At 35.4% G+C, this 505,604-nt stretch overlaps 17 protein-coding genes and 1 long non-coding RNA gene across 59 annotated transcripts; 11 read left to right on the top strand and 7 right to left on the bottom strand.

The window, feature by feature from the left end:
• Positions 1–36,582: 36,582 nt before the first annotated feature.
• Positions 36,583–54,894, top strand: LOC106061418 (zinc finger protein 37-like). Of its 7 annotated transcripts, XM_056044297.1 has the most exons (4): positions 42,693–42,917; positions 43,557–49,047; positions 49,475–50,654; positions 51,048–54,894. In XM_056044297.1, exons 3-4 carry the CDS (start codon positions 49,706–49,708, stop codon positions 53,195–53,197), a joined length of 3,099 nt encoding a protein of 1,032 aa, XP_055900272.1. In that variant the 5' UTR covers positions 42,693–42,917; positions 43,557–49,047; positions 49,475–49,705; the 3' UTR covers positions 53,198–54,894. The 7 variants fall into 7 exon arrangements, with proteins under 7 accessions (XP_055900296.1, XP_055900272.1, XP_055900265.1 ...); XM_056044321.1 differs by lacking the exons at positions 42,693–42,917; positions 43,557–49,047 and adding an exon at positions 36,583–36,636; XM_056044290.1 differs by lacking the exon at positions 43,557–49,047 and having other exon boundaries at positions 42,693–42,983.
• Positions 54,895–55,931: 1,037 nt separating this feature from the next.
• On the top strand, positions 55,932–68,562 carry LOC106061419 (U6 snRNA-associated Sm-like protein LSm1). Of its 2 annotated transcripts, none has more exons than XM_056044257.1 (5): positions 55,932–56,155; positions 64,288–64,384; positions 66,248–66,316; positions 66,666–66,781; positions 67,793–68,562. In XM_056044257.1, the coding sequence occupies exons 2-5, from the start codon at positions 64,339–64,341 to the stop codon at positions 67,955–67,957; spliced, it is 396 nt and encodes a 131-aa protein (XP_055900232.1). In that variant the 5' UTR covers positions 55,932–56,155; positions 64,288–64,338; the 3' UTR covers positions 67,958–68,562. The 2 variants fall into 2 exon arrangements, with proteins under 2 accessions (XP_055900232.1, XP_055900237.1); XM_056044262.1 differs by having other exon boundaries at positions 55,932–56,163.
• Positions 68,563–70,498: 1,936 nt separating this feature from the next.
• LOC106061420 (hydroxylysine kinase-like) lies at positions 70,499–79,404 on the bottom strand. Of its 6 annotated transcripts, none has more exons than XM_056044169.1 (6): positions 79,280–79,404; positions 73,770–73,977; positions 73,119–73,238; positions 72,752–72,891; positions 71,667–71,850; positions 70,499–71,069 (listed from the first exon to the last, which is right to left on the bottom strand). In XM_056044169.1, the coding sequence occupies exons 2-6, from the start codon at positions 73,975–73,977 to the stop codon at positions 70,561–70,563; spliced, it is 1,161 nt and encodes a 386-aa protein (XP_055900144.1). In that variant the 5' UTR covers positions 79,280–79,404; the 3' UTR covers positions 70,499–70,560. The 6 variants fall into 6 exon arrangements, with proteins under 6 accessions (XP_055900144.1, XP_055900153.1, XP_013075018.2 ...); XM_056044178.1 differs by lacking the exon at positions 79,280–79,404 and adding an exon at positions 74,765–75,106; XM_013219564.2 differs by lacking the exon at positions 79,280–79,404 and adding an exon at positions 74,705–75,105.
• LOC106061422 (cytosol aminopeptidase-like) lies at positions 79,344–107,460 on the bottom strand. Of its 2 annotated transcripts, none has more exons than XM_013219568.2 (14): positions 107,282–107,460; positions 85,110–85,231; positions 84,148–84,308; positions 83,412–83,480; positions 83,151–83,268; positions 82,778–82,942; positions 82,533–82,688; positions 82,311–82,435; positions 82,002–82,090; positions 81,495–81,597; positions 81,322–81,401; positions 80,464–80,613; positions 80,152–80,245; positions 79,344–79,710 (listed from the first exon to the last, which is right to left on the bottom strand). In XM_013219568.2, the coding sequence occupies exons 1-14, from the start codon at positions 107,282–107,284 to the stop codon at positions 79,652–79,654; spliced, it is 1,494 nt and encodes a 497-aa protein (XP_013075022.2). In that variant the 5' UTR covers positions 107,285–107,460; the 3' UTR covers positions 79,344–79,651. The 2 variants fall into 2 exon arrangements, with proteins under 2 accessions (XP_013075022.2, XP_013075021.2); XM_013219567.2 differs by lacking the exon at positions 107,282–107,460 and adding an exon at positions 90,410–90,563.
• LOC106061421 (uncharacterized) lies at positions 90,624–100,893 on the top strand. The gene is made up of 2 exons (XM_013219566.2): positions 90,624–90,848; positions 93,817–100,893. Exon 2 carries the CDS (start codon positions 93,910–93,912, stop codon positions 98,161–98,163), a length of 4,254 nt encoding a protein of 1,417 aa, XP_013075020.2. The 5' UTR covers positions 90,624–90,848; positions 93,817–93,909; the 3' UTR covers positions 98,164–100,893.
• Positions 107,461–107,575: 115 nt separating the features above from the next.
• Positions 107,576–243,160, top strand: LOC106065310 (sodium- and chloride-dependent neutral and basic amino acid transporter B(0+)-like). 2 transcript variants are annotated; one of them, XM_056044002.1, is made up of 16 exons: positions 107,576–108,108; positions 111,339–112,624; positions 112,790–113,119; positions 186,464–186,598; positions 188,548–188,692; positions 191,158–191,217; positions 202,955–203,087; positions 217,239–217,415; positions 220,539–220,645; positions 229,546–229,670; positions 231,116–231,228; positions 234,937–235,077; positions 235,650–235,746; positions 235,897–235,976; positions 236,699–236,869; positions 238,451–243,160. In XM_056044002.1, the coding sequence occupies exons 3-16, from the start codon at positions 112,987–112,989 to the stop codon at positions 238,868–238,870; spliced, it is 2,037 nt and encodes a 678-aa protein (XP_055899977.1). In that variant the 5' UTR covers positions 107,576–108,108; positions 111,339–112,624; positions 112,790–112,986; the 3' UTR covers positions 238,871–243,160. The 2 variants fall into 2 exon arrangements, with proteins under 2 accessions (XP_055899977.1, XP_055899986.1); XM_056044011.1 differs by lacking the exons at positions 107,576–108,108; positions 111,339–112,624; positions 112,790–113,119 and adding an exon at positions 138,716–139,022.
• On the bottom strand, positions 241,026–260,676 carry LOC106065307 (failed axon connections homolog). Of its 4 annotated transcripts, none has more exons than XM_056044213.1 (6): positions 260,554–260,676; positions 244,343–244,475; positions 243,475–243,671; positions 242,551–242,762; positions 242,013–242,129; positions 241,026–241,249 (listed from the first exon to the last, which is right to left on the bottom strand). In XM_056044213.1, exons 1-6 carry the CDS (start codon positions 260,592–260,594, stop codon positions 241,128–241,130), a joined length of 822 nt encoding a protein of 273 aa, XP_055900188.1. In that variant the 5' UTR covers positions 260,595–260,676; the 3' UTR covers positions 241,026–241,127. The 4 variants fall into 4 exon arrangements, with proteins under 4 accessions (XP_055900188.1, XP_013079545.1, XP_055900179.1 ...); XM_013224091.2 differs by lacking the exon at positions 260,554–260,676 and adding an exon at positions 245,068–245,281; XM_056044204.1 differs by lacking the exon at positions 260,554–260,676 and adding an exon at positions 245,079–245,281 and having other exon boundaries at positions 244,343–244,471.
• LOC106065308 (uncharacterized) lies at positions 248,830–252,024 on the top strand. Its single transcript, XM_013224094.2, has 2 exons — positions 248,830–249,242; positions 251,520–252,024. The coding sequence occupies exons 1-2, from the start codon at positions 248,961–248,963 to the stop codon at positions 251,964–251,966; spliced, it is 729 nt and encodes a 242-aa protein (XP_013079548.2). The 5' UTR covers positions 248,830–248,960; the 3' UTR covers positions 251,967–252,024.
• LOC106058536 (actin-binding LIM protein 1-like) lies at positions 253,980–294,032 on the top strand. 14 transcript variants are annotated; one of them, XM_056044049.1, is made up of 18 exons: positions 253,980–254,171; positions 254,815–254,854; positions 261,882–262,304; positions 280,226–280,284; positions 281,377–281,442; positions 282,647–282,706; positions 284,553–284,709; positions 285,012–285,059; positions 286,480–286,500; positions 286,618–286,803; positions 287,202–287,465; positions 287,895–287,987; positions 289,233–289,321; positions 289,502–289,547; positions 290,236–290,276; positions 290,659–290,751; positions 290,862–290,933; positions 291,831–294,032. In XM_056044049.1, the coding sequence occupies exons 2-18, from the start codon at positions 254,851–254,853 to the stop codon at positions 291,942–291,944; spliced, it is 1,836 nt and encodes a 611-aa protein (XP_055900024.1). In that variant the 5' UTR covers positions 253,980–254,171; positions 254,815–254,850; the 3' UTR covers positions 291,945–294,032. The 14 variants fall into 14 exon arrangements, with proteins under 14 accessions (XP_055900024.1, XP_055900017.1, XP_055900032.1 ...); XM_056044042.1 differs by having other exon boundaries at positions 253,980–254,253; XM_056044057.1 differs by lacking the exon at positions 253,980–254,171 and adding an exon at positions 254,327–254,706.
• On the bottom strand, positions 293,918–353,794 carry LOC106058535 (dedicator of cytokinesis protein 1-like). Of its 7 annotated transcripts, none has more exons than XM_056043936.1 (55): positions 353,629–353,794; positions 347,192–347,275; positions 346,951–347,047; positions 346,745–346,841; positions 346,042–346,131; positions 345,791–345,934; positions 344,360–344,395; positions 343,720–343,868; positions 343,163–343,244; positions 342,924–342,987; positions 342,725–342,796; positions 342,017–342,092; positions 341,554–341,671; positions 340,430–340,511; positions 337,809–337,936; positions 331,470–331,568; positions 331,238–331,313; positions 330,918–331,021; positions 330,574–330,751; positions 330,343–330,449; positions 330,147–330,236; positions 329,886–329,986; positions 329,625–329,765; positions 329,395–329,503; positions 329,231–329,301; positions 328,662–328,768; positions 328,031–328,155; positions 327,188–327,283; positions 326,648–326,680; positions 323,854–323,910; positions 322,432–322,625; positions 321,537–321,609; positions 321,298–321,398; positions 320,318–320,376; positions 320,112–320,183; positions 319,932–320,032; positions 319,702–319,787; positions 318,529–318,685; positions 317,807–317,938; positions 313,819–313,938; positions 312,956–313,045; positions 312,682–312,786; positions 312,388–312,474; positions 312,248–312,302; positions 311,770–311,924; positions 310,801–310,887; positions 309,864–310,037; positions 309,291–309,356; positions 309,008–309,139; positions 306,391–306,503; positions 304,213–304,236; positions 300,477–300,702; positions 298,068–298,203; positions 296,714–296,892; positions 293,918–296,088 (listed from the first exon to the last, which is right to left on the bottom strand). In XM_056043936.1, exons 1-55 carry the CDS (start codon positions 353,672–353,674, stop codon positions 296,008–296,010), a joined length of 5,664 nt encoding a protein of 1,887 aa, XP_055899911.1. In that variant the 5' UTR covers positions 353,675–353,794; the 3' UTR covers positions 293,918–296,007. The 7 variants fall into 7 exon arrangements, with proteins under 7 accessions (XP_055899911.1, XP_055899949.1, XP_055899916.1 ...); XM_056043974.1 differs by having other exon boundaries at positions 300,585–300,702; XM_056043941.1 differs by lacking the exon at positions 304,213–304,236 and having other exon boundaries at positions 353,629–353,793.
• A 41-nt stretch (positions 353,795–353,835) lies between these two features.
• LOC106058538 (cilia- and flagella-associated protein 206-like) lies at positions 353,836–365,258 on the top strand. Of its 2 annotated transcripts, XM_056044027.1 has the most exons (17): positions 353,842–353,987; positions 355,941–356,102; positions 356,591–356,723; positions 356,874–356,957; positions 357,116–357,206; positions 357,866–358,054; positions 358,272–358,430; positions 358,688–358,893; positions 359,213–359,332; positions 359,645–359,749; positions 359,995–360,081; positions 360,646–360,750; positions 360,864–361,006; positions 362,497–362,596; positions 363,112–363,255; positions 364,533–364,621; positions 364,712–365,258. In XM_056044027.1, the coding sequence occupies exons 3-17, from the start codon at positions 356,616–356,618 to the stop codon at positions 364,896–364,898; spliced, it is 1,917 nt and encodes a 638-aa protein (XP_055900002.1). In that variant the 5' UTR covers positions 353,842–353,987; positions 355,941–356,102; positions 356,591–356,615; the 3' UTR covers positions 364,899–365,258. The 2 variants fall into 2 exon arrangements, with proteins under 2 accessions (XP_055899996.1, XP_055900002.1); XM_056044021.1 differs by lacking the exon at positions 355,941–356,102 and having other exon boundaries at positions 353,836–353,987.
• On the bottom strand, positions 365,256–369,833 carry LOC106058539 (solute carrier family 2, facilitated glucose transporter member 8-like). The gene has a single exon (XM_013215994.2). It carries the CDS (start codon positions 369,793–369,795, stop codon positions 368,389–368,391), a length of 1,407 nt encoding a protein of 468 aa, XP_013071448.1. The 5' UTR covers positions 369,796–369,833; the 3' UTR covers positions 365,256–368,388.
• Positions 369,377–380,065, top strand: LOC106058540 (uncharacterized). Of its 2 annotated transcripts, none has more exons than XM_013215997.2 (5): positions 369,377–369,508; positions 377,508–377,610; positions 377,988–378,104; positions 378,851–378,929; positions 379,727–380,065. In XM_013215997.2, the coding sequence occupies exons 1-5, from the start codon at positions 369,492–369,494 to the stop codon at positions 379,816–379,818; spliced, it is 408 nt and encodes a 135-aa protein (XP_013071451.1). In that variant the 5' UTR covers positions 369,377–369,491; the 3' UTR covers positions 379,819–380,065. The 2 variants fall into 2 exon arrangements, with proteins under 2 accessions (XP_013071451.1, XP_013071449.1); XM_013215995.2 differs by lacking the exon at positions 369,377–369,508 and adding an exon at positions 370,856–371,088.
• Positions 380,066–380,766: 701 nt separating this feature from the next.
• On the bottom strand, positions 380,767–393,641 carry LOC106058541 (uncharacterized). Its single transcript, XM_056044249.1, has 5 exons — positions 393,504–393,641; positions 388,244–388,272; positions 387,070–387,147; positions 385,133–385,262; positions 380,767–384,079 (listed from the first exon to the last, which is right to left on the bottom strand). Exons 1-5 carry the CDS (start codon positions 393,573–393,575, stop codon positions 383,933–383,935), a joined length of 456 nt encoding a protein of 151 aa, XP_055900224.1. The 5' UTR covers positions 393,576–393,641; the 3' UTR covers positions 380,767–383,932.
• Positions 393,642–400,082: 6,441 nt separating this feature from the next.
• On the top strand, positions 400,083–432,358 carry LOC106051048 (non-structural maintenance of chromosomes element 4 homolog A-like). Of its 4 annotated transcripts, XR_008780127.1 has the most exons (14): positions 405,432–406,079; positions 406,195–406,259; positions 406,415–406,496; positions 413,343–413,522; positions 420,237–420,323; positions 420,438–420,568; positions 420,977–421,086; positions 421,825–421,933; positions 425,166–425,262; positions 426,682–426,773; positions 427,077–427,125; positions 427,565–427,653; positions 428,281–428,395; positions 431,593–431,730. XR_008780127.1 is itself a non-coding variant. In XM_056043899.1 (13 exons), the coding sequence occupies exons 1-13, from the start codon at positions 405,872–405,874 to the stop codon at positions 431,740–431,742; spliced, it is 1,449 nt and encodes a 482-aa protein (XP_055899874.1). In that variant the 5' UTR covers positions 405,655–405,871; the 3' UTR covers positions 431,743–432,358. The 4 variants fall into 4 exon arrangements, 3 of the variants coding, with proteins under 3 accessions (XP_055899886.1, XP_055899895.1, XP_055899874.1); XM_056043899.1 differs by lacking the exon at positions 428,281–428,395 and having other exon boundaries at positions 405,655–406,079; positions 431,593–432,358; XM_056043911.1 differs by lacking the exons at positions 405,432–406,079; positions 406,195–406,259; positions 406,415–406,496; positions 428,281–428,395 and adding an exon at positions 400,083–400,184 and having other exon boundaries at positions 431,593–432,358.
• Positions 428,408–431,580, top strand: LOC129928668 (piggyBac transposable element-derived protein 3-like). The gene has a single exon (XM_056043933.1). It carries the CDS (start codon positions 430,110–430,112, stop codon positions 430,911–430,913), a length of 804 nt encoding a protein of 267 aa, XP_055899908.1. The 5' UTR covers positions 428,408–430,109; the 3' UTR covers positions 430,914–431,580.
• Positions 432,359–450,934: 18,576 nt separating the features above from the next.
• On the top strand, positions 450,935–463,017 carry LOC129928665 (uncharacterized). Its single transcript, XR_008780123.1, has 3 exons — positions 450,935–451,269; positions 453,602–453,853; positions 462,288–463,017. It is a non-coding gene; the product is annotated as an uncharacterized LOC129928665 (long non-coding RNA).
• Positions 463,018–489,182: 26,165 nt separating this feature from the next.
• On the bottom strand, positions 489,183–495,029 carry LOC129925189 (serine-rich adhesin for platelets-like). The gene is made up of 9 exons (XM_056024116.1): positions 495,014–495,029; positions 493,248–493,440; positions 492,877–493,152; positions 492,543–492,722; positions 491,601–492,269; positions 490,826–491,461; positions 490,099–490,782; positions 489,872–490,039; positions 489,183–489,789 (listed from the first exon to the last, which is right to left on the bottom strand). The coding sequence occupies exons 1-9, from the start codon at positions 495,027–495,029 to the stop codon at positions 489,183–489,185; spliced, it is 3,429 nt and encodes a 1,142-aa protein (XP_055880091.1).
• Between the last annotated feature and the right edge of the window lie 10,575 nt (positions 495,030–505,604).

Raw genomic sequence — 505,604 nt, 5'->3', positions numbered from 1 at the left:
CGGGAAGGATCGCAGCGTCACGAGAGTTGTAGTCATCTGACCACCTAGAAACGTCGAGCGGCGTTCTGTCCGGTTCGAGAAGGCCAGTAGGGACCCTATATAAGGATCGAAGGTGCTGCAGTCAAGACAGTCGAGAAAAGGGGCTCAATACAGCAAGGTTCAGAAAGCGGGTTCACGACAGGAGTTCAGAGCACGGTCGACTACAGCACAGTTCAACGGTGTAATTCTGTACAGAGTATTACGACGGTTCAGTGCGGAGTACTGTCAAGTACAGTTGAGAGGAACGGCGTCTTGATCTTGGTCTGTGATCGAGTCCGACACAACGAGCCCAAGTGTGTGAAGTCAGTCCCGAACTGTTGAACCCAGTGCAAGCCCGGAACGAGACGGAGAGGCCAGTGCAAGACTTGATACGGCGGAGAGATATTTGTTATCGCAGAGCTATTTGTACTGTTCTACGTGCTGCCAATTGTACAGTATTGGCTGTTATTTATGGACATTAAACCTTTACGTTATCTTGGAGCCCTGATTTGTCAAGTTCTTTAAGTTGGTGGTGTATGGTGCAGTTTGCAGAGAGCCTGGATAGTGAGATTCGTAACAACTGGTGTCAGAAGTGGGATCGGATCGGAATTGGATTGGATCGGATCTGCAATGGCTACTACGAAAACGCTAGACCAACTCCTTTTGAAGGAACTGAGGCGAGAGCTCCGTAATCGAGATCTGAAGACGAGCGGAAACAAAGAAACCTTACAAGCACGCCTTCGGGAAGAACTGGTGAAGGAAAAAGAAGATCCGGACACATATCTTTTTGAAGTCGAACCGGACTTGCAGGAACAGATGGCAGCTATGCAGGGACAGATCGCCAGTAGCATACAGGAGCAGATGGCAGCTATGCGAGAACAGATGAACTCGGTGGCAAGAAAACACCAATTACAAGATAGACAAAATGGACTCGGGAATCAAAACGGAGTTATTGGCAATGAACCAACGCATACATGCTGTGGAGGAGAGAATCACCACCATAGAAGAACAGATGAACCAGAGGGTTTACGCTGTTGAGAAAAAGATCGAAGAAATAAAGACGCAAGTTTACAGGGATTTTACCAAGATGCAGAAAGCAAATGTGATGTCAATCGTACCCGAAGCTTTCATGAAGGTAAAGCCTCCTGTGTTTGATGGATCCGTGTCCTGGTCCGTCTACAAGCTACAATTTGACGCCGCGGCCAAAGTCAACCAATGGAACAGCGATGAGGAGAAAGCAACAGCCCTTATATTGTCCCTAAGAGGAAAGGCCTCCGAACTGCTGCAGTCCATCCCAAACCCACAAGACTACGCTGCTCTCGTCAAGACGATGGAGCTCCGTTACGGTGACGAGTATCTGCCAGAATTGTATCGAGTCAAATTGAAGACCCGCCAACAGCAATCAAATGAAACCCTACGGGAGTTGGAGGCAGACATTGCACGCCTCGCCCATTTGGCTTTCCCAACAGCCACGCAAGACCTCCTGGAAATAATCATTACTGATGCGTTTGCCGATGCACTTCGAGACCCCGAACTGAAGAAGGCCATCAGAGTTAGTGGCAAGCACAAAGCCAGTGAAGCCCTTGTGTACGCTCTCTTATACCAAGCTGCTAAAGACGAGTTCGAGAACATTTACCAGGACCAGAGGCTGGAGGTTAAAGATAAAGGTCGCAAGGAACTGAGAAAAACGAACGAGGCCTTAGAGAAATGTAGAACCATCCAGATACCACAAGGTCAACTTGGAGTGAGAAAACGATGCTGGAAATGTGGATGGTTTGGCCACTTACAACGAAACTGTGCAAAAAGGTCTTTTCGACAAGAAGTGAACCAACACAGATCTGAGAAAGTATACAGACCCTGCAGGAAGGCTGAAGAAACGGGGGTGATCATCGATTGTCGTCGTCTTGAGGTGCAAGCTCCCGAGCCGCGGTCAGACGAGAAAAGCCAAGATGCTCAGCGAAAAGATGAAAATGTAGCCCCCATTTTCCGAATGAAGGAAGGTCATAATTTAGCCCGCAAAAACATCAACAGCAGCAGTGACCAAATGAAGGCAAGGAATGACAATAGGGTCAATGCCTCGAGGTTTCATAAGAACGACTTGGTCTGGCTATACAACCCCCGGAGAAGAAACGGAAGGTCCTATAAGCATCAAAGAGATTGGGAAGGCCCTTACCATGTAGTTAAAAAGATCACAGATGACGTTTGCCGGATACAAGGAAGCCACCGGTCCAAGCGGAAGGTCGTCCACATCAATCGACTCCACCCGTACTATGGTGAAGCTGGATCTGCCAGGGACGGACAGATCTAAGGAGGGGGCAGTGTTATAAACCTGGTGGTGGCACAGATGGGGGTAGTGGTGTGTGCGTAGTCAGACGACGCAAATCGCCCCAGGCCAGCGCTAGACGAGCGGTCAACCGTGACGAGCTACGACTGTCAGCCGAGTCGTGTCAACAGGACGGTTCGGGAAGGATCGCAGCGTCACGAGAGTTGTAGTCATCTGACCACCTAGAAACGTCGAGCGGCGTTCTGTCCGGTTCGAGAAGGCCAGTAACGACCCTATATAAAGAGCGAAGGTGTCGCAGTCAAGATGGTCGAGAAAAGGGGCTCAATACAGCAAGGTTCAGAAAGCGGGTTCACGACAGGAGTTCAGAGCACGGTCGACTACAGCACAGTTCAACGGTGTGGTTCTGTACAGAGCCTTACGACGGTTCAGTGCGGAGTACTGTCAAGTACAGTTGAGACGAACGGCGTCTTGATCTTGGTCTGTGATCGAGTCCGACACAACGAGCCCAAGTGTGTGAAGTCAGTCCCGAACTGTTGAACCCAGTGCAAGCCCGGAACGAGACGGAGAGGCCAGTGCAAGACTTGATACGGCGGAGAGATATTTGTTATCGCAGAGCTATTTGTACTGTTCTACGTGCTGCCAATTGCACAGTATTGGCTGTTATTTATGGACATTAAACCTTTACGTTATCTTGGAGCCCTGACTTGTCAAGTTCTTTAAGTTGGTGGTGTATGGTGCAGTTTGCAGAGAGCCTGGATAGTGAGATTCGTAACAATATGTTTCAGAAGAGAAAAGAAAAAAAAATAGATTCTAGAAACAACATTTTAGACACATGCAGATCTGGGTATTATAAAAGACTAAACTATTTTTTTTAAGGACAAATAAAATATCTATTGTCATGACCCTACATTGCGCACTGTATTTAAGTGAGGACTGTGCACCATGAGACACAGGACAGAGACACGCTTAATGAAAGAGGAAGTCAAAGATGGCCGATAATTTTATCTAGGAAGTAAACAAGAAAAAAGTGCTGCTATTATTGGTTACTCTAGTAGTATATTTGTTATCGCATTACTATTGTTCTATTATTAAACTGGTATTTTCATATATCCCTTTCGTTAAGGTTTTTTGAACTCGCTGTTGGCTGAGTGACAGCAATATGTTAAATGTTTTCTTGGAGGTTCAGAGAGTGCCGATTTAAATTATTCCAACAGCGGATTCCAGTGGTGGATGATTTTGAAACCAATACGATGCCATTGTCCACTCAGTCTCATCGTATGACCTCAAAACCATCCATTCAAAGTTTGTTTTTTTTTAGTTTGTTTGTTTCTTTCTTGCTATGGTTGATTTTGAAACCAATACGATGCCAATGCCCACTCATTCTCATCGTATGACCTCAAAACCATCCATTCAAAGTTTTTTTTTGTTTCTTTCTTTCTTTCTTGCTATGGTTGATTTTGAAACCAATACGATGCCAATGCCCACTCATTCTCATCGTATGACCTCAAAACCATCCATTCGAAGTTTTTTTTTATTTCTTTCTTTCTTGCTATGGTTGATTTTGAAACCAATACGATGCCAATGCCCACTCATTCTCATCGTATGTCCTCAAAACCATCCATTTAAAGTTTTTTTTGTTTGTTTCTTTCTTTCTTGCTATGTTTGATTTTTAAACCAATACGATGCCAATGCCCACTCATTCTCATCGTATGTCCTCAAAACCATCCATTCAAAGTTTTTTTTGTTTGTTTCTTTCTTGCTATGGTTGATTTTGAAACCAATACGATGCCAATGCCCACTCATTCTCATCGTATGACCTCAAAACCATCCATTCAAAGTTTTTTTTTTGTTTGTTTCTTTCTTTCTTGCTATGGTTGATTTTGAAACCAATACGATGCCATTGCCCACTCATTCTCATCGTATGACCTAGAAACCATCCATTCAAAGTTTTTTTTTTTGTTTCTTTCTTTCTTGCTATGGTTGATTTCGAAACCAATACGATGCCAATGCCCACTTATTCTCATCGTATGACCTCAAAACCATCCATTCGAAGTTTTTTTCCGTTATTGATTTGAATGTCTTACCTACAAGAGGTCAAAAGTGAGTTAGTGTTTTCAGTCAAGAACTTGATAGCAGTTCTTGATGTCTAGATTGGTTTTTACTACTTTGACTAAAATAACATATAAAGCTAATATCAGAGATGACGATATAGTAAAGAAACACAATAAATAATTATATCAATTTTTATCTCACACTACGGACACAAATTTGTATTTAAAAATTGATATATTGATATAGAACTAGGCGTTAAAAACCAATACTAAAAATAATTAAATACAAGTAAGTTAATGTTTATTAATTTATCAAGTTAGCCTACGTTTCATACGACAGTAGGGTAGTGGCGTAGCATCTACTGCGTGAAGGAATTTAATGAACCCGAGCCCATGACCAATAGGGCCCTCAGCTGTCGCCTATCAACCATGGCGCGATGGAGTTCATTACGCTTGGGCCCATGACTAATGGCCAGTTGGGGCCCAAATTAGATATGTAGAACATTTGTTTGTTTATTTGAAACAGTTTTAAGTCGTTTAATTCTTTAAGAAGATGAAAAAAATTGATATTTAAGACACTTTTACTTATATGCAGTCCTAACTGAATCAAACGTTATGACATAATAACTTTTTTTAAAAAAATATACGATCTTTACAATGGAATGTCTTTACATTTACATTACTCATTTTTTTGTCAAGCACTAAATTTGTCTTGTTAGCTAGAGTGGGGGGGGGGCACCAAGATGTTCTTAAATCGGGCCTACGGGTACCTTGCTACGCCACTGCTACTAGTGTAATACCGATGTTTACTTGTGTAGCAGGCAGTCGTTACGCAGTATAGATCTACCGTCTCTTGCTGTCACCTAAATTGAAATATAACGAAACACTGATAGTTCAATATTAAAACTACATGCTTACATATTACTTCCTACTGAGTCTTAAAACGAATAGATATTGAATAATAGTATCGTTTTACCCCGTGCTTTTAATAATGTGCGCTTATAAATCTGTCTGTAATTCAGTCACAAGAAGCACTGGTACTTGATTTCCAACATCAATTCGATCCAACCCTAAGCCGTGTTTATGCAATCTCCCATTTAGCCCGAGCCTGTCTTTATGGTCCCTTAAGCTATGTCTTATTTATTCTCTAATTTTTGTGCTATCACCCAGACTGCTATCACATTTGATAAATTGTTAAGCTCCAATTAAGAGTTATACCAGACATGCAGTCCGCACAGCTATTCGTGCGCTTTTAAAAGAAATGGATATCGCTTTAGTAAATCGTCTAAACGTTTATTTACAGAAAAAAAATGGTCTTCGAGTCTACTATAGTATCATATTCTGCACTACCTTAAATCCGACCCTGCTGCGATAGTTTACAAAGCAAAAGATCCTGCGTGCTAACCAATGAATAGATCCGACTTGAACATTACAAATATGATTTTATAGTTTTAGACTTTAAACAAAGAGACAGCATCATTGTGTGTTTCTTCTTCATGCTCATACCAAGGATGGACGAACAAAGATAGACTTGAATAATAAATAGCACTGCCTAGAATTAATCTTGTTTTATAAGAAGCACACATAACTGAAATTAGGTTACATACCGAAATTTCGTACGACAGAGTAGCGCTGACAAAATGGTGTCTTTAAAATAGCGCCGAAAAAAAAAATCGAATGTATCTCATATCAAATATGCCTTGATTTAAAAATCATACATATGTGGAGACAGCAGAGGTTTTAATTCTGAGTTTTCCTTCTTTAGCTGGCAACCAAACTTTTGTCCTACAAACAAAGTTATCACCGACAGCGTTCGGGAGGGATAGGGCTAGGGGACACGAGACAGCGGGTAGATTGGTCATGAGGCCATAAGGTGAAAATCTGCAAAATCACTAACTCAGATTTAACAATATGTTTCAGAAGAGAAAAGAAAAAAAATAGATTCTAGAAACAACATTTTAGACACATGCTGATCTGGGTATTATAAAAGACTAAACTATTTTTTTTCAAGGACAAATAAAATATCTATTGTCATGACCCTACATTGCGCACTGTAATTAAGTGAGGACTGTGCACCATGAGACACAGGACAGAGACACGCTTAATGAAAGAGGAAGTCAAAGATGGCCGATAATTTTATCTAGGAAGTAAACAAGAAAAAAGTGCTGCTATTATTGGTTACTCTAGTAGTATATTTGTTATCGCATTACTATTGTTCTATTATTAAACTGGTATTTTCATATATCCCTTTCGTTAAGGTTTTTTGAACTCGCTGTTGGCTAAGTGACAGTAATATGTTAAATGTTTTCTTGGAGGTTCAGAGAGAGCCGATTTAAATTATTCCAACAGCGGATTCCAGTGGTGAATGATTTTGAAACCAATACGATGCCATTGCCCACTCAGTCTCATCGTATGACCTCAAAACCATCCATTCAAAGTTTGTTTTTTTTTAGTTTGTTTGTTTCTTTCTTGCTATGGTTGATTTTGAAACCAATACGATGCCAATGCCCACTCATTCTCATCGTATGACCTCAAAATCATCCATTCAAAGTTTTTTTTTGTTTCTTTCTTTCTTTCTTGCTATGGTTGATTTTGAAACCAATACGATGCCAATGCCCACTCATTCTCATCGTATGACCTCAAAACCATCCATTTAAAGTTTTTTTTTGTTTGTTTCTTTCTTTCTTGCTATGGTTGATTTTGAAACCAATACGATGCCAATGCCCACTCATTCTCATCGTATGACCTCAAAACCATCCATTTAAAGTTTTTTTTTTGTTTGTTTTTTTCTTGCTATGGTTGATTTTGAAACCAATACGATGCCATTGCCAACTCATTCTCATCGTATGACCTCAAAACCATCCATTTAAAGTTTTTTTTTAATTTCTTTCTTTCTTGCTATGGTTGATTTTGAAACCAATACGATGCCAATGCCCACTCATTCTCATCGTATGACCTCAAAACCATCCATTCAAAGTTTTTTTTTGTTTGTTTCTTTCTTTCTTGCTATGGTTGATTTTAAAACCAATACGATGCCATTGCCCACTCATTCTCATCGTATGACCTCAAAACCATCAATTTAAAGTTTTGTTTTTGTTTGTTTCTTTCTTTCTTGCTATGGTTGATTTTAAAACCAATACGATGCCATTGCCCACTCATTCTCATCGTATGACCTCAAAACCATCAATTTAAAGTTTTGTTTTTGTTTGTTTCTTTCTTTCTTGCTATGGTTGATTTTGAAACTAATACGATGCCATTGCCCACTCATTCTCATCGTATGACCTCAAAACCATCCATTTAAAGTTTTTTTTTTGTTTGTTTCTTTCTTTCTTGCTATGGTTGATTTTGAAACCAATACGATGCCATTGACCACTCATTCTCATCGTATGACCTCAAAACCATCTATTTAAAGTTTTTTTTTTTTGTTTGTTTTTTTCTTGCTTTGGTTGATTTTGAAACCAATACGATGCCATTGCCAACTCATTCTCATCGTATGACCTCAAAACCATCCATTTAAAGTTTTTTTTTTATTTCTTTCTTTCTTGCTATGGTTGATTTTGAAACCAATACGATGCCAATGCCCACTCATTCTCATCGTATGACCTCAAAACCATCCATTCAAAGTTTTTTTTTTGTTTGTTTCTTTCTTTCTTGCTATGGTTGATTTTAAAACCAATACGATGGCATTGCCCACTCATTCTCATCGTATGACCTCAAAATCATCCATTTAAAGTTTTTTTGTGTTTGTTTCTTTCTTTCTTGCTATGGTTGATTTTAAAACCAATACGATGCCATTGCCCACTCATTCTCATCGTATGACCTCAAAACCATCAATTTAAAGTTTTGTTTTTGTTTGTTTCTTTCTTTCTTGCTATGGTTGATTTTGAAACCAATACGATGCCAATGCCCACTTATTCTCATCGTATGACCTCAAAACCATCCATTCGAAGTTTTTTTCCGTTATTGATTTGAATGTCTTACCTACAAGAGGTCAAAAGTGAGTTAGTGTTTTCAGTCAAGAACTTGATAGCAGTTCTTGATGTCTAGATTGGTTTTTACTACTTTGACTAAAATAACATATAAAGCTAATATCAGAGATGACGATATAGTAAAGAAACACAATAAATAATTATATCAATTTTTATCTCACACTACGGACACAAATTTGTATTTAAAAATTGATATATTGATATAGAACTAGGCGTTAACCACCAATACTAAAAATAATTAAATACAAGTAAGTTAATGTTTATTAATTTATCAAGTTAGCCTACGTTTCATACGACAGTAGGGGCAGTGGCGTAGCATCTACTGCGTGAAGGAATTTAATGAACCCGAGCCCATGACCAATAGGGCCCTCAGCTGTCGCCTATCAACCATGGCGCGATGGAGTTCATTACGCTTGGGCCCATGACTAATGGCCAGTTGGGGCCCAAATTAGATATGTAGAACATTTGTTTGTTTATTTGAAACAGTTTTAAGTCGTTTAATTCTTTAAGAAGATGAAAAAACATTGACATTTAAGACACTTTTACTTATATGCAGTCCTAACTGAATCAAACGTTATGACATAATAACTTTTTTTAAAAAAATATACGATCTTTACAATGGAATGTCTTTACATTTACATTACTCATTTTTTTGTCAAGCACTAAATTTGTCTTGTTAGCTGGAGTGGGGGGGGGGCACCAAGATGTTCTTAAATCGGGCCTACGGGTACCTTGCTACGCCACTGCTACTAGTGTAATACCGATGTTTACTTGTGTAGTAGGCAGTCGTTACGCAGTATAGATCTACCGTCTCTTGCTGTCACCTAAATTGAAATATAACGAAACACTGATAGTTCAATATTAAAACTACATGCTTACATATTACTTCCTACTGAGTCTTAAAACGAATAGATATTGAATAATAGTATCGTTTTACCCCGTGCTTTTAATAATGTGCGCTTATAAATCTGTCTGTAATTCAGTCACAAGAAGCACTGGTACTTGATTTCCAACATCAATTCGATCCAACCCTAAGCCGTGTTTATGCAATCTCCCATTTAGCCCGAGCCTGTCTTTATGGTCCCTTAAGCTATGTCTTATTTATTCTCTAATTTTTGTGCTATCACCCAGACTGCTATCACATTTGATAAATTGTTAAGCTCCAATTAAGAGTTATACCAGACATGCAGTCCGCACCGCTATTCGTGCGCTTTTAAAAGAACTGGATATCGCTTTAGTAAATCGTCTAAACGTTTATTTACAGAAAAAAAATGGTCTTCGAGTCTACTATAGTATCATATTCTGCACTACCTTAAATCCGACCCTGCTGCGATAGTTTACAAAGCAAAAGATCCTGCGTGCTAACCAATGAATAGATCCGACTTGAACATTACAAATATGATTTTATAGTTTTAGACTTTAAACAAAGAGACAGCATCATTGTGTGTTTCTTCTTCATGCTCATACCAAGGATGGACGAACAAAGATAGACTTGAATAATAAATAGCACTGCCTAGAATTAATCTTGTTTTATAAGAAGCACACATAACTGAAATTAGGTTACATACCGAAATTTCGTACGACAGAGTAGCGCTGACAAAATGGTGTCTTTAAAATAGCGCCGAAAAAAAAAATCGAATGTATCTCATATCAAATATGCCTTGATTTAAAAATCATACATATGTGGAGACAGCAGAGGTTTTAATTCTGAGTTTTCCTTCTTTAGCTGGCAACCAAACTTTTGTCCTACAAACAAAGTTATCACCGACAGCGTTCGGGAGGGATAGGGCTAGGGGACACGAGACAGCGGGTAGATTGGTCATGAGGCCATAAGGTGAAAATCTGCAAAATCACTAACTCAGATTTAACAATATGTTTCAGAAGAGAAAAGAAAAAAAATAGATTCTAGAAACAACATTTTAGACACATGCTGATCTGGGTATTATAAAAGACTAAACTATTTTTTTTCAAGGACAAATAAAATATCTATTGTCATGACCCTACATTGCGCACTGTAATTAAGTGAGGACTGTGCACCATGAGACACAGGACAGAGACACGCTTAATGAAAGAGGAAGTCAAAGATGGCCGATAATTTTATCTAGGAAGTAAACAAGAAAAAAGTGCTGCTATTATTGGTTACTCTAGTAGTATATTTGTTATCGCATTACTATTGTTCTATTATTAAACTGGTATTTTCATATATCCCTTTCGTTAAGGTTTTTTGAACTCGCTGTTGGCTAAGTGACAGTAATATGTTAAATGTTTTCTTGGAGGTTCAGAGAGAGCCGATTTAAATTATTCCAACAGCGGATTCCAGTGGTCAATGATTTTGAAACCAATACGATGCCATTGCCCACTCAGTCTCATCGTATGACCTCAAAACCATCCATTCAAAGTTTGTTTTTTTTTAGTTTGTTTGTTTCTTTCTTGCTATGGTTGATTTTGAAACCAATACGATGCCAATGCCCACTCATTCTCATCGTATGACCTCAAAACCATCCATTTAAAGTTTTTTTTTGTTTCTTTCTTTCTTTCTTGCTATGGTTGATTTTGAAACCAATACGATGCCAATGCCCACTCATTCTCATCGTATGACCTCAAAACCATCCATTTAAAGTTTTTTTTTAATTTCTTTCTTTCTTGCTATGGTTGATTTTGAAACCAATACGATGCCAATGCCCACTCATTCTCATCGTATGACCTCAAAACCATCCATTCAAAGTTTTTTTTTGTTTGTTTCTTTCTTTCTTGCTATGGTTGATTTTAAAACCAATACGATGCCATTGCCCACTCATTCTCATCGTATGACCTCAAAACCATCAATTTAAAGTTTTGTTTTTGTTTGTTTCTTTCTTTCTTGCTATGGTTGATTTTAAAACCAATACGATGCCATTGCCCACTCATTCTCATCGTATGACCTCAAAACCATCAATTTAAAGTTTTGTTTTTGTTTGTTTCTTTCTTTCTTGCTATGGTTGATTTTGAAACTAATACGATGCCATTGCCCACTCATTCTCATCGTATGACCTCAAAACCATCCATTTAAAGTTTTTTTTTTGTTTGTTTCTTTCTTTCTTGCTATGGTTGATTTTGAAACCAATACGATGCCATTGACCACTCATTCTCATCGTATGACCTCAAAACCATCTATTTAAAGTTTTTTTTTTTGTTTGTTTTTTTCTTGCTATGGTTGATTTTGAAACCAATACGATGCCATTGCCAACTCATTCTCATCGTATGACCTCAAAACCATCCATTTAAAGTTTTTTTTTTTATTTCTTTCTTTCTTGCTATGGTTGATTTTAAAACCAATACGATGCCAATGCCCACTCATTCTCATCGTATGACCTCAAAACCATCCATTCAAAGTTTTTTTTTTGTTTGTTTCTTTCTTTCTTGCTATGGTTGATTTTAAAACCAATACGATGGCATTGCCCACTCATTCTCATCGTATGACCTCAAAATCATCCATTTAAAGTTTTTTTGTGTTTGTTTCTTTCTTTCTTGCTATGGTTGATTTTAAAACCAATACGATGCCATTGCCCACTCATTCTCATCGTATGACCTCAAAACCATCAATTTAAAGTTTTGTTTTTGTTTGTTTCTTTCTTTCTTGCTATGGTTGATTTTGAAACCAATACGATGCCAATGCCCACTTATTCTCATCGTATGACCTCAAAACCATCCATTCGAAGTTTTTTTCCGTTATTGATTTGAATGTCTTACCTACAAGAGGTCAAAAGTGAGTTAGTGTTTTCAGTCAAGAACTTGATAGCAGTTCTTGATGTCTAGATTGGTTTTTACTACTTTGACTAAAATAACATATAAAGCTAATATCAGAGATGACGATATAGTAAAGAAACACAATAAATAATTATATCAATTTTTATCTCACACTACGGACACAAATTTGTATTTAAAAATTGATATATTGATATAGAACTAGGCGTTAACCACCAATACTAAAAATAATTAAATACAAGTAAGTTAATGTTTATTAATTTATCAAGTTAGCCTACGTTTCATACGACAGTAGGGGCAGTGGCGTAGCATCTACTGCGTGAAGGAATTTAATGAACCCGAGCCCATGACCAATAGGGCCCTCAGCTGTCGCCTATCAACCATGGCGCGATGGAGTTCATTACGCTTGGGCCCATGACTAATGGCCAGTTGGGGCCCAAATTAGATATGTAGAACATTTGTTTGTTTATTTGAAACAGTTTTAAGTCGTTTAATTCTTTAAGAAGATGAAAAAACATTGACATTTAAGACACTTTTACTTATATGCAGTCCTAACTGAATCAAACGTTATGACATAATAACTTTTTTTAAAAAAATATACGATCTTTACAATGGAATGTCTTTACATTTACATTACTCATTTTTTTGTCAAGCACTAAATTTGTCTTGTTAGCTGGAGTGGGGGGGGGGCACCAAGATGTTCTTAAATCGGGCCTACGGGTACCTTGCTACGCCACTGCTACTAGTGTAATACCGATGTTTACTTGTGTAGTAGGCAGTCGTTACGCAGTATAGATCTACCGTCTCTTGCTGTCACCTAAATTGAAATATAACGAAACACTGATAGTTCAATATTAAAACTACATGCTTACATATTACTTCCTACTGAGTCTTAAAACGAATAGATATTGAATAATAGTATCGTTTTACCCCGTGCTTTTAATAATGTGCGCTTATAAATCTGTCTGTAATTCAGTCACAAGAAGCACTGGTACTTGATTTCCAACATTAATTCGGTCCAACCCCAAGCCGTGTTTATGCAATCTCCCATTTAGCCCGAGCCTGTCTTTATGGTCCCTTAAGCTATGTCTTATTTATTCTCTAATTTTTGTGCTATCACCCAGACTGCTATCACATTTGATAAATTGTTAAGCTCCAATTAAGAGTTATACCAGACATGCAGTCCGCACAGCTATTCGTGCGCTTTTAAAAGAAATGGATATCGCTTTAGTAAATCGTCTAAACGTTTATTTACAGAAAAAAAATGGTCTTCGAGTCTACTATAGTATCATATTCTGCACTACCTTAAATCCGACCCTGCTGCGATAGTTTACAAAGCAAAAGATCCTGCGTGCTAACCAATGAATAGATCCGACTTGAACATTACAAATATGATTTTATAGTTTTAGACTTTAAACAAAGAGACAGCATCATTGTGTGTTTCTTCTTCATGCTCATACCAAGGATGGACGAACAAAGATAGACTTGAATAATAAATAGCACTGCCTAGAATTAATCTTGTTTTATAAGAAGCACACATAACTGAAATTAGGTTAAATACCGAAATTTCCTACGACAAAGAAGCGCTAACAAAATGGTGTCTTTAAAATAGCGCCGAAAAAAAAAATCGAATGTATCTCATATCAAATATGCCTTGATTTAAAAATCATACATATGTGGAGACAGCAGAGGTTTTAATTCTGAGTTTTCCTTCTTTAGCTGGCAACCAAACTTTTGTCCTACAAACAAAGTTATCACCGACAGCGTTCGGGAGGGATAGGGCTAGGGGACACGAGACAGCGGGTAGATTGGTCATGAGGCCATAAGGCAGGGGTCGGCAACCTTTTGAGTCGGAAGAGCCAAAAATTAAAATTGACGAAATTGTAAAGTTTCGAAAGAGCCACAACAATTTTTTTTCTTGACAACAATAAATAGTACTCTAGTAATTGATTTTTTTATGGAAAAAAAAAGATATTTCTTCATAAGAAATTATGTCCGCCTGACTACAAAAATCAGTGTCTACCAGGCGGTGGTTTTCTCAACCCTTCTGTATGGCTCTGAGACATGGACACTATACAGGAAACATCTAAGATTTCTTGAGCGCTTCCACCAAAGATGCTTGCGCTCCATCATGGACATACGGTGGCAAGACCGCACTACAAACAGCGATGTCCTTGCGAACGCCGGTATGGACAGTATAGAGGGACTTCTTTTGGTCCGACAGTTACGCTGGGTAGGGCACGTATCCCGTATGGGAGACGAACGTATGCCATAGGCAGTATTTTTTTGGTGAGCTAAAAGGTGCTCGACGTAACAGAGGCACCCCACGGAAACGCTTCAAAGACCAGCTTTGGCGTCAACTTTACTTGGCTGACATAGAAGAGAGCACCTGGTTGCATGCGGCCTCAGAACGAGACAGCTGGAGGTCACTCACGAAGGCCGCGGGATACTCATTTGAGACGCATAGAAAATCTGCTGCCGAGGACAAACGCAGACGGCGAAAAGAAAATCTTAATCGACCATCTGTAGACAATAGTTATGTTTGCCCTGGATGTGGCAAAATATGGAAATACTGCATTTCTCACTGATCTTCGGACTCGAAGACTAGCCTTATTATTATATCTATTAATTCCTATATAGTATTTTTCAAAACAAAGATAATATACATGTGGCATTATTAGATTTGTTTGAAAATATTGACAATAACTAAAGCTATTATTAAACATTTACTTACAAAACTAATTGTACTTCAATAACTAACAATTAAGTCGACAAGTGAGGTAGGAGCGTTGGCTTTGTATGGTTTTAGAAAGTTTGGATACATTTAGCTGATAACTTGTTTATAGTTTCAAACACGACTCTAAATTTTCACTTGCTAGTTGGTTTCTTATTTTACTGTTGATTATATTTATGCAAGAAAACGCTTGCTCGCACGAATATGTTGATCCAACGATAGTCAGCACTCCAAATACCACTCTCTTCACCTCAATGTACCTCAATGTAGATTATTCCATGCGCCGAATCAGCTCGCGGCATTTCTTTGAAAGCTGTCCACTTTTCTTGCGTTACGCACTTTTTATGTAAAGAAGGAGCTCGTAATACAGAGTCTTCATTTCGTGTAACAATTCTTAAAACTGACGATGGTATGGTGTTTCTCACAAGATGCTATTAACAATCTTGATTACCAAATAAATGTATGACCTCAACTATTTCGACCGGAATCGTTTTGGGCACACAGAGCTTCTTGTGTAATGAAACGTAAACATTTCGTGGTTTATTTTGCTCCGAAGAATCGTTGTTGCTCCTTTATTTATCCCCTTGATATTTCTGGCATGCTCCACCTTTCCTTCTAGTTTGTCAATAGACAAGTTCTTCTTTTGGACCTTGGGAAGACATATATCTGACAAAATGGGCAACTTGTATCGTGTCTTTATGTCTCATCTATAGCAAGTGATAAGACAAAAGAAAGTTAAATATCTCCCCCCCCCCCTGCAAATATGTTAAATTTCAAAACATTTGACTTATTCTATTTTGTACTGTTTTAGTGGATAGTGGCTAAGAGATAGAATTGGTGCCTAATCTTAGTTAAACAATTTAGAACTATTTGAAAAAAAATATCTTCGATAAAATAAATAATACTTTCTTCTGGAACTCAGCTTTCAGCGCAGCTTTCCATCAAAAGAGCCGCATGTGGCTCGCGAGCCGCAGGTTGCCGACCCCGGCCATAAGGTGAAAATCTGCAAAATCACTAACTCAGATTTAACAATATGTTTCAGAAGAGAAAAGAAAAAAAATAGATTCTAGAAACAACATTTTAGACACATGCTGATCTGGTTATTATAAAAGACTAAACTATTTTTTTTCAAGGACAAATAAAATATCTATTGTCATGACCCTACATTGCGCACTGTAATTAAGTGAGGACTGTGCACCATGAGACACAGGACAGAGACACGCTTAATGAAAGAGGAAGTCAAAGATGGCCGATAATTTTATTTAGGAAGTAAACAAGAAAAAAGTGCTGCTATTATTGGTTACTTTAGTAGTATATTTGTTATCGTATTACTATTGTTCTATTATTAAACAGGTATTTTCATATATCCCTTTCGTTAAGGTTTTTTGAACTCGCTGTTGGCTGAGTGAAAGCAATATGTTAAATGTTTTCTTGGAGGTTCAGAGAGAGCCGATTTAAATTATTCCAACAGCGGATTCCAGTGGTGAATGATTTTGAAACCAATACGATGCCATTGCCCACTCATTCTCATCGTATGACCTCAAAACCATCCATTCAAAGTTTGTTTTTTTTTAGTTTGTTTGTTTCTTTCTTGCTATGGTTGATTTTGAAACCAATACGATGCCAATGCCCACTCATTCTCATCGTATGACCTCAAAACCATCCATTTAAAGTTTTTTTTTTGTTTGTTTCTTTCTTTCTTGCTATGGTTGATTTTGAAACCAATACGATGCCATTGCCCACTCATTCTCATCGTATGACCTCAAAACCATCTATTTAAAGTTTTTTTTTTGTTTGTTTTTTTCTTGCTATGGTTGATTTTGAAACCAATACGATGCCATTGCCAACTCATTCTCATCGTATGACCTCAAAACCATCCATTTAAAGTTTTTTTTTTATTTCTTTCTTTCTTGCTATGGTTGATTTTGAAACCAATACGATGCCAATGCCCACTCATTCTCATCGTATGACCTCAAAACCATCCATTCAAAGTTTTTTTTTTTGTTTGTTTCTTTCTTTCTTGCTATGGTTGATTTTAAAACCAATAGGATGGCATTGCCCACTCATTCTCATCGTATGACCTCAAAATCATCCATTTAAAGTTTTTTTTTGTTTGTTTCTTTCTTTCTTGCTATGGTTGATTTTAAAACCAATACGATGCCATTGCCCACTCATTCTCATCGTATGACCTCAAAACCATCAATTTAAAGTTTTGTTTTTGTTTGTTTCTTTCTTTCTTGCTATGGTTGATTTTGAAACCAATACGATGCCATTGCCCACTCATTCTCATCGTATGACCTAAAAACCATCCATTCAAAGTTTTTTTTTGTTTCTTTCTTTCTTGCTATGGTTGATTTTGAAACCAATACGATGCCAATGCCCACTTATTCTCATCGTATGACCTCAAAACCATCCATTCGAAGTTTTTTTCCGTTATTGATTTGAATGTCTTACCTACAAGAGTACAAAAGTGAGTTAGTGTTTTCAGTCAAGAACTTGATAGCAGTTCTTGATGTCTAGATTGGTTCTCACTACTTCGACTAAAATAACATATAAAGCTAATATCAGAGATGACGATATAGTAAAGAAACACAATAAATAATTATATCAATTTTTATCTCACACTACGGACACAAATTTGTATTTTAAATTGATATATTGATATAGAACTAGGCGTTAACCACCAATACTAAAAATAATTAAATACAAGTAAGTTAATGTTTATTAATTTATCAAGTTAGCCTACGTTTCATACGACAGTAGGGGCAGTGGCGTAGCATCTACTGCGTGAAGGAATTTAATGAACCCGAGCACACGACCAATAGGGCCCTCAGATGTCGCCTAGCAACCATGGCGCGATGGAGTTCATTACGCTTGGGCCCATGACTAATGGCCAGTTGGGGCCCACATTAGATATTATGTAGAACATTTGTTTGTTTATTTGAAACAGTTTTAATTCGTTTAATTCTTTAAGAAGATGAAAAAACATTGACATTTAAGACACTTTTACTTATATGCAGTTCTAACTGAATCAAACGTTATGACATAATAACTTTTTAAAAAAAATATACGATCTTTACAATGGAATGTCTTTACATTTACATTACTCATTTTTTGTCAAGCACTAAATTTGTCTTGTTAGCTGGAGTGGGGGGGGGGGCACCAAGATGTTCTTAAATCGGGCCTACGGGTACCTTGCTACGCCACTGCTACTAGTGTAATACCGATATTTACTTGTGTAGCAGGCAGTCGTTACGCAGTATAGATCTACCGTCTCTTGCTGTCACCTAAATTGAAATATAACGAAACACTGATAGTTCAATATTTAAACTACATGCTTACATATTACTTCCTACTGAGTCTTAAAACGAATAGATATTTGTAACAACACTTGTGCCAGATGTGACAACATTTTGGTGGTACGATGTGTTGTTATGCCGGGGATTTTACTTGAATTCAGTAGTTAACAAAATGACGATCTAGACTCACAAATTAACAATTCTTTGATAAAACAAAACTCTGGAACTTTAATAAATACAACGTAAGTACAGTTTATGTACAAATTACAAATCAATGAATATGGAACATATTACAAAGGCTTTAGATCAGAGCTCTTAGAAAAGTGACTAGCTACAAGAACATTATTTTATCGACTGACTTTTACTTTCTTACTACCGCCAATTCTCTGGCGCTAACTCTTTTCAAAAATGTCTTTGTTTAAATTCAAATCAACCAATAGATTTCAAACATACTAATTACGTCCCTTGGGTAAATCCTGACTTGAACGTCAAGTGTCTAAATTTGAGGATTAAATCCCGAGACTCATGTCGAGGGCTTATATTACTTTCAAAAGTGAAATGTACAAACAATTCTATAATGTAATCTGTGACATATTACCCCCCTCTCCATTTAGCATTTGTATGGTAATAGAAATGCGTATAATACACAAAAAATTGTTATGATACTACAACTCATTTGGTTAGTACTAATGTGGAAATGTGTACATGGAAAAATATATTGCATATGAACGATTGACATAGAAAAATAATTGTGATAGTACATGACAATCTTCTGAATAATAATACTCAATGTGATATAAATCTCAATATGTGTGAAGCAATGAAAAATTCCAATTGTCTGTCATGTATCTGTACTATTATAATAGGATATATGCAATAATATTGTACCTGAAATAAAATACCTGAAATAAAATGCTCATGATTTAAAAATTAAGATGTCTGATGCATGTCATATGCAAAGATGCTGAAACATAATAAACAAAGTATCTTGAATGAGTGACCTTCCTCAGTGGGTTGCTTGGTGCTAAAAATAAATGTAACATCTGATATAGAATACCTGTGGAAAAAATGAGTAGACAAATTAATTGATTAAGTACAACTGAATACTGTTCTTCCTTGACGAGTATGAATGATAATGGATCAAGTGGCACTAAATATGCTATAGTACATATGCAGAGTAGAAATGTAAAGTTCGGAACCCTTCTGAATTGCCGACATGGATGTGCATGTGCGTTTTCTAAACTTGAAGAAAAGGTCTTTCAGTTTATGAAGCTGTTGTCTCCATGTCATAATGATCTCACAGATAATGTCTGATTGAACCGCGTTTGAGTTTGGTGAAAATAAGAACTGTCCGAAACCAAAACTCAATTTTCTGGTTGACGAACTTTGACGCTGTAGAACAATGGTAGCAGAATGCTTTGCGTTATAATGTTCAATAGAGCAATGACTGAACATGTCTGAGTTCAATCGGTCGATACAGCAATGTTGAAGAAGTTCATTTGTTCCTTTCTGAAGAAAAGTTGCCCCTTGAGTAGAAGGAGGATGAAACTTGGTGTTGTCAATGTTGTTGCTCTCTGAGTTTCTTTCAAATTGCAGTACTGGAAATGTCTCAGAAACACTGGTAAAGAAATCTGCATGGTCTGTAAACACTTTAATGTTCTTCACTTTCTGTAGTGCTATGTCATCCAGAGTGATGACCTTGGGAATGTCAAATTGATTTGATGTTGATATGTCATCCGAAGTGATGACCTTTGGAATGTCAATTTGATTTGATGTTGATATGTCATCCGAAGTGATGACCTTTGGAATGTCAATTTGATTTGATGCTGGTAATGAAACATCTATCTCAGAAATGGGTGTTGATGACGTTTCTTCTTCTTCCTCAGGAATAGTTGCTAAGCTTGTAAAATGTTCAACTTCTGCTTTGATGTCTTCATTATCTGTTTCATGGTAATGTTCAAACATATGAACATGAAATACTTTGGTAACTTTGTTGACATTGATTTCATAAAGCAGGTTGGAAATCTTTCTGGTGATGGTAAATGGACCTTGCCATTTGTAGAATAGCTTGTTACTCCAATCTGGTAACAGTAATTTGACTTGATCTCCTTGAGCAAAATGTCTTGATTTCATGTGTTCCTGTAATATTCTTTGACTTTCAATGTTCTTGGTTGTAATGGCTTCTTTAGTTGACTCACATTCTTTCAGATGAGGAATACTTGTATGAGTGGTAGAGTCAAGTTGAAAAATTTTTCTTTTGTCTGGTATAGCCAAAGTTGATTGAATAAAAATTTCTTTGTTATCTGCTTCTGATTCTGGTTCATGAGACTTGTCTTGATTGCAGCAGAAATGTTCAATGTATACCATAGTATTGGTAGGTAATGATGCAGATGCAGTGTTGTTCAAGTCTTGATGTATGAAGTCATCATCAGTGGTTAGGGATGGGCTTGTATTGTCGGGTAGGGATGGACATGTAGTAGCAGGTAGGGATGGACATGTAGTAACAGGTAGGGGTGGACATGTAGTAGGCAGTGATGTCCCTGTAGATTTGCTTGAGTCATGATTCATAGATTCATTGTTGTCAATTCTGACTTTGTAGTCTGGTTCATTCTTTGTTTTAGTTATGTTGCTTTTCTTTTGAGTTTGTTTCTCATCATAATCCCATTGACAATGTAAACATTTATTAATGTATTTCTTGACATCTTTGGTCAAGCTAGGCCAATAATATTCTTTGGCAATTCTCTTCTTGGTACTTGTTACACTCATATGTATGGTGTCATAAAATTCATGCTTTGCTTTAATTATTTGTTTTCTGAACTTCTTTGGTACATATATTTGTTCAATGACATTGTACTTGTGGAAAGTAATCTTCTTGAGAAATCCATCTTCGAGATATGCTGTACGCTTTCTTAATTGAGCTTTCTGGTATATTCTTGTTAATGTTGCATCATTCTTTTGTTCAGCTTTGAATTCGGTATTTTTCAATTCTAATAATTCTCGTTTTAGTTCTTCTTGCCGTCTTCTGTCGTTTTCTCTGTCGAACTCAGCTAATTTATTATCAAACCATCTTTCTCGTTCATGTGAAGGAATGTTGAGTTTTTCTGCTAAAGCTATGGCTTCACCTATTATGTCTGTTGTTGAAGTCATGTTACAATGTTCTTTTGCTTGATATTCTCTTTCTTCCTGTCGATGAACCCATTCTTCTGGTTTAGGTACTTGTTTTTCTTTAGCTATGTCGAATAATTCTAACCATCTTTGTGTTCTTGTCTTTGGAGACATGTTGAAAAATATAGCAACTTGGAATGTAGAAATATAGTAACGTTTTGAATATAACAAATCAATGTTAGTTATGCCGTAACTGGCTATGAAGTATAACTTTGTTTTACAGTAGAAGTACTACTGGAGTCGTTTTGTTCTAGAGCCGGAAGCCGTATTTAATTTTTTTGTTAGTTTCTTGTATTGGAGCAAAATGTTCGATATCTGGATTTTGGCTTTATCTCAGATATAATAATAATATAATGACAAAGTTCTTGAAGCCTCAATTTGCTAATAAATTCTTGACAGTAGACTTGTAGTAACTGGAGTCGTATGATTGATATATAGATCTATTGAGCCGAGTACTTTTTACTGGTTTAACAGTTGGTTAAATCTGGTCTTCTTTATAACGCCAGTTATTTGATTTACTGGTCTTTTTTTATAATGCCAGTTATTTGATTTACTGGTCTTTTTTTTATACTGCCAGTTATTTGCTTTACTGGTCTTTTATATTGCCAGTTATAACGTATATTGGTCTTATTCCTTTTGCCAATTACATATAATAATAGATTTCGTGAGTTAGACGTAACTCTAACGAAAATCTTTATAAAAGAATTATCGATAACCAACTGACCTGTTAAACACAGAAATTCTGTCCTCCGTTAAATAAGAATGAAGTTCCTTTGAAGAGTTTTAGAAATTGGTCCTAGATCTTGAATAAATTTCGTTAAAAGTTGTCCATGAACTTTTATTAGTCGGAGAGTGCCAAATGTAACAACACTTGTGCCAGATGTGACAACATTTTGGTGGTACGATGTGTTGTTATGCCGGGGATTTTACTTGAATTCAGTAGTTAACAAAATGACGATCTAGACTCACAAATTAACAATTCTTTGATAAAACAAAACTCTGGAACTTTAATAAATACAACGTAAGTACAGTTTATGTACAAATTACAAATCAATGAATATGGAACATATTACAAAGGCTTTAGATCAGAGCTCTTAGAAAAGTGACTAGCTACAAGAACATTATTTTATCGACTGACTTTTACTTTCTTACTACCGCCAATTCTCTGGCGCTAACTCTTTTCAAAAATGTCTTTGTTTAAATTCAAATCAACCAATAGATTTCAAACATACTAATTACGTCCCTTGGGTAAATCCTGACTTGAACGTCAAGTGTCTAAATTTGAGGATTAAATCCCGAGACTCATGTCGAGGGCTTATATTACTTTCAAAAGTGAAATGTACAAACAATTCTATAATGTAATCTGTGACAATATTGAATAATAGTATCGTTTTACCCCGTGCTTTTAATAATGTGCGCTTATAAATCTGTCTGTAATTCAGTCACAAGAAGCACTGGTACTTGATTTCCAACATCAATTCGGTCCAACCCCAAGCCGTGTTTATGCAATCTCCCATTTAGCCCGAGCCTGTCTTTATGGTCCCTTAAGCTATGTCTTATTTATTCTCTAATTTTTGTGCTATCACCCAGACTGCTATCACATTTGATAAATTGTTAAGCTCCAATTAAGAGTTATACCAGACATGCAGTCCGCACAGCTATTCGTGCGCTTTTGAAAGAACTGGATATCGCTGTAGTAAATCGTCTAAACGTTTATTTACAGAAAAAAAATGGTCTTCGAGTCTACTATAGTATCATATTCTGCACTACCTTAAATCCGACCCTGCTGCGATAGTTTACAAAGCAAAAAATCCTGCGTGCTAACCAATGAATAGATCCGACTTGAACATTACAAATATGATTTTATAGTTTTAGACTTTAAACAAAGAGACAGCATCATTGTGTGTTTCTTCTTTATGCTCATACCAAGGATGGACGAACAAAGATAGACTTGAATAATAAATAGCACTGCCTAGAATTAATCTTGTTTTATAAGAAGCACACATAACTAAAATTAGGTTACATACCGAAATTTCCTACGACAAAGTAGCGCTAACAAAATGGTGTCTTTAAAATAGCGCCGAAAAAAAAAATCGAATGTATCTCATATCAAATATGCCTTGATTTAAAAATCATACATATGTGGAGACAGCAGAGGTTTTAATTCTGAGTTTTCCTTCTTTAGCTGGCAACCAAACTTTTGTCCTACAAACAAAGTTATCACCGACAGCGTTCGGGAGGGATAGGGCTAGGGGACACGAGACAGCGGGTAGATTGGTCATGAGGCCATAAGGTGAAAATCTGCAAAATCACTAACTCAGATTTGACAATATGTTTCAGAAGAGAAACGAAAAAAAAATAGATTCTAGAAACAACATTTTAGACACATGCAGATCTGGGTATTATAAAAGACTAAACTATTTTTTTTAAGGACAAATAAAATATATATTGTCATGACCCTACATTGCGCACTGTAATTAAGTGAGGACTGTGCACCATGAGACACAGGACAGAGACACGCTTAATGAAAGAGGAAGTCAAAGATGGCCGATAATTTTATCTAGGAAGTAAACAAGAAAAAAGTGCTGCTATTATTGGTTACTCTAGTAGTATATTTGTTATCGCATTACTATTGTTCTATTATTAAACTGGTATTTTCATATATCCCTTTCGTTAAGGTTTTTTGAACTCGCTGTTGGCTGAGTGACAGCAATATGTTAAATGTTTTCTTGGAGGTTCAGAGAGTGCCGATTTAAATTATGCCAACAGCGGATTCCAGTGGTGGATGATTTTGAAACCAATACGATGCCATTGCCCACTCATTCTCATCGTATGACCTCAAAACCATCCATTCAAAGTTTTTTTTTTTTTAGTTTGTTTGTTTCTTTCTTGCTATGGTTGATTTTGAAACCAATACGATGCCATTGCCCACTCATTCTCATCGTATGACCTCAAAACCATCCATTTAAAGTTTTGTTTTTGTTTGTTTCTTTCTTTCTTGCTATGGTTGATTTTGAAACCAATACGATGCCATTGCCCACTCATTCTCATCGTATGACCTAAAAACCATCCATTCAAAGTTTTGTTTTTGTTTGTTTCTTTCTTTCTTGCTATGGTTGATTTTAAAACCAATACGATGGCATTGCCCACTCATTCTCATCGTATGACCTCAAAATCATCCATTTAAAGTTTTTTTTTGTTTGTTTCTTTCTTTCTTGCTATGGTTGATTTTAAAACCAATACGATGCCATTGCCCACTCATTCTCATCGTATGACCTCAAAACCATCAATTTAAAGTTTTGTTTTTGTTTGTTTCTTTCTTTCTTGCTATGGTTGATTTTGAAACCAATACGATGCCATTGCCCACTCATTCTCATCGTATGACCTCAAAATCATCCATTTAAAGTTTTTTTTTGTTTGTTTCTTTCTTTCTTGCTATGGTTGATTTTAAAACCAATACGATGCCATTGCCCACTCATTCTCATCGTATGACCTCAAAACCATCAATTTAAAGTTTTGTTTTTGTTTGTTTCTTTCTTTCTTGCTATGGTTGATTTTGAAACCAATACGATGCCATTGCCCACTCATTCTCATCGTATGACCTAAAAACCATCCATTCAAAGTTTTTTTTGTTTCTTTCTTTCTTGCTATGGTTGATTTTGAAACCAATACGATGCCAATGCCCACTTATTCTCATCGTATGACCTTAAAACCATCCATTCGAAGTTTTTTTCCGTTATTGATTTGAATGTCTTACCTACAAGAGTACAAAAGTGAGTTAGTGTTTTCAGTCAAGAACTTGATAGCAGTTCTTGATGTCTAGATTGGTTCTCACTACTTCGACTAAAATAACATATAAAGCTAATATCAGAGATGACTATATAGTAAAGAAACACAATAAATAATTATATCAATTTTTATCTCACACTACGGACACAAATTTGTATTTGAAATTGATATATTGATATAGAACTAGGCGTTAACCACCAATACTAAAAATAATTAAATACAAGTAAGTTAATGTTTATTAATTTATCAAGTTAGCCTACGTTTCATACGACAGTAGGGGCAGTGGCGTAGCATCTACTGCGTGAAGGAATTTAATGAACCCGAGCACACGACCAATAGGGCCCTCAGATGTCGCCTAGCAACCATGGCGCGATGGAGTTCATTACGCTTGGGCCCATGACTAATGGCCAGTTGGGGCCCACATTAGATATTATGTAGAACATTTGTTTGTTTATTTGAAACAGTTTTAATTCGTTTAATTCTTTAAGAAGATGAAAAAACATTGACATTTAAGACACTTTTACTTATATGCAGTCCTAACTGAATCAAACGTTATGACATAATAACTTTTTTAAAAAAATATACGATCTTTACAATGGAATGTCTTTACATTTACATTACTCATTTTTTGTCAAGCACTAAATTTGTCTTGTTAGCTGGAGTGGGGGGGGGGGCACCAAGATGTTCTTAAATCGGGCCTACGGGTACCTTGCTACGCCACTGCTACTAGTGTAATACCGATATTTACTTGTGTAGCAGGCAGTCGTTACGCAGTATAGATCTACCGTCTCTTGCTGTCACCTAAATTGAAATATAACGAAACACTGATAGTTCAATATTTAAACTACATGCTTACATATTACTTCCTACTGAGTCTTAAAACGAATAGATATTGAATAATAGTATCGTTTTACCCCGTGCTTTTAATAATGTGCGCTTATAAATCTGTCTGTAATTCAGTCACAAGAAGCACTGGTACTTGATTTCCAACATCAATTCGGTCGAACCCCAAGCCGTGTTTATGCAATCTCCCATTTAGCCCGAGCCTGTCTTTATGGTCCCTTAAGCTATGTCTTATTTATTCTCTAATTTTTGTGCTATCACCCAGACTGCTATCACATTTGATAAATTGTTAAGCTCCAATTAAGAGTTATACCAGACATGCAGTCCGCACAGCTATTCGTGCGCTTTTGAAAGAACTGGATATCGCTGTAGTAAATCGTCTAAACGTTTATTTACAGAAAAAAAATGGTCTTCGAGTCTACTATAGTACCATATTCTGCACTACCTTAAATCCGACCCTGCTGCGATAGTTTACAAAGCAAAAAATCCTGCGTGCTAACCAATGAATAGATCCGACTTGAACATTACAAATATGATTTTATAGTTTTAGACTTTAAACAAAGAGACAGCATCATTGTGTGTTTCTTCTTTATGCTCATACCAAGGATGGACGAACAAAGATAGACTTGAATAATAAATAGCACTGCCTAGAATTAATCTTGTTTTATAAGAAGCACACATAACTAAAATTAGGTTACATACCGAAATTTCCTACGACAAAGTAGCGCTAACAAAATGGTGTCTTTAAAATAGCGCCGAAAAAAAAAATCGAATGTATCTCATATCAAATATGCCTTGATTTAAAAATCATACATATGTGGAGACAGCAGAGGTTTTAATTCTGAGTTTTCCTTCTTTAGCTGGCAACCAAACTTTTGTCCTACAAACAAAGTTATCACCGACAGCGTTCGGGAGGGATAGGGCTAGGGGACACGAGACAGCGGGTAGATTGGTCATGAGGCCATAAGGTGAAAATCTGCAAAATCACTAACTCAGATTTGACAATATGTTTCAGAAGAGAAACGAAAAAAAAATAGATTCTAGAAACAACATTTTAGACACATGCAGATCTGGGTATTATAAAAGACTAAACTATTTTTTTTTAAGGACAAATAAAATATATATTGTCATGACCCTACATTGCGCACTGTAATTAAGTGAGGACTGTGCACCATGAGACACAGGACAGAGACACGCTTAATGAAAGAGGAAGTCAAAGATGGCCGATAATTTTATCTAGGAAGTAAACAAGAAAAAAGTGCTGCTATTATTGGTTACTCTAGTAGTATATTTGTTATCGCATTACTATTGTTCTATTATTAAACTGGTATTTTCATATATCCCTTTCGTTAAGGTTTTTTGAACTCGCTGTTGGCTGAGTGACAGCAATATGTTAAATGTTTTCTTGGAGGTTCAGAGAGTGCCGATTTAAATTATGCCAACAGCGGATTCCAGTGGTGGATGATTTTGAAACCAATACGATGCCATTGCCCACTCAGTCTCATCGTATGACCTCAAAACCATCCATTCAAAGTTTGTTTTTTTTTAGTTTGTTTGTTTCTTTCTTGCTATGGTTGATTTTGAAACCAATACGATGCCAATGCCCACTCATTCTCATCGTATGACCTCAAAACCATCCATTCAAAGTTTTTTTTTTTTGTTTCTTTCTTTCTTTCTTGCTATGGTTGATTTTGAAACCAATACGATGCCAATGCCCACTCATTCTCATCGTATGACCTCAAAACCATCCATTCGAAGTTTTTTTTTTTTATTTCTTTCTTTCTTGCTATGGTTGATTTTGAAACCAATACGATGCCATTGCCCACTCAGTCTCATCGTATGACCTCAAAACCATCCATTCAAAGTTTTTTTTTTTAGTTTGTTTGTTTCTTTCTTGCTATGGTTGATTTTGAAACCAATACGATGCCATTGCCCACTCATTCTCATCGTATGACCTCAAAACCATCCATTTAAAGTTTTGTTTTTGTTTGTTTCTTTCTTTCTTGCTATGGTTGATTTTGAAACCAATACGATGCCATTGCCCACTCATTCTCATCGTATGACCTAAAAACCATCCATTCAAAGTTTTTTTTTTGTTTCTTTCTTTCTTGCTATGGTTGATTTTGAAACCAATACGATGCCAATGCCCACTTATTCTCATCGTATGACCTCAAAACCATCCATTCAAAGTTTTTTTCCGTTATTGATTTGAATGTCTTACCTACAAGAGCACAAAAGTGAGTTAGTGTTTTCAGTCAAGAACTTGATAGCAGTTCTTGATGGCTAGATTGGTTCTCACTACTTCGACTAAAATAACATATTGTTGCGAATCTCGCTGGTATATCTTAGCTTGCAAATGTCCCTTAACTTCAACGTCAGGCTTCCTTGGATTCTCTTGACCACCATCAGGACTTCCCTCTTCCTTCTTCTTCTCCGCAAGTTGGTCTTCATGTGGCTGCAGTTATTTCTTGGTAGAATCACCATGCACGTTGGACTACGCAAACGCCGCCTTCTTCTTTTCCTCCAGTTGATCGTCCTCTTGTTGCAGTGACGTTGTGGTTGCATCGCTCTCTTGTCGGTCGGTACCGAGGACAACCACTTGACACATGGAGAGGTATTGGATGTAAGGGCTAGGGATACCAAGATCGTTGGCAAAAGAGGTGGCTTCATAGGGCTTTGCGAAGAAGGACTGGGATGGGCTTCAAATCCACAGGGCGGGGAATTGTGGTACAGGTCATCATCTTCAGCCTTGTCTGGAGGGCATGCTCGTGGGGCAGGTTGGTAACACTCCTCGTGCAAAGGTTCCTCGTCTTCGGCATCAGGCTCCATTCGGCTTTCTGAACCGTCTTGACTGCGACACCTCCGCTCTTTATATAGGGTCCCTACTGGCCTTCTAGAACCGGACAGAATGCCGCTCAACGTTTCTAGGTGGTCAGATGACTACAATTCTCGGGACGCTAATGAGCTCTGTTCACGACGGCGATTCTTCCTGAACCCTCTTGTTGACACTCGTCTCGGCCGATCGTCGTAACTCGTCACGGTTGACCGCTCGTCTAGCGCTGGCCTGGGGCAATTTGCGTCGACTGACTACACTCACACCACTACCCCCATCTGTGCCACCACCAGGTTTATAACACTGCCCCCTCCTTAGATCTGTCCGTCCCGGGCAGATCCAGCTTCACCATAGTACTTGTTGAGTCTGTCGATGTGGACGACCTTCAGTTTGGACCTTGACCTGGTTGCCACGCCGTCGTGCTTTCATCGCTATCCACGTGGAACTCAGAAAACGTTTTCTCAGCAAAATGCTTGGACGCGGAGCAAACATTCACTTGATATGTCTTGCTGTTTGAGGTGCTCATATCAGGTACAGCTGCATCACAAGCTTCGTTCGAACTATGGGCAGCTTCCATTGTCTCTTCATCTGTCTCTTTCGGCTTCACAGGTCTGTACTCCCTGTTTTCAGATTGACAGGCAGCACCACATTCACCAGCATTGACGAACAGATGAATCAGAGGGTCGACGCAGTGGAGAAGGCAATTGAAGAAATGAAAACGCAAGTTCACTGTAAGGACACTAATGCACCGGAAACAAGTATGACGTCATTTGTGCATGAAAGCTCCGGAAAAATGAAGCCCCCCGTATTTGATGGTTCCGTGTCCTGGTCAGTGTACAAGAAGCAATTTGACGCAGCGGCTAAAGTTAACAAATGGAACAGCGAGGAAGAGAAAGCAACTGCCCTTGTGTTATCTCTAAGAGGAAAGGCCTCCGAATTGCTTCAGTCCTTACCGAACCAGCAAGACTTCGCCGCTCTGGTACAGGCTATGGAACTCCGATACGGGGATGAACATCTGCAAGAGGTTTATCGAGTGCAACTGAAGACCAGACAACAGCGCCCCGATGAAACACTACAGGAGCTAGAGACAGACATCGAACGCCTCGCACATCTAGCCTACCAAACCGCCGCACAAGATTTTCTGGAAGTCATTATTACAGACGCCTTCATTGATGCGCTTCGAGACCCCGAGTTAAAGAAAGCCACCAGAGTTAGTGGTAAACATAAGGCCAGTGAAGCCCTCGTATACGCTCTCTCATATGAAGCCGCCAAAGACGCATCAGGGAGCACTCATCAAGGCCGAAGGTTAGAAGTCAAAGAGGAAGAATTCGCACAACTTGTGAAAAGGGTGACAGAGGCACTAGATGAACGACGAACAAACCAGATACCAGAAAATCAACCTAGGGTTCCTGTACGATGCTGGAATTGTGGAGAACTCGGTCATATACAAAGAAGCTGCACTAGAAGATTTCCACAAACCGGAACCCATCACAGACCAGAAAGGTATGCACGAACAAGTTCCCGGGGCTACCAGGGAAACTAGTACGCGCCGGCTTCAAGGGGCGGAACCCGGCGACACAGAGAATGAGAGCCCCTGCAACCATCATCCCGGTCGCCGTGCTAGGACAGAGTAAGAGTCTTAAAATCATCGGAAAAATTGGATGTCAAAATTATCACTTCCTCCTAGATACTGGTGCCTCACGATCAGTCATCCGGACGGATAAAGTGGACAATAGCAAGAAAACGCCAGTTAGAGCCTACTCATTGAAAACAGCCAGCGGAGAACTATTGCCCATAAAAGGCCTGATCGACATAACAGTCGAGATCGGGAATCAGTCATTCAAACACGAATTCCTGATTGCTGACGTCACAGATGACTGCATAATAGGGCTCGACTTCATGATGAAATATGGCTTTTCCTTGAATATCGGCGGAGGCACTTTACAATGTGGGGACCTCGAAGTACCCTTGCTTGGCGACGAGAATGAAGAAGATGGCCGAGTCAGAAGGGTTAAGTTGGTAGAAAATACAACATTGCCTGCTAAGTCGGAAATGATCATTTGGGGAAAAATCGAGGATGACTATCCCACGACAAGAACGGCGCTGGTGGAAAGCTTAGACACCAACTACAACGGGATAGCAGTAGGAAAGACGCTAGTCACGATTGGGAAAGACCAAAAGGTACCCGTAAGAATTGTGAACCTCGGCACAGTAGAGAAACATTTACGGGAAGGTAGCATCATCGCTGGTTGCCATGCTTTAGAGATGATACGAAACTGCAGCAGTGAAAATCCCGACGGAACACTCAAGCCCAGCGAACCACATGTTACTAAACTTCTAGCAGAAGTCAAAACGATATTGTCAAAAGAACAGTACACCGAAGCAGAACGATTCCTCAGAGAGTTCTCCGACATATTGCCATCTGATGAAATAAACTTTGGGCGAACAAACCTGATCCAGCATCAAACAGACACAGGAAACACTAGGCCCATCCGACAACAACCACGTCGCCTGCCGCTAGCAAAACACCAAGAAGCTATGGACATGATAGAACGAATGAGGCAGCAGGGGGTTGTTGAACCATCCAACAGTCCATGGTGTTCACCCATCGTCTTGGTAAAGAAGAAAGATGGATCCACTCGATTTTGTGTCGACTATAGATTATTAAATGACGCCACACACAAGGACAGCTATCCGCTTCCTAGGATTGACGACACATTGGACACACTGGCTGGGTCACAGATCTTTTCCACCCTTGACCTGAAGAGCGGTTACTGGCAAGTGGGACTACACCCCGAGGACAGAGATAAAACAGCCTTCTCTGCTGGTAATGGTCTTTGGCAATTTACCGTGATGCCTTTTGGCCTCTGCAACGCCCCAGCCACCTTTGAAAGACTAATGGAGCATGTGCTAAGAGGACTTAACTGGACGACGTGTCTTGTTTACTTAGATGACATTATCGTCATAGGCAGGACATTCGAGGAACATCTTGCAAACCTGAAGGAAGTGTTTGAACGAATTAGAAACGCTGGAATGAAATTGAATCCAAAGAAGTGCTCCTTGTTCAGAAGAAGCGTCAAGTACCTTGGGCACATCGTGTCAAAGGAGGGAGTCAGCACAGACCCGGATAAAGTTGAAGCCGTAAATGGATGGCCGATCCCCGCTAATATCCAGGAGTTAAGAAGCTTTCTTGGACTCTGCACGTATTACAGACGTTTTGTGCCTAATTTCTCTAGCCTCTGTAGTGCCCTTCATCAATTGACAGAACCGAAGCGGCCGTTTATTTGGACAATGGAATGTCATGAGGCCTTTGAGAGACTTAAAAAGGCTCTTGTTTCATCCCCCATTCTGGCCTACCCGATACCAGGCGAGACGTTCATACTTGACACCGATGCGAGCAACACCGGAATAGGCGCTGTCTTATCCCGAAAGGTAGATGGAACTGAGAGGGTTATAGCTTACTTTAGTCGGAGCTTGTCCAAAGCCGAGAAAAACTACTGTGTTACAAGACGTGAGCTACTGGCAGTTGTGGATGCCATACAACATTTCCACAAATACTTATATGGGCAAAAATTTATCCTTAGGACAGATCACGCTGCTCTACAATGGCTGTTGTCATTTAAAAGTCCGGAAGGACAAGTCGCCAGGTGGATTGAACGTTTGCAAACCTATGACTTCGAGACACAGCACCGAAAAGGACAAACTCACCAGAATGCTGACGCGCTGTCTCGACGACCTTGCAGAATGGAATGTAAACACTGCAGCAAGGTTGAAGAAAAGGAAGTTATCATTGACTGTCGACATCTTGGGGTACAAGCTTCCTGGTCATGGTCCGACGAAAGAATCCGAGAAGACCAGTTAAAAGATGAAGACCTGGCTCCCATTCTGCTTATGAAGGAAGACGGACAAAGACCAGAATGGCATCACCTTTCTGATAAAGGAGCTGCTACCAAGGCATATTGGGCGCAATGGGACTCACTGACAATCGACAATGGAGTTCTCAAGAGGGTCTGGGAAACGGCAGATGGGACATGCAATCGCTTACAGCTGTTGTTGCCTAAAGTGAGAGTTGCTGAGGTGCTGCAAGAAATCCATAATAATTCCAGTGGGTCACATTTAGGTGTCAACAAGACCTTTGAAAAAGTACGCCAGCGGTTTTACTGGTTCGGCTACCGGGATGATGTAGAAGAATGGTGCCGAAGATGCGACGCATGTTCAGCAGCAAAGGGCCCGCACAGGAGAACGAGGGGACGTATGCAGCAATACAACGTCGGTAATCCCTTCGAAAGAATAGCGATCGATGTAGCCGGACCATTCCCTGAGTCCCAGAGAGGAAACAAGTACGTTCTAGTGGTGATCGACTATTTTACTAAGTGGCCTGAGGCGTATGCGATACCAAACCAAGAGGCCACCACCATAGCGGAAACACTTGTGGAGAATTGGATTAGCCGATTCGGTGCTCCCAGGGAGTTACACTCCGACCAAGGCCGAAACTTCGAATCCAAGATCTTTCAAGAGACGTGCCAGGTACTGGGCATCGAAAAGACACGCACAACCCCTCTACACCCTCAGTCAGACGGAATGGTGGAACGATTTAACCGAACGCTGGAACAGCATCTGTCGAAAGTCGTCGATGAACGTCAAGAGGACTGGGACACCTATATCCCAATGTTCCTTATGGCATATAGAAATTCGATTCACAGCACCACCGGTTACACTCCAGCAAAGATGATGTTCGGCCGAGAGCTGCAACTACCGTGTGACTTGCTATTCGGGATTCCGGGAGATGTGCCAGCCTCTTCAACAGACTATGTCGCACATCTCCGAAAACGGATGGAGAAAACTCACGCTCTAGCCCGCAGAAACATCAAGATCAACAGTGACCAGATGAAGACAAGGTACGACAAACGGGCCAATGCCGCTGGGTTTCAGGAGAACGATCTGGTGTGGCTTTACAATCCACAAAGACGAAAAGGCAAGTCCCCAAAGCTTCAAACAGACTGGGAAGGACCCTACCGCGTGATAAAAAGAATCAACGATGTCGTGTATCGAATACAGAAGAGCCCAAGGTCCTCCCGAAGACGAAAGTCATCGACAAGGTCTGAAACCAACAGACGATTGGCCCGATACTGAGACAAAAGATAGATGTCATGGCCTCGGGAATCAAAACCGAGTTATTGGCTATGAACCAACGCGGATCGTATCGGATAGGAACGGATCTACTATGGCTCGTCTGAAACTGCTGTACGAACTCGAAGTGAAAGAACTGAAGCGAGAGCTACGCGATCGAGGGCTGAAGACAAGTGGAATTAAAGAAACATTACAGGCACGCCTCCGGGAAGACATAGTGGAAGAAGAGGAAGATCCAGACACGTATCTTTTTGACGTAGAACCAGATATGGAGGAGCTCTTGAGCTCAATGCTAGGAAACATCAATTCCAAGATAGATGCCATGAACACCAAGATAGCCGCCATGAACCAACGCATACCTGATGTGGAGGAGAGAATCATCAATACAGACGTTCGTTCAGACGCTAAAACCAGTGAGAGGAGCGTTGGTGGTGATCATGAGAACCCATTGAGACCTGACGAAGCCGTTGAGAGGCATATGCAAGTCGAGAAAAGGGGCTCAATACAGCAAGGTTCAGAAAGCGGGTTCACGAAAGGAGTTCAGAGCACGGTCGACTACAGCACAGTTCAACGGTGTGGTTCTGTACGGAGCATTACGACGGTTCAGTGCGGAGTACTGTCAAGTACAGTTGAGACGAACGGCGTCTTGATCTTGGTCTGTGATCGAGTCCGACACAACGAGCCCAAGTGTGTGAAGTCAGTCCCGAACTGTTGAACCCAGTGCAAGCCCGGAACGAGACGGAGAGGCCAGTGCAAGACTTGATACGGCGGAACGGTGTTATCGGAGAGATATTTGTTATCGCAGAGCTATTTGTACTGTTCTACGTGCTGCCAATTGTACAGTATTGGCTGTTATTTATGGACATTAAACCTTTACGTTATTTTGGAGCCCTGACTTGTCAAGTTCTTTAAGTTGGTGGTGTATGGTGCAGTTTGCAGAGAGCCTGGATAGTGAGATTCGTAACAATATAAAGCTAATATCAGAGATGACAATATAGTAAATAAACACAATAAATAATTATATCAATTTTTATCTCACACTACGGACACAAATTTGTATTTGAAATTGATATTTGTTTGTTGATTTGAAACAGTTTTAAGTCGTTTAATTCTTTAAGAAGATGAAAAAACATTGACATTTAAGACACTTTTACTTATATGCAGTCCTAACTGAATCAAACGTTATGACATAATAACTTTTTTAAAAAAAATATACGATCTTTACAATGGAATGTCTTTACATTTACATTACTCATTTTTTTGTCAAGCACTAAATTTGTCTTGTTAGCTGGAGTGGGGGGGGGGGGGCACCAAGATGTTCTTAAATCGGGCCTACGGGTACCTTGCTACGCCACTGCTACTAGTGTAATACCGATATTTACTTGTGTAGCAGGCAGTCGTTACGCAGTATAGATCTACCGTCTCTTGCTGTCACCTAAATAGAAATATAACGAAACACTGATAGTTCAATATTTAAACTACATGCTTACATATTACTTCCTACTGAGTCTTAAAACGAATAGATATTGAATAATAGTAACGTTTTACCCCGTGCTTTTAATAATGTGCGCTTATAAATCTGTCTGTAATTCAGTCACAAGAAGCACTGGTACTTGATTTCCAACATCAATTCGGTCCAACCCCAAGCCGTGTTTATGCAATCTCCCATTTAGCCCGAGCCTGTCTTTATGGTCCCTTAAGCTATGTCTAATTTATTCTCTAATTTTTGTGCTATCACCCAGACTGCTATCACATTTGATTAATTGTTAAGCTCCAATTAAGAGTTATACCAGACATGCACGCCGCACAGCTATTCATGCGCTCTTGAAAGAACTGGATATCGCTTTAGTAAATCGTCTAAACGTTTATTTACAGAAAAAAATGGTCTTCGAGTCTACTATAGTATCATATTCTGCACTACCTTAAATCCGACCCTGCTGCGATAGTTTACAAAGCAAAAAATCCTGCGTGCTAACCAATGAATAGATCCGACTTGAACATTACAAATATGATTTTATAGTTTTAGACTTTAAACAAAGAGACAGCATCATTGTGTGTTTCTTCTTCATGCTCATACCAAGGATGGACGAACAAAGATAGACTTGAATAATAAATAGCACTGCCTAGAATTAATCTTGTTTTATAAGAAGCACACATAACTAAAATTAGGTTACATACCGAAATTTCGTACGACAGAGTAGCGCTGACAAAATGGTGTCTTTAAAATAGCGCCGAAAAAAAAAAGCGAATGTATCTCATATCAAATATGCCTTGATTTAAAAATCATACTTATGTGGAGACAGCAGAGGTTTCAATTCTGAGTTTTCCTTCTTTAGCTGGCAACCAACCTTTTGTCCTACAAACAAAGTTATCACCGACAGCGTTCGGGAGGGATAGGGCTAGGGGACACGAGACAGCGGGTAGATTGGTCATGAGGCCATAAGGTGAAAATCTGCAAAATCACTAACTCAGATTTGACAATATGTTTCAGAAGAGAAAAGAAAAAAAATAGATTCTAGAAACAAACATTTTAGACACATGCAGATATGGGTATTATAAAAGACTAAACAATTTTTGTCATGGACAAATAAAATATATATTGTTATGACCCTACATTGCGCACTGTAATAAAGTGAGGACTGTGCACCATGAGACACAGGACAGAGACACGCTTAATGAAAGAGGAAGTCAAAGATGGCCGATAATTTTATCTAGGAAGTAAACAAGAAAAAAGTGCTGCTATTATTGGTTACTCTAGTAGTATATTTGTTATCGCATTACTATTGTTCTATTATTAAACTGGTGTTTTCATATATCCCTTTCGTTAAGGTTTTTTGAACTCGCTGTTGGCTGAGTGACAGCAATATGTTAAATGTTTTCTTGGAGGTTCAGAGAGTGCCGATTTAAATTATTCCAACAGCGGATTCATGTGGTGGATGATTTTGAAACCAATACGATGCCATTGCCCACTCAGTCTCATCGTATGACCTCAAAACCATCCATTCAAAGTTTGTTTTTTTTTAGTTTGTTTGTTTCTTTCTTGCTATGGTTGATTTTGAAACCAATACGATGCCAATGCCCACTCATTCTCATCGTATGACCTCAAAACCATCCATTCAAATTTTTTTTTTTGTTTGTTTCTTTCTTTCTATGGTTGATTTTGAAACCAATACAATACCAATGTCCACTCATTCTCATCGTATGACCTCAAAACCATCCATTTTTTTTTTTTGTTTCTTTCTTTCTTGCTATGGTTGATTTTGAAACCAATACGATACCAATGTCCACTCATTCTCATCGTATGACCTCAAAACCATCCATTTAAATTTTTTTTTGTTTCTTTCTTTCTTGCTATGGTTGATTTTGAAACCAATACGATGCCATTGCCCACTCATTCTCATCGTATGACCTCAAAACCATCCATTTAAAGTTTTTTTTGTTTGTTTCTTTCTTGCTATGGTTGATTTTGAAACCAATACAATACCAATGTCAACTCATTCTCATCGTATGACCTCAAAACCATCCATTTAAAGTTTTGTTTTTGTTTGTTTCTTTCTTTCTTGCTATGGTTGATTTTGAAACCAATACAATGCCAATGCCCACTCATTCTCATCGTATGACCTCAAAACCATCCATTTAAAGTTTTTTTGTTTGTTTCTTTCTTTCTTGCTATGGTTGATTTTGAAACCAATACAATACCAATGTCAACTCATTCTCATCGTATGACCTCAAAACCATCCATTTAAAGTTTTGTTTTTGTTTGTTTCTTTCTTTCTTGCTATGGTTGATTTTGAAACCAATACAATGCCAATGCCCACTCATTCTCATCGTATGACCTCAAAACCATCCATTTAAAGTTTTTTTTTTGTTTTTTTCTTTCTTGCTATGGTTGATTTTGAAACCAATACAATGCCAATGCCCACTCATTCTCATCGTATGACATCAAAACCATCCATTCAATTTTTTTTTTTTTTTTTTATCGATTTGAAAGTCTAACCTACAAGAGTGCAAAAGTGAGTTAGTGTTTTCAGTCAAGAACTTGATAGCAGCTCTTGATGGCTAGATTGGTTCTCACTACTCCGACTAATATAATGTATAAAGGTAATATCAGAAATGACGATAAAGTAAAGAAGCACAATTGTCAATTATTATATAAATTCTTATCTCACACTCCGGACACTATTATAATTTGTACTTCAAATTGATATATTGATATAGAACTAGGCGTTAATCACCAACATTGAAAATATTTAAAAAGAAGTAAGTTGGTGTTTATAATATATCAAGTTAGCAAATGTTTAATACGACAGTAGGGTCTATAATATGTAAATAAAAAAAATCTTATCTTATCTTATATAATACAGACGTTACTTCAAAAAAGAAGATGATTACGTCCTACGCGTCATGCATTTAGTCATGCATATTAACCAATGACTTGAATTCTGCCAAGTCACTGGTTTTCCTGGCTAGCTCAGGCAACCCATTCCATGCTCTAATAGCACTAGGGAAGAAGGAGTATTTGTACAAATTTGTCCTAGCATATGGGACGAGGAATGTGCCTTTATCTTTGTGTCTTTCAGAGTATTTTATTAAATTTTGTTTTTGTATTTGAAGATTATGGTTCAGTGTTTTATGTATGATTGCTACTTTACTTTTGAGCCTTTTGTCCTGAAGGCTTTCTAAATTTAGTGATTTTACTAAAGGTGTTACTCTAGTCAAATGTGAATATTCGTTTGTTATGAATCTCACTGCTCTATTTTGTGTCTGTTCCAGTTTCTTAATGTTTTCTTGAGTTGAGGACTCCCAAACGGAGGATGCATATTCTATTATTGGCCTAACCAAGGTTAAATAACATTTTAGTTTTATGTTCTTATTTGATTTATAGAAATTTCTTTTAATAAATCCTAATGCTTTGTTTGATTTTTTTTGTAGTTTCATCAATATGTGGATTCCATGATAGTTTTTCATTTATTATAACACCTAGGTATTTTGCGTTTTTAGTCTGTGTTACTGGTTTGCCATGAATAAGATAAGTGGAATTAATTTGTTTTAGTTTTTTTGTTACTCTTAACAACTGACATTTTTCTGGGTGGAAAGACATGCTCCAATTTGATTCCCATTTCTGTAATTCATCTAATTCTCTTTGTAAAATATCTGTGTCTTGTGTTGTTTTTATTGTTCTATATATTATGCAATCGTCTGCAAATAATCTGACTTTTGTTCCTGAAGTAATGCAATTTGGTAAATCATTTATGTAAATTAAAAATAGTAGTGGACCCAAGACTGTTCCTTGAGGTACACCTGAGTTTACTGTTATCGGTGTTGATTTAGAGCCATTTATTATTACAGTTTGTTCTCTCCCTATCAGAAAATCTTTAATCCACTTATGCAGTGGACCATTAATGCCGAAATATTTTAATTTTTTAAGCAAACTATGGTGGTGAACTTTGTCAAAAGCCTTAGAAAAATCTAGTAAGATAGCATCTATTTGTTCACTATTATCTAAACCTTTTGAAAAATCATCAATTAGTCCTATTAGTTGTGTTTCACATGATCTATATTTCCTAAAGCCATGTTGGTATGGTGTGAGGACATTATGTTTGTCTAAGTGGTTTATGATGTTGCTACATATTATGTGTTCTAGGATTTTACATGTAATGCTGGTAAGTGATACTGGTCTGTAGTTTTCTGGGTCAGATTTTTCTCCTTTTTTAAATAGGGGGGTGACATTAGCTTCTTTCCAGTCCTTTGGTACTCTGCCCTGGTTAAGCGAAGCCTGAAAGAGTTTTTTGAACACTGGGGCTAGCTCATTGCTTAGTTCTTTGAGTAATCTAGCTGGAATACCATCAGGTCCAGATGCTTTATTTGGTTTGGTGTTGGCTAATAGTTTTTGAATTCCATTCTCTTGTACTACTATATCTTCTATGTTGTTTACTTGGTTCAAATTCAGTAGTATGTCTTTGTCTCCTGGGGCTGAGAATGCTGATGCAAAGTATTTGTTTAGGATGTTTGCTTTAGTTTCATTATCATTATGTATTATGTTATGTTCATCTTTTAATGGCGCTATGCCTGTTGTTTCCATTTTCTTAGACTTAATGTATGACCATAGGTGTTTGTTGTCTGCTTACGTTTTGGGTTAAGTGTTTAATTTTTAAATATTTTTTGTAAACTCTTTCTGCCTTAGTTTCTTTAAATTTTCTATATAGGTTTTCCTTCTGTTTACAAAGCTTCTTTAGTCTATTATTAAACCAGCATTTATTTATTTTGTTTGATGTGTATTTAGTTGGTATATGATTTTCTATAATGCTTTTAAGATGGTTTTTAATGAAATTCCAGAGGTCATCGACTGGTTGGTTAATGTCTTTTTCTAATAAGAATGTTTGTTGAAAGTTTAATGCAGCTTGGTGTAGTTGTGTTAGGTTACATTTATTCCAGAGTAAGATTTTTCTTTTGGGTTTTGTATTGGCTACTGCTTTTATCTGACTGTGTATTTTTATGATTTCATGGTCTGATAGACCAGGGATAATATAATCAACTACTAATCCAGGTCTGTTGGTTAAGAAGAGATCTAATGTGTTGTTTAATCTAGTTGGCTTTTTAATGATTTGATCTAAACTAAGGTTGTGTAAAGTTTCTATGAAAAGCTCATTTATGTCCTTAAGGTTTTGGTGTTTATCTATGGTTAGTGTTTTCCAATTTATATTAGGTAGGTTGAAATCACCCATAATCCAAAAAACTGCATTTTTATTTGTCTCTTTAAGTGTAGTAATCTGATTACATAGCTCCTGCATGTATTCTAAACTAGAATTTGGTGGTCTGTAAATGCTGCCTATTATTAGGGATGTTGAGGTGGTATTAATTTTACAAAATGTTGATTCTACATTTTTTTAGTTAGGTAAGGTAATTTCTTCTACTATAAGAGTGTTTTTTATTGCTAAAAGAACTCCTCCATGATTATCAGCCCTATCTTTTCTAAAAATTTCATAATTACTATTAAAAATTTCTGCATTATAAATTTCAGGATGTAGCCAAGTTTCTGTTCCTGCAAATTATGTCTGGTTTCTCACATTCTAATAAAATTTCTAAGTCTGCTGTTTTGTTCCTAATGCTTTGAAAATTTAAAACTAAGGTTTTAAGGTATTTTGGTATTACTTCTTTAGTAGGTTTGTTTAGTGAGGCTGTTGTATTAATTTTAGTAGATTTAGGTTTAACAGGAGTGGATCTGGCTAGTGGTTGGTGAGTTTTGTTCGGGATGGTGTTTAGGATGTTGTATGGGTTAGAAGTGTCCGCATCAAAGGAATCAAACAGTCCTGATGTAAACTGAGGTAACCCACACGGTACACAGTGCCATGATGCGTCTTTGTTGCCTAAGGCATAATACACAGGTGTATTCATATGGAGACATGATGCATGGTACCATTCATCGCAGGCGTCACATTGAATGGCTTTCTGTTTCAGGGTGCATATTTTTTTGCAGATGTTGCATCTATCTTTAGATCTAGGCCCTGGATTTGAATCTACATCTCCTGCTATTAATATTAACAGTGATAGGTATTTATTTCTGCTGTGTCTGATTGAGAACTTCCATTTGTGATGGGTAATCTTCTTTAATGTTATGGATGTGTATGTTAGGTTATTTTTGAAGTTGCATTGTTCTAAAGTGTGATGATTGATTATGACTGTTGTTTCCTTTTTAAGTTTAGTGTTGACAAAGGTAGATCTAGTTCTGTGTTCAGCTAGTGTGTATTTAGTGATTATTAGGATAAATAGCCAGAGCAATTTCATGATGACTGTTCTTGATTTTAGTTTTTAAAGGAGTCTAGTCTAAATCTAGTTTAAGGTTTACAATGCCTAAGTTAAGTCTAAATCTAAAGTGAAAGCTAATTTACAATGACAATTAAATCAAATGGTTTATTAAATTCAAAATATTTACCTAGACTAGATCGTGTTTATTAGTAGATGATTAGTAGATCTAAAGACTTAATTAAAGTCTAAGTCTAACACTAGACTGACTAGATCTAAAATCTAAGGATATAATAATAAATATAGACTAGATCTAGATCTAAATAATATTAAATTAAATTATAAGGATTAGTTTAGTGAGACAAAATAGTCCTAAGCTAAGAATTGTTAATTTGAATTAATTAGTGGAAAAAATGCTGAATTAAGTTAAATATATAATTTAAAGATATTAGTTTATTAGTTAAATAGCTTTTTTAATGAATTTGGTTTGATTTTAATACAACAAAACGAAAAATTTAACTCATCTCTGATTACAGTAAACAGAAATAGTAATAATAATATTATAAAGTGTTGTCTTTAACCTATGTGATTCCAGAACTAGACTATAATAAATGAGACATTAACACTTGGCTACGATGGACTTTGTCTGTCCCTGTCTCTCTCTCCTGCACAGATCCTGGAGATTAACGTCACAGTCTGCGCAGTAGCGTACTAGTCGGCGGGAAAACTGGTTCGGAGGCCAAGCGCTATACCCCTCAGCAATCGCGCCTCCTGAATAACGTTTTGGTCATCGATATCATTGGGCCGCCTACGTGCAATGCACATATTGCACAATGGTTAGAATCTCGTCCCCACCCCGACCCCCGTTTTTCAAATATGGATGTCCGAATAGGGCTTATCCCTCCCTTTCGTTACTCTTGCTTATCCACATTTTATTAACTTCTAGCCCCCTTTGTGGACGTCATAAATGGATGCTCATCTAAAAACTCAACTATATATTAAATATATTTCATAAATATATAGGTCTGTGATCTATTATTGCAAAAATAGACTGCTACTCACTGCTTACAGTCTCTTAGATCTAGAATATAGATCTATCAATACAAAAAGATTATTAAGATATTGACAGACATCGGTTATCTAGATCTAGATAATTATAAATCTTCTATAGTTCTAGACTCAAGATCTAGACTATAATCTATTGCATCATCTAGAATTTAGTTCTAGTCTATTTACTTTAGATCTACACTGACTACACCTACACTACAGTACACTACACTGACTACACTCACTGAGTTAGTGACTCTAGTAGTCTCTACTCTAGTAACAAAACTAGATTCTAGTTCTAGTCTAAGATTAAGGTATTTTAAGATTCAGGCTTCAGGTATTTGGGCATTTTTGGAAAAAAATATATAACAACAGAAACTATCTAGTTATGTAGAGCTTGCTGAGAGGTCTATAATGATACCAAATTTATCATTCTATGTTCGAGTAGTTTAAATTTAATCCGGACATTACGTGAATTCAAACACTTGCTGTTTTTGTGGTCATTATTTCTTTATTTTGATATTTAATATAAAACTAGTGCGCTGTATAATGTGCTTGTCCATTTTCCAATGAAAACCCAATTTCCTTCCATTTAGCTATCTTTTTATGTAAGAAAAAAGAATTTCAAATGTCTACGTCAGGTTGTTGTTTTTTCCTAAATGTTACCCGGATGACTTTACCTCTTGATGAGCCCGGCAATATTTATTCTGTTTTTGGAGCTGATTTATTTGATTCATAAGCCAAATTGTTTGATTCCATAAAAAAAAATTAATAGGGTGTTTAAATTAAATTACGATTTTCTTACCAAAATTTATTTCAGCCAGTTTTGGACATCAATGTTAATTATCTTATATTATATTTGTTTTTTTGTTGTTGTTTTTTTATAGAGAATAAATTGGCAAATGTTTGGAGTGAGCTTGTTACATTGAATGAAGTTAAATGCCTAGAATCTAGATCTAGACCTACTAGATGATCTCGATTTATATAGAGAGAATATAGAGGATTCAGCTATTTAGGCAAGAATGGCTATCTTAACCTGTACTATACTACAAAAGATTATCTGTATTAGAAATTTATTAAATTAATAAAAAAAAAAACACTTACAAACATTCAACACACATCTAATCATGCAAACATAAAATAATGCTAAAAGTCTGTAGAAGTCACTATCCCAGTGACCTAATTTTGGTAGAATAAGTGTGCTCATATTTTTATTTTTTGTGTTCGTATTTATGCATAATTTGAAAACATCTTAATGATTTCATTTGACAGGCTATGCCTGGGGATCTTAAAATTTAGTTAAAGTTAATAGAGAATTAAAATCTGAGTTTATATAGAGACTGTCTGAAATAAATTATGGTGTCCAGAATCAAATAATGTGGGTCAAATTTTTCTGAATGAAATGAAAACACATGGCCTCTTTGACCTTAAATATAATAACAAATATAGGTTAGGGGTACAAATATAAGTAGTCATCCTTATTCTTCTTAAACTAAAGAAGATTTTGATACACTTCATTTTCTTTTCTATGTTGAACCATTGTCAAATAATGTGCTGTCAAAGTCAAACTTTGAAATTTTGGCCTATAGGTGTCAGAATAGCATACTACTCTCTATATAGGAGCAAAGTTATGCCGTTTTATGTGTAGAAAAATCAACTATTATAGAAAATGTAAAAAAAAATGTGATCGAAAAAATGAATTTTCTTCTTTATCTCATCATAACTTTATAACCATAATAGATAGTAAAAAGCTTTAAATTTGGAACACAGCTACCCCATTGTATGATTCTTAATTTGAATGTTTTATCTCACATGCAGCTAACATTCATTCACAGTCTAATCCAATTATCTTATCTTATATAATACAGACGTTACTTCAAAAAAAGAATATGATTACGTCCTACGCGTCATGCATTTAGTCATGCATATTAACCAATGACCTAAATTCTGCCAAGTCACTGGTTTTCCTGGCTAGCTCAGGCAACCCATTCCATGCTCTAATAGCACTAGGGAAGAAGGAGTATTTGTGCAAATTTGTCCTAGCATATGGGACGAGGAATGTCCTTTATCTTTGTGTCGTTCAGAGTATTTTATTAAATTTTGTTTTTGTATTTGAAGATTATGGTTCAGTGTTTTATGCATAATTGCAACTTTACTTTTGAGTCTTCTGTCCTGAAGGCTTTCTAAATTTAGTGATTTTACTAAAGGTGTTACTCTAGTCAAATGTGAATGTTCGTTAGTTATGAATCTCACTGCTCTATTTTGTGTCTGTTCCAGTTTCTTAATGTTTTCCCAAACGGAGGATGCATATTCTATTATTGGCCTAACCAAGGTTAAATAACATTTTAGTTTTATGTTCTTATTTGATTTATAGAAATTTCTTTTAATAAATCCTAATGCTTTGTTTGATTTTTTTATAGTTTCATCAATATGTGGATTCCATGACAGATTTTCATTTATTATAACACCTAGGTATTTTGCGTTTTTAGTCTGTGTTACTGGTTTGCCATGAATAAGATAAGTGGAGTTAATTTGTTTTAGTTTTTTTGTTACTCTTAACAACTGACTTTTTTCTGGGTGGAAAAACATGCTCCAATTTGATTCCCATTTCTGTAATTCATCCAATTCTCTTTGTAAAATATCTGTGTCTTGTGTTGTTTTTATTGTTCTATATATTATGCAATCGTCTGCAAATAATCTGACTTTTGTTCCTGAAGTAATGCAATTTGGTAAATCATTTATGTAAATTAAAAATAGTAGTGGACCCAAGACTGTTCCTTGAGGTACACCTGAGTTTACTGTTATCAGTGTTGATTTAGAGCCATTTATTATTACAGTTTGTTCTCTCCCTATCAGAAAATCTTTAATCCACTGATGCAGTCAACCATTAATGCCGAAATATTTTAATTTTTTAAGCAAACTATGGTGGTGAACTTTGTCAAAAGCCTTAGAAAAATCTAGTAAGATAGCATCTATTTGTTGACTATTATCTAAACCTTTTGAAAAATCATCAATTAGTCCTATTAGTTGTGTTTCACGTGATCTTTATTTCCTAAAGCCATGTTGGTATGGTGTGAGGACATTATGTTTGTCTAAGTGGTTTATGATGTTGCTACATATTATGTGTTCTAGGATTTTACATGTGATGCTGGTAAGTGATACTGGTCTGTAGTTTTCTGGGTCAGATTTTTCTCCTTTTTTAAATAGGGGGGTGACATTAGTCTTTCCAGTCCTTTGGTACTCTGCCCTGGTTAAGCGAAGCCTGAAAGAGTTTTTTGAACACTGGGGCTAGCTCATTGCTTAGTTCTTTGAGTAATCTAGCTGGAATACCATCAGGTCCAGATGCTTTATTTGGTTTGGTGTTGGCTAATAGTTTTTGAATTCCATTCTCTTGTACTACTATATCTTCTATGTTGTTTACTTGGTTCAAATTCAGTAGTATGTCTTTGTCTCCTGGGGCTGAGAATGCTGATGCAAAGTATTTGTTTAGGATGTTTGCTTTAGTTTCATTATCATTATGTATTATGTTATGTTCATCTTTTAATGGCGCTATGCCTGTTGTTTCCATTTTCTTAGACTTAATGTATGACCATAGGTGTTTGTTGTCTGCTTACGTTTTGGGTTAAGTGTTTAATTTTTAAATATTTTTTGTAAACTCTTTCTGCCTTAGTTTCTTTAAATTTTCTATATAGGTTTTCCTTCTGTTTACAAAGCTTCTTTAGTCTATTATTAAACCAGCATTTATTTATTTTGTTTGATGTGTATTTAGTTGGTATATGATTTTCTATAATGCTTTTAAGATGGTTTTTAATGAAATTCCAGAGGTCATCGACTGGTTGGTTAATGTCTTTTTCTAATAAGAATGTTTGTTGAAAGTTTAATGCATCTTGGTGTAGTTGTGTTAGGTTACATTTATTCCAGAGTAAGATTTTTCTTTTGGGTTTTGTATTGGCTACTGCTTTTATCTGACTGTGTATTTTTATGATCTCATGGTCTGATAGACCAGGGATAATATAATCAACTACTAATCCAGGTCTGTTGGTTAAGAAGAGATCTAATGTGTTGTTTAATCTAGTTGGCTTTTTAATGATTTGATCTAAACTAAGGTTGTGTAAAGTTTCTATGAAAAGCTCATTTATGTCCTTAAGGTTTTGGTGTTTATCTATGGTTAGTGTTTTCCAATTTATATTAGGTAGGTTGAAATCACCCATAATCCAAAAAACTGCATTTTTATTTGTCTCTTTAAGTGTAGTAATCTGATTACATAGTTCCTGCATGTATTCTAAACTAGAATTTGGTGGTCTGTAAATGCTGCCTATTATTAGGGATGTTGAGGTGGTATTAATTTTACAAAATGTTACATCTATATTTTTTGAGTTAGGTAAGGTAATTTCTTCTGCTATTGGAGTGTTTTTATTGCTAAAAGAACTCCTCCATGATTATCAGCCCAATTTTTTCTAAAAATTTCATAATTACTATTGAAAATTTCTGCATTATAAATTTCAGGATGTAGCCAAGTTTTTGTTCCTGCAATTATGTCTGGTTTCTCACATTCTAATAAAATTTTTAAGTCTGCTGTTTTGTTCCTAATGCTTTGAAAATTTATTACTAAGGTTTTAAGGTATTTTGGTATTACTTCTTTAGTAGGTTTGTTTAGTGAGGCTATTGTATTGTAAATTGACTTCGATTCTTTTTCTAGAATGCCGTTTGGTAGAAACTTCCTAACTCAGCTTTATAATATTTATAAATATAATGTAAACTAACACCTTGATAGCATTCTCTCCGCTAGGTTGATCAAAGATAAGCCATTAAACAATGCATTAATCATTTATAAATACTTCATATTATCAACGACGATTGCTAATGTCTGGCGCCACATGTCATTACTTGTGACTTCATTTAACATCATCAGGATGGGCCCAAACTTGCCTTAATAAGCTGATTTCTTTTATATTTTGTGTACCTAGGTATAGAAAAAAAAAGATTTCTAACACTACTCTATAATAGAAATATTGATTTTAATACTATAGTCATAGATTGTTATGGTAGTTATAATTTTTCCACTTGCCCATTTTTAAAAATTGCCTAATTTGGCATAATTTATAACTGATAACAGCATGTTAGGGTAATTTTTTTTATATTTTGGAGGTCAAAATTTCATTAAAAAAATAATGAAATAACAAACTTTAAGCATAAATCTAGGTCTAAATACAATTAAAAAAATACCAAGCTTGCTTACAAATGATAGTAAATGCAAAATCATTCTTACATATGACTTTACTGTAAATGTTCTAAATAAACATGACTTTCATTTGTTGACAATGTGGTATCATTCAAAAGCTTAGGAATCCTCCTTTAAGATTATCACAAGAGTTTTTAAAAAATGAAGCAAATGTTAAAAACAACAATCAACTAACACCATGGGTTTGGAAGTATAGCCATGCTGTTTCAAAACTATTATAGCAGCTAGTTTAGCAGTTTATAGGTCAGTAGAGTTACCTATCATTGGTTTATAATATCATCTATAGTTACAAAATCATTTTTGAAGTAACGTCTCAGCATCTGTATTATAATAATTATATAAGATAACAAGATAAGATCTAGAGTCTAGTAATCTAGTCTAATTCTAGTATAGTATTTAATTACTTACTCTTACAAGATAGAGTTTGTAGACTATAGAATCTACAATCTATAATTATAATGTCACAATAGTCTCAGTCTACAGACTGAGTCAAATGAGACCTATTCACTATAGATAGTATTACTATATTTGACTATCTTGACTAGTCGACTGGCTACCTACGTTACTTTGAATTTGAATAGTCACAAGTACAAGTCTAAACAATCTTGATTCTAGTTAGCTCTGTATTAAGATAAGAAAGATCTGTTAATAATTATTGAATATATCTAATATAATTAATAGTATAATATAATCTACTAATCTCTAGAGTCTAGAGTAGATCTAGAATCTAGGCCATCATCATTAATAATCTTGTCAATTCTAGTCTATCTAGAACTATCTAGATCACTAGAATATACAGAGAATAGAGTCACTTTGTTGTAAGAGCCAGAGTAATGGACCTAACCCTAGTGCTATTATTACTAACTATTGGAGCATTGACAGGGTTAAAGTCATTGATTAACATGCATGACTAGATTGACCTTGTCACGGATGAATGGGTGTATGTATGTATAATCTATTTTTACGATCTAGTGGTTTCATTGTTTTATTTTGTTAACTAGAACTGAACCAGGGACACCTAGACGTATCGAGACCTAAGGTAGATTCTATCGAGTTATTATTATAAATATAATAGGAATCTGTGACAGACCTATTAGAGAGACATGCGTATGACATAATCATCTTCTTATTTTGAAGTAACGTCTTAGTTTTTATAATATACGATAAAAGAATATATAGATTCTAGGCTCTAGGACTAGATTATAAATCTAATATAACTAGAACTAGTTAACCTTTACTAGATATTTTTTAATGAACAGCATAGATCAAGATCATTGATCTGTTTCAAACTTATTTATTTTTCTAGAGTGCCTTTAATTTCTTAGAAAACAATTATCTTTAGATGTTAGTTTTATTAACTTATATGTTTTTTTTTACACTTCTTTTTAAATCTAGATCTAGATTTACACAATTTGTATTAAATATATATTTTATTGATGTATAGTTAGATTCTTTTTGTCTCTTTTGGTAATGAAAAGTTATTATTGTAGCAATAAGATTTACAAATATTCTAGTTAAAAGTCTTGCTCATGATTTTTTTTTTCTTTATTCATTCGAGATTAGGAACAGATACTCAGAAAGACACAAAGATAATTTAAAGGCACATTTTTTATTCCATATACTGGGTCAAGTATGTACAAGTGCTCCTTCATCCTAATGCCATTAAATTATGGAATGGGTTGCATGAATCAACCAGGAAAGCCAATGACTTAGCAGAGTTTAAGTCTCCAATTAACAGGCACCGTAGGACGTAATTATCTTCTCTTTTGAAAGAACGACATATTGTTAGAAACAATGGATTGGAGGACATCATTTAGCCATCTTGTTGCAGAATTTAAAACTCAACTGCAAAGCATAAGCATCCCTCTAAAGGGTCAGCTTATATTCTTTATTGGTGAAACCCCCGAAGTGCATGTTATGTTCTTACCATTACCTTCTTCATCAGTAGCATACAGTAACAAACAAGAGAGTGATTTCATGAAAAGAATGAACACTACCAGTGAAATTCCTTCGTTTTCTTCATATGGAATGAATGAATTCAACCTTTTAATACCAACAAATAGCAGGCCAGATATTGACGATCAAAATGGTTCATCACAGTTGGCAAGCAAATATGCTGTCAACCACATAGTTCTAATGTTGCAAGCTAATGCAGCCCCCTATGAGCAAAATGAGGAAATTGCAGTAAATAAATCTCAAGGAATTTGTGAAGAATCTGAACTCCTTTCAGACTTAAGCTCTAGTCTTTCTATAAATAAAACTCAAGATTTTTTTTCCAATGAACAGGATTCTTGTCAGAAATTTGAACTCTTTGGAGCATCACATGAACCAGATGGTATTGAATCACAAAGTAACTTTTCCAATGCAAATGACTCATTAGCAGATTCTTTTTTAAACAAAACAATCACTCATGTTAATTCCATTGACATAGCTCAGTGTAATCAGGTTGTTGCAGAAGTTGGTGTAGATAAAGAATGTCAGTCTTGCCCTGAAAGTAATGAGATAAGAGTTGTTGAATTAGGCAGAACTGATCAGCCAGAGATGATTGTAGATAAAGAGTTGAAATCAGATGAGTGTTTTGCTGTTGTCAAGAAACTGAATCTCAGTGTTAGTGACCTACACAAGTTTAGTCACAGTGAACTTGTTTCCATATTAACTGAAATTTTGCAATCAAATGTAGAGGAAAATAAAAGTACAGCTGACAAAGATGGAGAAACAGCTAAAGAATTTAAAGCACCATCTGGTAAGAGTATTAGATTTCCATTAATACAGAAAATTATTTACTTTTGAAATGTTTTTAACACAGTTATGAACGTTTGAAAATTGGTAATTGTTTTATTTTATTTATATAATTATTTTTTTTTTTTAATCACTGCTCTCTCTCTCTCTCTCTCTCTCTCTGTTATTCAAATATGTGAATATTAGTACTGTAGATATACATTATTGAACAAAGATAAATAGAAATGCCTAAAAATCTTCAATCATCTTTTTCAATATAATTATCAGCTCTGCTTTAATCAAATTTGGAAAATTCTATATTTCATTTCTTTCTGGTATTGATAAAATAAAATTATAAATTGAAAAGACAACAACTTTTTTAAATAAAAATAACATATTTTATGCTACATTTTTACAGACCTCCAGAAAGCACTAACAAACTTAGAGATGAAGACAGGAGTTATTGAGAAGAAAATCACTGAAAATAATTCCATCCCTCACTCCTCAAATAAATATAAAAACTCCAGAAATAGAAGACATGAATTAATTCATGCTGAATCTGATCTCCACAGCGATGAAACAATTATCAATAAAAGTTTAGATAAACAAGAAAGGAATTCTAGCAAACCAAAGAAGAAAGGAAAATTGGACAACAAGAGACATCCAAAGCTGGTTATTAATAAATCAAATCATTCGCAACTATCTGTGCCTGCAAATGATACAACAGTTAAAGAAATGAATTGCCAAATAGGAAAACAAAACTTGACTGACATAGACCATCCCCTAAAAAATCAGAAAAATGGAAGTGGCAGAAAAGAATCAACATCACAAAAGTTAGTATTTCAATGCACATTGTGCACAACTACATATAGTAATAGAGGTCTATATGAAAATCATTTGCGTCAACACAGTTGTGGTTTTCAGTGCGATGAGTGTGGTAAAACATTGAAATCCAAAGATTCACTTTACCATCACAAGCGTGGACTTCATGCCCTTAAGAAACAGTATTGTTGTCATCAGTGCAATGCCTCATTCAACTTCTATCATAGCTGTAAGCTGCATGTGTTGCGACATCAAGGTCAGCGCCCCTTCAGTTGTCAAGTGTGTCATAAAACCTATCTCACTTCCAATCACTTAAAAGTTCACGTAGAGGCCACCCATAAGGTTGGTAAAAAGGTGTGCCATGTTTGTGGGAAAACATTTGCTTATAGTTGCAGTCTAAAGACTCATCTGCTAAAACATACAGGGCACAAGCTTCACACATGTGATCAATGTGGTAAAAGCTTCACCTCTAATCAATCACTGAAAGCTCACTGCCTTTCCCATGAAAACATCAAGAAGTACCATTGTGATGTTTGTGGGAAAGCCTACCAATTGGAGCAGTCCAGAAATGTTCACATGAAACAACATGGCAAAGAGAAGCGACAGTTTATTTGTGAACTTTGTGGAAAAACTTTTCATTTTAAGAGCACACTTACAGCACACATAAACATTCATAGCAAAGCCAGACCATATCTTTGTTCGCAGTGTGGCAAGGGGTTTAAGTCTAAAGCTTCACTCTACACTCACAAGTTAATACACAAAGAAGGACAATCCTTTGCCTGCCCTACTTGCAACAAAACTTTTCGAACCAAAAACTGTTGCAATGCTCACATGGCTCGCCACAAGAAACAACTCACTTTCACTTGCACAATGTGTGAGAGTACTTTTCCTGATAAGGGTGGACTCTCTAAGCATATATCTACTATTCATGAACCCAGCAAAAATTTTATTTGTAAAATTTGTGGTAAACGAAGCACCAGGGGAGACAACATGCGTGCTCATGTTAAAAATCATAAGAAAGATTTTAAAGAGCCTATAATAAATCCTAAGGATTTTATCATAGAAGAAAATTTAACTGAAACAGAAGTGGGGCTTAACAATTTTAAACCTAGAATAAGAGGCCCTAAACAGCCAGGCTCTAAAAAAGTTTACATCAAAGACATTCTAAGAAGTAGAGCCAAAAATGAACCTCAAAATACTAACATAAATTTGTTGGACTTTTCAAATCAGTCTACTGGTAGTGGACACCCAATAGCTACATTACAACCTGATCTGCTAACTATACCTGTAATGGATTCCTCTCATTATATAACTCAGTTGTCCTTCTTGAATGACGCTTCATTTCTTCATACTAATACACACAATTCTGATCCCTCTCTAGTGCAAACGGAAAGTCACGAAGAAGGGGATCTCTTTCAACAAGAAGTTGACAAAACTTCATTTTACTTTTCATTGATGCAGCAGCCATCTAGTGACAACTCAGTTTCTGATCACCTTTCCTATGGCCCCATTACCAATCTCCTGTCAGATGTTCATGATAATGAGCCAGATCCATCTGCTATCAGTAATTCTCTTTTATCAACAGGTAGTCATGATGACCTTGACCTACCGCAGCACAGCTCACCAGGTCAAATGCATTCCTTATCAGTTTCTTGCTTCTACTCTGATACAGATGAGGGCAATATGTCACAGCTACATGATCTTTTGAATCATGACAATGCAGTCAATAGTTCAGACCTGATATAGCTTTTTACTACTTTTAAGGCAATAAAAGTTTTGTGTAGTCTGTCCATCTGTCACATTTTGATTTCAAAAGCATTACATTTTCTCATGTGTAATCTTACTTATAATCTAAATTTGCTTAGTTTGTTAAAGGAAAATTCTGATGGTTATGACAATTTTTTATGTGTTTCGATTTGTAGATAAGGAATATATATTCTTTTGTATTTTATTTAAAAAAAAATAACTTAGCAATTTATATTTTTCTGTGCATCCAAAACAATCAGATTTTCAATTGGCTTCTATGTGACATCAGAAATGTTGCTTACACACCATAGTAGACTAGTTTCTAAGCTTCTAGATAAAAAATGGAATAATGTTTACTATTACAACTTTTATGCAGAATTTAAATATATCAATAACTCAAATCAGAAAAATTATCGGAGACTCTTTAAATTAAATTCTTTAAGAACATCCTGGTTAACAGCTTAATAATCTTTCTTTTGATAGTTCAGGTAGAGATCTGTTGGGTGGTTGTAGGTGGTTAATGAGATGACTGCTAGTTCATTGGGGTGTACATACTATTCAAATACATCATTATTGAATGAGAGGCATTTTTAAGACAGAATAACAAAGGCAGATTTCTTATCTCATATATGCCAAGATAAGCTTGTACTAGTTTGCCTTTTCCCATACTGCCAATAGAGTTTGGATTAGGCTGTATGAATCGAATGAGAAAATCAATGACTTAGCAAAGTTTAAGTAACTTATTAACATGTCCAACTAGATTAACACTTAGATAAGTATGCAATTAAAATAATTAGCTGTGAAGAAAGTAAATAGAGCAGCTTGAAATCTCTCAATTATTGTGGATAAATTTCCTGGACAAGAAAAAAATATTTTTTTTTACAAAGCTTATATCAACTCACTCAGTCTAGTAAAAAGTTAGTACATGTTATAACTCTGATCAAGCTGAAATTTTGCACAATTATTTCTTTTATCTAACAATACAAGAATCAATTTAAAAATAATAAATTAAGAAAAAGAACAAGGGAAAGATATTGTAATTTACTGAAAGGTGGTATAAGTTGAATTAGTTCCCTTTATAGGTTGTCATCTGAGTCTTAATATACACCAACCTGAGAAACAGGATGAGACTATGGAAACAATAGATAACTATACAAATTTCCATGTTCATAAGCTCTCTACTAGCAGAGTGTTTACAGTGTTGGCTTTAGAAACCAAGAAGGTGTGAGCCTTGTGTTCGAATTCAGGTTGTTCCACCATTGTTTTAATTATTATAAATGCTTTTTTATTGTTAGTCTAGATCTATTACAAATTTAATTACTTGACTGATCCAAACTAATTGTTACAATTACGCTTAATATAAGCTTTTTTTATTTTTTAAGTATTTTTTGTTAATTTTTTAAAATAGGGTATTATAATAATTATTCTATTCTAGATTTTTAAATTAAAAACTAATTTTCTGTTAAATTTCTTTGACTATAAAAAGGCCAATACGTTTTTATCTGCAGTTTTCAATTAAAGAAATTATTGCTTTTTTCTCTCTTTTTTTTAATGTATTTTGTACCCTCAACGAAAAATGTAATATACTTGTAATTAGTCTACCTCAGACTCAGTAGGCTATAGTTACCATAATAGATACTTTTGTATCAATGCAAAATTGTGATTTACAATAAAATTGATGTTGTTTTATATTATAATGGTGTTTCTCTTTTCTTTTACAAAAGATTTTTATTATTACTTTGTTAACTAAAACTAGAAATTTTAATACGATATTTTAACTGTTAATAAGCTGATTGCAATACTTAACTTGTAGTATAGCTTTTAATATCCTGTTTGTATCTACTGAATAGAGGAAAAGAATGCTTGGAAAATTATAGGGCAAGACATGGCCTAAACGTGCAAAAAAATTTAAAACAAATCCTATAACTTATAGACTGGATAATCCAAAGATATTTGTTGTTTTTTTTTAAAGCAAATTACAATCTGAAGATATATCTGAGAAATCTCTTGCAGGCTTTGCGGCATATGTAAGAATGATGGTAGGCATAATTCTAACCTTGGACCATAATATATATTTATCATAGAAAAAGCACTTTTCATATAAAGTTCATATTCTCTCTGTCCCCACTCACCCCACCCCATTCCCTCATCCTCTTTCCACACTATGTGTGTGTTTGTTTAAACATATGTTTTTGTTATTTACTTCTTTTTTTTTTCGTTAAATAGCCCTATTGACATTACAATATTCTTTTGGGGTATTCTCTTATCTTATATAATACAGACGTTACTTCAAAAAAGAAGATGATTACGTCCTACGCGTCATGCATTTAGTCATGCATATTAACCAATGACTTAAATTCTGCCAAGTCACTGGTTTTCCTGGCTAGCTCAGGCAACCCATTCCATGCTCTAATAGCACTAGGGAAGAAGGAGTATTTGTACAAATTTGTCCTAGCATACGGGACGAGGAATGTGCCTTTATCTTTGTGTCTTTCAGAGTATTTTATTAAATTTCTCAATCTTGTTTACATTACTTAGAGAACAATTGTAACTACTACTTTTCCAACAATGTAATTATGAGATAAGTTGACAATGTTCTGTTTTTTCTAAAACTTCTATGTATTTTGTGATTTTTGAAGTGAAACCCTAATACTTGTTTCTTTTTACACCCAATAAGTGGATGATCCCTAATGATTTTTCTTAACGCTATTTAGCAATTTTGAGGTTTCTATTTTATAAGAGTTCCACTAACTGAACTGATTAGCCGACAATATAACAATTTAATCTATAGAGTAGATGAGTAGATCTATTCTATAGACTACAATTGTACTATAGAAGATCTAGAGATCTACGTAATACTATAGACTTCTAGATCTAGATATCGTAGGCAACTCTACTTGTCTAGAATTAGATAAGCAAAGATTTTTTACTTACAGATGTCCTAAATTATAGATCTAGGTCTCTAGGTAAATAGTTAAAATAGGCTATTAGATACTACTCGACTACTACGGCTATAGATTCTAGTAGTAGAATAGTTAAATAGTAGCATAGATGATAGGCATAGTCAGTGATAGTCATAGGCCAGCATAGCCTATAGTAATAGTCACTAATAGTGGCTATAGTCGCCTATAGGTTGTTTATCATATGAATGACCAACCTCAACCTCGTATTTAGATCTACTCTAGATCTAGATTCTACTAACTCTAGACTTACACTACAATGATACAATCATATTAATCATAACATTAACAATGTCTAACGTCTACATACTCTATGATTCTTATAATAATAATCTTAGTATGATCTAAATCTAGATTCTACTAAATTCTAGATCTATAAAAAAAAAAAACTAGACTCTATGTATATAGATCTAGATCTAGAATTAGAATATTCTAGAATCATGATCAGTAGAGCTGGTGTATTAAGAAGAACATTAAGACCTTTCTGTTTAAAACTTTTTTAGATTAAACTGTCATTTTAGCTCTCGTGTTTTTGTTTGTAATGTTGTTACAGCGCCTTGAGCCTACATTTTCTTTGTTAACAGCGCTTTATAAATAAAATGATTATTATTATAATTATATATAAGGGTATCTGGAAATTTAGGCACCGGATATTTAGGCACCCGGAAATTTAGGCACCCGGATAATTAGGCACCCGGAAATTTAGGCACCGGATAATTAGGCACTTTTTGACAAGGCGGAAAATTAGGCACCGGATAATTAGGCACTCTTTAATTAGCGACCTTAATTTTGAAAGTAGTTTTAAAATGTTAACGTATATGTTATCCTTAGGCTATGGGCTATTGGTGACGTTATCAAAAAAATAGCATTTATAACGATTCTAACTGAATTTTCATGATATAAAAGAAAAACTGACAAAACGAGGAAAAAAATGACAATCGTGAGAATGTGTGGAAAAAAATAACTCCGGATTAATAGTCATTATAAAATATAGACCTCACAGTATTCAGGGAAGGGGAGGTAGAGTTGATTCTCTTCTCATTGCTTCCTGACCTTAGCCCATCCCCCTTTACGCACTCCCACTAAAGGAGAGGATTTGTGGCGGGTAGATGTTGAACTAGGTCGTGAAAATGACGCAATGAGTCTCAAGGCTACACACTGGAGTACAGGGCAGGGTACAGCATTGAACATAACTGCTAAAATGGAAGTCTGGAGAAAATTGTCTTCTTATAGTGGGAATTGAAATGAGCAGGGTGGATTTGCGCGCGTTACTTATAGGAATTAAATATGTTGATAAACTAAAGTAGTATACATTTTTTATAATACCATTAATATCTATTATCAACACTCCTTCTTTTATATTGTTAATGGGTAACCCCTTTAGGAAGATCTATTGTGTGAGTGTATAGGTGTGTTACGTCCTTCAAATGTGGTAATTAACTTTTATTGAATATAGGCCTATATGTAAATTTATGTAATATAATATTTATATAAATAGCAATGGAAATCGCAAAACGGCTAGAAATTACGATAAAATATAATGTTTTGAAAATTTAAAAAAAGTTTATGGAAAAGACAGATGAGTTAAAAATTTAAATATAATTTTTTTTTGGAATATTGGTCTCTTATTAATACTTATTCTGCTTATAGAAGATTGTTGATGTTCCAATTTAACCCCACCTTCTCTATCATAAACCAAATATATTTACTACAATTGTCGAGAAGGTATGATTCCTCCATTCCTTTTGTGTTCAGTAGGCCTACCTTATACAATTATTTTTTTCTTCAGAATGAAAAAAAAAAAAAACAACAAAAAAGGTTTCATACACTCATTATTAAACACACACACACACACATATTAAAAAAAAAAAAAAAAAAAAACACTCGTTTCCCTAACTTTCAAAACTGCCAATGAAATTTAACTATCTTCATTTCCCTTATATATATTATTATTTTTATTACTGTTCTTATTATTATGATGGTTTTAACAGAAATGTGTCTACCAAAGTTTTTGGAAGGCCTCTAAAATATAATCCCCAGACTTCCATTTGAACACCTTTGTGTTTCCATACCCTTTAGTCCAGTGTGTAGCCTTCAGATTCACTACGTAACTTTTACGACTAAGTTTACATCTACCTGCGAGAAATCCACTCATTTAAGTGAGAGTGTGTGCGCCCCTCGCCCCGCCCATCCCATTTTAAGAGTACGACCCCTCCCTTTTCCACAAGCAGAGGGCGATTGCGATTATATTTATCACCAACACTCCCCGACATAATAACAATATTTTATAATACTTTTTAATCCTAAGTATTTACATTAGTAACTAAATATTTACACAATTTGCATAATCATCAATTTAAAAAGACTCACCAGTCAACCTTAGTGGTTGGTGATGGACGGAAGCAATGAGCGGAGTATCATCTCTACCAACCCTCCCCTGAATCCTGTGATGTCTATATTATATACTCAGGAGTCTTTTGTTTCCACACATTCTCATGATTGTCATTTTTTCCCATTTTGTTTCAACTTTTCTTTAGCTAGAATCGTTATAGTTGCTATTTTTTTATAACGTCACCGATAGCCCATAGCCTAAGGATAACATATACGTTAACATTTTAAAACTACTTTCAAAATTAAGGTCGCTAATTAAAGAGTGCCTAATTATCCGGTGCCTAATTTTCCGCCTTGTCAAAAAGTGCCTAATTATCCGGTGCCTAAATTTCCGGGTGCCTAAATATCCGGTGCCTAAATATCCGTAAATACGTGGTGCCTAAATATCCGGTGCCTAAATTTCCTAAATTCATATATAAGAATAATAGATCTAGGTACTATGACTATATATCTAATCTATAGCCAGTATGCAGCAGTATAGGCAAGGTATTTAACCGTTAAGTATACTATAAATAAGTATTTATTTTTTAGGCCTATAAGTAGTATAAGTTAACCATACACTTACCTTAATTTGACTTAAACATACAGATGTAAATTTTTAGAATTCTAAAGATTCTATATAATGATAATCTAGACACTAGATCTATAGATCTGAAAGACACAAAGATAAAGCACATTCCTTGTCCCATAGCGTGGAAGCTAGTGTGGAAAGCATGGTCGAGAGGCCAAGTGCACTTGAACTTGGCTTGGCTACCTAGAAGGGGGCTCTAGGTTCGAAACCTGATTTGGGCAGAGTTGTGTTTACTGAGCGCCTAAAGGCAGCACGGAAAACCAACTCCTAGATACCCCCTCCCCCCCACTGGTCCACAAATAAGATTGGACCAAAAGCGCTCTGAGCATGCTATAAGCATGAAAGTAGCAGCTATAATAATAATATGCTAGGACAAATGTGTGCAAATACTCCTTCTTCCCTAGTGCTATTAGAGTTAGAGCATGGAATGGGTTGCCTGAGCTAGCCAGGAAAACCAGTGACTTGGCAGAATTTAAGTCATTGGTTATTAATATGTATGACTAAATGCATGACGCGTAGGACGTAATCATCTTTTTTGAACTAACGTCTGTATTATATAAGATAAGATAGATAATAGTAATAGAGTCTAGTATACTTAGTTTACTTAGACATTAGACATTACTGACATATCATCAGGGGCGTAACTAGGGATTTGGGGGCCCGGGGGGATTGACCTCTTTAGGGGCCCCTTGCATTTTGACATTCGACATATGACATGAGATAATGTACGCAAAAATAAATAAGCCACTAAAAAAAATTGGTTCAATATATCAGTAAACTTAACAAAAAGTAATCATCAAGACTCTTAATGAATAATACCGTTGTTTATTAGTTAAATATTGCAGAAGTGACAAATCTAAATTGATATTGCTTCACGTCGTGCATTCTGTGCAGCAAAGACATCTATAACATCAACTACATCAATACTTTCTAGTATTTGTAACTTCACTGACATTAAAATTATGATAAGCCTTTCTTGCGTCATTGTGCTCCTGAAATAGTTTTTGATGAACTTGATCTTTGAGAATGATCTCTCACATGACATAATGGAAGTGGCCTGAGTTAGCGGTATTCGGTATTGCGAGCTTTCATTTGATAAAAATTTATTACATAGACGAAAGTAGGCCTATTTTCTAATAAAAAAAAAATAATTTTGACATTATGCTTATTCCTACCCAGACTAGGCCCGCGCGATCCGTTTCGCATAGGGCCCCACAAATGCTAGGGCCGGCCCTGCTAGTAGATATCACTCTTAAGAACTTGAAAAGGAAGGGTGTGATAATAACTTCAAAAGGAAGGATGTGTTAATATTATATATTACGTCATTATTTTTTATTTATGTTTTGTGTGAAAGCAAAAGGATTAGATGGAAATAAAAAGAGAGTTTCCATTGAATAGAGGAAAGATGAATAAAGGGGTAATAACTCGAGAGTGAAGTTTAATTCTGAAATTCTAGACGCCAAACCCGAATAATGGACAATTTTAGCATTATTAAGAATAACTTTTAGATCTGTTATACTCGATTCTGTAAATTTTGCTTCAAGGTTAATTAGTGTAGCCATATAATACTTGCCATTTAGCTCTATTATTTGTAAAGGTAACAAGATACCTGGAATTCGCTGTATATCATGCAGTTTTATTCGTGGCAACAAAGTTTAAAATGTAGGACTAATGTTTTTAAAAAAATTTGATCTCTGTGGGAAAAAAATATTTTTAAAATGTCAACAAAGTCAACGTACTGATAGACCTAGATCTAGTCTTTGTGATAAATTTAATCCATAAATGTTGAAAAAAAGACACCCGTTGACACTATTTGTCAATCAAATATATTAATTTATGTATTTACAAATAAATTTCGGACACCCATTTGGTGGGGGCCCCCCCTAGGTGGGGGCCCAGGGGGATTTTAAAATTATCCCCACCCATCCCCCCCCCCCCTTAGTTACGCCACTGCATATCATTAGTAATTAGTACATTTTATTATTTTATTTATTATTAAATTATATATTCTTTAGAAATTATATTTATAGATCTATTCTATTTCTCAGTTGAGTATGAGACATTTAATATTAGATAATAGATCTATAGTTAAATTCTAGTTTGTCTAGATTATATTATAATTATATGATTATAGATATACTAGTCACTAGACTTCTAAAGACTAATATTAGAGTATTAGACCCTTATTCTAGATCTATTATAATTTATATATAAATGTAGATATCTATATCTAATAAACTAATACGTATTATATTAGTTATAATAATAATTAAATATTTATATTATATATATACATCTTCTATAAAATCTATCTAGGTCTAGGGCGACTACAATCTAGGTGGCTAGGGACAGGGTTCTAGACTCTAGATCTTAATTTATAGTCTAGAGTAGGCCTATAGCACTATAGCCGATTACTATAGAGTATAGAGCAGTGTTTCTCAAACTGTGTGCCGCCAAAGATTTGCAGGTGTGCCGCGGGAGGTTTCAGGCTCTTCAGGTTATGGAATTGTCCACTATACATATATTATTATAATGACTCAAATGTAGGCCACCTTAGCAGACGCACAGCAGTTCTTGAATTGGTAGCGATAATAATAAGCGATGTGTTTCATGTTAATTATTTATGTGTATGCTAATCATAACAAATTATCAATTCGCATTAATTATTTAACATAATTATTTATGTGTATGCTAATCATAACAAATTATCAATTCGCATTATTCATTGTTATCCATGGAGAAATATGTTAGCAAGAATGAAACTGCGAAAGCGTTAAATGAAAAGCAAAGAACCAAACGAAGGTACAAAGAAGACTACATCGGATATGGTTTCATATCTTCTGGACCTGAAGATTCTCCATTGCCTTTCTGTATGATCTGCAATGCAACTCTGTCGAATGAGGTGCTTGTTCCAATCAAATTGAAGAGACACTTGGAAACAAAACATCCAGCTGTAGAAGCGCAACCGTAGGAATACTTGGAAAACATCAGGGCTCAACAAAATAAACAAGCTAAGAAACTTACGAACTACCTAAGCTGCCAAAAAAGGGATTGATTGCAAGTTATAAGGTTGCTCAGCTATTAGCAAAACGCAAGAAAGCACACACAGAGGCTGAATCAGTCATTGCTCCATCTTTAGCAAAGTTTATCCTTGGACCCGATGCCGCCAAAAAAGTTTTTAAAAATTCCTTTGTCAAATGATACTATCTCGCGCAGAATTGAAGACTTATCGTCAGATTTACAAGATCAAATCTGCGAACACTTCGACGTGACTGACGATGAAGTTTCTCTGCTGTGTTCTCGTCAAGTTGATGAATCTGCTGACGTTAGCGGCAAAGCCCAGCTGCTAGCTTTTATTCGGTTCATAAAGGATGAAAAATGTGCCAACGAATTCTTATTTTGCAAAGACTTACCAACTACAACCAAAGGCGAAGATATTTTCAAAGTGGTGAACGAAAACATTTTGCTATTCAAACTACAGTGGAAAAACTGTGTCAGTGTTTGCACCGATGGCTGTCCTTCCATGCGGGTGAATAGAAAAGGATTCGTCACTCTTGTGCGTCAAGAAAATCCAAATGTATTAGTTGTTCACTGCATGATCCACAGAGAAGCTCTTGCCTTCAAATCTTTGCCGAAAGATTTGATGTCTGCTCTGGATCAAGTGATTGAAGTTGTAAACTTCATCAAATCTCGACCGCTTGTATCCTGACTTTTCTCAGAGCTTTGTGAAGCAATGGATTCAGACTACAAATGTCTCCTGTATCACACCAACGTTCGTTGGCTCTCCAGGGAGAAAGTGTTAAAGCGTGTCGTCCAACTCAAGGCTGAGCTGATTTCATTCTTGGAGGCTGAAAAAAAAATACTTTGGATTTTCTATTCATGACGAGATCTGGTGGGTTAAGGTCTTCATTGAATTAAAGTCTTCAAGGACCATCGAAACAATCATCACTGCATCCTCAAAACTGAAGTCATTTGGTGAAAAATTACCTTTGTGGCAAAGTAAGATCTCGAAAGGAGTTTTCAACTGCTTTCCTACTTACAATGAGTGTGCTTCAAATAAAGAAATCACCCCCAAAATTCTGGACACTTTGAAACACCTGCAGTCAGCATTGCAGGAATCATTTCCAACAGTTGGAAGTAATGATTATGGATGGGTCAGCTATCCATTTGGAAACAATGAAGCTACAAATCTGACAACTGAAGAAGCAGAGCAGCTCATTGATTTAAAAAACGATGCAGTTCTAAAGTCAAGTTTTGCTGAGAAAAGCCTGGATGTGTTTTGGATTTCAATCAACAAGTTGTATCCTGCTATCAGTTTAAAAGCAATCAAAATAATTCTTCCATTTGCATCTTCATGGTTTTGTGAGTTTGGATTTTTAGCACTGACTGAAATCAAGTCTAAGAAAAGAAAGAGACTTCTTACAATAGACGATGAAATGCGAGTTTGTTTGTTGACTCTGGAGCCTCAATTAGATCGCATTTGCTCTCAAAAACAGGCACAACCTTCACATTAAATGTAATACTTAAAAACAGGTAAAATCTTTTTTTCTTTTTATTATGAAACAACTGTTGCTCTTCATGGTGTGCCGCGAAAGTTTTTTAGTTTTTTACTGTGCCGCCAGACAAAAAAGTTTGAGAAACACTGGTATAGAGGCAGTGTATTAAGTTTACTGAGTACACTAGCAATATAGAATTTAGATTTTACAAAATTAAATATATAGATTGAGATGTCTCTACTTTAGACTCAAGTTGTTTTTTAAAAGTCACAAAAATTAACTATAAATAGAGTCTAATAATAATATATTATATATATTCTTAAATCTAATTTTAAAAGTTAATATTCTTAATTTAAAATTCTATTTTGACTACTCAACTATTCTTGAATCTGTTTAGATCTAGATCTAGTATCTATAGTTATAATTCTAGTCTCAATAATAATTGTTTAATATCTTACTTAAATTATAATATCATCATCTTGACTGACTTGACTCATCTCTCTAGAATCTAGAAACTATTAATTAGAACCTTTTTTTTTCCTAGTCTTACTTATAGATGATCTACTGATAGTCATATACTTTGACCTGCTGTCGTAAGTCAGATTGAGTCTTTGACTCAGAATATCACTATACCATATTTATGTTTTGGCTGTGTTTTTATTCCACACCCAGACATTCACTGATTCAGTTGACTTGAGTTTCATTGGAAACAGTTGAAACACAATGAATTATTTACCAGGCACTGCAAGCTTGGTTGAAGAAATTGATAGTAAGTTTGTTATTGTTCCCTTTTTTTTTTTATAGATTCTAGGTCTAGCTCTACATATCTATTGTTAGGATATATAGGTTGCAATAAAAGGAATTTAGCACATGTATACAAGTTAGGATTCATTTTTGTTTATTTAGTGTGTGGGTTTTACATAGCGACAATAACATCGTAATAATAAAAAGAAACTATAGTTAGATATGAAATACAAACAGTTCATAAATTTGCGCTTTTGAAGGCAATCAAGACTCAAGTTTGATAATCGAGAAGTTTTTGGACTTAGTTATTTATAGATGGATCCTCTTCATGAATCATTAACATATTTGTTTGTCTCATTTCATGTTGGCCTTTCGCATGCATTCAGTTGGAAGTTCTAAGTAGTTGTTACCTCCACCTGAACATGATATATTATATTTATATCATATATATATTTATAGAGTGTTTTAAAATTAAATTTTAAGGCTAGAATAAGATAAGTTATTTTTATATAAGGCTGCATACTATCTCAAGACTGTCTTGTCATGTGGTATCTTTATAATGTGTTTTGGATTATGGTCTTGATAGCCCCTGGTTCAAACCCTGCCCGCTGTCTGCAGGAGGTTTGGGCATGGACATAATAATCTTCTTTTCTAAAGAAACATATTCAACAAGATTGACCTTAGTGAAGGTTAAACATGTCAGAGCAAATCACTAAACAGAAGATGTAATCAAACAAAACATTACTCCTGTATGGTTGTGAAAGTTGGACACTGAACGCTGAAGCTGAAAGAAGAATTCAAGCCTTTGAGAGTAAAGTACTGTTAATAGTCAACACTTTGAAGAACTCCTCAATACTGTGAAGAGACAAAACTAAGTTGGTTTGGTCATATTGTAAGACGTGACTCACTGTTTTAAGTCATACTTCAAGGCACAGTGAAAGGAGCATAAAGAAAGGGTCATCCAAAGAAAAGCTGGCTGGACTATGTAAAATAATGAACTTGCCTCTGTCTTGATATCCTGCTAAGAACAGCTGCTGACTGGGGAGGGATTAGGTTACAGCACACCTACCAGGAGAGTATAAAGAGAGGAAGCACTATTCCATACAGCTCTAACAGGGCTCTATGGAAAAGTAGTCCTTCCTGTCCTTACTCATTTGGGAGTTCCAACAAGGGAAAAACAAACCTGAATAGAATTTCCAAAGAAATAGGATTTCAAGTTTTAAACTAAGTATAAAAAAAGAAAAGTAGAGATAGCTAACTTTCAATTCAAGCTCTAAATAAGGTATATCTTGGCAGCTGTTCATCGAGCTAGCTTTCAATTCAAGCTCTAAATAAGGTATATCTTGGCAGCTGTTCATCGAGCTAGCTTTCAATTCAAGCTCTAAATAAGGTATATCTTGGCAGCTGTTCATCGAGCTAGCTTTCAATTCAAGCTCTAAATAAGGTATATCTTGGCAGCTGTTCATCGAGCTAGCTTTCAATTCAAGCTCTAAATAAGGTATATCTTGGCAGCTGTTCATCGGAAGAATGGTCCTTTCATTGCAGTTGAACACATTTGAAAAAATTTCATAAATGAATCAAATTCATACTAATCTAACCTAACGAATTTGTGTAGCTTCTCATTTAAAAGAGTATTTTTATGACCATCGTAGAGAGAATGTCATGAATTAGATTTTGAATTATTTTTAATTGGAATGTGAGTGTTGAGTTTTAGGCCATTCCCAAGTCTTGTGCTCATGGATCTATTGGAAATAATGAAGACAGATGATCTATTCATTGGTCTATAACACTTACTGTAAATATTTTGATTTTTAGGTCTCCAAAAGAAACTTGTTAAATTTTTTTTTATATAAACTTTTTAAATAAATTACTTTTTACTTTGTTTCAGAAAAATTATTAGTGGTTCTAAGAGATGGGCGAACGCTCATTGGTTATTTAAGAACTATTGACCAGTTTGGTAAGTAAAGTTATTTCAAATTTACATTTAGCTAATACCTCATATAAAGGTATTATTCTGTTTTGTAACTAATCTATTAGATACTTACTTTAGTCAACTTCAAGTTTCAATATTTTTTTTTTTTTTTTTTTCTTCTTATGTTTGACCTACTTCGTCTTGACATTTTTAAAATCAAAATAATTTTAAAAAGAATTAAATGATTGAACTGTTACAATACAATGATCCAATATTTTTTTGAAAATTCTTTCTGTGTTTGCTTAGCTGAAATGGTGTTAGGACATTTTAATCTGTTTAGCAATACTCTCAAATAGTGCATGCAATTCTAAAATGTTTACACATTTGTTTTAAGCCAATTTAGTTCTGCACCGTACTATTGAAAGGATTCATGTTGGCAAAAAGTATGGAGATATTCCTCGGGGCATCTTTATTGTTCGTGGAGAAAATGTTGTGTTACTTGGAGAAGTAGTAAGTGTGTTTTCTTTAGTGCTATACAATTTTAACAAATCTACCAGTGTTGACAAATAAAAGGTTGTTTAGCTAACTAAGCATGCTTTTTTTGTCAGATTAAGTTAACATTTGTGTAGATTGTATTGAACTAGATGATATTAATAATTTAAATTATTTTAGTGCTTTTAACAAACGTGTAACCTCAAACCCTTTTTAAAAATACTAGATACAAATTTGACTCCTAGATAAAAAGTATAAATGTCAATGAAAGTAAACTTCTTGGTGCTCTACTTGAAAGTTAAGAAATTGTTTGATGGAGAAGTGAGTTATTTAAATATTGCCCTGAATCATAAGTTAATTAATATTGAAGAAATCTGTATCATTGACTCATTCACTCTTCAACTGAGTAAAACTAAATCTAATTCCAGTTCTAAAACTCATTCAAAGAAAACCGCCAAACTTTGCACAAACAAGGCATCTATCAATTAAGAGGATTATTGTCACGCTCAACTGCACATCTCATCTAGCAACCATGTTAATCAGGATCAATTAGGGATAGATGTTGGTCTGGAAGATCTGGATTGTGTCCTGTTCACAAATGCGCTGGTACTGGTCAGTGGGAATAAAATATTCCAAAGAAAGTTTAAAGAAAAAAAAGTCAAGATAGTGTTAGCATCTAGAAAAATCTCTTTGGAGACTATAAAAAGAAAATGAAGCAAAATATTGGGGTCATTAGTTATTGATAGCAGTCAGTAGTTATCAGTCATTTTCATAGTTCATTGTTTAACTCTTTCTCTCCTAACTGACGATACCAGCATTGATTCCACCAGATTATGGTAAATAATTACGGAGAGAAAGAATTAAGTTAGTGCTAAAAACTTGCAGCTACAACTCTCAAAACTAAATAAAACAGCATTTCTCAAAGATCCGGTTTTGGGTGCATTTTTGCTCTACATATCAACATGCTTGAGCCTTAAAGTATAAAAGTTTCTTTTGTCTTTGTGAATTGTAATTTTTTTTTTTTAACAGGATCTTGAAAATGAACACAATCTTCCTTTGGAACAAGTCAACATTGACACTATATTGGAACTACAGAGAGAACAGCAGTTGGAAAGAGAGGCAGAGCAAGAACGTAAGAAGAAAGCCATGGCAGAAAGAGGTATTCACATAGATCAGACCATCGATGACTTTTGATAGCCTTGTATCATGTGTATTATGTCATAAAGTGGCTACTCTAAAATAAACTATTATAGGCCCTAATGCTAACAATTTGAGTTTAATCAATAGCTTTTTGGAACAGTATTTAAAAAAAGAAAAAACTTATTAAAAACAAGTTCAAATGTTTTGTAATAAAAACAAAAACTTATTGGATGTTTTTTGTGTTTCAAATTAAAAATATTCAAATGAGCGCTTATTTTGTTTTAAAAAAATCATAAATATGATTTTCAGTAATTTGTTTTAGTAAACTTTTTTTTATAACAATTAAATTGTATCATATTTATTACATCTTCTTTCTAATGTCTTACACATTTTAGACATTTCAGATTTGTGTACATAATTATACATGTAAATTACTTTACATTTACATGCATTGTATGTAAATTCAATTTGTTCATTTTTTTTTAAATATTAAATCTTATTGCGGATCAATTTACTACTTTTTTTTTAAAGTATTTTTCTAAGAAAAAAAATATTTGAGAAATGTGTAACTGAAAAAAATAAATCTAGCAATAGGCATTTTCTTGAATATATATACATATTCTTGTTTACATTTCCTTGCATTTGTTGTCATAATTATGAAAACTTTTAATATTTGCAATAAAAGAAATATGTAAAGAAAATTGCAAATGTTATTTGAAAATTAAAAAGTTGTTTCACAATTAATTATATGGTATTCTTTCCATTTGTTTCTTTCTTTAAAAATAATAGCTTGAGACTTTTTTTTTTAATCAGACTGTAAACTTTGGTTCCATTGTTTAAGTTGATCTGGGCCTAGGATAATACTTTATTATTAACTAGACATATGTTACCCGCGACCCGCGGGTCTTTATTTGCGCATTACTTTCGATATAGTCACTGAGAGTGTTTTGTAAACAATTAAACGAAATAATAATGTAATAAGTAAAGCAAATGTGTCAATGTAAAAATAGTGTGAATGAAGCTATCAAATCGAAATAGCTAATAGGCTTAAATCCATTTTTTAAAATTAAAACATTTGCTTTTGAATAATCTAGTGGATTGGATTTAGATGTATGTTAAACGTAGCTAATGATCCTTTCACGTTATTTCTGTTTCGCTACGAAAATAAAATTAGTTTTGAGAAAATGGGTTTACCCGAAGGAAGTCGATACATTCTTATCTATTAAAAACGAAAAGAGCGATAGCTTTGTTAAATGAATGGGATTATAAAGTGAACAATTAAACGAAATAATGTTTAGTACGCGATTCATGAATGAATATAGATCTAGGCCTATATCAACTCGGCTTCGCAGCTTTCGTAAACGAATGTAGCTTTAGAAAACCAAATTTGAATGTTTATTTGATCAAAATATGAAATGAATGGACTTTAATTAATATGTTTATGTGTTAAAGTATAAAACTATCTGTTCGAAGAGAATTTTTATCATCTTAGAGTTGAATTAGAGTTTTAGATCTAGGGATGGGATTATAAAGTAAACAATTAAACGAATAAATATTTAGTACGCGATTCATTACGGAATTGTCTAATGAAAGAATGTTCGTCAGGAAATCTGTAATCACAGATATAAGGAACTAATTAATGTAAAAAATGCTTTTGAAACACAAAATTGAAGGTTAATTTTATTATATAATGAAATCAATGAATCTTCTTTTGTCTTTTCATGTGTCAAAGTAAAAAACTATCTGCGCAAAGTGTATTTCTTAAAATTAGATCTAGGTCTAAATCCTTCCTATCTTTTCTTATGTCAACATTGTAGACATGGCCTAGATCCATAAAATACTATAGCTGTAATAGAGTCGGACAACTTTATTTTTTTTGAGGGTCTTAAGTTTGTTTTAGGGCTACAATGCATACACTACGGTCTAAGTTGGTACCCAAGGAACATTCCTGCCTAGTTTTATCAAGATTGGTCAAGCGGTTTTGATGTCTATAAGTAACATACATACATACATACATACATACCCCTCACATTCTACTTTATAATATAGATATCAGGGAGTAACTAATTTTTTAAAATTAACTGAGGAAGCTGCTTAATTGGTTGTGTTATAAATAAATTTGTGGTAGAAAACTAATTTTCACTGAAGAGTGGGTAACCAATGTAAACATTTGTAAGGGGAGGATTTCAATGTTGAGTGATAAATTGTGGAAACAACCTGCTAATGGAATATAACGTATGGAATAATTAAAAGTATTTATGCTTGAGGCAGTGTTTACCATTAATGGGAATTTAGAACCAGATTTAAAAGTACTGGTTATGTTTATTAGTTAGTTATTTAGGATTATAATTAAAGAAGTGTTTTAATTTATTAATGAGTGTGCATGCTTACAATTTGAAGTGCACTGATGATGTGGCAGTGCATGCAAAAAGCATTAAAATAGAATGGATGTAATTGAAATAATATGAAAAACTATTGTAAGAAAACAATATAAGACTATAAGCTCAAGATCAATCTTTGTTCACATGTTAGTTATGTAATAGCTTTGGATATTACAAAAATCAAATTTAAATAGAAAAACAATAATTTAAAACATTTTTTTTTTTAAATTATCTTTAATTCAAGATTGCAGTTCACAATGTTAAATGTTAATTGCTTTAACTTAAGTGATTTGGAACATTTAGTAGTTGCAGTAGTGTAGAATCAGACATCTGCCACAGTGTATTTAATAAAGGCCAAGCTCTGGAAGCATGAGTTAGTATATACCTATTACTGGGATCTTCAGAGAAAGTAAAGTAACCCATCACAATGGACTGTACCAGCCGAGCACAGATACACAGCCTCAGGTGTTGTAGCTCTATCTGGGATACTGTTATATGTGACAAGTAACCTGCTAGGACATGGCCAGCTGCTGCAGTTGGAGATAGGTTGTGCTGGTTTAACATCACATAAGTCATGGCTATGGCTATTTCAAAAATGTAAAGAGAATATGTAGTATCGCCAAAGTCTATGATTCCAGAAATATTATAACCTTTGCCTTCATCTTGACACTTGGTAGCCATTGAAGTAAAGCTATTTGCAGGTGAGCTGTATTGCTCCTCTATGGGAAAATGACTGTTTTCACTGACTATTATATTGCACTCGTTAAAATCACCATGAATCAAACCTGAAATGCATAATTTGAAATAAGTAATTTTTGTAAATTGAATATAGAATGAATGATTCAAGAGTTATTTCCATGAATCAATGCAAATAAACTCCCAGTATTCCTCCCTAAGTTTTTGTTTTCCCCTCAAATTTTTGTTTTGAAAATTTTTTAAAATCCTTTCTGCCAGGAGTTAGTTTTGTGATTCAAACTATCACTACTCACAACACTTCTTGATAACTATTGAAATGTTTCTAAAAAATTTATGTATATATGTAATTTTATTCATCTACTACAATGATTTATTAATGCAACCCTCACAGTAAAGGAATTTTTTTAATGCTCGTATTTTCTTCTATCTTTAAGACATACGGTAGCTTAAAAATTAATAATGAAACCTGACCACAAGAGAATTTCATAAAAATGAATCACGGTAATAAACAAAACAACTAAATATGCAATTTCATTGTATTAATTTGAGGAAATGAAATACATATATATTGCAAATGCTAACAACTTTAGTTGTATAATAATTATGAATTTTAAAAAATGTGCTTCTCTTACACCTAACAAATCATTATAGATCTAGCTGAGGATAAGTACACTAAACACATTTACCTTTAGAAAACATATGTTGACAAGTTAAAATTTGAGTCTCAAATTGTTCAATAACTTCTATGACCACACTTTTCATCTCTGAACTTGTTACTGAATGAACTTTACTTCGTAAATTTGGAATCTCTGACATGTTCCATTTTCTTTTCATTTTGCCCACTTGTGGCTTGTCTACAAGACAAAAATCCTGAAGTAAACAATGGTTGTTAGCACCTAATTATACTAATATATTTACAGATTTTTATTGTTTTATAAATTAATCAAATTATAGAAACTAGAATCTTATGTAGTATTAGTATTACTTATTACGAAATATTATTTTCATAAAAATAAACAAATTAAAGAATTTGTATACTGATTTCCAGATCAGGCCATTCTCCATAAAGTTTTTCTTCTATAGGAGGGATTTGGGGCTAGTGTCTTGTTTGGGCCTCTAGGTAGACTATGCAGCTTTGAAAGACATGGTCAACATTCTCTGGTGAGATGCTCCACAAGTGCAAGTTTCACAGTCCCGGCTTTTAGTTACCAGAACATATGTTGTCTCATTCTGTTGTGTTTGGTTCTGGGGCGAAAAATTTGATCATTTCAGCATAGCTTACAATAGGCATCGTTTTTCTTGACATTGGAATGAGACCTGGTCAATTTATTCTACTCTCTATCATTTTCTTCATTTCTTCTGGCTAGAGAGGAATTTTTATTCCTTTGTTCATTCTCTCGGGCCAAATGAATATCAAGTCACATTTTTGAAGTTCTATTTTCATAAAATATAAAAGTTGGCGAAAAGTTGTTTTTTGTTCAGAGTTGATTAAAAAAAACTTGTTATTATTACACTAAGTACCTAGCTTCAAATTCTTTATTTGTTTTGTTATAAATGTTTTGGACACTCCTTCAGAAATGAAGATTGTTATTTTCTAGCCCAGCTAAGCCTCCTGCAGTGCATACCACATGAACATGCAGTCATCCGATATATTTAAAGCATTAATGTTGGTACCAATACAGTGTCATATTAGCCAGTCTTAGTCTACTTCTAATCCCAACCTCAACCCTAAATTCTAATACCTTCAAGACTAATTCCATTCTTATACTACCTTCAAGACTATGTCCATTCTTCCTGCAAACCAACCAATTTGGAAGCAGATGTTAAGTGTAAGCTTGACATGATCTAAAGGAAGCCCAGGAAGAAAAGTAAACAAACGTACAATAAAGTTGGATGTGCTCTCTGTACCATCTGGAAAACAAAGAGTTCAACAGTCATTTCCTTTTTATCACGTTTACTGATAATTACAAGGAATTGTTATATACTTTAGTCTTTATACTCCATGCATTTGATAATATAATAATTAATTTTGTTTTAGTTGCATTATAGATTATCCAAATCAAGAGCTACTTCTTTCATCCTAATTAATTTTTTTTACAATACAAACTGATGAAAGAAGTATATATATATATATTTACTTTGGTTTTTCCTTGCTGGTAATGACATAAGTTTTAAAAGCTGACCATCTTTGCATGGTATAACTCCAGGTGTAGGGTATCCAACATTCTTCATGTGTAACATTATTTGAGTTTGTAATTCTGAAGTAATGAGCAAATATTTTAGTAATTAAAATTATGGTATAATTCTATACAGAGAAGAAGAGGAGACTGTGTCTCGTATTCTTTTTGACTGCCCCAGACTTGATGATCACTGTCTCGACAGGTCTGGGAAACCAAAAATTCTCAACATGTATGGTGACATTTATGCTCTACACAAAACAGCAGGGTTTCTGTCTAGGGCATTTGCAAGAGAGGATTTGAGCCTCTCAAGCCCTCATTCAAATGGAGTTTGATGATGATGATGATGATAAAATAATTGAATTTTTTTTTTGTTTCTTTTTTTAGAAATAATAACAGTACCCTGGTTCTTTGTTAGTCATTTGTACTTATGTTTACAATTCTGACCCCTCACAACACAGCAAATATACTGGTATTACACAAGTGATGATAATTATAGTCTCATCCTGGTATCTTATCATCTCTTTAAAGTCAAAGGAGCTATGTGGATGTGTGCATACTAAATAGTGTTAAGAAAAAAAACAAAAAAAAAACTATGAAATAAATACTGACCAATGATATCTGGATTCTGTGAATCTAAAGAGTTAAGAATTTTCAAGACATATCCATGGGTGGTATTGTCAGATACCACAGAGACATCTTGGACATAGAAATTGTGGTCATCATAACTAGTCAGTTCTTGAACAACTTTAACATTGAGATTGTATACTTTTGTAACTATGTCTGGAACATCAGCTGCAGTTACAGTAGAGCGATACATCTGGAAACAGTTTTGAAAATGGTTAGATAAAATTGCATAATATTGTACATTGACTCCAAACATCAAGCATCTTGGGTTGCTATTTATTTATTTTTTTATTTAAACCATAGTTAAAATATTCAAAAACAGACTCGCAAGTAAGAACTGATATTAATTGCTATAATGGAAAGAATTTGAAAACATCTTTTGTACAATAAAGGCAAAATATAAGTACAATTAAAGGTATGCATAGTCTAATTTAAAACTGATCAAAGCTTACAAATAGGATTTATAGGAACTTCTATATTGCAGAGATAACTTGAAAGAAAAGTGATTTTAAAATGACTTTTAAAAAAATCGAAATAATACCAACAGTAGGCTACAACCATTTGCAACCATAATAATTATTAATAAGCCTTTCGGTACATTTACGCTTTCTACTTGAATGTCTATATTTTGTGAATTGACTTATCAACCTTGTTTTTGCGTCAATTCAGTAAGCTATATAGATCTTGTTAGCTGAAATAGTCTTATATTAAATAAGAATAGGTAATTAGCTTAGCCTAAAAGAAATATAGATTTTAATTAACTTGGCCTAAATCGATAATCAAGTAGCCTATAGTTTAAAAGAACAATTTAAAGTTATTATTCAATAATAATTTATTGTATGTATTAAATTGTATTATATCTAGGTCTAAATAAAATGTTGCTGAGGAAAGAGTATCTTAAAATAATAACATAGGCCTACCTGTCTTGGCCTAGTAGCTATATATATACCACAATCACAAGATAAAGTAAGCCAGCCTACTTGAAGTTTATAGACTTTGATATGTCACTGTAGCGCGATCTATGCGTTGATAGACCCTATAGTCTGAGTGCACTTGATCCATTAACGATAACCCCATGGTACAGGCATAGCGTATGATTTTTTTTTTTTTTTTTTTACCTACTCACATTGTTTAGATTTAGAAAGCCTTCAGGACAGAAGACTCAAAAGTAAAGTAGCAATTATACATAAAACACTGAACCATAATCTTCAAATACAAAATTTAATAAAATACTCTGAATGACACAAAGATAAAGGCACATTCCTCGTCCCATATGCTAGGACAAATTTGTACAAATACTCCTTCTTCCCTAGTGCTATTAGAGCATGGAATGTGTTGCCTGAGCTAGCCCGGAAAACCAGTGACTTGGCAGAATTTAAGTCATTGGTTAATAATATGCATGACTGACGTAATCATCTTCTTTTTTGAAGTAACGTCATATTATATAAGAAGAAGATACACAAGAATATGCCTATGTGGATAGTAGGCATATTACAATGTATCCTAAAGAAATGAAAATCACAAACTCACGTTCAGAACAGAGAATAATGTGAATATATAGGCGTAATAGCACGTAGGCCTACATATAATACCTAGATGTCTGTATCTATTAGACTCACATAGGCATAATATGGGCGCTTCAGGATTTTTTTGCAGGCGGGTGCAAATTAATTGCGACCTATGGCTTATAATCGTAGCTTTAACTTTCTTATTAATTTCTGGTTACGCAGATTATTAAAGAAAAGTGATGATTTAGTGCCCCCATACTTATGCGATATTAATTTAAGTGCACTGTAAAAACTTGTTTCATGAAATTTATTTTTAAAAAAAATTAAAAAAAATGAGCATGTGTAGGCCTACACGTTGTTAAGTTTTTTCGTGCCTCCCTGCTGTCGATCAAACAAAAACTACAATAACGTCGACTGTGCATAGCTACCGAAACTGTCTATAACTTTACTGATGAATGGCTTCTTGTCGCAACAGACACACTTCAAGTTCCAGCTCTTGCATTGTATAAGGAAGAAGACAAAACAACTCTTAATAAGCCTATTCTAGTTTAGTGCAATAACAGCTTATCCTTGCAACTGTACTTCAATGGAAGAACAACTGGTTAAGATGATATACTTTCAAGAAGTTAATTGATTTGAAGGTGCTAAAGATTGTCTAACGTTTGGCTACTTAGAATTCAGAAAGGGAAAGATGGGGTGCACGTACATGGTCCACACCAATTCCGGATAAACCCAGGGTAGTTTTTGTTTGGTATATTGTACAAAGTGTAAGACAAATTTCTTTATGGATAAAAAGATTATTATTAACAGTAGTAGTTTTATTATTAGTCTAATACAATAACTTTTCCTTACAACTGTAGCCTACTTCAGTGGAAGCACTACAGTTGCTACTTAAAAGAAATTAATGGATATGAAGGTGTACAGATTGTCTATAATTGGGTTAATCAGAATTCAGAGGAGTGCACGTGCACGACCTTGCACCACCACCACCTCCTGCGGGCGCCCATGCACATAGGACTTAGTGCATATAGTGAGATTTGTGTTGTGTGCATGTGAAGAAGAAGAAAGGGGGGTGGGGGGTAATGCACAAACCTAACTGACGCACTCAAATTATAGATGTTCGATTCGCTTACAAAATTTGGCTAGTAGACGATATATATCCTACTTTGTACACTGGCAGTGTACGTTTTTCAAAAACTTTTATAAAAAAAACTATTAAAGTTTTTTCTATTTTTTCTTTTGTTTTCGTTTAAGAACATAATATGTTTGTCTACATTTTGCCACTGCTGTTTGACTTTTACAATTGCGTTTTATTATTTTATTGTGCTTGAAAGTGACAACATTGTCAAAAATTGAAAAAAATGAAACCAATTTGGAAAATATAAGTAATAACACATTTATATAAATATTTTCAAATAAAACTAATTGATTTAAAAACATAAAGTATCCTAGTATTATAATTAATTAATAGATTTAACATTTATAGCATGGTCTATTGTACTATTCAAATTTTAATTTTTTGTAACGTACACTCCCAGTGTACATGGCAGGATATGAGATATGCCACTGTAGGAATCAATTACTGATATATGAATCAAAATAGATCAATAGATCAAGACTTCATTTAGAACATAGATTTGCTTGTTTTAATCAATATTATCATATATTATTGCTATACAACATATATACCCTTATAATTGCAAATTATAGAACTAATTATGATGATTATAAGGTTATTATTTGAAAACATATAAACAATAATATAATAATTCCTTTTATATATTTTCTTTTGTTTTGTTTTATTTTACTTCATACAGTTCTCCTAGGCTATAGTATTTTAACTGACTGCTTAGAAAAATATTTTTCCCATTAGCAAATTATAATTCTATTGATGTATGGTTATGTGAAAAAAAAATTTAATAATAATTATAGAAATTTATAATATTTTTTTAGGGTCGCAAGTAAATATTAACAGTTCACAATGTCATCATTAAGAATCAAGATGAGAACCTGATATCTAATAGTAAATAAATGAATTAGACAAAAGCATGATTTTAGTTTCAGTGACATTAGAATCTTATAATTTGTTATTAGGTCCTTGTGTTATATCATAACATAATATGTTTACCTCTAAGACACCGTTATTTATTATGTATACTTATTTTTACAATTTAGTCACAATTTAGTATAGCTAATTAGCAGAGCTAATATCACAAGGGAATTGAGTCTATAGACTTTATCAAAGCTAACAAACTTGAAAATGCCAAAATTATGACTGCGACCCAATGAAAAGAATTAGAAAAAAAAATGGAATTTATGATTATTACATAACTGATAAGCATATGAATATACGAATATACGAGCATATAAAGTATGTTTGGTTCAACCGCACTTCAAATATTAAAATCTTTGCTATTGTATTATTATTTGTTGTTGTAAAAAAATATATCTGGATAGTAGGCTACTGGTTAGTACCAGATAATGTTGTAAGCTACATTTGAAGCCTATTTTTTACTATATTGTTATAATTTTTTAGTAAAAAAAAAAGCATTAAAATATACTTTTTTTTTGCATTAAATTGCTTAATTTGTGCGTTTTTCAATGTTATAACTAATCTGTTTTCACTTAAAGATTGTAAAAAAAAATTATTTTTTTTTTATATAGGCCTAATGTTCCTCAAGGGGCCACTTCCTGCTACGTACACTGCCAGTGTACATCTCACAGAATCGTTACTACATGGAATTTGATATTTAATAGAAAATTTATATTTAATGCAGTTATAAAGTTTTGGGGGTTAACAGTACTTAAGTCTATAAGTATAGAATGTCCCCGATCCTAAAACTAGGCTTACGTCTGGTTTTTCTCTTTCTAATAAAATTGTAAAATCTGCTGATTTATTCAGAGTTTTGGAAGTTTATTACTAGGGTTTTAAATTGCATTGGTATTGATGCTTTAGTACGTTTATAATAGCCTACTAGACTAGCGTATTGCTTTGTAAAACGGGATTCTTTGTCAACTGGTATTGTATCTGCATTTCCAGTTAAGTCTACTGAACACAGCACATTAAGATGTCTACGAGAAAGCTAAGCTAAAAGTTCAAACATAACACAGCACATAAAGATATCTACGAGAAAGCTAAGCTAAAAGTTCAAACATAACACAGCACATAAAGATGTCTCACGAGAAAGCTATGCTAAAAGTTCAAACATAACACAGCACATAAAGATGTCTCACGAGAAAGCTATGCTAAAAGTTCAAACATAACACAGCACATAAAGATGTCTCACGAGAAAGCTATGCTAAAAGTTCAAACATAACACAGCACATAAAGATGTCTCACGAGAAAGCTATGCTAAAAGTTCAAACATAACACAGCACATAAAGATATCTACGAGAAAGCTATGCTAAAAGCTCCAACATAACACAGCACATAAAGATGTCTACGAGAAAGCTATGCTAAAAGTTCAAACATAACACAGCACATAAAGATGTCTACAAGAAAGCTATGCTAAAAGTTCAAACATAACACAGCACATAAAGATGTCTACAAGAAAGCTATGCTAAAAGCTCGAATGGTAGGCCTTATTATTTTCTCTGCCCTTAGTCCTAGTATAAGACTATCTCGAGTCGAGGAAGTGTTGTGCCATGCGTTCTTTTCCACCTTCCTTTGAAAAAGATGGTCAACTAGTCTTAAGAATCACATATAGGACTATATTTTATTGATTTTGACAATGTTGAGTTTTTGTTTAAGAGGAGGTATCCCTGAAAATCTTATTTTTGTTATTTCTGAAGCTAGGCCTTTGAAATTTGTTATGGTAACATATAACGAAATTCTAAAAACAGATGACCCTAACATGATCTGCCCTTTAGATCGCAAGGTCTGAAAAGGGAACCTTTAAATGTTGAGCTTACCACATGGCTGTTTTGTTTGCAGTTAATACTACAATGCACAGTGAACAATTAAGTAATAAAACGTTATATTTTCACCTTCAGCCATGAAGAAGTTTCTTTCTTTTCATTGTTGAAGAAACTAAAAGAAAATATCAACACATTTGTCACCTTTTATAATTTATTTGTTTCATCATGAACAGCAACAAATAAGTGAATGTAACAGTTGAGTAGGCTACATTCATTGTAAGCATGTGTAGGCTGAATAATGTTGATTACATAAATAAAACAACAGTTAACAAACTTTGTATACCATAAAATCTTGAATACAACAATAGACATGACATGAAAGGCAAATCTGGGTCATTAGCTAAGACTACATTCTCAGATGACTATCACAACTACATTAAACTATTTCAAATGGCTCAACATGAAATTCTTTCACAATGAACTTCCCTAGAAGAACAAGACTCAAGCCTGCTGCTTGCTTAGGCTTTCCAAGAACTGGAACAAAGTTCTAGTTGGTCGTCCTGGTGAATTGAAAAAACAATACATTTTAATGGAGTACAATAAGTATCAGACATGTAATAAACAAAGCTTAAATTATATTTATAGGACACTTTTCTTCTAAAATCTCAGATACTAAATTGTAAAAGTCCCAGACCAAGATATGACCTAATTAAACAATTGTGACACTAATGTATTACTGTTTATCAACTATATCAAATATATTTCATATGTTTAAGAACTTAATTTTTTTTTTTTTTTGTGCCTTCTATTGATAAGACGTTCTAAAAGTAGAAGTAACCCTAAGGACATTATTTCATCCCCTTGCAAACTAACCAGGAAAATTGGTTCTTAGTTTTAATAATTCAAACTGGGAATCTCCATAAATTTCCTGTTCCATTAGGATAAAGAATGTGTCATAAATCTTGTTCCAAAAGCCAACTGCTAACAGTTTTCTCCCTTACCAGACATTCCTGAGCCTAAATATGGAACTTCATCTGAATTGTGCATCACACCAGCCATGTCTACATGGATCCAGTTGTCTGTGCTCACAAACTCCTAGTTTAGGAATAAAAAGAAAGACAAAATTGATAAAGTGTTTTGGGTATTGGCCCATACAAACATACTGCTACACTGCTTGTCTCTGACCTTTAAAGATCACAGTCTTCTTTATTTTTCATATAATACACACATATACACAGACACTTAACATGTTTTTTTAGAACTAGAAACAATTGTTTAAATGTTTCTCAGATGTTAGAAAAAATTGTTTCTACCTTGAGAAATGCAGCAGCTGTACAGCTACCAGCTTCTCTTGCCTTTTTGCTGATATTGTTGACATCTGCAATGACACCCTCAGTGACCAGACCAGTGTAATACTTTAACAAAGGCATTCTCCACATACGATCTCCTGTCACCTTCCCTGCCTGCAACACATAGGAGAGTGAGTCCACTACTGTACAGTTTTAAAACAATGACAAAAATATGTGACATCTCTTACAAAGCTAATTCTTTACAGGACAAGAATTATGACTGTTGAAAGATGATGTGAGCCTGAATTTGCAAAGGGTTCTTTAGCGTTATGTTATCAGAAAGCATACGCATCAAAAGTGAATAGTGGATAGAAGACTTCTAGAAATGAAAGGGCTTACTCCCAAATACACTTTACAGCATAAGCCTAGAAGTCTTAGAGCTGATGATTCTAGTTTTCAATTAATAGCTTACACTCTACAGGAGTGGATAGAAGGTGGGTAATAGGAAAAAAGTTGGTTCAAAGTCTGGAAATTTTGGAAAATGTCAGGAAATTTATATAGTGGCATGTTAAAAACCTGCATGTCAAAGGTTCAATCCCCAAACTGGGCTTTTTTTTTTCAATGACAATCAGATCAGATTCAATCATAACCCATCTAATTAGATTTGAACATAGAGTTGGAAATGTTTTAAAATTTTTATATTTCTTATATCTAATATTTATTTTACTTAAAAAAAAAAAAAACCCAGTAGTGACACATATTTTTATTTTCTAAATTAATGACCAAAAAACTAAATTTATAAAACAAGTTATTATAGTTAAACTCTATTACATCAACAGAACACTGAATTTAATCTAGTAATGCACACAAAATTGTTATTACATTATGGAGTGTTTCCCAAAGGTGATCTGATTTGGTGTAGGCTGCAGATACCACACCTCCTAATGCTATGACAACAGCACCTGAAAAAAATGGACAAAGAAGCCTAAAATATACTGAAATCATCCAAATTTTGTATCAAAACAAAAACAAGAGTATGAAAATAGAACAAAAACCTGTTAAAGTGGCAATGTCCAGGATAAGTCTTGGATTGAATGTTTCAGCATAACAAAGTGCATCGGCCAAAATCAATCTTCCTTCTGCATCAGTGTTGTTCACCTAAACATTAGAAATATGAATAACAATGGCAACTACATAAACTGTGTTCTATTATGCTTTCTACAGAATATGTACAAGTCATTTTTTTTCAGCAATTATTGAAAAATATATTTACAACTAACAATGGGATAGTGCATACAAAATTAACACAAATAGGGATTTCTTTTGCTAGTGCTTGACCGATATTTGTTTCAGCACAAAGACAAACATTATAATTAGCAAACAATTTCTAAATAAATTCTATCTGTAAAATGGGAAGAAAACACTTATTTTTGTGAGTCTTTTAAGTTGTCATTCTTTTAGTAAAAACTAAACATCTAGCCTAAATCTATAAAAAAAAAAAGTTTAAATTTAGACAAACTAAGAAAAACACAATTTAGTTAATTAAAAAATAAAGGACTTACCATAATGGTTTTACCATTCCTGGCCACCACCACATCCCCAGGTTTTGTTGCTTTACCACTGGGCATATTTTCAGTTAAAGGTGTGAACCCTATCAAAAATACACACACAAACTTTTATCTCATGGCTGCATGTTTGCTTGAGATTTTCTTTGACAATAACAAGTAGTTAATATATTTGTATATATGCACTATGGATAAGAGCATTAGCAAAAGAAAAAATAGAAATTAATTTTTAACTTCTTTTTCCATTATTTTATACACAATCAAAAGCAATATTAAAACTATACAACCATTACTATCAAACGTTACCTTTAATATTTAATGGTAAACCCAGTTTAACAGCAGCTAAGATGCTGCTGATGACACAAGCAGCACCACCCATGTCAGCTCTCATTTTATCCATGTCACCAGATGGCTTGATTGAAATACCACCACTGGTGTGACCAAAAGAAAAGTGTATTTAAAAAAAAAAAACTTTAAAGAAATTGAGTCTACATATTAGAATAATCAAAGAATATAAGCAGTAACAACCTGTCAAAAGTGACTCCCTTGCCAACAAAGACAACTGGAGGATCAGCAGGGTTACCACCATTGTAGTGGATTTCAAGGAACTTTGGTGGCTCCTCACTGCCCCTTGACACAGAGAGGAATGAACCCATCTTCTGAGCCTCTGCCCATTCCTTGTCTCTAGTGAAATTAATGATACATGAAGATGAACATGTAAGAAAACTTTATAGTGTTGTTGTAGGCAAATGATATCAAGCTGTTGAACTCACCGGACAATGACTTCTACATTTGGGAGGCCTTCAAAGTTTTTCTTCACCTCTTCACAAAATATAGTGGGAGTCATCAAGTTAGCTGGATTTTCTTTCAGTTTTCTAGCTAAATTTTGAGCACTGGCCAGAGTTTGCCCTTTGCTCCAACTAGTCTTTGTACTTGCTCTGTAAAATAAAGCATTCTTGGAATCTTAAAATCATTCTTACAGTTACAGTGTCACAAAGCTGTTTAAATTAAAAAAGTGTTGGCTAAAAAAAAATTGGCAAGGTATTTATTTTAAAAAAATCATAGTATTATCACCCCATAAAAAAAAACTTTTTTTTTTTAAAGAGTATTCATTTAAGCTAACTTAGACAATGTAAAATGTATTACATGACTTCCTCTGACAAACCAAGTGTAACAAGATTCACATCCACTGATGGCTTCCTTTTTTCTTCTTGTCTCAGATCATCAAAAGAGTACAATGATAAAAATGTGCCTTCAGCAGCAGCTATTTACAAGAGAATATAAAAGGAAACATTTCAAGTGCACATTTAATGGTTTATTTGTACTAAGCACCTAAGAAAAACATATCAGAACAATAGTTCAAAAACTCATTGCTTTCTGGAAACAAACAAAAAAAAAAAAAAAAACCTTCTGCATCCCCACATGGTTCAATGTCCACCTGAGTTTCCCCTGAATCTCTTAGACTAACAACAGCACCTGTGATTTGGAAAATATTTACATTTATTAAGTTTTTCAAGAAGTTATATGTCTCAAGTTCTTCACATCTGGTTTATTTATTTTTGAAAATAATTTTACATCTAAAAAAAAAAAGGTTTTTTATTTACAGAAATCCTAAGAAAATTATTACATCCTATACACATTCATGTGTTAATTTGGTTGTTTTAGAGATTTCCATTGTGCAATCAGGCTAACCATTGTACGATCAAATGTCACAGAAAGAAATTGTTCTTGTGGTTGTCAAAGCAATACAAAATATTTTTAACTTTCAATATTTCAGTGTTCTGTTAAAATTTGTTTCTTTATATTTTAGGGATATTACTTCTATACTTTTACTTTAAATCTTGCTATTTTTAGAACTGTTTCTTTCTCTTGGTAACTATGAGTCATCATGTTTAAAAAGTCAGTACAAATTGAAAAGCTAGATTGAAACGTGTTGGGTGAAAAAACGATTGGCAAGGTATATATATATATATATATAAAATCAGTTTTATCCCCCCATAAAATAAAAAACATTATATATATATATATATCCATTGAACCTAATCTAGACAATGTAAAATGTATTACATTACTTCCTGTTTTCCTGTATAAATGCCCTAAAAGTTGAAAAAAAAAAAAAAATACTTGTGAGAAAAAGACTTACTAGCGACAGCTGTTCTGACATTCTCCTTGCCCTGGTCTACTTGCTCGTCTGCATCATAGCCAGCATCTTGCTTTCCAAGATTAGCTACAGCTATAGTGGAGTATGCCTCACCAATACCATAAAGCAAACGACTTTTACCTGTTTTCAGCTTTTTGCCAGCACTGTCAAAGTACGTAGATTTGTTTTTATTATGGAAGTAGTCAGTTAAAATTACATTATTATGATTATTATTATGTATTCAATATGAATAACAAAGTAACGGATGACAAAAAAAGATTTAAGAATATTAAGTTTCGAGTATACCTTTATCAAGTTTCATAAAAAAACAACTGAAAACTGAGTTCAAGAGAGTTTTTAAACAAACTGATAGAATCATAGTCACAGGGTGTTAACTTCATGATTACTCTAGAGTATGCCCTTTTTTTTTCACATTTGTGCAAGTATTGCAATAATGTGGAATTTCTGTTTTATAATGATGGGTCCAGGTTTTTCAAAAATGCTTTGCAGGTTAAATTATAATTTTATTCACTAACTAACTAAAGATTAAATTGTTGTTTTTTTTTTGTCTACCAATAATTTTTTTTTTTTTTTAAATGTACATCTCTGGGTCTAACAGCTTCCTTAAATTCTATATTATTTGTAAAGCTTTCTATAACAAGGACATACCAGTGATACCAGCCTTTGCTCATATTCAAAGTAAAGTCTCCTAGAACCTTAGACCCTAGAAGAAATCTTTTGCCAAGAAAAAGAGGACCTACACAGAAATGTTACTTAGAAGGAAAACAGATGAAATAACCTTAAGCAGTGGGCTTGACAAACATTTTAGATAAGAGTAAAGCCTTGGTTTCATTCATCAAAACTGAAACCCAATGACAAAAATAAAATATTCCTAATAAAGAGATTGAATAATGACTGTGTGACATAAAAACAAAGAAGTCTAAGGTAAACATCAGCAACGTTACATTTTGAGAATAGATTCCAACTGCCCTCCAGATGTCTGGTTGAATACTTGTGCTGTTGGAGTAAGGATGAATTTACCATCTTTCTCTTTAGGTTCATAAACACCAAGAACAAGTCCTTTGCTCTAAAAAATATGTAAAATATTTATTATATTATATATATATATATATAATATATAAATAAATTAATAATATAAATACAAAATATATATATAGGTATATAGAGAGAGACAGACAAACAGACAGAGAGATAGATTGACTGATATAGATAAATAGTTCTGAAACCTAAACGTCAGTGATTTAAATTAATTGTCACATTTTGAACCTTATTTCTTTCTCCCATCTCTGCTTCATATTTTAGTATGTGCCATGCCTAGACCTCATAGTTTATCTAGGTAGTGACTTGGATATATATAATAATATACCATCCACACCCATTTCTTCTCAGTTTGTGTTTAAGTCTCTGTATCACATGTGATCTTTTATCTGTTACTCAAATTAAAGACCTTCCCATCCCCTCCTGCCCTTTGTTTTATTTAACACTGCAAATAAAATGTCTTAGTTTCAAAACTTTCTCAACACACATCACATTGTCAGCTAAATGTCCAGAATACATTTAAAAAGATATAATTAGAGTGATGCCGTCTCAAATGACTAGGTCCTTGTGATGTGGATGTTAATAATGTAGCAATTACAAAATCAAATTTAAATGAAAATTTATATCTATATGGACATGATTGAATGAAGAGAATTGGTGATGTGGACTAATGGATCATGGATGCAGCTATTGCAGTTGCTTGTAGTATTTGTCTTGGGATGAATGCAAACTGAGATTGGTGTAGTGATACACATCAGTGGTGTCACTAAGCAGGTGTGGGGGTGCGGTCCGCACCGGTGACACCCACCAGGGGGAAGACACCCAAGTGGAAAAGAATTGTACTTTGGAAAAAACTGACAACAGACAAAAATAAGTGATTAGTTAGATACCCAAACATACCTTGATATAAATATTTTAATTAACTTTATTTTTTTGGTAGGCTTACAAATGTCCAAAAAGCTAAGTGTTAAAAATGTGGACGCAAAGGTGGTCTTTCTTTTAAGGACAAAAAAGTCGGTTGTATTTACATTGTAATTCTTTCAAATTTTATTACTAATCAAGTAAAAATGCCATTATTGAAAAAATTAAAGAAAATATTTTTTTCACAACTAGAACCTTTCCCCATTAACTACAAGATCGATTCAAGTGTTGATTTTTTTAAAATAAGACTTTTCAATGCGTCTTTAACAAAGCGATTCTAATGTCTTCTACCTTTTTATGGCAGAACTGATAAATCTCTCTCGACTGACTTACAATCATACTATTGACATGACAAATGTGGAGGGGGCGAGGCCTTTTAAATTATTTTTCAAGGTTAAAATTAAAAAGTTGTATTTTTGTTGTAGTTATTTATCAACATCTTAATCTGGTCAAAAGTCTTTCATAAGCCAGAAATTCCCATAACTGTTGAATGCCGTTATTTTGACGACTTTTGTGTGACAAAAACTAAATGCTTAACAAGAAAATGATCTTAAGACAATTACGCCCACTACAGATGTACGTGCACTATGTGTAGTTTTAATATAATAGTATTAACTGTATTATTATAGATCTAAATATTTATGTCTATATCTAGATCTAGAGACTTATTGACAACTAAATTTATTACATAATGTCATAATGATACATGTATAGAAATCCAGAATCTAGAGATCTATCACCTTCTAAGTCTATTTCTAGATCTAGATTTAGTATCATCTAGTTATCTAGTAACAGTTGTGCTACTGCTAGTCCTAAATCTAGATACACTAATTAAAACTATGTAATAAGTAGAGTAGATATATAGCCATATTTAGGCCTTCTAGCCTTACTGTGTCTAAGTTAATTAATTACGTCTAGATCTAGATCTTTAATTTAATAACGGGTAGCGTATTTTTTTAAAAATCCTTTTCTAAGATTTTCTTACATGACATTAGTCATAGAAACCTAAGTGTCCTAAGAAACTTTAGAAACCAGTTGACTGAGTTGAGTTAGTCACCTTAGTCAAGTTAGTGTTAGAATAGATCTAGTCTAGACTAGTAGAGCTATTGTCGGGAAAAGAAAGGGATTTGAATAGAACATATGGCTTATTAGCACTTTCTAGATTCTAAGAATAGATCTAGAGTACTAGATCTATGTCTAGATCTAGCTCAACAATATCTTCGTAAATTTAGGACACACCTGGTCCGAGAAGAGATGAAATGTAAACAATAAACACAGACCTATATTCCTATATATATTTTATTTTGTATTCAGTATTTTCATTTCGCACTATTAATAAATAATGAAAAATCTGCAATTTTTTAATATTTTTTTTGTGTCGGAATTTAGACTTGGCGGAACAAAAAATCGTGAATGCAGAATGGCGGAACGTGAGCCTTTTTGATGTTTTTGCGGGATGGTTCCGCATAATGCGGAACTGTAGGCATGTCTGCACCAACCCAAGTGACGCCCCTGATACACATGATACTAGATCTAGATCTTAGACCATTCTGCTTTATTTATTATAACTTTGTCAGCAAAATGTCATCTGGTTTATGTATCTAGTCTACTATTCACACTAGTAACTAGTAGCTAGATTCTACTACCTTAATATCTAGATCTAATATATCTAGAAAATATAGTGTGTATTACATAGTATTACATCAGAAGAGAATCTCAATGAGAATCAATGAAAATGCTAGGTACTTCGATAAACTGACCTAGATCCATTTTTTTTTCTCCCAAAAAATGGCTGAAAAGTGTGTCAGCACATTTTACCCTTTTTTTAGGGGTGGTCATTTCCATCAAAGTTTTAGCATATTATATTGTGTTTGATTTGAGGACTAATTATGATTACTTTTTGTAAACATAAGATATCAGAGATCATTTTTATTTGCTTTTGAAGCCAATCTGTTAAAATTTTCTTAACAAAAGTTTATGTGAAAGTTGACATTTTTACAACTTTTTTCCTATAAAAGTTACAATAATGCTGTTTGCTACAATAATTTATCATATTATGAAATGTGTATATTTCAAATTTCATTAAATTCTCTTGGCGCACTTAAAAGATATTTGATATTAAAATTAACAAAGACAAAGAAGAGTAAAATTTTCTTTTTTAAATAAAATAAAAGTGTTATGGTTACAACAATCTCACTAACTCTATTAAATTTAGCATGTTAATATATATCTGTGTGCTAAGTTTGAACTTTGTAGCTTGGCGCACTCTTTAGATATTAATTTTCAAAGTTGATGGTTAAAAACTATTTTTAGTAACAACCAACACTGTGATTTACTGGAAATGGTCAATTTCTGTCTATCACGAGCTATTTTTAGAAGCACACATAGGAATTTTTCATTTAGATTAACTTTTATAGAGTTTGAATGCTAGATTATGGAGAGGGAATGTGTCTTTATTATAAAATGACTTTGTAATCTGCAAATTTTAAAGTAAAAGTTTAATTACTTTAACTTTAAAAAATAATATTAAATATATTACAATTTTTTTTTCATATTTTTAGCTCAGCGAACTAATAATTTTTTTTTTTTTCTGTGTGTTGTTTTTTTCTATTAATATACATGTAAATTAATAGTTAATAAATGAGTACATTATATTTTTAAAATGATGAGCTATTATTGCACAAAAATTCAAGTAAAAAATAGATCATCCATGTAAAATTTCATTTAATGATGGATTAGATGATGTTTGTGTAAGCAGTAGACTACTGCTTTTCTTTGTGCAACTCCTCCTTCGTGCTCCCAACTCCAAGTAGTCACAGATAATAAGATGGAGATAACGAAATAATAATTAGAATCTATAGTAGTTTATTTATTTCGGACATTACATGAATTCGGACATTCGCTGTTTTTTGTGGTCATTAAATAATTATTTTAATATTTATTATAAAACTAGCGCGCTGTATAATGTGCTTGTCCATTTTCCAATGACTCTGACCCAATTTCCTTCCATTTAGCTGTCTTTTTATGCAAGATAAACGAATTTCAAATTTGTTAGTCAGGTTGTTGTTTTTTCCTATGTTACCCGGATAACTTTACCTCTTCCTAGAGTTAAGACTATATTTTTTGATTGGCTAAGTCTATACTAATGAGCCCGGCAATATTTATTCTGTTTTTGGAGCTAATTTATTTGATTCACAAGCCAAGTTTTCTAATTCTATACCAAAAAAAAAATTAATACGGTGTCCGAATTAAATTAAGATTTTCTTACCAAAATTTATTTCGGACAGCCAGTTTTGGACATCAATAAAAATGATCTTATATTATATTTGTTCGTTTGTTGTTGTTTTTTTTAATAGAGAATAAATGGGTAAATGTTTGGAGTGAGCTTGGTACATTGAATGAAGTTAAATGCTTAGATCTAGACCTACTAGATAGATCTAGATCTATAGAGAGAGAATATAGAGGATTCAGTTAGGCAAGAATGGCTATCGTAACCTGTAGGGGCCTACTATACTACAAAAGATCATCTGTATTAGAAATTTATTAAAAATTAATAAACAAAACAAAAAACACAAACATTCAACACACATCTAATCATGCAAACCCCAAACATTCAACACACATAAAATAAACAAACATAAAATAAGTCTAAAAGTCGGTGCAGAAATCACTATCCCAGTGATCTAATTTTGGTAGATAAGTGTGTTCATATTTTTATTTTTTGTGTTCGTATTTATGCATAGTTTGAAAACATCGTAATGATTTCATGTGAGGGGCTATGCCTGGGGATCTTAAAATTTAGTTAATGTTAATATAGAATTAAAATCTGAGTTTATTGATGCCTAAATATAGAGACTGTCCGAAATAAATTATGGTGTCCGGAATCAAATAATGTGGGTCAAATGTGTCCGAATTAAATGAAAACACACGGCCTCTTTGACCTTAAATATAATAACAAATATAGGTTAGGGGAACAAATATAAGTAGCCATCCTTATTCTCCTTTAACTAAAGAAGATTTTGATACGTCATTTTCTTTTCTATGTCAAACCATTGTAAAATAATGCGCTGTCAAAGTCAAACTTTCAAATTTGGGCCTATAGGTGTCCGAATAGCATAAACTACTCTAGATCTAGATCTATTATTAATTATATTATAATTATTATAATATTATCCTTGACTGCCTTGTGACTTTGACCTCAACAGGCCAGTACAATTATCAATAAGTTAAACAAATATTTATATTACCATTACAGTAATATTAAATCTAGATTTATGTAATGTACCTGTAAGGCTGACATGCTGAAAAATCTTGAATTATGCTGCCAGACAAGCGATAACTTGAAGTTTGAGTGTTGCTTTAAGATCAATACGTTAAGCCTTAGAAATACTCTATTCGTACACATTTTCGAAGAATGAACTGCTTTTAAATAAGAATTGTCCCCCTTTACGAGTATTGATACAATGTTTAGCCGTGATTTTAATTTGGTAAAAAATTTTGAGTATGACTTTAAAAGTACAATAAAACTAATTAATTACATAATAAAGTATGCAAACTATTACCAGTTAATTAAATTATAGGCACATTGTTTTAACCTAGATCTTTAGATTAAGATTTATTTTTTTTGTGTGGCATTAGACAAATCCTAATTACTCTTGTTGTAAACAATATGGATGCCTCCAGAACATTATGAATGAATAACAAAAAACGGAGTTTATTGGCAGGTAGATTACACTTACAGTAGATTTGAATCACCGTAGATTTTGATACAGATATCTAGATTCCAGATCTAGAATCTAGATCTATAAGATAATTATAATGATATTCTATAAAAAAAAGTATATAATCTATATTATAAAGTAGAATGTGAGGTGTATGTATGTAAGTATGTTACTTATAGACATCAAAACCGCTTGACCAATCTTGATAAAACTAGGCAGGAATGTTCCTTGGGTACTAACTTAGACCGTAGTGTATGTATTGTAGCCCTAAAACAAACTTAAGACCCTCAAAAAAAATAAAGTTGTCCGACTCTATTACAGCTATAGTATTTTATGGATCTAGGCCATGTCTACAATGTTGACATGAGAAAAGATAGAAAGGATTTAGACCTAGATCTAATTTTAAGAAATACACTTTGCGCAGATAGTTTTTTACTTTGACACATGAAAATACAAAAGAAGATCAATTGATTTCATTATATAATAAAATTAACCTTCAATTTTGTGTTTGAAAAGCATTTTTTACATAAATTAGTTCCTTATATCTGTGACTACAGATTTCCTGACGAACATTCTTTCATATACCGTAATGAATCGCGTACTAAATATTTTTCGTTTAATTGTTTACTTTATAATCCCATCCCTAGATCTAAAACTCTAATTCAACTCTAAGATGATAAAACTTCTCTTCGCACAGATAGTTTTATACTTTAACACATTAACATATTAATTACAGTCCATTCATTTCATATTTTGATCAAATAAACATTCAAATTTGGTTTTCTAAAGCTACATTCGTGTACTAAAGCTGCGAAGCCGAGTTGAGATAGGCCTAGAGCCCTAGATCTATATTCATTCATGAATCGCGTACTAAAGATTATTTCGTTTAATTGTTCACTTTATAATCCCATTCATTTAACAAAGCTATCGCTCTTTTCGTTTTTAATAGATAAGAATGGGTAAACCCATTTTTGCAAAACTAATTTTATTTTCGTAGCGAAAGAGAAATAATGTGAAAGGATCATTAGCTACGTTTAACATACATCTAAATCCAATCCACTGGATTATTCAAAAGCATTTTTTACATAAATTAGTTCCTGATATCTGTGACTACAGATTTCCTGGCGAACATTCTTTCTTTCATTAGACATTACCAAATGGTTACACATTAACACATCTCTCTACTGAGTCTATTCCCTAGGCCTAGGTCTAAAACTCTTATTGAACTCTAAGATGATAAAACTTCTTTTCGCAAAGATAGTTTTATGCCTCAACACATAAACATACTAATTATTGTCCATTCATTTCATATTTTAATCAAATTAACATTCAAATTTGTTTTTCTAAAGCATTTTTAATACATTCGTTCGCTGTTCGCTAAAGCTGCGTAGCCGTGTTGAGATAGGCCTATATTCATTCTTTCATGAAAAAAAGTTCACACATACGCAGCACAGAATGAACTCTATAAAAGCCAATTTTTAACTCTAGATTAGTGTAGATTTAGATCTATGTCTACCTCAAGATCTACTTTATACTTTATACACATGAACATACAAAATTTAGTCTATTCATCTCAAATTTTAATCAAATATATGTAGGCCTACAAGCAAATGTTTTAATTTGAAAAAAAAAATGGATTTAAGCCTATTAGCTATTTTGATTTGATAGCTTCATTCACACTATTTTTACATTGACACATTCGCTTTACTTATTACATTATTATTTCGTTTAATTGTTTACAAAACACTCTCAGTGCATGACTATAACGAAAGTAATGCGCAAATAAAGACCCGCGGGTCGCGGGTAACATATGTCTAGTTTAATTATAAAATCTTATTAGACTATTTAGACTTATTAATAATACTATAATACTATAATAGGTAATACTAAATAGGCTATTACATACAGTATTATTGAGTATTAGTACTATTACTTTACTACTTAATACTTGACTTAATACATAGAAATAGAATGATTTAAAATGATACATTGATAGATTATCATGATTATGATAGATTTAGATCTATAATTATAATAATATTAATAATAATTATTATAATAATCTATAATTAATCTTTAAGTATATTTATTATAATATAATTAAATTAGATCTAATCTATATAGTTCTAATAATAATTAAAATTAATATAATACAGACATTACTTCAAAAAAGAAGATGGTTGCGTCCTACGCATATTAACCAATGACTTAAATTCTGCCAAGTCACTGGTTTTCCTGGCTAGCTCAGGCAACCCATTCCATGCTCTGATAGCACTAGGGAAGAAGGAGCATTTGTACAAATTTGTCCTAGCATATGGAATGAGGAATGTGACTTTATCTTAGTGTCTTTTTGAATATTTTATTAAATTTTAATTAGACTACAAATTTTAATTTCTTTTTTAAGTTTTTTAAAAATAATTTTTTGTTTTATATTATTTAATTATAATGATATAATCATTATTAAATTGACCACCAGCAGACAGTAAGTCACAGTGGTTATGTCTGCGCAGGATGTGGAATTGAGTTGCTATATATAAGTATTAGAAGAATCCTATTATATTTTTACTATAGGCAGTGATGGTATGCACCGGTACGGCACCTTTTTCAATGTGAGGAAAAAGTTATTACTTTTATTGTATTTTTATGCTTATTATTAATTTATTAGGACTAGTTAAAATTTAGGCAATCCATCACTGAGTACTGGTACCTATAATAGACAAAGCCAGAGGACAGGAAAGAGCTGGTAAGCCATTAAAAAACTAGCTAGAGACCATGGAGAGTGGCCTGTTTTTTTTTTGAGGCCCTATGTTCCATGAGGAACGCAAAGAAAAGATGATGATGATAATGAATGTCAAAATGTTTAAATAGATTAACAGCATACATTTTCTTTGATTTTAAAAAAAATCTTATTTCTGTACTTTTTCACAAGTTGAATAATTTATAATTTTTTATTCTCAATCTTATCTTTCAGAGGTGATATTCAACAAAGACATTTTCAAGAAATATTCATAATGTGATATAAAACATAAGTGAGCAAAAAAACAAAGTATTAATTTATCTACCAATGAGTGTAAACAAGTCTGTTCATGATGTTCAAAATGATAGCATTGACAAAAAAAGCCATGCTGGAAAAAATGTAGATGGGAGACATTCAGGTCACCAACGCAATCATTCTCATTCCCTGTCATCGACATCATCATGCCCTCCTACATATCAACGAATCAACTCCTCTGACAGTCATAGACATCACAGCCATGACAGTGCCAGCAGCAATGATGTTTTTCATCCAGAGAACTCTAGAGATTCTGACACATTTGGTACTCGACTGTACAAATCTGAAGATGGCATCACCAACAGGTTGATCATTATCTCCAGCAAAGTCAGAAATGTTTCATCAATCAAACATGCTGTGCAGCCCGGAGTATCCTTGCTGCAATATAACTGTGATTCCCTTTGCCTTGAAGATATTGAAGCTCAGATATCACAAATTGCCAATGGCAGAAGGCTTCAGAGTCTTGCTTTCATTCTGAGTTGCTCTGGCTCTTCTCTTCAATTGCTAACAAGAGAGGAAGTGTTGATCCATAAAGATGGAAACATAAACAAAGCTTTACAAGAATTTTTTACTCTTTTATCGAAAAACTATCTCCAAGTTTCAGACCCAGGAAGCAGAATAGATTTCTTTAGCTGGTACAGCTTACAAAGCATTGAGAATGCACCACAGTTAATCACAGAACTACAAAATCTAACAGGAGTCAAGGTGGGTATATGGCGAGATTTATCTGGAATAAGTGTAGATCCAAGAAAAGGAGAAAAGTACAGTCATAAAGATAGCATTGGAGAATTATATTTTCAGTTGGAGAAGGTACGAAATTGGAGTGGCAGACATCAACAAACACTAGCTGGATTTGAAAAAATTAGAACTGTGGGTAAAGGCTCATACGGCGCTGCTGTATTATACAAGAAAAAAGATGATGAATCATTAGTGATTTTAAAAGAGATTAACATGCATGACTTGACAGCATCAGAAAGACAAATGGCTTTGAATGAGGTGAATGTTCTTGCTATGTTGGACCATCCTAACATCATTAGTTATTATGACAGTTTTGAGGAAGATGGTGTTCTGATGATTGAGATGGAATACGCAGACAATGGTACACTAGCTCAGTATCTGGCCAGACAAGAACGTCCCCTGGAGGAGCAACTTATACTGGCTATGTTTCAGCAAATGGTGGCTGCCTTGCAGTACATTCACTCTCATAATATTCTGCACAGGGATCTCAAAACAGATAATATTTTTCTAACTAAAGAAGGGATCATAAAAATTGGGGACTTTGGCATTTCCAAAATGATGGGGTCTGCAAACATTGGGGCATTGACAGTTTTAGGAACTCCATACTACATAAGCCCTGAGATGTGTGAGGGAAAGCAATACAATTACAAGTCAGATATTTGGGCTTTGGGCTGTATACTCTATGAGATGGCTTGCCTACAAAAGACATTTGACGGAACCAATTTACCTGCAGTTGTGAACAAAATAATGAAAGGGCAGTTTGCTCCCCTTAAAGGAAATTACAGTGAAGAGTTTAAAGAACTAGTTTTGGCCATGCTTAAGAAAAATCCAGATGAGCGACCAGAAGCCCAGGCCATCATGTACAATATTTTGCCAAAGCTTATGAATAAAGACAATACAAAATCAGATCAGGATGAAACAACTGTAAGTAATGTAAGTAACAAGAACAAAATTCGATCTGTTCTCTACTACCTAGAATCATCAACTGCTATTTTGTCATGTATTAATGACCTTCCTCCTCGTATGAAGATCAAGCATATGGCTGTGGGGCTGAATCATTTCATTGTCACCACCACAGAGAGGCAAGTTTTTTCTTGGGGGTGTGGTAGCCATGGTCAGCTAGGACTTGGTGATACTAAAGACAGGCACAGCCCCACCCCTGTGGAATGCCTTAAAGGCAAGTCTATAGTTCTGTGTTGCTGTGGATCTGGCTTCAGTGTCTTTGGCAGTGACAATGGCTTAGTACTGACCAGCGGAGATGGCAGTGCTGGCTGCTTGGGTCATGGGGATTGGAGCAGTACATTAAAACCTAAACTCATTGAATCTTTGCTGACAGTGGATGTGAAAGCAATAGCCTGTGGACCTAAACATGTTGTAGTGATTGGCCAGAATGGGTCAGTTTTGTCTTGGGGTGAAGGTTCATCAGGTCAGCTTGGGCTAGGCACAACAGATAGCCAGTGCTCTCCCTCAGCAATACATTTGATGGAGCATGTTGTGTTTGATGATGTACAATGTGGTGTGGATGGCACCATGCTTATTTCAGATGTAGGGGGTGTATTTGCATGTGGGAATAATGAAAACAACAAACTAGGACTTAACAACAGGCAAGGCTTTCTCATGGCCATGAAAAACATATTCACTAAAACAGAAGTGGATGGCACTAAGGTGCCAGTACTGGTGAGGGCCCTAACTCGCCACAAAGTCTTATCAGTATCCATGGGCAGATATCATACTGCAGTTATAGTAGAGCCTGGCCATGTGATTACGTTTGGGAAAAACTCTGAAGGTCAGCTGGGTACTTTAAATGTCAAGGTATCCAACACGCTAGTGGAAGTGAAAGCTTTAAAAGGCAAAGTTGTAAACAGGGTCCAATGCGGGGATCACTACACTGTGGCCAGCACTAAAGATCATGAGCTTTTCTATTGGGGACTCAGATACAATTGCAGCAGTGAGGACACTACGAGTCATTCAAGCTGTAATGAAAGTAGTTCTTGCCTCAACAATGCTCTCCAAAGGGAGTGTATGAAAGTTGAACAGGTCACTTCACAATTAAGTAGCTCTAATGGAAGCCAAGCTGATGGCAAGGAGGACAACAAGAGGAGACTGGTCAGTGGCATTGCTTCAAGAGAAACGAATGAAAACAGTCTTAATAACTCATTGAATGAAATACCACCTGCCAGTGGTAGCCTTCAGCAGCGTTCTTTGAGTGCCAGCAGCCAAGACTATTACAAAGATATAGTGAAGGACATGTCTAAAGAGGATAGTGTGATTATACTAAAACCAATGGAGCTCATTAAATTAAAGCAAGTCAATGAAGAAAAAATGTTGTTAGGAAATATATTTTGTCATCTAAATAACTTGTTCATTCAAATTGAAACTACCGCACCTCCTCCACGAAGGAGAACATTTAAAAAACGTAATGTCCGCAGAAAGTCTGGTTACTCTTTGGGCTCTTCTGCCAAATTTAATCACAAAGTGGAGGGTGGGAGTGAAAATAATTCCTGCTCTTCAGAAACTTCAGAAATGGATACATGCAATGACATTCCAGTATGGTTGAAAATGGAGTTGGCGCAAAGTGTGACAGATGTGACCGATGGCAATGAAGCAGATGATACAAGTGCTCAATCCGAAGAGGAGCTGAGAACAAGTGGCATTGACTCATCAATGTGCAGCATTCAGATTAATTTACCATCTACCGAGGGGGGCTTTTGCTTCTGTCCTCAATCATCTGTGGCTCAGCACAACAAGCTGACCTATTCATTGTGCAGCTCTGAAAGCAGCCATGATGCTCGAATCATTGACACGTGTACAGACAGTAGTTCTAGTGAGGTGTATACTGTACAAAAGAAAGGCAAGGACTCCAACCTTCCTCCTAAATTAATCACTAATTCAAAGCTAGCTCCTTTGTCTGGACAACCTATTCATAAAAAACCTTCAAAAGGAAAAGTAAAAAGCCAACATGCAGGTTTTCGACAAAAGACTGGTACATCCCATGGTTTCCTCTCTGATGTAACTGTCAAACGCAGAGAAGAATCCCTCATTTTTGAATTAGAAAGAGTGAAGCAAGAGAAAAAAGAGGCAGATGCAAGAGTCAAAATGTTAGAATATGAAAGAAGCATCAATCAGGCACTCTTGAAACAGGAAGCTGAAAAAATAGCCTCCGAAAGGGAAAAGTCACTTGTAAATGAGTTGGAGAAACTAAGACTGGACATTGAAACACAAAACAGCTTACTTCAAGAACACCAAAGAGTAGTAGGGGAACTTCAGTATCAACTTAGTCTAGTTTTAGCAGAGCAGCAGTCTAGCAGATTTACTCCTAGATCTGCAAGAAATTTAGGTGATGATAGCTCAACATCTTCTAATTTGCCAACCCCTCGATCAGTAAGGAATCAAGGGGATGATAGCTCTCTCTCCTCAAACCTGCCATCGCCAAAAACTCCCAGAAATGCTGTTGACACTTTGACCTCTTCTCCACGACAGAAGTCACCATCCAAGAAGAGCAGCAGTAAAATATGTTTACTGCAATAAAGCTGAGATATATTTATATGTGACTCAGGGATTGTTTTAATTTTCATGAAGAGAAATAACTTATGGCAGAGTACTAGCATATTGCATAACGTTAAATTCATTTTTTTTTTAGTTCTTTGTTGAGTTGTGATATTTGACAAGCAAACATTCCATTTTTTTTTAAAATTATGTACTTTTAAAATTTAATGCAAAACTTTACAAAATATTGTTACTCTCTGTAAAATATTTCTGTTCAGTTCTTGTCACTGTGATATAGATCTAGATACAGTTTGGTTTGATATTTATATAATTATTATTTATTAAGAATTTTATCAGTATCTCATATATTTATTTAAAAGATAAGACTCAATTAGTATTACTTATTCTTTTAATGTGTGGTTGTTGTTTTTTTTGTGCTTTTGTTTTTAAATATTAACTTCAAAACTTATAAAGTTTTTATTATGATTAATCAGTGTCCCAGAATGCTCAGCTAAAAAAAGAAAAGTTATGGCTTGGTTAAGACTCTTTTGTTTTCCACACACATTCATGGACAAGCTGAAACAAGTTGAGAATTAAATGTTTTTTATGAGTGATAGCTTTGAAGTTTTAATTTTACCAAAGCCATTTTGTTTGTTTTTTTTTGCATCTACAACAGAACAATGCACAAATATAATGTCTCCAACCCACGATTCTCTATTTCTTTGATTTATAAACTCTAGTTCTCTGTAGGGATGCAATTTCTTGACTTAACTCCTCCAGCAGAAGTTCTATATGGGGCATCCTATTGTTTTCCCCACAATTTAGTGCCCTCCCCATGCTAAACAAACACACTCACTTCTGTCCTGACTCATCATTTGTATCCCTGAAGTTTGCAGTTTTGATGCGGAGACCATGGCAGTCTGTGAAGCCTTAAAAGTCATTGACTCTCAACTCGGCGAGGGACATTTGAGGGCAACACAGATTGTTGTGGTCACTGACTCAAAATCTGTACTACATGCTTTGCAAAGCCCCGGACCATGGCCCCCCAATATCAACACTGTCATCATGGCTTCACATAACATCAAACAACGCTATGGCACCCCTGTAATAATGCAGTGGGTACCGAGTCACATAGGTGTGACTGGCAACACATCGCAGACTCTTTGGCCCACCAGGGAGGGCAAATTCCACCCACTGATCAGGCTGTAAGCTTTCATCAAGCCCTGGCTATAATACAAAAAACAGAAATGGAAAAGTGGTTTGAGTGCTGGGACAAGTCCCAAAAAGCCCGTGGAGTCTGGGAGCGCATGAGGCGCCCTGACCGCACTTCCCCGTGGTGGAGGCTGTCCAGGCCTGAGCAAGCTATTATAGCACAGTGCAGGACAGGCCACTGTCCTGTTGGCTCATATTTCTCGCGGCTATGGCCAAATTTCGATTCACGGTGCCCTCGCTGGGGGAAAAAGAGGAAACCGTGCCTCATATTCTGTTCGACTGCCCCAGACTTGCTGATCTCCGTCTCGACAGGTCTGGGAAACCCAAAATTCTCGACCTGTATGGTGACATTCATGCACTACGCAAGACAGCAGGGTTTCTGTCCAGGGCTTTTGCAAGAGAGGATTTGAGCCTCTCAAGCCCTCACTCTAATGGAGTTGGATGATGATGATGATGATGATCCCTGAAGTACCTTTCCTTGACTCCCTCAAAGCCTTTCCCTATACACACACTCTTTTGTTTTGTACCTTCATCTATAGTTCATATGAGAAAATATTTTCACTTTGCATAGGAAGAGCCCAGAAGATCTAAGTTATTTCTACTTCTATCTCAATCCTGAGGATCATTCCCTGGACACTATTTTCTAAAATAGTCATTGTGTTTAAAAGAAAAAAAGATGTGGGGAAAAAAAAGAGAAATGAGTTCATGTGCATTTACAAACATGAGAAGTTCTTAGTTTCTCCAAGGATAAGGTTTGGAAAAACTGGACAAAATTCTTATTTTGATATTACAACTTATGTTAGAGAAGGCATTGAATTTTATATCTATATTTAATATGATAGGCTCAATATATAAGTCTATGGATAGGCTATTTACTGGTTGTTAGGAATGATCTTAACATCTTGCCATGTTGTTGATAATAAAAATATACCTGCGATTTTATTAAAAACAAACAAACATTGAAGAATTCTGAAAATGAAAATGAGGGGTTATAGTTGAAAGCCCTCCAAATATAATGATTTACATATACTATAAAGAGATGTATATGTTGTTTAAATCAAAATGTTCATGTTTTTTAAATGCTAAAACTAATCTAAAAGTTAGTCACACTGCAATTATTTTTCATTAGTGTATTCTTTAGCTATAGTTATAAAAGTAATTTATTATAAAGGGGTAACATTTTTTTTTTTAATGTTAGATTTATGTTTAATCTTCTAGTTGTGTTAATTTAAAATGTATATTATTATTTTTTTTATTTGTAATTGATTTTTGCTTTGAACTTTTATTGATAACATGAATATTATTGACAACTTTTTATGACTGTACAAATATCTTTACTTGTCACTGTGAGGATGCTGGTCAGTTTTTCATTTTCTTTTCTTTAGAGCAATGAACAAATCTAGGTGTATATATATATATATATATATATATATATATATATATATATATATACATTTGTTGACTAAGTGTAAATTAATTTTAATGTAGATTGATAACTGTTGAAATGATGTACAATAATGTGAATATTCGTAAATAAAATAATTTAATTTTCACGTTTTCTGTTTGCAGTCGCGAGACATTTTTTTTTTTGTTAGAGTTTGTTTTCTGTTTTTTCCCCTTGAAACTTTTTACTGATTTTATCTTTCAGGGCAACAACACTAAAATACTTGGCATACACTGATGTATTTTGAAATCAAATTTGAGACAAAGAGTACATTTGCTCAAATATTTTTTTTACTAATGAATCAACCAACCAATAGGTTTAAATGCAAATACAAATCCAGTTGATCTAGTACAGCGGTTGCCAACCTTTTAAGCTCGGCGACCCCTTTTTAGAATCCCCCACTCGGCCGCGACCCCCCCCCCCTTCCCACACACACAGCAAAAGAAGAATAGACAAAAACAATCCATATTTTCGATGGTCTTAGGCTACCCCTGGCAAATCGTCAATCGACCCCCCCAAGGAGGTCGCGAGCCACAGGTTGAGAACCCCTGATCTAGTAAGATATCTGACTGTTTAGAAATAATCCCCTTTCACATTATTTTTTATTTGCGTTGCTGAGTTTGTGTGTGAAACAGTTGGTAGTGTCCAATAGTGTTTAAGAAAGAGTTACGATGTGGCGCCAGTATTATGTAAGAAAAAATTGTGTTGTAATGCCAAGTAGTGTGTAAGAAAGAATTACCATGTGATGTTCTGTATTATTTAAGAATGTGTTATGGTGTGCTGCCAAGTATTGTGTAAGAAAGTGTTATAGTGTGACATCAAGTATTGTGTAAGAAAGTGTTATAGTGTGACATCAAGTATTGTGTAAGAAAGTGTTATAGTGTGACATCAAGTATTGTGTAAGAAAGTGTTATAGTGTGGTGCCAAGTATTGTGTAAGAAAGTGTTATAGTGTTATGCCAAGTATTGTGTAAGAAAGTGTTATAGTGTGACATCAAGTATTGTGTAAGAAAGTGTTATAGTGTGACATCAAGTATTGTGTAAGAAAGTGTTATAGTGTGGTGCCAAGTATTGTGTAAGAAAGTGTTATAGTGTGGTGCCAAGTATTGTGTAAGAAAGTGTTATAGTGTGACATCAAGTATTGTGTAAGAAAGTGTTATAGTGTGACATCAAGTATTGTGTAAGAAAGTGTTATAGTGTGGTGCCAAGTATTGTGTAAGAAAGTGTTATAGTGTGACATCAAGTATTGTGTAAGAAAGTGTTATAGTGTGACATCAAGTATTGTGTAAGAAAGAGTTATAGTGTGGTGCCAAGTATTGTGTAAGAAAGAGTTATAATGTGGTGCCAAGTATGTGTAAGAAAGTGTTATAGTGTGGTGCCAAGTATTGTGTAAGAAAGTGTTATGGTGTTATGCCAAGTATTGTGTAAGAAAGTGTTATAGTGTTATGCCAAGTATTGTGTAAGAAAGTGTTATAGTGTGGTGCCAAGTATTGTGTAAGAAAGTGTTATAGTGTGGTGCCAAGTATTGTGTAAGAAAGTGTTATAGTGTGACATCAAGTATTGTGTAAGAAAGTGTTATAGTGTGACATCAAGTATTGTGTAAGAAAGTGTTATAGTGTGACATCAAGTATTGTGTAAGAAAGTGTTATAGTGTGGTGCCAAGTATTGTGTAAGAAAGTGTTATAGTGTGACATCAAGTATTGTGTAAGAAAGTGTTATAGTGTGACATCAAGTATTGTGTAAGAAAGTGTTATAGTGTGACATCAAGTATTGTGTAAGAAAGTGTTATAGTGTGACATCAAGTATTGTGTAAGAAAGTGTTATAGTGTGACATCAAGTATGTGTAAGAAAGAGTTATAGTGTGGTGCCAAGTATTGTGTAAGAAAGTGTTATAGTGTGACATCAAGTATTGTGTAAGAAAGTGTTATAGTGTGGTGCCAAGTATGTGTAAGAAAGTGTTATAGTGTGGTGCCAAGTATGTGTAAGAAAGTGTTATAGTGGGACATCAAGTATGGTGTAAGAAAGTGTTATAGTGTTATGCCAAGTATTGTGTAAGAAAGTGTTATAGTGTGGTGCCAAGTATTGTGTAAGAAAGTGTTATAGTGTGACATCAAGTATTGTGTAAGAAAGTGTTATAGTGTGGTGCCAAGTATTGTGTAAGAAAGTGTTATAGTGTGGTGCCAAGTATTGTGTAAGAAAGTGTTATAGTGTGGTGCCAAGTATTGTGTAAGAAAGTGTTATAGTGTGGTGCCAAGTATTGTGTAAGAAAGTGTTATAGTGTGGTGCCAAGTATTGTGTAAGAAAGTGTTATAGTGTGACATCAAGTATTGTGTAAGAAAGTGTTATAGTGTGGTGCCAAGTATGTGTAAGAAAGTGTTATAGTGTGGTGCCAAGTATTGTGTAAGAAAGTGTTATAGTGGGACATCAAGTATTGTGTAAGAAAGTGTTATAGTGTGGTGCCAAGTATGTGTAAGAAAGTGTTATAGTGTGGTGCCAAGTATTGTGTAAGAAAGTGTTATAGTGTGGTGCCAAGTATGTGTAAGAAAGTGTTATAGTGTGGTGCCAAGTATGTGTAAGAAAGTGTTATAGTGTGGTGCCAAGTATTGTGTAAGAAAGTGTTATAGTGTGACATCAAGTATTGTGTAAGAAAGTGTTATAGTGTGGTGCCAAGTATTGTGTAAGAAAGTGTTATAGTGTGGTGCCAAGTATTGTGTAAGAAAGTGTTATAGTGTGACATCAAGTATTGTGTAAGAAAGTGTTATAGTGTTATGCCAAGTATTGTGTAAGAAAGTGTTATAGTGTGGTGCCAAGTATTGTGTAAGAAAGTGTTATAGTGTGACATCAAGTATTGTGTAAGAAAGTGTTATAGTGTGGTGCCAAGTATTGTGTAAGAAAGTGTTATAGTGTGGTGCCAAGTATTGTGTAAGAAAGTGTTATAGTGTGGTGCCAAGTATTGTGTAAGAAAGTGTTATAGTGTGACATCAAGTATTGTGTAAGAAAGTATTATAGTGTGGTGCCAAGTATTGTGTAAGAAAGTGTTATAGTGTGGTGCCAAGTATTGTGTAAGAAAGTGTTATAGTGTGACATCAAGTATGTGTAAGAAAGTGTTATAGTGTGGTGCCAAGTATTGTGTAAGAAAGTGTTATAGTGTGGTGCCAAGTATTGTGTAAGAAAGTGTTATAGTGTGGTGCCAAGTATGTGTAAGAAAGTGTTATAGTGTGACATCAAGTATTGTGTAAGAAAGTGTTATAGTGTGACATCAAGTATTGTGTAAGAAAGTGTTATAGTGTGGTGCCAAGTATTGTTTAAGAAAGTGTTATAGTGTGGTGCCAAGTATTGTGTAAGAAAGTGTTATAGTGTGGTGCCAAGTATTGTGTAAGAAAGTGTTATAGTGTGACATCAAGTATTGTGTAAGAAAGTGTTATAGTGTGACATCAAGTATTGTGTAAGAAAGTGTTATAGTGTGACATCAAGTATTGTGTAAGAAAGTGTTATAGTGTGACATCAAGTATTGTGTAAGAAAGTGTTATAGTGTGACATCAAGTATTGTGTAAGAAAGTGTTATAGTGTGACATCAAGTATTGTGTAAGAAAGTGTTATAGTGTGACATCAAGTATTGTGTAAGAAAGTGTTATAGTGTGACATCAAGTATTGTGTAAGAAAGTGTTATAGTGTGGTGCCAAGTATTGTGTAAGAAAGTGTTATAGTGTGGTGCCAAGTATTGTGTAAGAAAGTGTTATAGTGTGACATCAAGTATTGTGTAAGAAAGTGTTATAGTGTGACATCAAGTATTGTGTAAGAAAGTGTTATAGTGTGGTGCCAAGTATTGTGTAAGAAAGTGTTATAGTGTGGTGCCAAGTATTGTGTAAGAAAGTGTTATAGTGTGGTGCCAAGTATTGTGTAAGAAAGTGTTATAGTGTGGTGCCAAGTATTGTGTAAGAAAGTGTTATAGTGTTATGCCAAGTATTGTGTAAGAAAGTGTTATAGTGTGACATCAAGTATTGTGTAAGAAAGTGTTATAGTGTGGTGCCAAGTATTGTGTAAGAAAGTGTTATAGTGTGACATCAAGTATTGTGTAAGAAAGTGTTATAGTGTGACATCAAGTATTGTGTAAGAAAGTGTTATAGTGTGACATCAAGTATTGTGTAAGAAAGTGTTATAGTGTGACATCAAGTATTGTGTAAGAAAGTGTTATAGTGTGGTGCCAAGTATTGTGTAAGAAAGTGTTATAGTGTGACATCAAGTATTGTGTAAGAAAGTGTTATAGTGTGGTGCCAAGTATTGTGTAAGAAAGTGTTATAGTGTGACATCAAGTATTGTGTAAGAAAGTGTTATAGTGTGGTGCCAAGTATTGTGTAAGAAAGTGTTATAGTGTTATGCCAAGTATTGTGTAAGAAAGTGTTATAGTGTGACATCAAGTATTGTGTAAGAAAGTGTTATAGTGTGGTGCCAAGTATTGTGTAAGAAAGTGTTATAGTGTGACATCAAGTATTGTGTAAGAAAGTGTTATAGTGTGACATCAAGTATTGTGTAAGAAAGTGTTATAGTGTGACATCAAGTATTGTGTAAGAAAGTGTTATAGTGTGGTGCCAAGTATTGTGTAAGAAAGTGTTATAGTGTGGTGCCAAGTATTGTGTAAGAAAGTGTTATAGTGTGGTGCCAAGTATTGTGTAAGAAAGTGTTATAGTGTGGTGCCAAGTATGTGTAAGAAAGTGTTATAGTGTGGTGCCAAGTATGTGTAAGAAAGTGTTATAGTGTGGTGCCAAGTATGTGTAAGAAAGTGTTATAGTGTGGTGCCAAGTATTGTGTAAGAAAGTGTTATAGTGTGGTGCCAAGTATTGTGTAAGAAAGTGTTATAGTGTTATGCCAAGTATGTGTAAGAAAGTGTTATAGTGTGACATCAAGTATTGTGTAAGAAAGTGTTATAGTGTGGTGCCAAGTATTGTGTAAGAAAGTGTTATAGTGTTATGCCAAGTATGTGTAAGAAAGTGTTATAGTGTGGTGCCAAGTATGTGTAAGAAAGTGTTATAGTGTGACATCAAGTATTGTGTAAGAAAGTGTTATAGTGTGACATCAAGTATTGTGTAAGAAAGTGTTATAGTGTGGTGCCAAGTATTGTGTAAGAAAGTGTTATAGTGTGGTGCCAAGTATTGTGTAAGAAAGTGTTATAGTGTGGTGCCAAGTATTGTGTAAGAAAGTGTTATAGTGTTATGCCAAGTATTATGTAAGAAAGTGTTATAGTGTTATGCCAAGTATTGTGTAAAGAAGTATGACGATGTCAAGTTGTAGCAGGGACAGCGGACGAAACATTTCACTACTCGCTGAATAACGAGCCCAGAACGAGACGGCCATCTTAGACGGTTCGCCCTTGTCCCGAGAGGGACATCAATATCAGCATTATAGACTGTTAGCCGAGGATAACATGTATACACGTCTTGATGTCCTGCAGGAATTCAGGGCATAATTTTGTTCCGCATGTTCAATCCAATGTATCACAGGTTTTTGTCTGAAACCTTGACCTCACTGCACCGTTACCTTCTATTACATATAGACTTCGTCTCGAGTCTAGCACGTTCGCATTGACTTGACGTAGCCAGATGACCTTGGGGAAGCTCCGCCTAATTGCTTCTCGGAGTCTTGTATCAGTATATGTCGGCTTTTGTGGCTATCTTCCTTTTTTTGTGTGTGTGCAAACAATTGTATAAGAAACAAGTAATGAAGACAATTCTTCCTTTATAAATCTGATGACGTCTTTGTAAGAGCGATCACTTTGTTCTTACTAACTAATGAATGAAACATACAAATGAAATTGTGCAAGTATATTGTAGGCCCTAGTAGTTTTGCTTTCCTATACTAGAACTGACGTGTAAAATCTTGTATTCCTCGCTCTTACGTAGGCCTAAGTTTTTGGCAAGTGATTTTTTGTAGACTATTGATAAGGCTTGAGCATCTTGACTAATTTCACAAAATTTTACTTGAAAATCCAAAAATTTCATGTTTCTCTACATTGTTTGTTTTGTAATGACATAACGGACTTGGAACATAATTGTAAAAAGTAAAGTAAAGTTCCCCTTACAGACCTTGTGGTCTATAGGGCAGATGATGTAAAGGTCATCTGTTTCTGTGGCCTACGGTTAACAAGGGTGTCATGTGGCCAGCACAACGACCAACCGCTTTTACTTTTCCCTAACTAATGTCAGGTACTCATTAGAGCTGGGTGGACTCAGGGAAAATAATTGTAAAGTCTATAAAATGTTTGTTTGTAAAATTTTTTTACATGTTTCGGATGTTCCTTCAGAGTTAAAGATAATTTACTTCCTAGTCCAAAACTCCTGCAGGACGAGAGGGGGATGGGAGCGGGCAGGGTTTGAACCCGGGACCATTGATAAGTCCGAACGACAGTCCAGCGCGCAAACCGCACGACCAGGCAGCCATCCACTATCCACTAAGTCTAAGTTATTTCTACTTTTAAGTCAAAAGATATCTACAAAACAAATCACCTTACCATGGTAGATGATGTCTGTGTCGTAGATCTAACCAGGAATAAAGTAGAAACAATGTGTAACGTGCACCCGAAATGTTTATTTATAGATTCATTGAAATATGTAATATCCAAAGCTTGTATCGAAACAGGTACCAAAGTATCTTTTTATCTTTTGTAACTACATGTGAAGTAGTTTTGCAGAAGTAAGTAAGGCCTATATGTCCAAGTATTACTAAGTAGGCCGTTATACAAGCTTTATTTTATTTATTTATACAGTTATGGTACAAAAAAGAGGGGGGGGGGGCTTGGCATTGTGGGGGTGGGTAGAAATGTTTAACCGTTGTCACCTTTAGTAAAGAAAGAAATATTTGAAGCAAGATATTTGCGAACTATAACCCAAAGTAAAGCATGTTAGTAAGAGAGCTCAGTTTTGGGTTGGCCTAACCGCTGAAATAAAATAAACAATCAACACTAAAAAAAAATAAATACTTTTAATAAAAAAAATGTAATTGTATCAATTAGTTTGGACCAGTCATGTTATTAAATTTGTTATAGATCTAGACCAACAACACTAAATATGTGCTATTTATAGTATTTTTACAATTCGTTTTTGTTGAGCACTATTTCATGCTTTTAGCTTTCTCAATAATATCTTATCACTTTATCTGAACCAGTTTGGAGAATGAGGGGGTGGGGAGAAAGATACCTATGTGGATTTTACCGTCATTGTTTTTTTGTTTTTTTTTTAAAGCATTAACAAACAAAAGAATAAGAGAGAGGAACGACCTGAATTCAAACACGTGGATCACGCCTCGTCGGGCCGACGTGCTAACCACTCTGCTTATAAGGTACGACTAGTATTATTAGGGAAGATTGTATAGTCATATATTGTTTTGTTTTTTTAATTAGAGCGGTGACCTATTAAGGAGACTAATTCAGCCTATACCACCACTTCAGTCAAGTACAATTTCTTTCTCTTGTTCGAGATACCAACACAAAATAATTAATTACAAATAGTTAATTAACTAATTGGTTAATTTTTTTCTATTGATTCTTGTGTTGTCAGGTATAAGAAATAATTGTGCAAAATTTCAACTTAATCCGAGATTGGGTGTGCGAGAAATAACGTGTACAAACTTTTTACCAGACAGACAGAAAGAGTTGATATAAGCTTTGTAAAAAGGGGACATAACTGTAGCATTCTCTTAATATTATTATTATATATAATTTGAGATGTATGCATTTTCTGTCTTATTAATCACATGGTATATTTTGTCATAGCAGTGCAACGATGTGTTTTATGCCGATATATTTTATCTTTGAAGTATCTGTTCCTTATCACGTTTCTGGTTAAAAAAAACCACTCTTAGTTAAAATTAACATGTTCCATAAAGGTTTCATGACATATTTTAAATATCATAAACATTTCATCTTTGGTAAAGGCCTTGTTGTTCTTCAACTTATCTAGTAGGTGCCACTGAAATCATTCATCACAATTGATTACCTTAAATATAAATAAAGGATTGGTTGGCTACTCTTGTACTAGAATATTGTAGGGTTTTTTTAACAAATGGAGCAATTTAGCTGCCTTCAAATAAAAACCTCTTATATTATTGCTTTGCGCTGTCTGTCTGTCGGTCGGCCTTTTCCCTCGGAAAACTAAATGGCATTTGAAAATTACAATTATTGACTTAAAATAAATGCTTTAAGTTTTCTTGAAAACTAAAACTTTAAATTCAAAATTATGTATGCATATTTTAAAGCACCTATAATCATTCTACATTGACTTATTGAAAGACTTTAAAAAAGTCAAATTTTAGCACGCATGAATTCAAATATGGGAAATTGGAAGTGGTAGAAAAAACATGTAACATAATTCAGACAGACTTGATATAAGCGTTGTAAAAATGAGCCCTAATTATGTTATTTGATGATTGCTAAATATTTCAACATTGACTGAATTTGGTTATGACCGAGCCCACAATGCAAAATGCTCGTTTCTTTCCCCCAGTTCCATACAGCTGGCACGAACCTTTCTTACAAGCTCAACTAGAGCTAGACCCATAGCGTGTTCAAGTCATCGAGAACTCGGGCAGGCTAAACGCTTTCCTGAAGACTGTACCAATTCAACACTTTCAGAGTTTAGTTTTATAGTAAAAGTAAAAATCACATACTATGTAAATTTGATACCTTAAATAATTTGAAACAAAACCATTTTAGTTTGTGTTTTAAATGTTTTCTCAGTAGGCCTGTTTTGGAGTGTGTGTGATACGAAAAGGGTCTCAAAGGGAGTATTTATTGTTAGTTGTAAAGAGAGAGCATTCATTTAATGATAGTTTGAAGAATGCTGCAAGATAAGTGACGAAGCCGTGTTAAGTATTTAAGACGAGTCCAAGATGTCAAGAGCTTAAGGACGTGTTTGAGTTAAATTTGGTTCAAAATACAATTTTTATTCCTTCTAAAGTGTACTACATTTATTTCATTCTATCTCAAGTAGAATTTGTCTTCAGTGTAAGATACGTTATGTTAGATGTTATTCATAAAGACGCCATTCGAGTTATTTAAAGTTTTATAAGTTGAACTATAATACACCTACAGCGGTTTAGCTGTCTACCAGTAGTCTGGTGCTATAAGTCAACGGCCGTCAACAACAAGGCTCTATTGTAAAGTACTGATACCATGTTCTGCACAAATATTTGTTAACATTATCTTGCAAGCACTTAACTTGATGTACATTGTAACACAATTACAACGAACTCTGAATGTTAGAGCAACTCCAGCCAAAGTACACATCTTAAGTAAAGACACTTTATCGTCGTACCAGATAGTTTATAGCATGTTAATATCTTAGACTTAAGAAAGGCATGATAAGTAGGCCAAAAGTCAGCTGCAAGCCAAGTCTACGATGTATAGCTACATTGTACATTGTATTTGGCCTGGACATTGAAACAGGCTTCACACGAGTGTTCATCATTCCGTTTCATGTTCACTAGAAAATAGACTTAGTGTTTTAACTCTTCTTTCACTAGAGACAGAAAAACAAGTTTGCCAGCCTTTTTTTTTTCTTTGGTGCTCCTTTTAAAATTAGCTTTTTGAACCCCTTGAGTCACATTCGGTTTCCTCCCTTGCAGCGTCGAGGCCGGAGACCGAGCCCCACCAGGGAGACCCTCGTATTCATATACTCTATCACAGTGGTGCACTCCTTTTTTTCTGTCTGCCGTCAAATAAGTACACAGAACACATGCCCGGATCGCATTACTATAAAACAAATTGTCGAGTCAAACGGAACCGAGCCTTTGAAGTTTTAGTCTGCACTGTATGCATAAGATTTGAGGAACAGATAGCACCGCGTCATGGGTCGCATATGACCCGCGGGACGTAGTCTGGACATCACTGCTGTAGCATTATATAACCAGAGGCGGCCTTAGCAGTGCGCGGGGATCTGGGTGAGTGTGATATCAAGGCCATGAATATTTTTACGATGGGCTGACGGTGACAAAAAATTCTCGTTTTAACGCCCCCTCCCAAGGTGCCCAAATCGCCACCCCAAGGCCGCCTCTGATATAATCGTATTAAGGCCTCCACTACAGCGTGCTATAAACGTGATGAACGCTGTAGAAGATGTGGCTGGGGGCTTAGCAGGCTTTCTTTCATCCTCACTATGTGCAATGTATTCGGTATTGTAAAAGCCCACTGAAAGTCACTTTTCATTCTGATGTTGGCGAATCTCACCGTAAGGATAGTTCCACCACGAGCCACATTGAGACCAGGAGGATACCTTGACTGGACTAGTCACATCGCTATCACAAATGTTGAAGTAATCGTTAATAGGGTGTGACTATTGTAGAGGCCATTAGGAACATAAACGTTTTACCGAGTAAGCGTAACGAGAGGAGTGAGTATAATCAGCGTCAGAAAGCTTCTGTTAGGGGGGGGGGTGTTACAATGAGTTGAGTCTAGTCCTATTGGCCTATTGGACATGTTGGTGACAACAGAGTATAAGTAGACAGAACGGTCATGTAGATTGAGACTTACAAGACTTTTACTAATTATTACGTAATGTATCTGTTTTGCACAGGTGCTTATGGTGCGCATCAAGGCACTATTCATCACTGGCTATGCACGGACTGTTAAATCGACAGTTGATTTCCGCCCTAAGGACTAACATTATGTTTTTGGGCTAGAACTTGTCTCGCCCCACTACAGTTACACCAGGGATCATCACCAGTAGACAAGGGCAGCAAGCTGAGAAACATTTCAGTTGCTCTGTCAGATTTTGTCTGGATAGGAAGGTGTCTCAGAAACAGTGGGGAAATCGTTCCTGCAAGTGGTAGATACTTTTGGGGGTGTAGGAAAGCAACAGTTCTTGGAACAATCAGAGAGAATAGAGACCGACACGGACTGTGACATTGTGGTTGGGCCGTTGGGCTGATAGAGGCAGTGACAGCAAACATTCCAGGCAACATGTGGTAGGCAAGATGTGTCTTCATATCAGAAGTAAATAATCATCCATCATCTTTCCCGATCAACCCTCGTTGAGTTTCATACACATTGCTTTTGGTCAATATATTTTATACATATCAGACAAATAGAGACAAGATTCAAAAAATTAAAAAGCAAAATCTGAGCAGATAGATGTTTAGTTTGATGGTTATTGGCCAGACAAGCTAACAGAGAGAGAGAGAGAGCGAGAGAGAGACGGAAAGAGAGACAGGCAGAAAAGAAAATATTTAAAAGATAGAATGAATACAGATGGATTAAAGAAAATAATAAGAAAGCGAAGAGAAAGAAAGAGACAAAAAGATGGATGAAATAGATGGACAAAAACAAGAGAAGAATGTGGAGAGAAAACAGACACTGGCTCCCCGACATAAAGAAAAATGGATCAATCGCTTGAAAGCAAGAAAAACAGAAAATTAATAAAACAAATTATCACCACTTGAAAGAAACCATTAAAGAAAAAAAAAGAAAAAAAACACAATATGACGCCCCGCCCAGGCCGCCCTTAATATAACTCACAGAGAGAGAATGAAGGAGAGAGAGGCAGAAGATCCGAGTGAGGGAGGAGACGGGGTTGAAAGTGAGTACGGCCACTTCGATCCCGCTCCTCACCCTTACCCACCAGTGAGCTGCTCCCTCTCTTCGCATCCAAAGACCCGCCACTGGCGTGAGCATTATTTTGTTTCGTCTCCGAGTGTTGGTGTGAGTCTCCCAAGATTGGCGTCACACATTTCACCCAGATCTCCCACTCCAGACGGTAATAGGAACTAATGATCAGGTCAGTCATTGTGTAGGCTTTCATTAACTCGCAGACCCGCCATCGTTCACCTAACGACGTTTGGAAGTTGGCACAGGGAAGACAAGGTTGTTTTTTTTTAATTCTTTTTTTTTTTTTTACTCCAAGCAATTAGTCGTACCCATGGTGCATAGTCTAGTGACACAATTGAAAAGTCATCGAAATCATTTAATGACTATACTTACAATGATTACAAAACACATTCTATTCTAATTTCATTACTTTTGGTTTAGGACAATTATACAGGGGGAAAAAAAAGGAAAAAAAAGTTATTCAAAAGTTTTGGAATCTCAATGTAAACTTTGATGTGCCATCCATTGTATTGGTCAGAGAATAGTTTGTTAAAGTGACTTCAATTGAAGTGCAAGTGTACTTACAATCATTGGCTGAACTCACTGAACGCATTGGATAAATATTCTACAATATAAACATGTCCGATTCTGTGGATTTGAACCCCTGCCCTTCCAAATGGAGCTTGCTACAGCTAGGTGCAATTTGCGCATTTACCAGCCTCGGATACAGTGGCTTTACTTCACTACCTTTCTACGTCTATAAGCATTCAGGTAAGAGAATTGGTTTAGATTAGAGATAGATACTTCTTCACACCTTTTCCATCCTCTTTCTCTCTCTCTCTCTCTTATTACCTCTCTCTCTCTCTTCCTTTCTTTTATTACATCTCTCTCTCTTTCTCTCTCTCTCATTACCCCCCTCTCTTTCTCTCTCTTATTACCTCTCTCTCTCTTATTACCTCTCTCTCTTTCTCTCTCTCTCTTATTACCTCTCTCTCTCTCTCTCTTATTACATCTCTCTTTCTCTCTCTCTCGTTACCCCCCTCTCTTTCTCTCTCTTATTACCTCTCTCTCTTTCTCTCTCTCTCATTACCCCCCTCTCATTCTCTCTCTAATTCCACCTCTCTCTTTCTCTCTCTCTCATTACCCCCTCTCTTTCTCTCTCTTATTACCTCTCTTTCTCTCTCTCTCATTACCCCCCTCTTTTTCTCTCTCTTATTACCTCTCTCTCTCTCTCTTATTACCTCTCTCTCTCTTATTACCTCTCTCTCTTTCTCTCTCTTATTACCTCTCTCTCTCTTTCTCTCTCTCATTACCCCCCCTCTCTTTCTCTCTCTTATTACCTCTCGCTCTTATTACCTCTCTCTCTCTTATTACCTCTCTCTCTTTCTCTCTCTTATTACCTCTCTCTCTTTCTCTCTCTCATTACCCCCCCTTTCTTTCTCTCTCTTATTACCTCTCTCTCTCTCTCTCTCTCTCTCTCTCTCTCTCTCTCTCTCTCTCTCTCTCTCTCTGGTGCTAAATTAGCCTATTAGTGTACATGGCCTTCCAGAGGTAAAGACTTCATTGTAAAAGAAGCTTAGTAAGGTCAAAGCAACAAAGAGTCATTTAAAATGCACACTACCGTCAACTAAACGGCCTTACGAAATATGAAAAAGCCCCTTTTATTGTGTGTGATCTGTCTGTCCGTCTATCAGGCTTAGATTTTAAACACAGAAAGCTCTATTGTAACTGCGTGCTGCCATGGTTACCTGGCTCCTGGACGTGAGCACTCTGGTTTGGAAAATGAAATATCCAAACTTTGTTTTCAAACCAATGCTGTGTTTTGTTGCTAAGTTCTTGTAGTTAAATTTCCAAAAGTTGCTTTCTTAATGAGATGACAATAGCATATGGGGAAAAAAAATTCTAAAAAAAGAACATAAAAAAAAACTAAGCTATATTAAGCGTATTTCTATCAATTAGTCTGGATCAGTCATGTAATAAAAATAGTAGTAGATCAAGACTAACTATAATAAATTTGTTCGATTACAAATATTTGTAGCTATTGTTCTTTTTAAGTGCAGTTTCATGCTTTTAGCTTTCTCAATGCGCACTGATCCCATCCCATGTCTGGACCAGTTGGGCAAGTGGGAAGGAGAGAATGAAGCGATATCTGGGTGATTGTATTTTAAATACATTTAAAGGTGAAAGACCTGAATTCGAACTCGAGGGCTAAAGCCGCTTCAGCCTCTTCAAGCCAACACACTAACCACTGTGCCAGGGAGGTGCTTATGGAAATAGATTTAATAATTATCTATTGTTAGTTTCAAATTTTTACTTAACTGTATAGTCGAACTTAAACAATTTTCTGTAATAGTCCCCACCACGTGACCTCTCAAGACGTCCTAAAATTCCGAAAAATAAAAGGCAATATTAAAGAAAAAAAACAACAAAACAACTAAATGGCCCATTTAGGCAATAATAATTAAGGGAAACAAATCTGTAGTATATCTTTGAGGGCTTTGTTTTTACCATGTGTACATTAAACATGAAAACAAAGAACCATAACTCAACAAAATAAACGTTCATACAAGTTTCACTCCGACATGAGGCCTACATATGGGACCTGTGGCGGGAAGTTTCACTCAGACATGAGGCCTACATATGGGACCTGTGGCGGGAAGTTTCACTCCGACATGAGGCCTACATATGGGACCTGTGGCGGGAAGTTTCACTCCGACATGAGGCCTACATATGGGACCTGTGGCGGGAAGTTTCACTCCGACATGAGACCTACATATGGGACCTGTGGCGGGAAGTTTCACTCCGACATGAGGCCTACATATGGGACCTGTGGCGGGAAGTTTCACTCCGACATGAGGCCTACATATGGGACCTGTGGCGGGAAGTTTCACTCCGACATGAGTCCTACACATGGGACCTGTGGCGGGAAGTTTCACTCCGACATGAGGCCTACATATGGGACCTGTAGCGGGAAGTTTCACTCAGACATGAGGCCTACATATGGGACCTGTGGCGGGAAGTTTCACTCAGACATGAGGCCTACATATGGGACCTGTGGCGGGAAGTTTCACTCAGACATGAGGCCTACATATGGGACCTGTGGCGGGAAGTTTCACTCCGACATGAGGCTTACATATGGGACCTGTGGCGGGAAGTTTCACTCCGACATGAGACCTACATATGGGACCTGTGGCGGGAAGTTTCACTCCGACATGAGGCCTACATAAGGGACCTGTGGCGGGAAGTTTCACTCCGACATGAGGCCTACATATGGGACCTGTGGCGGGAAGTTTCACTCAGACATGAGGCCTACATATGGGACCTGTGGCGGGAAGTTTCACTCCGACATGAGGCCTACACATGGGACCTGTGGCGGGAAGTTTCACTCCGACATGAGGCCTACATAAGGGACCTATGGCGGGAAGTTTCACTCCGACATGAGGCCTACATATGGGACCTGTGGCGGGAAGTTTCACTCAGACATGAGGCCTACATATGGGACCTGTGGCGGGAAGTTTCACTCCGACATGAGGCCTACATATGGGACCTGTGGCGGGAAGTTTCACTCAGACATGAGGCCTACATATGGGACCTGTGGCGGGAAGTTTCACTCCGACATGAGGCCTACATATGGGACCTGTAGCGGGAAGTTTCACTCAGACATGAGGCCTACATATGGGACCTGTAGCGGGAAGTTTCACTCCGACATGAGGCTTACATATGGGACCTGTGGCGGGAAGTTTCACTCCGACATGAGGCCTACATATGGGACCTGTAGCGGGAAGTTTCACTCCGACATGAGGCCTAAATATGGGACCTGTGGCGGGAAGTTTCACTCCGACATGAGGCCTACACATGGGACCTGTGGCGGGAAGTTTCACTCAGACATGAGGCCTACATATGGGACTTGTAGCGGGAAGTTTTACTGGACATGAGGCCTACATATGGGACCTGTGGCGGGAAGTTTCACTCCGACATGACACCTACATATGGGACCTGTGGCGGGAAGTTTCACTCAGACATGAGGCCTACATATGGGACTTGTAGCGGGAAGTTTTACTGGACATGAGAGCTTTATATGGGACCTGTGGCGGGAAGTTTCACTCCGACATGAGGCCTACATATGGGACCTGTGGCGGGAAGTTTCACTCCGACATGAGGCCTACACATGGGACCTGTGGCGGGAAGTTTCACTCAGACATGAGGCCTACATATGGGACTTGTAGCGGGAAGTTTCACTCCGACATGAGGCCTACATATGGGACCTGTGGCGGGAAGTTTCACTCAGACATGAGGCCTACATATGGGACCTGTGGCGGGAAGTTTCACTCCGACATGAGGCCTACATATGGGACCTGTAGCGGGAAGTTTCACTCAGACATGAGGCCTACATATGGGACCTGTAGCGGGAAGTTTCACTCCGACATGAGGCTTACATATGGGACCTGTGGCGGGAAGTTTCACTCCGACATGAGGCCTACATATGGGACCTGTAGCGGGAAGTTTCACTCCGACATGAGGCCTAAATATGGGACCTGTGGCGGGAAGTTTCACTCCGACATGAGGCCTACACATGGGACCTGTGGCGGGAAGTTTCACTCAGACATGAGGCCTACATATGGGACTTGTAGCGGGAAGTTTTACTGGACATGAGGCCTACATATGGGACCTGTGGCGGGAAGTTTCACTCCGACATGACACCTACATATGGGACCTGTGGCGGGAAGTTTCACTCAGACATGAGGCCTACATATGGGACTTGTAGCGGGAAGTTTTACTGGACATGAGAGCTTTATATGGGACCTGTGGCGGGAAGTTTCACTCCGACATGAGGCCTACATATGGGACCTGTGGCGGGAAGTTTCACTCCGACATGAGGCCTACACATGGGACCTGTGGCGGGAAGTTTCACTCAGACATGAGGCCTACATATGGGACTTGTAGCGGGAAGTTTTACTGGACATGAGAGCTTTATATGGGACCTGTGGCGGGAAGTTTCACTCCGACATGAGGCCTACACATGGGACCTGTGGCGGGAAGTTTTACTCAGACATGAGGCCTACATATGGGACCTGTGGCGGGAAGTTTCACTCCGACATGAGGCCTACATATGGGACCTGTAGCCGGAAGTTTCACTCCGACATGAGGCCTACAGATGGGACCTGTAGCGGGAAGTTTCACTCCGACATGAGGCCTACATAAGGGACCTGTAGCGGGAAGTTGAATTGGATATAATTATTGAACTGTTTCTGTCTGATTTCTCTGTTGTTTTTTTCTTGTTTTTTGTTTTTGTTTTTTTTTTTGTTTGCTTCTCAACATAGTTTTTCTCGAATAGCTAAGTGTTGTTTTTTTTAATTGCCAATGGGCTCGTTATCAGCATTTTAGTATTTTAAATAGGCCTAAATAATATATTATGCAAAAGGCATCCTTCCACTAGAAATACTTTGGACATGACAAAATGAATACATTAATAGAATATACAGTATACAACTTTTTTACAACCATTCCTGCAATAGAAATAGCATCAATTAACCTCTTGAAAAAAATCCTAATAGGTCAGATACTCTCGCGAAACCAGATCGGGAAAGTTAATTATTAAACTGATCAATCTCTTTTATAAACTCCAAGATCTAGATCTAATACATTATAGATGTGATTTTTTTCCCTTTATGGTTCCTTCTTTTCTCTCCCCTTGTCCTGTTTTTCTCAGACGACTCGGAAGAAGAAATCTCTTACAAGTGGATGGAGGTTCTTTTGAAAACTGTTCACGAGCGCGCGCACCCATTAACCGCGTCATCCATTAGCCTTCTATTTGCACTGCCAACTAAAGACGTTCTCAATCGCCTGCACAGGACAGAGCCTGCTTTGAGCGAGTTGCTTTAGACGGCAGAAAATAAATCTCAAAATGCTTCGCCCGGGGCTAGCGCTGAGCAAGGCTCCCGACTCTGGCTTATTATCGATATGTCTTCATGAATCTATGTTTCTGGTTTCTCTTCTGCGTATGTGTGTTTCTATGTGAGCGCCATACTTGCTCGTGTTCTGGGGAAATCAAAGAATGTGTTACTTGTCGAAGTTTTGCATTTTTATTTCCAAGAACTGAGTGCTGCATATTTTATATGTATCTCTGACCCTTACTTTATTTATATAGCTCTCATTCATTAAGATTAGAAGACAAAACAACAAGATAATGAAAGAAACTCGAAGGCGACCCCTGCTAGTCCTTTGTAGGACAAATAACGCTTTACTTTTAGGCAAATTACGAACCAGAGTGATCTTGTTTTAAATATTTTTCTTTATATGTGCATGTAATACGCATATTTATTATTTTTTTTAAACAAAAGAGCACTCATTAGGAAGAGTTTCGGAAGGTCAAGTTCAACTTGCACATCACGGCTACTGAGTGTTAAGCCAGGTCAAGTTGGGTAGGTGTTGGTCAGGTATAAGCCTCGGGAAAAGCCTTGACGTAGTCATCTAGAAAGATCTTAAGAGGATTACAAAAAGGAAACGAGGCAAGATATTGGGGTAGTTGGTCATCGATTAGCATAGTCATTGGTCAGTAGACAGGGGCGGACTGGCTATATGGGCATTCGGGCAAGTGCCCGGTGGGCCGGTAACCAAATGGGCTGGTAGGACGACCTAAAGGGCCGCATGAGTGAAACTATGGCACGTATTAAATTGTTAAAGGTTTTATGATATTCTCTTATAAAGTGGCCCTCAGAGCGTCATGATTTTAAAAAATCGTTTACAGACTCTACATTGTAGGTCCTAGAATACTAATTAAACACATTTTCCGAAATAATTTAATAGCCTCCATCAGTAGACAGTGCTACAGGTAGGCTTCATCCTTTTAGGGCCTGAACACTTAGCGATGAAAAAGCAACACAAGGACTATATTTCTTATAAAGATATATAGCTTGCGTACAGTTATCGATACATTGTTAAACTTAACAATGATTTTGAGGAATGGTAGGCCTATAATTGGAGGCCCATCGCATGATTATACTATGATATAGAATTTATGGGCCGGTATGTATAGAAATGCCTGGGCCGATTTTGACACCCAGTCCGTCCCTGTCAGTAGATATCGATTATTGTTTTTTTTAGTTCACAGTTCATTGTTTCATATTGATAGATAACTGACTGTCAAGCTACCTTGATGCAATTTTTACAAGTAGTTTATGTTTGATGTAAATTATTAGTTCATAGTTCGAATATTCATTTCATCTGATTGAGTTTGGAAATATCAAACTCTAATTGATTTATATAGAAAATACACAATTGTGATTATTCCACTAAGATATTCCAATGGATCATAAGACAGTCCATATAAAGACGATTTAATCTAGTTTTTAAAATGAGTTACAAAATAGACTTGAGAGTATCTTTGAATCTCTGCTATGGATCTTGTTTGATTTCATTCATGTAATACCTCACCTTCCCCTATCTCATAGTCTGCTGTACCATTGGGGCACCACACAAGAATTGTCGACCGTCTTTCTCCATTCCTCTCTGTCTTTTGCATTGGATAGAGCCTCTTTCAATGGCAGACCCATCCATTCTTTTATGTTGTCTTCCCCATCGCTTTCGCTTCTGCATATTCTTCTCTTTTCTGATACTGTTCCTTGAAAGAAGGCCTTTGCTATGCCCGAAGACTTTGTAATATGAGCTAATATCAAACTACAAAATGACTTTGCCCTCCAGCATGGGCGTAGCCAGGTTGTTTCCCCCCCCCCCCCCCCACAACAAAACTCTCTGTAGGGGAAAACTCAAAAACATCTGGAGTGGTTTTAAACTTTAAAAAAAAAGCCATCTGGAGGAGGGGGTTTAAACTCAAAACTCCCCTTTGGCTTGGCTAAGCTCAAAGAATTTTAGTGTGTAATTTACTTTTTTATATTGAAGAGATATTTTTTAGCAACAAACCCCGCTGAAGGGGGGTTTAAACTCAAAACCCTCTTTGGCTACGCTCATAGCATTTTGAGTGTGTCATTTGCTTTTTTTTTTTTTACAATAGGTATTTTTTAGCTTCAAACTGAAGTTCAAACCCAGCTGAAGGGGGGTTTAAATTTAAAACCCCTTTGGTTACGCTCAAAGATTTTTGAGTCTTTAATTTGCTTTGTTCATATTGAAGAGGTATTTTTTTAGCTTCAAACCCAGTTGAAGGGGGGTTTTAACTCAAAACCTCTTTGTCTACTCTCATAGAATTTTGAAAGTGTAATTTGCTTTTTTTATATTGAAGAGGGGGTTTTATCGTAAATTCCGTAGGGGGTTTTAAAACCTTAGCTATGCTCTTGGAATTTGGGGATTGTCGTTTGCATTATTTTGTTTTGTTTTGTTTTATAGAAGAGGGGGATTTAACTACAACCCCCCCCCCCCCCGGTAGGGGTTTTAAACTCAAAACCCCTTGGCTGCGCTGGGGCAAGTGATGGTTTAATATTAAAATCTCACTAAACAAAATCAAAGCAAAAAAATCAGTCACTAAATTCATTTCGCGGTGGGGGGGGGGGGTTGAACCCAAAAAAAACACCATTGCTACGCCCATGCCCTCCAGTCTCTAGTACAATTGACTCCTTTCAATACTGAATTTGAAAAGAAAAGTAATTCATGGGCAGTTTAGTGCATTATTTCAAGCAGTCTCTGTCAAGTAGTCAGTCGTACTGCTCCATTGGAAAGTAGGTTCCGTTGCATTAAAAAATTTTATTCTCCGCCCCCCCCCCCCCCCCCAAAAAAAAAAAAAAACTTCTTTGTGTGTATGTTAAGTAGATTCATTGTTAATTAGACATGTTTTATAAAAAACGAAATTCAACGAACTAAAAATCAACAACACTAAAATAGCAAAAAAAAAAACAAAAAAATCTACAAATCTAAACAATAAATGATCTTTATGTCAATTAATTTATCGCTATATTTAGTATAAACTTAGGCCCCTGTCTAGGCCTTACGACATTTGTCATCTATTACAGCCTGTCATTAGTATAACAATGAGAACTAGATCTATAGATAAAGCACATTTGTAAACCAATGTTAATTTTTTTTTTATTTCTCCCCTATGTAAACTATTATTAACTATAGTTACCCTCATATTATGCCAGCTATAATAATAGCTAGTAGAAGCCGTTCAGCTCTATAATAAAAATGCTTTATCACGGAGTTGAGCTTAAAAGCCACTGGACAATAAGCAGGCGACTGAGGTTAAATATACAACTGAATACCGAAGCACACACACACACACGCACAAATAACATTAATCTAGGACTTTCCAGACAGCTGGAAGATTGAGAATAAATAGATTCTTGAAAATAAGCAGACATTCTTTAGACCCCAGATCGGAAGTCAGTGAAGACTGCTAGACTAGAGCTCAAGAATCATTTCGATTTAAACTAGACCACGCCTTCATTTAAATAATTGCATTATTGAACTATGATTTTATTTACACGAGGACAAATGAAAGGATGTACTGTTGTTTAAATTAAGAAAAAATAATGGCTGCCTTTTTAAAAATGGTATATGTTGAGGGTTATTTTAACATAGCATTAAAATGGTAAACAGTTTTTATTTACTTTTTTGGCATTGTCTTCAAATATATATATCTATATAAAGGAGACTAATTCAGCTTGTACCACCACTTTAGTCAAGTACAATTTCTTTCCCTTGTTAGAGATAGCAAACAAAATAATTAATAAACTATAGTTAATTAACTAATTGATTAAATTGATTCTTGTTTTGTCAGGTACAAGAAATACGTTTGCAAAATTTCAGCTTGATCCGCGATTGGGTGTGGGAGAAATAATGTATACAAACTTTTTACCAGACAAGGCAGACAGAGTGAGTTGATATAAGCTTTTAAAAAAAGAAACGTTGCTTTTCTCTCTTGTTTAATCCACAAAACTTATATATCTGCTCAACTGTTTTAAAATATAGACAAGAAAACCTGAATAAGGTATAAAGTACAAGTTTGTTTCTTAACCATTGTGTTATAGTTGTGTTTTCTATTTAACGTTTTCTTTCATAGTAGATTTTCTCCCCAATTTTGATTTTATGGTAAAAGAGATACAGAGCTTAGGAACACTATGATAAGCGTAAAAAGACCTCGATACATTGAAAAACGCTCTTATAAACGCAGCAAAACCCTTATAAACAGAGCAATACCATTGTAAACAACATTGATTACCAAAGCAACACCATGATAAATAGCAACACCGTCATAAACAGCAACACCAAGAGAATGACAGCAACACCATAATAAACACAGATCCAACTCTCAGTGTCCAATACGAGAATGGCTTCAATAACTATCACACCGTTTCTGTCAATAATTTCAGACTATTCTCGGGACGCGAATAATGGCAGGGCTGGAGAGATATCCGTTCAACAGATCAGCGCTTACATAGAATTACTGTAAATGGTTTGATATTTAGAGCCACGTGGTCTGGTCCTTTGAAATACTTTAGCTTTGTAACCACAATCTTAAATCAATGGGATAAGTTTTAGCATTTCTATTTAACAGTCAATACGTTCTAACAGTTTTTGTTGCATAGAGTTCACAATTATTACAATCACTACTTCTATCGTCCCCTATCCTTTAGTCTGTTGTACTGTTAGGGCTCTAAATATCATCTATCGACCTTCTTTTTTTCCCTTCCTGTCTTTTGTCTTGACTAGAATCTCTTTCAATGGCTAGCTTGTCCATTGGTTGATGTTGTCTTCCCACTGCTTTCTATTTCTATGCTTCTTCTTTTCTCTGGTACTGTTCCCAGTAGGAAGGTTCTTGGAAGGTTATATACATCCTGATACTGTATTACAAACATCCTGTTTACTGAGAAAGTGTATACTAAGAAAATGTATACTGAGAAAGTTTTTACATAGAAAGTATATACTGAGAAATTTATACTTAGAAAGTGTATACTGAGAAAGTGTATACTTAAAAAAGTGTATACTTAAAAAAGTGTATACTTAAAAAAGTGTATACTATGAAAGAAAACGTTAAATAGAAAACACAACTATAACACAATGGTTAAGAAACACACTTGCACTTTATACCTTATTCAGGTTTTGTGTCTATATTTTAAAACAGTTGAACAGATATATCATTATGACCAAATATCTATATAGTACAATTTATTGAACATGAACCCAATTCTGTATTCCAGTGGGGGGGGGGAGTTCTTATTCATTTATAACTAAGAGATTTTGAAATATATCTTTGACTATTTCTTAATGACCACCCAAATAAGTTCCTATATCTACTACCAAGCTCTAGCTATAAGTAGTGCCTTTAAATCTATAATGGCGGCCATGTACAAAACAAAACAAGGCGCCCAGCTGTGCCAGACATGGGAACATTATGGTAGTGATGGCGACACACTGTGCCACCTTTGATCACGTGTTGAAGTGACACTGTGATGTTTTTCACTGACTGTCTTGACTGCTAATGATGTCATTGTCTTAGTCAGCAGTTCATAAAACTCCTCATTTCCCATGGGTAGACAACTTGCTTCAGCAACTCTTGAAAACTAAAACTTCACAATTTGTTTTATTCTGGCTGATCTCCCTTTCAAAATGTAGATAAGTAGAATAGTAACAATAACTAGAATATTTTGACAAGAGTGAATTTAAAAAAAGCACTGAAATATTTGAATATGCGAGGGCAGACATAGACGTCGAAAAGAAAATCTCAATCGACCACTGGCGGACAATGGTTACGCCTGCGCTGGTGTGGCAAAATATATATGTCGCAGCCGGGGCTGCGTAGCCACGGGAAATACTGCATATCTCATTAATCTTCGGACTCGAACACATGCTTTATTATTATGAATGCATAAACTCTAATTGTCTTTTCAAACTATTGTTGCAGAAGATTAATATTTACTTCGGTAGTCGGAACTTACCAACAATATCTTATCTATATATATAATTCTCTTCTTCGCTCAAGAGTTTGGACGAGAAGAAGAAGTAAAGGAAAGATCACTCTTTTATTTCTGCGGATAGAGTTATCCCACGAACCTTAAGTGTAGCAAAGTCATACAGTGTATCATGAACATTTTATTTCCTACATAGTTCACGCTCAATAGCAACAAATGATTCAATATATCTACGAGAATTGTTGAACTAAATTAATTCTTCATTAGTTTGATGCGCGAGAAGCTTCTTTTACCAGATTACACAATTACGGGATAATGCCGATTTTTTTTATCGCGCGTAGGATTGGCATTTTTCTTATTGAATGACACCCCAAAATTTCACCCCAAAATTTCAGGAGATTTCCAGGATCTCCTGTTAAATCTACAGGAGGCAGCGGGAAATCTGTTATAAGTTGTACAATATTTTAATTTAATAATTTATACATCTAGAATTAGCGCGGGTCCTATGAAAGTGCGGGGCCCACGGCGGTCACCTAAGGCCGGCCCTGCAAAATAGCGGTGTATGCTACGCCGCCAGTCGACTAGTCTTATATAATACAGACGTTACTTCAAAAAAGAAGATGATGCGTCATGCATCTAGTCATGCATGTTAACCAATGACTTAAATTCTGCCAAGTCATTGGTTTTCCTGGCTGTTTCAGGCCACCCATTCCATGCAGAAGGAGCATTTGTACAAATTTGTCATATCATATGGAACGAAGAATGTGCCTTTATTTTTGTGTCTTTCTGAGTATTTTTTTTAGATTTTTTTTAAGCATTCGAAGATTATGGTTCAGTGTTTTATGTATAATTGCTACTTTAAGTCTTCTATCCAGTAGGCTTTCTAAATTTAGTGATTTTAATAAAGGAGTTAATCTGGTCAAATGTGAATATTCGTCTGTTATGAATCTCACTGCTCTATTTTGTGTCTGTTCCAGTTTATTACTGTTTTCTTGAGTTGGGGGATCCCAAACAGAGGATGCATATTCTATTATTGGCCTAATTAAGATTAAATAACATTTGAGATTTCAGTCTTGATATTCCTCTAATAGAAGACCTACTAATGTAATTTTCATAGTTCCAGATAGATTAGTAAAAACAAACACATTACTTTCCTGATGATGAACTGAAAGGTCGATAATTATTAGTTTGTACTTACTAGAGATAAATTCATTTCGTAGTTTTAGCTATAGGTATATTAACTAAAATCTTTAAATATTGATTCGCATTTGTAGAAATTCTAAAACATTTGTATGTTGTTAACCCGAACAAGCCAAGTTTGGAATGGAAAAGTATTGATAGTCTGTCATTTATCTTCTTTGTTTAAAGTGTGTGTGTGTGTGTGGGGGGGTTGTTAGATAAAATGAAATTTGATGTTTAAGATTCTATAAAAATTGAATGAAAGATATAAAAGATACACTGTAACAATATTTGTTTCGTCATGTTTCAATATTTTTAAATGACACAAGATTGTAAAAAAAAAATGAAAGCCATAGATTCTAGATCTTGATAATTTTATGACATGGTAATGTATTAGATCAGTGTTTCCCAAACTTTGTTCCGCGGGACCCTAGTGTTCCGCGAGGTCTGAATAGGTGCTCCACAAACTACTGGGAAAATGAACTATCAGTCCAACACGTGAATTAATCTCCTTAAAATAATTAGCATAAGTGTTCCACTAAATGCTCAGAAGATATGATGTGTCCCGTTCAAGAAAAAGTCTGGGAAACACTGTTTTAGATGAATGTCTACGAGGAATGTATTAGATGAATCAGTATGACTAACGTCTCGTAAAACTTGTCGGGTCTCTGTTGTGTTCTATGTAGATGACATGTCCCTCGTGAACCCTGCTTATTGACAGCACATCGGACATAAGGTCAGTCAACATATCACCCTCCCCTCCCCAACAGATCGATTGGCTGTTTCTCCACATGTATTTCCTCCCTTTGATGCCAACATCAAAAGATAGTCCAACAGAACGTGTGTTTACGTTATCTTTTGTTCAACGACAGACATTGTATTTCTACGTGTTTCTTCCACACATAAACACAATCTCTCCCTCTCTATCTCCCTGTCTCTCTCTTTCTCTCACACACTCTCTTTCTCCATTTCTTTTGTTTGATATTTTATAAATTTCCTTGATTAATTAGTGGGTTTTTTTTTAAATTAATTTCTCTCTCTAATTCTATGTCTGTTACTTTTTTGCATACCTTCCTTGCGTTCCTTAGCATGTATTTAACGTTTCTCGTTCTTCACTTTCTCTTTTACTTCCCCCCCCTGGCTTTCTCTTTCTGTCTTTCTCTTTCTTGACTTTTTCTTTCTCTATCTTAGCTATCCCATTTTACTAGATCTTTTTTTTTTTTTGCATTAAATTTCTTCATCAGCATATCAAAATATTTCTTTCACTGCCTGTCTTTTCTCTCTTTTTCTCTCTCTATCTCTCTTTCCCTCTCTTTCTTGTCTTTTTCTTTCTCTATCTTTCCTTACCCATTTTACCAGATCTTTCTATTGCATCGAATTTCTTCTCTTCATCAGCATATCATCTGAAAAAATATTTCTTTCACTCCTTTTCTTGTTCTCTTTCTTTTTCTTTATCCCTCTCTCTTTCTCTCTCACTTTCTCTCTTTATTCAGTCTCTTTCTCATTTAACCATTACATGCCCCGTTGCTTGTTCTTAGAGCTACATTAAACTATAAAATATAAAAAAAAAGCGAAATACAACTTTGCTGTATAGCAGCGCATTCACTTTAATCAAGAAAATGTTTTCCAGCAGAAGGTTTTGATTGGGTTGAGATGTCTTTGCATAAGAAAAATACATTATTATGTAAAACGTATCTAGCAGACGTTACTAGCCAGCCTTAGCTTATTGTTCAAAATCGATATTTACAGCTTTTTCTCCACGAACGTCTCATCTACACAGAATCTAAAGGTGTTGCCCCCAGAGGATCCTCAAAAGACTGATCAATCTTACAACAGAGTAAGCCAATAGGTCTTTGGATTAATGTAGTCTGAATTCAACTCTGGGCGCAAAGTATGACAGTGAAGGTTATAACTAATCGGATATCAAAACAGCAACATGTCTTTCTCTTGAATGGACCTCATTCACCAATCATAAACAAACAAGTTTTAACCACGTGATAATATTGATAAAGCATTGAAAAAAACGCATCACGTGACATCCTTTATGTATTTTGGATAGAAGAGATAGAGAACCACGTGGCTAAATGTTGTTTGTTTACGATTGGTGAATGAGGTCCATTCTATTTATGGTGACCTATGATCTCCGACGTCCATGCTTTTTCAATTTGCATTTATTTTTTGCACTTTTCTTTATGGTTTGTAAAATTTGCATATTATATTGACTGTAAATATCTTGAACATATAACAAATCGAATATCACACATTGTATGAATTTCTACTGAAAGGCAGAAGAGCTGCAGATCATCCACTACAAAAAGACACAGATTTCTCTGATCGTGATATGAAGCTCTTCAAGGTTGATATCGATAGTTGGAAGAAAAAAAAAAAACCACAGGGTAAACCTACGTGGAGGGCAAGCATCTAAGAGGGGTCATGGATTACAGTAAGTGAGCACATCAGAAGAAGAAAGTATGACAACGGCTGAGCTGCTCTGTGACTTCTGTTCTTACAAAGAATGAATAATTGAAGACAATTAAACATAAGAATGAATTAGCAGAGACTTCGTGTTGTTTGAAGTAGACATTAAAGGCCATCATTTTATGACGTCACATCCTTTCAAGTACTTTACAAAAACATTGTCAAAAAATAATGACGTAATATAAACATATTAGCACTGCAGCCCCCCGTGGTGTTTTAATTAAAAAGAAAGCTTGTAGCCGTGTCGGGAAAGATAAGCAAAGAAAGGCTTGGTAGGAGGAAAGAATAGTGGAAGGCTCCTGGATCGCAGGTCGTGAACCCACCAGCATAAGGAAACTGTATGAAAGTACTTTAAATGGGCGTGTCTCATGAATTGGTATCTTTCTTCAGAGGATGTTGACAAGGAAAAAGATCGTCTCTTGAAACGTAACATGCCACACATATATCTGATCAAAAGTCTATATCTAGGAGTACCTATAGGCAGCATAAACTATAGCTTAAGGCCCCAAAGAAATATTTAGCAATGACGTATAGACAACATAAGCTATAGCTTAGGGCCCCCAAGAAATATTTAGCAATGACATATGGACAACATAAGCTATAGCTTAGGGCCCCCAAGAAATATTTAGCAATGACATATAGACAACATAAGCTATAGCTTAGGGCCCCCAAGAAATATTTAGCAATGACATATAGACAACATAAGCTATAGCTTAGGGCCCCCAAGAAATATTTAGCAATGACATATAGACAACATAAGCTATAGCTTAGGGCCCCCATGAAATATTTAGCAATGACATATAGACAACATAAGCTATAGCTTTTGGCCCCCATGAAATATTTAGCAATGACATATAGACAACATAAGCTATAGCTTTTGGCCCCCAAGAAATATTTAGCAATGACATATAGACAACATAAGCTCTAGCTTTTGGCCCCCAAGAAATATTTAGCAATGACATATAGACAACATAAGCTATAGCTTTTGGTCCCCAAGAAATATTTAGCAATGACATATAGACAACATAAGCTATAGCTTAGGGCCCCCAAGAAATATTTAGCAATGACATATAGACAATATAAGCTATAGCTTTTGGCCCCCAAGAAATATTTAGCAATGACATATAGACAACATAAGCTATAGCTTAGGGCCCCCAAGAAATATTTAGCAATGACATATAGACAACATAAGCTCTAGCTTTTGGCCCCCAAGAAATATTTAGCAATGACATATAGATAACATAAGCTATAGCTTTTGGCCCTCAAGAAATATTTAGCAATGACATATAGACAACATAAGCTATAGCTTTTGGCCCCCAAGAAATATTTAGCAATGACATATAGACAACATAAGCTATAGCTTTTGGCCCCCAAGAAATATTTAGCAATGACATATAGACAACATAAGCTATAGCTTTTGGCCCCCATGAAATATTTAGCAATGACATATAGACAACATAAGCTATAGCTTTTGGCCCCCAAGAAATATTTAGCAATGACACATAGACAACATAAGCTATAGCTTAGGGCCCCCAAGAAATATTTAGCAATGACATATAGACAACATAAGCTATAGCTTAGGGCCCCCAAGAAATATTTAGCAATGACATATAGACAACATAAGCTCTAGCTTAGGGCCTCCAAGAAATATTTAGCAATGACATATAGACAACATAAGCTATAGCTTAGGGCCCCCAAGAAATATTTAGCAATGACATATAGACAACATAAGCTCTAGCTTAGGGCCTCCAAGAAATATTTAGCAATGACATATAGACAACATAAGCTATAGCTTAGGGCCCCCAAGAAATATTTAGCAATGACATATAGACAACATAAGCTATAGCTTTTGGCCTCCAAGAAATATTTAGTAATGACATATAGACAACATAAGCTATAGCTTTTGGCCCCCAAGAAATATTTAGCAATGACATATAGACAACATAAGCTATAGCTTTTTGCCCCCAAGAAATATTTAGCAATGACATATAGACAACATAAGCTATAGCTTTTGGCCCCCAAGAAATATTTAGCAATGACATATAGACAACATAAGCTATAGCTTTTGGCCCCCAAGATATATTTAGCAATGACATATAGACAACATAAGCTATAGCTTTTGGCCTCCAAGAAATATTTAGCAATGACATATAGACAACATAAGCTATAGCTTTTGGCCCCCAAGAAATATTTAGCAATGACATATAGACAACATAAGCTATAGCTTAGGGCCCCCAAGAAATATTTAGCAATGACATATAGACAACATAAGCTCTAGCTTAGGGCCCCCAAGAAATATTTAGCAATGACATATAGACAACATAAGCTATAGCTTAGGGCCCCCAAGAAATATTTAGCAATGACATATAGACAACATAAGCTATAGCTTAGGGCCCCCAAGAAATATTTAGCAATGACATATAGACAACATAAGCTATAGCTTAGGGCCCCCATGAAATATTTAGCAATGACATATAGACAACATAAGCTATAGCTTTTGGCCCCCATGAAATATTTAGCAATGACATATAGACAACATAAGTTATAGCTTTTGGCCCCCAAGAAATATTTAGCAATGACATATAGACAACATAAGCTCTAGCTTTTGGCCCCCAAGAAATATTTAGCAATGACATATAGACAACATAAGCTATAGCTTTTGGTCCCCAAGAAATATTTAGCAATGACATATAGACAACATAAGCTATAGCTTAGGGCCCCCAAGAAATATTTAGCAATGACATATAGACAATATAAGCTATAGCTTTTGGCCCCCAAGAAATATTTAGCAATGACATATAGACAACATAAGCTATAGCTTAGGGCCCCCAAGAAATATTTAGCAATGACATATAGACAACATAAGCTCTAGCTTTTGGCCCCCAAGAAATATTTAGCAATGACATATAGATAACATAAGCTATAGCTTTTGGCCCTCAAGAAATATTTAGCAATGACATATAGACAACATAAGCTATAGCTTTTGGCCCCCATGAAATATTTAGCAATGACATATAGACAACATAAGCTATAGCTTTTGGCCCCCAAGAAATATTTAGCAATGACACATAGACAACATAAGCTATAGCTTTTGGCCCCCAAGAAATATTTAGCAATGACATATAGACAACATAAGCTCTAGCTTAGGGCCTCCAAGAAATATTTAGCAATGACATATAGACAACATAAGCTATAGCTTAGGGCCCCCAAGAAATATTTAGCAATGACATATAGACAACATAAGCTCTAGCTTAGGGCCTCCAAGAAATATTTAGCAATGACATATAGACAACATAAGCTATAGCTTAGGGCCCCCAAGAAATATTTAGCAATGACATATAGACAACATAAGCTATAGCTTTTGGCCTCCAAGAAATATTTAGTAATGACATATAGACAACATAAGCTATAGCTTTTGGCCCCCAAGAAATATTTAGCAATGACATATAGACAACATAAGCTATAGCTTTTTGCCCCCAAGAAATATTTAGCAATGACATATAGACAACATAAGCTATAGCTTTTGGCCCCCAAGAAATATTTAGCAATGACATATAGACAACATAAGCTATAGCTTTTGGCCCCCAAGATATATTTAGCAATGACATATAGACAACATAAGCTATAGCTTTTGGCCTCCAAGAAATATTTAGCAATGACATATAGACAACATAAGCTATAGCTTTTGGCCCCCAAGAAATATTTAGCAATGACATATAGACAACATAAGCTATAGCTTAGGGCCCCCAAGAAATATTTAGCAATGACATATAGACAACATAAGCTCTAGCTTAGGGCCCCCAAGAAATATTTAGCAATGACATATAGACAACATAAGCTATAGCTTAGGGCCCCCAAGAAATATTTAGCAATGACATATAGACAACATAAGCTATAGCTTAGGGCCCCCAAGAAATATTTAGCAATGACATATAGACAACATAAGCTATAGCTTAGGGCCCCCATGAAATATTTAGCAATGACATATAGACAACATAAGCTATAGCTTTTGGCCCCCATGAAATATTTAGCAATGACATATAGACAACATAAGCTATAGCTTTTGGCCCCCAAGAAATATTTAGCAATGACATATAGACAACATAAGCTCTAGCTTTTGGCCCCCAAGAAATATTTAGCAATGACATATAGACAACATAAGCTATAGCTTTTGGTCCCCAAGAAATATTTAGCAATGACATATAGACAACATAAGCTATAGCTTAGGGCCCCCAAGAAATATTTAGCAATGACATATAGACAATATAAGCTATAGCTTTTGGCCCCCAAGAAATATTTAGCAATGACATATAGACAACATAAGCTATAGCTTAGGGCCCCCAAGAAATATTTAGCAATGACATATAGACAACATAAGCTCTAGCTTTTGGCCCCCAAGAAATATTTAGCAATGACATATAGATAACATAAGCTATAGCTTTTGGCCCTCAAGAAATATTTAGCAATGACATATAGACAACATAAGCTATAGCTTTTGGCCCCCAAGAAATATTTAGCAATGACATATAGACAACATAAGCTATAGCTTTTGGCCCCCAAGAAATATTTAGCAATGACATATAGACAACATAAGCTATAGCTTTTGGCCCCCATGAAATATTTAGCAATGACATATAGACAACATAAGCTATAGCTTTTGGCCCCCAAGAAATATTTAGCAATGACACATAGACAACATAAGCTATAGCTTAGGGCCCCCAAGAAATATTTAGCAATGACATATAGACAACATAAGCTATAGCTTAGGGCCCCCAAGAAATATTTAGCAATGACATATAGACAACATAAGCTCTAGCTTAGGGCCTCCAAGAAATATTTAGCAATGACATATAGACAACATAAGCTATAGCTTAGGGCCCCCAAGAAATATTTAGCAATGACATATAGACAACATAAGCTCTAGCTTAGGGCCTCCAAGAAATATTTAGCAATGACATATAGACAACATAAGCTATAGCTTAGGGCCCCCAAGAAATATTTAGCAATGACATATAGACAACATAAGCTATAGCTTTTGGCCTCCAAGAAATATTTAGTAATGACATATAGACAACATAAGCTATAGCTTTTGGCCCCCAAGAAATATTTAGCAATGACATATAGACAACATAAGCTATAGCTTTTTGCCCCCAAGAAATATTTAGCAATGACATATAGACAACATAAGCTATAGCTTTTGGCCCCCAAGAAATATTTAGCAATGACATATAGACAACATAAGCTATAGCTTTTGGCCCCCAAGATATATTTAGCAATGACATATAGACAACATAAGCTATAGCTTTTGGCCTCCAAGAAATATTTAGCAATGACATATAGACAACATAAGCTATAGCTTTTGGCCCCCAAGAAATATTTAGCAATGACATATAGACAACATAAGCTATAGCTTAGGGCCCCCAAGAAATATTTAGCAATGACATATAGACAACATAAGCTCTAGCTTAGGGCCCCCAAGAAATATTTAGCAATGACATATAGACAACATAAGCTATAGCTTTTGGCCCCCAAGAAATATTTAGCAATGACATATAGACAACATAAGCTCTAGCTTAGGGCCCCCAAGAAATATTTAGCAATGACATATAGACAACATATGCTATAGCTTTTGGCCCCCAAGAAATATTTAGGAATGACATATAGACAACATAAGCTCTAGCTTAGGGCCCCCAAGAAATATTTAGCAATGACATATAGACAACATAAGCTATAGCTTTTGGCCCCCAAGAAATATTTAGCAATGACATATAGACAACATAAGCTATAGCTTTTGGCCCCCAAGAAATATTTAGCAATGACATATAGACAACATAAGCTATAGCTTAGGGCCCCCAACAAATATTTAGCAATGACATATAGACAACATAAGCTCTAGCTTTTGGCCCCCAAGAAATATTTAGCAATGACATATAGACAACATAAGCTATAGCTTAGGGCCCCCAACAAATATTTAGCAATGACATATAGACAACATAAGCTCTAGCTTTTGGCCCCCAAGAAATATTTAGCAATGACATATAATATCTGGATTTTTAAAGTGCCCCATATCTCAAATAGTTTAGGGTCTTTTCAAGTCTAGTCTCAATAAGGCACTGGGCTTATCAACACAGCTGCAGAAAATACTCCAACTAAATTGAACTACTACGAAATAGTATTAGAAGAAAGCCTTTTCAAAAGTTAATGCTACCTTGTCGCGGAACTGCAATGTGTGTGTGTGTGTGTTTGTATGTTTGTGCTTGCATGTATGTGTTTGACTTGAACACTGTGTCTGTGTAGACGTGTGTGACTATGTGAGGTCCAAAGTCTACTTAATCACAGCGAGCTTCCCCCCTCCTCCTTCTCTCTACCCAGACATCTCATTAAAGTCCTGGGCTCTTGCTAATCTAAATGCAGTGTCTTAAAAGAGTGGACCCGAAGGAAACTTACAGCCACGCCGCGATCAATGATCCCCCTAGCTTGATGTACTTGAATCATTACTGGGTCCCCTACTCGTCCCTAGTCAAACGTATGGTCAATTTCAGTACTCGTGTTTAGATAATGGCATTATAAAAAGAGAATATAAGAAAGATCGACAGATGTCTGTGGTCACGTATTAGGTAAACTAACTTGCTAGATAATTTTTGTTTGGAAGGAGAAGTAATTCTGAGCAAATTATAGTACCGAGGTTATTTATAATCAATCAATTTTTAAGCTGATGTTTTCTAGTTTGAAAAGAGTGGTTCCACTTTTAAATATTTCTCATGTGAAGAGTTAGCTTCTTGTCAAGCTCAGACTTACAACACGAGTCACTACATTCAGCGAGATGAAAATTAAGACCGACATGCAGAGGTGTCACCAATAGGGTTCGTTTCAATCTATGTGGTCCGCACCCCCTCCTTCAGTGACGCCACTGTCGTCAAGTTCAAATTTTATTTGTATTAGTTTGCAAATTGAATTTTATAATGTTTAAACTTACCACTTCACCAACACACGAACAAACATTTTTAATATGTTTTATTTATTTATACAATTTTACACTACAATTAGCTTAAATATATATTTTTAAAAACTACAAGCATTTAATGCTAGAACTCACTATACCTTCACTAATGCTAGCACTCACTTCACCTTCACTAATGCTAGCACTCACTTCACCTTCACCAATCCCTTAGTTTATTGGACCGTTGGGGCACAGCACAAGATCCGTCGAACCTCTTTCTCCATTCCTCTCTGTCTTTTGACTTAGAATCTCTGTCAATGACAGGTCCGACCATTCTTTTATTTACGACTCTTTAAGGCTTCATTGCGGTTGCTCGGTTGAACCTAACATTGGAAACGCTTCATTTTAATGTGGACTTCTATAGTTAAAGACTAGGCGTGTTTCTGTTGAACAGATTTGTCGGTGAACAAAAGCTCGTAACTGTACAGCCCAATAGACAGACCCATGATATTAGAAGTTGTGTAACATTACTAATAATTCAGGAAGAACTATAAACACGGGCCCTTAATATGTTTATCTATGTGTGTGTGTGTGTGTGTCGGTGTGTGTTACATCGTCCATAATTCAAAGCAAAAACCGTATTGTCCATTGGTGTCTGTGACATGGGCAGGTAACCAACGCATTTTTGTTATCACACTGATAACATCGCCCAGACGTCAGATTACAGCATCAGGTCCATTAGCCACGACCGTTTCCGGTTTTTCCCATTTGTTTTTTTTTCCTCCTGACTTCCAGAACATTGACCATAAATGAGAAATAATCACGAACAGGACAAGTGTAATTAAATGCAATTCTTTTTCTTTTTTTTTTTAACTGAGTAACATTACAAGACAAGTCAACTCTCCATGTAACCAGACAAGAAAAACTGAATGGCATATACAAGTATTGTAAACAATATATATATATATACTAGCCTGACATTACCCGCGGCCTGCGGGTCTAAGTTTGTGTTTACTAATCTAGGGGATTTTATTTAGATGTATGTTAAACTTAGCTAATGATCCTTACAAGTTTTTTTTTCTCTTTCGCTACGGAAATAAAATTAGTTTTGCGAAAATGGGTTTACCCGAAGCCGATACATTCATATCTATTAAAAACGAAACAATACAAAATGTACTTCTGGAACAAATGTACAGAAATGAACTCAACATAAAGCTTAAAACGTCAAGACTTACCGTTTGCAATATATACACATGAACTAATCCTGGGTTCTGTGATATTCTTCTCTACCGCTAATGCGTAGATTAATGATTTAAATTATAATTCCCTTTGACGTCGTAAGCTGTTTTTTTAGCGTTTCTAAAAAAAAATGTTACAATGTTCTGGCAAAATAAGTTTTTGGAAACCAACTTGATTTGTTGTTTTAATGTTCCTAGCACGTTTTTTTTTGCTACTTGACAATTACAAAATTTAATTATATTCTGTAGTGACACATCGACCAATAAACAATTAAAAATATCATTAGAAAGCTTTTGAATGTAGTTTAAAGAATCGTTTATGTGTCTGTAAAAACAATTTCCATATTTAATTTAACAAAAAAAAAAGAATCGCTTTAAATAGATCAAATGAAGTCGTTGTACATATTTTGGGCAAAATGGTAAAAAACAAGGTTACAAACACAGTTTGTTTGGAAACACAAACTCAAAATCGGCCCCCGAAGTGGTCCACCTAGAGTCTTCACCAGGATTCGAACACAGAACTTCCGGTTCCAAGTGCTTTACCCCTCAGCCACAGCATCTCCATTTATTCGTTTAGCGTACACTTATATATTTTAAAATAATAATTATTTACCTTAAATTAATAACATGTTACATGTAATAAAGTGAAAGTAAAAAAAGATTTATTTTTCTTGGAAAATTAGATAAATTGGCAACACAAAAAAAATAATTCTTGACCTACTTTAGGTAGTTAGCTAGCTAGAAATGACTTGACAGACTTGTGACAAGACTTTCCCTTCGCAAAAAAAAAAATATATCCATTGCCATTTGTCATACAAACTAGATCTAGATCTAGAGCTCGGGCGGACGAACGGACTGTCAGACCACACAAAACTAATAGCGTCTTTTCCCCTTTCGGGGGCCGCTAAAAAAGATTTTCAATGCACTATAGTTTTCTAGCTCTAAATGGACGTACAGGCTTCAGACCAACAAAACAAAATCAACAATTTCGTTTTCTTAAGAGAGCGGTTGAAAAACCCGCAGTAATGATTCTGCTTTAAGAATGACTGAAATTGAGATAAGCACATGACGATTTTTTTTTCATACGGTAAAATAACAACATAGACCTAGATTTAAATATCTCCCACGTAAACCCAGAATTCTACTCTGATTAGGATGCCACTGCTTTAGATCTACTACTTTTTATTACGTGACAAACAAAATACTCCAACAACCTAGAGTTAAACATAGCCAACAGAAAACTTGGGAAAAAAATCAACCAAAAGTGTGGCTATCAATACTGTAAACTGAAAAAAGGAAGAAAAAAAAAAAAAACAAGAGTGTTGCTATCAATACGGCATAATGCTCTCAACGGAGATATCTCTTTACAGACACGTGACTATTTGCACTGTACGTGACAGTCTTTGGCTGGACTTCATTTACAGCTCAAATACAATTGAACACGAACAACGTCTTTCAATTCTCCCAACCAGACCAACCCCCCACCCACTTTTTTTTATTTGTATTCCTAACTTCCTTTCATTCAGTTGTGCAATTTTTCGGAACGAAATTTTAGTTTGAGATGGGAAAAAATTTTTTCTGGAATTACTTCCAGGCGTGGTAGCTAAATGTTAAAGCGCTTGACTTCTCTATCGAAGGGTCTCGTTTTCGAGTCTCGTAAAGGCGGGAAATTTGAATTTAAGGATTTTTTGGACGGTTTCTAAATCCATTTCAATCTACTGGGTACCCGGAAAGACAACAAACCTAAGATACTCTCAAAGCTCTGAAAGAGGTTTCAATTTAGACTCTGAATCTTAGCGAAAATGCAACGAACGACAACTAGGCGCTGCAGTGTTCGCATTGGCAGCAGGCGTCAAGAGAATTGAAAATCAAACGAAAAGTGAGGGAGCTGAAAGAAGCGTCTACAGGCACCTGATTCATTGACGAATTGGTAAAAAAATTTTCCGGCTGTAACAGCTCTCACCAGCTATTTGTGAATGCATACAACTGCACAGCCAAGCGTCCATAATATAACAAATCTTTTTTTTTTTAAATATAGCTTATCTAGGAGGAAGAACCGCAAAATCACTGCTATATATATCTCATTACTGCAGGAATAAGTTCCTTTATTCTATATAAAACAAATAATTAATTACCACTAATGGATTAACTAATTTGTTAATTCTTTGATTAATTCAGTATTATCTTCGACTATGAATGATTATGCACAATTACAACTTGACCAGAGAATGGGAAGTGGGGGAATAATGTGTATAAAACTGATACGGAAAATAACTCCACATATACATCCACATCTCTCAATAAGTAGCATTTATTTCCCTATTTCGATACCGAACAAAATAATTGATTACCAAAAATTCATTAATTAATTGGTTAATGTTTTATAGATTCATGTTTTGTTAGAAGCAACAAATAATTGTGTAAAGTTTCAACTTTGTCATAGAATGGGTGTGAGAGAAATAACGTGTACAAAAATTATACCAGACAGACATACAGACAGAGTAAGTTAATAAAAAAAGCTTTGTTGAAATAGAAATACAACCTATTGCCTCAGTAACCAAAAGGGTACTAACAGTCTACCTCCACATCTTGGGTAGCTTGAAGTAAAAACAAAGCAAAATATTAAAAAATCCTTTCAAAAAACAACAAAGCTTATCTAAAGGGGAAGAACTCCGTCCTTAAAACTATTTCTACCAACAATGTACAAGCTATTTCCCTTATTCGATATCAAGCAAAATAATTAATTACCTATATGTAGTGGAGTGGATATCTTTTTAGAAAACACCGGCCACCTCGATATCCACGTGACCCTTCACCCTAGATGGCACCTTGTGTCCGCGCATGACAAGGCAGACCAACGTGGGCACTGTCCATTCGACCGGCATCTCTGGTCGCTGTAATGTCCGTATGTTACTGGACCTAAGTCGTCTCCACTCCCTTTTGTGCTTGGTTCTACACCATGTGTTCACGTATGGCTGCAGGTAATCACATTTTACTTATTCATATTAGCTTGTAAATTTAATTACCGGTAGTAGTTTATATAGAATATCACTACCGCGGTTTTGGTTCATGTTGGACTATTCTTATTTTTAGAAGCCAGCATGTAGTTGAATTCATTTATTGAAATGCGTACCTGTAGTATTCTATATAGAATGTGAACTGTCCATCTTGTAAATGTATTTTTACAACAAGTGTTTAGATACTGGCTTTTAAGAAACAATATATTTGTGAGTGTATAGATTTGTTATATTTAATTATAGTTTTTGTAAGGAAAGGAAAGAGCGAAACTCTTCAAACAATGTATGTTAGTGTTATGTAGAACTAGTTGATTTATTTTTAGAGAACTATATTGTCATTTATTTTTATAATGTTTTTGGTGTTCCATAACTCTCTTGTGTTTGTAAAAGAGATGATATAAGATTTTCTTTTTGTTTTTCGTTAGATCTAGTATTTAGGCCTATTAATTATGTTTAGTTTATGTTTATTTGTAATTATGTTTTATGTTTGCCTTTGGCAGGTCTTTAGTGTACAATAAAGTTTGGAATTGTCCTACGAGTTGCCTTCGTCCTTTAGTTTGTTCTGTGCCAAACCCACCACATATAATTAATTGACTAATTTAGTATTTTGTTTATTTATTCATGCTTTGTTAGGTACAATAAATATTTTTTAAAACTTTAAAGTATCAACTTGATCGGAGAATGCGTGAGGGAGAAATAGCGTTAACAATTAACAAATTTAACCATATATGTGAATACTTAAGTATTAGTTTCCCTTTTTGCTATTAAACAAAATAATTAATTACCAGTAATTAATTGTCTAATTGGTTACTTTTTAAAACTGATTCACGTCTTGTCTATGTCAATGAATAATTGTGCGAAGTTTCAGCTTGATACGAGAATGGGTGTGGGAGAAATAACTGTACACACTTTGTACCAGACAGACAGAGTGAGTTAGGATATAAGCTTTGTAAAAAAAATTCTTATCACTAAGGTTGAAAATACAAATGAAAGTATTTCATTCGAAACAATGTTTACACCACTTGTACCCCTATATAAGCCTGTACACTCAAATTTGTTTTAAATTCATTGCACCAAAGAAACTTCCTGAACAGGCCGCAAAGCAGGAACGACGTCGCGATCAATATGCGTTGCATCGATAGCAAGTCGCTAATGGATTATTTAATACCCAGTAAGCGGCGTGTATCTATAGCATGCGTTTTAAATGTCGCATGACTGATTAATAATACACACTTGGGGTATTCTGATAACCCTGTATTTTTTTTTAACTAGATTTTCTTAAGGTATCACGTTCGTCGTCTGCTGACGTATCATTGTGTAACCAAAAAGTAGATTTATTCAAACTTTTGGCTGAAATTAAACTCATTCACCAGCAGACGATACGAGGAAGGGTAGAAAAAAAAAACTCTTCCATTCCATTGGTCAAATTTAAATTGGACTTCTCACCGTTCTGCCCATACGTCGTCCTGTTAAATTATACTTTCGTCTTTTCCTAGAATCCCCTAGAGGGAAGCAACCACTGGAGAGGACTAGCCCTTGTGATCAATGATCTTTTCTTGGTAGTGGCAGAAGTCTTGTCTTTGAATCGTTCATATGATCGATGCTTGTCTTTGGACAAACTAAAATGGGGGATGGGGAATGAGTGGGGCGACATGTGTGTTTACTCGCCCTAGGAAAGATTTCGTGGGAATTCCAGTGCATGCATGAAGATCTAATTGCTTTGATCTGAGCGTGAGTGGGACTGTCTCTAGTTATGTGCGTGCGAGTAAAAGTGTAGAGAAGTTGGATCAATGTTTACACTACGCCGGTAGCTAGTGTCTGGACCCCTCCCCCCCCCCACCCCCAATGCCTACAAATTGATGTAGAGAACTATATTCTACCATCGTTAGGGCTGAGTCATGGCCAATTAAGTGTGTACATTTTTTTTCTCTTCTCTTTTTTTAACTTCGTAATGAGAGCGTGACCTGATGATGTTTCGGTTTCTGGCGTGCAGGAGCAAATTGAATGGCAGATATGTGGACGATGGGGCGGGGGGAGGCGTCTAGCACATTTTACGCGTGGCGCAAAATTATATCTGGCCCTGACATCATATTGGATATCTTGTTTCTGATTTATTATTAAACTGCATTATGACGTCACTCTGCTGCAGCGATATAGGAATGTATTATTGAGTTCAAGGACAAAGAAAACATTGCTAGGCGCTCCTGTCATCAAACACACACACACACATACCTGATTCATTCCTAACATCATACACACACAAACGCACACTTGATTCATTCCTGTCATCATACACACACACACTTGATTCATTCCTAACATCATACACACACAAACGCACACTTGATTCATTCCTGTCATCATACACAGTAATACACACACACACTTGATTCATACCTGTCATCATAGACACACACACACTTGATTCATTCCTGTAATCAAAAACACACACACACACCTGATTCATTCCTAACACCATACACACACACACACACACACACTTTATTCATTCCTGTCATCATACACACAAACACTTGATTAATACCTGTCATTACACACACACTTGATTCATTCCTGTCATCACACACACACACACACCTGATTCATTCCTAACATCATACACACACAAACGCACACTTGATTCATACCTGTCATCACACACACACATTTGATTAATTCCTGTCATCACACACACACACTTGATTCATTCCTGTCATCATACACACACACACTTGATTCATTCCTGTCATCATACACACACACACTTGATTCATACCTGTCACCACACACACACACTTGATTCATACCTGTCATCACACACACACACTTGATTCATATCTGTCATCACACACACACACACACACTTGATTCATTCCTGTCATCTTACACACACACACTTGATTCATTCCTGTCATCATACACACACACAACTGATTCATTCCTGTTATCAAACACACACACACACACCTGATTCATTCCTAACACCATACACACACACACACTTGATTCATTCATGTCATCATACACACACACACACATTTTATTCATACCTGTCATCACACACACACACTTGATTCATTCCTGTCATCATACACACACACGCTTGATTTATTCCTGTCATCATACACACACACACTTGATTCATTCCTGTCATCATACACACACACTTGATTCATTCCTGTCATCACACATGCACACACACATACTTGATTCATTCCTATCATCATACACACACACACACACTTGATTCATTCCTGTCATCCTACACACACACACACTTGATTCATTTATGTCATCCTACACACATACACACCCACTTAATTCATTCCTGTCATTATACACACACACACTTGATTCATTCCTGTCATCATACACACACACACTTGATTCATTCCTGACATTATACACACATGCATATACACTTGATTCATTCTTGTCATACACACGCACACTTGATTCATACTTGTCATCATACACACACACACACTTAATTCATTCCTGTCATTATACACACACACACTTGATTCATTCCTGTCATCATACACACACTATATAGAAAATGTTCTAAGCTAAGGGGGTATAAGCATTGTTTAGAGACTTAGGTCGTTCGCTAAACATTTTAAACTATCAACTATAAAACCTTCTATCTTTATAAGTACTTGAACAGTTCAGCGGCAAACACGTCGGCCTACCGACCCGCCAATGACTCAGACTCACCCTAAGTATGCAATATAAATAAACAAAAACAATTGTTCTCAACAGATCCTAGCAGAACAGCATTTAGACTTGATAAAACCCTTAGCTATTTGAGATATGGGGCCCGTTGTAAATCAACATGTGGAAATTTAGTCCTTTTAATTTTCATCAAAACAATATTTGGGGATCCTCAGACTAGTGCCCTAAGCTATAGCTTATGTTGCCTACAGTGAAGTAAGTGAACCCAGCACTGCATCCTAGAGAAGTATATTAGACGTTATCAGCTACACCTAGCATTCTACAAAATAATATTCATAAAGTGAAAACCCCAAAATTCTACAAAAAGTTGTATGTCAAATTTTAACTCAACATTCTATCAAAATGCAACATCACGCGGGGGTGTGCTTTGGAAAATTTGATTAATTAGATTTTTAAACATTATGCTATGCTGTAATAATCCATAATCTGATTGTGTGTGTGTGATATACTGATGTGTGATTATTCTTAATTACACGTTTACTAGTTTATGATGATGTATGATAATATATAATGATGCTAGATGTCCAGATGTACCTCTGCCGTGAGGATGTGAACACCTTAAACAGTGATCAATCGGTGTGGACGACAACAGATCGTGACATTTGGCTCCCTGGTTAGTTTCCAATTTCAGACCAGACTGGGCCAGACAGATTTATGTAGAAAGTGAGACTAACAGAGACAGACTGTTAGACAATGAAACACAGACTGTGTCAATTTGTATCGTAGATAGAAGATATTTAACGCATACTGAATCTGGATTTTGTTCGATCTTCTGACAAATATCATAAGTAACCCAGTATGTTAAAATAAGTCTTAAGTCACAACTGGTCAAACCAAGAAAAAATAGTAAGCATGCTCTAAACCAGTGATGCACACAAAAAAACGGCCAGCGGGCAAAATGTGGTTCCATCCGGCTTGCGAAACATTGGTACAATGTGTAGAAAATCACTTCCCCACCAAAAAAAGTTGAAAAAATCTTTCTCTACATTCTTTGATGGATCGTGGTTCTGATAAAAAGACACGTTTGTTTTATACAGAAAATGTGGCTCTTTTAAATGAACATAACACAAAAAACAGATCAGGCGAATGGATGATAATATTTTACCAAAAAGAGACAGAAAGTAAGTCTGCTTGAAGACTAGCTAATAGCTTTGATCAATAGAGAAAGGAAGTCATTTTCAGACTGCGAATGCGTAAAATAAAAGTGCTTGCTAACGAAGAGACAGGGCTGCAGATTTTGAAATGTTTTCTACTGCCGCTAACGAGTCCACCAACATATCTGATACTGATAAAACTCTTAGCATTTATTCGCGGCACAAACAGCAATTCTGAAATCATAGAGAAGTTAGTAGCTTCTATGAACATGCATTAGACCTCCACTGGCAAAGAACTGTTTAAGGAATTTCAACCATCACAAAGGATGTTCCAACTTGCTTGCTGTGTCATTTATGTAATTAGATGATAAGCAGTTGGTTTCGAATAAACTTGTCATTATTTTTGTATGTACTAGAGTCGCGGGTTTCTATTAAAATCGGTTAATTGTTTATTTCCTTTTTTTAATCTTTTTGGCAATGTGGCCCGCGACACGAATATCGGAAATTAAAATGGCCCTAAGGCCGAATAAGGCTGGTCATCATTGGTTTAAACTTTTTAAAGGGACAACCAAACGTTTTAATTCGTCTAACACACATACCTTGATTATAATAATGATACGTAAAAGCATCTCTTTATATCAATCAGGTCACGGGTGTCATGTGGCCAGTACAACGTTCGGTTAATAAGTGAGGACAAGGGCCGAGCATACCGAGGAAACTCCCCCATATTCCCTATCTTTACCACATCAGCCGTGCATGTGCTCTCCCCTTGAGTAACAGTGTGTGGATAGTGACATTTTTGTAGGGGCTTTCTTCAATCACATCTGTTTTATTTCCCTGTTCGCCTAATTGTCTCCTTTAACGACCGTTTTCACCAGAGCGCCACGTTAAGGCTGAAATGTATTTCCCGAGCAATGGGACCTTAAAACAATATGCATCGATGTTAACTGAAAGACATAGTTTGTACCAGCACTATCTGAGGAGAGATTGCGACAAAAAAAAAAGCTATGAAGAGCGAAAAATTACTGGCCTCAGCTCTGGAAAAAAATGAGCAAACAAAGATTAAAAAAAATGGCCGGTTCTCCACTACAACCAAACCAAATGCAACCTTCACATGCTTTATATGCGAGTGTTCTCAATTGATAGTCATAAATGTAGAGTTAGTACATACAATTGAAATTTGAAATTATTTTTTAATTCTTGAAATTCACTTTTTTTTTTCTATATCCTATCAACAAAAATGTTCCAAATAAAATCAATGTAGACTTGAACTGGTTCTTATTTTTAACGCTCTGGAGTGAAAGCATGCGGTCACCAGCATCATGAGAAATGAAACTTGCCTCAATATATTGAACGGGCCAATGAAATAGGCATATCGATTAGCGAACAAATTGATTGATTCGTGAATCCTTCAACGGTCTCCTTCTTTACTCGGGGACAAGGCTAGAAGCGACCAGTTCATATCCGGTTTCTTTAATTCATTCATTTCTCCCCCCCCCCCCCCCAACTGTCAACCTCCAACGACCTTCACATTCTTCTTCCTGTCCCATTCTTCCCGCCTTATAGTGCAATGAGTATTGTCTTCCTACCTAGATCCTTGTTTTGTTTGGGTTTTTTTTTCACTCTCGTTCTTTCTCCAAATTATGGAATACTTGAAATTATGGAATACATTAAATTATGGAATACATTAAATTAAGGAATACATTAAATTATGGAATACGTTAAATTATGGAATACATTAAATTATGGAATACGTTAAATTATGGAATACATTAAATTATGGAATACATTAAATTATGGAATACTTGAAATTATGGAATACATTAAATTATGGAATACATTAAATCATGGAATACGTTAAATTATGGAATACTTGAAATTATGGAATACATTAAATTATGGAATACATTAAATTATGGAATACATTAAATTATAGAATACGTTAAATTATGGAATACATTAAATTATGGAATACATTAAATTATGATTAAATTATGGAATACATTAAATTATGGAATACATTAAATTATGGAATACTTGAAATTATGGAATACATTAAATTATGGAATACATTAAATTATGGAATACATTAAATTATGGAATACATTAAATTATGGAATACATTAAATTATGGAATACATTAAATTATGGAATACATTAAATTATGGAATACGTTAAATTATGGAATACATTAAATTATGGAATACGTTAAATTATGGAATACATTAAATTATGGAATACGTTAAATTATGGAATACATTAAATTATGGAATACATTAAATTATGGAATACATTAAATTATAGAATACTTGAAATTATGGAATACATTAAATTATGGAATACATTAAATCATGGAATACGTTAAATTATGGAATACTTGAAATTATGGAATACATTAAATTATGGAATACAATAAATTATGGAATACATTAAATTATGGAATACATTAAATTATAGAATACGTTAAATTATGGAATACATTAAATTATGGAATACATTAAATTATGGAATACATTAAATTATGATTAAATTATGGAATACATTAAATTATGGAATACATTAAATTATGGAATACTTGAAATTATGGAATACATTAAATTATGGAATACATTAAATTATGGAATACATTAAATTATGATTAAATTATGGAATACATTAAATTATGGAATACATTAAATTATGGAATACATTAAATTATGGGAATACGTTAAATTATGGAATACATTAAATTATGGAATACATTAAATTATGGAATACGTTAAATTTTGGAATACATTAAATTATGGAATACGTTAAATTATGGAATACATTAAATTATGGAATACATTAAATTATGGAATACGTTAAGTTTTGTCCCTCTTCTTGTATAATGTAGTCTGTATTTCGTATGTGTTGGGCGGTTGGGGGGGGGGGATGCTAATCCCTTGGTCTTCAATATCTCTTGAATCGTGAAACCACTAGCTTCTATTTGCCAGGACAACTAATCATATCATTCTTCGATTCCCTTAAATGGCAAGATGCGAGTGCAAATGTTCGTACGTCTGTCTGTGTGTGTGTGTGTGTGTGTGAAGCTATGTGTGTAGGCCTACTTGTGTGTGTCTGTGTGCAGGTTTCTTCTACTCTCAAAATGAAGCGTCTCGTTTATTCTTTCATTAATCAAAGCCCATCTCATTTTCTTCATATGCAGGTGCGTATGCGTGTTGATCCGTGTGTGTGTGTGTGTGTGTTGAGGGGAAGTTTTATTTGTGTGTGTGGTAGGGTCGGTAGTGCACGATAGCCTGAGCTAAACCAAGGCCTTTATCTTTCCATCCATCTTAGTGCCTTCTCCGTGATGGAAGCCCAGGACTTTGCTATGACAGATCCACTTTCCAGATATGTCAAGCGACCACCCCACGGGACTTCCGTCAAAGAGAACCTCCCCCACCCCGATGAAACCCTCCTCCCCTCCCTCTCTGAACCATCGTCTGCTGGGTTTCATACGTCTGAGCATGTCGTGTCTTCAGTTTGTCGTTTCTCCTGCCACGTCCCTAATTTCCTTATTTCCATTTCTTGCCACACACTTTGCGCCGGCAGAAAATGTCGCACAACGATTTTTAAAACTCGTTTTATATCATTTTTTTCACTTGTTTCGTTAATATATTTAGTCTGGTATTTCTAAAAGCTCTCGTAATGTAAATCTGGACTGTATATACCCATGAACCTCAAACGACATAAATCGCCTGTTGCTACTAACACTTTAATCGACACCGTTTTAGACTTCACTCGGTAAGGACTTTCATAACTTGACCAAAATGAAAAAGTAAAATTTAAACAAAGAAACATTTTTTAGCAATACCTTTATTTAGGTCAAAACTTCATGGAGGGTGGGTGAAGGGTGCAACCTTGCCGCTGATCTCATAAACGGCTCTAAATATTTTCCTAAAAATTATAATAGTTGATGTATATCGCTGAGAACAGAATTACTAGCTCGTTGGCCACACGGGTAAGAGTTTCCACCGTTATAATTTTGTAAATTAATACAAAGAAATACATTTAAATTTGACTATAAATTTGAGAAACAAAAATAGTCATCCGTTGTAATAAACGATGTCAAGGACGTGAAATTGAACGTTGAAATTGCCAACTCAATACAACTAGGGAAACAGAAGAGCTTTACAAATGTGATTCTGCAGTGCTAGAATGCGTAGTTCCACAACCGTATCATTTTTGAACAACATATCAACACTGCCTTGATTTGTTTTACGCACGATACACCAAAAAGCTTGCTATTTATAGAATTTCGACATGTATGAAAATCTCCATTATGTTCACGTTTTAAAATTTGCCAGGTAAAAGTTAGATTTTAGGTTGAGAATTATGTCAACTTAAAAGCAAAAAATTTTTTGCTTTGATTTTTTTTTTAATCCAATTTATTCCAATGAATAAAATGTTGTTGTTTTTTTTAATCTTTCAGAAGTATGTTTTCGTCTATTTTTCCTGTGTCCCCCACCGTCCACTTTTTATCGGCCCCCGAAAGGGGAAAATACGCTATTAGTTTTGTGTGGCCTGTCTGTCCATCCGTCCCGTTTAGATCTCAAAAACTAGAAGAGAAAATGAATATCGGACATTCATTCAAAGTTCAACAGTTACTTTTTTCTTTTCCGAAAGTGAACCATTTAATTTTTAAAATGATATATTTTAAAAAAATTGCACCACTTTATAAGTTTCAAAAATAATGAACTACTTTTATAACGCGCAGTTTTGAAATATCCACATAACTAGGGCATACACTTGACAGTCGAAATGGAACAAAATAGAACCCAGATCTAGATATATTTATAATTTATATATATTATAAATGTATTGATAATTTGACAGCTAAGGGGTGCAGACTTATTTATTATGTAAACAAAAGTATCACATTAAAAAATGAATCGGATAGGAACAGCATAGCACACCACTATCCGGTAGCAAAAGGCTTACTATTCATAATCATAACATTGGCGTAGGTCTAGTAATTTCGAAGATTAAACGTGTAAATTCATACGAGTTCTAGTCTAGATAAAGTAGATTCTATATCAATATTTTATATATAGACTTAGATCTAACTCTAGATCTAGACTTAGATCTAGTTCTAGATTTAGACAAACTGTCTTTGTAACCTTGTTTTGTTTATTTTTTTAAGTCTGTACAAATTTTCTTTCATTTTGAACCCATTCATTTAAAATAGTTATTTAATAGTGAAAAGAGAGAGAGAAAGTGTAAGAGATGAAGAGAAAGAATGAGAGAAAAAAAGACAAAGATAGAGAAAGAAAGGGAAGAGAAAGAGGAAAGGAATGAGAGAAAGAATGATAGATAAAGAGGGAGAGGAAAAGATGAGAAAGGAGATTGAGAAAGATTCAGAGAAGAAGAAAGAGGAGGCAGGAGGAGATACAACGAGAGATGTACAGAGAGATGTATATATAGAGAAAGATAAAAGGGAGAGAGAGAATCTAATAGGGGGGGAGAGAGAATGAGAGAAAGAGTTAAAAGGGGGGAGGGATGGATGGCTAGGAACATAATAAAAGAGAGAAAGAAAAACAAATCGAAAGACAGTGCAAGGAGAAGGAAAGAATAAAACCAACCCAACCTCTCATTCATTATTCCAATGAATACTCTCTTGTGTGGTCGACCATCAAACAGACACACTAATATGCCATGACAGCTCCCATCTCTCCTACTAATTACAGGCCTACCTAATGTGATAAAGTCAACTGGACATCAACACCCCCACGACCCAAATGTCCAACCCAACATGCGGAAGCCTGCAAAAGTTGGCGTGTCCCAGAATTCCTTCTAGTGTTTCCTCCATCGCCTGTTGTCATGTGATTCCTCAACACTAATCTGTCACGTCAATAGGTTCTATCTTCCAGTTAATCTCGTCACGTGACACAGCCAGAGAGAGGGGGAAAAACGGAAATAGGGAAGAGGAGAAGAGGCTTTTTAAAACTATTGCTAGATCTATGTTTCACTCATTTTTTCCCCATCATTTTCTTTGGCTGACAAAAAAAAAAATAAAGAAAAAAAAAAGAAATTGAAAAAAAAAATGGAAAAGCAGATTTTTTAAAAGGCTGAAATTTTCTTAACATTTTTCAGTCATTGCATGTTTTTTTATTTATTTATTTTTTTTCTATAATTGTTAAAAGATAGAAAATGTCAGATATAAATATTGTTAATTGCCTGATGTTTTCATTGAATTGTTTCAGTTCATTAGGAAGAAAGTATTGTTTCCAACAATTTAAAAATGCAATAAACTATAATGATGACGTCTTTTTTGTTGTTGCATTTCGAGAACAAGACCCTCCGCATATTTATTTGACATTTATTTGCATGTTTATTTGTCTGTTTATTTGTCTGTTTATTTGTATGTTTATTTGTCTGTTTATTTGTCTGTTTATTTGTCTGTTTATTTGTCTGTTTATTTGTCTGTTTATTTGTCTGTTTATTTGTATGTTTATTTGTCTGTTTATTTGTATGTTTATTTGTATGTTTATTTGTCTGTTTATTTGTATGTTTATTTGTCTGTTTATTTGTCTGTTTATTTGTCTGTTTATTTGTATGTTTATTTGTCTGTTTATTTGTCTGTTTATTTGTATGTTTATTTGTCTGTTTATTTGTATGTTTATTTGTCTGCGTGTGTGTGTTCCCTTACACGTACCTTTATGTCTGTTTGTTTATTGTATTTATTGATCAATCTTTTCTCTTTTTTCTTTCTGTCTGAGTGTATGTAAAATGTATGTATGGTTGCTTGTTTGTATGTCTGTACACGTATGCTAATGTGTAAAGCATTTAGTATAAGGGATAAGACAAAGCGATGGGAAGACAACATCAAAGAATGGACAGGCCTGTCCTTGAAAGAAGTTCTAGGAAAGACACAAAACGACAGAGAGGACTAGAGAACAACAGATCATATGTGGTGCCCCAGCGGTCCAACAGACTAAGGGATAGGCGAAGGTGAAGTTAAAGAGATAGACAAAAATACAATGCATACATGTATTGGTAAAATTGCTATTAAATAACACAAAGATCGTGTCTTAAAAAAATGTTTCTAGATATGCATACAGTATACATACGTAAGTCTTTGAAAACAAAATTTAATGGTTTCAGTAAACCAGAAGAGCCTGACATGCTTACGAAAACCAAAGCATAAACATGTAAAACTTCTTTAGATAGTTCTGAAACGTATTGTTGGAAACTTTTTATACCTATATGAAAAATATAACTAACGATTTCCCCTCAATGCGGTGGAGCGAATAGATTAATTAAACAAGTATAAAGTATATAAAATGGGGAGGGGGGTTACGATGCGGCAACTGCTTTTTTCAAGGTTTGTGGCGGTACAGTACAAGAAGACGGTGCAGTCTCTCGTGTGCTCGGCCTCCGGCCTTGCCAGGATGGAGGAACCCAGGTGGGTCTCAAGGAGACGTGACTCACAATAGACGAATGTGATAAGAGGATCGTCTATAATCTAGCTGATGTGAGACCCCTGGACGGAAAGGTCAGTGGAGAGCCAATCTCTCTTTCCTGACATCTGGGTAAAATCTTTCCTTTAAGTCAACGGTATTTAAAGGGCGCAAGCTAGACAATTGGTGAATCCTCCACAGGGTCTTGTTTTTTAAAAAGTGTATTTGTATGAACAAAATGTTTAATACTTCATTTTAAGAACAAACGTGATCGTTTTCATAAGATGAAAAGTAACTGTAGAACTGAGTTTGAGCAACTAAGTATGGTGAAAACGGATTTTTATTAGCGCTTTTATTAGCGGCCCCCGAAAGGGGAAAAGACGCTATTAGCTTAGTGGTTTGTCTGTACGTCCGTCCCGTTTAGATCTCGTAAAATAGAAAAGATAGAGAAAATCTGACATAATAGTATTTTAGACCATTCAAAGTTCTGATGCAACGGCTACTTTTTTCTTTTCTGAAAGTGAAAAATCTATTTTTTTAAATCAATTATGCAAGCATTTTTTTTTCATAAAAATACACAATTTTTACAACTATTCACTATTAATAGTAACAAACACAGAAGGCTTTTTAGTAAGGAGAACATTAGTTAGACATATTTTTAACACATTTATGCAAACGGTTTTAGATTTTTTTTCGAAAAAAATATTTTTTTTTTACAATAGTATTGCTAAGTTAAGTATGATATGTCATACTAACTACTACATTTCCAAAAAAGTTTACTTTTATTTAAAGAAAAAAAACTATTTAGTATGCATATAAGTGGAACATATTTAAAACAACAATTAATAAGTAGTTTTTCATATTATACCGTAAACGGCAAATGTACAATGAGATTCTATACATCCAACTAAAGGATTTTTTCTTTCCTGGAAAGGTTTTTTTTTTCTTGAGTTTTGAATAAGAGATTGACTCTTTACAAAACAATTAAATAATCATTAAAAGACACCAGTTAGGTCAGGTCTAACCACACTTTCACTTTCACCTATTTCTTGGTCTGCTGAACCCGTGGGGAAACACACAAGATCTGTCAACCTTCTTTCTCCATTCTTCTCTGTCATTTGCCTTTGATAGAATTTCATTCTGATATTTTTCTGAAATTATTGAAATCTGCCTTTTTACCTGCCAGGGTGGATCCCTTCGGGGGCCGATTTTGAGTTTGTGTTTCCCCACAAACTGTCTTTGTAATCTTTTATTTTATGTTAAAAACGGACAGACAGACAACATAAATCTAACAGCTGCTTTTGACCGTTTGTACGCCGCTAGAAAAATAATGCATTAACATAAAGAATAATTATATTTCCTACAGTTGAAATGCGTCATTTCAATAACCAAAGATAATTAATGGCTTTACAAAAATGATCTCCATAAACCATTGTTATCCTAATTAAACCATTTAGAGGATAACACTTTTTAAAATATTAAATTAAATTATCCCCATAAGAGATTTTCATACAAAGATGCAAATCCATAAATAAGATTTTTTGTGTGTATCCGGTGGATAGAATGCGGAATTATTGATATTTCGTCATACCGCTTTTTCTTCTTTTTCTTTGTTACTTTATGTGTTCTTTGTTATTGTATTGCCAGAATGTAACGCATCAAAATATAAACAAATAAAAGATTTACCATTGGTGTGAAAATCAGCAATTTAACCTTTCTTTTTTTATGTATTTGTGCAAAGCTTATATCAGCTCACTCTGTCTGTCTATGTGTCTGTCTGGTAAAAAGTTTGAACATGTTGTTTCTCCCGTTTCCCATTATCGGATTAGGTTGAAACTTTGCACAATTATACATTTTACCTGGCAAGACATGAATATATCAACAAAATAAATTAGTGAGTTAATTATTGGTGATTAATTATTTAGTTGGAAATCGAAATAAGAGGAAGCTACTTAATGAGAGATGTGGATGTATATATGGATTTAATCCCTTTATTACTTTTTGACACATTTTTTCTCCCAATTCCCATTCTCGAATCAAGTTTAAATTTTGCACAATCAATCATAGTTCATAACAATATACGAATCAATCTAAAAATGAACCAATTAGGTAATCAATGTGTACTTATTAATTAATTTTGTTTTATGTAGCAGAAAATGAGCTAAACCCTGCCATGTTCAAATAAATTGCAATAATAAGCGTTCTTTCCTTTAAATAAGCTTTGTTTTGTTTTTTTAAGTAATGTTTTTTCTATTGCTTGATAGTAATAAAATTGTTTGAACATAAATTAAAATTGCTCACTTACTTTTCACGAGATTTCAGGTTTGCGTTTTTTTGTATTATGAAGTCAAATTAATCTGAATTACACAAAAAATGAAGCTGTCATCGTAATGTGTACATCTAGATAATCAAGGTCAAGACACAAATCAATGAGAATGTCTCACAAATAAACTCTGCACTCTATCCAGAAGAAATGAAGAAATTAATTGTAGATAAAATAAATGAGAAATGGACGAGCTCCCATCCAAATCACAAGAAAGATGACGCTTACTATAAGCTATCCCGACAAGACCAACGTCTAATCTTTCGACTCAGGACCGTCACAACAGAATGCGACAACATATGTTCCGGAAGCTCAAAATTGGAACCAGTGAAATCTGCCCATGTGGGGTATCACCAGAAAATGCCGACCACGTCCTCCAAAACTGCTCTCTTTAACATGAGGCCCGTATAAGACATTGACCCCAAATCACCCCAATAGAAAGAAAACTATATGGAGAGCTCCCTGATTTGGAAACCACTGCGCAGTTCATCTCATGTACTGGTCTAGTCATATGAACACTCCAACATAACAATGAGAACGATGAAGAAGAAGAAAACTGAGAATGTGAATAGTTATTTACTCAATGGTCATAGTGATGACACCATGAAACAAATACACATCAATCTTCAAATCTTGGGTTCCATTCCGCCACACAGTTATCTGCAAGTTGAGGTGTTCTTATCAATCGTCTGGAGCTGAGCAGCCTCGCCTTGACCACGGGACCACCCAGTATTGTCACACACTGCTACACTTCAGTTACACACACTCACACACATGTTTTCCTCTCCAACGATGCGACTTCCCGAAATGGTGATGTTCACTGTCTCAACTTCTTTACCGCAGAACTTCTTAACGGCGACGTTTTTCAATTGAACAGCTACTTTTGGGAGGAAATGATTTTTTTTGGCTCTTCTGTGAACGGTGCGCACTTAGTGCGTGAATATAGTGGTGCGCAAAGTATTTACAAAGCATTTAGAGGGCTACCTTAGCACACACATTTTGAAAACAAATTTTTAATTATACATCTGGTGGTCTTATAAGAGTTCTTTGAAATAGACAGCCGAAAAAGAAAACATTTAGAAAATCCAAAGTTGCATTTATGAACCGGGTGCAACAAAAGCCTCCCCCCCCCCCATTTTTTTCCTCTACAAAATGTAAGCTTCGTGCACATAGGTTCAGTACTGAGATTTCGTCTCTTCTTGCACGGTACAGGAATCTGGCAGTGTTTCGCTACCATAATTTGCGTTCTGTGATAAATACCATGAAAGTGACTCTTTCAGGTCTTGCGATCTATGAGGCAGACAGCTCGCCTGTTTCTATTTCCATAAAGTCAAGTTCCCCTTTCAAAATTTGCGATCTAGATCATCTGTTTGTGTGGCCCACAATGGTGTCATTTGGCTAACGGCTAACCGCCTTTACTTTTCCCCAACTAATGTCAGATACCCATTTGACCCAGGGGCTTTAAAATCATGAAATTCAAAATACCAGTCTTCACCTCGTCTTGAACCAGAGACCCCACAGTCTGGAGCACTTTACTACTTTACCTGCGCCATCCAACGAGTAACGTATCCCAACGGGGAACCCATATTAGTTTGGAGGACTTGGGGACGTCCTTAAGATTGTAAAATAAAATTTTCCAGTGTTAAGAGGGATTCGAACACAAGACCACTCTTTCGGAAGTCAAGCACGTGACCACTCATCTACCAAGCCCCCATCCCCCCACAGAATAAGTCAAGTAAGTCAATCTATTAGTCCCACAGAATAAGTCAAGTAAGTCAATCTATTAGTCCCACAGAATAAGTCAAGTAAGTCAATCTCTTAGTCCCACAGAATAAGTCAAGTAAGTCAATCTATTAGTCCCACAGAGTCAAATAAGTCAATCTATTAGTCCCACAGAATATGTCAAGTAAGTCAATCTATTAGTCCCACAGAATAAGTCAAGTAAGTCAATCTATTAGTCCCACAGAATAAGTCAAGTAAGTCAATCTATTAGTCCCACAGAGTCAAATAAGTCAATCTATTAGTCCCACTGAATATGTCAAGTAAGTCAATCTATTAGTCCCACAGAATAAGTCAAGTAAGTCAATCTATTAGTCCCACAGAATAAGTCAAGTAAGTCAATCTATTAGTCCCACAGAATAAGTCAAGTAAGTCAATCTATTAGTCCCACAGAATAAGTCAAGTAAGTCAATCTATTAGTCCCACAGAATATGTCAAGTAAGTCAATCTATTAGTCCCACAGAATAAGTCAAGTAAGTCAATCTATTAGTCCCACAGAATAAGTCAAGTAAGTCAATCTATTAGTCCCACAGAATAAGTCAAGTAAGTCAATCTATTAGTCCCACAGAATAAGTCAAGTAAGTCAATCTATTAGTCCCACAGAATAAGTCAAATAAGTCAATCTATTAGTCCCACAGAATAAGTCAAGTAAGTCAATCTATTAGTCCCACAGAATAAGTCAAGTAAGTCAATCTATTAGTCCCACAGAATAAGTCAAGTAAGTCAATCTATTAGTCCCACAGAATAAGTCAAGTAAGTCAATCTATTAGTCCCACAGAATAAGTCAAGTAAGTCAATCTATTAGTCCCACAGAATAAGTCAAGTAAGTCAATCTATTAGTCCCACAGAATAAGTCAAGTAAGTCAATCTATTAGTCCCACAGAATAAGTCAAGTAAGTCAATCTATTAGTCCCACAGAATAAGTCAAGTAAGTCAATCTATTAGTCCCACAGAATAAGTCAAGTAAGTCAATCTATTAGTCCCACAGAATAAGTCAAATAAGTCAATCTATTAGTCCCACAGAATAAGTCAAGTAAGTCAATCTATTAGTCCCACAGAATAAGTCAAGTAAGTCAATCTATTAGTCCCACAGAATAAGTCAAGTAAGTCAATCTATTAGTCCCACAGAATAAGTCAAGTAAGTCAATCTATTAGTCCCACAGAATAAGTCAAGTAAGTCAATCTATTAGTCCCACAGAATAAGTCAAGTAAGTCAATCTATTAGTTCTCAATACCATTTTTCTTTCTACCCCCCCCCCCATCTCCCCCTATTCAGCACTACGGTTACAACAGTAAGAACGAGTCGAGCCTGACTAATGCAATACTCGGGACGTCCATGAGCCGGCTGCTGAATCACTTGCAAACATGCGTTACTTCATTTATCTCCAGTTTCATTTGTTTTCTCTGATTTGATAAGGTGACCAGATTGGTGGAATGGGTGTGTGACTATGTCGCCCATAAGTTTAGGGAGGAATGTCCCCTGTCCTGGCGCCCCCATTAAGTTCCAGTGGCTCGGTACAAGTGGTTACAGCCAGGCGTCTATGATGAATGCAGGGAGAAGATAAAAATCGATGTGAGGGTAATGTTGGTGGGGGGGGGGGAATGACTCAGTGCCAGGGTGTGTATGGCCACAACACATTTGTTCAGACATGAGTGCTTTGTACACACACACGAGTTGAGTTGCTGGTTGTTGCTTTGCATCATTATTAGATCGATTATTTAGCTTATACACAATGTTAGCCTACAATAACCTTGGCATCTCTTGTCTCTCTCTCTCTCTCTCTCTCTCTCTCTCTCTCTCTGTCTCTCTCTCTTTGTAGACATAACACAACCTGCTCAGCTATCTCTTTACTAGTGTCTTTGTATGTCGCTTTTAGAAAATGAACATCTTGGCTTCGTTCAGTCATACAAACAGTCAATCAAACTTTCCCACAAAATGTCCAACGGTCAGCAAATAGTTAGTAAAACAATCCGGCAAAAAGTCCAAGAAAGAGTTAATTAAACAATCCAGCTAAGGTCCAGAAAACGGTCAATCAAACGGTCCAATAAAAAAGTCCATCAGAATTGATTAGTTAACAAGTTTGTTGTCACTAAGTTACTAAGAAAAAAACAACTCTCTAAAATAACTTTAGTTTTCAGTCAGACGTCATTCGTTATATCAACTAGACCAGTGATGCCCAAAATACGGCCCGCGGGCCAGATCTGGCCCGCGACGTGGTTCCATCCGGCCCGCCGAAATGTTGGCACAAAGTGTAGAAAATACCCCATCCAAAAAAATGTTGACTTATGTATCTTTACCTACGTTTGGGCCTTCAATTTTTCTTTAATTAATGGGTACCATGACCTTTAATATTTGTACGCTTATTAAATGTAGGCCTAGAATCTACCAGAAAAAGTTAACAGACCTTTACTTTTTGCGACAATCTTGATTTAAGCCGCGAATAAAGGATAGTTTAACTACGCCACCAGATTGGAGGATCGATGGGAATATTTACTCAAAAGAGAAAATGAGTCTTTATAAAGCTCGTGAAAAAAAAAGATAAGTTCAAATATCCAATTCATTAATGTTAGTACTGGATCCAATGGTTTCAAATCAAATATTTTCAAATTCAAGTCAATTTCATTTCGTTACTTTTTCGTTCATGTGGCCCGCGACACGAGTGTCGGAAATTAAAATGGCCCGCAGGGCGAACTAGGTTGAGCATCACTGAACTAGACAATAAGAAGTGGTAATTTGAATTATGCTGTGTCAACTAAACATTAAAAAATGTCAATTAAACAGTAAAAAGTGATACTAATTGAGGGTTTTTATGAAACAGTAATTGCTTTTGTTCAGGCATTTCTGTTCACGAATAAAGGTACTTACAGTGATGGCCGAGTGGGAAAGCGCTTGGCTTCCAAACCAAGGGGTATCAAGTTCGAATCCAAGTGAAGACTGGTATTTAGATCATCGTGATACTCAGGACGCCCCTGAGTTCACCCAACTTTAATGAGTACCTGAAATACACTGGGAAAGTAAAGACAGTTGATTGTGCTGACCACATTAACTTTGACCTTAGAAACAGATTAGCTTTGCGACATGTGCCCCATAGATTGCAAGGTCTGAAGGGGTGATCATTTAATATAATGAATGTTTAGTGTCGAGGTAAACTAGATACATTTGTACAAAACTTATGTACACTTACTCTGTCTGTCTGTCTGGTAAAACGTTTGTACACGTTATTTCTTCTACACCCATTCTCGGATCAATTAGAAACTGTGCACAATTATTCATTGGCTTAGAGAATATACAAATACAAAATAAACAATCGGTTAATTTATTACTGGTTATTAATTATTTTATTTGATACCAACGAAGGAAATTAATCCTTCAGAATTCAGAGATATCTTTAAATATGTCGGGTTTTGTCACAGTAAACAATTGTACACGTTATTTCTCCCACACACATTTTCGAATCAAGTTGAAACTTTAAACAATTATTTATTGTACCTAACAAAACATGAATCAATTTTGAAAAAACTAACAAACTAATCAGTTAATTATTGGTTATTAATTTTTTTTTATATCGAAAAAAGGAAATAGCTTCTACATTAATGAGTGATATAGTTATATGTGCGGAGTTCTTCCCCTTAGATAAGCTTTGTAGTTTTTCTTTTTAATGGATAAAAAGGATAAAGTTTTTTAAAAGCATAGGTTAGGAAATAACCTTTCAAAGCTGTCATGAGGGTGATTAGGTCACAGTATACTGGTCGGCAGTTCTTAGAAAGAATCTCTAAAAATATGTTTTATGTCAGTGCGTGGTCCGCCTATAGTTCTATTAAGTAACTATGATCTACTTTAATCAATCAAATCCACTCTAAGCTATGAAGATCACCGAGAGATTGAAAAGAAAATATACGGCCACGAAACACCCGTCACTCAGAAGCTTGCTGGGTAAGAAAATTGGCGTTCGCGGGCCTCCCTTGAAAACAACGCGACCCGAGACACCTTTGTACTTTAAAACGAACCTGCTGTAATCATCAAGGGACAAAGAGAGTGAGAGAGAGAGAGAGAGAGAGAGATGGGTTAGAGATGGAGATGGGAGGAGAGAGAGTTGAATTATTGATAGGTCATGAGTACAAGAAATAAATGACTTCTTCATATTCTACAAGAGCCTTCATAATACCAAATGTGAGTACATAGTACAAGGCAAGTGTGAGTATATAGTGGAGGCAAGTGTGAGTACTAGACAAGTGTAAGTACATAGTACTATACAAGTGTGAGTACATAGAGACAAGTGTGAGTACATAGACAAGTGTAAGTACATAGTACTAGACACGTGTGAGTACACAGTACTAGAGAAATGTGAGTACATAGTTTAAGTACATAGAGATGATGTGAGTACATTGACACAGGTGTAAGTACATAGTGACAGTGTGAGTACACAGAAACAAGTGTGAGTACATGGTACTAGACAAGCATGAGTACCTTGTACATAGTACTAGACAAGTTTGAGTGCACATAGACAAAAGTGTGTGTACTAGAGAAGACCGAGTACACAGCACTTCAGTTTTAGTTCAGTGAAGAGGGGGGAAGGGAACAGTATTTCTTCAATAAATCATGTGACGGATGAGGCATGTGTGTTTTGGGCCTATATTTGAATTATGTCTTTTAAGTGGGTTCGATGTTTTGGCGTGCGTGTGTGTATTTGGGAATGACCCTTAACCGAATTAAATCTGTTAAGAGTAAGGTATCTAATTGTGTTTCTGTATCTGGCTGAGATCAAGGTCACAATGATAAAAGTGTCAATGGATCATTATAAAATATATTTTCCAATTATTCTTTAACTCATTGAATATAATACTGATTCAAATGTTGTTTTTAAAAAAGAATTTTGATACAAACTTCGTTTATGTTATAAATTTAAAAAATAACAAACTACTTTTATAGCGCGCAGTTTTGACATATACTCATTATAGGGGCCTACACTTGACAGTCTAAATAAGACTAAATAGAACCCTAATATATATATATATATTAGAATGTTTAAAAGAAGCAGTGTTTCTCGACCTTCGGCAAAAAAAAAGCACACTAAAAATTCTTGTTGAGGCCTTTCTCTTGACAGCTAGGGGTCGGGTCTAGCTAGATCTATGTCCAGTATGACAATTGACAATGGAGATATTCATTTTTACTTGCGAGGGGAAAGTCTTGTTGTGCACAGTTGTAGCTTAAAGTAGGTCAAGAATTTATTTTTGTTGTTGTTGCCAATTTATCTAATTTTGTTAGAAGAATAAATCTTTTTAGTTTCTCTTTATTACATGTAACTTTTATTAATTTTCAATGTATGGATAATGTTAATAATTATATTTTAAAAAATATAAGTGTACGCTAAATGAATATAAATATGCTGTGGCTGAGGGGTGAAGCACTTGGAACCGGAAGTCTCGTGTTCGAATCTTGGTGAATACTCTAGGTGGACCACTTTGGGGGTCGATTTTGAGTTTGTGTGTCCACACAAACTGTCTCTGTAACCTTGTTTTTTCTCACATTCAGTAGATCTCTCACCTTGAGTCGTGTAGTGTAGTAAAGAGTTCTTGAATAGAGAAGAGACTATTTCTTGTGTAGTACTTCCTAGTGTTACGCATGTCTCTATATTTTATGGCATGTAAAATTTAGATCACTCATTAACACTATTATACTATTTATAGTACTTTTTAAAAACATTGACCAGGTCTAGTTAATCATGTTTTTGAAAAAAACTCCTAGTCTATTTTTAAATAAGATCATGCTTATCTGTTTCATTAAACTATTAATCTTATTTTCTCCCCATACAGTATTTTCTTCCATATTCTTTTATACCCCGCCCACCCCAACTTCTTCATTAAATGTTCGCTTCCCCCCCCCCCCTCTCTACCTCTAACGACATTTATTGATGATGTCATCAAGACGTATTCCCCCCTTTCTACTCTCCCTTGTCTCGTTAATCTAGTTTTCTCCCTTGCGCGTTGTTTTATTTATAATCATCTATTTATTTGAGAGATTAACAAAAAAAAAAAAATCTCGCTGATGATGAAGCTGTGAATTTTTTTCTCTTTGGTAATTGCCGAAATAATTTTCTTCGTCTAAATTTTAAATTATCTCCTCATTTAGAAAAGGGACCGATCCGTGACCCACTTGTCTCCCTTGTGGATGACAAATTTCTCAGTGTGATGTGTTATTTCAAAGTTAGATAACATAAGGAAAAAACATATATGAAGCTCTTTTTAACAGTTCTGAATTTACCTATAGGCTACATTAGCTAAGGCTTATGGTCCACACTTGCTTGGGCCCCAAAAAATGATTTCAGGGATAATTTTCATCATTTTGAAGCACTAGCAAAGGAAAAATGTCCTTACAAGGGGCCCTAGATTTCTAATAGCTTAGGGCCTTCTAAATTTTTAAATCCAGTCCAGGTTTTTTATACGTTTTTTATAAGACTTTCTTAGGCCTCTATTAATTATTTGGGGCATTCCTTTATTTTCTTTGGTCATTAAAAATGTTGATTTTTTTTTATGAATACGTCCGTACCTTGCATGGGAAAGATAATTGTAGAATCCTGAAAACGGACCAATGCATACACAAGTAGAGTGACAAGCTAATACACAAGTAGAGTGACAAGCTAATACACAAGTAGAGTGACAAGCTAATACACAAGTAGAGTGGCAAGCTAATACACAAGTAGAGTGACAAGCTAGTCTATTGAAACAATGCCCTTACGGTTCCCTAAAAGGCGGCCAAGAAGTCTACAGTCTCCAAGGCCATAACAAAGGCAAATGAAAAAAGAGACCGAAATGAACCACAGACCGAAAGTGATGAGGGAACGATAGGCGAGCTTAATACTGCCATAAGGCAATACCAACTCAGAAAAGCTCCCGGGCCGGAGGGTATCAAGAGAGAAGCCTTGGGGAAACTTTGCATTGTTCGGAAGCTGGTAACCTCGAAGTTGGGAGCAGACATGCTACGATCACCATATTCTGGAGCTGTCCGATCACGGGTTGACTACAGTATAGCAAATCTATGGCTTTAAGACAGCACTTGAACAGCTTGATAAGATACAGTTCTGAGTACCAAGATTTGTCTGTGGAACAGTTAGGAAAAGCCCAGTAACTAGTGGCAAATGCAGGAAAACGAAACTTTAGGCGGGGATGGTCAGTACTAGTTTGTTTTGAACGATACAAAATGCGTGAATACCTTTCAACTACAAAACTAGGAGATGGTTGCAGATGCAGAAGACGTATCCAGATGAAATCTTTGTATGCATCGTGCCACGAAGCATGCAGATAGAGCTGTCGTTGCCACGGATTGAAATCCTGTTCTACAGGCGGTACAGTATCAACACTATCATAATGGTTTCACACAATATAAACCAAACAATATGGAACAACGGTAATAAAACAGTGGGTACCAAGCTACATAGATGTGACAAGCAACACCGTTTGCAGATTCCATGGCCCACCAGGGAGGGCTAACACCACTCACCAAGCGGGCTGTCAGTTTCCATCATACTCTGGCAGCAATAAAAACAAATGACGAAGTTGTTGGAGTGCTGGGACAATTCCCAAAATCCCGCGGACTCTGAGAGCACATGTTTTTACGAAAACACAGTGATTTAACCTTTATATCAATTCTACTAAAGTAGCACCTTTTTCAATGTGTGGAAAAAATATTTCTTTTCTTGTATTTTAACGTTTATTATTAATTTATTAGTAGTTAAAAGTTAGACACAAGCCATCACTGAGTACCGGCACCTATTTTTTTTATTACTATATCATTGAACAAACATATGCCAGTAAACTAATTAACCCATCAGTCTTACTATGTCACTGACCTACAACTACAAAATTCTTGTTACAGTGTCACTGACCTAACCACTCAATATTTTTTATTATAATAATCTAACCTCATCACTATTTCATTTTACAGCGTAAGTAATACAACCATATCGCTCTTAATGTGTCAATAAGCTTACCTCTGTGGCGTTTTTGGTACGTAATTGACATTACATTTTTGTTATTCTTGCTATATCACTGACCTTATTTTAAAAAAATATATATATAATTTATGTCACTGACGTTATCTCTATGTCTAGCATGGGCGTAGCCAGGGGGGGGGTTCTTGGGGTTCAAAACCCCCCCTCCCCGAAATGAAATCCCCCCTCCCGCAGGGGGGGGGGGAACGGAATTAAGTGAATGATTTTTGCTTTGTTTATTTTAGGTGAGATTTTAATACTAAATCATCACTTACCACAGCACAGCCGAGGCAGTTTTGAGTTAAAAACCCTCTACCAGGGGGTTTTGAGATTTAAAAAACCCCTATCAGGGGGTTTTGAGATACAAATCCCTCTACCAGGGGGCTTTGAGTTTAAAACCCACTACAGGGGGTTTTGAATTTTAAACCCCCTACCAGAGGTTTTTGCAGTTAAATCCCCCTCTTCTATAAAACAAAACAAAAAAAATGCAAACAACAATCCCCAAATTCCAACAGCACAGTTAAGGAAGATTTTGATTTTAAAACCCCCTCCAAAATTTACGATAAACCCCATCTTCAAAATAAAAAAAGCAAATTACACACTCAAAATTCTATGAGCGTAGCCAAAGGGGTTTTGAGTTTCAACCCACCCCCCTCCAGTTGGGGTTTGAAGCTAAAAAGTACCTCTTCAATATAAAAAAAAGCAAGTTACACACTATAAAATCTATGAGCGTAGCCAAAGGGGTTTTAAGTTTAAATCCCCCTCCTCCAGATGGCTTTTTCTTTAAAGTTTAAAACCCCTCCAGATGGTTTTGAGTTTGAAATTCCAGTACAGAGCGTTTAGAGTTGAAAACCTCTCTCCTCAATATTATTTTAAAGCAAACTATAGTAACCAAATACTTTAATCGTAGCTAAATGGGGTTTTGAATTAAAAACAAAACAAAAAAACTCCAGAGATTTCTTAGTTTAAAACCCCTCAACAGATGATTTGACGAAAAAACTTTCCTTTTCGATATAAAATCTAAAGCGAAATACAGGCATGTAATTCCAAGAGCGTAGTCAAGAAAGGTTACAAATTTCTACCAGTGGCTTGGGCTCCATTAATAAAGTGTGAATAGTCTTCTGCCGAAATTGAAAATCATTAAATGTGTCTCAACAAAGATGGCTAAGACAGATTTTAGGAGTCAGTCATAGAGATCGGGTCTAAATAAAAGAAATCATATGCCGAACTGGGAGTCGAATCCTTAGTAAGGTTGTGACAGAGCGTCGCATGAGGTTTTGCGGGACATGTTCTCACACAAAATGAATTACGCAAAATAAGAGTTGCGGAAACAGCTTGCCGGAAAATGCGCCGAACAGCGCGAGAGGGTCTAAGTCAGTAAGAATAGCACATTAGGTTTTTGAAATAAAACTTTTTAATAGCAAGATGATGCACTGTAGATACCTCAGAATATGCATTTTGTTGGCTTTCAATACCAGAAATAGTGCCCGGCGGCGGGGCTTCGCCCCGCGCTGGGGGAGCGCTGCGAAAACCCCCAGACCCCTTGCTAGCAAGGGCGGGGAGTCTACAATAAACAATAAACGTCTTCCGAAAGGGTCAGAATGTAATAAAGATTAATTATGTACACACACACACACACATATATATATATATATATATATATATATATATATATATATATATATATATATTGTTATGACTTTGCCATGCGCACCGCCATCCAAGATAGTGCAGAAAGAAGGTGCGCACTATCAGTGACCAGACAAGTCGGATGTTGACATAAGAGACTAACGATTTCCGCCCATGGAGAGAGCCAATATGGAGATGATGTGCTCAAGGCAGATGTCCTTTGTGTTTGTCATGTCTCAGTGTAAATAAACGTCTATGTCCTCGTTGAGTTGCCTCACTTCAGTTATTACAATTGGTTGTCAGAAGTGGGATTATAGGCAACTCAACGAGAGGAGGTAGGATTTACAATGGCAGCTTTGAAACGATTAGACTATCTCTCGGTTAGAGAGCTTAGGAAGGAACTTCGTAACCGATATGAGATAATTGGTGGTACCAAGGAGGTGCTTACAGCTCGTCTCCGGCAAGCCTTGATAGATGAAGACGAAGATCCAGATACCTACTTATTTGAAATTGAACCGGAGATTTATGAGCTTATTGGCAAGATAAATGAAGCAATGTGTGAACAAATTAACAGTATGGGGAACAAGGTAGATAAAATGGTGTCTCGAATGAAAGAAGGGGTAGACTCGTTGGTAAAGGAGCAGTTGCCTGTAGACTCGTTGGTCAAGAAGTTGCGTGGTCAAGACTGTGGTTGCACAAACAGTGGTGACGGAGACGCTGGGGATTTGAGCGCCGTCTGTGTCTGTGTTGTGGGCAAGTCTTGTGGTTGTGACTTTCAAGACGAGAAACGTGATGGCGATTGCTGTGATGATCTCAACGGGATGTACCGAGTCGAACGGAAGGAGACAAATGAAGTATTTGTTCCTGTTGTACCTGTTACCAGTACCTTAACTGAAGTCTGTTATGTGCCTGAAGCGTTTGTTCCTGTTGTACCTGTTACCAATACCTCAATGAGCCGGACAGATCAAGACAACGTTGGGTCTGCGTTCGAGCCTGTTGCTGTGGACTTTAAAGACCTCTGCCTATCTTCCGGTGCCTACGAAGGAAATTCGAAGCTCGACAACTGCATCCAGAAGTTTACCATGAATTGTACGTGCGACGCATCACACATAGAATTTAGATGCCAAGAAAACCACCAACAGGGCATATGTACTTCTACCATCATCATCGACATTGGCATAGACGAATGTCAATCGGACTACTCTAAATCTGAGCCGTCAAGAGGAAGACATTTTCCACTTGAAACTGAAGAGACCTGTATTCTGGACGTGAGACTGTTGTCTGAGGAAGACTGCGGTGCATTGGACTTTGTTTGCAACGTGGCTGCATGTGAACCTGCAGCTCCCTTGAGAGGCGTCTGTCGGAAAGGTCTGCTGAGACAGCGTGTCCGATCAACGGCTGTGCTGAAGAAAACAGTGCTCGACCCTATCTCTTTGTGTAGCAAACGGCCACGTCATTATCGCAATAACAGCCTGGTCAACTGGAGAAAGAGAAAGCGGCACTGGAGGAAAACAATGCGGATGGCCTCGTGGGGAACACGCTCCCTGCCGTCTGTGGCTCCCACTGATCGACCTCCACCTGAACTGTCAAACCTCAGCTGTAGTGTTTCTTTTCGGGACGAAAAGTGCTAAGACGGGGGCAATGTTATGACTTTGCCATGCGCACCGCCATCCAAGATAGTGCAGAAAGAAGGTGCGCACTATCAGTGACCAGACAAGTCGGATGTTGACATAAGAGACTAACGATTTCCGCCCATGGAGAGAGCCAATATGGAGATGATGTGCTCAAGGCAGATGTCCTTTGTGTTTGTCATGTCTCAGTGTAAATAAACGTCTATGTCCTCGTTGAGTTGCCTCACTTAAGTTATTACAATATATATATATATATATATATATATATATATATATATATATATATATATATATAATTTTTTCCGCTGGGGGGGGGGGCGGGGGGAATCCCCCCCCCCCAAAACCCTCCCCGAAAAAAAATCCTGGCTACGCCCATGAAATGTCTAGAGTACTACGTCACTGGCCTTATCTCTATGTCTAGAGTACTACGTCACTGACCTTACCTTTATCGCATTCTTACTGTGATAACACACTGACTTAACTGCTACAACATTCTCACTACAGGACAGACACTAGTCTCGCCCACCCATCAATCACCATCTGCGTAATGCGATTCCTAAATCTAAAAGGTCTACTCGATCCCATGACCTCTTTTATTTTCGCGTCTTTTATTCATCGAGCTGAACGTGGGTAAGGGAAAAAAAAGTACACCAAGGAACACTTAGGGCATATACAGCGAGCACTTGAGAGGAGTGACCCTCGCGGCTCTCACCCATCTCCCCAGGGGCATGCCATGCCATACATGATTGATACTGTGGTCAAGGGGATGACATTTATTAGGTCAGTTCCGTTTAATATCGAACGTGAGCAATAGAGAAAGGTTGACTGAATGATGAACAGGAGATATGTAAGCAAGCAATAAAGACTGGTTGACTGAATGATGATGAACAGGAGATATGTAAGCAAGCAATAGAGACTGGTTGACTGAATGATAAACAGAAGTTAAGCTATTGAAGCCGGTTGACTGAATGATGAGCAGAAAGTTGAGCTATTGAGGCCGGTTGACTGAATGATGAGCAGAAAGTTGAGCTATTGAGGCCGGTTGACTGAATGATGAGCAGAAGTTAAGCTATTGAGGCCGGTTGACTGAATGATGAGCAGAAAGTTGAGCTATTGAGGCCGGTTGACTGAATAATGAACAAAAGTTGAGCTATTGAGGCCGGTTGACTGAATGATGAGCAGAAAGTTGAGCTATTGAGGCCGGTTGACTGAATAATGAACAAAAGTTGAGCTATTGAGGCCGGTTGACTGAATGATGAGCAGAAAGTTGAGCTATTGAGGCCGGTTGACTGAATGATGAGCAGAAAGTTGAGCTATTGAGGCCGGTTAACTGAATGATGAGCAGAAAGTTGAGCTATTGAGGCCGGTTGACTGAATAATGAACAAAAGTTGAGCTATTGAGGCCGGTTGACTGAATGATGAGCAGAAAGTTGAGCTATTGAGGCCGGTTGACTGAATAATGAGCAGAAAGTTGAGCTATTGAAGCCGGTTGACTGAATGATGAGCAGAAAGTTGAGCTATTGAGGCCGGTTAACTGAATGATGAGCAGAAAGATGAGCTATTGAGGCCGGTTGACTGAATGATGAGCAGAAAGTTGAGCTATTGAGGCCGGTTAACTGAATGATGAGCAGAAAGTTGAGCTATTGAGGCCGGTTGACTGAATGATGAGCAGAAAGTTGAGCTATTGAGGCCGGTTAACTGAATGATGAGCAGAAAGTTGAGCTATTGAGGCCGGTTAACTGAATGATGAGCAGAAAGATGAGCTATTGAGGCCGGTTGACTGAATGATGAGCAGAAAATTGAGCTATTGAGGCCGGTTGACTGAATGATGAGCAGAAAGTTGAGCTATTGAGGCCGGTTAACTGAATGATGAGCAGAAAGTTGAGCTATTGAGGCCGGTTGACTGAATGATGAGCAGAAAGTTGAGCTATTGAGGCCGGTTGACTGAATGATGAGCAGAAAGTTGAGCTATTGAGGCCGGTTGACTGAATGATGAGCAGAAAGTTGAGCTATTGAGGCCGGTTGACTGAATGATGAGCAGAAAGTTGAGCTATTGAGGCCGGTTGACTGAATGATGAGCAGAAAGTTGAGCTATTGAGGCCGGTTGACTGAATAATGAGCAGAAAGTTGAGCTATTGAGGCCGGTTAACTGAATGATGAGCAGAAAGTTGAGCTATTGAGGCCGGTTGACTGAATGATGAGTAAGCCAACACTACCAATCGCTATTCAGATGGACGTGCTCCTTGGATTGATGCTTGCGTGTTGAAGTTTTTTTTTCCTTTAACGGATCTTACCTTTAATTCCCCAACAATTCTTCGTTATTAATTATTGCATTCTGATTCTGTTGTATTCTCATTTTACAAAGTCTATATTAACTCACTCTGTCTGTCTGGTTTTACAAAGTCTATATTAACTCACTCTGTCTGTCTGGTTTTACAAAGTCTATATTAACTCACTCTGTCTGTCTGGTTTTACAAAGTCTATATTAACTCACTCTGTCTGTCTGGTTTTACAAAGTCTATATTAACTCACTCTGTCTGTCTGGTTTTACAAAGTCTATATTAACTCACTCTGTCTGTCTGGTTTTACAAAGTCTATATTAACTTATTCTGTCTGTCTGGTTTTACAAAGTCTATATCAACTCACTCTGTCTGTCTGGTTTTACAAAGTCTATATTAACTCACTCTGTCTGTCTGGTTTTACAAAGTCTATATTAACTCACTCTGTCTGTCTGGTTTTACAAAGTCTATATCAACTCACTCTGTCTGTCTGGTTTTACAAAGTCTATATTAACTTATTCTGTCTGTCTGGTTTTACAAAGTCTATATCAACTCACTCTGCCTGTCTGGTTTTACAAAGTCTATATTAACTCACTCTGTCTGTCTGGTTTTACAAAGTCTATATTAACTTATTCTGTCTGTCTGGTTTTACAAAGTCTATATCAACTCACTCTGTCTGTCTGGTTTTACAAAGTCTATATCAACTCACTCTGTCTGTCTGGTTTTACAAAGTCTATATCAACTCACTCTGTCTGTCTGGTAAAAAGTTTCTGCACGATATTTCTCCCACACCAAATCTTGAATTAAGCTGAAATTTCTTTTACCTGACAACACAAGAATCAATAAAACTAAAATTAAACAATTAGTTAATTAACTATTAGTAATTAATTATTTTGTTTGGTATCTTGAACAAGGGAAAGAAATCGTACTTGACAGATGTTGTACTATAAGCTGCATTAGACCCCTTAAGGACTCTGGAGCCCTGAGTGAACCTTTTTATGCATTAAAAAAAAAGATCATGTAAACATTCACCAAGATACCCCCTTTCTTCCCTCACCCTTTCCCAACTGGTCCAGACAAAGTGATATAGGATCATAAGCATTAAAAATGCAGCTAAAAGCTAAAACAAAAGTTGGTAAAAATATGTCTAATCACAGATTTATTATGTCTAGGTCAATGATGCATATAAATACATGACTCATTGATAAGCTTTGTTTTTTTTTTTTAAGTATTTTTTTTTTTAATTTTTCTTGTTTACGTTTCTCTGACCTTATTGAGTAGCACCACAAAACTTCAGATTTCTACATGTAAAGAGCTGGATAATCCTCAGATGTTTGCAAGCAATGATGTTAATAATCTTCAGATATGTTGTACATTTGAAAACATCACTTTAAAATAGATGAAGTAGGCATGTTGGATTCTTTTGTCCTATCGTATCTATGATCTCAAATTGTTTTGTTCATAACGTCATGCTGTCAAGCCCTCAGGGCACAAGGAAGCCGCAGAGTTTCACTCAGCGTAAACTCCATATGTTTGCGGTGATTCGGTTTGTAATATTGCGTATTTATGTGGCTCCGATGCCAAAACATTTGGGCACCATTAAAAAAAAAAGTTTTGAATAGTTGGAAACAATGATACAATTAGATAGCTGGATGCAAAGATAGTTGGATGGATACAAGGATAGTTGGATAGTTAGATGGATACAAGGATAGTTGGATATAAGGATACTTTGATACAAGGATAGTTGGATAAATGGATAGTTGGAAATAAGACTAGTTGAACACAGGGATAGTTGAATAGATGGATACAAGATAAGTTGGATACAAGTATAGTTCGATAGTTGGTTACAAGGATAGCTGGATACAAGGATAGTTCGTTAGTTGGATACAAGGATAGTTGGATATAAGGAATATATGGATTTAAGGATAGTCGGTTCATGGATATTTGAATAGATGGATAAAAGATTAGTTGGCTAATTTAATACAAGGATAGATCGATAGTTTGATTCAAGGATAGTTGAATACAAGGATAGTTGGAAGTAAGGATAGTTGGATAGAAGAGTACAAGGATAGAGGAGCCCATCCAATTAACCCCCCTCCCTCCCACCAGATTAGCCCCTGATAAAACATTGCAAAGGAAACACATGAAATTAATACTTTTTTTTTTTTTTGGTTGGGGGGGGGGGTTCTAAAGGTTAGTGAAATTCAAGAGATCCATTATCATCATTAGGTCTGAACTAAATCATGTTTAAAAAAAAAACAACTGTATATCTACCCCGACATTCTGCTCATGGCCATGTTCTCATCCATTTCTATCGCCTCAGCATACATATTTAATCAGCTGGTCAGGGCATCGCGATATAGGACTGGAGAGAATATTGTGGAGACGTCTCTGTTTTCTTCTTGGTTTAAAAAAAACAAACAACTTGGGTTTAAGTTTCACGCTAACCTTTGTCCATAGAATCAAATCTGTAGACGCATATGCCCGCGTGACACTATCAAACGTTGATGCGTTATACATGTGAGCTCATGCGACATTTTATGGGATGCATATTATTATTTTCCCTTTTGGGGAAAAAAACACATAATCTTGTTTATTATTTTTTTCCTTATAAAAGATCAGAACTGAGTTTCTAAATTGTATTTTTTTTTATCCTTTATGGAAATGAAATCAAAGGACACGTCTCGTGTTGGATGTAGGCCTATTTATAACCACACGAAACTGTCTGGTGTTTGATGCAGACATATTTTTGTCGAGTGCAGAGATTTCGTCTTAACTAGCTCATGGAATTCTGGAAAAATATTTATTCATTTCTATAATTTATCATTTTCTTCATTTATATCATCTTACCTGGTTCATCACCCCATGCTTCACCATACTCTTCTCCACCACCCCATGCTCCATCATACTCTTCTCCACCACCCCATGCTTCACCATACTCTTCTCCACCACCCCATGCTCCATCATACTCTTCTCCACCACCCCATGCTTCACCATACTCTTCTCCACCACCCCATGCTCCATCATACTCTTCTCCACCACCCCATGCTTCACCATACTCTTCTCCACCACCCCATGCTCCATCATACTCTTCTCCACCACCCCATGCTCCATCATACTCTTCTCCACCACCCCATGCTCCACCATACTCTTCTCCACCACCCCATGCTCCATCATACTCTTCTCCACCACCCCATGCTTCACCATACTCTTCTCCACCACCCCATGCTCCATCATACTCTTCTCCACCACCCCATGCTCCATCATACTCTTCTCCACCACCCCATGCTTCACCATACTCTTCTCCACCACCCCATGCTCCATCATACTCTTCTCCACCACCCCATGCTTCACCATACTCTTCTCCACCACCCCATGCTCCATCATACTCTTCTCCACCACCCCATGCTCCATCATACTCTTCTCCACCACCCCATGCTCCATCATACTCTTCTCCACCACCCCATGCTCCATCATACTCTTCTCCACCATTCCCATGCTCCACCATACTTTTCTCCACCATTCCCATGCTCCATCATACTCTTCTCCACCACCCCATGCTCCACCATACTCTTCTCTACCATTCCAATGCTCCACCATACTCTTCTCCACCATTCGCATGCTTCATCATACTCTTCTCCACCATTCCCATGCTCCACCATACTCTTCTCCACCACCCCATGCTCTACCATACTCTTCTCTACCATTCCAATGCTCCACCATACTCTTCTCCACCATTCCCATGTTCCATCATACTCTTCTCCACCATTCCCATGCTCCACCATACTCTTCTCTACCATTCCAATGCTCCACCATACTCTTCTCCACCATTCCCATGCTCCATCATACTCTTCTCCACCATTCCCATGCTCCACCATACTCTTCTCCACCATTCCCAGCTCTATCTTAATTTCTGTTCCCCCATCCCCAAATTTACCATGATCTTCATCACCCTCCACTGCTTTACCATCCTGAAATCTACCATACTGTGCTCCACTATCCCCAACTCTACCATACTCTGTTTCATCCTAAATCTGGCATAATCTGTTTTATCAACCCCCAACTTTACCCTAGTCTGCTCCACCATCCCTAACTATACTATTACCTGCACCACACTCCCCTACTCAACCATTCCCAACTCTACCATACTCTGTGCCACCATCCCCAATTCTGCCATAATCTACTTCATCGTTTCTAACCCTGCCATAATATTTTCTACCATCAGCAACTCTACAATAATCTGCACCACACTACACTGCTTCACCATCCTCAACTATACCACAGTTTTACCATGATCTACTCCACCATCCCCAAATCTAGCAAAATCTGCTCCACCATCCCCACCACTCCCTGCTCTATCACGATTATCTGCTCCGTGGATCTCAAGAGTTTAAGTTTGTAGGTAATTAAAGAAAGACAATCCACGTATCATTAGCGTGACATCAACTAAAACTCAAGTCATTCTAACATCCACTCGCTTGCTAGCGAGTTAATTCACTTAATTAGTCTTGAATTGGAGCGAAATAGAAAAACAAATGACAGAAACATTTAGAACGCGTGATATTAAACTGGAAATAACTCCATCGAGCTCTTCAAGTTGAAGGACGTCTGCAATAACAAGGCTAGTAATATAAGGTCAGTGCTACCACGCTACTTCAACCACGCTAGTGCAAGCACGAGGTAAACAACTTGGACTTTTTTTTTAGACTTTTGGAAAATGTGGCTGCAATAGAACCTGATGAAAATATTCTCTTGCTTTCTTCGTATACGCCCCTGCTTATGCGCTTATATTTACTGTAAATGTTAAATTTGACCTACTTCTCTTCCACTTATGTATGTATGTATGTATGTATGTATGTCCTTTATAGAAATCAAACCTGTTTGACCAATCTGAAGTGAAACTTGGCATGAACGTTCCATAGATACTAGCGGTGATCTTAGTATACGTAAAGTTGTCCTACAACAAGAGAGTCTACTAGATTTAAGTCAATATTGCATGTTGACATATGTGTAAACTATTCAAAATCATAGATGCCTTTTATAATATAACAAAACAAAAAAAGAACGAAAAAACCAGAGCAAAGCCGGGTAAAACATAGCTAGTTCATATATAAATCAACAAATTATTCATATACATTTACCTCTCCATTGCTGGGGGGAAAGCCTGACGGGTAACTTTGTGAGTGCTGCCTTCTTAATTGTCTCCATGCTGACAGGATCCAAGGGAATGGAACACCTTCGACATCTGAGATCTAGGTGTCTACCCAGTAATCGCCACTGAGACGTGGTCTGACCACTGCCTTCTCAGAAATCCAAACATGGGGGCTTTCTGTTAGACTACTCCTTTAGCCATATTCCTTAAAGCGACACACACATAGCAATGCTGCTTTTAACCTTTAGCTAAAGCTGCTTAGGGCCTTGGCTTATGGGCAACCGACGGGCACTGCTTGCCTCACATCGTCGAGGACCATTGCAGATTAGCCAGAGGCTTCACAGGCTCAGTTTTCACGTGTCACCATGAGGATGCGCTGCATAGGACTAGCCGTGGAGAGACAGTGTAGTATGTACTAGCAAGTGATACTTATTAATTGATCCATTTGATACATATACAAATCTACTACTTATTCATATAGAAATAAACTAATTATTCATATTTAGCTTAGCTATTTATTCATACATAAGTCAGCTAATTATTATTATATTAATCTATTAATAATTCATTCAGCTAATAGTCAAACATGTAGCCCTAGGCATTTACCCACAATTCCTGACCGTCTCGTTGCCATGGTGAGCCAGCCGCTTGAAAAAGAAAGTCAATTAAAAACAGACACCCACAACAATATTCCAGAATTCTCTTGAGATGGATTGTCTTCGAGGCATTTTTTTCCTTCTAGAAAGCAGAAATGAAAATTAATTATTAAAAGAAAATGATAACTAGAGAAGAACTGACTAAAATAGTATCATCTTGGTGTCATCAGTTGAACATTTTCTAGACATCTGTTTGTTTTGTTTGTTCTCATCACGGGGACTTAATGTTTTAGGTACTTGTCTCTTTGAGATAAACCACTGGCTAGAGTGTGTGTTGGGGAGTGTAAGAGAGGGAGAGAGAGTGTGTGTGAGAGAGAGAGAGTGAAAGAGTGAGAGAAAAAGAGAGAGAGAGAGAGAGATTAAGAGACAGAGTGAAAGAAATAGAGTGATTTGGAGAGAATGAGAAAGAACTAGAGAGTGAAAGAAGAGTGAAATAAGAGAGAAATAGAGAAATAGTCAAAGACTGAGTGAGAGAGGTCGAGTCTGTTTAAAAAGAGATACCTGAGTTCTGTCATCAGTCAAAGATGGTACTGAAAACAAAACAATCACATTCACTTAGTGTTGCAATGAATTGTTGAAGTTTGATTGATTTTTTTTTTTTACAAACCTCTATTCAAGTCAGAACTTCATGGAAGCTTGAGGGTGGAACCTGGACATGGATCTCAAAAACGGCTCTAACGACTTTCTAGAAATTTAACAGCTGATGTATATAGCTGAGATTAGAATTACAAGTTCTTTGGCCACAAGGGGAAAACCCTAGTTTGACCGTTATCAAATGATAATTTTTGTGAATCTTTTCGTTAGTAAAATTATATATATACAGAGAGAGACAGACAGAGAAAGAGTAAGATATAAGCGTTTGTATGTTGGTATAGCAAAGTTACGTATTGGTTAGTCGAAAGTGTATTTTCGCCTTTATTTCAAATCACATTCTTCGCCATTATCAATGTGTGTGTGTATTAAGTTACAGAGAAACATCATGAGAATGAAAATGTGAAACAAAAATAGCCTCCAGAGATGATACACTTTATAATGTAGTGGTTGAATCCTTTTAGTCTTAAAGAAAGCAGTCTTAGAAAATCAATTCCTACATTCATCTTGTAAAGTGCTGTCGCCAGAACAATGAACGGAAAGGTTTTGAGAATATGTTGAAGAAAGAATAACAAACAAATGTTGGTAGGTTGAAAAAAAAATATTTCAGTAAATAGACCCAAAGAGAGACAGAGAGGGAGGGGCCGGCAAAATGTTTTGACAAAATTGAGATAGATGAATAGATAGATAGATAGATAGATAGATAGATAGATAGATAGATAGATAGATAGATAGATAAATAGATAGATAGATAAATAGATAGATAGACGGGCGGACGGACAGACGGATGGACGGACAGACAGACAGAAAGATAGATAGATAGATAGATAGATAGATAGATAGATAGATAGATAGATAGATAGACGGACGGACGGACGGACGGACGGACGGACGGACAGACAGACAGACAGACAGACAGATAGATAGATAGATAGATAGATAGATAGATAGATAGATAGATAGATAGATAGATAGATAAAGCAATCCATAATACCAACCTTACACAACTGTGAGAACCCGTGTCTTAAGATATAAAATGTCTTTGGCGTGTGTGGTAGCCTGTCTGCTTGTGTGTGTGTTGTTGTTGTTTCTTTTTGGTGCTCCTTAAATGAAAAAAAACATGGTGGCATGCGATTTGTTTTGCTTTCTGAGACTCCCAGTGCACCAAGCAGACTGTCTGCTGGGTCTGAGCTTTATCTGGACACTTTCTCCCTTCGTTTCTACCAGGAGGCTTTATTGAGATCTAATTAAGAATTCTGGGGGCCAGTGTAGCAGAAGAGTTGCATTGTCGTAATCTGCCGTTGATTTCACAGGAGACTGATTAGGTTTCACGACAATGCAGCACCAGTGCTGTGCAGCTGATGAGAAATAACTCCTGGGTGGAATAAATTGACCGCTTGGACAGCTCGCGTTAACTTACATGCCTGGGCCAGTAGGCCACATTTTATGCCTGGACAAAGGGTCGTTTTCATTTTATTGTTGTAGGAGCCGAAACAGAAGGATGCCTCTTCTCCTTCAATTTATAATTCTTTGAAGTAAACCTGAGTTACTTAGCTCGAAAACGGTTTGTAACTTACAATACCTGAGTAACTTGACAAGACAACGGTTTGTTACTTACAATACCCGAGTAACTTAGCAAGACAACGGTTTATAAATTACAATACCCAAGTAACTTAGCAAGACAACGGTTTATAAGTTGTAAAGCCTGAGTGTCTTAGCAAGAACCAAACGTGTTTTCATGTGAATCACAATTGAACTCAATTTTCTATCTCTCTTAAATATTGATTTCTAGTAACCTTGTAACCTTGAGTTTGTGGAAGTTACCAGAATATTCGTTAATTTGTAGACTGTTATTTTTAGTTTTTGAAAATGTACCCGACACAGTACATATTTTGTGATAAGCTAAATATATATTAATATATACAAACACAGTTTCGACCTGCCTATTTCGATACCTTTAATCAAGACAAAGCTGTTGTCCGGTCCTCGAAGGGTCAACTTGTCGACGTCCGTGCCTTTCTTTAGTAAAAGCCCCTTCGATGAGTCTCTATTGTGTGCACCGCGACCTCAGTGAGAGCTCTCAGGGGCCATCCGCTGCCAGCTGCTTACCTGTTTAAATAGTTTGTTTTTTTTAATACCTAACGTGCAGAAATGTCTAAATATGAGTTCGTGACGTGAGAAAGGCCCATTGTCACAGATTACATTATAGAATTGTTTGTACATTTCACTTTCGAAAGAAATATAAGCCCTCGACATGAGTCTCGGGATTTAATCCTCAAATTTAGACACTTGACATTCAAGTCAGGATTTACCCAAGGGACGTAATTAGTATGTTTGAAATCTATTGGTTGATTTGAATTTAAACAAAGACATTTTTGAAAAGAGTTAGCGCCAGAGAATTGGCGGGGAGTAAGAAGGTAAAGTCAGTCGATATAATAATGTCCTTGTAGACAGTCACGTTTCTAGGAGCTCGGTTTGAAAAGCCTTTGTAATATGTTTCATGCTCATTGATTTGTAATTTTGTACATAAGCTGTACTTACGTTGTATTTAAATAAAGTTCCAGAGTTTTGTTTCATCAAAGAATCGTTAATTGTAATTCTAGATCGTCATTTTTATTAACAATTGAATTCAAGTAAAATCCCCGGCATAACAACACATCGTACCATCCAAATGTTGTTACATCTGGCACTCTCCGACTAATAAAAGTTCATGGACAACTTTTAACGAAATTTATTCAAGATCTAGGACCAATTTCTAAAACTCTTCAAAGGAACTTCATTCTTATTTAACGGAGGACAGAATTTCTGTGTTTAACAGGTCAGTTGGTTATCGATAATTCTTTTATAAAGATTTTCGTTAGAGTTACGTCTAACTCACGAAATCTATTATTATATGTAATTGGCAAAAGGAATAAGACCAATATACATAATAACTGGCAATATAAAAGACCAGTAAAGCAAATAACTGGCAATATAAAAGACCAGTAAATCAAATAACTGGCATTATAAAAAAGACCAGTAAATCAAATAACTGGCGTTATAAAGAAGACCAGATTTAACCAACTGTTAAACCAGTAAAAAGTACTCGGCTCAATAGATCTATATATTCAATCATACGACTCCAGTAACTACAAGTCTACTGTCAAGAATTTATTAGCAAATTGAGGCTTCAAGAACTTTGTCACTAGATCTATATTATTATTATATCTGAGATAAAGCCAAAATCCAGATATCGAACATTTTGCTCCAATACAAGAAACTAACAAAAAAATTAAATATGGCTTCCAGTTCTAGAACACAACGATTCTTCGAATTGTTAGAATTAGCCAAAGAAAAGCATATCCCAAAGCCAGACCAGTGGCAGTGGGCAGAGAAACAAGAAGAAAAAGAATACCAAGAGCAAGAATCTGAAAAACGCATGCAATTAGAAGAAAAAAAATTGCAAGACGCCGAAAAACAAAGGCAAGAATCCGAAAAACAAAGGCAAGAATCTGAAAAACAAAGGCAAGAATCTGAAAAACGCATGCAATTAGAAGAAAAAAAATTGCAAGACGCCGAAAAGCAAAGACAACATGAAAAAGAAAAAATGGAATTCGAAAGGCAAACTAAAGAAAATAAAGAAAGCATTCCAATTCAAGGTCACTCAAGTATGTTTGACAAATACAGATTAATGAACAAAATATCGGCTTTCAACGAAAACATTGACAATATGGACTCGTATCTCATAAGATTTGAAGAAATAGCTACAACATCCGGTCTACCTGAAGCACATTGGTCGAGCTCACTCCTTACCCTCTTGACTGGCAAAGCTGTCAACATTTGCTCACAACTGTCCATCAATGAACGCAGCACTTACTCTGATATCAAGGAAGCTCTACTGCGCCAATACGGAGCAACTTCAGCCAACTATAGAAAGAAATTCTATAATGAAAGGCCACAGCAAAATGATGATCCTCAAATTTTTGTAGCTAATATGTCAATGTGGTTTGATAGATGGGTATCCATGGCCAAAATAGAAGAAAGTTACCAAGCTCTTCGTCAACATATTATTATCGACAACATTACCCATGCTCACTCGGAAGATATTCAATCCTACATTATTGAGAGAAATCCTACTGATATCCAGACACTAACCAAGATCATCAGACAATATAGAGCAGCCTATCCAAACAAGTCAGTCAAACCATCTGTTGAAGAAAATTTTGTCTGTTTTGCTCAAGACAAAAATGCAAGATATAAGTCAGATGACAAAGTCAAATGCAACAAATGTCATAAACTAGGGCATTTCACGTCTCAATGCCGCAGCAGAACCACAGAATGTTCATATTGCCATAAAAAGGGTCACCAAACTCATGAATGTTGGAAAAAATAGGCAGTCTCCAAAAATCAAAATTTTGATAGACCCACATCACCAACTCAAAGATACAGCAATAGAGAGCAATACAATCTCAACAAAGCACCTGGAAACAATAAACCAGATAACAAACCTCGCTACAGAAGTCATTCACAGGACTCCAGACCACAATATATGCCAAACAGAAGCTCATATAACAGAAGCTATTACAATGAGCACTCAACTATGACAGTCATTGCAAAGTCCAATGGTCTCAAATTTTATCCAGGCTTTGTAGGAGACAAGAAGGTGGAAGTTCTTCGTGACACCGGAAGCACGTCCACATTAGTACATGAACGCTTCGTACACGCAAACCGTTTCACAGGCAACCACGTCCAAGTCACTGCATTCAACGGAACTGTCAGCAAGTTACCTGAAGCCATCATTTATGTTACTACACCATTCTTCAGTGGTCAAACAAAAGCCTTAGTAACACCCAATCTACCAGTGGACCTAATCATTGGAAACATAGAAGGAGTTAAAGAATGCACTCCTCAAGAACTTGCTGAATGTACAAATGCCATAGAGCAAGGTCAAAAATGTTTGGCAGTAATGACAAGATCCATGTCCAGACAACAAGAACATTTGGCACCTGAACAAGTTAGCCAAAATAATCACATGGCTACCTCAGTTACTCAAGTTATGCAGAATGCAACAGAACCAGTTACTAGTCCAGTAGCCAGCAACAATCAAGAACATTCAACATGGACACCCCCAGTTACATCAAGCCCATCCCTACCGGTCATAAGTCCACCTCCAATTCCCGAATGTCCATTGTTGAACTTTGAAGAACAAGACGACATGCCCAGAGTCTCTAACAATGATACAAGAACTCTAACTGGTCAAACTGAAGTCCATCAAGACAAGTCATATTTCACACATGATGACTTCATACATCAAGACTTGAATAAGACTGCATCAAATACTATGATATGCATTGAACAATTTTGCTACAATCAAGACAAGTCTCATGAACCAGAAGCAGATACTTATCTTCAATCAACTTTGGCTATAACAGACAAAAGAAAAGCTATGCAACTTGACTCTAACACTCATACAAGTATTCCTCATTTGAAAGAATGTGAGTCAACTCAAGAAGCCATTACAACCATGAACATTGGAAGTCAAAGAATATTACAGGAACACATGGAATCAAGACATTTTGCTCAAGGAGATCAAGTCAAATTACTGTTACCAGATTCCAGTAACAAACTGTTTTACAAATGGCAAGGTCCATTTACCATCACCAGAAAGATTTCCAACCTGCTTTATGAAATCAATGTCAACAAGGTTACCAGAGTATTTCATGTTCATATGTTTGAACATTACCATGAAACAGATAATGAAGACATCAAAGCAGAAGTTGAACATTTTACAAGCTTAGCAACTATTCCTGAGGAAGAAGAAACATCATCAACACCCATTCCTGAGATAGATGTTTCATTACCGACATCAAATAACATTGACATTCCCAAGGTCATCACTCTGAATGACATAGCAGCAGCAAATCAAAGTGACATTCCAAAGGTCATCACTCTGAATGACATAACACTACAAACAGTGAAAGACACTAAAGTGTTTCCAGACCATGCAGATTTCTTTACCAGTGTTTCTGAGACATTTCCAGTACTGCAATTTGAAAGAAACTCAGAAAGCAACAACATTGACAACACCAAGTTTCATCCTCCGTCCACTCAAAGGGCAACTTTTCTTCAGAAAGGAACAAATGAACTTCTTCAACATTGCTGTATTGACCGATTGAACTCAGACATGTTCAGTCATTGCTCTATTGAACATTCTAATGCAAAGCATTCTGCTACCATTGTTCTACAGCGTCAAAGTTCATCAACCAGAAAATTGAGTTTTGGTTTCGGACAGTTCTTATTTTCACCAAACTCAAACGCGGTTCAATCAGAAATTATCTGTGAGATCATTATGACATGGAGACAACAGCTTCATAAACTGAAAGACCTTTTCTTCAAGTTTAGAAAACGCACATACACATCCATGACGGCAATTCAGAAGGGTTCCGAACTTAACATTTCTATTTTACATATGTACTATAGCATATTTAGTGTCACTTGATCCTTTATCATTCATACTCGTCAAGGAAGAGCAATATCCAGTTATATCAAATCAAATTAATAAATTTGTCTACTCATTTTTCACAGGAGTTCTATATCAGATTATGTTATATTTATTTCAGCACCAAGCAACCCACTGAGGAAGGTCATTCATTCAAGATACTTTGTTTATTATGTTTTAGCATCTTTGCATATGACATGCATCAGACATTTTAATTTTTAAATCATGAGCATTTTATTTCAGGTATTTTATTTCAGGTCGAATATTATTGCATATATCCTATTATAATAGTACAGATACATGACATATAATTGGAATTTTTCATTGCTTCACACATATTGAGATTTATTTCACATTGAGTATTATTTTTTCAGAAGATTGTCATGTATACATCATTTTTTTCTATGTCAATTTTTCATATGCAATATATTTTTCCATGTACACATTTTCACATTAGTACTAACCAAATGAGTTATAATGTCATATTTTAATATTATCATGAAGCACCATGAAGAGAAGTAACTCATTCAATTCAAGATTTAATTTATCCAAGTATTATGCTTTGTACAACTTTTGATATTGTTCATGACAAGCATTGTCTCATTTTCATAACCACTTGAATAGCGAAACAAGTGTTCAAAGTCATCAATAATTTTATTCACTGCATTTACATATTTTTTTATCTCCAAGTTGACTTTATTTTGTCATATGTTACCTCAACCATTTTTCTATAATTTCATGTATGGTATTTTGTGTATATTTAAATATTTTTAATACATATACGCATTTCTATTACCATACAAATGCTAAATGGAGGGGGGGGGGTAATATGTCACAGATTACATTATAGAATTGTTTGTACATTTCACTTTTGAAAGAAATATAAGCCCTCGACATGAGTCTCGGGATTTAATCCTCAAATTTAGACACTTGACATTCAAGTCAGGATTTACCCAAGGGACGTAATTAGTATGTTTGAAATCTATTGGTTGATTTGAATTTAAACAAAGACATTTTTGAAAAGAGTTAGCGCCAGAGAATTGGCGGGGAGTAAGAAGGTAAAGTCAGTCGATATAATAATGTCCTTGTAGACAGTCACGTTTCTAGGAGCTCGGTTTGAAAAGCCTTTGTAATATGTTTCATGCTCATTGATTTGTAATTTTGTACATAAGCTGTACTTACGTTGTATTTAAATAAAGTTCCAGAGTTTTGTTTCATCAAAGAATCGTTAATTGTAATTCTAGATCGTCATTTTTATTAACAATTGAATTCAAGTAAAATCCCCGGCATAACAACACATCGTACCATCCAAATGTTGTTACACCCATTATACGTAAACCTTTCAAGGTATGAATACATAATGTATTCCATGATTGGCCAGCTGAAAGGAGGACGGCGTAACCGAGCTGCCCCACGTAAGCGTCATAAAGATCAACTCAGGTGCTATTTTGTCCTAACTTGCATAGAGGAAAGTGGTGACGGCAGATGGCTCTCTGAAGGAGACAGTTGGAGAGCACTCACAAAGGCTGCGGAACAAACATTTGAGACTCAAAGAAAACCCATTATTGAAGATAGGCGCACAAAGAAAAGCCATTATTGAAGATAGGTGCATAAAGAAAAGCCATTATTGAAGATAGGTGCATAAAGAAAAGCCATTTAATGAAGGCATGCGCAGAAGACGGAAGGAAAACTTCAATAGACCGCCAGCGGACAACGGCTTTGTCTGTACGACGTGCGGGGCAGGTGGCATATAGGTTTGTGTAGTCATGTGGAACATTCAACTAATTGAAAATCTTCGGAATCGAAGACATTGCCATTATTATGACTGGCCACGAAAAAAAGGTTTCTAAGCTCTGAAAATTTCAATGCACTTTTTTGGCTTGCTTATTAAACTTATTACATTTAAACTATTTTAGTAGGGCTACTATTTGCACTGCATGAGCAGGGATCAATAAAAGAAAAATAGTATTGAAATGTCTCTTGTTAAAGTATAATGAGCGATAATTGATTCTGCGTCTGTGTTATTTCCCTTGGTATTTCAAACCGCCACGAGGCAAGACTTGCTCCCACCCACTCATCAGACTTCACGCACACAAATGTAGATTTAAATGTTTAACTGCCTCCATTCATTAATGTGGCCCGGGGCAGGACGAATCTACAAGGCTGCAAGCCGCTATATTTCTCTTTCCTAGCAGCGTTTTGCAGGCCCTCGAGATGAAAAGGTGGCAAAATATAGACTTGAAAAAGTTTCTGTAATTTGACAACACAGAGTTAGAAAGACTTTTTTTTTTACTATAAGTGACAATTATAAATACATAGTAGTCCTAGCTGACGGCTTGAGATCTCACTTTGATCTAGATATTCTAGATATATCATGCGTTGCGGTACATAGAACAATATACGACCGTCGGAGACATTGAACTATTCCGACACAAGTCAAGAAGGATCGCGGTTTCGGAGACGTTTTAAAATGTCTTCGTTAAAAAGATTTTGATTCATTTGTAATGAAGACACCTCTCGCGAAAAAAGGGAAACATTATAAAAGTCGTGCTTAGAAGATGAAAATATATTTCTAAAAAATGTGTAATACTTCTATTTGACTTAGTTAATATTGAAACATGGATCTATTTCTATAAGCTATAACTATGATCTATAACACTTTATTGCCCCTGAAGAAGTAGATTGATCAGCCTCGACTCTCCCCCTTGGCATGATGTCGCAACCCCATAGAAAAACGCGCCCCACAGTTTCAGAAAAGCTTCTATAGTGTTAGAAATTGGGCAGTCACATCGGTAATGAGTTTGATTTTCATGAGATCATCCTTGTGTTCAGCAAAGTGTCTTGTTTCCGGCCTGTTTTGCAAAGTGTCTTGTTTCGGCCTGTTTTGTTCAACAAAGTGTCTTGTTTCCGGCATGTTTTGTTTAGCAAATTGTCTTGTTTCCGGTCTGTTTTGTTTAGCAAATTGTCTTGTTTCCGGTCTGTTTTGTTTAGCAAAATGTCTTGTTTCCGGTCTGTTTTGTTCAGCAAATTGTCTTGTTTCGGCCCATTTTGTTCAGCAAAGTGTCTTGTTACCTACATGTTTTGTTCAACAAAGTGTCTTGTTTCCGGCCTGTTTTGTTCAGCAAAGTGTCTTGTTTCCTACATGTTTTGTTCAACAAAGTGTCTTGTTTCGGCCCATTTTGTTCAGCAAAGTGTCTTGTTACCTACATGTTTTGTTCAACAAAGTGTCTTGTTTCCGGCCTGTTTTGTTCAGCAAAGTTCTTGTTGCCGACATGTTTTGTTCAACAAAGTGTCTTGTTTCCGGCCTGTTTTGTTCAGCAAAGTGTCTTTTTGTCGGCCTGTTTTGTTCACTGAAAAAAAGACGGAACAACACTTGGCGAAAATTCGACCTTTATTGAAGTGAAAAGAAGGGGGAATTGCGTTAGCGGAAACGTAATATCTTTCTCAAAAGAACATTTTAAGTGGATCTTTTTGTAGACGACTGTCGCAAAAAAAATAATAATATGAAAGTTATTCTTCTTACAAGAAGAAATAGCATTTTACAATTAATTATTATAATTTTCTTAAACATTGGCAATAACTTCGTTTATATGTTGATCAATATTCAAATATGGATGTAGCTAAAGCCTATTAAATATATACAACATATATTTTGTCCCTTGAAAAAAAAAGAGAAAACCACGTCCCCGTTGTCTGCACGTCGCGCCCAACAAGTTGAGAAATGCTGGTTTAAAGCCGAAATGGTTTGTTCTGTTATTGAATTAATGTAGAGTTTAGGAATACTTAGCAACCTCCATGCACTTGGGTTGCAATGTAGATTTATAATTTTATGCTTCTTACTAAGAACCCAGCAAGTATTTGGAAATAATTGGACATCAACTAATCATGAATGGTGTACCTGATTTATCAATTATAAGGTTAGGACGTTCCATCAAAAAGAGATTATTACATCCTAGTACAAGCCTGCAGGACGGCAGGGGATTGTAGAGGCTTGGTTTCGTTGGCCACAATGGGAGAACTCTAGTTTTACAGTTATATTGTTCAAAGTGTAAAAACAAATTAATTTAAATTTAGTTAGAGAGCAAGAAAAAAATAATCTACAACAGGCTAGACGTCTTCTGGTAGTTTCTACAACAGGCTAGTCGTCTTCTGGTAGTTTCTACAACAGGCTAGTCGTCTTATGGTAGTTTCTACAACAGGCTAGACGTCTTATGGTATTTCTACAACAGGCTAGACGTCTTATGGTAGTTTCTACAACAGGCTAGACGTCTTATGGTATTTCTACAACAGGCTAGACGTCTTCTGGTAGTTTCTACAACAGGCTAGACGTCTTCTGGTAGTTTCTACAACAGGCTAGACGTCTTATGGTAGTTCTGTACGTAGGCACTATTCATTCAAGAGTTTAGTCATGGATTAATGTTCAGTATACATTTGCTTACCCAGGATTGTTTTTCTTGGAGGGAGGAGGGCGGGGGAGATGGGGCGGGGTTAAAAATGATCTTTTTTTTTCTATATCTAACATTCATTATTTATTAATATAATTGCTTTATAAGTTGTTTTAAAAAGTTTTTCAAAAATATTTTTCTTGTTTGTTTGTCAGTTGAAAATGTTCAGAGAATGGATGACATGTACTTTGTTTCACTTGACAGGATTATTTGCGATCAGTTACTACGTTCTACTGGTGCTGATCTGTACCCCACTGTGTTACGTCCAACTGAAGCTAGGGGCGCTGTACAAGAGAGCAATTGTGGGCATTTTCTCACAAATATTACCTCTTTACAAAGGTGAGCGAACTTTCTATGCTCTTGTTCTTCATTTGTTTTAAGTTACACCACAGACCTATATATATATATTACCTAAACTGGAAAAATAATGTAATTTTGTATCCGATCGTTATGTGCGTAACTCTTTTTCAGGCTGTAACGGAATTCCCTCTCAATTTTTGTAAATCGATCTTTTCTGTCTTAGAAAAGTTATGATCTTTAGTTTTCAAAGATTAGAAATAGAATAAATAGTATGGGCACTGAACTATATATTCACCCAAATCTATGATATAAAGCTTTATGCTTTTAGCTTAGGCCTACATTGAGATAATGTTTCGACAATCCTAGATCTAAATTCTGGATCTAAAAATGTAAAAAATATTCAATTTGAAACGAGTGTGCTCTTCTTTACGTTGTTCGATTACTCGGACTTAACATTATAATGATTATTAGTATTATAGGTTAGCTGGGAAAAAAACAACTTTACTTCTTCTAACTACTGTACAAAACAACACCTTGTTTCAGCTTTTTAAACTGTTTTACGTTTTTGTGTAGGGTTAAGAGAGCGGCGCGTCCAGTCTAGATATAATATATATATATAGGTCTGTGAGCTAGACATTTTTGTTGTAGGCAATTTTGAAGATTTTCATGATCAACAAAACATTGTGAAGGACGCTTCATTGAACGACATTTTTGCCAACTAAATAAAAAAAAAAAAAAGAATTAAGCTCTAATGTTAACACTATCCCAATGCTAGGCAGTTACACTAGTTAGTTATAGGTTGGTTTTTTTCAATTCACATACTTTGTTTTAAAATAATTGAGTGCTTCAAAGGTAAGTTTAGACAATTCGTTTCTGCACTGCTAAAAAGTGTACACAATTGATCCTAAACTAAACTTGATTTCCAACAAGATCACCTAAGAAGTATTTCGGTTACATTTGTAATGCAGCAGTAGATTAAAAATAACATTGTTTCGTTGCTTTTTTAAAGCTCATTGATTCTTTTTTTTTACATTTTTGTTTTGGCTTGCAATTTTTAGAAAGAGTACAATTATGAAAGTATGTCCACCGTATTAATTATTTAATTTGACCATTTTTTTAAAGTGTAAAGGATTTTGTCACGTTCCTTGTCGCACTCAGACAATAATATTCATGATACATGTAAAAGTTTAAAATCCTCAAATAAATTAATTCAAATATTATTTCCTACATTTGTTGTGTAAATACGATTTGAAGAAATATCATCAGTATTCACTGCGAGCTTGACATTTGAGGCTTTTAGCTAAACGATCGATGGTCACGAGAAAGGTCAAACTGCAGAAATGATGAACCGATATGTGAGGAAAATAAAAATGTAAATTTAATGCAAGTTAATTAGTGCAGACCATTCGTGTCACCCTACTTTTTTAAAAAAAATTTGTAATAAAAATAGAGACTTATAAAAACTTCTGGTCATAGAAATGTTGTGGAAAAACAATTATATGGACATACGTCTGACAGTAGTGTAGTATAAATTCTCCAGCAGGATGAGATTTAAAGTATCGAATCTGATGGTATTCTGTTATACAATTCTAAACAACCTGACCGAATTTTGTTATATAATTTTCCACAAAGATCAAATCATAAAGTATCGAACCTTCCAAAATTGTGTGATTCCTGTGTGATTCCTGTTGTGCAGGGTCTTTAATTAAGTAATCGTCACTGACAAGACTGAAAGCTTCCATATGGTAGAGAGCTACTTAGGCCCGCTAAGATCTAGAGGTTGTCTGAAACGTTGTAGGCCAAGCGAAAAGCTCTCGTGAAGATTTGACTACTTAAAAAAAATTGAATTTCAAATCACGTGACCCTCGTCTGTTTTTATGGAAGCCTACGTTTGCAATCTCGTCATTTGATATACCTAAACCCAAGTTAAACAAACTGTTGGAATATAATACCACAAAGATGCTCAATTAATGTATAACCTATCCCAGGTTTCGCCGCAGCTCTGCTGATCATGACGTACTTCCGGTCCATCACCCATGCGCTGGAGATTAGCTATGGGGTGTACTACATGTTCGCATCCTGCATGCGGCCCTTTCCATGGGCGCTACAGCAGGAAGTCAACATGTCATCTCAGTGAGTACTTTAACTTTTTTTTTCCTTTAGAGAGATTAATATTTCTTCACCATGAAAAAAAAAAGGTTGCATGAGTTTTGTAAAATTACCTTAATAACATAGATCTATTTTTTTAAATACGAAAAACTGGTTGGCCTTAAAAAATGGATAAAAGACACGAATACTTAGAATAAGCGTAAACACATGGGGAAAAAATATCTTATTGAACATAGCTATGCATATACATTTGTCTGCTAACACTCGTAAAATGTTAAAAATATGGAGAACATATTTGTTGAAATAAGCTAGAACACATTGTCCTTTTTAAAAAAATAGCTTTTACATAGCGCAACTTTTGACCCAATGACTACAGACGAGCAAATAAATAGGCTGCTAACATCGTGTGCTCCACTAGAACTTTGTGAGTAGGTCTGCTACAGAAACACATTGGAACAAAACTCTTTCAATCAACGAAACGGATACAGGAGCTAATCTGGACTTCCGGAATGTCCTCACCAATAATAGATTTAGAGATTTCCTCTTTGTGAATTTTTTGTTCAACCTACAACTTCATATTGTTTCTTTGGAACTCTTTAGAGAGGAAGTGAAACAAAAAAAAAAAACAGAACAAAAATCAATGGACAGGAAACAGGAAAAGATATAGAGCAAATCTTATCACCGGAGTGCTGATTGGCTGCTTGAAATAATTGGGGAGCGAGCTTATTGGGTCGAGCACCCACTGACACGCCTACGTCCACATCCATAGATACACTCACGCAATTGTGCGCAAACACATTTCAGCACACAGCCATAGGCACGCCTAAGTTTATATTCTTTCACGAAAAAAACACACATGCGTGAACAATGACGGACAAGCATTCATTCATAACCATCAACACATTTTTGTTTTCATTCTTACATGCATACATCGTATGCTCTACTGCATGCACATCCACAAACACACCTTCCCAAACATCCTCAGACACACCTTTGTAAACATCCTCAGACACACCTTCCCAAACATCCTCAGACACACCTTCCCAAACATCCTCAGACACACCTTCCCAAACATCCTCAGACACACCTTTCCAAACATCCTCAGACACACCTTCGTAAACATGCCCAGACACACTTAAGAAAAAATAACCAGACACACTTAACTAAACATTCTCAGACACACTTAAGAAAACATCATCAGACATGCCTTCTTAACCATCCTAGACAAACCTTCGTAAACATCCTCAAACACACTACAAAAAAAATCAGACAAACCTTCGTAAACATCTTCTGACAATCCTTCGTAAACATCTTCAGACAAACTTAAGAAAAATAATCAGACACACCTTCGTAAACATCATCAGACACACTTAAGAAAAATCATCAGACACACCTTCGTAAACATCCTCAGACAAACCTTCGAAAACATCCTCAGACACACTTAAGAAAACATCCTTAAACACTTCTTCGTAAAAATCCTCTGACACACTGCCTCTTTTTTTTTTTTCGAAAACAAAACTTGACTAAAAAGGGTGACTCCTTTTTCTTGTTTATTTTGCAATTGGGAGATAGAAATCGATATTCCGATTCTCAAGTTGAAAAACAATGATGAGAACAGCAATAACAACCTACTCCTTGCTCTAGAAAGAAAATATAAGGGTAATATACTTTAACCGAACAAAAAATATTAAAGCTCCCACTCTTTGCAAATAACACACTCACGCGAACACAGTACTATAAAATGTATTATTTAATTGCGTGTTCAGAATTAATTAAAAAATATGTCAACATTTCTTTATTTTGAACTAATTTCTCTACACTTGGTGCAAATAGAAAACACACAAAAAATAGTGTTCGTTACACAAAGTGCTATTAGAATATAAAATAGTGTTATTTGAACATAAAGTAGTGCTATTAGAACATTATAGTGCAATCTAATATTTCTAATATATAAAGCAAATTGTAAGGTGTGTGTTTGTATATATATGTCCTGAATAGAAATCAAAGCCAGTTCACCAATTTTGGGTTGAAATGTTCCTAAGATACTAGCGGTGAACCTAAGATATGTAAAGTAGCCCTACCACAAGCTGATGATCCTAAAACAAATTTCCTTCACTTACCTCTATTGTGGGTTCAAAATGTTAAACATTTTTTACATTTTCATATTCAACTTTCATTTTAGTGCCTAATTAAAGAGTGTTAATTGAACATCTCGCTATGCTTGACATAGATGTAAATCCTATGCACTAGATCAGTGATACACAAGCTAAGGACCGCGGGCCTCGGGTTATACCCGGCTAGCTCAAGCATAACATCACAACATAATGTGATCACAAATATTTATTCTGCTGACAAACGATGTCACTCTATTGTTTTCAGCACAACAGTGTTTGCCATTAATTAAATAATATCATTAACGGTTGCAATAGTTTCATAGACAATGTCAAACTGATATTCACTTAATTTTTTTATTTTATTATGTCTTTCAGTGAAGCGAAAATAACCATCTTTGACAACATTAAAACAACGCCAGAAGATAGTTATTTCATGTAAGTACAAGACTTCAGTGTTATTGCCACACGTTTTCTGATAGCATAGTGTCTGTGTATAAACTATACTTAACGGGTCACTGCCAGATCGCGGTGAAGGCAGGGGCGTAGCTACGAATTTTCCATCATTTGGGAGCCGGGGGGGGCTTAACCTCTTTGAGGGCCCCTGCATTTTGCGTTATATTTAATATTTAATGTACAAAAAAACTCGTTCGGGGGGGGGATCAAATTCTCCCCCTTCCTCCCCACACCCTAGCTACGCCACTGGGTGAAGGGGAGGGGAGGGACGATGCCCCCAACCCCCTTCATTGAATGTTCTAAATCCGCCCTTATAACAGGCATCTCATTGTATAATATTTGGGGAAAAAATTTGAAAAGACATAGATCAGTGATTCCCAAAGTGGTCTATATAGACCCCCAGGGGTCTACGAGGACTTCCAAGGGGTCTACGGAAGTGAAAAAATAAATTGGGGGTCTATGGCCTGTTAATGGGGGTCTACGAAGGCGGATCTCATTGAAGCATGACCATTCATGAAATTGACTCGTTCACACATGATTTGTACCTTAGTTAATCCTTTGAATTTCAACCCTGTTAGTGGAATGATTTTTTTTATTAAAAAATTTTAATGTATTATTTTAAATACCTTACTTTTGTTTATATGAAAGTAATAATTTACATGGCCGAGTCTATAAAATGAAATGTTGACCGTAAATTGTTAGTTATTAAAAATTTGGCTTCATTCTTTCTTTGTTGAACAAATATTGCATTTGTTCTTTATTTTTATGTAACAAAGTTTGAAGCTATGAAACCATCGAAGCTGGAACATCGAGAAAAGTCAACATGAAATAAAATAGATTAAGATTTGAAATAATTTTGAAAACTTTTAAATTCAGAATTAAGCCACAGTAGAAAAATGTTGATTAAACATCATAGGAGAGAATAGGTTTGTGAGCGTCTTACAATATATTTACTTAGGCTTATATCAAACTCTAAAAAACTGCACACTATAAGCAAAATATTGACTTTGCCAACCATTGAAGAGGCTTTACAATCTGTTTTACACAATCCTATATCTGATATCATTAAAAATTCCTCTAAGCAACAATACAATTCAAGGGTGTAATGGTGAAGTGAGTTTTGGACAATGAATGGTTATCGTGTTATTACGATTTACTTTTTTTAAAAGCTGGACTAGTTAACCTTGCCTGATAATGTAGTGGTATTATTATATTTTTGTTATGAATCAAGAAATTCATAAAGAATTGCTTTTTGCCTGAAATTTTGATCAATTGCTCCTTCACACAGAAGTATGATAGTTGTCGAAAGGCTTATCTTTGACACTATTTTTTCTGAGTTCTTGGTTGCTAAGATCCCATTTTAAAACACAGAAAAAACGGGAATCGGACATAGTCTATTTAACCGACTTGTTTCATAAATTGAATGAGGTTAACTTGCAGCAACAATGTGATAACCTAAATTTGATCAACACGAAGACATAATCTCAAAGTGTTTGATGTGAGGATTAAATCAATGAAGCATACAATGACAAGGATACATTTTCTTACTTTCCAAATTTCAATCAGTCAGACATCATCTAGTCGAGAAGATGTTAACCCGAACTCAATTGAAGCCCAAGAGTGACATTTTATTATCAAAGCTGCCCACCAATAGGCGTTTTTTGTTGTTATTGTTGATTAGTTACTTCTTGTAATGCATATTAAATTTTATTTTGCTTTGAATGTCATCAATAAATATATATCGCATAGTAATCAGTGAGAAAAGCACATCTGAAGTTAATGAATTTTCACAAAAATGCTGGGGGGTCTACCGAAAACTTAAAAACATGGCAAGGGGTCTACGAGACAAAAAAGTTTGGGAACCACTGACATAGATGATGTCCTTTTTGTTGTACTATTTAGTGGCTGTAACCTTGTTGCTTATACGCAATTGTTTGTTCCAATATTAATATTCCACTATTTTGTTTAACAATATTAAAGTATTACGCCATGCTTTCAAACGATGTGCAGTGCAGCCGCTATTTTTTGTAAAACAGACAACGAAATGCAGTGGCTACCTAACTGAACACCAAAATGTCTGACTGACTTTTTTAATGATTATTATTATTTACTTTTTTTTTTTTGCACTAAAGCTTTGTGTGTGTATGTGTGTGTGTGTGTGTGTGTGTGTGTACTCCCAACCTCATATTGAAAACGAGGCACGTTGAAAGTTGATGACTTCAATGAGAACACAGTTTGATCAAGTTGATTTTAATGCAAGGCTTCGTGTGCGGTCAACAGGAAGGAGGCTGAAATGTGTTTCTAGGTGGGAGTGTGTACATGTAAATGTGTGTGTGCACGTATGACAGTATGTGTGTGTGTGTGGATTGTATCGGACAAATCTATAAATATCGTGGGTTTATGAACCTGTCAACGGCAGGCACAGAGACCTCACACAAAGTGGTGAAGGGAGCGGAAATCTGATCCCGTAGTTTAGTGTGTAAAGAGAATTAGCGCAGTGCCCAGTTATCGACACGGCCATTGATTTAAGATGCCAGAGATAAATTGTTGCTGCTATTGACATTGAGCACTTGCAGGAGCACCTGTGGTTGATGGAGACATTGATTGAGAGTTTCACTGTGGATGTGGCTGGGGAAGAAAGAGGGAGAGGGGTGACGTTGATTTAAGAGTTCAGTGGTTCCTTGTATATAATGGACGCACATTTATATTTTGTTTTTAACTAATCACAGAGTCATTGACATTTCCCAATAGTCTGAACGTTCAGGTCTTATGAATTAAATTGAAAGGACAAACTGAACTACAGGGAAGTTTTATTTATGACTTTACTTGTACAGTTCTTAAAACAAATTTAACTTGCACAGCTTAACTTGTACAGTTCCTAAAACAAATTTAACTTGTACAGCTTAACTTGTACATTTTCTAAAACAAATTTAACTTGTACAGCTTAACTTGTACAGTTCCTAAAACAAATTTAACTTGTACAGCTTAACTTGTACATTTTCTAAAACAAATTTAACTTGTACAGCATAACTTGTACAGTCCCTAAAACAAATTTAACTTGTACAGCTTAACTTGTCCGTTTTCTAAAACAAATCTTGTACAGCTTAACTTGTACAGTTCCTAAAACAAATTTAACTTGTACAGCATAACTTGTACAGTTCCTAAAACAAATCTTGTACAGCTTAACTTGTACGGTTTCTAAAACAAATCTTGTACAGCTTAACTTGTAGTTTCATCAGAGATGGAGTTTTATTTATGACTTAACTTGTAGCCTACATTTCGGACGCTCCGTCAGAAATAAACAGTATTATGCCCAATCCGAAAACTCCTGCAAAAAGCCAGTGGTTAAAACTAGAAATGGAAAACGAACCGAACACGAACCGAACGAACCGTACAAGAACCTCACTTAAGACCGATCTAAACACGAACTTTGAAACTGCTCAGTACGAACCAAACCGAACGAACTGTTTTTACTGTAACTCAACGAAATCAAATTTTGCAAGCTGCACATGCCTAAATGACATTTCACAACACTTCCTGTACCGTGATTACAAAATAAGGTCAGTAGACATCACTAACGATGTAATTCAAAGATGGTGTTGTCTAATCGCATTGAAAAGATTGCCGAAGACTTAGTTAAGGAATGTGGATTTATCTGAAATTTAACATAGCAAGCTTTTTACCTAAAAATTCGTTTTCGGTCAATGTGTAAGATCGAGGCTTCAGATAATGACAGTATACATGACATACAGGTAACTGTTGTGTCCAGCTTGGGTGAGAAACAAATTCTATATCCCTCCACCAACTTTCTACACTTATTGTGCCCTACGATTTTTTAAATCTATTTTATTATTATTTTAATATTATTATTGTGAATGCAGAAGATCGCTAATTTGTTTATTCAGAGTTGCGTAGTATAGTAAATTAAAAATTAGGTCTTCGTTAGCAAACCAGTTAGTATTAAAGCACTCAGATAGTGTAAATATTGAGTTTTGGGGAATGCAGTTATTCGAATCAATATATTCTTTCCACACAAAAAAAAGAGTATAGTCGACCCTGACTAATATGATTATCTGGCAATTTAATGCTAATAGTAATGGCTGGAGACGTAAACTTGAAAACTACTTGATTTGATTTTAAAATAATCTCACAATGAATGATGGCATCGATTTCTAAATAGTTGTTGGCTGTTCCTGTCGCAAGTACTGCCAATGAAAGTGTACTTTCATTTTGACAATTAGCGATGGCAAGGCGAGGCTAAACCCATAACATACGATATGCTGACATTTTTCAAATACAACATACAACACTAATTGTTTAATAATCTATTTTTTTACTTAAGTTACAATTATGTGTCCAACGTCAGATTATTAGTCATCACATTTACTGCATCGATGTTTTGTCTACTTTGACTGCAGCAATTTGTCATTGGAATGTTTGAAGTATAGCCAGTGCCTTGCACATTATTTGTTTTTTATCATTATTTATATACACTTTCAAGAACAAGTTGTCTCTTTTTAATTGCATTGAACCTTATTACTTGGTTTTGCAATTGCATAATTTCATAAAATCGAACCGAACCTGAACCCAAACTTAAGACAGTTGTTATCAATCCGAAGCCAAACTTAAATCGAACCGAACCCGAACTTTAAAAAAATGTCTGTTTAATCGAGACCAATCGTTATAGAAGGCCCGAACATTGATCTGCAACGTCACAACCTGTGGGCAGTTTAGTCCAATAGCTCGTTGCCACGACACAGGTCTGTACGACATGGCAACGAGCTATTGGTAAAAACTGCCCGCAGATTGTGACGTTGCAAATCAGTGTTCAGGCCATCTATAACGAATGGCCTCGGTTCAATTTCTATCTGTACTTCAAACACGGGACGTAGTAAGATCTCTAATATATTGTAATGATTCAGGCTCTCTTCAAACTGCACTACACGACACCAGCAACTTAAAGAACCTCACAACTCAGGGCTCCAAAGTATCAGTAACTGTTTAATTTCAAATACATCACAATTCGCAACAACATTAACACTGACTACGCAAGAACATAGCCTTTCTCCGAACTGACTTCACACACCATGCTGGTTCTGACTTCGCCTCGTACTGGTCACATTGCGAGGTATCGTGAAGTCTTGACTCTTAATACACTCGCTCTTATATAGGGTTCTTACAGGCCTTCTAGAACCGATGGAACGTCGCTTGACCACTCGCTTGATCGCCGTGACCTGCGTGCGTAATATTTACAACACAGGTCCTTGCTGAGCTGGCGTGTACTGTCACTCGTTACGGTTGACCGCAAGTCTAGCGCTTGCCTTAGACACAGCACTACCCCCATCTGTATCACCACCAGGTTTATAACAATATATATAGTTCTACCTTCGGATTCAATCCAGAGGGCTAAAGGATTGTCTGTGCGTTTGTGTGCATCTAGCTAGTGGGACATATCTTGGTCAGAAGTGCTATTGGCTGCTTACTGGGCATGCCATTGTAGCTAGAGTTTAGAGTAACTTTCTGCTACGACTCTCTACTTCTGACTTGACTGTTTGTTGCCTTCGGGGAGTTTTGCTCCGCAATGTTCCAGTCTCTCAAGAGGCAGAGTCTATGTTGAAAGCTCTCAAGGGCTTTTTTTTTTTTGGGGGGGGGGGGGGAGTACGTCTTTGGGTCGTTTCAGTTGTCCACTTTGCGTTCGTTTTCCATTTGTTTGCTGGGCCCTCTTTGGGATGCCGAAGTCTTCCATTCCTCAAACGTGCTTGTACTTTGCAGGCTTAAAACGTGATTGAGTCCTTTGGAAACATTAAGTTAGTATTTTAACAATCTAATATTTGCTCTATGACCATCATTACAATTTAGAGATATTGTTTGAAGACAAAATTTTAATCAATCTTATAATTAGTTTTTTTCCCTTCCCTTGTCGTTTATATCCTATACACGTATAGAGAGCAATGTTTAGTGTTGTATATTCAGAGCAAATTTAGAAAGTCTTCTAAGATTAGAATGACAAATGTAATATAATTTACAATGGTTGTGTAAGGTAAGCCGGTATAAATAGTTAGTTATATACAGCTAATCAGTGAATAGTAACTTTATATGTAGCAATTCTTTCAATACTAGGTTTTTATACAGCATGCCAGTAAATAGTTGGCTGTTAGACTTTGGCCGTCAGACTTTGGCCATCAGACTTTGCCGTCAGACAATTTTCGTTCGACTTTGGCCCTCAGACAATTGTCGTCAGACTTTGGCTGTCCTATTTTAGTGGTCCTAATTTAGCCGTCAGATTTCGGTCGTCAGATTTTGGCCATGCTTTAACGAAATGCAGCAACTTTCACCGATTGTCCATTTATCGCTAGAGTTAATGGTCGTGTGCCTCGATTCAGATTTCATCTTCAGCCCACGTCTGCTCTTCCTTGCCAATCTCCTGTCTTTAATTAATGCTCCGAGCAAGCAGATGTCACGTCTCAGTTGTAAAACGAACAATATTCCTCCCCCTTTCAGCGTCAACCCTGACACTCGATCCCTTGTTGCGCCTGAATTTATAACATCACTGAAGTGTTGAAATGTCCCAAGCCTGAGTTGCACATGAACATTGTGTGTGTGTGTGTGTGTGGCTTTTTTTCTTCAAAAAGAATCTAAAAATAAAATGTCAATCTGAAAACTTTAATTTTAATTATTTTATGGGATAAATAATTAAAATTATGAGTTGATAAATATCCTTGAAATAGAGGAAAACCGATATTTGTTGTTTTTTTCCTAAGCATTATGTTTTGGCATTTGTAAATGTAATAATAACGATTGATGCTCAGTGAGTTTCTGAACGAATCTTACTGTTCCAATAAATTTGCACTTTTGGTTGTGATTATTCTTCATGTGTGCAGACTTTGTGATAGCTTTCAGACTAATGCGCCGACCTAAGTCTATGTAAGTTTACGAGATTGTACACCGCATGAGTACTTCTTTTACTATTTTATTTATTTATCATGTCAATTGTTTCAGATAGGTTTTTGAAATTTGCATTCATTCATATAAAAAAAAAACGAAATAATCCCATTGGTCTTATAAAACTAAGCCTGTACAAAATCACAGTGGACAGCAAAACGGATCTATAATTATACCATGAATTTAAGTCATTGGTTAATATGCATGACTAAATGCATGACGCGTAGGACGTAATCATCTTCTTTTTTGAAGTAACATCTGTATTATATAAAATAAGATAAGATGAATATTAATGAGATGTACTTTTTGGTGACTGGTGCCCGTATATTTTCTTGTTTCTACATCCCGCTATATCTAAAGAATTAACAATTAAAATTCAATTCTACCTCTTTTACAATGCCTCTATTCAAGTCAGAACTTCATGGAACCTGGAACCAGGAACCAACATGGACGCTGAATTCTAAACCGGCTCTAACGACTTTCCTAGAAATTTAACAGCTGATGTATAACGCTGAGAAAATAATTACTAGCTCGTATATAATGAAAGTATAAAGATTATATAATGAAAGTACCACTAAAGATTTCTCAGTTACACTGTTATATGGTGTCAAAGTAACGAGTTCAATACCATAAGATAAGATAAGATATAAGATAATTTTTATTGATCCAATCAAATGGAAATTCAGTTTGACAACAATTGACAACCTCAGCGTAATTACTGTAACAATAACATTATAGATGCAAATATGAACAACATTCACATACGAAACACATACACACTCACAACCAGCGCTTTATGAATAAGACTTCTATGAACTTCTCGATGATGACAGTTGACCTTGTACACTCTGACCGACAGTGGGATGAAGGAGTTTTTAAATCTTTCTGTTTTAGTTCTAATGGAAAGGAGACGACCACTTCGTTCAGATCTTATGTAATAGTGGTTTAATGGGTGAAGGTTATCTTTACAGATAATGTCTTTTAGCGGTTCCGTAAGGTTAAAAGCCGCTATTATATTTGTGCAAACTGTCCGTCGGTCCGTCAGTCACATTCAAATCTCAAAAACTAGAAATGAAAAATCTTATTTCACCATGCGTTGTGGCTTGCAAAGTTACTTTCTGTTTTCTAAAAGCAAAATAAAATTAGCTATGCAAGCGATTTGTTTTAATACACCAATTCTATAGAACTATAAATGTAACGTAAATGTATTGCAATGACATAGAATAGACACATGTTTTTACATTCAATGTCCGACATAGAATAGACACATGTTATTACATTCAATGTCCGACACAGAATAGACATGTTTTTACATTCAATGTCCGACACAGAATAGACACATGTTTTTACATTCAATGTCCGACACAGAATAGACACATGTTTTTACATTCAATGTCCGACACAGAATAGATACATGTTTTTACATTCAAAGTCCGACACAGAATAGGCACATATTTTTACATACACAGTTAGACGTAGAATAGACACATGTTTTTACATACACAGTTATACGTAGAATAAACACATGTTTTTATGCACACAGTCAGACATAGAATAGACACATGTTTTTACATTCAAAGTCCGACACAGAATAGACACATGTTTTTACATACACAGTCAGACATTACTACCACCTTTAAAAACACAGAGAGTTGTAATTTAGCGCTCAGCTGTCCAGTCTGTTGAACCAGTCTATTGAACCAGTCTAATATGTCACGTCTTCAGACCAGAGACAAACAATGGCTCGGCTCAGATGGAAAGGTTTTCCTTCATCTTGACCAGGAGTACTGATGTTTGTTTAGATGTTGGACACTCTGCTCTGGTTCCCTGGCTGTGTTTCCCTGTTTAAACCCTTATCTTTTAGTGAGTACGCTGAATGACAGTAGACGGTTCTACAACTCCTACTGTGTATGGCATAAAGTAGTGAAAGTGTTTTAAAATCAAAGATCACAGTACATCCAAACTAGTGTGATTAAGTAAAATGAAGTCAAAGTACTGATTACTTTTTACACTTTTAAGGTATTGAGTTGATTAATTAAAATGCATTGGAAGTAGATCTACTGATTACAGTGTATGTAAAAATGTTTGTAAAACGTTTTACATGTTTCATATGTTCCTTTAGAGTGGAAGATAATTTATGTCCTAGTCCAAACCTCCCGCAGGAGTGGTTGGGGTTTGAACCAGGGACCATCGATAAGTCCGAACGATAGTCCAGCGCGCAAACCGCACCAGCAGGCAGCCATCCTTAAAAAAAAAAGTATCTAAAGTAGGCTATTCATAGTACTGATGAAGTGCGGCGTATAATACAAAATGGAGTTTACTGGTTACATATAATCCTTTAACAAATTGACAAACTAGTTTTATGGATGAAGAAGAATTCAGAATTAATTCAGACTAAAACGTAGAGATAAACAAGTTCTCATGATACAAATTGAGTCTAATTATTTGCTTGTATGGAAAATTAAAAAGACCCTTTACATCAAGCGAAATGTATTTCTACATAATGGCAATGCCTTCGATTCCAAAAATTAAGGATGAGTGCAGTTATATATATTCCACTTTGAAACGAAATGTAACCTGGGTCAAGGAATTGCCAAGTAGTAAATCTATTTTATGCTCTGACTGGTCAAAAAGAAAATAAATTCTAAAAAAAATGTATTTTGAAATTAGCAAATTTTGTAACTTGAGAAATGTTGATTGGCTGTTTAGAAATGTTGATTGGCTGTTTAGAAATGTTGATTGGCTGTTTAGAAATGTTGATTGGCTGTTTAGAAATGTCAAACTAAGAAAATAAAAGAAACATTTGAAAACAAAGACAAAATGAAAAGTTGATTTCAACTTTCACTGATTGCTGGATTCGTTGAATCAAAATATTGATCACGTGACAGTGACGTGGCAGAGAATAACAGAAGGAGAGAGATAGTTCACACAAACTAAATCCGTGTGTGTGTGTGTAGGTGTGTGTGCTTGCATGTTTATTTTAGAGATAAGGATGTCTGTCTGTCTGTCATTTTCTCTTTCCTCCCTCCCTCTCTCTCTCTCTCTCTCTCTCTCTCTCTCTCTCTCTTACTTTCACACACACTATTTGTTTGTGTTGTCGAACTGTCTTTCATCCAATTTGTCTGCCACGTTAGGATCTCAAACACTAAAAGCGCTAGTCCATTACACTTTAGAATGTAATAGAAACGTTTACTTTTGGTAGTTATAAAACTCATCCCTTTGGCTTTTCCAATGAAACACTTTTTTTTCACAGACTTACACAATTTTTAAAACACTTGCTTTGACTTCGATCTTCCAGCGTCGTTCGATCCCTCGGGTGGTATGCTCCACAAAATCTGTCACTGGCAATGTCTGAAGCCTCTTCCCACCTGGTGTACACTGCTCTGAAGTCCTCCATGAAAGTGTGGCGCCAAGTTTTACGAGGGCGTTCTGTTTGTGCTTTCCTCGTATTGGTCTTCATATCACTGCATCTCTTGGTATGCGTCATTCATTCTGTCGGAGGACATGTCCCGCAAACCTAATTAAGAGGTCAAGTCTTAGTTTGGCAAAGCATTTCTTTATCTGTAACACAATCTCTGTAACTGACTCCTACAATCCGCCTTAGCCATTTTAGTTGAGCCACATTTAGTCTTTTCTTAATTTTTCAGAAGACTTATGTCTCGCGTGGATACGTTTTTGCTGGGATGACGATTATGTTAAGTAGGTGGATGTTTGTCTCAAGTCCAATGGCTCGGCTTGTACAAATATGCCGCAGTCTTTGGAAAATGCTCCCTACCTTTCCTAGTCGGCATGTCATGGTGTGCATCTCCATCGTTTCCTAGGTGATGTATACTGCAGTATAGAGCATGTAATAATACAACAGTTTTCTCGGATACTATACATTCACCTTAAAACTGTCATGTGTAAGTAGGAAGTACTAAACGTTACCATGTCTGACCTTTGACTATTGGTAGCCGATGATTGGAGGCAAAGGTTGTTACATTGTATGTACATACATTTAATTGTCTTTAAAAAAAAACAATATTTACTAAGTACTTTGTATTGATCCACACTTTTGGTACGTCTCATCGAGAATTGTGTTAACTGTGTAATTTGTCGGTAGAACAAACCCGTGGAGCCGACCATGAGTTTTATTATTATGTTTATTTTTTACTGAGTTAGAAAAAAAAATATAGTGACCAGCTAAACAATGTTTTCAACTTCTAATTAAAACTCTCATTTCGACCCAAACAACATGCTTGAGTTTTAAGTGATAACCCTTTATAATATCAGCTTATCCTTTTTGAAAATACAAAGACCTTTAATATCACAATAGTCTCGGTTTCTAAACATTAATTAAACTTATCAAAATAGCAAATATGAGATATATATAGTGTAGGCCTATATAATTTACATTCTATTAAAAGTACATAATTCATTTTGAGGCCTATTATTTGACTCAGTAATTTGCCGTTACTCTTCTTTAGTTTGCTTATTCACTTATACCTCAACCTTAATAGTTACATACATTTTGATTCAAATTTCCTAACTTAAAATTTTGTAGTGAAAAGACAGGCCACTATCAATGACATATACAATCCAAACATCGTTTCAATAGACACATTTCAATTGTGCTTTAGTAATAACATGCAAGACAGTGGCTTAAAAAAACAACAACTTTGGTTAGGGTTAGGGTTAGAGGTTGTATTATCATTTAGCTAATTCTTTTTTTTTTTATTTCTCTAATGTCTGAACTAGTTGAACCAATATCTAACGTTAAGGAATCTTTCTTTTTTAGCAATGACTTTCTGCAACGAGCCCCCCACATTGGCAGCTGGGGTCCTTTAGTCTGGTACCTGGTGCTGTGTGCTCTGACAGTGTGGATTCTTGTGTATCTCGTCATTTTGAAAGGTTCTCGAGGTTTTGCAAAGGTAAGTTACGCTTAAACATATCCCGATAATTAGTATCAAGGATAAGACTGGAAGGCTTTCAAGGTCTGTGGCCAGTTACATACTATATAACAACATGTTTTTGTTATGGGTAATGCTTAATTCTTGACAAATTCTCTCAAACAAATAAGATGTTGTTAATAATAATGTCTTCAATAATATTTTAATAGTAATTTTTTAATTATATATAACTCCCTTTTAAGCTTGAACACCATATATTTTTTAAACAAAAAATGTTTAGAAGGGGGACAATTTTATGCGTCCATATATTTCAATATATTTAGCTAGTAAAACAGACACAAAATGACGAGTATTATCAGATGATGAGCAGGGTACGCGCGGAACATTTTTATTTTTGTTAGAGATTCTTTCTATTTAAATAACATTTCTGTTCCCTGCTTCTAATGACATTGGACAGGATTTCTGTTCCTCTGGTTCTTATGACATTTGACAGGATTTCTGTTCCCCTGCTTCTAATGACATTTGACAGGATTTCTGTTCCCCTGGTTCTTATGACATTTGACAGGATTTCTGTTCTCCTGGTTCTTATGACATTTGACAGGATTTCTGTTCCCCTGGTTCTTATGACATTTGACAGGATTTCTGTTTCCCTGCTTCTTATGACACTTGACAGGATTTCTGTTCCCCTGGTTCTTATGACATTTGACAGGATTTCTGTTTCCCTGCTTCTTATGACATTTGACAGGATTTCTGTTTCCCTGCTTCTTATGACATTTGACAGGATTTCTGTTCCCCTGCTTCTTATGACATTTGACAGGATTTCTGTTTCCCTGCTTCTTATGACACTTGACAGGATTTCTGTTCCCCTGCTTCTTATGACATTTGACAGGATTTCTGTTTCCCTGCTTCTTATGACATTTGACAGGATTTCTGTTTCCCTGCTTCTAATGACACTTGACAGGATTTCTGTTCCCCTGCTTCTTATGACACTTGACAGGATTTCTGTTCCCCTGCTTCTTATGACATTTGACAGGATTTCTGTTTCTCTGCTTCTTATGACATTTGACAGGATTTCTGTTCCCCTGCTTCTTATGACATTTGACAGGATTTCTGTTCCCCTGGTTCTTATGACATTTGACAGGATTTCTGTTCCCCTGCTTCTTATGACATTTGACAGGATTTCTGTTTCCCTGCTTCTTATGACATTTGACAGGATTTCTGTTTCCCTGCTTCTTATGACACTTGACAGGATTTCTGTTCCCCTGGTTCTTATGACATTTGACAGGATTTCTGTTTCCCTGCTTCTTATGACATTTGACAGGATTTCTGTTTCCCTGCTTCTTATGACACTTGACAGGATTTCTGTTCCCCTGGTTCTTATGACATTTGACAGGATTTCTGTTTCCCTGCTTCTTATGACACTTGACAGGATTTCTGTTCCCCTGCTTCTTATGACATTTGACAGGATTTCTGTTTCCCTGCTTCTTATGACATTTGACAGGATTTCTGTTTCCCTGCTTCTTATGACATTTGACAGGATTTCTGTTCCCCTGGTTCTTATGACATTTGACAGGATTTCTGTTTCCCTGCTTCTTATGACATTTGACAGGATTTCTGTTTCCCTGCTTCTTATGACATTTGACAGGATTTCTGTTCCCCTGGTTCTTATGACATTTGACAGGATTTCTGTTCCCCTGGTTCTTATGACATTTGACAAGATTTCTGTTTCCCTGCTTCTAATGACACTTGACAGGATTTCAAACACATTGTTTAGGCAACGTCTTCTATTGGTCGCTAAATTTTGCGACATTATAACTACATTTAATGTTTTCTTTTAGGACCTGAGGTATAACAAATATGAAACTAAAACCAAGGACGTGACATTGAAAAAGACACCAAATGTCCAAACAAGTTCAAATAATAAACTAAACATTCCTACTGGGTGTGTCATTGAAAAATAAAGAAACAAAATATTGGTTAGTATGGGACCCGAACCCTAATGTGACCCACTGTTCAGACATATGCTTGATGTAAAACTATTGAAAAGACAGCTCTATGTATTTCATCCATGATTTCTTTTAGAAGCGCAACTCCTCGAAGTTTTTTGTTTTTTTTTGTGGAATTTAAAAAGCAAATTTTTTAAAAGTGGGATGGAAGCTGATTATTGGATACATTTAATGAAAATACATTTCTTTATAGGTAAAAGGCATTAGCTGTAGTTTTTAGATGCATACACTGACTAACATTAGCGGTTTCCTTGTAAACATATTTGCATTATTTTCATTCCATTCCATTCACAACTAAAATTCTTAAGTCAAGTCTTAATTTTTTTTTACTAGAAAACAATATATGTGTAATGGAAATAGATTTTTTCTTTGAATTACCTATATTTTCTGCGATAAATATGTTATTTATTATATACTTTTCAAATGTTCATTGATAACATATCACAGTATTATGATTCCTTTGTTTAAATTAATACAGAAAAATTGTATGCAATGATATATACATTATGTTTGAGTGTTCCTGTTCATCTCGGCTTCATCAAATGTTCATTTATCTGTCGGTGCTGGTGAAAGTCGTCGATCTGTGTGATCAATATGGTTCAATCTGGTCTCATCCACATCTCGTTACCACCAGCACCATGTCCCTCTCCTCCCTCACCACCATCGCCACCATCTCCCACCCCAACCCACGTACACGAGGGCCAACACCACTCGAAAGAAACTGAATAAGATCGAGCAATGTTGTCTACGGTCAACCGACCAGGAGGACAGCGTCCAAGAAAGCAATCCGAAATATCTCCTCTTCACTTGACCACTGGAGACCGTGGGGACGGAGAAGTGAGTCACGTGGTACAGTCCAAACTTTCCGGAAAGATTGACCTTTAACGATTTTTTTTTCTGACACCCTCAAGAATTGACACTGAGGTGATGAGTGTCCCTTTTTGTCTCGACCCGCGATCCCACGAATTGTAAACAGTAATACTAAGGTCTTGGATACCTGCTGCTGATCTATCAGAATTTCGTTGATTGAAATCGATAGACAGCGATAAATTGATTGGAGTTGTCCAGGTCCTTGGACTAATGACTGATTGATTGTGAATTTGAAATCTGATTTCGCAGGTCCACCTTAATGACATATCTTTCACGGTAAAAAATTAAAACTAAATAGATGACACATATTAAATTCACGACAACACAAAGATGTTCATTTCTTTCTAAAATGTATTATATTAGCAAATATCTAATTACCCAACGGCTGACTGGAATTATTTGTATTTTGGAATAAATCTGCATTAAACAGAAATACTAATTGTCTACTATATAAATCTAAATATCGTGAACTTCTTCCAGTTTAGGAAAGGATGGTTGAGCATGGGGGAATTCTTATCAAGACATTAGTACGACTAGTTTTTAATTAACAGAGTTGCATAAGTACGCATCTTGCATATTTTGTACGCAATGGACACGAAAATACGCGAGTACGGTTTATCATCTGAAAATACGCGAGTACGGTTTATCATCTGAAAATACGCGAGTATGGTTTATCATCTGAAAATACGCGAGTATGGTTTATCATCTGAAAATACGCGAGTACGGTTTATCATCTGAAAATACGCGAGTACGGTTTATCATCTGAAAATACGCGAGTACGGTTTATCATCTGAAAATACGCGAGTACGGTTTATCATCTGAAAATACGCATTTCCACCTCTAATTAATTAAAAATAAACAAAAAAAAAACAAGTAGTTCTTGCTAATCATATATATAGATCGGTGCGTCAATGCCTGGAAATGGACTGCTAAGTGATAAGAACGTTATCATTCTAACATAGTCTAGAAAAGACAAAGACTAAAAGTGTAAATATTTTGACAAATGTACAAAATGTCTTATATAACTTTAGGATAGCTGCCTTTCATGTATATTATGTGCTTGAATGATTGAATTTTAGTCTTTCCTGGGTATATTTCTTGATATTTAAGAAAATACGCATTTGCCCCTCATAATACGCATGTCCAGGTCTGGGAATACGCATTTCCATTTTGGCTTGTAGGCATCTCTGAATTAACCATTTTTTACACTAGAAGACTTTTTATCCTGCTTCAGCATTTTACTATTCAAAGAGAGGACATAAAAAGAAACCAATGACAAAAATGGAACAGACATAATAGCACTTTAAAGGGAGCGTTTATAAATAGTTATCATCAATGTTTAAGCTTAGGTTTTTGAAATATTTCAACAAAACAGCTCTCAGCTGTTTATATTGTCCATCTTCGTTGGAGATATTCATACTAAAAGTAATCTGTTCTTCGTTTCCATTTAGACTTTTAGTTTTAGTCTATAGTACTATAAAAAATGCAAAAAAAAAATACGTCATCACTTGGTTTTAAAAGTGTATAATTTATACTACTGTATTCCTCACCTAATATACCAAAAACAAAGTTTGCTTATTATTTTAAAAAAATATGAAAATCTCCATAAAATATAAAGCTAATTAATTGTGACAATGATTACATTTTTTTAACCGATTCTCTTACACTTACACTTACACAGCTATATTGAACTAACGAGACAAAAAATGTCAATATTATCTGAACATATTACTCCTTTGTTAATATCATGCCTAAAATATTAATGGTTAGATCAAATCAAACGAACGAGAATGATTATTGATTAATAATAATCTAATTAATAATTCAATAACATTTTGCTCACCAAACACTGTCTCGGGAATACAATATTGTGGGAAGGATGATCGAAAATTGAAAATATTATTTGTTGGCTGTTTGATAACTCGAAGGGAAAACGCCTGGGTCAAAGAGTTCTAACTAAAGCGTACATCTATATTTGTTCACCTAGGCAGATATAACTCTAATAAAAGCTAGGAGCTAAACATTATTAAACTTTGTCAAAACAAAACAAAATTAATGATGGCTTACACAAAAAAGGATATTTGTGGCACAAAAATATAGTACTTATATTTTATTAGGCGGTCTAATCGGGGGCCGCCTGAGTTTTTGTGATAACACAAACTCTTTTTTAAATCGTATAATGAATTCCGTGATAGTTTAAATAGTGAATTAGACTTTTAAAGAATGAATTTCAATGTGTTTTCGAATTTCAGCAGTAGATCAAACCACACTAGAACCTGCTCCCAGATCCCTCCTCCCCCCCCCCCATTGGTCCACCAAAAGAGATTGAACCATAGCGCACTGAGCATGCTGTACTGTATGCAATTTTGTTAAAGCCGTATTTAAGGCTATGTGTAGCTTATAGCAACACATTTACTTAAATCAGTGTTCCTTAAACTGTGTTCCACGGAACACCAGTGTTCCACGAGGCCTGAATTAGTGTTCCACGAACTATTAAAGAAGAGGTCGACACGTGAATCAATTGTAATGTAAATGCAGAAAATAATATGAAATGTGATTGTATTAGTTCTTCTCGGTAAAGAAAACAAATTAGAACATCACTTGAAATACAAATACCAAGATCAACTAAAAATGATTTCTCGTCACAATATTTCAAAACAATTTCAATAATAAGTTACTTTACTTCGGTTCCTGACAACTTAGTTCTGGGTGGGAGTGAACTGGGAGTCGACCACTTAGTGAGGTTGTGACAGAGCGTTGCATAAGATTTGCGGGACATGTTCTCAACAAAATGAATTACGCATACCAAGAGTTGCAATGACATGAAGGTCATTACGAGAAAAGCGCAAACAGGGACGTTCTCGTATAGCTTGGTGCCACACTTTCACGGAGGACCTCGGAGCATTGGACACCAAGTGGGAAGAGGCTTCAGACATTGCCAATGACAGATTTTGTGGTGTAATGCAACTTGCCGCCCAATGCGCCGAACGACGCGGGAGGAACTAAGTCTAAGTAAGTAAGTAGGTATTCTCTTATTATGTTGCAACAAAGTCAAAGTCTACTTGAGGCCACACCTGACTTTAGAATTCATCTGATCACTATTGTGTCTGATATCAAAAAGTTTTGATCTTCAAGTACACAATGTCATCAAGTTAATTTACCATAGTTTTGTTCATGTGTTTTTGTATATATTTTATTATAGACCTAGTTATATATATTTGAAAAGGATTAATAAAGCTAAATTAAGAATATAATTTAATCAGGTTCAAAGTGTTCCGCTAAAGGTTCGAAGTGTTCCACTAAAGGCTCGAAGTGTTCCGCTAAAGATTCGAAGTGTTCCGCTAAATATTCGAAGTGTTCCGCTAAAGGTTCGAAGTGTTCCGCTAAAGGTTCGAAGTGTTCCGCTAAAGAAAACGTTTGGGAAAGACTGGCTTAAAGGAATCCCGTACTAGCCCATTAACAGTAAGATGTTACATTTTCCGCAACATTTTGACCAAGACTTTTAATGTTCTACAAAACTACAACTAGTCCACGTTTGCTCTGTGATTGCTAGAAGAAAAGGTGGAGGAATAATTGTAAAATCGACATAGGAAGATGTGTGTGTCCCTCGTCCCCAGAGAATAAGTGAATGAAAATGTATCGACCATTATGTCTTCGCCAGATGCATGCGAGAGAAACAACACACAAAGAGAGTCGGTGTTTTAAATTTGATCCTAAAGTTCTACGACACGCGTCTATTTAACGCATCACACAAACACATTCACTGACATATACATTCACTCACATATACATTCACTCACATATACATACACTCACATATACATTCACTCACATATACATTCACTCACATATACATTCACTCACATATACATACACTCACATATACATTCAAAGTGTTACACTGAGAGACAGACACTTCGAGATAAATAATCAAACAGTAAAATAGTAGCTATACATATAATCAGTGCTACCGGCACCTTTTTCAATGTGGGGGGAAAAGTATTAGTTTTCGTGTATATTAACGTTTAGTATTAATTTATTAGTAGTTAAAAGTTAGGCAATCCATCACTGAGTACCGGCACCTAACTTTTTACAAAAAAAAAGCACTGCATATAATATATATACATATAACATTTCACCAAAATCTAAAAATACAGAATAAAATATATAGAATTCTCAGATAGACACAAAAGATGCAACCAGAACACAAAGTTTGGAATGTGATAGGGATCTTTTTTTGGAAGACCAATGTGACTGATAACTTAAAATCACACAAATTAAAGCAATGATCAACACATGCAGAAGTGAACCTGGTCGTGTGATATGCGCTCTGGGCTACATTCCCATGGTCTCGGACTGGAACCCTGCCCGCCTGGAATCCCTTTAACTTACGCTGTCCTGCTGAGATACAATAATCTTCAAATCTAAAGTAACAAACGAAACATATAGAACGAAAACAAAATACTTCGGGAGATTGGTGGCTGAGTGGTTAAGTGCTTGGCTTTCAAACCGAAGAGTCTTTGGTTCGAATCCCGGGATTTTTAGTTTCGGGACTTTAGTACGCTCCTGAGTCCACCCTACTCTAATGGGTACCTGCCATACGCTGGGAAGTAAACAGAGAGCAATAAGCCTCTGCCGGACCCTGAAATATAGTTAGTTACCTTTCAGTGGGCTGAAAGCCGACCGCGTTTGCGCGCAAAGTAAAATCTAATTTCCGAGGAGTTCTGCATGACTGACAACGTCACACTTGGTCATCTTCCCTTGAAAGTAACCATAGTAACACCCGGTCCCAGGATGCGACTATTGATCATTGAAATCGCCCTCTCAAGTGAACATCCCAGTTTAGACAGGGCAAACAGAAACAAAGTTGAACCGATTGTTTGTTTTGGATGACATGGAGGGTGGGATCGATTACATGAGTCCCTATATGTTTATTCGCATCGAATCTTCATTACTACATGAAAATGTATAAGCTTAGTAGACCTAGTCAATCGGCTAGTAAAATAGACTCCTTACTTTGATAAGCAAACCCAAATACAACTATGTCTTCGTATTATTGTATGTTGTTCTTGTTTGGTTTAAAACTTTCCTTCAGAATAGAACATTATTACTCCCTAGCTCAGAAGAAGATGAAATCGGACTCCAAGTCGGGATCATTGAGACAGTTCCAAACGCATACCTCTCGATCAATTAGCCATCCTGGTATATGTTTTACAATGTTAAAGCTTTCACTATGCTACGTGCTTTAAAATGCCAGGTTTACTCAATGATACAAGCGTTACATTCTTAAGTCTCTCTCAGTGATACATGCTTACAATGCCAAGTTTCCTCAGTGATCACTGCTTTACAATGCCAAGTCTTTCGCAATGAATGTATTTTATTTTTAGAATTCTGTTATCACAATTTTTAAAAAGCTAAATCAAATACTCTTTCTGTCTGTCTGTCTGTTTTTCTATCTGTCTGTCTGGTACAATTTTCGTACACATCCATTCTCGGTTAAAGATGAAACTTTACACAATTATTTATTATTCTATCTAACAAAACATGAAACAACAACAAAAATCCATTAGTTAATTAATAATTGCTAATTAATTATTTGTTTTGTGTCGAAAGGAAATGAATGCTACTGTATAGTGGGTGGATGTATGTGTTCATGTATTTTATACCATCAGAGCTGGTCATCATGCTTTTGTTGTAAAGGCCACGGACCTCTTCTGCTCCTGACGTCTAGGGCTAATACTGATAGTGACTGAGAGTTTATAGTTGGAATCTGAAGCGTCGTAGGTCAATATTTAGTGGTTTAGATTGCTTCATTATCGGCAAAGGATATTTTATTAACAGTGGGAACATGAAGTACACCTATTTATAGCTTCAACCTCAGATGGTGCCTAAGCATAGATTACATTGTAGCCTGTAGGCTTAGTATTGAGATGTGTAGTTCTTAGATCTACAGCTATTTAGATCTAAGAAAATGAGGAAAATCAACTCTAGGAGATACAAAAAAATCCACATCCTCCCTACCCAAAAAGTAAATAGACTGTGTGTCCGACTGGTCAGATAGACGTACACGTACACATGTAGGCCGAGTGTAATTTGTAGAGACGATGATGGTGACGACCATCCTCATTTATTTTTCCTTGTGCAACGCAATAGTGTTTGTTATATGTTTACTAGTCAGTTATGAAAATAATCATTAGCATGGTTAGTCAAGCATGAAATATAGTAATATACTCGTGGTTTGTGTAGCAAAAGGTCACTCATGTATGTGTGTATTCTATATTCCAGCCTCCTAGTTAAGATATCTCTGCAAGTACGCAAACTCGGCACTCGTGTAGAGGTGTGGCTTGTAGTCCAGCCCCCTTATTAAGATTTACTACCAAATAAACAAACTCAGTTCTCTCTTAAGGTGTGACCTCTAGATAGTGTCAACATGCTGACATTACGTCCGTACTGACAGGTAACTTGTCAGTATATGAACTCAATGTGATGGACTAAACAAATAAAAGGGGCTGGGAGGTTCATCTTTACCACTCAAAAGTTAAGACAAACAAAGTAAAAAAATGTGCCCGCCATTGCTGCTATGTATGTAATTCGCATTTATAATGTAAAATGTAAGATTTCATTTCTATTTATATTAACACGCCTTGTCTTTGTACTCAACTATGTTTGATGCATATTCATATAGTTTTATGGGTTTGCGAAGTCCCATGAAACACGGCACTCATCTTTAATCTTCGGAATCGAAGACATTGCCATTATTTTGTTTGAAATATAAACGTTAATATATTCCATAACAAACATTAATCGAACCACGTTCACTGTGTACATAGAAATTAGAAATCTAGGTGCTACTGTGTACTATTTACTGTCCGCAAATTATCCTGCAGTGATATTCGGACGGTACCAAATATGACCGGATAGTTAAAAATGACCAGATATTCGACCGGAGCCAGAGCTACTCTCCTGTGCATCACTAAAAAAAAACAACATGTGTATGTTTACTGTAAGGGCAACAATTGTAATGTTTACTGTAAGGGCAACAATTGTAATGTTTACTGTAAGGGCAACAATTGTAATGTTTACTGTAAGGGCAACAATTGTAATGTTTACTGTAAGGGCAACTATTGTAATTGTTTACTGTAAGGGCAAAAATTGTAAATGTTTACTGTAAGGGCAACAATTGTAATGTTTACTGTAAGGGCAACAATTGTAATGTTTACTGTAAGGGCAACAATTGTAATGTTTACTGTAAGGGCAACAATTGTAAGTGTTTACTGTAAGGGCAACAATTGTAATTGTTTACTGTAAGGGCAACAATTGTAATTGTTTACTGTAAGGGCAACAATTGCAAATGTTTACTGTAAGGGCAACAATTGTAATGTTTACTGTAAGGGGAACAATTGTAATGTTTACTGTAAGGGCAACAATTTTTTTGGTGCTTTCTTTTCGAAAGTTGATATTTCAACCATTCACATGTTTCTTTCCATAAAACTTTGTTCAATTTATTTGACTTCACCCCCCCTATAGCTCATTGAAGTTTTTGTCTTTCTATTACAAATAGAAACATCGCACATTTTCGTAATTCACTTTTTTTTTATTGTCATTCTGATGAAAGATTTTTCATTTGTCATTGTAATCTTCAAAATTAATGGAATAGTTTATTCGATTGTGTTTCTCTTTCTGTCTGTCTGTCTATCTGTCTGTCTGGTGAAATGTTTGAACATGTTTTTCTCCCATTTCCCACTTTGCACAACTATTTATAAAAACTGACAAGACATAAACTTTTTAAAAATTGAACAGTTAATTAATTGATTGTTAGTGATTAATTATTTTGTTTAATTTCAAAAAAGGGGAATAAATGCCACTTAATGAGAGATGTGAATTAAATATATATATTGTTGTAACCATATTCGCGACGCAATAGGGTTAACTGTGTGTGATCAGCTGACATGTGTGGCACAGACCAGTAATACAGTTTAGCGTTCTATATCAAATGCCAAGGGACAGTACTGGCATGAGCTTTGCACGTGAATAGGACCCAGGTTATGGTCATCTGATCCTAAGCCTGCGTGGACCAGAGACACAGTGTGTGTAAGGCAGTGCAGTTGAAGACTAGACAGCGAGTAGACCAGGACTGAATTTATTCTCCTTATTACGTTTTGACTCGTCTTTTCTCCCCCTTCCCATTCTCGATCAAGATACAATATTGCATTATTATTCCTAGTCGATAACAATACACCAATCAGTCCAAAAATTAACCAATTAGTTCATCATCTAATACTAATTATTTAACTTTGTTTTATCTAGCAGAAATGGAGATAAATCCCGTAATTTTGAGATAGATGGCAGTACTTGGCGGTTATTTCCCTTTAATGGGCTTTGTTTTTTTTTTTTTTAAGTATTGTTTTTTCCATTCCTTGATTTTTTAAATTTCGTACGTTACTTTAGGATTGAAGACTCGCCTAGTGATGGCAGCAGACAGGCTTTCAAACCAAGACCATACGTCATAGAAGGCCTCAACACTGACCGTCGCATCCTGTGGGCAGTTGAGACCAATAGCTCCTTGCCACCTCGTGCAGACCTGTGACGTTGTAACGAGTCATTGGTCTCCACTGCCCACAGGCTGTTACGTTGTAAGTCAGTGGTCAGGCCTTCTGTGACGGCTGGTCTCGTTCGAAGTCAGGTCTATAGTTCAAACCACACTCCCAGCAGGCAGCTCGGAAAATTATGAAATCTACACTATTATGGTTAAGACAGAAGTTAATAAATGTTATTCGTTAAGTGCAAATATATATATTTTTTAGAAGCTCATGCCATCAGATATTACCTCAGGTCTGAACGTGACTAGGATTGAACTTTCTCTCCCCAGCCTTCTTTTTTCCCCCACTTATATAATTCAAACCATTAAATTCATAAACATAACGAACTTTTTGCTTGTGTTTGTGTACGTGCGTGTGTGTGTGTGTTTATGCGCGCGCATCCATCTTTCAAATACCCTTGATATTTAAACATCTAAAACATCTTTACACAAGTTTTAAAATACAATTATATCGGCACTCAAACTTTTTTGCCACTACTCCTATTGTAATCCTTGGGACAAGCTTTGAAATCACGTGATCCTTGACATTTTAAAACTTTTTTTTTTTACTTTTTAACTTAGTAAAAGTCTGTCAATTTCAAACAGTGGAAAACGAATATGAAGCGAATATGAAGCGAAGCATAATTCTGATGCTGTGTGAATGGCACTGATAGCTCAAGATATTAGATTTCAAGACGGTCTCAAGCATCCTAATTGCCCCGTCGTTAGTCCCTGGGAGGCTTGCAGACAGAGAGGGGTCTCAACGGAGCTGCCCAATCACCCTCACTTCAGCCGTAAATACAATTATATACGGATTGTTGGAACGGGAATAGACCTGGACTGTCTGCATACAGTTCTGGAATTTCTCTACTCTCTTTCTATCTTTCTATCTCTCTTTCTCCCACCCACTCCTCTTCTCCCTCTCTAACTCTATCACCCACTCTCTAGTCTCGTAGCAATCAAACGCCTTACTGGCACATCAGAAAACTCCAGAAAGACGGGCAAGAAAATTAGGCTAGACGACTGGCGAATTATTATCTTGACTCTAAACACAATTATCGGGACAAGTCTATCAGCCTAACTCATGCTTGTAGTCAGAGGAATGGATGACAAGAAAGCCAAACATTACATAGAGAAAAACATATATATACAAGCGATTCGCGTGCATTTACAAACAATTTTTTTCAACAAAGGTGATACGTTGCCTAAAAAAGGTCAACCTTGCACATATTTGGGGTCTTATGTCAAGCGACCTTCATAAACATAACAGGGAGAAGTATCACGTACAAGAAAGTGAGTAAGACCGAGACCATCGTTAGAGAAGGCCTCAACAAGGACCTGATTTGTCACAACCTGATGGAAGTGGAGACGAATAGCTTGTTAGCACGTCGCATGTCTGTAGGACGTGGCAACCAGCTATGGGTTTTCACTGCCCACTGGTTGCCACGTCGCAGGTCAGTGCTGAGGCCTTCCAAAACAAAAAGGTCTCTGTAAGACACAAGAAAAGGTGTATGGACGATTGCGTCCCTTTTCCTTAGAAACTACAGTCAGCGCGTCTTAGCGGTACGAAGATATTCAGCCGTTAAATCTTCTGCCCACGGTGCATAAAGAGTTATCTATAGACTATCTAGGCTGTCTAGCCTGACCAGTTCCTCTGAAGCTAAACAAGCAAAATACTTTTCAACAATTTGGATATAAGGGGAAGAACTACACACTTATGAATAAAATTAAAAAGTTAGTTCCCTTATTCGATATCAAACAAAAAAAAATAATTACTCGTTAGTTCTCCTTCACCCATTCCTGGATCAAGTTGGGAATGGTATCTACCTTGTTCAAGTATTTTCAATCGATATCAATAAACACTCTAGAGATTCAATTTTCAGAAACAAAAGGCTGCCGCCTCTGAAATGTTATCATTTTTTTATCCGAAACTGATAATAGCAGTCTGAAATCCATCGATGAAACAATTGCAGATAATTGTCAGCAACGAATTGTACTTTTCTTAATAAGCCTTCATGTCACTTCATGAACATATCCATTTCTTGGGTAAGGAAATTTACAAGCTCTTAAAGCATCCTTAAGGTTCATTAATCATTTTAATCTACGCTGGGTGATAACAAGAACTTAAAATGAACTTGTGATCTCCAGCCAAACCAGAAGTTCCAGCAATATTAAATGGATTGAGAAAGTGGTAATTAAACAGAAATGCTTTTTGTTGTTGTTGTTGTTGTTTTGTGTGTGTGTTTTTTGTTTGTTTTTTTTCCCATGTGTTGTTGCGGGTGGATGACTTGTAGCACCAAACTGCTGGTAGACAACTCAACCACTGTAGGTATAATGTGTCTTAACTTATAAAACTTCAAATAACTTGAATAACTTCTTTGTGAACAAGACCAAATAGAACTTTCATTTATATCATAGACAAAATCAAATTGATATGAGATGAAATAATTGTACTAGACTTGAGTAATAATATTTTCAAAATCTAACTCACTACAAAAATACAACCTTTCAGTCCCACGTTCCGGAGTCGTCTCTCCTAAGATCCAGAGACGAGAACGCCACCTATGTTTCATCCTTCACAACCAATCGCTAACCTCTTCCCACAGTCACCATAGAAACACACACACACACACCATAACACCATGTTAGATGAAACTGATTCTGTGTTTGTAATACTTCACTAAGAGTTTAATTATTTGTTATCTTTCTCTTGCACAGGTGATGATTATCATAGCGCCAGTTACTGCAGTACTCATTGTAATAATCACCATCTATGGCTACGCCGCTGTACCCGACCACCAGATCTCGCTCAAAAGATTCCTTTTCACGGACTTGAAAAAATTCAGTGTTCCGGAATCACAGAGTACTGTCGGTTATTTTATGAGCTTTTCAGAGGTAACTTTTTAAACTTCTTCATTCTGTTGTGTTGGTTGTAAGATCTAGTTGAGTGTAGATGATGTTGATTACTTTGGTTATATGAGATGTTATTCGCGAGCTCGGTAATAAAAACCAACGTAACAAAACAGTATAGAACGAAATAATAAAGCATTTTAAATTAACAACAGTTTATTCTAGAAAATACTAGCACAGTCTACGTCGTCTCTATTTGCTACTAGTGGTCTTCTTCTCGTCTCTCGTCTGTTCATCTTTTCTAACCTATTTCCGTTATAACTTTTCGATGTACTGTCGCGTCACTATGGTAAAATTAAACCCAACTTCTACGCGTCTTACTATTGAGTCATTACAATAGCTACACTGGAGACTTGCTTCTGGCTCGGTCTAACTAGATGTCCGAACATTACAAACACAATAGTCACTTCGATTGAAAAAAAAGTTTCCCCCTGCAGATTCAGTGACCTAGCGTTAGTCCGGACTTGTCAGAACAACTCAAGTTGTGCCCCCTGTGTAAGGTGCACTATAAGATACTAGGATAACAATGTCACGTGATATAACTAGAGACGTTGTTAAATCCTCAAGGAATTCTTCATAAAGTAAAACTCCCCTTTCAGACCTTGCGATCTAGGAAGGGGGGGGGGCAGAAGATCTAAAAGGGAGGCATCTCAACGAAGAAGTTAGGTTGGTCTGAAGTTCTTTGTTCACCATTCACTGGTGCCGCCTCTATCGCCGCTGCCACAAGTTCACAGATCCGTGTTGCTCTGTGGCTGTCTCAGGAACGTTTCCCTCTCAGGAATGTCTTCCAACGACCATTCCACTCCACAAGAACGATCATTCCACTCCACAAGTACGACCATTCCACTCCACAAGTACGACCATTCCACTCCACAAGTACGACCATTCCACTCCACAAGTACGACCATTCCACTCCACAAGTACGACCATTCCACTCCACAAGTACGACCATTCCACTCCACAAGTACGACCATTCCACTCCACAAGTACGACCATTCCACTCCACAAGTACGACCATTCCACTCCACAAGTACGACCATTCCACTCCACAAGTACGACCATTCCACTCCACAAGTACGACCATTCCACTCCACAAGTACGACCATTCCACTCCACAAGTACGACCATTCCACTCCACAAGTACGACCATTCCACTCCACAAGTACGACCATTCCACTCCACAAGTACGACCATTCCACTCCACAAGTACGACCATTCCACTCCACAAGTACGACCATTCCACTCCACAAGTACGACCATTCCACTCCACAAGTACGACCATTCCACTCCACAAGTACGACCATTCCACTCCACAAGAACGATCATTCCACTCCATAAAAACGACCATTTCACACCTTTCTGTCATGTCATCAACACAGAGCACCTCTGCTTTTTCTCCTCTTGCTGGACAGGCGTGACACAGGTGATTGAGTGGAGACCAATAGCTGGTTGCCACGTCACAGGTCAGAGTTCACGGCTACATATACGATTGGTCTCCTTCCAGAGCGATGATCCCTTTCGTGTTATTGCAGGCGTAACGAACTATGCTCTAACCCAAGACCTTATGTTTCTCTTTTATTTTCTGTGTCTGTGTTGTTTTTTTCTCAATCTTAGCACAACTCTGTTCTTATCCTGCTCGAATCGTACGCAATATCTTACAGCAAGGAAGTGCGTAGGACAAAAGTACCAAAGTAAATGTATTTATTTTTGACATCATTTCTGTTTGCACTGATACATACAATTTCATACACTCTAATGAAGTACTTGTCAGGTTCTTGTGTTCTTGTACGTATCAAACTATTATTAGATATTTCAAATGTGAATATTTATTTAAAATTAATATTATTTCAATGTGTGTTATTGTTATTATTTTCTGAACTTGTAATATTTTGGCCCAAGTTCAGCCTAACAAGCACATCATACACATACAGTTGTATATAAATTAATAAACTAAGTGTATGATGTTAAATAACAATAAAAATTTATTCCAGTGATATATTTACAAATGAACTGATGTATGATGAATGATAATAGTAGTATCAATATCAATATATATATATGCAATAATATGTAATCTAAATTGATCCAGTTATTCTCTTTGCAACATATAAATGATCATTATTTGAACAATATCATTACCATAATATATTCATTACAAGTTGTTCTAATAGACTTCCAACACAACAACTGGTAATCCACATAGATCTAGCCTCTAGATCCGATACTGTTCACTGACGACAATTCTAAAAGTTTATAGTTCATACTATAACATCAGGTCTGACCATGGCAACCCGCAGTCTGGAATCTTGAACCTCAGACTCATGAAAAACCAACTTGAACACCAGACGACCAACTGAGATGAAGACCTCAGTCCTGTAGGCTGTAGACCTAAAGTTGTACTCTCAATATAAAAAATTGAGACTGGATAAACAAGTCTTGACACCAAGACTTGACACTGAGTCTAACACATAGACTTGACACCAAGCTAAGATCACTACTTAGACTTGACGCCAAAACTTGAAATAGAGTCTTGAACTGAGACTACGACTAAAACTTAGACTTGACGCTAAAACCCTATAGAAGATAAAAGAAAGGATTCTTCTAATCATCTAGATCTAGTCTAATTATAGAATTACAAATACGAACGAATTCAAATAGAAAAACTATATAATGAAAAATAAAACTCAGCCTAAACAGGGGTCAAGATAATCCAACAAGAAAATGTCCAAGGCAAATGTTAAGGCTATCCAGTAACAAAAAACCAAGGAGAAATTCAAGAGCTCTCAAGACACGTCTATCTGTACCAACGTACAAAACAATGGAGAGACTGTACTAGACGATAAATGACGAAAACCACACACACACAATAACTTTACGTCACTAGAAGTTGTGACAAGCAACAAAAGATCAGTCCCCTAGTCTACAAAGGAAAATATTAATAGTGTAATGACGTCATCAATATAGTGATCAACGCCGCACTATCAATTAGAGAAATAATTCTACTATACAGTTACATAGATAACTGCGACAGTAATCAATGATCAGTTTTCGAAAGACCTATTCGGTTCACACTTTTGTTTTAAAGTTTGTGTTTATTTGTTCTTTCAGTTTTGGTTGGATGCTGTGGATCTGCATGTTTATGGTCTTGGACTCTGGGCAGGAACTCTTCCATTCTTGGGGACACATATTGCCTGTAACAAGAAAAGTGTCACTCGGTGAGAGAGAGGTTGTGCTAATCGAGAGACATGAATGCACTCTTTTAATAAAACCGTTAACAGCGCATGCTATTAATTGTAAAAGAAAATTGATCTTGAAGGTATTATTCTAAAAATGGTTAGTTTTTATGACACGAAAAAAAAGCTTAGTTATTTAATTTTATAAATATGCAAAAGTTTTAAACCTTCAGACGAAAAGTAACCTTGACATATAAACTTAAAAAGCTCACAAAATATCATTAATAGTATCTATAATGTCTTTTATAGTGTTTGATTACTTCACACGACAGAAGCATGGACGGACGGAATGACAAACAGACCACACAAAACTAATAGCAGCCTCTCCCTTTGCTGTTGCTGCTAAAAATTTTATCAAAATTTACTGTTAGCTTCGATTTTTTCCTACTTATTTGAAATCGGTACACAATTAATTATTGAGAGTTCGAAAGAATAGTCTCTCCTTTTTAAATTAAGAGCATATTTTATGTACATACATTTAAACCATTTTTAATATTCTGAAAAAATAGTATAAATATCACTCAAAATTGACATTTATTAATTGACAAAGTAAGTCTCCTATAAACTAAATTTTCTGTCTTTAGGGGGTTCATTGGTTAGGTAGTATGTCTTTGATATTAAATAATATTTCTATTACTGTTATAATATTTTTAGGTTAATCACTTTTCAATTGTTTATGATTTAATACTTGTGAATTATGAGAACTTACAAATAAAAACCTAGTAAAAAAAAAAAAAAATAAACGTTAGCACACAAATGCAAAGCAACCCATAATACTAAAGCTTGAAATGTCTCATCAATTTAAGTCAAAAAGTCCACTACATCATTTCAATTAATCTTCTATGTTATATATAACAATTTTAATGTAATCAATTTTACTGAAACAACATGACAGATTGACCATTTATTTTCTCTGATCTTTTGCCTTTTTTGGGAACATCTACCGCCGATTGTCTCCAATTACTATTAGGAAGATTGAAGTCGTATTGCATCAATGTACAATGGCACACAATGGAGTCAGATCACCACACAATGGAGTCAGATCACCACACAATGGAGTCAGATCACCACACAATGGAGTCAGATCACCACACAATGGAGTCAGATCACCACACAATGGAGTCAGATCACCACACAATGGAGTCAGATCACCACACAATGGAGTCAGATCACCACACAATGGAGTCAGATCACCATACAATGGAGTCAGATCACCATACAATGGAGTCAGATCACCACACAATGGAGTCAGATCACCACACAATGGAGTCAGATCACCACACAATGGAGTCAGATCACCATACAATGGAGTCAGATCACCATACAATGGAGTCAGATCACCACACAATGGAGTCAGATCACCACACAATGGAGTCAGATCACCACACAATGGAGTCAGATCACCACACAATGGAGTCAGATCACCACACAATGGAGTCAGATCACCACACAATGGAGTCAGATCACCACACAATGGAGTCAGATCACCATACAATGGAGTCAGATCACCATACAATGGAGTCAGATCACCACACAATGGAGTCAGATCACCACACAATGGAGTCAGATCACCACACAATGGAGTCAGATCACCACACAATGGAGTCAGATCACCACACAATGGAGTCAGATCACCACACAATGGAGTCAGATCACCACACAATGGAGTCAGATCACCACACAATGGAGTCAGATCACCACACAATGGAGTCAGATCACCACACAATGGAGTCAGATCACCACACAATGGAGTCAGATCACCACACAATGGAGTCAGATCACCACACAATGGAGTCAGATCACCACACAATGGAGTCAGATCACCACACAATGGAGTCAGATCACCACACAATGGAGTCAGATCACCACACAATGGAGTCAGATCACCACACAATGGAGTCAGATCACCACACAATGGAGTCAGATCACCACACAATGGAGTCAGATCACCACACAATGGAGTCAGATCACCACACAATGGAGTCAGATCACCACACAATGGAGTCAGATCACCACACAATGGAGTCAGATCACCACACAATGGAGTCAGATCACCACACAATGGAGTCAGATCACCACACAATGGAGTCAGATCACCACACAATGGAGTCAGATCACCACACAATGGAGTCAGATCACCACACAATGGAGTCAGATCACCACACAATGGAGTCAGATCACCACACAATGGAGTCAGATCACCACACAATGGAGTCAGATCACCACACAATGGAGTCAGATCACCACACAATGGAGTCAGATCACCATACAATGGAGTCAGATCACCATATCTTAGTTCATTTAAAAACAAGCTTTTAAATATATGATTTTTGTGTGTGTGCCTCTTTCTCTCGGTGCTTTACTGAAAAACAAGCCGAGTTTAATTAATTACACACAAGACACGAAAACATTTGTTCTATTTTCAAAGTCTCATTATTGAAGTCTGAAAGTAACATTGGTATCTTGTACGTTCAACTGGACATTTGATCCCTGTTACACTGAGCACTCGTCATCTGAAGAAACGTTCATTGTTTTCTTACAAAACCGGCATTCATTTTTTTTTCAATTCTCACGTGATCATCTCCGAGACTTTATTGCATTTCTGCTATTTCAATAAGAGAAAGAAATATATTCTTATAATTTTCTTTAAGAACTCCAATTTTGGAACTTGGGTCAACATTTTTATCTGACATATATATATATATATATATATATATATATATATATATATACACATGGGCGTAGCCAGGATTTTGTTTCGGGGAGGGTTGAGGGGGGGGATCCCCCCTGACCCCCCCCCCCAGGCGGAAAAAAATTATATGTATATATATATGTGTGTGTGTGTGTGTGTACATAATTAATCTTTATTACATTCTGACCCTTTCGAAGGACGTTTATTGTTTATTGTAGACTCCCCGCCCTTGCTAGCAAGGGGGTCTGGGGGAGTTCGCAGCGCTCTCCCAGCGCGGGGCGAAGCCCCGCCGCCGAGCACCATTTCTGGTATTGAAAGCCAACAAAATGCATATTCTGAGGTATCTACAGTGCATTATCTTGCTATTAAAAAGTTTTATTTCAAAAACCTAATGTGAATGTGCTATCCTTACTGACTTAGACCCTCTCGCGCCGTTCGGCGCATTTTCCGGCAAGCTGTTTCCGCAACTCTTATTTTGCGTAATTCATTTTGTGTGAGAACATGTCCCGCAAAACCTCATGCGACGCTCTGTCACAACCTTACTAAGGATTCGACTCCCAGTTCGGCATATGATTTCTTTGATTGAGACCCGATCTCTATGACTGACTCCTAAAATCTGTCTTAGCCATCTTAGTTGAGCCACATTTAATGTTTTTCAATTTCGGCAGAAGACTATTCACACTTTATTAATGGAGCCCAAGCCACTGGTAGAAATTTGTAACCTTTCTTGACTACGCTCTTGGAATTACATGCCTGTATTTCGCTTTAGATTTTATATCGAAAAGGAAAGTTTTTTCGTCAAATCATCTGTTGAGGGGTTTTAAACTAAGAAATCTCTGGCGTTTTTTTGTTTTGTTTTTAATTCAAAACCCCATTTAGCTACGATCTTAGAATTTGGTGACTGTAGTTTGCTTTAAAATAATATTGAAGAGAGAGGTTTTCAACTCTAAACGCTCTGTATGGGAATTTTAAACTCAAAACCATCTGGAGGGGTTTTAAACTTTAAAGAAAAAGCCATCTGGAGGAGGGGGATTTAAACTCAAAACCCCTTTGGCTACGCTCATAGATTTTAAAGTGTGTAATTTGTCAGTTCGTTGTTGTTTTTTTATTCATGAGTTGTCATCGACATTAAATAATTTGTGCAAAGTTGATCCAAGAATGGGAAGTGGGAGCAATAACGTGCAAGAGAGTCCACACAGCCACAGTCTGAGTTAATAAGCTTTGGAAAACAACAAAAAGAATTGCAAGTAAAAGAATACAATTAGGGTTAGGGTTAGGGTTACAATAAATAAAGTGGTATACACCAACTCGTTTGTATAACAATAAGGTTTGTCTTTGAGTCCGAAGATTAAAGATGAGTGCAGTATTTCAGATGGCTTCGCAGACCTAGCTGTGATCTATATAGTTCGGCACAACCACCGCAGATATAACCGTTGTCTGCAGTGGTCGAAGCTCTCTTATCGCCGACTAAGCTTCGGCAGTAGATTTTTCTTTTTGTGTATACCACGGTTTTAGAGGAAAGAACCAGACTTCAAGTGGCTTCAAAAAGAGACAGCTGGAGTTCTTTAAAATTACAGACGTTCCTTAAAAAAATATCAAAGATTATTGCGTTCTTTGCTTATCCATGTGTTAATGTAATGCATGTTAATTTTAGACTTACGCTTTTCTAAATCGTTGGTTTTCCTGGCTGGTTCAGGCAACCAAACTCTAATAACACCAGAGAAAAAAAGAGCACTAATACGAATGCGTCCTGGCATGGGCGAAATCAGCGAATCAATCCGTGCTAAATATCAAGAATACATTTCATAAATGTTGCTGATTTTAAATCATTGTTTTGAAAAATAATTCTAATTTTTTTGTTGGGTGCATGATTTCCGATAGTGATTAGTGGTGATAATCCTAATTTCTCTGAACTTTATTTCTGTGATCTATTCTCTGATCTTTATTTCTGTGATCTATTCTCCGATCTTTATTTCTGTGATCTATTCTCTGAACTTTATTTCTGTGATCTATTCTCTGATCTTTATTTCTGTGATCTATTCTCTGATTTTTATTTCTTTGTCTCTTCTCTGATCTATTCTCTAAACTTTATTTCCGTGATCTATTCTCTGATCTTTATTTCTGTGATCTATTCTCTGAACTTTATTTTTGTGATCTATTCTCTGATCTTTATTTCTGTGATCTATTCTCTGATCTTTATTCCTGTGGTCTATTATCTGATCTTTATTTCTTTGTCTATTCTCTTATCTTTATTTCTGTGGTCTTTATTTCTTTGTCTATTCTCTGATCTTTATTTCTGTGATCTATTCTCTGATCTTTATTCCTGTGATCTATTCTCTGATCTTTATTCCTGTGGTCTCTACTCTGATCTTTACTTTTGTGGAACAAACGCTAACTTTGATGATCAAATTTTCAACAATCTAACAAAATAAATGTTAAAAAATTTAATATAATGAAAGATTAAAAAAAAAGTCATTATGATAATCATTTCCTTTACGTCTCTGAGAAAGATTTTATGCGTGTAAGGATTACCACCTCTAAGGCCATTACGGCAGGCATAAAATGTTATTTCGAATGATTCAATCAAACTTCACTCGGAACACTCATTGATAAAACTCGTGTCCCTCCTTGCTATGATTATATATATATATATATTAGAGGAATCTCCGATAATGATACCGGTGTCCTGGCTTACTAGAGTACAAAATAAAAAAATGAAACGCTGAATATAAAAAAAAAAAAAGGTTCCAATATCGTTTTTATAAAAACTATAATCAACGTAAAGGAGACTATTGGATGCTCTCTGTAGCCAAGCTGTCAACTTTTGGAGTTTGAAAACAAAGGCAGAACATTTTTCAAAACTTTCTTTACTATTGGCTTATCGCATGTGCCGTACTCAATTTTCGTTTCCATCAATTATTGTTCCCTTGAAAGCCCTAGTTATTTCCCCTGAATTTGCAAAGCTTGAAATAACCTGTCAATGTGTGAAAGAATTTTTTTTTTAATCCAACGCCTTTGGAGATTTTTTGTTTGATTTTTGTATTTCCTTTTTTAATAAATTATATTTTTTTTTAAACATTATTTCTTATATAAAAAAAAAAGCTCTTGGAGATAAGTGGCGCAAGAAGAGAACATATAGCCAATTATTTTAGAATTATAATGTATAGGCGATATGGCCAATATGCCTGTAAAATATAAAAGCTTATAGATAAAAACTTGAGAGATTGGGAAGGCAGGAATGGAAGAGAAAAAGAATAGAAAAGAGAGAGAAAGAAAGAATGTAGATCAACTTCGGACCCGCAGTTCTATAGTGAGATCTGTATGCCTACACACAAAAAAAGAGATTGTCTGAGGTGTCCCACAAGGCCAGTGAAATAGTGAGTGCGATAAACGACGACGTTGCCATGGAGATTAACTAATATATTGACATTGACATCAACTAAAATTAGGACATTGACATTTAATAAACGCAACATTGTCATGGACATTAAAAAGGACAATAACATTGTCATGATCATCAACAATAACATTGTCATGATCATCAACAAGAACATTGAAATGGGTATTAACAAGCACATGGACATTAGGCATGCACTCAAAGCATTTTTTATATTCGGCAGGTTATCGTCGGATAGTAAACTAAGACTTCCGGCCGGAGCTGGATACCATATCTAGCTTTGTACTTCTTAATTGCATACCAATGTCATATTTTTATTTTACTTTTCTTTTCACCTTTTTGTTTTCAACTCTATTACTCATTGATGAATTAAAGTTGATAAGGCATTTATTTAAAGATACTACTGTATACTACAAACTAATCTGTGTAGCTTGTTTGTCAATGTACAATATATACCTGTATATTGAACTAATTTTCAAGCTCTTAAAGGTAAAGTGCAGACTGGGTTGTATAGTGGTATATATTGTTATAAACCTGGTGGTGGCACAGAGAGGGGTAGTGGTGTGTGTGTAGTCAGCCGACGTAAATCGCCCCAGGCCAGCGCTAGACGAGTGGTCAACCGTGACGAGCTACGACGTCAGCCGAGTCGAGTGTCAACAGGACAGTTCGGGAAGGATCGCCGTCGTGAACAGCGTCACTAGAGTTGTAGTCATCTGACCACTTAGAAACGTCGAGCGGCGTTCTGTCCAGTTCGAGAAGGCCAGTAAGGACCCTATATAAGAGCGGATGTGTCGCAGTCAAGACGGTTCAGAAAGGAGGTTCACGACAAGAGTTCAGAACACGGTCGACTACAGCACAGTTCAGCGGTGTGGTTCTGTACGGAGCATTACGACGGTTCAGTGCGGAGTACTATCAAGTACAGTTGAGACGAACGGCGTCTTGATCTTGGTCTGTGATCGAGTCCGACACAACGAACCTAGTGTGTGAAGTCAGTCCTAAACTGTTGAACCCAGTGTAAGCCCGGAACGAGACGGAGAGGCCAGTGCAAGAGTTGGTACGGTGTTATCGGAGAGATATTTGTGCAGTGTACGTGTTGCCAATTGTACAGTATTGGCTGTTATTTATTCAACTATTAAAGTATTAGTTACTTTGGAGCCCTGAGTTGTCAAGTTCTTTAAGTTGGTGGTGTATGATGCAGTTTGCAGAGAGCCTGGATAGTGAGATTCGTAACAATATGTATATATTCATGTATTTCAGGCCAGCAACGGGTCATCAAGATCGTATTTTTAGGCCATTAACCACTTCCTGTCCTGGCGTCTAGGGCCTGATACATAGTGGCTAAGTACACAGAGCAAATAATAAGTGGATACAATTATTAAATATATCATTATGAAATCAAGACACACTAAGCAGTAGTACGACTCGAAGTTAACGCGTTAGGACAAGTAATTCAACAGTAATATATATTTACAGTGTCAGTATGCTGTCTTAGGTTGTTGCATTTATCCATTCTGGCTTTAAAATGGTAAATATCTCTTAGTAAATTCAGTGTTAAGGACTAAATAAATAAGCATTAGGATGGTGAATTTAACTCTCCCTTTAAATAGTCAGTGTCTATATGATACATAATATAATATAGTCTCATAGGATAATCTACATCAAAATTAGTTACTGGCGTACTGGGCTATGAAAAATAGTAATATACTCATGGTTTGTGTGGCAAAAGGTCACTCGTATAGGTATGTTCTATAGTTCAGCCTCCTTATTGCGATTTATCTCAAAGTAACCCGGATAGTGAAATTGGCCGGATAACCGGCCGAACCGGAGCTACTATCCGTGCATCCCTAATTGACATGGACATTAACAAGGACATTGAAATGAGCATGAATCTTTACAAGGACATTGACATTAACAAGGACATTGAAATGAGCATGAATCTTTACAAGGACATTGACATTAACAAGGACATTGAAATGAGCATGAATCTTTACAAGGACATTGACATTAACAAGGACATTGAAATGAGCATGAATCTTTACAAGGACATTGACATTAACAAGGACATTGAAATGAGCATGAATCTTTACAAGGACATTGACATTAACAAGGACATTGAAATGAGCATGAATCTTTACAAGGACATTGACATTAACAAGGACATTGAAATGAGCATGAATCTTTACAAGGACATTGACATTAACACATCTGCACCACAGAAACATGTAACACAAATCATTTCTTTTTATTGGCTAATTCGTGACTAATAGTTACTACAATTTAACTATATTTTATCTTATCTTATATAATACAGACGTTACTTCAAAAAAAGAAGATGATTACGTCCTGCGCGTCATGCATTTAGTCATGCATATTAACCATGACTTAAATTCTGCCAAGTCACTGGTTTTCCTGGCTAGCTCAGGCAATATAAATAACTATAAATCACATTAAGTCGAATAAAACTTTGCCCTCTTCATACTATCACGTTACATACAATTGCATAGCTGTCCAATATGATAGTCATATAAGATTCTAATAAAACTTTGTTGTAAACATTGTAATTGGTTTGTTATACAAAGTTTTAATATAATTGTGTTATATACATTCATCTGCCCTATAAATAGACTACAAGGTCTGAAGGGGAACTTTACTTTTTTTTAATCTTAATATACATTCAAAACAGATTCCAATATATTTTTGTTATACAACATTATAATATGTTTCGTTACATAACTTTAAACTAGAAGTGTTCTATGATATATAACATTGAAATATGTCGTTCTGTTACTTCAGGACCTGGGCTATTTTGACCGCCTGCTACATCTTCTCACCAGTCATCATTCTGATCATGATTATGCCCTTCATTGATCCAAGATATCCTCGAGGCATCTTAAGTTCTGAAGTAGGAGTCAAGCCAGGTACAGTCTTAGAAATATTCGTTTTATATTCCAGTAATGTAGAAATCAACACATTTTGTACTGCTATGAACTAGATCGTACTTTACAACGTGCATCTATTGAAAGATTTTTTTTTGTAAATACCAGAAATGTAGGAATCAACACATTTTGATATCGCTGGGAACAAGATCTTCTTATCTTATAAAATACAAACATTACTTCAAAAAGATCGTACTTTTCAAAGTGTGTCCATTGAAAGAAAATATTTTTGTTTTGAATGATAGAAATGAGAATTTTGAAATCACTCCAATGCTTTATTTATTTCGTTTTAATTTCATAGAAATGTTTGTATTTTTTAAAAAATTGTAAAGATGGGCAGGGGCTTCAGGTGAATCAGATGTTTGATTGTCGGAGAGGGAAGAGGGGGGTTAAGAGGATCTAATGACAGAGATGGTTAGAAAAGGATAGAAAACATGGTGAATAGGAAGGCATTGAACTAGTATACCTTGTCATTTACAACAATTTGTTCCTTTTCATTAATCTCAACAAATGATCTCTATTCAATGTTATCAAGTCGGACAAAAGGGTTTATTTGGAATGTAATTACAAAAAGGTCTGAAAACATTTCATATGTCATGTGTCATCAAACTCAGTCACTTTTACATGTCCACATTGTGATTTAAACAAATTATTTCAGTTTAAATCTTATTAGTTCTATTTTCTTTCAGAATTCTGATACAGCAGCTGTATAATAATTCATATTCTTAATTTATGAACTGAACTTCTTAACTGTCCCTTCTGTAATGTCATTTTGGTCGCTAGGATATACAAATTGTCACATAGTACCTAGATCTAATTCTTGTTGCGTTTGCACGACAGTGTCGTGTTCTTTGAGTGTATACCGTCTCAGAAACTCCATTAGTAAACGATCATGCTGAGATTACTCCCTTACAGCAAAGAAAGAGGGCGGTGAGTTTTAAGGTCGCCCAATCCACATACAAAGACAGACCCATTGCCGCACATGGACCAGTTATCTCTCTCTCTCTCTCTCTCTCTCTCTCTCTCTCTCTCTCATATCCTTGTCTCGATCGTCCTTCATGCAAGAAAACAAAAAACGCGACATTCATAAACAGTTGGTTTAGTATTTCATCGTCCTCTATGCAGTGGCGACACCGTGTGTGGTAGAGTTCTCGAAACCGTCCGAAGTACACACCAATTGGTTAAGGCTAAATATACCAGACAGACTATTCATGTTGATTTATATAACCAGCTGTTCGGTCATGTGATCTAAAAGGATGTAACCACAAGGTAGAAATAAGTCTGCAAACGCAAGTCCAGCTACATGTAAATATGATTATCATAATGAAAGGAACACAGTGCGAGATTGTACGTCGATCTAAAACTGATATATTTATATGATATTATTTACTATCAATTTTCTGGTTGTTTTTGTCTCTCTTCGCTAGGTTTGAGCTATCTGTTTGTATCCATACCTCACACATTTCACAAGTACGCCCTCTCGCCCTTCATGCTGTTCTTACTGTACGCAACATACATCTTGCTCAACATTCAACATTTGGTGAGTACTTAGACAGTGTGGGAGTAGAAGGGCAACTAACTCGTGTAGCTTTTGTCTTTCAAGTCTTGAGAAAAGGGAAGTAACTAAAATAAAAATCATCAATACCAAAATCCCCAACTTTTAGTTTGTTCGGTTTTTTTACCGTCTCCATCTACTGATTTATTTATTTCTATTGTATTGTTATTTGTTTTGTTTTTTAATTCTAGAAAATAAGGTACTAAGAATAAAACAGTACTAAACAGATTTGAGATGCTATTAACTGACTTTGGCAGCACAATGGAAGGTAGTGGAATGTTAGACATTTTTGAATGGGCATGAAAACACTACCTATACACTGGCGTATTCAAGGGGGGGGGGGAAGGAGGCGGTAGAGCGATCGACCAACCATTCGGCCGACCCCCCCCCCCCCCGAAGGGTGTGGAAGGAGGAATTTTAGTAAAAGAAATCACACAATTTGTATACAAATTTATTATTTATGTTAATAATATATACTAATTATTTATATTTCAACCTATTTTTAGATTATTTCGCCCTCCACCCCTCTAGTATGTTGGCTGATTTGGTGGGGGGGTGGCGATGGCATCAATACCGCCCCCCCCCCCATAAACTTTCGAGTGAGGGGGCGGTCTAATTTATTTGTAGAAATCACAGCTTGTTAACAGAATCAATTAAATATCTATATGATTAAAACTTGTTATTGATATTTTAAGCGATCCTTATATTATGTCGTTTCCCTGTTAGTCAATTTGGGGGGGGGGGCGAGTACATCTACTGCCCTTCCCACCTAAACCCTTTGAGGGGGGGTGTCCTTTTTTATGGAGAAATCATAGTTTGTAAACAAAATTAGTTGAATTACTATATAATTTATATATTATGTCGCTACCCTTCGGGTATCTTGTGCGATTCGGTGAGGTGGGGGGGGGAGGGTAACTGCTCCTACTGCCCTCCCCATTCTAGCCCTCTGAGGGGGGGGGGGTCCTATTTTTATGGCGAAATTATAGTTTGTGAAAAAATTAGTCGAATATCTATATAATATAAGCAACATATTGATATTTTGATATTTGAACCCATTTGTATATTATGTCGTGGACACATTCTAATCTCAAATTTTATGATTAGTAAATATACAATGAAAAAGGGTTGTATCGGGTGGGAGGGGCGATACATGCAATTGCCCTCCGCCCTTCGGACAAACCAATACTTTTCACTTTTTTATTTTAGTTAAGAAATTACAATATGCTTGTGACAAGTCAAAAGCTCGCTGTCAGAGTCACTCATTTTTATCACAGCATTAATTATTATTATTTATTATTTATTTATTTTATTTTAACTATTTCCCCGTCCTATCCCCAATTTCTTCACCCGCCCCACCTTTTCCTCTTCAGGCTAGACTGAGTCCACCACCTTGGCGGCTTTTCACTTATCTCCCTTTGATCGGGGAAAGATAAACACACTGTCTCTTTGGTCTTACCCGCCGAATGTCTGACGGTCGCAGTTGACACCACCTTGGGTGGAATGCAAGTCAATCTTTCTCCCCCCCCCCCTCTCTCCCACGTCTCTCTTTGATCAAAGAGATTACTCGGGTCAACACGCCTCGTGACACTCCAAGGTGCGACTCCCATCTCAAGTCTAATTCACCCACGTGAGACTAATCTTAAGACTAGGACATTTCCTGTTTCCGCCCATATCTCCCGGCCTTTATAAAGTAGAATAACTCAAACCAGACACGCTTATTTCTCTATTGCTGTCTATCGAGTCTGGACCTTTACATTTATTCTTACTCTTAGAGGAATACCTGGTGCCTCCCTCAGGTGTCTGGCTATTTATTTGGCATTATCTGCCTAGTCAACTGCCTATTTGCTATTGCCTATGCACTTAGTGCTAATCAGCATTGCACTCAACTATTTATCGGATCAATGGCCTATTGTCTTCGTACTTAGTGCTATTCAGCACTGCACTACTGCCTACTTGCTATTGAGTATCATCTACTGCCTACGTGGATCTACTCCACTCTACTACTTGGCGCTATCGGCTCTACTTGCCTGCCTATTCGACAGCCCACCTGTCAACTTATTAGGTACGACGTCCCTATAGACCCAGAGTCTGTGCGAGACGTCATAGCTACGCCAAACCCTCCGCAACTCACTGGACTTATCCTGCTAACTACACTGCCCACGGCAGATAAGCTCTGCCAGCAGTACACTTGTGCCCACGGTAGCCGGCCACCCGCCCTACTGTGTCCACTACAGATATCAGAACTTTGGATTGAGACTCCACAAGAACTGTATCACCGGCGTCCATCTACCCGCTAGAGCGCCACTGCAGAACCTCAAGCCAGGACACAGCCAGCTGCGACTCAACAGGACAACCAGCTAAGTTCAGAAGACAAAGTGGCATACTCTCTTATTAGGTGCAAGATTGATGATTAAATATAGTATTGATTAGAGATAGATGCAAACCCTCCCCCTTTTTATTCTTCTATGTAAATATTTATGTAAATAAATATTCTTCAATTTTAATTTTTGTATCTCTCTTTCATTGCTTGTCTCGTTGCGTGCCTGCTCCCGATTTATATGCTGACGGGTTGGTGTGTGATAGCTTCAAAAATAATCCTCCCCTAGACACTAAACGCGCCAAACACACGTCACTTTCACTAACCTGTCACAATGCTATAAAATAAATTCTTATATCGAGTCGCCCAACCCCTATTTAATGCCAAATGCCAAATTAGTAGAAATTATAAAAAGGAGCGAGGATTAATCGTTTTCACTCTACCGCCCCCTCCCTTTTCCAGACGAAAACATGACGTTTTAAAACAGAATAGTCAAATATGGTGACACTGTTTATTTAATTGCACATGATTTATCATAATTATTTTAAGAAAGACTTTATTTTGGAAAATTTAGAATTCATACCAAATTTTTCAGTATAAAAGTAACAATTGAGATGAGTCTGAATCCAAATATAATTTCCACAGTCACCTTTTTCTAACCTTTACTCATACTGATATGTTTCTATTGTATAAATAACCTAGATAGAAATAACCTATATCATAGATTTCTGTCTCAACGTTCGTTAGCTTCGTTTAAATTGTATCTAAAAATTGTTATTGCTTACTGGGGATTAGGAATCAGGCTCTAAGTGTCTACACGGCACTCGATGACCTGGCAAATCAACGTTCAGGCTCCTAACCAATCGAATCAACTTCAAGGCTGTGGAAACAACTCTTCTGATTTTGAACAATATGTTGGGTCAGTAATGAACTTTTTGTTCATTCTCATCTAGTTGGTGAATCAACAAAATCGTCATTACATAGCTCTTGTAAACTGCACCTTTATTCATTGAAGACAGCTTGATGCTTTCACAACGTAGGTACGTGTTCAATGTTTAAGAGTATCTGGGTAATCTCTGTTGTATACTCAAGAAAACAATGCATCTAAGAACTGTGCTGTATTTCTTCTTTAGCCCTTACCGATAACGCGACATTTTCATAAACTCGGGAGCCATTCCGTCCACATGAGACCGAGTTTTCTACTCTAGTAATTAATGAGAATTAATCTGCGAGTCTCACCTTAAGCTGCGTCCTTCGCGCAATTGCAGTGCTTGAATGTTTTCATGAACGTAAAAGCATGAAGCCAGAGTCTTTTGGACCTCTGTAAATAGTCAATCAAGCTTCTCTCTAATATTAATAAATCTTTTTTTTTTCAGAGTCTTCATATTTTGATGATCTGGGAAAATGTCTGGCCAAGTCTTCCAAAAGTTGTAATGGCGTTTTTCAAGAAAACTCCAATCCTGCTTGCTGCTTTCTGTTTTGTTTCGTTCCTGCTCACGTCTCCGTATTTGTCTCAAGTATGGTAGCATTTTTTATTGAACCAGTTCTAACCATTTTAGCAACAAATAATATTAATATTTAATTAAGTCAACTTACGTATTTCGTATTATCAAACCTCAGTAACTAATTTAATTAGGTCAAGTCACTGTCTCTGTAATTTTCAATCGAGATAACTAACTTAATTTAGTCCAGTCATTATTTCTGTAGACCGCAATTGAAATTATAGATACACACAGAATTGAAACTGAATTCTTGCTATTCAATATGAAACATGAAAGCAATTTTCTTTCATCGAGTGAAGGAATCCTGTTAGAACATTTATGTCATTAATTTGAGACATCCTTTTTAAGAAATACAATGATTAAGTCCAGGTTCAAACATCCTACAGCACAACATAAGTCTAGGGCAACTGAGGTTGGAGCCAGTGCACATCGTGTAGACAGTCCAGCGCATCCCTCTTGTCTAGACGGCTAGCATTGTTATTCTTGGTTTCATTTCGGCATATTGCTTTTCAACTAAAATCATGAGATGAACACTTTCCAAACAAAACTGTAGGTCTTAAGTAATGTGTTTGTTCTTCTGTTTACAGTGTGGTCTATATTTATACCAGATCGTCTGCTTCTATGTTGACCGCCTTCTGTTTGCTATGGTCATCTTCAGTATGGTACCTTTTATTATTGGCTTCAGTAAGTATTCTGACTTAAAGTCTCTATTAGACAACAATGTTATATTTATTAATTTATTGTTCTTAACATAAAGATTATTTTTTTTTAATATTATGCATTTGATCTTGTTGTTTTTTTTTTACCATTGATGTGATTTTGTTTTGTTCCTAGTTCGTCAGGAAACACTACGAATGCCAATTGACCGAATCTTCATGGGGATATGGTATGGTGCCGCGTCACTGGTGGCAGCGGTAAGGCATTTACTATTTCTTTCAAGTTTTGATTTAATGTTGAATTTAAAAATTAATTTACTGTTTATATTCCTTGGCTTGTATGCATCTTCCTTCGTGGTTGAAGATGAGCACATTTCTCATGTCCTATGAACTCGAAGATGACTTTAAAATCCAATCCTCACTTTGAAAAGCCAGCCACACACATAGCATGGGTAATTTGGGTCTTCTGCAGATAGGCCTGCTTTTTTTTAAATTTAGCTTTTTTTTTTGGCTCGGCGTTCTTTCATGCTGGCCACTCTCCTTGGCTCAAGATACTCCGACACTCACGACTTCATTAGCGCAAGAAATGCATGAATCAATAAAAAAAAATTAATCAACCAATTATTCAATTGATTACTGGTTATTAATTATTTTGTTTGATGCCAAGAATTCATAGATATGGTTAAATATTTCGGGTTTTATCTCCTTTAATAATTGTACACGTTATTTCTCCCACGCCCATTCTCGGACCCAGTGGAAACTTTAAACAATTATTTATTGTACCTAACAAAACATGAGTCGTTTTTTTTTAATTAACCAATCAGTCAATTAATTATTGGCAATTAATTATTTTGTTTGATATTGAAAAGGGAAATAGCTTCCACATTCTTGAGTGATATATTTGTTAAGTGCGGAGTTCTTCCCCTTAGATAAGCTTTGTTTTTGTTTTTTAAGGATTTGAGCATATTTGTCTTCCACAGTGCTTTCTGATCTACAACTTCATTGTCTTTGTGTACCCTGAATCAGTTGTGAGCTATGAACAAAGATGGGCAGAGAACTTGGGTTGGTGCATCAGTGTGTCTCCTTGTTTGCTGGGTGTCTTGCTCGGGGCCGTACACACCATCTTTACAATGTCTGGGTCCCTGAAGGAAGTAGGTTCACAAGTCTTTGTTGTTGTTTTTTAATTAACAAACGAACCAAAGAGTGATAGCCAACTCGGTGGTTTTGGTATGAATTCTGTCCAGCGGATTGAAATGTGATTTAATTGGTTTGGTAGCTGAGTGGTCAAGCGTTTGCGCAGGTAAAAAAAAAAACAAAAAAAAATGGGGTTCCAAAGAGAGAGAGAGAGAGACAGAGAGAGAGAGAGAGAGAGAGAAAGAGAGAGAGAGGAAGAAGAGATTGGGCCGTTTCATGTCAGTTGTAACAGATACACTAATTCATGGGCTAAAAGCTATTCTAGGGGGTCGTTAAAATGTTGCCCGTATATTGAAAAAATGTATAAAAAAAACAACATAAAAAAACGAATAGGTGGGGATGTTTCGGCCATAATAAACAATATAAATCATTGGAACAAATCAATGGGTGTAGCCTGTGTGTAATGCTAGAAGATCTATATAATCGCTAATCAACAACATGTCAAAGTTGAGTTAATCGACTCTAAGAAAATACTGGCCTTCATACAGGGCCGGTCTTAGGCCACTGCAAACTATGCGGTCGCAGTGGGCCCCGCACTTTCATAGGCCCCGCGCGATGCGAATACTAGGTGTAAATTATTAAATTAAACCATTTTAACTTATTATTAAAAGGTTCTGGAATTCTCCTGAAATTATAAAAACTAAGAAAAAGTCATGAAAATGTCCTGAGATTATTAAAATCTTCTGAAAACTGATGCAAATCTTAAAACAGACAGAATTGTCATTTCGATGTGTCATTCAATATGGAAAACGCCAATCCTACTCGTGATTAAAAAAAATAGCATTGTCAGTTTTCATTTAATAAAAATGTAATAATAAGGTGAATTGTAACCAAAACAAGAAGTTCAAATACTTAATTTACTTCAATAGTCAGTGGCATACAAATATAGATCTAAATCTATCTTGACCTCTTAAAAAAAAAAGCGATATTTTGCGAGTCGATAGTAAATCTAAAAGGCAGATCTGAATTTTTATCAGGTTTGGTTGAAAAACTACCATCTATTGTAGATGGCTCGTAAAGTTAATTTAACAGTGATTTTGTACTTTGTAAAGTATGAATAAAATGCAAAGACGAATTTATTTTCTAATACAAAATCCTAATTTTCACTTATTATCCTTATCACAACCCAAATTAGGCCACGCGCAATTCGTTTCGCATAGGGCCCCGCAACCTGTAGGACCCGCCCTGCCTTCATAGAATGTTGCAATTCTAAAGCATGATCTTGAATTTTAGAAATAAAATAAAATGATTACTTAAGTTAAGTAGTCTTTCCAACATAGAAAGGTCTTCACATTGTATGGTAAACTTAACGGGGTGTGTCATGTTGCTAGCACAACGGTTTTCCTTTTACTTTTGTAATTGCGCATTAGAGTTGAACAGACTCGGGGGGGGGGGGGGGGCTACGAAATTCAAAATCCGTCTTCATGGGGGTTCAAACACGAAACCACGCGGTTAGGAAGTCAATGGCTTTACCACTCAGCCACCGTGCAACTGTTGCCAACATACTACTCAAGTGTTTTGTTTTTCATGATTTGTAGCGCCTGGTGCAGTCAGTGAAACTTGGCTCTCCTCCAATCAGCGACTTGCCTGATGACTGTCTTTCTGTCGACACTGGGGACACGGATCTCAAAACCCCCTGCTCCTCTCGACACAACACGCCCATGACTCAAGCCCGAGCTCCCCTGCTCAAGCACCACAGCAACACCCTTGCAGAGAAGCACAGCCAAATCAACACTGCTCACACTCTTTTCCCGCCCAAACTTGGTCAGCTCGCGCTCGCCCCGAACGTGGACCAGGGCGACCCTTCAAGCTGCATCAACAGCCCTACGGCAGGGAGAGAACCCTTCACTCAAGACTCGGTCCCATTCGGTTATGGGACTTTGCAAGCTGCCAAATCCAAAGCCACTGTAGAGGTTGTGATCAAATCAACTAGTGATGGAAATATTGCAAGGTTGTGAGACTATTCTTCGCCTGAAGATCAACAAACCTCAATATCAAAAACACATTGCTCATAGGACATTGTTCAGAACTTACACTATTATAATGTATCTTGTGGTTTGACTTTGTAGTCCCTTCTTGTGTAAGTTAGGTGTAAATGATGCAGAGACCAAGAGTTGGAACTTCATAACGTTTTCCATTCCATTCCATCTTTTTTTTTTATTTGTGTTTTTTAAGTGCGTTGTTTGGAGTCACTTGACCTCTTAGACCCTTTCCCCCCTTTCCTTTGGGTTGAACGGGGGCGCACTCGGCATGTTCATAAACATAGTATGGTGAGGATGCGATGAATCGTTTTAAATTTAAAGTGTGCAAATGTTTGAGTCACGTGAACTTTGATTTGAGGTAAGGGAGATCAACTTTAGTTTTTTGAAGTATATATATATATTTATTGTGCATATGTCCGAATTTAACAAGCACCAAGAGATTGTCAATGCAGATTTTAAATTCATGTTCATTTTGTGATATTGAAGGACTCTGGTACGCTCTAGGACTGTTTCTTTTTTATTTACCTGTGATCTTTGCTTGATATTAACTCTTTGTCTATGTGTGGAAGGAATTAACTCTGTATGTATATCTGGGAGGAATTAAACTTTTTTCGTTTTGTATTTTATATATATTTATAAATATTGAGAATGCGAGTTAATTTGTATTCAAAATTGAAACTATGGGTAGAAAAAATATAACCGCATTTATGGCTATCAGATTGTGTAAGGGTTGAAGCTATACAATTTTAATAAAAGCTTATATCAACTCACTGTCAAGTACAAATGTGTACATGTTATTTCTCACATACCCAATCTCGGATCTAGCTCAAATTTTGCACAATTGTTTCTTTTACCTGACAAAACAGGAATCAATTTAAAAAAACATTTAACTATTGGTAATTAATTACTTTGGTATCTCGAACAAAGAAAGAAATTGTACTTGACTGTTGTGGTGGTATAAGTTGAATTAGTTCCCTTTATAGTTTGTAGAGAGAAAAGTTTGAAACTAACAAAGGATAACTATAAAAGTTTCAATTTTCTTAAGCACTTCCCTGGCATAGATGTTAGTCTATTGGTTTGAAGATATTTTAGCCCTCGAGTTTGAGGTGATCACGGTAATATTCACACAGATAACCCCTTTCTTCTCCATCCCCTTTCCCAACTGGTCCAGACAAGTGATAGGATCATAGCGCAGTGAGAAAGCTAAAAGCATGAAATTTCGCTAAACAAAAACAATTGCTACAAATATTTGTAATCGCACAAATTTATAATTGTTAATCTATATCTATTACAATTATAATGACATGACTGCTCCAAACTTGTACAACTACCAATTAATAATATCGTTTGTTGTTTTGTTTTTTTAAGTTTTCTTATTCCTTTTTCTGTTCTTTTTTGTAAGCGATATCAATAGTCTGCCTATTTTTAATGAAGCGTTTTAATATGGGCTAAAAGAGATCATTAAGCAAAAAAAAAAAAAAAAGTTCGGGTTGGAAGACATTGTAGCTCTAAGATAACCAGCAATATTTTAGCATAGTACCATTACAGCTTGTTCTAGCGGTAGATGGGACTGGCTCCATTGTCTCAGAACGTATCATTGTACTCGTTCATACTTTTAATATTCAAACAATATTAACAAATTGTAATGTCTTTACATTTTTAATTTTGTATTTTCGTATCCAAAGAAACTCTTGTATTTGTGTGAAAGTGTAGGCTCCAAACTGGCAATGTATTGATCAATTTTGTTTTGAATGTATCTATGGCTAAAGACGAGGACATTTAGAACTTCATTATCAATGACGACTATTGAACCATTGTTACAGTGATTGGTTTTGAGTTGGTTTCTATATATATTTATTGATTTGTACAGACAAGGGCATAAAAATCTCCCACATTTGGAGTGGGCGCCATATGGGCAGTACTGGCAGTGGAGAGGCAGGACATGTTCCATTCGGTAGGCTAGGCTAGGTGAGGAATTGTAAAAAGGGGTCGCCGAGCTTAAAAGGTTGAGAACCGCTGTGGTAGATTCATTCAAAATGTGGGAGGTCTTTATGCCCCACTCTGTATTTCAATAGTGTGCTTTGTTTAATTTCACCCATATTTTTTGTAAAAGTTCTTGAAGATATTATCATATGTGCTAAATAGTTCTTTATTTCCATGATATAACATTTCCTAAACAAATATATAAATGATGTGTAACTTTTCAAAATCTTCATCCCTTTTTCCTGTCAGTTCAGAAACTGTACATCTTCAAGTCATCCTGTACATAGCCAGGGCCTCTGCATCTCTGAGACCAGTCTCGCCAAAACGATTCTTTCATGCGCTCACAATAAGCAACAAGGTTTGGAAGGTTTTCTGTGATGAATGAAAAATTTCATTATAACAGATTTCATTCTGATTTAATATTTTTATGCTTGTTATTTTTATTTGTAATGGAGTTACAGCCTAATGTCATGTGTTCATTAGTGACATTTTCAGAATGCGTAGCTGACAACTGTTTCACATTGAATTAAAATATTGAAACAACTAAAGTGAGGAAAAAAATGTGTTCATCAAATAAGACTTTTCTCTAGTACTCTAAAATACCTTTAAATTAAAACTAAAAAAAAATATCAATCTATCGTTACAAACTACCTCCAGTCTTAAGATGTCAGTTTCATTTTTTAAACGGGACATTATTTCCCCTGATAGTAAATTTAAGAAGTAAACAAGCAGATGAGGTAAAGAACACTTATTTCTGCGGCCATAATTTTATGAGATTGTCTCAATAAAAACTTCCCCAAGAAATGTTAGACTGCCATAAGAGCTGTTTTGACCAGGTGACAAGGGAACATTCCGAAATCCTGTTATAAAAATGTAGTCATCATAAGGCGAAATCTTAATTCCCATTAAAGGAATACAAGCACTTTAGCATTTTTATAAAATTACAGCCCAAATAATAATATTAGATGCATCACTTATCTAATATAAACATTATTGACAAATTATTGGTTTGTGCAATTTACAAGAACACAATAATACTATAAGGTAAAACAAGTTAAAAATGTCTTTATGTTTTTTAGATTAACTCTGGCAAGTTTACATTGAATGTCTTTCTATAGAAATAGCCGGTACTTACGGTGAATATAGGCTTCGTGTCTAGAGCCCTTCATCTGCCAGACAGCCATGGAAAGCATGCCAAAAACCGTACAATCTATATCAGAGGCCTTGTCTCCAAACATGTAGTTTTTGTCACCTGTAATTATTCAAAGCGATTTGATCATGTAAATATTCAACGATATTTATATTTACGAGATTTTATAGTCTTATATCCTACTTTCAGACAATAACTTCCTGCAGATATTTAACCACCGGCGGCGCTGTATATTTAAATTAGGTCAAGAATATCAAACTTTTCTGAGGTAATTGGGATTTAAATATGAGAAACAGTTTAGAGTTGTTTAATGATTTTTACAATTACTTTTACAAGAAAAAAAATGACATGTATTTGACATTTGTGTCATAGATTAATGGAAAATAGATCGATTTCAAAACATTTCTTGCATGGTATAACTGATAAGAATATTTTAAGCTTTCGTGTATTTCCCTTAGGCCAACACATTTCAAATAAAGTTGCTTAAATGCTCACTTCAATATCCATATCAAAATAAACCAACCCAAAAATTCAGAGAGAGCCGTTAGGTCTCCCTTTCCAATGCTCCAAATCTCAGTGTCCGAGTGACGTCCTATTCCGTGGCCATGAAGTTCCTTTTTCACAAGTCTTCCTACCAGGTTCTTGAATACAAATATTTTAGGTCGACTAAAAATGTCCTTGAGAAGTAGGTCAAGACTTTTTGGATTCTTCACAAATGTTTCATAGCACATAGTCCTGTAAAGATAGAAATTAATCAGAACCTGAAAGATAGATTGTTTTAATTTCTTACATATCAATATAATATATTGAATAGGATTTGCTTTTTATTTTCTAATTTATTGAAGGATGGTATATTGAAATTAATGATACAGATAAAAATCAATTCTAGGATTAAAGTTTTCAAAATATAAACTGTCAACATATATATATATATATATATATACGTATTTTAAAACACTTTCTAAAGAAAATAATTTCAGAAGCGAATTGTGTATTCATTTTCAAGAATGCGTCTTTTAAACAACATTTGTTTTCCCGACGTCATGAGTCATTCTAGCTGTTTTACTAATAATTTTTTTTTTTATTGTTTTATTGCTGAAAACTAATAAACATTTGTTTTTGTTTTTCATTTACCACGACTTTCTTGACTTATTGTTCGTTAACTAAATTTGCCAACTCCAAAGGGCTTAGCAGAAACTAGTGTTATCTTACTTGTTGATTTTACGTGCAAGTTGTTTCGGCCCATTAAATAGATACAAGAACAAGGAGACCTACTATTTGAGCATAATTAAGAGAAACAGTGGTACCTGCATAATGTATTAAGCACATTTTACGACAATAGTAAAGGTTAAAGGTAGAAGATGATGGTAAGCTGCTAAGGCCGTCACGTCACTGATGATATAGAGTTACACATTTAGTAAATGAGTTTGTGATCATTTGTTGTTACCAGTAAAGATTTTCCTCCGTAAGACAACGAATGGCTCGGGCCACAGCTTTCTCTTCTCTAGACAGATGATCATCTACCCGAAGGTTACGCTTGTCTTTCAGATACTCTATGCACATCTGAGAGTCTGCTATGTCCTTACCATTATATGTTATCCAAGGTGTTTTACCTTTTTTGGACATAGTCCCGGAGTGATCATTCTGTGAACAGAAATATATAGCCAAAATACGAAAAGTTTAGCATTTGCCATGGATTTATGTTAAATGGAAATATAACTGCAACTGATACTAAGGCTGACACTAAAATTATCCACCAAACCTGATCGTTGAATGAATTTGGTAGCAATAGATACCCCAAGGTATTGACATTATAGAAATTCTGGAGTTCTACATCAGATTTGAGGTCTTTGCTTTGGATGTTTAAATCTTTGACATGTAGGCTTCCTGCATGTTGCCTGGAAATGGCTCATAATTTGTACAGCGTAAACAACAACCGACTAGCCTCTACTTTTCGTTTCGTTTTGTTTTATAAGTTTCAGGAGTTCCTTTAGAAATTAAGATGATTACGACCTAGCCAGAACATCCTACAGGTTGAGGTTTCCCTGCAGTGGGCAGGGTACGAACTCTACTATCGACATCGACAGTCCAAGGAGCATACCACATGACCAGGTAGTCTCATGTTTTTGGTGATATAACATTTGTGGATACATCAAATGAAAGTTTAATGGCAAGCCTCTTGTCTTTTGTACGGCTGTAGACTAGAAGGACAATGTAGCTTCACAAATCTTAGAGCATCAATCATACAATCACATTCTCCAAACACGATGCTTATGTAGTGAATAAAACCCATCTCAAAGTATAAGTCTACTTACCATGTATGGTATTTTGTGCATCCGTAAAAATGTCTCAAGTTTTAGAGCAAATGGGGAGAGACTTGGAACCAAAGGTCCCCTGCCTACTTGATGAAGACAAACTGTGTTTCTGGGTATTTTGGATCCTTTCTTCCTAGGATAAAAATAATTTTACAATGTCAAAGTTTAGTTTTATTATTTTTTTACTCCACGTGAATAGCTAGATTACATGGCAGTAGCGTGATATTTAATATTAAATGCGAAAAAAAAAGAACATCCATTTGGTGGTTAGGGTAAGTAGGAGCCCAGGAGGACTTTCTAATTTGGACCCCTCTCCCCCTCCCAGCTACGCCACTGCCCAAAGGAAAGCCAGGAGCAGAAGACGGAAAGAAAAATAGACCGCCGGAGGACAACGACTTTGTCTGCACGAGATGCGGAAGAATATGCTGGTCGCAACTGGGTTTGCATAGACATGTTTAATACTGCACCTGCTAGAGACCCTTAAAAAAACATAGCTCATCATCCCTTGGTTCATTATGTACACCCGATACACCAAGAAGCTTTTTATAGTTTTTCCATCGTATAAATAATAATTCCATGTAGTGAATCTTTTTGTTCAGCTAATATCGAACAGCTAGAATGTCTGCGGGGCTTCAACAAAAAACATTTAGAAACTTGCGATGTTTTGTTTCAAAAGAATGAATCCTCGTATGGGTCTATGTACAAAATTGAAGTTTATGTCATACTTAGTTCTTACTTTCTGAATCCATAGAAAAGACATACAATGACTGGTATCAGATACAAGATTGGCCAAAAATCTATAATCCATGACATAATGTTTGACAATACTTCCAGCTGTCCAAAAAGACCACACAGCTTTAGTATTACATTAACACAGATTCTATTTGAAAAAACAAACTACACAGTAGCACACTGGTGTGTCTCTTAACACTTTTAACAACAACAAAAAAAAAAAAGAAACGCAATAACGGTGTTTTATTTTTGGAGTTCACAGCTCCCCCCCCCATATCTTTTTTTTTCCATACATATTCAGTCCCATGGTTAAATTTGGCCACCCCATATTGACCAGCCTGGTGTCTAACTCATCTCACCGGCACTTGACATTTTCTCGCCCCTTTCCTCCTGTCCCCTCCCCTCCCCCCCCCCCTGTTAAATTTGACAGACGTCCTGAGCTCATTTTAAATCATTGCACGAGACAAACAAAATTGAGCTTACGTTTTTGTACTACAACAAAATTGAGCTTACGTTTTTGTACTACAACAAAATTGAGCTTACGTTTTTGTACTAAAACAAAAAGTATCTATTTTTTTTTCAGTAAACTAGTTGTTGGGTTTGAGGTACAACTCATTCAAATTCATTTAATCTTGCCATTCTTTATTAATCTATATTTTTGTTGTCTCCAGAGTAAAAAGTAAAGTACCCCCCCCCCCTTTCCGACCTTGCGATCTATAGATTCCAGAGTAGCCCTACTGTTACGATACAATCCTTATCTTATATAATAATAATACAGACGTTACTTCAAAAAAAGAAGATAATTATATATACTCTATATAGTATCATAAATATTTCTCCAATGCGTTCCTTCGTGGTTTATTTTCTACAAGGAAATTAATCGTCTTGTCAATGTATGTCCTATACCTAAAAGTATTGTTCTAAGAGTTATACCTAATGAATAGATCTATACCCTACTTCTTCTAGCAGTGCACACTGGCACTACGTTGGATTTTACGTGTTTCTTCTCAATCTGTCCTTCTCATGATACATTTGACACATCTTGAACCGCCTCTTTCAAGTTACCATGAAAATATAAACAATTCTGTAGGATTACCAGGCCCAACTAATAGTATCAAAAGGTAAAATAGAACTTTCGAAGAAGAAAGATAAGACGTAAAGTGTAACACATTAGCGGCCCCTACTAGTCGCTCGTTCTCACACATCTAGCTACACCAGTGATTCCCAAAGTGGTCTATATAGACCCCCAGGGGTCTACGAAGACCTCCAAGGGGTCCATGAAAGTAAAAAACTAAATTGGGGGTCCATGAGATGCCCACGGGGGTCTACGATAACAGATTTCATTTAAGCACATTATATGTTCACATTCCACTAATGTAATTATTGCATACACTAATATATGATTTGTACCTTCGTTAATCCTTTAAATATTTATCCTGCTATTCAAATGAAAAATTGTTGTAATCAATTTCAATACTTATTTAAATAGCTTAATTTTGTCTACATGTAACTAATATTTAGAAAACAAAGAAAGAAATGTAGACAGTACAGCATTCATTATTTAAAATTGGGATTCATTGCTTCCTTGTCAAACACACATTTGCTAAGTGACTTTTTTATGACGATGTGAACCAGGTTCGCTGGAAGATCATCTGAGACAATGCTACCCTGACAAAAATAAAGATTTTAAAAACTTTCGAACACTCAAAGTTCAAAATAGACCCGCAAAATCATAGTTCGACATCATATAGAGAAGATGATGGTTTGTGAGCGTCTTACAAGATTTCTTTTCTTATAGCAAAATACGGAAAACAGCAAAGGTCAAACATTGATTCTAACAGTCGTTTTACACAAACCTACATCTGTTATTATTAAAAGAATTTCTTTAAGCAACATTACATTTCAAGGTCGCTTCGGTGGCATGAGTTATAAAATTAAAAGCTTGTTATGTAAATCTTTGCAAAATACATAAATACAGTTTGGTCTGACAAGGTGTAGCGCTGTGTGCTACAAACTATATAAAGGTCACCATCTCATCTCATCTATGCCTGTAGTCCCTTCTGGGCAAAGGTTACCAACCAGCTTCCTCCAGGCATCTCGGTTCTGGGCGAATCTCTCCAACTGTCGCCACGTCTTGCCCATCTGCTTCCAGATCGCGGAGACCTGGAGAACCACCATCACCACCGTGAAAAAACCCTGCTATTCATCAATACCTGCCTGAGGAAGATTCTTATGATCTGTTGGCCAGACAAGATTTTGACTGAGGAACTGTGGCAAAGAACAAAGCAGCAGCCCACTGAAGTAGAGACACTGGAGATGGATAGTTCACACCCTTCGCAAGCCTGGATCCAGTATAACAAGGCAAGCCCTAACCTGGAACCCCCAAGGAAAGAGAAAGAGGGGACAGCCCAGAAATACATGGCGCTAATGTCACCGTCTCCTTATATTTCCTTAGGGTGGGTTGACCCACGAGACCTTTCCCATGTTTGGGTATAGTAGCAAGGCAGCAGAGGTTTGAATTCAGTTTTCCTTCTGCTAGGTGGGTAGCAAGCCAAGGCAAATGAGCCCTTCCTGCTCGAAGTTCACTGGTTTAGGCTCCAGTTACTCGCCTTTGACCCATCTCCTGTTAATGAAAACAGTTCAGCAGATTCAACTTTTGAGCCACACGTGAAAGATCAAGAAATACACGAGAAACTGCTCTTTGCGAAACCTTTTACAATGATACTTAAGGCATATTAATTAATTAAATAATATTTAATGTTGGAAAGACTACTTCATAGAACGACAAATTTGTATATGAAACATAGTATCCTAAGTTGTGTAGTTTAAAATTACTTTTTCACTCCTCAACTCACTACAGTTAGAAATTTGTTTAAAAAATGTTAATGAATTTGCAAAAATGTGCAAGTTGAGCAAGTTAAGCAGGGGGTCTACCGAAAACAAGAAAACATGGCATGGGGTCTACGAGACAAAAAAGTTTGGGAACCACTGAGCTACACACACACACACACAGAGAAAAAGTATGCGTTATGGATATCAAACTGTCCTTTAAATATTCACAAGTTTGGAAAGGAAACAAAAAGCACGGCTTAAGAGCACAAATAAGCGCTAATTTAATTACGAAAGATAGAAGTATCCGAAAATTGCTTAAAACATTAGGCCTATCAATCTACCTATCAATCTATCTAACGTAATGTATAGTATTCTTGTTTAAAAAGTAGAAAAAAAAAATCCCAGTCAGACCATGCGGTCATGCAGATAATGGTAAGGTCATCTGTTTCTTTGGTCAACAGTTAACGAGCATGGTGTCATGTGGCCAGCACAACGACCTACCCTAGAACCTTTATTTTTCCCCAACTAAAGTCAGGTACCTTTAAGAGTCTGGTAGATTCAGGGGCTCCCTAAAAATCCGAAGCTCAAAATTCCAGTCTTCACCGAGATTCGAACCCAGGATCCCAGGTTTGGAAGCCTAGCTTTAACCACTCATCACCACACCGCCGTACTCTTATCCACTCTAATATAATCAAATCAATCAATCTATGTATCTATCTATCTATCTGTCTTTCTGTCTGTCTGTTTGTCAGTCTGTTGACATTTGTGCTCCCTTGGACTTACAAGAAGTGAGGTCTAACTCTTCATGTGTGTTTTTTACAACTCTATCTACAATATCGTCTCTATTGGATAAAATAGATTTCGATCAATTCGCTTATGTACCAGAAATTCCCAATAATGTTGTGCACAGCACCAAAGAAGACTTCTACTGATTTACCGAATGATGACTTTAAGTTGAACACTAAAAAAATCTGTCTTATCAAAATGTATCATACGATACGTTGTAGGTAAGCGCAGGAAGCACACATCTCCATCTTCGTGTGAACTGTTGGTCATGGGGGATGTGGGACACCGCTGGCCTGAAAGTACTAGCGTGAAAGTTACTCGATCAAGAATGAAGACATTCCCAGTAGCGGTTGGGCCGTGCAAGCTTTACCAGAAGCCATCAATCTCCAGGTGGGTTCGATGCGGCCCTATGTGTCTCAGCTGCCCAGTCGGATCAAGAAACGATAATGGCGTCTGGAAAGAATGCCACTTAAAACTGTTCTCTGACTCTACTTTGAAAATCTATGCTGGGTTCAACGGCAGCTCGGAATTACTATCCAGAATGATTCTTGTAAGGAAAATGGATGAGATCAAATGTTGGCTACTACTTATGGATAGATAGATCTAGTACTAATCTATTTGTAGATATTTTTTTTGCTCAATTGGTTCTATGACAAAATCCAGTAATTTGCACATTTGTGCATTATTGACACGGGTTGTTACCCATAAGTAAAGATGTGTGAGTTATCATATCCTCAATATAGAAATAATAATATTACCAGTGATCTTTTACTGTGTACTGGATCTATTTATATTGAGCCTTTCAAATTTATACACATATAAGAATTTAAGCCAGATTGTATTTCCTTTATATTTTGTGTGTATGTATGTAGGCTAGTTTGTTTTATTAATCAATCAATTGAGAATATGAAAATATTTAAGCTTTGTATGAGTAGCTATAGAAGTCTTTATTGTTTAAACTACCATATAATAGTGTTCAATCTTTTTTTCGTTGTAAGAAAAAAAAACGGAGGTTACAATTTCTGGCAACTTAATGACATAGCTTCTGTCCTCGACAGTGGAGTTTAGTTTGATCTCGAATGTGTATCTCGCGGTCTTTGTAAGAAACCTCCAGCTGTCTCGTCCGGAAGCAACCCCGTAATGTCAGTTAAAACAAGTTGGCGCTTAAGATGGTCTTTAAAGCTTTTCCGGGGTAAACCTCTGTTACACCTTTCAACTCACCAACAGAGTTTACCTTTGGCATATGGTCGTCCGCCGGTACGAGATACGTGCCCTGCCCAGCGTCGATGTCAAACTATAAGCAGTTCTCTATACCGTGCATACCGGACTTTGCGAGAACATCAATATTTGTGGTGCTGTCTTGCCATCGTAGACGTAGACGGACAAATGATAACCTAATTCGACCACCGGTGGACAACGGTTATGTCTGCTCTGGATATGGCAAAATATGTAGGTCGGACTAAAAAGCATTATTACTAATTTAAAAACGATGAGTTCATTTCGCGACACATTTTTACAATACCTCTATTCAACTCTTAACTTCGTGGAAACTTCTGGGTGGGCAAAACCTGGACACAGATCTCAAAAAAGGCTCTAACAATTTTCCTAGAAATTTGTTTCTGTATATCGTTGGAAAAAGAATTACTAGCTCGTTGGCCACACTGCGAAAACTCTAGTTAGGCCTTTATAATTTTAAAAGTAAAAAAAACAACAACTAAATAAATTTCAATTTAGCTAGAGAACGAGAACATGTTTATGTTGAAAGGACTTTGGTATTTCCACATGCAGGCATTACATTATTCAAAAGTTTAATATATTAATTTTCAGAAACATTATCCGAACCGTCTTCTGGGTCTACATCTAAAGGCATTAGAAAATTGTAAAGTGTAGAAGATTTATAGATTCGCTTAATCAGAATTTTTTCTCGCCCGGGCAGGGGAGGATTTAGCGGCGGGGTAAAAATTGTTTCCTTTTTTTTTTAATCTAACATTCATTAGTTATTAAGAGTGAAACAATCACTCTATACTAGTCTATACGATGTATAAAGGATGTAAGATGTATTGTCTTTTTTTTTAATGGACTTTTTATGTTTTTCTTGGTTTTTGGCGACGACTTTTCTTGTACGTCCTCCGAATATCCACATGTTCATCTAGTCGTGCTTGTTTTAATTACAGAATTAAATTCTGTTTAGTCGTCGGTTTTCTTGGCTGATTCAGGCAACCCGTTCCATGCTCGAATTACATTAAGTAAGAAGGAGCAACTTGTTCGAATTTGCCCTAACATATAGAATAAGAAGTGTGCCTTTATCTTTGTTGTTTTCCAGAGTATTTAATTTGAATGTGTATTTGTATGTGTATGCACATTTGTCTTAAGTTATGGCTAGGTATTGTATGTATTGGTGATATTTGACTTTCTGTCCTCAAGTATCCGTAGCTTTTGTGATTTTACATAACTATTCATTGTTCCTAACAAAACATGAATAAATCAGAAACAGAACCAATTAATTAGTGGTAATTAATTAAGTAAATTTGTTTGATGTAGAAAATGAGAAATACATCTTACAGTATTGAGATATATTGCTGTAAATATTGTAGTTCTTTCCCTCATATAAGCTTTTTTACAAGTATTTTAAATATTTTGCTTGTTTAAATAATTTCGTCATTATGTTTCTAACAGGAATACACTGAGTACAGATATAATCTTAAGAAAATAAAACTTTGCTGTTGATTCCGAAGATTTAAAAAACAAAAAAAAACACTTTAATATCACGTGACGTTTTATGTATTATCACGTGACTTGATTTTTTTTGTTGTTTTTTTTTCTACAGAAACGCATTTACAAAGAAATTGTATTCGGAAATGACCTCCAGAACATCATGAACCGCCCCGATGTCCCCGATGTCTCCCATGGTCTCTGGGACTCCATCTTGGCCATACCGGAAGATCCTTACTACAACGGCAACATCTGCTGGCTTGACTTCACCACGCAAGAAACTCTCCACAAATGGCTGGTGGCCATATGCAGCACGCTTCCTGTCAAGCAACTCCGGGGCTCGAAACGATCTCGGTGCACCTTGGATGTCCAGAAGTCGGCAGAAGTCGAGCAAGTTGGCGATGATATGGGGCTCCAGTCTTACATAGATATATTCTTCAGGAGAAGACCAAGCTGTGGGAAGGCCAAAAGAAAAGCCGCCTGTTTGATTGATATATCAAGAACAAGCGTTCAAGATAAAAAGGAACTTTTGCAGAGCAGCAGCACTGTCAGTGATGTATAAACAAGAAACATCTGTACAAATATAACACTTCAAAAAAAAAAGTTATAAAAAGTTTAAATTTGCGTTGAATTTCATTTATTCTAATTTACATTCACAGTGGTGAAAACATTTTAAAATTTGTTTTGAAAAGTTTTTGTAGATTTAATGTAAGTTTTAGCTGTCAGCTTATTATGTTGACATAAAAGAAAATAAATGGACTTGAGGCCTTGTGACCTTCAGTCTTTGTAAGAGTTCTTCAGTTGTCCCTTTCGGAAGCCATATTAGCTGCCAGGTAGTCTTAAGACTTCAAATCTTGAACTTGGAAGAAAGAATGCTTTTCAACTTGTTTAAATAGTCAGTGTGTTTTTTTTTTGGGAGGGGGGGGGAAATGCTTTCATCTCTCGGCCAGGTACTTCATGGTAAGTAAGTCAATAACGAAAGTATATTTTTTTGTTTTGTTTTTCAATCAATTGTGTGGTGACTAAAAAGTGATGACTGACTCAATCAAACATATTAAGAGAAGAGCTTTGATTAAATTGAGAAAAATATCAATAAAAAAAAACAACTCATCCTAACGATTGTGTGGGTTTACTTTCATGTAATTTAAAAAAAAAAAAAACTCTGCAAGGGGTTGTGCCATAATATGGTATTGGGACATAATATGGTATTGGGATGGTATTGAGACACAATATGGTATAGGGACACAATACGGCATGGTTTGATAGGATGAACAAATTATTGACGATTTAAGACAACATAATGTAAATGGTTCAAATAGAAATTCATTTGGACTACAATTGTCCACCTCAGCAATACTTCTATAACAATAACACTATAGCCTACAGATGAAAACGTAGCCAGGGCATGTCCTTTGTTCCCTTCGTACACCCCCCTCCCACACACTTTGCACACGTCACTCACTCTGTCTGATAAAAAGTTAGTACACTTTATTTCTCCCACACCCAAGCTTTGATCGAGCTGAAATTTTGCACAAGTATTTCTTTTACTTGTCAAAAGAAGAATCAATAATAAAAAAAAAACAATTAGTTATTTTTTGCTAATAAAACTACTTATTTTTCGTTTAGAACAAGGAAAAGAAATTGCTCTTGACAGATGTGCTGGTTGAATTAATCCCCTTTATACTTTGTAGAGAGAATTAAAGCTTTAAAGTTAAAACTAGCAATAGATAACTTTTAAAACCTTCTATTTTCATAAGCAATTTCCTGGCACAGTGGTTAGTGTGTTGGATTGAGGAGGCTAGAGCTCTCTTATCGATACACTTTTGTTTTACAAGTGCATTTAAAAAGCGATCACGGCAATATTTACAGATACCTCTTTCCTTCTTCCTCCAACCCTTTCCCAACTGGTCCAGACATATGATCATTGCGTATTTAGAAAGCTAAAGGCATGGAATGGTTCTAACGCTAAACAAAAACAAATTGAAGATTTATTATTGTTAGTCTAAATCTATTACATATCTACTACATGACTGATCCAAACTAAAGGATACAACTATGCTTAATATTATAAGATTTTTAAAAAAGTATTCTTAAACAATATTGTGTTACTTTTATTTTGATTTAGTCCCCCTTGTCCACGATTGTAGAATTTGGTGACTAGGTCTACTTATCCTTGAGTTTTTTTTTTATGTAAAAAAAAAAGGGGGGGGGGATCAAAACCCTTGTTTAGCTACTCTTGTGCAATTTAGTGACTTGTGCTATGCTTTTTTTTTTAATAATTGATATGGGGTTTTAACCTCAATGTAGGAGTGTACAAATCGTACAGTAGTTATAATTAATAAGAAGTTTGTATAGGCCTAATAAATTAAAAAAAAAAATCGATTCATTGATATATTTTTTAAAGAAAATACTAAAAGTATATAGATTTACCAATCATAGAAAGACGCCGGGACACACAATAACATAATATACACATGACCGTCATTAGTCAAATATTACTCTTAAAAGAATGGTAACTGCAAATTGCTCTTTTTTTTTTCCTTATATTTTATTTTGTAGGTTTTTCCCCTTTGCAGAATTTTGTCCTATGTCTAGGTTTGCTGAATCTAGACTAGAGTCTAGATTTAGATCTATATTACAACGTTTTTCCGTTCTAGATATAAGAATCTAGATTCTATTAACACTAGATCTTAAATATATCAATGTAAATTCTGAAGCTAGACCTTAAGGGCAAGGGTATTTTGTTGTTTTGCTTCCAGAACGCCTGGTGAGCTCTTCTGCTATTTACGGCAACAGATAGGCTATCGCTTACAACTCGCTTACAACCGCAACTTGTGAAGAGTCGACCTGTAATTTTTCTCCCTTTCAAGACCAATAAACATCTTGCTAATCTTGCTGTTTAGTAGATACCTAAGTCTAGATCTAATCTAGATCTATAATATAGATCTAGATCTATACCTAGGCTAGAATCTAGACTCTATTACATAGACCTAGACGTCCTAGACTTTTATTCTAGATCTAGATCTATATTTTCTATAGATTTATTTATTATTTATTAGAGAGTCTAGTCTCTAGATCTTGTCTAGTACTAGTAGTAGTACTACTACTTATCTACTAGACTAGTATCATCATCTAGATAGATCTAGTACTTAGTACCATCTAGTTCTAGACTAGATAGATCTAGATTATTCTAGATCTAGTTAGACTTAGACTATTAGTATTAGAATACTAGTACTAGTCTTATGAAGTTATAACTTATAGATCTGTCTAGACCTATTCAGTAGACAGTACTGTGACTGTCAGTGAGTGTTAGTGTCAGTAGTCTAGAGTTATATTGTTATTAAGTTATAATCTAGAATAGATTTAGATCTAAACTAATATTTAATAATAATAATCTGGATTAATTCAAGAGATCATCATCAAGATTGAAGATTTAGATTGTAAAGATGGGTAAGTAACGACTCAATAAATAATAACGTAGATCTAGATCTAGTAAAAGATTATAATAATAATAGATAGACTAGAATAGAAGTGATCTAGATCTAGTAAGTCTAGTTACTTCTACTTCTAGTAAAGGGAAAAGAAGGATGAAAAGGATATTTCTAGATGTCTATTATACTTAAGTTAAATTATACTTAAGTTAAATTATACTAAAGTTAAATAGTTATAAGTCTTTGTAATACTTATACTGACTGTCTATAACTATAGAAGACTAACTAGACTATGTCACTATAGTATAGAGTAGATTTTCTAGATGAGATCTATTAATATTATAGAGACCTAGAATCTAGATTTATAATCTATATAGAATTTATAGATTATATTTATATAAAATATATTGTTTCTGTAGCTGGAGAGTTCTTTTGGTTTTCTATCTATAGAAGTAAGTTTGTTTGGTGTAATGCACAAATTGTAAAAAAAAATTTCCTTATCGATAATAAAGATTATTATTATCTATATATATATTTCCTTATCGATAATAAAGATTATTATTATTATTATCTAGATATATATATATACACACTGGTAGAACCTGCGACGCCGCTGACCCCAAACTGAATCGGCACTGCCGTTCCTTTAGATACATCAGCTACGTGAACAGGGGGGAATTGATGTGTGGGCAACATTGTTCCAACCACAGCTAATGCTCAGGCATTCATCTCATTTCCGTGAGATGATCCATAGTCATATTTTATAAGAATTAAGAATAATAAGATTAATCCAATTTCATGAGTCATGAGGATCACTTGAATCAGAAATCGCAGAAAATCAATCTGAAAATTAGGAAACCAGAATCTGCGTATCATGTTACGTAAACTAATACTAGAGTCTAGTTATCTAGATTTAATACCCTAGTCTAGATCTAGAATAAATCTTCAAACATCCTAGACTAGAGCTAGATTAGATTCTAAGTAAGATAGATTGTTCTATGAGTTATGTGTCTAAGTTGACTGTCTTAGATAGATAGAATCTAGCTAAAACCAACCTGGAAATCTCCTCACATCTCAAACAAGACTAAACTAAGAATCTTTAACTCTAATGTCAAGGCTGTCCTACTGTATGGTTCTGAAACATGGAGAACAACTGAAGCGACAACAAAAAAAGTACAGACCTTCATCAACAGATGCCTGAGAAATATCCAAAAAATACACTGGTACGACAAAGTAGAAAATACCAAACTGTGGGAGATGAGTGGACATAAAAATATAGAAGTGCAGATCTTAGAGAGGAAGTGGAGATGGATTGGTCACACCCTTAAAAAAGATACCAGCAACAGAGCTAGGGAACAAGACGCAGAGGAAGACCAAAAAAAACATGGCGATGCAGTGTACTAGAAGAAGCCGAGAGGAATGGGAAGAGCTGGGAAACCATAAAAAAACTAGCAAGAGACTGTGGAGAGTGGCGTGTTTTTGTCAAGGCCCTATGTTCCATGAGGAACCCAAAGGATTGATGATGATGATGATGACATACATACTTTAGAATCCAAATAGACATGTTTACAAGAGATTAGAGGGAAAGGTCACACATGCGCAGAACGAAGACTCCACAGTTGCACATCCGATGCCTAGGCCTAACTCTAACTCATTCGTTAGCCATGAGTGCAACTCTATATTCTTGATATCGTGCACTTCTAAATATAGATCTATACACAAGCTAGGGATGTTTTCATTAAAAAAAATTATTTTAAAGGTCAATTAGCTATTTTTTGCTCCGTTCATAATATTTTTATATTCATGAATTCATGCATTCGCTTTACTTATAACATTATTATGTTCTTTGATTGTTTCTAATGCACTATATCAGTGACTATATCAGCAATACTAAGTTAAGACACATGGGCTGCGGGTAATATCTGGCTAGTAGATCTATATAAACACAAGATGAAGTCGAATCGTCTAGTCATTCTATGACTAATTGAGACAAACAAACATACCAATAAAAGTAGACTACATAGACTTCTAGATTAATCTATATACATCTAGATCTAATTATATAATATTTTTTTAATGATATATTAGGCCTTCATTTAACATTAGGTTGTTAGTAACAAATATGCTAATGATGCTTCAAGTTTTCAAGGGTAAATGGACTCTAGATAGCTCACACCTAAATCACATGAAATTCACAACTTAAACAATGTAAGACCACTATTGTCATTATCAGATATTTTAAGAAAAAAATGGATTACTAGTTCTCTTCCATGCAACAGGTTCTATCACTTGCCCTCATAAATGGTGTGTTGACTCTTCAGTGTTTTAATAAATCTTTGTTTAACACTGTAAGACTATGATTGACATTATCAGAACTTGTTTATACTAAGAGGAAAATGGTAAATTTTGTCAACAATAGGCTTATTTTTTTATTAATTTTTTTTTGTCAGTTTTTTGGTTTTATATCTTTATTAAAAACAAATTAATATATCTTATCAAACAGCATTGCAAGTTCTGTAAGAACTTAGTTTTATATTAAAGGTAAAATGCTAATCACTATACTACTCTACTACAATACATATCACAGATATATTTCAATATTTATTAATTTCTTAAATATATCCAACTTTGAGCCTAGTTTGATATATAAATATATTCTACACAACTCAGCGAATATTAAATATATATATATAAATATCATATTTATCATATTAGTCTATATATAAATATACATTCTTTAAGCTTATAATTATATTGTCATGCTGTCTATTCTATTATAATCATGTATATATAGAGAGTTAAATGAGCAACATTAGAAGTAACTTTATATTTGAACAAAGGACAGCAACATATTCATGTGAAGATTTACCACTATTACTGCTTTAAGACATGATTAAAATCTATAATAATGCTGTATGATGGTCTTTTGCTTAACTAACTATCCTTTTCATTGAATGATTTGTCATAAAGGATTCCTGTACATAAAAAAATTGATTACCTGTTATAAATTTAAAGAAAAAACAACTCTTGAAACTCCAAGTTTTAAATTATTTTTTAGAACAGGGTTTCTCTGTCCTGGCTGGCAGATCTTTTGGTTTACTCTTTGAACTGTCTCGAGTTCAAACCCTTCTTGCTTCTATCCCTGTTGTCTTGCAGTTTGGGCAAGGATGTAGTTATTTTATCAAAACTTCAAACAAGTAATTGACATCTTTTTTGGACTTGGGTTATTAGAACTATAGAACTACATATATATATCAGCTTTTTTTGCTGCTGCTAATTCTTTTATCATTTTTACATTACTCCATATTTTCAATTTTACCTATAAGTTCTTTAGTCTCCATTTCCTTCATTATTTATTGCATAATTTTTTTATGTTTACCAACTAATTCATTACTGCACAAAAAGATAATTCAGATCAACCACCATAACCACAATGGTTATGTTTCTACTGGTTGTAGCAAAAAAATATATAATATGTAGGTTGCAGCTGTGGCTGCATAGGTATTTGCAATATTGTACTCCTCATTAATCTTCGGAGTAAAAAAAAAAAGCTAAATTATTATTATTATTATTATTATAAATACTAATTCTAAAGGGCAATGTATTAAAAAAAACATAAATAAATATAGATATCTTACCTATCTCTCAATGTAACAAGGGTTTACAAAAAAAAAAAAAAAAAAAAAAGAAGTCTTGTACTTTTATAAAAAAAAATTCATAAAAAAGGAGGTTCAGATTAGTTTAAAATTTAATTATGAAATACTAGTACAATATTAATAAAACTGATATAAAATATGTGGGTATTGGCCTACTTCGAAAAAAAAACAAACCCTACTTTATAAGATTACTTTGTAAATCTATTGTAAGTTAACAATATTTAAATGCCAGCTTTTTCTTTTTATATTTTATTTTGATATGATATAATGGACATGTTAGATTCATGTATATATATTTAATGTACACATTTTAGATTTCTTAGATCCTATAATGAACTATGGAAATATAATGTATTTTGATTGTAGGTATAATGCTTTTGTTTTAACATTTCTAACATTGTTATATTTTCTGTTTCTCCTCTCTGTTTAAAATGATTGGATCATTATTACTCTTCCATGCGACAGGTTCTATCACTTGCCCTCATAAATGGTGTGTTGACTTTTCAGTGTTTTTATAGTTGTTTAACATTGTTTGGCATGGCATCTGTATGTTTTCTTTTAAGAAACTATGAGTAAATATGAAATTACAGCAGAAAATCTAAAGATATCAAATTACTATTTAGACCAGTGGCATGTCAGTGGTCAGTAGTAAAATGGGGGGGCGGGGGGGAAGCGTGAGTTGTTACAGAAATGATAAAAAGAAAGAAATAAAGAAATGTGTTCTCTTGTGATTCTTAAATTCTTTCCTTAAAACTCAAAAGTTCTAAATCTTCCTCTTCATTCATGATTTGCATTAAAAAAAAATGCTAAACTAAATTGCTATTTTAATTTTATTCTTTTTTTTTGTGCAAATATTTATTTGTTCTTATTATTTGTTTCATGTTTGATAAAGTCATTGCTGCAACATATAAATTTAAATAGAAAAAAAAAGTGTTTGAGTACACAGTAAAAATCTATTTGATAAATGTGTGATATATTATGAGCACTTAAAGTCCTTTCACCAAATTATTAAATTATGCATTGTTTCAGTTATTCAAAAATCTAGCTAAATTTTTATTTGATCATCTCTACAGAGTCTTTAACTAGTTTAAAGAAATGTTAAATGATAGAATAAATTCCCTACATGCTTGCTGCTTTTACAAACAAAATTGCTCCTTGTGATTATTTTTCTTTAAGCAAACTCCTTTTAAACAAATAGTTCATGTTGTGTTGGTCTTGTCACATATTTTCAACGTTAATTGGTTCATTGTATTCTAGGTAGGTTGATATATTGTTGTGTATTGTACTGTGCACTCATATTTTTACCCATATAAAGCTGGTATTGTTTTTAAATGTTTGAGGTAAAATAAATTATTAAATACTCAAATTGTTTTATCAGACTTCAAATACCACAGCTGTAATAGAATATCAACATTTTAACATAAATTTCAAAAATGCATTTGAACATTTAAATTTCATCTTCAATAAAATAGATTAAAAATATTCTGTTGATATTTTTTTTTTTTTTAAAGATTACCATTTTTAGATTATATAGGTACTGTTCTAATTCGTTCTATATATATTTTTCTTTTCTATTTATTTGGTTTTTGAACTTGATTGGACATTAATTCACTTTTACACATTGAAGTGTGAAGTTATTAAGAAAGATTATGTAAAATTCTATAAAATAGGTTTACCATGTTGTGAGCTGAATAAACTAATTTGGAAATATATTTTGTCTTTCTGTTGCTGGAAGGAATAGGCCTTAGAACTGGTAGATTCTACTTATATGAAATGAATGTAGACTACATTAAATGAATGTCAATCTATTCCTATGCAAGAGCAGTTCTGAAAATATTCATTTAATTATGTATGGTTATAAAAAATATTTTTTTAAGCATTACTTTTTAACTGGATGAAGAATGGGAGTCAGTTTACATAATGGAAAGTCATGTAAAACAATGTTTTCAGGTGTTTGGTTCAAGCATAATGATCCAGAATATACCAAAAAGACTTAAATCCCCCTTTAAAAATACAAGCAAAAAATTAGACAATTGTAGACCAATAAATGACTTAGCTGCACCTTGTTTTCATGTTTTTTGTTGAACCTGTGTCTATCTTCATTGGTTTTTATCATAAGAAAAATCAGATGTTAATAGTCCTTCTGACATGAGACAAAGTGAATGACTTACTTGGATGATGTTTGTTTTGACCCCCCCTCCTCTTTTTTTTTCCTCGGAGCATTGGCTATTTTGTTTCAATCAATACCCAGGCTGATAAAGCCAGTTGTGTAGCCCTGTGTGCGCGTGCTGCATTCCCCAACCTCCCTGAGGTCTCTCTCCCTGCCTCTCTCCGGAATGGACTATTGATCTCTGTGCTATCGATCTGAACCGGTGTGAGCACTGTGTGTGTCCCAGACACTGTCTCTCAGAGCTTGAGCCAAGGCTTCACATGAACAGCTCATTGGGATCTTTGTCATCCTCCGGCTGATCTTGTGAGATAGTGTTTTGGTATCCTCCGGCTGATCTTGTGAGATAGTGTTTTGTTATCCTCCGGCTGATCTTGTGAGATAGTGTTTTGTTATCCTCCGGCTGATCTTGTGAGATAGTGTTTTGTTATCCTCCGGCTGATCTTGTGAGATAGTGTTTTGTTATCCTCCGGCTGATCTTGTGAGATAGTGTTTTGTTATCCTTCGGCTGATCTTGTGAGATAGTGTTTTGTCATCCTCCGGCTGACCTTGTGAGATAGTGTTTTGTCATCCTCCGGCTGATCTTGTGAGATAGTGTTTTGTCATCCTCCGGCTGATCTTGTGAGATAGTGTTTTGTTATCCTCCGGCTGATCTTGTGAGATAGTGTTTTGTTATCCCCGTCACTATTGCTAGTCTATGAACCTTCTTGAGTTCACACACAGCTGAGAGTTTTTTGGTCTTCTCAAACTCTGCCAGGATGTCTGATTGTTCCGATCTATAGGATTTTTTCTTCTGAGTGTGTTAAGGATCACATAGAAGCTGATAATCAGCTGACTTATTCAGGATTCCAAACAAAAACTACTTTTAAAAATAAATCAAGATTAGGTTCTTTGTAATAAACACAGCTTTGATTTCTATTGCTTATTTGCTTAGCACATTATTCAAAGGCATGTCTTTGATAATTTATTTATTGGAGTTGGCAGTTTTACATGAAAGTGTTGATGTTGATTGGTCTATCTGATCTATCTCGTAGGCTAAGAACTACTTGTACTTTTGTTTATTTACTTATTTATTATGTGTGTGTTTTAATGTAATATTGTCTTTAACATTGTGAATTTCGTGTCGTGTCTCCAGCTTGATGTTTGTCTATGTCCAGTGTGAATGACTTAGTTTCAACGTGTCAATCCACTTGTTGATACTTTGTTTCTTTCTTGCCCTTTAGGAACAAAGCCCGGTAAACACGCCAGAGACACTTCTGGTGGAGCGGATGGCAGCCGAGATTCCCCGTCACCAAAACGATCACCCAAAGGCTCGTCTGCTAAAAAAGGAGACGTGGCATCGGGCCTAGAATCCTCAGCCCTCACTACAGGCGATACATCCGGCCTAGGCACGGACCCTAAGGACGACCAAGAAAATTTGTACGAGAGCCAGTCTGGACAATCTTTATCAAAATCTCAGCATAGGCCCGTTGTAGAGGAAGACGTCATCATCTCCAAGCAGCAGACCTCTTTGAAAATGGAGAGAGATTTGGAGCCTTTGACCCCGTTGGTCATTCATGAGAACCACGACGTCTCAATTACGCAGCATAAACCACAGGCCACGTCCACACCTGCAGCCAATGGACAACTTAGGAGTCCACCTCTGAGTGAGTACTAAAATGATAGATATTGATTGGTGGAATCTTGTTTAACTAATTGGTCTATCACATGGGCTGTTTGATCTCTCATGTTGGCTCAACGATAACGTGTTCAGCTTGTTCTAGGTCTGTCTATCCTTCAACCTATGTCTGTGTGTTGAATTAACCGGTCATTATTCCGCCTTGGTACATGTGACAATACACAGGGTTAGGTCAATGTTTGTGTTGGGTTTGTGAACATTTGTCAACAACAAAGAGTCATCTTTCAGTATGTCTGCATTTCTTTCTAGCTATTCTCCATTAGTCAAAGTGTAACTGTCTTGACTTTCTTACATTACTACAAATAGTGTGTCACTCTCACAGTATAATGATATGTATAGATAGCAATGTACATTTTGCTTCTATAATACCCAACGTTTTTTTTCCACATAAAAAATCCTTGCTGACTTGAGTTAGTCTACTAGAGTCCCTAAAACTCAGCCTCATGGGGACCAAAGGGTGCCTAGATATGGAGATTAAAAAGCGAAATACAGAAAGTACACTAGTGCACTTGTATGTATTGTTTGTCTGAGAATACAGAGAAGAATCCACTGCTCTAATACTCTTTACAGTGCATAAAGGCATAAAGCCTTTACATCATTCAAATAAAAAAAAATGAATACCGTGCATGGTGTAATGTAATGTAATTGATAAGACATATCCCAGAACAATACTTAAAGATGGCCTAACTATCGAGTGTCGATTCTTTTTAAGCACTCTACTCTATTTGATTGTGAAATTGTTTAACTGATTTACTGAATATTTATAATTCGCGTTGGATCAGCTTTATGTGACAGGAGAAGAAATAATATTAAAAGAAAAAAAAAAAACTGCCTCAACTTAAAGATATCGATCTTGTTTTATACGGGGTCCATCTGTCTCACTGAGTAAATTAAGGGTTGTGGCATGAGGGGTTGAGCTTGATGTAAGCTTGGACGAACATTATAGGAAAAAAAAAAAAAGATTATGTTTATAAGCAAAAAAAAAAAAGTCCAACAGGCCCAAGACGTTGAAGGTAGCCATGTGTGACTGGCTATTTAATTACCCAAGAGTTGACACGTCATGTGTTATTTGAGATGGTAAACAGGACTGGGTTGAGAATTGCGTGACTATGCCTTGAGAAAGACTTCCTATTAGGACTTGGTTTCTTCAGGAAAGTCTGCTGCTTCGTTGGTGTTCCCGCCTTTATAATCGTCTGCTTTTGTGTTTTATTCTCAAGTGTGCCATTGAGGGATGCCTAATTCTTAGGAGTCTATTTTTAGATAGAGGGCTGTTGTCCTTCCACATTTCTGACATTACGGAGCCGTGTTTGTGTCGCTAACTTTTGTTTGAACTGTTCAGACAAGCTGAGAACACACACGCACTCACTCACACGCACTTAGACGCGAATGAAATCTTGCTGTGGACTTAAATAACAAAGTACCTGTCCTCAGTCAACCCTTTCTCTTCTACACACACACACACACACGTACACACAAAATACACAATTATGGAAACAGTAGCTCCACGAATCGACATTCCTAATCTTGTGTGACCGCACCCCCCCCTTTTTTTTCCGGGTCTCATTTAGTCCAAGTAGGCCTATAAAAATAGTGTGTCACCAGTGCAGTCCTAGTATAGTTTTAAAGCCCTTTCTATTTCATTGCTGTGTGTCAGGTCTATATTCAGCAACAGTCCTATTGTCTGATGTTATCTCTAGTGTACATCCTGCACATCAATATACCACAGAGTGGATTATTGGGACTGATGCTAACATACCAGTCGTGTGACCGTGTGAACTCTATCGCTTGATGCTGGACACGTTGATTTGTCCCACGGAAATGTTTGCATAATTGATTGCCTTAGTTTGAGTGTGTGCACCGTGTTTCCTTGCCTAGGCCAGCAGTTTGGACTAACGTGGTTCAATGAGGAGCTGAATGATCGAAATGGGTTGCTCAATACATTGGAAAGTCTGGTGCTATAGGACAATGTCCTGAACTAGTAGCCTCAAGATTACTTACTTCAAGGCTGAGGGATGAAGAAAGGACCGTCCAATCCGACACTTAGTGTCAGGATAATCTGTAAGAGTTTTGTTTTTCTCTCTCATACAGATTTTCAAACACCAACATATACACATAACTGCGATTCATTATCTATGCGTACTCCTGTCCAAAGGGACGGATTTAAAGGAGGGCAGGCCCCCGGGGATCCACAAGAAAGGGGCCTCCACAAAAGAGATAAAAATATCCGAATTTCGACGGGTCAGAAACTTTCAAAGTTTTTTCTTTTTCTTTTTTTATAATTTTTTTTACGGCTGGCCAAAATGTCGTGATTAAGATGTGTACTCTTCTAGCATGCTCGGATTAAATAAAAATGTCGTGATTAAGATGTGTACGCTTCTAGCATGCTCGGATTAAATAAAAATGTCGTGATTAAGATGTGTACGCTTCTAGCATGCTCGGATTAAATAAAAATGTCGTGATTAAGATGTGTACGCTTCTAGCATGCTCGGATTAAATAAAAATGTGATTAAGATGTGTACGCTTCTAGCATGCTCGGATTAAATAAAAATGTCGTGATTAAGATGTGTACGCTTCTAGCATGCTCGGATTAAATAAATACAGCTCTGGATTTACGACAGTGCGTCTACCAAGGGCTTAACCCTTCACGAGCTAAAAAATATACACTTTTTAAAACTAAAATATGCATATTAAATATTTAAAAAAGGAAATAGAGATTAAATTTAGAAGAACTCTATGTTCTTCTTCTGAAATATAGCATTCTGTTAGATACAAGTATTTTCATTCCTAATTCAAGCCCCGGGGCCTCCACATACTTCAATCCGGCCCTGCCTGTACGTGCCCTGAAAACATTAGTTTCTAACGTCCCCCATCCCACTACTTAGTTTACAGAACTCCTTCCTCTAGTTAGAACTCGTATTCAAATCAATGTCTCCAGATCTAGTCTGTTAACTGGTGGTACAGAGTTATTTGCTCGCCGACAATCTGTACTAGCAGCCTGTACCACTATGGCGCGGTGTTTATTTGTTTGGCTCATTGCTATTTTATTCATTGCTGTGATGAAAAGTATGTAGATACCAGATTTGTGGCTATGTTCAGTGCCCGCTGACAGGCCAAGTAGGACTAGCACAGATTAGCCGCTCCACTAATGCTCTCGATATCTTGAGACTATATTCACCTTTGGCATCTGTCAGCAGTAAATAGAACTATATAGTTGACTACTAATTATCTTTAACATATGTTCTGTGGATACTTAATCTCTGTTGGCGCTTCTGAAAAAGTCAGTCATGCTCCTCCGACTTGACCTGATTAAAGTTATCAAAAGATTAACATTCATGGCTACCTCCTTCCATTTCTTGTTGTCATTGACTTTTTGTGCCTTCGGTATCCTTGTCACCAGGAATAGTGAATCTGTATTTGATATTTATTAGCTGGGACAATCTTTTAACAATTTCTTTTGAAACTTCTTAAAAAAAAAAAAAAAACTTAATTCAACAAATGAAGCAAAGTTTTTTTGTATTTATGTATTCTTATATAATACAGACGTTACTTCAAAAAAGAAGATGATTACGTCATACGCGTCATGCATTTAGTCATGCATATTAACCAATGACTTAAATTCAGCCAAGTCACTGGTTTTCCTGGCTAGCTCAGGCAACCCATTCCATGCTCTAATAGCACTAGGGAAGAAGGAGTATTTGTACAAATTTGTCCTAGCATATGGGACGAGGAATGTGCCTTTATCTTTGTGTCTTTCAGAGTATTTTATTAAATTTTGTTTTTGTATTTGAAGATTATGGTTCAGTGTTTTATGTATGATTGCTACTTTACTTTTGAGCCTTCTGTCCTGAAGGCTTTCTAAATTTAGTGATTTTACTAAAGGTGTAACTCTAGTCAAATGTGAATATTCGTTTGTTATGAATCTCACTGCTCTATTTTGTGTCTGTTCCAATTTCTTAATGTTTTCTTGAGTTGAGGGGTCCCAACGGATATTGGCGGCAGTCTTCATTTTCAAGGCTTGACAAAATGTTGCAGCGTAATGATAAAACTTGTCAGAAATAATCTCACGTGTATACTTTTGTCTGAGACCCATCACGTGGTCTCGTCTCTCTTTGCTATTGTGGGCGTGTTGATATGAAAGTAAAATGTAGACCTGAACTTATATTGATGTCCATGCAAAAGGCTTACACTTTGAATGTCTTTGTAATGCCTGCTAACCATTCACTAGGACATGTAGATATAGATTGATTCCGGGTGGAGTAAACCGAACCATTAGTTTGTTTATTCTCTTTCTCTTCCATTCACTAGCGGATCCAGAACTTTGGAGTGGGGGGGGGGGCGATTTTTTTCCAAACCCTAACGCTCAGTAAACCCTAACCCTATGCATAAACGTGAGTACATCCATCCATCCATCCCAGTGGCGCTACAGCCCATGGAGGGCTCTGGCCTGCTTTAACACATCCTTCCATTCAGATCTCTCCTGGGCCTTTCGTCTCCACGCCCTAACCCCAAGCTGCTTCAGATCTGCTTCCACGTCATCTATCCATCGCATTCGGGGTCTGCCTTTGGGTCGCCTGCCTTTTGGTTTTTGCCTGTATACGATTTTCGCCCCTCTGTTGTCTGACATTCTTTCAAGGTGACCTGCCCAATGTAGTCTGTTCTTTTTTATTTCGTTCACTATTGGTGGGTCTTCATATAATTGATATAACTCATGGTTAGTGCGTGTCCTCCACCCTGTTTCATCCTGTATGGCACCATAGATTTTCCTAAGGATTTTTCTTTCCCAAGTGTTGAGTAAATTTTCAGATGTCTTTGTCAGTGTCCAGGTCTCACTTCCATACATTGCTGCTGGTCTTATTATAGTTTTGTATATTATTTTCTTGGTTTTACTTGAAATCATTTTGCTCTTAAGTAGATGGTGGGTGCTATAAAATGCCCTGTTGCCTGCTGCTATTCTTTCCTTTATTTCTGTTAGTAGGTCATTTTTGAAATTAATAGTACTTCCTAGATATTTGAAAGTTTGGACGTTTTCAAATTCGTGGTCTTTGATTTTGATATTTTGTTTGATTGTCTCTTGTCATTGTGATGTACTTGGTTTTACTGTCATTGACATAAACGTGAGTACAGCATAAATATATATATATATATATGAGAAATGAAAAAAGCAGTGTTTCTCAACTTTCTACGAAGAAAAAAACCCAGACATGTTGAGCCCTTTCTCTTGATAGTTTGGGTCTGGGGGAGCGCTGTAAGGCTCCTTAGTGGGGTTTGGGGCGAAGCCCCGACGCCAAAATCGTTTTTTTGCATTCTTCACTTCACTCCTGACATTTACAGCTCATTATTTATCAGTGGGGTTCGGGGCAAGGCCCCGACGCCAAAAGCGTTTTCTTGCATTTTTCACTGCTGAAACGCATTCTCCTGACATCTACAGTTCATTATTCATCCTATTGAAAAATGACCTTTTCAATAATGTTTTACTTGAAAAAATATTCTAATATGAATTAGAAAGGCCCTTACTACATTGCCAATAAAACGATTTGAAAATACCCCACATATTTAGATTTAGGCTTTGAAGATCGCCGACGAAAAAAAAATAGAATAATAATTTATTTTTTTTAAACTCTTATTTGTAAGTGATACATTTTGTTCAAAAGGCATGTTTGTAACTTTGTTTTGTTACAGAACTATAATTCAAAGCTCTAACAAAAAATTTCGGAAGTGGGAGGAGAAATTAAGTGGACCAATTAGACTGTACTCTAAATTTTTTTGCATTTTTAGGATTGAAGCATAAATTATGAGCTATAGTCCCAAATTTATTTAACTAGAAAAATAGCAGATTGAGTAAAGGTTGGAAAATGGCGACTAGGAAAAGAATATTTGGGTTCAGAACTCATCTCAATCGTTACTCTTGTACTGAAGAACTTCGTATGAATTCTAAATTTTCCAAAGCAAAGTCTTTCTTTAAAAAATTATGATAAATTTATGTGAAATTACATAAACTCTGTCGCCATATTTGACTATTTTGTTTTAAAACATCACGTCTGGAAAGGGGAGGGGCGGTAGAATGAAAACGATTAATCCTCGCTCCTTTTTATAATTTCTGTTAATGATTGCATTTGGCATTAAAGAATAGGGGTTGTGTGACTCGATATAAGAATTTAATTTAAAGCACATATAAAGTATATTAGTGACAGATTTTTTTTTTTAATTTTGTAATTTCTTAACTATAATTCAAAAAGAAAAAGTATTGGTTTGTCTGATGGGAGAAATGCGATTGCATGTATCGCCCCTCCCACCTGGTACAACCCTTTTTCATTTTATATTTACTAATGATAAAATTTGAGATTAGAGTGTGTGCGAAATAATATACAAATGGGTTCACATATCAATACGTAGCTTATATTATATAGATATCAACTAATTTTGTTCACAAACTATGATTTCCCCATAAAAGTAGGACCGCCCCCCCCCCCACACACACTCAAAGGGTTTAGGTGGGAATGGCAGTAGATGTGTTCGCCCCCCCCCCCCCCACCAAATCGGCCAAAATGCCTGAGGGGGGGGGCGAAATAATCTAAAAATAGGTTGAAATATAAATAATTAGCATATATTATTAACATAAGTAATAAATTCGAATACAAATTGTATGAATTCTATACTAAAATTCGTCCGCCCCCCTCCGGGGGGGGGGGGGGGTTTCGACCCTACCGCCCTCCCCCCCCCCCCCCCCTGGATCCGCCAGTGCTTCTATTATAGATCCATACACATTGGTCTCGTCAAGTCTGCACGGCAACGTGTAACTGTATTGTGGTCTTTATGTTCTTGTAGTGGTAGTGCGTATCCTAGTCTGTCATGGACCTAATTAATTCAAACAAATGTTGCGATAAGTGAAGGATTCGCATGTGTATTTGTTGATTTGGGACTACAACCACACCCACAGATAACAGCCACTAACAACAACAACTAGATCTATAACGTTAGAGATACCTTGCACTTGAACTCTTCATCTCCCCCCTCCCAACAAGTGCAGCTAGTAGCATGGTGTTGATATGTTTCCATTGGGTAAAGACGCAGATAGCCACACGACGTGTCCACACTGCAGACCCAGAAGGCAATCCAATTAATTGTCTCAAAACATAAATCACTGGCCTTGTTTTCTAACTTCAAACCAACAAAATGTTGAACGTACAAAGGCTTGATCACGAGTCAGAACATTGAGAATCGATTACAAATACGATTCCATTAAGACATTAATCCGTTGACAAGTTTTACATTGTTAATTTAGATGTGATTTTAAAATACGACAAATTCTATCTTCTAACATCATTGACATCATGTCTGGACATCATCTCAAGAACTCTTTCTTATTCATAAAGTCCTGGTTTCACCTATTAAATATATATATATCTATATCACATTTTATCCTAATGAATCCACCTGCCAAGGTTGGTCCTCAGGGTGTGTTCTGATGGTTCCAAACCAACCGATAGGAGCCAATCTGTGTCATGTCACGCGCATGCTGCGTCACTTCTGGAAAGTCATTAAACCCTAAAGCCTGGTCCGGATACAAACGTTTAAAGTAAAACCAAATCGCCAAGTCATCTGGTTACACGTCAACCTTGATTAAGTCTCTCGTGTCCTTTCAAAAGTCTTTCAATCTCCCGCCAGAGCTTTGCCCTACGACTTCAAGCTTCAGTTCTAACAATGTTGGTGTAGTCTACAATCTCTACATAAACTGTACACTGGGGATGTTTATTTTTCTGACATGGAGTGTTACGTCAAGTCCCTTGGAACCTTTCGTTTGAGACTTCATTATACGCCGTGGACAGACATTTGGGGGGGGGGGGGGCCACTGCGTCCAAGAGCTGCTGTACAACATAGACAATATATGTTACTAACAAACAAAAAATGAGTTTAAAACTTTCTTTTCTCAATCTGCTTAAACGTTTGGTCTGAACAAAATAAATCGCCGTCTTTTAACCCTTCAATATACTCTTTTTTTTTTTTTTTGTATTATCAGAACTCCGATAATCCTCGGCTTTTGTTTTCCCTTGACCTTGTTACTAGCTATTGACGTCACGATATTTGTGTCTCTATCAGTTGATGTCATCTTATAAATATGTATCAGGACTTGGCCTAAAAGGGGGAAAAAAGGTACCACCGCTAAGGATTAAAGCTAACATAGCGTTAAGTGAAGTTGTAGTTGCCTGCTGTGACTCATGTCTGCTATATCAAGTTGACAAACAATGCACTGCTTTCCGGTGAACGATAATTGGACGCAATATGTATTTTTATCTTGCGGGTGTCATAGGAGTCGAATAACATTGTGACTTTGGTTAATGCGTTAAAAAAAAAGAGGTGTTTACCATATTCTCATTGAATAGGTAGCTATTATTTATAGCTGTGCTTATTGAATTGTTTTAGGTCATTGAGTGTTAAGCTATGGGGTGTTAGATCTTTTGTTGAAAAGCAACAAAAAAAAATGGTGAATTGAGTTCATTGGGCTTCAGTAACATTAGGCCAGCAGGGTCTCTCCCCTTTGAACAGGACTTGATGTCAGGACATTTTAGTCTAATGAAAGTGTAGAGGCTTCACAACATTTTAGTATTTAAAAGGCTTCACGACATTTTAGTCTAATGAAAGTGTAGAGGCTTCACAACATTTTAGTATTTAAAAGGCTTCACTACATTTTAGTCTAATGAAAGTGTAGAGGCTTCACTACATTTTAGTATAATGAAAGTGTAGAGGCTTCACAACATTTTAGTTTTTAAAAGGCTTCACTACATTTAGTGTAATGAAAGTGTAGAGGCTTCACTGCATTTTAGTATTTAAAAGGCTTCACTACATTTAGTGTAATGAAAGTGTAGAGGCTTCACAACATTTTAGTATTTAAAAGGCTTCACTACATTTAGTGTAATGAAAGTGTAGAGGCTTCACAACATTTAGTGTACTATAAAAAAAGAAAGCTGTAGACTGGTGCTGGAATGAACATATTGCCAGATCGTTTCTTCCACTTTCAAAGTTGAATTATCTCCCCCCTCCTTCATTAGAACAAAGCCAAGACAGGAAAGTCGTAACTGCCAACAGTTTAGTCTTGTGTGTGACAAGCACAGTGCTCGTTCGTCTTTGACATAGAAGCGTCATTGAATTTAGAAAAAAGAAATTGTAACCGCAAAGATTTGAACTGAGACCATCATCTTAACAACTTCTGCCCCTCAACCATCGTCTCAGTAGTGCTCTGTGCTCCCACGTTCGTCTATTGGGAGCTGTGAGCAAACTCCTGGTGCCTCTATTTCTTTAGTCCTTTGGCATTCATGTTATAAAGACATTTTTGTTTCAACTCCCGATACAAGCTTCAGAAAACAGCAAGACAAAATCTCGATAGAAATAGCGCAGAGGCATTCAACACAGAACAAGAAACGCGAACACTTCAGATTATGGTCTTGAAACTTTGAACAAAGCCTTGCATTGTAATAAATATATTACAAATAGAGGTTGGAAGATTCAGACTAGAAGTGGCAGTTGAAGTTAAGTAGACATCCCCCTTCCCCAACTATTGAAAGCGTCTGCTGGGGCACCATGTGACTGGGCTAGTGGAGGCTGTGTGAGAAGCAATGTGCCCTACATTTAGCCTTATCATCGTGATAAGACAGACATTGTTCTACATCGCTAGAAGGATAACTTGCAGTAGAAAATGAACCAAGTTGTATCTTGATACAGTTGCCAGGTGTCTGCTAGAGTTTGTTACAGTTCACGAACTTAAACGCAGTAGTAGACCAGGTAGTTTTGGGACTGTCTGTAATTATGTGCACGATCGACCTAGACATAATAATTTTGCGAAATATTTTTTCCAATTGTTTTTGTTTAGCTTTTACCTTTGTCAATGCGCTATGATCCTATCACTTGTCTGGACCAGTTGGGAAAGGGGGAGGGAAGAAATGGGTATCTTGGTGAATGTATACATGATCGTTTTTTCCCATACATAAAAAAATGTTCACTCAGAGCTCATGTTTCCTCAATAGGGTTAATTCAACTAATACCACCACATCTGTCAAGTACAATTTCTTTCCCTTGTTCAAGATGCTAAACAAAATATTTAATTACCAAAAGTTAATTAACTAATTGGTTAATTTGTTAATTGATTATTGTGTTGTCAGGTAAAAAAATAATTTTTCAACATTTCAGCTTAATCCGAGATTGGGTGTGGGAGAAATAACGTGTACAAACTTTTACCATACATACAGACACAGATCGACACAGACTGAGTTGATTCTAATAATAATGGGCAAAAGAAGATTATGTTTGCAGTATGTGTTTTATAGTTTGCAATACAGTAAAGTTACCCCCTTCTTTTTTTTCTCAGACCATTCGGTCTATAAGGCAGATGATGTTAAGGTCATGGGTTTCTTTGGCCAACGGGTATGGTTTATAATGTCATTTCTGTTTGACTCGGTACTAGACCTTTCAATTCTTGATATAGTATTGCTCTTGTATCCAAGTTTAAACATTTCTTGAATTATTGCAGTAATAAAATCTGAAGTTTAAATCCACCCCCCCCCTTTTTTTTTAAGTATCTACACAGTGATTCCTAAAGTGGTCTATATAGACCCCCCAGGGGTCTACGAAGACTTCCAAGGGGTCTACGAGACAAGTTTGGGAACCACTGATCTACCGCATATCAAATTGAAAGAACAAAGTGCTTTGATAACTCACTTAAATAGGGTATCCATGAGTTCGAAGCATAGAAATATTAAAGAGACATACTAGCACTTTCTTGTCAAATGGAACTCTGTGGTATAATGCTATTTATAGAATAAGGTAAGGGGGACAAACACTGTTTTTAATCAAACAGTTTAGTGTTGTATCTATTTAGCCCTAACCGATTTCAGACTTGACCAATCCAGCATTACCATTCTTCATAGAAACTATTTAAGCATGTGATACATGTCGATAATCGGATTGCAACTCTTTTTAAAAATTGTTTTTTAAGAAATTTTTGGCTTTTACTTTACGTATACACAGATACCTTAAAAAGAAATGTGTAGTTTTCGGCCCATCTATTTCCCGAGATCTGCCACCGCCATAGGCTCTCCCCTCCCCCAGCATAATTCCTGGACAGCTAGTTGACTGGCAGAGCCATTTGTGCCAATGACTTGTGTGATATTTAAAATGAGTTTATCTGGTGGCATGCTTGTTATTGTCTAACATTCAAAAGCCCACTGAAAGGTTATGAGCTGTAGTAGCGAGTTCATTTCCGCATTCTTCAATTTCCTCTCCTCCAGACTTGACCTCTTGGCATTGTTACATCTAGTTCTCCATTTACCCATTTGTAATCAATAAACATGTTTCAAAAAAATTAGATAATATTTACAATGACCACATATACGTCGTGAAATGATTTACAACTGCACAAATCGGTAAATGAGGTGTCCGCCCTCTGCACGCAAAGATTCTGTGAAGGCAAGCTTTGTTGTTAGCGAGATGATAGCAAAGGCATCACGACCATTCACTGAAGGCCAGTTTGTAAAAGAGTGTATGCTACAGGCGTGTAAAATTCTCTGCCCCAAGAAAAAGAAACTCTTTGAAGGCATGAGTTTGTCTGCGAACACAGTTGCAAGCAGGATCACCGAGTCAGCGACAAATGTTCAACAGCAACGGATTGCCGCTGCAAAAGACTTTGTAGCATATTCCATTGCACTGAACGAGTCTACTGGTGTAACAGACACCGTATACCGTGCCGTATTCATTCGTGGGGTTGAACATTGTTGAAGTGCTATAGGACTTACTACCCATGAAAGGAACGACGAATGGACGCGACGTGGGCTACCGTGGGAAAAACTTGTTTCAGTGGCTACGGACGGTGCACCAGCAATGTGTTTAGAGAAGGTTGGTGTTTTTGGATTAATGGTAGAGAAACGGTATCAGCTCAGCTTGGCGGGATCTTTTGCAGCCATACACTGAATTCTGCACCAAGAAGCACTCTGTAGCAAAAGTCTTCAAATGAAGAACGTGATGGATGTTGTCGTGAAGACGGTGAACTTCATACGTGCACTGGGTCTCAACCACAGACAGTTTGTGTCGATTCTAGCTGATTTAGAACGGAATACGATAAGTTGCTTTATCATACGGAAGTCAGATGGTTGAGTCGTGGAAAAGTGCTGCAGAGATTTTTTGAAATGAGACGGGAAATAGCATTGTTCATGGCAATGAAAGACAGATACATACCTCAGCTCAGTAACCCAATGTTTTGTCGGATCTTGCTTTTCTTACTGACATCACGCAACATCTCAATGCACCTAATTCACAACTACAGGGCACAAAGTAGCTGTTTACCGTGATGTTTGACCACATCAAATCATTCAGATGCAAGCTGATTTTGTTGGCCACTCAGCTGGCAGATGGAAACCTGGCTCATTTGTCTTTTCTACAGAGCATTACGGTTGAACCACAGCGCCTGAAAGACTACGTAGACATTCTCTCCAGACTACTGGAAGATTTTGAACACCGCTTTCAGCAATTCACAGTTTTTCCTTGTTGCCACTCCGTTCGTAGTTGAAGTGAAAAACGTTCCAGAGGAAGTCCAGATGGAACTACTGGACCTGCAGTGTGACACTGTTCTGAAGCAAAAATACGCTGATGCTGGTGTTCTACCAGTTTCTTCCCAGAGAGAAGTTTCCAAACTTATTCTGCGCAGATGCTAGAATTCTAGCGATGTTTGGGAGTACGTACGTTTGCGAACAGTTTTTTTTTCTTCCAGAATGATCAACAAAACAGCATTACGATCAAGACTGACTGATAAGCATCTGAGAGTAACCTTGCGGCTTACCACTACACGCAACTTAAGGCCTAAAGTCGATGGTCTGGTCTCTGCCAAACGCTCTCAGCTGAGTGGACAGAAACATGAGTGACGAGCCATCTGCAGTAGGCCTTGAAATTATAGTTGTAGTTTTTTGGGTAACTACAGTTTCTGCTTTTTAATAAGTGACAGAGACAACGTCAACTTAATTTAGTAAACTATTCTGCCTGTGCATGTAATAAACTACACTAAATGTAATTAATTATTATAAAACTTTATTTTAGCATTTAACTGAAGTGACAGTAGTGTTCGTAAAATTTAATGAAAAAACATTCTCTTTTTGTGGTGCGGCCCGCTGAATGGTTGTTACTTTCTACTGTGGCCCACATGCTGAAATGAGTTTGAGACCCCTGTTCTATATCTACACTTAGCCCCGAATCTCCGTTTTTAGCGGCCCCCGAAAGGGGAAAAGACGCTATAAGTTTTGTGTGAAATGTCTGTCCGTCAGTCCGTCCGTCCCGTTTAGATCTCGTAAACTAGAAAAGATAGGGAAAATCCGAAATCATAATATTTTAGTCCATTCAAAGTTCTGATGCAACGGCTACTTTTTTTTTCTAAAAATGAAAAATCTATTTTTTTAAATCCCTTATGCAAGCAGTTTTTTCATAAAAAATACACCACTTTTATAACTATTCACTATTAATAGTAACACTGGAGTCTCTTTAGTAGGGGAGATGTACATTTGCCATATATTTAATACATTTATGCAAATGGTTTTAGATTTGTTTGATTCATTCGCTACATCATTAACGCTAGATTCAATCGCTACATGGGGTTGTCATAAGTAAAAGCTTCATTCAATAACGCTAGATTCAATCGCTACATTAATAACACTAGATTCAATCGCTACAAGGGTTTGTCATAAATAAAAGCTTCAATCCATTACGCTAGATTCAATCGCTACATCAATAACAAAAGATTCAATCGCTACATGGGGTTGTCATAAATAAAAGCTTCAATCAATAACGCTAAATTCAATCGCTACATCAAAAACACACTAGATTCAATCGCTACATCAATAACAAAATATTCAATCACTACAAGGGATTGCCATAAGTCAAAGCTTGACAAATATTGTCCCATAGTATTAACTTTGGGGGGGGGGGGATATGATGACGCAATATTTAGATCTAGGATCATTCTCTTTGCTATCCACCTTTGCCCATGGCCATGTGCTGGGTTTGGTTGGTTGTTTTTCTTCTTGCAAAAGGGGGGGGGGGAATAATACGGTCGAAAAATTTTTGGTATTTTTAACTGGTGTCTAGCAAAAGATCTCTGATTTGTGTTGCTGTTGTTTTTTTTTTAATTATTTTTTATTTTTGCTACCACAGCATACATTCAATAATGTCGCTCTCATACACTTCTGTCTCACCACCTGTAGACAGTAGATTTCATAATCTTAAACAAAACAATATCTGCCACTAATTGGACCAGGTTGGCTAAGGTCTCAGTGTTCTGATTATTACCAGGTTTTCGACTCCCGCTGTTTGAGATCCGGGAAAGTCCCTGGAAATTCCTTTATTTTTAGTAACTGTGTTAGTGGTCCACTCTGATCCCGCCCCTCTCGCGGGCATCTACCAATCGAGTGTTGTTAATTCTCAAATCTCGCTAGATCTATCTGTACATGTACTAGACCTACTTGCGCTCAGCTCAGTAGTACACTCGATCTACATGACCAGCACATACAACAGTATATATGCCTTTCATCTCTACTGTCACAAGAAACAATGTCACTTGTGAGTGTCCTGAGACCAGTAAGTCTTGCTATAGTAGATCTGTATTTTAGCAGTAGAGACAAGCCCTCTATGTGAGCCACTGAGACAAGCCCTCTATGTGAGCCACTGAGACCTCTTTTGTATTAGGTGCTCACTGTTACAGGGTAAGCAAGGACACGATTAATCCTTTACTTCAGTTTTGGCTACTTAATAGTTAAGGGCCAACTAAAATGCAAAAAAAAACTCCTCGTGCGCAATGAGGAGACCACCGCCCCTCCCGCTGAGTGTGTATGTGTTTATCTTTTAGTGCAGGATTCCGTTCAACTACTTCAACTGGTAAATGAACTTAGGAGGACTTGAGAGGGAGTAGTGAGTGAGTGCACGTTTGTAGCTGGCCTTTGAGTCAGGGTCAGCTTATCTGGAGACTTGTTTCAGTTGTCTGACATTTTGAAAATGTTACACACGAGCTAGGAGCGACAGACTGAGATGATTTAATTCTAGTTGGATGAGACTGTTGTCAGATTTAACTTGTTATCCTACAGCTTCACCCCACACATGGACTCTCTCTTTCTCTCTCTCTTTCTCTCTCTCTTTCTCTCTCTCTTTCTCTCTATCTTTCTCTTTCTCTCTCTCTTTCTCTTTCTCTCTCTCTCTCTCTCTCTTCTTCATTCCTTCACTTCTCATATTTTCTCCATTCTTTTTCTCTTTTTCTACTTTTCTCTCCTCTTTTTCTTTCAAGAGGCTGTGGTGGCCAAGAAGTAAACTGCTCGTCTTTTGAACCAAAGGGTCCTGGGTTTGAATCTTTGGGAAGACGGGAATTTTTATTTTCGGATTTTAAGGGTAGCTCTGAGTCAACTCAACTCTAATGTGTACCTGACATTAGTTAGGGAAAGTAAGATCAGTTGGTCATCTGACTGGCCACATGACACCCTAATTAATCATTGTCCAAAGAAACAGATGACCTTTACATCATCTGTCCAATAGACTGCAAGATCTGATAGAGGTACCTTTTCTTCCATTCTATCTCTCTATCCATTCCATCTCTCATTTCTCTTCCACTCACAATGTCTGTATCTTTCTCTCTCCATTTCCCATTCTCTTTTTTTTTTTTATTTCGCAAACTCTACTTGGACTAGACTTCATTCAGGCAGTGGTCTTACCAATAATCATTTGTTCCAAGTACCATGGACAGCACATGTTCCCACTCTTCCACTGCATTGCTATGAATTAAGTCTTGATCCATTGGCAGACTTACACTAGTGCTAATATTTAATTTATTTTGTTTGGAGAAATAAACTTGATAAGCTATCCTAGAATGTGAAAATCAGATATTTGACACTTGCATTAATTAAACAAAATTCTACTAGCCCATTCTTACATTAAAATATCTGTATTCTTGAAGAGTTTGTGTATTCTAGCTGTTATGTCTCTAGTACTTTACTTAAGGTCACCTTCAAAAAGGGCAGAAAGCAAGACAATCTTACAAATGAGTTTTAAAAAAAAGGAAAAATAAACTTTAAAAACTATGCTTACAATTGAAGGGATGAAACATATGTCTGTCAATCCTAGTCCGTACAACTTTGAAGTATCAATCAGTCAATGTAAATTCTATTTTTCTCAATTGACAACAGTGCTGTGATTGTGAGTTGAAGGAGCTCTGAGTGGTACATCTGACATGAACAGTCTTGAATATAGGAACACCACTGAGCTCTGAGTGGTACATCTGACATGAACAGTCTTGAATATAGGAACACCACTGAGCTCTGAGTGGTACATCTGACAAGAGCAGTCTTGAATATAGGAACACCACTGAGCTCTGAGTGGTACATCTGACATGAACAGTCTTGAATATAGGAACACCACTGAGCTCTGAGTGGTACATCTGACATGAACAGTCTTGAATATAGGAACACCACTGAGCTCTGAGTGGTACATCTGACATGAACAGTCTTGAATATAGGAACACCACTGAGCTCTGAGTGGGATGCACATAAACCTAACTTTACCTAACTTCATTGTGCCTAACTGGGATGCACATGGACCTTACTTCATTGTGCCTAACTTGGATGCACATGGACCTAACTTCATTGTGCCTAACTGGGATGTACATGAACTTAATTTTCCTTTTTCCTAAGGTTGACCAGTTCTTTAAGAGACAGTATTGTTATGTCTTCCCTACCTGAACTGTTCCTAAATGTAGGTTTCTGTGTTGTTAAACTTCATTAAACTAGTTGTTCACTGGTAGGTCAGTGTGTCAAGTGGGGGTGGGCCAAGGTGTGCCTGTTTCAAATATATTGACAGCTTGTCAATACTGCAGCTGTTCTTAAGGCTGGTAGTAGGGGTTGAGGAGAGGAGCAATGCATCTTACAACTCACCTGGAGGGGGAGAGAAGGTAGAGTGCTCATTTCATTAGTGGTAAGCATAAAGACTGGAGATGGCCATGTGCAATGAATGAAACATAGTTCCAGTCACTTGGGATATTGGCAATAAGGAAAGAGATGACTTGATGAATGGATGTTAATCTTATTGTGTGGAGGACATGATTTGACTTGTTTTGTTATTGTGTACAATTGAAACTTATAATACTCTAAAGACCAATGTATAGAAATATGCATCAGCCAACATGATTGGTAAACATTAGGACCTAACACTTTCTAAATAAAAGCATGCCACATACAATTTTATGTTACCCATGCCATTAAGTACTTGTTTCCCATGTCACATTCAAGTTTAAGTGAAGTATATGTAACCCATGCAACACAAAGTATATTTTGCCTTGGCAAACAAAGTATATATTGCCCTTGTCACATTCAAGTAAATGTCACCCATGCCATTTATGTACATGTTGCCCATACCACATTCCATACCACATTCAAGTAGATGTTGCCTATACCACATTCAAGTAGATGTTGCCCATGCCACATTGAAGTAGATGTTGCCCATGCCACATTGAAGTAGATGTTGCCCATGCCACATTCAAGTAGATGTTGCCCATGCCACATTCAAGTAGATGTTGCCCATGCCACATTCAAGTAGATGTTGCCCATACCACATTCAAGTAGATGTTGCCCATGCCACATTGAAGTTGATGTTGCCCATGCCACATTCAAGTAGATGTTGCCCATGCCACATTCAAGTAGATGTTGCCCATGCCACATTGAAGTTGATGTTGCCCATGCCGCATTCCATACCACATTGAAGTAAATGTTGCCAATACCACATTCAAGTTGATGTTGCCCATACCACATTCAAGTAGATGTTGCCCATAAGAACCGATGTAAAAGGAAATCTGTAATGAATGACACATATTTGTGTTTTCAGGTCCTGATTCAGGCACAGATCAAAGTGATGATGAAGCCTTCTCACCTAATGACCAACAGGTGGATATTTATAATTACTTTCCTCTGACTTTAATTTGTTTAAAAAAAAAACTTGTATAAGTTCTAAATGTGCACATTTAGTTGAAAATCATTTGTATGGAATATTAAAAACATTAATTGCTTTAGTGAAACAGTAATTTATGTTATGCTAAAAGAAGCCTACTAATCCAGACAACACACAGATAGATTTCACATTTTTTATTTTACTGTTTTGTCTAATAAGATACAACTAATTTTTGACTATAACACAAATAACAACAGCAACCACTAATGGTTTAAATTTTGCAACATGTTGATACATGAACAATTGTATTCTGAAAAGTGCACAGCTGCTTTTAGTTTAGAAATGAATGTCTTTAATCATGTAGAATCTATCTCATGTTGATCCCAATCACTTGAATGACAATGTTCAACTATTCACTAAAATAAGTAGTTTTTATTTTATTTAATTTTATGTTAATTTGGAAAAAAAACAAACACAAAAATGAATTTACTTTTGATCTGATATCTGCATTCATTATATGCCTGGCTTGCAAATGTTAATATTTTTTCTTCTTAGTGTATTAAGCTTTAGTGAATTCAAAAATAAATAAAGAAGTTTATTAGAAAATTATTAGAGTTGTATTTATGATCTCACAAGCATTTTAAAAATAATTTATTGAGGACTTTTTGTTAAAAAAAAATTGTTTTAAAACAATAACAGCATATTAGTTTGTTTTTTTATTACTAAAATTCTAAGCTGAAGAAATTTTTTTTAGCTAAAGCAATATGTTTGTTTTAAATTGAGAAAATCAGTATGTCATTATATTGACAGCTCATATACCAAGTTTTACTAAAGCATTCTTCTTACACCAGATTTTTTCAAGCTTGACAAATTTTCATTTGATTTTGCTTTGAAACTTTTTTGTTCCTTTTTTTTTTTAATGCATAACCTTTTTTTTTAATGTTTTTATTTTAGAATTCAAATTTTATTTCTGAATTATTTTGAAATTCTAAACAATTTTATGGCTTTTGTTTTGTTTTTCTTTATTTTATTCCTTGGCTTTTTTTTTTTTACTTGTGCGATGCATGGCGGTCTTTGCTTTGATGTAGCTCCAAAGTCCTTCTGGTTCTCTCATCTCTTCCTCTACAACCAGTAGCTACAGACGGAATCAAGCGGTAAGATCTTTAGCACATGTATATTTATACTAATTCTAGATAAACAGATTAAAGCAATATATATATATATATACTAGAAATATCACCAACTGATTTTTCAAAAAAATTCTAAATTCGCCAAACAGATTGGCAAAAAATATACACTAGTTTAAAGTAAAACCCCCTAGTATATTTTAATCCTGGACATTAATTTTATTGAAAATTTCTGTTTAAATCAAAGTTTCTTTTATTAAACATCCATTTCATCTCAATTGCATTGTTTGTAAAAGTTGAAATGTTTGTAGATCAGATTTAAATCATATCAGTTGTATTAGTAACTCTCTGAATTTCCAGAAAGTAAAACAAGCCAGATAAAACAATGCTTGACAGTATCACATTTAGTGAGTGATTCATTACAGAATCAAGCTTGTATTTTACTATTGAAGTTTTAGTATGTTTCTAAATTAAAACAATTCAAGTGTATTTGTAAATTGAAACAATTTTAGTAAGTTTGGTCTATTGCATGTGTCTACATGAGTCTGTGCATTGGTTTACATTGTATAATTTTCAGCAAGTTTAATTTTTAATTTTGTTTTAGGATTTGATAGAAAAAATGAAATGTAAGGGCTTTAGAAAACATAAAAATTGGTTTATTATTTTAGTGTGCTCTGTTCAACTTGTTACTGTGTTATACTTAATTCTAATGTATGTAATAGTCTGAACATATTTTTATCACTGCTACTTAATATATGTGAAGTAGAAATGACTATGGTTGATAATTGTTTTTGTTATGATAGGTATGCTAAGTATGGTTTCATTTTCGTTGTGGAATGCATTTTTTTGTCTGGAACAATACAGCTTTTTAGATTTCAACTGAAGTGTGTTTTGTGTGTGTGTGTTTTTGTTTGTAGATTTTAATTCTTTGTGTGTTAACTTTTACAAAACCATAACATTATTAAAAACAAATATGTTAGTAATTTTCTTGTTAAAAGTTCATATATAAACTGAAATATTTCAACTTACTAAAAATTCTTTCCATTGCTAGAAAATTTTTCACATTAGTGCTTTTATCAAGTGGTTATATTTGTTATTTGAGTCTTTACATTGTTCTATTTATAGTTAAATCCTGTGTTATTATCACTGACCTTGATATCTCAATGACTTAACCTTAGACTACTACATTGTTTAAAGAGAATTTCAACTCTCTCTCTCCCCCACACCACAGTGCTTAATGCATTCTCTGACAGGCATGTGCTTCCCCTGGTCTTCAAACAGCAGCAAACAGGTTGGTCAGACCCTGCCATCAACTGCTGTTGTCTTTTTTTTTTATATTTATTTTTCTTTTTATTTAAGCACTTGTAATTTTGTAGTTGACACTAGCTAGTGGATTGTTTTGTTTGAATCCTAATTAGACATGTAGAATGAATGTTACATTTTCCTTAGAGTACAAGTTGTCTCAACATCTTGATTTGTATTTTTTTTTATCAATATTTTCATCTAGAGCAGCGGTTCTTAACCTTTTATGCTTGGTGACCCTTTTTACACTCCCCCCCCCCCCCCCCGACACACAGATACAGCACTAGAAGAGTAGACAATAACAATCCATATTTTCGATGGTCTTAGACGACCCCTGGCAAATCATCAATCGACCCCCAAGGGGGTCACGACCCATAGGTTGAGAAGCCCTGATCTAGAGCTCCCTTGTAATATTTAGTTATACTATTTCTTGTGACTCTAATATTTATATATTCACTTTAAAAAATTCACCTATCACAGTATTATTCTATCTAGATACTCCCTTAAAGCTACCTGGCAATAGACAAATGATACATAAAATATATTGATTTGTATATATTACAGATATATTCTTGCATATTTCTTTTTTATTTTCTATTGAAGCACTTTTAGAAATAATCAGTTACCTAAAAACTATATTGGAACTAAAGTTTTCAAATCATCAAACACTTATAGATATTTGTTGGATTACAGTCACAATAAGTTGGAAAATAATGGAAGGAGATATTTCACATGACTATACAACCCCAGTTTCAACCTGCATACCTAACTGAAAGGGATGGTCAACCTGGAGTGTATTTAAGTTCTCTTTTGGCTATCTGTACCTCTCTTTGAAAGGGAAGTTAGCTTTTCTTTGGATCTTAAATATTTGGCCTTTCTGAAGGCATTTGCTGCCAGTGATCGCGAATTGATGCCCCATTAGGTCTTTACTAATGTAATGCCTAAAAATATTGCCTTTGACATATTGTCATTTCCCATATGAGATATGTGTCCTACTCAGCACAGATGTTTAACAAAGAGCTTCCCAGGTCTCAGAGCCAAATCAAGATGGTGGCCGGTATCCTGAGATTGTTTTATCTTTCTAGAAGTACAGATTTATTTGGACTTTTATGTTTACAGGATAGGTTAACTGAAATGACAGAACACATATTATAACTGAATTTTTATTTTCTAATTTTTTAAACCATTTAAAACTGATTTTTGTGTGAAAATTGTAGTAATTTCTTTTACTATAAACAGTCTGGTAGAGTATTTAAATTATTTCTTTATTTCTTGCTAACAGAAGCTAACTAGTGATGAAAAATTTTCTTGCTCTGGACATTCTTTTGCCAAAAAAAATAACATTTAATAGCTATGGAAGTTGATTTTTTTTTTTTTTTCAAAATATATTTTTTTAAAAGTTGTTTTATTTTCTTTAAAATCAGAACGCTTTTTGTGATGAAGTCCTTCCATAAATCTATTTAAAATAATATGATTATTTCATGTGTATAGAAATATATTTTGTGTGTTAAACCTTTTTCTTTCCTTTTTTTTTTATATTTGTATTTCTTTTCAGTAGATTACATAGCAATTGTTCTGTTAGCAGCTGTTAGCATTTTAGAACAAAATTTAAAATGAAAAAACTGGTCTAGTTCTTGTTGTTAAGGAAATCTTTGTAAGAATGCTCTGAAAGTCTGTTGCTGGAGTTCACACTATAAAATAATAAATCAAGTTTGGTATTTAAGCTATCATTACCCCATCACAGACCTACAAAAGTAACAGTTTAGAAAGCAATTCATTATCAATCTTTTAAGTGTGAGTATATATTTTTTTCTTTTATTTCATCACCTATTTAGGACTCTTTGGATTCAAGGAGATCTGGGCCCAATTTCGGACGTTTCTATAACACAAGTTATTTAGGAAAAGGAAAAGCAGTTTTCGTTAAAGGTGCCCCAATAACAGTGAAGGAGAAAGAAAAACCAGCACCGAGTGGTTCCCACTTTCACAGGCCACGTAAGTCTTCTTTGCATACTGTGGTGTCTACCCAGGGCATTTGTCTATCTACAATATTAATTCTATCCAAATTTCATTGCCTGTTTACTGTCTTGCTCATCTACAGTATCATGTCTTTCTTTATTTTTGGCAATCTAAGGTTTATATTTATAGTAATGTTTCTGTCTACAGTAATGTGTTTATCTAGAATATAATGTAAAACTATAGTATATTGCATGATTACAAAAACATGTTGGTCTGACTGAAAACTTGTTTAATATTTGTATCATTTAGATTTAGTTTTGTGTATAAATCTTTTACAGCAAATTTCACATACTCCAAGGAACCTCCAGATTTTCTCAAGAAAAAAAGTAAGTACAGACTTTGACTTAGCTTCATATTTAATTTTGTTCTTGCCTTGCCACTAACTTATTGTACAACTTAAGAATTTTTTGACTAGTCAGACCACCACATCCCATTACTATAAGACAGTGCTTCCCGAAATTTTTCCTTGATGGAACACTTCACTCATTCTGAGTATTAAGCGAAACAATTTGCTAATTTTTTTTAGAGAGATTAATTCACATGTTGGCTTACTAGTTAATTATTCAAGCAGCTTGTGGAACACCTATTCAGTCCTCGCGGAACACTAGGGTTCTGGGAAACATGTTTGGGAAACATTGCTGTAAGGGAACAATACTTTACTTGTTAATCACTGTACAATGACAAGTTAAAGCATGTTTGCAATATAAAGACATAGACAGACAAATAACATCCTGAAGACATTCTGTTACATTGTTCTTCTCAAAGAAGGCATTCTGCTTCCTATATTTCCTAAGTTCTTGAAAGGATAGGTCCTGTACAAACGAATTTTCTCCCATTTCTCTGTTCTGTGACTTTTTGGGCTAGAAACCAATACACTGAGGTTACACTTGAGTTTGGAGGCCAGAAGCTAGTCTCAGGAAGTGGCCTAAAGGAAATGAACAAATCTACAAGCAAACACAATACTTGCCACTGACTTGTCACAGAGAAAGCTGCTGAATGCCAGCTGATTAACATACAGGAAAATATGTGACTTGTTAAAGCTTGTCAAACATAAACAAATCCACAACATGAAAGCATGTTGAATGTAGCAGTGCCATGTGTGACACTCTTCTAAATGCTTGTTTCAGTGTCTGTCAGCAGTAGACAAATAGAAAGACATGCTTGTCCACTGTTATTTTGTTATTAGATCTAGAACATATTGTGCATGTTTAGTACATTTCTATTTTATTATAACCAACATGACACAATATGCCTTTTATATTTGAAACAAACAACTAAAAGGAGCTCAGTAAAGATTAAAAAAGAAAAACCTTTGTCAATTTTACCATTATGTGATACGTGTAGGTTTTTATAGAAATAAAAAATTTCAAGATATTCTATTTGGATTGAATTATTATTATTTTATTTTCTTAGATTATTTGCATTGTATTTCCCTAAGAAAAATGTTTCATTCAAGGATCTGTATGAAAACATTTTATTAAGTTCCTTGAATAAGCTGGATTGTTTTTTATTACATAAATAAGAAAATAGAGTTGATTGTTATTTATATTATTATTATTATTATCATTAGACCAACAAATAAAATTCAGTATTTTAAAGTATTTTTTTATAAAGTTTAACTATTTTATAGATTAATATTTTTTAGATTTCCTTCTTACAAAACATAATTCTAAACTAATTTATGATTTTGTGATTATCATTTGTAGAAAAAAAAAACAAATCTTTTTTTTTCTTTTTGTTCTTTAGCTTCAGGAATGTCAGCACTTGGTAAGCTCAATTGATGATCTAGAACTTGAACTGACTTATTTCATTTCACATTTTAATTTTTAGTAACGCTAAATAAATCTTAAACATTTCAAGTCATTTTCAACATTTTACAAACAGCATCAGGACAAAAGAGGATTGTCAAAGTCCGGCGCAGTTCCTCCCCTGCTGACCTGAAAGCCCAGGAACCTATTCGTATGAGCATGTTTCCTAGTGCCAAGCCTAAACTTCCGAATGAAGTAGATAAAATAGAGAGAGATGATTGGCCGGCACCTGCATCACCAGCAGCCATATTGCCAGAAATATGTATGTTAATGCTGCTATTCAATACTGTTTTTATTGCCTCAATGTATTCGTGTGTGCTTAGTTTGTCTTGAAGAGGGGTGGGTATTTTTTATTTTTATTTTAATCTTCATCCACTTTCTCCCTTCATCCCCATCTCTCTCAAGGGTAAAAACATTTTTCTCAATATTTTCTGAAATTCTTTATAGTTGTGTCAGGGTATATAAATATAGCCAAATTTCTTTGGCAAGCTTTTGATTGTACTGAATCTCACTTTTTTTTCTTTTTTTTAATTACCAATTATATTCTGTTTATTGGTGCTAGATGTATTGAATTTTGAAAAACAAAACTTGAACCTGGATAGATAATTTAAGTGGAGTGTCATTCTATTATTATACTCTGTTCTTCTCTTCACGTAACAGTGCGGCAGCGCAGACGGAGTCGAGGTGAAAAAGATGATGACGATGAAGAGGAAGAAGTGCAGGAAGATCCCAAGATCAAACGTGAACTGGAGGAGATCTCTAAAATTAAGGATGAAAGTGGCATTGGCAGAGTTATCTACAAGGAGTTGGATAAGCTTAAAGCAAAGCCCCACATGCCTCTTGACCCCTGGAAGGCCTCTAGAGCCCCAAGTGCTAAGTTTGAACCTAGGTACCGGACAAGATATCAATCTCCTATGTTTGCTTGTGAGTATTGCTTGATTCTCATTCTACAATTTATTAAATTGAAAATGTGAAGTTATTCATAAACTGAGAAAAAAAAAGTTAAGTGTTATTTTTTTAAGGGATTTTTTTTTAATTAATGAAAAGAAATAAAGTGTATGTCAAAAGTTATTTTAATTAAATATTTTGTCATAGCAGTTGCTTTTAAAAAAAACAAAAGCAAAATGAACATTGTTTACATGTTTTTTTTTCGCAAGCTAAACATTGAAATTAGTTTGATTTTATTTCAGGAACAAAAGTTTTGAGTTTAAACTTAATCAACACAATAAACTTTTTTTCTTTATTGTTAAAAAAACAAAATAACTAATATGCTCTGTGGGCTATCATTTAAAGACAATATTAGAAAATGGAACTATTGCAACCACACAACAAATGTTCTCTCTCTATTACCAGCACCCTCTCGATTTCTGGATCGTCCTCGCTATGCCTGGGATGATAGTGATATTAGGACCTATAGATCTGCATCAACTTTGGCTAACTTACCAAGTAAGTTCTTCCATTTTATAGTGTGCATTTATTAGCATTTGTTTTACTAAAATTGTTTGAAAATTCTCTTAATAGCATTTGGGTATGTCGTGTGTCCACTCCCTGCCATGGAGTTGGTCACAGGAACTAGTATAATCTTCTTCATCTGTGTTTACTTTGAAATAAGGGAAGTGAGGTGCGTATGAAAATAGAAGGTTTTATAGTAATTTATTGTTAGTTTCGAACTTTTCTTTCAGAAGAATAAAGGGGACTAATTCAACTTTAACCACCTTATCAGTCAAGTACAATTTCTTTCCTTTGTTTAAAATACCAATAGTTAATTAACTAATTGTAATTTTTTTTTTTTATTGATTCTTATCTTGTCAGGTAAAAGAAATAATTGTCCAAACTTTCAGCTGATCCAAGATTGGGTGTGGGAGAAATAATGTGTACAAACCTTTTACCAGACTGACAGACAGAGTGACTTGATACAAGATTTGTAAACAAAATGTACTATGCTGCTGATCAGAGTTTGGGAAAGAGAAGTTCTGTTTGCTTCTCTCAATGAAAAGGAAATGTTGCTTTACTTCATTGAATTGGCATGTGGACAAAATATTTAACTGAGATGCCTCTCATGAGTTACACATTATTACCTTCCAGGAAAAAGCCTCTCAGTTATATGACTATTAATTGAGTGTTTACTGCATACAAGTCTGTATTTGATTCAAACTGGTAATCTGTTCAGATAGATACAAAATTGTTGAATTTTTTTCATTTTGTCTATATTATGTTTCACTTGTTAGTATTTTATTTTTACTTACTTGTAAAATTTGGACTTCAAGAAGTTGGCTAGTTGTGTTTCTTTATTTTTTTTTTTAAATATTGAATTTGTGCTTTATTTTTTCTGAATGTATCAAAGAAAATAATTATAACACCAAAGAATTTTTTTAAAGTGTCCTTACATCTGTGTCGAATTATTGGCTGGTATTTTTGTAATACTAAGCTTTCTCCTATTACCACATTACTATTATTGTTTAAAAAAGATGCACAAACTATGATTAACTTTTTTTTTAATAGAAACATTCATGGTATTAAGAAACATATTTCCTGTGAATGTATTAAAAACTAAAAAAAACAGATTGTCACTTTTTCAACTGTGCATGTATTATAAAGTAAAAAAACAGATTGTCATTTTTTCAACCGTGCAGTCTGTACATTTATTGAGAGCCTTGTACTAATTGATTAAAAAAATGTGTGTATTTGCAGCACCCAAACCTGGTTATGGCCCTTCGTACATGACACCGCGAGCTGCAACATTACCATTAGCTGGTGCTTATGGAGCAAGGGTTGACTTTGTAAGTACTCATTCATTATTAGAGAATGGTAGCAACATTCAATAAACTAAGTTATAAACTCCTTTTGGTATTGGGTAGTGTGAGGTCTGTATTAAATTACTTAAATAAGAAAATAGTAATTCCCTGCCCTAACTGTATACATGTTGATTTCTTTCTAAGAATTTTTGTTTAATCTTACAGAGATACTTTGACTTTGGGGAATCTGATGGAAGAGAAAGATCAACACGTAAGAATTCATGCAATGTTTGGTGACCAAATTTAAATACTGACACAATATTTAGTCACAAAATCCAAATAATTAAATTGTCACGCAATTTTTAGTCTCAAAATCCAAATAATTTAATGGTCACGCAATATTTAGTCTAAAAATCCAAATAATTTAATGGTCACTCAATTTTTAGTCTCAAAATCCAAATAATTAAATGGTCACGCAATATTTAGTCTCTAAATCCAACTACTCAGTATTATTGAAACCTATTGAATATCATAAATACTGGTACAAATTCAAATGCTCTGTTGAAATTGGACAAAGTTAAAGTGAAATTTTAAATAGAATATTAACTATCTTGACTTTGTTATAAAGAAATATTTTTGGAGTAAAAGATTTTTTTGTTTTGAAAGTGAATGTTTGTTTCTTAGGCCAGTTTTAGTATCTTGTCATTTAGAAGTGGGATATGCTTTCTGTATGAACATCCTTCTAGAACAGTCTCACTATCATAAGTTGTTTAGCTTATATTTTATCTTATATATTACAGATGTTACTTCAAAAAAGAAGATAATTACGACCTACCCATTTCATGTGTCAATCTAGTCTTATCTTACATATTACAGTTGTTATTTCAAAAAAGAAGATAATTAGGATAATTATAAACTGAATATACAGACATTATAATCCTGCTAAAATATTATTACAGACACCTCTTCATCTACATTGACTGGAGACACAAGCTCCAGAGTAAGTACATTGCTGTCTGTGTTGATGTTGGCAAACTTAGTTTGATGTTGCCAATTATGTTAGTTTTGTTTTACAAATATTATTTCCCCAGAGTTATTTTAAATTATTATAATATTATTTTGGAAGGTTTTAATTTGATGGCTATATTATGAAAACATGTGAAATCATGTAGTTCAAAACTAAAAAAAATTCAAACAAATTAAAAAGGTAAATACTAAAATATTGTCCCTAATAAAATATTTCCATTATTTTCACCTTATTCTTTAAAAATCATTGTATTTGTTATGCAATGTGAATACATTTAAAAAAAAACTTTTCTATGTATCATGAGTATTAATTGCTTTAAACCATTTAATGCCACAAGTTGAATTGTTTTCTTCAGAGACATGATTCCTCTTACACTGGTTATGATGGGCCAAACATCTCCTTGTTACAGTTACAGAAGAATACTTGGCACACTGAGATAGAACCCACTGTGAGTCACATCATAGCATTTCTGTCTTTTTTTTTTTTTTTAAAGATTAGCCTAAGTCTGAATTATTCCAGCTAGACTGTATTTCTAGAATGATATATTGAATATTTCAGATGTATCCCTATGAGAAGCTAAAGATTACAAATTTTGACTTACCTAAAGATGTGGATACCAATCAGCTGGAGGTAGTTATTATAATTTTTTTTTTAAATGTAGTTTAGTTGTATTATCTTCAGTGATGGGAATTTTCAGAAAATTTTCGGAATTCCAAAAATTTCTTCTGATCCATTTTTCTAGCAAAAAAAAATCAGAAAATTTCCCGACATTTAAAAAAAATAAAAAATCTTGATTTTATTATTTTTCCATTTTCGGAGAATGCGAATTAAGATTTTTTATTTGTTATTAACATGCTTACATCAGGTCTTTTGACACAGTTAAAGTTCTATTTTTAAAAAAATCTCATGTTACCTTATTGTCTTATAAGTCTAGATCTTGGTGTAGACTAGTGACTAGAGTGGTTTGAATCAGTCTAGATAGATATATTCTAGATAAGATAGCAGTTATCTATTATAGAATGCTCAGACTGCCAGGACTTAGATATAAAGCATTTGCAAAAAGCTTTCTCCTCTCATCTATATCATACAAACAATAGTGCCTTGCATGCATTTTGTGTCCAAGTGTGCTGTAAAGCTTATGCAGTGTAATTATTATGTAATACAACATTAAATAAAAAATTTTCAATCAAAAAATTTACAAAATTTCCTAAAATTTGTTTAAAGTCTGTTCCCATCACTGTATCTTATCTTATAATTCAATCTTATAATCCTACTCATATCCATGTGTTAATCTAGTTAATTGTTTTAATTAGAGACCTAAACTTGCTGATTTAAGTTACCTTTCCATGCTTTATTGGCACTAAGGAAGAAGGAGCACTTGTACCAATTAGTCCTAGCCTATGGAATAAGAAATGGGCCTTTATCTTATTGTCTTTCAGAGTTTTTAAATTAGGTTTTGTTTTTGTATTTGTAAATTATAGTCATAAAATAAATGTACATAAACATACAAAATAAATATCTTTTCAGATTCACCTTTCAAACCAAGAGTTTGAGAATTTGTTCAAAATGCCTCGTGAGAACTTTTACAAGATGGCAGAGTGGAAGCGCAATGATATGAAACGCAAGCTTCATTTATATTAATAGTCTTTTAAGTAGCGCTCTAATACACATCTGCTGATAAGTTTTCAAACTACATAGGGAGACAATAAAAATGTACAGATATGTTTTTGTATATTTAAGAATATATGCAAAGTGGGCTGAATCTAAATATTAAACATTTCAGACTAGTTGGGGTGGGGGGATTATGTTTTTATTAATAAGTTTCCATTTGGCTAAGTATTCTTTATTGAACAACTTTGTGGCTGTTTTTGAAATGGTGCTTTCTGTTTTTGTATCTTGTACAGACTTTTTAACAAACTTCAATGCCTTCTTAATTGTACATAGTCACTAGCCTATGATCAGCGTTTCATCTTAAGTGTCATCTGTTTTATCTAGCTGTGAAACGTATGGTAGAGCTCTGACAGTTTTATGGGTGTGACATTTTCATTCTATTTTATATTATTTATACCATTTTAAGACAGTTTGATAATTTGTAAACAATTTATATATTTTAAAACAAATTTTTTTAATGAGCAAAAGTCTTTCATAAGAGGTTAGTTCTTCGGCAAGAAAAGAAAAAATTCAGATGTCTCAGAAATATTTTCTGTAATCCAATGTAACTTTTATATATATATATATTTTTTTTCATTTATATTAATTTGTTTTATATACATTCTAGGTTTAAAAGTTTGTCTAGGTTTAAAATGTTTTGAATTGATAGTACAAGCTTTGCATATTTTCTATTTTTAAACTTTGGGTTGTGTAATTATTTATTTTTGGAAAACCTGCTTGTTTTCACCATATCCACATGTATAGAGGTTGTGTTGTTGTTATTTTACATGGAATGTAGCAAGGCATTTACTGTATTGAAAAGCTAAGTCAACTGTTATTTCTTTATACAAATACTTTTTTTTTAACTCTAAAAGTTCAAAGTAAGCCATGTTATTGAAATCAACACTCTTCTGTCTGTATGTGTTGTGATAATTTTGTCAGAGGTCCAATTAGTCAACTAAATGCACAGTAGATTCCTTTTTTTTTTGTTCTGAAATATCTGAAAAGATTGTCATAATTTTAATCTTCTCTGAATAAACAAAACTTTTAGATCTTTAGCATTAGATATCAAATGGTTTATTATTTGATTTTGCATAAGCCAAGAACTCATTCTAGGCTCTAAACTGCAGATTCTGGTGCCTGTGTATTATTTTATTTTCCCCATTTATTTATTATTGATTGATTTGTAAAGGTGGCATGTCTAGTTATTAGTCTTGATGCTTGGCTTGTATTTATTTTGTTTCCTCGTGTATGTATTCAATCCTAGAGCATAATAATACAAGAAGGAAAGCTATTTAATCACATTCAGAGATGAAAAACACATTCTTGTTCTGACTTGATAAGTCTACCCTGCTACACATTTTAGTATTGTGCAATGATTTATACAGTTTTGTTTTTTAGTGGTTTAATTAGAAACTTATAGTGTTTGTTCAAGTTTTTAAGTGCATTAGTTGTATGTCAGTGCCTCGGTATTGGCTGTGTTAGTATAGTATTACAATTATTAACACTGATCAAAACCTTAGTATTTATATACAAGGGAAGTTATCACACAATGCACCTAGTCTTTATTTTTTTTCTCCTTTTAAATAAGATTTCTTATGTACTCCAGAATTTATTTAGTTCTTAGAGAGAAATATATATTGCCTTTGTATTTCTCTTTGCATGTCCATCATATGTTCCATTCTGTGTTGGCTTACTAAATATTGCACTTGATGATAGTAAGGACTATTACATTTCATAGTATATTTATCATTTCCTAGGGTTGTCCATTGAATGTTCTATGAGTCAACAGTGAACATCTATTTGCCAATTGTTGAAAACCAGAATTAAATCTTGATTTTAAATTGTTTCAACTTATTTAGCTTAGTGATATTCACTTCACCCTACATATAGTAGTCTCAGAGTGAACTTTTTTTTTTCTTGTATCATTGAAAAGAACATAAAGACAAGAGAAACAAGGCCAGTGAAAGCTTTTGTTTTACATTGTTTAATTGTCATTTACAAAGTTGCTATATAATGTACACAAAATATAGATGGAATAGACAATTAAAAATATAACAAAATGACTACACCACTCAATGAGAATGTTGGCTTTCTGTATCAGTTTCTTTATAGCATTATATACATGTTCTTGTTCTAGTATAAAAACAAACTCCAATGAAACTCAACATTTTAATGTGTAAAAAACAACAAAAAAACAAAACATTTGTGATTTGTCTGGTCTGTATTACAACAAAGAACTAAATGCACTGTAATACATCGAACAAAATATAAGAAAAATACACAATGGTAAAGATATTTTTGTTAATAAAATAATATAAAAATACATAGTAATGCTTGAATCTTGATAAATTCTTCATGAGATTAGGAATGAAAGGGTTATTTTACCATTGGTGTCAAAAAAAAATGTAGCTTAGCTTAAATTCCAATATAGTAAAAGAATAATTATAAAGCACACACTATGAATGTTTTGTAAAAGTGCATTCTACCTGTGCACATCTGTCTAAGAAATAAATGCACACAATAAATTGAAATCAATATTTAATATCAAAACGTTGTTGTTTACATGACCACATTCTGTACATTCAAAACCAAAAAAATAAATCAAAATCCATGCAAGTATCTACAAGTCATTAGAAAGTGGACTAGAAAATGGTCATGTATTCGGCAAACATGCAAACAAGTGATGCAATGACTCTATCTGTACAATGGTTTGCTCAATTCTATATAAATATATTAAAGTTAAAACATGTGAACACTTTGAATGAACTGCACTCACTACAACAACTGTCTCTAGTCTGAGAACAAACTACAGCACTGTACTTTTAAACTAAGAGACTTTATGATAGAAATTCTTTGGTTGAACATATCTGTATTATCTATTCTTCAAAGCATCTGAGTTTTGTTGTCTAACTTCTTAAATAGTGGTTTTGTAAGAAGTAGAGAGAGCATTGAAAGAAAAAAAAGTTATTTATTTCATCCATTTTCTGAATGATTAATTCATAGTTTTTAAAGTCATGAAATATACTACACTGGAACTTCTTTAGCAACAGCCCTCTGATTTGTGTCATGCTTAGGTTAGGGATAACACTTTCTCTTGAAACCAAGTCCTGATTTAATTTGTGTCTATCATGCTAGGCATGAAGCTCTTGCATACTACACTCATCTGAAGTCAACCAAGTAACACAACTTATTGTCAGAGGATGTGTTTTAAAGGTTCCCTAGTAGTTGATAATAACAAATAAATTTGCTGTTTCATCAATATTATGCTACATTGAAGAAGAGAGCTCATGGCGTTGTTTTGAGGGCTATGTGGGTCAATAGTGGGTTTTTAAATAAAGATGAGAAACTTGTCTCAGGTGACAAGACTTATGATCAAGACAAACCAATTATCAATTATAACAGTACTATATATTACCCAATGTCTTTCCATTGTTGACATTAAATAATAAAAGAGAAGCAACAACAAATGAAGCTGGTAGTTCCTAAAATCCAAGGGAGGCAAGTGAATACACAAAAAAGGTCACTTAATTAAGATGTGTTGCTGCCCATAGATCATAAGACCAAAATTCAACTTATATTTTTGTTCACAATTCATTGGACCCAAGTTCACTACCAAATTATAATCAATACATCTCCATGTACAGTCTATACTACATTCAACGATAAATAAATACTAGATTCAATCTGAATTCAATTACAATTGTGAACTTTTATTATATGATCACATGCTATTTGACATTCTGCATGCCAATACTATCAAAGCCAGCTATGTCAAACTTGATTATATGAATATTCAATAAATGGAAATCTTCATCTACAATGAAGTGCAGAGAATTGATTTCTTTAAGGGATAAAATGAGATTTGAGCCTGTCAGATTGGACATGACAAGATTTCACAGCATCTATTAGACCTCATGCAGTGACAATGACACAGATTGAAATAAATAGTCACAGTGTGCAGAATGTATAGTGCTAGAGTCTAAGAGAACATGCCATGGGTGCTGGAGTGGATCATGCTTCAAGTGTTCCTGTCCAAGCTGAGTAATAGTGTTCAGTGCTGTGTTGGCTTAGGAGGCACTGGCGGTGGTGTGTCTTCAGAGACCTCTAATACTGGAGGGGGAGGCGGTGGGGGCTGCCAATACAAAAACAATATATTGTCAAAATATTTTTTTAAAAAGCTTGAAGCATTAATTGTCTCTCAAGAAAATACTCTTCTAGCAAACATTTTTGCAATTCAAATTAGCATTAAAATATTTCTAAAGTACATTTTTAGAAGCATTTATTTAAAAGAACTAAAGATTGAAATAGACTCATATATTATTAAAACCTTTTAGAGTAATTATTTAAGCTGTCAGCCATTCCAGAATCAGTTTTTTTCTTCTATTTAAATAAACTCCACCTGAATGCAATTGTTTTTCTGATAATTATGCCATCTATTTGAACTAAGTGGGCCAGTATGTCAAAAATGGAAAAAAAAACAGAAATAAAATCTGTAAACTAGAAATAGTGATTGTCATACACATTTAAAAACAAATGCTATTCTAAAAACATGTATTGAACTTGTTATATAAATTGGTTCTGTGTTAGAAAATGTCAAAGATTTATGCATTTAAAAAAAAAATCTGTACATCTGAGCATATATTACTCTCAAGTCCACACCAATCTTCAATCCTATCTCTGGCACTAGTTTGACTGTCATGAAACAATTAGAAGTCCTCTTGTTTAGATTTGTTGAAAATTTTGCTGAAAATGCTCACCTTGTGTCTACTGTTGCTATGCTGGCTGATGGAGGAAGGTCTACGCACTATCTCTCCTGCCTGGTTCAAGTAGTCACTAGCTGACTGCTTCTCTGGCAGGGGGGGTGGCACATCATTGGCAGGTTCCTGCATAGTGGTCACAGCATATGCATTGACAGCAGCAACAAGATCCCCTTGATCTGTATAGATATAAAAATGTTTTTGAACCTATGGATCAACACTGATAGGTGAAAAGTGGAGGTGAACAAGTGCACAAAGTAGTGACATTAGCTTCAAGAAAACAAAAGAAAACATTGTCTACAAAACTCTTCACCTTCACCTTTCCCTTAACCTTTTGGACAGTTGACCATTTCTCTCAGTTCCTCTTTGTTTTTGCCAGGATTAGAGTCTGACATTCTATGATCATGTCTTTCAATAGCTTGTCTACTTCATCTTGTTTGTCCTGGTACTATTCCCTACAGAGAGGTCTTTAAAAAGCCTGTGGATTGCATAATATGGCCCTACAGTCTTGGATGGCATTTTTTGACAATGGTCTGAATGTCACCATGGGGCTTGATCCCCACTGTAATACTGTTTTGGTTTTCCTCATTTATGAATCAGTCTTTGCAGGTGATACCTTGAAGACTTCTGTAGCATCTCAAATCCATGGCTAGGATTCTACTCTTTGATTCACAAGCATACAAGAAAGTTACCATGGCTAAGGAGAGCATGAGTCTGGCTTTTATGTCAAGTGCTATGGTTTGTCTTTCCAACTAGTTTCACAAGTGCTGCTGTGTACAGATCAATTCTGGCCAATATTTCAACTCTGGTTACTTCTTCAAATTCACATTTAGAAATCTCTAAGTCAGACTATTTATTTGGTAAAAATGTAATGCTATCTATAAAAGTAAATCTTCTGTAATGAGTAAGAGAAGAGAAAGGCTACAGACAATAATAATTCTGTCAGCCAATTTTAAAACCACATATTTATTGATTTCAATATCATCTAAATATGTAATGTTTCATGTGGTGTTTAATATCAGCTAAATATTAATGTTCCATGAGGTGTTTAATATCAGCTAAATATGTAATTTTCCATGTAGTTTTTAATATCTTTGAGTGACATATTGAGAGTGTATTACAACCTGGCGGATAAAAATCAACTGTTCAAAAAAACTGTTTACTTTAAACAAATTCTTCAGTCTAACAGACTGAGAGAACATTTAATCAGTGTGACCTATGCCAGTGCTGATATACAAAGTACTACATAAGAAGCACTGATCTAGTCATCTCCTTTATGTCAAAAGCTTTTATTTGTTTGTGCTTTGAAGCAAACAACATTCCAAAGATTTAAAAAAAATGTAAAGCTACCTACCACCAGAGAGTCTTGAGTGTGTGGATGACAAACTGTTAGTACTTCCAGAGTGAGCATGGCTATTGCTTAACTGAGCACTGGGAGGTCGACTGGGTCGCCTTTCAGTTTCTGGTCTGAGAGGTCGTTTTGGTGTCAGCTATAAACAACATACAATAGTAGATATTACAGTTTATTTTAACAAGACTTAAACATACAGATGTATTTTTGAATGTAAGTGAAACTTATTACAAATTATCTTAAAATATATTAAATATTAACAGTCTTCCTATACCCTAGGTTTACAAATTTTGGTTCAAAAAAATTTTCATTTGCAATTTTTTTTATTTTTTATTTTATTTTAAATTAAAATGTAGCTTTTAGTTTTTTTCCAACATCTAAACGTTGAGCAACCTTAACCTCTGTCCAACTGAACATTAGTTGTCTTAAAACTTGTTGAATTACAGAGACACAAATGTAGAACCTTTAGTTGAAAATAACAAACAAAAATGAAAAAAAAAAGTTTGTCAGTAGATGAAATAGTTAATGAAAATTTACAAGGAAAGGATACAATTGTTAATTAGTATTAATATTATGGATGAGTACACAGCAACAGTACATTTGTTGAGGACAATAGAAATATTGTTTCCTTTATATTCATACTTCAGTTTAAGTTAATCTGCTGTTTTTTTTCATCAATAAGAACATTAACATGAATAAGTTTGACATTTTTTAATTTCTTTTTTTTTTTGAAGATATTTTTTTGTGTCTGCTAATTCTGTGAAATGAGTTCATTTTGACTTCAGTGAAAGCTCTAACTAACCAAAAAGCATATTTCAATGCTACAGTAACAGAATATGAAATCAGACCAAGTGCTAGTACATGGGGGTAAAGCATTACACCATCAAACAAAACTGAAATAAACATTCAAAATAAAAAACATTGAACTTTATAAAAATTTCAGGTTTAAAAAAAAAAACAATTTAAGGTGTGCTGTGCATAATATCCTAGTCAAACCTCGTTTGGTTTGGATTAATACAAATAAGAATTTGATTGAATTTATAAAACTATCATTCAAATATACTTCAACAGGATTACCAAATTGACAACATCTAGGTCAGTGTTTATCAAAAGATGAAAGAATATTATTGTAAGCATTTATACAGAAGTTTTATATTAAATAAATGAGCTAAGATGGAAATGCCAATGAGAGACAACATATTTGAAATCAAACTTAAATTAATTTTTAAAAAGACATCCATTTGGTATTTTTTTAAATTATAAAAACAATTAGATAAATGTTGCCAAACATGTCCTAAAGATCCATTTCCTTGGAGACCAGCCCAATAGGACATCAAGGGACTATCCTATTATCTGTAAACACTGGTCAAGACTATTCAGCTTTTGATTTTTTTTTTAAACATTTATTCATATTTGTGAAATTAAATGAACAAAAAATGTAACAAAAGATTGTGCAAAAAAATAAATAAAAATAAAACAAAAATGAGTTTGATCAAACATAATGAAATGGTGAGTCTACTTAAACATGCTTATATGCTTCTTAAATAAATAAAATGTTAATTGATCAGAAACAATCCAAGAAAGCCACTTTTGTAAGGTGTTACACTTCAAGTTTTCAACATATGGACTACCAAAACATTTCAATTTCTTGTATTGTTTCTGATGTATGAAAACAAAAAGTATGATCACTAAGGCCATTGGTTTAGAAGCTGTTACCATTTTGGAAGTATGTTGCAGCTGTTCATAGTTTACTTTCTTAGTAACAGAAATAGATATATTACTCAGCATTGGATCTAATGTGGAATCATAAACTAATATTTTTTTTACTAAATTTTTTTTTCCTTAAAATATACTTAAATAGGTTGTTTTTTTTTCTTCCGAAATTCAAAAGAAGGCAAAGTCTATTTAAAGTACAATTTTAGAAATGTCTTTAATTTCTCAGGTTTTAAGAAAAATCATGAATTACAAATTAGTATGTGGTACAATTAACCATTAGCAGGTGGTACTTAAGTATATTGATAGAGGGATCTGTATTTTGAGCTGAAGAAATTAATTTTTAAAATTAGTTATAGGAATGATTTAAAATAAAGAAGGCATCAGAGTACCTTAAGTTTTAATCTATTATGGGATAGCTTTCTCTACTAGAATGAGAAAGGTTTGCAAGACATTAGTTAGCTATGCATTTATTGAAATATTCTGTTTGTTTCTATTCCCATTTTCTAACAAACAAACCCTAACCTAACCCTAACCCAAACCCTAACCAAACCCTTACTTGCACATTTTACTTGATCATTAATCTCACTAATCACAATTATCAAAGAGAAGGGCTGGATTGTCTCTGGACAGCTCTGGGCTAGTAAACTAAAGGCCTTAAGAAACCATGACAGCAGACAACACACACACTACACATGCCTGTTCACTAAGCTCAATAGGGGAGTCTACAGAGTTACGGTGAGAAGAGTCAGTAAACTGCTCAGTGACTTGCGACACACGCTTCTTTAGCGTGGTGCTCAGGCTGACCTTTGATGACGGGCTGGCCTTGGGGGCACTTGCCACTGAGTTGGTCTTATCCTTGACCCACACAGACTGTGAGCGTGTGCTTGGGTTGCGGGGAGTGTTCATGTTTGAAGTCAGGGTCCTAGAGAATAGAATAGACTGTCATTAAACAAATTTATATCAAGATATTCACATGTAGTATATAAGCTTTAATAATCTCGTATTTGTAAATCATAGTATAACAGAGATATATATAGATATATATACAGTAATATATATTGTCATTACAATATATAATACAAATGAAATAAACATAGACATCTAAAACAATTAAACAGAACATAAAAGATACATGCACTGAAGTGAAATTTTGAAATAATTTTGAAGGAAGGTAGCTTCAAAAATATTTATTTATTCGTGCAAATTTGCATGCCAAAAAAATTCATTCACATAATTAAAAAAATGTGATCATAGTCCACTGAATCATAAAGAAGACAAAAACAATTTATTTGAATTTCGTATGCTACCTTGAAAATGGTGAAAACACATCTAACATCTGACAATTAGGTACAAAGTTTTTGAAGTTTACTTTAGATTAAACTTTTCTAGCCATGAGTTCAAAGAAAAAAGTCCTTTGCTTTAATTTCTGATAAATATTTGCATTAAAACTGAATTTTAGTTGTGTCTTTGAAAAAGTGATTTATAATTCTTTTGAAAGCCACAAATAACCCTTTCATTCCTGGATTAGCAGATTTCTATATAGATTCTTGGACTATCAAAACCTAAATGAACGTTTACATCAATAATGCCAAACCAATGTCTGGTTGAACATATCCAGTCAGTAACGGGTGCTATCAGGCACACTGAAACTTCTGCCAAGAATGCATAATAAAGCCATGGAGGTCAACTGAAAATAGTGGGTGGGGGGGGGGAAGGGTTATTATGGTGATGTGGCAAATGACACACATTTTAGAAATTTACATGGCTTCCAGACAGGTTGGGCATTAGTGATTGACGTTAAAAACAAATTGTTAAGGTGTAATGAAAACAAGGAAGTGAATCTAGAAATCTGCTACTCCCATGGAATAATGTTCTATCATTAAAGTCAACAAAGAAAACTGGTCAAGAAGAAGATGAAAATGTAATTTACAAAAAAAGATTTATGATTTATTGTTTGTTTCTATTCATTTGTAGTGTAATGATTGTGAACTAAGAATCCCAGAGCAGTTATGCTGCAATCAAAGCTGATCAAAATAGTGATTCAAGCTAAAGATGAACTTTTGTGTACATTGTTTTCAATTTAGCTGTGTCTTTCTAGACTGAAACCTTTACAATATTCAAATATAGCCTTTTTTTTCCCTCCTAAAATTGTTTAATCTTATAAAAAAAATGGTTTTGCTAGTGATAAGCAACTAGATGAATCCATTTACTTTTTACCAGTATTTTTTTTGAACATGGCACAAAATATGTAAGGAGACAACAGATGGACTAGAAAGACAGGTTCAACCAAAGATAAAAAGGGTTCAATTGATTCCTTTATGTGACAGAAGTGCAGTGACAAAAGATTACTTTACAATGAAAACAAATATTTGTCTATAGCTGGGAAAAATGTGCCATTGTGCTGTAACGACCTTTGTGCCCTGAATTCACTTTTAGTAGTCAGGAAATGAAAATTGTGCTAACTAGAGCAGGATAGTTTTGAATCACTTAAATCAGGATGAAAAAGACCAGAGAAAGATTCATTAGCTGAAATAGAACTATTGAAATTCTCAGGTTTAAAAAAGAAATCTACTGAAACAGACATTACAATAAATACTACAAAAACTAACCAAATAAAATTACTTGGAGAACAAGAATATGCAAGAACCAGTTTTAGATATAAGCCTCCAGGGTTACACTAACCCCAAAAAATGTACCCTCAATTGGTTTGGATCATTGAATGTTTTAACTGAGGCTTATGTCAGAAACAAAATGTGAAAAGTATCAAAACTGCCAAGAGACCAGACATTGTATGTTACAAAAATATGATATTTGATCATGGCACTATACTCATTCTTATTTAGCAAATGAGCAGACAAATTACCGAATACTTCTGTATATAACATTTGATCATGGCACTATACTCCTTCTTATTTAGCAGATGAAGAGCAGACCAATTACCAAATACTTCTGTATTTGGGTTAGCAGCAGCTTTTAAGTGATGGCAGAAGCAGAAAGCAAGAAAGTTGAATGGGCACCAGAATGTAACTAAATTGACAATAATAAAACAACAAAACTATATGTTAATGAATGTTAGGTTTAGATATTTAAAAAATAATTTTACTTCTGAAAATAAGGATAAACTAAAATGTTATCAAATACAAAATAAATAACACAAGGTGGAGGAAGAAAAACAAAACAAAGGAGAAACACAGGGACTGCTACCACACAACTAAAGAAACACAGGGACTGCTACCACACAACTAAAGAAACACAGGGACTGCTACCACACAACTAAAGAAACACATGGACTGCTACCACACAACTAAAGAAACACATGGACTGCTACCACACAACTAAAGAAACACAGGGACTGCTACCACACAACTAAAGAAACACATGGACTGCTACCACACAACTAAAGAAACACATGGACTGCTACCACACAACTAAAGAAACACAGGGACTGCTACCACACAACTAAAGAAACACAGGGACTGCTACCACACAACTAAAGAAACACATGGACTGCTACCACACAACTAAAGAAACACAGGGACTGCTACCACACATTGATCCCACAACAACATGTAAAAGACAATGAAATTCTTGTCTATAAAAACAAACATTGCATATATAGACCTTAGGAATGTTTGAGTTTGTTCTCTTATCTCATAACATACACACGTGGAATGAATGTACATTGGTTGTTTTTTTTTTATGTCCTAGTACAGTGATACCCAGACTACTGCATATTGGGCCAATGATGGGATGTTATCTGGCCCTTCAAATCATCTACGTACAGTCCATAATGAAGTCACAGAGGATCAATTCTAGTGGACCAGAGTTTATGTGGTCATCCTACCCTTGACATAAATGTATATGGCCCGTAGGCTGAAAAAGGTTGGGCATGACTATTTACCATGCCATTTCATTTAGTTTGGTTTTGTTGAACTGCAGTCTTAAAAATGATTTCCTTCAATGTCACCAATGGGTTAGCTAATGTGCAGGGAGATTAATTAGTGGAGAAACAAAATAAGACTTTTGGAAAGTGAGATTTTTATTGCAACAAGACATTGGAAATTATTTAGGTTTTTATACTTAGCCTTAAGTTTATTTTATCGCCATAGTAAAAAAAAAAAAAAAAATTGGAGTAAAAGAATGTTAACATAGTTTTATGTTCAGCCAAAGTTAACACCTTGCCAACTTTTTTAAATGAGTCTGGTGGCCACATTGGAGTGAAGAAACAATAATATGCTACTGAGCTACATTCAACAGCCAATCAAAAACTTATTCCAAGAATGTGACAGTGCATGTGACAGCCATTAGAACTGCTAGTGATTAAATGAAAAAAAATAAATAAAATAAAAAATTTTCAAAAAATAATCTTTAAACAACAACCATGAAACCCATAGGAAAAAAACAAACATCCAATGTGTCCAGCAATAGTTACCTCTGGGCTCTATATTTTATCCAGCTGCAGAATTGAGTGGATGGACTTAATTATTATGTGAGTTTTTAGTTTACTTAAAACATTGAAAATATGATACAAATATCTGAAAATCTATTAATAAGAAAAGAACTAGTTTTACAGCTCAGTGTTTTCCATTGAGAAAATGTTACAAGGAAAGTTGAACATGTTTGCATTCATTAAGCAGATGTCAACTTTCACTGAAATATTAACAGCCATTAATCCTGACTGGTGTGAATGAAACCATGTAAATACTAAATGCTTACTGGAAACAGGTTAATTAAATGTCTGATTTAGATTTCCAGTTTCAAATCAAGTCTCAATGTGTCCGTAAGGGACCTTGAGATCTTTCAATGTGAAAGTCTCTTTAGTACCCCACCCCTTTTTACTATAACAATCCAAACAATTTAACTTCCTGTTTTCTTTGACCAAGGTCAAGGTCTGACCAAAGTCAATAAGACAAATAATCTTTGAGAATTTCACTGCAAGGTTTCAGCTACTACAATGATCTTTTCAAAAGTCTTTTTTTTTTATTTTCCATGAAAAAAATAAAATGTTAACATTCTCTAATGAAAATCAACTTTCTCCAAACAGATTCAACAATTCCTGTAACATTCACTGTTTAACTTTCACTCCAAGCTAAGATACAAATCTATTATGTTGAGCATAGAACACAAATGAACAAGAGCGTACATTTATAAGGAAAAATGTTCTAATCAAAGTCAGACTCTAAGTGTGCAGTACTACTTATATCTGTCAGTTAAATTACAAAGTCTCATGCAACATGCTGGATTGTTTGCTAGAAATGTAGATAAACATTGATATGCATCTACTATAGGTGTATAGTCACAGATATGTGTATGTGTATCAACAATGACTAGTACATTTTACATAGAAAGTCAGACATGCATGAGCCCAAGTGAGTGATGGAATTGGAATGAAGACATGTTCTGGATTTATTTGGCTGCTCCCATCAAATAATCCTCCTCAGTGTTTGAGTTTATGTTAATGATAAAATACACTTAACAGAGAGCTAAACCTAGTTGTATTGAATTTCATGAGCGGTATAAATAAAATGGTATGTTGGAAGCTGGGCAAAAAAAAATTGTTCCCCAAAGGCTTGTCTGGGTGCTACTGTGACTCTTTTTAAATTTGATTTTGCATTTTTGTTTATTTCAAATGTATGATACAATGTGACAAGTAAGCTGACATTCTTTTTTTTTTGTTTTGTTATCTGGCTAATAGATTAGTTTAAAAAACAGACCCAAGAGCTCTTTTTTTCCTTTGGAAATTAAATCATTTAATAAAACCCAAATTTCTGATTTAGACTTCACATGTAATTTAAAAAGAAACTGTGGTATGAATGTATATTAGGTGTGCTATTTGTTTCTTATTTTAATGTATTGTGAAGTGTAATGTATAATTGTAAAACAAATCTCCTCTAATCAAGTATCACTCTTTAGACTACAAACTTTATTTCTGTTATTTGCAGAGAAAGCAAACTGTACATTTCCTATAAGCTGCACTAACTTCTGGTTTTAATATAACCAGTTTTAAACCACTGCTTTGATAGCATTTTTAACAATCTCTACATTATTTTTAGATCTCTATTAAAAACAGAACAAAACTAATATAAAATTATATATATCTTTGTTTTCTTTTTAACTCTAATTAGATGTATGGATGATTAAATTTTTGGACCATGGCCTATTTATACAAACACTTACTTTTAAGCTTTTATTACAAGTGTCACTAAACTAGTTTTTTTTTAAATTGATAAATATAATAATAGGTTTATTGATATCCTTAAATTAATGACAATAAATCTTTTGCTTCTAGTGCTGAGACTACAAATAATTACTACATCTATTGAATCGTATTTAAACAATTAATTGAAAGTGTTGGCATAAGGCCTCTTATCATAATAAAACCACCTTTAAGTGCAAACACCCTCCTAGTGGAGAAAGATGGTTGATGTGAATAAATTGGAGGCACTCCCCTTAGGACATTTACATGAAATAACAAACATATACTATGAGCCAACTCTAAAACAAGCAGGTTAGAATGTTATGTTCACATGACTTTTAACTGCTCAACGCTTATAACAGGTCTACTAGTCTGAAACAGAATTGTAAACCAAAGACAAGACAGCTGACTTACTCATTGTTGACATTCAGGCTACTAACAGATAGGTCACTCATACGGTTGGACGATGTGCTGGGAAGAGACTGATTCCGTCGTAAGGTAGCACTTAGAAAACCTTTGTCAGCAACCTATAGGAATACAGGTTTCATGCTAGTATTTATAGTAGTCTAAATCTATACTATTAGTCTTAGCACAATGATCAGTCCTTTTTTTGTTTTTTCACTGGCTACTTATTCCAAGGAGCATTGTTCTATTTCAAATCTTATTGTATAAATTATTTTTCAAATATTTTGTCATAGACTTAACTCAATGAGTGCGGAGCGTCTATCCCATAGACGTTCTTACCCTACCTTTGTTTCGTTGCATTTTTAAATTAAAATTTTTAACTAACAACAGTGGAACTATTTTTACTTTATAAAAGAGTTCTTCATCCTTTGTTTACATAGAAATGAGAAGCTTTTGGCTTTATTTAGACATTTATTTATTACTTTTTTTACAATGTAAAAAAACGTCGCCATGACTACGCTATTCCAAGACACACCCACAATGTTGACTACTGAAGAAACTTTATAATTATTCTAAAATTTATCACAAATAAATAGTAATAATGAAGAATTTGATCTAGATATATATACTAGATCATAATCATTAGATCCAGGTAGGTCTAAATTTAGCGTATTTATATCTATATTCTATATTATTAGTATTTAGATCTAAATCTATTATTGTCAGTAGGTCAGGTGTAGTCTGTAGATCGAGATTGACTAGATCTAAGCTTTTATCTATAGACTTGGACTCTAGATCTAGTCAATCTAGATATATCTCTAGATCTAAGCTTATGGTAAATAAAAAGAAAGGAAATGGTAGATCTACATCAAATAATCATCCACTGTGGGCATTTTTTCCCCATTTTCTTTTTTTTTTAGTATTCTTTATCTGTAAAAATCTACAACATCATGGCTTCATGGCTATGCTTGTCCAAGACACACCCACAATGTTTACTACTGAAGAAGCTTTATCGTTTTATTTATACTTCTATGAATTGTAATAATGAAGATCTTGATCAAGATTTAGCATAGGATGAAGCAGACTTGGACATTATTAGCATTTAGACTTAGATCTAGTATTGCCTTGCTTAGGCCTTAGCCTTAGACTATAGGGCTAGGTCCTGAATTTAGATCAAGGTTGACTAGATCTATGCTTTTATCTTTACACCTTTGTAGATTCCTATAGAACTAAGCCTATGATAAATGAAAACAACAGAAATGGCAGATCTAAATCCAATATTCATCCACCATGCTAGGCCTTTTCTTGGTATATTTTCTAGCAATTTTTTTTAGTATTGCTTTTTGGTAAAAATCATCACCATCACTATACTGGTTCAAGTTGCACTCCAAAAGGTTTACTACTAAATAAAAGTAAAGTATAAAACTATTCTAAATCCATAATTTATCACAAAGTAACAGTAATAATGATCTATTAGATGTCTATATCTTAGGTAAAATGAATTAGGATTTTTATTGTCCTTCATCTTAGAGATTTAGGCTTTGATCTCTTGCTAGCCTATGTCTTGCACTGGTCTAGTATTAGAATAAAAGATGTTCTAGGCAAATAAAAAGAAGACAAATCTAGATCTATATCCCATTGATTCAAATGTACATAATATTTGAGTGCATTTGGTTAATAGATTTAGTACTGGTATCTATTGTTATTGGTAGTAATGAAAAGCGCAATAATTTTCACTTTTTTTCAGACTAAAAAACCAGGTAAAAATAATAATATAATCAATGATTCATCATCTTTTATTGACTGTTTTATCACATTTCTTTTTGAAAATGCTGTAAATAGTCTAAATATGCTGTTTCAACAGTAATACAAAGAACAAAATCTAAATTTAGGTCTCAAAAGTTCTAAAGTTGGCATCCATTTTTTTTTCTGAGTGTCATATTATTTAGATTATAATTTGTATCTTATATTTAAATAGAAAGATGTTTACATTTTCACATTCTCCATTCATTTACCTTTACTTTGATACCAAATATGTTACTATAGCATTATTGGTACTTAAACAATAAATTTTTGTTTTAGCCATGTTTGGAACATTTTCTTATTTTTTAAAAAAAGTAGCATTTTTATGAAAAAAAAACACCGCAGTCAAAGAGTTAATTATACAATTGTCTGTTTGAATGTCTCTTTGTTAACACCTAGTAAAATAACAAGCTAGTGGTATTGAACATATAAACTCCTATTTTGATAAGGATAGGATGCAGTGTTTCAATGCACATATCTGGTACAATGAGATAGGAAGTTGCTATCAGTTTTGGACATGAGTGTCTATAGAGAGCTCACATGTCTTTATAGAGAAAAGAAGCAAGACTTAATTAAACTTTTTTAGTAGCTCTTTTTTTGTTTTCTATAACTAAAACTATTGAGAGTTATCATCTCTCTTTGCTTAAGATTTAGACATAGCATTGAAATCCATAAAAATAAAATAAAAGTCATTGGCTAATATTGAACACAGAAAGTGTAGCAATGAACAGAAACATTCACTGACACTGGCCTATATAAAAAAAATTCACTTTTTCTATATGTAACCATTACTTTAATAATTTAAAAATGATGTTTTTTTTACTTTGATGCCATATTCCTTTTCAATCAGATTACACATCTGGCTAAACCTCTGTTCCATGTGTGTATGAAATGGCTGGAGAGAGTCTGGAGCCTTGGCCTTGTGCACCATCAATCCATCCCTTAAGATTGTTATCTAACATTTCAAACAAACAGAGATTAGTTCCCCTTGAAATGGATATCACATTGCAATGTTATGTTTACACAAATTTTACACAATATATATATATATATATATATATAAATCACTGTATATACAAATATATAATTTATAAAAAATAATTTACCTGTTCAATGGTTACTTCTTTCAACCTATCTTGTAATGAACGATCAAAGTCACCAATATAAAATTCCTGAGAATTAAAAAAACACCAGCATTACTTTGATCATTCTGTTCAATACTCTGATTATTTCTGTTTACTTTCAACCAAAGTAAATTCACTACATATATACACAGGTAAAATATGGCTAGATGGTTTTAATACCACAAAGATAAATTTACATTTACACTATAAAAGGAAAACATATCTGCAATAATTTTATAGTATATATATATATATATATATATATATATATATATATATATATATAGGGAAAATATTTATTCCAATATTTTTTTGTCTGTTAAAAAATGTCAGGGTTCGTGCTTTACAACAGCTTAAATCAAATGTTCTGAACAAGTTTTCATCTAAATTGATGTAATAATGTTACAGATTAAAGTCTAAGACATTTTAACCTGTTGCGAACTAGCAAATGTTTAAGGAAATATTGTCAAAAGTCCTAGGTCACACAGCTCTTAGGTCCAACAGCTCCAGGCTCCATTCTGTTTTCAATTGTGTCAAGCCAAATCAAAATTTTACCTTGTAGCTTGCAATCCCTCCATTGACCGCTGGATCCACAACACCATTTAACTGCATGCCAAGCGGGTCAACTCGAAGAGTGGAGTCCATCCGATGTTGCTCTATTAACATAATCAGCTGTTTGTTCTTCTCCTCTATAGTCTCAATAGCATTCTCAATGGGACTCACTAGCACCTGATCAAACGCAAGAGAAACAAAACACAAAACAATGGTGCTTGTATTAAATAAATTAAAAGACAAGTCTTAAATGTTCTATTATTCATTGCTATCAATTCTTGTAAAAAAAACAACACTTTTAGACTGAATAATATAGTAACAAATGTAAGGAGGTAACAACGAGGGATCAAGGTGAAGAGGAATGATGCCCATAACAGGTGATAAAATTGTGAAATGATCACAATAAATAAAATGTCAGTCATGGTTATCAGGTCTTCTAGCTCTTGGGTGCAGGATTCATCCTTGCCACCTGTCTTCACTTTCCTATAAAGTTCACAGACTGTGTGTCTCAAACTTCATTACAACTTCTTGACCAGACAACCCACATAGAGAACCTACACTCCTTCTCACCTTTCCGAATCATCTGCAGCAATGCACCTTTCATTATTCTAGGTGGATTGACCCAAGTTCTATACCAAGATGTTATATTCTTCTTTCCACTTAGAAAGAAATCAAGTCTTTTTCTCTAGTAAATATTCCGTCCATATTAAGAGATCAAATAGTGCGCTTTTGTGCACTATAAGTGTCTGTGCTATGCAGGTTTACAACAATATGTTTAATTAATGAAAATATGTTTCCAATTAAAAAACTATTGGCCAGGGACAAAAAAACAACAACTTAAAAAGAAAGAATCAAGAGTCAGGTGAAATCATAAAACCTAATAACATCCCAACAAAAAGTGGCATAAATTAAGGGACAATAGAGAAAAGTAATTTCTTACAGTTTCTATATCAATCACCGGGAACCATCCTACAATCCCAGGAAGAGGATAGGATGTCTTGATGAACGTACGCTCCAGCCACATGTTCTAGAAATGAAATATATTGTATATTGTTTAGAAAGTGAGACACATGAAGTTTGTACATTTAGGATAAATAAAGATGTCAGATTTGACTTTTATACAGTATGGTCTTAATTTACAGTAATTAGAATATATAAATTTTATCACATTCTATCAAAATAATAAAATCAGTTCAAATATCTAGAATTGACAAAGATCTCTTGCAATTCTAAGTTCACTAAATAACAACAAAAACATTAAAAAAAAAAAAAAAAAAAAGCAAAGCATTGTATCAATTAGTTTGGATCAGTCATGTAATTATATGTGTAGACCTAGGCTTAATAAATCTGTACGATTAGAAATATTTTTACCAATTGTTTTTTTTTTAGCTTTCTCAGTGCGCTATGATCCTATCACTTGTCTGGACCAGTTGGGAAAGGGAGAGGGAGGAAGGGGCTATCTTGGTCAATGTTTACATGATCGTTTTTTAAATGCATGAAAAAAATTTTACTCAGGGTTTGAGTCCTCAAGAGGAATAATTCAACTTATACCACCACACCTGTCAAGTACTATTTCTTTCCCTTGTTCAATATACAAAACAAATTACCAATAGTTAATTAACTAATTGGTTCATTTTTTTAAATTGATTCTTGTGTTGTCATGTAAAAGAAATAGTAGTTGTGCAAAATTTCAGCTAAATCCAAGATTGGGTGTGAGAGAAATAATGCATACAAACTTTTTACCATACTGAAGGACAGACAGAGTGAGTTGATATAAGCTTTGTAAATAATGAGCTATTTCATCAAAGAAAAATGAACAAAAAAATTACAGTAAAAACAAAAAAAAAACAGAACCTACTTTTGTCAGAAAACAAAACAAAAAAATTCAAGAAGCTAAAAGGTGACCAACCGTGACGTCACTTGAGCCTTCTTCCTTCCTCCTTGTAAATGTGAATTGCTGCACTTCATTTACCCGATAGTATTTGAGTATTTGTTCACTTATGTTGCGATTCTGGAGACGCTCTTTCAGGTTCATGACAGGTGTCACAGCATTGATTTGTAAGTCTAAACTTTGGTTAAGGATAAATCCCTTAAATCTTCTCTGTTCTCTCATTAAGCATGGGAAAAAAGGAAATGGGGGGGGGAGGTGACTAGATAAGTCAGTGATAAATTGGTCTGTTTCAGCCAGTTATTCATGAAGTTTTCTAATAGAGCGTATTTGTTAATGATACAGCCTTACAGCCTATTTGTGAATGATACAGCCTGATCGTTAATGATACACCCTGATCATTAATGATACACCCTATTTGTGAATGATACAGCCTGATTATGAATGATACAGCCTGATCATGAATGACACAGCCTAGTTGTTTGATTACAAAGGATACATTGCTTTGATGATTCTAAAATCTCTGAATCAGGTGTGTCTAATGTTTTCATCAACTGTTAGAAAAAAAAAAAAGAAAAAATTTACTAAAAACAAAAGAACTAATCAAGAACTATATTCCTAGAACTGTTTCGTTCTTACCTCAGCATTGGGAAACAAATTCTGCATCCTTGCATTAAAATCTGCCAGTCTTTCATATTCTTTGCCTCTGTATATGAACACTTTGTTCTGAAATCAAAAGTTCAAGCTTTCATTTATTCAACTCTTTTATGGAATACAATACTCAAAAGTCCCAATTGATAGATAAATGACAAATAGTAACAATTTGTTTAGCCCACCTTGAACTATTGCTAATACCTAATAAGCTCCAGGGAATGATGAGTACAACAAGTATTTTTTCTGAACAAGTCTAAGAGAAGAAAGAGAGCAACTCACTTGTATGAAGGAAGGAAACCCAAGTCCAAAGTAGCCAACTCTGAAGTATTCAGGTTCAGGTCTAATCTGTCTCATGATGCAGTCGTAGAGCTCAGCCTGTCTTCTCTAGAGGACACAGAGGATAAAGAAAACATGAGTTGAACTGAATCATATTACTTCACACTCATAAGATGTGATTACCATGGTCATTGACAAATATGTATGTTGTGTTCAATGTTCGTATGTTGACAACTCATTTTTTGTATTTGAAATAAAATCTTCCTACTCAACTCACCAGTATTTTGCCTAGACTGACATAGTCAAACAGCTCATCCCTGTACAACAGACAAAGCTCTTCACACAATTCTATCCCTTTCTCCCACATCTGAAAGTAAACACAAAGTCAATCACAAAAAGTCTACAAAATAAACAAGTTAATATAAATCATTGATAACTGTGTCCCCACAGATCTGAAACATTTTTTCCCAAGGCAATTTCAATCTCTTAAATTTCAAGACAAAGATTTAATCAAGTGATTAGATTATACAACCTTACATGAACTATGAGACAACCTTACATGAAAGTTACATAACAATGGAGTTGTGTCTAAAGAGCACCCATGTTATGAACAAATGTGATCTATTAAAGTTACCTAGTAGCAGGTAAAGATAAAAATAGTCAATGAGATATATCATCAATAAGAGTCCCTGTTTCACTTTATTATTACTAACGAGTTCCCATATGAACTATAGCTAGAAATAGGTTATTAAGATCAACCAATCAATGTTTAAGGTGTGCTGGCACTTTTGTCCAGTGGTATATTGGTCCCTACTTATATTTCCTAGGTATTCAGTATAACCTCTAGGTATATAATTACACTAATGTATGTAACTATGACACAACCTTACATGAACTATGATAGAGTTTTACTTGAACTATAATTCAACTTTATAGATCCATACTTAAAATCATAAACTATAATACTTGAACTATGATGTGCCAAATTAAACCATTTCATTCCATAATAAAAATCAAGAACAAATCCAAAACAGATTTAATTTCATGTTCAAAAAGATTTGCTAATGAAATGTAAAAAAAAATTTAAATAGAATTTGAACAAATTGTATCTACTGATAAAGTAAGTACTACATGCTCTACCTTGCCCTTGTCAAAGTATGAAATGGTTTCATAGTAAAGTTTCTCCTTTAATTCTCTGTTGGTCATGGCATCTGGGAACTTGTTATTCTGCAGCATTGGGGCCAGTGCTTCATCTGACCACTGAATGTAAACAAAATGAGAAGTTATGAGCTGATTGAAACAGTTAAATAATATTTTTAATAAATATAAAAAGAAGTGTTTTTCAAACTTTTATCAAACCATATAAATTATCCTGAGTGGTGCCTCATGACTAAAGTAGTTTTTTCTTACAAAAATAAGTATCTTCTTGTACTATTTGCCATATATTGTTATGACATGATTAGGAATTAGTTATTTGTTTCGGGAATAAGGGGAAAGTTTTAATTAGCGACAAGTGACGTGACAGATCTTTAAAAAATAAGAACACTCTAAGTGACGCTAAAAGGAAGACGCTTCTTGTAGAGTAGTAGACTTGAGTACGACATAACTGACATCGGACGATTCCCTTCTTGAGTATTAAACATATTTGTAGAACAACATATCAGCGTCGACTACATATTTGATTGTTTCGGCCTTTCGCCGGTGTTACTGAAGTAGTTGAGTTCAGCGTTACTTCCAGTCAGATACTAAGTGTATCTTGGAAAGTACAGAAGTTATTATAAGTCGGAGTTGTTAGTCTAGACTCCAAGGGTAGAGTGACGAATTTAATTCATTTGAATTAAGAGATATTAGGAAGCCGCGGAGCGAGGGTACGCTCAAAAGATAATTTGATTTATAGAACATAGGTAATAGAAGCTATTAGGCTTTTGTGTAAGATAATTTAAATAAAAAGCGAGGTAAAGTAACAAATAAGTAATATGGCAACTGCTCCAGGGTAGGACCTAGAAGAGTTTAGGAAAAAGCTAATCCAAGAAGCCAAGACAGAACTGGAACTACGCGGCAAAGAACTGGCCGCCTATGTGCAGCAGATGGTGGCGGCAGAAACAGACCGCAGAGAGCGGGAACAAGTCAGAGAAGCTGAAAGAGCCAGAGAAAAAGAAAAAGAAGAGGCAGATCGCATAGAGCGGGAAAAGGTTAGAGAGGCAGAAAACTTGGAGAGGGAAAAGGTTAGAGAGGCGGAACGTGTAGAGAGGGAGAAGAAAGAAGAGGCGGACAGAAAAGTGAGAATTCAAGTTGAACAGATGAGGATAGAGGCTGGTGTAAGTGTGCCCACCGAAGGGAACAGCAACAATAGTGCCAACATAGAAAGCCATAGTAGCACCGCATGGATGAAAAAGAAAATCCAACTTTTTGCGGAAGACAAGGACGACATCGGCGACTATCTAAAACGTTTTGAAATTAAACTAGCAAAGTTTAATGTCCAGGAGAAGGAGTGGTCCGAAATCTTGTTGGACTTCGTACATGGGAAAGCCCTCACGATTTGCCAAAACCATGACCACTCGATGCAAAACAGCTATCAGGTGCTAAAGAAGGAACTGCTAAACGCATACGGACACAACGCGGCAACATTCCGAAAGAAGTGTTACGAAAACACTCCATCCAGCCAAGTTGATCCACAAACAACCATCAACTCAGAAAAGGACTTCTTCACTAAATGGCTCGGATTCGAGAATGTTGAGAACACCTACAAGGGGTTGAGGAACTTTATTCTGATTGATAACTTTATCAATAAGTGCGACCCTCAGCTACAGTCCTTTGTAAAAGAAAGAAACCCTAAGGTAATGGAAGACTTGGTAGAAATTATTAGGATCTTTAAGAATGCTTACCCAAACAACCCACTTTCGGTTAAAGACCACAAAAAAGTCATTGACCTGGTAAATTATGTTAAAAGAAATGATGGTAATGATAGGGATTATGGTAGGGGAAATGATAGGTCCAGGGAACGTGGGAACAATGGTCGGGATAGTTGTGAGGGCTTAAATGATAGACCTTGGGAAAATGAAAACAATGGCAGGGAAAGTTATGATAGGAGAATAGCTAGACCTAAAGCGGGTGATAGAAACCTTAGGGATGTTACATGTTTTAACTGTCAGGAAAAGGGACACATGGCATACCAGTGTAGGAAACATAGAGGGAATGGAGCTGGCAATGGGAATACACAGGATAATAGTGGCACTAGTGATAGGAGAGGTAATCAAGGAAACCGTAGACAAGAGAGGGATAATCGGCCACCGGATAGGGTTAATTTTGTGAGGAACATTCAAGGTAGGGAGCAGGTTAATGGAGATAGTGAACCAGAAGAAGAAATTAACTACGTTGATTGTGGGGAAGATAGATTTAAATTATATCCGGGCATGATAAATAATAAACAGGTAAATGTGATCCGGGACACAGCTAGCAGTACACTCGCGGTTCGAGGGGGATTAGTGAAATCTAAGGATTATTTAGGCTATACCAAATCAGTCAGGTTGGCAGACGGCGCAGTTAAGAGATTCGAAGCGTGCAAAGTGTTCCTTCGATCTCTATTGTACACAGGGTATTGCGAAGGGGTAGCCATGCCGAGGTTATCTAGAGATGTTTTACTTGGAAATGTAGCAGGTGTCAGAGCCGCTTCTGACAAACAGGTTAGAAGTTGGAAAAGCAGGTATGGCAACAAGAAGCGAAACAAACCTAGAAAGGACATAATTTGTTTTAACTGCCATAAACATGGGCACATCGCGAAAGACTGTTGGAGTAGGGCAGAACAGTATGAGCAGAAGATTGCGAGTTCCGATAGTGATGATAGAAGAGATGACTGTGGTAGCGATAATCGCAAGTCATACCGAGGTAGAAGGCCACACGCGGGCTATAGTGGCGTAAGAAGAGATGTAAACTCCAGTTGGAGAGAACAAATGTATGAGTCGTGTAGATAGCCTGCGAAACATAATAGCACTATGAGACCGTAGTGTGTAAATAAGTTGGATTTTATTTAAATTGGTTATTCTTAATTGATTGACCTAACTAGTAGTCATAACTAGACGGGTATTAGGTTGTTTTAAGGTATCTTTGAATAGTATATTTATGTTATAAGATACATGCCATTGGGTTAGTATTAGATTGACTCATGTTAGTTATGTATTTTGGGTAGTATGTATGAATTGTATGTATGGATGTATGAATAGATAGGGCATTTATAAGGCGACGATGTAGTTACATCACGAAAAAGTAAGTTTTATAATTTATTCTTTGTATTTGATCATGATCATACATCAGTAAAGAGTTAGGTCGTGTGGGGACAAGTAAGTGGAGAGAGGAAATAAAATACACTTGTAAATGCCCGAAAGAACGTTAGGTGTATAGTGGGAGAACGAGTATTGATAAATATCAATTTGTCATATTAGGTAAATTGTCTGTCCTGACGTGTGAGGGAAAGCGGTGTAACCTCTGGAACGTGATGTGATGAAGTATAGATAGACACACCTATAGTTTCAGCGCAAACGAACTATGTCTGCGGTCACCTATGGCACATCACATTGGACAGTATCAGTTAGTGACACTTGAGGGAAATATGTGTTCAGAGGAACTTGATTGTGGACACAGAAAGAGAAGTTGAAATCGCAATCAAGACTCAAGTTGTGTTGTCTTTTATGTTTCCCTACATTTTGGCCCTTGCACATTGTAAGACTAAGACAGTAGATTAAGGAGATTAAGGGGGAGGAGTTGTTATGACATGATTAGGAATTAGTTATTTGTTTCGGGAATAAGGGGAAAATTTTAATTAGCGACAAGTGACGTGACAGATCTTTAAAAAATGAGAACGCTCTAAGTGACGCTAAAAGGAAGACGCTTCTTGTAGAGTAGTAGACTTGAGTACGACATAACTGACATCGGACGATTCCCTTCTTGAGTATTAAACATATTTGTAGAACAACATATCAGCGTCGACTACATATTTGATTGTTTCGGCCTTTCGCCGGTGTTACTGAAGTAGTTGAGTTCAGCGTTACTTCCAGTCAGATCTACACTAGACAGATTGCCAAGAATCAACACCGCGCGGAGGCCTTAACAATATAAATTAAATGGAAACTACCTGAAGCAGCCGGGTATAAAGCAGAAGTGTGTAGGCTGCCTCTGTGAAGTTATCACAGCCAAGATGAAGGTCACACAGTTTATGGAGGTAGCGAATGTACATTTCTTGTCTGTTGATTTCATGGTAGAAGTCCTGCGGAACAAGACAAAAACAAAATAATTTCAGAAGACAGACCTTAAATATTGAAGAAATGCAAGAACATCCTAATAAATAAAGCTCAAGTCAATGCTGGTTTAGAGTAAGGATCTTAACAAAAAAAAACTAACCAGTTGTTTTGCTGTTGGGGAAGAAGAAGGGGTTTAGTCTCAGAAGTTGGAATTACAGAATGAGGACAGTTTCCTAAAACTAAGGATTCTCACAAGCACATAAAGTTTAATTAGAGAATAGAGGTTTAAATTTAAAGATGCTCCAAGTCAGAAGATAAAAAAGTAACAATTACCACTGCACCATACAAACTTCCAAATATAGTAATGCATCATAAAATACTTAAAATGCACAATGGTAAAAATACATTTCTAGTTCTGTAGGCTAGGATAAACACATAAAAGAACACTTTTTTTCTCAAGTGTCTCTCAAGCATGGAACATATTTTGTAAATCAGCCTGGAAAACCAATGTGTTAGTACTATTTAAATCATTACAAAAAACTAATAGGAAGTTGTGTTGTTTTTTTCCAAAACTGTAAGTGATAATATATTTAAGATAACTGTGTGAGAAACTTACCAGCAGATTGACTATACAACTCATTCTGTGCTCCCTGACCTCATCCTGTATGATTGTGCGATACACTAACAGCCTCTCAAGTAAATCATGAATCATACCAACGAAGGCACAACCTTGATCATACAGTATTTGATTGTTCTCACACAGGTGGTACATGCTAAACAAGGAAATCATACAAACCACACGTTAGTATATTTTTTAGTTTGCAAATGCAAGCACAGAGTATCAGTCCCCTAATAATCAAGACACCAAGAAAATCAAAAAAATTGTCCAGCACTAATATTAAAAACGCCAATGGCATAGATGACTCTCATATGAATCTATTGACCAAATCCAATGAGTTTTGTTACAAAGAACTTGTTCTGACAAAAAAAAAATTGAGCTACACATTTATAAAGTAGAATATATTCATCTTTTTCTTAGAAGAAAATGTCTGTAATTTATAAGATAAAATAATGAGTCTAAAGAAAGACAGACTTTTATTGCACTAGACTTTTATTGCACTAAGAAAGGTTTGGACTTTCATTCCAAAAGCAAAGTTTTCAAGCTCAAGGCTTTGAATGACTTGTCAGTCACTAGATCAACGTTGCCACATCCCAGAGTCAGTCACTAGATCAATGTTGCCACATCCCAGAGTCAGTCACTAGATCAACGTTGCCACATCCCAGAGAAAGCAGGAAGTGTACTAGTCTTAGACTGCATTGAGAGTTCAAAGACTGACTTACATCCCAGAGAAAGCAGGAAGTGTACTAGTCTTAGACTGCATTGAGAGTTCAAAGACTGACTTACATCTCAGAGAAAGCAGGAAGTGTACTAGTCTTAGACTGCATTGAGAGTTCAAAGACTGACTTACATCCCAGAGAAAGCAGGAAGTGTACTAGTCTTAGACTGCATTGAGAGTTCAAAGACTGACTTACATCTCAGAGAAAGCAGGAAGTGTACTAGTCTTAGACTGCATTGAGAGTTCAAAGACTGACTTACATCCCAGAGAAAGCAGGAAGTGTACTAGTCTTAGACTGCATTGAGAGTTCAAAGACTGACTTACATCCCAGAGAAAGCAGGAAGTGTACTAGTCTTAGACTGCATTGAGAGTTCAAAGACTGACTTACATCTCAGAGAAAGCAGGAAGTGTACTAGTCTTAGACTGCATTGAGAGTTCAAAGACTGACTTACATCTCAGTAAAAAGATCCTTGTACTGTTCATCTCCACGTCCACCCTCTATCAAGGTGTCAAGCTTGGTGATGATTTCATTCTCAAACTGGAGGAAACATGGACACAACAAACATGAACTGAGAGATCAACAATTTGGTTATAATTTAATAATACATTAGCAATGGCTGATACAAAATATTATTTTTCAGCCTTAAAATGTAATATAAATGTAACAGAAAGAGAGTGTCACCTCATTGAAATTTTCTTGAATAGCATTTGAATTAGGAATGGGCTGTACAAACTCATGATTCATCATGTCAAAAAAAATTGGTATAGTTGCTTTCCTTAGTTCTGAAAAACAAAATAAGTGAAAAGAACGCAATCTGCATACAGGAACCAGTACTAGATAGAGATTCAGAATTAGACTCACCAACTTCAGGTATAAGGGTCATCTCAAGAATTGGTCCCACAAGTTGAGGAATAAACTTGATTTTATTGGGACCTAAAGAAACAAATATAGAATGATGAATTTTTGTTTTCACTTGTGTACGTTCAAATATATGTTTTGTATATATTATTCAAAGATATTGTTTACAAAGATATAGATATTTTAACATATAAATCAAAGCCACTTGCCTAGTTTGAACCACATTGCACGAATTTCAAAACCAGTTTCTCTTCTCATATCTTTGTACCTGTAAACATTTTTATTGATAAATCAAAAAAGCAGCTAAAAAAGGGGGGTACATTTTCAAAATCATAAGTACTGTTACAGTATTATATATATATATATAAAGATAGGTAAATATTTCATGAGCCCACTAATGTAATTTGGCGGTGGTAAATAGATTCCTTCACTTATTAAGATCAACATGTGAACAAAATCTGATAAACTAATTTAAGGTACTTCAGTATGTTGAAACTGATCTGTTAGAAACAACAAAAAACAAAAACCTCTGTATGTTGATGTCATAAAAGTGGCATAAGCTTGTTACCATAACATTGCATCCGATTAGCTCAGTAATTATCTATATTTAGCAAAAAAAAAAGATTGTAGAAGATTACCTTGGCCATTATCTATATCTAGCCAAAACGCTTTCTCAATGACTCATTCTACTTATATGAGTAACTAAGAACTTTAATATTCTTCGATGCCCTTAATTGCACACATGGTTTGATTCTTACAATTTTTTTTTCATGTTTCAATCCACATTTTTTATGCATCTAATCCAACTTTTATTATTATTATGTTTTTATTTTCTATTTTATTTTCTTTGATTACAGTGTACAAAATTGAAAATAAACAATACAAAAGTAATATAAAAGCTAGTAATTCTATTTTCAAAACCACAGCTGAATAAGTGTGTTGTATATATTTTACAGATAGCTATTCTGGGAAAGTGTGCACTTCTGGGTCTGTTCCACAGGACAAAGAAAAGCAAAGGTAAGTTAGCTTTAAGGTCTAGAAATGTGGAAGATGCATTCTAGATGAATTAGAGGCATCAAGGCAAAGATATTTTATGCTGAATCGCCAAAAAAAACAAACAACAGATGTGCCTAGAAAATAATGCTAACTACGATAAGCTTAATGTTTTGACTCTTTTCACATGTTTTACCTGGATATAATTTTGTTTCGCTTGGAAGCTGAAAAGTTATCTAACTGCAAACTGTCTTGTGTCAAGAAAGCAATGGCACAATGAAAGAAATTGTTCCATAGCTAAAATATAAAAAAAAATTTAAAATAAATAAATAAAAATATAGCAACTTCCTCAAAAAAAAAAAAAAATTATTCAAAGAATTAAATGCTCTTTTGATTTAAACAACTTTAAAAATATACTATCATTTTAATTATTACCTGTTGCTCAAATGGAGATGAAAAGTTTTCATGTATAGTGGCTGCAAATATTCTCAATGCTCGTAAAATTACACTGGGGAAAAAAAATTATTAATAAGTTTTTTTTGTGATTGGAAATAATATCACATTGCAAAGCTACTTAATTATTATAAGAAAGTGGGGGCTCAGTGCTGAAGAACTTTACTACTGTTGAGCCAGACATCATAGATTCTAGCCTTAGTGGAGATAATAATTTCAATCTAAAATAAAAAGCCTTCTTGAGTCCACAAAATGAGCCTCTTTTTTTTAAATACAGAGTACTAGTCAAATCTAGAGCACATTATAGCATGGCAAGAACTTTCTATTCAATTGAGTCCTTGTGACATCACCAGCTGTGACATAACAAATTAGTTTTTTTCCCTAACTAACACAGAACATAGGTACTACTAGTAGTCTTCATAGTCAACAGTTTCAATGTAGTGTTATCTTTGTAATCACAACTAATTTCCACAAGGATCCATAAAGCAGTTTTAGTCTTCTTCATATTTCATTTTATGTCTGCTCATTATTGTGACAAGCCCTAACAAATCTTGATGAGGCAGAAATTGCTTGGGTATGGTTTAGTTAACTAACAAGAAGATTCAAGTTCGGATCATGACTGTTTGCTAAGCGCCTAAAGGCAGCACGATAACCTTCTCCCAGATATCCCATCTCCCCACTGGTCCACAAAAGAGATTGGACCACAGAACTGATGATGTTGTAAGCATGAAAGATGCGATATATAAAAGCAATTAAAACAAAGTTTTTGCACTGGCCACATAACTAATGTAAACCAAACAAAAAATGGATTTTCTATTTGTTTACTTGGCCTAAAAACATCCTAAGAATCTTTTGTTTTCTACACTTATCATCTCACCTGTTCTGAACCATGATCATTTCTAGCCAGTCCTGAGGGTAGACATTCCTGTGGACCAGATCTCGAAACACACATAAGATTTCCATCAAAAAGTCCATGAGGTCAAAGTGGGTTGGGAAGCTTTTGATGTAAGCTCTATAATGACTATCAGTCATCTGACGCAGCAAGCTGATCATCACACAAACACAATTTCCCTAGAGAAAGTGAAATACACATGAATTTATAGGCTACATTCTCTTTTAAATGTCAACACCTATGGAATAAATGCAAAGGAATAAATTTAGGCAATGCATGATTAGTCAAGTTGTTACACGCTGGTTTAAAAAGCAGACAAGTTAAAACTGACACCAATGGAGGACTAGAAAGGATGCTTTTCACTCATAGCAATGTTTTTTTAATTAAAGTTTGATAACATCATTTCTCTAAGGATAAAATTAATTTATAAATATTTTTCATAAATCTGACAGAGCTTAAGACTATAACTCTATTTTACTTAACTAGATTCTATTCTGATGTAGCACAAAAAATATCACAATTGTTATCAAAGTAATTTCCATATTTAGTGTGGGTAATGCATTACTGTTAATGTTTTTTTTAAAACATATAGATTAAGCTTAGGAAATCAATTACAAGTATTAGGGCTTAGAAATTACATTCAGAACTTATAAGACAATAATCATCAGCATTTGGGCATTTAGAACTAGGTTTAGAAAAGTGGTTTACAAGCATTTGGAACATATGGACACAGAGGGAAGTAATAATGGATTCTTCAGCTATTAATCATTTGCAAGTTTTTCTTTTAATTATTTTCAGCCTATATGGGGAGGAAATGCTCTTACCAACACTAAAAAATGGAGATGATGAAATCAAACTGAGCATTCAAAACAATGGAAAATGTTTGATGAACTGTTCACAACTTAAATTACAAGGTGCAAGTACGACAGCAAAAAAAAAAATTCTTAGGAAAGACAATAAAAAAGGATAAGACTAAATATGCAAACATCACCCAAAAGCACCTCTACAACTAAACCCTTTAAACAGAGGAAGAAAGACATTAAGAGAGAATAAGTTCACAGGGTCACACCCAAAACATGCACATAAAAAAACAACAGAATTCTCTGTTTAAGGCATGACTGAAAACATGCAGATTCTTGAAGATTCACATTTTTGTTTCAGGTTTGGGTTTTTAATTTACAACAAAAAAACAAATGTAACGATATGGGGAGGAGGTGCTTTTTGTAAGAGGGGGGAACCAGGGGCTCAAAGTTTATTTTGGTTTAGGCGCACTGAGTGATGAGGTAAGGGACTTGTTAGCCATTTTATTTGTAGAATGATTATAATGTGATGTTTGGACTGTATTTGGAGAAAAAGCTGACATGTGTTAGAAGAAAACTAAACCTGTTGTTTAGCTGCTATACTTACATTTATTGTTTCAAATGAAATGGAAACACTTGGTGGGGGTTGATGGCCAAAGAATTGCTGCAAGACCAAGGCAACAAATAGCACCAATGATGCACAATCAACACACATTTACTGGTTTTAAAAGTTTACTCAATACTCTACATTTATCTAACAGTAAATTTATTTTTTTTAAATTCCACATCATGCTTCATGTTAGGTTGAAATATTAGCAAGAAATAACATAACTAATGAAGAATCAAACATTCTTTTGCTGTCTTAATTACTTTAGAAAACTAAAGAACTAATTATCAATACTCTAGACTGAAGCCTTAGGAAATGGCTCACCAGTGTGTTAATATAATGTATGTTAGAACACATGCCATGTGAATGTAACATGCTTATCTAGATCAAGATCTTTTATATAAGTGTAAAGGACTTGTCTGATGGGTTAACACAATTTTGTAGAGATACTAAGCAGATAGATATAGCAATATTCTAATATCTTCTTCCTATCATTATAACATATTGACACTTCTGCCTTTAGTTTTAATGTAAACCCCCCCCCCCCCCCCAAAAAAAAATGAATTGCATCTTTTAGCAGTCAGTGTTAATCAAGTAAGTTAGAATGCTCTTTTTTTTTTTTTTTTTTGGGGGGGGGGGGGGGAGAGAGGAGGAGAGGCCGAAAAAGAAAGCGAACAGAATTTTAAAAACATCTTCATCTTAAATATAAATTTGAACATATTGGCATGCAAAATATGAAGAAGAAGAAGAATAACAAAAATCACATAATAGTAGGCAAAATGCTTGTAATGCAATAGTAAAAAATTGAAAAGAACACTGAATATGCATAAAGTATTAGTTTTATTAATAACATACCACCCACCCAAAAAAATAAAAAATCAACACCAAAATATTTTAAGAGTCTACTAATAGAGAAATATGATGAAACTAGCAATACAAATGGTTTGTGTTTCTCTTTCGGCTTAATTATGTTGAATTATTTTCAATTTTTAATTATTTCCAACATTGAATGTCCAAATGAACACAGCTTTCAAAAGTTTATATTTAAATGACAAGACTCTTGTATTTCTATTCAGTGTTATCAGCCCAAGTATTTTTCCTACAATCGTTAAGTATTCACTTATTTGATTAAGGGGCCAGATATCAGCTAATGCAATGAATACAAAGTCCAATCACTTAAGTCTTTGTGTTCACTTTGGAAGAAAAACCTGGCAATATCACTGAATTGAACAAGGATGTTTTGATTTTTGCAAATATTTTAATTTTTACAATTATAATTTCATCACAAAATAAATATGAATTTTAGCAAACTAATAGCTCTACTATTGTACATGTGTTAGGGAAAACTTAGTTCTGAAACCAAATGGTAATTTTTTTAAATGACATTTTTGGTAAAGTTTAAAGCCACCTTATTTCAAGAATTTTTTTTTTTTTTTCAAACATATTTTTACCCTTCAAAATCACATTTTGATTATATTTAGTAAAAATAAGTTTGACAACAATGCTTTCTAAATGCATACTTTGAAATGATAGGCTAATATGTTTTAAGAGTACAAAATTATTTTATTCTAAGTTCTAGCTTAAAAACAGTGGAATGATTTAATTGTCACAACTTAAGATCTGGCCTTGAAACTTCTGACCTCACAAAACAACTCCATTTATCTGAACAAAGGATTTCTGTCCTAGTTTACTAATCTAATAAAGGTCATGACCACTATATTATAACAAAGTTCTGATAAACAGTTTTCTAATCACCAATATTATAAGAAAGTAATAACCCAAGTATTTTAACTAAAGTATACACATATTCATTCCTAGTGAAGACCTGTCCATATGACCAATCTTGCTTAGAACCAAATCATCAAAAATTGTAGAAATTACATAAAGTATTTATAAATATATTTTGAGCAATGTTTAGAAAGATTACAGATTATAACTATTGAAACCCCCAAAAAATAAAAGTTAACTGTAGACATGAGATAAAAGCAAACCTTTAGATATTTCTTGTCCTTTGTATAGAATAGGAGTCAGAGTGAAACATTTTGTATAGTTAATGAAAAACTTTAACAATGTAGCATCTCATACAAATTACTTTATAATTACTTTAAAAAAAATATTTTGCTGATCGGTTGAGTTTGTCAGAAACATACCTATGAAAATGTGATGATGTGATATATGGTAAATATACTAGAATATTATAACGCCTTGGTTAAATACTGCATTGTTGTGTTGCATTGTTGCTCTGCATGACAACTCCCTGACTGGTGAACTACATATCCTTGTGTACATGTACAAATAATCCTTAGGCAATAAGGAAAACAAGCAAACATGCCAAGCGCTGCCCCAAATAACCAAGAAAATAATAAGGACTTAATGCCAAGTGCCACAATGTACTAGTGAGATGATAACAGAAGTAATGGTGGATGCAAGCATCTACACTACAGAGCTCTGGTACAAATAACAATTAAATAATTGCCTCATTCAACAGAATGTATACCAGCCATTTACAAGATCAGCTTTCATTTTGTATATACTTTAATCTAGTAAATAAATGTTACTCCTTTGTTTAGTTGACTATAGGTATAAAAGAATTAATAACTATTAAGAATATTCTATAATATGAACTTATACATACATTAAGTTCACCAATTTTCAAGATTTAAGAAAACGATTAAGAACTAAATATTTCAGCTATGATAAGATCAGCTGGTGCAAACATTAAGAGGGGGAAAGTGCACATAGCTTTACTTGAGCTAAGACAATGTCACAAACAAGGGCATGGCATTTAGTTTACCTCCAGCCTACGACTTTTGCTTTGGATGGTTTGCTGTTTGTAAAAATGTGATAGATCAATTGAAGCATGATAGAAACAATGATATGATAGTTATTCATTTATCTCTTCAGAAAACCTCAAGCTTATTGTTATGTTACCTCTATATAATGTGAAAAGGAAAAAAAAAACAAAGTATTTCTTAGCAATGGCACCAGACTTTTTTAAATAAACCAAGCTGCTAGTCCAAATACCCAATAAGAAAATTAACTTTTTTCCCCATAAAAAGGTCTAATGAATAATTAAATAGAATCCAGCACCCCAAGAAAAAATTGTAACTGTGAAGAATTTTAGTTTCTATGATTGTAACACAGCAAAAACTAAAGGAGTGAAATAGATTGAAATACAAGACAGACTAACTTGTAGCATGTGAATGTTTTGTAGTTCTAATAACAGAAACATGTTCATGAAAGAAGAAAACCAAATCTTGTGTGTGATCCAACACTTGCTGTCAATGTTGTTAGCATGAAAGAAAGTAATGATAATAAAAGAAATAAAACTTACTGTATGTTTTGAAGACTGGTCCATGCCAATGACTGCCTGAATTACTGTTCTGAGAATTTTTTCAACCATAATTGATGTGTCTACATCCCTTGATCCCTACAAAACAAGCAGAAAGTTAACAAATTTATATTTTTCATTACTCTGGATTTGTTAAGTATTATTAAAAAGAAATATAGAAAATTCCCAACAGATATTGATGCCAATGAAGCATACGCATTGTAGGATTTGTTATTATTAATAATGTATATTATTGAAACAAAAACATAATAAAATATTTAAATCTACAAAGTCCACTCTTCCTGTGGGTGGCAGTTAATGAAAGTGTTGTGCCATAATGAGAGACGGCCTTTTTTTTTATTTTGACCATAAAAAATCAGATTGGAGTTGGGTGGGCTCAGTAAGGTCTTAAAATCTAAAAAAAAATGTACAACAGGCCCATCATCCACCAAGGTGTGAACTAAACATTCTAGGTTTGGCATTCAAATGTTTTACCAGTCAGCTACATAAAGTAAATTAAGTTCCCCTTTCAGATCCTGAAGTGGCCCATGGTAAACAAGGGTGTCAAGTGGCTAGCATAATGACCTTTACTTTTCCCCAACTAATGTCAGGGGCACCCTAATGATCCCAAAATTAAAAATCCCAGTCTTCACAAGGATTCAAAGTGGGAACCCCCCCCCCCCCATTAGTTTGGAACCCAAGCACTTTACCACTCGGTTACTGCACCTCCAGTCTGCTGCATATCCACATAAAAATCTATAGAGCTTTGTATTTATTTTTAATACTCAAACATGTCAGTTTCATATTTTCATAGCAAGATTTCACTACACTACACCCAATCCTTACTTCATAGGACCAGAGTCTATCCATAATATGACTAAGTATTGAGATACACTCCTCCATCTCATCATTGTGCTCCATCAAGGCATGAGTGTGTTGCAGGAAGGAAGGTAGAAGTACTTGACGGCAAGCTGTTTAAACACATTCACAGGTTAAGTGGAACATAAATGTACATGTGGTAAGTATGAATGTTCATTAAATACTATTAAAAATGCTGGCCAAGTGATAAAAGGCTTGGTCATCAAACTGAAAATATTGGCCATGAATCATAATAGTTATAAGGCCTTTAACAATTATAAAAGAAAAAGACACTTGCTGGGAAGAATAAAGGCAGCAGAACAGTTTCCTACAGCTTAATAGGTCTAAGCTGTGTTGACTTAAATTGGTGATGTGGCCTTCAATCTACTTTACATATTGAAATGAAATAAGTAAACAAAGACTTTGGCTTGGAGGAATGAGTAAGTTTTCCATGTTTCATTTTTATAGTCTCTCACACTATCATGTTGTTTTTTTTAATTACTGTCAAAAGGTAATAGAGTAATTAAACAAATACATGGGCCACACAGATGTATTAAACTAATACATGGGCAACAAATTGAACAATTACATTGTCTGATTAGAAAATGTGAACAATTACCAGGCTCAATGAACAAATCTGACAAGATGATCTGGTCAATGCACTTCATCTTCTGTTTGGTCAATCTTTCTAAAGGAACATTGTTGATAAACTGAACAAGTAGATGGCTAGAAGGCAGAAAGTAGATATTTGAAATACATGTCACAAGTAGTAGCTCAGCCAGAATCACAGGGCACAAATATAAGTACTTATTATATATACTTCTTTAAAAATGTATAAAGGCTTGGGGAATGGGGAAAAACTGTTTCAAATTTGACAATATAATAATATCTTTGACACTTATGGATAAGTTATAAGGTTACTTGGTGTAATTTATTGAAATGAAAATTATTTGAATTAAAAATTTCAATAACAAATTAACACAATAGTATACAGTAGCTCTACGACTATCTTGTTGTTTTTTCTTAAAGGTCTAATATAGCCTTTCAAGAAAACAGTCTAGTCTCATACTGGTTTATTACATATCAGAGGTCAGACTCTCATAACTATTTTAAAGCAACAAATTGCTTATTTATTACACTCCATAGTATTGCAGAAATGACTTCTATTAACAGATACACAGCAATTACCTGAGTTCAATTTTATCAAAGACTGTAATAACATCCCCAATCACACAGCTCATGTACTTTAAGGCTGCGCCCTGAAATAGAGATCAGCAACTTTTTATTAGCAATGACAGTTAAAAGAACAAACAGAAATAACTGGAACAATTTTAAAACATTGATGCTTGTACCTGTACTAGTAGTGTGTTGTCTGTCTTATATATCATCATGTTATTGATTGCGGTGATCAACTGGCGTAGAGAAATTTCAAACTGCTGCTTACCTCGTCCCTCATTGAGCCTAAATAGAGATATCAGCACAGAGTCTATCTAGTGATCAAAGGTGATTCTTATCTAAGTGTTTTATAAACAAAGTGAAGGTCCAACAGACAGGTTGATAGTAGGATCTTAACTGTACTTACAAAGAAAATAGCTGCCGTGATCTGATAATAAATTTAAAAATGTATTCCAGAGACTTGACTGCAGGCAGCAATGAATTTTCACTTTGTGGAGTTTTATCATTGGCTTTGTCAACATAATCTTTCAGTATTACCATCAGCTTGCTAAACATTGAGAAATACATTTCTTAATATCAAGACATAGTGCTTAACTAACATATTTATCATTAAGATTATAAACAAAATGGTGAGTGGAAAAAAAAAGAAAAAAACATTTATACATACTTGTAGGCCATAGCAAAGCTAAAAGTAGAGGTGATATAAGCATCAAGTACTGGACGGAACTGGCTGTACTTGCGATCTGATATCAAGCCTATTATATATACCTGAGCAAAAATATTTTTAAATTAAAAAAAAAAGTAAAATAATAATGCTAAAAAGAAACCTTTATGTTTTTATTGAGCATGGAACTTTGTTTACTTGGTATGGTTAAAGACATGAAATTTATTGTTTAGCAGAAAAGACAACCAAAAAAAATCCACTTACCAATGCATCAAAAACCAAATTGTCACATAATTCATTGTTGGTATGTTGCATGAGAATGTTGAACAAGGAATCTAATAAATCTTGAAGAAACTTAAAAATACAAACAAAAATTATCAAAATTGATTTGTTTTAATAAAAAAAAATCTAGTTTCAGGATAAAACACTACAGACACTGACACCTATCAGGGGACATTACCTTAACTATTTCCTCTCCCTCCTCCTTCATCAGGTGTTCTAAGTAAGTTTTCAAAGCTTTAGTGTCATTTAAAACTTCATGCCATTTCAGCAAACCCAAAAGATCAACTGGAAATATAAACAATATAAACAAGATTAAACTTTTAATTTTTAAATAAACAGCAAAGCAAACTTTACTAAGTGAATAATTTGCTTTGATAAGAAGCCAACTAAAACAGAAGGTCAAGGTTACCATTGTGAGTTAGCTTGGTTGAGCAAACATAGGAATAAACAAAAAATGAGTCCCTGTGGCTGAGAGCAAGGCCCCCTGATTGCTTGTGATTTGAAGCAGCTGGAAATGACTCCAATTCCTGTCTGCTGCAAGGTAATTTTAAATACAAAGCTGCATCATCATATTTTTTTGTCTCAATCTGAAAGAAAAATGTATTCACATTCATTTTTTAAATCCTCATTAAGAATCAGCATTTAAATCAAGAACTATTTGAAACATAATTTAAAAATGCATAAACAATAATTTTTTTTTAACTATAAAAATGATGGTCAGGGAGTCTGAACAAAATTTGAACCAATTCTCACCTTGTACACTAAAAGCTCATGTATTTGATCTTCTAATGTTGTGCCATTATCATTAAGCAAACGGACAAAAGACATAGCAAAAGGTTTCTCTGAACGATCTTTGGCTGTGTGTGAAAAAAAATTAAGTTGAATAATATTAAAATACAAATTTAAGGCTACTTTGAAATTAAACTGGATTTTTTAAATATTTTTTTTTAGATTTAGTCTTTAGTTTCAAACTCAGCTTCCATTTAGACATCTTATTGAGAATGAAAAAAAAAGGGAGGTAACTATATGAATATTTTATTCAGCTATTTATTTCAACCATCAATGTGTTTTACCTTCTGTGGAAGATTTGTGTCTGAAGAGAAACTTTAAATGTAATCCACTAAACTCAACATCTGTAGATATGGCCACCTAATGAAACAAATCCAGTGGAGACAAGTTTATTTCTAGAACTAAAGTTCTGAACATTTGAGATTGTCATAAAGATCAGCAGATAGAAACAACATACTGCAACAAAGTAACTTTAGAGAGCTTAAAAAATATGTGTCTAGAAAATATTGCTCTCACCTTGATAGTTTCAAACCATTTGGGTTTGTCCTGATGGTAGTACACCATAGATCTGAACTCTGACATCATCATTTCTATACAGCCGTGGCTAATGACATTCTACACAAAGTGAACATTGGTTATGTTTAAAACAATTCAATATCTGTTCAGATAGTGTTTCTTGTTAGCTATGTCTATTCAGATAGTGTTTCTTGTTAGCTATATCTATTCACATAGTGTTTCTTGTTAGCTATATCTATTCAGATAGTGTTTCTTGTTAGCTATATCTATTCACATAGTGTTTCTTGTTAGCTATATCTATTCAGATAGTGTTTCTTGTTAGCTATATCTATTCACATAGTGTTTCTTGTTAGATATATCAAGTCAGATAGTGTTTCTTGTTAGCTATATCTATTCACATAGTGTTTCTTGTTAGCTATATCTATTCAGATAGTGTTTCTTGTTAGCTATATCAAGTCAGATAGTGTTTCTTGTTAGCTATATCTATTCAGATAGTGTTTCTTGTTAGATATATCTATTCAGATAGTGTTTCTTGTTAGCTATATCTATTCAGATAGTGTTTCTTGTTAGCTATATCTATTCAGATAGTGTTTCTTGTTAGCTATATCTATTCAGATAGTGTTTCTTGTTAGATATATCTATTCAGATAGTGTTTCTTGTTAGCTATATCAAGTCAGATAGTGTTTCTTGTTAGCTATATCTATTCAGATAGTGTTTCTTGTTAGCTATATCTATTCACATAGTGTTTCTTGTAAGCTATATCTATTCAGATAGTGTTTCTTGTTAGCTATATCTATTCAGATAGTGTTTCTTGTTAGCTATATCTATTCAGATAGTGTTTCTTGTTAGCTATATCTATTCACATAGTGTTTCTTGTTAGCTATATCTATTCACATAGTGTTTCTTGTAAGCTATATCTATTCAGATAGTGTTTCTTGTTAGCTATATCTATTCACATAGTGTTTCTTGTAAGCTATATCTATTCAGATAGTGTTTCTTGTTAGCTATATCTATTCACATAGTGTTTCTTGTAAGCTATATCTATTCAGATAGTGTTTCTTGTTAGCTATATCTATTCAGATAGTGTTTCTTGTTAGCTATATCTATTCAGATAGTGTTTCTTGTTAGCTATATCTATTCAGATAGTGTTTCTTGTTAGCTATATCTATTCAGATAGTGTTTCTTGTTAGCTATATCTATTCACATAGTGTTTCTTGTTAGCTATATCTATTCAGATAGTGTTTCTTGTTAGCTATATCTATTCACATAGTGTTTCTTGTTAGCTATATCTATTCAGATAGTGTTTCTTGTTAGCTATATCTGTTCAGATAGTGTTTCTTGTTAGCTATATCTATTCACATAGTGTTTCTTGTTAGCTATATCTATTCAGATAGTGTTTCTTGTTAGCTATATCTGTTCAGATGTGTTTCTTGTTAGCTATGTCTATTCAGATAGTGTTTCTTGTTAGCTATATCTATTCACATAGTGTTTCTTGTTAGCTATATCTATTCAGATAGTGTTTCTTGTTAGCTATATCTATTCACATAGTGTTTCTTGTTAGCTATATCTATTCAGATAGTGTTTCTTGTTAGCTATATCTATTCACATAGTGTTTCTTGTTAGATATATCAAGTCAGATAGTGTTTCTTGTTAGCTATATCTATTCACATAGTGTTTCTTGTTAGCTATATCTATTCAGATAGTGTTTCTTGTTAGCTATATCAAGTCAGATAGTGTTTCTTGTTAGCTATATCTATTCAGATAGTGTTTCTTGTTAGATATATCTATTCAGATAGTGTTTCTTGTTAGCTATATCTATTCAGATAGTGTTTCTTGTTAGCTATATCTATTCAGATAGTGTTTCTTGTTAGCTATATCTATTCAGATAGTGTTTCTTGTTAGATATATCTATTCAGATAGTGTTTCTTGTTAGCTATATCAAGTCAGATAGTGTTTCTTGTTAGCTATATCTATTCAGATAGTGTTTCTTGTTAGCTATATCTATTCACATAGTGTTTCTTGTAAGCTATATCTATTCAGATAGTGTTTCTTGTTAGCTATATCTATTCAGATAGTGTTTCTTGTTAGCTATATCTATTCAGATAGTGTTTCTTGTTAGCTATATCTATTCACATAGTGTTTCTTGTTAGCTATATCTATTCACATAGTGTTTCTTGTAAGCTATATCTATTCAGATAGTGTTTCTTGTTAGCTATATCTATTCACATAGTGTTTCTTGTAAGCTATATCTATTCAGATAGTGTTTCTTGTTAGCTATATCTATTCACATAGTGTTTCTTGTAAGCTATATCTATTCAGATAGTGTTTCTTGTTAGCTATATCTATTCAGATAGTGTTTCTTGTTAGCTATATCTATTCAGATAGTGTTTCTTGTTAGCTATATCTATTCAGATAGTGTTTCTTGTTAGCTATATCTATTCAGATAGTGTTTCTTGTTAGCTATATCTATTCACATAGTGTTTCTTGTTAGCTATATCTATTCAGATAGTGTTTCTTGTTAGCTATATCTATTCACATAGTGTTTCTTGTTAGCTATATCTATTCAGATAGTGTTTCTTGTTAGCTATATCTGTTCAGATAGTGTTTCTTGTTAGCTATATCTATTCACATAGTGTTTCTTGTTAGCTATATCTATTCAGATAGTGTTTCTTGTTAGCTATATCTGTTCAGATGTGTTTCTTGTTAGCTATATCTATTCACATAGTGTTTCTTGTAAGCTATATCTATTCAGATAGTGTTTCTTGTTAGCTATATCTATTCACATAGTGTTTCTTGTTAGCTATATCTATTCACATGGTGTTTCTTGTTAGCTATATCTATTCAGATAGTGTTTCTTGTTAACTATATCTATTCACATAGTGTTTCTTGTTAGCTATATCTATTCACATAGTGTTTCTTGTTAGCAATATCTATTCAGATAGTGTTTCTTGTTAGCTATATCTATTCAGATAGTGTTGCTAGTTAGCTATATCTATTCACATAGTGTTTCTTGTTAGCTATATCTATTCAGATAATGTTTCTTGTTAGCTATATCTATTCAGATAGTGTTGCTAGTTAGCTATATCTATTCACATAGTGTTTCTTGTTAGCTATATCTATTCAGATAGTGTTTCTTGTTAGCTATATCTATTCAGATAGTTTCTTGTTAGCTATATCTATTCAGATAGTGTTGCTAGTTAGCTATATCTATTCACATAGTGTTTCTTGTTAGCTATATCTATTCAGATAGTGTTTCTTGTTAGCTATATCTATTCAGATAGTGTTGCTAGTTAGCCATATCTATTCACATAGTGTTTCTTGTTAGCTATATCTATTCACATAGTGTTTCTTGTTAGCTATATCTATTCAGATAGTGTTTCTTGTTAGCTAAATCTATTCAGATAGAGTTTTTTGTTAGCTATATCTATTCAGATAGTGTTTCTTGTTAGATATATATCTATTCAGATAGTGTTTCTTGTTAGCTATATCTATTCACATAGTGTTTCTTGTTAGCAATATCTATTCAGATAGTGTTTCTTGTTAGCTATATCTATTCACATAGTGTTGCTAGTTAGCTATATCTATTCACACAGTGTTTCTTGTTAGCTATATCTATTCACATAGTGTTTCTTGTTAGCTATATCTATTCAGATATTGTTGCTAGTTAGCTATATCTATTCACATAGTGTTGCTAGTTAGCTATATCTATTCACACAGTGTTTCTTGTTAGCTATATCTATTCACATAGTGTTTCTTGTTAGCTATATCTATTCACATAGTGTTGCTAGTTAGCTATATCTATTCACAGTGTTTCTTGTTAGCTATATCTATTCACATAGTGTTTCTTGTTAGCTATGTCTAGTCAGATAGTGTTTCTTGTTAGCTATATCTATTCACATAGTGTTGCTAGTTAGCTATATCTATTCACACAGTGTTTCTTGTTAGCTATATCTATTCACATAGTGTTTCTTGTTAGCTATATATATTCAGATATTGTTGCTAGTTAGCTATATCTATTCACATAGTGTTTCTTGTTAGCTATATCTATTCACATAGTGTTTCTTGTTAGCTATATCTATTCACATAGTGTTGCTAGTTAGCTATATCTATTCACACAGTGTTTCTTGTTAGCTATATCTATTCACATAGTGTTTCTTGTTAGCTATATCTATTCACATAGTGTTGCTAGTTAGCTATATCTATTCACAGTGTTTCTTGTTAGCTATATCTATTCACATAGTGTTTCTTGTTAGCTATGTCTAGTCAGATAGTGTTTCTTGTTAGCTATATCTATTCACATAGTGTTGCTAGTTAGCTATATCTATTCACACAGTGTTTCTTGTTAGCTATATCTATTCACATAGTGTTTCTTGTTAGCTATATATATTCAGATATTGTTGCTAGTTAGCTATATCTATTCACATAGTGTTTCTTGTTAGCTATATCTATTCACATAGTGTTTCTTGTTAGCTATATCTATTCACATAGTGTTGCTAGTTAGCTATATCTATTCACACAGTGTTTCTTGTTAGCTATATCTATTCACATAGTGTTTCTTGTTAGCTATATCTATTCACATAGTGTTTCTTGTTAGCTATATCTATTCAGATAGTGTTTCTTGTTAGCTATATCTATTCACATAGTGTTGCTAGTTAGCTATATCTATTCACAGTGTTTCTTGTTAGCTATATCTATTCACAGTGTTTCTTGTTAGCTATATCTATTCACAGTGTTTCTTGTTAGCTATATCTATTCACAGTGTTTCTTGTTAGCTATATCTATTCACAGTGTTTCTTGTTAGCTATATCTATTCACAGTGTTTCTTGTTAGCTATATCTATTCACAGTGTTTCTTGTTAGCTATATCTATTCACATAGTGTTTCTTGTTAGCTATATCTATTCACAGTGTTTCTTGTTAGCTATATCTATTCACAGTGTTTCTTGTTAGCTATATCTATTCACAGTGTTTCTTGTTAGCTATATCTATTCACATAGTGTTTCTTGTTAGCTATATCTATTCACATAGTGTTGCTAGTTAGCTATATCTATTCACAGTGTTTCTTGTTAGCTATATCTATTCACATAGTGTTTCTTGTTAGCTATATCTATTCAGATAGTGTTTCTTGTTAGCTATATCTATTCAGATAGTGTTTCTTGTTAGTTATTGCTTTTTTTCAAACATTTTATTTTGGTAGATGTTTTATTTTATCAAGTTAAGCTTATTTTAAAATTTACCATGTGATACATCAGTGATGCTCAACCGAATTCGACCTGCGGGCCATTTTAACTTTCGACACGCGTGTCGCGGGCCACATCAACAAAAAGGTAAAAAAATGAAATCCAAATTCACCTGAAACTATTTGAAAAATTGGATCTAGTATTAATTAATGAGATATTTAAAGTCTATCATTTTCTACGTGTCTAAAAATGGGTTCATTTCTCTACTTAAAATGTGAGCGACATTGTAGCTACCTTTACCACCAACTTATTTTCTTGTCTCTTTTTGATTGATATTCCCATCGATCCTCCAATCTCTAGGCGTAGTTTGACCAATCTTTTTTTTATACTCGGCTCAAACCAAAAAGGCCTTCATATTTGTTTTATAATGCCGCTGTATATGTTGTTGTTTCTGAAACAGCCAGACTTTCTTTACAAAACAAATATGTTGGCTTATTATCATGTTCCACAAAAAAGATACATTCACTTTTCTTGGTAGATTCTACATTCAGAGTCCCATTTCATAAACTAATAAACACACAATCGTTATTTTTTTACAATCCATCAGAGAAAAAGTGAGAGCCCTAACATTTTTGAAGGGGTGAGGATTTTCTACTTTTGTGCCGACGTTTCGGCGGGCCGGATGAAACCACGTCGGCCCGCGGGCCGTACTTTGGGCATCACTGTGATACATAATTAAAATAAGTTTTTTTTATGTACATACTAAATTGTATGAAGAAATTTTAACAATTTAACATATCTATGCCCCAAAATATTGAATGAATACACAGCAGAGCACTGCTTCAAGTAGACTCAGCTTAGCATATTTCCAAAAGACACTATTCAACCTTCGTAGGAAAATTACATTATTTTTTAATTACAGGGATTGTCCATTAAATACAACAAAGAGACTATATGTCCTCAATCTATGAACTTAGTTTAAAACAAGTTGTTGTTTTTTATGTCACTAACATATACATACATACATGACATGAAAAAATTACATATGCATATTCATTTTTAAAAAAATCACATTTTGTAGTTAATGTTATCATTAAGGACAACAATAATCAGGGAAGATTACTGCTAGTTAGATAACTCACAAAATTAAATAGCATTTACCTGCATGACATCTCCGCGTCCGTCACACACTGTCATTGTCACTTCCACATTTTTATCAGTGGACTTAGTTGGCCCTTTTGTGAATTCACCATTCATAACAGTCAGATAGATATCATTTCTGACATCCCCTTTAAAAAATATTATATCATACTCATGAAAACAAAAATATAATTACATATATTTGTTAAATCAGGCCTCAATCTTTTTTTGGTTCAGAAATGGATTTAAATATTTTTAAATGTTCTCAAAATTGCTTCTTAAAATATTTAAAATTTAGAAACAAATATCTTGTAATGTGAGACTATATACATTTACATAGAAATATTTGAAATTATATACAAACAGTGAACATTATTAATGATTTGTTTCAATAAATGATGATTGGTTTAGTCAAGGTATTCAAACAATCTAAATGTAGAAATAAAAGAATCAATGAGGGTCTAAATTATAGCGTAAAACAAAAATCTGTATTAAAGTAAAAACAAATACAAAGAAAAAGGACACTTTGAGCAGAACTCTTTCAAAACTTGTGTGAATAAGCTTTACTTTCCAGCACATAAAACTATTAAATAATGAATGAAACAAATGTGTGTTTTCTGTACATAAAACACTTTGTCATTTTAAAAAAACAACTTTTTTAAAAAAAAAAAGAAAAGAAAAAAAAAAGGTAGTTTAAAATAGTGCAAAATTATTTTTACTTCAAGAAATTAAGAATTTTGAAAGACAGTAGTTAATTATAAAAAAATTGGTCTTGCCATCCTTTTATGATGTAGCTCTACTAACTTAAATTCAAGCAGCCTAAATCAAAATAAAGCATCAATTGAAGACACAGAACTATAGGGTGAGTGAAATCACTATGTTATGAAGTGATTTTGAAGGGGATGTGACCACAAGATCAACTGTCTTTAATCACTATTCACTTTTTACGGCGCGACTATACAAAATCTGCTAACATATGGAATAACTTGTTGGCAAGGCAACGCCTCATCTAAACCGTTGCAACGTCTAGAAAACATCATTAAAAAAGCATAAAAACTCATTCATACCTCACTCTGTCAGACTCTATCACTGCCACTCATTGATCAGGGAACATGAAATGCACCAAGATACCTGTGTGTAGTCGCTGAATGAACTCTTTATGTTGTCTGTTGTATTTATGTGTATTTTTCTGTTGTGTTGTCTTTATATGAGAAAAGAGTCCTTGTAATCACTACTAATTTCCGTAAGGATCAATAAAGCAGTCTTAGTCTTAAGTTTGGGTGGGTGGAATAAAACTTTCTTAAACAAGTCCATTATCAGGACAAGGACTCTCTGCAATTCTACTGCTACCCAGTATAAGAGCCTGAACAACAGTCTTGAACAGTATTTTGAAACTTACTCATTTTATATGAATGGATACAAAAACTCAAATGACATTTTAAAAATATATTTTTTAAAAGACATCTTTCAATGTATACTAATGTAAACCTTCTTGTTAAATTTTAACATTTAGACCAAACAGAAAAAAAACAAACACAAATGAACAAGCAAAACAAATCTCAAAGAATGGCTCAACAAAAGAAGAACAACAAAATGTGTCTGTGTCTATGAGATTGCGTGAGCCAAGAAAAACAAAAATATTCAACAGAAAAAGCCACAACTAAAGCAACCTTTTGTTTCCATACTGAATCAAAATAAGTAACCTTACCCTCATCTTTACACAAAACAAAATCCCAGGTTTGAGTGAAATGGTTCATATACACAAAAAAGTATGAAAGAATTGCATAGTGAAAATAATAAGTACTTAATATCTTTGCAAAACAAGCAATAGCTTGAGAAAGAGCTACACTTGTACTTATTTGAAAGACATGATAAAGTCTAATCAAAACAGTTCTTGCTTCTTTTCAGTGAAGTATAAAACTAGTACCTAATATTTCTACTTAAAAAAAAAACCCAGTAAAAATAAGATTATTTTACTTGGGCTAATTGTATTGTGGGGACAATGTCAGTAAAATTCCAGTTAGTCAGAATTCTCTGTTTATATTTTTGTTTAAGTTTCACTATAACCCAATTCAAAATCCATGTTCTTTCTTAGATGAGACCACATGGGATATTTTATAAAACACATACAGGCTAATTCAAATTTGATAAAATGCCCAACAATTCTATAAGTAATTGTTGGCAGGAATAAAAAGGTTAATTTTTTATGACTGCATCTCTGAATTGAAATTTAAATGAGCTAGAAGATATTTTCAATGCAGCTCCTATATATAGACTATCAGTACATAGGTGAAATAACATCACTAAGGGAATGACCCTATTCAAAACCAACAAAAAATTTAAGATGAAGCACAAAGCACAAAGTCCACAATTTCGTATCACCCAAATATATATCGCATGTATTGATTTCAACAGACTTTGAAAACTAAAATATTGCCAAATTTTTATATTTTTTTTATATATATTGTGTTGGAAAATTTTCTTAATACTAAATAATTGTAGTTTTGACAAAGTTAAAATAAGACAGGGTGACTGTTTTTCATATTGCTCTTAAAAAGAATTACTTGTTACACATGTATTAGTGACAGTGATGTTAAAATTGTTTGTTAAGTCCTCATTTAATATAAAAAAGTTCTACATACCAGGCATTATAACATCAGGAAAACCCATTTTCCTAGCTATAGCAGTCCCAGGTTGGACAAGATGTGGATAGTTTTCCTTCACCTGGCAGCCAAAATAATAGAAAATACATTTCAAAAACAAATACAACAGAAGGTATTTTTTGTATGTTACATAATGTGAATCTGTAGCTTACGTTTCAACTATTCTAACAGAAAAGCCTTTTGGATTATAAAACATTGCTGCTTCCTAATACTATTTTATGATGACATGAACAAATATTTTCTTACTTTTATTTTTGAGGTTTGACTTTGTCCAAAGAAGAAAATAAATGTTACGGAGTGTGTGCATGTGTCAAGTGTCTGTTGAAACTTTTGATAGGATTGATGCAGATAAGGGGATAAAAGAAAGGGAGGTGAGCAGTAGAAAGCGTGTGTTTATGATATTTGATATTTTAGCACATTGACACAATTTAGGCCATGTCCTGACCATAATCCTTCAAGGGTTACTTCCCTTTTATAGCTCAAGAGCTAAATGTTATACAGCTATGTTATTAAAAATATTCATAGCTCAAAACTTCAAAACTGTATTCTTTACCATGAGGCCCGTACCAAACACTGGCCCCAAAACACCCCAATAGAAAGAAAACTATATGGAGAGCTCCCTGATTAGGAAACCACTGCACAGTTCATCTCATGTATTGGTCTAGTCATCTGAACACTCCAACATAAAAATGAGAATGAGGAAGAAGAATAGCTCAAATAGTAAAAATGTATATAATTTAATAAAAATCTGTTGTAAATATGTATATATTTACAATTACTTTGCCCTTTGTATGGTGAAGCAGAAGCTTTTGGAGTATAAGCAAACTGTCTAACTTGTTCAACATCTAGTTATTTTTGTGTGTGTGTTTCTACATAATACTATATTGAAATATTGAAATTAAAAGGTTCAAATTTTTGTGAATAAAAGTTATTTTTTTTTCTTTGTTTGTTTTCAAGCTTTACTCAAGATTTATGTAAAAGTTTTACACCTACAAGGGTAAGATGGACTAGATGTCTGGAGCTACAGTGAACACTGCCATGAAAAAATTAATAAGTGGATAGACATAGGAGTTTTTAAAACTATATACACAAATATTCAGCACCTGTTTCATATCACCATGTAAAACTTTCAGTGATACCCAAAAGCCTTGACCTCTGTGATTTATATCTTTAGCTGTTATCACTTTTTTAATAATATTGAACATACAATCATCATTGCAGCTGTTAGGAAAGAAAAATCAAAGATTAAACACCAGGAACTAAATACAAATTTAACAGGCTATTCAGTCAGAATGTAAATCAAATTTTTAAACTTCCTTGTAGCCCAAACAAGTCATGTATGGAGTAGTAAGAAACAGCACAACAGAAAAATTAAATAAAAAATAGCCATGAAAGATCATGTGTTTACAAAAACATTCAGTATTTGGCATTTTATTTATAGTCATTTTGTACTCTAGTGTAAAAGTCATAAGTGCAGAGCAGGTTTTATTCTGAACAATTTAGCTGAAACTAATATAACTATTATTATCTGGAAATTAGACATTCAAATGTAGTCATTAGACTTACTGCTGAAATGGTACAAAATATTGACTGTCTTCAGGGCTGACCTTTGTTCCTTGCATAAAATTAGATATATCCATGGCTACACACAAAAAAAAAGGATACAAAATTTATTGTACCAATATGTGATGTACGGTATTTATGTGACTGATAAAGAAAAAAATATAATTAAGATTGGCAAGCCTTATAGTAACAAGTTTCATTGGTCAAACAGTGTTCTCTATAAACTTTGCTTTGTGTATTGGATCAAGATGAAATAGGTTTTTTTTTCTGTCCTAGATAAATAATTACAAATTGTGAATAAAAACATGACTTCACTACCAATCTAATTCCAAGTCCAATAGTTAATGAGGGTTTCATGTGGCCAGCACAATGTGTATGTCAAATACTCGTTAAGTTGGATGGACTCAATGGTATCCTAGAAACAGATGAACTTATAAATCACTTGTCTTTTAAAGATTGCAAGGTCTCTACCAATCTTACTGTTTAAACTAAAAAGAGTAGTTTTATTTCTATTAAAAATGAATCATATTAAGTTCATATAGAGCACACTTATTACTTTGATCCAACACCACACCAAAATTTCTAACTGACCCAATACATTAAGGACTTAAATGAAGTCTAAGGAGTTAGCCTGATCTTTTCCATTACAATACCAGTGCAGTGCTGCTAATTCTCTTATGTTTGATAGTCAATAACATTTACTCAACTTACCAGCCACTCCAAAAGGTCTCCTAACTCCCTGAGTCTGTTTTTTGTTGTCAACATATTTGGGATCCATAACTCCTGCAAAAGATTTGCGTTGAGATAAACATAAGTTTTCATATTTGACCTACAAAAATAAAAATATCAACACCAACAAAGACAATCTAATATCTGGATAGTAAGACTTAATGGTGACTGACGGACATACCTATTCTGACTACTTGAAAAACAAGAAAAACCTTATCACGCATTCTGTCTTTGCTGCCAAGGTCCTAGAAAAATATTTTTAAAAGAAAAATAAGAAATAAGATGTGCTTAATAAGAGAACACTGCATTTAATAAAGAAATACATCAATAACCAACACCTTTGGTGAAAGAACATGTTGTGTGTAACACTATTTAGTGACTTTTCTGTTATCAGGCACTAAAAAAAAACAAAGAACTTACTGTGAATACCACTCTGAAGTTATTTATCATATCTAAATCTTTTGGTACACCTTGTTTGCCCCATTTTACTAAATAGTTTTCACTGTTGGACATATGGAAATTATAAATTATTCAGAATAATAGTTTTTTTTTGATGTAAGAATAATAATGTAAGAATAATACATAAATTAGAATAATATAAACTTATAGTAACAATCTAACAAAGTTAAATGATTATAACATAAACATATAGTAACAATCTAACAAAGTTAAATGATTATAACATAAACTTATAGTAACAATCTGACAAAGTTAAATGATTATAACATAAACTTATAGTAACAATCTGACAAAGTTAAATGATAATAATATAAATAAATCAAACATGTTCATTTACAAAGTATATGATCATTTTAAAATTGTAACATACAAGACCTGGATCTATAAGATATCAAACTTCAATTAGAGTGTAAAAATCAATATCCTTTATACCTATATAAATATCAACTACATGTTTAATACTAACAGTGACCTATTTATTACATATTAATCTGCTTTCTGTTTATGTGAGCACTGACCTGATAAACTTTTCTTCTTTAGCATCAAAGAGATTCATCATGATGTCTGAGTCTTCACCAATTTTACACACAAAATTTCTAAGCATAACAAAGAGGTTGAAAGACGAGGGCCAATTTGGACGTGTCTCTATATCACTGTCCCTTTTGTTCTGAGGGTTAAAAGTGTACATCAAAAACATAACAAAAATTTTAATTACACACTTTTTTAAATATAATTACACTCCTCTTTTTGTTTACCTTTAATTTCACTTTTTTTTTTTTAATAAGTTGTTAATCTGTATCAATACTTTAAACTTTTAAAACTAAAACTTTGTATCTATATTTTAAACTTTCTAAACTTAAACTTTGTATCAATACTTTGAACTTCCTGAACTTAAATTTTGTATCAATACTTTAAACTTTCTGAACTTAAACTTTGTATCAATACTTTAAACTTTCTAAACTTAAACTTTGTATTAATACTATAAACTTTCTAAACTTAAACTTTGTATCAATACTTTAAACTTTCTAAAACTTAAACTTTGTATCAATACTTTAAACTTTTTGAACTTAAACTTTGTATCAATACTTTGAACTACCTGAACTTTGTATTAATACTTTAAACTTTCTAAAACTTTTTAGAAGTTCACTTTCTACTTACTGTTTCTTTATGTATACGCTCAGCTGCCTCAACATGCTGAAATTTGAAAAAAAAACAACAACTTGATATTAATTAGTCCACCATGAAAAAAATTCAAAACTTTTAACTTTATAAGAGTTAAATCAAATTAAATTATGAGAATAATCCATTTTCTTGCAACATTTTTGGGGGCAAAAGTAATCTTCACAAAAAAAATATTTTGACCCTATCAGACCTGCCTACCAAAAAAAAAAGTCCAAATGCGTAACGCTGATGGTCAAAATGCGTATTTTGGCACCAGAACGCGTAACGTGATCCACTATTTTGTCATATATATATATAATATTAGTTCTAGATGTCATGACTAGATCTACAATCTAAATCTAGATCAATACGACAATAGAGATGATATCTAGACTAGATCTGGATCTTTGTCTATATAATGAATATAATCTACTCTAGATCTGGGCTCAAGAGGGTTACAGATGCAGTGGATCCGCTACAAACGTAGGTCTACTCCAAACTTTTGTAGGCCTACCTTCATCCTTGATCTATTCTATACTAAGACTAAGAATCTAGTCTAGATCTAGATTAGATGGTAGTAGATTCTATGTTATCAATCTAGATCTAGTCAATCTACATCATACTACAACTAAATTGGATCTAGTAATGTAATGAATCATGACTTAACGTAATGACTAGCTAGACTCTAGCTAGATCTATTCCTGTATAACAAGTTATCTAGATTCTAGATCTAGAATCCAGATCTAGATCTAGATTAGATATCTACAATGTCACTCAATGTGTTTTGAATCGACAGCACTTCGATATTTTTTTCTATACAAATGAATACGGGAATCAGGGATTCAATATAGATCTAATTAATTTCTACTAATGAACTTACAAAAAAAAAAGTCATGTTGGTGTATCAGCTAACTGACGGTACGAACCTGGTACCAACCCGCCACTTCCTCACTCTCGCGTTCTTCAAGTATAGACTAAATCTAATTGCTTTTAAGAACCAATCAACGTATAGATCTGGATACAATGTGTTCCCCCACCTTTTCTACCCCCCCCCCCCCCACAGGATGGCTTAACGTGACCTCCGTGACCGCTCGTAAGCTAGTCAAGATAGGGGAAAAAAAGGATACGAAATGCGTAACGTGATGGGTTAAATGCATATTTGCGCACTGACAGTCAATTTTGGGAGATTTTGCGTAACGAATGCGCATTTTGCGTAACGGTAGGCAGGTCTGCCCTATGTTTAATGCATTAAATGATTTAATATGCATAATACAAATCAGCATTGTTTGGTTGTTTATTTGTATGGCATTCACAAGCATTTTAAAATCAAAAGAATATAAATGAAAAAAAAAACAGTTTGAAAGCTTTAGTCTTAAAATGTTAGAAATACAGTAAAAGAAATGTTCACAAAAAATGTGCAAGTCATACCCTCCTATAAATTTCAATGATGCTAGACTGTTCTGGATTTAAAATGTTTCCCTGATCATCCCGAACCACTAGGTCCAACTTCAGTAATGCATTGCCTTGGTCTATAAGTGATGTCACTTTCTGTTGGACTTCTCTCAGTTCATCCTGCAGATTAAAAATAGTCAAAGTTTTGTTGATGTTAAAACCTTACTTTTTGTTTATTATAAAACATTTAAGATAAAATGGTAATAATATTCCATAAAGTTACTTACCACAGTAAAGATTCTTGCCAATATTTTGTTTCTCCAATCCACCAAATCCATTATCATTTCTTGGACATGATCCAACTGTTCGTTGCGCTCCTGTAACACAGAAAGATCAAATGATGTTCAAAATGATTGAGTTTTTGCTTTTAATTAGATTAATAGAAGTGTTTTGTTTACCACATTAAACCAAATCTATTTGATACAAATGCAAGTAAAAGTAACAATAAAAAAAACTATATTTAGTAGTCACTGTGGCTTTTTAGTCCAAATCATACCCTCTTCTATGCTAGAAATTTTTATTATTAAATAAAGCACTTGAGAATAGGATTCTGAAAATTAACTCTACCAAAGGAAAATATTGGACAAAACTTAACAATTAATCAAGCTAAGGGACCTTAATTCTTCTAAAAAAGACTGGCCTCTTTGTCCCCAGCATTAAACTGATCAAGAAGGCAATGGTCTAAAGAAGAACAATTACATTTCATTATTTTGTGCCAGCTGGCACAATTATCAGCTGTCTCAATAGAGATCACTTAACTGATGATTGGTAGCAGTTTGAGATAATTGGACTTTAGAGCATCCAAGTATTAAGTGAAAAATGTTTGATAAAAATTCTAACCCAGAACAATAAAAATTCAAAGCAAATTCAGTATGCCCAATGTTATTAATCCATGTATTGTTATTAAAGGATAAAACTATTACAACTGACCACAAACATTTGCTTCCATATGGCATGCCATTCCCTCAAAACATTTGTCAACTCTATCACAAGAGGGTGTTCTTTGCTAGTTACAGTCTCCTGAGCCCTTTGAAAACAATCATGTTAAACATCTATATTTCGTCAAATTAGTTGATTGTTAGCTAAAACAAACTTAAAATGTTCACTAAATGAAATTTAAAAAAAAAAAAACTTACCCACTAACGAACACAGAAGCCTCTTTCAAAAAAATATAATTTCGAGGAAATATTCCTTTCTTCGTCTTGTTTTTAATGGCGAACCCTCTAAACCAATCTAAATAATGCATAAATATAAGATGTTATATATGTAAAGTGAGAGTAAATCTATTAACGTTTTAAACAGCTCAAAGCAATAAGAAGATAGTAGCAATGAAAGAGATTACATTTTACACTACATTCCAGAAAAAAACAACCTCACCATCAGTCTCTTCCAGAATTTGCACTGTGTCCCCAATATCCAAAGCAAGTCTGTGTTCCCCATCATCATGAAAATTATATATAGCTGAAAAATATAATTAATTTTGTAACTCCTCTCTGAATTACTGTTTCTGATTAGATATCTAGGTCTGTTATCAAACACATAAAAAAGTCCTGAATATTCGAGTATACAAAGTATGTGAAAAAAAATCTAGACTGCTAGTAGCTTTTTTTTATTTTTTCTTTAAATTGTGTTTCCATGTTTATGCTTTTGTTTTTCAACTTGGAAGTTTTAATTGAAAAAAAAAAAAAAGCCAGTTACTAATTGTGTTGGTACATCATTTTAACATCCGTCTATTTTTAGTCCTCTTGAAAGTCATTAAAACCTATTTTTAGAACAAGGGGTGGGGCTGAAAAAGTGAGGGGAAAGTTGTCCCACATTATACTAGACAGCCAACACAAAGAAAGTCACACCAAGAAGTAACATTGGATACACATACAGTACTGAAACCACTTATAGTTTTTTACCAAGGAGGAAGGGGAATATAGAATATATATATATATATATATATATATACATTTATAATATATATATATATATATAGGTTGACCTAGTCTAAAAATAGCATCTCTAAGTGCCTATCTATCAGACATGGTAGAACTACTTCTCTCAAATCTTAACTCATTTGTTTATAAATTTCTTTCTACATCTACCACCTAAGCAAACTGTCACTTCTCTTTCTGCTATGTTTTTAAAAAACAAAAATTCATCGATTCTTTTCAATCATATATTTTTTTTTAGTGCTTAATAATTCATTTTAGGTTTACAGATTAAAATCACTATTTAAAAAAAAAAAGGCAGCTAATAAATAAAAAAAACTATTTCAAATGGCTAGAAACCTCTCACTACATCAACTTTGAAGCCATAGTATTCTAATTCAAGTTTCAGAGGTTTCTACAGAAATTAAGACCATTAGGCTCTAGCACAAACTGACATCAGGTCAGCAGGGGATGCTGATGATCAGTGTTTGAACTCATGACCATCACAATGCCAGTCTTGAAATACCACACAAGCAAGAAATGGACCAAAGGCCATCATCAATATTTTTGTATGCCTTCCACTAGTAAAGTAAAACCATTATTTAACATTTTCTTTGATTTCATTACTAAAAACTGCTGAAAGAGAGGAATCAAAAAAATCACTCATTATTCTATGCAATCTAAAAGTTTACTTAATTATAAAATATAAAGTTTCAACACTCATTCCTAGCAGAGCAATATTATATATAAACCACCCTTTGGAAAAGTATAAAAATAGCTTTAAAACTGTTATTGATAATTTAGTCTCAACAATGCAAACAACAAAATGAATACCACTACTATTACACTTTACTTGAAACATGGAACAACAAAGAACTTATATGAGCTTCTTGTAAAAACTAAGTCTCTTTGTTGCCAGTCAGTTGAAGCCAATACCTGTGCTTCACTATGTTAAAAAACATTAGTATGTATGTTGTTTATTTTGACTGAAATACAATAGAACAGCCCGCAATAACAACAGTATTCTTATCAGAACCCTTTTTTTAGCCACCTCCAATCTTTTAGCCAACATTATAATGCTCTCCTCCCTTCACAGACTTCTTGACACATATGTAGATGATCTTAAGAATAAAACATCTTTGCTTAGCTCCTTTGACACAATTTTAATGCTCCCCCCTTACACACACACTTGTTTGCCGTTCTTGGTATGTTTACTATCAAATGCCCATGAAACATTCTAAAAAAAAAAACAGCCTCTTTTTAAAATTACTTTTGTATATCTTTCATGCCATAGCAGGATCAGCGCTCTTTGGTTTAACCGCTTTGGTGGACATGTGAAAAGAGGGATTGTATGGGAGATGGTTTCCATGCTGCTTTTAGGCACTCAGAAAGCACAAGTCAGCTGAAGTCAGGATTCAAACTCAAGACGGCTTGATAGATAACCATGTGATTTATGCCACACAGCTATGGATCCCTTCCATGATTTACAACCTAAAAACACAGTTCTTAAGTGTTTGTGTACTATTTATTGGCTTTTATCAAGTGTTATTGTTTGCTTTATTATTTTGGTCTATTTATGCATCTAAGAGTGCCATCCAGTGTAAAAAAAAAATCTGGGTAAAATTTGATATTCAAGTTTTATATTTTTAAAAAAAAGGGGGGGTGAAAAGGGGAGACCCGGGAGGGAGATAGAAAAGTGATATCAAATTGACAGGTCAAGAGTGTGCAGGAAAAAAAGTGAGGGGGGGGGGGGGGGAGGGAGGGTCCATGGCAAAAATAAAAAAATATATCGCCTGGGACCAAATTAATGGTCGTAGCTAGTGGAGAATGCTAGTAATAGATATATTTAGTTTTTTATCTTTGCTAACAAAGTTTGTCAGTGATTATTCTCATTGTTTAATTAGAGCTCTCTGCTGTGAATGTGATTTAGATGAGTTTCTGTGCTCCTTAAAGAGAAACTCCAAAGGTTTTGACAATCTTTTATATATATACTAATACATGTATTTATTTACAATGAATATATTCTTTTTATTTCATTTCAATAACTTAGTACTAGATATTTTTTTATATAATTTTTCTGGGCATCCAAAACGGTCAGATTTTTACTGGGTTTCTATATGAGGTAGTTGATTACACATTATAGTAGACTATACTAGGCCTACATCTGACCAGGTTGTTAAAATCAGTCGGACATGCAGCATTTTATTTACTTTTTGGGCAGGGATGAAAATGTTTTTTTTTCCTAGAATCGGTTATCCTAATACTCTGAGTAGATCTATATAAAATTGAAGATGTAGACCTAGATTTCCATCATACAGACTAGAATTTATTATACACTTCAGCACCACAATATATCTAAGGAAGATGTTACTTACAAATGTTTTTGCATGTGAACATGATGATGAAAAGAAAAATATGGGATGAATGAGGCAAAAGATACCCAAAGGCTTGGGTTCAAGAATATGATGGTGCTCCCATCTTAGAAACTCTAACATTAATGTGACAAAAAACCTATTGAGTCATCCTGTATGCTGTGCATGTTGTGTTGAGTTTTTTTTTTCAAAGCCCTATGGGTCTGTATTAGTCATGGGTCCAAGCACAATGAGCCCCTTTGCCCTAGGGTTGCTTCACCAATGAATGTTTAGACTAGTTTAAATAAACGCATAGGGTGTAATTTTCTTCTCTTTTGAAGGCATCTCTGTAATTTATAAGATAAGATGATCTAGATTCTATTAGTAAATTTAGTAATCATGAAGTCCATTTTCTTCAATTGATGGTAAGCAAACAATTATCAAAAAAGAATTTTAAATGCATTTAATGAAGGACAGCAAATAAAGTTGTGAAAAAGAATTTCAGATACAGATCTTCATTCAAAAACACTGCATGAATTTTTTTACCTAGATTTAGATCTAATGCAAATAAAAAAAAAATTTTTGTCAATAACTCTATGATGCGGTTTTGGTGTACCAAAGTAAAAGGTTAAATTGTAAATTTTCTAGAAAGATTTGTCTTACCTCTTAGTAATTGTTTACTAAGAAATTGTTTAGTTAGCTTCACATAGACTCACTTTTTTGTTTTGATATTTCTAAAAAATGGCCTAAGTTTGTATTGGGTTTATTTTGATAAATCTAGAGTCTAATTTTTTATTTTTTTTTGAGAGAGAGGAAAAAAAAAGAACAACTAAATCCTAATAGCATTGAAAATTTAGATTCTAGATCTATTGTCATTTCGCTACATTCAAATGGGGTCAAATAAAATATTACAATTAATAAAACCAAATTGAAATTTCTTTTTATTTAGAGAACAAAATACCCAGATAAATGTAGAAAGGGGAACAGGGATGTGTACAAAAGACTAACTTTTTGCTGTTGGTGGGGGAGGGGGGATAAATAAAAGTGTTACAAAAAATAATGGTCATAAAATACTAGAGCCTGTATGTGTTGGGGGCACATTATGAAGCGGGTCATTCCAAATCAAGTCTATGTGGAAGAATTATGATTCGTATGTAAAAAAAAAAAGGGGGGGGGGGGGTCCAGAGAGCGAAACATGGAGAGTGAAAGAAAGAGAGTCGGCCTTAAAATAGTTAATCATTAAAATGTGGCCCGTTATTAAAATTTAAAAAGGAAAACAAAACAAAAAAAAAAAAAAAGAAGTGGGTGTTCCAGCCAAAAAAAAAACCCAACTATATAGCCTAGGAACAAATCCAGCATAGCCGGTGCATACTGCTAGTTGTGATATTATATGTCTATAGATCTATATATCTACAGATAATTGGGGATAATAGATCATTCTACTCATTATAATTATTATTATTATATGAGCAGATATCTGATCTCCTTTACGGTTGAAACCCACTAACACAGAGTATGCACAAACGCTTCTTATGCAGATCAGTTGTAGCCTTCTCGTCTGCCTGCATCATAATGCCCCACCCCCCACAATACATATATATACACCACTTTTAAATGAAATGCCTCTCTCCCCAACAAAACAATTTTTGGCCCTTGTATATTCAGTGGAAAAGCAATTATTGCAATAACTTTGCATAATTTTTTGGCCCCTTCAATAGAAATCCCACATTCCTAAACACACATTTTTAAGATGCCTCACTTTTTTTTTCTTTTTTTTTTTGCATTCCTCAAATGAAAGGCCAGTAAAGCGCAATTTAAACATAGCATTTATAAACTTTTTTTAATTACCCGTTGCATCCTAGCCTCGACATGACACACTTTTTTTTACCTATAAACTATAGAATTACTGCCAATGAATAAATCATTGTAGAATTGCTCTTACCATGGAATAAATTGAAAGAAGAAACATCAACAATCTTTTAGTCCACTCTTTAGATATTTTTTTGTATTGTGTCAATCATAGATCTAGAATAAAGGCCTACTTGTAGATCTAGAGCTAGTCCTTCTAAATTGTTCTACACATTATCATTAATTACAGTTGTTACATTTTAAATAGAAGTATCCTCTTTGAATGCCCCTCCCTAATCCACCTTAGGCAGACCCTACTTCCACTACAGCCCAACATAACCAACACCCTGTATGGCAGTGCTGAACAACTGAAGAAAACAGCACACTTTTTTTTCCTTGGCACAGTCTGTAAAAGAGCTCACAGCTCAGCAGCAATAAAGCTGGTTAGAAGAAGAAGAAAGAAATAGAAGTAATTTTTCTCACACACACACACAGATGATTTGTCTTCTTTGTAAAAACACATTTGATAATCATGTGCCATGATGTGTGATCTTTAGAAGGAACATCCCTAACATTCACTCTGAAAGTTGATCTAGAAGAAATGTAGATTTTACACACCAAAAAAATGTTAACTAGTGCATAAAGCAGAAGGAAATATAATTTTGTACTTGAGACATTTAAATCTCAGCTTTAAAAAAAACATACTGGGTCAACAGTGCAAATAAAAAGTACTGATTGGTAAATTTAACAGTTAATGTAACTGCTGCAATTTTGATCATGAAAATGGCTTCTGTAGTTGTTATTGATATTGAATCTATTCTATGTACCAGAAAAGTAATATAAGATCAGGTTAAATTTTCTTATTTTATTGTCCACACTGCAGCAAGTGGGAGAATTAGTGATTATCAGTGAATCATCAGGGTCAAGAATTTTATATTGTTGGTATAGATCTTTAGATTTAGATATCAGATATAAATAATTTATATAATATACTAGAATCTACTACTTTTTTAAAACTTTTTTTAAACTACTGACTAGACTAGAGCAAGAGTCTAGACTAGTTCTAGAAATTAGTCTAAAAAATTATCTTCAAGAACAAGACACTATTCACTATAGGTTATAGTTATAGTCTACTTACTAGACTAGATCTAAGTAGGATACTATGATTTCTACTCTCTGGTTTAGTCTAGGACAGTCTAGGCCTAGGACACTAGACTAGGTCTAGACTCTAAGAGATAGAGAGTCTAGTGTCTTGTACATAGAGAGACTAACTAATAGTAATAGAGTAGATCTAGTTCCAGTAGTAGTATTAGTACTAGAGTAGTAGTAGGTAGGTCTCTACTCTCTAACTCTAACCTAGGCTAAGTGACTCAAGTGTTACTTGTAGTACTAGATTACTACTACTAGATGTAGATCTAGTGACCTAGTCTAAGTCTAGACTCTAAATGATAAATCAATCTAAATCTAGATAATTATATCAGGTAATAGATCTATAGATCTACATCTAGATTCTAGATAGTAGGTCTAGATCTATAGATCTAGATCAACTTCTTCTTGAAGAAGGTAATGTAAGACAGTAACTGAGTAAGTTTACTTCCTTGTTTTTGAACTGATGAAAATGAATAGAATACCGCTGCTACGAAAGGGTCGTAGACTAGATTTTTATACATTCTAGTTTCAGCTTTTATTAATTACATACCAACGCCTAATTTAGCACGACTGTCAGTTTTTTTCCAAATCTTCATTTTAATTCTAAAATTTGCTTCATTTATTAAACAGCTTATTGAGAAATCTTTTCAAGTCTAGTCCTCAATAGTTGTTGTTTTGAGGCTGTGAGCTGCCATAATTCCAATGTGACCTACTTTTTACTTCCTTTTCTGCGCACGCATCCGTTGTTAAGGAAAATAATTATGGAGAACATAGAACTATAGAGATATTAGATCTAGATCTAGGCCTAGGGTCTATATATCTTAAATATCTAGATCTATTATTTATATCTCTTTTAAATAGACTCCAAATGTTGAACTCTACAAATTGAATTTGTACATTGATCCACATGTAATACATTTTTAAAGCACTACCATCTGTAATTTATTTAATTAAAGGCTTGCAGATGTAAAATCTAGATCTAGAATCTACTTATCTAATCTAGATCTAGATTATAATAACTTTATTAAATAACTTAATTTAATAAAATAAAAGTATTAGACTTTATTAGAGTATAATTATATAGATCTATATCTAGTAAATTAATTATTATTAATTAATAATAATAATAATACTAGATCTAATAAATAAATAATAGATCTAGAAGTAGAATCTAGAAATAATCTAGAATCTAGATCTACTTCTACTTTCTACTAACTCTACTACTATCTAGATTGTAGAGAATCTTTGAATCTAGATCTATAAAAAAATATTATTAATTTTAAATATAATATTTACATTATATGATTTGATACATTATTAATAATTATATATAATGAATACTCATAATTTAACTCATACCTGTAGAAATAGGAAATAGCAAATTGAAACATTTCAACAATTGCTCTTTTTTCCCCATGAGACAAAGTCACAAACCTTCTGATGTGGATCTTATATCCATTCAATATTTTTTTGTTTAAATCAGGAAAAAAAATAGTTTTTCCAAAAATGTGTACAATTTCTTCAAATACTGTGCTATGCATTTCAGAGTATCAACATCGATTTTAGTAGCCGAACTTGTTATAAGCTCATGAAGATAGGGAATGGAGTCTACCATTACCAACTCTTTTATGTCATAACTTTAGTTTTGTGACTGCAGTGTTCACTTTATCTCAAATGTGAAACAAAGAAATTTATTTGCCTTTTATTTTTATTGATAAGCTGAGGCAATTAAGAACAGAAAATGCTAAGTATGCTAATTTATAAATTAAGCCATTTCCAGTTATGTAAAAATTTATCAACTCAAATTTATCATTAAGAAAACTTTTAAGGTTATGTCTATAAGTAGGCCTATAAATATTGGATTTAAGATAAGATAAGATAATTTTATTGATCCAATCAAATGGAAATTCAGTTTGACTACAATTGACAACATCATGCAGTGTAACTACTGCACAATAACAGTATAAATGAAAAATTCAAACAACATTCACACTCGAAACACATACACATTCACAACCAGCGCTTTATGAATTAGACTTCTATGTACTTCTCGATGATGACAGCTGATCTTGTAACACTCTGACCGAAAGTGGAATAAAGGAGTTTTTAAATCTTCCTGTTTTAGTCCTAATGGAAAGGAGATGACCACTTCGTTCAGATCTTATGTAACAGTGGTTTAATGGGTACAGGCTGTCCTTAAGAATCGAGAGTGTTTTGGAAAGGCATCTTTCATGAAAAAGCACTTCAAGAGATGGTAGCTGTATTCGAGTGATATGCAATACTTTTTTAATTAGTCTATTTAGTCTAAGTCTTAAAATGCCAGTGAAGTATTACCATACCAGCAAGTGATGGCAAAGTTAATTAGACTGCTGATGGTTGCTGTATAGAAAAGTTTAATAATTATTTTGTCGATGTTAAATTTTCTTAGCTTTCTGAGATAGAAGAGTCGCTGGTGAATTTTTGTGTAGAGGATTTGACAGTGTTCATTCCATTTCAGTATGTTGTTGATGGTTGTTCCTAGATATTTATATTCTTGTACTTGTTCTATAGTTTGATTGTTTATCTGAATTTCTGCTATTTGGCCTTTATGTTTCCTAAAGTCAATAATCATTTCTTTAGTTTTTGTTAGTTTACATATCTTATGTTTAACCTCAGTACAAAATTAATTTATTTAGAATTTCTCCTCAAGATAGCCAACAAACATTGGTATGAAAAAGAAGCTGGCAATCCTAACCTTTTTTAAACCACACTTAGGGAAATGAAACATATACTAATTAATTAGGATGCATAATATTAAATGAACTTCCGCTTCACATGGCAAAGCTTTAAGTAACTCTCTATTGCCATTTTTATTGTTACCAGTGCATTAAAGGTGGTGTGGTGACTGAGCAGCAAAGCACTTGGCTACAGAACCGGGGGCCCCGATTTTGAATGCTGTTGAAGACTGGGATTTTTAATTTCGGATCTTTGGGCACCTCTGAGTCCACCCAGCTCTTATGGGTACCTGACATTCGTTGAGGAAAAGTAAGGGCAGTTGGTTGTTGTGCTGGCTACATATGACATCCTCATTAAACTGTGGGCCACAGAAAAAGATGACCTTTACATCATCTGCCTATAGATCACAAGGTCTGAAAGGGGAACTTTGCAATGCATCAAAAACTATAACTCTCTTATAATTAATTATTTAATTAATGGGTTTATATTGTGCCTTACTGATGTGTGTCCCATATTGTCTAAAAATATCAAATCATTTTAGACATTTAAAATGGAACATGTCAATCATAATCGTAATATATTCCTATCTATTTCCTAATCATTGTAGAATTTATTCTTAAAATATGAAATAGAAACAGTTTTGAATTTGTAAAAATATAAAAATAAAAAAATAATATTTCAAAATTTGATATAAAATTTATTGATATTATATTCTGGCTAATGTAAGAGACTGGGAGAAAGAGACAAATTAAATTAACTGAAAATTTGTTAAACCATTTACCTTTTTTTTAAAAAAGCTTATCATTGCATCAAACCATCAAAATGTCGAGAGCTCAGGCAGAAAGTGTAATAAAGAATATCATTAGAGAAATAGCTCAGGAATGTGCAAGCAAAGGTCAAGCAGTCTCGGAAACACTTGTAGCATTTATGGTATGCCAAAGTTGTTGTTTTTTCTGTTTTTTTTTTTTTTTTGGTAATTATAAAAGAACTATTATTTGTTACAACAATGCAAAGAAAACTTTTGAGTTTGTTAAAATAAAATAAGATCTAATAATTTACATCACAACAATTTATATTTAGGTAAAAGCTGTAGTATTAGATCCAGCCAATGAATTTAATGTGGATCGAACATTAACTAAAGATGATGTTCAAAAACTAATTAAGGTAAATAAGTTTAACATATTGCCTTAGAAAATTTTTTTTACATATCTTATGTTTAACCTCAGTACAAAATTAATTTACGTAACTCTTAAGAATATTATATGTAGGACTAAAACTTCCATAATGCTTAGATTTTAAAATCTTGCATCTTAAAATCTCAGTTATGTGTGGACAGGCTTATGGATGCTCGATCCCCAGCCCTTGACACTATTAAAATGCAAGTGTATTTTGATATGAACTACACAACCAGAGGTTAGTATTTACCAATAATAAGAGATTTATTACTATCCAGAATTAAGTTTTTATCTGAGTGTTGCTAAAAAAAAATATTATTTGAGTAATGTACCGGTATGACCTTTTCTAATTTGGATGTGAAGATAATTGGCAAACAACTAGGGTTTTTTTTGTTCTTAAGAACCACTATTTGGGAAAATTATGGGATGTGAACACAATGTAAGATTATGCAATATTTGTATACTTTGAAGATTTCTTAACTATGCATTGAGCATAGAAAATTTGTTTAATTGATTTTGCTTTCTCCATATGTTTAAACACATAATTAATAGATAATTTTTTAAAAATATTAATGAACTTAATTTCTTTAATTCTCAAAATGATGTATATTTTCTACATTTAGTAGAAACAAAACAGCAGCAAAATAAAAAAAAAATTATTATTTATATAAATTATCTTTTTTTATAACATTTAACCCACATCATTAACATTAACTGAATGGTTTATTTTAATTATTTTTTATAACTTATATTAAATCTAAAATTTATCATTACTTCTTCATATTTTTACAAGTAAATCTAGACATGCAATAACTTTTAATAATTGTATTAATCATTCATATTATTCCCTTTCTAAAAAAAATTATAATAATAATTTTAAAACCTTTATTTTGAAAGCTGATTTCTTGGATGAGCACAGACGTGTTTTGGAAACTAGACTTCTGCCTGTCATTCAAGAAATAACAAGTAGCAGAGCACGCACTCGTGAAGAATTGGAAAGTTTGTACAGAAAAATTGTTTCAGCTGTTCTTCTGAGATCTGGGCTGGGCAGCCCAACAGACCTTGCAGTTGTTCGTGAAGCTACAGGTTAGCATCGCTAATGTTTGAATGCATTTTCTATAATAAACAAAGACTGCAGGTTATCTAGCATTTATTCATGAAGACTGTGAAATACTTATTAGAATAAACTAAAATCTGACATATATATGGAGTCTATAATTACTTTAAAAAATTAAATTTTGTTTAGATTTAATTATTTTAAAATTTTCTTTTGGGGGGTCATATTTTTGTTTCATTTCAAAAGCTGCATTACAGTCTGTGTTTCCTCAAACGGAACTTGGAACATTTATGACATTGACCAAACGTGAAAAAGAAAGACAGCTTGCAGAGTTGACTCTGATTGTCACAGGAATTCGACTTTTTAATAAAGAATGTGGTAAAGGAGGAGAAGGAATTGATGACTGTAAGTTTGAAGAAAAAAAAATGTACATGTGCCTTTAATTTTTGTCTTTTCTTTAATTATTTAAACAATGAATGAAGATGGAATAATAAAAATGTGAATTTTAATGTCAAATCAATAACAAACTGTGTTAGGAAGAAGAAAACATTGTTAATACACCAACATGATGTTGTGATTTTTTTATATGTAATGGATGCCCATAAATTAAAATCTAGCATCAATGTTTTGAATATCATTTTGTGCCCTTGTGAACTTTTCAGTGCCTGCTATCTTGAATGAAGCTATCCCTGCTACAACACAAAGTGTGGATGAAGAAATACAAAGTACACTTTTGTGTGCTTACAAATACACTACTCTAATAGAGGAAATGCACAAGAGGCAAATCAAGGAAGGACCATCCATACAGTTGTTAAAAGAAGCTCTAATAAACTCTAGGCAACATGAAACTTTTCTAAGAATTATTTTGGTAAATATTTTAAAAAACTCATGATCTTTGCATTTAAAATATACACTAATTTCTTAATATAATACTGAAGATTTTACATTTTTTTGCCACCATTCCTTGATTCCTTGTTTCAGCTAAATGATAAAAGGCTTTAAATATCATTTTCATTATAAATGAATTTAGCTTTAAATTATATTGGTTGCATTTAGGTGACTGCATATTTTTTAGTCCTCCCAACATTCACTGTCTTCTACGAATCTTACCTTATTATAAAAAAACATTTTTACCTCCTTGTGGTGATCTCATTATGTATTTTTCATCTAATGAATGATGTTTTCAGAGTGACATTATTAACTGTGCTCACCAAGTTGAACTTTTGGAAAATCAATTAGGAACCAGAATGGAACAGTTGCAGGCTACAGTACAGTCAAAAACAGCTGTACCCACAGCTCAAGTTTATGTAAGGAAAATTTTAAAATAAGGCTTCTAGCTCAGCAGAAATATATTCTTTTTAACACAGAGATATGGTACTTTACTTGTGACAAATTAAATTTATCTTAAAAGATAGATGCTTAAAAATGAAAGTTACTGAACATCAGTTTTTCATATAGAAGTATTTTATTCAGTACATATCAAATCATTTTTCTAATGATTTTTAAAATGTTTTCCCCATTTTAATTTTATTAATATTTTATAAAGAAAAAAATGATTACTTTGTTTTTATTGTAGGTTTATCATTTATGCTAATAATGTTGTGATTTTATTTTTCCAGCCACAGTTCATACACCTGGCTCAACTATGGAGTGGGTTTCAAGATGAAATGGTCTTACTTAGTGTCTTGAGTAACATTTTAGCTAGCTTGGAACCTTTCACAAGGGTAGGCTGCAGGTCTACAATTTATTTTTTATATGAATATAATGGATACATATAACTTGGACATCTGCACACTTTATATCTTTATGTCATCATTACATTATAGTACACATGGATATAGAGTTCATACTTGTACAAGATACAGATAATGTATCACTTAGGTATACCATTCAGATAATGTTCATCTTATTCTTTGATTTAGAAAAATGAATACAAATTTTACACCAATTCCTTATTATCTTGCTACAGGGGCATAAAGAGCAGCTTAGTGATGAGCTCATTAAACCTTATCTTGAAGGACTTGTTGTGAAAACAGATGAACAAAGAATTCAGGAGGTAATATTTACTCAGTTTTGATCTGATGTTATGTGCAATTATTGTTTTTGGGTTTAAACTGCAGTAACTTTATCTTGAAGCTTTGAATAAGAGATTGATCCTTTACAAAACAGTTAGATACTCATTATAAGACATCAGTTAGGCCAGGTTCACATCTCTTTTTACATTCACTTTCACCTATCCCTTCGTCTGCTGGACCTTTGGGGCACCACACAGGATCTGTCAACTTTCTTTCTCCATTCTTCTCTGTCATTTGTCTTTCATAGAATTTCATTATAATATTCTTTCTGAAAATATTTAAACCTGCCTGGGTGGACCACCTCCGATAGAATTTAATACTGATATTCTTTTGAAAATATTGAAACCTGTCTTTTTTTGAAAATATTGAAACCTGTCTTTTTTTCTATTTATTTATGTTCATTTTTAAGTCTGTTAATGCACAAATATCCTATAGGGTTACTTTCCTGTGTTTTTTTTTTTCATTTTTATACTTTATTGTTTTGCTAAGAAAATTTAAATACAATAATGTACAGTTTGATAATTGGACCAAATATCAACTTTTAGACAAATGACCAGCGTGTGAATCCAACAGATTATAAAGCTGAAAAATGGGAGTGGCTATTCCCAGATACTACAAAAAATTTCTCAAGACTACAGCTTCAGTACAGGGTAAGTTTTGTAATTGCTAATAAAAAAGATTTTTAAAGTATATCTAATGTATTCTGTATAGCTACTATATAAAAATTTATTGTGTGTTTTAGCTAATCCATTAAATTTTATAGGGATATTGTGCATACACACTTGGGGCTTGTGATAGGCTCCTGGTGCCTGGCAATCCTGAAATAGGAATCATGAGATTCAGAGAGCACTATTATGCCTTTTCATCCAAAGAAGCTGCCTACAAATTTGCTGAATGTCCCCAAGAGTAAGCTTTATAAAAAAAAAACTTTTTAATCTAAAAAGCACTTATTTACCAACAGTTATTTCAAGCAATATTATTTTCTAGTTCATCATTTGAATTTTCTTTGTATTTAGTTATTTAATTACATTTCATTTTTTAAAGATTGTGTCTCATTTAGACAAGAGGTTTATGTGAATGTTGTTTTAATGTAATATAATCTCAAATCGTTATATCTGCATTAAATGAAATTTAATTTAAAAACCTTTATTCTTATGGCGCCAACTTTTCTTTCAATACTCACTGCTCATCCACTACATGTTTGACAAATCCAACAAAGGCATCTACCCCCATTCCAGATTTGATGGATAACTTTTGAATATTGCCAGAATGATGGTCAAAACAAAAATCAGAACCAACCTTTTAAGAGCTATGCTCTTCAGCAGTGGCGATGCATGTGCAGGAGAAACTTTAGTCACCAATGTCCTGCTTCTCTTAGGTCTGCAAAAAGTATGGACTAACTATTAGCAAGAAAAGAAATGTGATGGGGCTACTTGCTACAACAACACTCACCATTTTTATTGATCAAACTAAGTCAGATGCCATACATAATTCTGCTTCTAGGGCTCCACATTTCAAGATAACTTGTCCCTAGAAGGTAAGATTAAAAACACATAGGGAAGCAAGGAGTAAAAATTAAATTCATTCAACTTGCAATAAAGTCACTTGGAAACACTGATATACTTGCTCAAATGAGCCTTCCCAGCATCTTTACCATCCTCAGATAATGCTGCCTGTATTGGCTGAAGAAGGATGAAAGTATCCTGAAAGTCATTATCTCTGATATGTGGATGTGATCAAAAGTGACCTCAAAGCAATGGACATCAATGCAAGACATAGCCCTAGACCACACTATGTGGATAGAGATGGTGATAAAGAAATCTATGGACAGCCAAAAAACATTTGCCTCAGCTCTAGAAGAAAAGTATGCCAACCAAATAACGGCTTGTTCCTCTACCACCAAAGCGAATGTTACCTGTGGACAGGAATGCCTCTCCAATATAGGGCTCTACAGTTACATGAAAAAGTGTTTTACAAGATGAACCATTGTCATTATACAGCTGAAGGAGGCCAACAATAACTTATGGAATAAAACTTTTCATTTTTCTGACCTTTCCAAGTATTAACTTCTATGTTATTGTGTGCATCAATTTTAAGATTTTTCTCTCAGCTAGTTTTCCGTTTTTTTTGTTTCTTGTTTGATATTGATTATGAAAATATTTTGTATGTAACTTATTTAGACAAAATAAGCTCATAAATCATAAATAACATGTTGTTATGTTGTTCAATCAAATGAGTATATGAATATCATGCAGTTATTTCTGAACATTACCTATACAATAAATTCAGTAGCAAACTTTATTTCATTATTTTAGATATTTTTAAAAAAGTAAAAAAAAATTGTCATTATATAAATTTTTATTAATGGATATGTATACTTTGTTGTTACTTTTCAGGTTTATTGCGCTAGTTGCAGAGGCAGCCAAAAAAAGTCCAGAACTTATTCAACTCCTAGAACTTCATACTCAGTTTTCTACCATTACACCTTACTCACAAGTATGAATCATTAGATGTCTAAGCTAAAAAACATTTCTTTTAAATATCTAACTCTAATAAGGTATCATATAAGTTGATTGTGTGAAGTAAGTAGTTTTTACTCCAGTTCCATTTTGAACCCTCAGAGCCTTTTATTGTTGATGCATGAATTAATAAAAAGAGGGGGAGATATGTGCAAGTAAATGTTGATGCTTATTATATTGCTTAAGCCTTTTTTGTGTTAATTTTGTGAACTTATAAATATTGGAACTGAGGGTGAGAAAAGTCATTCAAAAGTATTAAAAACAGTGTAGGCTTAAATCATAATGACTCTTAAAGGATTATAACTGTTTAATGTCTGTATAAACATAGTATCATTGTTGAATTTATTTGCTGCTACCTGAACAAATGTTTTATGTTCTGGTAGAATCCAAATCGAGTTATGGTGGAATTCTTTTTCAGTAAACACATGATTACATCTTCATGTACATTTTTAATAAGATAAAAAATAATGTATGGCTTCTTTTTTATTCTAGAATCGAGATGCTGGCAAAATGATAGAGAAACCTATAACAAAGTGTGACAGTGGGTCACAAACAGACACTCACATTCTTGAATCTAATATTGTCAAAACTTATGCATGGAATGAATGGGAGCTGAGGAGGAAAGCTATCAAGCTGGTAATGGCAAATAGTGACATTGTTTTGGATCAGATTTCTAGCTATATTAAAAAAAAAAGTATTAATATTGTTACGAATCTCACTATCCAGGCTCTCTGCTAACTGCACCATACACCACCAACTTAAAGAACTTGACAAGTCAGGGCTCCAAAATAATGTAAAGGTTTAATGTCCATAAATAACAGCCAATACTGTACAATTGGCAGCACGTAGAACAGTACAAATAGCTCTGCGATAACAAATATCTCTCCAATAACACCGTTCCGCCGTATCAAGTCTTGCACTGGCCTCTCTGTCTCTTTCCGGGCTTGCACTGAGTTCAACAGTTCGGGACTGACTTCACACACTTGGGCTCGTTGTGTCGGACTCGATCACAGACCAAGATCAAGACGCCGTTCGTCTCAACTGTACTTGACAGTACTCCGCACTGAACCGTCGTAATGCTCCGTACAGGACCACACCGTTGAACTGTGCTGTAGTCGACCGTGTTCTGAACTCCTGTCGTAAACCCGCTTTCTGAACCGTCTTGACTGCGTCGCCTCCGTTCTTATATAGGGTCCCTACTGGCCTTCTCGAACCGGACAGAACGCCGCTCGACGTTTCTAGGTGGTCAGATGACTACAACTCTCGTGACGCTCCTGAGCTCTGTTCACGACGTCGATCCTTCCCGGACCGCCGTCGATCCTTCCCGAACCGCCGTGTTGACACTCGTCTCGGCTGACCGTCGTAACTCGTCACGGTTGACCGCTCTTCTAGCGCTGGCCTGGGGCGATTTGCGTCGGCTGACTACACACACACCACTACCCCTCTCTGTGCCACCACCAAGTTTATAACAATATCAATGCCTTTATTTGGAGAAAAAAACTTTTTCTGGTAGTTTTATTTACTAAGCAAATCACAGATGTCTTAGAGTACTAAGATAAAATTATGATGCTGTGCTTTTATTAGTTACTTTCTAGAGATTGAACAAAATGTATTATGTGTCACTTCATCACCCAGTGTGGGTGAGTCAGTGGTGTTAAAAGTATTAAAAATAGATATTTCTTAACTACACATAAGTGATTAGATTGCAATTATTCATTGACATAAATGTTTTGATTATTAAAACACTTTCAGTTTGATCATTAGAATATCATTACTTTTAATTTTACAATTTTTTATTATACATTACTTTTAAAATAACTAATCAGAAAGGTGTAAAATAAATTGTTCGTACATGTAAATTAGAAATAGCATAATATGTGTGCATTTATAAATACACTTATCTCCATTTTTAGGCCAATCTAAGGACAAAAGTAACACATGCTATGCAGACCAATGGAAGCAATATGAGAAGAGACAATGAAACACAAGTTTACCTGCCTAAGTAAGTAGACCTGATTTAGTATATTTATATAGTTAGCCATTTGTAAGTAAAGAAATATCTATTTTAATACTTTCAACACCACTTCCACAGAGAACAAGATACACAAACCAAGCAAGACAATTACAGTAATGTCTCTAAACCACAAACATTTCTTCATGGTTTACGTGGTGGCGGAACAGGTATACCCACTGTTATGTACAAGGTGGATCTCACAGTTGATGTATCAGAGCCTCCAATTGTGAAGGAGTTTTCAGTGCCCATACCGAAGAAGAAATAACTTTGTAAAACTATAACATAAATGGATGCTCTTCCTAAGATAAAAAAGATAATGTTCAAGCTCAATACTTTTAGTTGAACGTAAATTTAAAAAACCCGAAGAATTATGCATGTCAATAATTATATTATTATAATAGTTTTAAAGAAGGTTTTTTTTTCCTCATTTTTTTGTAACTCAAGATTACAAAGAAAAAGCAAGTATTTTAAGAAATAAAAATGGATTTTATATTTTGGTCTACAATATTATTGAAATTACCAAGATTGCAGAATGTTTTCCATATATTTTTCTATGTATAAAATTTTTAATTTTTTATAAATTGACTAATATTGTACCTATGTAATAAAAAATGAAGAAGACTTTTATCCCACTTTATATTTTATTGAAAAATATTTTCCATATTTTAAAATCAACATTAACAATATAATAATATTTGTGTTGTTTTATACCAATACAAATAAAAACTCGTCTGAAAAAAAAAATTTAAGTGAAAAAAATACCAATACTGAAACTGCCATAACAAAACCAAATAGTTTAGGCAAAACTATAAGCATGACCAGTAGTTAGGATTGTTTAAAATATTTTTAGAATCTCTACTGTAATTACATTTATTTTTTGTTTTAATAAAAACCTATAATTACAAAAATATACACAATTACACCATGCCACAAGAAGGCCTTAATTTTCAATAACCCAAACATGTAACATTCCAAATTATTTGTTTATACACATTACATGGCTGCAAGAGGCAGTCATCCGTCAACTGAAATGGTCCACAATTATGTTAAGAATGTATATATATATATATATATATGAGCATTGTCTTCGATTTAGAAAATTAAGGATGACTGCGGTATTTGACATGACCACTCACACCCAGTGCAACTTTGGAAGAAAAAGGGGGTGGGGGTGTCTTCTTAAGCTTTCTTTTCATTGTCTGCGCCTATCTTTGGCAAGGGCCCTTCTTTGGGTCTTAAATAATTAATCAGGTTTAAAATAAATTGTTTGAGCATGTCACTTTGAAAACTTCATTTCTGCATACATGTATGTAGCACAATAGATGAAATGCTAAAAATTTTGCCTCTAAATTATCTTAGTTTAAATATATACACTTAGTACTTGTACATTAACAAATAATTAGAAAAAAAAAATTTATTTGTAAGGTTACACTGTCCCAATGTAAAGCAATATCATCAATTACTATGGGATGGTTTGTAATATCATATTAAAAGAGATTTACATTAAACATAAGCATCTATATCCCTAAAATAAAAGGCATCATGAAATGTATATTAATTTTAATATTGTTTAATATGTACCCTAGGTCAACATTTCTGAAAACAACAACAAATCATACTATTTATTGAAAGAATTAACTGGAGAGGTTTTCAATAAACTATTTGTGTTTTTTGGTATAGTGTTTATAAGTTAAACGGATTAAAAAAAAAATCTTTCATGTGCATCAGGCTTTACTTGGGTAATTGATTGACTTAAAATTATTCAGTGAATTCCAATATTGCATCACAGTTCTTTAGGGGAGCCTCAAGGAAAACCTTAAAATCATCATACCCTTTTCCCCATAACAAAGCAATATGGCTTAATTGTAATGGTAATTGTGAAAAATTAACTAAATCACAGTTGAGTCTTCAATGGCAAATCAAATAAAATCTGCAATCGTCATCTTGTCATCAAAAGCAAGGAGCAATTTGACTCATCATTATTAAAACTTTAACATAAAGATTCTATTCTACTTAAACATATAGTAGCAACAAGGAAAATTCAAAATGGAGTTGGTTACTACTCAAAGGTCAACTTATTGACCTAATAAATATGAAATAGTCGGCCCACTAAGAAATAATGAAAAAAAATTCCCAAAATGTAATCTTGATCAATAATCCTTTAGCATGCATTAAATTTATTTGAAAAAACAATTTCAATAATATGAGAATCAAAGCATCAACTTCAATACTCACATAAAAAAAAAGTCGATGCTATTCAAAATCAATAAAGAAAAATATATATGCATGATCCAGATCTAGAACATAATGTAATTTTATAACATACAAAGTACTAATAACTGACTTCAACAATAAGGAATCTCAAGATATTTAACGATTTATGTACCCTAATAGATACTATAATAGATACTATAAGACTTTAGTCACTCAAGTATTTTATCTTTCCCTACATCTAAATCTAATGCTATACTACTGTATCACTCACATCATGATATATGAATAGTGGAAAAAGGTTTTATACACTCAAAAAATATACAAGTAATGGGTATGTAGCAACTGAAGTATATTTTTTTTATTATTATTTAATGAAATTTTAACAAATCTAGATTTCAATTAATTATAGATGATAACTTATTACTACTAGGCTATAACAGATAAAGTAAAGAATATTTTTTTCTAGATACCAGTATCTACAAAAAAAATATATTTCTTCTTACAATTTAATTTTTATATCTATAGGTAGGATTTCCTGCCTCAATACTAATCATTGTCTATGTAAGAAAAGTATATAAAGATTTCATTAAATATTAAAAGCTGTTATAAATCATTTAATTTATTATTGGAATAGTTTATAATTTTCAGTAAAGCTACTTAACATAAAGCTACTTTTTAAAAATATGTTAGGAAAAAACATTGAATTTACAAAATGAAGAAATTTTTTTTTCATATTGGGAGTCTTATTCTATGTAAAATAAATGACATATATATAAATTATAGATTTTTAAAAAATTTAATAAATGTGTTGTGTCTGATATAAAATTCCTGTTTAACACAAAAAAATGTCATGAAGGTTCAGTCATGTTTGTTTATTAAGTTTTACAGCAGCATTGTATTTTATATACCAGTATCACATAAAGAAAATGTTTTCAGCCATAATGTTTAGTTCAAAATAAATAATTTTAACAACCACATAAAATATGTGGACTATACAAATGCAAAATAAAAATGGCCACATGACATAAATCTTAAAGGAGCACTACACATTCTTTTTTTAATGATAATTTAAAAATTAATTTGTAAACGATGTTCAGTGAAATGAAATTTAACTCAAACATTGTATTCAGTACAATAATTTTTTTAAAATATTAACACAGACATAAACGAATAAGACTTAATTTTTATTTTTAAAAAATAGCCTACTAAGTTTTCAATGAGAATATTGGTCCACATTTAAGTGCCAATCAAAGTAGGTTTCACGCGGAGACTTAAATCATAAACAAATAAAGATGTCTGCCATGTCCAACACAATGACACACCATGTCTAAGTAGCATTTGAGTGAAATTGAAGTCCTCATTTATAGACAAAAAAAATAGGTTTAATTCATATTCAAGATTTGAACCAAAGGCATTCAAATTACCCAATCTATGAGCATGATCATTTTTTTTAACATGAAAATACAATTTACTATATACATAACTGATGTTAAAACCAATGAAATAGCACACCATAAAGTAACAAACTGATAAATAACCAATTAGACTGAAATCAATGATTTCCCAACAAAATGTAATTCTATGTCTTCAAGTGATTTCCCTTTAGTTTCAGGGACATATTTAAACACAAACCAAATACTAATTAAACAACAAGTGCTATAGAGGTAAAAAACACCAGAGATGCCCATAAGTTCTTGCATATATGAGAACTGACTTGTTACAATAAAAGCTGATCCCCATGATGCAACAACAGCTACTGATCCTGCAATCCCTTTGCATCGAGTTGGAATGATTTCAGACATAATGAGGGAAGGAATGGGGCCCCAGCCTAGGGAAAACCCAATGATAAAAAATGTGAGGCAAAGCACAGGCAACCAAGTTTTCAAAAATACATTGCTAATTGACCCGGCAGATGTAAGTGTGTAGTATAACCCAAAGCAGAAAAGGGTGAAGGCCATTATAAGGCCACCCAGTTGAAGAAGTTTGCGTCGTCCTGCTCTGTCCATTAAATAAACTGCTGCAAGTGTTGCAAGTATCTGAACAATTCCAACAATAACTGTTGCTGTGTATGCAAAATCCCCAACTGCAGATTCAAATATAGAGACAGTGAAGTACATGACAGCATTAATGCCTGATGTTTGTTGAAAGATCATGATGAACACAACCACCATCATTGGATAGAAGAATTCACGCTTCTTAATTATTTCACTCAATGATACTATTTCTTCAGGGTCAGAGCCATCTTCCATTTCCCTGCATTCTTCAATAACATTTGTGTGTAAATCTCGCAAAGCCTGCAATGAAGCAAGAGCATCTGTTTTGCGATTTTTCATTAGTAGCCAACGCGGAGTTTCAGGGATAAAAAATGTCACAAATCCACCAACTATAGAAGGTATGATGCATAAATTTGCCATCCACCGCCATTCAAAAAACATTCCAAGAATATAGGAAGTAGCAATGCCTACTGTAATCATCAACTGGACACAAGATCCGAGAATTCCTCTCATTGAGGTGGTCGATATTTCTGCTATGTAAATAGGCACACAGACTGTCACCATTCCACTTCCTACTCCGGTCAGAAAACGTCCAAAGTAACATTGATAGCTCTCAGAGGCAGACGCTATAATGAAATAACCAGCAGAGAATGGAACTGACAAAACTGTAAGTGACAATTTTCTGCCGATCTTTTCGATTAACCATCCTCCGAGGGGTCCACCGAGAAGTGCACCGATGGTGAGCAGAGACCCGAACCAACTGCCTTCGTCCTTACTTAGTACGCCTCTTTTGATCATACTGGGAATTGAGGGCGAACTGTAACCGATGCTGATTCCGAAATTCAGAGCTCCAACCAATGCACATAAGCTAACGCATATTAATTTTTTGTGTGAACCTTCGTATTTTGAATGAATAACACGTCCAGAACCAATAACTGATTGTTTTTCCGCCATTTTGAATCAATGCTACGTTGCTCCCATGGGTGTCAAGGTTGAAACTTTATTAACACAGCATTTCTAATTTAGATGTTTTAGTATTAGATCTACATATCTACATAGCTTTGAATAATACACATATACATAACGGCGTACCCCGCCGCCACCTTTTTCAATGTGTAGGGAAAAAAATTACTTTTCTTGGATTTCAACGTTTCTTATTAATTTATATTAGTAGTTAAATGTTAGGCAATCCATCACTGAGTACCGGCATCTATTTTTTTTTTTTACAAAAAAGCCATAATATATACATATATATATATATATATATATATATATATATATATATATATATATATATATATATATATATATATATATATATATATATATATATATATATATATATATATATATAGTGTTGTAACCCTGCCTTGCACCAGTGCTTGAGGTGCGCACTAGCGCACTAGTGAACGTAAACAGGAAGAGACTAGAATGGAGAGAATAACAGTGCATCAGGGATTGTGAAGAGTCTGAATGTTTGGAAACTAAGAAGCCAGCTTTTGGTGCTGCCTGAAGGTTGCATAAGGGACCTGGAGCGAAGCGGGGAAGGCTGTCGTTGGTCCACATTCGGGTTGCAGTCTAAAGGACTGGTAAATTAGTAGAAAGACTCTGAGGAAGCTGAAGGATGCTATGTGTTTGTCCTGGTGAATAAACACCTGTCTTTATTTCCTGTTACACTGTGTTGAGTTGCATGCCTATTCGTTGAGTGCCTAACCTAGAGTTACAACAATATAATAATATATATATATATATATATATATATATATATATATATATATATATATATATATATATATATATATTTATATATATATATATATATATGTGTGTGTGTGTGTATTCGATTAGAGAAAGAGAGAAGAGAGGCAGATCCGATTGGTGTATTTTCGGGAATTTACTATTTGATAATCCAGAACCCGTGATCTTTATATCAGCTTTTAAAAATATTTTTTAGCACATTTAGTAACATTTTATGTTGGTAACATTTACAAGTTCAAGTTTAACTTTGTCACGTGATAAAATGACTGTAAACAATTTTCAGCGATTATATAAACTCTGCAATCATCATATTTCACATTTAGAATCTAGAGTCTAGAATAGTCTAGATCTAGATTTACCAGTTAAAGGCAGCATTTGAACGAGCAGTTACAACATGATTAAAAACGTGTTTTTGTTTTTCTTTACGATTACCCAGGTGTTCCATAGCTGTTTATGTTATCCTTTGCATGCTTCTTGCAACGTCGATTGGTATGCTCAGTTATGCTGGCTTAGGCCTATCATAGGGGCAGGGGTTAGAATGTCATGATAATAATCATAATTATCAATATCATATAGATCTATATATTATATCATGCTATATGAATGAGTATGACTTATCATTGACTTTTATGTGTATGAGTCACCGTCCCACACTGTGACAGTAGGAGTAGGAGTATGTCCTACTACTACTAGTAATATTACTAGCCTACTCCTACGACCTATAAAATATATTGATTGACTCCTATGTAAACTTAACTATGTTAAATTTAAGTTAATGTTACACTATCAATACTATCACAACTATGTTGTGTAGATCTAGATTCTATATATATAAAATATATTCTATATATTTAATATATATTTTATATATTATATATATATATATATATATAGATCTAGACTCAAGATACAAAAGATTGTATTTTTTAATTTTATATGACTATGATATATTGTTAGTGTTGTTACTAGATTTAGAATTTAGACAGCGGTCATCAAGATCTATGACAAGATTCTATAGATGATCTAGTTATATTCTAGTAGATCTATTCCCCTAGATCAGCAGTTCTCAATCTTTTATGCTCGGCAACCCCTTTTTACAATCCCCCACTCTGTCGCGACCCACACACACACACACACATACAGCAATAGAAGAATAGACAATAACAATCCATATTTTCGATGGTCTTAGGCGACCCCTGGCAAATTGTCAATCGACCCCCAAGGGGGTTGCGAACCACAGGTTGAGAACCCCTGCCCTAGATTCTAGATCAGCAGTCTTCAACTGGGGCTATTTCGTGAATAGAGAGGCGCTTGGAGCAAAAGGGGCAGTAGGGGCACTGGGTAGAATAAAGGGGGGTAAGGGAGGCGCTGGGCCGCCGCTGGGCATAAAAAGGTTTAAAAGGGGACATAGATATACAAGAAGAAACTAGAGGTGCACTGAAACAAAATAAATAAAAAATTTCTTCAAAATTAATGCTAGCTAACTAAACATAAACAAATTATAGTTAGCTTGCTTGTAATTTAAGTACAGAAACGTTAGAAATGGAGTTCGGGAATTCCCTATTTCTATGTTTAAATTCTTACTCTGTTGCTGTGATTGGAGAGTATAATATCTATTGTCTTTAGTTCTTGCACGCCTAAACGTTTATGTTTTGATAAACAAACTAGGTAATACGCTTTTTAGATTATAGTTTATTTTATCTACATATATGTAATATATTAATATGTAAATGTTAATTAAAATAAAACACTTTTAAAAGCTAACATTCAAATAGGATAATTTAACCTTTTTTTTAACAATGAAAACGTTGACAAAGTCAATCGTTTGGAGAATTGTCTTGTATGCACACATCTATGCCTCCCTAAGTTTTATTGAATTGCTCCCAGGCAAAAAAGTATTTCCTAAAATGAAAAAAAATAATCCAGTGTTCTACTTAACTGACAACATTCTCAAATGAGGTTATGGAACCAAGTTGGCTTTACGCACATATAGCAATATCCAAAATTAATTTAAGAATATTCCTTAACAGTTTCAAAATTTTCTACTATTGGAACTGTAATTTAACAACAAACGGCAAAGCAGAATATGTCTTAGTGGCCTCCAAAAATTGCATATATATAGCTTTTTTTTATTGTCTTATGATGATGTTTGAAAAATGATTGAAACTAAAATAAAAATGTTAAAAACTTGTGACCCAAAAAGTTATGTAGCTTGTTGTGACCTATGGGGCACCATCAGTGGTGCACATTACAAAGGCTTCATAAGTAATTTAGAATAAAGAAAATCCAGATCTATCCACCATTCACCTTGTGAGTTGTGATACACAGGCAACATCTTGTTAAAATTTTAACCCACAATTTTATTCCTATTTAAATCTAATTATAAAAATTAATAAAATTCAAACCCATGCTGAAAAAAAAGCCCATCTTTCAACAGTTATGTGAAACAAATAATGAGAAAAAATGTTAAACTCTTATTGTAAACCGGAGTTCGCTGGATTTCGAAAGGGAGTTGTATTACTCATTTTGTTAAGTTCTTCAATACAATTTTTGACATTTTTTTAAGAAACAGGAAGATTTAATGGTTGGCAAAAGATTTGTTCTACACAGTAGGCATCTAATGCAAATGAATGCAACAAATCTCCGACTGCAAGGAAATCCTTTAGTTTTTCATTGAGATATTAAATCTATTTAAAAGGTTTTACAATCTCACATAACTTGTTTGTTGACAAATGAATTACTGCCTAAGGACATCAATGTCTATGCAATTCACCTAACAATGCTCTATAAAGAAATTCGTCCCGAGACATGACGCTAAACTGCGCTCCTCTTTCCTTAGCACTTTTGGAGCTCAAAAGTGCCCTACTTCTTTTCTATCATTGTGTCTGCCTCCTCTTTTCCTAAGTCTGCCTTCATTGATCATCACACTGTCTCCTTAAATTCTCACTACGTCCTAGACCAGTCCGTTTGCCGTGGACTGCGACGGGTAAGGGGGGATAAAGAGATCCTGGTGTTTGAGTGGTGGCTATCTGAGGATAAACCACAACAACACAATACTTTGGCTCCAAGTTCCCCTAGACCTGAGACCCAGATGGCCCGCTCTGGGTCAACCGGCTGGTCATGCCGAGCTACCAGCATAGGTCGTCGACCTATGCTGGAGGGCGGTGGCTGGAGGGTCAATCAGGGAGCTGCTGTATCGGACACATGTCCGATGTAGCAGCTGACTGAGTATAGCACCTGTGTAGCCCTGGCGGGCTCATTCTGGACATCCGAATGGCCCGTCCCCTTGTTGGACTCGATGGCGGGTGGGGAGCACAGGTGCCGAATTAACCAAAATATATATGGACAAAAAAACACACACAAAACTACTTGCCCCAGACCTATGTCTGGGCAAGAAACGTCGAATTGACGATAAAGAAGAGGAGGTCCCAAAAAGCTGTGCCACCTGGCCATCATTTCTGGTGGTTCGATGCACAGAGGAGGGAAAAAGCCTGACAAAGTTGAGCCCTTTTATTATCTATAAGGGACTCAAGTCAGTAGTGGGAGAGCCCAAGAGTGTGTCTAAGCTACACAAAACAATGGAACTCCTTGTAGAAGTAGACAGCAAGACACACTCTGATGGGCTTTTAAGATGCAGAAGACTCTGTGATCTCCAAGTGGAAGTCATGCCACACAAGAGTCTGAACACCAGCAGAGGTGTAATCAGCTCTAGGGACCTACTGGAATGTTCCGAGAAGGAAATAGTGGAGGGCATTGAAGGAGTCACCCATGCCCGGCGCATTACCAGGCGCAGGGAGGGTGAGGAGGTCAAAACCGCCACTATTATCCTCACATTCGGAACTAGGACACCGCCAGAGTATGTGAAGGCAGGATACCTACGAGTTCCAGTGAGGCCCTACATACCTAACCCCATGAGGTGCTTCAAGTGCCATGGTTATGGACACGGCGCGGCAGTCTGCAAGACTGTGTGTGCCAGATGTGCTGGAGAGGGTCATGAGGACAAGGGCTGCACAGCCCAGTTCAAATGCCCAAACTGTCAAGCTGGCCACTCAGCCTACTCCAAGGACTGCCCTGTGTGGAAACAGGAGGTTGCCGTGCAGGAGTACAAGGCAAGAAACGGATGTACCTTTAGCCAGGCGAAATCGGCTGTACTGGCCCTACCCAAGGGCCAATTCGGCTTGACAAAGACCTACGCCCAGGCTGTTGCTAAGAAAGGAAGATCCATAGCCACACAGACGGACACATTGACCCCACCACCCCCTCCTCCTCCCCCAACTCAGAAGAAAACACCGCCAAAGAACACACCTCTGAAGAAACAAGAAAGCCCTGTTGTCATGCTAAAGAACAGGTTCTATGTGCTCGCTGATGAGAGCATGGAGACTGAGCAGCATGTCAAAACCAATACTCCGGGAGAACCCGGAGACATCATGTCTGACACAGGTTCTCCTCAGAGAACCCAGCCAGACACCCCAACCTCTACCGAGTTAGAGGTTGACCAACTCCCTAAGGGGAGAAATCAAAGCAGAGAGGATGCCCGAGGTGAGAGAGGAGGAAATAACCTCCGCTCTAACCAGAGGGATCTCCCCCCTCCAGAGAGAAAGACTTCCCCCAAAAGGGGGTTGTCCTCCTCTCCATCCAAACCCAAGAATAAAAATACCAAGGTCACTGGAATAAAGGGAAACCCCTCCGGGGGCCTCCCAAGGCCAAATAGCTCCAAGTAGGTCATCTAGAATAAGCCATGGATTCCAGAATTGTACAGTGGAATTGTAGAGGCCTCAAGGCCAATTACGAGGAAATGCAGCTACTGATGGACTCTGAGACTCCTGTAGCTGTCTGCTTACAGGAAACATTTCTGAAAGATTGCATCAGCTTCCGAAGCTACCGTGCTTACACCAAGAATGTTGAGGATGCAGAGAGAGCATCAGGTGGAGTCTGTATCCTTGTGAAGGATAGCATCCCCCATGAGAGGGTAGAACTACAGACCACACTACAGGCCGTAGCAGCTAGGATAACCCTTCACAAGGTTATCACTTGCTGCAGCCTGTATCTACCACCAGGCGCTCCATTAAACCGAACAGACATGGAGGACCTATTGAAACAACTCCCCCGGCCTTATTTAATCCTTGGGGATTTCAATGCCCATAACTCCGTGTGGGGATCCAACAATACCGACACAAGAGGTCGTATGCTGGAGGATATCTTCCTCCAACATGATTTATGCATACTTAATGATGCATCACCGACCTACTTGCACCCAGGAACTGGATCATTCACATGCATTGACCTCACCGTATGCGTCCCCGGACTTCTGGACGATTTTAAATGGTCAGTTAGCAATGATCTACGGGGAAGTGATCACTTCCCAATCATCATTACTAACAATCTCCCTTCATTGGGACGACCTCAGCGGTGGAAACTGAATAAGGCCGATTGGGAACAATTCCAAAAAAGATGCTCTGAGGATATCACAGAAAATATCCTCCATGAACAGAACCCAGCTGATACCTTTGCTAGCAAGCTACTAAGTATAGCCAGGAAAGTTGTACCCCTAACCTCTGCAAATCCAAAACGGCCTAGCAAACCATGGTTTGATACAGCTTGCAAAAGTGCTATTGGTGATAGGAAAAAACGACTGGCTGCATTTATAAAGTATCCTTCCCAGGAAAACCTAAAGCTATTCAGGATAGCTAGAGCAAAGGCTAGACAAACCATACGGTCAGCCAAAAGGAATTCCTGGAGAAGTTTTGTCGGCAGTCTGGATGCCAAAACTTCTGCTAGAGCGGTTTGGAAGGCAGTAAGGCGAATCAAAGGGAAAGAATCAAATGCAATAGGGCATTTGAAAAACCAAGGACGAACTGTCACGTCCCCCAGAGAAATAGCTGACTGCCTTGCATCCTCAATAGCAGAAAAATCATCCACTGCACACTACACGCCAGAGTTCCAAAAAGTCAAAACCAGGGAGGAAAGACACCCCATTGATTTCAGGTCAGAGAACAATGAAGACTACAACAAACCGTTCTCGCTTGAGGAACTGAGGGAATCGCTGGACAAGTCACATGACACAGCGCCTGGAGAAGACGAAATCCATTACCAGTTCCTCAAGCACCTTCCCGAACCCTCATTGGCAGTCCTGCTAGGGGTGTATAACTGTGTGTGGCAAACAGGCGCTTTCCCAAACAGCTGGAGGAAAGCCACAGTTATACCGATACCTAAACCGGGAAGAGACGGCTCTGACCCAGCTAACTATCGACCAATAGCACTAACAAGCTGCATCTGCAAAACCATGGAAAGAATGATTAACAGTAGGCTGGTCTGGTACCTGGAAAGGAATAAAGTGATCTCAAACTACCAGTGCGGATTCCGGCAGGGGCGGACAACAACTGACCACCTGGTAAGGCTGGAAGCTTATATTAGAAATGCATTACTCAGAAGAGAACATCTAGTAGCTGTATTCTTCGATATAGAAAAGGCCTATGACACAACCTGGAAACATGGCATTCTACGTGACCTGGCGCTTATGGGGCTTAAGGGACACCTCCCCCGTTTTGTGGAGGAATTCCTGAAAGATCGAAAATTTCAGGTTCGAGTGGGCAACTCCGCTTCTGACACTCATGACCAGGAAATGGGTGTACCCCAGGGCAGCATTCTGTCAGTCACCCTGTTCAACATTAAAATAAATAGCATCATAAATGCGCTGTCCCCTGGCATAGAGTGCTCTTTGTATGTTGATGACTTTGTCATTCTTACTTATGGGAAAAACATGAACACCTTAGAAAGGAAATTACAGTTATGTTTAAACAAAATTCAGTAATAACTATATAGTGACTGCTACAATATATATATTGTACAAAAGACTTTTTTTTAAATTGTGTAACAATTTTTTCAATTGTTGGTATTGAAATCTATAGGAATTTTGAGTTGTCGTGCGAAGCAACAAGCCAGAAAATAATCAATCAGATTGATGCTTGGAAGGGAGATAACTGTGGCACTGGGGAGAAGTGCAGATATACAGTAAGTTTTATGACTCTCATGTCATACATAATTATTTCATGCACTTTATTTTCACTTTTAGTGCATTCAAATAGGAGTCTGCTTTTAAAAATACATTTCTTTTTGTATCTTTTTTTATTTAGAATTAATTCATTACAGTTTTTGAGCTCATCAAATTTTCTGAATCAATTCCCTCTTCATTTAGTCAAAATCTAGCCCAATTTTTTAAACCAGCTGGAAAAAAAAAACAAAAAAACTCATCTGTATAAATCTGAACGAATCTTATCTTTAATCAGTCTTTTTAATTGAACTCATCATAATTTTTTTTTTTTTTTGGTATGTCAAATATACTGATAAAATCACAGTGAAATATTTTTGCTCTAATTTGTCCTAACTAGTTTATTAGCTTTGAGAATTCAGTTCTGAAGGCAACTCATACTACTCCAGTCAAAAACTATGTCGATGATCTCACCTTTCTGTTCAAGCCTAAATCAGCCGATGGCTGTTTGGTCAACGTAAGTGTTACACTTTATGTTACATAATACAAATGCAAACTTTTTTTTAAAAAAAGAAAATGTTTTAATTTGTGATAACTCAACAAAATCAAATATTCAAGCTATCTAATGGCTCAATAAAATTAACTATTCTTAATTGTCTAATTAAGATTGGCATATGTGTTTTCTAAGAGCATTATTAATGATTAGAAATTTGGTGAAAAACTTCTAGGCATAAAAAAATAGGTCTGAGAAGTAAATAAATTAAAGGTTATTTATCTCAATAACAAAAATAAATACTGAAATGTTTATGAATTATGACAACATACAATTTTAGGAGACTTCATTATTGTTTAAAAAAAATTAAAATCTAAAGGGTATAGCATAGGAACTATGGTATTTTGGTATTAGTGCAACAGTTAGACAACACGCTCGAGTTGCATTTTTGGGTGTAAAAGTGGGAAACAGGATAGCAGTTTGTAGTAATTCATGTAGACATAGAAGTGGCAGTATACGAGATGGAGTTATGCTCAGCCAGGTGACATTAGTGGCAGCACAATGTATATGGTAGTTGATTTGGGCAGTGACAGTGGGTGGTCAAAGTCAGATGTCTAGTAGATTCTTGTTGAGATCATTGCAGAGAGCCACACAGTCTTTCTGGCCTAATAGAATTGGTTTATAATCAATGTAAACTGGCTACCCATACTATACATGCTGGGTGGAGTATATTTAGGAAAGGGATTTATTTTTTGCTTTTCATTATCCAGGGCAACAGTCGCTCAGAGACATGGTATGCTGTGCTGGATTATGGAACCAACTACTGTAACCTCCACAATCTGATCACTGGTAACATTGTTAGATTTCTATTCAAGTTGTTTTCTTAATATTTACTGCACAAGTTTCTTAGGTTCTTTTCTTAGCATTACTGTTAAAACATAAAACTCTGTTATCTTATTTTTTATTCATTTTGATCAATAAGAATCTATTGTAAATACTAATAATTCTAAAAAGAGAGCACTTGTAACACATCCAAAAGGGGTCAATTTTAAGAATACTTTTTATATATTGTCTTATAGATAAGCTCAATAGGAGTGCATCTTTAACTATGTGCTTCCTTTTGAAACATTGAGCACTGTCTTAAAATACTTAAGAATTCTAGAGATAATATATATATATATATATATATATATATATATTAAATCTATTTAATATGCAAGTCAGACATAAAATTTAAAACAACAATTAATGAGGAGTTTTTCATATTATCGCGTGAACTACAGAGCCGCTGTTACTATAGAATACCTAACCAAAGAAAAATATTATTTTTTTTTACGGAAATGTTTTATTCTTGAGGAATAAGAGATAGGCCCTTTACAAAACAATCAGATCAATTAGATATTCATTATAAGACATCAGTTAGGCCAGGTTCACATCTAACTTCACATTCACTTTCACCTATCCTTTGGTCCGCTGGGGCACCACACGAGATCTGTTAACCTTTTTTCTCCATTAGTTTGTCATTTGATAGAATTTCTTTCTAATAATATTGAAACCTGCCTGGGTGGACCACTTCGAGGGGCCGATTTTCAGTGTTTCCACACAAACTGTCTTTGTAACCTTGTTTATTTTATCTTTTTCTACAGGATCTGGTCTCAATGAGACTGCAGGTTATAGAGAGGAGACAGAAAATGGAAGATGCACTCAATACTCTTCTGCAAACTGTGAAAAGTATTAATTTCTCTATTTAAGCATTAGATTATTCATTTTCATTGGAATGCCTGTTTACATTGTTAGCCTGATGTTTTGCCTTTTGTACAGATTTAAACATTTTTTTTTTAAATTGTACTAATATTGATATTAATGCTGTGGCTAATCTCATTTATTTCTTATTCTTACTATTTATGTTTAGTTTTTGCACGACATGTGCCAAAAACTCAAACTATGTTTAGTTTTTAACAAAATAAAAAATTACAAAAAGAACATTTCGTTTTTCCTGTTATAAATTTCTGATTAAGAAATTACTTCAGTCATACAAAACAAGATCTGGGGAAAAAAAAAGCAAAGAATCATATGTTATATATTTAATAAATAATAGACCTGTATGAAATAGAATTAGAATAATATAATTTGTGTCTACAAAGAACAATTTATCACCACTACATATCAATTTCAGTTTATAGATATTTGAAAAATCAACATATACAACTACTACTTAAATACTGACACTATAACAAACTTTAATTTTATTGTATCATTCAGGAAATTGTTCTAGCAAAATAAAACATTTAAAAAAAAAAAATTGAGAAAAACAAATGTTAGAAGATATGTGTAATATTAAGTATAAAATGTGGGACCTAGGAAGATCTACTTCTAGCATTCTTATTTAAAAAAAAAAATTCAAACCAATTATAACAACGCAAATGCAATAATCTCAAAAGCAAACCAATATACAGCCAGCTACCCATGATTTACTGATAGACCCCAAAAATATTCCAAATTTACAAACAAGGAGGGGAAAGGATAAATTCTTTGAAAGAAATAAATTCAATTACTTTAAGAGAATAGCCTGGAATGCCAGAATTGAGAATTACTGATAGATTTTTTTTCTGTTCTTGTCAAAAGAGATTTATTTTACAAAATGGATACTTTTAAGTTTTTAAATTACCTCCAAATACCAAAAGTCTTTTTAAGGACGGAGTGGGGTAACAAAATGCATTAAATGTATACATACATTCAAAGTTATATCAAATTATTTACAATAGTAACAAAATATTTTTCAATGTGATTGAGTCCTGACATAAAAAAGCATAGTCAAAACCATTTGAATGAGAAAATATTTCTATTAGCTTTGCTTAATATTACGTAACAGCGTACACTCTTGAAATTTATTGAAATTGTGTAACACTAAACCATTTAAGTCCTTATTTTCATAAACCAAGAATTCATAAGCTAAAACTAAAAAACTTTAATTAGATATAGTTAAGAAAAGTAAAAAAAAAATGAGCTCAAATGCTGTTCTGGTGCTAATATTAAATTACTCTATAAATGCTGTATAAAATCTTGCATTTCAAAAAGAAAGCATGTATTCAAATATAGTAATGTGATCATGAAGTTAGTCACAACATTGTGAACACATGTAGCAAGTCAACGTTTGTGCAGTGCAATTTAGAGAGGCTATTGCAGGTTTTGATCATCACATTGACATTAGCAAAAAAAAAAAGCATTTTACAGTTTCCTTTTTTTTTTTCTCTCTAACATTACATTTTAAGAAACAATTTAGATTTAAGCATCTGCACAAGAAAAATATTTTAAATTATAAAACTACTGCCTGGTCGTGCGATATTCACGCTGGACTGTTGTTCGGATGGTCCTGGGTTCTTGCCCTGCCAGCTGTCATCCCCCGTCATCTGCGAGAGGTTCGGACTAGGAAGTAAATTATCTTCAACTACGAAGGAACATCCGAAACATGTAAAACATCAAAAAGCAAAGTAAGCCACCAGATTATCTTTGAACAATTTTAAGCTCACAGTCTGCCCAACTTTTTTAAAGATTCAGAGTTGGTTTTACACATATCTGCACTACATCTATTTCATGTCACATCAATAAAAATATTTTTAAAAAAAAAGCATCAGAGAACAACTGCCATGTTGTATCCAGATTACCCTAAAACTAACAATCTATATAAAAGAAAAGAAACAATTCTGATGTACACAAATTTAACAATATAATTGTAAGTATCACTGTTATTTGGAATGATAGAGATTTGACAGAGTAAGAAGTAAAAAGCACAATTTTTTAAAATTTGTCATGGAAAAAGTAGTCGTAGCATAATTCAATTTCTATAACAATTAGCATTAGTAATTCAAACAAAACAAGAAATAAGTTGTAAGATGCAAATGGAGTAAAGTGAGGCTATTTAGAAGATTTTCAAAAATTTAATGAGAATACAGTTAAGATTATTCAACATATAATTAAAAAAAAACAACTTTTTAAACAAACAACAAATGCCATTCAATGCTCACTATCTATATATATGTATATTAATATGATTCAAACATGCTACAGTATTTCTTTATTATTCATGCAGGAGTTACTAATTAACGATATGTAAAATTTATCATTTATTCTCATTAAAATCTATGCAAATTATACATGATTGATACATTTTTAATAATATGAAGGTAATTTTTTTCACCAACCAGAGTAAACGATTGACATACAATTCCCTTTTTTTTAAAAATTAGCTTATTCACATTATCAGTTGTATCAATGGTCTAAAATCTTAATTTTCAAAAGTATAAATTTTTTAATTAAAAAAAAAACAAAAAAACTTTTAAAATGATTATAATTTTGATATTTCAGAAATATGAACATAAAAACAAATATCCAAAAATAAAACATTAATATAGCAATAGAAATAAAATGTAAAAAGTCTGGTTGAAAAACAAAAGAAAAAAAACTTAAATGCTTTATAATTATAACATTAACTATATTAATTTGGTGAAATGAATCAACAATAGATAACAAGCAATTAAACATTCTGAAATAGAAGAAATTATTCCAGCAATACAGTAGTACATCTAATGATTACCATCTAGGATTACTTGAATAGAAATAATAGTTACTAGTAATATTGGGCTATGTAAATAACAACAAATATCGATATGTGCTTCTATAACAATAAACAAGCTTCGAAATGAATTTCACAAGGACAAACAGCAAGCATCATGGTATACATTTTAAAATGTAATTAATTTTGATAGAAAAATGATACATTTGTAAGTAATAGCTATTGAAATTAATAGCCAAGAAGAACAAGGACGTCATTGCAGTTTTTGATGGAGAAAAGGGTGAGGCATAAACAAGCTGTTTAGCATATTATTAAATCTTTTTTTTTTCTCTCCAAATGACATCCCTGTATTTTCTTCTTCATCTAGCCAGATTTTTTGCTGCTGAGCTGGAAGCTCTTTTGCAAACATCTTTGTATAAGATACTGAAACATGGATTATTTCTCAAGTTCTTATATATTATAAAACAATTTCTCATTCAGATGATATTTTTGTATAAGGTGCTGAAATATGAATAATTTCTCAAATTCTACAATTGCCTATGAAGGCAAACAGTTTTATAGGGCAGGGAAAATATAATTATAAGGCTTTGAGAGTACTCTGTGACTAGTTTACTGACAATAAACTCAAGTTCAAACCATGGCTATAAATGAATGTTAAAGCCCGTTTAGCAGCCTATCAATAATAATAAAACTAACATGAGAAATGCAATCAGGCCAATTTGTAAACTCACTGTTATGGAGCTTTTACTAATAGAAAATAAGTGGCCAGGATTTGAAAATAATTTGTAGGCATATTTATGCAAACATAAATTTGTCAAAGCCATTATTTAACTTTAGATGTGATGGTCTCAGCAAAATAAATCTTTAAAGCCACCAGAAAATGACAAAAAACAAAAAAAAAAATCAAAATTTCCTAAAAGCTGAAAATATTTATAAAAAAGTTAATCAATAAACTGTTTAGATTTTAAGCAATAATATTATATACTTTAGATGCTTTTTTCTCTTTCAAGAAAAAAAATTAATTTCAAACATAAAAGGAAGAAAAAATAACAATTTATATAACGTCCAAATTAAAATTAGACAATCAACATTTTTTGTTTCAACAAAAAGGTTGAAATTTTAGTATCAATGTTTTGTGACCAGAGTTAACTATCTTTGTTGTCATTTAAAAGTTTACAAATATAATAATGCTACAAATATAGACTGTTTACAAGCACTTTATTTATCTATCATATGAGAAACAGAAGAGAAAACTACTAAACATGGGCAACAATTGGTATCAGTGGCTGACTCCTACTACTTGTGCATACGTGGGTAGAGGACTACAGTTCTTGACATTGCCAGCAGATATTTGGTTGTATGGTGGAGGTGTTCCCAAAGGTGCCGTGTACAACTGATTACTGGGATGATATCTGCTCAGTGAGCCCTGTGAGCGAATAAAAGATCATAAGTTAGTATATCTATAACAGTGAAACTATCTCTATACATATACATATATACAAAAGCCTTCACTTTCTCATTACTAATTCTTCCACTTGTGGTGGACAAAAAAAAAAGGAAAATTTAACCTGTTATTGCTTGCCTTGGGTCTAGAACAACTAAGATATTGTCATGATCGAAACTGCAGCAGACAAATTTACCAAAAACGATTTTTTCTATTTGCGATTTTGACCCATATGTTTTTTAAAGCTGACATGTCAAAAAAGTACAATATGATACTTCCTTCCATTAGTAAGAACTATCTAAACTCTTTTTTTGGGGGGAGTAAATTTCAATGGCGTGAAATTAGCTTTAGAAGACATTATATAAAAACAAAAATCAACATAGAGCTTATGAAATACTTAAAATGTTTGTAAAATGTTCAACATGTTTCGGATATTCCTTCAGAGTTGAAGATAATTTACTTCCTAGTTCAAATCTCTCGCAGGATGACAGGGGGATGGGAGCAAGCAGGGTTTGAACCGAGGACCATCGATAAATCTGAACAACAGCCCAGAGCGCAAACCATATGACCAGGCAGCTTAAATGTTGAATTAAGAAGCTGAAGAAAAGTCAGTGTGACATGGAAGTCATAAACGCTGAAAAAAAAGAGTCCTTTCCCACACAAGCACTCATCCTCTGAGTGAAAAGGTGACAGAACGTCATTTGAGATTTTAGGGACATATCCTAATTGAGGCATGGTGGCTGAGAAGTAAAGCATTTGGCTTCCAAAATGGGGGGCCTGGGTTTTAATCCTGGTGAAGACTGGGAATTTTAATTTTGGGATCTTTGGGCAAAAAACAAGGTTGGCCACATAAAAAATGGCATCAAACCTTCTTAGAAGACCTAAGCACCAGCAGGGAAAAAGACTCGTCATCTATGACCGATCTCTGTGGAGAGAGCTTGCCGCTTATGCACCAAGCTGGTTGTGATCATGAGTTGGATATATTTTTCCCCTTTTTCTAGCTGCAAATCAAACTGTGCCTAACAGTGTACTTACTATTGAGTCTACTTCCTGTAAGGGAGTATAACTGTAACTACTTATGATGACAGGTCCGTTTGTCAAAAATCTGTTTCTCCAGAGGCAGGCACACAGGGACAGAAGGAACATGAAGAAAAGTACACCACACCTGAAAGTTTATAAAAGTGAATTATTTAGCATAGTTACCAGGCTCATTAATTTATACAAGTTATCAAATCTGATTTCTAGCTTTGTATACGTAAAAAATTTTTAAAGTTTTGATTGAATCAAAATGCAGAACATCTTGGTTACATCAATTACATTTACAAAATTAAATTTTTAAAAACAAGTACACTAAAATATACTGTTACACAAATATTAAATAATTAGGTCTATTTCTTATTCTGTATGGCGATCTAACAGAAGGTAGGAGAGCCACTGGTTGCCCACTTTTATGGTATACGGATGTATGCAAACATGATATGAAGTTCTTCAAATTTGACACTAGCAGCTAGGAAAAAGTGGCACTGGATAGATCCACATGGAGAGAGAGCATAAAGGAAGGGTCTCAGATTGCAGATGCCATACACAATAGCAGCAGAAAGAAGGGTGAAAATGCAACTACGCCTGGTGATTACATATGCCCAACCTGTGACCGTAGCTGTGTATTAAGGATTGACCTCTTTAGTCACACAAGAAGTTGCAAAGGGAAAAGATCGTCTCTCGAGACGTAAAATGGCACAGACAGAGGTCTATTTCTTATTCTGTTTTACTGCTAATAAAATATGTTAGAGCTACATTAACAATTCCTATTTTTTAACCTACTTTCTTTTCACCATTTCTCCAAGGTAAATGTCAACAAAATTCCTTTAGACTGTGTGTATATATATATACTAGCCTGACATTACCCGCAGCCTGCGGGTCTTAGTTTGTGTTTACTCATCTAATGGATTGGATTTAGATGTATGTTAAACTTATCTAATGATCCTTTCACGTTTTTCTCTTTCGCTACGAAAATAATGTTAGTTTTGCGAAAATGGGTGTATCCGAAGCTGATACATTTATATCTATTAAAAACGAAAGGAGCGATAGATGAATAGGATATAAAGTACAATTAAAACGGGTTTACCCAATTTGTTAAATGAATGGTATTATAAGTAAGTCAGGGCGTTCTGAATTCGCAGATATATGGAACGAATTTATGTAAAAATGCTTTTGAAACACAAATTTGAAGGTTAATTTTATTAAATAATGAAATCAATAGACTATATTTTGTATTTCCATGTGTCAAAGTAAAAAACTATATGTGCAAAGTGTAGTTCTTAAAATTAGATCTAGATCTAAATTCTAAATCCTTTCGATCTTTTCTCATGTCAACATTGTAAACAAAGCCTAGATCCATATAATACTATAGCTTTAATAGAGTCTGTCAACTTTTTTTTTGAGGGTCTTAAGTTTGTTTTAAGGCTACAATACATACACTATGGTCTAAGTTAGTACCCAAGGAACATTTCTGCCAAGTTTTATCAAGATTGGTCAAGCGTTTTTGATTTCTATTCGTAACATACATACACACATACATACATACGCCTCACATTCTACTTTATAAAGTAGATATATATATATATATATATATATATTTATTATTTATTTAGTTATTTATAACTCTATAGAGAGACTGAAATTCACAAATACCATCAAGTAAGTTAGGTTTCAAAATCAAAGATAGTTTATTTGACCAATTAGTTTATTTTTACACAGACCACTGGAATTCTAGCTATTAAATGTTTAACAAACTTTTCATTAGTGACATAAGATTGTGGAGTAAGCAACATTTAAGGTTTATAAATTTTAAAAATATTGACACATTGGAGTCAAAGGAAAACAATTTGAAATTACAGACATTATGCCTAACTATGAGTTATAGTTTAAGTGGTTCATAGACTGGCTATTTACTATAAAATAAGTCTCCCTACCAAAAATACCACAGATCCCAGACTTTGTAAGATGGACAGCACATATTGTCCCCACAGCAGTACTCTTCCTCTGTACACCTGTCAGATTTAAATGAACCACATATTTAGCTCAATGCAGCTTAAATGAATTTAACATATTAAGTAAATTCTATTGACAAAGTTAACCAGTTATTACTGCTGTTTTGATTTTTCAATACTTAACAGAAGCATTATATAAATACTAGATGATATATTTTTGATGTTCTTAGCATTATTAGATTATACAGAATGAAGAAGAAAGAAAAAAACAAGAACACAGATTCATACAAACTTCTCTACTTTTTCCTCCTCCAATGTAACAGTCCCATAGAGACAGCCTTTATTACAATTTAGTCTTCCGAATATGTATATTATATATATACAATGAAATTACTTTGGTTCATCATCATTTCAATTCTAAACTCGAGATCAATTCCTTATCTATAGCCATCCCTTATACATTTGGTATAGCTAATACAGAAAAAAAATATCCTTATTACACCCTCTACAAAGGCCCCTCCTGCAACCCCCACACATAGTCCTATATAAAAAGGACCGTACAAAGTGTAGGATGTGAAATCTTATTTTTTGAAGGAACGTACGATTTACACGATTCTTCAGCTCTTCAGTTATATATATTATGGGTGCACTGGATTGCATTTTTTGATAACCAGCCGAAGCCAGATTTGGTTGGATGGTAATATGAGATACGGTAAATAGCATAATACTGAACATTATGCAAAACTTCTCAATAGCATACTATACCTAAGCTACATTTTTTATTTTACTTTTTCTTCACCTTATTTTTTTTTAAACTGTGTCACTCATTGATAAATTAAAGTTGATCATCATTTATTAACAGATATTATAAACTATCTGTGTAACTTGATTGTGGATTTAGAATATATATACACATGTGTACTAATGTTAAGCTCTCAAAGGTAAAGTGCAAGTGACACTTTCTTTTATTGTAATCTGAAATTTACATTTCTTAGCTGATCTAGTTATGAATCATTATAAAAAATCCAATTAGTTTACTAATGAATACAATTTAATAAATGATAAAACTATGAACTCTCATTAGGATTGCTAATAGTTTATACTCAAAGAAGAAGACAGTACATTCTATACAAGGTATTGCTAAACAAATACTTACTTGTCATTATCACAGTAATAAGAATAAACCTGCAAAAAAGAAAAAATACAAGAGACGATCATAGCTTTACCTGAATATACTTAGCAATTGGTTTATTTATAATAAAATTAATACATTTAAACATCCATTTTGAAAATAGCCACTACTAAAGACCATAGAGGCCAATCTGTAAGAACTTCATTTCAGGAGAAATGTATTCAGTCAAGACTGTAAAGCATCCACCCAATTGACATGGTTAGAAAGGAGAGTCATGTACATAACTATGTTTTAATACAGTAGATGTATGTCAAGAAATGTTGCTCTTAATTTTTTATTAAAAAAAAACAACTCTGCAAATCTTTAGGACAAAGAAAAAAAAGAAAGAAATAGAGCTGTAAAAACCTGAATAACATCATGAATTTAACAGTTTATTTGTGATGGTAGATTAAATCTTGTGACTAATGACTTCAAAAAGATATCCCTGATAACCATCCACTACAGAGCTCAGCTGGTCAAAAACAAATTAGACCTTACATTGTTCATTTCTTCCTATAACGTGTGGTAACCAAAATCTCTACGGCTAATTAGTAATTATGTCATTATTTCCTATCTTCACAAACTCAAAACTTATGGTTAAAATCCAACCCCTCTCGAGTCTAGCACATGTCATAATCTAAAGATAACCATCTGATAGTCCAAGCATATCCACCCCAGAGATGCCTACATGCCAAAATGGAAATGTGTATTCCCAGAACTGGAAATGTGAATTTTGAGGGGCAAATGTGTATTTTCCTAAATATAAAGAAATAAACTTAGGAAAGACTAAAAATCATTCAAGCACGTAACATACATGAAATGCAGCAATCCTAAAGTTAACACAGCATAAAGTTATATAAATTTTCTACATTTGTCAAAATATTTACACTTTTAGTCTTTGTCATAGACTTTTCTAGAATATGTTAGAAAGATGCCATTACTAACACTTTGCAATGATTTTATGATCTAGTGTATACATCCCACATTCTCTAATAGCGGCAACAGAAAATTCTTTCAGAAGAATGGGAATTTTGGTTACAAGTGAAATTAGACTTAAACCAGATTTAATGGTTATCTTATCTTCTTATCTTATATAATACAGACGTTACTTCAAAAAAGAAGATGATTACGTCCTACGCGTCATGCATATTAACCAATGACTTACATTCCACCAAGTCACTGGTTTTCCTGGCTAGCTCAGGCAACCCATTCCATGCTCTAATAGCACTAGGGAAGAGGGAGTATTTGTACAAATTTGTCCTAGCATATGGGACAAGAAATGTGCCTTTATCTTTGTGTCTTGCAGAGTATTTTATTAAATTTTGTTTTTGTATTTGAAGATTATGGTTCAGTGTTTTATGTATAATTGCTACTTTACTTTTGAGTCTTCTGTCCTGAAGGCTTTCTAAATTTAGTGATTTTACAAAGGGTGTTACTCTAGTCAAATGTGAATATTCATTTGTTATGAATCTCACTGCTCTATTTTGTGTCTCTTCCAGTTTCTTAATGTTATCTTGAGTTGATGGGTCCCAAACGGAGGATGCATATTCTATTATTGGCCTAACCAAGGTTAAATAACATTTTAGTTTTATGTTATTATTTGATTTATAGAAATTTCTTTTAATAAATCCTAATGCTTTGTTTGATTTTTTTATAGTTTCATCAATATGTGGATTCCATGACAGTTTTTCATTTATTATAACACCTAGGTATTTTATGTTTTTAGTCTGTGTTACTGGTTTGCCATGAATAAGATAAGAGGAATTAATTTGTTTTAGTTTTTTTGTTACTCTTAACAACTGACATTTTTCTTGATGGAAAGACATGCTCCAATTTGATTCCCATTTCATCTAATTCTCTTTGTAAAATATCTGTGTCTTGTGTTGTTTTTATAGTTCTGTACATTATGCAATCGTCTGCAAATAATCTGACTTTTGTTCCTGGGGTAATGCAATTTGGTAAATCATTTATGTAAATTAAGAAAAGTAGTGGACCTAAGACAGTTCCTTGAGGTACACCTGAGTTTACTGTTATCGGTGTTGATTTAGAGCTATTTATTATTACAGTTTGTTCTCTCCCTATCAGAAAATCTTTAATCCACTGATGCAATGGACCATTAATGCCGAAACATTTTAATTTTTTAAGCAAACTATGGTGGTGAACTTTGTCAAAAGCCTTGGAAAAATCTAGTAAGATAGCATCTATTTGTTCACTATTATCTAAACCTATCTATTTGTTCACTATTATCTAAACCTATCTATTTGTTCACTATTATCTAAACCTTTGTTTTTGTATAATGGTTTGCTAAGCTGGATCAGTGACATCTAATTCTATAAAAGTAGTTTTGTTTTAGGCAATTTCTTTACAAGATATCCAGACTTACTTAGACTTAGACTTAGGTCCTCCTGCGCCGTTCGGCGCATTGGGCGGCAAGCTGTCTCCATAATGATCTGTCACTGGCAATGTCTGAAGCCTCCTCCCACCTGGTGTCCACTGTTCTGGGGTCCTCCATGAAGTTGTGTCGCCAGATAATACGAGGACGTCCCTGTATGTGCTTTCCTCGTTTTGGCTTCCATGATATCGCATCTCTTGGTGTGCGTAATTCATTTTGACGTAGAACATGTCCCGCAAACCTCATGCGACGCTCAGTCACAACCTCAGACTCCCAGTTCGGCATAGGATTTCCTTGTTTGAGATCCGGTCTGTGTAACTGACTCCCAAAATCCATCTCAGCCATCTCTGTTGAGCCACATTTAGTCTTTTCTCAATTTTGACAGATGACTTCCACGTCTCACATGCATATGTAGCAGTTGGAATGACGATTGTGTTGAGAAGGTGTATTTTTGTCTCGAGTCCAATGGCTTGGCTAGTCCAAATAGGCTGCAGCCTTTGGAAAATGCTCCCTGCCTTTCCTATTCGGCATGCTACATCATGGTAACCATCTCCATCATTTGTTATGATGCTGCCAAGGTACGTGAACTTGTCCAGCTCATCAAGCTTTGACTCGCCAAGTCTGACGGGGACACCCTTTGCCTTATATCCCACTCGCATAATTTTAGTCTTATCCAAGTTTATGCGGAGGCCAATTTTGGGTGCCTCTCTGTCTAGGCTCTCCGTCATTTCTTGAATGCATTTATTTGTAGCCCCGAGTAGTGCAACATCATCAGCAAAGTCCAAGTCCGTCAATCAGAGTTGTTCATGCCATGGAATACCAAAGGCAGTCTGGTTCATTGCTCTCCTCATTATGTAGTCGATGGCTAGGAGGAAAAGGAAGGGAGATAAGATGCACCCCTGTCTCACACCTGTCTCGATTGTAAAAAACTCTGTTGTTCCCTCTTCTGTTTTAATGCAGCAACTAGACTGACTGTAAAGGTGTCGTAGGATCTGGACGAATTTTTCTGGGATACCGTATTCTCTAACTATTTTCCATAGTGATTCTCGGTGGACACTATCAAACGCTTTTTTGAAGTCCACAAAACTGTTCGTTAGCCGTTGTTGGTACTCAAGACTTTGTTCTACAATATTTCGTAAAACGAAAATCTGCTCTGTACATGATCTGCCTCTTCGGAAACCTGCTTGTTCTTCTCTGAGCCTTTCATCTACAGACTGTTGAAGCCGTCTCAACAAAACAGTGCTGAATACTTTGCCTGGGACAGAGAGGAGAGTAATGCCCCTCCAGTTGTTGCAGTCTGCCAAGTTGCCCTTTTTTGGAAGCTTTACAATCACTCCCTTTTGCCAGTCCTCTGGGACTTTTGAAGTTCGCCAACAGAGATTTAAGAGATCAGTCATTCTGTTAACAATGCACTGTCCCCCATATTTTAGCATTTCTGCTGATTTCATGTCTAGTCCTGGTGCTTTGTTATTCTTTAGCACTGCTATGGCCATGGTAACCTCCTCAGCAGTTATTGGGTCTGTCTTGACCTTGAGATCATTGTCTGGAGAGGGGTCCTTGAATATGTAAGTTAGGTCTGGCGACAGTTGGTTAAGGGTCTCTTTAAAGTGCTCTACCCATCTTGCATCCTGTTCTTCTTTCGTTAACAAAGTTTTGCCTTGCTTGTCTTTTATTGGTGCCCCATGTCCACTCTTTGCTCCAGTGAGATCTTGGACAATATGATGGAGGGTTTTTGTGTCATTTCTGCTTGCAGCTGCTTGTGCCTCTTGTCCCTTCTGCTCAATCCAGTCCTGTTTATCTTGCCGACAGCTTCTCTTTACTTTCAGATCTGCTTCCCTATAGGCTATAGGGGTATCAAGACAATGGAAATATTTATAACATTTTGAAAGAATTCAGATTTTCTTCTATCAGACCATTCTTTGCTGAGTTCACAATGAAAGCTTTGACATCATCTACAATCACTAGATCTAATAACAAACATTTTATAATTTATATATAACTTTTTTCAGGCAGATAATCGTAATTAGTCATTGAACCTGTTTCTAATATAAAAGCTGGACTATTGAGTCTTTTGAATAGCTGTTATAAGATAAAGATAAAGTCTTGAGTCTTAAAGTTTTATTAGTTTTAGTCTCTTAGACTTAGACTCCAGAAAATTAAGAATTACACTAGATTCACTACATCATACTAACATCTAATAGTACATCTAGAATAATTGGGACTATCTAGAATTCTAGATAGATCTAGACTCTAGACTAGAATCTAAAATCGGTAATCATTCGACAGCAAAATCTAGTAAATGTAGAGACTAGAATCTAGATGATCAAGAATGTCAAGATCTTTTAATTTTAAGATTTAAGATAGATGATAATATCATAATAGATCTAAAAATAAAATGTCAACATTATATTTTATTATTAGATCTATAAAATACTTAAATTATAAATAGTATTATAATTCTACATTAGATTCTATATATTATTTAATATAATTATTATTGATTATTGTCAATTATTGTAGTCTAGATTCTAAATCATAATGCTTATAGATCTAGTCTCAATCTAGATCTATCTAAATTAAATTGTAATTGTAACTAGATCTAGACTCTAATAATATTCTGTAACTAAATTTGTTTAATAATTACTAAGTAGGTCTAAGTCTAAACTAATTGTTATTAATTTTTCGGTAATTTCCGCTACGCGCTAGTGACTAGTGACACAGACAAAGAAAAGACTAAAGGACATTTCAGTAATGTAACATGTCAGATGTCTTCTGACTGGAAATCCGAAATCTAGACTACATCTACATGACAGCTACTATGTAACAGAAAAGACTTGATAAACAAAAACATACCGAATCTACAAAAAATAATAATAACGTAGCTCGAGATAGGAGAACACATATCCAATCTGTTTGGGTAGCCATTTTCGTAACCTTTGCCCTATCAGCTGCACGATAGTGCTGTCACCGTTTATTTAGATTGACTAGCGAGTTAAGGTTCCTGAAATTGAACGATTGGATCACAGATATGAAATATCGATTAGATAGTGTTGCCAACAAAATTATCTCGAATGAAACAAAATGATTTGTTAACTACTGACTTAGCTCTATAATAGATTCTATATTTTTAATTGCAATAAAACGTACAAGCTTTTAACCATTGCATATCCCTATTATGAGAATGAGTGATTAGTAAGAAAGAGGAGTTTGGCGTAAGAGGGAGTTTGAACGAGAGACGTACGGCTAAACTTGAGCGTGAAGAGAGATTGAGGAAAAAAGCGATGGCAGAGGAGGAGAGATTGAGGAAGGAGGCGAAGGCAGAGGAAGAGAGATTGAGAAGAGAGGCGAAGACAGATGAGGCTGCTAAACATGAACGCGAGGAGCAGGCCAAGCGTGAGGAGCACGAGATGTGGAAAGAGAGAGATGCTGGGAGGTCTAGGCACTCAAGAGAGAAGAGGAACTGAAACTGGCAAGGCTTAAAGAGATAAGTCTGCGCCAGAGGCAGGTGCAGTGGCAGGTCAGGCAGTTGAGGTGCGACATATATAAGAGAGTCTTGGACAGGCTAGACAAGAACTTCCAAGGCATGAAGGAAGACGAAGACCTTCTGGCGTACCCACTGGTGGATCCAGGGGGAGGGGGGGCGGTAGGTGGCGGTCGCCCCCCCCCCCCCCCACTTGGACAACGATGAATTTTAGTATAGAATTCACACAATTTGTATAAGAATTTATTAATTATGTTAATAATATATACTAATTATTTATATTTCAACCTATTTTTAGATTATTTCGCCCCCCCCCCTTTCTAGTATGTTGGCCAATTTGGTGGGGTTTGGAGTTGGCAAAGGCATCAATCCCGCCCCCCTTCATAAACTTTCGAGTGGGGGGGGGGCAATTTATTTCTAGAAATCACAGCTGTTGGCCGATTGGGGGGGGGGGTGAAAACCTTAACTGCCCTTCCCACCTAAACCCTTTGATTGGGGGAAGTGGGCCTACCTTTATGGAGAAATGATAGTTTGTGAACAAAATTAGTTGAATCAAAATATAATTTATAGGCCTCATGGGCGTAACCAGGTGTGGGGGGGGTACCCCCCCCCGAAATGAAATCCCCCCTTTGGGGGGGGGGTCGGAATTTAGTGAATGATTTTTTTGGTTTTGATTTTGTTTATTTTAGGTGAGATTTTAATACTAAACCATCAATTGCCCCAGCACAACCAATGGGGTTTTGAGTTTAAAACCCCTTACCGGGGGGTTTTGAGTTTAAAACCCCCTACCAGGGGGGTTCGAGTTTAAAAACCCCTACCAGGGGTTTTGTGTTTTAAACCCCCTACTATGGGTTTTGAGTTTTAAACCCCCTACTTGGGGTTTTTGCAGTTAACCCCCCCCCTCTTCTATAAAACAAAACAAAACAAAAATGCGAAAATCCCTTAATTCCAAGAGTACAGTTAAGGGAGATTTTGATTTTAAAACCCACTCCAAAATTTACGATAAACCCCCTCTTCAATATAAAAAAAAGTTAATTACGCACTCAAAATATTATGAGCGTATCTAAATGGGTTTTGACTTAGTTTTTAGTTTAAACCCCACTTCAGCGGGATTTGAAGGTAAAAATACCTCTTTAATAATAAAAACAAAGCAAATAATTATACACTCAAAATGTTTTGAGTGTAGTCAAAGGGGCTTTGAGTTTAAACTCCCCTCCAGTGGAGTTTGAAGCTAAAAAGTACCTCTTCAATATAAATAAAAGCAAATTACTCACACTAAAATCTATGAACGCAGCCAAAAGGGTTTTGAGTTTAAACCCCCCGCCAGGGGGGTTTGAGGCTAAAAAAATACATCTTCAGTGTAAGAAAAAAAGCAAATTAAGCACTCAAAATGCTATGAGCGTTGCCAAAAGGGGTTTTGAGTTTAAACCCCCATTCAGAGGGGTTTAATGCTAAAAATACCTCTTCAATATAAAAAAAAAAGCAAATTACACACTAAAATTATTTGAGCGTAGCCAATGCAATCGGGGGTTTTGAGTTTAAACCCCTCTTCTACAGATGGCGTTTCTTTAAAGTTTAAAACCCCTCCAGATGGTTTTGAGTTTAAGATCCCCCTACAGAGCATTTTGAGGTGGAAAACACCCAACAGATGATTTTGACGATAAAACTTCTCTTTTCGATATAAAATATAAAGCAAACTACAGTCGCTTAATTCCAAGAGCGTATTCAAGAGTGGTTACACATTTTTACCAATGGCAGGGCTCCCTTGATAAACTGCAGTGATTAGTCATCTGCCGAAATTGAAAAACACTAAATGTGGCTCAACAAAGATGGCTAATACAGATTTTAGGAGTCAGTTATATAGATCGGGTTTAAATCAAGGAAATCCTATGCCGAACTGGGAGTCGACCCTTTATTAAGATTGTGAGAGAGCGACGCATGAGGTTTGCGGGACATGTTCTCCAACAAAATGAATTACGCATAAGAAGAGTTGCAATGATATCCTAGTACAACTTGACGCCACTCATTCATTGAGGTCCTCATGGCAGGTGGGAAGAGGCTTCAGACATTACCAGTGACAGATTTTTATGGAAACAGCTTGACGTCATATGCTCCGAACGGCGCGGTAGGGTCTAAGTCAGTAAGAATAGCACATTAGGTTTTTGAACTAAAACTTTTTAATAGCAGGAAAATGCACTGTAGATACCTCAGAATATGCATTTTGATGGCTTTCAATACCAGAAATAGTGATTGGCGGCGGAGCTTCGTCCCGCGCTAGCGCTCCCCAGACCCCATTGATAGTAATGGCAGGGAATCTACAATTTTATGGAAACAGCTTGACGGCAAATGCACCAAACGGCGCGGAAGGGTCTAAGTCAGTAAGAATAGCACATTAGGTTTTTGAAATAAAACTTTTTAATAGCAGGAAAATGCACTGTAGATACCTCAGAATATGCATTTTGTTGGCTTTCAATATCAGAAATAGTGTTTGGCGGCGGGGCTCCGCCCCGCGCTGGGGGAGCTCCTAGCGCTCCCCCTGACCCCCTTGCTAGTATTGAATCTACAATTTTTCCACTAACTCATGGAAGAACCTATTCTAGGGCACAATAAACGTCTTCCGAAAGAATGAAGGGTCAGAATGCAATAAAGGTTATGTACACACACACACACACATAAATACATATTTTAAAAAATTTCGCGCGGGGGGGGGGGGTCGAGGGGGGGGAGAAAAAAATCCACCCTCCCAACCCCCCCCCCCCCCGAAAAAAAATCCTGGCTACGCCCATGATAGGCCTATTTTGTGTCGCTCCTTTGTTGGTATCTTGGCCGATTCGGTGGGGTAAGGGTTGGGGGATTGCATCTGCTGCCCTCCGAGTGGGGGGGGCGGTCCTATTTTTATGGAGAAATCATAGTTTGTGAACAAAATTAGTAGAATATCTATGAAAATATAAGCTATGTATTGATATGTGAACCCATTTGTATATTATGTCACATCACACTATAATCTCAAATTTTATCCTTAGTAAATATAAAATGAAAAAGGGTTGTACCAGGTGGGAGGGGCGATACATGCAATCACCTTCCGCCCATCGGACAAAGCAATACTTTTTGTATTGTAGTTAATTATGAAATTACAAAATTTATTTTTAAAAATGTCACTAATATTATATATATATATATATGCTATAAATTAAATTCTTATATCGAGTCGACCAACCCCTATTCTTTAATGCCAAATATGCAATCATTAGCAAAAATTATAAAAAGGAGCGAGTATAAATCGTTTTCACTCTACCGCCCCTTCTCTTTCCAGACGAAAACATATTATGATGTTTTAAAACATAATAGTCAAATATGGCGACAGAGTTTATGTAAATAATACACATGAATTTATCTTAATTTTTAAAGAAAGACAATTATGATGAGTTCTGAATCCAAATGTTCTTTTCCTAGTCGCCTTTTTCCAACCTTGACTCAATCTTCCATTTTTAGCGGCCCCCGAAAGGGGAAAAGACGATATTAGTTTTGTGCGAAATGTCTGTCCGTCTGTCCGTCTGACCGTCCGTCCCGTTTAGATCTCGTAAACTAGAAAAGATATTGAAAATCCGACATCACAATATTTTAGACCATTCAAAGTTCTGATGCAACGGCTACTTTTTTTTTTCTGAAAGCGAAAAATCTAATTTTTAAAATCAGTTATGCAAGCAGTTTTTTAAAGAGAAAAAGCTAATTAGTATGCATTATAAGTTAGACCTAATTTAAAATGAATAGTAATCTTATAAACTTCATTTTTATGACCTTTTTTTTTTATTGCGGAAATTTTTTTTTTAATTAGAGATTGAGTCTTTTCAAAACAATATTGTATTGGATCAATAATAAGACATCAGTTAGGCCAAGGGAGGCGCGGTGGCTTAGCGATAAAGCGCTTGGCTTCCGAACTGGGGTTTCGGGTTCAAATCCTTGTGAAGACTGGGAATTTCAACTTTGGAATCTTTGGGCGCCTCTGAGTTCACTCAGCTCTAATGGGTACCTGACATTAGTTGGGGAAAAGTATAGGCGGTTGGTCGTTGTGCTGGCTACATGACACCTTCGCTAATCGTAGGCCACAAAAACAGATGAAAATTACATAATCTGTCCTATAGACCACAAGTTCTAAAAGGGGAACTAGTTATGCCAGGTTCACATCTAAATTTACATTCACTTTCACCTATCCTTTGATCTGCGGGACCGTTGGGGCACTACACAAGATCTGTTAACCTTCTTTCTCCATTCTTATCTCTCATTTGTCTTTGATATAATTTCATTTGCATGTTCTTTCTGAAAATATTGAAGCCTGCCTGGATGGACCTTTTCGGGGACCGATTTTGAGTTTGTGTTTCCACACAAACTGTCTTTTGTAACCTTGTTTTTATTATAGTTCTGTAACAAAACAAAGTTACAAACATGCCTATTTAACAAAATGTATCACTTACAAATGAGCTTTTTTTTTTATAAATATTATTTTTCGAACTTTTTTTTTCGGCGGCGATCCTCAAAGCCTTAAGCTAAATATGTGGGGTATCTTCAAGTCGTTTTATTTGCAATGTAAAATGTTTTCCATGTTTCGGATGTTCCTTTAGAATTGAATATAGTTTACTTCCTAGTCCAAACCTCCCGCAGGACGACGGGGGATGGGAGCGGGCAGGGTTTGAACCCGGGACCATCGATAAATCCAAAAGACAGTCCAGCGCGCAAATCGCATGACCAGGCAGCCATCCAATGTATTAAGGGCCTATAAATTAATGTTAGAGTATTTTTCAAGTAAAACATTTTTCAAAAGTTCCTTTTTTAATAGGATGAATAATGAGCTGTAGATGTCAGGAAGCGTTTCTGCAGTGAAGAAAGCAAGAAAAAGCGTTTGGCGTAGGGGCTTCGCCCCGAACCCCACTGATAGATAATTAGCTGTAGATGTCAAGAGAATGTATTTCTGCAGTGAAAAATGCAAGAAAACGCTTTTAGCGTAAGGGCTTTACCCCAAACCCCACCGAGAAGGCTTACACCGCACCCCCAGACCCCCAAGCTATTAAGAGAGAGGCCTCAACATGACTGTATTTTTTGTTTTGTTTTTTCGCCGAAGTTTGAGAAACACTCCTTTTTTTTCTCATATATATACATCATGGGCATTATAGCCACGGCGGGGGGGGGGGGGGCTTGGGGTTTACCCCCCTCCGAAATGAAATCCCAATGCATTGCCGCCCAATTAATGCTGCGCCGAACGACGCGTGAGGATCTAAGTCAGTAAGAATAGTACATAAAGTTTTAAAAATAAAACTTTTTTAATAGCAGGATAATGTGCTGTAGATACCTCAGTATATGCATTTTGTTGGCTTTTAATACCGAAAATCGGGTTTGGCGGGGGGGGGGGGCTCTGCCCAGCGCTGTGGGGAGATCATGCAGCGCTTCCCCAGACCTCCTTGCAGGCAATGGCGGGGAGTCTACAATTTTTCCACTAACTCCAGGAAGAACCTATTCTATGGTACAATATAAACGTCTTCCGAAAGAATGAAATGATTAATTATGTACACAAACACGCACGCATACACACACATGTAATTTGTTGTGAAAAACACTATTTATATAAAGATAAATAGTTATATTTTCTTATGAATAGATTAATTGTTTTCTTAATCAAAAAACTTAATTATTTATACGAGTAGGCCTACTGTTTATTGTTTGGAGAAAAACAAAATTGTGGCTTTTTAAAAACGTTGAAATTTTGTAAATTGTAATTTTTGGCTATTCCGACTAAAAAGGTTGCCGATCCCTGATCTAGATCAATAAATAGATCTATGTCTTTTTCTAAAAAAAAAAAAAAAATAATTAGATCTAATTAACAGTATAGTTCCATGATTTTTTAAAGGTAAAACAATCTGGGTAATTTTTGAGGCATTAGATTCTATATCGTAGTTATATTTAGGATCTAGATTCTGGGTAGAAAAATAAAACGGCGGAAACTGAGTCATTTTTAAGATAAAACGAAACCATATCTAGTCTAGAATCTAATGGATCTATAAGTTTGTAAAATGTTAATCACTTATAAATACTAGATCTAGATCTACTTACTTTAGACTTACTAGAAGTCTAGATTATCTAGATCTAGTACTAGATTTTTTATATGATTAATGAAAGTATTACTAATAAGTAATATATATATATAATACAGTTAGACCAGTTAGTACATGATAATATAATAATCATAATAAAAAATATAATATTATAATATTCCTATACTCTACTCTATACTAAATACTAGGCCTAGGCTATACTAAGTTACATAGACTTATAATATACTCAATTATCATATATAGAAGTCTAGAGTCTATAATTATATTATTATAATAATAAATAATTTAATATTTTAATAATTTAAATAATTACTAGATCTATAATTAGTTAAATTAGATCTAGATAAGTCTAGATTCCTAGATTCTATCTAGAATCTAGCTAGACTTCTAGAGTGACTAGCACTAGAGTTCTAGAGTATCACTAGAGTGTGACTAGAGTCATTAGACTAGAAATACTAGATTCTAGAATCCTAGATTGGTCACTAGATAGTAGATTAGATCAAGTACTGAAGTAGATCTAATATAATTATATATAATACTAATATATTATATACTTATATAGACGAGATTCTTATATTAGGCACACCGTATTCGGGAACTAGGTCAAATTTTTATTATATTTTTTTATTTGGTGACGGTTTAACTTACAAAAAAACTGAAAGCAGATTCTTATTCTGCGACTAAAGTGTCTAAAGGACTATAAAAATAGCTGTGTTTCTTTGAATTACCACTCATAACTCATAGTCAAGATTTTATTTTTTGAAAATAAATCAGGTCACTTCATGCTCCTATATAATACAATAGTATAATAACGCAGTTTTTGTGCATTCTCCTTTAGCGCACATCGAGCACCGTTAAGAAACACCACTATTCGGCACTATGTTATTGCTAATAAATTATATCTGTGTTAATTAAAAATTATTTAGATTGTATTAAAAGAAGTAAATTCACTTCTCCAATATGTATTGCCCTTCTCTCTCTCTCTCTCTCTCTCTCTCTCTCTCTCTCTCTCTCTATATATATATATATATATATATATATATATATATATATATATATATATATATATATATATATATATATATATATATATATATATATATCGTTTATAGTTTTTTTATTTATATATGCCTACCTATATAATCTATGTGTAGAAACAGACAGAAATAAATATATATAAATTATAGATCTATAAATTAATTATTATAATTTAATAAACATGACATTTTCAACTAGGCTACATGTATTCTCTGTCTCTTTCTTTTAATTCCCATCCAAGGACCCTCTTCTTTTCATAATTTGGAAGTTCGTTTTGTTACACCTTAACATCCCCTCTCTCCCATAGATAGATAGATGCTTATAATTATAATTCTTTTCATGACTCTCTCCCCCTTCCCTCCACTGCCTGTATGATAGGTTGTGACACTACACGCTTAGTGTATACCTCTCCTCACCACCAGAGCTCGCCTGGCGTGATCACCTGCAGTGGGCATGGTCTCTGGCTTCAAATTAGCAGCCCGCCTTTTTTCTCTCATTTATAAATTATATATTCTAGATATCTCGATCTAGGTCACTTTTATTCATTGAAAAAATCATAGATTTATTAATCCCAATAATATTTCTTATTACGATTTTGCCTTGTGCACTATAGGAGAATGTGTTAAATTCATTATTATCGTTGAAACACCTCCTTTTTTAATTTTACAGCTAACAGTATGAATGTGATTGGAATGTCTTTCTAAAGATGTTTGGGAGCTTATTTTGATATATCCACCAGCCTACGATCAAACAGGCTAATATTATAGCCTTCATTCCTTATATGGGTATGAATTGCAGAGGGAGGTTAAAACAATAGCTTTACATAGAGGTCACAGAGGATCTAAAAAACTGCCCTCTGCTTTGGAAAAGCGGAACAAAAATACAGGAACTTATCTAAAATTGGACATCCACAGTCCCGAAACGTCGTTTTGAGCTCCAAACATAAAAACAAATTAATTATAAACAAAATAAGCGACGTGTTTCTTAAAGGAGAATTCGATGAGCTGTGCCTTATATAAGAAGCTACTATATATATAATATAATAATAAATATAAAATTATAGTATATAAGTATATTAAATAATATATATATTAATATATTATAATTATATATATTAATATATTATAAATTATATATGAGTGTTTCTCCAGTACTGGTTACAACTAGGTGTTGGTTCACTAAAAAGTCCGTATTTCATAAGATTGTTTTTCTAATGTGCATTAAGAAATGGTTAATCTATAAATTTTGATATTTTGAGCTCATAAGGTGCTAGGGAAATATTGAAATTGTAAAAAATGTGTGAAATTACTACCCAAAATGGCGGCTTTTGATGTAACACGAAACACCATGGTATGATTGAATTAATATCGTACTAAAACCAAGGGGCATAAAACTTCCATCTTTGTTGGGATATGTTAACAAGATCCTCATATTTCAATGTCATTATTTAGTTTTTCTCAAGGTTATCAAAATACTGATTAAACACGGCCACAAAAATGCGTTTGAGGCGCATCGCGATGTGTCCCACTTTATACAGAATTACAATCCTCTATGAATTGTAAACAAGAAATAAATAATATGCTCAACATTGCATTTCTGTTACAACAAGCATTAAAGATTTCTTTTAAAGTATTTTTTTTTGTTAAAAGCTTTCTAAACATGCATAACGAGCTTAAAATAGGTCGAGGTGTCCCAAATGAAGCGCCTGTGCTGCGTGTGTTAAGAATGGGATTATTTTTCCCATGACACTACTTTTTATGAATGAGAGTTCTTTTGAGCATCACAGGTATTGTGTAGAACAAAAGAAGTGCCATTTCCGCTGGAAAATACTAGCGTAGTAATTAACAGGAATACTTAAACAATAGCGTGTCCCACAATTAACCATTGATGTGCCTCAAGCGTCGACATGATCAATCGCCGGCAATCTTGCACAAATACCTCATTTAATCTGTTTTTTGTGATCTTTTGTGAATCAACAACCCATCAGGTACGTAGATATTTCATTATTCTACTGAAATTTAAGCTTATTACAAATAAGTTTTATTGCAATATCCTAATCGAAGTGCTTTTTTATTACGAGGTTACTAAATTTAACCATTCAATCATGACGTCACGTGAAGCGTCTTGAATACAATTTAGTCTTAAATCGTAAAGTTAATCAATTTTAAAGCCTGTTACTAAACAAAAAGTTTATATTTCTAAAACAATTATGTTGATGTAATAGTAGACGTGTGTAGGGATTTAAAATAATTAATTTGTTTTTATTTTGAGAAGTAAATTGGATTGGGCGTTGAGGCGCTCCATGGGACCCCGTGTTGGTGTTTTCCATGCATAAATTATGGCGTCACATGTAGCGTCTGATGCGAGTTCAGGATTTAAGTTTTCTGTATTCATGGAAAGTTTCAATTAAGATTAAATGATTTTAATATATGTAATAAACTATTTTCATAATCATTTTAAATGAACATTTTTTTTGTTGACATCTTTCATTTTATATTTTTTGTAATTTTACTTTACATCGTTTGGGGCGTTTCAGTGGACACTACTCCGTTTCTTTACAAATGGTGTCCTAGTTTGCGTCTGTTAAGTCCAAATAGATTTTAGTGATATTTTGTTAGTCAGATAATATTAGCTACATCTAAAAGAAATAAAGCGGTACTGTTTAAGAAATATTAAATAATTAAAATTTACTTATTACTGTAAATAAGATTTAGAACTATTTGATCTTTCGTTTGAGGCGCATCTCGGACACTTGTCTTTAAAACTTTAAAGAGCTAAACTCTAGATCTAGAAATATAGACTGACTAGACCTCTAGACCTAAATCTAGATTTACTCTAGATCTAGATCTAATTATGTAATTCATTATCCAGATTTACTCTAGATCTAGGCCTAGATCTAATTATGTAATTCATTATATTATAGCTAGATTTACTCTTGACCTAGACCTATAGTAGAGTACAAGAGTCTAGAATAGTCTAGTCATCTAGATCTAATTCAATATCTAGATTTAGATCTAAACTAGATTATTAGATTAGAAATCATTAGATCTTTTATGAATCTAGACTAGTGACTCTAGACTAGATCATTAATGACTTAATTTAGAATCTAATTTTAGATTTAATAATAGAGTATATTTTTCTTTAAATTGACAAGTATCTAGAAAATTATCTAGATCTGTATTATAGACCTATTCTATATTAAAATGTAGATTGTATCTAAAACAAAGTTTGGTTTAACCTGCACTTAATTTCCATTGTATTGTTTATACAGTATATTCCATTATATTGTATTCAGTTCTTTCAGTCTACCACTACCACTGAATGATTATAACTTAAGTTAATATAATTAACAGTACTAGTCCTATACTATTGATTAAGTCTATCCCTATCAAGCAATTATGGGCATTACTAGACTAGATTTAAATAATGCATCAATATATAATATATGTTTATGAAATTTATTAGTAGGCCTATATATAATAGATCTATTTATTTAGATACTTATACATTTTTATAAATTACAGATTTCAGTAATGGAGTATCTGTTAGAGTTTCAAGGCTTCTACAAGCCAAGAATGACTCTAAATTTACAAGCATCAAAGCCTGAGTCTTTAACACGTGTTGCTGTTTTAGAGCGAAGAGAAAAGGAAAGGTTGAGAAAAGCTGCATACAGGGCCTAGTTAAGCCCACATGAAAAAGCTTGGATAAACAGAAAACGCAAAGAAAGAAAACAGCAAGCTAATAGTCCACTTAATGTCATCTCAGCAGAGGTTGGTGAATCACTAGGTACTGGATTCCAGACTCCAGTGGCAAAAAGAATGGCTGTTTCAAGGGTTTTGATGAAATTGCCTAGGTCACCCAAGAAATATGCTGCAGTTTTGATGGTCTCACACAAATATGCTCCCCAAGAAAAAGTAAAGCTGTCCATGACATACGCTTTCTGCGCCTACCTGAGAGAAAAAAGCTCATCTTTCTAAACAACATTAAAGAAAGTATCAAAACCTAACTACACTCCACCAGCAAACAAAAAAAGTCTAGTGCTCATAGACAAGTACTCTGCAGTATCCTTAGTAAGTTCAACAAACTCAGAGGTTGTGCTACTCATTTCTAACATTTTGGTCTTCCAAGAAGTTTTATGTCCAAGTGCGAATCAGAACAAATTGCAAGAAACAAAACGAAGTGATTGCATTGCACAAAATGCCTTGGAAACAATATTCATTTTTTACAGTAGAGAGGATGTCTCAAGAACTGATCCCTCTCAATTATCTGTTAGTGCTCAAACAGGAAAACGTTTCATGCAAAAGATACTTAACATAAGATGCAGTCTTGCTTATGTGAGTTCTGTTTGAAGATTTTTCTTTATATAGAGGGCTTTAATAAATTTCTGATAAAAAAAGGACAGAGAGCTGACATTAAAAAATCCAGCTTCATCACTCAACTTAACTCTATGCCCAAGAACTAATGCCAAATGTTTTCATAAGCTGCAGTGCATTGAAAGATCATGTAGCAACTGTGGTGTGGATTTAATTAACAAGTATTGAGCCTTTAAAAAATTGCACGGATGATTTAGCAGAGTGGAGTATAGTATATGGTCAAAGATGACGGATGAGTATGTTCAGAGTGATGGTACACTGCGAAAGGTAACAAAGTGGCGACCAGTAAATAAAGAAGGATCTTTCAATGACACTATTGCTTACAGAAATAGAAGCTGTTTCTGCTTTCCATGCAGAAATTCATATGGCAGTCAGTGCCTGCATGATGAAATATGTGGATCCTGGAAGGTGTTCAAACTTCAGAAACAAAATGGTAAGTACTTGTATTTATTTATTTTTAAATAGCACTTTACAATTATCTGAGAAAAATTATTCATTTTTAAAATTACCTAATTGATTTCTAAATGAAATTGTTTCTTTTTCTTCAGTAGTGCAATCTCAGTCAAATCTTGAAGACTCTTTGGATGTCAGTCCCATATGCTCAAATTCAAAGGTAAAGAGCTTTTACATATAAACATTTTAAAAATTTTCATTGAATCTTATGTTACCTGTATTGTATAAGTTGTTTTTTAATAATATACCATGCTAAATAATTTTAGTCTCATTTTAGAAATTAAGTATTTCAGCCCCATGTTGTTGTTTTTTCAGGCCCAAACAAATTCCTTCACTAATCAAAAGTACATTGTAAATAGCTGTGTGATTGTCAAGTATGGGGAAATATTCTCTCCAGGTATAATTTTTTGCACTGTGTACCTTTTAATTTCAATAAACAAGTTCAAAGTATGTTTTAGATTGAAGTATTAACTTTCAACATTGCTGGTAATTTTTTCTAACAGGAGTTGTGATAGAAGTCCTGGATGATCAGCGCAGAAATAATTTTTTTAAAAGGCACAGAAATAAAAAAATATATTTGTATATCCAGAAGTGCAGGACATACAGTTAGTGTATGCAGATATGATTGTTACTGAATTGATGTTGATACCAAATGGCAATAGTTTGAGAGTGGAATGTTTTGATTTCTGAATTTCTCAAATAAAATTTGTGTACAGTTTTATGCCTTTTCTTTTCTTTTTCTTTTTTTTTTCAAACCTTTTTCTGTGTGTTAAAACTAACAAGAGATTCTTCTTCTTCTAGCCAGCTTTATTGCTGCTGAGCTGTGAGCTCTTTTGCAGACTGTGCCAAGGAAAAAAAGTGTGCTGTTTTCTTCAGCTGTTCAGCACTGCCGTACAGGGTGTTGTTATGTTGGGCTGTAGTGGAAGTAGGGTCTGCCTAAGGTGGATTAGGGAGGGGCATTCAAAGAGGATATGGTTTATGGTTTCAAAGGGGTGGGCGCAATGTCTGCAAAGGGGTAGTTGTGTGGAGTTTATTTTGTTCAGGTGGTAATTTAATAGTGGTGTGTGTCCTGTTCTTAGTTGGAAGATTGTAGATTGTTCTTTGCGGGGGAGGAAGTTAATACTGTCTAGTTTGTTAGGCGTAGTCATTTCTCTGTACATGGCTCTGCCTGTGTTTCCTGATGCCCATTGGTTGAGCCACTCCTCTTTGTGATTGTTGACTAACATTGATTTTAGGGTGAGGTAGTTAACAGGTTTATCTGGTTGTTCCATAGATGAACCTGCATTTGATAGCAAATCTGCCTTTTCATTTCTCATGATGCCAATGTGTCCAGGGATCCACTGTAGTGTAATATTGATATTTAATTTTGATATCATCTGGTGGATTATCACAATGAGTGTTGTCAACTCTCTTGGGCTGTTTGAGGTGCTGCTGTTAAATGCTTGCAGAGTAGATTGGGAGTCTGTAAAGACAACAATATCTGATGGTGGTTGCACGCCTTCATATAATTTGTTTTCCACTGTCTGGAGTGCTATGGTAATTGCCTCAATTTCGGCTTGGAAGTTTGAGCAGTAATCACCACAGGGTGCGCTTATCTCAAAGTGTTTATTTTTAGGGAAGACCAGGAAGGCACCAAGACCAGCACTGATGGTAGCTTTGAAAGCCGATCCATCTGTATAAATATGGATAGCTGTTTTTTGATAGCTTTCGATTGTTTCAAGCTTGCCTACTTTGAGCTCCAGTGGATTTGATTCTTTTGTTAAGGTGTTATTTAGTAAATGTGTTTTGATGGTTGGTTGTTTGTAGTTTAGTCCGGGTGTAATGTTTGAAAACCTGGTAATTTTTTCTCTGTTATTGGGTAGGTGGTGTTTTAGGGCTAGTTCGTCAGTAAGTTGGATCAGAGTCCTTTGCTTTTTTTGGTTGTTTTTCCTATTTCTCTGTGTTAGTAATTTATTTGGATGATCGTCCTCCAACCTTCTGTATCTCTCAATAGCTTCTAATGCTGCTCTGTTGCGCCTTAACTTAAGAGGTTCAATATTGGAGTCTATTTCACAGGCTGCTGTGGGAGTAGTTCTCATACCTCCACTAATTAACTGCAAGGCTTGGTTTTGGATTGTATCTAATGATGATTGATAGGTTTTGTTGGCAGCTACTTGTATGGAGAGACAGTTATCCATTACAGATCTGACATATCCAGTGTATAACTGTCTTAAGGTTTTCTTTTCAGCTCCCCAGGATGTTCCTGCTAGGTGTTTTATTATGTTTAATCTTTGTGATGCCTTTTCTTTTAAATCTGCAATAAAGTGTTTTAGAGACAGTCTTTGGTCTAGTTTTACACCAAGATATGTTGGATTTTCTTCTTTATTTATTGGCTGAGAGTCTATTTTTAGGATGTAGTTTCTTTTTGCTGTTTTGTTGCTGTGGCTAAAGATTGAATAAAATGACTTTTCTTTGTTTATTTCCATTTTCCATAATTTTGAATATGTGGAGATAGTTGTGAGGGCTCTATTTAGTTTGGATCTAGTCAGCACTGGATATTTCTCTGTAGTCCAAATTAAAAGGACGTCTGCATAAAGTGCCTTATTGACCGAAATGAGGTCCGGGGGGTCATTCATGAAGATTAGAAAGAGAGTGCAGCTAAGGGCTGAACCTTGTGGTAGTCCTTCTTCCAAACTTTTTTTTACTAGAGATGGCACCTTCGAATCGGGTTTGGATGGTTCTTTTAAGAATGCCCTGATCCAGCTGTACATTTTTCCATGGATGCCCATTTTTTTCATCTTCAAAAATATACCTTTTCTCCACACTCTATCATAGGCTTGCTGCAAATCTATAAATACTGCTGTAGTGTGCTTGTTTTCATGAAACCCTTCTACTGTGTCCTGGATAAAATGAAAGAGGTGGTCTTCTGTTCTACTTGCTTTCTTGAAGCCAGCTTGTGCATTGTGGAGTGAGCAAGTACTTTCTAGCCACCAATAAAGTCGGTTATTGATCATTTTTTCTGCCATTTTGCCATTGTTGGATGTTAGAGATATTGGTCTATAACTTTTTGGGTCTCCAGGTGGTTTATTTTTCTTTAAAATGGGTATTATGTTTGCGGTTCTCCATTCCTGTGGTATGTCTCCAGTTTTCCATGTATGGTTGATAAAGTTAAGTATACAGTTTTGGGCCTGTGGTCCTAATCCCCGAATCATTTCATTTGTTATTTTATCGGGTCCAGGGGATTTTCTTGTCTTGAGGCTTTTTAGGGCAGTATTGAGCTCATGTAGAGTGAAGGGAGTGTCAAAGATCTGACAGTTGACTGTTGGAGCTTTTTCTTCTTTCTTTAAGATATTACTGAAGGCCTGGTCCAGTTGTTTTCTTGGCTTTGACTTGTTAATGCTGGCAAAATATTTATTGAAGGTTTCAGCCTTTTAAAGGTTTTCTGTTATAATGTTATCAGTGCCTTTTATAGGTTGGGGGTTTGTTATTTGTTTCTTTCCTGCTAGCCGGTGCAGAAGGGTCCAGGCCTTTTGACCATCCTTGTTTAGATCTAGTTGTTCGCATGTTGTGGTCCACTTTTTCTTTTTTTCTGTTTTGTATCTTATAAGCCCTGTCAATTTGTTGTACGTTGTCTTGTTCTCTCTAGTAGGTTTTTTTTTCTATAGTCTTCCTGGCCATGTTTCTTTCTTTTACTAATTTATCTAATTCAGGTGTCCAAAAAGGTTTGTATTTTTTAACGTGGCCTCGAGGGATGTATTTTTTTGATGCTTGTAAGATGTTCGAGACTATAGTTGTGTAGGTTGAATTGACGTCTGTCTCAATTATACTTGATAGTCTTGTGTCTATTTCTTGTGAAAAAGCTGCCCAGTTAGCTTTTTTATAGTTCCATCTAGTTGTTTTGTTGGATTGGTATCTACCTGGCGTTCCAATATTGAGGAGTATAGGCCTGTGGTCACTACCTATGTCTTCAAGTACTGTTATTTTAGAAGAGTCGGTAATGTCTGTAGAGATAAAAGTTAGGTCAGGTCTGCTAGTTGTGTTGTGTGCTCTGTGGAGGAAAGTTGGAGGTGTAGTTTTGTTTTGCAGAAGGTGTAGGTTAGAGGCATTTGTTACATCCTCTTTTTCTTTGCCACGCTTGTTGTAGTGTGGGTAGCCTAGGGAAGGTGTGTGTGCATTGAAGTCGCCAGCTATTATTGTCCTTGTGTAGTGTGGTAGTTGTATGTCTATTTCTGCTGTTGATGATGGTGGGCAATAGTAGTTGTTGATGGTGTACTTTGTTCCTCCTCTCCAAAGAAGTATTTCCTGCGTGTCGATGTCTGTATGTATTGTTCTGTATTTGTTTTACTGTAGCTTGTGTGTCGTTTCTTATGAGGGTCATAATTCCCTGGCATTTGGTGCAAAGGCATCTGTACTGTGTGTAGCCTGTGATGTTTATTTTTTTCTTGGGCAGTAGTGTTTCTTGCTATAGCGCTATGTGTATATCATGCTTCTTGAGTATGTGTTGGAGTTCTGTTGTCTTGTTTTGTAGGCCTAAGATGTTGAGTTGCAAAAGGTTTAGGTGTTTGCTGCTAGTCTGTTTTTTATTTCCAGTAGCTGACTTATCACAGGCAGTCCTGGAAGAAACTGCCATGCGCAGACCTTTTACGAGGCGACGTCTGAGCTCGTATGGATTTTCGTTAAATTCCTTGGCATTTAATGTAGGCTGGGTGTTTCCTCAGGCTTTTTTTTAAATATATAAATATATAGTCCCCGCATTTTAAGGGAGTTTTCGGTCTTGGCAATTTTCTCCAATACTGACACAAAAGGAAACATCTAGGTCTGAAGACTGTAACCGGAATATCCATGGGACAAGGTGGGGTTGGCCAATGGTCCATTCTCCGCCATCCATAGAGCTCTCCAAATGGAACTTTTCTGCAGTAGAAAGCTTAAAGTGGACTGTGCCCTGGGTATGCTCTGTGGAATCATCACATCCTGGATCCAGGCCCCTTCACGATATCACATTCACCAGGTTTAGAAAAAAACACTTCATGATGGGTTTATGTCTAGTATTAGAATGTAGTGAGACAAGGACCTCCGTCTGGTGTAGTGCAATCCAGACCTCTGTCAAAAAGCACCTAGAGGGGGGGAAGGTCCACTATTATTCACTTAGTGAAATGCAAGTGGAAAAGGCAGTGGGGTTATTTATTTCTCTTGGTCATTTCCAAGCCCCGATACCCACACGGGGGAGTATTGCCACAGAGTGGAGGTTTGGAGTCAGAGTTTTCCTTCTCCTAGATGGGTTGCGTTATTTAGGCTGACATTCCCCATCAACACGAAGCTAAACTGGTTTTGAGGCGCCAGTGTTCCGCCTTTCATCCCTTCTCCTGTCAGTTTGTAAGAACAGGTTCCGCCAGATTTTTTAGAAAATCACACGTGAAGGCCAGGAGCTGGATTTGATTGTCAGAGGCATTTAGAGACGCAAGCCATAGGAGCATTTCTTGGAAAGTGGGTGCTTATCCCCACTTTCACCCCCGGCATTGACAGTCCTTTGGAACCCCTAACAAGAGATATAAAATATATATTTGTCAATAATTTAAAATAATAATGATCATTCACTTGTGCACAGATAAGACAAAAATGTACACTTATAAACATTATTTAAATAAATGGTGTCCCATGAAGCACCCGCGACATTTTGTGAAATTAAAGCAGCATTTTTACAAATGGGTACTTTATGACTAGAATAGTGAACTTAATAATAAGTCTAATGGATCACTTTAGTGCAAAAATAAAATAATTTCTATATTCTCACAGAATATCTTTTAAAAAAAACAAACAAAAAAACTTTAACTTGTAGTGTCACAGGTGCTACGGTGTCCCAATTTTTGAATTGAGCTAAAATCCACTTTTTCTATGCAAAAGCATAATTTTTTTGTATCTAAAGACTAATAACAATAAAGACAGTTATATTATGCTAAAATACAATGAATTTATCAATTGGTAGTTGTTAAATTATCAAGTGGTGTCCCGGTGATGCACCTGTGACGCAAAAGGGGGTACCCCTTGAATAGACTGCTGTCAAAATCTACATCTTGCAATTCATTTTCTATTGATAAATTCTTAAAGTGAACTGGTTGAAGAAGTGAATACAGTTGAAATGAAACCAAAAACTTCAACTTTAATTTTTAGCATATAATGTGACACTTTTTGGCACCAGTACTGGAGAAACACTCATATACATGATATAGTATTATAAAGTAGTAATTAGTATATAGATCTAGCTAGTATATTGTATAGATCTAATACTCATTATATATATTCTAGATCTAGATTATTCTAGATCTAGCTTGACTAGAGTCTATTCAGTATTCTAGATCTACTATGATCTACTCTAGACAGTCTAGACATCTAGTATTCAAGTCTAAGAATAAGAATTTCATAGTATAGATAAGATTAAGAAGGACTTAAATTATAAGAAAGTCTGAGTGTAGAGAGAGTGTATAGATTATAGATCTAGATCTAGAATATAAATTATAAGAAAGTCTGAGTGTAGAGAGAGTGTATAGATTATAGATCTAGATCTAGAATATATATTAATTATTAAGTTTAAATATATATTTAATATATTTTATAGAATTTTAGATCTAGATTCTAGATCTATCTTTTAGGACTAGACTGTCACTAGACATTATGATTCTAGAATTTAGAATCTAGGCTTTTATTTATAATTATATACTATTTTACTATAGATCTAGAACTTGCTCAAAAGTGATAGATTTAGTTTTAGTTATTAGTAAATGCGAAATCATTCTTACTTATGCCTATGACTTTACTGTAACTGTAAATTTAGTGATTTTACCATACACTTATTAAGTCCACTGTGACTTTAAGATCTAGAATCTAAATCCAGCTCATAAATCTGAACCCTAAAAGTACTAAAACTCATAGATCTAGATATCTACTTTTATTTTTATCTAAGTCTATTCCCTTCACACTATTGGGTTCTAAAATCACTAAGGCGTGACTAAGGCTAAGGTACATCTTAAGACGTTAAGACAAAGAATCTATCTAAGACTAAGTTTTAGTATATTTTAAGTATATCTATATTTATATATTTTAGATGAGTAGATCTTATTTAAACTTATTATTATTATTAATGCTGTTTACTTGCTGTTAGAATCTGGTAGATCTACGATAGTAGAAACTTTAGAAGAGCGACTATTAAAATTTTAAAAATGTATTATATATATATTTTAGATCTTAAATGTAGAGATAATTATTACAGAATTAAATACAGTGATAATGGCAACTGCTGGTAATGACAAGGAAGTAACAAAATTGTCAAAAGGATTACTTGACCCTAAAGAATTCCAAGAAGTTATTGGCTCTATCCAAAATCCACAAAACGAACAAGAAAGAAAAAAAATTCGTGAAAATTACAGGATATTTCAAGATGAACTTCAAGGTAGATATTCATTGAATGTAGTTCTACCTACACTTCTTTTAGATTTTAGTTCTACATTATTTCATTACATTGCTATGACTCTCTAATTGGCTCTCCCTGCTAACAGTAGTGAACATGACACAACTAACTTGATTCAAGAACAACTCAGGTTCCAAATAGCGTGATACTTTATTGCCTTACTGGCAGCCTAATACTGTACAATGGACAATACAAAATATCTAACAGCTGTACTGTACTGAACTGTACTGCTGAACTTGTATTAGACTCTTTATCTTGTCTTGAACTCTCTTTCTTGTCTTGAACTCCACTTGACTCAAGGTACTAGACTGTCTTGCCTCTCTCTCTCTCTTTAGATAGGGACCTAGAAGGCCATCTTGACAATCACAAAAGTGCCACTGACTTGTCACCAGGTCCTTTCTAGACAATTACATGACCATATTAGGAGAGTTCACACCAATTTATTCCCGAAGGGCAGTTACTGGTCATAGTTGACAGCTTGCAATATGTGGGTTTGTGTCACATGTGTTGGCCAGTTATACACAGCACTACCCCTATCCACTTCAGCAGTTTATTTATAACAACTCCCTCTTAGATATGTCCTTCCCGGACAAAGTTGTAATGTACTAGTTTAGAGAGTAGGTTAGTTTTGTTAGATAAATATATTGTGTATAGTTTTAGCGACGGTAAAAGTAATGACGTAGTAAGACAGACTAATGACGTAGTAGACTTAGGCGAACAAGAGACCAACATGGCGTTATGTTAGAAGTAGGCTGTTTTGAATAGTAATTGAATAGTAGTTAGTTATAGCGACGTTTTAGAAAGACTGGACGGATTTCCCAGTGGTTAATAAAGTATCATTTTATAGAACTGAATGTTGTTATCAAGTATATCTATTTTGTAATGTTCTGTGGCTAATGTTAAAGTAATAATTGCACAACATGAAGTCAGATTAGATTAGCCCACAACATTATTTTGGCGACCCCGAGGCCAGAACGAACGCCACGCCATTATTTTGACGACCCAGTGAAGGGATCGAAGAACGCCAGAACATTGCCTGAAGTGTTCGTGGAACATTGAGAAGTCGACAGTTTTACTTCTCTGTCAAGTAAGTCATTCGTCGTGAAGACGACCTACAATATTTTGAGCGGCGCTCGTTATTAACTTTGCAAGGTCATCGAAGTTGACCGTTAGAATCACTTTGTCAGTTAGACAGTGATGTATAGAAGACGTCATTCTTCTAAAGTACTAGTCTAGATCCACTAGATCTACACACGAGTGATGGTATACCCTACTACCACACTGCGTGATCGTATGTTCAACCTGTGAGGTTGCGTATTCTGTTCATTAAAGAGAGAGTTGGACTTAGCCATTTTTTGTATCTCTCTTGAGTGAGACAGCACTACTAGCTTGTCTCAGTATTGACGTTTGCATACTGTTGTTCCTGACCTGAAGATAGTGGAAGTGAAACATTGAGCTGTTATTTGGAGCTTCATCTTTGTCGCCGTCAAGATTGTTTTGAGTCGTCGCAGACTACATTTTCGTCGTATACCTCACCACACCTGTGAGCTTGTTTTCATCGGGGACTGAGCAGCACCAGAGACATTATCGTCGAAGTATTTGTGAACTATTATTATCGTCGTCATCATTGAATCAGACGCCATATAAGGGATTCGTCGTAGAGGACATTGAACTATTACTTCCAGATTGACTGCACTCTTGCCACTTTAGAACTTATTCGTCGAAGAGGAACCTGAGCCGTTACTGCCTGCCTTGAGGAACTGTGGAACCGGAAGTTTGACTGAATCGATATCGTCACCTTCTGTGAACATTACACCTGTGTGTTTGGTGATTGCAACACTTTGCCAGGAGTTGATCTACACTTGAGCTGTGAACCAAAGCCTTCCAGATTGCCAGGACGGAGGAGCCTGAACTGACCACTGACCCTTGTGTGATACTTGTTGGCCGAAAGGGATTTCAATATAAAAGATAAGTTTATTTTTCCTTCTATTAGTGTGTTTAAAATAGATTCTATAGGACTCAGTGGCCACTTGCTAGTTTATTGCTACCAGGTTAAATCAGGGTGAACCGGGAGTGTTCTTAAAATTGGGTATTTACTAGCAAGGAGCCCACGTATACGTATAGTTGTAAACTTGTCTTGTATGTAAACGTGAATCATTTTATTATTTTTTTTTAAAGTCTCGTACCGTTTCAAAACTATTGTATCACTTTTGTCTCTAATCTTTCTATCAGACGAAAGTCTCATCTCTCATAGATGTATTTGGTGTATATATTTATTTCTTTATTCAATTAATTTTTTTTTGTGTGATAAATTTTACGTATTGATAAAGTAGGCTACATTTATTTAGTTTTATCTAGTAGTAATCTAGATCTAAGGTGAGTCTAGACAATTAGCAGTATACTATTGTCTGTGTAAGAAACCAGTGTTAAACTAAGTACCCTTGTCATATATAGAAATAGTGTTGTTGTCTAGGATTATAATAGTAACATAATAGCTACAGCTCCAGGAGATGATATGGAAACTTTTCGCCAGCAAATTATTGCTGAGGCTAGACAATTAGAACTTAAAGGAAAGGACCTAACTGGTTATGTGCAGCCAATGGTAACAATAGAGAGAGATAGAATAGACAAGATAAGGGAGAAAGAAAAAGATAGAGAAGCACAATTAATAAAAGAAGAAGCAGATAGAAAATTACAGTATGATTTAGAGAAATTGAGGTTAGATGCTGAATTGAAAAAACAAAACACAAATGATAGACCTACTGTTCAGAGTGAAAACATAAACAATAGTAATAGTACAAGTAATGGTAATAGCATGAATGAAAATAGGGATAATCAAAGTACTAATCATTGGCTGAAAAAGAAACTGCAGCCCTTTCAAGAAGATAAAGACAGTATTTCAGACTATTTAAAGCGTTTTGAGATCAAAATGAGCAGTTGTAACATAAGAGAAAATGAATGGTCTCAAATCTTACTTGATTTTGTTCAAGGTCAAGCATTAACTATTTGTCAGAACCATGATCATACCCTTCAGAATAGTTATGATATATTAAAGAAAGAGCTTCTTAATGCCTATGGTCATAATGCCAGTACATTTAGGAAAAAATATTTTGAAAATTTTCCTAGTAGTCAGATTGATCCTCAAACAACAGTAAATCTTGAAAAAGATTTTTTCAGTAAATGGATGTCATTTGAGCAAATAGATCAAAGCTATGAGGGACTTAAAAACTTTATTTTGATAGATAACTTTACTAACAAATGTGAATCTCAGTTACAGTCATTTATAAAAGAGAGAAAACCAAAAACTTTAGAGGACATAGTTATTATTATGAGAACTTACAGCAGTGCTTATCCTAATAATTCATTTTCAAATAAAGACAAGAAACACATTGATTTTGTAGGATATAGTAAAGAAACTAAGAGTAAAGATAGACATGAAAGCAGAAATGATAGAAATAGAGATAATACTGACTATAGAGAGATAATCTGTTTTAATTGTCAAGGTAGAGGACATATTGCAGCACACTGTAAACAAGTGAATTACAATAGATCAGAAAATAGGGACAGTTACAGAAAACAGAGTAGGAAAGTTGAGTTGAAAGAGAACAGAAATAACAAAAGTAGAGTGTATTTCACCAATGATAGGGATAGTAGAGAAAGTAGTGATAATGAAGAAGTAGAAGAGATGAACTATTGTTGGGGTGTAGAAGAAATAAATTTTGCAGAAGATGGAACTAACAGAGTGAGAGTACACTCTGGTTTTATCAATGGGAAACCTATGAGGTTTGTCAAAGATTCGGGATGCAGTACAGTTGGAATTAGGAGTAACTTAGTTAAACCAGATTGTTTATTAGGCTATGAGAAAAAAGTAAGGTTGATAGATGGCAGTATCAAGCGCTATCAAGCCTGTAAAGTTTTCTTAGAAACACCATTTTATACTGGTTATTGTAAAGGTTTAGCAATAGCAGGATTGACTCATGATTTGCTTTTATGCAATATACATGGACTAAAGGAACTGACTCAAAGAGAAATAGATAGCTGGAATAGAAGATATGAATACAAAATGAGACAAAGAAATTCTTATAGTAAAGTGAGAAGAAACATTATTTGTTTTAAATGTCAAAGAAAGGGACATATTGCTAGGCAATGCAGAAGTTGTGACTATTCAGATAGAAGATCTGACCATTATGAGTATGGCAGAAATTTTGATAGCAATGTCTATGATAGACAGTATCATAGAGGGAACCCTCAGAGAAGATGTAACTCTGATGAGTACCAGGGTACAAGGGACAATTGTAGGTCATATGGACCTTACCAAAGAAGAAATGTAGAAGCAGAATATAGTTGGAGAAAGTAAATTCTTGATGGTTTACTTATAAGTATATATAGATATATATACTAACATTGGTTTAATTGTATAGTGCATGAACATGTTGAGTTCTTTTAGATGGTAAATAAGTTGTATATGTTATGATATTTATTTGTATGCTATAGTATGGCACTCATAAGGCCGTGTTGATGAGAAAGGGAAATAATTTGAAGAGTTATAGTTTTAAAGGGAGATAATATATATTGAAAGCTTATTGGAAAGTAAGTATGAGCAGAAGTATTATATTTTCTTTGTGTGTATCATCACATCGATCATTTGTAAATTTTAGATTTCTGAGGAAATGGTAAGCGAAGGAAGAAATAAGCTTGAATCTATTGATGGGTTGGAAATTTAGGGATGCCTCAAGTATCACTGTTTAAACGTTGTAATAAGTTGTTAATTGATTTTTACTGTTTGTATCCATAATAGGAAAATGTCATGAAGTTGTGATGCTTCTTGATGCTCTTGAAGATGGACAGTGAGATGGTACTTGGCATCGTAAACAACGTTATTGTGATGTGATGAACTTTTATCTTGTACAACGTAGAGCTTGAACCGTGTACAGCGTAACTTCTGGTAACTACAACGTGAAGTTTTGTACTCATGGACTGTTACACTATGTGCAGAAAGGTCACCACTTTGAACTATGTGTCACATCACGTACCACATTCAACAGAAGTCTTAGTATTGAACTGTGTATCACGTCAGATACCTCACTCAGCAGTATTGTGTCAGAGACTATATCTACTTTTTAAAGTTGTCTTTTACAGTGACATTACTATTTGGTCAGTAATAGTGTGTTACTGAGCTTACCTTGTTGGATGTCAAAGGACTTACTTTGGTGAATTGTCATTGAACTTAACGCAGTGAGATGTCTGTGAACGAACTTTGTGAGATACCAGTGAACCTACCTGAGATGTCAAGAGAATCTATTTGTTGTGTTGTCCATCCCCATATTTACTGTATTTGTTTTTTCAAACAAAATTCTCCTTGCTATTGTAAAGACATTTTACTGTACTTTTTGTAAAAAATTGTTAAACAATTTTTTTTTAGAAAGGGGGAAGGAAATGTAATGTACTAGTTTAGAGAGTAGGTTAGTTTTGTTAGATAAATATATTGTGTATAGTTTTAGCGATGGTAAAAGTAATGACGTAGTAAGACAGACTAATGACGTAGTAGACTTAGGCGAACAAGAGACCAACATGGCGTTATGTTAGAAGTAGGCTGTTTTGAATAGTAGTTAGTTATAATGACGTTTTAGAAAGACTGGACGGATTTCCCAGTGGTTAATAAAGTCTCATTTTATAGAACTGAATGTTGTTATCAAGTATATCTATTTTGTAATGTTCTGTGGCTAATGTTAAAGTAATAATTGCACAACATGAAGTCAGATTAGATTAGCCCACAACAAAGTACAGTGGTTTATTGGTACAGTTGAGGGTCAATGCATGGTGGCCACTGTTAGCTTGGATTGTAAGCTGGATGGAGCCATCCATGTTACACTATGCAGGTGTCACTTTCTTCATCTCATCCTATTGATCTTTCTCAATTTGAGATGACCCATCTGTTCTTGCATGGCATTCAAGAGCTTCCCTATGTCCAGTTCTACTTCAAAAAGGCAGTTATGCCAATCCTCTTGGTGGTCTTTGTGCTTTTAGATTAGTAATATTGATAAAACAACGAAAAAAAACTGTCACGGGATAGCCATTTTGTATTAAAAATTAGATCGTAATTTGTATAGAAGAGATAGAGAATCACGTGGCTAAATGTTGTTTGTTTACGATTGGTGAATGAGGTCCATTGAAGAGTTGGTCAAACAATTTCATGGAAGCCATCAGAGATCCTGCTTCCGACACCATTTGCTACAACCATATCTGTCTCTCTTCTTACTCTGGTCAAAATGACATGACTATTGAATCAAATAAAACAGCTAAATACTGTCTCCAGTTCATTTAATAACATAAAATCTAGATTCTAAGTATTAAATTACATAGATTATTTTATGATCTGTCATTAATTTACAGTATAGTAATTAACTCACCATTACCAAACATATATTTTGTATTATTTATCAAACATTTCACTTTATTCTATCTGAAAGTCATTATACTATTTCCTTGCTCTTGCTGTCTTTATTTTTTACAACACTTCTGATACTTCTAAAACAATCAAATAGTTGTAGTGCTGTTTATTTAATGACAGAACATATACTTATTAATCAGCCATATTTGTAGTACTATAATTTACAGACAATCCTTAAAGAAAAGAAGAATATTATATGCTTTCATGTTTTATTTTTGACATTCAGTGCCTTTTTTTCCCCCCAGATCAGAGAAATGAGCTTATTAATCCTTCGAATGAAAATGACCTTTTGACAGAAAAAGTGATCAAAGTAGACCAGATGTTTAAAGATGGTTGGTTGGATTTTTTTTTAAAGCATAAAGCTTTCTTACAATGATTCTTGTAAGTAGGTAGAGGAATCAATAGTAACACTAAAAATAATACTATAAAGTGTTTCTATCTTTCAGTTCAGATGACTAGAGAAGGTGCTCTTGATTCTGCAAGCCTGGTCAATTTATCAAACTTAGGAAAAACTAAAGCTCAAGCCTTAAAAACAAACTTCTTAACATTCAATCCAGCAGACTTTTGTGAAAAAGTGGTAAGGAGAACTAAAACTTGTGTTCATTGAGTATAGTCAATGCTGTAATAGGCATTACATTCACAATAAAAATGTACTATTAATGATCTCAATCAGAGACCTTTTAGACCAATGACCATTTTGAAGATCAATCTCTTGAATCACGGTGCATCTTTAAAAGTGGTCACTTGCTGTCATTATATATAAGTAATGCAGTGTTATGTACTTTTTTTTTTTAAAGTTGATTATGTTCTGACTTTAAAAAAATTAAATTTTCACTAAAATTGTAATAACTAGATATTAAAACACATGTTCAGCAGCAGATTGAAATTTCTTCCAACTACTGACTTTTCTGATTAAAGAGTGAGATATGCTGTCTTCATTATAACTGGTTTATTAAATTTATGATTGATTTTTTTTTTTATGCAGAAAACGTTAATTGCTGGATCAGTTTCTACTGGATTTTCAAATGTAAATTGGATAACTCTAGGGAAAGCAGTGATGCCTTTCTTTAGAAAAACACCTGTCCTTAGATATATGTAAGACATCTCTATGCTATATTATTTTATACATATTTTTTTCATACATTGCCAAAAACACACATATATATTGTAATCTTCAGGGAAGGCAACTTAACGAGGCAAGGATGCTTTTTTACAGGGACATCACAAGTACACAAAACAACATCTGCCTTTAGCACAGTCTCTTCATATCACCTCTGGACTTGGGCAGAACTTGTAATCTTCTTTCTAATGTCAACATCCTTCCTAGTCTAGTCTCTAACAGTGCGCACCTTGTGCACTAGCTTGGATGTTGGTGCGCATGGCGGGGTTATAACAATATATATATATGTGTGTGTGTGAACAACATGCAAATCTATATAATTATCAATGAAGCTGACTGATAAAAAAGATCATTGTTTTGGGAATGGGAATACAATGAATGAGAAGTGGGAGAAATACATTTTGACCCTGACAGACAGACAGACAGAGTGGATAAAAGAGATGTAAAAAAAATGCTTTTTTAAAAAATACAAACTACTAGTTTGGGTCACTTGTGGTGTCAAACTGGTGGTTATTCACTTAGTTCTATCATCTGTCATTTAGTAGATAGACTAGTCTTCTCAGGATATTTATTTTTGCTAAAAAAAAAAGTACTAAAGAAAAGAAAGTACTACAGAAAGATAGAAAGTAGTTTACTTAATAATATAATCTACTGATTCTACCTCATTGCTCATGGTGTATACTGTTAAATGTAGTTTTGATATTATTTGCCAGGTGTGGTACTTTTGACAAAGGTGAAGTGACATTAAAACAGTCTCGTAGAGCAGCTAGAGAAAAAGAGAAGGAGACAGACAATGCTGAGAAAGCCTCCAGACCCACTCAAGTAATTCACTTTTCAGGCCAATGTCTTTGACCTTTTTGATAATTTTAAAATGAAGCTTGGTACTTTAAAATGTGTAAAAATGTGGAAAATAAGATTTTGTCATTTTCTGTTGTAAAAATTTGTTTTTCATTTAAAATCTCTGAATGCATCAATATATTTAGCAGAAATGATTTGATCCTTTAACTAGTAACATAATAATTTTTTTTTAAAGACCATTCCTCCTTTAAAAATCTGACCACTCCTCATAACAGTAATTATTTTACTCTTAATAACTAAATGATTTGTAAAAAAAATAAATGGAACTTTTTTACCCTGCCCCAATCCCCCCTCCCCACAAAAAAATTTATGGTTAAGAGAATTCAAATATCCACTCACAGCATATAAAATTCTAATGATAGGCCTATAGATTAAGACTTAAAAATGGTGCACAAAATTTTCTTGAATGTCTGTTTATTTAATTAATTCTTTAATGAATAGGACCTATATGCAGAAATAAGTGCTGATTTGTCAGTTCAAGATAAATATTGTCAAGGCCAAATTTAATTTTAGAAGATAATATTTTAAAAAATTATAATGGTTTTCGCACTTTGTAAAATCAGCTAGTAATTCTTTCCCCAAAGATATAGACTGTTAGATTTCTAGGAAAATTGTTAGAGCTATTTTTGAGAACCCTATCCTCCATGTTTTTGCCTGTTACCATGAATTTTACATTTAGAGAATGTTCTCGGTAATATTTGGTTTTCTTTTTTCCAAGGATATTGGTTCATTTAGCATAAAAAAAATTTAATTGCTTAAAAAATTACATTTTTTTAAAATTATTATTATTATTATATATAATTATTATTATAATTATTATTATTATACCACAAATGATAGATACAGGATCATCTTTTCAGAAGTTGACAGCGGAGCAGGGGGCTTTTAGCTCTAAGATCAGAGTGAATGAGTTGTTTGTAGATGAAGGCATTTAGGCTATTACCTGTAGAAACAGTTGTTAAGAGTAACAAAAAAACTAAAACAAATTAATTCCTCTTATCTTATTCATGGCAAACCAGTAACACAGACTAAAAACACAAAATACCTAGGTGTTATAATAAATGAAAAACTGTCTTGGAATCCACATATTGATGAAACTATAAAAAAATCAAACAAAGCATTAGGATTTATTAAAACAAAATTTCTATAAATCAAATAAGAACATAAAACTAAAATGTTATTTAACCTTGGTAAGGCCAATAATAGAATATGCATCCTCCGTTTGGGACCCCTCAACTCAAGAAAACATTAAGAAACTGGAACATACACAAAATAGAGCAGTGAGATTCATAACAAATGAATATTCACATTTGACTAGAGTAACACCCTTTGTAAAATCACTAAATTTAGAAAGCCTTCAGGACAGAAGACTCAAAAGTAAAGTAGCAATTATACATAAAACACTGAACCATAATCTTCAAATACAAAAACAAAATTTAATAAAATACTCTGCAAGACACAAAGATAAAGGCACATTCCTCGTCCCATATGCTAGGACAAATTTGTACAAATACTCCTTCTTCCCTAGTGCTATTAGAGCATGGAATGGGTTGCCTGAGCTAGCCAGGAAAACCAGTGACTTGGCAGAATTTAAGTCATTTGTTAATTTGCATGACTAAATGCATGACGCGTAGGACATAATCTTCTTTTTTGAAGTAACGTCTGTATTATATAAGATAAGATAAGATAAACAAGCATAGTAAATTTGTCAGCTTTTTTTTTTCTTAATAACTAATGTATTTTGTTACCTCAATGGGCTAGCTATTAATACATTTTATATGTATTTACCTAGTACATAGATATTTACAGACCTGCCTACCGTTACGCAAAATGCGTATTCGTTACGCAAAATCTCCCAGTATGCAAATATGCATTTAACCCGTCGCGTTACGCATTTCGTATCCTATCCCCCCTCTCTTGACTAGCTTACGAGCGGTCACGGAGGTCACGCTAAGCCGTCCTTTTGGGGGGGATAAACAGAAAAGGTGAAGGAACACATTGTGTCCAGATCTATATGTTGATTGGTTCTTAAAAGCAATTAGATTTAGTCAAGAAATGAAGAACGCGAGAGTGAGGGAGTGGCGGGTGGGTACCAGGTTGGGACCGTCAGTTAGCTGATACACCAACATGACTTTTTTTTTGTAAGTTCATTGTAAGTAGAAATTAATTATGTTGAATTCCTGATTCCCGTATTCATTTGTATAGAAAAAAATATTGAAGTGCTATCGATTCAAAACACATTGAGTGACATTGTAGATATCTAGTCTAGATCTAGATCTGGATTCTAGATCTAGAATCTAGATAACTTGTTATACAGAAATAGATCTAGCTAGAGTCTAGCTAGTCATTACGTTATGTCATGATTCTCTACATTAGTAATTACTCTACAATCTAGATCCAATTTAGTTGTAGATCTAGTATGATTTAGATCATTTTAGATTGACTAGATTCTAGATCTAGATCGATAACATCTACTACCATCTAGTCTAGATCTAGACTAGATTCTTAGTATAGAATAGATCAAGGATGAAGGTAGGCCTACGAAAGTTTGGAGAGTAGACCTACGTTTCTAGCGGATCCACGGCATCGGTAACACTCTTGAGCCCAGATTTAGAGTAGATTATATTCATTATATAGACATAGATCCAGATCTAGTCTAGATATTATCTCTATTGTCGTATTGATCTAGATTTAGATTGTAGTCTCTAATCATGACATCTAGATCTAATATTATATATATATATATATATATATATATATATATATATATATATATATATATATATATGACAAAATAGTGGATCGTGTAAGTGTTACGCATTCTGGTGCCAAAATACGCATTTTGACCATCAGTGTTACGCATTTGGACTTTTTTTGGTAGGCAGGTCTGATATTTATCATTAGATCAGGTTTGAATCTTTGTAAGGCTGGGATTTTGGATTTCGGGTATTTTATGACCCCACTGAGTCCACCCAACTCTAATGGATACTTGACTATTGTTAGGGAAAGCTGTTGGTTGTAGTGCTGACCTCATGACACACCCTTTAACCGTCAGTCATAGAAACAGTTGACTTTTACCTCATCACTATGTCTGAAAGGGGTGCTATACTTTTTTCTTATCTCAATGGGTCCTGCAATAGTTATTGAACGTATTCCATTGAGATCAGTTCATTTTTCCTCATACTTTATTTGCCAGTTGTCTTCGTTTGCTGAGACAGATAGAGGGGAGCTAACTACTGTTCAGGTTGAACACCTCTTAAATACATTGTGGAAGGTGTATGAACAAAATGATAGTAAGTAAAAAATTATTTTTCACCAGTTTAGTAGTAAGAGATTTTGAAATACTATTCTTGAATTAAACAGTCTTAATTTTTTTTTTCAAAGACTATCAACAGAAAATGATAAAAAAAAGATGTATAGTTTGTGAAAAGATTATAGGTGTGACATTATATACTGCTAATTCAGTAACACCGGCGAAAGGCCGAAACAATCAAATATGTAGTCGACGCTGATGTTGTTCTATAACGATATTTAATAATCAAGAAGGGAATCGTCCGATGTCAGCTATGTCCGTAAATCTGTATATCTATTGTACTCAAGTCTACTACTCTACAAGAAGCGTCTTCTTTTAGCGTCACTTAGAGCGTTCTTATTTTTTAAAGATCTGTCACGTCACTTGTCGCTAATTAAAACTTTCCCCTTATTCCCGAAACAAATAACTAATTCCTAATCATGTCATAACAATGCATCTGTTTATGTGGCTGTGTGTTATGTTCTTAGCCAGAACTCACTGTCTTGCAGGAAGTTTGGACCAGTCTTATAGTTTTATTTGTGAATGAAAGAACATCTAAAACTTATAAAGCAATGCTATTTCTGCAATTTATTATATCTATTAATACTATTTCAAAATGTGGGAAAGTAATAACTGGGAAATGCAATTTTAAATATGTGACAAATTCCTTGCATAGACCTAGTTGTTATGAAATCAACTCAGTAGGACCTAACAAGTTTCAATGAAAGGAATGATGTGTGTGAGGTGAAGGAAGTGTATGTTAACTTAGTATTAGTGCCTAGTTAGTTAGCTATTAGCATACTCCAGACAAAATCACAGTGTTGATGCTTGCCATTGAAAGGAGTAGGATAGGCCAGATAAATTCAGATCCATTTTGATATTTATGCAATCTTCCCATATTCAAAAGTGACTAATATGTTGAAATCTTAGTCTTGGCTAATTAGCCTCTAGGGATGTCCTTCTTTTTAACAATGGCCATTATAGTTATATTATATGTAATATTAATTTATGTACTTTAGAACATTAATTTAGACTCAATTATGATTAAATAGAAATCTTTATTTTAAAAATTTCAATCCAACAAATCTAAACTAGTATAGGAACTTCAGGAATTGGGACATGGTGGCTGATTGGTAAAGCGCTTGGCTTCTGAACCTACTGAAGTCTGGGATTTTGAATTTTTTAATTTTTAGCACACCCCTGAGTCGGTCCAACTTCAATAGGTACTTGACTTTAGATGTTATGTTGTCAAATGACACCCTCGTTATCTGTTGGTGATTGAAATAGATGACCTTTACATTATCTGCCCTAAAGATCTCAAGGTCTGAAAGGGGAAGTTATTTCAGGAATTGTAAAAAGTATATTTTTTTTGTTAGTATGTTAAACAGTGAAGATTTTTCCCTTTTTTACAATTGAACAGAGAGTCCTGTGTGCTATTTTGAATTCATCACCAATCCATTTTCATTTGGTCTGACAGTTGAAAATATGTTCTATGTCTCATTTCTTGTAAGGGTAAGTGAACTCTTTGTTTTCCTGTGGCTATAGTTAGCTATTAATGTATTTCAGTGATATATATTATATATAATATATACTACTTTAAATTTTTCCAATGGCAGGTAAACTGAAAGTAAGGCAGTGTAAAAGATTATTTAAAATTTCCAGTGTTTTGATTTTTTGTTCTTGCCTCAGCAGTTTGTAAACTTTTACTGCAGATAACTGCACACACAAGAACTCATTTAAAAACCTAATTTTTGTTAGTGTATTTGATTTAAATTTATTTTTATATTGAATGCATTTTATTTCTGTATATTGCAGGATGGTCATGCTAGAATATTTCTAGATGGAGAAGATTTACCTGTGATAGGTGAGCAAGTTTGGTAATGTTAAATGAATTTTGTAGTAGAACTGGGAAATTGACTCGCTAAATTGTTCATTGAATTAAGGAGTGTAGAATGAAGTGTTCAGAGGAGAGAGGCTGAGAGGTCATCTAATGTGAAATTTTAAAAATAAAGCACATTACAGCATTTTACTTAAAAAAATATGTTGATGTACAAGGCTAGAACTAAAATTTAAAATATCTTCTCTTTATAAATTTAAAACCTTTTTTCATAATCCCTTTTCCATGCTGTCTTAATAAATTGTACTATATAAAAAAATATTTTAGTTTTAATGGGAAATGTATTTGATTTTACTTTGTCCTTTAAGAAAGCCTATTATTTTGATATTTTAAAATTAGTATACCCCTATTACTATTACTGCATATTTTTTTTTTATAATCAAACTATTTAATTTATATACTTCAGAGCCCATTCAGAGGGACAAACAGGCTGCAAATAAACCTTCTAATCACAAGTCTCAGCTGATTGTCTCCATTACACCCTTGGAATGGGAGGTCAGTTTAATTTCATATTTTTTTCTTTTTAACTATTTGAGATATGGAACCCTTTTATAAGTCCAGATATTATATGTCAGTGCTGAATACGATCTCTGAATATCTAGAGTTCAACTGATTTATAATTAAGAAATATATTGAAGAGGTAATAATAATTATTATTCATACATTAGGATACTTTTTTTCCAAGAAAATGGGAGCCCTAAGCTATAGCTTATGTAGCCCATTTTACAATTGGATTATCTTCCTATGTACTATTTGGTGTTGGCTGCCATTGATTTTTTTCTCTATTAATCTGTATGTCTCATAATAAAATGTGACATGCAATTATACAATCTCATCAAAAGGTTTGTGTTTTAAGTGTATTTATATGTGTAGCAATGGAATCGGGTGGTTAATATTTTAAAAAAAAAGCTCCCCTTTCAGACCTTACAATCCGTAGGGCAGATGATGTAAAGGTAATCTGTTTCTGTGACCCATAGTTAACAAGTGTGCCATGTGGCCAGCACAACGACCAACCGCCTTTATTTTTACTTTTCCCCATTTAATATCAGGTACCCATTAGAACTGGGTGGGGTCAGAGGCGCCCCAAAGATCCTGAACTAAAAAAATCCCATTCTTCACCAGGATATCAACCCGGGACCCCTCAGTTCAGAAGCCAAGTGCTTTACCATAGATTATTGCTGATTTCCTTTTTGGTAAATACATATCAATATTTCAGAAGTTATTACTGATGACTAAAGTAAGTCAGAGATATTTGTTTATGTGACGAAAAAATAAAATTCTTCTTTATGAAATAAAACGCTTTTAATCTACATGTAGAAATCATGACAGTATTGAACACCTACCAATAACACACGTATAACTTAATTTCAATAATAGATTCACAAAAGTATTGAACACGAAACTTGAAACTTATTAATTGATGGACCTCATTATAGGCTTATCTCCCCTTTTATTGTTTATTTTTATATCAAAACAGGAAATAAAGTAAAAACTTTTCATTTCTTAACTCCCTTTCATTTTCCAATCTTCTGTATAACCCTCAAAATGCGTGGGGCCACGATCGTGGCTTCGTTTATATACGGTCGTTTCTTTCGCATTTTCTCGGTAATTAGTTGCAAAACCGTACATATCCGTTTACTTCCTTCACTTCCGACTTTGAATTTGTAAAGGACGCCAAGTTAATTTCTTTCTATACGTTTTTAATCAATCAAAAATGAGTAGTGACAGTGAAGTTGATTTTCCAAATCTGAATAAAGACAACCTAACTGATGAGGAATTTATGGATTCTGATTTAGATGAAGATTTATCTGGTAAGTACAAATTATACGGTTAATTAGATCTAGGTCTAAATATAGGCAATATCCTTCACGTGTATCGATCTTTTTTTTTTTTTAAACAAATGTTTTTATCCATAGATTATTTTAATTTGGGGTGACCAAAAGTAACTAAAAAGGGCGTGGCACCTCAAATTGTTTGTTTACATTATTAGATTAGATCAATATTTGAAAAATAGTAAGCTTTAATTTAAAATATGATATTACTAATACTAATATTAGATCTAATAGATCTATCTAGGACAATCTAGGTCCTAAGTCAATCTGTAATATAATAATTTCAGTATAATTAGTCTAGATCTATATCTTATGATAATTTTTTTTCTTTATTTTCAGAATCAGATGAGGCAGAATCTTTTACACCCTCTGCTGAAGAATGGAGACCTGTTGATGATCATGATTGTGGTCCCAGGCCAGTTTTATTTACAGCCCACCCAGGCCCAAAACATGCACCAGCTCCAGATGCAAAGCCTGTGGACTATGTCAACCTTTTTTTGACAGATGACATTGTCAGTTTGGTTGTCAACGAAACCAATAAATACGCCAGGCAGTTCATCGAAGATAACCACGAAAACCTGGAAACCACGCCAAGATCTTGTGTCCACAAGTGGACACCTATCTCAAATGAAGAGTTTAGGGCATTTTTAGGTGTGACAATGAACATGGGATTAAATAAAAAAGCCCAACTACAACGCATATTGGGACTCATGCAATCTGAGCCAAGAAACACCTTGGTTCCCTGTTCACATGAACCGAGATCGCTATCAGATTATTATAAAATTTCTTCACTTTGCTGACAACATGCTGTTACCAGATAGAAATGATATTGGTTTCAAGCTTTTCAAGGTCCAAGAACTTATAAATGCTAAATTTAAATACTTTTACCACCCCACTCAAAATGTCAGCATTGACGAAAGTATGATTGGGTTCAAAGGAAAAACCCCTCATATCCGCCAGTTTATGCCTAACAAGAGGCATGCCAGATTCGGCATTAAGATGTGGTGTTTGTCAGACAATGCTAATGGCTATCTTTGCCAGTTTGAAATATATGAGGGCAGTCAAGGAAGAAGAATCGGCAATGGCAGGTAATATACGCATGAGCTTATAATTAGGCTTATGACTGCAGCCGGTCTGTTAAACAGAGGACACCATTTGGGGATAGACAATTTTTTTACCTCCATAGAATTATTGGAAGAACTTTTCACTGAAAACACTACAGCTACAGGAACTGTTAGATCTAACAGAAAAGGGCTACCAGATGTTTGTGTCAAAACAAAATTGAAAAACAAGGAGCTCATCGCAGCCAGAAAAGGTAATCTGCTTTGCTTGGCTTACCAGGATAATAGCAGAAAGCCAATCTTGCTGTCTTCTGCTAGTAAAGCTGGTCTCATTGATACAGTAAACAGCAGGAAACAACCTGTAACAAGACCTGCTGTGATTCATGCCTATAACCAGGCCATGGGTGGTGTTGACTTGGGCGACGAAAAACTTTACATGTATATGGCTGAGCGCCGAAGCTTGAAATGGACAAATAAAGTTTTTTTTTCCCTATTTGGAAGAGCTATTCTAAATAGCTATATAATCTACCATAGCAACACATCAGACAGACCAAAGCTCTCAAGGTACAATTTCATCGTGTCTGCACTAGAGAGCATGACATCAAACTTTGTACCACAAAAAGTGATACGTAGAAAACACACTAGAACAGAGATGGAGGCTGCACGAATGGGTCCAACACCACTAACCCAGACTGTAGCAGGTCATCCACTTGATGGACATGATCTTAGCAAACTGCCAGTGGGGAAAAAACGACAGTGTGTTGCTGGTCATCCAAGTCGTGTCAGAACTGGGTGGGAGTGCACAGGATGCAAAGTTGGACTGTGTCCGGAGTGTTTTGCTAAATATCACAGACAGTTGTAAATAATCATTCTTTCTACTTTTACAACTCTTATATATATGTGTGTATATATTTTTTTCTTAAAATTTTCTAAATGTGGTGTTTTTTTCAAGCTTTATTAGTTGTGATTCTCATGGATTAAATTTTTGTTGTGCTTTTTTAAAAAATGGTTTGTATTATTTTTTAAATAATTTTTTTATTTTTTATTAATATATGTTAATTGTCTGGACTTAATTAAATTCTTTATTCAATTAGCTTTTCAAAAATGTATAGGTTTATTAGGCTACAATGCATAGTTGAGCTTCTAAAAGAAAAATAAGCAAGTGGGCCTCCAATGTTTGTAAACACAAGAATTTTAATCCCACTTTTCAATGCACTCTCTGTAAAATAACTGAGCACTTGAAGGGTTAAAAACTTGAATGTAAGTTTCCTGTTTACACATCTCCTGAGACCTTCACATGCAATATGTAACTATCTAGTCCTGTACTTTATGACACATAAATCTGTCTTTCAAATAGAGCATTCTTTCCTAAGTTGTGGTAGATGGGTAATGAAAGTGTAGTGAATGTAGGAATGACAGAAGAAATGGAAGAATGAATAGCAGACCCCATGAATAGAGGAGGCCTTTGTTGTTGATGACATTTTGTCTTATGAAGCACTATAATCTTCTGTATAATCTAACTAATGGTTGTATACTTTCAGCAAATTGTGAAAACCTTTAATATTGAAGAACCAGTCATAAAGAATATAAGAGAGGATCAAATCAAAGAACAATACAATGCAGAAGCATCTATTCAGGCTGACAGACCAAGTTATATAGGCAAGGGCAAAGGGAAAGCTACAAAGACATGAAACAGTTGCTTTCAGACTTTAACTCAACTCCAGTTGATGAGGAAAACTTACAGATATTGAAATGTACTGTTTGAAAAAAAGTAAATCCCAAAGAATGGCTGAAATATCAATTGAAGTAATCATTCATATTATAGGTAGGGAGGTGGAGTAGCAGAACAAAATGTCTACTATTTCAAATACACAGCTCAATGATCATTGTTATAATGGGTTATAACATTCCCCACATTTCATTTTTATGTATCTAATGCATTTAAAGAGGATTTAAAAAATTTCTTGCATTTGTAAAGGTAAACTAGTTATGAATTTATAGATAAAATATGAAAGACTGTATTTCATAATTTTTATATAAAATGTTTTAAACATTGAAAAGATTGATTTATGGAATAACAATATAAACTATTATTCGTTTGAAACATCTAATACATTTTGGATGACTTCCCTTGCTGTAGTGCTTAAACTCTACTGCTGTTGTTGGTGGTATGAAAGTTGATGATTTGTTTAGACCATTTTCTGTTCATACATTTCTCTGTAAATATTGTTACATTATAATACATAGTACATGCTGTTTAATTTATTTTCTTATGTTAAATATTGAAAATACAATTTTTAAACATAATGCATTTTTTTAATCCTAGTTTGTTTGTTTTTGTGTTTTTTTTTTAAATACCCATAAAGAGTTCAACTTTTAAAATTATTTTCACTATTTGATATTTGAGCTTTTCTTTTGGCTACCACTAAAGGTAGGGGGAGGGAGCCTATGACAACCAATAATATCCACACTCCCTGGTCATAAGCCAGTCACATTAGTGCTTTGCCAGTCTATGTTGAAAAGATGTTTACTGGTCGCTACAATTTGTTAAAACTCCAAATTCTTTCTTGCTGTAATGTGTACAACCAATCTTCTTTTGGTCTCAGTCACTTGCTGCTGCTGAAGCTCAAGTGTCATAGCCTTTTTAATGATCGATTCCTATACTTGATCTACAGAGTATTCCTTACTATGAAGTCTATCAGAAAAAGTTGTACTTCATATGATATATATATTTATTTATTCAAAATGAACTATTATCAGAATTTTCTTTTTAATTAAATAAGACAAAACTTGCTAGAAGTCACAAATAGAAGTTTTTTTTATAGTATGGAAAACTAGCTTGTCTGCTTATAATAGCATTACAGCTTTACTTTGGTTTCACACATTTGAAACATAAATATGTAGATATCAGAATTTTAAATAGCACATCCAAGTTGTAGACCAACATTGGACTGCTCAAAGGAAAGTGATTTGAAGAAATCTCCATACCTTAGAGCTTTTGTGGCTATACATCTCAAGTAAGGTCTTGAAAATGAACAATAACCTGAAAACCTCATTGGCGTGTTTCATGAATAGTAGTGCTGTACCATAGGAAGGGAAACACAACGAGGAATCAACTATTAGTGTGTTACTGTAAGTAGACCTTGATCCAGTGAGCACTGAACACTTTCACCTCTTCATACTTGTAAGAGTGAATCATATTCTGAATTGTATAGATCTCATGTTGCAATGATGCTGTGTAAAGAAAACATTACGGTCCGAGTGCTTGTGTGTAGAAAACAACTTTACAAACTAATTTCTGGTGTGCAAATAAAACTAACTGCCCACATCCTTAACTTTGTGTACATTTCATGTATTCTCTTGAAGAAGGTTTCTGACACCATACACACACACACATACTAATTTGTTTGTACTTAGTCAATGACTTTCACCAATTCTTATCCTCTTATTTTACAAAATACAGACATGACTTCAAAAAAAAAAAAAAAAAAAAAAAAAAAAAAAAAAAAAAAAAAAAAGATGATTATGTCCTATGTGTGTGCATCTAGTCATTCATGTTATTTTTGTTAACCAATGACTTAAATTCTGCCAAGTTGGTTTTGCTGGCTGGCTCCAGAGCTTGATCTGTGTCACCTAGAACATGAACACCAGTGTTGGCTTATGTTTTAGTGCGACTTTATTCGCTCTGTTCTGAGTGTTTTATCGTCCCGAGACATGACGTTAAACTGCGCTCCTCTTTCCTTAGCACTTTTGGAGCTCAAAAGGGCCCTACTTCTTTTCTATCATTGTGTCTGCCTCCTCTTTTCCTAAGTCTGCCTTCATTGATCATCACACTGTCTCCTTAACTTTAAATTCTCACTACGTCCTAGACCAGTCCGTTTGCCGTGGACTGCGACGGGTAAGGGGGGATAAAGAGATCCTGGTGTTTGAGTGGTGGCTATCTGAGGATAAACCACAACAACACAATACTTTGGCTCCAAGTTCCCCTAGACCTGAGACCCAGATGGCCCGCTCTGGGTCAACCGGCTGGTCATGCCGAGCTACCAGCATAGGTCGTCGACCTATGCTGGAGGGCGGTGGCTGGAGGGTCAATCAGGGAGCTGCTGTATTGGACACATGTCCGATGTAGCAGCTGACTGAGTATAGCACCTGTGTAGCCCTGGCGGGCTCATTCTGGACATCCGAATGGCCCGTCCCCTTGTTGGACTCGATGGCGGGTGGGGAGCACAGGTGCCGAATTAACCAAAATATATATGGACCAAAAAACACACACAAAACTACTTGCCCCAGACCTATGTCTGGGCAAGAAACGACGAATTGACGATAAAAAAGAGGAGGTCGCAAAAAGCTGTGCCACCTGGCCATCATTTCTGGTGGTTAGATGCACAGAGGAGGGAAAAAGCCTGACCAAGTTGAGCCCTTTTATTATCTATAAGGGACTCAAGTCAGTAGTGGGAGAGCCCAAGAGTGTGTCTAAGCTACACAAAACAATGGAACTCCTTGTAGAAGTAGACAGCAAGACACACTCTGATGGGCTTTTAAGATGCAGAAGACTCTGTGATCTCCAAGTGGAAGTCATGCCACACAAGAGTCTGAACACCAGCAGAGGTGTAATCAGCTCTAGGGACCTACTGGAATGCTCCGAGAAGGAAATAGTGGAGGGCATTGAAGGAGTCACCCATGCCCGGCGCATTACCAGGCGCAGGGAGGGTGAGGAGGTCAAAACCGCCACTATTATCCTCACATTCGGAACTAGGACACCGCCAGAGTATGTGAAGGCAGGATACCTACGAGTTCCAGTGAGGCCCTACATACCTAACCCCATGAGGTGCTTCAAGTGCCAGGGTTATGGACACGGCGCGGCAGTCTGTAAGAGGAACACTGTGTGTGCCAGATGTGCTGGAGAGGGTCATGAGGACAAGGGCTGCACAGCCCAGTTCAAATGCCCAAACTGTCAAGCTGGCCACTCAGCCTACTCCAAGGACTGCCCTGTGTGGAAACAGGAGGTTGCCGTGCAGGAGTACAAGGCAAGAAACGGATGTACCTTTAGCCAGGCGAAATCGGCTGTACTGGCCCTACCCAAGGGCCAATTCGGCTTGACAAAGACCTACGCCCAGGCTGTTGCTAAGAAAGGAAGATCCATAGCCACACAGACGGACACATTGACCCCACCACCCCCTCCTCCTCCCCCAACTCAGAAGAAAACACCGCCAAAGAACACACCTCTGAAGAAACAAGAAAGCCCTGTTGTCATGCTAAAGAACAGGTTCTCTGTGCTCGCTGATGAGAGCATGGAGACTGAGCAGCATGTCAAAACCAATACTCCGGGAGAACCCGGAGACATCATGTCTGACACAGGTTCTCCTCAGAGAACCCAGCCAGACACCCCAACCTCTACTGAGTTAGAGGTTGACCAACTCCCTAAGGGGAGAAATCAAAGCGGAGAGGATGCCCGAGGTGAGAGAGGAGGAAATAACCTCCGCTCTAACCAGAGGGATCTCCCCTCTCCAGAGAGAAAGACTTCCCCCAAAAGGGGGTTGTCCTCCTCTCCATCCAAACCCAAGAATAAAAATACCAAGGTCACTGGAATAAAGGGAAACCCCCCCCGGGGGCCTCCCAAGGCCAAATAGCTCCAAGTAGGTCATCTAGAATAAGCCATGGATTCCAGAATTGTACAGTGGAATTGTAGAGGCCTCAAGGCCAATTACGAGGAAATGCAGCTACTGATGGACTCTGAGACTCCTGTAGCTGTCTGCTTACAGGAAACATTTCTAAAAGATTGCATCAGCTTCCGAAGCTACCGTGCTTACACCAAGAATGTTGAGGATGCAGAGAGAGCATCAGGTGGAGTCTGTATCCTTGTGAAGGATAGCATCCCCCATGAGAGGGTAGAACTACAGACCACACTACAGGCCGTAGCAGCTAGGATAACCCTTCACAAGGTTATCACTTGCTGCAGCCTGTATCTACCACCAGGCGCTCCATTAAACCGAACAGACATAGAGGACCTATTGAAACAACTCCCCCGGCCTTATTTAATCCTTGGGGATTTCAATGCCCATAACACCATGTGGGGATCCAACAATACCGACACAAGAGGTCGTATGCTGGAGGATATCTTCCTCCAACATGATTTATGCATACTTAATGATGCATCACCGACCTACTTGCACCCAGGAACTGGATCATTCACATGCATTGACCTCACCGTATGCGTCCCCGGACTTCTGGACGATTTTAAATGGTCAGTTAGCAATGATCTACGGGGAAGTGATCACTTCCCAATCATCATTACTAACAACCTCCCTTCATTGGGACGACCTCAGCGGTGGAAACTGAATAAGGCCGATTGGGAACAATTCCAAAAAAGATGCTCTGAGGATATCACAGAAAATATCCTCCATGAACAGAACCCAGCTGATACCTTTGCTAGCAAGCTACTAAGTATAGCCAGGAAAGTTGTACCCCTAACCTCTGCAAATCCAAAACGGCCTAGCAAACCATGGTTTGATACAGCTTGCAAAAGTGCTATTGGTGATAGGAAAAAACGACTGGCTGCATTTATAAAGAATCCTTCCCAGGAAAACCTAAAGCTATTCAGGATAGCTAGAGCAAAGGCTAGACAAACCATACGGTCAGCCAAAAGGAATTCCTGGAGAAGTTTTGTCGGCAGTCTGGATGCCAAAACTTCTGCTAGAGCGGTTTGGAAGGCAGTAAGGCGAATCAAAGGGAAAGAATCAAATGCAATAGGGCATTTGAAAAATCAAGGACGAACTGTCACGTCCCCCAGAGAAATAGCTGACTGCCTTGCATCCTCAATAGCAGAAAAATCATCCACTGCACACTACACGCCAGAGTTCCAAAAAGTCAAAACCAGGGAGGAAAGACACCCCATTGATTTCAGGTCAGAGAACAATGAAGACTACAACAAACCGTTCTCGCTTGAGGAACTGAGGGAATCGCTGGACAAGTCACATGACACAGCGCCTGGAGAAGACGAAATCCATTACCAGTTCCTCAAGCACCTTCCCGAACTCTCATTGGCAGTCCTGCTAGGGGACTATAACTGTGTGTGGCAAACAGGCGCTTTCCCAAACAGCTGGAGGAAAGCCACAGTTATACCGATACCTAAACCGGGAAGAGACGGCTCTGACCCAGCTAACTATCGACCAATAGCACTAACAAGCTGCATCTGCAAAACCATGGAAAGAATGATTAACAGTAGGCTGGTCTGGTACCTGGAAAGGAATAAAGTGATCTCAAACTACCAGTGCGGATTCCGGCAGGGGCGGACAACAACTGACCACCTGGTAAGGCTGGAAGCTTATATTAGAAATGCATTACTCAGAAGAGAACATCTAGTAGCTGTATTCTTCGATATAGAAAAGGCCTATGACACAACCTGGAAACATGGCATTCTACGTGACCTGGCGCTTATGGGGCTTAAGGGACACCTCCCCCGTTTTGTGGAGGAATTCCTGAAAGATCGAAAATTTCAGGTTCGAGTGGGCAACTCCGCTTCTGACACTCATGACCAGGAAATGGGTGTACCCCAGGGCAGCATTCTGTCAGTCACCCTGTTCAACATTAAAATAAATAGCATCATAAATGCGCTGTCCCCTGGCATAGAGTGCTCTTTGTATGTTGATGACTTTGTCATTCTTACTTATGGGAAAAACATGAACACCTTAGAAAGGAAATTACAGTTATGTTTAAACAAAATTCAGGGTTGGGCAAACTATAATGGTTTCAAATTCTCAGACTCCAAAACAGTTAGTATGCATTTCTGTAATCTAAGGGGACTCCACCCAGACCCTGAACTATTTATACACAAAAAGAAGATCCCTGTCGTGAAAACTACAAAATTTTTAGGCCTCACCTTAGATTCCAAATTTAATTTTCTCCCCCACATTAAGGAACTTAGGAAGAAATGCCAAAAGTCATTAAACATACTAAGAGTACTCAGCCATACGGACTGGGGAGCTGACAGAGATACCTTGCTGCTGCTCTATCGGAGTCTAATTCGATCCAAGCTAGACTACGGATCCATAATATATGGAGCAGCAAGGAAGTCGTACCTAAAAATACTGGAACCAATACAAAATGCTGCCCTGCGTCTCTGTCTCGGCGCGTTTCGTACATCACCTATCCCAAGTCTCCATGTGGAGGCTGGAGAACTCCCCATGGATATAAGAATGAAAAAGCTTGCAATGCAGTATATAGTCAAGCTAAAATCCAACCCCACGAACCCTGCTTTTGACTCCATATTTAACCCCACAGAGGTAGAATTATACAATCGAAGGCCTAACGTCATACAGCCGCTGGGCCTTCGAATGAGAGAACCCATCCAAAATTTAACCCCACCCATTGACCAAATCTCTAAAATAGAAACCCCTCAGAATCCTCCTTGGCTAATGAATAAACCCAAATTAAATTTATCCCTCCTTAATTTCAAAAAAGAAAATACAGACCCAAGCATACTACAAGTCCACTTTAGGGAACTGCAGGAGAGCTACGGAGATTGTGGCACCATCTACACAGACGGATCCAAAATGGAGGGAAAGGTCGCGTGTGCCTGCTCCTTTCGGAACAAAACAATCTCCCGTAGACTCCCCGATGGCTGCTCCATCTTTACGGCCGAATTGCACGCAATATTGCTTGCACTTATGGCCGTAAAAGCATCAGAAAGGAGGAAATTTATAATCTGCTCCGACTCCAAATCTGCATTGCAAGCTTTGGGGCGGATGAAGACTGACATCCCATTGGTACATAAGAGCCTGAAGCTGTTGGACCTAATAACAGCCGACCGTAGGGATGTCACCTTCATCTGGGTCCCCTCCCATGTTGGCATTGAGGGAAACGAAGCCGCAGACAGAGAAGCAAAGAGAGCCCTAAATCATGCGGTGTCAGGAACCCAAATCCCCTACTCGGACCTGAGACAAAGTATTGCCTCTGCCACCTATCGAGAGTGGCAGAACCGATGGGAGGTTGAGACTCACAGTAAACTCAGGCAGATTGTGGCGGATGTCAGGTGGCGGCCCACATCTAAGGGTCTGACAAGGCGTGGTAGCACAACCATGTCCAGACTTAGGATTGGCCACACCTACATCACGCACTCTTTTGTACTGAAGAGAGAGGAGCCCCCACTTTGCGAGTACTGTGACTCTCGCCTCACCGTGGAACATATCCTCGTTGATTGCCCCAGATACCAGGATGTCAGGGCGAAACATTTTAGAGCCACTAATCTAAAAACACTATTTAATAATGTCGACCCTGGGAAGGTACTGGGCTTTATTCGGGAAGTGGGGCTATCTACGAAGATGTGATTTCTGAATTTGTGAACATACACTATTTACATTAGATTTTTACCAAATATTTAAATTTTTACTACCTTTACTATTTTAACTGTGAATAGACCTTAATTTTAATTATATTACTGTATAGAATCTGGCCCTTGCTGTTTAGAGAGAGAGTAGTCCTTAAGGGACTGCAGGCACGACATGGCCTAAATTGTGCCGATGTGCCTCAAATCAACAAATCAAAAAAATCTGAGTGTTTTTTGGCATTCTTTGTGATACTGGTATTTAATAAAGACAGCTACAGATTGCTTGTGTTTTTGTACGCCATTCAGATCAGATGGAACTTGCTGTCGGGTGTTATAGTTTAATAAGCTCATGCATCTTTTCAATAGATGTACGCCATTCAGATCAGATGGAACTTGCTGTCAGGTGTTATAGTTTAATAAGCTCATGCATCTTTTCAATAGATGTACGCCATTCAGATCAGATGGAACTTGCTGTCGGGTGTTATAGTTTAATAAGCTCATGCATCTTTTCAATAGATGTACGCCATTCAGATCAGATGGAACTTGCTGTCGGGTGTTATAGTTTAATAAGCTCATGCATCTTTTCAATAGATGTACGCCATTCAGATCAGATGGAACTTGCTGTCGGGTGTTATAGTTTAATAAGCTCATGCATCTTTTCAATAGATGTACGCCATTCAGATCAGATGGAACTTGCTGTCAGGTGTTATAGTTTAATAAGCTCATGCATCTTTTCAATAGATGTACGCCATTCAGATCAGATGGAACTTGCTGTCGGGTGTTATAGTTTAATAAGCTCATGCATCTTTTCAATAGATGTACGCCATTCAGATCAGATGGAACTTGCTGTCGGGTGTTATAGTTTAATAAGCTCATGCATCTTTTCAATAGATGTACGCCATTCAGATCAGATGGAACTTGCTGTCGGGTGTTATAGTTTAATAAGCTCATGCATCTTTTCAATAGATGTACGCCATTCAGATCAGATGGAACTTGCTGTCAGGTGTTATAGTTTAATAAGCTCATGCATCTTTTCAATAGATGTACGCCATTCAGATCAGATGGAACTTGCTGTCAGGTGTTATAGTTTAATAAGCTCATGCATCTTTTCAATAGATGTACGCCATTCAGATCAGATGGAACTTGCTGTCAGGTGTTATAGTTTAATAAGCTCATGCATCTTTTCAATAGATGTACCCAACACACTTCTGGGGATACATTCATCAAATTTAAATAAATCTTGACTCTGCAATTTTTGTTTGCAAAAAAGATGACTGAAACAGTCATTACCAAACTTATATTAACTCTCTCCGTCTGTCTGTATTGGTGAAATCTTTTACACGTTATTTCTCCCACACGCATTGCATTATCCCAATTATTATCTTTTTTTTTTTTACTCTGGGATCCCTTTATATATTCTTTATTTATCCCACATAGTACATTGGTTGAAAAAACAAAACATTTTGTTCACGTGATGTTTGAGAGTTTAACTTTTGTTTAAAATAATATTTTTAAAAATTTGTTACTTGGATTAGGTTGATAACATTTTTTTTAGTGTATTTATGTCCGGCTTGATCTTTGTAATTAGCAACCGCAAATATTAAAGAGCACAAATGTCTTTCTAGTCGGTTTCATTATTTGTGATGAGGATCATTAGGGCAAGGAATCCACGTTTATCCAAATAAGAAGAGGCGAAAGCAGTCAACAACTTCTGTACCCATAATGCTGGATATAACATTCGAATTCATGTTTTCGAAAGTGATTTGTGGTGTCCTTGATCAGATATTGCTTTAAGTTTCTTGTTTATGGTTATCTCGTTTCTGGTTATTTCACTAAGCTTCTCCTGTATTAGAATGGATTCACTTGTGATTGGGATCTGAGTTGGTCTACGTGCTAAAAGGTTCGTTACCCAGTCGGTAAGAAGAATGTCTTCAAAGCTTTGGTTAAGATCAGCAGAAAATAGTACGTAGGGGAAGATGGGGTGAAATGTCACAAGGGTAAGTTGTCAGAAACACTATATCGGTATAATTTGATGCGCAATCAAAAATGCGAAACTACATTTGAGATGTTTACGGAAACATATACTATTATAAAATGAAGCTGATACCTTTTCGAATTAAAAGTTATCAGGAATCATTTTTTTTTTTGACTGTTTTGAAAGTGGAATTTTATTTTTGCGTAATTTTGTTGTAAAACACTTATACTGTTGAAATTATTGTCCAACATTACATTGTTTCATGTCTCTATGTATTAGTTACACATTGAAATTAGTTTTTTTCTTAAAGCTCGACCCAATAAAATGTTATTAAAATAAATAGATTCAACACTGGGCGAGTTGATTAGCAGTCAGATTATCCCATCGGATAAACTGTTTTTTAGCGAAGTTATTTTAATTGTATACAATTTTCATCTTTCTGCGGACCCCCTTACGGTCGTCTCGAGAACTCATGGGCAGAGCTGGCCTTATGCCGACTGACCGATTGCTCCAAAATGGGCCCCGTGCCAGTCAGGGACCCCGAAATTTACATTTAGCATATCACTATCAGTCATGGCTCTTGTCACAAGCTTTTAAAGATGTAGGACTTGGAGGGTTAATATATTGAATGTATCGTGCAATTAATGTAACTTTCATTAGCTGACGCCATAAATATATTTCTAACGTAGCATATGGCCTACGCTTAAATAGTGAAACGTTAATTTTATTGGTATCTGTCATAATTATGTAAGTATATTCTATAGTTTCTTTAAATGGAACCTGCATTGCGAACTGGTTTGTTTACAAACAGAGGTTCAAATGTCTATGTCATCACTATTTAAGCGTATTTCGTGCAAGTGTCCTATTCGTTTCTATACATTTGTATAGCATCCGTTTACTCTTTATTAAAAGTTGCTGCGATGGAAGCGTAGCCTATATGCTGGTCAGTTCTTCTTTTAACTTTGATGTATTCTTTACTGTTTTAATTAAATTTTACTAGCAAGGAAATTAAAAGTAACATCATGAATATTGCCGCAGGGCTGACATCATTTAAAAAATTGTGTGATTGGTTAAAAGCATTCCGAGAAATAGGTTTGGAGGTTGCTTTTATTGATGCTAATGAGCTTGTAAATGATTTAGAAGTTGACCCCGCGTTTCAACAGAATCTCAGACTCAAAAAAAAGGGAAAGTTTACTTATGAGCATCTTCCATTATCCTCAGGTATCCTTACATCTATTGAAGAACGAATAAACAATTTAGCCCTTACATCTATTGCAGTGATGCTCAACCTAATTCGACTTGCGGGCCATTTTAATTTCTAGCACTAGCGTCGCTTGCCACATCAAGAAAAGGTACAAAAATGAAATAAAATTGACTCACAACTATTTTATTAGAAACCCTTAGGGATCTAGTATTTGCATTAATTAATTGAATATTTAAAGTTTATATTCTTTTTTTTTACGAGTCGGAAAATGGCTTCATTTCTTTACTTAAACTGAGAGCAACATTGTAGCCAGCATTACCACCGACTCATTTTCTGGTCTCTTATTGGTAAATATTTTCATGGATTCTCAAATCTCTAAGCATAGTTTAACAATCTTTTCTTCGCGGCTGAAACCAAGAATACCGCCATATTTGTTTCATAATTCCGTTTTTATGTTGTTTTTCAACCAAATACATTTTCTTTATAAAACGAACATATTGGCCTATCATTATGTTCCACAAAAAAAAATAAAGATCCGTTCACTTTTCCTGGCCCTAAATTCCGAGTCCGATGTCTCAAAAGTACAACTGTTAAAGGTCATGGTGCCAATCTATCAGATAAAAAATGAAGCCCTTATCAAAGATAAAGTTTTTCAATTTATTATTCTTTTGGTGGTAGGATTTTCTACACTTAGTGCCGATGTTTCTGTGGGCCGGATTGAACCACGTCGCGGGCCGGATCTGTCCCGCGGGCCGTATTTTGGGCACCACTGATCTATTGAATCTCCTATAAGAAAATACATTAACAATGAAACATTTCTTACATACCTTGCTAAGATTATATTATTAATGAAAACGTTTTTGTTTTGTTTTTTGGAAAAATTCGTTTTAGTACTTTATAATTGTAGCTTACAACTGTGCGCTTGTGAAGTTATGTTTTGAGTTCTTTCCTATGCATTTTGAGTAATAAATGTTAATATAATGATCTAATTAATAGTAATCATGGGCGTAGCCTGGATTTCTTTTCGGGGGAAGGGGGGTTTGGGGGATTTCTCTCCCCACCCCCCCGCCAATCTATATATATCTGTATGTATGTATGTATGTGTGTGTGTGTGTGTGTGCGCGCGAAAAAAAAATATATATCACTATTTCCGGTATTGAAAGCCAACAAAATGCATATTCTGAGGTATCTACAGTGCATTATCCTGCTAGTAAAAAGTTTTATTTCAAAAACCTTATATGCTATTCTTATTGACTTACACCCTCCTGCGCCGTTCAGCGCTTTTGGCGGCAAGCTGTTTCCACAAAAACCTATCACTGGCAATGTCTGAAGCCTCTTCCCAACTGCTCTGGCGACCTCCATTAAAGTGTGGCGCCAAGTTGTCCCTGTTTGCGCTTTCCTCGTAATGGCCTCCATGTCATCGCAATTCTTATTATGCGTAGTTCATTTTGTCGGAGAACATGTCCCGAAAACCTCATTCAACGCTGTCACAACCTTACTTAGGGGTCGGCATAGGATTTCCTTGATTGAGACTCGATCTCTATAACTGACTCCTAAAATCCGTCTTAGCCATCTTTTGTTGCGCCACATTTAGTCTTTTTCAATTTCTGCAGATGACTATTCACTGCACTTTAGTAATGGAGCCAAGCCACTGATAGAAATTTGTAACCTCTCTTGGCTACGTTCTTGGAACTAGGTAACTATAGTTTGTTTAGGATTTATATCGAAAACGGACGGTTTATCGTCAAAATCATCTGTTTGTAGGGGGGGTTAAACTAAAAAGTCTGTGGATTTTTGTTTTTTTAAATTCAAAACCCTCTTAGCTACGCTCCTAGAATTTGGTGACTGTAGTTTGCTTAAAAATAATATTGAAAAGAGGGGTTTTCAGCTCAAAACTCTTTTTAGGGGGATTTTAAAATCAAAACTGAAATAAAAAAGCCCTTTGGAGGAGGTGATTTTAAACTCAAATCCCCCTTGGCTTGGCTAAGCTCATAGATTTTTTAGAGTGTATTTTGCTTTTTTTTTTAACATTGAAGAGGTATTTTTAATTATCGAATCCCACTGGAAAGCGAAAAAAGGGGGGGGGTAAACTCAAACCCCGTTTGAGTAATTTGCTTTTTCTATATTGAAGAGGTATTTTTTGGCTTCCAACCTCCCAGAGGGGGAGGGTCTAAACTCAAAACCTCTTTTGTTTACGCTCATAGCATTTTGAGTGCGTAATTTGCTGTTTTTTATGTTGAAGATGTGTTTTTTAGCTTCAAACCCCGCGGAAGGGGGGTTTAAACGCAAAACCCTTTGGCTACGCTTATAGAATTTGTGTGTGTCATTTGCTTTTTTTTTATAGTGAAGGGGTATTTTTTAGCTGGAAACCCCGCTGCAGGGGGTTTTAAACACAAAAACCCCTCTTGGCTACGCTCATAGATTCAGGTGACCGATGAATGGATATTCTTATATTGAAGAGGGGGGTTTTCGTTAATTTCGGAAGGGGTTTTAAAATCAAAATCTTACTTATCTATGCTCTTGGAATATGAAGATTGTCGTTTGCATCATTTTTTTTGTTTAGTTTTGTTTTATAGAAGAGGGGGGATTTAACTGCAAAACAACCAGGTAAAGGGTTTTAAACTCGAAACCCCCTTGGCTGCACTGGGGCAATTGATGGTTTAGTATTAAAATCTCACCTAAAATAAACAAAATCAAAGCAAAAAATCAGTCACTTAACTCCGACATTCAACCTCCCCGGCTACGCCCATGATAGTTATAGTTGTTAGTTGTTACTGTAAGAAAATTTAAAAGAGGAACCCCGCAAGCATCCTTAAAATTGGGCCCCTCAGTTCGTAATTGCGGCCCTGCCTCTGGGGAGTCCGTGGAATACAGTTTGAGAAGCACTGAACTATTGGATCAAGTTGATACTTTAAACAATTATTTATTGTATCAAATAAAACGTGAGTCAATTAGCAAATTAATCAACTAGTCAATCAATTATTGGTGGTGATTTTGTTCGAGATCAAATAATGGAAATGAGTTCTACATTATTAAGAGATTGTTCTAAGGTTGGAGTTTTTCCCTTTAGATAATTTTTTGTTGATTTTATATTGAAATATTTTGTGTTCACTTTATTAAACTAATTATTTTTCTTTTGATACCATTATCAGTGGTTCCCAAACTTTTTTGTCTCATAGACCCCTTGTCATGTTTTCTGGTTTTTGGTAGACCCCCTGCTTAACTTGTCTTGCATTTTTCGCAAAGTCATCAACTCCATTTTTTAAAACTAATTCCTAGCTGTAGTGACTTGAAGAGTGAAAAAGTAATTTAAAGCTTCATTATAAGTTAGAGAGATCTATTTTTTAATTGATAAAATCCAAATTTAAACCAATTAAAATAACAATTAATTTGTATAACTAGAATCACCAAAAACACTGGAAATGTTTATTTTTTTCCAGGTTCATCATCCGTTGCTACGAATTTTATTCTTCATATAGGAATGTGTTGTTCTATGAAGTAGTCCTTCAAACATTCAATATTAATGAGCATATTGGCCTTAAGAATCATTGTAAACGTTTTCCTCAAGAGCAGTTTGTCATGTATTTCGTAATCTTTCATGTTGGATCCGCGAGACTGTTTTCACTATCTGGAGAAGTGGCGAAGGCGAGTAACTGGCGCCTAAACCAGAAAGCTTTGGGTAGGAGGGACTTATTAGCCTTGGCTTGCTACCCACCTAGCAGAAAGAAAACTGAATTCAAACCTCTGCTGCCTTGCAGGTACAGCCAAACAGGATTTTTGGGTCAACACTGAGGAAAATAAGGAGTCGGCGATTCTTAGGCAGTTTGCAGCACACACCGCTACACCCTGTCAGAGCCTGTGACGCCCTTGATCCCAGACTGTATTTGTCGTTTGAAAAGAATTACATAAGAAACTTTAGCTCATACCACTGATGTACCCTGGAACTGTTGCTTAAAGAAATTCTTTTAATAATATCAGATGTAGGTTTGTGTAAAACAGTTCTTAAAACTACTTCAACGGCTGGTATAATCAATGTTTTATTTATAATGTTTTCCGTATTTGGCTCTAAGCAAAGAGATCTTGTAAGAAACTCCCAAGCCACCATCATATCTCTCTATTTGATGTTGAAGAGAGATTTTGTGGGCCTATTCTGAACCAGGGGCGAACTGGCTATATGGGCAAACGAGCAAATGCCCGGTGGGCCGGTACCAAATGGGTCGGTCTGGTCGCGACCAAAGACAAAAAAAATTTCAATGCAGACAACTTTAAAAAAAAGTGACAGCAACAAGACACAAAGGCCCGAACACGTTTTCTTTTTTTTTTAAATTAATATTACAATTAATTTTGTTTGAAATTCAACAAGAATATCAAGAAAAATACACTATACGCTGTACGTATTATCATTAGCAAAACGTTAGACCGTACTTTCTGCTATGCACGAGCGGCATAGACTGCTTTGATGTCTTCGAGGCTGTGTTTGGCCAAATCATTTTGCTGGTCAGCATGGACCTTTAATGGCGCTCCCATTTTTTTTTGCTCCTTCCCTCCCCCGTCATTGTCAGTTAACGAAAAAGAGGGATGAGAGAGGTTAAGTTTGAATATAACGCAGAAAAAAAAGGCGCTACAATTAGCTCTTTAACAATACTTAATAGAAATTAACTTGAACACATACACACAGCCGCAAAATTGCGAACCGCCCAACTTATTCACAGCTCAATATGGGTATAAAGCTCTACTTTCTGCTATTTGAAAAGAAATAGTAAGTTTCTTTTTGTTTATTTTTAAAAACATAGATCTTAAAATACTACACGTTACTTTAGGCTTACAAAAAAAATATTATTTAATTAAAAAATAAATCTAGCTCTAAATAGATTTTTATACTATTATAATTAATGGCAAACTTATGCTTAATATGAAGTCATTAATGATGAAAATTATGACAATAATTACAATAATTTATATAGCGCTGTCACATCCGATATTTAATGAAAGAAGATTTAATTAATATTTTAAATAATGGGTCATGCCCACGGTCATGGTATATTCATATATATACAAATCTCGTTTTCGAGAATGTACTAGGACGAAGCAAGAGCTTTTCACATTAAGTAAATACCTCTTTAACCGTTCTGCTTTCTCTTATCTTTTAATGGAATGGGTTGTCTGAGTCAGCCAGGAAACAAATGATTTAGCATATTTTAAGTTACAGATTAACATGCATGACTAGATTGACACATGAAATGCGTAGGATGTGATTATCTTATTTTTTTAAGAAACGTCTGTAATGTATAACTTATAGTTTAAGTAATACTTAAAAGCTTCAAACTCATTTGTCTGCTATTGTATTGTTTATAGTTTCCAGACTACACACATGTATAAATAGAATACATTATGTAATCCTACGAATGCATCCATCCAGTTTTCGATGCGTTATCAAGCTTTATATATTTTGTAGAGAATTAGGCTTACATCTATAATATAACACATGGGCGTAGTCGGGAGGGGTTCAAACCATCAAACCTCATTGTCTGAAAGGGAAACTTTACTTACTGCCCCAGTGCAGCCAACTTAAGCAAACTACAGTCACCAAATATCATGAGCGTAGCTAAAAGGGGTTTTGTGGTTGCCCTCCCCCCCCCCCTCCAATACAAAAACTAAAGCATTTTACCATATTCTACCAGTCGATGAACTCCAGTGAATAGTAAATTTAGTTTTTGATTTTATTTTAGCGGAAAATTTCACTGTATATACCTCAGAATGAGACTCAGAGAATGCATTTTTTTAAAGCTTAAAGTAACGGAAATTATGCTTGGTTCCGGGGCTTCGCTCCGGACCCCACTGGGGGAGCTCGCAGCGCTCCCCCGGACTCCCTAACTGTCCCTTTGGCGGTGTGTACTGTCTTTCCACTAATTATAGGAAGAGAGTATTCTAGAGTAGAAAAAACGTTTGAAAGAATGAAAGATCAGAATGTAATGAAGATTAATTACATATACACATATATATTGTATACATTGCGGACTGGGGTAAATATCCCCCCCAGACCGAAAATATATGACATGCCATTTGTGGGCTGGTTTATATGATAATGCCAGGGCCGATTTTGATACCCAGTCCGCTCCTGTTCTGAACTTTATCTTTGAGTGTTCGAAAGTTTTTAAAATCTTTATCTTTTGATCATGGTAGAATCGTTTCAAATGTATCTTCAGTGTAATTAGTTTCATATCGTCATAAAAAGGCAATTTGGCAACGCTCGTTTGACAAGGAAGGAAGGAATCCCAATTTTAAATAATCGATGCTGTAAAATCCAATATACTCTATGGCAAAATCTGAGTTATTTTTGTTAAAAATTATTTACATGTATACAAAAGTAAGCTATTTAAATAAGTATTGAAATTAAATTCAACATTTTTTTTTCGTTTGAATAGCAGGATAAATATTTAAAGGATTAACTCATGTACAAATCATATATTCGGGTATTTAATTAATTGTTAATTGCATTAATGGGATGTGAAAAATAAGGTCACGACCTGTTTAAATATAATTCATTATCGTAGACCCCCAATTTAGTTATTCACTTTCGTAGACCCCTGGGGGTCTATATAGACCACTTTGGGAATCACTGGCTAATATCCTAATGTAGAAAATTAACGACAGTTAACCATCTATGACTTAAAATACAATAATTGTATGTATAAGAGGTTGTTCAAACATGAATAGACAAAAATACATAGGTACAGGCCTGCGATATATTTTATAGTATTGTGTATTGTATTATTACTTCCAAGCAATCTAATTATATCGCAATATGTCAGCAGACGACATCCGGTCGTGGGCTTACATTAAAATATTAGCGACCATATTTTGAGAACGTCTTTGAATGTATCATCCAGACATTGAGTGCATGACTACAGAAAACAAGCTCATTGTTAAAACGTAATTTCTCTTTAATCGGATTCTTACAGCTGTTTCCACAGGCCATTGATTGAAACTTTATTAAACCCAGTCTCAGTCGTTTAAACATCGGCCTTAGCGGCATTCTCTAGTTGGACCAAAGGAGGGGCGGGGAATGGCCTTTGAAATCTGTTTCTTGCCTCCCCTTAATAGTTTGTGTGGCTTCGCCTCTCAGTTAGCTGTAGTACAGCTCAAGATAAACAATGTGAATCTAAAGAAAGGAGTTTTCTTTTTTTCTTACTTTAAAAAAAAAAAAGAAGAAGCCGTGCAATTTACTAAGAGACCTTTTTTTTTCGTCTTAAGCCAGGCTTGGCTCACGATCGGGGGTGGGCGTTCGGAGGGTGCAGGGTTGGGGGGGGGTGACGAAGCGGCCCGCACAGAGAATTAGCTACTGAAGCTGATAAAATAGAGAGGAGTGGGGTGGGAGGGGTAGCATTCTTTAATCACTTTCTCATTTTTTCCCCCCGAGTTGATATTGACATTAAGTTTGTTAAAAAAACGGGAAGACATTTTCTTTTGGAGGAAAAGGAATGACGAGCTTCTGACACCATACACAATCTAATTTGTTTGTACTTAGTCTATGACTTTGACCAATTCATGAGCTTGATCTAGGCTATTTTGCAATGCTCTGTGTTATCTAGGATCTGACGGCCGTGAAGTGTTTGCTTATGCTTTAGTGCGTCTGTATTCGCTCTGCACCGAGAGTGATATTTTTTTGCATTTTTTTTTTCGATTTCATAACCAAAAAAAAAAAACAAAAATGAAACTTACAAATTGCTTGTGTCTTTGTATGTCAGTTTCCTTAGCAGCGGTTAATTTTTCCCAAAACGATTTTTTTTTAAATTCGTAGTTCTGTTCCAATATACTTTTATCATAGACCGAGGTCTGTGGCACAGACCTATAGATTTAGTATATATAGGTCTGTTGTCAGAGGTTTTATTTTACTTTTTAATCCTACACGTTTCCTCCTCCTTTTTTATATTACCATGGAGACATCAACGAAAAGCAATTCATAAACCAAATGGACCTCATTCACCAATCGTAAACAAACAACATTTAGCCACGTGATTCTTTATCTCTTCTATACAAATTACGTAATCCATAAAGGTTGTCACGTGATACGTTTTTTCTACATTGTCTTATTAATATTATCACATGGCTAAATGTTGTTTGTTTACGATTGGTGAATGAGGTCCATTGATATTTGCTTGTATTTTTATTCGAGATCGCTGAATATTTGTATCAAGTCTTGGATGCGCTATTTTATTAGGCCTACTAGATCTAGACTGTTTCTAAATCTAAAAATCCAACAAACTCTCGCAGTGAATGTGAGCCACTTAATCAAGATATATAGGGCCTATATATATATATTATATATATATCATGGGCGTAGCCAGGGGGGGGGGGTTGGGGGTTCAACCCTGTCGGTGCGTAGATTATGGTATTAGCACCAATGTTTATTAAGTGCACATTTTTTGAACGCACTTTCTTTGTTGCCTTGCTGCTTGTAGGCTTATGGAGTGGTTTTGTTATGCTGGTGTAACGTTTGTTGAGATTCTTCTGTGTTCCCCTGTTTAGGGTGAGTATCTAAGGCATGACTGCATTTCGCAGTTGTTTCGATGCCATAGTATACTAGACCTTTTGTTAGTTTGTCTTTACTATTTGTTTCTACAGGGAGTTAGTATGTGATTATCAAGATTTACATTGGAGTTTGTTATCGGCAGTGTGACAGTGTTGAACGTGTGGCGTTGTGGGATAGCAAGGTGCAGAACTATTGTTTAATTACTATGACCACAATATTCCAATATTTTAGATTCAATGTCATTACTCCATCAGTTTTCATTATTACTTATATTCATGTCATTAAACAGTTACATTGTTAACTGTGAGTCAATTATTTATTGTAAGCACGAAGGTGCCTGTTGAATGTCAGGGGCCCGGGCAAACGAGCTAAGGCTTTAACATAACCCTGACAAACCCTCCCCCCCCCCCGAAATGTAATCCCCCCTGTGGGGGGGGGGGGCGGGAATCGGAATTTAGTGACTTATTTTTTGCTTTGATTTTGTTTATTTTAGGTGAGATTTTAATACTAAACCATCACTTGCCCCAGCACAACCAAGGGGGTTTTGAGTTAAAAGCCACCTACAAGAGGTGGTCGAGTTTAAAACCCCCTAGCAGGAGGGTTCGAGTTAAAAAAAAACCTACCGGGGGTTTTTGCAGTTAAATCCCCCTCTTCTATAAAACAAAAAAAAAATGCATACGAAAATCCCCAAATTCCAAGAGCACTTTTAATTAAGATTTTGATTTTAAAAACAACCCCTCCATAATTTACGATAACCCCCCTCTTCAATAAAAAAAAAAAAAAAAATTACACACTCAAAATTATATGAGCGTAGCCAAAGGGGTTTTGAGTTTAAACCCCCCGCCAGCGGGGTTTGAAGCTAAAAAACAAATCTTCAGTGTAAGAAAAAAAGCAAATTACGCACTCAAAATGCTATGAGCGTTGCCAAAAGGGGTTTAGAGTTTAAACCCCCCTTCAGAGGGGTGTGATGCTAAAAAATACCTCTTCAATAGAAAAAAGCAAATTACACACTAAAATTATTTGAGCGTAGCCAATCCTATTGGGGTTTTTAGGTTTAAACCCCTTTCCTACAGATGGCTTTTTTTTTAAAGTTTAAAACCCCCTCCAGAAGGTTTTGAGTTTTAAATTCCCCTACAGAGTGTTTTGAGGTGGAAAACGTCTATCTTCAATATTATTCTAATGCAAACAACAGTTACTAAATTCTATTACCGTAGCTTAATGGGGTTTTGAATTTGAAAAAAAAACTCCAGAGATTTTTTAGTTTAAAACCCCCAACAGATGATTTTGACGATAAAACTTCCCTTTTCGATATAAAATCTAAAGCAAACTACAGTCACTTAATTCCAAGAGCGTATTTAAGATAGGTTACACATTTCTACCATTGTCGGGGCTCCATTAATAAAGTGCAATGAATAGTCATCTGCCGAAATTGAAAAACACTAAATGTGGCTCAACAAAGATGGCTAAGATATATTTTAGGAATCAGTTATAGAGATCGTGTCTAAATCAAGGAAATCCTATGCCGAAGTGCGAGTCAACCCCTTAGTAAGATTGTGATAGAGCGTCGCATGAGGTTTGCGGGACATGTTCTCCGACAAAATGAATTACGCATACGAAGAGTTGCGATGACATCCTAGTACAACTTGGCGCCACACATTGATTGAGGTCCTCAGAGCAGGTGGGAAGAGGCTTCTGACATTACCAGTGACAGATTTTTATGGAAACAGCTTGACGGTAAATGCGCTGAACGGCGCGGGAGGGTCTAAGTCAGTAAGAATAGCACATTAGGTTTTTGAACTAAAACTTTTTAATAGCATGAAAAGGCACTGTAGATACCTCAGAATATGCTTTTAGTTGCCTTTCAATACCAGAAATAGTGCTTGGCGGCGGGGCTTCGCCCCGCGCTGAGGGAGCACCTAGCGCTCCCCCCAGACTCCCTTGCTAGTAATGTCGGGGAGTCTACAATTTTATGGAAACAGCTTGACGGCAAATGCGCCGAACGGCGCGGGAGGATCTAAGGAACCCCCCCCCCCCCGAAAAAAAATCCTGGCTACGCCCATGATATATATATATATATATATATCTTTAAAAGGTTTATTCTTTTTTGTACCTATCATAAAGGTCAATGTCATAGAATTTTTTTAGGGGGGGGGGGATTTTTATAGTCAGTCCTTGAAGGCTTAATGTGCCCAACATGTCCTAAAGTTGCTTTCCTAGAGTAAATCAACTAATATTTGCAATGTGGTTATAGGCCTAATGTTCTCTAGGTTGGTAGTAGGTCTACTGTTGTGAAGTGTTGATGACGCATGCTTGGATTAATTAGTGTTATGTCTGCACAGGTTAGTGTCTGCTAGTTTAGTTTCTTTTAGAAAGTTCCATTGTCGCTGTCGTCCTTTTAATCAAAGCTGCTTCTATCTCAGTGTGCACCAATCATGTTCAGTGATTCTTTTTTTTTGGGGGGGTCCAAATACTGATTCCCACAAACTGCTGCCCATATTTTTGAAACGTTTCAGAAACTGACTCATCCTCAGTATAGTCCTGGAAATGAGTCTGACTAATCAGACTTCTAAGCCTACTTGTCTGGTCCACTCAATGAGGCATGAAGGGGCCGTTGATTTACCTCGGGTGAAGCACTGAAAGATGAATACATTTCTGGCTCGAGGCTCAACCAAAAACTTTCTTTTAGGACTGCTTCATGAAGCTTGTGCAGCGATGGACCAAATGCATTGAAAAGCAAGGGGAGTATATTGAACATTAATGCACATGTAGGTTTTCTATTTGTATTATAATTACATTTTTGAACCACATTGCGGATAGTAGTTGACAGACTCTTCTACATGTTTCGAATGTTCAGAATTAAAAATCACTACATCCTAGCCGGAACTTCCTAGTTTATGATAGCTGACAGGATTCGATCCAGTGACCATCGAAACTACTGTCTAAATCGCATACCACACGATTTGCCCAATAAACATTACCATACGTGGGAAAAGTGATACTAGAAATCACGGGCTCGAAGTAGGTGTATGTATGTGGGGTGGAGGGGGAGTTTTAAAGTGAATCGTTCCGATTCAACGTAACAGATACGGGCCAAAAGTATAGTAGAGAAGCGCCTATAGGCGGGCCGTTTCATTAGAAGTACAAAAAAAAAGACGGTTGGTGTCTCCGCCAGAATACTATGTGGGAGAGCGGGGGTGGGGGGTTCCTGGCCGCTTTTATTGAAAAATGGATACAAACAAAATAAATATAACATGGAAACAAATCAACTGACGTAGCCGGTGTTTAATGCTAGTTATTAATATATAAATAGATCACTTGAGTTCTCAACGCAAAATCCATTGATAAACCTTTTTAATACGTTTCCAAAATAATATTTATATGAACTGTGGCGTCGTTTTCAGTTAGTGTGACCTCGTTTTCAGCTAGTGTCGACTTCAATTAGTGTGCCTCGTCTTCAGTTAGTGTGCCTCGTCTTCAGTTAGTGTGGCCTCGTCTTCAGTTAGTGTGCCTCGTCTTCAATAATTGTGGCCTCGTCTTCAGCTAGTTTGCCTCGTCTTCAGTTAGTGTGTCTTGTCTTCAGTTAGTTTGCCTCGTCTTCAGTTAGTTTACCTCGTCTTCAGTTAGTGTGACCTCGTTTTCAGTTAGTGTGCCTCGTCTTCAGTTAGTGTGCCTCATCTTCCGTTAGTGTGCCTCGTCTTCAGTTAGTGTGCCTCGTCTTCAGTTAGTGTGCCACGTCTTCAGTTAGTGTGCCTCGTCTTCAGTTAGTGTGGCTCGTCTTCAGTTAGTGTGCCTCGTTTCCAGTTAATGTGCCTCGTCTTCAGTTAGTGTGCCTCATCTTCAGTTAGTGTGCCTCATCTTCCGTTAGTGTGCCTCGTCTTCACTTAGTGTGCCTCGTCTTCAGTTAGTGTGCCTCGTCTTCAGTTAGTAAGCCTCGTCTTCAGTTAGTGTGCCTCGTCTTCAGTTAGTGTGGCTCGTCTTCAGTTAAGGTGCCTCGTTTCCAGTTAATGTGCCTCGTCTTCAGTTAGTGTGCCTCATCTTCAGTTAGTGTGCCTCGTTTTCAGTTAATGTGCCTCATCTTCAGTTAGTGTGCCTCATCTTCAGTTAGTGTGCCTCGTCTTCAGTTAGTGTGCCTCGTCTTCAGTTAGTGTGCCTCGTTTTCAGTTAGTGTGCCTCGTCTTCAGTTAGTTTGCCTCATCTTCAGTTAGTGTGCCTCTTCTTCAGTTAGTGTGCCTCATCTTCAGTTAGTTTGCCTCATCTTCAGTTAGTGTGCCTCGTCTTCAGTTAGTGTGGCCTCGTCTTCAGTTAGTGTGCCTCGTCTTCAATAAGTGTGGCCTCGTCTTCAGCTAGTTTGCCTCGTCTTCAGTTAGTGTGCCTCGTTTTCAGTTAGTGTGTCTTGTCTTCAGTTAGTTTGCCTCGTCTTCAGTTAGTTTACCTCGTCTTCAGTTAGTGTGACCTCGTTTTCAGTTAGTGTGCCTCGTCTTCAGTTAGTGTGCCTCATCTTCCGTTAGTGTGCCTCGTCTTCAGTTAGTGTGCCTCATCTTCCGTTAGTGTGCCTCGTCTTCACTTAGTGTGCCTCGTCTTCAGTTAGTGTGCCTCGTCTTCAGTTAGTGTGCCACGTCTTCAGTTAGTGTGCCTCGTCTTCAGTTAGTGTGGCTCGTCTTCAGTTAGTGTGCCTCGTTTCCAGTTAATGTGCCTCGTCTTCAGTTAGTGTGCCTCATCTTCAGTTAGTGTGCCTCATCTTCCGTTAGTGTGCCTCGTCTTCACTTAGTGTGCCTCGTCTTCAGTTAGTGTGCCTCGTCTTCAGTTAGTGTGCCACGTCTTCAGTTAGTGTGCCTCGTCTTCAGTTAGTGTGGCTCGTCTTCAGTTAGTGTGCCTCGTTTCCAGTTAATGTGCCTCGTCTTCAGTTAGTGTGCCTCATCTTCAGTTAGTGTGCCTCATCTTCCGTTAGTGTGCCTCGTATTCACTTAGTGTGCCTCGTCTTCAGTTAGTGTGCCTCGTCTTCAGTTAGTGTGCCTCGTTTCCAGTTAATGTGCCTCGTCTTCAGTTAGTGTGCCTCATCTTCAGTTAGTGTGCCTCGTTTTCAGTTAATGTGCCTCATCTTCAGTTAGTGTGCCTCATCTTCAGTTAGTGTGCATCGTCTTCAGTTAGTGTGCCTCGTCTTCAGTTAGTGTGCCTCGTTTTCAGTTAGTGTGCCTCGTCTTCAGTTAGTTTGCCTCATCTTCAGTTAGTGTGCCTCTTCTTCAGTTAGTGTGCCTCATCTTCAGTTAGTTTGCCTCATCTTCAGTTAGTGTGCCTCATCTTCCGTTAGTGTGCCTCGTCTTCAGTTAGTGTGCCTCATCTTCAGTTAGTGTGCCTCATCTTCCGTTAGTGTGCCTCGTATTCACTTAGTGTGCCTCGTCTTCAGTTAGTGTGCCTCGTCTTCAGTTAGTGTGCCTCGTTTCCAGTTAATGTGCCTCGTCTTCAGTTAGTGTGCCTCGTCTTCAGTTAGTGTGCCTCATCTTCAGTTAGTGTGCCTCATCTTCAGTTAGTGTGCCTCATCTTCAGTTAGTGTGCCTCTTCTTCAGTTAGTGTGCCTCATCTTCAGTTAGTTTGCCTCATCTTCAGTTAGTGTGCCTCGTCTTCAGTTAGTGTGGCCTCGTCTTCAGTTAGTGTGCCTCGTCTTCAATAAGTGTGGCCTCGTCTTCAGCTAGTTTGCCTCGTCTTCAGTTAGTGTGCCTCGTTTTCAGTTAGTGTGTCTTGTCTTCAGTTAGTTTGCCTCGTCTTCAGTTAGTTTACCTCGTCTTCAGTTAGTGTGACCTCGTTTTCAGTTAGTGTGCCTCGTCTTCAGTTAGTGTGCCTCATCTTCCGTTAGTGTGCCTCGTCTTCACTTAGTGTGCCTCGTCTTCAGTTAGTGTGCCTCGTCTTCAGTTAGTGTGCCACGTCTTCAGTTAGTGTGCCTCGTCTTCAGTTAGTGTGGCTCGTCTTCAGTTAGTGTGCCTCGTTTCCAGTTAATGTGCCTCGTCTTCAGTTAGTGTGCCTCATCTTCAGTTAGTGTGGCTCGTCTTCAGTTAGTGTGCCTCGTTTCCAGTTAATGTGCCTCGTCTTCAGTTAGTGTGCCTCATCTTCAGTTAGTGTGCCTCATCTTCCGTTAGTGTGCCTCGTCTTCAGTTAGTGTGCCTCGTCTTCAGTTAGTGTGCCACGTCTTCAGTTAGTGTGCCTCGTCTTCAGTTAGTGTGGCTCGTCTTCAGTTAGTGTGCCTCGTTTCCAGTTAATGTGCCTCGTCTTCAGTTAGTGTGCCTCATCTTCAGTTAGTGTGCCTCATCTTCCGTTAGTGTGCCTCGTCTTCACTTAGTGTGCCTCGTCTTCAGTTAGTGTGCCTCGTCTTCAGTTAGTGTGCCACGTCTTCAGTTAGTGTGCCTCGTCTTCAGTTAGTGTGGCTCGTCTTCAGTTAGTGTGCCTCGTTTCCAGTTAATGTGCCTCGTCTTCAGTTAGTGTGCCTCATCTTCAGTTAGTGTGCCTCATCTTCCGTTAGTGTGCCTCGTCTTCACTTAGTGTGCCTCGTCTTCAGTTAGTGTGCCTCGTCTTCAGTTAGTGTGCCACGTCTTCAGTTAGTGTGCCTCGTCTTCAGTTAGTGTGGCTCGTCTTCAGTTAGTGTGCCTCGTTTCCAGTTAATGTGCCTCGTCTTCAGTTAGTGTGCCTCATCTTCCGTTAGTGTGCCTCGTCTTCAGTTAGTGTGCCTCATCTTCCGTTAGTGTGCCTCGTCTTCACTTAGTGTGCCTCGTCTTCAGTTAGTGTGCCTCGTCTTCAGTTAGTGTGCCACGTCTTCAGTTAGTGTGCCTCGTCTTCAGTTAGTGTGGCTCGTCTTCAGTTAGTGTGCCTCGTTTCCAGTTAATGTGCCTCGTCTTCAGTTAGTGTGCCTCATCTTCAGTTAGTGTGCCTCATCTTCCGTTAGTGTGCCTCGTCTTCACTTAGTGTGCCTCGTCTTCAGTTAGTGTGCCTCGTCTTCAGTTAGTGTGCCACGTCTTCAGTTAGTGTGCCTCGTCTTCAGTTAGTGTGGCTCGTCTTCAGTTAGTGTGCCTCGTTTCCAGTTAATGTGCCTCGTCTTCAGTTAGTGTGCCTCATCTTCAGTTAGTGTGCCTCATCTTCCGTTAGTGTGCCTCGTATTCACTTAGTGTGCCTCGTCTTCAGTTAGTGTGCCTCGTCTTCAGTTAGTGTGCCTCGTTTCCAGTTAATGTGCCTCGTCTTCAGTTAGTGTGCCTCATCTTCAGTTAGTGTGCCTCGTTTTCAGTTAATGTGCCTCATCTTCAGTTAGTGTGCCTCATCTTCAGTTAGTGTGCATCGTCTTCAGTTAGTGTGCCTCGTCTTCAGTTAGTGTGCCTCGTTTTCAGTTAGTGTGCCTCGTCTTCAGTTAGTTTGCCTCATCTTCAGTTAGTGTGCCTCTTCTTCAGTTAGTGTGCCTCATCTTCAGTTAGTTTGCCTCATCTTCAGTTAGTGTGCCTCATCTTCCGTTAGTGTGCCTCGTCTTCAGTTAGTGTGCCTCATCTTCAGTTAGTGTGCCTCATCTTCCGTTAGTGTGCCTCGTATTCACTTAGTGTGCCTCGTCTTCAGTTAGTGTGCCTCGTCTTCAGTTAGTGTGCCTCGTTTCCAGTTAATGTGCCTCGTCTTCAGTTAGTGTGCCTCGTCTTCAGTTAGTGTGCCTCATCTTCAGTTAGTGTGCCTCATTTTCAGTTAGTGTGCCTCATCTTCAGTTAGTGTGCCTCTTCTTCAGTTAGTGTGCCTCATCTTCAGTTAGTTTGCCTCATCTTCAGTTAGTGTGCCTCGTCTTCAGTTAGTGTGGCCTCGTCTTCAGTTAGTGTGCCTCGTCTTCAATAAGTGTGGCCTCGTCTTCAGCTAGTTTGCCTCGTCTTCAGTTAGTGTGCCTCGTTTTCAGTTAGTGTGTCTTGTCTTCAGTTAGTTTGCCTCGTCTTCAGTTAGTTTACCTCGTCTTCAGTTAGTGTGACCTCGTTTTCAGTTAGTGTGCCTCGTCTTCAGTTAGTGTGCCTCATCTTCCGTTAGTGTGCCTCGTCTTCACTTAGTGTGCCTCGTCTTCAGTTAGTGTGCCTCGTCTTCAGTTAGTGTGCCACGTCTTCAGTTAGTGTGCCTCGTCTTCAGTTAGTGTGGCTCGTCTTCAGTTAGTGTGCCTCGTTTCCAGTTAATGTGCCTCGTCTTCAGTTAGTGTGCCTCATCTTCAGTTAGTGTGGCTCGTCTTCAGTTAGTGTGCCTCGTTTCCAGTTAATGTGCCTCGTCTTCAGTTAGTGTGCCTCATCTTCAGTTAGTGTGCCTCATCTTCCGTTAGTGTGCCTCGTCTTCAGTTAGTGTGCCTCGTCTTCAGTTAGTGTGCCACGTCTTCAGTTAGTGTGCCTCGTCTTCAGTTAGTGTGGCTCGTCTTCAGTTAGTGTGCCTCGTTTCCAGTTAATGTGCCTCGTCTTCAGTTAGTGTGCCTCATCTTCAGTTAGTGTGCCTCATCTTCCGTTAGTGTGCCTCGTCTTCACTTAGTGTGCCTCGTCTTCAGTTAGTGTGCCTCGTCTTCAGTTAGTGTGCCACGTCTTCAGTTAGTGTGCCTCGTCTTCAGTTAGTGTGGCTCGTCTTCAGTTAGTGTGCCTCGTTTCCAGTTAATGTGCCTCGTCTTCAGTTAGTGTGCCTCATCTTCAGTTAGTGTGCCTCATCTTCCGTTAGTGTGCCTCGTATTCACTTAGTGTGCCTCGTCTTCAGTTAGTGTGCCTCGTCTTCAGTTAGTGTGCCTCGTCTTCAGTTAGTGTGCCTCGTTTCCAGTTAATATGCCTCGTCTTCAGTTAGTGTGCCTCATCTTCAGTTAGTGTGCCTCGTTTTCAGTTAATGTGCCTCATCTTCAGTTAGTGTGCCTCATCTTCAGTTAGTGTGCCTCGTCTTCAGTTAGTGTGCCTCGTCTTCAGTTAGTGTGCCTCGTTTTCAGTTAGTGTGCCTCGTCTTAAGTTAGTTTGCCTCATCTTCAGTTAGTGTGCCTCTTCTTCAGTTAGTGTGCCTCATCTTCAGTTAGTTTGCCTCATCTTCAGTTAGTGTGCCTCGTCTTCAGTTAGTGTGGCCTCGTCTTCAGTTAGTGTGCCTCGTCTTCAATAAGTGTGGCCTCGTCTTCAGTTAGTGTGCCTCGTCTTCAATAAGTGTGGCCTCGTCTTCAGCTAGTTTGCCTCGTCTTCAGTTAGTGTGCCTCGTTTTCAGTTAGTGTGTCTTGTCTTCAGTTAGTTTGCCTCGTCTTCAGTTAGTTTACCTCGTCTTCAGTTAGTGTGACCTCGTTTTCAGTTAGTGTGCCTCGTCTTCACTTAGTGTGCCTCGTCTTCAGTTAGTGTGCCTCGTCTTCAGTTAGTGTGCCACGTCTTCAGTTAGTGTGCCTCGTCTTCAGTTAGTTTGGCTCGTCTTCAGTTAGTGTGCCTCGTTTCCAGTTAATGTGCCTCGTCTTCAGTTAGTGTGCCTCATCTTCAGTTAGTGTGCCTCATCTTCCGTTAGTGTGCCTCGTCTTCACTTAGTGTGCCTCGTCTTCAGTTAGTGTGCCTCGTCTTCAGTTAGTGTGCCACGTCTTCAGTTAGTGTGCCTCGTCTTCAGTTAGTGTGGCTCGTCTTCAGTTAGTGTGCCTCGTTTCCAGTTAATGTGCCTCGTCTTCAGTTAGTGTGCCTCATCTTCAGTTAGTGTGCCTCATCTTCAGTTAGTGTGCCTCGTTTTCAGTTAATGTGCCTCATCTTCAGTTAGTGTGCCTCATCCTCAGTTAGTGTTCCTCGTCTTCAGTTAGTGTGCCTCGTCTTCAGTTAGTGTGCCTCGTTTCCAGTTAATGTGCCTCATCTTCAGTTAGTGTGCCTCATCTTCAGTTAGTGTGCCTCGTTTTCAGTTAGTGTGCCTCGTCTTCAGTTAGTTTGCCTCATCTTCAGTTAGTGTGCCTCGTCTTCAGTTAGTGTGGCTCGTCTTCAGTTAGTGTGCCTCGTTTCCAGTTAGTGTGCCTCGTCTTCAATAAGTGTGGCCTCGTCTTCAGCTAGTTTGCCTCGTCTTCTGTTAGTTTGCCTCATCTTCAGTTAATGTGCCTCGTCTTCAGTTAGTGTGCCTCGTCTTCAATTAGTTTGCCTTGTCTTCAGTTAGTGTGCCTCGTCTTCAGTTAGTGTGGCATCGTCTTCAGTTAATGTGCCTCATCTTCAGTTAGTTTGCCTCGTCTTCAGTTAGTGTGCCTCATCTTCAGTTAGTGTGCCTCATCTTCAGTTAGTGTGCCTCGTTTTTAGTTAGTTTGCTTCGTTTCAATTAATGTGCCTGGGTTGTAGAATTTTCTCTTCTCGACGAAATGAGGGGATGGGGTGGTGTATTTACGCAAATACAAAGACACACACCTTCATATGCGCGTGCACTCGTCCGTAACAGCAAAGACACAACATAGCCACAAAAAGTATATTCATACAGTGAAATGACGCACCAACCCCTTAGTAATTGCTGCCCGAGGGAGAGAATGCACCTTTCCTTGATGCACTAGGTTTTAGCATAATGTTTATTATGTTTTTACCTTTCCTTTCGCTGACAATCTTAATTTTCAATTGAGGAATGAAACAATGGGAACTGCATGAAGCACACGACAAGCTGGTGAAGCACAGGTAATTATCACTTTCGTTCAAGTGAATCCCTCCGGTCGCTGTCTTTATTAGCACCATTCAACAGCCTTCACCTTTAATCAAGACTTTTCATGCCAGCAGACATCTTTCATTATCTGGTTTGGCTAGCCAACAATGACTCAGGTTGTTGTTACTCTTCTTTCAGCCTTTCACGTTTTCCTTAGGGCATACATGACTAGAAAAGGATTGAAATTTGAAGCAGGTTGTGCAAACTAGAGTTGACCTTTTCGATGACCCATGTCACGTGAATCTAATGTTGCAGATCAGCGCCGAGGTTGTCTACGCGTGGTTTGTATACTTGAAATATGAATACGAGAATGTGGGGGGCGCGTCGTGGCCAATTCAAGAAAGGCGAGTTGGAAGAAAAGACTAGACGATTTTTAGACTTCAATCTTGGGCTTTGAAAGTTGTCTGCTTCAACTATGAATTCAACTTTTTTTTAGCACGCCGCTTCTTTATTTCTTTTCATTTCAATATTTTGTTTGTTATTTCAAAATACTCTTTCGATTCGTTATTTGCTTTCATTTCTTAAGTTCCTCCCTTCCTTTTTTTTTCTCCACAGAGATACTTGAATGCTGCCAGCCTCATTCGTGGTAGCCCAAACTAAAAGTCGCGTGTAGCCTACATTTTGTGGCCTCAATTCAAGCCAACAAAGGTCACGTTCACATATTTTTTCCTTTATTTAATGATATTTCGTTGTCTAGGAAACCGTTTTGAGCAGTCTCCCACTACGGGATGACGTCAAGCATAACAGTTTGTACTTGATGGAAGTTGGCAGCATTGACAGGGGGACACAATTTTCAAGATAATTAGTCATTACTTTATCTTATAAATTACAGACGTTACTTCAATTGACAAGATAATGACGTCCTACATATTTCACGTGCACTAAACGCAGGACATAGACCGCTAGATATATTTTATATATCTAGAGTGATAACGTTTTTAAAAATTGAAAAACAAAATGGACGCAATCTGATCCTGTAAAGTCGCTCTTAACTCTGAGAAAAATAATGATCTTAAATTTTTAAAGTTTTCAAATTCTACAAAGCACATTTGAGATTTTCATCTACGGCATAAAATCTATAGACGTGAAGTATAGATAAGCTATGCTTCTACAACATTTTATATATAATTGTGGGCACGTTTAGAAATTCAGTAACAAATATTCTAAACTCTTCCATTTGCTGCCTAAGTTTTTCTTATGTAGTTGATAACATTACAGTTCAATATAGATTCTTTGACATTGTTTCGTTTTGTCATGAAAATCTCCCAAATTTGGGAATTAATTTTTTAATAGAAATTTTCATCAATTACAAATATTTTATCTAGGCTGGACTTAGAGATCCCTTAATACTACAGTAAAAATGTGAAAAATAAAAAAAAGGCGTTGTTTTATAAATTAGTAAGAAGTAAAGTGTGTGTGTGTTTTTTTTTCAACTCTAACCTATGTAACATATAATTTAATGTTTAGAACTAGAATCTAGATATAGTAGTTGAACATCGAAAATAAGAACACTCTCGTGTCATAATTATTGCTTTGTGATTTTTAGATACATAATCTAAAAAAGATCTAGGTAATCAATCTATTTAAATGTACATAAGTTGATGAAAATCAACAGACGTGAATTATTTAGATCTAGGATTATCGAAACATTATCTCAATGGAAACTAACGAGAAATGGCTTTATTTCATACTAGCCTGACATTACCCGCGGCCTGCGGGTCTAAGTTTGTGTTTACTAATCTAGTGGATTGGATTTAGATGATGATCCTTTCACGTTATTTCTCTTTCGCTACGAAAATAAAATTATTTTGCGAAAATGGGTTTACCCGAAGTGGATACATTCATATCTATTAAAAACGAAAAGAGCGATAGCTTTGTTAAATGAATGGGATTATAAAGTGAACAATTAATCGAAATAATTTTTAGTACACGATTCATGAATGAATATAGATCTAGGCCTATCTCAACTCGGCTACGCAGCTTTCGTAGATGAATGTAGCTTTAGAAAACCAAATTTGAATGTTTATTTGATCAAAATATGAAATGAATGGACTTTAATTAATATGTTTATGTGTTAAAGTATAAAACTATCAGTGCGAAGAGAAGTTTTATCATCTTAGAGTTGAATTAGAGTTTTAGAATATGTTTATGTGTTAAAGTATAAAACTATCAGTGCGAAGAGAAGTTTTATCATCTTAGAGTTGAATTAGAGTTTTAGATCTAGAGATGGGATTATAAAGTAAACAATTAAACGAATTACTATTTAGTACGCGATTCATTACGGTATTGTCTAATGAAAGAATGTTCGTCAGGAAATCTGTAGTCACAGATATAAAGAACTAATTTATGTAAAAAATGCTTTTGAAACACAAAATTGAAGGTTAATTTTATTATATAATGAAATCAATGGATTTTCTTTTGTATTTTCATGTGTCAAAGTAAAAAACTATCTGCGCAAAGTGTATTTCTTAAAATTAGATCTAGGTCTAAATCCTTTCTATCTTTTCTCATGTCAACATTGTAGACATGGCCTAGATCCATAAAATACTATAGCTGTAATAGAGTCGGACAACTTTTTTTTTTTTTTGAGGGTCTTAAGTTTGTTTTAGGGCTACAATACATACACTACGGTCTAAGTTAGTACCCAAGAAACATTCCTGCCTAGTTTTATCAAGATTGGTCAAGCGGTTTTGATGTCTATAAGTAACATACATACATTCACCTCACATTCTACTTTATAATATAGATATAGGCCTTTGCGTGAATATAGGCCTATAGTTCTGTGATTAATATCCCATTCTAATTAAAATCCGAGAAAATGGTATTGCATTATTTTTAAACTAAAACTAAAGATCATTACTTTTCTGAGACAGAAAAGATCGATTTTCCTAGATTTGAGGGCGACTTCCCTTACAGCTTGAAAACAAGTTACGTACATAATATAGGCCTGTATATATCTATATAGGTCTGTGACTTTATCAATTGCGGATAAGAATTTGTTTCCGTTTATCCAGTCTAGATATATATATAGTGTGAAATTAAAATTACAAGCTAATATGAATAAGTAAAATGTGATTACCTGCAGCCATACGTAAACACATGGTGTAGAACCAGGCACAAACAGGGAGTGGAGACGACGTAGGTCCAGTAACGTACGGACACTACAGTGACAAGAGATGCCGGTAGAATGGACAGTGCCCATGTTGTCTGCCTTTTTATGCGCGGACCGAAGGTGCCATCTAGGGGAAAGGGTCACGTGGATATCGGGGTGGCCGGTGTTTCCTGAAAAGGTATCCACTCCACTACATATATATATATATATATAGATAGATAGGTCAGTGTCACAGACCCTTTTCATTTATTCGAATTATCTATTTTTAGATTTCTCTTCATGGAGTAGCCTATCTGCGGAAAAACTTTGGTTTTCAAGTTTAGCATACAATTTTGAACGGCTTTAGGTTGTCGTTAGTGAAAAATAAGTAGAATTCTGGAAGTCTACATAGAAACAACTCGAGATCCATAGCCTCACATTTTCTGCTTATGTTGAGCTGACTAATCATACGTGTTCCTAGCTTCTAGCTGTGTCACACGTACAAACAATGTGTACCGCAAGTAAGAGCTTTAAGGTGGGATTGGGGGGGGGGGAAAGGCCATATTAAGACTCTCAGGTTGTCTAAACTAAAGTTGACCAAAGAAATTAATTCAATTTACTTGTCTTTTCCAAATCCAATTTCAGTATTTAAAAAATTCTGTTTAGTTAACAAAACAAAAAACAAAGATGGTTTCGGGTCGACATTCAAATTTATATTTCCCATTGCATCCCTTTTTGTTTTTATTTTCTCACTGACATTCAAAATGTGTCCAGACAACTCACACGACCTATCTAATGGCTGGGTGGATTGTAATTAAATAGGATTAAAGATGTGCTCCTTTTAATACGAGTTTCAACAGATTCAATGTGTTTGCTTGCAGGGCATAGTGTTGCTGTCACTAATTGTTAGTCGTACCACGGTCTTTTGTGTCAGTTTGTGCCCTGATCACCCGCACCCGCCACGGCGATCTTTTTGTTTCCGGGTTTGGTAAAAGAGAAGAGCAAGCGTTGCTCCACTTCTGTTCTTCATTTTCCTGCCTTCTAGCAGACGTGAAGTAGTTAGGATGTCTTCAATCCAGTGCTCAAAGAACGTAGCTGTACTATTGTCTGGTAAAGTAGAGGACAAAGTCACCAAAATGAAATACGAGCTTATAAAAAGCAAGAAAAACATTAAAAATACTTTTTTTTAAAAAAGACAATACATTCTTTATACAACTTTTGCAGTGGCTTAGCTAGGGATTTAGGGGCCCGGGTGCTTGATCCTTTTATGGGCCCCTGCATTTTGACATTCGACATCATGGCATGAGATAATGTACTTAATAAATATATGTCTAAATTTCAATTAGTACACATCATAAGTAAAATTAATACAATAAACTAATCATTATGACTCTTTTATTGAATAATACCGTTGTTTATTGGCGAGATAATGCATAAGTGACAAATTTCCATCCATATCGCCTCACGTCGTGCTTTCTATGCACCAAAGGAACCTATTGCAGATAATAGCATTATCTTTGTTCTAGACCAAACCTCCCTAGAAATATTGTGAAATCGTATTTTAAAAGTCGCTTTTAGTATTTCAAGTTTACACATGACAGACGGACAGACGATGTCCACAAAACTAGTAGGTCAGCTATAAAACAGTATAGATTGTAGACGGAAAGACGATGTCCACAAAACTAGTAGGTCCGCTCTAAAACAGTATAGATTGTAGACGGACAGACGATGTCCACAAAACTAGTAGGTCCGCTCTAAAACAGTATAAATTGTAGACGGACAGACGATGTCCACAAAACTAGTAGGTCCGCTCTAAAACAGTATAAATTGTAGACGGACAGACGATGTCCACAAAACTAGTAGGTCCGCTCTAAAACAGTATAAATTGTAGACGGACAGACGATGTCCACAAAACTAGTCGGTCCGCTCTAAAACAGTATAGATTGTAGACCCTACTTCACAAAAGCTAAATCTTTGCTTGATTTGATTTAAAAAAAAACATTTTTCGTTTTTACTTCGTTTCATTTCAAAAGGTGTCTTTTTCAGTTTGAATGTCTTTGTTATCAAACTCAAAAACCAACAAGACAGAACAATACACCCAAACAACTCACCGGGGGGGGGGGGACCTAACAACTCTTCGACCTGCGGTTAAAGAATTAATACCTGGAACATTTTCAGTCAGGTTAACACCCCCTTCCCTTCCCCGCTTCCTCTTCAAACCTAATCCTTTCTACCCCCCCCCATTTCTTGTTTCGCCTACCAGCTGCAATGACACAAGTTTAGCTTAAAAGTTACAAAACCACACGTTTTTCTTCCCCATTAAACCTTTTACTAAGACTCAGTAGACAGCACACACCTTGCCTTTTAAAAAAAAGTCTTTTTTTTTTCCTTTTGTGGCTTTCAAAAATTAAATGGAAAGAAAGAAAGAAAAATGTAAAGAATCTTTTAGCTGACTGTTCGTCTGTCAGTCCTTAGGGTCACCTTCACCTTCTTTCAAATACCTTTTGACGCGCAAGTTTCTTTTTTTAATCTGGCATTGTAGAAGGACGAGATGACCTGACCTTGCTAGGCCCTCACCCCCCTCCCCTTTTTTTTTTGTTTAGGACTTTTTTTTTTCTCTCTTATTGAAGACTTTTTGTCTCTTTTATTCTATATTTCCAGAACTCTCTCTTTCACACTCTCTTCTCTCTCTCTCTCTTGTTTCTCTCTCGATTGTATTCCTTTGAAGATTCTAGAAGTACATTTCAATGTTGTAAAAATTCTGTTCACCGCTGCAGCCCATGCCCGTGTTTTCAAGCTTCAAAGCTCACCTTCGTCAGTCCAATGGCCTGCGGCTTTTGTCGAGCCTCTCCAGATTTTTGTTTGAGACTCCGCCACGATTGACTCGATATTCACTTCATGAACACTTCACCGTACCACTTTCTCTTCAAAAATAACAGCAATTAGATCAAGGTGCTCATGTCTGGGGTTAGTCTCAATAGCTTTTGACTTTTATCACCACTTAATACACACACACACACACACACACACTATACCACACACACACATACAATCCCACGCTCAAACACATGAACAAAAACCAACCAACCACACCTAGGCAATTACACACCCAGAAAAAACAAACGCACACATTTAAACGTACCCAGCAGCCAATCACTCACACACTTGTAAAACACATACAGCCTACCAAAACAAATACATCTTACCTTTAACAAACTTCCAAGCACGCACTCAAGGCTCAAGCGACACATACATCCCACACCCAACCACACACACACAACACCGAGTACAAACCAAAACATGCGAGAACATACATACCCACCATTAACACCCAATCAAACACACACACCTACATATCCAACCACACACACACATATAATCTTTAAGTCTGTTTTAACTGCTTCCTAACTTCAGAGAAAAAGGCACTGACGCCGTTACAATATCACTCTCGCACTACTAAGTTTTGAAGTCTATGAAAGTCTTTTGATTTGGTAAGATAATACATGCTACATAATGTCATTAAACGGATACACTAGCCCATTGATGCCCAACCTAATTCAACCTGCGGGCCATTTTAATTTCCAACACTAGTGTCGCGGGCCACATGATGGAAAAGATACAAAAACTTAATGAAATTGACCTGAAACTATTTTATTTCAATCCGAGGATCTAGTACTTAGGCCTACATTGAATTATAGGGATATCTGAATTTTCTCTTTATACTTAAAAAAAAAAAAAAGGCGTAATTTCTGTTTGTATTTTGTTGTTCTTGTGTGTTTCTATGGTGACGGCCGGAAAAGGGTAGCGATTGGTTGTGGGTGATGCAACATAGGTGGCGTTGTTATCTCTTGGTCTTAGTTAAGACAGACGACTCCAGAACATGAGACTGAAAGCTTGTGTTATTGTAGTTAGTTAGATATTGTTAAAAAGTATTATTACTCAAGCTCATTACATTTATTTTATTTCATATTAACTTGATTTTGTCTATATCATAAATAAAATTCTATTTAGTTTTGTTCACAAAAGGAAGTTATTCAAGTTATTTGATGTTTTATTAATTAAGATCTATTACGCCTACAACGGTTTGTTGTCTACCAGCAGTTTGGTCCTACAAGTCAACGACCGGTAACAACACCTGGTGACGACAGATCGAAGAGACTACAATACAAATAGGCTAATTACAAGCTTCTACCTTTTTTACCTTTTTTACTTCTACCTGTAACATTATTTACTTCTACCTGTAACATTATTTACTGCTACCTGTAAAATTGGTTACTTCTACCTGTAACATTGTTTACTTCTACCAGTAACATTATTTACTTCTACCTGTAAAATTGGTTACTTCTACCTGTAACATTGCTTGCTTCTTTCTGTAGCATTGCTTGCTTCTACCTGTAACATTGCTTGCTTCTACCTGTAAATTGCTTGCTTCTACCTGTAACGTTGTAAACTTTTAATCGAAATTTAAATCTATAAAAACAAACAAAAACAAAAACAATGGAAAATGAAAATTGAAATGTTAAACTGAGTAGAGTTCTAATGAAAGACAGATGTTGGAGGGGACTACACAAACAAAGAGCACCACTGTTTGAGTATATTGGAGGGACTACACAAACAAAGAGCACCACTGTTTGAGTATATTGGAGGGACTACACAAACAAAGAGCACCACTGTTTGAGTATATTGGAGGGACTACACAAACAAAGAGCACCACTGTTTGAGTATATTGGAGGGACTACACAAACAAAGAGCACCACTGTTTGAGTATATTGGAGGGACTACACAAACAAAGAGCACCACTGTTTGAGTATATTGGAGGGACTACACAAACAAAGAGCACCACTGTTTGAGTATATTGGAGGGACTACACAAACAAAGAGCACCACTGTTTGAGTATATTGGAGGGACTACACAAACAAAGAGCACCACTGTTTGAGTATATTTGAGGGGACTACACAAACAAAGAGCACCACTGTTTGAGTATATTGGAGGGACTACACAAACAAAAAGCACCACTGTTTGAGTATATTGGAGGGGACTACACAAACAAAGAGCACCACTGTTTGAGTATATTGGAGGGGACTACACAAACAAAGAGCACCACTGTTTGAGTATATTGGAGGGGACTACACAAACAAAGAGCACCACTGTTTGAGTATATTGGAGGGGACTACACAAACAAAGAGCACCACTGTTTGAGTATATTGGAGGGGACTACACAAACAAAGAGCACCACTGTTTGAGTATATTGGAGGGACTACACAAACAAAGAGCACCACTGTTTGAGTATTTTGGAGGGACTACACAAACAAAGAGCACCACTGATTGAGTATATTGGAGGTGATTACACAAACAAAGAGCACCACTGTTTGAGTATATTGGAGGGGACTACACAAACAAAGAGCACCACTGTTTGAGTATATTGGAGGGACTACACAAACAAAGAGCACCACTGTTTGAGTATTTTGGAGGGACTACACAAACAAAGAGCACCACTGATTGAGTATATTGGAGGTGATTACACAAACAAAGAGCACCACTGTTTGAGTATATTGGAGGGACTACACAAACAAAGAGCACCACTGTTTGAGTATATTGGAGGGACTACACAAACAAAGAGCACCACTGTTTGAGTATATTGGAGGGACTACACAAACAAAGAGCACCACTGTTTGAGTATATTGGAGGGACTACACAAACAAAGAGCACCACTGTTTGAGTATATTGGAGGGGACTACACAAACAAAGAGCACCACTGTTTGAGTATATTGGAGGGACTACACAAACAAAGAGCACCACTGTTTGAGTATATTGGAGGGGATTACACAAACAAAGAGCACCACTGTTTGAGTATATTGGAGGGGACTACACAAACAAAGAGCACCACTGTTTGAGTATATTGGAGGGACTACACAAACAAAGAGCACCACTGTTTGAGTATATTGGAGGGACTACACAGACAAAGAGCACCACTGTTTGAGTATATTGGAGGGACTACACAAACAAAGAGCACCACTGTTTGAGTATATTGGAGGGACTACACAAACAAAGAGCACCACTGTTTGAGTATTTTGGAGGGACTACACAAACAAAGAGCACCACTGATTGAGTATATTGGAGGTGATTACACAAACAAAGAGCACCACTGTTTGTGTATATTGGAGGGGATTACACAAACAAAGAGCACCACTGTTTGAGTATATTGGAGGGACTACACAAAAAAAGAGCACCACTGTTTGAGTATATTGGAGGGACTACACAAACAAAGAGCACCACTGTTTGAGTATATTGGAGGGGACTACACAAACAAAGAGCACCACTGTTTGAGTATATTGGAGGGACTACACAAACAAAGAGCACCACTGTTTGAGTATATTGGAGGGGATTACACAAACAAAGAGCACCACTGTTTGAGTATATTGGAGGGGACTACACAAACAAAGAGCACCACTGTTTGAGTATATTGGAGGGACTACACAAACAAAGAGCACTACTGTTTGAGTATATTGGAGGGACTACACAAACAAAGAGCACCACTGTTTGAGTATATTGGAGGGGACTACACAAACAAAGAGCACCACTGTTTGAGTATATTGGAGGGACTACACAAACAGAGAGCACCACTGTTTGAGTATACTGGAGAGGACTACACAAACAAAGAGCACCACTGTTTGACTATGTTGGAGGGGATTACACAAACAGAGAGCACCACTGTTTGAGTATATTGGAGGGACTACACAAACAAAGAGCACCACTGTTTGAGCATATTGGAAGTAATCGCTTGCTGGAAACAGGAAGGAAGAAAAGGAACTCTTTTTGTTCCCATCCTTTTACAAGCCCCTCCTCTAGGCACGCCATTGCCTCCCAACAGCCCCCCACCCCCAGCCGTGTAATCCTGTATATTACTTTATGGCCTTAAGTTAAAAAGATGAAGTTTAAAAAAAAAACGGACAGATTGTATTTCAAATATCTTCTGATGCGGGCGTCCCTAAGCGAGGTTTGAACTGGAAGACGCTCATGCGTGTTAGCTTTGATACTCCTTACATCTAGGCCGCATCCGTAACATTGGCCTTGTGTTTATTTTTTTAAAATTCTTTAAATAAATGCTTGTTTTTTTTTAACTATGTGGTAAGGGCAAAGGGGAAGTGGGGTGGGTTGTTGTTTGTCCATGCAGATCAATACATTGAATAATCAACAAGACCATCCCTACAGCACAAGCTGACATAGCTCTGAAGGTCAATGCTTAGGGAGTCTCTTGCTCTTTACATATGTGGGTGTGTTTGTGTGTATGTGTGTGTGTTTTCTTTTTTTGACGTTTTTTTTTTGGTGGGTTTTATTTTCCGGTTGCTCAGTTTCCAGTGACATCGTGTTAACTGTTCCGACCATCAGGGGCCCCTGCTGACGAGAACATACGGGTCCATGCTTGGTTAGATAACGATGCATTCTCAGCAAGGTGAGCAGGCAATTAAAACAGGTGACGTCTGCCACAAAGGGACCGAAGGTGTAAGCTCCTTGCTACTGCGCCTAAAATTGGGGAGCCGTATCCGCCTACGCCACAATGTCATTTGGGGGAAATAATGTGAAATGAATCAATTGTTTGGACGAAACAATACAGTCATATCTGCTCGCAATAAAAACAAAAAGAACAAGTGGAGTACTTTAAAAAATAAAAAAAAATAAAACATAGCTAATTTAATGGGAAGAACTCCACACAACAACAAATTTCTCAATACTATAATATTTATTTCCCTTTTATTATCAAAATAAATAAATTGATTGCATCTAATTAATAAACTAACTGGTTAATTTATTGATTAGTTTGTGCTTTGTTAGGATCAATAAATAATTGTCCAAAGTTTCAATTTGATATCTGAATGGGAAATGAGAGAAATAATGTGTTCAAACTGTGTACCAGACAAAGAGAGAGACGTGAGTTGAAATAAGCTTTGTAGAAAAAAATATTTTATAACTCAATGTAGACCCAAAGTATCACCCTGGGTAAATTTGTTATGCTGTCTAAACATATTCTCATTCAAATGCAGTCATAGTTGTTGAATTGTTACATTTGTAGTATTAATTTCGTAGATTTTGATCGCTTCAAAGACAATGTTAAGCTTTGAAAATAGTACAAATTACAAGTTATAGTTTAATATTTAGTAAAAATTCTTTAAAAAAAAATCTAACTTATGTCGAAAACTCAAGCGTAGAGAACCCAACTCAAACGTAGAAAACCCAACCCAAACGTAGATACTCTAAGTAAAGTCGATGCTGTAGTGATGCCCTTCCTTTCTCTGGAAAAATGTGTCAAGTGTTTTTCTAGCCTTTCTTTGTCAACCTTTTTCAATTATTATTATTATTATAGCTTTTATATAGCGCTACTTTCATGCTTATAGCATGCTCAGAGCGCTTTTGGTCCAATCTCATTTGTGAGACCAGTGGGGGGAGGGGTATCTAGGAGTTGGTTTTCCGTGCTGCCTTTAGGCGCTCAGTAAACACAACTCTGCCCGAGTCGGGTGTCGAACCTCGAGCCCCCTTCTAGGTAGCCAAGCCAAGCTACGTTCAAGCGTACTTAGCCTCTCAACCACGCTTCCCAATTATGATCAAATACTAAATATATATCTCAATACCTCAATACAGTATACTTGCCTTAACATCAAGGTGCGCTTATATCTTTAAAATAACCATTTCTACTGTTATTGATGATTTGTCAAATAAAAACAAAAATTAAGCACGATAGTGACATCCCCATGTTCGTGGTGCTAAAAAATATCAAAACCTGTTCTTTTTCAAGCATTGCCTATCCAAACAACAGACCCATTGGGGATGTCAAGGAGTTTGTGCAAAAACAAAACCTTCCTCTGTTATCCTGAATATGTGCATGTAACTATTTAAAACGTAATCGATTTATATTGTTGTTTTTTTTTATTTTAATATTTTGTGGTCGAATAGCTCTCAGTGGTCGGCAACCTTTTAAGTCGAAAGAGCCAAAAATGACAATTTACAAAATTTCAACCTTTTAAAAGAGCCACAATTTTTTTCTTCCAAACAATAAATAGTACTCGCATAAGTAAAGTTTTTTGATTAAAAAAAAACGAATCTATTCATTCATTAGAAATAAAAAATCTATTTATCTAATTATAAATAGTGTTTTTGACAACAAATTATTATATATACATATATTTATTTATATGGTATTATTATTTAAGTAGAAAATTTAAACAATTCAACATTTACATACAACACTAACTTTTACTTCAATAACAAACAATTGTGCAATCTAATTCAACGGGAATGATGGCTTTGCATGGTTTTAGAATGTTTGGATACATGTGGCTCATAACTTGTTTTTAGTTCCAATCACGACTCTAAATTTTCAATAGTTAGTTGGCTTCTTACTTTACTTTTAATTATATTCATGCAAGAGAACGCTTGCTTGCACGAATATGCCAATCCGACGATCGTCAGCCTTCCAAATGCCAACTTTTTCACCTGACTGTAGCAATATAAATGACTCATCTAAGGGCATTTCTTTTAAAGCTGTTCACTTTTGTTGCGTTACATACATTTCTGGACCATCAACTTTTCCAACTTGATATTTTACTTTGTACACTAAATCTACATAAAGCTTTACTTTTTAAATCGTTTAATTGCATGTCTTGAGATCCAGTATCAATTCCAATGGCTCAATATGGGTTTTCTTTATATTTGTGTTGAGAGGATTTTTTAAAAATAAATGCTACAATCGTTTTGTTTGTTTTGAATTGCTCAAATCTGTCAACAAATTCATCTTTAATTATTTTTCTAATAGTGTTGAAGTAACTCATGTCAACAGTTTTACTGGTTTTATCGCAATATTGCTTTACAAATTGAAAATGAATTGACCGCTCTGAATATCTTCTGCAAAAAGAATTAATTTTTCTTCAAAAACAAACGAATTCTTCGACCAAAACATTTGTCGTTCTCTAATTCAGGGTGATTAATGCCTTTTTTATATTTAGAAATGTATTTATTTCATTCAAGCACAAAGCTTAACTTTTAACATCTCATCTTTGGAAAGCTATCGCATTTTATTGTAAAGAAGGAGGTCGGAATCTCCATTTCGTTAATAATTCTTTAAACTGACGTCGGTAGAGTGCTTTTAACAAGATGCTTTTAAAAATCTTCATTACCAGATTCATGACTTCAACTATTTGGACACAAAGCTCTTGTCTGTGTGTTATGCAGTGAAACGTAAGAATTTCGTGGTTTATTTTGCGCCAAAGAATCGTAGTTGCCTCTTTATTTTTTCATGTCATACTTCTGACCCCATCAGTTGCCATAGATTTTATTTACATTGATTACATTGTCTTCAAGGTATTTTTACATGGCATTAGCTCTATCCTCTGCTCTAGTTTGTCACGAAAGTGGTAGCAATCCTAGTTCTTTTGGATCTTGATAAGACATATATGTGACAAAAAGGTTAACGTGTGCCGTGTCTTTTATGTCACAAAACTCATTTATATCAAGAGATAAGGCAGAAGAAAGTTAGAGATCTTCCAACTGCAAGTAGGTTATATTTCAGGTCAGAGGGGAGGGGTGCGCCGAAAAACGAGTACAAATGAGAGAATCGAATCCGAACGATTTTAAGTTGTTTTTTTTTCGATAAAATATTAAATATTTGCGTGGAACTTAAGAGCCGCAGCTTAACCTCCAAAGAGCCGCATGTGGCTCGCGAGCCGCAGGTTGCCGACCCCTGGAATAGGACATGAATTATCTGTCTTCTCATTTTAGTGGCGAAGAACTGACTTAGGCGTTAAATAATATTTGTCAGAAGTTTACAGAGCGTGGTCTTTAGATCAAACACTTATAGAGCCATATCCCTAAGTCTGGACTATAGAGCCGTATCACCAACTCTGGACTATAGCTCTGGACTATAGAGCCGTCTCCATGGACAACAGCTTAGATGGGATAAAATATTCAATAAGCAGAAAACAAGAAAAATCTACAACACAAAAACATATTGTTCAATTGAAAAAACAAAAACGAACATTGTAAAGCTGTTAACATGTAACATTGTACACATGCAACCTTGTAAACATTTTACATTTTAAACATGTAACATTGTACACATGCAACCTTGTAAACATTTTACATTGTAAACATGTAACATTGTAAAGGATTACCGCTTGACAAATTTTGATGAAACTTGGAATGCTTATTCCTTAAACTATTTTAAACATGTAACATGGTAAACTTGTTAACATTGTAAATATGTAACATTGTAAAGGATTACCGTTTGACAAATTTTGATGAAACTTGGAATGCTTATTCCTTTTTCCCTTAAACCATTGCGAAGGTCGTTGGGTATGTTAAAAACCTCGGCCACCACCGAGGGTGGGGGAGGGTCCTGATTAAATTTAAAAAATTACTTCAGGTGTATTGTATTGGCTTAGATTTTTTTTTTGAAAATAAAATAACGCGGGTAGTGGCTGTATTTAAATCTATTCTATTATTGGTACCAAATGGGCTACTGGATGTAGAGTGGGTGTGTGTGTGGGCGCGGGTATAAGCGCTGTGACCTACATACGGGACTTGTATTGTGAAGAACTATAGTGTTGCCCATCCGATCAGCCAATTCGAGAAGCTGCTGTGTCGATTTGTTCTACATTAAGTCATGCAGATTGTTTGGTGTGCACCCAAGTATGACATTGTGCTGCGCGGTTCAATGCTCGTTTCAGTGACCTTTCAAAGGAAACAAAACTGTATTTTTGTAATGCATCGATTTGAAAAGAATATTGTCAAACCAAAGAACGGACAAATTGGATTCTGAACAAGACAAGAACTTTTTCAATGCTTGCACACAAAATAATGGTGTAATTATTTTTTTTTTACTCAATAGCCTCGAATCAAATTGTGAGCTTTGCCCCTATTTTTTGTATCATTTAAAGCTGGGTTAATATCATATAAAAATTGAATTCTCCAACCAGCAGTGGGATATTTTCTTTATGAAGTTACTGTTTCAATATTAAATGTCCGGAAAACCTCAAAGAAATGGTAATAGACTTTTGTAAGGAAAAGAAGGAGAATGGCATTGTTTCTGTAGCTGGAGAGAACTTTGAAAAAGTGCAAATTTAGAACCTCGGTACTGTCTTAGACGATAAATTTAATTTCACAGCAAATACAGATTATATCACTTAAAAAAGGGCAACAAAGCAGGGGGTAGCTAATAATTTTCCGTCATTTGGTTCCCGAGGGGCTTGACCTCTTTGGGGGCCCCTGCATTTTGTGTAATATTTAATATTCAATGTAAAAAAACAACAACACTCATTTGGGGGCCCCGCTCATGTGACCCCCACCTAGCTACCCCACTGCAACAAAGATTAAGATTACTAAGAAAATGTCTTTTATTTAGTTTGAGCAAAAAGCTTGGCCATTTATTTTACCATGCTCACATCTGCAGTAGTATAGGTTTAAACATCAATGCCTTGTGTGGAAATCTGAACATTATAACTAAGAAAAAAAAATACTTCGTCAGATTTTAAATGCTGCTGGTAATGTCATTGACAACAAACAAAAGGTAATGTCATTGACAACAAACAAAAGGTAATGTCATTGACAACAAACAAAAGGTAATGTCATTGACAACAAACAAAAGGTAATGTCATTGACAACAAACAAAAGGTAATGTCATTGACAACAAACAAAAGGTAATGTCATTGACAACAAACAAAAGGTAATGTCATTGACAAGAAACAAAAGGTAATGTCATTGACAAGAAACAAAAGGTAATGTCATTGACAAGAAACAAAAGGTAATGTCATTGACAACAAACAAAAGGTAATGTCATTGACAAGAAACAAAAGGTAATGTCATTGACAACAAACAAAACTTGGACAACTAGTCGAGAGAAAGCTAAAAGGATTTTAAACCTAAGAATCTTTAGGTCACGACATTAATACTCGATCATCACAGAGAAATCACAAGATACGAATCGAAAAAAACACACAAAAACTCCTTTGCTTGGCTTGAGATCAAATCATTGCATAAATGTCAACATTCTGATGTCACATGCTATGATTGAGTGAAGCTGTGGTAGAGCTCATTTGCTCTAATTATAATGCTTTGTTTTTGTGTAATGCACTAATTGTTAGACACGTTTCCTCAAGGATAATAAAGATTATTATTATAATTATTATTATTATTACATTGCCCGAAATATCTTTTTCTTCTAAATTCTAATGGAAGCGAAATGTCTAAGAAATGTCTAAGAAATGTCTAAGAAATATCTAAGAAATGTCTAAGAAATGTCTAAGAAATGTCTAAGAAATATCTAAGAAATGTCTAAGAAATGTCTAAGAAATGTCTAAGAAATGTCTAAGAAATGTCTAAGAAATGTCTAAGAAATGTCTAAGAAATGTCTAAGAAATGTCTAAGAAATATCTAAGAAATGTCTAAGAAATGTCTAAGAAATGTCTAAGAAATGTCTAAGAAATATCTAAGAAATGTCTAAGAAATGTCTAAGAAATGTCTAAGAAATGTCTAAGAAATGTCTAAGAAATGTCTAAGAAATGTTCTTAGTATAAGAAATGTCTAAGAAATATCTAAGAAATGTCTAAGAAATGTCTAAGAAATGTTCTTAGTCTAGAAATGTCTAAGAAATGTTCTTAGTATAAGAAATGTCTAAGAAATGTCTTCGAAATATCTAAGAAATGTTCTTAGTATAAGAAATGTCTAAGAAATATCTAAGAAATGTTCTTAGTCTAAGAAATGTCTAAGAAATGTTCTTAGTCTAAGAAATGTCTAAGAAAGCTTTTATTTCAACTTATCCTCAGTAAAATAAATTTTACAATTTGTTAAAGAAATAAAAAAAAGGAGAGGAGTTAAAATCACAAAGTTGAAGACCAGAAATATTTTTAATATTCGGTGAAGAAAATGACAAAATAAAACAATGAACCTCACTTACACCACATGGGCGCAGGGGCGGACTGGTTAAAAGGCAGCCGGGCCAATTGAGCCGGTAGGACTACCGAAAGGGCCGCATGGATGCCACCAAGGCTCGTATTAAAGATTGTAAAATATTCTCTTATAAAAGTGGCTATCTGAGCGCCGTGATTTCAAATAAAGATTTTGTTTACAGACTCTACTGTGTTATATTAATCTAACGCAGTGATGTCCAAAGTACGGCCCGCGGGCCATAACCGGCCCGCGATGTGGTTCCATCCGGTCCGCCGAAGCATCGGCAAAAAAGTAGATAATCCTCCCCCTTTAAAATAGTTGTAAATGTATTTTTACCTTCGTTAGGGCCCTCACTTTTTCTGTGATGGATTGATACATGACCTTTAACGAGTGGGCGATTATGAGTTTATGAAGAGGAACTCTGATTGTAGAATCTACCAGGAAAAGGGAATGGATCTTTTTTTGTGGAACATGATAATAAGCCAACATATTTGTTTTGTAAAGAGAGTCTGGCTGTTACAAAAAAAAAAAACAACAACATGTATAGCGACATTGTAAAACAAATATGAAGGCCTTCTTGGTTTGAGCCACGTCTAAAAGATTGGTTAAACTACGCCTAGAGATTGGAGGACCGATGAGAATATTTGCCGAAAAGAGACAAGAAAATAAGTTGGTGGTAAAGGTAGCTAAAATGTTGCTCACATTTTAAGTAGAGAAATGAAACCATTTTAAGACGCGTAAAAAATGATAAGACTTTAACTATCCCATTAATTAATGTAAGTACTAGATCCAATAGTCGAATAGTTTCAAATAGTTTCAGGTGAATTTTGATTTCATTTTTCGTACCTTTTTTGTTGATGTGGCCCGCGATACGCGTTTTGAAAGTTAAAATGGCCCGCATGTCGAATTAGGTTGAGCATCACTGATCTAACACATTTACTGAAATAATGTATTAACCTTCATACGTATAATCTACCTCTAATCTAATAGGCCATATCCCTTATACGCACTAAGCGATTAACAAGTAACATAAGGCTTATATTTCTTATAGAGTTCAATTAGTGTGAATATTCTCGGATTAATCTGTACAGGAGCCAATCATAACGCACCCAGACTTAAATCTATACATTGAGTATCCAGTCACATACGAATAGTCATGTCCCTTTTCTGTCAGGGTTCGGGTTCTTTATTTAAAAAAAAAACACGTAAAATGTAAAAAAAAAACTTTAAAAAATGATATTTTTGAGTGAAATCGCAGCTATTATTTTGAGTAAACCCTGTAATTAATTTTTGATGGATCTAGACTAACAATAATAAAGTTGTACGATTGGAAATATTCGTATTCATTTTTTTTTAGCGCAACTTTCATTCTTATGTGTCTTATATGCCAATACTTTAGTGGACCAGTGGGAGAAGATTTCCATGCTGTCTTTTTCAAAGCAATTTTTAAAAAAATTCTTGTCTGAATTCGAACTCAAGCCTCTACGATGGAAGGCCTTTATGTTTGCCAATGAGCTATTCAAGTACTTATAAAAATAGAAGATTTTATAGTCTATTGTTTGTTAGAAATGTGTAGCGAACGACATAATTATCTAAACAAGGCTTATCTTCCCTTAGCTCAGTACATATTTTTATATAAAACAAAATTAATTGATTAGGACTAATTTATTGATTAGTTGATTTTTTTTTATTGATTAGTTTGTTGTCATCGATAATGAATAATTGTGCAAAGTTTCGACTTGATCAAATGGGAAGTGTGAGAAACGACGTCTGCAAGATTCCACCCAGACATACAGAGTGATTTAATAAAAGCTTTGTAAAAAATCACATACAAGTGATATATGTTTAGGTCTCAGTTATTTAATACTACAAACCAAAGAAGCCCCCTTTCTATTTTTAAAGAACTGAATTCTTATGAATCGCTTTAAAAGGTAAATGGTTTTTCTTCTCAATGCTTAGATGCTAATAATCTTCTCACTTCGACCAGGTTAAATAAATCTAGGTCGCATGGACGGTAAAAATTAGGACAGTGAATCTTGAAGTAATGAATTAAGAAAATAAAGTGTTTAGTGCAAGGGTGAGAGCACTCTCAAGTTCTGTTTCTTTAAATTTAAATTTAATAAACTCAGTTATAGACCTTAGTCTACATCGATTTGTTTTTAAGGCAGGTAAAAAGCAATAATAAATATAACGAGAAAAAATTGTGCGTGTTTAAATTATATAAACAAGAAAACATAAAGACTAATATATATATATAAAAGTTTATATTAAGTTTCATTCACTGACGGATCCATAACTTTGGAGTGGGGGGGGGGGGCGATTTTTTTTCGAAACCCTAACCCTAAGGCCCAGTAAACCCTAACCCTATGCATAATCGTGCGTACAGCATATATATATATATATATATATATATATATTATATATATATATATATATATATATTCGATATATGTAAATAGAGTAAGACAGTTTTCCCGACACCCAAAAGCGTTTTCTTGCATTTTTCACTGCAGAAACGCATTCTCCTGACATCTACAGCTCATTATTTTTCAGTGCTGTTCGGGGCGAAGTCCCGACGCCAAAAGCGTTTTCTTGCATTTTTCACGGCTGAAACGCATTCTCCTGACATCTACAGCTCATTATTTTTCAGTGGGGTTCGGGGCGAAGTCCGGACGCCAAAAGCGTTTTCTTGCATTTTTCAAGGCTGAAACGCATTATTCTGACATCTACAGCTCATTATTTATTAGTGGGGTTCGGGGCAAAGCCCCGATGCCAAAAGCGTTTTCTTGCATTTTTCACTGCAGAAACGCATTCTCCTGACATCTCATTATGTATCAGTGGGGTTCGGGGAGAAGCCCCGACGCGAAAAAGGGTTTTCTTGCATTTTTCACGGCTGAAACGCATTCTCCTGACATCTACAGCTTATTATTTATTAGTGGGGTTCACGGCTGAAACGCATTCTCCTGACATCTACAGCTCATTATTTATTAGTGGCGCTTTCTTGCATTCTTCACTGCAGAAACGGATTCTCCTGACATCTACAGCGTATTATTCATCAGTGAGGTTCGGGACCAAGCATTTTCTGACATTCTTCACTGCAGTAACGCATTCTTCTGACCTACAGCTCATTATTCATTCTATTATAAAGGACCTTTTGAAAAATGTTGAAAAATATTCTAATATGAATTTATAGTCCCTTAATACATTGCAAATATAACCGATTTGTTCTTTGAAAAGATCAGATACCCCACATATTTAGATTAATGCTTTGAGGATCGCTGCCGAAAAAAAAAATTCGATAAATAATGTTCAATAAAACTTATGCTTAAATTGTGAGTTATAGTCCTAAATTTATTTAACTAGAAAAATATGAGATAGAGTAAAGGTTGGAAAAACTCGACTAGGAAAAGATTATCTGGCTTTTGAACTCATCTCAACCGTGACTGTTATATTGAAAAATTTCGTTTGAATTATAACTTTTCCAAAGGAAAGTCTTTCTTAAAATAGTTATGAAAAATTCATGTGAAATTACACAAACTCTGGGGAAGGGCGGTAAAATGAAAACGATTAATCCTCGCTCCTTTTTATAATTTCTGCTAATGATTGCATTTTGCATTAAAGAATAGAGGTTGGGCGACTCGATATAAGAATTTACTTTATAGCATATATAAATTATATTAGTGACAGATTTTTTAAATTTTGCAATTTCTTACTATAATACAAAAAGAAAAAGTATTGGTTTGTCCGATGCGGGGAAGGTGATTGCATGTATCGCACTTCCACCTGTTTATATTCTATAGATATTCGACTAATTTTGTTAACATACTATGATTTCTCCATAAAAGTAGGACCGCCCCCCCCCCCACACAAAGGGTTTAGATGGGAAGGGCAGTAGAGGTATTCGCTCCTCCCCTTCCAATCGGCCAACAGGTGAACGACATAATATAAAGACCGGTTAAAATACCAATAACAAGTTTTAATCATATAGATATTTAATTGATTCTGTTAGCAAGCTGTGATTTCTACAAATAAATAGGACCGCCCCCCCCTCGAAAGTTTATGGTGGAGGGGCGGATTGATCCCAACGCCCCCTCCCGACCCTACCAAATCGGCCAAAATACTAGAAGGGGGTGGCGAAATAATCTAAAAATAGGTTGAAATATAAATAATTTGTATATATTATTAACATAAGTAATAAATTCGTATACAAATTGTGTGAATTCGGGGGATGGTCGGCCGAGTGGCGATCGCCCCCCCCCCCCCGGATCCGCCAGTGGTGTCATTGCATCAATTAGTTTTGATCTGTCATGTGATTACATTTTTAATAGATCTAGATTAACAATGATAAATTTGTGCGATTAGCAATAATTTTACCGATTATTTTTGTTTATGCTTTTAGCTTTTTTAATGCCCTGTGATCTAAACACTTGCCTAGACTATCTGAAAAAGAAAGAAAGGGGGAGAAGGGGGTTGCCTGTGTTAATGTTACAGTGATCCCTTTTTAAATGCATAAAAAAGCTAGTTCACTCATGTCTAAAATCCCCTCAGGGGGACTAATTTAATGTATACTACCATTCCCATATCTGCCAAGTACGATTTCTTTCCACTTTTTGATAAAAAAATAAATAATTAAATAATTACCAATAGTTCGGCTCTAATCGTGTTGCTATTCGGCCCTCATCGAAACTTCGGCCATCGGTTTTTAATGAGGCTGCTATTTTTTCTAGCTTAATAGCATCAAAAGACCTAGAGTCTATTTTTTGTTCCAGAGAGAGAGAGAGCCAGGAATGATGCTTGAACCAGTTTGAGTGTGTAGATAAGACTACCCTACTCTGCAGCAATGCCTTTTCTTCATATTCAAAAAAGGTGAAAGGAAGAAGGGGCTGGGGACAACATGGTCTGGATAAAGAGAGTTCAATTTTTAAAAATCTATCCCTCATTAGTTATTAAGAGCAAATTAATGCTCTTACAAGGGAGACTATCAAGAAAGAATTTAAGTTTTTTGTTATTTTTTTTGTTTCTTTTATCTTCAGGCTCCAACTTTTTGTACAACGGTTTCTCTTTTTTTTTTTCTTCTTTAGCGTATAACTGTCTTTTGTTGCTTTCAAAACTTGTCTTTAAAAGGGAAATGAGAAATGAAACAAAGAACATACTAGGTCATTAATTTCTCCGATGGAAATCTCCACTGAGAATACTTTTGAGCCAAAGTGTTTAGACTTTTGAAAACCTTCATAGTTTAAAAATGCATAAACTACAACGAAGATCTAGATCTACCAATAAAATTTCTTTTAATATTTTGAAAATAAAAATGATGAAATAAAGCTTGAATGGGGAAGTATTTAAATAAAAAAACATAAGATGTTTTTATGTTCGTGCATAAAAAACAAGGTTGGCTATGCTTGAGTTAAGAAATAAACCCAATCTATTTCCCCTGCTGTGACTAGATCTAATGACACTTTCACAACATTGTATCAACAAGAGACGTGCTTGAATCTGAGACTCTAGTCAGCCTCGTATTCACTAATGAGAAACGGTGCAGTCTTCTGACTGAGTGGTTTATACCTTCACAGATTTCCAGCACCTTACGCAGATGACATGGAAGGATCTGGTGCGCACGAAATGTGCGTGGGATGTCGTTGTTGCTTGTTTGTGTCACCTTTAACTTTTATTGCTCTTATAGCTTGCTCTCACTCGCCCTCTTTCTTTCTCTCTCACTCGCCCTCTTTCTTTATCTCTCTCTTTATTCCCCCCCCCCTCTCTCTTGTAAACTAAAGATGTGTATGTGTTTTCGCTAATGGATATACGCGTAACACGTTTCTTTTTGTAGGTTAATCACTTTTTATGGAGGCGCGATAACTGAGCGGTAAAGTGCTTGGATTCCGGTGTCCCGGGTTCAAATCCTGGTGACGACTGGAATTTTTAATTTCGGTACTTTTGGGCGCCTCTGAGTCCAGTCAGGTCCAGCTCTAATGGGTGCCTGACACTAGCTGAGTAAAAGTAAAAGCGGTTGGTCGTTGTGCTGGCCACATGACACCCTCATTAACCATGGGCGCTATAGATTGAAAGGGAAACGTTACAACTAATCACTTTTAGACAATTATTAAAACGTGTGTGTGTGTTTTGGAACGAATTTTTTGTTTTCCAGATATATATGTTATATAAGAATTAAAACTTGTACTTGAACTAGACGTTTCGACCAGATATATATGTTATATAAGAATTAAAACTTGTACTTGAACTAGACGTTTCGACCAGATATATATGTTATATAAGAATTAAAACTTGTACTTGAACTAGACGTTTCGACCAGATATATATGTTATATAAGAATTAAAACTTGTACTTGAACTAGACGTTTCGACCAGATATATATGTTATATAAGAATTAAAACTTGTACTTGAACTAGACGTTTCGACCAGATATATATGTTATATAAGAATTAAAACTTGTACTTGAACTAGACGTTTCGACCAGATATATATGTTATATAAGAATTAAAACTTGTACTTGAACTAGACGTTTCGACCAGATATATATGTTATATAAGAATTAAAACTTGTACTTGAACTAGACGTTTCGACCAGATATATATGTTATATAAGAATTAAAACTTGTACTTGAACTAGACGTTTCGACCAGATATAAACCTTGACCTTATCCTGTAGTTTAAAATGGGGAATTTGAAAAAAACAACGTATCTTTGATGTTTGAGGAGTTTGATTAGCACTTGCGACAATGAACACGTGAGACCATACTCTGACCATTTTTCTATAGAACTTTAGACAAAAATCTAAATCTATCCAAAAAGAAGCCATGTTGAGATGTCATCCAAATTATGTCACGATTTTCAAGGACGTCATGAGTAAAAATATGTTTTGCAAAGAATTTGTGTCTCTTTCTTTCTGATGCGCAGATAAATTGGTATTTAGTTTCTTAAAAGTGAAGATCACAAGTTTTCTTTTAGGTAGAGAGTAAAGTCACAGAATCAATATCAATTTAGATCACATTTTAAATGTTGATCAGTCTGTCTTCCTGTCTATGATTTCATTACATTGCGATACTAGAAGAATCTAAAAGAAGGTTTCTATTTTCTCTAAGGAAAGTCTGTAAACAAAGGAAACATAAAAAAAGATTTTGGGCGGAATATCCGGTTTTAAAAGGTTAGTAAGTCAGGTTCTTAAATATTTGACTTAAAAAAAAAAAGAAAGGAAAAGCTTGATCTAGAGTTTGAATCGCGGTGAAGGCTGGGATTTCGAACTTTGGAATTATTTAGGGCGCCCTGAGTACACTCCATTGAAAGGAGAACCTACCATATGTTGGAGAATGAAAGGCGGTTTGTAGTTTGTGCTGGCGATATGACATCATCATGTTCTGTCGATCAGAGCTTTACGTCATCTGTCCCCATGGAGTGCAAGTTCTGAAAGAGAAGCTTTACTTTTAAAAAAAAAATTCTTTAATTTTTTAAAAATATTTATTTATAGTTCTCTTTAAACTTAATAATCAATATTTTTTAAGAAGAATCGCGATACTGTAACTTTAGTTTTATTGTGAAATATTTTTATATCATTCCAACTATTTTATAAGAAAGTATTATGTTTAGTTTTTTTGTATATTACACATTTATATTACACAATTACACATTTCAATGACACAATTACACATTTCAATTACACAATCACACATTTCTATTACATAATTACACAATTCTATTACACAATTACACAACTCTATTACATAATTACATAACTTTATTACACAATTACACATTTCCATTACACAATTACACATTTCTATTACATAATTACACATTGCTATTGCACAATTATACATTTCTTGTAACATAATTACACAATTCTATTACACAATTCTATTACACAATTACACATTTTCTATTACACAATTACAAAACTCTATTACATTACACAATTACACAACTTTTATTACACAATTACACATTTTCTATTACACAATTACACATTTCTACATTAAGTTTGCTATGTATAATTACATTTGATGCCAGTAAAACACATTCTATATCAAAAATAAAATAGAGAAAACAAAACAATGGCGGAGCTCCTCACTGCCGATTGGTGAAACCTGCTCTCACTTCATAGAAACATACAAACTGAATCACACGCAGCAGACGATGTCGCGACTGTCAAGCGCAGTGACGCACTGTCTTAAAGCACCTTCTTTTACTTAATCTTAAGGACTGTTTACGTACATAGCCTTACGAAATTAGCCATCTTTCTCTCTCGGACATCACCGCCTGTACCCCAGACGAAACTCCGCCGAATGAACCAATCCCCATTGTTTACTTCTGAAGAGGGCTGTGTCTTGAAAGCGAGATCTCAGAAATCAAACAAACTTGATAAAAAAATATCTCCCACCACTGCTTCCCATTCACAGAAGGCGGCCGCCACCTGAAATTTGATAACTCGGTCATATCATTTTAGCCCACCAACAAACACGTCAATCTATTGTCAGGCACGACGCTGGTGGGAGGGGGGGAGGCCTATCTGTTAGTACATGAGTGCGTGGAGAACTCTTAGCGGTGATTACCTCTTTTCAAGCCAAGATGAGCTGTCAAATAGGTTTGTTTTTTTCTTCATTTCGTTAAAGTAATGCTATAAATAATACATTTTATTTTTGTACCTGCCATGCACCTTGTAGGTGTGGTTGTTGATCTGACTGTGTTCGAACAATCGTAAAAATGATTATCGATAATACCTCCCTCACCCCTCTCTTTCTGTCCCTCTTCATCTCCCTAACTCTTTAAAAAAAAACAAAAAAAAAAAAAAAAACTTTTCTCTCCTCCTTCATCAAGGGCAAGTTTTATCTTCAATGATCTTCCGAAACGTTGATGCCGAGGTGCCAAAAGGATAAAACACAAGAAGACAGGGAGCCCTACCCAACCCCCAGACTCACCATACACGTTAGTGCACTGGGTGTTTCTTTGTGATTCGTCTCTGCTATGAAGTCCGACAAAATCATTTTTAAAATTAAAAAAAAAAAAGGTTTGTACTAGTGCATGGGCGTAGCCAGGATTTTGTTTCGGGTAAGGGTAAGGGATTTTTTCTCCCCCATATATATATATATATATATATGTGTGTGTGTGTGTGAGTGTGTGTGTGTGTGTGTGCGCGCGCACGTAACTAATCTTTATTATATTCTGACCCTCAATCTTTTCGATTTTTTTTTTAGCCTTAGAATAGGTTCTAGCTGGAGTTAGTGGAAAGACAGTATACACCCAGCGCTTTCCAGCTAGGGTGTCTGGGGAGCGTTGTGAGCTGCCCCTTCGGGGTACGGGGCAGAGCCCAGCCAAGTATCATTTACAGTATTGAAAACTAAAAAAAGGAATATTCGGAGACATCTACAGTGCATTATCCTATATTCTATTTCAAAAGTGTAGGTCAAAAACGAAATCTGTTATTTCCTTTTTTTTTTTGGAAACAAAAGGGGGTGGGTTACCTCACAACTCCTCAATGATACGCCAATGGAATTTGGTGACTAGTTTGCTTTAGATTTTTTTTATCGAGAAAGGGGAGTTTTATTATCAAAACAATCTGTTATGGGGTTTTAAAGTCAAAGATCATAGATTTTGGTAACAGCTGATTGCTTTTTTTTTTTTGAAGAACGGGATTTTAAAAACAAAATTCCTGGAGGGGCGTTTTAAACTCAAAATCCCCCTTGGCTACGCTTGTGGAATTTGATGAATGCAGTTTTCTTTATTGTTTTGTATTGTTTTGTTGAAAGGGATTTAAAAATCAACTCCCTCCCTTCGGTTCGAAGGGTAAAGTAATGGTTTACCATTAAAATTCCACCTACTGTAAACAAATTTAAGCAAAAAAAAAAAAAAAAAAAACAGTCACAAAATTTCACTAACCCCGTGCTGGGAAAATTTTATTTCGGGACGTTAGGTGGTGAACTCCGAACACTCCCCATGGCTACGCCCATGTACTATTGAGTCTTTTGTCTTTTGTCCGTAATGTAGTCGTTCGAATGAATTAAAACATATATAGTAACAATGTTACAAAGACAGTTTGTGTGTAAACACAAACTCAAAATCGGCCCCCGAAGTGGTCCGCTCAGACAGGTAAAAAGGCAGGTTTCAGTATTTTCATAAATACTATCAGTAACTATGAACTACAAACTATCAACCACTACAACCCTATCTACGTCGATACCTAAAGAAGAGACGTGCTGGTGTCGAAAGTGTTGCCGGTACTGTTGTATTGTTAGTTCTACTAACGACGTATACCACAGAATGTATTAATGTTATTATTTTTACATTGGTAATATTCACAGGCACTCAATGAGCTGATAGTTATGAAGATATAGTTCAATGTGAACCTGGCCTAACTGATGACATTTAATGATTATCTAATGGATTTATTTGTTGTGTGAAGAGACAATCTCTCATTCAAAGTCTCAGTAAAGCAACGTTTCCTTTTAGTTCATTTTCATGGGTAAAAGACACTATCACAGACACTATCACAGACACTATCAAAGATACTATCACAGACACTATCAAAGATACTATCACATATACTATCACAAACACTATCACAGACACTATCACAGACACTATCACAGATGCTATCACAGACAATATCACAGATACTATCACAGACACTATCACAGACACTATCACAGACACTATCACAGACACTATCACAGACACTATCACAGATACCATCCCAGATACCAAAACAGATACTATCACAGACATCATCACAGTTACTATCACAGATACTATCACAGACACTATCACAGATATTATCACAGTTAATATCACAAATATTATCACAGATATTATCACAGACACTATCACAGTCACTAACACAGACAAAATCAAAGACACTTTCACATATACTATCACAGATACTATCGCAGATACTATCACATACACTATAACAGATACTATAACAGATACTATCACAGACACTTTCACATACACTATCACTGGTACTATCGCAGACACTATGACATATACAATCACATATCTATCACTGATACTATCACAGATACTATCACAGACACTATCACAAATACTATCACATAAACTATCACATATACTATTACAGTCATAATCACAAATCTATCACTGACACTATCACAGATCTATCACTGATACTATCACTGATACTATCACGGATACTATCACTGATACTATCACAGATACTATCACTGATTCTATCACATATACTATCACAGATACCATCAGAGACTCTATCAGAGACACTATCAGAGACACTATCGCAGATACTATCACAGATACTAAAACAGATACTATCATAGACACTATTACAGATATTATAAGTGATATTATCACATACACTATCACAGATGCTATCACAGACACTATCACAGATGCTATCACAGATGCTATCACAGACACTATCACAGATGCTATCACAGACACTATCACAGACACTATCACAGACACTATCACAGATACTATCACAGACACTATCACAGACACTATCACAGACACCATCACAGATACTATCACAGACACTATCACAGATACTATCACAGACACTATCACAGATACTATCACAGACACTATCACAGACGCTATCACAGACACTATCACAGATACTATCACAGACACTATCACAGACACTATCACAGACACTATCACAGACACTATCACAGACACTATCACAGATGCTATCACAGACACTATCACAGATGCTATCACAGACACTATCACAGATACTATCACAGACACTATCAGAGACACTATCACAGATACTATCACAGACACTATCCTAAAACTATCACAGACACTATCACATATACTATCACAAACACTATCACAGACACTATCACAGACACTATCACAGATGCTATCACAGACAATATCACAGATACTATCACAGACACTATCACAGACACTATCACAGACACTATCACAGACACTATCACAGATACTATCAATAATGCTATCACAGACACTATCACAGATGCTATCACAGACGCTATCACAGACACTATCACAGACACTATCACAGACACTATCACAGACACTATCACAGATACTATCACAGACTCAAATACACTATCACAGACACTATCACAGATATTATCACAGACACTATCACAGATACTATCACAGACACTATCACAGACGCTATCACAGACACTATCACAGACACTATCACAGACACTATCACAGACACTATCACAGATGCTATCACAGACACTATCACAGATGCTATCACAGACACTATCACAGATACTATCACAGAGACTATCACAGATACTATCACAGACACTATCACAGACACTATCACAGACACTATCACAGACACTATCACAGACACTATCCTAAAACTATCACAGACACTATCACAGATACTATAACAGACACTATCACAGACACTATCACAGACACTATCACAGATGCTATCACAGACACTATCACAGACACTATCACAGACACTATCACAGATACTATCACAGATACCATCACAGTTACCATCCCAGATACCAAAACAGATACTATCACAGACATTATCACAGTTACTATTACAGATACTATCACAGACACTATCACAGACACTATAACAGACACTATCACAGATACTATCACAGACACTATCACAGACACTATCACAGACACTATCACAGATACTATCACAGACACTATCACAGAAACTATTACAGATACTATCACAGACACTATCACATACACTATCACAGATACTATCACATACTTACAGACACTATCACATATACTATCACATATTTTGTCACAGATATTATCACAGATACTATCACAGATACTATCACAGTTAATATCACAAATATTATCACAGATATTATCACATACACTATCACAGATATTATCACAGACACTATCACAGACACTATCACAGACACTATCACAGATACTATCACAGACACTATCACAGATACTATCACAGACACTATCACAGACACTATCACAGACGCTATCTCAGACACTATCACAGATACTATCACAGACACTATCACAGATACTATCACAGACACTATCACAGACACTATCACAGACGCTATCTCAGACACTATCACAGATACTATCACAGACACTATCACAGACACTGTCACAGACACTATCACAGACACTATCACAGACACTATCACAGATACTATCACAGACACTATCACAGACACTATCACATACACTATCACAGATACTATCACAGACACTATCACAGAAACTATAACAGATACTATCACAGACACTATCACATACACTATCACAGATACTATTACATACTCACAGACACTATCACAGATACTATCACATATATTGTCACAGATATTATCACAGATACTATCACAGATACTATCACAGATACTATCACAGATACCATCCCAGATACCAAAACAGATACTATCACAGACAACATCACAGTTACTATCACAGATACTATCACAGACACTATCACAGATATTATCACAGTTAATATCACAAATATTATCACAGATATTATCACAGACACTATCACAGTCACTAACACAGACAAAATCAAAGACACTTTCACATATACTATCACAGATACTATCGCAGATACTATCACATACACTATAACAGATACTATAACAGATACTATCACAGACACTTTCACATACACTATCACTGGTACTATCGCAGACACTATGACATATACAATCACATATCTATCACTGATACTATCACAGATACTATCACAGACACTATCACAAATACTATCACATAAACTATCACATATACTATTACAGTCATAATCACAAATCTGTCACTGACACTATCACAGATCTATCACTGATACTATCACTGATACTATCACGGATACTATCACGGATACTATCACTGATACTATCACAGATACTATCACTGATTCTATCACATATACTATCACAGATACCATCAGAGACACTATCAGAGACACTATCAGAGACACTATCGCAGATACTATCACAGATACTAAAACAGATACTATCATAGACACTATTACAGATATTATAAGTGATATTATCACATACACTATCACAGATATTATCACAGACACTATCACATAAACTATTACATATACTATCACATATACTATCACAGACATTATCACAAATTTATCACTGACACTATCACAGATCTATCACTGATACTATCACTGATACTATCACAGATACTATCACAGATGCTATCACAGACACTATCAAACTTGCTATCACAGATACTATCACAGACACTATCACAAATGCTATGACACATGCTATCACAGACACAATCACAGACACTATCACAGATACTATCACAGATATTATCACAGATATTATCACATATACTATTACAGACACTATCACAGACACTATCACAGATACTATCGCAGATACTATCACAGATACTAAAACAGATACTATCACAGGCAATATCACAGATACTATTACATATTCTATAACAGATATTATTACAGATACTATCACAGATATTATCACATATATTATCACATACACTATCACAGATATTATCACAGATATTATCACATACACTATCACAGATATTATCACAGACACTATCACAGATACTGTCACAGACACAATCACAGACACTATCACATATACTATCACAGATACTATCACAGACACTATAACAGATACTATCACAGATACTATCACAGACACTATCACAGATATTATCCCAGATACTATACACAAATATTATCATATGTATTATCACAGACACTATCACATATACTATCACATATACTATCACAGATACTATCACAGATACTCTTACAGACATTATCACAGATACTATTACAGATACTATAATTCGTGGTCAAAAATCATGGTAGGAGAGTGTTACAATGAGGGAGAGGTGGGGTGCCCATAATATTTTCTGAGCGTTCGATGCGCAGATTGCAGTAATAAAAAAAAAGGTTCCGGCCAAAAAGCGTCACGGAGCCTTTCAAATATTTAGATAAAGAACTGAAAAGCGGAAGAATAGCAGTAGATAGGACTATTTATTAAGGCGGAGAGTTGGGCGTGGAAAGGTTAGTCCTATTGGGACGTGTGGTCGAGAGGCTAAGTACGCTTGAACTTGGGTTGGCTTGGCTACCTATGAAGGGGGCTCGGGGTTCGATACCCGAATAGAGCAGATTTGTGTTTACTGAAGGCAGCACGGAAAAACCTTCTCCGAGATACCCTCTCCACCCACTGGTCCACAAATGTGATTGGACCATAGCGCTCTGAGCATGCTATGAGTATAAGCATGAAAGTAGCGCCATATAAAAGCTATAATTTATTTAATTTATTTATTCAGTGTAATAGATATTAGAGCTCGTGGGCCAAAAGACTGTGTGGTGAGTGTTTACTTGTGAGTATTTCTAGAATTATTATCAGTAAGAACAAAGTAATATAGCCTGGGCGTTCATAAGATCTCTTAACTAGTAGTTGGTTAACATGTTGGCTTGAGAAGCCTGAAAAGGCTTGAGCAAGGAGTTCGAATTCAGGTCGTTCTTCCCCCCCCCTTTTTTTTTTTTTTTTTGTAAATGTTTTTTTTTTTTTTTTGTTAGTCTAGATCTCTTACAAATGTAATGACATGACTGACCCAAACTGATTGATACAAGTACTCTTAATATAAGCTTTTTTTTTTTTAAAGTATTTTTTTTTTTAAGAGTAATATTAATCTGAACAACTTTCAAAATACATTCACAAGGTTCATTGTTCAAAATATCAGTCATACAAGCAGTGATGTAGCTAGGGTGGGCGGAGGAGGGGGGAGACTTTGAAAATCATCTCCTGCCCCACTTGAGGAGGGCCCCCAAATGAGTGTTTTTTACATTAAAAATTAAATATTAGGCAAAATACAGGGCCAACAAAGACGTCAAGCTTCCGGACTCCCAAATGATGGAAAACTCCTAGCTACGCCTATGCATACAAGTCTCCATCTAGTCAGAACAAAAACATTATTTAAAGAGTAACAGAAAATGAAAAACCTTTTTAATAAACTCAACACTGGTTCTGAACCGGAACCTAGCAGAGTTACACTTGAACAAGTAATGCGGAAGAAGAGATATGTCCATTGTTTACTAAACAGGATATTAGCTGGACCTAAAGAGAGATAACTAGATGCTTGTCATGCTATTGAGAAACAGCGTTTAATTGTTCTCTTGATTATCTCAGCACGTTGGCACAAAAGTCGGATTTCACATTTTGTCTTTGTTTGAAATGTTTATTTTATTGCGTTCTTTTTTTTTTTTTAAGATTAATAGTTACTCCCATGATGAGTCATACTGTATCTTTTTATTACAAAACTTTCATCAACTCATTCTGTCTGTCTGGTCAAACATTTGTACACGTTCTCCTACACCCAATCTCGGATCAAGCTGAAATTTTGCACAGATTGTTAGTCTAGATCTATTACAAATTTAATTACATGACTGATCGAAACTAATTGATACACATTAATATAAGCTCTTTTTTTAAAAACGTATTTCTTTGTATTTAGCTTATTTGTTGTTTGTTGGTTGACCAGTAGTCTGTCAGCAAGGGATTTTATTTTGCAAGCTTATACCCAATGACTTGGCATAGAGCCATAGACAAACATGAATCAATTAAAAAATAAAACAATTAGGCAATTAATTACTCGAAATTAATTATTTTGCTTGATACCGACTATGGAAATAAATCCATCAATATTCACATATCCTGCTAAATATGTAGAGTTTCGTCTTCTTAAATAATGTGACACTTTATTTCTCCATTCTCGGATCAAGCTGAAACTTTAAACAACTATTCATTGTACCTGAAAAAAAAATGAAGGAATTATGAATTAGTCAATTAATTTTTAAAAAGTAAAGTTAACCTTTTAGACCTTGTTGTTTATAGGGCAGATGATGTAAATGTCAATTAATTATTGGTGGTAGATTATTTTGTTTGATATCAAATAAGGGAAATAACGTCTACATTATTTAGACATATAGTTGTAAGTGTGGATGTCTTTCCCTTAGATAAGCTTGTTTTTGTTTTTTTTTTAATAGGATTTTAAAAAATATTTGGTATGTTTTACGTTTTTCTTGTATTGGTAGTTAACCCGTCTCTGTTCTAAAATAACATCAATAGATCTAATGATTTCTTGTTGGTTTTTTTTTTTCAACAAGATTCAACTCAAACCTGAAGCCATCAACTTTTTGGGTGCCTGATATTAACATGTATAGGAGGGTCACTATAGAGGGGGGGTTAATTAAAAAAAAAAACAACTCTACCGTACACCAGTTAATGATGTCGACTTTATAAATAACTTGAGATATTTTTTTTTGTCAGAAATCTATTCCGGTTGAAAAAAAAAAATGTCAGCAAAGCAACAGCTGCTGTAGCTCTGAGCTAACGGTCAAAAGAGCCACCGGTGAAAATAATACTCCAGATAGCCGACTTGTTTGTGCCGACCGAGTGATCGGAGCTGTTGCTATGGCTTACGTCATAGGTCTCTCGCCATTGGTTGGACCTGTTACGCGCTTCAGTGTTGGGAAATAATGAATGAGAGGGGAATGAAATGTGTGCGTGTGTGTGTGTGTGTGTGAGAGAGAGAGAGAGAGAGGGAGGAAATACCCCACCGTGCCTCCTCCCCCCCCCCTCCTCCTATCTGATGGTTTTTAAAACAAAAAATTAATTATGGTCACAGATTCCAACAATAAATAAAAGGTTCCTGATCTAGAAAGTTCTATGGTCTCTCTACTTCTCTCCCTTCTGTGTACCGTATCAGTTATCAGTTAACTACACATACTTTAAACAAAGGCAGGTGAGAGCCTTAGATATGTTCCCAAAAGTTCAATATTTGAGATTTACGTTTAGGATCTATAAGTAATGTGTTCTCTTTAAATCAGCCGTCTCTCTTCAAATCAGCCTGTCTCACATCAAATCAGCCTGTCTCTCATTAAATTGGCCTGTCTTTTATCAAATCAACGTCTCACTTCAAATCAGCCTGTCTCACATCAAATCAGCCTGTCTCACATCAAATCAGCCTGTCTCACATCAAATCAGCCTGTCTCACATCTCTCATTAAATTGGCCTGTCTCACTTCAAATCAGCCTGTCTCACATCAAATCAGCCTGTCTCACATCAAATCAGCCTGTCTCTCATTAAATTGGCCTGTCTCACATCAAATCAGCCTGTCTCACATCAAATCAGCCTGTCTCACATCAAATCAGCCTGTCTCTCATTAAATTGGCCTGTCTTTTATCAAATCAACGTCTCACTTCAAATCAGCCTGTCTCACATCAAATCAGCCTGTCTCACATCAAATCAGCCTGTCTCACATCAAATCAGCCTGTCTCACATCTCTCATTAAATTGGCCTGTCTCACTTCAAATCAGCCTGTCTCACATCAAATCAACCTGTCTCACATCAAATCAGCCTGTCTCTCATTAAATTGGCCTGTCTCACATCAAATCAGCCTGTCTCACATCAAATCAGCCTGTCTCACATCAAATCAGCCTGTCTCACATCAAATCGGCCTGTCTCACATCAAATCGGCCTGTCGTTTATTAAATCAACGTGTCTCACTTCAAATCAGCCTGTCTCACATCAAATCAGCCTGTCTCTCATTAAATTGGCCTGTCTCACATCAAATCGGCCTGTCTCTCATTAAATCGGCCTGTCTCACATCAAATCGGCCTGTCGTTTATTAAATCAACGTGTCTCACTTCAAATCAGCCTGTCTCACATCAAATCAGCCTGTCTCACATCAAATCAGCCTGTCTCACATCAAATCAGCCTGTCTCTCATTAAATTGGCCTGTCTCACGTCAAATCGGCCTGTCTCTCATTAAATCGGCCTGTCTCACATCAAATCGGCCTGTCGTTTATTAAATCAACGTGTCTCACATCAAATCAGCCTGTCTCACATCAAATCAGCCTGTCTCACATCAAATCGGCCTGTCTTTTATCAAATCAACGTGTCTCACTTCAAATCAGCCTGTCTCACATCAAATCAGCCTGTCTCACATCAAATCAGCCTGTCTCACATCAAATCAGCCTGTCTCTCATTAAATTGGCCTGTCTCACATCAAATCGGCCTGTCTTTTATCAAATCAACGTGTCTCACTTCAAATCAGCCTGTCTCACATCAAATCAGCCTGTCTTACATCAAATCAGCCTGTCTCACATCAAATCAGCCTGTCTCAGTAAAATCAAGAAGACTTATCACAATCATGTGTATTATCCAATCATACAATTTGTTTCATTGGATTAACACACTTTTTTTATAATTGATACATGAACTTACACGCTCTTTACGGGTTCAAAATGTTGGATTGGAAAAATCTCTTGTATTTCGAATACGGCTCTAACGATTTTTCAAAAAATTTGACACACACTGTGTATACCTTTGGGGAAAAAAAATCGATAATTGGCAAACCGTGGTTTGACATTTTAAAAAAATCCGACTTTTTCAATAATTTTAATATTAAATTTAAATTATGTCTTTTTATTAATGAAAATATTTTTGACACACTCCGTTGCTTGGCTTCAACGTGAATTCCTGCACTCGACTCAAATGTTTCTTTGTATTCCATAAGGAAATGAATGAATAAATAGACGAATATGAACAATTTGAGGCAAAATTGAGCATTGTCCCATGTAAGTGAAAACTCCAAGAATGTTTTGAAATATACAAATGCAAAGTACGAAACTAGATCTAGATTCTTTAAAAAATATTATTTGTTGTTTTTCATCTCTGATTGAGAAAATTAATTGACCTAGAAAAACAGACTGGGCTACAAGGCTATTTGCTTATTTGTTATATGACTTTTAAATCAATATTTAAAAAAAGGCAGTTAAAGACTATGAATTTGCTTTTCACCCAAAACAAAACTTGAGATCTCCATTTTTCAAAGAAAATACAATTCCCATATTCCCGAGAAGTCGTAAATTCTCTACAATTGCAGTGCGATCATTCTTTTAATTTGTTTACGACTTCCGTGGGAATAATGTGGCAAACATCTCAACATCGGCTCTTACTGTTGACATAGAGGTCACCGAAATGTCTTCGGCAATGTTCAGATAGTGCTCTCACATGATCGTCGTGTCGTGTGGAGTAAATCAAAGCTTTTTTTTTTAGGTAATCCTTTTTAATGATAGTATAGAGTCTAGAGTTAACTCTAGACAGTCAGGGATAGTTTAGTAGAAACTTTTAAAAAAATATAGACTTCTAACTCCTAAGCCTCTCTCTTTCTTATTTGTCTCTTTATATCTATATATTTATATCAGTCTATCTATCTATCTATCTATCTATCGATCTTTGGATGGATGGAGAGGTGTAGAGAGGTCATCTCAAAGCCCCTTCTTGCATCACTTCCCTAGACTACCATACTGGACACCCGAACTAAATTCCATCCCTTCCGCCCAACTGGACAGCATTCTGAATAAATAACAAATAAACAAATAATTTAAAAAACAAATAAACTCTCGCCCCGCAGTGACGTGTAATATCATTGTTCTAACAAACACACACACACACACACACACACACACATACGTGCAGACAAAAGCAGCCTGCTGCAACACTTGGTTTTAAACCCAAGACCTACAGCTGTTGCTCACGGGCAATGGAGTGAGCTCAACATGGACACGTCGTAACAGATTCAGAGAAACGTAAAAAAAAAGGTTGAAAGGTCACTGGCAACATCTGGAAACTAAAAGAAGCAAGCCTGGTGAGATGTAAGGGGGGGGGGGAGGGGGTTGAACTGTATCGATTGGAAAGATGATCTAAATATATACAATGACTCAAATGTCATTGTCGTTTTTTTTTTTGTCGTCTTTTGTATTTATTGGTAGTGATGGAAAAAAAAACGAATTGGTGGTGCCAGGTAAAAAAAAACAACGTGCCAGCTGTGTTTGAGGGCTAAAAAAAAGGGGGGGTGTGGGTTATGCTATTAGTTCGGTTACTTAAAGATAATTAATACGTTTTTTTTTATTTGCTAGAAAGTAGTTAATTCTGGACACAAACCACCACGGCCAGCAAGTGACCCAAGACCGATGATTATTTGTTCAAGATATGCGAAAAAGCGGAAAGGGGGGTGAAAACAAAGGCAGAAATAAGTCCTTTAGTGTTTTCATCAAATTTGTTTTAGTGCAGAAGTTCTCAAGCTGTGGTTCGCAGACTCCCAAGGGTTCTCGAGATGACCGTAAAGGGTTCGCATATAGATGAAAATTATATACAATTAAAATGACTTCTCCGCTAAAAATTCAGTTTACCACATCGGATAGTTTTAATAACAATGAACTCGCAACTCACTACTGTTTAATATGTTTATTACTATTCTATGACTACCTAAACCACTTGGATATTCCCGATTGAGTGTTGAACCTTTTAGCACTTAGACAAACTCAGATCCCATTCACAGATAAATCCATTCACATGAGCAGCTAATTGAAATCTCTACAAACGAGGAACTTAAAGCAATATCTGAACAAGGAGACAACAAATTCTGGTTGTAGATTCCTACTTTATATCCAGCATTATGGGTCAGTGAAGTTTGTTGACTGCTTTACCGTCATCTTGTCTGGTACAACGTGGATTCATGTAACGTAATGAGCCTCATCGAAAATAAAAGAAACCGACTCGAAATTTGCGCTCGTTGAGATTTGCGGTTGCTAATTACAAACATTAAGCCTGACCTATATACACTCATCAAATCTCATCATCCTCATCCAAGTCATTAATTTTTTAAAATATTATTTTAAACAAAAGTTACACTGCCAATAAATAGTCTTTAAAGAAAATGTTTTTTGTTTACATTTGTAACTTATGTACAATGCATTCATGCAGTTGTTTCCACATACAGGTCTTTGAGCATGTTTAGACTATAGAGAGGAATCCCTGAGTCAAAAAACAGTTTGAGAACTTCTGTTTTAGAGTTCCAATGGCAAATAGAGTTTCCGTTTAGCACACATTGTTATCATGTATCATGCTTAATAATGATGGGTGATGTAACGACAGAAAGAAGACAAGTACCCTGGTTTGATTAGCTTTTGAAAAGGGTTCACGAGTAACTCCCCAAAAGTTATTTACAGAAAAAAGGAAATCTTGTTTTATGTATTCAACCTTTGTATTTATGCTACTGAATAAAAAAAAAAAATTCTACCTCGGCAATTAAGTGGATATACTGAAAACATTTGTTTTTAAGTACAGAGAGACTTTAACAGAAAGAGTGCGATGTTTCGCGAATTTCGCGAATTTCAGCGGCTAGATAGCGAATCTATCAAAACCGTTTCTTAGTGAGCACTTAAAATGGTAAAAGGAGCCAATGTAAACAAATTCATACGAATCGATTCGGCAGTTCCAGAGATCTCTTGATGATCAGTGAGTGAGTGGTATATAATCGATAGAGCGCCGAACCAACAAAAAGCTGAGAGAAGAAGATGGCCTATCTTTAACTGACCAAACCTACCCAAGCCACGTATGCGGCCGGCTTTTTAAAGCGAGGATTGGACTCTACAGTCATCTTCGAGTCCACAGGAAATGAGAAATGTGCTCATCTTCAACCACGAAGGAAGAGCTATATATCTATCTAATACGATACATTTTGAGCACTTTTTAGAAAGCTTATATCAACTCTGTTTGTCTGTCTTTTTCTGTCTGTCTGGTACAATTTTTGTACACGCTATTTCTCCCACTCCCAATGTCGGATCTAGTTAAAATTTACGCAATTCTCTCTTGTAACTGACTAAACGAGAATAAAAAAAAATTGTACAATTAGTTAATTTAGTATTGGTGATTAGTTATTTTGTTTCGTATCGAAAAAAGAAAAGAAATTGTACTTTGCAGATATGGTGTTAGTTGAATTAGTCTCCATTAAACTTCGTCGCTTAAAAGTTTGAAATTAATAATAGATAGCTATGAACCTTCTATTTTCATAAGCACTTCGCTGGCACAGTGGTTAGTGTATTGGCTTAGGGAGGCTTGAGCCCTCGAGTTCGAATTCAAGTCGTAAATTTTTTTTTCACTAAAATACATTTCAATAGCTCTCATGGTAACCTTCGCAGAGACCCTCCCCCCTTCTTTCTCACAATCCCCATTTCTAAACTGGTTTAGAAGATAAGTGATAGGATCATATCGCATTGAGAAAGCTAAAAGCATGACATTGCGCTAAACAAAAAAAAAATTGGTAAAAATATTTCTAATCGCTTAGGTTTATTATTATTAGTCTAGATCTGTTACAAATTAAATTACAAGACTGATCCAGAATGATTGACACAATTACATTTAAAATTGGCGTTTTTTAAAAAATATTTTTTCTTGTTAGAACTGTTGAATTAAACTTCTTTCACAAACTAATTATTATTATTTAATTGGCAACATTGATCTTTTAATATCACGACTTTATTTTGAATGGAGGAACACATACGTTGTTCAAATCTCTAATATTGCACTTTCACTACATTTATCTGATGTTGACTCTCCGAAGACGTGGCCAAAACGTACCAGGTCTAATGTTAACACGTGTCCAGCCTCTTCTGCCCATTACATTTTTTACTTCAGCAAGCACCCGCGCATTGTTGAAAAGAAACAAGACATACTAAGCAGGTAGGACTCCCCACTCACCCAGTCACATGACAGTCACATGACAGTCGCATGACAGATATAATTACATCAAATAACCAACACACGCTTTCCAAACCCTGTATCAGTGTCATTTATCAACACAAGTTGATACAAACACATTATCCTTTTGGGTTGCCGGCCCTGAATGCGGCTTGCCTCCCATGCCGTTGTCTAGCACGCGTTCACCAATGAGGCTAATGGGCCTGTCGACATTTGGGGCATTAACGCTTGAATGGGGGATTCAAAAGGCAGTGGGAGTTACGATACATGCTAAAAAGTTAAGTCGGCGCCCAGTTCGTGGTCATCTGGCCATGACCGGCATGACCTACCCCCCACACACACACATATATCCTTCCATCCATGTAAGAACATCCCTTCTCCGGGCGGGCGAATCTTCAGTAATTTGTTTTCACAAAATGCGAGACGCTAATGAACCATGACGCCCCAGGCGATTAGTTGAAAAAAAAAAAAGGTGTCTTAAATTTATTCTAAAGATACACGTGTCACACCTACGAAGGGATAGAGTGGGAAGATAAAATTGTTTAGAAGTCACAATGACATCTATGGAGTGTACTGCGAATAAAGTCCTTTACAGTATTAGTATCGAATCATAAAAGAACAAAACTTTAGGAAAGGACAGCTTTGTAAAGTAAACCCATCCATTCACACATGCACAAGCTTACTTATAGCTTGTCGATAGAAAGATTTCTTTTAAAATGAAATAAGGCAAAACTCTTCATGTACATAGAGTATAACAAACGGAAAATAAAAAAAAATAAAAAATATTATTATTATAGCTTTTATATAGCGCTACTTTCATGCTTATAGCATGCTCAGAGCGCTTTGGTCCAATCTCATTTGTGGACCGGTGGGGGGGAAGGCGTATCTAGGAGTTGGTTTTCCGTGCTGCTTTTATGGGCTCTCAGTAAACACAACTCTGCCCGAGTCGGGTGTCGAACCTCAAGCCAAGCCAAGTTCAAGCGCACTTGGCGTCTCGACCACGCTTCCCACAACTAGCTATAAAAAATCACAAAGCTTATATGGTATATCAATTAGTATTAGTCATGGTGGGAAGCGTGCGCTTGAACTTGGCTTGGCTTGGCTACCCAGAAGGGGTTCGACACCCGACTCGGGGAGAGTTGTGTTTACTGAGCGCCTAAAGGCAGCACGGATAACCCACTCCTAGATACCCCCTCCCCCCCACCGGTCCACAAATGAGATTGGACCAAAGCGCTCTGAGCATGCTATAAGCATGAAAGTAGCGCTATATAAAAGCTATAATAATAATAATAATATATAAAAGCTATAATAATAATGTAATTAAATTTGTAACAGATCTAAACCAACAACAACGCTATGATCCTACTTATCTGGATCAGTTGGGAAAATGGAGGGGGCGGGGAGAGAGAAAGTGATATCTAGCTGCATTTTGACGTAATCGTTTTTTTAAAGCATTTACTTGAAAAAAAAAGGGGGAAACCTGAATTCGAAATCGTGACTCAAACCTCCTCAAGCCGACATACTAACCTCTCTGCTAGTGCGGTGTGTATGAAAAATAGAAGATTGTATAGTTATCTATTGTTTGTTTCTTACTTTAAAGCGGCGACCTAAAAAGAGGACTAATTCAGCTTATACCACCACCTCTGTCTGGTAGAATTTCTTTCCCTTGTTCGAGATACCTAGAAAATAATTAATATAAATAGTTAATTTACTAATTGGTTAATGTTTTTTAAATTGACTCTTGTGTTGTCAGGTAAAAGAAATAATTGTACAAAATTTCAGCTTGATCCCAGATTGGTTGTCGGAGAAATAAAGTGTACAAACTTTTGACCAGACAGACAGGCATACAGACAGACAGACAGGCAGAGTGAGTGGAAATAAGCTTTGTACACATCGCAATAGAAGTTATTAATTTAGCTAGTGTGGATGGATACCTGATAGTGTATATGGCTGGCTACCTGGTGATGTTGATGGCTATATGGCCAAGTGTCCAGTTATCTGTTTGTGTTAAAGGCTACCTGTTTGTGTTAATGGCTACCTAGCCGTGATGATGTTACCTGGTCACAGTGTAAGCGATTCAAAATGTCGTCCCGATAGTCCCGAGTTCAAACGCTATACACTTCAACCCAAATGCCATCCAGCAAGAGTTCTGGGCTAGGACTTAATCTTCAATCTGAATTAAGTCCCATAACGTACACTATCAGACTATCACCTAATCTAAGTATACTTAATCTATATTGTATGTGGCATTGAAATGCTTTTTTTCTTTAAAACAAATAAAATCTTAAGGTAATAAATAAATAAATGGTCTCAGAAGCATTCTCGCCTAATAAATTCAATGATTATCCATTGATTATCCATTGATTATCCATTGATTATCCATTGATTATCCATTGAATATTTGACTTTGACGGATCAACATTGTCTCCCTTTCCTCTTGGTACGTCATCCTGTAGTTTGAACATCACCCATCTCATTTGGTTTACTTCATGATCTAGTTAAAACAATGTTCACTTGTTTTTAGCGGCCCCCGAATGGGGAAAAGACGCTATTAGTTTTGTGTGGCCTGTCTGTCCGTCCGTCTGTCCGTCCGTCCCGTTTAGATTTCAGAAAGTAGAAGAGAAAATGAAAATCGGACATCATGATATTTTAGATCATTCAAAGTTCTGATGCAACGGCTACGTTTTTATTTCCGAAAGTAAACCATCTAATTTTTTTAATTATATATGCAAGCAGATTTTTCAAAAAATTACACCACTTTTCAATGAAAAACTTCAGGGGAGGTAACTTTTTGTAAAAGGTCATGGACTTCTTCTTAATAATTCAAGCTTCATTCATAGATTCTCGCTTGGGTAAAAAAATTTGCATCTAAGGTCACAATGGTAAAACTGTCAATGGATCATTATAAAATATATTTTCCATTTATTAACTAACTCATTAAATAGAATACCGATTCAAATGTTGTTTTAAAAAAAGAATTTTGATACTAACTTCGTTTTAGTTATAAGTTTCAAAAACAACAAACTATTTTTATAGCGCGCAGTTTTAGCATATCCTCGTTATAGGGGCCTACACAGACTAAATAGAGACAATATCTAGATATATTTATAATATTGTTATAAACCTGGTGGTGGCACAGATGGGGGTAGTGGTGTGAGTGTAGTCAGCCGACGCAAATCGCCCCAGGCCAGCGCTAGACGAGAGGTCAACCGTGACGAGTTACGACGGTCGGCCGAGTCGAGTGTCAACATGACGGTTCGGGAAG

Source organism: Biomphalaria glabrata, chromosome 1 (genome assembly GCF_947242115.1).
Source record: "Biomphalaria glabrata chromosome 1, xgBioGlab47.1, whole genome shotgun sequence".
Lineage (NCBI taxonomy): Eukaryota > Metazoa > Mollusca > Gastropoda > Planorbidae > Biomphalaria > Biomphalaria glabrata.
Note: the sequence above shows the minus strand (reverse complement) of the source record. Positions and strands in the feature narration are given on the sequence as shown.

Bases quoted from the DNA above. Each gene is read 5' to 3' on its own strand.
- LOC106061418 (XM_056044321.1), top strand. From the start codon at position 49,706: ATGGATTGGAGGACATCATTTAGCCATCTTGTTGCAGAATTTAAAACT. The intron at 50,655-51,047 runs GTAAGAGTATTA...ACATTTTTACAG, and splicing joins AGAATTTAAAGCACCATCTG to ACCTCCAGAAAGCACTAACA.
- LOC106061419 (XM_056044257.1), top strand. From the start codon at position 64,339: ATGAATTATTTACCAGGCACTGCAAGCTTGGTTGAAGAAATTGATA. The intron at 64,385-66,247 runs GTAAGTTTGTTA...ACTTTGTTTCAG, and splicing joins CTTGGTTGAAGAAATTGATA to AAAAATTATTAGTGGTTCTA. The intron at 66,782-67,792 runs GTAAGTGTGTTT...TTTTTTTAACAG, and splicing joins TTGTGTTACTTGGAGAAGTA to GATCTTGAAAATGAACACAA.
- LOC106061420 (XM_013219563.2), bottom strand. From the start codon at position 74,355: ATGGTTGCAAATGGTTGTAGCCTACTGTTG. The intron at 72,892-73,118 runs GTAAATATATAT...TTTGTTTTCCAG, and splicing joins ACCAGCAAGGAAAAACCAAA to ATGGTACAGAGAGCACATCC. The intron at 71,070-71,666 runs GTAAATGTGTTT...TATGCATTTCAG, and splicing joins TCAACATATGTTTTCTAAAG to GTTTGATTCATGGTGATTTT.
- LOC106061422 (XM_013219567.2), bottom strand. From the start codon at position 90,529: ATGTGTACGAATAGAGTATTTCTAAGGCTTAACGTATTGATCTTAAAG. The intron at 82,943-83,150 runs GTAATACATTTT...TTTATTTTACAG, and splicing joins GGTTTGTCAGAGGAAGTCAT to AGCAAGTACAAAGACTAGTT. The intron at 81,402-81,494 runs GTTTTTGTTCTA...CATTTTTTTCAG, and splicing joins GGACATTGCCACTTTAACAG to GTGCTGTTGTCATAGCATTA.
- LOC106061421 (XM_013219566.2), top strand. From the start codon at position 93,910: ATGAGTGTAAACAAGTCTGTTCATGATGTTCAAAATGATAGCATTGAC.
- LOC106065310 (XM_056044002.1), top strand. From the start codon at position 112,987: ATGTCCGATTCTGTGGATTTGAACCCCTGCCCTTCCAAATGGAGCTTG. The intron at 231,229-234,936 runs GTGAGTACTTAG...TTTTTTTTTCAG, and splicing joins TGCTCAACATTCAACATTTG to AGTCTTCATATTTTGATGAT. The intron at 235,977-236,698 runs GTAAGGCATTTA...TGTCTTCCACAG, and splicing joins CCGCGTCACTGGTGGCAGCG to TGCTTTCTGATCTACAACTT.
- LOC106065307 (XM_013224091.2), bottom strand. From the start codon at position 245,150: ATGGATTATAGATTTTTGGCCAATCTTGTATCTGATACCAGTCATTGT. The intron at 243,672-244,342 runs GTAAGTAGACTT...TTCTGTTCACAG, and splicing joins TGCACAAAATACCATACATG to AATGATCACTCCGGGACTAT. The intron at 242,763-243,474 runs GTAACAACAAAT...CTATCTTTACAG, and splicing joins ACGGAGGAAAATCTTTACTG to GACTATGTGCTATGAAACAT.
- LOC106065308 (XM_013224094.2), top strand. From the start codon at position 248,961: ATGGGGGATGTGGGACACCGCTGGCCTGAAAGTACTAGCGTGAAAGTT. The intron at 249,243-251,519 runs GTAAGGAAAATG...TTTTTTCTACAG, and splicing joins TACTATCCAGAATGATTCTT to AAACGCATTTACAAAGAAAT.
- LOC106058536 (XM_056044049.1), top strand. The intron at 289,548-290,235 runs GTAAGAATTCAT...ATATTATTACAG, and splicing joins TGGAAGAGAAAGATCAACAC to ACACCTCTTCATCTACATTG. The intron at 290,752-290,861 runs GTGAGTCACATC...TGAATATTTCAG, and splicing joins ACACTGAGATAGAACCCACT to ATGTATCCCTATGAGAAGCT.
- LOC106058535 (XM_056043936.1), bottom strand. From the start codon at position 353,674: ATGAAGATTTGGAAAAAAACTGACAGTCGTGCTAAATTAGGCGTTG. The intron at 329,766-329,885 runs GTATGTATAAAT...CTCAATGTTTAG, and splicing joins AGCTTTGCTATGGCCTACAA to CAAGCTGATGGTAATACTGA. The intron at 312,475-312,681 runs GTGAGTTGCTCT...TTTTGATTTCAG, and splicing joins GGTTTCCTTCCTTCATACAA to AACAAAGTGTTCATATACAG.
- LOC106058538 (XM_056044021.1), top strand. From the start codon at position 356,616: ATGTCGAGAGCTCAGGCAGAAAGTGTAATAAAGAATATCATTAGAGAA. The intron at 360,082-360,645 runs GTAATATTTACT...ATCAACTTTTAG, and splicing joins ATGAACAAAGAATTCAGGAG to ACAAATGACCAGCGTGTGAA. The intron at 360,751-360,863 runs GTAAGTTTTGTA...TAAATTTTATAG, and splicing joins GACTACAGCTTCAGTACAGG to GGATATTGTGCATACACACT.
- LOC106058539 (XM_013215994.2), bottom strand. From the start codon at position 369,795: ATGGCGGAAAAACAATCAGTTATTGGTTCTGGACGTGTTATTCATTCA.
- LOC106058540 (XM_013215995.2), top strand. From the start codon at position 370,994: ATGATTAAAAACGTGTTTTTGTTTTTCTTTACGATTACCCAGGTGTTC. The intron at 377,611-377,987 runs GTAAGTTTTATG...TGTCCTAACTAG, and splicing joins GGGAGAAGTGCAGATATACA to TTTATTAGCTTTGAGAATTC. The intron at 378,105-378,850 runs GTAAGTGTTACA...TTCATTATCCAG, and splicing joins CCGATGGCTGTTTGGTCAAC to GGCAACAGTCGCTCAGAGAC.
- LOC106058541 (XM_056044249.1), bottom strand. From the start codon at position 393,575: ATGGCTACCCAAACAGATTGGATATGTGTTCTCCTATCTCGAGCTACG. The intron at 388,273-393,503 runs GTATGTTTTTGT...TCTTTTTTGCAG, and splicing joins TATTATTTTTTGTAGATTCG to GTTTATTCTTATTACTGTGA. The intron at 385,263-387,069 runs GTAGGGAGACTT...ATAAACTTTCAG, and splicing joins TGGGATCTGTGGTATTTTTG to GTGTGGTGTACTTTTCTTCA.
- LOC106051048 (XM_056043899.1), top strand. From the start codon at position 405,872: ATGACGGATGAGTATGTTCAGAGTGATGGTACACTGCGAAAGGTAACA. The intron at 406,080-406,194 runs GTAAGTACTTGT...CTTTTTCTTCAG, and splicing joins CAAACTTCAGAAACAAAATG to TAGTGCAATCTCAGTCAAAT. The intron at 420,569-420,976 runs GTAAGGAGAACT...TTTTTTATGCAG, and splicing joins CAGACTTTTGTGAAAAAGTG to AAAACGTTAATTGCTGGATC.
- LOC129928668 (XM_056043933.1), top strand. From the start codon at position 430,110: ATGACTGCAGCCGGTCTGTTAAACAGAGGACACCATTTGGGGATAGAC.
- LOC129925189 (XM_056024116.1), bottom strand. The intron at 493,153-493,247 runs GTATGTGATAAT...TGCCTGTGATAG, and splicing joins GTGATAATATCTGTGATAGT to TATCTGTTTTAGTATCTGTG. The intron at 490,040-490,098 runs GTATGTGATAAT...TATCTGTTTTAG, and splicing joins GTGATAGCATCTGTGATAGT to TATCTGTGATAGTATCTGCG.